This window comes from Schistocerca gregaria, chromosome 6 (assembly GCF_023897955.1).
Source record: "Schistocerca gregaria isolate iqSchGreg1 chromosome 6, iqSchGreg1.2, whole genome shotgun sequence".
Taxonomy (NCBI): domain Eukaryota; kingdom Metazoa; phylum Arthropoda; class Insecta; order Orthoptera; family Acrididae; genus Schistocerca; species Schistocerca gregaria.
The window spans coordinates 521,078,317-521,649,242 of NC_064925.1; the positions used below are offsets into that span (position 1 = coordinate 521,078,317).

Sequence of the window (570,926 nt, forward strand, 5' to 3'; positions counted from 1 at the left end):
CCATCACGAGGCAGAGAAAATCCCTGACCCCGCCGGGAATCGAACCCGGGAACCCGGGCGCGGGAAGCGAGAACGCTACCGCACGACCACGAGATGCGGGCTTTAGTAATGAGCTTAACAATGAGAGAAACATACGGGCATAAAAAAACGAAGCTACCGTAAAGAAGTAGAAGGTATTTTACAGGTGAATGTATTATCAACTAATGAAGAAAGTAGTACTCGATAAAACATTAACCGTGAAAACAAACACTGCTGTAAATGCGACAATGCGCGCCTACGCCGACAGCCAGAAATTTTGGAAACAGAAATAAACGACGTTAGGCAAAAGAATGCAGATTTACAGGATTGTCTCTCCCTCTCGATGTAGCGGTGAGTTACTACATGTTCAAAACGTGATTCAGGGCTCTTTTTGCGACTGTCAACAAGTGGTTATGAAAGGCCAGCGTACCAAGTAGTCACCTGAAGGTACTGCAAAGGCTGCGACTTTACGTTACCTACCTTATAAAGCGTTATCTTGTGTCGGAGACATATTGAAATATACTCTTCCTAGTGAAGTCACTATGAGAAAGAAGACTCACACAATAAAGCGTTTCGACCAGCTTTTTTAAATACTCGAACTTATTAACAAAATTTGAAAAATACGTAGTTCGGAAGCTTTACACTAGCGTTCTACCGATATAGAAAAAAATAGCGTGACTAATATAAACAGTAACAATAATAATTCTACAGTAAAACGGGGGCCGGCCGGTGTGGCCGTGCGGTTCTAGGCGTTTCAGTCTGGCACCGCGTACCGCTACGGTCGCAGGTTCGAATCCTGTCTCGGGCATGGATGTGTGTGATGTCCTTAGGTTAGTTAGGTCTAATTAGTTCTAAGTTCTAGGTGACTGATGACCTCTGAAGTTAAGTCGCGTAGTGCTCAGAGCCATTTGAACCATTTGAACTAAAACGGGGAAAATCTCAATTACATTCGTATCTGCGTATGAGTTACATACGAGTGTGTCGTGTGAGTACAGCGGTAGTGTATTCAAACTTACACACTGTTGTCTCGAAAAAGATGAAATGGTTCAAATGGCTCTGAGCACTATGGGACTTAACATCTGAGGTCATCAGTCCCCTAGAACTTAGAAGTACTACCGTAGTGGTCGCGCGCTTCCAGACTGACGCGCCTAGAACCGCTCGGCCACACTGGCCGGCACAAAAAGATGAAATTATTTAAACTGCATTACTAAGCAGTTCCGTTCCACCTTACAGAGAGAGTCATCATCACTTGTTCTTTGATGGTGTCCCCAATAATCTGATAGGTGCAGTCCGCCACGCAACTTCTTCGAAATCATTATCGGTTACGTGATTTGTTATGTTTAGGAGAAACATCATCGCGCACGCTGACCCTCAATGTTAAAAGCGCCTGATTTGACGCTGCAGACGTCGCCTGAAGTGGTACTTATGAACGGATTGGGCAGAATTTATCTGCCGTTTGTTATCTGCTGCCGGCTTCCCATCAGAACAACTTTCTTGCTAAGCGTGTCAGTGGTGGCTGAGCAGAATGCCTGTCGTTACGAAACGGAAGATTTACCACGCGCTCGCCGTGTGCTACAGGCAGTAAGTAACGGCTCGCTGTAGCTGATGCTTGTTGTCAAATGTTGCGAGCACTGTGCGGTCGCTGCTTGGTTTCAAACTTCGTAGAATAACACGAAATAACGTTCAAATCGTGAGAGCAGTAACGTTAGACTTCAGTTGCCTGTTCGAAACTGAGGAGCCTTATTGAACTGTGTATCGCAGTCGTTCAGTGGTACGTGTGTTTTGTGCTTCTATGACAAGCTTCAGCCTGTCAATATGGAAATGGCACAGAAAGAGAGCAGTTAGTGTTGTTTTTGACGTTTTGGCTCAGATTTTCAGTTGTCGGACAATTAATCCAAAAGTTTGCTTTCCGATTGTCTGATGCAGTTCTTATTGACACGTTACGTGACATAGGTGTGATGAAACGTCGTGCATGTGGCAACGTTCCGAGCGTGAGGATTGACAGTGTGTAGGATGAAAGCACTATCGGCTGAAACAAGTAGAGCTGATTAGAATATTACTTTCTGTGCGGCACAAACACGCCGCGGCAGGAGCCACCGTGTCAGGTTTACAGCAGTTTGGCGACTAGCCGTGGCAGACACGGGGAACATCAGCCTGATGGTGAAACATTCAGGAAATCTAGTTACCCTGTGAGTGACAAAGAGAGCAGAGTTACCGGGTCAAAATTATTAAAAGCAGGACAGTATTTCACAAAATCAAGACATAGTTTAAAAAGAGACACTTTATTTTAGAATCAATAAATTGTTTACCTTGTACGTAGTGGGATAATAAGCATGCTCTAATCTCAATGACAGCAGAAAATAATACATTGAAAATCTGATGCAGAATTATGCAATGGTTTTAATTGTTACAAATACAATTTGTATGAGACTTGCACTGCGATTTTCTGCTGTTACAACAGTTCACCTGAGAAGACGACTTACTTCTAGTTAGTAGGATGCAATCGTATATAGCAACAGTACTCAATGCAACACCTCGAAACACGATAACACCGAAAAGAGCAATTTCAAAAGATTGACTAACAAGCTACTGTTTCAGAAAGTGAAAATATCGAGACAAGCTACAATTTTAATTCGAGATATCATATACGTCGACTATGCGAGCATCGTTTCTCTAAACAATTACACTACTGGCAGCGAATCTCGTGAGAAATATATTCAAAAATGGTTCAAATGGCTCTGAGCACTATGAGACTTAACTTCTGAGGTCATCAGTCCCCTAGAACTTACAACTACTTAAACCTAACTAACCTAAGAACGTCACACACATCCATGCCCGAGGCAGGATTCGAACCTGCGATCGTAGCGGTCGCCCGGTTCCAGACTGTAGCTCCTAGAATCGCTCGTCCACCCCGGCCGGCAGAAATATATTGCTAAGTGTGTCCAATTTATAATTCGATCCAATGACGCTACACTGCAATTCATTAGATGATGAAATGCAGCTTCGTTACCAAAAATGCCGGACGATTTCTAAAATAACAAAAGTACCGGGTGGACAAAAATCAGCAAAACCGGACATGTCCGGAAAAAGCAGGACGGTGGTAACCCTAAACGAGAGTGACGCACGCGGTACATTTCTGATAATTTCACAGTCAGGCATAATCGCCCTTTAGACTTTGCTTCGGCTGTCAAACAACGTAACAAAGAATTGAACACTTGATATTTCTTTGTTATGCAACACCGGTTTCTCTGAAACCAGGTAAGCATTCCAGAATGCTGATTCTGCCGGCGCCAGCGCCACTGGCGTTCTGTTTACATTTATAAGCAGAATACCACTCTTCCGAAAATGATCGTATTGCGATATAGGTTTGAAAACTAGGCCGATCTCTTACTCAGCACATGAATAATAATCTGCAGCGGAGTGTGAGCCGATATGAAACTTCCTGGCAGATTAAAACTGTGTGCCCGACCGAGACTCGAACCCTTTGCCTTTCGCGAGCAAGTGCTCTACCATCTGAGCTACCGAAGCACGACTCACGCCCGGTACTCACAGCTTTACTTCTGCCAGTATCTCGTCTCCTACCTTCCAAACTTTACAGAAGCTCTTCTGCGGGCGTGAGTCGTGCTTCGGTAGCTCAGATGCTAGCCGACACGGTAGCTCAGCGTGTTCGGTTAGAGGGTTTAACTACCTTCTTTAATAAACAAAACTGAGTGAACGGATCAACGAACAACCAGAACAAGTGTCATCGGACGTCCGTAACGAACAAAGTCAAAGGACAATATAGAACAAAATGAGATTAAAAAAAAAATGGTAGAGCACTTGCCCGCGAAAGGCAAAGGTCCCGAGTTCGAGTCTCGGTCGGGCACACAGTTTTAATCTGCCAGGAAGTTTCATGAATAATAATATTTCTTCTACAATCATGTTGCAAAATGCCTGTTTGTTAAGCTTTAAATATCTGTTTTCGTGTCCATGACAATGTATACAGATTGTTTTTATAAAACCCTTTACACACCTGCAGCATATAGAAGTCACTGAGTACATGATTATATGTTTAGGAAGCTATGCACGGAGACGGGCCATCTGCTGCTTCAAAAAACGTATAAAACAATGTTTTCCACTCTGTCTGCTGTGGTAAAGAGTAAAGGTCATTCGCTGTGTCTTACTACATTTATAACAATTAGAAGTGCAATCCTTTTTTTTCATTTTTTGAATTATTCTTCTTTCATTCCTTGCCAAAAGGGAACTTCATCACTTACACTATTTTTTAAAGAACCAAATACATTTTCTGTTGTGCACCTGTTTAGTTTACATGACTCTTAAGCCTCTAGATAGTACCGAGTCAGAAAAATTTATCAGTATTACAGTATGGCTGAACGAGCGTTTATAGCATGGAGTTTACTGAAAAAATTCGTTATGATTCAGTACGAAAAAATAATTCTTCGCTTCACTGTACATAGCGTGACTCCATGACGATGTTACAAACTTTAACGAATGATGGAGAGAGGTAAATGTGTCAGTTTGAGATAAGGGATCCTGGTCCGGAAACGACAGAGTCAGATGTTATAAGCGCAAATAATGATTTAACACCTCTGACTGTGCAATACCTGTACTGGTACTATTGTTGCAAAGACTCGAGGGTGGGCAACTTTCTGAGGTGGTAGTATGAACCAAAGCAAAAAAAGAAGTCTAGTACACATGAGCACTTAAGTGTCTAACTTAAGGCTATGGGCACTTGTACAGCGCACGTGTTTCACAGTAGCGGAATCCGTCCCCGGTAGCTGGTTGGTCGGTCAGCGCGCCAGAATGTCAATCCTATGGGCACGGGTTCAATTCCCGACTGGGTCGGAGATTTTCTCCGCTCTGGAATTGGGTGTTGTGTTGTCCTAATCATCATCATTTCATCCCCATCGACGCGCAAGTCGTCAAAGTGGTGTCAAATCGGAAGACTTGCACCCGGCGAACGGTCTACCCGACGGGAGGCCCTCGTCACACGGCGATAGTAGCGAAGACGAACAAATGCTCACAGCTCTTAAGTTACGCATTTTAGGGCCCATGTTTTCTAGACTATTTTTTATTGTTTTGGTGCATATTGTTACCTATGAAAGTTGCCTACCCTAGAATATTACCAATAACTGTACCGATACATGTATTCCACTGTATTTTCGCTTATTAACTTTACGACTCGGTCTTTTCCGGACCAGGGTCCTTTATTTCAAATTGACACATTTACCATTCTCCATTATCCTTCGTAGTTTGTAACGCCATCACGGGATCACCCTGCATATTAAATAATTAAATCTGTCCTGTAACATTACGTGAGCTGTAAGAGCAGTGTAACAAAAATGGTGAAAGCAGTCTGATTTTTCAATCACTTGTATCATTTGATGAGAGTTTCTGTATTGTTTTTATAGCATGAGAAGTCAATAGGGTTTTCTTCTTCAAATTTGAGATTTTGTTCTGAAGGAAAAGTCGATTTATGGGTAGTACCATGTAAATACTGATTCCTGGAGGGAGGCACATTTGGAAGTAGCTACATCACTCCTTTCTATACGGAAAGATTCTTTCGTCAGCGCATTTAACTGAAATAATTACTAAGCGTATTTTCATTATTTCTGAGACACGGTTGCTCCAAGAGATGAATCTGAATGAATTTCTTTTAGCTGCCAGTAACCAACAAGCTGAATAATAGTCCATCTCCATTCAGTTATCTAACTTTGTCAGATTCAGTGCTTCAGAACTAATGTAAGAACTACTCAGGTTGTCCAGTTAACAGTGCTGCTGACGGTTTTCGTTGGTTAGAAATGCCTCAGTGGAGTATAGAACGGTGGCGAGCAATTTTATGGTTCGATTTTGTCGAAGGTTACAGTAGATTATTGCGTTAGAGTAAGATGCGCATCATGTTAATATCGATCTACCCTAGTCCAAATAGTCCAACACAAATATCACCACCTTCTCCGGTCACAGAAAATTTGGTCGATTTTTCAATAAAGAATGGCCCTGCGTGTGTAATTGATTAACAGAGGAATCATAATTTTTCCCACAATGCTGAAGAGAACTTGTTACTTGCATAGTCGGTAGCAGTAGACAGGGGAAAAATATTATGTACATATACGTGATGAAGAAGTTTATTCAATAAACTTATATATAAGACAAAACAGTCCGAAAGCTAATTTGAACAAAGGTGCACCCGTAGTTTTTGCAAAATTGCTTTCAGACCTGAAGAGAGACTTTTCCAATGCTGCGATCGTAGTTCCCGTTGGTAAGTAATTTGTTCTTACATATATTACAATTCTGACTGCTGCTCTATACAACGTAGCTTCGTGATCATCCACGAGTGTGTATACCGATTACTATCTGCAAATATCAACATTGGTGGCAGTGTGAATAACAGTGTAACACACGAATGAAAGAAAAAGCTTTAATGCGAAACTACTGGGTGCTTACAGGCCTTATGACTATTTTGTCTGGTGCTATGAAAGCTCCACTCCTATTACGATATCAAGTTAAGAATATAATGTACGTTGCTTTCGCTCAGTGGCCACGTGTATACATCAAATCAGAGACTAGTAGCTGATGTATCTCTGTGACAATACAAGCTTTCTCCAGAGAACTTCAGATAAATCTTTCTCGCAATAAATCCTGATATGGCCTATCTGTTGTCAGCGATAAAGCCGGCTCTGCTTTTTCAGCTGTAGCTGTGATTTCCGTTCAGCGTTGGAAGGCTCGCCAGCGTCAGAGAGAGATTGCTTTGAAACCGAGCAGCTGCCCACCGAGGCTGTTTGCACTGGTGGCGCCTAGTTCCGAATAGATTCAGGCGGATAAATCTTTTAGTTTGTGGACAGCACCTAAGAGCGCTTACGCACTAGAATTTGTCTCTGATTTGTAAGTTCTTTTTTTGTTAATTTGTCTTCCTGCGTTTTTTTTACGAAAAACACTATAAGGTCAAGGTGTAACTGGAATGTAACTTTCCGCTCTTTCTGGGCATCACTGATCACTGATTAGTAAGGAAGGTGTTTCGTAAATGAGCACTACATTACAAGAGCGTCACACTGTTTAACAGGAACAGAAAGAAAAGAAGGAAGAAGGGGCACGCCCTCAGATTACGGAAGGACAACAAGGGAAAGGAAGATCGACCGTGCCCCTATCAAAAGAACCGTACCGGTATTTGTGCCTTAAGCAATTGAAGGAAATCATAGAAAACTTAAACCAGGATGGCGAAATGGGGATTTCCACCGTGCCCTCCAGTCCAAGAGTCCAGGGTCTCACTGCTAAGCCATCTCTGTTGATTTGCTTCGATCACTTTAACTTATTTATTTAAACGAAACTCTTCGGAAAAACTAACATAGAAGGAATGGGGTGTTCGCAGAAAGAAATTGACAATAGTGAAAAATAGCACGTTGAAAGTTTTTTGTCGACTGTCAACTTTCAAAGTTACCCTTTCCAATGCGTATTATGAATCGCAAGCACATTGCAAAGATGTTCTGTACCAAATGATCGTTTACTGAAGATATCGCAATATTTATCTATTTGAGTGAACGCGTGTCAGTGGAGAGGTATGTACACGGTGACCCGGAAGTCCGTTAACATTTGAAAATGCGCAATTCACGGAATAATATAGGTTGTTGTTGTTGTGGTCTTCAGTCCTGAGACTGGTTTGATGCAGCTCTCCATGCTACTCTATCCTGTGCAAGCTTCTTCATCTCCCAATACCTACTGCAACCTACATCCTTCTGAATCTGTTTAGTGCATTCATCTCTTGGTCTCCCTCTACGATTTTTACCCTCCATGCTGCCCTCCAATACTAAATTGGTGATCCCTTGATGCTTCAGAACATGTCCTACCAACCGATCGCTTCTTCTTGTCAAGTTGTGCCACAAACTCCTCTTCTCCCCAATCCTATTCAATACTTCCTCATTAGTTACGTGATCTACCCATCTAATCTTCAGCATTCTTCTGTGGCACCACATTTCAAAAGCTTCTATTCTCTTCTTGACTAAACTATTTATTGTCCATGTTTCGCTTCCATACATGACTACACTCCATACACATACTTTCGGAAACGCCTTCCTGACACTTAAATCTATACTCGATGTTAACAAATTTCTCTTCTTCAGAAACACATTTCTTACCATTGCCAGTCTACATTTTATGTCCTCTCTACTTCGACCATCATCAGTTACTTTGCTACCCAAACAGCAAAACTCCTTTCCTAATCTAATTCCCTCAGCATCACCCGACTTAATTCAACTAAATTCCATTATCTTCGCTTTGCTTTTGTTGATATTCATCTTATATCCTTCCTTCAAGACACTGTCCATTCCGTTCAACTACTCTCCCAAGTCCTTTGCTGTCTCTGACAGAATTACAATGTCATCGGCGAACCTTAAAGTTTTTATTTCTTCTCCATGGATTTTAATACCTACTCCGAATTTAACTTTTGTTTCCTTTATTGCTTGCTCAATGTACAGATTGAATAACATTGGGGGTAGGCTACAACCCTGTCTCACTCCCTTCCCAACCACTGCTTCCCTTTGATGTCCCTCGACTCTTATACTGCCATCTGGTTTCTGTAAAAATTGTAAATAGCCTTTCGCTCCCTGGATTTTACCCTGCCACCTTCAGAATTTGAAAGAGAGTATTCCAGTCAACATTGTCAAAAGCTTTCTCTAAGTCTACAAATGCTAGAAACGTAGGTTTGCCTTTTCTTAATCTAGCTTCTAAGATAAGTCGTAGGGTCAGTATTGCCTCACGTGTTTCCATATTTTTACGGAATCCAAACTGATCTTCCCCAAGGTCGGCTTCTACTAGTTTTTCCATTCGTTTGTACAGAATTCGCGTTAGCATTTTGCAGCCGTGACTTATTAAACTGATAGTTCGGTAATTTTCACATCTGTCAACGCCTGCTTTCTTTGGGATTGGAATTATTGTTTTCTTCTTGAAGTCTGAGGGTATTTCGCCTGTCTCGTACATCTTGCTCACCAGATGGTGGAGTTCTGTCAGGACGGCTCTCCCAAGGCTGTCAGTAGTTCTAATGGAATGTTGTCTACTCGCGGGGCCTTGTATCGACTTAGGTCTTTCAGTGCTCTATCAAATTCTTCACGCAGTATCATATCTCCCATTTCATCTTCATCTCCATCCTCTTCCATTTCCATAATATTGTCCTCAAGAACATCGCCCTTGTATAGTCCCTCTATATACTCCTTCCACCTTTCTGCTTTCCCTTCTTTGCTTAGAACTGGGTTTCCATCTGAGCCCTTGATATTCATACAAGTGGTTCTCTTTTCTCCAAAGGTCTCTTTAATTTTCCTGTAGGCTGGATCTATCTTACCCCTAGTGAGATAAGCCTCTACATTTGTCCTCTAGCCACCCCTGCTTAGTCATTTTCCACTTCCTGTCGATCTCATTTTTGAGACGTTTGTATTCCTTTTTGCCTGCTTCATTTACTGCATTTTTATATTTTCTCCTTTCATTAATTAAATTCAAAAATTCTTTTGTTACCCAAGGATTTCTACTAGCCCTCGTCTTTTTACCTACTTGATCCTCTGCTGCCTTCACCACTTCATCCCTCAAAGCTAACCATTCTTCTTCTACTGTATTTCTTTCCCCATTCTTGTTAATTGTTCCTTTATGCTCTTCCTGAAACTCTCTACAACGTCTGGGTTAGTCAGTTTATCCAGGTCCCCTCTCCTCAAATTCCCACCTTTTTGCAGTTTCTTCAGTTTTAATCTACAGTTCATAACCAATAGATTGTGGTCAGAGTCCACATCTGCCCCTGGAAATGTCCTACAATTTAAAACCTGGTTCCTAAATCTCTGTCTTACGATTATATAATCTATCTGAAACCTGTCAGTATCTCCAGGCTTCTTCCATGTATACAGCCTCCTTTTATGGTTCTTGAACCAAGTGTTAGCTATGATTAAATTGTGCTCTGTGCAAAATTCTACCAGGCGGCTTCCTCTTTCATTTCTTACCCCCAATCCATATTAGCCCTACTATGTTTCTTCTCTTTCTTTTCCAACAACTGAATTCCAGTCACGCATGACTATGAAATTTTCGTCTCTCTTCACTACCTGAATAATTTCTTTTATCTCATCAAACATTTCTTCAATTTCTTCGTCATCTGCAGAGCTAGTTGGCATATAAACTTGTACTACTGTAGTAGGCATGGGCTTCGTGTCTATCTTGACCATAATAATGCGTTCACTATGCTGTTTGTAGTAGCTTACCCGCACTCCTATTTTTTTTTATTCGTTATTAAACCTACTCCTGCATTAACCCTATTTGATTTTGTATTTATAACCCTGTATTCACCCGACCAGAAGTCTTGTTCCTCCTGCCACCGAACTTCACTAATTCCCACCGACCTGCCCGATTAAGGGATCTCACATTCCACGCTCTGATCTGTAGAACGCCAGTTTTCTTTCTCCTGATAACGACGTCCTCCAGGGTAGTCCCCGCCCGGAGATCCGAACGGGGGACTATTTTACCTCCGGAATATTTTACCTAAGAGGACGGCATCATCATTTATCCATACAGCAAAGCTGCATGCCCTCGGGAAAAATTACGGCCGTAGTTTTCCCTTGGTTTCAGCCGTTCGCAGTACCAGCACAGTAAGGCCATTTTGGTTAGTGTTACAATACCAGATCAGTCAATCATCCAGACTGTTGCCCCTGCAACTACTGAACAGGCTGCTGCCTCTCTTCAGGAACCACACGTTTGTCTGGCCTCTCAACAGATACCCCTACGTTGTGGTTCCTCCTACGGTACGGCCATCTGTATCGCTGAGGCACGCGAAGCTCCCCACCAATCGCAAGGTCCATGGTTCATGTGTGTGGGGGGGGGGGGGGGGGGGAAGGGGATAATGTTGTGGCTGGCAGGAGAGCCAACCGTATGGTTAAAGGAGGCCGATATGCACGCGTTTTAGCTCACGCAGGCTGGCGTGAGGTCTGGAACATGCCAAGGGAATTAGAATTGAGAAAAACGGACGTAGCTGGTGGAATACTTAACTTTAATCCACTAATGGAGAACGTCGCTCTTTATGGTACATGGTTCACAATATCAATAGTACGGATACTGGCGCCTTGCTAGGTCGTAGCAAATAACGTAGCTGAAGGCTATGCTACCTATCGTCTCGGCAAATGAGAGCGTAGAAGTCAGTGAACAATCGCTAGCAAAGTCGGCTGTACAACTGGGGCGAGTGCTAGGAAGTCTCTCTAGACCTGCCGTGTGGCGGCGCTCGGTCCGCAATCACTGATAGTGGTGACACGCGGGTCCGACGTATACTAACGGACCGCGGCCGGTTTAAAGGCTACCACCTAGCAAGTGTGGTGTCTGGCGGTGACACCACATTGCTCCCCCGAAAAACGGCGTACGGTTGTGGCATAAGGCTTCCGCCCGCCATGGGGAGCACCGCATGTTGACGTATGCGACGAGGTGGGGAGCCTAACAACAGGCGAGGCTGTGCCACCCGCACCCTGCCATTCGTGCCGCGGGGAGCTAGGAATCGCTTGAAAACCTGCTCCAGGGTGCACACCAACATGCGGTGTATGCGCCCGTAGAGAGGCAGGAGGGGCCGAAGGGTCGATCTCCATCGGGCCGGAGTCCCCGACGGGCGAAGACGACATATGGTCCGGAGCGGGCAAAAGTTCCATGTCGTAGAACAACTGGTCCCGGGAAGCGATCGGCGGCGCGTGACCCAGGGAGGCGCGCGACGGATGCAGCGGTGCGTCTACTGCGGGCGTCGCCGGCGGGAGAACAGGCGGCGGCGGCGGCGGTGGTAGCGGCGCGTCGCCATGGGGCAAAATGGAAGGCAGCGTCGGTAACACCTGGGGTTGAGGCGAGCCAGTAGATGGGTCCCCGGGGCGCTGACCGGACGGCACCGTCGCTGAAAGCAGACGGCGAACGGCAGATCCCGTGCGACGACAGAGGCGCAGCTGATTGAGATGTCGACGCACCTCACCAGAGGCCCCCAAAACCGGAAACATAGCGCGTCCGAGGCAGCGAAGAATGCGCCCTTCGAGCCAACTCCGTGAACCTCGGTAGTGGCGATAGTAGACAACGTCCCCTGGAGCAAAAGCAGGTGTCTGCCGCTGCACAGGAACCTGATGCGGCGGATGTAGCAAAGACATCAAGGTTCGATGAGGGCGACCGTGGAGCAACTCAGCCGGCGAGCGACCATCGCGGGGCTGAGAGCGATACGAGGACAAAAAGAGCAATAACGCGTCCTCCCGAGAATGCGACTCTTTCAGCTTCAACATCTGTGACTTGAAAGTCCTGACCAATCGTTCAGCGACACCGTTGGACTGCGGCGAAAACGGCGCGGACGTCAGATGTTGAATACCTTTGGCCTTGCAGAATGATTGAAATTCTGCGGACATGAATTGTGGGCCATTGTCGGAAACAATAGTCTGTGGATAACGCTTGGATGGTGACAGATGACGTTGTGGAAGGCATCCGGACAACAAAAGGAAAATTACTGAATGAATCTACCACCACCCACCATCGAGCATTCCAGAATGGACCAGCAAAATCGATGTGTAAGCGTTGCCAAGGAGAAGTGTCTTTTGGCCATGCAAAGAATTTCCGCGGTGGTTCTGATTGTTGTTCGGCACACACCATGCAAGAAGAGCACATTTTCGTAATCGCGGCATCGATTCCGAACCATGTACAGTGCTGACGAGCAAGTTGTTTCGTTCTTACTATGCCCCAATGTCCTTGGTGGAGAAGCTGTAAGATAGAGGACTGTAACGAACGTGGGACCACGACCCTGGACCGATCATTATCAGAACGCAACAGCAAAACACCACGTCGAACAAAAAGTCTCTCCTTGTGAGCAAAACATCGGCGAACCAACGGGTCCCCGATCCGTGACTTTGACAAGGGCCATTGCGTAGCAACAAAACGCGGAACGGGAGCAAGGACAGGGTCGGCAGCTGTGGTTGTAGCTACACGACGAAAATCAATCGGAAACGATTCGACCACGTCATCGGTTTCCGCATCAATGAACATGCAAGCAAGTTCGGAGGAATCGAATGCCTTATCCTCAGCAACAGGCAAGCGGGACAACGCATCGGCGTTTCCGTGCTTAGCAGTGGACCGATACAAGATATCGTAGCGGTACTGCGAGAGGAAAATAGACCAGCGAATGAATTTCTGCGCTGTACGTGGAGGTACAGGCTTGGTCAGATGAAACAGCGATGTCAAAGGTTTGTGGTCTGTGATTATGGTAAAATGACGACCATACAAGAAATCATGAAACTTCGTAACACCAAATACGAGAGCCAATGCTTCTTTCTCGATCTGTGAATAATTTCTTTGCGCAGACGAGAGCAATTTGGACGCAAAGGCAATAGGGCAATCGTGCGATCCATCTTTGTGCGCAAGCACAGCTCCGATCCCGAAATCCGACGCATCCACCATCAACAAGAGGGGCTTCTGAGGATCGAATGGCGTAAGGCAAGTATTGGAAAGCAACGCCGATTTCAACTGGCGAAAGGCGCGTTCGCATTCCGTCGTCCAGACGAACGGAACACCTTTAAGGCGTAAGCGATGAAGCGGAGCTGAAATGGAAGAGGCGTGTTGTATATAACGGCTATAATAATTAATTTTTCCCAGCACACTCTGTAGCTGCTTCAAATGCTGCGGCGAAGGCAAGTCTTGTATGGCACGAAGGTGCGTGGGACTGGGATGTATGCCTTGGGCATTGATTACATGTACCAGGTAGGGCAAGTCCCGCTCAAAAAACGCACATTTGTCCTTCTGCAAGCGAAGACCATTTTGTCGCAAGAACTGAAATAATGTTCGGAGATTGGCCAAATGTTCTTCTTCCGTCTTTCCGAAGATCACAACATCGTCCAGATAATTTGCTGCAGTAGGGATTGACGCACAAACAGTTTGTAGATATTGCTGAAACAATGCAGGGGCGGATGCACACCCGATTGGCAGTCGTTTGAATCGATACAAACCAAGATGCGTGTTAACCACCAAAACGCGCTGGGATTCTTCGTCCACCGGTATTTGCAAGTACGCATCTGCGAGGTCCAACTTCGAAAAATATTTACACGGGCACAGTTTGTCAAAAAGATCTTCCGGGCGGGGTAATGGAAAAGTTGCAATCACTAGTTGTGGATTCACTGTTGCCTTGAAGTCCACACAAAGTCGCAACTTTCCGGCAGGTTTTGGCAAAATTACTAAGGGTGATGCCCAGAGAGAAGTCTGCACAAGTTCAATTACACCTTGTGATTCCAAATCGTGTAATGTTTTTGCGACCTCATCACGCAATGCGTGGGGAACATTGCGTGCTCTGAAAAATTTCGGTTGCGTGTTTACTTTCAGTTCCAAATGTGCTTTATAGTTCTTAGCGCAACCGAGGCCCGGTGAAAAAATGTCTGCAAGTTCTTCACAGAGACGAGAAACACTGTCTGAAGGCACAGTCTGGGACACTGATAGGACCTGATTTACTATAGACAAGTTAAACAACTGAAATAAATCGAAACGAAACAAGTTCACTGCAGAAGAAGAACGAAGGACGTAAAATGACACAAGTTTTGTCTGTACTTTGTAAGTTGCAAGAAGGCTGCACTGTCCTAACACAGGGATACGTTGCCCTGAATAGCTTGTTAACTGAACATTTGCGGCACGCAACGGAGGTGTGCCCAGCAGTTTGTAAGTGTCTTGATTGATCAGTGAAACTGCAGCTCCGGTATCGAGCTGGAATGGTATGACTTTGCTGTTAATGTCCAAGTCTCCAAAAGTTTATTGTCCTGCTGACGACAAGAGCGACTGTCTCGTGCAACGTGAACTGACACTGGTACAGAATCACTTGCGACATGACGGGAGTTCCGGCGATGTCGACGCACACTATTTTTGGGACGAACACAGTCACTGTTAGAGAGAGTGGCACTGGGCGGAGTGGAATAAACTACATGAATTTCCATGGGCGAAGTGTCGCGAGCCGGAGTATCCTTGTTTCGATTCCGATTTCGGCGCGAAGCAAAGGGCCTGGAACGGTTTTGAGCTTCCGATCTGAGTTTTTTCTGGCAAACACTCTGAACATGTCCTTTTTTATTACAATAAAAGCAAATAGCTTGGCGTGACGGGCAATTCTCACGCGAATGTTTAGTAGCACACCGCGGGCATGATTTGATCACTGCATTTGCGTGCCGGCGCGGTACACATGGCTGAGAGCCTGGCGGCAGCGGCGCGGCCGGGCGCGAGGGCTGTTTACTGCTCCGGTTAGCTCGCCCGGCGAGCCGGTTAACCTGACACACTGCTGGCGAAGTTTCAAATGATTCCTGAGCAAAGTCAAGTGTGTCCTGCCGATCCAATATGTCCATCACTTGTTGAAGGGAGGGATTTGCTAGTTTCAAAATCTGTTCCCTTATACGAACATCAGAAACGTTCTGTGCAATTGCATCACGTACCATAGTATCTGAATAAGGGAGTCCACATTGACACTCAAAAGCACAATCCCTAGTAAGGCCTTGCAAGGTTACAACCCACTCCGAATTAGTCTGACCTGCCGTACGTTTTGTACGAAAGAAGGTATACCGCTTGGCAACTACGTTGACTGATTCTTTGAGATATGCATCTAATGCAGACAAAATTTCTTCGTAGGACAGCTACGTCGCGTCGGGGAAATAATTTGACTATCACACGGTACGTGGTCACGCCGACAGAAGACAATAAATAAGGCTGCCGCTCGCTACCTTGAATTCTGTAGGCGGCGAGATGGAATACAAATTGGCGTGACCACTCCGTCCAGCTTTCCAGCGCAGCATCAAAAGGTCGAAAAGTGGGTGCAACAGCGTGTTGTGGCTGCGTTAGCCGTGAAGCGGGTGCTGCCGCATCGTTTTGCATCGCACGTTGACCCTGGACGAGCTGTCCAAGGGATCCAGTAAGGCCTGCGTCTGCTGATTCTGAAAGCGATAAAATTCGGACAGTACATCTGGAGATTGTGGCGAAGCCATTACACAAGTAAATCAGGGCAATTTAGATAAGAACACTTTTACTCTCGTCGCCAAATGTTGTGTTTGGCAGGAGAGCCAACCGTATGGTTAAAGGAGGCCGATATGCACGCGTTTTAGCTAACGCAGGCTGGCGTGAGGTCTGGAACATGTCAAGGGAATTAGAATTGAGAAAAACGGACGTAGCTGGTGGAATACTTAACTTTAATCCATTAATGGAGAACGTCGCTCTTTATGGTACATGATTCACAATATCAATAGTACGGATACTGGCGCCTTGCTACGTCGTAGCAAATAACGTAGCTGAAGGCTATGCTAACTATCGTCTCGGCAAATAAGAGCGTAGAAGTCAGTGAACCATCGCTAGCAAAGTCGGCTGTACAACTGGGGCGAGTGCTAGGAAGTCTCTCTAGACCTGCCGTGTGGCGGCGCTCGGTCTGCAATCATTGATAGTGGTGACACGCGGGTCCGACGTATACTAACGGACCGCGGCCGATTTAAAGGCTACCACCTAGCAAGTGTGGTGTCTGGCGGTGACACCACAGATAATATAGATAGAGAGACAAAATTGGCACACACACGTGAAATGATATGGAATTTTATCGAAATCAAAAAGTGCAAAACTGGTCAACAGATGGCGCTGGACAGCAACATGTCAGTGACACTGCATGAGAATTGTGTATAAAACGGACCACCGAAAATCCTAGAGCCCCATTCTTTACTGTGTGTGATCCAAGTTTGTTGTTTGGGAGTGTTTTTAATACTGTGGCCGACTTTTAACCTGTGTATCTGCCTTCAGTGTCTTCTTTGTGTTTTAAGAATTGCCAACTGTGTTTTTTAACTTGATGATGACTTTTTAATTGTCTCCCTATAAACGTCTCCATGCAGTGTATTTTTACCTCCATTGTCTCCCCTTACTCTGTTTTATGTTCCCCTTTTTTATCTCCTTGTGTATGTAACATTTTATTCTTGACTTAGTTGTCATGTCACTCGGCTGAAGAGCGGCGGATTGTGCCGCTGGTAGCCCTCCCCTGCCCATATGGGGCACGGGAATGAAATCACAATAAAGGAAAAAAATCCTAGAACTCTCGTGGAAACCCTGTTGCGATGAGGAAGTCACGGTGTGGTGTGGATTTACCTCATCAATCGCGGTCGGACCGTTTTTCTTCGAGAAAAGGTTTCCAAACTGTTAAAGTGACAGTTGCAATTTACGCCTGGTTGACAAACACCTGCTGGAAGTTATGACATTTATGCAGGATAGCGCTCCACCTCGTATTGCTACACGTGTGAAAGATCACTTGCGCACATCGTTCGGTGAGGACCGCGTGCTGAGCTGCTCTTCCGTCATGCTTGGCCTCCCAGATCACCAGATCTCAATCCGCGTGGTTATTGGTTGTGTGGTTACCTGCAGTCGCAAGTCTACCGTGATTGTCTGACCTCATTAGGGATGATAAAAGACAACATCCGACGGCAGTTTCTGACCATACCTATTGATACACTGTACAACATTGTTCACAACTTTGTCCCTCGACGACAGGTATTGTTAATGAATGATGGCCGAAATGTTGAGTATTTGTTATAAACAATGCAGCCTTTGCTAAAAATCAATTATGATGCTAATTGTTGCTGTTGTGTCTTACGAAGCGCCACTAGTTGGTCATTCTGTGCACATTGTTTGGTTTCAGTAAAATACCATTCATTTCAAGCATGTGTGTCACATTTTACCTCTCTGCAAACGTTATGCCGTGAGGCCTTTCCACCGACCTGAGTAAAGACCATAAGAGATTTTGGTCGTATGTAAAATCAGTAAGTGGGTCAAAATTATCTATCCATTCTGTCAGCGACCACACCGGCACCGAAACGGAAGATAACAGAGAAGGCCGAAATACTGAATTCGATCTTTCGAAGTTATTTCACCGCGGAAGATCGTAACACTGTCCTTCCTTTCAATCCTCGTACAAACAGCGAAATGGCAGATATTAAGATAAACATTCGCGGAATTGAAAAGCAGCTACAATCGCTTAGCAGTGGAAAGGCTTCAGGATCAGATGAGATACCTATAAGATTCTATAAAGACTATGCGAAAGCCTTTGCTCCTTTACTAGCAGTAATTTATCGTAGATCGCTTGAGCATCGAAAGGTATCTAACGACTGGAGAAAACCGCGGGTCATTTCCGTTTTTAAGAAAGGCCGTAAGACAGATCCACACAATTATAGACCTATACCGTTGACGTCAGTCTGTTGTAGAATTATTGAATATGTTTCATGCTCAAGAATTATGACGGGTTTGGAAAACGAACAACTCCTATATAAAAATCAGCATGGATTCATGGATTCCGCAAACAGAAATCCTGGGAAACTCAGCTCGCTATGTTCCTCCTTGAGATCCATAGCGCAGCGGACAACGGCGCTCAGATTGGTGCCGTGTTCCTTAATTTCAGTAAGGCATTTGACACGGTCCCGCATTGCCCTTTAATGAAAAAATATGAGCTTACGGAGTATCGGAGCAGACCTGCGATTGGATTCAAGACCTTCTTGCAGTTGTCTATACCGAAGTAGCCACACGCCAGCAGATACTAAGAATTTGCAGAACGACCTGCAGAGAATTGATGATTGGTGCAGACTTTGGCAGTTGATCCCGAACGTAAATAAATGTAACATATTGCGCATACAAAGGAAAAGGAACCCACTACTGTACAGCTACACTATTGATGACTAACAGCTGGAGACAGCGTGTGCCGTAAAATATCTAGGCGTAACGACCCAGAGCGACTTTAAGCGGCATGACCGAAGAAACAGATGGTAGAAAAAGCAGACACTAGACTCAGATTCATCGGAAGAATCTTAAGGAAATGTAGCTCATCCTTGAAAGAAGTGGTTTATAAGGCACCCGATTCTTGAGTATTCTTCGTCTATCTGCGATCCCTATCAGGTAGGACTCATAGAGGAGATAGAGAAGATCTAAAGAAGAGCGGCGCGTTTCGTCACGGGATCTTTTAGTTGGCAAGAGAGCGTTACGGAGATGCTAAACAAACTGCATTGGCAATTCGTTACAAGAGAGGCGTTGTGCATCGCGGAGAGATTTACTATTGAAATTTCTGGACAGCACTTTTCAGGAGGAGTCGGACAACATATTACTTCCCTCCCGCACACAACTCGCGTATTGACCACGAGGAGAAAATTCGAGCCGGCTGCGCTGGCCGAGCAGTTCTTGGCGCTTCAGTCCGGAACCTCGCGACTGCTACAGTCGCAGGTTCGAATCCTGCCTCGGGCATGGATGTGAGTGATGTCTTTAGGTTAGTTAGGTTTAAGTAGTTCTAAGTTCTAGGGGACTGGTGACCTCATATGTTAAGTCCCATAGTGCTCAGAGCCATTTGAACCATTTGAGAAAATTCGAGAAATTAGAGCCAATACAGAGGCTTACCGACAGTCGTTCTTCCCACGCACTATTCGCGAGTGGAATTGGGTTGGAGGGATCAGATAGTGGTGCCGAAAGTACCCTCCGCCACACACCATTAGGCAGCTTGCGGAATATGATGTAGATGTAGATGAAGTACTGACCTGTCAAATGCTAACAGACTTTTGGGCCACTGTGCTTTTGGGGGGTTGAGCTGAGAGCCAATTTTAAACAGCATAGCTGCGCGGACGCTTGAACGATACGAAGCAGATGATGATGTTCAGATGTGTGTTAAATCTTATGGGACTTAACTGCTAAGGTCATCAGTCTCTAAGCTTACACACTACTTAACCTAAATTATCCTAAGGACAAACACATACACCCATGCCCGAGGGAGGACTCGAGCCTCCGCTGGGACCAGCCGCACGTTCCATGACTGCAGCGCCTGAGACCGCTCATTTAATCCCGCACGGCAATACGAAGCATTCGAGTCTCTTTATGTCTGTGTTTCTGGATAGTCTTCGTGAGCAGCCCTAGCTGTTACTTCCACGTTTTTGCTGTGAGAACTGGTGTGGTAACTTCGTTTGAGGACGGTTTGTCCTCTGAGCACTATGGGACTTAACATCTATGGTCATCAGTCGCCTAGAACTTAGAACTACTTAAACCTAACTAACCTAAGGACAACACACAACACCCAGCCATCACGAGACAGAGAAAATCCCTGACTCCGCCGGGAATCGAACCCGGGATCCCGGGCGTGGGAAGCGAGAACGCTACCACACGATCACGAGCTGCGGACGACGGTTTGTCATGGGCATTCTCATGCAGTCAATTAGAAAAGTACGGTAACCAACTGTGACGGTACATTACATAAATGGAGATTTGGAGAGAGGGAAACGCAGTTTTTGTTATGAGACGTGTGAATTATAAATTATTACAAGACTGTGTACGTGTGCACGATGTATAACAAATAGTAAAGAACGTAAGTTATTATTATCAAAATACAAATATCGATGTAATTAACAAAAGACAGTTTTTTTGTATAATCTCTGTGTAACATAGGCAATGAAGATCAGAGAGAATGCTTTGATTGAACCAACTCTCCTGTTTTGTTTCGTCTAGCGGTAGGCCGCCATTGTAGTGCTGTCTGATAATTAACGTACGTTTTAACTGTATTTTTGAAAAATATAATAGAAATTGTCATTAGAAAGTGTGCATTATTGACTTAGTTTTCACCTCTCATGATTACAACCATTAATTATAATTAACAAAGTTTTTACGGGACTTCGCAGTACAGGCAGCTCATCTCCCCTAGCAGGACTTAGTCGGCCATTACGCTGACTGTATTATTTAATTAAAATATCATGTCATAGTATTAAATGTAAATGCGAGAGACTTTTCAATTTTGATCCTTCATTAATTTCAAAGTTAAAAAGAGTCAAAATAGATTTCTTTTATTAATATTTAGAATACTGAGTGGGTTCAGTATGTTTCATTTTGGCCGCCTAACGGCAGACGAGATTCTCTGCAGTTTTGCCTTGCAAATAATGAAAAAAAGATTAAAAAATCATTACATTACGCAATATCTCAGTTAGTCTTTGTGTAATTTGGTACATAAATAACCAGTAGCCCCTGAGACCCATATTAATAATTACAGTTTGCGTAAGAATACGCATATTTTCTTTTCTAAATAGCAGCGCTCACTCAAACTACGTATTTATTAGAAGGCGGTGGGTCGCGCTCTGTGCTTAAAAAATATTATACCGTACGTACTGCGGGGCAGCCCATGTCCGTACGAGTGTTATCGCGGTATAAGTTAATTAAAAGTCTCATGCTAGCCCATGATATTTAAAGCCACTCCAACCAAAATCATAAAATATATAAATATAAAAATATACACTTATAGCGTGATAAGTGGTAGGTGTTAAAATATGTTTCAATTTACAAGTGAGACTATCCGGACGCTTAGTTAGTGCAATATGGATAAACTGGGGTGTACTTAATGTGGTTTACTACTTTATGTAGACATCACAGATACGCGCGCCTGCTTCCGGGACGGGGAGGGCCGCTGGTCCCGGTTCCAATCCAGCTGCCGGATTAATGACGAGGGGCGGTGAGCTGGCCGGCCTGGACGTGGTTTTGAGGCGGATTTCCACATGCTGCCAGGGGTATACCGCGCTGGTACCCATGTCCCGCCTCAGTTACATGCTGCGTAAGCTCTTAGAAAACTTTTTCACACTTGCACACGCGATTTACTCTAAACGCAGGCAGGTGGAGTGCATTGATTGCTTCCTGGACGGAGAGGAGGGGGCTCAAGCACTGAGCACTATGGGACTTAACATCTGAGGTCATCACTCCCCTAGAACTTAGAACTACTTAAACCTAACTAACCTAAGGACATCACACACATCTATGCTCGAAACAGGATTTGAACCTGCGACCGTAGCAGTCGCGCAGTTCCGGACTGAAGCGCCTAGAACCGCTCGGCCACAACGGCCGGCGCGCAGGGGGGGGGGGGGGGCTGAATAGGAGAATGATGTCTTAGATGTTAAGTCTCCTTAAAACCGTAATCAGCCGCTGAAGCATAGTGAGACTGCGGCTGCAATTCGGCGTAATATTTGCCTGCTGCATTTTCATGTCTTCATTGTGCTTTTACCTGTGCTCAAACTTAACGTTAACGATGCTCAAGTTATGGAACTAGGTTTCCATTAATCCATCCGAGTAATAGGCGCGTGCCTTGTATGTCAGATGGAGCACGTATGGACACTGGTACTCGTTCCTTTAATAACTATACCGGGTGATCAAATAGTCAGTAGAAATTTGAAAACTGAATAAATCACGGAATAATGTAGATGGAGAGGTACAAATTGACACACATGCTTGGAATGACATGAGATTTTTATTAGAACCAAAGAAATACAAAAGTTCAAAAAATGTCCGACAGATAGCGCCTCATCTGATCAGTATAGCAATAATTAGCATAACAAAGTAAGACAAAGCAAAGATGATGTTCTTTATAGGAAATGCTCAATATGTCCACCATCATTCCTCAACAATAGCTATAGTCGAGGAATAATGTTGTGAACAGCACTGTAAAGCATGTCCGGAGTTATGGTGTGGCATTCACGTCAGATGTTGTCTTTCAGCATCCCTAGAGATGTCGGTCGATCACGCTACACTTGTGAGTTCAGGTAACCCCAAAGCCAATAATCACACGGACTAAGGTCTGGGGACCTGGGAGACCAAGCATGACGAAGGTGGCGGCTGAGCACACGATCATCACCAAACGACGCACACAAGAGATCTTTCACGCGTCTAGCAATGTGAGGTGTTTTTTTTTTTTTTTGTTCTAATAAAACCCCATGTCATTCCAAGCACGTGTGTCAATTTTTACCTCTCTATCTACATTATTCCGTGGTTTATTAAGTTTTCAAATTTATAGTGACTTTTTGATCACCCGATACATTGAAGTGAAGCTTCTGTGATGTGTTTACATCACTGCGTCACTCATGTATTCATGTTTAAAGAGACCACTATTTACGTGGCGTTGTATGCATTTTGCAGTATGTGTATGAAGTCTTATCTATCCTCTACCTTCAGCAGGCATGTTAATTAATGCAAGGCACAATTGCCATCAGTATTGCGGAACTTGTCAGCGGTAAAATTTGAGCATTCTTCGAATGCTTCTAAAGTCAGAAGTGACGACTTGGAGATCTTGAGATTGCTTGTTGCTGACCGTATTATGTTCGATGCGTCTGCCTTGGATCATAAGATTTCAAGCGTTGTACAGAAAGGTGTTATCAGACAGTACCATGCATGCTCACTGCACATGATTCACCAACAGATTGTGAACTGCTAGAGGTAAACTGTGATCATAAAATTAACCCAAATATTCATTTACGCTCGTAACTCTTTTCGTTGCACAAAGTACGCACTAACTACTCTTGAATATGCGTTTAAAACATGGTCAGATAGCGATATATATCACTCTTGAGTCCAAACGTCATGAAAAAAGGGATACTTACACAAACCATTTTTCTGAAGACGTACTTTCATATATTCAGAACACTAAACACAAGAATTTGGTTTACTACCTGAACCCTATAACAATGTGGTGTAGAAATAATAAACTTGCATGGCTTACTGGAAGAGGACCTTATACAATTGTTCAAACCACACTGCCATGGATGGAGTAGAAAGCGCTTGCTGAGGATGAAAACTCGTAACAGACTACTCCCGAAGGCACGATCCACACAGTTGACTCAGTTTCAAAAAGGTCATATTGTGGCTCTGCAAGAGGCTTGATGGTACTTTCAAAGCATACCCAAAAGTTTGAATTGAGGTATCAGATGGTACCTGTATTGGTGCCAGTGGTCCAGTGAAGGTGAAATGTATTTTGTCCTGGTTGAGGACGAAAATAGCGTACATAATCATGCCTATACCTCAGCATCAAACGAGCGGCCATTACCGACCATGCGGCGACTGTAGTACACATTAGGACCAATATCCCACCAAGAGTATCAGCTAGGGCCATTACAAACCATTTTCTAAATCTGGCCATGACATCTACTTCTTGCCACACTGCACCATGTAGTCCACTTTTGATAGTGTAAATGGTCCAAATCTATGTGAAGTGATGAGAAAACAAATTGCTTTTGCGTAGCTGTTGATGGTTTACAAAAATGGTTCAAATGGATCTAAGCACTATGGGACTTAACATCTAAGCTCATCAATCCCCTAGACTTAGAACTACTTAAACCTAACTAACCTAAGAAAATCACACACATCCATGACCGAGGCAGGATTCGAAATTGCGACCGTAGCAGAAGTGCGGTTCCAGTCTGAAGCGCCTAGAACCGCCCGGTCACAGACGCCGGCGATGGTTTACAAATGCTGCGTCCACTTGAAGAACGAAGTTCATTAGCCATCAAGATTGGTCTTTGGGGGGGGGGGGGGGAGGCCATGGTGAGGAGGTGGATCATAGGGAGTCATGATCAATATCGCACAAAAAATTTTATCCGAAAAATTTATACACCACTGGCCATTAAAATTGCTACACTAAGAAGAAAAGCAGATGATAAACGGGTATTCATTGGACAAATATATTATACTAGAACTGACATGTGATTATATTTTCACGCGATTTGGGTGCATAGATCCTGAGAAATCAGTAACCAGAACAACCACCTCTGGCCGTAATAACGGCCTTGATACGCCTGGGCATTGAGTCAAACAGAGCTTGGATGGTGTGTGCAAGTACAGCTGCCCATGCAGCTTCAACACGATACCACAGCTCATCAAGAGTAGTGGTTGGTGCATTGTGACGAGCCAGTTGCTCGGCCACCGTTGACCAGACGTTTTCAATTGGTGAGAGATCTGGAGAATGTGCTGGCCAGGGCAGCAGTCGAACATTTTCTGTATCCAGAAAGGCCCGCATAGGACCTGTAACATGCGGTCGTGCATTATCCTGCTGAAATGTAGGGTTTTGCAGAGATCGAATGAAGGGTAGAGCCACGGGTCGTAACACATCTGAAATGTAACGTCCACTGTTCAAAGTGAAACAAGAGGTGACCGAGACGTGTAACCAATGGCACCCCATACCATCACGCCGGGTGATACGCCAGTATGGCGGTGACGAATACACGCTTCAAATATGCGTTCACCGCGATGTCACCAAACAAGGATGCGACCATCATGATGCTGTAAACAGAACCTGGATTCATCCGAAGAAATGCCGTTTTGCCATTCGTGCACCCAGGTTACTCGTTGAGTACACCATCGGAGGCGCTCCTGTCTGTGATGCAGCGTCAAGGGTAACCGCAGCCATGGTCTCTGAGCTGATACTCCATGCTGCTGCAAACTGTTCGTGCAGATGGTTGTCGTCTTGCAAACGTCCCCATCTGTTGACTCAGGGATCGAGACGTGGCTGCACGATCCGTTACAGCCGTGCGGATAAGATGCCTGTCATCTCGACTGCTAGTGACACGAGGCCGTTGGGATCCAGCACGGCTTTCCGTATTACCCTTCTGAACCCACCGATTCCATATTCTGCTAACATTCATTGGATCTCGACCAATGCGAGCAGCAATGTCGCGATACCATGAACTGCAATCGCGATAGGCTACAATCCGAACTTTATCAAAGTCGGAAACGTGATGGTACGCATTTCTCCTCCTTACAGGAGGCATCACAACAACGTTTCACCAGGCAACGCCGGTCAACTGCTGTCTGTGTATGTGAAATCGGTTGGAAACTTTCCTCATGGCAGCACGTTGTAGGTGTCGCCACCGGTGCCAACCTTGTGCGAATGCTCTGAAAAGCTAAACATTTGCATATCACAACATCTTCTTCCTGTCGGTTAAATTTCGCGTCTGTAGCAATTCATCTTCGTGGTGTAGCAATTTTAATGGCCAGTAGTGTATGTTTACTTTTATGAATTTCCAAATGTGACAGCAAACTTTTGGAGTATAGAACCCCATGACGACTAAGAGTCTCGAAGATGGCAAGGGCTTCTAGAACGTCCAAGCTTCGCTTAAGAAAGGATACTTTCCAATTGCATGCGTGCCGGCGTGTCAACCTGGGTGTGTTTGCGACCTGACCACCGGGAGAGACCGCACCAGATAGTTGTAGACACCCTCTCTGAAGGCCTCCATCCGTAGGCTGTCCGCTCCGCTGACACGCTTGCGGAGTGGGACAGCCCCGACCCACTCACCTATGTGTTGGCGATGGGCTCGCGGTCGGTCCGTGGTTCGACTGCTTGCCCCGATCACTACCTGTCAGCCCATACACTGTCAGTACAGGCAGGCAGGGTTCGCTAAGCGGTCACTGGCATCCACACACAGTCAGATGGGAAATACCCTCCTCTAAGGACAAAACGAAAGGCTGACTCTCCGAACGATAGGCGGATAAACGTCTGACAGAAATAGAATCTCAATGTAGCGAAGTGTAATGTGATGCGAATACATAGAAAGATAGGTCCCTTATCATTTAGCTACAAAATAGCAGGTCAGCAACTGGAAGCAGTTAATTCCATAAATTATCTGGGAGTACGCATTAGGAGTGATTTAAAATGGAATGATCATATAAAGTTGATCGTCGGTAAAGCAGATGCCAGACTGAGATTCATTGGAAGAATCCTAAGGAAATGCAATCCGACAACAAAGGAAGTAGGTTACAGTACGCTTGTTCGCCCAATGCTTGAATACTGCTCAGCAGTGTGGGATCCGCACCAGGTAGGGTTGATAAAAGAGATAGAGAAGATCCAACGGAGAGCAGCGCGCTTCGTTACAGGATCATTTAGTAATTGCGAAAGCGTTACGGAGATGATAGATAAACTCCAGTGGAAGACTCTGCAGGAGAGACGCTCAGTAGCTCGGTACGGGCTTTTGTTAAAGTTTCGAGAACATACCTTCACCGAAGAGTCAAGCAGTATATTGCTCCATCCTACGTATATCTCGCGAAGAGACCATGAGGATAAAATCAGAGAGATTAGAGCCCACACAGAAGCATACCGACAATCCTTCTTTCCACGTACAATACGAGACTCGAATAGAAGGGAGAACCGATAGAGGTACTCAGGGTACCCTCCGCCACACACCGTCAGGTGGCTTGCGGAGTACGGATGTAGATGTAGATGTCGATGTAGAACTCGCCTCATTTACATGCTTGTATAGCCAGAGTTTGCAAACCAGTGTTCACAATTGTTGTACTTTGTAAAACACTAATAACTGAGAGAGCGCACTTTGATTTCATGTTGTGTAAATTTTGATGTAATGAAAGTTGTGAGAGATTGTTGCTACTATGAGCGGTGTGAAAACTTAAGGACGAAAGTAACTTCAGCACCAAAACGGATATGCTGGACAATGCTGGACGTACCCCCATATGGCTGGAGGTGGCAACATGTAATGCAGTCTGGTACATTGTCGAATATGGTAGTTTTGATAGTTGAGGTGTTATGCTGTGAAGAGGCATAATATTGCACGGGCATACTGATCTTCAGAATTTTGAAGATGGTATACTTACTGGTCTAAGCTATTTTGACCAACTGCAACATGGTCGCGTATACAAACAGTGATCCAAAACTGTCAAACGTTTTTTATTCCAGTCTTTGATCACAATATCAATTCTTTTGACGATGACCGATTTCAGTCCGTAATGACCATCCTCAGATCTACAATATACAAATATATACACCTAGTGCGCAGTGCGTCTTTCAACATAATACAGCAACACGTATCACAATATACTATCATACAACCAGGGAAATGTACAGATTAAATACCGTGAAACGTAGCTTTTTTACACCATGTCCTAAAGTGATAAGGCCATAATGGCATCGTCAAAACATATAAATATAATCAGCACAGCATCGTCACATAGATCCAAAATAAGGTGTAGAATAGGCCACATCGTCCACACAGCCATTATTGCAACTGGCTACTAAAGTACAGTAGCTGCCAGAAATCTGTTTGCCTACGTCTTCCCTAGATGTCGCTACATTGGGCTTAGATGTAGTCATCATTTGCGAAAAAAACATAATCTGATAAAAACACGTTAGTAAAGCACCTGTAGCAGACTTTTAAAATTGATAACTATCATAGAAACAAATTGTGATACATTAAAAGACGAATACAGTTCCCATATAAAATTATTATAAGGAAATATATGAAGAGAATAGGACCGATCCTTTTTATGGTGAATTTAGGTCAACAATTAATATAATAAATAAATTAATAATTTTATATGGGTAACTGTATTCGTCTCTTAATGTATCACAATTGGTTTCTATGATAGTTATCAATTTTAAAAGTCTGCTACAGGTACTTTACTAATGTGATTTTATCAGATTATGTTTTTTGCGTAAATGGTGACTACATCTAAGACCACAGTAGCGACACCTAGGGAAGACGTAGGCAAACAGATTTCTGGCAGCTATTGTACTTCAGTAGCCAGTTGCAATAATGGCTGTGTGGACGATGTGGCCTATTCTACACCTTATTTTGGATCTATGTGACGATGCTGTGCTGATTATATTTATATATTTTGAAGATGCCATTATGGCCTTATTACTTTAGGACATGGTGTAAAAAAGGTACATTTAACAGTATTTAATCTGTACATTTCCTTGGTTGTATGATAGTATATTGTGATACGTATTGCTGTATTATGTTGAAAGACACACTGCTCACTAGGTGTAAAATATATTTGTATATTGTAGATCTGAGGATGGTCATTACGGACTGAAACCGGTCATCATCTAAAGAATTGATATTGTGATCAAAGACTAGAATAAAAAAAAATTGGAAAGTTATTTTGACTCTGTACTCCTCCCTCGCGTGTGTCTTTTCAGGGATGCTTTCGGCCCTGACTTAATTTTTATGGATGACAGTGTGCGACCGCTCCAAACAATGCAGCGAAGCAGCTCTCGGAACAAAGGATCTATGGCGAATGGAGCAGCCTGCTCGTTCTCCAGACTTGAATGCCATCAAGCGCGTGTGGGATGCGTTTGACAGACGTATTGCAGCAGGTCCACATGTCCCAATGAGAATCCACTAGTTCTAAAAACTGCCGGTGTGAGAATGGATAGACCTACAAGAAGAACCTTGTGGCCAGCATGGGAGCCCGCTGGAGAGCATGCAAAGCCGTCCATGATGATCACACAGAAACTATTGAGAACCATGTACCGCCGTTTGCCGTGTACAGGGACCATCATAAATCGCTGTGACTTCAGTTTAAAAATGTCTTCGAACACAAGTGTCATTTCTGTTCATGTTGTTGTTGTTCTGGTCTTCAGTCCAGAGACTGGTTTGATGCAGCTCTCCATGCTACTCTATCCTGTGCAAGCTTCTTCATCTCCCAGTACCTGCTGCAACCTACATCCTTCTGAAGCTGTTTAGTGTATTCATCTCTTGCTCTCCCTCTACGATTTTTACCCTCCACGCTGCCCTCTAATATTAAATTGGTGATCCCTTGATGCCTCAGAATATGCCCTACCAACCGATCCCTTCTTCTATTCAAGTTGTGCCACAAATTTCTCTTCTCTCCAAATCTATTCAATACCTCTTCAATAGTTATGTGATCTACCCATCTAATCTTCAGCATTCTTCTGTAGCACCACATTTCGAAAGCTTCTATTCTCTTCTTGTCTAACCTATTTATCGCTCTCGTTTCACTTCCATACTTCCTGACACTTAAATCTATATTCGATGTTAACAAATTTCTCTTCTTCAGAAACGCTTTACTTGCCATTGCCAGCCTACATTTTATATCCTCTCTACTTCGACCATCATCAGTTATTTTGCTCCCCAAATAGAAAAACTCATTTACTACTTTAAGTCTCTCATTTCCTAATCTAATTCCCGCAGAATCACCCGATTTAATTCGACTACATTCCATTATTTTCGTTTTGCTTCTGTTGATGCTCATCTTATGTCCTCCTTTCAAGACACTGTCCATTCCGTTCAGCTGCTCTTACAGGTCCTTTGCTGTCTCTGACAGAATTACAATGTCATCGGCGAACCTTATAGTTTTTATTTCTTCTCCATGGATTTTAATTCATACTCCGAATTTTTCTTTTGTTTCCTTTATTGCTTGCTCAATATACAGATTGAATAACATCGGGGAGAGGCTACAACCCTGTCTCACTCCCTTACCAACTACCGTTTCCCTTTCATGCCCCTCGGCTCTTATAACTGTCTGTACAAGTTGTAAATAGCCTTTCGCTTCCTGTATTTTACCCCTGCTACCTTTAGAATTTGAAAGAGAGTATTCCAGTCAACATTGTCAAAAGCTTTCTCTAAGTCTACAAATGCTAGAAACGTAGGTTTGAATTTTCTTAATCTATCTTCTAAGATGAGTGGTAGGGTCAATATTGCCTCACGTGTTCCAATATTTCTACGGAATCCAAACTGATCTTCCCCGAGGTCGGCTTCTACCAGTTTTTCCTTTCGTCTGTAAAGAATTCGTGTTAGTATTTTGCAGCCGTGGCTTATTAAACTGATAGTTCGGTAGTTTTCACATCTGTCAACACCTGCTTTCTTTGGGATTAGAATTATTATATTCTTCTTGAAGTCTGAAGGTATTTCGCCTGTCTCATACATCTTTCTCACTAGATGGTAGAGTTTTGTTAGGCCTGGCTCTCCCAGGGCTGTCATTCGTTCTAATGGGATGTTGTCTACTCCCGGGGCCTTGTTTCGACTCAGGTCTTTCAGTGCTCTGTCAAACTCTTCGTGAAAGCGTTACGGAGATGACAGATAAACTCCAGTGGAACACTCTGCAGGAGAGACGCTCAGTAGCTCGGTACGGGCTTTTGTTGAAGTTTCGAGAACATACCTTCACCGAAGAGTCAACCAGTATATTGCTCCCTCCTACGTATACCTCGCGAAGAGACCGTGAGGATAAAATCAGAGAGATTGGAGCCCACACAGAAGCGTACCGACTATCTTTCTTTCCACGAACAATACGAGATTGGAATAGAAGGGAGAATCGATAGAGGTACTCGAGGTACTCTCCGCCACACACCGTCAGGTGGTTTGCGGAGTGTGGATGTAGATGTAGTTGTAGAAACGTGGAACTGTAACGAATGCCTTCCGTGAGTCAAGGAGCACGACATCCACTTGTGCGCCTGTACTACTGCTTGATGGGTGTCGTGGGCATGAACAGTGCAAGCTGCGTTTTTCGCGATCGTTGTTTTCGGAACCCATGTTGGTTCCTACAGAGGAGATTTTCGGTCTTAATATGCGAGCATAAACGTGCACCAAGAATCCACACGGTGCAGTCACATTAAAGTGACCATCGCATACGTTCGACGTCAGCGTGCAATAGCTCTCACAGACGGGAGCTGGCAGCACTCACGATAGAGGGCATATAAAGCGTGTCGTGAGGCGGGGGAAAGGGGGCCGGGGACGCCGAAGAGTTGCAGTCGTCGAAACTTCCTGACAGGTTAAAAGTGTAGGAAATGAGACACTTAAAGTAGTAAAGGAGTTTTGCTATTTAGGGAGTAAAATAACTAATGATGGTCGAAGTAGAGAGGATATAAAATGTAGACTGCCAATGGAAAGGAAACCGTTTCTGAAGAAGAGAAATTTTTTAACATCGAGTATAGATTTAATGGTCAGGAAGTCGTTTCTGAAAGTATTTGTATGGAGTGTAGCCATGTATGGAAGTGAAACATGGACAATAACTAGTTTGGACAAGAAGAGAATAGAAGCTTTCGAAATGTGGTGCTACAGAAGAATGCTGAAGATTAGATGGGTAGATCACATAACTAATGAGGAGGTATTGAACAGAATTCTGGAGAAGAGGAGTTTGTGGCAGAACTTGACAAAAAGAAGGGACCGGTTGTTAGGACATGTTTTGAGACATCAAGGGATCACAAATTTAGCATTGGAGGGCAGCGTGGAGGGTAAAAATTGTAGAGGGAGACCAAGAGATGAATACACTAAGCAGATTCAGAAGGATGTAGGTTGCAGCAAGTACTGGGAGATAAAGAAGCTTGCACAGGATAGAGTAGCATGGAGAGCTGCCTCAAACCAGTCTCAGGACTGAAGACCACAACAACAACAACCGAACTTGCTTTTCTCGGGAAAGTGCTCTACCGACTGAGCTACACAAACACGACTCACGCCCCGCCATCATTGTTATTGTTAAATTTTTGATTATTGCTGAAAATATTTGTCTTCAAAACTGGGTGTTTAGTATAACAAACTCCTTAAAAAATAAAAATTGAGTAAAAACTGAAAATGACAGGAAAAATTTAAAACTGATTGTATTGGTCTTTCAAGTGTACTACACTTGGGATTGCATTGAGTAGACATGTGTGAAAAATAAGAAAACACCAATTTCATACAAGGTATTATTTGTTTGAAAAAATAAATAAATACAATTACAACAGAGTACTACATCAGTATACAGTTGTTTTAATTTTCAGTTCATAATGAGATGTGTTCAACCTGACCTATGAGTCCATTATTTCTGAAATATTAGGTTCCAAACTTGAAACTTTCACTCTGAAACCCGACCGCGTTTCGAGACGATTCCTATATTCCTTCTTCATGAACGCTTTACAAGCACTACTGTTTTAATATAGAATATTGAATATGTAAACAACACGGTCTGTGAAAGCACTGGCAATAGGTTAACAATGTCCGCCCCCGGTAGCTGAGTGGTCAGCGTGACAGACAGTCAATCCTAAGGGCCGGGGTTCGATTCCCGGCTGGGTTGGAGATTTTCTCCTCTCAGGGACTGGGTGTTGTGTTGTCCTAATCATCATCATTTCATCCCCATCGACGCGCAGGTCGCCAATGTGGCGTCAAATCGAAAGACCTGCACCAGACGAACGGTCTAACCGACGGGAGGTCCTAGCCACACGACATTTCATTTCATTTCAGTTAACAATGGCCGATTGTCGTCTGAAATGTGAGTTTCTGTGTAACGTGACTGTCAGTTGTCAGCTGCAAAGAGGCAGCGCGCGCAGTCTAACAGCATACAGCAGAACTATTTGCCTCTATCTAATTCGCTAGAGTCTGCTAGTGTCAGCTGGCTCTAGGAAGACGCTAGAAGCAGAAGTCAGCGTTCGCTAAAGCTCTGCTCATACAGGAAGCGGCCAAAACAAAAAATCTGTTATCATACGAAATATATTTAATATATTTTTTATTCTAATAGCATCTTGCGGACCCCTCTGGCATAGCTCGCGGACCCCTGGGGGCCCGCAGACAACCTGTTGGGAACCAATGGTCTAAAGTATTCACGTGCCGCCAAGTTTAAAGTATACCGTTGATGGCAAAATGGCGCTATGCGAGTGTGGTGCATCACGGGGCATAGATGATAGGGGCGAACGACGGCTGCGGAGATGTGTGCGAGTGAATAGACGTGCAACTGTTGAGCAACTGACCGCCCAGACGAACCAATGGCCTGCCAACATTGTCTCCTGAACGACCTTTCAGCAAACGTCGCTGCATATGAGTCTCCACAGCAGTGTGTGATTCATGCACCCGTCCTGACTGCCGTTCAACGGCAGCGAGGACTGAAATTTGCACGCCAACACCACAACTGGATTTTCACTGAGTGGCGACAAATAGCCTTTTCAGATGAATCACAATAGACAGGTGGCTGCTGGATTGTAGGAAGGTTCCACGTCGCAGGCGAGAGCGTTATGGTCTGGGGAATGTTTTGGTGGCATTTCCTGAGTGATCTCGTCATTTGGAAGGTACAATGGATCAAGACAAGTATGCGTCTTGGCGACCATCTTCGCCCTTACGTGCTGTCTGTTTTTCTTCTGCACGATGACACCTACCAGAGAAGAACGCAACATGTCACACAGCTCGCAGTGTACATGCGTGGATCGAAGAGCATCAGTATGAATTTCCAGTACTCCCCAGGCCACCAAACTCCCCTGATTTAAACCCGATCAGGAACCTGTGGGACCACGTCGATCGAGTTTTTCGCGCCATGGATCCTCACCCGAGAAACCTAGCGTAGTTGCCCCACGGCACTGGATTCGGGATGGTCCCATATTCCTGTCAGTACGAGGGGCGTTTGAAAAGTCAGGTCATATGGGCACAAGTGATGCTCAACGTTCTGGACGCCCTGTGGAGGTTACAACTCCAGAAATCTTTGATCAAATTCATGATATGGTGATGGATGACAGAAGAGTTAAGGTGCGTGAGATTGCTAGTGCTGTGGACATCTCGAATGAACGGGTACATAATATTTTGCATAAACATTTGGACATGAGAAAGCTATGCGCAAGATGGGTTTCCGCGATTGCTCATGCTTGCCCAAAAATGGAATCGTGTGAAGTGTTGGAAGGATGGTTTGCAGCTGTTCAGGAATAATCCGCAGGACTTTAAGCATCTTTTCGTTACTGTGAATGAAACATGGATACATTCCTATACTCCTGAGACCAAACAACAATCGAAACAATGGGTTACCAAGGGAGAATCTACACCAAACAAGGAAAAGGCAAGTCCTTCGGCCGGAAAGGTTATAGCGACGGTCTTTTGGGCTTCGCAAGGGATACTGCTTATCGACTATCTGGAAAAGAGTAAAACTATTACAGGTACATATTATTCATCGTTATTGGACCGTTTGAGAACGGAGCTGCAAGAAAAACGCCGGCGATAGTACCGCAAAAAAAGTCCTTTTCCATCACGACAATGCACCAGCACACACCCCGCAAAATTAGTGGAAATAGGATTCCAACTCGTTTCACATACCCCCTATTCTGCAGACTTGGCTCCCTCGGTCTACTATTTGTTCCCCAATTTGAAGAAATGGCTGGCGGTAGAAAGATTTTTTTCAAATGAGGAGGTGTTTGCAGCAACTAATAGCTATTTTGCAGACTTGAACAATTCCTATTATTCGGAAGGGATCAACAAATTAGAACAGCGTTGGACAAAATGTATAGGTCTAAAAGGAGACTATGTCGAAAAATAAAGGTTTACCCCAAACACGTAAGTAGTTTTTATTTTTGCACGGACTTTTCAAACGCCCATCGTACCTTTAAGAACCACACTGACTCTCTACCCGCAAGTCTCGCAACGATCAGCGCTGCAAAAGGCGGTTAATCAGACTTCTGACAGGTGATACCATTAATGTTATTGTACAGTGTAGAACAGACCGATGTCAGAGTTATAAGCCCAAAATTTTGTGCGTCTCTTCGATTACCATACTTGGAAACGAGAATGACCGGTGGTTTTTTTTTAATAATTAGGAACGCTTCACTTCTCTAGGGACATACGGTACAATGCTGCTAGAGGAGGGGCAAGTGTTTCGCATGCAGTGTAGTATGGAACTGGTATCCCGTGAGGTCCAGTGGTGACTACGTAGAAAAATAAAATAATGTTCACATTTTTTATTTCCCGTAAAAGATATGTTTACAAATAAAATATATTTTTGTGCTATGACAAAACGGTTCTTACTTAAAAAACAATCCTCGATACTTCGTGACTGACAGACTGGAGCATTGCCGCTGTGCAGAAAGCCACGTTAGACAAGGCTCTGCATGCATGGGCGTACCCAGCTGCCCCCCCCCCCCCCTCCCCCCTCCTAGAAGATATTCGCAGTTTTTCACTAGTTTACTGTTTTATTTAATAAATAATGCTGCATGTTTTCTCGGATTGTACAAGTGCATTCTTGTATTTAAAATGTTTATTAAAAGCAGTTTTTCACTAGTTTACTGTTTTATTTAATAAGAAGTGCTGTACGTTGTCTCGAGACCTTGTTTCCTGAGAACAGAATGACCTACCTACCCCCCGTTCAGATCCTGGGTACGCCCTTGTCTGCATGTACTTACAAAACAAGAAATACAGCGAGCTGGTGGCGCTCGAGAAGCAACTACGGTTGGCGGAGGACTTGGTGCTACCACTCCGCCCGCTCAAACCCCAATCACAACGTTATTTTAATCGAAGCCGAAGTCTAGTTTGTCATGGAATTCTGGAAGCTTCCGTTAATAAATTATATCCCTTAACTTGCCTGAAATCTGAGTAGAAGCTAAGCTGTAAGTTGTCGTTGGGGACGTGTAACGAGTCAGTTAAAATATTACATCGCTACCAAACAGATTGGTACAGAAATCTGCTCCCCCTTAAAACCTTTCCTGGCACCTTTGCAGCGAACACATTTATAAATGTGTGACTGTTTTGTGTGTGGTGCATTGGCGCTAGTGGAAGAATAGGAAGATCGGTAGCGATGACGTTTCGTCCAAGTTTTAGCGCAGGTTGGGAGCCGAACGTCATTTATTTACGAAGGTCGTCCACAAAGTAAGTTCCGTTTCTACACTCCTGGAAATTGAAATAAGAACACCATGAATTCATTGTCCCAGGAAGGGGAAACTTTATTGACACATTCCTGGGGTCAGATACATCACATGATCACACTGACAGAACCACAGGCACATAGACACAGGCAACAGAGCATGCACAATGTCGGCACTAGTACAGTGTATATCCACCTTTCGCACCAATGCAGGCTGCTATTCTCCCATGGAGACGATCGTAGTTGACTTACACCTTCTAGAGCACGTTGGGTGGCACCGGATACATGCGGACGTGCATTATCCTGTTGGAACAGCAAGTTCCCTTGCCGGTCTAGGAATGGTAGAACGATGGGTTCGATGACGGTTTGGATGTACCGTGCACTATTCAGTGTCCCCTCGACGATCACCAGAGGTATACGGCCAGTGTAGGAGATCGCTCCGCACACCATGATGCCGGGTGTTGGCCCTGTGTGCCTCGGTCGTATGCAGTCCCGATTGTGGCGCTCACCGGCACGGCGCCAAACACGCATACGACCATCATTGGCACCAAGGCAGAAGCGACTCTCATCGCTGAAGACGACACGTCTCCATTCGTCCCTCCATTCACGCCTGTCGCGGCACCACTGGAGGCGGGCTGCACGATGCTGGGGCGTGAGCGGAAGACGGCCTAACGGTGTGCGGGACCGTAGCCCAGCTTCATGGAGACGGTTGCGAATGGTCCTCGCCGATACCCCAGGAGCAACAGTGTCTCTAATTTGCTGGGAAGTGGCGGTGCGGTCCCCTACGGCACTGCGTAGGATCCTACGGTCTTGGCGTGCATCCGTGCGTCACTGCGATCCGGTCCCAGGTCGACGGGCACGTGCACCTTCCGTCGACCACTGGCGACAACATCGATGTACTGTGGAGACCTGACGCCCCACGTGTTGAGCAATTCGGCGGTACGTCCACCCGGCCTCCCGCATGCCCACTATACGCCCTCGCTCAAAGTCCGTCAACTGCACATACGGTTCACGTCCACGCTGTCGCGGCATGCTACCAGTGTTAAAGACTGCGATGGAGCTCCGTATGCCACGGCAAACTGGCTGACACTGACGGCGGCGGTGCACAAATGCTGCGCAGCTAGCGCCATTCGACGGCCAACACCGCGGTTCCTGGTGTGTCCGCTGTGCCGTGCGTGTGATCATTGCTTGTACAGCCCTCTCGCAGTGTCCGGAGCAAGTATGGTGGGTCTGACACACCGGTGTCAATGTGTTCTTTTTTCCGTTTCCAGGAGTGTATTTCTATCCGTGGCAGCGCTACGATTGCAGTTCCGAGCATGCGCGGCAGTTAATCTGTATGAAGGACAAGACATGTACGCAAATTTCAGGTCGCTGCTGCCGACGTGTGCTTTGTAGTGCTTCTTTATAATGTCAGCCGTAATTGAAAATGCCGCCGCGTGTGAAATCAGATCTGTGATTCGTTTTCTAAATTCAAGGAAGGTTATACCAAAGGAAATTCATCGGCAAATCTGCGAGTTTTATGGACAAAATGCTATGAGTGATTCAATGGTTAGGAGATGGGTCAGACTGTTCAATGAAGAACGTGATGAAGTGCACGATGAAAAACGAAGTGGACGCCCGTCTGTGGTTCCTGATGAACTGGTTCACACAATTGAAGAGATCATCCTCCATACAGCCGGGACCTCGCTCCTGGCGACTTTCATCTCTTTTTACACCAAAAATCTGTCCTTCGTGGTCAACACTTCAATGATGATGACGAGCTAAAAGAACATGTTACCGCACGGTTGAATACACAGGCGGCAACCTTCTATGAATAAGGCTTACAAAAGCTTGTGTCACGCTATATAAGTGCCTACAAAATTTCGGAAGCTATGTGGAAAAGTAATTTAACAGTTGTAGATTTTTGTACAATAAATATTTTTTCTATATCTGTACACGTTTGTTTTGCACAACCTAACGGAACTTACTTTGTGGACATACCTCGTATTTAGCAATGGTGTTGACGGTAGGACAACTCCAGAATATAAATAGTACTATATGCTGTTCGGCCATGTACAGTACTGATACCTTTGTGGGATTGTGAATAAATTGCTAGTCACCCTGTTTGCAGTGGCGTAAGCAGGCTACCTGACGCCGGGGGCACAATTTGCTGACCTCTCCCAGTGTTTCATTAAATCCTCACCCCATCATTCCTCACATCCGCCAGTGTTAGTTTGCTGTATCTGAAAACTCCAGTTAAGCGAAAGAGTAGTTTAGCGTAGAGTAATTTTAAGTCTCGAGCTCTTTGGTTACCTGTTCCGACAAGAAATCACCAAATGTTATTACAGCCTCCAAACCAAGTGCGATACGATATTGCAGTGCGTGCGTTCTTCAGATTTACGACGCAATGTTTCTTCGGATATGCATGCATGTCCAAAGGAACAGGCGACTACAGGCGTTATGAAATACATGAAATGTATTCGCAGTTGCGAATATGGACAACCAACAGCTGTATAATGAAATAACTACAATGAAAATTTGTGCCAGGCCGGGACTCGAACCTTTCCCGATTATCACGATAATCGGGAAATTCGTATTCGAATCCCGGTCCAGTACAAATTATTATTGTTGTGATTCCGCTATACACCTGATGGTTATATGTATTCGCAACCGCGAACACATTTCACGTATCCCAAATCAAACACACTGTCTAAACCAGCAAGTTGTTCTAGAATACCAGTGAGCCATACCTTAAATAAGTATTAATTTTTAATTGTTGTTATGGCATGGTTGCTACATATCAGTAATATTAGTTATCTGTACACTGATAGGGTGGGACTTTCTGAATCATGGCACTAAGTGGATATAAGAAAGAAAATATTCTAGTGCTCAGCCAGTGTGCGCAGCTAGGACACTATTATGTTGCAGGACCATTGCTAGAAAAGTCGTGTACAAGCGGTAAGATGTTCTTTTCAAACATATTTAATCCAGGGTGAGACAGTTTGGCTTGTAACAATCACGTCGTGCAATATTAAATCTGTTTAAAACAGGGACTGTTGTTGCAATACGAGGAACTTTAATAGTGGCAACTACATTACTGGCCATTAAAATTGCTACACCACGAAGATGACGAGCTACAGACGCGAATTTTAACCGACAGGAAGAAGATATTGCGATATGCAAGTGATTAGCTTTTAAGAGCATTCACACAAGATTGGCGAGGGTGGCGACACCTACAACGTGCTGACATGAGGAAAGTTTCCAATCGATTTCTCATACACAAACAGCAGTTGACCGGCGTTGCCTGGTGAAACGTTGTTGTTATGCCTCGTGTGAGGAGGAGAAATGCGTACCATCACGTTTCCGACTTTGATAAAGGTCGGATTGTAGCCTGCATCACAGACAAGAGCACCTGCGATGGTGTACTCAACTACGAACCTGGGTGCACGAATGGCAAAACGTCATTTTTTCGGATGAATCCAGGTTCTGTTTACAGTATCATGATGGTCGCATCCGTGTTTGGCGACATCGCGGTGAACGCACTTTGGAAGCGTGTATTCGTCATCGCCATACTGGCGTATCACCCGGCGTGATGGTATGGGGTGTCATTGATTACACGCCTCGGTCACCTCTTGTTCTCATTAACGGCACTTTGAACAGTGGACGTTACATTTCATATGTGTTACGACCCGTGGCTCTACCCTTTATTCGATCCTTGCGAAACCCTAAATTTCAGCAAGATAATGCACGACCGCATGTTGCAGATCCTGTACGGGCCATTCTGGATACAGAAAATGTTCGACTGCTGCCCTGGCCAGCACATTCTCCAGATCTCTCACCAATTGTAAACGTCTGGTGAATGGTGGCCGAGCAACTGGCTCGTCACAATTCGGCTGTCACTACTCTTGATGAACTGTGGTATCGTGTTGAAGCTGCATGGGCCGCTGTACCTGTACACGCCATCCAAGCTCTATTTGACTCAATGCCCAGGCGTACCAAGGCCGTTATTACGGCCAGAGGTGGTTGCTCTGGGTACTGATTTCTCAGGATCTATGCACCCAAATTGCGTGAAATTGCAATCACATGTCAGATCCAGTGTAATATATTTGTCAAATGAATACCCGTTTATCATCTGAATTTCATCTTGGTATAGCAATTTTATTGGCCTGTAGTGTATTTATTTACAGCTCGTGCAAAGTACATACGTGTTTCAAAGTTTTACTGACCTTCAAAGTAGTTACTAGCATTGTGTATAACCCGTTGCCAGAGATGTGGAAGTCGTAGGATACTCTTAGCAGTGCCAGCTGTGTTGACAGTTCGAGTGGTGCGGTCTATTGCCCGGCGAATTTGTAGCAGTTCTGAAGCGAATGCCGTGAAGTGTTTCCTTCGGTTTAGAAATCGAGTTGAACTCACGAGGGCTTAAGTAAGGGAGTGCAGTAGATGGTATAGCAGTAAGCAGCCCCATCAGTCAAATTCAAATGGCTCTAAGTACAATGGGACTTAAAATCTGTGGTCATCAGTCCCCTAGACTTAGAACTACTTGAACCTAACTAACCTATGGACATCACACACATCCATGCCCAAGGCAGGATTCGAACCTGCGACCGTAGCAGCAGCGCGGTTCGAGACTGAAGCTCCTAGAGCCGCTCAGCCACAGCGGCCGGCTGCCCATCAGTCAAACAGATCAGTAACACCTTGCACTGTACATGCTTGAGCATTGTCCTGCAAAATGATGGTCAGATCCTGCAGAAAGTGTCATCACTTCTGTCTCTATGGTGTTCATGTTTGGAACACAACCTACGACCAGCTTAGAGACAGAAGTGATGTCACTTTCTGCAGGACCTGACCATCATTTGGTAGGACAATGCTCAAGCGCGTACAGTACAAGCTGTTACTGATGTGTTTGGCAGATGGAGCTACTAATTGTCGAATATGAGCTTTGATTGCTTTGTTGGTCCTAGCGTTGTCGAGTGGCGATGTATAATGTTGCATGGGCGAACTAACCTACAGATCGTTGAACACTGTCATGGCTGGGAGGAACCCTGACAGCAACGCCTCCATGTTGAATAATGCTTTTCGTGGAGCCACAGGACGTCGTGTTACGACTCAAACTGTGCGCAATAGGCTGCATGTTGCGCAACTTCACTCCCGACGTCCATGGCGAGGTCCATCTTTGCAACCACGACACCATGCAGCCCGGTACAGATGGGCCCAACAATATGCCGAATGGACCGCTCAGTATTGGCATCACGTTCTCTTCACCGATGAGTCTCGCATATGCCTTCTACCAGACAATCATCGGAGACGTGTTTGGATGCAACCCGGTCAGGCTGAACACGTTAGACACACTGTCCAGCGAGTGCAGCAAGCTGAAGGTTCCCTGATGTTTTGGAGTGGCATTATGTGAGGCCGACGTACGCAGCTGGTGGTCATGGAAGGCGCCGTAACGGCTGTACGATATGTGACTGCCATCCTCCGACCGATAGTGCAACCATATCGGCAACGTATTGGGGAGGCATTCGTCTTCATGGACGACAATTCGTGTGCCCATCGTGCTCATCTTGTGAATGACTTCCTTCAGGATAACGACATCGCTCGACTAGAGTGGCCAATATGTTCTCCAGACATGAAGCCTGTCGAATATGCCTGGGATAGATTTAAAAGGACTGTTTATGGACGACGTGACCCACCAACCACTCTGAGGAATTTACGCCGCATCGCCGTTGAGGAGTGGAACAATGTGACCAGCAGTGGCTTGATGAACTTGTGGACAGTACGCCACGACGAATGCAAGAGGACGTGCTACTGAGTATTAGAGGTACCGGTGTGTACAGCAATCTGGACCACCACCTCTGGAGGTCTCGCTGTATAGTGGTAGAACATGCAATGTGTGGCTTTCATGAGCAATAACAAGGGCGAAAATGATGTTGATGTTGATCTCTATTTCAATTTTCTGTACAGATTGCGGAACTCTCGGAACCGAGGTGATGTAAAACTTGCTTTCATGTGTGTATATGGTTTAAGTATGAAAATTAACCAAAGTCTGGCCACACTTTATACGGAATAGAACATTTCGTTTAACACGCGGAAGTTCCATAGAGGCAAGATGTATTGCACTCTTAATAAAAGTCTCATTGCTGTTCATCGCATGGCGTGCTTCTCTCCGTTTTCTTCTGTACTATAGTGTAGAATATCTTACTATGTTTAATCCAAGTTTCATCGAGCTGTGTTACTTGGCAGTGACACGTTATGCAAAAGTTAATTTTGGGACGCTGTGGCGAAACAAGTGCTGTGTCATTTGAAAGATACAGAGGCGAGCGAGTTCGCCGGGACTTACATCAGTTGATTGCTACTAGCGCCACGTGCTCATAACACGCTTGTGCGTGGCATACAAAGTTTTGTGGCATAATCTAATAATAAAATTCAGAATTGACGTCATTTTTCCAACCTTTGTCAATATATGCTTCAGTGTTTTAATTTGAAAACTGTTAAATCTCAGAATGATCAGATGAATATTTTTCGCTAAAGGCATTGTTTTAAGAAAAAAGAAATTGTAATTTGTGGTACGTTGTAAGGGACCAAACAGCTGAGGTTACCGGTCCATAGGCTTACACACTACTTAATTAACTTAAACCAACTTACGCTAAGGACAACACATACACCCATGCCCAAGGGACGACTCGAACCTCCGACAGGAGGCAAAATGCTTCAGACTGCACGGCTTAAAAAAATGTGGCCCTAAATGATGTATCTACACTCCTGGAAATGGAAAAAGAGCACATTGACACCGGTGTGTCAGACCCACCATACTTGCTCCGGACACTGCGAGAGGGCTGTACAAGCAGTGATCACACGCACAGCACAGCGGACACACCAGGAACCGCTGTGTTGGCCGTCGAATGGCGCTAGCTGCGCAGCATTTGTGCACCGCCGCCGTCAGTGTCAGCCAGTTTGCCGTGGCATACGGAGCTCCATCGCAGTCTTTAACACTGGTAGCATGCCGCGACAGCGTGCACGTGAACCGTATGTGCAGTTGACGGACTTCGAGCGAGGGCGTATAGTGGGCATGCGGGAGGCCGGGTGGACGTACCGCCGAATTGCTCAACACGTGGGGCGTCAGGTCTCCACAGTACATCGATGTTGTCGCCAGTGGTCGGCGGAAGGTGCACGTGCCCGTCGACCTGGGACCGGACCGCAGCGACGCACGGATGCACGCCAAGACCGTAGGATCCTACGCAGTGCCGTAGGGGACCACACCGCCACTTCCCAGCAAATTAGGGACACTGTTGCTCCTGGGGTATCGGCGAGGACCATTCGCAACCGTCTCCATGAAGCTGGACTACGGTCCCGCACACCGTTAGGCCGTCTTCCGCTCACGCCTCAACATCGTGCAGCCCGCCTCCAGTGGTGTCGTGACAGGCGTGAATGGAGGGACGAATGGAGACGTGCCGTCTTCAGCGATGAGAGTCGCTTCTGCCTTGGTGCCAATGATGGTCGTATGCGTGTTTGGCGCCGTGCAGGTGAGCGCCACAATCAGGACTGCATACGACCGAGACACACAGGGCCAACACCCGGCATCATGGTGTGGGGAGCGATCTCCTACACTGGCCGTACACCTCTGGTGATCGTCGAGGGGACACTGAATAGTGCACGGTACATCGAAACAGTCATCGAACCCATCGTTCTACCATTCCTAGACCGGCAAGGGAACTTGCTGTTCCAACAGGACAATGCACGTCCGCATGTATCCCGTGCCACCCAATGTGCTCTAGAAGGTGTAAGTCAACTACCCTGGGCAGCAAGATCTCCGGATCTGTCCCCCATTGAGCATGTTTGGGACTGGATGAAGCGTCGTCTCACGCGGATTGCAAATCCAGCACGAACGCTGGTCCAACTGAGAAGGCAGGTGGAAATGGCATGGCGAGCGCATCGTGCCCACCACCACAAGTCACCGATAGCCACTGGCAGTTATCACGTGAACTCTGTCCACAGCCTCGTATGAGGAACCAATCATCCTCTTCGTCATCCGACGATCCCCATTGCGTCTTGGTGATAGCCCTCTCTCCCAGCGTTGATACAACACACCGCCATAGACGTCCCGTAGGTGCTGTTTCGTCTACACCATCTCGTCCGCCATCGGGCATTCTGGGGACTCCGACCCTGTTGGTCTACCCCGTGGTCGAAAATCGAAACGCCCTTCCACTCGCGCCCATCCCAGCGGCCTTGAATCGGACTGAGATGGCTCCACACCTGGAGCAGCCGCACCTGTTGTTCCATGGACCAGGACATGGGTCCCACTTCTTAAAATCTTCTGCCGGAAGAGCCGATACTGACACCAGCCAACGGGCTAAGGAGCGAGCGCATCGTGCCCACCACCACAAGTCACCGATAGCTACTGGCAGTTATCACGTGAACTCTGTCCACAGCCTCGTGTGAGGAACCAATCATCCTCTTCGTCATCCGACGATCCCCATTGCGTCTTGGTGATAGCCCTCTCACCCAGCGTTGATACAACACACCGCCGTAGACGTCCCGTAGGTGCTGTTTCGTCTACACCATCTCGTCCGCCATCGGGCATTCTGGGGACTCCGACCCTGTTGGTCTACCCCGTGGTCGAAAATCGAAACGCCCTTCCACTCGCGCCCATCCCAGCGGCCTTGAATCGGACTGAGATGGCTCCACACCTGGAGCAGCCGCACCTGTTGTTCCATGGACCAGGACATGGGTCCCACTTCTTAAAATCTTCTGCCGGAAGAGCCGATACTGACACCAGCCAACGGGCTAAGGAGCGAGCGCATCATGCACACCACCACAAGTCACCGATAGCCACTGGCAGTTATCACGTGAACTCTGTCCACAGCCTCGTGTGAGGAACCAATCATCCTCTTCGTCATCCGACGATCCCCATTGCGTCTTGGTGATAGCCCTCTCACCCAGCGTTGATACAACACACCGCCGTAGACGTCCTGTAGGTGCTGTTTCGTCTACACCATCTCGTCCGCCATCGGGCATTCTGGGGACTCCGACCCTGTTGGTCTACCCCGTGGTCGAAAATCGAAACGCCCTTCCACTCGTGCCCATCCCAGCGGCCTTGAATCGGACTGAGATGGCTCAACACCTGGAGCAGCCGCACCTGTTGTTCCATGGACCAGGACATGGGTCCCACTTCTTAAACTCTTCTGCCGGAAGAGCCGATACTGACACCAGCCAACGGGCTAAGGAGCGAGCGCATCGTGCCCACCACCACAAGTCTCCGATAGCCACTGGCAGTTATCACGTGAACTCTGTCCACAGCCTCGTGTGAGGAACAAATCATCCTCTTCGTCATCCGACGATCCCCATTGCGTCTTGGTGATAGCCCTCTCACCCAGCGTTGATACAACACACCGCCGTAGACGTCCCGTAGGTGCTGTTTCGTCTACACCATCTCGTCCGCATCAGGCATTCTGGGGACTCCGACCCTGTTGGTCTACCCCGTGGTCGAAAATCGAAACGCCCTTCCACTCGCGCCCATCCCAGCGGCCTTGAATCGGACTGAGATGGCTCCACACCTGGAGCAGCCGCACCTGTTGTTCCATGGACCAGGACATGGGTCCCACTTCTTAAACTCTTCTGCCGGAAGAGCCGATACTAACACCAGCCAACGGGCTAAGCAGTGAGCGCATCGTGCCCACCACCACAAGTCACCGATAGCCACTGGCAGTTATCACGTGAACTCTGTCCACAGCCTCGTGTGAGGAACCAATCATCCTCTTCGTCATCCGACGATCCCCATTGCGTCTTGGTGATAGCCCTCTCACCCAGCGTTGATACAACACACCGCCGTAGACGTCCCGTAGGTGCTGTTTCGTCTACACCATCTCGTCCGCCATCGGGCATTCTGGGGACTCCGACCCTGTTGGTCTACCCCGTGGTCGAAAATCGAAACGCCCTTCCACTCGCGCCCATCCCAGCGGCCTTGAATCGGACTGAGATGGCTCCACACCTGGAGCAGCCGCACCTGTTGTTCCATGGACCAGGACATGGGTCCCACTTCTTAAAATCTTCTGCCGGAAGAGCCGATACTGACACCAGCCAACGGGCTAAGGAGCGAGCGCATCGTGCACACCACCACAAGTCACCGATAGCCACTGGCAGTTATCACGTGAACTCTGTCCACAGCCTCGTGTGAGGAACCAATCGTCCTCTTCGTCATCCGACGATCCCCATTGCGTCTTGGTGATAGCCCTCTCACCCAGCGTTGATACAACACACCGCCGTAGACGTCCCGTAGGTGCTGTTTCGTCTACACCATCTCGTCCGCCATCGGGCATTCTGGGGACTCCGACCCTGTTGGTCTACCCCGTGGTCGAAAATCGAAACGCCCTTCCACTCGCGCCCATCCCAGCGGCCTTGAATCGGACTGAGATGGCTCCACACCTGGAGCAGCCGCACCTGTTGTTCCATGGACCAGGACAGGGGTCCCACTTCTTAAAATCCGCCGCCACCACCATCAGAGAAGGAGAAGATCCCTCCGATCGTGGTTTACAATCCCACGAACTACATTAAACTGAACACTGAACTGCAACGCCTTATTGCAGGCCAATTGCAGGCAGTTTACCAGAAAGACCATGTCAAGTACCTGTTTGACACAAAGGATGTCAAGGGCTATAGACTATTACACTCATCAGGCTTCTGGCGACAGAAGAACGAAACTCGTCATCAAAGACCTTTCCTGCGAAATTACAGAAACAGATGTCCGGGATGAATTACTCTGTCTCAAATTTCTGGATCCTTTGGTCCACCAATACAACAAGAGGGATCCTTCGACCCTAGGCCCACCTGTGTTATCTCCCTTCTTAGGAGAGATGATGTTGAATCCATTAACCAAATCAACTATCTCCAGTGCATCAAGGTGCATATTGAATCATATGAAAGTCTCAGTGGCCCCTCCATCTGCCATAGGTGTCAATGTTTTCAACACATCGGCAACTACTGCTCACTGCCTTTTCGACGTGTCAAGTATGCCAGCGCATCCGTGTCAGAGGACTGCAAACTCCCAGCCTCAGAAAAACCCACATGTGCCCACTGTTTGGGCACCTGTCACAATCCCCACTACCTGGCTTCCTGAAAGGGTTGCCCTATATTGGCAATTACTGTTCACTGCCTTTTTGGTGAGTCAAGTGTGCTGGCCCATACATGTCCAGAGGACTGCAAACTCCTGGTCTAAGAAAAACCCACATTTGCCCACTGTTGGGCACCTCTCACAATACCCACCAGCTGGTTTCCTGGAAGGTTTGCCCTATACTGGCAATTGCTGCTTACTGCCTTTTTGGTGTGTCAATGGTGACAGCTCGTATGCTTCAGAAGACTGCAAACTTTCGGCCTAAGAAAAACCCACATGTGCCCACTGTTTGGGCACCTCTCACAATACCCACCATCTGGCTTCGTGGAAGGGTTGCCGTATTTACTAGAAGGCTATGAAGTCTTCCCACACTCCAAGAATGAAACCAAGGACGAATCAGCCAGCCCCACCATCCTGAGACCACACCCATTTCCCCATTGTAAGCGATAAATAGATGACCGTCCTACCACTGATTCTCAGGTGCCTGACGCATCTGTGATGCAGGAGCCCCTTCTGGATCCATCCCCTATGATCACATTCGCTGTTACAGCTCAGTCTCCTCCTGCTCATCTCTCATCTGTCTTCTGTGACAAGTACCAAGGCCCACCAAACTGAAAGACTGTCTGCAGCCTCCTCACGCCCACCTGTTGAAGTGCTACAGCCCTCCATTGTGTCTCCTTCTCCACCAGTAACCGTGCCCACCACTGTCCACTGCATGTCAAGCAGCCCACCCAGGATATTACCACAGTGATGAAGACAAGTGCTTCTTTCTGGGATGACATGAGAGAGATCCTCCAGGTCGTCTCTCTGTTCATACAGCCCCACATCAGGGCTGCCACTTGTGAAACAGCTCAAACGATCCATCGGTTGGAGAATGGCCTCAATGAGGTCACAACCCATATACCAGTCTGTTCCGACAGCCCGCTGGACATTCAGAATGTAGCCATTTTGAAGAACATTGCAGTGCAGTTCATTGGAAACAGTCCACGAACTTGCTTTTTGATTTCCATTCTACTGTGACCATCATGGATTGGGACATTCCTCTCCAGTCAGCTGGTAATCTTGACAAGGTAACAGGTATTATATGGCTTGCTCCTGGCTCATAAATTATCTCGAAGTCATAGTCCTGTAATGCCAGGGCCCATCGCGTTAGTCTGCTATGCCTCAATTTGCTTGTAGTCAGAAATGTAAGGGCCTTATGGTCAGTCACCACTTTCACATGCCTCCCCGCCAAATAATAACGGAATCGCTTAAACCCCCATACGATTGCCAATGCCTCCCTTTCAGTAATCGAATATTTCCTCTCGCAAGCATTTAAACTCCTGCTACTGAACGCTATTGTTCTTACTCTCACATCATTTCCGCTCCTCTCCATTTGGTACAAATGTATCCCCAGTCCATAGTCAGAGCTGTCCGATCCCAAATAAAAGTCCTTGGAAAAATCTGGGTGGTACAATATGTCTGCACTACATAGTGCTTCCTTGATATTCTCAAACTCGGTTTGGCACTCTGCACTCCAATGTCACGTCATTCTTGCCTTGGTCAATTCCCTCACACTCGGGGCATTAAGTACGGATCCCTTGACAAATTTTCTATAAAACTCACAAACCCCAAAGAACGCTCGCAACTGCTTCTTACTATGGGGGGTCGGAAAATTTCTAATAGCCTCCATTTTACTAGGATCAGGATAGATACCCTCCTCTGGTATTATATGGCCCATGAATTTTATATTTGATTTGCCAAATTCCGACTTGTCCAGGATTACATTTACCCCTGCAGTTTCAAAAGCTTCCAAGACTGCATCCAATCTATCCAAATGTTCTTCCCATGATTCACTTGCTATCTAGAGGTCATCCATATAAACGGTGACTTTCTTAAGTAACTTCTCGCCCAGTATCTTATCCATTGCTCTTATGAATTCAGACACTGACACATTAAGGCCAAACGGCAACACTATAAATTGATAGCACCTCCCTCCATAAGTAAATGCTGTATACTAGCGGGACTCTGTGGCCAATGGTATTTGCCAGTAACCGGCACTTAAGTCGATACTACTAAGTACCTTCTCTCCTCGGAATTTTTGAATCAGTTCTTCTATAGTCTCAGGCTTGTCCCGCTCCGGCTCGATGACCTTGTTCACCGTCCGTGCATCTAAAACTATCCTCACCTTTCCATCCTTCTTATCAACAACAAAAAGGGGGTTGTTATATTGACTGTTGGCTCTTTCTATAACACCAAGGTCCATCATCCTCTGTATCTCCTCATCTGCTGCTCTTCTTTTCGCCTGGGGAATGGAATACTTTTTTATATTGAACAGTTTATGGTTCTTTATCTTTAGCTTACACTCCACCCCTTTCATGATACCTAGCCGTTGAGAAAATACCTTACAACGCCTGTATAATACTGTGGCTAATTTGCTCTTAATCTCCTCATTTACTGATCATACCCTCTTCATGTCGATCCTCTTGTGCTAATCCCTCAAAGTACACCAACACTTCTTCTTCTAGTTCCTCTTCCCCGTATCCTACTGTGGGTTCCTCTTCATAACACAAACTTATCCTTTTAAATTCTTCCTCTTCTTTTATTGCACTACCCTCAGCAAACTTTAACCTCTTCTCTTCTCCCTTTCTTCCTTTGACCTTGATAGTACCTTCATCAAAACTCACTATCGCTTCTACTTCATTCAACCAATCTATTCCTAAAATAATTGATGTGTTCAGTCCAGACACCACCAAAAATGTTGCTTCGTATTCTTGTCCCTCTATCTCGAAGGTAATCAACACTTGTTCTTTAATAGGTTTACTCCTTGCACCCAACGCATTCACAATTCTCACTCCACTCACCAAAAACTAGGCAAGCTAATGCTTGCTTTCAGTACCTGTTCATATAACCGCTTGAATATTGCACATGCTTCACTTCCTGTGTCAACTAGTGCCACAATATTTAGTCCACATAGCTTAATCCGTATCATGGGTAGTATAGGTTCTTTGCGAACCCTACTTCTTTCGTTCAGTAGATCTCCTCTTAGATCTCCACCATTGTCATGTCTTAGTAGGTTTATTCTAGACCTTGTAGCTCTCACTCCTGACCAGACCTCATCTGGAGTGTCACTCAGTTTTCCGGTCTCTCCGCCTCTTCTATATGCACTGTGTCATTCATTCGCCTATCCCTTCCTCTCTCATGATCTCTTGGTTCTTCACTCCTTCTCCAATCATTCCTCCATTGCCGTTCACCACCATGGTTCCTATACCTATGGCCACCACCTCTTCCTCTATAATTAGACGAATTATTAAAATGATTCCTTTGGTCACTACTTTCCTCTCGGTTTTGATCTTTAGCTTGGTTGTGTTCCTGTGATCGAACAGATTCCAACTGTTCCAGTATCTCCATCAAGGCCTCCCTATCTTTAATCAGGCTCCCGGATACAGTTTCTTGCATTCTCCGGCTCAATCTTCTTTTTATCGCTGATATCATTATGTCATCAATCAGGGGTTGTTCCAAGGTCTCATTTAATTCCCACAAATGTTCGGCAAACTCTCTCGACGTTCCTCTCCATGTATTAAGTGACTTGCGGTGTAGTAGGTCCTCAAGTGCTGCACACTGATGACTTTTGGACCAGTATTTCTTCAAGAATTCCCCTTCAAACTGATCATAACTAGTATTCCCTTCCTTCTTCCTGACTCCCCAAGTGAAGGCCTCACCTTCCATCCCATCAATTGCAAATTGAATCTTGTCTGCGCCTTTGAAATGTGCTGGGAAAACTCCTTTTAACCATTTCATAAATATCATTGGGTGAAACTCTCCTTTTGGTTTATATTTCTGTCCTGTACTGTTTTGGACGTACTGACTATCACCGCTCATCAAGGTAACGACTCTACCTTCCCCAACGGTTAAAGTTGCATTGCTAATTCGTTTATCAATTTCGTCTGTCTTGCTCTCTAATTGTTGCACTCCATGTTGTGATTGCCTGACCTCCATTGCAACCATCTTGTTATCCTCCTCTCGTTGCACGGCTATAGCATTTTTCAGATTGACAGGCAGTTGCTTTTGCCTATCTCCTATCCCCTTAACCGCATAATTGCATTATTTCTGCACCTGCGTCACCTCGGCAATTCGATGATTGCAATTTGTTTCCACTTCGGTGATCCTTCCTTCCAATTCGTCTTTAGTTTCTTTAATACCGTCTTCTATCCTTTTTGTTAACCTTCCTTCCATCTTCTCCGTGTCTCCCTGGACTTGGTCTATGCTCTTCTACAGCTTAGTCTCTCTCTTATTGATGTCCATCTTCAGTCGTTCTTCTAACTCCTGCATTTCCTTCTTCAGATTATATTCTATCTTCCTTTCCGATGTTTTGATCTCTTGTGCCAGAGTTTCCTTAAATGATTTTTCTAAGCTTTCTTTGGTTTCTTGTAAATCTTCCTTTAATGATTTGAGGAACATTTCTCTCCTTTCTCTAGTTTCTTCTAATTTCTCTTTTGTTGCCTTGGTTTCCTTTAAACACTTCTTTAAAAGCTTCCGTGACGAATTCTTGGCTCGTTTTGTTGTGGTAATGTTCACACGTGTCTTTCTTTGGTGTTCACTTTTCACAATTTTTCGCGCGGATTTACGCGTTTGTACGTTATAACACTGTTTATCGACACTACTACTCTCATCTAATATGGCAAAAAAAAAAAACCAGTTTATTCACAATCGTAAGATGCTATTACTTCGTATTGTTCAAGATGCACTGTTTATTGTCGCGATTTTAAAGTTTATACTCTGTCTTCATCCGAAATTGAAAACCATTTTCACACGTTAATCAAGATAAAATTATTATTCGTCCGAGGATTGCACTTGTCCTTTCACTGCAAACCAAGGTGTAACACCTCCGATTTTATCCCGACCTGATCGGATCGAATAGCAGCCCAATATTTATTATTAACATGACCGTGAACCTGATGGGGCTGGTAATCGGAACTGACTGCTACGGAAGTTGTTACTTTCCAGTTCGTTCTGCTCAGTACTATAATACTGAATGTCTGGAATAAGGAGCACCAACACAGTTTTACTAATTACGAACTTATATTCTTCTCAAAACACAAAAAGGAGACAGCCACTGCCTTCGTCATATATATCTAATTACGGCTAATCTCAGCACAGGCTTTCTTCATTTTCCATTATCGTCACACGCTAATCCATAACTGCATCCAACACTGCAATCCAAGGTTAGGCCGGCGCGGTAGACGCGAGACCAAATATCGGCACCAGTAACGCCACTGATCACTTTCGTAATGACACTTCTTCACTTTCCCGCTATTAATCTATTACATAGGGGTCTAACCACGGCGATGGCGACACCCTTCTCCGTTAAAGCCCTGTATTTCAACAATGGCCTTCACACACATATACACGCCAACCACACTGGGGCATCTCAACACTCGCTCTCTCAACACGTCACAATCAGTGCTAGGATGGTGCAAATGTTTTGTAAGCCAGTCACAGTGTCGTGCAGGGCATCCACTTTGTCATAGAGATGCCTTGCCCTCTCTCGAATTGACGTCTTCACAGTTACCGTGTTTGTTTCCTCGTGGAGGCTAACTACCCTCGTGAGGAGAGAGACATGCAGGTTCCACTGAAGCGCCTTATTCGTGTTCGTCCTATCGACCTGTGCCAATTGCAAAGTTATAGTAAGGGCCTATGGACCTCTTACACATGGTCTCCTGACACTAAATATCTAGATGTCTGGACGGACAAAAAACTGCTCTTCCATCGACTTGGAGAATACGTCACCCAAAAAGGACAGAAGCTGATAAAAGTGTTGTACCCAATGTTCGACAGCAGGAAATTGAACCTAGAAACCAAGCTCCGACTATACCGGATGGTTGTCCACCCCTCCCTCACCTATTGCAGCACTGCGTGGCCACAGATGCAGACCCTCCAGCGCCTGCAGAATAAGGTGCTTCAGTGGAACCTGCTTGTCTCTCTCCTCACGAGGGTAGTTAGCCTCCACGAGGAAACAAACACGGTAACTGTGAAGACGTCAATTCGAGAGAGGGCAAGGCATCTCTGTGACAAAGTGGATGCCCTGCACGACACTGTGACTGGCTTACAAAACATTTGCACCATCCTAGCACTGACACCGCCACCCTATTCCTCTCATCATTGTTGAGGAATCATATTCAGAACATGGCTAACGGTAGCCCTATTACTGTCACTAATGAAGTGCCAGTCTTTATATGACAACTCAATATGTGTCGCACTTCAACGACTACTAATATTAGTACCTATGTAGTTGTGATACCTATTGATTGTTACCTTGAACTTCCACCGTTAGAGGGTGCTATGGGACTTCAAGTGACACCACCACACCTTCAACATGCACTCCAATGACATCATTGTAGGATAGAACATATTTATCTATACAGCAAGACAGAAAGACCGAGATCCATCGGCGACGCTGTAGCTCAACCTATCCCAAAAAAAGGACCCATGTGGCGGCAGACACTTCGCACCGAGATATTAATCTGTCCGCATCAGTCAAACGCCGGCTTACGCGCTCCGTCGGATGACGTCAGAGCTAGGCACCTGCCAAACGTGTTCGGTCAAAGTCGGAAGCGTACCCGCGTGGACTGCACACCGTCCCTGGATCGCTTAGATTTCACGGAAGTAACTGTGTGTGTAAACAGGAAAGTTGACAAAACCGCGTGGCCAGTAGTGATATTGCACTTTTGTGGCGGGCAGTTAACTTGGATGATTGTAAGCCAGGGCGAGAGACTATTTTACTTGGAATTACCGTAGAGTTCGTCTCTGAATTGCTGATAGTACTGTTCATGATAGGGACATTAATATTATAATCAGGAATACTATCATGTTTATGCATGCGAACTTTTTGAATATATTAATCAGTTAGAACTCAGAACCTTTATTTATAGAGATGGTTCCTGATCCTGTTGAATAAATACACTACTGGCCATTAAAATTGCTACACCACGAAGATGACGTGATACAGACGCGAAATTTAACCGACAGGAAGAAGATGCTGTGATATGCAAATGAGTAGCTTTTCAGAGCATTCACACAAAGTTGGCGCTGGTGGCGACACCTAAAACGTGCTGACGTGAGGAAAGTTTCCAACCGATTTTTCATACACAAACAGCAGTTGACCGGCATTGCCTGGTGAAACGCTGATGTGCTGCCTCGTGTAACGAGGAGAAATGCGTACCTTCACGTTTCCGATTGTTCCGGATTGTAGCCTATCATGATTACGGTTTATCGTATCGCGACATTGCTGCTCGCGTTGGACGAGACCCAATGACTGTTAGCAGAATATGGAATCGGTGGGTTCAGGAGGGTAATACGGAACGCCATGCTGGATCCACACGGCCTTGTATCACTAGCAGTCGAGATGATAGGCATCTTATCCGCACGGCTGTAACGGATCGTGCAGCCACGTCTCGATCCCTGAGTCAACAGATGGGGACGTTTGCAAGACGACAACCATCTGCACGAACAGTTCGACGGCGTTTGGAGCAGTATGGAGTATCAGCTCAGAGACCATGGCTGCGGTTACCCTTGAAGCTGCATCACAGACAGGAGCGCCTGCGATAGTGTACTGAACGACGAACCCGGGTGCACGAATGGCAAAACGTATTTTTTATCTGATGAATCCAGGTTCTGTTTACAGCATCATGATGGTCGCATCCTTGTTTGGTGACATCGCGGTGAACGCACATTGGAAGCGTGTATTCGTCATCGCCATACTGGCGTGTCACCCGGCGTGATAGTATGGGGTGCCATTGGTTACACGTCTCTGTCACCTCTTGTTCTCATTGACGGCACTTTGAACAGTGGACGTTACATTTCAGATATGTTACGACCCGTGTCTGTACCCTTCATTCGATCCCTGCGCACCCTACATTTCAGCAGGATAATGCACGACCGCATGTTGCAGGTCCTGTACGGGCCTTTCTGGATACAGAAAATGTTCGACTGCTGCCCTGGCCAGCACATTCTCCACATCTCTCACCAATTGAAAACGTCTGGTCAATGGTGGCCGAGCAACTGGCTCGTCACAATACGCCAGTCATTACACTTGATGAACTGTGGCATCGTGATGAAGCTGCATGAGCAGCTGTGCCTGTACACGCCATCCAAGCTCTGTTTGACTCAATGCCCAGGCGTATCACGGCCGTTATTACGGCCAGAGTTGGTCGTTCTGGGTACTGATTTCTCAGGATCTATGCACCTAAATTCCGTGAAAATGTAATCACATTGCAGTTCTAGTATAATACAGGGTGAAAAGTATTTAAACCGACAAACTCTGGTTGTAGGGGACATCAAAACAATATTTTTACCTAATGTAATTTTTTCCTATGATTAGTTTTTAAACAGGTAGAGGGTAGATTTCTCTGGCAGCAAAGTAATTAAACCAACAAATACTTTTCCATTTCTTTACGATCAAGATACAAAACACTAACACAACCCAATCTCAATTACATTAGATTTTTAAAAATGCCTCTATTGAGAGGTAAACAAAGGTTACATCATTGGATCATGTTCTGTCTGACACGGGCAAAAACCCCAGGAGTATCCTGAATTATTCGTGGTGCTGCTTCTATTCGGGCAATCAGATCCTCTTCTAATGCAACAGCAGTTGCGTAAACAAGGTAGCGCATCGCTCCCCAAACAAAAAAGTCCAGAGGGGCCATATGTGGGGATCGAGCAGGCGATGGTAAAGGACCACTTCTGCCAATCCACGATTCTGGGAACCGTAGGTCCAGGAATCGACGCACACGATGACTGAAATGTGCCGGCGCCCATCATGTTGGAACGACATGCGTTGTCTTGTAGGGAGCGGGACATCTTCCAGCAATTCTGGCAATGCTCTGGCGAGAAAATTCTATTAGTGCCTGCCATTTAGTGGCCTAAGTATAAGATACGGCCCAATCAAACAGTCCCCAACAACACCGATGCACACATTAACGAAGAACCGCACTTGATGAGCGCTAGTAACTGTGGCATATGGGTTATCCTCACTCCAAACATGCGAATTGTGCATGTTGAAGACTCCATCACCCCCGAATGTTGCTTCATCGGTAAACAACACAGAGGATGGAAATGTAGGATGTATTTCACACTGTTCCAGGTACCACTGCGAAAACTGTGCTCTGGGTGGATAATCGACTGGTTCCCGTTTGTGGACACGCTGCAAGTGAAATGGACCTAACAATTGCTCTCGAAGGAATGTTCCTACGTTCGTCTGAATCGTCCCCCTGTTACGTGCAACTGCACGAGTGCTGATTGAAGGATCCTGCTCCACATGCTGCTCGACAGCTTCCTCAAATTGCAGCGTTCTTATCGTGCGACAGCCTCGCTGTCCAAGTAATCTGCTAAATGACCCGGTCTCACGCAGACGTTGGTACACAGCAGCAAAGGTCGTATGATGCAGGATACGGCAATTACGATATTGTTGTTGATAAACCCGCTGTGCTGCTCGTCAATTGTGGTGCGCTACGTAGTACACACCAACCATATCTGTGTACTCATTCCAGGTGTATCGGTCCATTAGTAAACAGAGGCAATGCACTACTACACTAGTGGAGAGCAGTTGCCTACAACTGAAGAGCGTAATACGCCCTCTAACAACTGAAGATCGTAATACCGCCACTAACAACTGAAGAGCGTAATACGGCCTCGAGCGCTTTAAATAATCCTCGTAGGAAAAAATGGCATTAGGGAAAAATATTTGTTTTCGTGTCCCCTAGAAGGTACCAAAGTTTGTTGGTTTAAATACTGTTGTGTACATAGTTCCGCGTAGTCAGCGTGTACACAACTTTCCCACTAGAGCGCGCCCCGCTAAGCACAACAGTGCAAGTGCAGCGCTCGTCCGTCTCCGCACTACGAGATGGCGCTGCCTTAGAGACAGACCAAATTCTGCTTCCGCCGATCCGCATATTAATATGTAACGCAGCCAATGAGATTGCTGCTAAAATAGAACCTTTTCTCCTCGCAGATCACACTCACGCAGTGATACATGAACGCGCGAGGTATTATAACGAGTGTACAGACCTCCGATTACTCAGTCTGCATTTGTCTTCACCAGTGTGTACCAGTTTGCATTTGTCTGCACCAGTCTGCATTAGTCTGTACCAGTCTAAAGTCAAGTTTCAGTCTGCACCTAAGAAGATTACCATATTCCTGTACATAGCTATGAAGATAAATGTATAGACACTTTGTCAAATATCAGAGATATGTGACAATAAGATTAATGTACTAAGACCAAAGGAACTTCAGATTGTCAATTGTAAATAGCATCCAGAATCAAGTTATGTAATGTCTATGCTTTTTATTATTTAAATAAAGGTGTGCGAAATTTAATCAAGTACTGTTTAAAGTTGGTCACTGTCAATCTGCTACTCTAAGTCTGCAAGTGGCATTTCTATCGTCTGACCTAACGTCAGAAGATAGACACGCCACGATAAGACCACGATACATCTTGCTGACACTCGCCTACTTCGTTAGAGCGACAAGTCAAATAATCTGATGGTGTGTGTACCGAAGGTCTTACAGCACGCACACCACTAATACTTTTCACCCTGCATGTTTGTCGAATGAATACCTGTTTATCATCTGCATTTCTTCTTGGTGTAGCAATTTTAATGGCCAGTAGTGTAGTTAGTAGGAACATTTTCTTTCAGCTAGTACAAGAGGAATGTGGACTTGCATATTGAAAATTATGGTCAGTATCTTGCCGTCGCTTGCTAGCTGACCACAATAATAATTTTCAGACTCTTGTAACAAATGCGGTGAAGCATGAAATTATTATTTCAGCCGTCGCCTCACAATGCCTGTGTACTTTATTCTACTTAAACTGTTTATTATTATTATTATTATTATTATTATTTCTCTTTCCTGTCTCAGACATTATGTCTGGTTAAAAATGGAAAGTGATGCAGACCTTGATCAAGCGTGACTTCCTTTTAAGTGTATGGTATATGTTACATTGCATTTTGGAGCTTTCCGGTAATTGAACATGTATCAATAATTACAGATTTCTGTACTTGTACATATACTTTTGGATGTAGCTGTATTGCGTTGATGTACTGGTGGATATTGTCTGGTATGAATCCTGTAGTTGATAGTATAATTGGTATGATGTCAACTTTATCCTGATGCCACATGTCTTTGACTTCCTCGGCCAGTTGGGTGTATTTTTCAATGTTTCTCCTGTTTTCTTCTGTATATTTGTCGTATTGGGTATGGATATTTCGATTAGTTGTGTTAATTTCTTCTTTTTATTGGTGAGTATGCTGTCAGGTTTGTTATGTGGTGTTGTTTTATCTGTTATAATGGTTCTGTTCCAGTATTATTATTATTATTATCATAAAAATTGTTGTTAAAAGTGTATGCATGTGCGGTATGTTAAAAATGGCAGGCAGCTGGATGGAGGGGGGGAGGGAGTGGATGATGAGGGACAGTAAATAACATGTGAACCTTCTCTCCTTCAGAAACGAACCCTGGATCTGCACATCTTCACCTTTTTCGACTTCTATCCCCTGCTCTTTCACCGTCCCCCTACTCTTTTGCCCTTCCTTATTTCCTATAATCTCCATGACCCCTACTGAAACGGCGCCCGACTGCCGCAGCGTGGTTTCTCTACCGCCTGCACGGTGGAAGCTCAGACGGCGTTGCTGGTCTGCAGGTTGAGCGCGCCGCCGCCCAGCTATTGGCACCAGCCCAGCGCGGAGCCGCTCCTCGCGATCACCGTGGGCCAGCTGGTGGACAGCGCCGCCGACCGCTTCGGCCCCCGGGAGGCGCTCGTCTCCTGCCACCAGGGCGTGCGGCTCACCTTCAGCGAGGTCAAGCGCCGGGTGAGTTTCCTCCGTCCCCAGCACGACGTCGCTGCACTTGTTGGCCTGTCGCTATAAGACAAAAGGCAGCGCTGTCATCAAGCCGGAGGCTGGTCTGAGCCTTGCTTCGCATAGTGTCTTACATTCTGCGTGGTGTCTGTTTGTTCTAAGTCGTGTCTCCGTACCACTTTCGCGCAACGACTCTCTGAGCGTGTTTTTTAGGGAATTGACTAGTTTGAACTTGGGATCTGTTGCTGGCAAGGAGACGCCAGACCACACATGACATGTAGAGTTCAGTGAGACTAGCGATGATACAACCAAATACTTAATGATTTCAGCGTCAGCTCCACTGCACTCCCTGTAAAAGGATCTTAATACTAACTAAATTTAGTGGAAGGGGTTCAAGGCTTTCCTATTTTTAGTTAGCTGGTAAAATAACTTCGAAAAAGCAGTTAAGCTTACCACTGGAAATTTTATTCTACTCACAAAATATTGCTTATAAATTCCACTACTGATAAAAGGAAATGTTTTAATACAGGATGATAGAAACCAACTGCGTTGAACAAAAACGTAAACGAATATTCCCTGAATGGGTTTCAAGTTCTACAATGGATCGAAGGATGACCTATGCCGTATCACATCTATAATCTAGGTTTAAATTAAGTTTCACAAAAGAGAAAACTATCAACATGGTCTACAGTGAGCCTCAATTATCTTTAATTACTTATCTAACTTGTCGTAAATTACAGTGGCTGATGTGGCTTCTCAATAATTATATAACAGAAAAATCATCACGTTTCAGAATTTTAATTCAAATAGCAAATGCGAACACCATGAGATTTAATTGACGATCGATGCTAGTATTACGTAAAAACGGGGATGTAACAGATGAGACTTCCACAGTTCTGAGTGAACTGTGCGCTGTTATGCGGCATCGTGTGCGTTCATTACCTTGTCGTTGGTTAGGCAGCGTCAGGGGGCGGCGGGCGGCGCAGCTCCATACAGCTCGCCTTCTCGGAAGCAACTCCCTCCTAACTTCTCCTTCCTACAATTTACCGAAGTTGGTTTAAAAAAAAGCTATCTGGCTGTGTTTTCAACTGACCAATCAGGGTCTCAATGTTAACCTTAAGCTCCACCTACAAAATTCTGTCTATCCAATGAGAAACGTTATACTTTTCGTGGTGGGGCAATGTTTTTAACGTTTGCAACGTAACAGAGACGCGAAAAAGCCTCAGGCTAAAACTTGCATATCGTGTGACCCTCTTAGTGTTATCGTAAGATCTATACTGTTCTTCTGGACGGCTCTATCTTATAACATGGGCTGAGGGGTGGTCCTGGCGGTTGGCTGGCGACGTGGGTGTCCGTCCCTTATCGTAGGGCCTTCTAGCTTAACACGGTTCTGCTCTCGGCTTCTGTTCTCGTTTCTCCCCTCGGAACTGCTTCTGTTTCACGGTGGGAAGGTATGACATGCATTTAGGCATTCTTGTGTTAGTCTATGGTATTCCATTTGCTCACTCTTTAATCGTATTACTTTGGTTAATTTAATGTCACAATTTATTTGTAGCTATGTGACATACTGCTCGATTTGCTTATCATGTCAGGGTTTCCATGGAAGGTGTTGGATTTGCCTGACACCTTACAAGTGTAGTTGGAGGTGTTATACAGGGTGTTACAAAAAGGTACGGCCAAACTTTCAGGAAACATTCCTCACACACAAAGAAAGAAAATATGTTATGTGGACATGTGTCCGGAAACGCTTACTTTCCATGTTAGAGCTCATTTTATTACTTCTCTTCAAATCACATTAATCATGGAATGGAAACACACAGCAACAGAACGTACCACCGTGACTTCAAACACTTTGTTACAGGAAATGTTCAAAATGTCCTCCGTTAGCGAGGATACATGCATCCACCCTCCGTCGCATGGAATCCCTGATGTGCTGATGCAGCCCTGGAGAAAGGCGTATTGTGTCACAGACGTCCACAATACGAACACGAAGAGTCTCTACATTTGGTGCCGGGGTTGCGTAGACAAGAGCTTTCAAATGCCCCCATAAATGAAAGTCAAGAGGGTTGAGGTCAGGAGAGCGTGGAGGCCATGGAATTGGTCCGCCTCTACCAATCTATCGGTCACCGAATCTGTTGTTGAGAAGCGTACAAACACTTCGACTGAAATGTGTAGGAGCTCCATCGTGCATGAACCACATGTTGTGTCGTACATGTAAAGGCACATGTTCTAGCAGTACAGGTAGAATATCCCGTAGGAAATCATGATAACGTGTTCCACTGAGCGTAGGTGGAAGAACATGGGGCCCAATCAAGACATCACCGACAATGCCTGCCCAAACGTTCACAGAAAATCTGTGTTGATGACGTGATTGCACAATTGCGTGCGGATTCTCGTCAGCCCACACATGTTGATTGTGTAAATTTACGATTTGATCACGTTGAAATGAAGCCTCATCCGTAAAGAGAACATTTGCACTGAAATGAGGATTGACACATTGTTGGATGAACCATTCGCAGAAGTGTACCCGTGGAGGCCAATCAGCTGCTGATAGAACCTGCACACGCTGTACATGGTACGGAAACAACTGGTTCTCCCGTAGCACTCTCCATACAGTGACGTGGTTACGGTACCTTGTACAGCAGCAACTTCTCTGACGCTGACATTAGGGTTATAGTCAACTGCACGAAGAATTGCCTCGTCCATTGCAGGTGTCCTCTTCGTTCTAGGCCTTCCTCAGTCGCGAGTCATAGGCTGGAATGTTTCGTGCTCCCTAAGACGCCGATCAATTGCTTCGAACTTTTTTCTGTCGGGACACCTTCGTTCTGGAAATCTGTCTCGATACAAACGTCCTGCGCCACGGCTATTGCCTCGTGCTAATCCATACATCAAATGGGCATCTGCCAACTCCGCATTTGTAAACATCGCACTGACTGCAAAATCACGTTCGTGATGAACACTAACCTGTTGATGCTACGTACTAATTTGCTTGATGCTAGTACTGTAGAGTAATGTCGCATGTCAACACAAGCACCGAACTCAACATTACCTTCCTCCAATTGGGCCAACTGGCGGTGAATCGACGAAGTACAGTACATACTGACGAAACTGAAAGGAGCTCTAACATGGAAATTAAGCGTTTCCGGACACATGTCCACATAACATCTTTTCTTTATTAGTGTGTGAGGAATGTTTCCTAAAAGTTTGGCCGTACCTTTTTGTAACACCCTGTATTGTTGGCTCCCTCCGAACTTTGAGCTGACTTTTTTACCCAGACAATGGTTCGAAGTTTAAGGCACTGGGAGTAGAAAACATTCCGTTAGAACTACTGATTGTCTTCTTAGTGCCAGCCATGGCAAAACTCTTCCATCTGGTGAGCAAGAGGTATGAGACAGGCGAAATATCCTCAGACTTCAAGAAGAATATAATAATTCCAGTTCCGAAGAGTGCAGGTGCTGCATTTGTGAAAACTACCGAACTATCAGTTTGGAAAAACTGGTAGAACCCGACCTTGGAGAAGATAACTTTAGATCCTGGAGAAATGTAGACACACGCGAGGCGATACTGATCCTAAGATTTCTCATGGAAGATAGTTTAAGGACAGCCAAAACAATGTTTATAGCATTTGTAGACTTAGAAAAAGCTTTTGATAATGTTGACTGGAATACTCTACTTCAAATTCTAAGGATGGCAGGGAGCGAAAAGCTATTTATAATTTGTAAACTATAGATTTCAGCGATCAGTCGTTCTTTTTAAATTTTATTGGCAGATCTAGATTTCAGCTTTGATTTCAATGAACTGTGGATGAAGCCCAACCATCAGGCATTACATGCATTGGGCATAAATAATAGTGCATTGAGAATGGCTAGCTTCTAGCTGAAATCTAGATCTGCCAATTAAATTTAAAAAGGATGACTTATCGCTGAAATCTATAATTTACAAGTCAATATAACAGTCACTGAGTGCAACAGTTTTCCCAATGGAAGGTAACCTGATGAACATTTCTAAAAATGGTAAAAAATGGCTCTGAGCACTATGGGACTTAACATCTGAGGTCATCAGTCCTCTAGAACTTAGAACTACTTAAACCTAACTAACCTAAGGAAGTCACACACATCCATGCCCGTAGCAGTCGCGCGGCTGCATCATTCACGTCGGTTTGCAGTAGAGTTGTGGAGCGTATACTGTATTCAAACATTATGAATCACCCCGAAGGGAACGATCTATTGATACGTAATCAGCTTGGTTACAGAAAACATCGTTCTTGTGCAGCGCAGCTAGGTCTTTATTCGCACGAAGTAATGGCCGCTATCGACAGGGGATCTCAGGTTGATTCCGTATTTCTGGATTTCCGGGAAGCTTTTGACACCGTTCCTCACAAGCGACTTCTAATCAAGCTGCGAGCCTATGGGTTATCGTCTCAGTTGTGCGACTGGATTCGTGATTTCCTGTCAGGAAGGTCGCAGTTCGTAGTAATAGACGGCAAATCATCGAGTAAAACTGAAGTGATATCGGGAGTTCCCCAGGGAAGCGTCCTGGGACCTCTGCTGTTCCTGATCTATATAAATGACCCTTGTGACAATCTGAGCATTTCTTTTAGGATGTTCGCAGATGATGCTGTAATTTCCCGTCTAGTAAGGTCATCCGAAGACCAGTATCAGTTGCAAAGCGATTTACAAAAGATTGCTGTATGGTGTGGCACGTGGCAGTTGACGCTAAATAACGAAAAGTGTGAGGTGATTCACATGAGTTCCGAAAGAAATCCGTTGGATTTCGATTACTCGATAAATAGTACAATTCTCAAGGCTGTCAATTCAACTAAATACCTGGGTATTAAAATTTCCAACAACTTCAGTTGGAAGACCACATAGATAATATTGTGGGGAAGGGGAGCCAAATGTTGCGTTTCATTGGCAGGACACTTAGAAGATGCAACAAGTTCACTAAAGAGACAGCTTACACTACACTCGTTCGTCCTCTGTTAGAATATTGCTGCGCGGTGTGGGATCCTTACCAGGTGGGATTGACTGAGGACATCGAAATTGTGCAAAAAAGGCAGCTCGTTTTGTATTATCACGTAATATGGGAGAGAGTGTGGCAGATATGATACGCGAGTTGGGATGGAAGTCATTAAAGCAAAGACGTTTTTCGTCGCGGCGAGATCTATTTACGAAATTTCAGTCAACAACTTTCTCTTCCAAATGCGAAAATATTTTGTTGAACCCAACCTACATAGGTAGGAATGATCATCAAAATAAAATAAGAGAAATCAGAGCTCGAACAGAAAGGTTTAGGTGTTCGTTTTTCCCGCGTGCTGTTCGGGAGTGGAATCGTAGAGAGATAGTATGATTGTGGTTAGATAAACCCTCTTCCATGCACTTAAATGTGAATTGCAGAGTGGTCATGTAGATGTAGATGTAGATGTAGACTGAAGCGCCTATAACCGCTCGGCCACCGCGGCCGGTAAATATTTATGATTTGTACAGAAACCAGATGGCAGCTGTAAGAGGCGAGGGGCATGAAAGGGAAGCAGTAGTTGAGAAGGGAGCGAGACGGGGTTGTAGCGTATCCTCGATGTTATACAATCTGCCCATTGCGCAAGCAGTAAAGGAAACCAAAGAAAAATTTGAAGTAGGAATTAAAGTCCAAGGAGAATAAATAAAAAAATGTAAGGTTTGCTGATGACATTGTAATACTGTCAGTGATAGCAAAGGACTTCGAAGAACAGTTGAACGGAATGAATAGTGTTTTGAAAGGAGGATATAAGATGAATATCAACAAAAGCAAAACGAGGATAATGGAATGTAGTCGAATTAAATCCCGTGATGCTGCCGGAAACGAGACACCCAAAGTAGTATATGAGTTTTCTTTGAGGGGGGGGGGGGAGGGGGGGGGGCAGCAAAATAACTCATGATGGCCGAGTACAAAAAATGTAGACACGCAATGGCAAGAAACGCGTTTCTGAAGAAGAGAAGTTCGTTAATTCCGAGTATAATTTAAGTGTCAACAAGTCTTTTCTGAAAGTATTTGTATGGAGTGTAGTCATCTATGGAATCGAAACATGGCCGATAAACAGTTACAGACAAAAAGGGAATAGAAGCTTTCGAAATGTGGTGCTACAGAAGAAGGCTGAAGATTAGCTGGGTAGATCACACACCTAATGAGGTTGCTGAGCAGAACTAGGGATAAAAGAAATTTATGGCACAACCTGAGTAGAAGAAAGGATCGGTTGGTAGGACTTAGGACTTATTCTGAGACATCAAGGAATCACTACTTTAGTAATCGAGGGAATCGTAGGGGGTAAAAATCGTAGAGGAAGACCAACTGATGAATATATTTAGCAAGGTTCAGAAGGATGTGGGTTGCAGTAGTTACTCGGAGATGAAGAGACTTGCACAGTATAGAGTCTTCGGACTGAAGACCTCAACGACAACAACAACAACAACAGCATTGTGCTCTGTTACAGGTCGCACTTAAGTAACGAGGTGTGCTAGGATTCAGGATACTATATCGCTATAAACGCGCAAAAAGTGCACACTATTTACTACGGGATCTATTCTACTCTGATCTATTGTACGCTAATCTATTCTTTCTTCTTTGGAAGAGATCGTTTGGTGTTTTGTTTTGTATTTTCCCGGTCAATCAGAAGGTATCCAGCGGAGCATTTTTCCTATTCAAGTTCTATCGGATGTTTTTCCCAATACATTTGTGGACAGAAAAGGAAAATGACTATTGGTTTTTTAATCCGTTATGAAACATTCGTTAACTGCTATGCAATGTGGGCCCGTGATTTTTTTATAGTTCTATTTCATGTCAAACCAATATTAGAAAATATGCAAGTAGTTTTAGCTACGTGATTTTGAGTGTCCAGATAAGTAATTACATACGTACTCTAATCTATATTACTAAACGGCTATTTTCAGTGTTTCATATTCTTATTTACTGAATTTAAAAATTTGAAATACTGTCATAACACTCATTAAGAGGTATAGTATTAAGTGTAAGGTTTTACACAATACGACAAGTATTAAAGATAGAAACTTTCTATATGCCTTAAGCATCTGTCGCAAATTATGCAGACTGTATTGCTCTGGGTGTTGTAGATTATGTGATTCTGCATCAAATCCAGATAACAATAACTGTGGGAAACCCAGAAGCCTCAGTGTAAGATCCCAGAAAATGCTCCCGCACATAAGACTATCAAAATCCTAGTGGTTAACTGCCGAAACTTTCACAACAAAAGGCCAGAGTACGTAGTGTTTTTAAAAAGCACTGAAGCCCACATAAAAATAGACACAGAAAGCCGGTTAAAACCTGAGGTTCACAATAGTGAGATCTTTGTCAAAAATATAAGCATGTAACGAAATGATAGGGAAGCAGGAAATGAAGGTGGTGTGTTTGTCACAGTAGACAAGAAACTCGTATCCGCCGAGACAGAAATTGAAGTTGCATATAAGATTTTTTGGTCAAGACTCATTATCAGGAGTAAAAATTGTAACAGGGTCCTTCTATCGACCACCAGATCCTCGTCCCGATGCAAAGGAAAACTTCAGAGGAACCTCTGTTCTCTTGTACATAAGTTCCCTAACAGTACTGTAATCATTGGACGAGACTTCAATCATCCAACAATCAGCTGGGATACGCACAGTTTTATTAGTGATATGCTTGACAAGACATCCTATGAAACAAACTAGAACAGTTAGTTTGTAACTCCACTCATGATGGAAATATATTAGATCTAACGACAATGAATAGCCCTAACATCTCTGAGAACGTCCACATCGAAACTGGTATCAATGACCATGATGCAGTTATAGCAACAATGAATACCAAAACACAAATGGCAACTAAAACAAGCAGAAAATTTATGTGTACAGCAAACAAGACAGAGAAACGATGGTGTCATGCCTCAACAAAGAACTTAAAACTTTTAGCTCAGGACGGGAGCATTTAGGAGAAGTATGGCTCAAGTTTCAAAGAATAGTATGCTTGTAACCAGTAGGACAGTTAATAGTGGGAGTAATCCTCCAGGCTGTGCAGTCAAGGTAAAAAAAAACTTCTAAGAAAACAGCGACTACTGAAAAAGAAGCGTAAAACAAAGTGTAGGACTATAGATGGAGAGATGCTGAACGAAACACGTTTGGCAGTCAGGAGAACAATGTGTGAATCCTTCAGTGACCACAAAACTCAGAGATATCTTGTCATATGCAAAGGCTGTTAGTGGCACCAAATTAGTGCGCAATCACTCATAGACAAGACTGGAACTGAAATTGAGAGTAGGAAAGCAAAAACAGAAACGCTTAACTCTGTTTTCAAATGTTTCTTTACGATGGAAATCCCAGGAGTATTGCCCCAACTTAATTCTCGTACCACTGAAAAGATAAGTAAAGTAGATATTAACGTTGAGAAATCTCTGAAATTGTTAAAATCGAATGAAGTACCAGGGCTCAGTGGAATCCCTATCAGATTCTATACCCAATTCCCCGCCAAGTTAGCACCTCTGTTAACTATAATGTATCTTAGATCCCCCGAAGAAGAAACTGTGCCCAGTAGTTGCAACAAAACATAGGTCACTCGTGTCTACAAGAAGGATAGCTGACGTGATCCTCAAAACTAGAGTCCAATATCCTTGACATGGATGTGTTGTAGAATCTTAGAAGATATCCTGAAGTCAAACTTAATGAGGTGGCTCGAACGACCTCCTACATGCCAACCAGCTTAGATTTCGGAAAATAGATATTATGAAACCTAACTCACACTTTTCTCACACGACGCAATGGAAGCCATGGGTCGGGGTAATCAGGTGGACGCAGCATTCCTCGATTAACGAAAGGCATTTGACTCAGCACCACGCCTACGCTTATTATCTAAAGTGCCATAATGTGGGGTGTCAGACGAAATATGTGACTGTACTGAGGGTTTCTTGGTAGGAGAACGCAACACGTTATCTTGGATGGAGAGTCATCGAAAGATGTGGAAGTAACTTCGGGTGTATCCCAGAGAAGTGTGTTGGGTCCCTTGCTGTTTATATTGTATATTAATGATCTTGCGAACAATATTAATAGTAATCTCTGACTTTTCGCACATGATGCAATTACCTACAATGAAATACAGTCTAAACGAAGACATTGAAAGACATTCAAAGAGGTGCACTGACTGGTAGCTTGTTTTAAATGTTCAGAAATTTAAACCTGTGCACTTTAAAAAAACTGAAAAACATAGTATCCTATTAAAATAAGATTTAGTGAGTGACAGCGGGAATCGTTAAATTCATATAAATACTTCGGTGTAACACTTAGTAGGGACATGAAGTAGAACAGACACAAAGGAAAGAGCAGACTTCGGTTTATTGGTAGAATACTAGGGAAATGCAACCAGGCTGCAAAAGTAGATTGCTTTCAAACCACTCGTGTCAGCCATCCTGCAATATCACTCAAGTGTGTGGGACTCGTACTAAATATGACTAGCGGGGGATATTGAACGTATACATAGAAACTCAGCACGAATGGTCACATGTTTGTTTGACCTGAAGTTGTCACTGAGATCTTGAAAGGACTGAATTAGTAGACTCTTGAAGATAGATGGAAACTATCCTGAGAAAGTCTAACAAAGTCTCAAAAAATCGACATTAAATGATGACTACAGGAAATATACTGTAGCCCCCTACACATCGCTCCCACACGAATCGTGAAGATAAGACTATATTAATCACAGCACGCGCAGAGGCTTTTCAACAATAATTTTTCCCGCGCTCCATACACGAATGGAGCGGGAAAAACTCATAATAACCAGTACAGTGGGACGTACCCTCTGCCATGCACTTAACAGTGGTTCCCAGAGTATACAGGGTTGTCCATTGATAGTGACCGGGCCAAATATCTCACGAAATAAGCATCAAACGAAAAAACTACAAAGAACGAAACTTGTCTTCTAGCTGAGGGGGGAAACCAGATGGCGCTATGGTTGGCCCACTAGACAGCGCTGCCATAGGTCAAACGGATATCAACTACGTCTTTTTAAATAGGAATGCCCATTTTTTATTACATATTCGTGAAGGACGTAAAGAAATATGAATGTTTTAGTTGGACCACTTTTTTCGCTTTGTGATAATGGCGCTGTAATAGGCACAGACGTATTAGTACGTGGTATCACGTAACATTCCGCCAGTGCGGACGGTATTTGCTTCGTGATACTTTGTCCGTGTTAAAATGGACCGTTTACCAATTGCGGGAAAGATCGATATCGTGTTGATGTAAAGCTGTTGTGATCAAAATGCCCAACGGGCGTGTGCTATGTATGCTGATCGTTCGCCGGATAGTTACGTTATTTAAGTAATCAGAAGTGTTCAGCCACGTGTGAAACGTCAACCATGACCTGCAACAAATGATGATGCCCAAGTAGGAGTTTTAGCTGCTGTCGCGGCTAATCCACGTATCAGTAGCAGACAATTTGCGCGAGAATCGGGAATCTCAAAAATGTCGGTGTTGAGAATGCTACATCAGCATCGACTGCACCTGTACCATATTTCCTTGCACCAGGAATGCATGGCGTCGACTTTGAACGTCGTGTACAGTTCTGCCACTGAGCACAATAGAAATCACTGGACGATGACAGATCTTTTGCACGAGTTATATTTAGCGACGAAGCGTCATTCACCAACAGCGGTAACGTAAACCGGCATAATATGCACTATTGGGCAACGGAAAATGCACGATGGCTGCGACAAGTGGAACATCAGCGACCTTGGCGGGTTAATGTATGGTGCGGCATTATGGAGGAAGGATAATTGGCCCCCATTTTATCGATGGCAATCTAAATGCTGCAATGTATGCTGATTTCCTACGTAATGTTCTATCGATGTTACTACTAGATGTTTCACTGCATGACAGAATGGCGATGTTCTTCCAACATGATGGATGTCCGGCACTTAGCTCGCGTGAGGTTGGAGCGGTATTGAATAGCATATTTCATGACAGATGGATTGGTCGTCGAAGCACCATACGATGGCCCGCACGTTCACCGGATCTTACGACCCCGGGTTTCCTTCTGTGGGGAAAGTTGAAGGATATTTGCTATCGTGATCCACCGACGACGCCTGACAACATGCTTCAGCGCATTGTCAATGCATGTGCGAACATTACGGAAGGCGAACTACTCGCTGTTGAGAGGAATGTCGTTACACGTATTGCCAAATGCATTGAGGTTGACGGACATCATTTTGAGCATTTATTGCATTAATGTGGTATTTACATGTAATCACGCTGTAACTGCGTGCGTTCTCAGAAATGATAAGTTCACAAAGATACGTGTATCACATTTGAACACCCGAAAGAAAATGTTCAAACGTACCTACGTTCTGAAACTTCCTGGCAGATTAAAACTGTGTGCCCGACCGAGACTCGTACTCGGGACCTTTACTGGCAGAAGTAAAGCTGTTACCAACTGTTCGTCTAAAATTGTGAGCCATAGGTTTGTGACTATTACAGCGCCATCTCCACAAAGCGAAAAATTTGATTCAACTAAAACATTCATATTTGTTTAAGTACTACACGAATATGTAATAAAAAGATGGGGGTTACTATTTTTTAAAAAACGCAGTTGATATCCGTTTGACCTGTGACAGCGCCATCTAGCGGCCCAACCATAGCGCCATCTGGTTTCTCCCTTTAAGCTAGACAAGTTTTGTTCTTGGTAGTTTTTTCGTTTGACGCATATTTCGTGAGATATTGGGCCCAGTCACGATCAATGGGCCACCCTGTATATGTAGATATAGACATACATCAGACGTCACGTACAATATCTGACTAGTATCATCCTGAATCAAAGTCTTGATCCGGTTGGACACTTACAAGAATTTCTTCTAAGTATGACTGCAAAATCGATGAAGCACTAGACGAACTGGTGCTATCGAAGGCTGGTTGCCAGCTGTTATCTGCTGTCGCTCGTCGTAACCAGAAGGCAGGGGATCTGCTTGGGAAGTAGATCCACTGATTGACTCCTCAGTCGACTCTACTTGTCAGGCCATACTGCCCACATAAATGTCCGCCGGGGAGAATGATGCTGAGCAACGCTCTGTTTCTGCGCACGTGACAGGTGATGCGAAGCAGGTCGGCCAAGGTCTCGCACTCTACAGGCACGACCGCAACTAGGGCCTTAGGCTGATGTAGCCTCGCCGTGTAACGCCTGCACGGCAGGCAACCTAAGTGACAGTGCTGTACCGCGCAAAGCCTCTATCCACAGCGCAATGCTGCAGTGAATCAGGTTATCTTGTCAAAAGTTGACATGTGGAGAACTATTGGCTACCATACAATTATAAGGTTTATAATTCAAGCATCTGCCGGTCACAAGTAAGGTTTTAAAAAATTATTCAATTCAAAAAATTGCCGGTTTCGGATTTAATACAAATAAGTCTTCGAATGGTTCTGGCTGGGGATTCGTGTATTAGTTATTAGTTTGATACGGTGGTGTGCATTTCTGTGCGAAAAATTCGTCCTGTAGTCTGGCGCATTTTAAAGTTAACATATTTATTTACGTGCACTATGTGATGGCTGTTTAAGTCACTGGAAGCTGGTTTAGCACACACACACACACACACACACACACACACACACACACACACACACACACACAATATTTTTACAAAGTATGGCCTTGCTTCACGTAAGTAACAAAAACAGGAGTTCGTGAACACAAACAGGAATTTAGACATAAGTAACCTAAAAGTAATCCAGTTTTATCTGAGAGATTTGTTGACAGTGTTTTTGTACCGTATTAGCCATGGTTACAGTTGAACAGGCTGTTCGTGACATCGCTTTTTGTTGTCGGTCACTACGACCAAAAGGAACATCACCAGAAGGGCAATAACAGCTATCAACTAATGTAAACTACAAATGTAATCTAAACAGAGGCAGCCATGTGAAGATGAACCTGCTGGTTTGTAAAGGAGAACGCCGCTATTTGTACAAATGAACAGTGGCTGTATGTTGTTTTCTGGTTTGGGACAATCAGCTAGTATTTTGCAAACCGCCACGATCTCAAAATAGCAGTTTTCGACAACATATCATACACTCCTTTGGGATAACCTTCCTTGAATTTAGAAAACGAATCACAGATCTGATTTCACACGCGGCGGCATTTTCAATTACGGCTGACATTATAAAGAAGCACTACAAAGCACACGTCGGCAGCAGCGACCTGAAATTTGCGTACATGTCTTCTCCTTCATACAGAGTAACTGCCGCGCATGCTCGGAACTGCAATCGTAGCGCTGCCGCGGATAGAAATACACTCCTGGAAATGGAAAAAAGAACACATTGACACCGGTGTGTCAGACCCACCATACTTGCTCCGGACACTGCGAGAGGGCTGTACAAGCAATGATCACACGCACGGCACAGCGGACACACCAGGAACCGCGGTGTTGGCCGTCGAATGGTGCTAGCTGCGCAGCATTTGTGCACCGCCGCCGTCAGTGTCAGCCAGTTTGCCGTGGCATACGAAGCTCCATCGCAGTCTTTAACACTGGTAGCATGCCGCGACAGCGTGGACGTGATCCGTATGTGCAGTTGACGGACTTTGAGCGAGGGCGTATAGTGGGCATGCAGGAGGCCGGGTGGACGTACCGCCGAATTGCTCAACACGTGGGGCGTGAGGTCTCCACAGTACATCGATGTTGTCGCCAGTGGTCGGCGGAAGGTGCACGTGCCCGTCGACCTGGGACCGGACCGCAGCGACGCACGGATGCACGCCAAGACCGTAGGATCCTACACAGTGCCGTAGGGGACCGCACCGCCACTTCCCAGCAAATTAGGGACACTGTTGCTCCTGGGGTATCGGCGAGGACCATTCGCAACCGTCTCCATGAAGCTGGGCTACGGTCCCGCACACCGTTATGCCGTCTTCCGCTCACGCCCCAACACCGTGAAGCCCGCCTCCAGTGGTGTCGCGACAGGCGTGAATGGAGGGACGAATGGAGACGTGTCGTCTTCAGCGATGAGAGTCGCTTCTGCCTTGGTGCCAATGATGGTCGTATGCGTGTTTGGCGCCGTGCAGGTGCGCGCCACAATCAGGACTGCATACGACCGAGGCACACAGGGCCAACACCCGGCATCATGGTGTGGGGAGCGATCTCCTACACTGGCCGTACACCTCTGGTGATCGTCGAGGGGACAGTGAATAGTGCACGGTACATCCAAACCGTCATCGAACCCATCGTTCTACCATTCCTAGACCGGCAAGGGAACTTGCTGTTCCAACAGGAAAATGCACGTCCGCATGTATCCCGTGCCACCCAACGTGCTCTAGAAGGTGTAAGTCAATTACCCTGGCCAGCTAGATCTCCGGATCTGTCCCCCATTGAGCATGTTTGGGACTGGATGAAGCGTCGTCTCACGCGGTCTGCACGTCCAGCACGAACGCTGGTCCAATTGAGGCACCAGGTGGAAATGGCATGGCAAGCCGTTCCACAGGACTACATCCAGCATTTCTACGATCGTCTCCATGGGAGAATAGCAGCCTGCATTGGTGCGAAAGGAGGATATACACTGTACTAGTGCCGACATTGTGCATGCTCTGTTGCCTGAGTCTATGTGCCTGTGGTTCTGTCAGTGTGATCATGTGATGTATCTGACCCCAGGAATGTGTCAATAAAGTTTCCCCTTCCTGGGACAATGAATTCACGGTGTTCTTATTTCAATTTCCAGGAGTGTATAAGGTTAGTTGTAGATGCGGCGGATGGCTAACTGCAGTTTATTCAACAAATTCTGGAAAAGTGTATCAAAAGTTCAGGACTTGGGAGTGGCTCGAGTTTTTTGAGCTTCTACCGGGTCGCATTAAACGTAAGGTACCGAAGCAATTCACAGGCACGCTGCTAGAGTCTTTACCGGTAGGTTCGTTGAGTACGAGAGTGTTATGGAAATTTTCCCTGAAGTAGATGGGAACCTTTGAAAGAAAAAAGACCTTTACGCGAAACGCTATTCCGACAGTCCAGAAAATTACACTACTGGACATTAAAATACTACACCACGAAGATGACGTGCTACAGACGCGAAATTTAACCGACAGGAAGGAGATGCTGTGATATGCAAATGATTATCTTTTCAGAGCATTCACACAAGGTTGGCGCCGGTGGTGACACCTACAACGTGCTGACATGAGGAAAGTTTCCAACCGGAATCTCATACATAAACAGCAGTTGACGGACGTTGCCTGGCGAAACGTTGTTGTGATGCCTCGTGTAAGTAGGAGAAATGCGTACCATCACGTTTCCGGCTTTGATAAAGGTCGAATTGTAGCCTATCGCGATTGCGGTTTATCGAATCGCGATACTGCTGCTCTCTTTGGTCGAGATCCGATGACTGTTAGCAGAATATGGAATCGGTGGGTTCAGGAGAGTAGTACGTAACGCCGTGCTGGACCCCAACGGCCTTGTATCACTATCAGTCGACATGACAGGCATCTTATCCGCATGGCTGTAACGGATCGTGCAGCTACGTCTCGATCCCTGAGTCAACAGGTGGGGACGTTTGCAAGACAAAAATCATCACCACAGACAGTTCGATGACGTTTGCAGCAGCATGGACTATCAGCTCGGAGACCATGGCTGCGGTTACCCTTGACGCTGCCACACAGACAGGAGTGCCTGCGGTGGTGTACTCAACGACGAACCTGGGTGCACGAATGGCAAAACGTCATTTTTTCGGATGAATACAGGTTCTGTTTACAGCATCATGATGGTCGCATCCGTGTTTGGCGACGTCGCGTTGAACGCACATCGGGAGCGTGTATTCGTCATCGCTATACTGGCGTATCATCCGGCGTGATGGTATGGGGTGCCATTGGTTACACGTCTCGGTCACCTCTTGTTCGCATTGACGGCACTTTGAACAGTGGACGTTACATTTCGAATGTGTTACGTCCCGTGGCTCTACCCTTTATTCGATCCCTGCGAAACCCTACATTTCAGCAGGATAATGCACGACCGCATTTTCAGGTCCTGTATGGGCCTTTCTGGATACAGAAAATGTTCGCTTGCCGCCCTGGCCAGCACATTCTCCAGATCTCTCTCCAATTGAAAACGTCTGGACAATGGTGGCCGAGCAACTGCCTCGTCACGATACGCCAGTCACTACTCTTGATGAACTGTGGTATCGTGTTGAAGCTGCATGGGCCGCTGTACCTGTGCACCCCATCCAAGCTCTGTTTGACTCAATGCCCAGGCGTATCAAGGCCGTTATTACGGCCGGAGGTGGTTGCTCTGGGTACTGATTCCTCAGGATCTATTCACCTAAATTGCGTGAAAATGTAATCACATGTCAGTTCTAGTATAATATATTTGTCCAATGAATACCCGTTTATCATCTGCATTTCTTTTTGCTGTAGCAATTGTAATGGCCAGTAGTGTAGCATTTGCGACAGACTGCAGAACATTTCTACTAACTTCGAAGTTTATTTCACGTTAGGATCGTAAGGGTAAAATGAGGGGGATAAGATTCATAAAGAGAGACCCAGGTTGTGATTCTTCCCTTGCTCAATTTGCGAGAAGAGAGAACGACTGGACATGATAGTGTGTACCGCCATGCGAAGTGCAGCGGCATATGTTGTTGATCAAAAGTATCCGCACACCCCTATGTAATGCGGAATTGCCCATTACATGGCACGCGAGGCGAAGACTCCAGTATAGTAGAAGGCGGGGAGTAGACAAGCAGCAACAGCTGACTGGGTCGGCCAGAAGGGCTCACTGACTTCGAAGGTAGACTAATCGCTGGATGTCACCTGAGCATCAGTTCCATCAGGGATATTCCATCGGTTCCAAAGCTTTCCAAGTGGACTTCTGTTAATGTAACTGTCAAGTGGGAACACGAAGCAATAACTGTGCACGAAACCAGCGGAATGAATCACTTGTGACTGCCGAAGTGTTAGCAGCAGCCAGCTAGAACAATGACCGTTCGTAGGGAGGACAATGCCCTAGTAGCTCCTCAGAAGTAGTCAGTGCCTAGCAATGTTTGGGGTGGTGTAGAAATCGACGCCGCTGGACAGATTGTGGCATTTATGCCACATCGCGTCCCGCTTTAATTCCTACATTATATTAGAGGATGTCGTGTAAAGAGCGAAGCTGCATCAGTTGCCGATAGCCAGTAGTTGACTTCACACCACATGGCACCAGCTGCTCACGTAGTTTCGAAAACAGAACGTACGAGAGGCTTCCTACGTTGGAGCAGTGGGGAGTAAACGTTCGGACGGGGTACAATTTGCTGTCGCGGATTACTACTTAATTGTAACTTCCAATCGTACAGGTGGTCTTGCTTGTACTGGGAGCAATCATTTAATAATCTCAGCAACTTTAATAATGAGATTTTCACTCTGCAGCGGAGTGTGCGCTGATATGAATCTTCCTGACAGATTAAAACTGTGTGCCGGACCGAGACTCGAACTCGGGACCTTTGCCTTTCGCGGGCAAGTGCTCTTCCAACTGACATACGCAAGCACGACTCACGAACCGTCCTCATAGCTTCAATTCTGCCTGTACCTCGTCTCCTACCTTCCTGTGAGGACGGGTCGTGAGTCGTTTTTGGGTAGCTCAGTTGGTAAAGCACTTGCCCGCGAAAGGCAAAAGTCCCGAGTTCGAGTCTCGGTCAGGCACACAGTTTTAATCTGTCAGGAAGATTCATATCAGCGCACACTCCACTGCAGAGTGAAAATCTCATTCTGGAAACATTCCCTAGGCTGTGGCTAAGCCATGTCTCCGCAATATCCTTTCTTCCAGGAGTGCTAGTTCTGCAAGGATCGCGGAAGAGCTTCTGTGAAGTTTGGAAGGTAGGAGACGAGGTACTGGCAGAATTGAAGCTGTGAGGAGGGGTCGTGAGTCGTGCTTGGGTAGCTCAGTTGGTAGAGCACTTGCCCGCGAAAGGCTAAGGTCCCGAGTTCGAGTCTCGGTCCGGCACACAGTTTTAATCTGTCAGGAAGTTTCAACTTTAATAATTTTTATTAGAAAAGTTAGATGTTTCAAATAAGCTGAACTGCCATTAGGTGTTGAGATGGACCAATCAGAAGCGAGCAGGAGGAGACAGGTCCGAAAGGAGTCGCGATAGGGGCTGAAAGGTGTAAAGACGTGTTTTATAACTGGCAGGATACTGAATGAGTCTGAAGTGTCTCGTGTGATATTACCGAAAGATTTTTAAACTAAATGTTAAAGCATATTGCGTGCAATGGGACTGTTATTCACGGTGTTCAGAAAATACTTCAAGCCTGCGGGCTGTTCACGGTAAAATCTGAATAAATTTGGAGAGGCATTTATGGCATCCTAAGTCAGTGTCCGTTCCTTTACGTCGGCCGAGTCACAATTTGGAATTTTATTTTGCACCATTCTTCGTTCTTGCACCATTCAGTATAGGAGCAACGAACTCGCGAACTGCCGAGAAGGAAAATCCAATAGGGGTATCAGTATCTACAAAGGACATCTACGGCACATCTGTAGAAGACGGCAGGTAAGCTAAAACACCTCCAGATAACCGGTCAAGATACCGGGCGCAAGTGCAGAACAGTGTTAGGGCCATTAATTTCATAGCGTCTGTGTGCTCTTAGTATAACCAAAACGGTTAAATGCAGTGCCTGCTGGTATAATGTGTAGAAGCGGAAGTCTGCCTACTAATTTTCGGCAGTATCTCTTGGCACTGTGCATATGCCTTGAATACCGCGGTTAAGGTGATAAAAAGGCTTAATAATCTGCAGTGCACATCACTTTCCACTGCTTATTTTCGCTTGGCTATTTTTTCACCGTATTTGTATTATACGATGATGACTGGCAACGAGTAATTTGAAGTCACGAATCTCGCTAGACCCTGTGACAATCCGACTGAAGAATTTGGGTTTGCCAACGCTTGAAGAACGTTACGAGGCATAATGTGAAACTCTAACAGGTTTAGCACACCGGAGGTAGTTTTCCGATAGGGGGCTGTTTTTCATGGTTAGAGTTTGGTCTACCTATTGCGCTTAATAACACCCTAAATACGGAAGGATAATTTACAACAGTTCGGAGACGATTATTGTATCAGCATTACAGAGCACCCTGTCATAAAGCAGCATCTGTGAGGCATTTGTTTGTGGACAATAATATTTCTGAAATGGACTGTATTGCACTGTGTCCCTACCTGAACGCAGTGGAATACCTGTGGGATGAGAGAACGTCCCTCCAGAACCCAGCATCCAGCATCATCTGTGGAGGAGGAATGAGCCGCCATTCCTCCACAGACTTTAAGCCACCTACATCTACATCTACATGACTACTCTGCAATTCACATTTAAGTGCTTGGCAGAGGGTTCATCGAACCACAATCATACTATCTCTCTACTATTCCATTCCCGAACAGCAAGCGGGAAAAACGAACACCTAAACCTTTCTGTTCGAGCTCTGATTTCTCTTATTTTATTTTGATGATCATTCCTACCTATGTAGGTTGGGCTCAACAAAATATTTTCGCATTCGGAAGAGAAAGTTGGTGACTGAAATTTCGTAAAAAGCTCTCGCCGCGACGAAAAACGTCTATGCTGTAATGACTTCCATCCCAACTCGTGTATCATATCTGCCACACTCTCTCCCCTATAACGTGATAATACAAAACGAGCTGCCCTTCTTTGCACCCTTTCGATGTCCTCCGTCAATCCCACCTGGTAAGGATCCCACACCGCGCAGCAATATTCTAACAGAGGACGAACGAGTGTAGTGTAAGCTGTCTCTTTAGTGGACTTGTTGCATCTTCTAAGTGTCCTGCCAATGAAACGCAACCTTTGGCTCGCCTTCCCGACAACATTATCTATGTGGTCCTTCCAACTGAAGTTGTTCGTAATTTTAACACCCAGGTACTTAGTTGAATTGACAGCCTTGAGAATTGTACTATTTATCGAGTAATCGAATTCCAACGGATTTCTTCTGGAACTCATGTGGATCATCTCACACTTTTCGTTATTTAGCGTCAACTGCCACCTGACACACCATACAGCAATCTTTTCTAAATCGCTTTGCAGCTGATACTGGTCTTCGGATGACCTTACTAGACGGTAAATTACAGCATCATCTGCGAACAACCTAAGAGAACTGCTCAGATTGTCACCCAGGTCATTTATATAGATCAGGAACAGTATAGGTCCCAGGACGCTTCCCTGGGGAACACCTGATATCACTTCAGTTTTACTCGATGATTTGCCGTCTATTACTACGAACTGCGACCTTCCTGACAGGAAATCACGAATCCAGTCGCACAACTGAGACGATACCCCATAGCTCCGCAGCTTGATTAGAAGTCGCTTGTGAGGAACGGTGTCAAAAGCTTTCCGGAAATCCAGAAATACGGAATCAACTTGAGATCCCCTGTCGATAGCGGCCATTACTTCGTGCGAATAAAGAGCTAGCTGCGTTGCACAAGAGCGATGTTTTCTGAAGCCATGCTGATTACGTGTCAATAGATCGTTCCCTTCAAGGTGATTCATAATGTTTGAATACAGTATATGCTCCAAAACCCTACTGCAAACCGACGTCAATGATATAGGTCTGTAGTTAAATGGATTACTCCTACTACCCTTCTTGAACACTGGTGCGACCTGCGCAATTTTCCAATCTGTAGGTACAGATCTATCGGTGAGCGAGCGATTGTATATGAGTGCTAAGTAGGGAGCTATAGTATCAGCGTAATCTGAAAGGAACCTAATCGGTATACAATCTGGACCTGAAGACTTGCCCGTATCAAGCGATTTGAGTTGCTTCGCAACCCCTAAGGTATCTACTTCTAAGAAACTCATGCTAGCAGATGTTCGTGTTTCAAATTCTGGAATATTCCATTCGTCTTCCCTGGTGAAGGAATTTCGGAAAACTGCGTTCAATAACTCCGCTTTAGCGGCACAGTCGTCGATAACAGTACCATCGGCACTGCGCAGCGAAGGTATTGACTGCGTCTTGCCGCTTGTGTACTTTACATACGACCAGAATTTCTTCGGATTTTCTACCAAATTTCGAGACAATGTTTCGTTGTGGAACCTATTAAAGGCATCTCGCATCGAAGTACGTGCCAAATTTCGCGCGTCTGTAAATTTTAGCCCATCTTCAGGATTTCGCGTTCTTCTGAACTTCGCATGCTTTTTCCGTTGCCTCGCAGAAAGTGTCCCCCGTCATAAAAGCGAAAAGTGGAGACACCCGATATTAATGTCCAGTAATAGGTGACCGGATGCTTTTGTTCAGATATTGTATATAATATAGATATGTGTTATAAAACAGCTTCTTTTCTGATTCATTAAACATTAATAGTCCTATCCCACGTGATTCGCCGTGCGATGTGGAAAGAAGTCAAAGATGTATTTTATTCAAATACAATACAATAAAATGATTTAACATTACGAAAACTGCATGCCGTGCTCATGCTAATTATAACAGCAGCTGAAATTTTATTTTTTAGAGTTTGTGTAAACACACAGAAAGAGGAGTCCAAAAGAATTTTTCTTAAATTTAGTCTTAAGTTCCTCAAAATTGACTGCATGACATTTAATTTCCTGTAGCATATTGTTGAATACATATGTAGCCACGTGTGTGCCACCTTTCGGTACTAATGTTAATCTCCTGGAGCTTTTGGTAGAGATTAGTTCTTGCCCTAGTGTTATATTTATATTTTCGCTTTTTATTACGAAGATGGGAATATTGGTAATGACAAAGGACATCAGTGAATATATAAATTGTGCAGCAATTTTCTTAATATTTTTTTGAAGAGATACTTACAGGATGTTCTAGAACTAATAGCGGATATAATCCTACATCTACACCTACGTCTCTTCTCTGCAAAATACTGTGAGAGGGACGACAGGATACGTCTCACTGTATCAGTTATTAGAGCCTTTCCCCGTTTCACTTACATGTGGAGTGTGACAAGAACGACTGATTTAACACTTCTGTCCACGCTGTGATGTCTAATCTTGTCTTCGTTATCCCTGTGGGAGCGCTGATAGGGGGCTGTTGTATATTCCTAGATTCATCACTTAAATGCTTTTCTAGATACTCTGCAAGTAGGCTTTCTCGGGATAGTTTGCCCGTATCTTCAAGCACCTGCTAGTTTCGTTCTCTCAGCATCTTCATGACATTTTTCCAGTGGTCCAAACAAACCTGTGACCATTCATGTTGCCTTTCTCTGTATAAGTTTACTTCCCTCTTTTAGTCTTACTTGGTACGAGTCCCACTCACTTGAACAATATTCTATGATGGACCGCACGATTGTTTTGTATTCAATCTTCTTTATAGACTGCCTTTATTTGTCTTGTATTCTACAACGAACCCCAGTGTCTCACCTTCTTTACCTACAACTGAGCCTATGCTATCGTTCGTTTTCATGTCTGTATAAACTGATACACCCAGCTACTTGTATTAGTTGACCGACAATAAATGTGACTCATTGCTATTGTAGTCATAGGATAGTGCATTTTCCGCTTCGTGAAACGCATAATTTTAAATTTACAAGCACTTAACCGACGTTGTCAATTTTTTCACGGTTTTTAAATCGTATCAACATCTGACTGGATATTAGTGAAATTTTTTTGGGACAGTAGTTTTTAATGGATAACTGCATCACCTGCGAAGAGACTGAGGTTACTATTAATACTTTCAGTAAGGTCATTATTATGCACACAAGTGACAAAAGTCATGGGATATCCCATAATATCGTGTATAACTTGCTTTTTGTCCGGCACAGCGGCAATTCGACTTGGCATGGACTCAACAAATCACAGACATATTGATCCACGCTGCCTCTATAGCCGTCCATACTTGCGAAAGTGTTACCGATGGAGGAGTTTGTGCACGGACTGACCTCTCGATTATATTCCATAAGTGTTCGATGGGATTCACGTTGGGCAATCTGGGTGGCCAAATCATTCGCTCGAATTGTCCAAAATGTTCCTCAAACCACCTGCGAACAATTGTGGCCTGGTGGCGTGGGTGTTTGGGAACATGAAGTCCATGAATGGTTCAAATGGCTCCAAGCACTACGGGACTTAACATCTGAGGTAATCAGTCCCCTAGACTTAGAACTACTTAAACCTAACTACTTGAAAGGAGGATATAAGATGAACATCAACAGAAGCAAAACGAGGATAATGGAATGTAGTCGAATTAAGTCGGGCGATGCTGAGGGAATTAGATTAGAAAATGAGACACTTAAAGTAGTAAAGGAGTTTTGCTATTTGGGGAGCAAAATAACTGACGATGGTCGAAGTAGAGAGGATATAAAGCGTAGACTGGCAATGGCAAGGAAAGCATTTCTGAAGAAATTTGTTAACATCGAGTATAGATTTAGGTGTCAGGAAGTCATTTCTAAAAGTCTTTGTATGGAGTGTGGCCATGCATGGAAGTGAAACATGGACGATAAATAGTTTGGACGAGAAGAGAATAGAAGCTTTCGAAATGTGGTGCTACAGAAGAATGCTGAAGATTAGATGGGTAGATTACATAACTAACGAGGAGGTACTTCATAGAATTGCGGAGAAGATAAATGTATGGCGCAACTTGACTAGAAGAAGGGATCGGTTGGTAGGACATGTTCTGAGGCATCAAGGGATCACCAATTTAGTATTGGAGGGCAGCGTGGAGGGTAAATATCGTATAGGGAGACCAAGAGATGAATACACTAAGCAGATTCAGAAGGATGTAGGTTGCAGTAGGTACTGGGAGATGGATCAGCTTGCGCAGGATAGAGTAGCATGGAGAGCTGCATCAAACCAATTTCAAGACTGATGACCACAACAACAACAAACCTAACTAACCTAAGGACATCACGCACAGCAGCAGCGCGGCCACAGATGCCGGCTTCCATGAATGGCTGCAAATGGTCTACAAGCAGCTGAATACAACCATTTCGAGTGAATGATCGGTTCATTTGGATCAGAGGACCCAGTCCATTCCAAGTAAACACAACCCAAACTATTATGGAGCCTCCACCATCTTGCACGGTGCCTTGTTGGCAGCTTGCGTCCATAGCTACTCTCGAACTTTTCCATCAGTTCTCACCAACCGAAATCGAGACTCATCTGACCAGGCCATGGTTTTCCCAATCGTCTAGGGTCCAGCCGATACGGTCACGAGCCCATGAGAGGTGCTGCAGGCGATGTCGTGGTGTTAGCAAAGACACTCGCGTCGGTCGTCTGCTGGCACAGCCCATTAACGCCAAATTTCCCGTACTGTCCTAAAACATAAGTTCATCGTACGTCGCACATAGACTTATGCGGTTATTTCATGCAGTGTTGTTTGTCTGTTAGCACTGACAAATCTACGCAAACGCCGCTGCTCTCGGTCGTTAAGTGAAGACCGCGGCCTTTGCGTTGTCCGTCGTGAGAGGTAATGCCCAAAATGTGGTATTCTCGCCACATCCTGACCCTGTGAATCTCGGAATATTGAGTTCCCTAACGATTTCCAAAATGGAAAATCACATGCACCCACGCATCTAGCTCCAACCACCATTCCGCGTTCAAAGTCTGTTAATTCCCGTCGTGCGGCCATAATTACGTCGGAAACCTTTTAACATTGTGAGTGTGTGGGTTTTATTTTGTCAAGTTGCGCAATGGATTCGTCCAACAAGTACACTTTGGCTCCTGCAAGAAATAATTTCTACCTCACACTACTACAGAAGTCCGACAGACGCTCCTAATGTACCAACAAGAACTGCTTGAAAAACATTTCGCAACAAATATCTTCTGGAGTCGTCCGCTGTAAGTAAAAGGCACTAAAATATTCTATATTTTTACGTGACTAGTGGAATACTTGGGTACTGGAGTGTTGCTAGTAAGTGTAAGAAAAACATTAAACGAACGAAAATAATATTTATTGCAAAAAATTCTGAGAAATCAATTGATACTTTTTCTTATAAAATAATAAATTCCTGTGGCTGTCATGTTGTGTACGCCAGCCTCGACTTTTTCAACCTCGGTGCGCACTTGCGATTTGCTTATTAGATTTGCATATCGCTTACATGAATTCATACAAAATTGACTCTACCTTATCGAGTTTGGGTTCGAATGAAGCGTCTTGATGTGCAGAATACGATTATGCGGACGGAATATGTGAGAAATGAAGGTCAGGAGACCACGCCACCCTACAACATGAATCACCTGAGTACAAATGACTGCTCTGACAATGCACTGTCATTTTATACCTTCTGTACGCGACACTACCACCATTGTTTATGTCTATATCTCTGTTCCACGACTTGGAAATTGGAAATTTGTGGTAAGTTCCCATGGGTCCAAACTGCTGAGGTCATCGGTTCCTAGGCTTACGCACTACGTAATCTAAAATAACTGGCTACACACACCCATGCCCGAGGGAGGATTCTAACCTCCGACGGGGTGAGCCGCGCGAACCACGGCACGGCGCCCCAGACCAGGCGGCTACCCCGCGAGCTCAGTGACTTTATCTCAGTATACAAAACGATTAGCAAGAGTGACACACACTTCCCTGAGCGTGCATGAGGTTACTTTTACATCTGTCGATGACTCTCCATCCAAGATAACGCTCTGTGTCTTCCCCAACAAGTAATCTTGAATCCAATCACAAATATCGGTTGATACCTCATGTTATTGGACTTTCTACAATAAACGTATGTGTGATGCTGAGTGAGCAAACACTGCATTTACTTCAGTACCTTGATCCATAGCGTTCAGGATGTCATGTGAGAAAAGCACGAATTGTACAGTGTGGTTATAATGAAAATTTATCTACTTGAAAAACTAGTGATCATTGGACACTGAAGCTTTGTGGAAACCTTTAAGGACCTGCGGAAGAGAAATAACGAATAAAACATCGAAAGAAACACATTTTTACTTCCACAATAGAAAGTAACATTTCTTAATTGCATACCACGTTTACGTTCCTGGTTACAAACGTTGCTCAATGTGACGAGCCTCTGCATCCACAATAGTATTGAATCGCACTAGAAATTTCTGTTCCGCTGCCCGAAACATCTCAGATGGTATGTTGCCTACCTCTTTCGCTGTCCTCATCTTCAATCTTCAACTTGCTTTACTGTCTCGTTGATAAACTCTATCCTTAAAGTACCCTCACAGATAGAAATCACACAAGTTCAAATCTGGTGATCTTGGTTTTGGACGATTGGCCTACGAATCGGTTTTCTCCAAACGTCTTACGAAGTAAGCGAGTGTCCTTACGAGCAATGTGAGGCGGAGCTTCATCGTGCATCAAAACGGTTGAGTCCAAAGCACCTCTCTCTCCTAGCGAAGGGATCACATGCTGACGAAGCAGAATATAGGAAAGTGTGCCAATCACGCTGCATATATTTGGGGTCTGAGCTACTCAACCCTACGTCACCGTACCAGAAGCGACGCCAAATCGTAAGTCATGACACTAACACTATTGACAACGCAAATCCTGCAGCGCACTGTCAATACAATTGCTGTGAGGTGAATAGTTTTCTGTCTACACTGTCGCAAGTAGCGAAAGTTTGGTTATAACCACCCTGTATTTCACATCATCGATGTTTTCGGAATCCATGCCGGTTGGCATGGAGGAAGAAAGAAAGGAAGCTTAAGAGTCTAACACCCCGTCAACAAAGAGGTCATTAAAGACGCAGCACAATCTCATCTTAAGGAAGGATGGGGAGGGAAATCGGCTGTACCGTTCTCAAAGGAATCGTCCCGCCATTTGCCTTGCGCGATTTAGGGAATTCACGGAAATCCCAAACCAGGATGGTCGCAAGGGGATTTGAATCGTGTCCTCCCGAATGCAAGTTCAGTGACCTAACCAAATGTTCAAATGTGTGTGAAATCTTATGGGACTTAACTGCTAAGGTCATCCGTCCCTAAGCTTACACACTACTTAACCTAAATTATCCTAAGGACAAACACACACACCCATGCCCGAGGGAGGACTCGAACCTCCGCCGGGACCAGCCGCACGGTCCATGACTGCAGCGCCAGAGACCGCTCGGCTCAGTGTGCATGAAGGTTGTTATACTGTACCAGATACCTTGTTACATTTGAGCTCAGAATATTTCCTAAGATTCTACAACAATTCGATGTCAGATATATTCGACACAAACTTTGTAGATCACTTTTATTGTTGTATATGAGTGTGACTTGTTCTTTCTTATAATCATTAGGCACAGTTTTTTGTTCGAGAATTCTTCGATATACTATGGTTAAAAGAGGAATACATAATCTGACACGGTTCTATCAGGCCCTGGAGCTTTATTCACTGTTAACGATTTCAGCTGTTTCTCAACGCTACCGGCACTAACGACTAGTTCACACATACCTGGAGTGGTGCGAGAGTTAAATTGCGGCAGTAATTCTTGGTTTTCTGTTGTAAACGAACATTTGAAAACAGAATTAAGCATTTCGATTTTAGCTTTGCTACATTCAGTTTCAGTACCCGTTACATCCACAAGTGTCTGGTCACAAACTTTGGTGCCACCAACAGTCGTTAAATACAAACACAATTTCTTCGAGTACCGTGAGAGATCTTTCGATAATATTGTGCTACGGTAGTCACTGAAGGCTTCGCGCACTGCCATTTTGACAGTCAAACGTGTTTCATTCAGAATCTCTCTATCTACAGCCCTATGCTTTCCTTTACATCTATTGTTCAGTAGTTTCGGTTTCTTTAGAAATTTCCTTGCAGTGACAGTATCCCAATACGGGTGACTCCCATTACAAACTACTAGGTACGTATCTATCCTGTGCATGGTCAACTGTTCTTCCAAACTTGAACTATAGTTCCTCCAGTTTTTGTAAACTTGAGCCATAGTTCCTCCACATGTTCTTTTCCTGTGCTGAAAGATTCATTGAAATAAGATTCTACTGCTTTTTATCTACTTTACTGAACGTATATTATATCTTTCTACTTGTTTTAGTTGTCCTTTGCGCTTTGGTAATCATTGTTGCCACAACCAAGGCACGGTCACACACATTCACAAAGATATCTGGTCTATTCATTGTCATTAGATCTAATATATTTGCATCTTGAGAATGGTTCCGAACCATCTGTTGTAGGTAGTTTTCAGAGAAGGCATTTGGTAAAGTTTCGCAGGATGTTTTGCCAGACCCACCACTAACGAAACTGTCGTCATTCCAATTGATGTTTGGTTCATGAAATTTCCTGCGACGATTACAGTGTAATTGGGAATATTACGTACTAGCGAACTGAGATTCTGCAGTAATTTTTCAGTTACATGAGGGGGTGACTCCGGTGGTCGATAGAAGGTTCTAGTAATAAGTTTATGCCTGCCCCTGATAATTATTCTTGCACAAACAATCTCGCATGCAGGTTATGTTTCTTGAGTTTATTTCTATTGCGACAAATTTACCAACTCAATTTGTCATTAGCTTATCCTTCCGAAATAGGTTTAAATTTCCCCCAAAAATCTCAGTGCTGTCAGTTCCGTATTTCAACTTGCTTTCTGCATCCACTATTATGTGAGCTTCACTGCTTCTTAGAAGCTAATCAAACTCAGGTACTTTGTTGCCAATGTTTTGGTAGTTAACCACTAGAATTATATTACTCTTGGCCGTAGGGCCATTTCTTTGCATTTTGCACTAACGAGCCGATGCAATAATTATTCACAGTGCATAATTCATGATTAACTACAAGCACCGATTTTTCCGTCATTGTTGTTGTTGTTGGTGTTGTTGTGGTTTTCAGTCCTGAGACTGGTTTGATGCAGCTCTCCATGCTACCCTATCCTGTGCAAGTTTCTTCATCTCCCAGTACCTACTGCAACCTACATCCTTCTGAATCTGCTTAGTGTATTCATCTCTTGGTCTCCCTCTACGATTTTTACCCTCCACGCTGCCCTCAAATACTAAATTTGTGATCCCTTGATGCCTCATAACATGTCCAACCAACTAGTCCCTTCTTGTTGTCAAGTTGTGCCACAAACTCCTCTTCTCCCAAATTCTATTCAATACCACCTCATTAGTTACGTGATCTACCCATCTCATTTTCAGCATTCTTCTGTAGCACCACATTTCGAAAGCTTCTATTCCCTTCTTGTCCAAACTATTTATCGTCCATGTTCCACTTCCATACATGGCTACACTCCATACAAATACTTTCAGAAACGACTTCCTGACACTTAAATCTATACTCGATGTTAACAAATTTCTCTTCTTCAGAAACGCTTTCCTTGCCATTGCCAGTCTACATTTTATATCTTCTCTACATCGACCATCATCAGTTATTTTGCTCCCCAAATAGCAAAACTCCTTTACTACTTTAAGTGTCTCATTACCTAATCTAATTCCCTCAACATCACCCGACTTAATTCGACTACATTCCATTATCCTCGTTTTGCTTTTGTTGATGTTCATCTTATATCCTCCTTTCAAGACACTGTCCATTCCGTTCAACTGCTCTTCCAAGTCCTTTGCTGTCTCTGACAGAATTACAATGTCATCGGCGAACCTTAAAGTTTTTATTTCTTCTCCATGGATTTTAATACCTACTCCGAATTTTTCTTTTGTTTCCTTTACTGCTTGCACAATGTACAGATTGAATAACATCAGGGATAGGCTGCAATCCTGTCTCACTCCCTTCCCAACCACTGCTTCCCTTTCATGCCCCTCGACTCTTATAACTGCCACCTGGTTTCTGCCTTTCGCGCCCTGTATTTTACCCCTGCCACCTTTAGAATTTGGAAGAGAGTATTCCAGTCAACATTGTCAAAAGCTTTCTCTAAGTCTACAAATGCTAAGATAAGTCGTAAGGTCAGTATTGCCTCACGTGTTCCAAACTTTCTACGGAATCCAAACTGATCTTCCACGAGGTCGGCTTCTACCAGTTTTTCCATTCGTCTGTAAAGAATTCGTGTTAGTATTTTGCAGCTGTGACTTATTAAACTGGTAGTTCGGTAATTTTCACATCTGTCGACAGCTGCTTTCTTTGGGATTGGAATTATTATATTTTTCTTGAAGTCTGAGGGTACTTCGCCTGTCTCATACATCTTCCTCACCAGAATTTTGTCACGACTGGCTCTCCCAAGGCCGTCAGTAGTTCTAATGGAATGTTGTCTACTCCCGGGGCCTTGTTTCGACTCAGGTCTTTCAGTGCTCTGTCAAACTCTTCACGCTGTATCGTATCTCCCATTTCATCTTCATCTACAATTTAATCCATTTCTATAATATTGTCCTCAAGTACATCGCCCTTGTATAGACCCTCTATACAGGGTGTTACAAAAAGGCACGGCCAAACTTTCAGGAAACATTCCTCACACACAAATAAAGAAAAGATGTTATGTGGGAATGTGTCCGGAAACGCTTAATTTCCATGTTAGAGCTCATTTTAGTTTCGTCAGTATGTACTGTACTTCCTCGATTCACCGCCATGATTTCGTACGGGATACTCTACCTGTGCCGCTAGAACATATGCCTTTACAAGTACGACACAACATGTGGTTCGTGCACGATGGAGCTCCTGCACATTTCAGTTGAAGTGTTCGTACGCTTTACAACAACAGATTCGGTGACCGATGGATTTGTAGAGGCGGACCAATTCCATGGCCTCCACGTTCTGCTGACCTCAACCCTCTTGACTTTCGTTTATGGGGGCATTTGAAAGCTCTTGTCTACGCAACCTCGGTACCAAATGTAGAAATTCTTTGTGGTCGTATTTTGGACGGCTGTGATACAATACGCAATTCTCCAGGGCTGCATCAGCACTTCAGGGATTCCATCCGACGGAGGGTGGATGCATGTATCCTCGCTGACGGAGGACATTTTGAACATTTCCTGTAACAAAGTGTTTGAAGTCACGGTGGTACGTTCTGTTGCTGTGTGTTTCCATTCCATGATTAATGTGATTTGAAGAGAAGTAATAAAATGAGCTCCAACATGGAAAGTAAGCGTTTCCGGGCACATGTCCACATAACATATTTTCTTTCTTTGTGTGTGAGGAATGTTTCCTGAAAGTTTGGCCGTATCTTTTTGTAACACCCTGTATACTCCTTCCATCTTTCTGCTTTCCCTTCTTTGGTTAGAACTGTGTTTCCATCTGAGCTCTTGACATTCATACAAGTGGTTCTCTTTTCTCCAAAGGTCTCTTTAATTTTCCTGTTGGCAGTATCTATCTTACCCCTAGTGAGATAAGCCTCTACGTTCTCACATTTGTCCTCTAGCCGTCCCTGCTTAGCCATTTTGCACTTCCTGTCTATCTCATTTTTGAGACGTTTGTATTCCTTTTTACATGCTTCATTTACTGCAATTTTATATATTCTCCTTTCATTAATTAAATTCAAAAATTCTTTTGTTACCCAAGGATTTCTACTAGCCGTCGTCTTTTTACCTACTTGATCCTCTGCTGCCTTCACTACTTCATCCCTCAGAGCTACCCATTCTTCTTCTACTGTACTTCTTTCCCCCACTGCTGTCAATTGTTCCCTTATGCTCTCCCTGAAACTCTCTACAACCTCTGGTTTAGTCAGTTTATCAGGTCCCATCTCCTTAAATTCCCACCTTTTTGCAGTTTCTTCAATTTTAATCTGCAGTTCATAACCAATAGATTGTGGTCAGAGTCCACATCTGCCCCTGGAAATGTCTTACAATTTAAAACCTAGTTCCGAAATCTCTGTCTTACCATCATATAACCTATCTGATACCTTTTAGTATCTCCAGGATTCTTCCATGTATACAACCTTCTTTTATGATTCTTGAACCAAGTATTAGCTATGATTAAGTTATGCACTGTGCAAAATTCTACCAGACGGCTTCCTCTTTCATTTCTTAGCCCCAATCCATATTCACCTACTACGTTTCCTTCTCTCCCTTTTCCTAAACTCGAATTCCAGTCACCGATGACTATGAAATTTTCGTCTCTCTTCACTACCTGAATAATTTCTTTTATCTCATCAAACATTTCTTCAATTTCTTCATCATCTGCAGAGCTAGTTGGCATATAAACTTGTACTACTGTAGTAGGCGTGGACTTCGTGTCTACCTTGGCCACAATAAGGCGTTCACTATGCTGTTTGTAGTAGCTTACCCACGCTCCTATTTTTTTTATTCATTATTAAACCTACTCCTGCATTACCTCTATTTGATTTTGTATTTATAACCCTGTATTCACCTGACCAAAAGTCTTCTTCCTCCTGCCACTGAACTTCACTAATTCCCACTATATCTAACTTTAACCTATCCATTTCCTTTCTTAAATTTTCTAACCTACCTGATCGATTAAAGGATCTGACATTCCACGCTACGATCCGTAAAACGCCAGTTTTCTTCCTCCTGATAACGACGTCCGTCAATATATCAACATTAAAGCCCGAAAAATAAATATTTTAAAATATGAATCAAGTTTGTTTTTCTCCGAATGTGGGGGACTGATGACCCTGTGGTTTGGTCCCTTTATATCCCAACCAACCAACCAACCAACCTCCGAATGTTCGGAAGGAAAGAAGTAGTTGCGCGAAGATTGCATTCGTCAGATACTGTTGGTGCCGCAAGTGTGATTGCTTCGAATATTTATATGCCAAGTACCATCCATCTAGTTGTTCGAAGACATGTAAAAGAGAGAGTGGAAGAAGTATTGTAAAGCGACTAGTATTAAATTTTTAATTCTTTACTAAACCTAGTCATTTGAGAAGTTTATTTGCTTACCTCGTTTTTATTCCCTACTAGCTTAGTACCCGATTTCATAATGAGATACTGTATCATAAATTTTCATCAACTATTTGACTCCCATGCGGGCTGAATTTGCAAAACCATTGAAATACTTTTTTTTATTTACAACTGAGAAGTAAAGTACCTATTTTCATAGATGAGCCTTAAAACTACTTTAGTAGTGCTTAATAATGACAAGGGCCTTGCCGCAGTGGCAACACCGGTTGCCGTCAGATCACCGAAGTTATGCGCGTCGGGCTTGGCTACCACTTGGATGGGTGACCGTCCGGTCAGCCGAGCGCTGTTGGCAGGTGGAGTTCACTCAACCCTTGTGAGGCCAATTGAGGAGACACTTGACTGAGAAATAACGGCTCCGGTCACGAAAACTGAGAACGGCCGGGAGAGTGGTGTGCAGACCGCACTCCCCTCCATATCCTCATCCAGTGACCTCTAGTGGCTGAAAACGACACGGCGGTCGATCAGTGCCATTAGGATCTTCCAAGACCTTTTCTCAAGGAGTTAAGGTAAATGCTTTCATAATGGTTCACTTCCAAAAAAATTTTCACTCATTATTTTACCCGCTTAGTCGCTAGATTTCCAAAAATGCTGAAACAAGTTTTTCTTTATTTCTCACCGAGAAACCACATACCTATTTTCGTACTTCTAGCTTCAAACTTGCGTTAACAGTGAGGTTCTTCCAAAAAACCTTTTATCCCCTATTTCATCCCCTTAGGAGTGGAATTCCGAAAAATGCCTTCTTAAACGACGCCTACAGAATTGGTTCAACACACTCCCCAATTTCAGGTTTCTGTCCTTAGGGGTTTGGGCTGGGTGAGTTAGTCTGTCAGGACATTGTCTTTTATACAGGGTGTTCGGAAATTCCCATTACAAACTTCTGAGACTTGTAGAGGGGAGTGAGTACATAATATTTTGAATAGGAACCCATGTCGGGAAATGTACCATTTCCGTTTTATGACGGTTTCAATTCAGATATGTAATGCGTCCACTTCTGGTGAGGGAAAGAGAAAAGTCTCAGAGTCGCTTTCCCCTGGTATGCGATAACGTAGATAACATAACGTGTACCATATCATACGATCACCTGATGTCGCTTGATGTCTGCCTTGCTGCGAGACCTATTCAGCGCCCGTGCGTCTCTGATGCAGTAAATATGATTCGGTACACGTTTTCGGAATACACAGACATGCACCATGTGCATGGTGAAGCTCAAGGTAATGGAAGAGCTGCAATTCGGCTGTAATACAAACTTTTTCCGCACCTTAGCACGCCGTCGCTCAGACGTTTTGCCCAAGTTACTCAGCGGCTCCGAGAAACAGGTACCTTCACCGTGAGGAGGCAGGACTGTTGTGCTCCACAGCAACGCCGCATACCCGAATTTGATCCACTGCAACGCGTTGAAGAGCACCCGTCAACGTTCTCGAACAATTGCATGTGCGATGGGTATCGTCTGGGACGTTCTGCGTGAACAACAAATTACGTCTGTACCACTTACAAAGGGTACCCGCTATGGTTCCAACCGATTTTCCACAATGCGTTGCCTACAGCACGTGATTCCTGCACCGCTTCATCGACACCCCATTGTTTCCACGCCGAGTTCTGCTCACAGATGAATGTAAGTTCTCTAGGGACTGTGTTCTGAATTCGCGAAACAGCCATGTCGGGGCAGTCGGAAACCCTCGTGTCACCCATGTTCAGAGATTTCAGCACCGGTTTGGTACTGACGTGTGGACAGCTATTCTGGATGGTCATGTCATTAGGCCATACTCCCTTCCACTCAAACTACCTGGTCCTGCATGCTTGATCTACCTACAAAACGTATTGGATTCGTTCTTGGAAGCTGTGCCACTGAATGTCCATCAGAAAACGTGGTTTCAGCACGATTGGGCAACCAGATCACTTCTCACGTGCGGTTCGGAGTCATCTCAACAGACGGTATGGTGAAAGGTGGACAGACCGAGGTGGTCGAATCGCGAAGCCGCCACGATCGCCGGATTTAACTCCAATGGACTATTTCTTGTGGGATCCCATGCAACGTTTGATTAACGAAACTCCTGTAGAGTCAGAGGAAGATCTGCTGGCAGGAGTTCTGTCCGCTGCACCAGAAGCTGAAGAGGCGCCAGGTGGGATGGAGAGTGTGTACTGGAACACGGTTCGTGGACAGAATGTCTGTAGCAACGTTGCTGATCGCCACAGCGAGCCGCTATTGTAATGCATCAGTGCTGTTCCGCTCGTACAGTATGCTGGATTCTATTTTGTTTTGGAATAATGGGAATATGTACTGTTTAAGTGTTAATGCAAAAAAGTTCTTAAGTGATAAATGGATGTTTCTTTATGCTTCCTTTCTGACTGTTATCTAATAATTGTACTGCATCATACCTAATTTATTTCCTCAAGCATAAGTGGGCAAGCTAAACGTCCGAACTGAAACTGTCGTAGGACGGAAACGATATGTTTCCTATTCAAGTTAATATGTAATCATTCCCCTGTACAAGTGCTAAAAGTTGGTAACGGGTATTTCCGAATACCCTGTATATACAGGGTGGTCCACTGATCGTGACCGGGCCAAATATATCACTAGATAAGCATCAAACGAAAAAACTACAAAGAAAAAACTCGTCTAGCTTGAAGGGGGAAACCAGATGGCGCTATGGTTGGCCCGCTAGATGGCGCTGCCATAGGTCAAACGTATATCAGCTGCGTTATTTAAATAGGAACCCCCATTTTTATTACATATTCGTGAAGTACGTAAAGAAATAAGAATGTTTCAGTTGGACCAATTTTTTCGCTTTGTGATAAATGGCGCTGTAATAGTCACAAACGAATAAGTACGTGGTATCACGTAACATTCCGCCAGTGCGGATAGTATTTGCTTCGTGATACATTACCCGTGTTAAAATGGACCGTCTACCAATTGCGTAAAAGGTCGACATCGTGTTGATGTATGGCTATTGTGATGAAAATGCCAACAGGCGTGTTCTATGTATGCTGCTCGGTATCCTGGAGGACATCATCCTAGTGTCCGGACCGTTCGCCGGATAGTTACGTTATATAAGGAAACAGGAAGTGTTCAGCCACATGTGAAACGTCAACCACGACCTGCAACAAATGATGATGCCCAAGTAGGTGTTTTAGCTGCTGTCGCGGCTAATCCGCACATCAATAGCAGACAAATTGCGCGAGAATCGGGAATCTAAAAAATGTCGGTGTTGAGAATGCTACATCAACATCGATTGCACACGTACCATATTTCTATGTTCCAGGAATTGCATGGCGACGAATTTGAACGTCGTGTACAGTTCTGCCACTGGGCACAAGGGAAATTACTGGACGATGACAGATCTTTTACACGAGTTATATTTAGCGACGAAGCGTCATTCACCAACAGCGGTAACGTAAACCGGCATTATATGCACTATTGGGCAACGGAAAATCCACGATGGCTGTGACAAGTGGAACATCAGCAACCCTGGCGGGTTCATGCATGGTGCGGCATTATGCAGGAAGGATAACTGGCCCCCATTTTAGCGATGGCAATCTAAATGCTGCAATGTATGCTGATTTCCCATGTAATGTTCTATCGATGTTACTACAATATGTTTCACTGCATGACAGAATGGTGATGTTCTTCCAACATGATGCATGTCCGGCACATAGCTCGCGTGCGGTTGGAGCGGTATTGAATAGCATATTACGTGACAGATGGATTGGTCGTCAAAGCACCATACGATGGCCCGCACGATCACCGGATCTTACGACCCCGGATTTCCTTCTGTGGGGAAAGTTGAAGGACATTTGCTATCGTGATCCACCGAGAACGCCTGACAACATGCTTCAGCGCATTGTCAATGCATGTGCGAACATTACGGAAGGCGAACTACTCGCTGTTGAGAGGAATGTCGTTACACGTATTGCCAAATGCATTGAGGTTGACGGACATCATTTTGAGCATTTATTGCATTAATGTGGTATTTACAGGTAATCACGCTGTAACAGCATGCGTTATCAGAAATGATAAGTTCACGAAGGTACATATACAACATTGGAACAACCGAAATAAAATGTCCAAACGTACCTACATTCCGTACTTTAATTTAAAAAAACCTACCTGTTACCAACTGTTCGTCTAAGATTGTGAGCCATATTTTTGTGACTATTACAGCGCCATCTACCACAAAGCGAAAAATTTGGTCCAACTAAAACATTCATATTTGTTTAAGTACTACACGAATATGTAATAAAAAATGGGGGTTCCTATTTAAAAAAAAAACGCAGTTGATATCCGTTTGACCTATGGCAGCGCCATCTAGCGGGCCAACCATAGCGGTATCTGGTTTCCCCCTTTAAGCTAGATATGTTTTGTTCTTTGTAGTTTTTTCGTTTGACGCATATTTCGTGAGATATTTGGCCCGGTCACGATCAATGGACCACCCTGTATAAATTGCTTTATTCACCTTATTAACACTCCTGTGCCTACAAATTCTGAACGAAAAAACAAAAAACAAAAAAAACCACAAAAATAACCTGCAGAAAGAAAGCAACTGGGCATCGAAACAGCTCCTCCGCTCCGTTGCCAAATGCCTTCGTCGCTACACCAGCGGCGCTTTCAGCGTTATCACATCAGTCCGCTTTCCGCTAATGCGACGTAAAGATTGCCTCAGATTGCACCACAGAAGGAAAGCGTTTCGTACTCAGTTTTTTTTTTTGCGGTTTGAAAGTACACCAGGAGCGGCAATTTATATAGGACCTGCAGCACAATACGTGGCCTGAACAGTCCAAAAGTGGTCGAAGGAGTGTGAAGGATGATCGTGGGCCGGACAGTCCAGCTCCAGACACAGCTGATTCCAATATTGCGCAAGTCTGTGTCTTGGTGCTGAATACCGGAATGACTGTTGATGTGACAAACCATACGCAGATTAGCCATGGTTCTGCATATGCAATCACCCATAACAGTCTCGATTTCACGAAGTCTGTGCGAGATGGGTTCGAAAGCAAATCGATAAAGAACTATAAGGACGGGTAACCGTGTGAAGATCTGTCAACAACTACTGGACCTTCGTGGTAATGAAGGTAAACCGTTTCTGAAACAAATCATCACTGGAATTGCAACATGGATTTATCACTTCAGAAGAGAGAGCAGCTCCGATCAATAGGTGAAGGAAGCGCTGCTTACGGAGTTTGTTGCACAACCAAAAACCGTTTTTGCAGAGGGTATCGGAAAGCTTGTGCGACGGTGGCCCAAGGGCACTGAAAAACAGGAAGGCGATGGTGGGCCAAGTGCATTGAAAAACAGAGTGACTGACATTTTCGCTGTGCATGCAGTAAAGCTGCAGCAACACGCGTGACCATTAAATTTATTTCTCGTTTCTTAGTAACTCTATTTTGAACACATTTTGCAGAGACAGTTCATGTATATCACTGAATCTACATGCAAAAATATGTCATTGTACGACACGTATTTCTGAAGATATGAGGTAGTAAACATTGAGATGCGTGGAAAAATGCCGCATCGTGAATGAATTACTTCCTTACTACTAACTCTACTCGCAACACATTTTGCAGACAGTGTCCGCGTACACAACTGGTATAATATGTTGAATATACTCTACGACATAAAAAAAGACTCACAGCGAATGAATTATCCGAATGGGACGTACATGTACAGCAGACAACTGGTTACAATTTCAGAAAAATTGGATGATTTATTAAGGGGACCACACCCTGCCTATCTAACCCATGTTAATTTAGGCAAGTATTTGACCAATTTCTGAAACAACTACTTGATGCAGGACCTTAATATTTTACTGTATGCTGCATGATGCTAATATAGTCAAATGTACTAAAATCTACTTTATCCATTTTACAGTTTTTAAGAAATACTTTTTTAAATTAGTAACAAAAACTATTAAGTTTTTCCACAGAAAATATTTTTGTGAACTTCCTAATGAAGTAACATTAATGAATGTAGTACCAGAGGTGGCTTTTTATGTTATGCAAAATCTCTGAAAATTTCATTCATTTATCTATGATAGTTTCTGATATAATGGGACATTTGTACTGAATATTTTAGTTTGCGGGAAATTGACTTTAAAGGGAAAATCTTTTGAAATTTGTTACTTACAGTTAATTAAAACTGTCCTGCTGCATACGATGGCCTCTAGCAGATCTTCCAGCTTCTTTTTCACCTTTCTGGATGTTTGTGTTGGTTTCTTGACCATATTAGATGCAGACCTGTCTGCATCGACTATCCTCATTTTATAGCAATGTTGCAGCCCAGTGATAATCTTTTCACCAGGATTAATTCCCAGCTTTTTCAGTACACAACACTTTCCAATATTACCACAACTGAATGTAATAACAGCATCATGAACTCCTAGTTTCACTGTATGCATGCCTACAAATACAGTTTTAGGAATGCAGTTCCAAATTATGCTGTTAAAATATTCATTTGGGTTCTGTGTCTGCCCATGCAGAAATTAACTTAGAAGGTCAGGATGAGTCAAGCCTCTGAAAATAGGTTTAATTGCTGTAATAACAGCAGCAGGAAGAGAATGCTGGTGAGAATAAGATCCCCCAGTTGCCTGAGCCCTGTTGTGTTTGCACCACGAATTTTCTCCTGATGGACACAATCCATGACATGGCTTATCATCAGTAGAGGACTTATGGAAGAATATGGCCCAAACATCCCTCTTCATTGCCTCCAGAGTTTCTTTATTTCTTCTAATTGCCTGCCCATAGTATACCTGCAAATTTTCTATTTCGGTTTTAGTTAACCGACCCTGTCCGTCCAACAATTTTCCATCTTCCAATTTTTTGTCCTTTCATTTCAGCAGTTAGTTTTTTCAGCCATGTTCCCAAACGTTTTTGAAGAGGGCCTACACATTCTATTTAGTGATAATGGCATCTCCACGTGGCCTAGAGTTCACCACATTGTTGTAAGCCTTACTGCCAGCATCGCCCAAAATATTTGTGTACCGTACGCCTCTTGTTTCTACGGAGCGATGAAATATTTGTTGTACTCCATGAACTTCCATACCACCACTTGTTCCTCTAAAATTAGCCACACAGTTGTGTTCTTCATGTTCATTGGCTTTACAATATTTGCAACATTTAGACATTATCTTCACATCTAACACTTTACCGGTGTCTTCACTCGTGGCCGTCACAACTCCATTCAGAGAAGTATGTCCTCTTTTCTGCCAGCTTCCATCAAGTGCAACTGCAATATCCGAACATCCATCATTTTCTTCCACTGCTTCCCTAGCAGCCACTTTCATGCTTTCCTCACTGACCTCACATACAGCTTTCTCTAATATTGCAGTCAGTTTTTCAAATTTATTTGGTGGTTGATGTAAGTTCATCACTGAACAAAATGTTCTGCCTGCAGCCATGCCCTTGCCAATGGATCGTGAGGCACAAACTAATATAGTACTGATTTCATAATTGCCACTTGCATCTAGTTTTGAATAACTCATGAATGTAATCACAGCTGAGCATTTAATGCAAATTAAATCCAAAGCTATTGGTAGGCCTTTTCTCCTACTGGCACTTTCTCAAATTTACACACTCTGTGACTCACCACACTGTCTACATTGTATAAATTTAGAAATTACATCTGATAATATTCTAAAATTTATAATAATGTTACTGCATCCCTTACAGTATATTCTTTGTAGCTCTCTTGAAGTGGTCTTTGATGATGCACTTGTTAAAGAATTACAATTAGTAACATCGTTGTTAGGTGACATAATCTCTTGTACAGAAATATTTCTAAACTTGTTTCCTCTAAATTGTCGTTTCTTGAAAATGCCTTTACTTTTCGTCATCTTCAATAATCACAACAAAACACACGTAAACAAGCACTGCAAACGTAAGTATAACAACTACTCGCAATCACACTTGAACAAAACTAACCGCGTGTGTGAAATCGCCGGCCGTAGTGGTCGGGCGGTTCTAGGCGCTTCAGTCCGGAACCGCGAGACCGCTACGGTCGCAGGTTCGAATCCTGCTTCGGGCATGGATGTGTGTGATGTCCTTAGGTTAGTTAGGTTTAAGTAGTTCTAAGTTCTAGGGGACTGAAGACCTCAGATGTTAAGTCCCACACTGCTCAGAGCCATTTGAACCATTTGTTTGAAAGCGTGTTGTTTACAAACAGCAGAATCAAAAGAATACCGACCGTTGCATTCAAAGGATAGCCCACACAGTCGGGAGTAAAAAAAATCCCTAAAGTGCAATGTAGGGAATATAAAGATCTAAAATATATGCAGAAAAGTGGGTGACAGAAAAGTGAGCGTGGCACTTAAACACACGTGGTAGGAAAATGCTCTTTACATGCTCGAAAAAATTTTTTTTCAGCAGAATCCTTTTCAGAATACTTAAATAAAACCTTACTCTATCGAAATATAATGAATACCGAAAATCGATTTTTTTCGACCTGAACCACGGTGTGGTCCCCTTAAAGAGATAGAGCATAAGCAAAGTGAACAAGTTAGTCCACCTCTGGCACTTATGCAAGCAGTTATTCGGCTTGGCATTGCTTGACAGAGTTGTTTGATTTCCTCCTGAGGGATATCGTGCCAAATTCTGTCCAAGTGACGTGTTGTATCGTCAAAATACGGAGCTGATTGCAGGGCCTTGCCCTTAATGTTCCAAATGTTTTCAGTTGGGGAGAGATCTGGCGATTTTGCTAACAAAAATAACGTTTGGAAAGCACGAAGAGAAGCAGTAGAAACTCCCGCCGCTGAAACGTAAGCCCACGATTGCTTGCCATGAAGGGTAACGAAACGGGACATAGTTTGTCATCGACGTACCCGCTGTGCTGTAACGATGGGTGGATGACAACCAAAGGTGTCGTTCTATGAAAAGAAATGACACCCCAGACCAACACTTCTGCTTGTCGGCCGTGTGGCGCACGAAAGTCAGGTTGGTAGCCCACCACTGTGCATGGCGTCTCCAGACACGTCTTCGGTCCGGAATCTCATTGACTGGGGCGGCATTGTCTTCAGTGATGAGTTCCGCTTCTAACCGAGCTCCAATGACCAGCAGAGCCTCGTCTGGTGACGCCCCTGAAGCAGTGGAATACCAACCTGACTGTCGCTAGCCATCCGGCCCGAGTGACGGTCTGGTGTGCCATTTAAGTTCATAGCAGGACCCTTTGGTTGTCATCCGAGGCTTCCTTACAGCACGGCCGTACGTCGACGATATTCTACGCCACGTTTTCTTACCTTTCATGGCGAGCTATCCTGGCCTTACATTTCAGCAAGATAACACCGCCTGCACACGGCGAGAATTTCTACTGAGTGTCTTCGTGCTTGTGAAACCCTGCCTCGGCCAACAGGGTCACCGATCTCTCCACAACTGAGAACGTTTGGAGCGTTGTGGAAAGAGCCCTTCAACAAGCTCTGATATTTGACGATCTAACGGGTCCGTTGGACAGAGTTTGCTACGGTATCCCTCATGAGGACATCCAATGAATGCCAAACCGAACAACTTTTTTGCATTAGGGCCAGAGGTGGACCAATGCTTGCTCAATTTGTGAAGCTCTTTCTCTGGAATAAAGCATCCAGTTTACTGAAATCGTTATCATTTCTGCGTAAATCGGTAATTTTTACTTCGGGACTGTCTAATCACAACTAAATGGAACACAATTTTGGTGTCATACGCGTTTCGCCTTCATTTTTTTCAAGACGTCTGTAGTAGCCTGGAATATGTACATATTTTTGTCTATACTATTTAGTTTATATTTAGGACGACGTACATGTAGGTTATAAACAGTACTGCTCCTTTTTTTCTTTTCTGTGATGCAGTAATAATTTAATGTTCTGCTTACAGATTTCGTGTATGTAAATCTACATGTTGTGTTTTTGTTCCTTTGTTATCGCTACTCTGTTTCTTATAACTGCCATTTGAAATTTTGTTTTACAGCACTAGGAATTGAACACTCGTTTTGACGTTTTGTTCTGATTGGTATTGCCAGCTGTCGATATTATTGCCAACTATCGAATGTGATTGTGAGCTACTGAATGTGTTTTCGTGATATTTGTCATCTCTATGAGTGTGCATAAGTGTGTGTGTGTGTGTGTGTGTGTGTGTGTGTGTGTGTGTGTGTGTGTGTGTGAGTGTGTGTGTGTGTCTGTGTGTCTGTGTGTTTCTGTGCGTGCGTGTGTGTGCGTGCTGAATGGTATTTGTTTTTGTGTGATTAGGTGAAAAATTTTTTATGTACAGGTTGCTCTAAAAGCCCCGTTGTAAACTTCGAGGACTTGCAGAGGGGCCTGAGTACATAATATTTTGATTTGGAACCCGTTTCAGGGAACGTACCGTTTCTGTTCTACAGCCGTTTGAAAAAATGTTTGCTAGGAAGGTATGCAACAGGATAGACATGGTAGAGCGTACTTACGTCGGATCGGCTGATGTCATTTGACTTCTACACTACCTCTCTCACATGGTTCTAGCCTCAGCCAAATGGTTCAAATGGCTCTGAGCACTATGGGACTTAACATCTGAGGTCATCAGTCCCCTAGAACTTAAAACTACTTAAACCTAACTAACCTAAGGACATCACACACATCCACGCCCGAGGCAGGATTCGAACCTGCGAGCGCAACAGTCGCGCGGTTCCGGACTGAAGCGCCTAGAACCGCTCGACCACCGTGGCCGGCGAGCGTCACCCACGTCTCTGCGAGTATTAGAGCAACATAGTTGAGTATACGTTTCCAGAATACACCGATATGATACTTCTGTATAGCGAAGCTCGTGGTAGTGGAAGAGTTGCTGCTCGCCTTTAGCAAGGTCGTTATCCACAACCCACAAAGTCGACTCCATGGCATAGTCTTTCCACCTCAACTGCGCAACGGCTACGAGAAAAGGGTACCTTCGACTTTAGCAGGCGTGACTATGGAGCTCCAAGGAGACGTTGCACACCAGAACTGGAGAGGCCATCCATCAATGAGTACACGAAAAATTGCACGTGCGATTGATGTTGCTCCGAGCACCGCCTGGCACGTTCTGCATGACAAACAACTACATCCATACCATCTCCATAGGATCATGTCACTAACGAAAGTGAATTTTGTACCACACGTTGAGATCTGAAAGGAAGTTTCTGAGACTGTACATCAATGAGACCCTAGTATTTCCACGGCGCATTCTGTTCACAGATGAATGTAAATTTACTAGGGATTGTGTACTCAATTCTCGAAACAGCCATGTCTGTGTAGACGAAAATCCACAAGCCACGCATGTGCAGGAATTCCAAGACAGATTTGGTATCAACGTGTGGGCAGGTACTCTGGCTCGACATGTAACTGGATCGATCATACTTCCACCCAAGCTTACAGGTCCCATCTACTTCACTTTTCTACAACAAGTATTGGGGATGTTGTTGGACGAACGTCAATAGAGACACGTGGCTTCAGCATGACGGCACATCCGCTCACTCTTCACGTCATGTTTGGGAGCATCTGGACCAAAGATTGAGACACCTATGGAGAGGCCAGAGATGGTCCAATCGCATGGCCTCCACGATCACTGGATTTGACTATATTGGACTTTTTCCTCCCGGGTCAAATGAAGAGTTTGGTTTATGAGACTCCTGTAGAGAGAGAAAAAGATGTGGCACGAATTGTGGTGAGTGCAGGACAAATTGCAGGGACGTCACAAGGTGTGTGATACAGCGTGTGTACCACATCATCATTCACAGGTACAGTGAGTATGCAGAACTTGGTGGTCACCCTGCCGAGCCTTACTTGTAGTGGATCAGAATGCCAACCATCCTTTGAAAAGAACAAAAACGGTTTAACTATAAAGAACAGTGTTTGTGAAAACTGGTTAAAATTACTTTTTGTTTCTTTGGTTGTTAATGGGTGGAACTGTAAAACAAGTGATGTGTTATATTAGGTCTTCTGTGTTTATCACTGTTATGTTGTTTTCTATTTGATAATTTTCTGTGATTATCTTTTTGAGATTTTTGGCCATATGGTACTTTGGGGAGTTCCTGGGGCTTTCCTTCTTTGGTGTACCATGGTGGTGTACTTTTGATTGGCTGCGGAATGTTGATGATTGTGGGTTCTTCAGTGTAAGGTAATGTATCTGTGAGAGCATGTTGAATGTTCTTTAGTGTTCGTTTCATATTCGCCTGAAATCGTGTGCCTGTGTCCGATCTTATTCGTTATATAGTGATGGTGTTTAATTATTCCTTAGCGGTTGTGATGTATTGTCCCTGGTCCGCGAGTACTGTTACATTTCCGTTGTCCGCCCTTATTATTATGATGTTATTGGTTATTAACTTTTGTTTCAATATTTTCATCGTGGCTGCTTCTGTGTGTTTGATCTTATTATGTGTCTTCTGTGTTTGTTTTATTATACTCCTTACTCCATTTTTCACTAATTCTGTTGTTAGTTCTGCGTTTCTTTGACAAATAGTTTTTTCTTCTTCACATGTGAGGATGTGTTCAGTTTCTATTAAGAGACTCTGTCTGTGTAATGGTTGGTCAACATGCCACTGGTGCACTGTCACAACCCTTTCTCAATGAGCATTTTTTTCTCTTTCGCGTAGTTCTGTCTCTGTCAGGTTTACTAAACGTGAATGAAATATATGTTGATGTTCCTGCGGTTTCTCACGCCTAATGTAAACGAATGTTTGTGTCTTTTCTGTTTCCTCTGAGTCTTTCGCGACGGCATACATTAATAAAACGTTCTCGGTGTTCAAGCCGCGTCAATTCCAATAACATCCTCGAGCTTTCGATTACCATCCCCGCCAACGTCGTCAGGAATTCACTGATTGCAAAGGCCGTACGGGTTGTCACTTGCATAGGCATGACGATATCATCAGCAGCCAATCAGATAGACCCAATGTGGTGGACGCGCCTAAGTCGACCCGGGCAGCTCGTGGCAGCACCCGTGACGTCAGGTGGCGCCAGGGGCAGGCGCCACGTGTGAAACTGCCGCTCCCGCGTCGCGTGTCTGTCTTTGCTTTCTTTTGATGTCCAGCGCTCGCCCCGTGCCCTGCTGAGTGTGTACCCCTGGTCTCTGTCGAAATTGTTGTTGTTTAAGCGAATCTCGGTCGCTTCCTCTATAACGGAGTCCCAACAGAGAGATGTATGAGTCTGCAGCTCGTAGTCGTGGGGTAGCGTTCTCGCTTCCCGCGCACGGGTTCCCGGGTTCGATTCCCGGCCGGGTCAGGGATTTTCTCTGCCTTGTGATGACTGGGTGTTGTGTGATGTCATTAGGTTAGTTAGGTTTAAGTATTTCTAAGTTGACTGATGACCATAGATGTTAAGTCCCATAGTGCTCAGAGCCATTTTTTTGAACCTGCTTTTTCGAATAGAGCGTCTTCATTTCATTTAGTAACCAATAGCGTTCTGCGCGTGATTTAGACTTGTGTGCCACTGTAGAACTGTTTTCAAACTTTACATAAATGTAAATTGGGATCAAGTCATTCTTTTTGCAAGTTTTGTTTAATTTTATGTGCTGTATCGTCTTATGGGGCCTGAGATATATTCTTTTGAACTTGTTGTACATGTTGACGGAGGAAGTGTGACACAGCTGTAGTAACATTTGCAACATACCATAACATTATACAAAACTGATGATGAAAGGACTAAAAAAGTTACAAATTGCAATAATTAGTTTCTTTGTACCTATACATCACATCTACGGCTTTCCATCCCACTCGGAGAATTTCTTCGTGGTGAGGTTTCTTTTCCTTAGAGTATATATATTGAGCATATGAGACTTTTGCATATGCGGGCAAAGATGCAGGTAAAAAGGTCCTCGTGTACCCCTGAATCGCAGTGGCCGGGCGGTTCTAGGCGCTTCAGTCCGGAACCGCGCTGCTGCTATGGTCGTAGGTTCGAATCCAGACTCGGGAATGGATGTGTGTGATGTCCTTAGGTTAGTTAGGTTTAAGTAGTTCTACGTCCAGGGGATTGAAGACCTCAGATGTTAAGTCCCATGGTGCTTAGAGCCATTTGAACCATTTTGAAACCCCTGAATCGATTTCAAAGAAACTTGATACACATATTACTTAGCTTGCGGAAAGAAGTACCGTGGGGTTAAGAACCAGAAAAGTCGTATTGGGGTTTGGGTGATAGCGCAGAGAAGGGAGTTGGAAGAGATGGACAGAGAGAGGAAGGAGGAGATGACACAGACATGGAAGAGAAGGAGATGGATAGAGAGAGGAGGAGGGGGAAATAGAAAGGTAACTGGAAGAAAAGGAGATGAGCAGACACAGGGGGAGCTGGAGATGGATTGAGAGAGGGGGGCAGAAGGAGATGGGCAAGCGGGTGGGGAGGAGTAAGTGGGCAGAGAAAGGGAAGAGGAAAGACACAGAGAGAGAGGAAGGAGATGGGTAGGGACAAGGAAAGAGGAGAAGAGAGACAGAGAAGGAAGGAGGGGATGGACTAATATAATTGGAATAAATACACTACTGGCCATTAAAATTGCTACACCACGAAGATGACGTGCTACAGACGCGAAATTTAAGCGACAGGAAGAAGATGCTGTGATATGCAAATGATTAGCTTTTCAGAGCATTCAGGTTGGCGCCGGTGGTGACACCTACGACGTGCTGACATGAGGAAAGCATCCAACCGATTTCTCATACGCAAACAGCAGTTGCCGGCGTTGACTGGTGAAACGTTGGTCGAGATGGAATGACTGTTAGCAGAATATGGAATCGGTGGGTTCAGGAGGGTAATACGCCGTGCTGGCTCGCAATGGCCTCGTATCGCTAGCAGTCCAGATGACAGGCGTCTTATCCGCATGACTGTAGCGGATCGTGCAGCCACGTCTCGATCCCTGAGATGGGGACGTTTTGCAAGACAACAACCATCTGCACGAACAGTTCGACGACGTTTGCAGCAGCATGGATTATCAGCTCGGAGACCGTGGCTGCGGTTACCCTTCACGCTGCATCACAGACGGGAGCGTCTGCGATGGTGTACTCAACGACGAACCTGGGTGCACGAATGGCAAAACGTAATTTTCTCGGATGAATCCAGGTTCTGTTTACAGCATCATGATGGCCGCATCCGTGTTTGGCGACGTCGCGTTGAACGCACATCGGAAGCGTGTATTCGTCATGGCTATACTGGCGTATCATCCGGCGTGATGGTATGGGGTGCCATTGGTTACACGTCTCGGTCACCTCTTGTTCGCATTGACGGCACTTTGAACAGTGGACGTTACATTTCTGATGTGTTACGTCCCGTGGCTCTACCCTTTATTCGATCCCTGCGAAACCCTACATTTCAGCAGGATAATGCACGACCGCTTTTTCAGGTCCTGTACGGGCCTTTCTGGATACAGCAAATGTTCGACTGCTGCCCTGGCCAGCACATTCTCCAGATCTCTCACCAATTGAAAACGTCTGGACAATGGTGGCCGAGCAACTGGCTCGTCACGATACGCCAGTCACTACTCTTGATGAACTGTGGTATCGTGTTGAAGCTGCATGGGCAGCTGTACCTGTACACGCCATCCAAGCTCTGTTTGACTCAATGGCCAGGCGTATCAACGCCGTTATTACGGCCAGAGGTGGTTGTTCTGGGTACTGATTTCTCAGGATCCTGTGCACCAAAATTGCGTGAAAATGTAATCATTTGTCAGTTCTAGTATAATATATTTGTCAAATGAATACCCGTTTGTCATTTGCATTTCTTCTTGGTGTAGCAATTCTAATGGCCAGTAGTGTATGTACTGGGTAACAGGTACGTAAGCTTTCCTTTGAGCTTTATTTCCCAGCAGTTGACTGAAATTGCGGAGGACTCGCGTAGCATTCCTCCTGTGGCCCTCCCGTTGTTCCGCACGCTGCGCCCGCGTTGCAGGTGGACCGGCTGGCGGCTGGCCTGCTGGACGCTGGACTGCGTCGCGGGGACCGGCTGGCGCTGTGGGGCGGCAACTCTGCCGAGTGGTACCTGTCCGCGCTGGCTGCCGGCCGCGCCGGCATGGTGCTCGTGTGCGCCAACCCCGCCTACGAGGTCGCCGAGTTCCGCTACTGCCTCAACAAGGTGCGTGCCCTCGCCGCCCGCTCCCTGTCCACCGCTCACATTCACCCGACACGTACGTACAAACAACCACGCAACACAATAATTTGTTGGGGTGCAACATAGCCACTTGTCATTACATCTACATGTACAGTCGCGCCCAAAAGTATCCGAACGACCTGAATTACATTTCGCCTGATTCGCATGCAACCCACATAACGGAGCTGTCTAGCAGGTTGTCTAATCGCTCCTCGGTACACTCGTTTGACTATTGAAAATGGTTCCAACTAGTCACCACTAGAAAACACTACTCTGTATCGCAATAACTCTAGATGTAAAGTAATACTACGATACTACAAATATCAGGGAACACCTTATCACAGGTAAGACTGTCCTTAAGGCTTGTAAGCTCACATTTATTACAATAAATGACATACCTGAAATGTTATCACTCTCATTATTACGTCAGATAGGCAATGCAAGTAGTAAGTTCGTCGTATTCATGATTTCCTCTTCAAAGTAACATACAGTATTTATTACTTAACACAAAACGACATTAAAAATTTAAGTTATTCACGATCAGCTAGTTGAGAATATGTATGAACATCAAATGACACGACGAACCGTCTCGTTCTGCATTTGGATTCAAACCCAGGTCATGCAGACTAAGCAAAGATTTCGTGACTGACGGAAACTAACAGTCATTTCTGACTAGGCATAAAGAGAGCGATATACCTCGATTTTAGACAGTATCAGTTAGCAAATATCAACTTTAAATTACATAACGTAAACATTTTTAACGGACGCGAATTCCTACCCAGCGTCTATTGCCCCTGTTAATGAACTACGAGAGATGTTAAATATTGCTTCTTCACAAGTAACTTACTTGAAATTCCGTGAGGTAAACCTTTGTGTTACACAGGGATTCGAACCCAGAACCTAACCGGATTAACCGGATTCTTACCGAAGCACAATTAACTGTGACATATCGGATTTTCTCGGCAGTAGCTACATGTTTTAACTGAAATAACGAGACGTAACATTATTTTTTTTCCTTCCCAGGACTCCAACCTGGCACCTACCGCTGTTATATTCCACAGAAAACGAACGTTAACTTTGGGTTTGTTACACCAGCAGCGACACGTGAGCATGTTTGAACTAGAAACAAGATGACAAAGAGTTCAGTGCTGACTGGGAATCGAACCCCACACATATCGTTGTTGACTGCACACACAGAGACGTGAACTACTTAATTTTTCTCCACCAGCAGCTCGGAATAACATCCTTGATCTTACAGTGATCTCGCAAGTAGTTCTGTGCCTCACTGGGCGTCAAAAACGTCAAATATCGTTAGTGTTGACAACGAATGAAAATAGATTAAAAATCAAAATTATTATCCACCAGCAGATAGGTGTTTTCATGCTAAGCTTGATAATACATAATGAAAACCTTAAAGCCGGGCCAGAATTCGAACCCATTCACACGCAAAATGTGGAGATGTTGAGGAATCTACAGTTTTGAACACACATCAAATTTTAGTCGAGCTGTATTGTCACGAAGGAATCCAATTCCGTGTTATTTATTTATTTATTTTATTTATTTATGCATTTATTTTACCTGGCAAGATTAGGGCCTTCAGGCCCTCTCTTACACCTAACCAGGCATACTCGGATTGAACGAGTTACAGCTTCTACTTAACATTAAGGACATATAGCCTATTATGCAGTATTGATGTTAAAGAAAAAAATAGATATCATAACAGTAGTACAATGATAATTATAACAATAAAAATAATTATAACAATCAATAATAATAGTAATAATAATAATAATAATAGTAATAATAATAATAATAATAGTAATAGTAATAATAATAATAATAATAATGACTATGTATATGAAAGTAAACATACTTTTCTTTTCTGAATGTCAGTCACATTGTTAGTTGGGAATTTTCTCGTTATGTTCTTGCAGCTTGTGAGTTATTCTCATCGAGCAGAGACAAAAGGCGATAGAATGGGGTGAAAGAGATATATAAGAGGTAGATAGGTTAGAGCAAGAGAAATAGAACGGTAAAATTCGAAGCTGTGATGGAGAGGAGAAAGAAAGAGATGGGAGGGGCACAAGAATGGTGGCTATACCGTCCCTAATATGTATGTTTTGAGTTCTCTCTTGAATGTTGAGTAGTTCTGGATAAGACGCAGATCACAGGGGAGCGCGTTCCATAGTCGTATGGCTGAGATGGAGAATGACACGGAGAAAGATTTTGTATTATGTAAAGGTACAGCCAAGATGATAGACGTATCCGATCTGGTGTTGCGATTGTGGAATGATGATAGGTGTTTAATGTGAGAAGATAAGTATTGGGGGCACCAGTGGCTAAGAAATCGATGAAGTAAGCACATCGTGTGGAGATCGCGTGCCGTATGTGGGCGTATCCAACCTAGCTGGGAGTATGAAGGACTGATATGATCATACAACCGAATATTGCACACGTATCTAACGCAAGCATTCATCACTAGCTCGAGGCATCTAGAATTTTCACTTTTTGTGCCGTGTTGAACTACATCGCAGTAGTAAAGATTAGGCAAGACTAGTGTTTGGACTAATTTTTGTTTAACATGGGTTGGAAATATTTTTCTAAATTTTTGAATTGCATGTAGGGAGGAGAGCGATTTCCGGCAAGCTGTGACTGTTTGTTCTTCCCAGTTTAGGTGTTCATCCAAGATTATTCCAAGGTCTTTTACTGTTTTTTGGTATGGTAGTTGGGTACCATTGAGGAGTATTTTAGGGACTGTTTCGCGAAAGTACCGGCTGATTAACTTTGGATGAGATATAAGTATGACCTGGGATTTCTTGGGGTTTAGTTTCAGACCTAGGTTCTGTGCCCATTGAGAAACAGAGCAAAGATCTGCGTTCATACTCGCTACTGCGCCAGCAATGTTCTTGGGGCTTGCACTTATGTACAGTTGGATGTCGTCGGCATAAAGATGGTAGTTGCAGGAGTGAATCACTGAAGAAATATCATTAATGTACAGTGAGAAGAGTAGTGGACCAAGGACGGAGCCTTGGGGAACTCCAGAGCGCACGCTTTTCCATGATGACTTTTCCGACCCACAGATGACTTGTTGACTTCTGTTTTTGAGGTAGCTGTCGAACCATTGTATTGCGCTGTTTGAGAAATTCAGCTGTTTCATTTTAATTAGTAATATATCGAAGTCAACTGTGTCAAAAGCCTTGCTAAAGTCAAGCAGTGTTAGGATAGTAGCTTCACGTCTGTCCATAGCATGTTTAATGTCATCAGTTACTTTGATTAATGCGGTTGCTGTACTATGGTGCTTTCGAAAGCCTGACTGATATTCGTCATGGATGTTATGAGTTTTGAGGTAATCCGTCAGTTGTTCATGGACGATGTGCTCTAGGGCTTTAGAAATTGCAGGTAGTATGCTGATCGGCCTGTAGTCACCTGGCGACTTAGGGTTGTCAGTTTTGGGTATAGGCTTAATTAAACTTTGCTTCCACTCAGTAGGATATGTACTACTGACAAGAGACAGGTTGAAGATGTCTGTGATAACTGGAATAATAGTGTCTACGACGTTCTTAATCATGCCAATGCTCACTCCATCATTTCCTACTGCCTCGGAAGAGATTCTCATAATTGCCTTGTGTACTGTGCCGGTAGTGACATGTTTTAGGAAAAACTTGTCTCTCGAGAGATTGATATCTTGGGGCTGGTAATTTGTCGCTGCGTGGCAGTTTGCAGCTGTTGAGAAGAAATCGTTTAATTCTTCTGCAGACGCTTGATAAACAGCGTCAGATCTTCGCTTCCCTATACCGAAACTGCGCAGCTTTTTCCACAGTGCAGCAGGTTTTGATATGCCGCATACGACAGAGCGGGCATGTCTGATTTTGGCATTCCTCACGCTTTGCTTGGTTCTGTTTCGGAGTTTCCTATAAGCTTCGTACGCCTCGGGAGTTGGGTTACGCTTGAAGGCCCTATGTGCAGCATCACGTTTATTCATTAACTGACGTAATGCAGTGGTGAGCCACGGAGCGGGAGCTCTCTTTACCTTAACAGTGCGTCGAGGAGCATGTTTATCATACAGTGCAATAATTTTGCGACATAATTGCCGAATTTTTTCGTCTAAAGTCGGTTCATCGCTTATATCATGCCAAGGGATGTCTGAGAAATCCTTTTGAAGAGCGTCATGGTTAACATTTTTTAAGTTTCTGTAGGTTACCAGGTGAGATTTTTCTTTGGTAGTATGCATTGAGTAATTTAAAAATATCACGTCATGAGCAGAGAGTCCCGGAGCGGATGTCTGATTGGCGCGGATTATTTTATCTGGTCGCTTTGTTGCTATTATATCTATGATTGTGTGGCTGTGTGGCGTGTGATGAGTTGGGTCCAGCGGTGTTAAACTCATATCATTGGAGTGGAACAGTCGCCTTAGTTTTTCGGCAGAGGGAGATTTTAACTGTAAGTCGATGTTTGTGTCGCCCATAATGATTATGTGTTCATACTGTGTCACGAGTGAGGACAGGGCAGACTGAAAGGAGGACATGGCACCGACGTTTGGAGGTTTATAGATTACTCCAATTAGCAGTTTCTGATTTGATGTACACTCCTGGAAATGGAAAAAAGAACACATTGACACCGGTGTGTCAGACCCGCCATACTTGCTCCGGACACTGCGAGAGGGCTGTACAAGCAATGATCACACGCACGGCACAGTGGACACACCAGGAACTGCGGTGTTGGCCGTCGAATGGCGCTAGCTGCGCAGCATTTGTGCACCGCCACTGTCAGTGTCAGCCAGTTTGCTGTGGCATATGGAGCTCCATCGCAGTCTTTAACACTGGTAGCATGCCGCGACAGCGTGGACGTGAACCGTATGTGCAGTTGACGGACTTTGAGCGAGGGCGTATAGTGGGCATGCGAGAGGCCTGGTGGACGTACCGCCGAATTGCTCAACACGTGGGGCGTGAGGTCTCCACAGTACATCGATGTTGTCGCCAGTGGTCGGTGGAAGGTGCACGTGCCCGTCGACCTTGGACCGGACCGCAGCGACGCACGGATGCACGCCAAGACCGTAGGATCCTACGCAGTGCCGTAGGGGACCGCACCGCCACTTCTCAGCAAATTAGGGACACTGTTGCTCCTGGGATATCGGCGAGGACCATTCTCAACCGTCTCCATGAAGCTGTGCTACGGTCCCACACACCGTTAGGCTGTCTTCCGCTCACGCCCCAACATCGTGCAGCCCGCCTCCAGTGGTGTCGCGACAGGCGTGAATGGAGGGACGAATGGAGACGTGTCGTCTTCAGCGATGAGAGTCGCTTCTGCCTTGGTGCCAATAATGGTCGTATGCGTGTTTGGCGCCGTGCAGGGGAGCGCCACAATCAGGACTGCATACGACCGAGGCACACAGGGCCAACACCCGGCATCATGGTGTGGGGAGCGATCTCCTACACTGGCCGTACACCTCTGGTGATCGTCGAGGGGACACTGAATAGTGCACGGTACATCCAAACCGTCACCGAACCCATCGTTCTACCATTCCTAGACCGGCAAGGGAACTTGCTGTTCCAACAGGACAATGCACGTCCGCATGTATCCCGTGCCACCCAACGTGCTCTAGAAGGTGTAAGTCAACTACCCTGGCCAGCAAGATCTCCAGATCTGTCCCCCATTGAGTTTGTTTGGGACTGGATGAAGCGTCGTCTCACGCGGTCTGCACGTCCAGCACGAACGCTGGTCCAACTGAGGCGCCAGGTGGAAATGGCATGGCAAGCCGTTCCACAGGACTACATCCAGCATCTCTACGATCGTCTCCATGGGAGAATAGCAGCCTGCATTGCTGCGAAAAGTGGATATACACTGTACTAGTGCCGACATTGTGCATGCTCTGTTGCCAGTGTCTATGTGGCTGTGGTTCTGTCAGTGTGATCATGTGATGTATCTGACCCCAGGAATGTGTCAATAAAGTTTCCCCTTCCTGGGACAATGAATTCACGGTGTTCTTATTTCAATTTCCAGGAGTGTATTTATTTCGAAAAACAAGAACTCTGCTTCTCCTTCGCTCTTTGCATCCGATGTGCATAGCACAGTAGGTGTCAGATCAGAGCGAACATAGGCACCCACACCACCCCCGCGTCGTGTTTCACGATCTGCCCTTAGGAGAGAGTAACCAGCGATTCGGATAGCGTCGGAAGAGATGTTTGGTTTCAACCAAGTTTCAGAGACGAGGATAATGTGGAACAGCGATTGGCAGAACAGGTCACAGAACTCGTCGAAGTGAGCCGTTAGCGACTGCGCGTTCGCGTGGGCCACAAGGAGCCCGCCGCCGGAACCGGTCCGTCCCATTGTGGCCGCCTGTAGGACCGAACGCGCTCCGTTTACCTGCTGGCCGGAAGAGGGACAAAAGCTGGATTTCGCGGGGCAAGACATATTTACAGGTGTGTCCAAGGTCGTGACTGACTCAAGCGTCTGTGGACTAAAGGTGAAAAACACGCTGGAAGTATCGAAGAAGGGAGTGAAAAGAAAGATGGAAAGTGGCAGTAGTAGTTACGAAAAAGATAGTAGTAGTAGTGGTAGTGGCGAAGATGAAAATAACAGATATAGAAAGGCGGTTGTAAGGGGATTCCTGTTAATGGAGAATGTTAATTCCCATTTGACTGACAATATGAATATACATGAGCACTTATAATAGACAAATAAAGAAACAATATTTTTGTGAAACAAATGACTGATTTTAAATAGAGTACTTATGATACTTATAGAAATAACGGAGCAGTATTTAAGCCAAAAAAATGAAAAGAAAGAATAAAAAATTAACTTATATTAGACAGATTACAATATGAGACTTTGTGTCTCGCGAGATTTCGCTCAGTCTTTCAGTTCGAACATGTTTGTCACCGTTTTCCTCCCTCCTTCCGTCTTGATTACGATCCTGCCATCCTGGGTCCATACATTTTGAAGGCCAAACTGTGTGATCGCAGCGTTCAAAACTTTTAGTCTTTCGCGCGTCAGATCTTCCCTCAGGGTAACCCCACTCTTGGCGAGTTTTCATTTCTGAGCAAACACTTGAGCTCTTTTCCGGTAAGACACAAATTTAATTATTATGGGCCTGGGTTTCATGGCACCTGGTATCCTGCGCCCAACACGGTGGCTTCTGTCAATATCGCCCACGTCGATCTGCACGCCAAGTTTCCCACGCACGAGGCTAATGGCCAGGTCGTCGGTGTTTTCGCGATCGTTTTCAGCTACCCCGAACAAGCGCAGGCTGTTCCTTCGCTGATACTGCTCAATTTCATCGGTGGCAGCAGACAGTTTAGCCTCTAGGTCGGCGGCTTTTTTCTCTTGTGCGGCCAGGGACTTTCTAAGACACTGGATTTCGGTGCTGTTGCGCCCGACAGACTCTTGTAGTTTGTCCATGACCGCGGCCGTCACGGAGTCCGTGATGGATTGGACGATTACGTCTAGCGTGTCTTTGCTGCGCAGCGCCGCACTCACCTGGGACCGGACGAGCTCCCCGATGTCGGGAAGCGGGGCCTCACCTGCCGCCGGAGACCGGGCGCCCGCGCTGCCTGCGCCCCTGTAGCCTCGCCTGCTGCCGCTTACTCGTGCTCTTCCCATTTTTCACTCACTTATCACTTATCACTTGTGGTAATCAATGGAGAACAATACACCACGGCAAGTAACACTTGTTTAGTCAGATGCACACGTTGTGGACTGCCGCACTTCTCTGTAACACCTTCAATGAGCGGAAAAACTCGCGAGCCGAAGAAACGCGCGTCACTCAGTGGCCGCCATGTTAAAGCGCTACCTCAGACATTAATCGAGTCCATGCCATTCCATGTTGCGGCACTTCTAGGCCTATACCACTGACATCGATCTGTTGTAGAATTTTAGAACATGTTTTTTTCTCGCGTATCATATCACTTCTGGAAACCCGGAATCTGCTCTGTAGGAACAACATGGATTTCGGGAACAGCGATCGTGTGAGCCCAACTCGCTTTATTTGTTCATGAGACCCAGAAAATATTAGATACAGGCTCCCAGGTAGATGCCATTTTCCTTGACTTCCAGAAGGCGTTCGATACAGTTCTGCACTGTCGCCTGATAAACAGCCGGCCGCACTGGCCGAGCGGTTCTAGGCGCTACAGTCTGAAACCGCGCGACCGCTACGGTCGCAGGTTCGAACCTGCCTCGGGCATGGAAGTGTGAGATGTCCTTAGGTTAGTTAGTTATGTTTAAGTAGTTCTAAGTTCTAGGGGACTGATGACCTCAGATGTCAAGTCCCATAGTGCTCAAGCCATTTGAACCGGTTGAACCTGATGAACAAAATAAGAGCCTACGGAATATCAGACCAGCTGTGTGGCTGGATTGTAGAGTTTCTTAGCAAACAGGACACAGCATGTTGTTCTCAATGGAGAGACGTCTACAGACGTTAAAGTAACGTTAAATTGCCCAGGGGAGTGTTATGGGACCATTGCTTTTCACAATATATATAAATGACCTAATAGAAGTTCCATGCGGCGCCGGCCGGAGTGGTCGAGCGGTTCTAGGCGCTACAGTCTGGAATCGCGCAACCGCAGCGGTCGCAGGTTCGAATCCTGCCTCGGGAATGGTTGTGTGTGATGTCCTTAGGTTAGTTAGGTTTAAGTAGTTCTAAGTTCTAGGGGGCTGATGACCTAAGAATTTAAGTCCTATAGTGCTCAGAGCCATTTTTCCATGCGGCTTTTCGCGGATGATGCTGTAGCATACAGAGAAGTTGCAGCATTAGACAATTGCAGTGAAATGCAGAAAGATCTGTAGCGGATAGGCACTTGGTGCAGGGAGTGGCAACTGATCCTTAACATAGACAAATCTAATGTATTCCGAATACATAGAAACAAGGATCATTTATTGTATGGTTCAAATGGCTCTGAGCACTATGGGACTCAACTGCTGTGGTCATTAGTCCCCTAGAACTTAGAACTACTTAAACCTAACTAACCTAAGGACATCACACACATCCACGCCCGAGGCAGGATTCGAACCTGCGACCGTAGCAGTCGCACGGTTCCGTACTGCGCGCCTAGAACCGCGAGACCACCGCGGCCGGCATTTATTGTATGATTATATGATAGCGGAACAAACACTGGTAACAGTTACTTCTGTAAAATATCTGGGAGTATGCGTACGGAACGATTTGAAGTGGAATGATCATTTAAAATTAGTTGTTGGTAAGGCGGGTGCCAGTTTGAGATGCATTGGGAGAGTTCTTAGAAAATGTGGTCCATCTAGAAAGGAGGTGGCTTACAAAACACTCGTTCGACCTATACTTGAGTATTGGTTATCAGTGTGGGATCAGTACCAGATCGGGTTGACGGAGGGGATAGAGAAGAACCAAAGAAGAGCTGCGCATTGCGTCACTGGGCTATGTGGTAAGCGTGATAGAGTTACGGAGATGTTTAGCAAACTCAAGTGGCAGACTCTGAAAGAGAGGCGCTCTGCATTGTAGTGTAGCTTGCTGTCCAGGTTTCGAGAGGGTGCGTTTCTGGTTGAGGTATCGAATATATTGCTTCCCCCTACTTATACCTCAAGAGGAGACCACGAATGTAAAATTGGAGAGATGCGAGCGCGCACAGAACTTTCCGGCAGACGTTCTTCCCGCGAACCATAAACGGCTGTAACAGGAAAGGGGGGTAATGACAGTGGCATGTAAAATGCCCTCCGCCAAACACCGTTCGGTGGCTTGCGGAGTATAAATGTAGATGTAGATGTTCGGGGGGGGGGGGGGGGGGCTACACGGTATTAGGCATGTGTACCAGTTTCTTTGCCTCTTTAGCGTATAACAGTGAACTACAGAACGCCCCCCTCTTGCGTTATCTGCCACTGGAGATAGCCGAGCATTTCTGTGATGCTTTAGCGCTACCTAAATGGATCTGTAAAGAAATGCATTGCTCTTCTTTGAACCTCTAATCAAATGTGCCGCAGGGTCTTCTCTATTTCTTTTATCCTACCCGGTATGGACGGCAAATTGACGAGCGGTATTCAAGTTTCGGTCGAACGAGGGTTTTGTAACCTACCTTCTTCTTGGGTGCACTACATTTCTCCATAAATCTTCCAATGAATTTCAGTCTATCATATGTCTATTTTTCTATTAGTTTTAAGTGGTCACCCCTCTTCCAATCGCTCCATACATGTACTCCTAGATACTGGGTGCTTATAGTTAAACTTTCACTACTTGAGTCAGTGTAAACGGAAAACTACACTCATGCTCATAAAGTAAGGATAATTGCAGAATGTGGTGGCACATATCGTAGCACTACACAAAACTGTTTCTAATTGCATAGGCACACAGAGAACACACACAACACAGATCTGTAAGTCCACAGTATTGCTGATAAGTTGAGAAAAGCATACCGAAACACATGTGCTACAATACGTCACTGTTTCCTGCGCATGTACCCAGACATCAGTATGGGATATGATCACCCTGCACACGTAACAGGCCAGACAATGGGTTGGCATACACTGGATCGGTTGGTCCAGCAGCTCCTGGCGTATAGCCTCCCATTCTTGCACCAGCGCCTGTCGGAGCTCCTGAAGTGTCCTAGGGGTTTGAAGACCTGCAGCAATACGTCGACTGAGAGCATCCCAGACGTGCTCAATGCGGTTGAGGTCTGGAGAACACGCAGGCCACTCCATTCGCCTGATATCTTCTGTTTCAGGGTAACCCTTCACGATAGCAGCTCGGTGGGGCTGTGCGTTACCATCTTTCAGGAGAAAGGTGGGACCCACTGCACCCCTGAGAAAGCGGACATACTGGTGCAAACTGACGTCCCGATACACCTGGCCTGCTAGTTCTTCTGTCAAAGACATGCAGGGGTGTACGTGCACCAATCATAATCCCACCCCACACCATCAAACCACAACCTCCATACGTGCCCCTTTCAAGGATATTAAGGGATTGGTATCTGGTTTCTGGTTCACGCCAGATGAAAACCTGGTGAGAATCACTGTTCAGGCTATACCTGGACTCGTCTGTGGACATAAACTGGGACCACTGTTCCAATGACCATGAACTGTGTCCTTGACACCAGGCTTTACGGACTCTCCTGTGACCAGGGTTCAGTGGAACACACCTTGCGAGTCTCCAGGTGAATAACCCATGTCCATCCAGTCGTCTGTAGACTGTGTGTCTGGAGACAACTGTTCTAGTGACTGCAGTAAGGTCTCGAGCAAGGCTACCTGGAGTACTCCGTGGCCATCTGTGGGCACTGATAGTGAGATATCGGTCTTCTTTTGGTGTTGTACCCTGTGGACGTCTCGTACTGTAGCGCCTGGACACATTTTCTGTCTGATGGAATCGTTGCCATAATCTTGAGATCACACTTTGTGGCACACGGAGGGCCCGTGCAATAACCTGCTGTGTTTGACCAGCTTCCAGTCGCCCTAGTCTTCTACCCCTCATAACGTCATCAATATGCGTTCTTTGAGCCATTTTCAACAACAGTCACCATTAGCACGTCTGAAAACGTCTGCATACTTATTCGCTGCACCGTACTCTGACATGCAGCAACACATCTCTGCGTATGTGGACTGCTGTCAGCACCACCGTGTGACGGCCGCAGGTCAAATGCACTGGATGGTCATACCCTGATGTGATTTAAACATGCAAACCGCCCACCAAAGCGTTGTTTCACCATGTATCAGCATTATCCTTTATTTATGAGCATAAGCATATTTACCGGAAGGGTACCTAACCTTACAGGAATAACCTTCAGACTGTGTACTGCAGGCTTTGCGTTGTTAGCAGTGTTAGTGTCATGACTTGACGTTAAGTACCGGTAATGGTACGGCGATGTAGAGTTGAAACACAAGTATTAGTATGCATTACAGTTGCAAACAGTCAACGTGGGTCTGCACGAGTCGAGCAGAACTTTGCTCGTAAAGCTGCTTTATCAAAAGAACGATATTATTGCTGCTGCTCTTCGTGACTATCGTTGCACTGCTCATGAGGTAACTCAGTTACTCCGTAACACCTCTGGAGGAAACCGAATCATTGATGACATTGGTGGTTGAAGACGGGTATGGCGAGGGAAGTAGCCAACGTCCCACATAAGATGTTTCAAGCACCAATAGAGCAATCTATAGTGCAGTTCCAGGCTGTCGTGAGTGTAGACGTTCGTCACACTGAGCAAGCACGAAGGAATTATCCGAATGAGACGGAAATCGGTGGACGTAATGTACATGTAGAGACAAACATATGATTACAATTTAAAAAAAAACTGGACGATTTAGTCAAGAGAAAGATCTTCACACGTTTAACCAGTCTACAACTTGTTGGTACGAGGTGGAATCCAAAATTTTCGGGACTGGTGCTGTCATCTGGGAAGTAGGTGTAGTAGATCTTCGCACCGATAAGTGGCGACAGCTCATATCTTATGAGTCAGTGTGCGGAGTGGCATTCAGCTGGGAGAAGGTGTTGCGTGTCCACAGTGATTTCCGTAATACTCTATGTTTGGTGTGTGGCAATTTTACAATGGATCCGCGAACAGAACAGCGCTTGTGTATCAAATTCCGTGCGAATCTGGGGAAAAGTGCTACGGACACCCTTGCAACGATTCAACAAGTGTTTGGGGGACAGAGCATGAACTATACGTGTGTGTTTGAGTGGCACGCAAAGTTCACGGCCGGCTGTACAGGCTTCGAAGATGATGCTCACACTGGAAGGCCGGTTAGCCGTACAACGCCGGACATCGTTGCAAATTTCAGCAATTGGTTCGTGCGGATCGACGTCGACCCATTCAAGACCTTGCGGATGAAGTGGGTATTGGTTATGGGACATGTCAACGAATGGTGACTGATGAATTGGGCGTGCATCGTGTCGCCACAAGATTTGTGCCAAGGATCTTGACTGCCGATCAGAACGAACAGCATGTTGAAGTGTGCACAGACCTTTGTCAGACCGCATCTGATGAACCAACCTTCTTGTCACGTGTTACCACTGGCGACGAGAACTGGATTTACGGTTATGACCCAGAGACAAAGAAACTATAGTCCCAGTGGAAGAGCCCGGGCTCTCCAAGACCCAAAAAAGCCAGACAGGTGAAGAGCAAAGTGAAGAACATGACCATCGTTTTCTTTGATACCAAGGGAACTGTGCACGTAGAATTAGTCCCACCAAACCAAACAGTGAATTCCGCGTACTACTGTGACGTTTTGCGACGGCTCCGTGAAAACATATGGTGACGATGGCTCGAACTTTGGTGTAAAGGGCACCGGCTGCTGCATCACGACAACACGCCCTGTCACACTTTCTTGCTCACCAGGAACTTTTTGGCAAAAAACAACATGGTGGTTGTACCCCACCCGCTGTACTCGCCAGATTTGGCACCTTGCGACTTCGCGCTATGCCCAAAACTGAAACTCGAGTTGAAAGGGTGTAGGTTCGACAGTCTAGAGGGGATTCAAGAAGCATCGCTGGCGGTGATAAACACCCTCAAAGAACAGGACTTCTAGGTAATGTTTGACCAATGGCAGAAGCTCTGGGACTGGTCTGTACGTGCGGATGGAAACTATTTCGAGAGGGATGGTGACCATTAGTCCAAAGGTAAGGTTTTCAACAGATGGCAGCACCAGTCCCGAAAATTTTGGATAGCACCTTGTATACTTCCTTCCCTTATGCAAGCAGTTATTCGGCTTCGCATTGATTGATAGACTTGTTGGAACTCCTCCTTAGAGATATCATACCAAATTCTGTCTGAATGGCGCATTAGATCCTCAATATCCCGAGCTGGTTGGACGGCCCTGCTCATAATCCTCCAAACCTTCTCAATTGGCGAGAGATTCATCGACCTTGCTGGCCAAGGTAGGGTTTGGCAAGCATGACGGCAAGCAGTACAAACTCTCGCTGTGTGCAGGTGGACATTATCTTGCTGGAATGTAAGCCCAGGATGGCTTTCCATGAAGGGCAAGAGAATGGATTGTAGAATATCGTGCTGCTGTGATGTAAAGGTCCGGTGGATGAGCACCAAAGGGTGTTGCTCTGAAAAGAAATGACACCCCAGACTATCTCTCCTGTCTGTCAGGCAGTGCAGTGGGCGGCATCCAGGTTGGTGTCTCACTGCTGTCCGAGGCGTTAACAGATACGTCTTCCGCCTGGAATCTCATTGACTGGGGTAGAATTGTCTTCAGTGGTGAGTCCCGATGCCAAACGTGTTCCGATGATCAGCTGAGATGGGTCTGGAGATGCCCTGGACAGTGTTGGGAGTACCCACCATATGGCCCAACAACTGGGAGTGACGTTCTCGGTTGCCATTTCTATTCATTGCTGGATCTCTTGGAATGTTATTCATGTCACCCTTACAGCACAGCCGTACGTCGACGATATTCTACATCCCTTTTTGTTGCCCTCATTGGCAAGCCATTGTGGTCTTACATTTCAGCAAGATAATGCCCACTCGCACACAAGAAGAGTTTCTAGTGCTTCTCTTCCGCTTACCAAACTCTACCATCGCTAGCAAGCTCGTCGGATTTCTCCCCAGTTGAGAACGTTTGGAGTATTAAGAGCAGGACCCTCCAACCAGCTTTGGATTTTGGCGATCTAATGCGGCATTTGGACAGAGCTTGGCTCGATATCTTTCAGGGGGATATCCAACACGTCTATCAATCAATGCAAAGCAAAATCACTACTTGCATAAGTTCAAAGGCGAACCAATGCGTTATTAACCTGATCAGTTTGTGAAGCTCTTTTCCTTCAATAAATCATCCAATTTTTTATGAAATTGTAATCGTTTATTTGTCTGCATATGTACACAACGTCTACCAATTTCCATCCCAGTCAGATAATTCCTTCGTGGTACTCGCTTTTGCTTTTCTTTTTTCTTTTTTTTTTTGTCTTTGAAGTGTCCTGTTTTGTTCGGATTCGTTAGAACTGACATTAATCAGATTTGTTAGAACTGACATTGATACACAACTGTTAACGGTCTCACAAAACTTTCCTCACTCCACAGTGTGATCGCACGAAGTGCACAATACGGTGACCTACTGTTCAGGCTTGCTCAGACCAAACAGACTGTCATGCTCGCCAAAATCGGCATGTAATATGGGGCATTCCCGTGCCATGAGGTCTGCTCCAGTCATACTGAGATAAGTAAGGGCAGATTCGATACATTACACACAAAATCGATATCGGTACCCTCACAAGTATAATCGTTCCCTCACTCCAAGTTGTACATTGCCTTTCCAGTTTCCGCCTCTAACTGTAATGTAGTAACGCTCTTGTGGGAGTTTCACAATAGACTAACCGGTAGCTGTCAGTTGCACTATTTCTTTAACTTTTTGTGCTCTGTGATCTTCCTGTTCTTGTTAGCTTGCTAATATGTTCATATCATGATTTTTGTCCGTGTGTGATAAAAGTGAATATTATCACACCGGTAATTTGTGTATGTGTTCCTAAGTAATTCGTGACCCTGAAGACGAAATTATGTGTTCTAGATATAGGGTGTCAACAACAGATGGCGCTGCGGTCTGGGAAACTCTATAGTACGATATTTTCCACATATCCACCATGCGTAGCAATAATATGGCGTAGTCTCTGAATGAAATTACCCGAAACCTTTGACAACGTGTCTGGCGGAATGGCTTCACATGCAAATGAGATGTACTGCTTCAGCTGTTCAATTGTTTCTGGATTCTGGCGGTACACCTGGTCTTTCAAGTGTCCCCACAGAAAGAAGTCACAGGGGTTCATGTCTGGCGAATAGGGAGGCCAATCCACGCCGCCTCCTATATGTTTCGGATAGCCCAAAGCAATCACACGATCATCGAAATATTCATTCAGGAAATTAAAGACGTCGGCCGTGCGATGTGGCCGGGCACCATCTTGCATAAACCACGAGGTGTTCGCAGTGTCGTCTAAGGCAGTTTGTACCGCCACAAATTCACGAAGAATGTCCAGATAGCGTGATGCAGTAATCGTTTCGGATCTGAAAAATGGGCCAATGATTCCTTTGGAAGAAATGGCTGCCCAGACCAGTACTTTTTGAGGATGCAGGGACGATGGGACTGCAACATTGGGCTTTTCGGTTCCCCATATGCGCCAGTTCTGTTTATTGACGAAGCCGTCCAGGTAAAAATAAGCTTCGTCAGTAAACCAAATGCTGCCCACATGCATATCGCCGTCATCAATCCTGTGCAGTATATCGTTAGCGAATGTCTCTCTCAGCAATGGTAGCGGCGCTGAGGGGTTGCCGTGTTTGAATTTTGTATGGATAGAGGTGTAAACTCTGGTGCATGAGACGATACGTGGACGTTGGCGTCATTTGGATCGCAGCTGCAACACGGCGAACGGAAACCCGAGGCCACTGTTGGATCACCTGCTGCACTAGCTGCGCGTTGCCCTCTGTGGTTGCCGTACGTGGTCGCCCTACCTTTCCAGCACGTTCATCCGTCACGTTCCCAGTCCGTTGAAATTTTTCAAACAGATCCTTTATTGTATCGCTTTTCGATCCTTTGGTTACATTAAACCTCCGTTGAAAACTTCGTCTTGTTGCAACAACATTGTGTTCTAGGCGGTAGAATTCCAACAGCAGAAAAATCCTCTGTTCTAAGGAATAAACCATGTTGTCCACAGCACACTTGCACGTTGTGAACAGCAAACGCTTACAGCAGAAAGACGACGTACAGAATGGCGCGCCCACAGACTGCGTTGTCTTCTATATCTTTCACATCACTTGCAGCGTCATCTGTTGTTGAAAATTGTAACTACTGTAATTTCGAAAGTTTGTCCGCCTGAAAATGTACTGTTGTCCCAAGCATATTGCAACAAACGGTGTATTTCTATTGCTGTTCGTTTAGTTTTTATTGCCATTTCAAATATACCGGTCATTTTCGAAACACCCTGTAGCTACCCAATACCAAACAACTAGGATTTCACATGTGTTCTGGGGTGGGAGGTATCAATTTTTAATATGTTACATTGCTTAAAAGTTGTGAAATATAACCAATAACATGCCTAAAATTACAGTGATAATGCCTGTTTGAATTGTATAAGTTTTTGAGTATGCTTTTTGGGGTTTAAAACGCGCCCCAGATGTGGCAACATTTTTGGATGCCTTCCAAGTGGCCTTTCATTTTGCTTCACTTACCTTGATGGCATATTATTATCTTCTAACTGATAATGGAATTACACTCACTGAGGACAAGTACATCATCTGTAAACCTTGGTAACCTTCCTTAGCTATAAAGTATCAGCGCACATGATCACACCCTTACCTGGGAAGTTATATATTTTAGTGTCCTTCCTGCCCAGGAACCATTGCAACACAAATACCTCTCACAAACACAGTGGCAGGTCACAGCACAATAGACAAGCGCCCTCTCCTGTGGACACAATGACTGCTGTGTTGAAGGACTTGCAAGAAAACCTCACCATTGCTGTTATACTCAATCACCCCATTCCTGAGGTGCACTTAGTTTTGGTTGTTGACACCAACCAATACACTCCGCGCAGTAGTACACCAAAAAATTAACAGATATTGGCAACCTCTGAGTTTCTTTTCCCGATAGCTGGAACACGCACAGCATCCTGGAGCACTTACGACGGGGAGCTCTTAGTGACCTATGAGAGCATTCTACATTTCCATCCTCTTGTCGAGGCCTGGTCTGTTACAGTTACACTGACCACAAACCCATTGCTACACCGAGGAGAAATGCAAATAATAAACGGGTATTCATTGGACAAATATATTATACTAGAACTGACATGTGATTACATTTTCACGCAATTTGGGCGCATAGATACTGAGAAATCAGTACCCAGAACAACCACCCCTGGCCGTAATAACGACCTTGATACGCCTGGGCATTGACTCAAACAGAGCTTCGATGGCGTGTACAGGTACAGCTGCTCATGCAGCTTCAACACGATACCACAGTTCATCAACACTAGTGACTGGCGTATTGTGACGAGCCAGTTGCTCGGCCACCATTGACCAGACGTTTTCAATTGGTGAGAGATCTGGAGAATGTGCTGGCCAGGGCAGCAGTCGAACATTTTCTGTATCCAGAAAGACCCATACAGTACCTGCAACATGCGGTCGTGCATTATCTTGCTGAAATGTAGGGTTTCGCAGGGAACGAATGAAGGGTAGAGCCACGGGTCGTAAAACATCTGAAATGTAGCGTCCACTGTTCAAAGTGCCGTCATTGCGAACAAGAGGTGACCGAGACGTGTAACCAATGGCACCCCATACCATCACGCCGGGTGATACACCAGTATGGCGATGACGAATAGACGCTTCCAATGTGCGTTTCCCGTGATGTCGCCAAACACGGATGCGACCATCATGATGCTGTAAACAGAACCTGGATTCATCCAAAAAAATGACGTTTTGCCATTCGTGCACCCAGGTTCGTCGTTGAGTACACCATAGCAGGCACTACTGTCTGTGATGCAGAGCCAAGGGTAATCGCAGCCATGGTCTCTGAGCTGATAGTCGATGCTGCTGCAACCGTCATCGAACTGATCGTGCAGATGGTTGTTGTCTTGCAAACGTCCCCATCTCAGGGATCTAGACGTGGCTGCACGATCCGTTACAGCCAAGCGGATACGATGCCTGTCATCTGGACTGCTAGCGATACGAGGCCGTTGGGATCGAGCATGGCGTTCCGTATTACGCTCCTGAACCCACCGATTCCATATTCTGCTAACAGTCATTGGATCTCGACCAACGAGAGCAGCAATGACAAGATACGATAAAGCGCAATCACGATAGTCTACAATCCGACCTTTATCAAAGTCGGAAACGTGATGGTACACATTTCTCCTCCTTACACGAGTCATCACAACAACGTTTCACCAGGCAACGCCGGTCAACTGCTGTTTGTGTACGAGAAATCGGTTGGAAACTTTCCGCATGTCAGCACGTTGCAGATATTGCCACCGGCGTTAACCTTGTGCGAATGCTCTGTAAAGCTAATCACTTGCATATCACACCATCTTCTTCGTGTCGGTTAAATTTCGCATCTGTAGCACGTCACTTTCGTGGTGTAGCACTTTTAATGGCCAGTAGTGTACAATGGATGTCTGTCACATTCGTGGCGCCTACGGTATTGCAGCTACGTACTTTTGGCATAGCAACAGCCTAATGCCTGCTTTGAACTACAATGAACTTACCACTGCGCATTCTTCAGATCAAGAACTTCAACGATTACTGAATGACTCCCCCACCAGACTATGCCTGCAACTGTTGTTTGCACCTTGTCGTACGGCAGTTTTTTTGTGTGATGTATCTAGAAACAACCAGAGACCCTACATCATGGCCTCGCGGGGTAGCCGCGTGGTCTTGGGCACCTTGTCACGGTCCGCGCCGCTCCCTCGTCGGAGGTTCGAGTTCTCTCTCGGGCATGGGTGTGTGTGTCGTCCTTAGCGTAAGTTAGTGTGAGTTAGATTAAGTAGTGTGTAAGCTTAGGGACCGATGATCTCAGCAGTTTGGTCCCAACAAACCTTACCACAAATTTGCAGTTTCCTACATCATGCTTTAGTTTCGATAGAAAGCTTTTGACAGAATCCACAACATGGTGTATTCCGGGGTCAATGTCGCAGTCAAATGACTGATTGATTCGTGTGGCTTTCAGTGAGCACAGATGCATGTGCCTGGGCTAGTGCATGCTTACAGCGCCAATGCAGCGAGCTCAGACATCATGTGCACGCACATGTGGGACGTTTTCCAGCGTCAGTGATCAGGTTCTGGATTGTTCACATTGACCTAGTTGGCCCTCTTCCCCCATCTGAAAGTTACAGATCCACACTCACGGCTGTGACCAGATGCACACGGTGGGCAGAGGGTGCTCCCATCAAGGACATATCTGCTGAGATGACCACTAGGACGTTCATTGAGACCTGGTTGGCATCTTTCAGTTACCCTCTGCGCGTCACTACAGACCAAAGGCAGCAATTTGAGTGCAACCTTTTCAACGAACTATCAAAATTGTACAGTTTCCATCGCCATCATACCGCAAGCTACCGCCTGGCAAGCAGCAGCATTGTTCAGAGATGGCGCTGCGCTTTAAAAGCCACCATAATGAGCCAAAATGATGCTTAGACTCCAGTACTGCCCCTGGTTCTGCTAGAACTACGGAAGGCCTTCGAAACAGACCTGAGTTCCTCGTCAGCAGAGGTGCTCTACAGCAAAGCTCTGCACGTCCTAGCAGATTTCCTCATCCAATCACCACTGCTGGATTAGTCACAGCTTCTCCACCTGGTAACAAAATTGAGGGGCCACGTGGCATGGGTACGTCATCCTCCAGTGTTGCTCCATGGATCTAAGACGGTTTCCATGCACAAGGTGATAGCAGACTTCCCTCACCTCATGCTTCACACAGACATCGTCTGCCCAGCACTACAATGTCCATAATCCAGATCTTTCCTGGTTCTAGGGCAAGGGGAACTCACGAGGGCTATTGTCCAACATGGCAAGTGCACCAAAGTCTCCCCTGAATGCCCCCGCCAACTTGCGAAGGTGCCACTCTGACATAAGGGAACCAATTCCTCACACTCCTCTGCTTTCTCGTACGAATGCTGCAAATATGGCCTGCATTCCCAGAATCAGCTGTGTCACCTAGGAGTTATGTGTACATCACACCCAGCCAATGCATACACTAGCTGCACATACTATCAAGTTTGAATTCACCTGTATGCCCAATGCTCTGCTCTTTAGGTGGATGGGGCCTATTGGGAGTGACATAACCAACTAATTGATGCTTTTTCATTTACAAACATGGCACAGATGTGCCAACATTTTTTGGATGGGGTTGTAAGGGGACTTCATTTTCCTGACTTACTTTGATGACATACTTGTATTTTCTAAAAATGATGAGTTATATGAACATCACATATGGGCAGTGTAATAGAGGCTGACTGACTATGGAATTATGCTTAGTGAGGACAAGTGTGTTGTCAGTGAACCTGCGGTAACCTTCTTTGGCTGAAAGGTATTGGCCCATGGCACCACACCCTGGGTTGTGGACTGTTCCTTTCACTTTTAATAGCTTTTGCCCTTCCTTTTGTTGTTAGTTTTCTCATGTGTTAGCATCGTGATTTTTTTCTGTGTGTAATAAAAGTGAGTATTATCACACAGGCAATTCATGTATGTGTTTTATACACTCCTGGAAATTGAAATACGAACACTGTGAATTCATTGTCCCATGAAGGGGAAACTTTATTGACACATTCCTGGGGTCAGATACATCACATGATCACACTGACAGAACCACAGGCACATAGACACAGGCAACAGAGCATGCACAATGTCGGCACCAGTACAGTGTATATCCACCTTTCGCAGCATTGCAGGCTGCTTTTCTCCCATGGAGACGATCGTAGAGATGCTGGATTTAGTCCTGTGGAACGGCTTGCCATGCCATTTCCACCTGGCGCCTCAGTTGGACCAGCGTTCGTGCTGGACGTGCAGACCGCGTGAGACGACGCTTCATCCAGTCCCAAACATGCTCAATGGGGGACAGATGCGGAGATCTTGCTGGCCAGGGTAGTTGACTTACACCTTCTAGAGCACGTTGGGTGGCACGGGATACATGCGGACGTGCATTGTCCTGTTGGAACAGCAAGTTCCCTTGCCGGTCTAGGAATGGTAGAACGATGGGTTCGATGACGGTTTGGATGTACCGTGCACTATTCAGTGTCCCCTCGACGATCACCAGAGGTGTACGGCCAGTGTAGGAGATCGCTCCCCACACCATGATGCCGGGTGTTGGCCTTGTGTGCCTCGGTCGTATGCAGTACTGATTGTGGCGCTCCCCTGCACGGCGCCAAACACGCATACGACCATCATTGGCACCAAGGCAGAAGCGACCCTCATCGCTGAAGACGACACGTCTCCATTCGTCCCTCCATTCACGCCTGTCGCGACACCACTGGAGGCGGGCTGCACGATGTTGGGGCGTGAGCGGAAGACGGCCTAACGGTGTGTGGGACCGTAGCCCAGCTTCATGGAGACGGTTGCGAATGGTCCTCGCCGATACCCCAGGAGCAACAGTGTCCCTAATTTGCTGGGAAGTGGCGGTGCGGTCCCCTACGGCACTGCGTAGGATCCTACGGTCTTGGCGTGCATCCGTGCGTCGCTGCGGTCCGGTCCGAGGTCGACGGGCACGTGCATCTTCCGCCGACCACTGGCGACAACATCGATGTACTGTGGAGACCTCACGCCCCACGTGTTGAGCAATTCGGCGGTACGTCCACCCGGCCTCCCGCATGCCCACTATACGCCCTCGCTCCAAGTCCGTCAACTGCACATACGGTTCACGTCCACGCTGTCGCGGCATGCTACCAGTGTTAAAGACTGCGATGGAGCTCCGTATGCCACGGCAAACTGGCTGACAGTGACGGCGGCGGTGCACAAACGCTGCGCAGCTAGCGCCATTCGACGGCCAACACCGCGGTTCCTGGTGTGTCCGCTGTGCCGCGCGTGTGATCATTGCTTGTACAGCCCTCTCGCAGTGTCCGGAGCAAGTATTGTGGGTCTGACACACCGGTGTCAATGTGTTCTTTTTTCCATTTCCAGGAGTGTATGTAGACAATAGTGTTCCTACACTTTCCAACCCAATGTATCATGACGTTTTACTGTGTGCTATAGTTCTATGGAGCATATCAGGAGATTTTGTTCTATCCAAAAATCTGAACTTCGTAAGTTTATAATACAACACATTTTACTTTTCATCCTGAGCTGTAATACTCCCTAATAAATTTTGAGACTGTCAGCGCCTGCAAGGACAGCCAACTGTAAGATCTGCTTGCCAGTATTTCAGGCACTAGTAAAAACCTGGAAAAGTGGTTACCTTACTCTTCCGACTTAGTGATAACGAGAGTAAGATCACCCTGTTGGTCAGTTTCAGTTTATACACGACCGGAGTCGGTCACAGTCCAAAATTTTGTTTCTATTCTGTGATAGAGAGCCGCATTGTTTGTAAACAGCGGTGTATGCTTGCTTTGTGAAGTGGTCTAATAAGACTCAGCTGCGATGAAAATAATGTCCTGAGTAATGATGATTACTTAGCTAAGATAATGGTGTAAAAAGCTATGTAGGTAACGTCTGTTAGTGATTAAATTAATGACATACAATAATGTTAGACTTTTCCTTCATGTCATACAGTAAGTTACAAATGTCATCCAATAGTAAGCCTGTTTTGCCACAAGAGTGGTAGATTGTCAGAAGAGAGTATATGTTCTGAGTTCCATTTCGACACAATGCCACTGTGGTATAGTTAACAGGTTCATCACAGTGTGGGATTGAAATGGTGTGGTAACTGCAAACGTACTACAAAGCTGAAAGAGGAGAGAAGATTAGGGTTCAACGACCTGTCGACAACGACATTAGAGAGGAGCGCAAGCTGGGATTAAGGGAAGGTTGGACAACAACAACAACAAAAAAGAAACGGCAATGTGCCTTCAAAAGAACCGTTCTCGTATTCACCTAGACTGATTCAGGGAGATAATGGAAAAGATAATTTTGGATGGCCGGAAGCAGATATGAATCACTGTCCTTCTGAATGCGTGTCCAGTATGCTAACCACTGTGCCACCTCACTTGGTCTCAAAGTTGAAGTACGCACGGCAGTACGATTCTTCTCGGTGAAGCACTGAAATTGCACACGGATTCACCGTGAGATTCTGGCTGTGTATGGGGCAAATGAGCGTCACATTCAGCCATAGTGAAATGGTGCCTATAATTTGAACTAGGCCATACGGACGAGGGTGAATCTAATTCGGAGGAAAGGCCATCGACATCGACATCTCAGGCACGTAATAAGCCGCTCACGTTTAGTGTACACAGTAGAGATCAGAAAACCCTTACCTTCCAATTCAAGTCGCTCGAGAAACTCGCGGGCCCTGTTGCCCCAGTTTTTCTTGCGCTGCTTTGTCAGGTGTTTCGGGACTTATCTTGAACACAGTATCCTGTATCCCACAGTTTCTGCGAGTGTCTCGTGTAGGAGAGTTCTGGACATATTGCAGGTATTTTACCCATTGTCAATGAGTGGTCTTCAAGAACAGTTTTCTCGATTTTTTGCACCAACCCACCAATCGAAACTGAATTTCTTCCACTACTCTGGTAGTCATGTTATTTGCTCTACCTCCACTAAATTCCCTACACTACATAAACACTCGCCGGCCGGAGTGGCCGAGCGGTTCTAGGCGCTACAGTCTGGAACCACGCGACCGCTACGGTCGCAGGTTCGAATCCTGCCTCGGGCATGGATGACTGTGGTGTCCTTAGGTTAGTTAGCTTTAAGTAGTTCTAAGTTCTAGGGGACTGATGACCTCATAACTTAAGTCCCATAGCGCTCAGAGCCATTTGAACCAACTTAAACACTCGTTCTGTTGATAATATCATGGCCATAAACTGTTTTGATTCGCGAAAAAAATTAGGGAGGTGTTATTCCTTCCGAGAGTGGGAAGCGGATCACAGCACACTTGGAGGGATTTATTGCCGATACCTTGCACCCAACTGGACACTACAATGGGAGCTTACATCCTACTGTGTTCCTGCAATGCTCATTCTGGCCAGGGGATTTCTCCCTGCCATTCAGAGTTGCCAACACTCAGAAAACAAAAACAAAAACACACACATCCCGTGGTGTTCACAGTGCACTTGCTTACTGAACATGCCTCCTACATACTGCTGAACAGGTCCCCGGTATTCACCTGTAGACGCGCGGGTTGGCCGTGCGATCTGCGGCGTGTTGTCACGGTTCTCGCGGCTCCCCCGTCGGCGGTTCGAGTCCTCCCTCGGGCAGAGGTGTGTGTGTTGACCTTAGCATAAGTTTAAGTTGGATTCAGTAGTGCGTAAGCTTTATAAGGATCACGCAAGGGCTCGTGGGAGAACATACTTCGATTACAGTCAAACTGGCAGCAAGTGCTACGCCACCGTTAAACACCCAAACTGCTAATAGCATAGCTTAATGCTATGCGGAGTAAACTTATATATTCGGAGCTCCCACTGGTCCTACGTGAACTGAAAAGTGACATCTTGTGCATGCAGGAGTCCTACACCAGACAAGGGCATATCCCCAACTTTACTCAAAGTGAGGTGACAGTTGCGGGGGGGACAGGCTGTAAGACATTTGTCATAATCTTAAACAAAGAAATACATCCAGTCAAAATTACAGAACTCTGTTCCGAGCACCTAGTTACAGTTGAAGTCACACACAAGGGGGATACTTGGATCAATGCGTCGCTGTACGCCCAATTCTGTCATTGCATCAAACCATACGCAGACCTCATCAGAGATGTTGCGCAATACGCTGGCAACAAGAAACTTCTCGTCTGTGCAGGCATAAATGCCAGATCAACCTTGTGGCATTCAGACAGAACTGACGACAGAGGTAGAATAATAAATGACATTATCCAGGAAAACAGACTACATGTACTCAACAAGGAAGGACATCACCCGACTCACATCGGGCACAGCGGTCATTCATCAAACATAGACATCACCCTCGTTAATAATGCCGCCATCAACCACGTACGAGCCTGGACCGTACATGACTAGATCACTGCTAGCGGCCACAACATCATCACACTAACCTTAAGTGGTACACCAAACGTCAACACAGAAACACAACCAAAAAGACTATTATTTGACAAAACAGACTGGGGCAGGGTCAGACTAAAAATACATGAGCACACACCGCAAGACATCACCGGCGGTGTTGATTACAGAGCACACATGCTGACAGATATCATCAAACACACAGAACACCTGCATACCCACACAAAGACTGACAAAACACTAAAACATTTCCTGGACTACACAATTAACACGACTCAAACAAGACTCAAAACGTAAACTTAAACTTTACCAACGAGCAATTTCAGATAGAGAAAGAGAATTACGACCACACGACTACCGGCTTGCCAAGGACAAATACAAACGTGAGCTGAATAAGACCAGGAAAGACCATTGGAATAACCATGTAGCAGCACAAACACAACTAAACATTTTGGGGGGAACCATACAAAATCGTGACAGAGAAAATTAAAAGCCCACTGGTTCAGGGAACGCTGCGACAGGAGGATGGTGGGATGACTAAGGGCTGGAGGCGCACAGCGGAGTTCCTGCTGAGCAAACTCCTGCCTGACGACATCGCAAACACAGACACACCACAATATGGAGCACTGAGACGCGAAGTAGACGAAGTATACACCACACCAACCGTCACCTGTCCATTTGCGAAGGAAGAAGTGGCGACATCGATCTCAGAACTCAAAAACAAAAAGGCGCCTGGACCGGATGGTATCCACTCTGAGGTACTGAAACAAATTGCACCGCAGATCATCCCGTTTCTTACAACGTTGTTAAACGATGCATTAAGGCTGGGCCGTGTGCCTGCAGTGTGGAAGACCTCGAAGGCTGTTATCATCAAAAAGGCTCCAGACAAAGACCCATCAGACCCCAAGTCATACAGACCAATTTGCCTTATCAATACACTCGGTAAAGTACAAGAAAAACTACTCTGCAAAAGACTACAAGCACACCGAACACTACAGGGACTGACATCACACCAATACGGCTTCAGGGAAGGGAAATCTATAGACGACGCAATTAACAGAGCACTCCAAATAGTACACGACACACCCTCCAAATACACACATGCAATTATGATAGACATCTCAGGTGCCTTCGACAACTTCTGGTGGCCGGCCTTGTTCAAGAGGCTCAGACACCTGCAGGTACCAGAGTCTGTGTAACACGGGTTCACAGGTAGATGCCGTGTTTCTTGACTTCCGCAAGGCGTTTGACACAGTTCCCCATAGTCGTTTAATGAACAAAGTAAGAGCATACGGACTATCAGATCAATTGTGTGATTGGATTGAGGAGTTCCTAGATAACAGAACGCAGCACGTCATTCTCAATGGAGAGAAGTCTTCCGAAGTAAGAGTGATTTCAGGTGTGCCGCAGGGGAGTGTCATAGGACCGTTGCTATTCACAATATACATAAATGACCTGGTGGATGACATCGGAAGTTCACTGAGGCTTTTTGCAGATGATGCTGTGGTGTATCGAGAGGTTGCAACAATGGAAAATTGTACTGAAATGCAGGAGGATCTGCAGCGAATTGACGCATGGTGCACGGAATGGCAATTGAATCTCAATGTAGCGAAGTGTAATGTGATGCGAATACATAGAAAGATAGGTCCCTTATCATTTAGCTACAAAATAGCAGGTCAGCAACTGGAAGCAGTTAATTCCATAAATTATCTGGGAGTACGCATTAGGAGTGATTTAAAATGGAATGATCATATAAAGTTGATCGTCGGTAAAGCAGATGCCAAGACTGAGATTCATTGGAAGAATCCTAAGGAAATGCAATCCGACAACAAAGGAAGTAGGTTACAGTACGCTTGTTCGCCCAATGCTTGAATACTGCTCAGCAGTGTGGGATCCGCACCAGGTAGGGTTGATAGAAGAGATAGAGAAGATCCAACGGAGAGCAGCGCGCTTCGTTACAGGATCATTTAGTAATTGCGAAAGCGTTACAGAGATGATAGATAAACTCCAGTGGAAGACTCTGCAGGAGAGACGCTCAGTAGCTCGGTACGGGCTTTTGTTGAAGTTTCGAGAACATACCTTCACCGAAGAGTCAAGCAGTATATTGCTCCCTCCTACGTATATCTCGCGAAGAGACCATGAGGATAAAATCAGAGAGATTAGAGCCCACACAGAAGCATACCGACAATCCCTCTTTCCACGTACAATACGAGACTGGAATAGAAGGGAGAACCGATAGAGGTACTCAGGGTACCCTCCGCCACACACCGTCAGGTGGCTTGCGGAGTACGGATGTAGAGTAGATGTAGAATCGTTTCATGGACTATTGCAGAGACAGAACGGTCATTTGGCAAATGAACGACCAGAAAGTGATTAAACGAATTACAAAAGGCCATCCACAAGGGTCGATCTGCGACCCCATCTTCTGTGACATAGTTATAGAACCGCTCCTACAGTTACTAGAGGAGCACATCTTGACAGATGGAGTTGTCGCTTATGCTGATAATCTACTCGTCGTAGTTTCAGCAAACAACCGTGCCCAGCTAGAAGAAAGAGCCAATGGAACACTTCGGACAATAACCCAATGGTGCATAGATAATAAATTAAAGCTAGCAGGAAACAAAACAACTTCTACATTACTAAAGGGTATCCTGCGCAGGAAACCAATAGACAAAATCGGGGACACAAACATAAAAAGACTATCAGTCGCACGCTATCTAGGAGTACACATTGACGAACGATTGAACTTCCACGAACACATGCGAATATGCACACACAAAGCAGAAAAGATATTACACAAACTGGCTAGGCTAAATTAGGAACAATTTAGACTACCCCTGTCAGTCACACGAACATACCATTGCGCTCTCTTCGAGTCACCACTATGCTTTGCTGCCAATACGTGGGCCCAGAGATTAAATCTCTCTACCAACAGCACCATTGTACGTCGAGGGCAAAGAAGTGTTCTACTTCGACTAACAGGGGCATTCAACACAACATCAAATGACGCACTATGTGTCGTCATGGGAATCTTCCCCGTAGATATCACCATCAGGTACCGCGCAGCAACGTACTGGCTTAGGATGGGGAGAATAGACCAGGTTCGGCAGATCACTGATGCACCGATTGAGACAACATGCCAACTCAGAGCATGGCGAGTGGATACCTGGCAGAGCGAGTGGGCCAACAGCGATAAGGGCCGCCGTGTATACAACTTCTTCCCTGACATCCGGGAAAGACTAAAACTAAAACATATCGATCCCAGCCGCGGTATGGTACATTTCATCACAGGACACGACCCTTATCCCACGCACCTGTACCGCGTAAGTCTGCAGCAGACTAATAGATGCATATGCGGGGAAGAAGGTTCCCCTGAACATACTGTCTTCTTCTGCGGACAACGCACGAACACAAGACACACGGTACACATAAATCGCCTGAACACACAGAAGGTACTACATGCTGTAATACGCGACTCGGAGAGGTGTACTGAACTCAACAAACTAACTGACGAAATCTCGAAGATCCGACAAATAGAATACTTGCAAATAGAATACAAACAAACATCATGATGCCCAGGGGGACACAGCAAGTCGGTCCAGATATGATTAGCACCACGAGTGGTGAAGAAGAAACAGATACAGACCAGGACACCAACACAGATATTGAAGCGTCCAGCGCGGATGATCCATAGTGTCAACCGAGTCCACTTCAAAGAACAGTCAGGAACAACGGACAAGAGGTACACAAGTCACACACAATCCTAATAACAGATTGCACCTTATATGTAAATAGTTAACAGGACCTCCATGTCTAATAGAGCTTAAAGCTAGGTATCTCTTCGAGGGACCTACGCCTTCCGTTAAGAGGCAGCGCACGGCCTGGATGGAAGGATCTTAATTGTGGTTCCTCTCTTTTGAGCCCAACCCGACAGATACCTATGGTAGATCTGGGAAAACCACCGTTCAGGTCGTGTTGTCGGAGAGGCCGGGAGGTGCTTGCGCCAGATGTACTCTACTAGGAGCCTTGTAGGCTCAACACAAACCGTTAGCGTCATTACCTTTATTACTGTTACCACAAGAACCATTTCATTAGCAACTTTGAGCCAAGTGCAAAATCAGTTACCTCTCTATTGTATATCGTAAATAGTTTAGCAGGCTGGACATGGAGGTCTTATTCTTAGTTTCTAGCTTTAACGTACCCTAATCTCTTCTAGTTAAGTTAGTTTTTAGGATGGTAGATGTTAAAGGCAATATGAGTGATGGCCAGCGTCTTTAGGGTCACTCCAAGACCCGGGCCGCCGCCCACAACCAGCTGACGGGCAATATTATACCTGTCTCTTCTCTATTCAATTCTCTACCTTCCTTCTTTCTAAATATTTAATTCAGTTTTGTTTATTAATATCTCACTTGATTTTGTATTAGTTATAAGATTATCTAATGCAGCACAAAAAAAGATATCAAATGGCTGTAAACAAATAGAGCCCGCTTCCACGTGGCGAGACACGGGCAACGGTGTGAGTGGGGACGGGAGCCGGTGTGGTGTTACTTTCAGTCACACCGGACCCTGGACCCAGTCACAGCGGCTAAGTGGCAACATACGACTCACCGTAAGAAATTAGACGGTGGGTCGTAAAAAATAAGCAGCTAGAAAAAAAAGTGCGTAAGCCTAGGGATCGATGATCTCAGCAGTTTGGTCCCATAGTCCTTACCACAAATTTCCAAAAAAAAAATGTTCACCTGTGCTACAGACGCAGCGTGTCCTTAGACCGGCTGTGGTGGTAACGCTGCCGCGCCATTTGACAAATAACAAGTTGTGTTTGATCAGAGTATAATGTGAGAAACCAACCGATGGATGGTGCATCCTAAATGCGTATGTCCTGTTCGCGAACTGGATGTTGCGTCCCTAGCAAGAACGTGAGGTAGTGTTGGTGCTGGGTGGCAGCAGCGGCGGCCCACGTAACAGCGCCGTGGCCGGCTTGCCCGCAGGTGGGGGCGCGCGGGGTGGTGGCGGCGGAGGCGTGCTACCCCAAGGTGCTGAGGATGGCGCCCCAGCTGCCCCACAGCCCGCCGGGCGACCTGCAGTGCGCCGACGTGCCCGACCTCGCCACCGTCGTCTTCATGGAGGGCGACCGCAAACGGTCAGTCACCGCCACCTGCACGCTACAGCTCGCTCCGCCGAGATTCCACCCACTCCACACGACTGTACCTTCCACATTAACAACGGCCACACGAAACCAACTACAGGGTGGCGCACGAAATCTGTTACCGTTTTGTTTTTGAATATAATCTTTATTGTCAATACAATCTGAAAGGAACATATACTACAATGAAGAGCTGTTCGTGTAGATTTGTTCTAACTCAGCACATGCTCAATAAGTCCACCATCTCGTTCCCTAACTTCCTTTTTTTTATTGTTTATTTGGCCTTTGAGTGTGTACTCAATTTGGCCATCGACAACACATAGTGACAATGTACACATAATTGAATAAACAAATACAGAAATGCATATTTACCAGAATAAAAAGCTTTACTGTTACAGTTTTGTACATAATGTTTTAAAAATTGAATCGAATTGAATTGGAAAATACTTAAAAGTATCTTGGCTTACAATTCACACCAATTCTGAAATATCTTCATCAGCAAGACATATTTATAATTTAAGTACACCATTAAAACCTACAGATTGTCACCAGTACTCTTGATGAAGTTAACTATCACTTTATATAGACGAACGCCTTCAGTACACAAAAGAGAAGAAGCTGATTGAGGAAGATGGTAGCCCATACTCAGCAATGTCTTCAGAAAGACCAACCGTTCACGGTAAAATTTGGGGCACATAAATGAGATGTGGTTGACATCAGCTTCCGACTCAGGATCACACTCACATGCTGGTGAACTGTAAACGTTGCTCCGATGTAGATGTTGTGGGAAAGAGGCATGATTGAAGCGGAGTCTTATGACGGTAGAAATCGTGGATCGGTCCAGATGTGTCCTCATGAACCACGGCTGTGAAGGAATCCGAGGTTGTAGCACTGCGTAATAACCACCTTTTGTCTGTTGAGAAACGTTCCACGTTTCCTGCCATTGTTGTCTTGCGTGATCCTTGACTTCACGTAAGTAGTCTGTATAAGGAAGGTGCAGATCCAGGACGGTGCCTAAGGTTGCCGCTTGTGTGGCTAATGCATCAACTTCATCATTATAGAGGATACCAGAGCGGGAAGGTACCCACAGCAAATGGATCGTCCGGCCTGTGCGTGTGCTGCGAATATATTCAGATATCACATCCAAGATATAACTGTTGGTTGTTTTGTTCCATCGACTGTACTGAATGTTTTTAAGAACGCTTTGCGAGTCAGGTACTATCAATATCTTGGGGAAGGAAGTGCTAGAGACAAACTTAAGTGCTTCCAAAACTGCCGCTGTTTCCGCCGTAAAAATAGAAGTGTTCGTAGGTAGTTTGAAGGTTTTGCGGATCTGGATCTGAGGGCAGAAAAAAGCGCATCCTGTACACTCTTCTTGCGGAATTTTGGAGCCACCGATATATACACAGAGAAAACCCGGCCATTGTGCTTGAACGAGACGAGTGAAGCCAACATTGACATTAGTACTGTCCAGCCAGATCTTACTTAAATAATGGACTGGGATCTGGGAGGAGAGCGTTTGAAGATCATATTCAAAAACAGGTAGATGCGCTGAACGCCGTATAGAATGTATGACAGGTGACCAAGTGTCAAAGCTGGCACAAGCGGCTGGCACTTTATTCCTTCTGTGGGATACAATCCACAGTCGATAAATGCAGTCTCTACTTTGATAGACGTTAGTGATTACCCTACGGCACATGTCTTCCGTAATTTCACTGCAAGCTTGAAGAATAAGTCTTCGGAGCTCCATTAAATCCCGTGGAGGTTTCGGGAAATGTTTTCCCTTTAGGTACCCCCAAAGAAAAAAGTCACATGGATTGAGGTCTGGACTACTGTGGGGCCAATTTTGTCCGTCATTGAAGGGTCCTGGAAACCTGAGTGAAATGATCCGCATGTCGAAATGTTCGTGTAAAAACTCCAACACAGTGTTGGCAGTATGTGGCCTTGCTCCATCTTGCATGAACCACTGCGTGTTGAAGGGCAAGGCAGTAGCAAGAAGCTATGGAATGACGCTGTTGTGAAGCATGCTCAAATAACGCTCGCTGTTCACAGTTTCTTCAAAGAAAAAGGGTCCAGTAAGTCCGTGACTGGAAATTGCTGCCCACGCCGTAATCCTCGGAGCATAATGTTGTCGTTCATGAAGCACTTGTGGGTTTTCAGTGGCCCAAAAGCGTACATTTTGTTTGTTAACCACACCGTCTAAATGAAAATGCGCCTCGTCTGAAAACCAAACGTTGTTGAGAGTTTCTTCCCTATCCTCCGCCCACTGAGCAAACAGGAGTCTCTGCTGCTTGTGTTCTTCAGTGAGCTTCTGTGCACACGTCATCTTGTATAGGCACATATGGAGGTCACTTTTAAGAATGCGTTGAACGCAGAGTCTGGATATTCCCAGTTTCACTGCTGCCTTTCTACACGATTTCCCGGGACTTCTCTGCACAGCAAATCGTACCGCTTCAATACTCTCCGGCGAACAAACAGGCTTAGGCCGACGTCGTTTCGCTTCCAATACTGTTCCTTCCTGTACAAATTTATCGTACAACCTGTGGATGGTCTTCTTGCTAGGGACCCATCGTGTGTTAAACTGTTGTCGAAAACGCCTCTGAGTCACAACAAGGCTTTTCGTTTCCTGAAAAAGTAACACAATTGCTGATCGTTGCTGTGTCGTCAGTCTTCCATTGTCAGCCATTGCTGCTTACTAGTCTCCTAGCGGAAGTATCGTGAATTACACGTCATTTCGTAACTCATTTGTTTTTCCAAGCTCTGCTGGTAGTGCTGTAGAGATCCCAGCAGGATATCTAATGTGCGTCGTTAATTGTGAAAGAAACAATTGGTAACACATTTCGTGCGCCACCCTGTAAATGCAAATTCCGTGCAGTTTGTTCGTTTACCTGTATTACTATGCAAAGACAAAGCGTTGTTTAACGTTGTTTCCAAAAATGTCGAAAAGTTCTTGACCGATTTACTTTAATGTCCATTGATACATTGTGGGCTTATACTTGGGTGCCCCGTTGGTCTTTGCACCCTTATCTTACTTTTAACTTGTTCCATCCCCCAACCACTTATCGCGATACAGCTTGCTATGTCTCAGTTCCTTTTTGGAAGGGTTCGTCATTTTACAGATGGTCGATAGTGTGATACCTTATACTGCCAGGGAAACAGTATTACACCAGCTGACCCGGGGAACTCTGTTCCGCCTTAAAGCCAATAAATAATCAGATTTGGGATGTTAAGTTCAACTTTTATTAGGAAATACAAAAAATTAAGTATTTTTGGTGCATAGCTTCCATTCTTCAATTAAGTACCTTGTAATACACGACATTTTTTGTTTTATTATCAGGCGCAAGAAGAAACAACGCTGATGGTCTTCCGCCATGTTGAACTATGATATTGATATTCACCATTCAATGTATTTATCATTTTGATATTAAAATAATATCCACCTTCTCCTTGCCAAAACATCAGCGGGTATTGCAACGTGTCATATGAACGATGTGTTTCAGATATTCGTTGCACTTGCCCAGATTGGTGAGAGATCTGGACAATATGCTGGCCAGGGCAGCAGTCTAACATTTTCTGTATCCAGAAAGCCCGTACAGGACCTGCAACATGCAGTCGTGCATTATCCTGCTGAAATGTAGGGTTTCGCAGAGATCGAATGAAGGGTAGAGCCACGGGTCGTAACACATCTGAAATGTAGCGTCCACTGTTCCAAGTGCCGTCAATGCGAACAAGAAATGACCGAGACGTGGAACCAATGGCACCCCATACCATCACGCCGGGTGATATGCCAGTATGACCCGGGTGATACGCCAGTATGGCGATGACGAATACACGCTTCCAATGTGCGTTCACCGCGATGTCGCCAAACACGGATGCGATCACCATGATACTGTAAACAGAACCTGGATTCATCCGAAAAAATGACGTTTTGTCTTTCGTGCACCCAGGTTCGTCGTTGCGTACACCATCGCAGGCGCTCCTGTCTGTGATGCAGCGTCGAGGGTAACGGCAGCCATGGTGACCGAGCTGTTAGTCCATGCTGCTGCAAACGTCGTCGAACTGTTCGTGCAGGTGGTTGTTGTCTTGCAAGCGTCCCCATGTGTTGACCCAAGGATCGAGACGTGGCTGCATGATCCGTTACAGTCATGCGGATGTCGCGATACGATATACGACAATCGCGATAGGCTACAATCGGATCTTTATCAAAGTCGGATACGTGGTGGTAGGCATTTCTCCTCCTTACATAAGGCATCACAACAACGTTTCACCAGGCAACGCTGGTCAACTGCTGTTTGTGTATGAGAAATCGGTTGGAAAATTTCCTGATGTCAGCAGGTTGTAGGTGTTGCCACCGGCGCCAACCTTGTGCTCTGAAAAGCTAATCATTTGCATAGCACAGCATCTTCTACCCGTCGGTTAAATTTCGCGTCTGTAGCACGTCATCTCCGTGGTATAGCAATTTTAATGGCCTGCAGTGTATCTTAACGTGGGCGGTGAGTACTTTTGAATGGATCCATGCAATGGTCCTAAAGACGTTCGGTTTTCGTATGACTGTCCCATGTATTACAAGTCCTTAGCAAAATATATACAGGGATGAATGAATGTACGTGCCGGAATGCGACTCTATCGCAGATCGCTATTGCAGTCAGTACATTTGGGTACACGGTTTGTATAGTGCACTAGTTGCGAAGACAGTCCTAGGTTCGTCTTTTGCACCAGCGTGCATTTGAACTAGTCACAAATGTTCATATTGCTTATGCGACATAAACATATTCATGCGAACTTGTTCCTGTTAAACTATTCCAGAAAAATTACGTTTACAGATGAAAAGAAAAAGAACTAACTTATGACAAGTAGTAGGTTTTAGTACGATTGAGTTGAGCTATGGGTATGTGTCAATATCGTACTCAAAAAATTCTTCCGTTGTGTTTATAATGAGAAGATGAACAAATAAGGAAAAACGGCTGCAAAAATAAACGAAACTATGCTGTGATTATAGGTGAAAATTTTAAATAAAAACTTTTAATAGAACACTTTTTTAAAACTTGCTGAAAAGTATAAAATAATTCCCCTAGCCCTAAACACATTCCTAATTCCATACAGGTAGTTCTGAAAAATTTTGCTTATGAATTTTTTAATAGCTATGGCAATACTTGTAAAATCTGAAACGAAAAAATTGGCACGTTGCAAGAGTTAATAGCAAAGGAAGTGCAGAGCATCTGTCGTTGAGAAAAATCACGCTACAGTACCCATCATTTGCAGTCCAGTAAAACTGTTAGTGACTTAAGTGAATTATTCATGCATCAATATTGTGTTCATGCGGCTCACGTTTTTCGCTTTAAATTTTACAAGTGTAGTCATAGCTATTAAAAAATCCACGAGCACAAATTTCCAGGACTCTCTCTATGGGGATGGGAATCTACTGGGGCTAGAAAAATCTACTTTATACTTTTTAATTCGTTTTAAAAACGCGTTACATTAAAAAGTTTTTTATTCAAATGATTATTTTCTGTTATTTTAGTCTTCTGTGTTGAAATTTTTCTAAATCGATTTCATCCCTTTTCATGAGAATACAACAGAGATATATGGTAAATTTCAGGTATGTTTCAGTTTCTCTTCACTTGAATCAACGGATACATTGTTTCTTCTCGTGAAAAGACCGTGAAGGTAAAAATGAGATAGATTCGAGTTCACACTAAAGCTCACGAACAATCGTTCTTACAGCGGAACATTCATGACTGAAACAGGATGAGGGACAAATAGCAATGGCACACAAGGTACCCTCCGTCACACACTAGACAATAAAATGAGTTAATGTTGCATTGCCATTCAGTTCTGAGGTCTGCTGAAAGTTTCAAATCTCTACCTCATTAGGAAATTTGTTCCAAATTAATTGGAAAATTTGTACTGAACAGTAAAACAGGCATAAACACAAAGTACCCTCCACAACACACCAGGCCCGAAAGCCATTTAATATTGCATTGTCATCAATTTTCTGATTTCTGATGGAAGTTTCAAGTATCTAGCTCACCAAATCACAAAATTTGTACCGAACAGACAGGCAATAAAGCGAACGTGTTAAAAAAGGACGATTATAGTTTAATCGCACTTGATCGAAGAGAATTGGGTCGGAATTCTACCAAGTCCCTTCAAAAGAAGCATCCCGACATTTGCCTGTAGCGATTTAGGGAAAGACCGGAAAATCAAAATCCGCGTAGCAAGACGGGGAGCAGAGTCTTCTGTGATACCACTGTTCCATCTCACTCTGTTTAAAAGTGAAGTACATTTTTGGTAAAGGATTACCTTCTACTACACTCCTGGAAATTGAAATAAGAACACCGTGAATTCATTGTCCCAGGAAGGGGAAACTTTATTGACACATTCCTGGGGTCAGATACATCACATGATCACACTGACAGAACCACAGGCACATAGACACAGGCAACAGAGCATGCACAATGTCGGCACTAGGACAGTGTATATCCACCTTTCGCAGCAATGCAGGCTGCTATTATCCCATGGAGACGATCGTAGAGATGCTGGATGTAGTCCTGTGGAACGGCTTGCCATGCCATTTCCACCTGGCGCCTCAGTTGGACCAGCGTTCGTGCTGCACGTGCAGACCGCATGAGACCACGCTTCATCCAGTCCCAAACATGCTCAATGTGGGACAGATCCGGAGATCTTGCTGGCCAGGGTAGTTGACTTACACCTTCTAGAGCACGTTGGGTGGCACGGGATACATGCGGACGTGCATTGTCCTGTTGGAACAGCAAGTTCCCTTGCCGGTCTAGGAATGGTAGAACGATGGGTTCGATGACGGTTTGGAGGTACCGTGCACTATTCAGTGTCCCCTCGACGATCACCAGAGGTGTACGGCCAGTGTAGGAGATCGCTCCCCACACCATGATGCCGGGTGTTGGGCCCTGTGTGCCTCGGTCGTATGCAGTCCTGATTGTAGCGCTCACCTGCACGGCGCCAAACACGCATACGACCATCATTGGCACCAAGGCAGAAGCGACTCTCATGGCTGAAGACGACACGTCTCCTTTCGTCCCTCCATTCACGCCTGTCGCGACACCACTGGAGGCGGGCTGCACGATGTTGGGGCGTGAGCGGAAGACGCCCTAACGGTGTGCGGGACCGTAGCCCAGCTTCATGGAGACGGTTGCGAATGGTCCTCGCCGATACTCCAGGAGCAACAGCGTCCCTAATTTGCTGGGAAGTGGCGGTGCGGTCCCCTACGGCACTGCGTAGGATCCTACGGTCTTGGCGTGCATCCGTGCGTCGCTGCGGTCCGGTCCCAAGTCGACGGGCACGTGCACCTTCCGCCGACCACTGGCGACAACATCGATGTACTGTGGAGACCTCACGCCCCACGTGTTGAGCAATTCGGCGGTACGTCCACCCGGCCTCCCGCATGCCCACTATACGCCCTCGCTCAAAGTCCGTCAACTGCACATACGGTTCACGTCCACGCTGTCGCGGCATGCTACCAGTGTTAAAGACTGCGATGGAGCTCCGTATGCCACGGCAAACTGGCTGACACTGACGGCGGCGGTGCACAAATGCTGCGCAGCTAGCGCCATTCGACGGCCAACAGCGCGGTTCCTGGTGTGTCCGCTGTGCCGTGCGTGTGATCATTGCTTGTACAGCCCTCTCGCAGTGTCCGGAGCAAGTATGGTGGGTCTGACACACCGGTGTCAATGTGTTCTTTTTTCCATTTCCAGGAGTGTAATTGCAAGCATCTTATTGTGTAGTACTACTGTGGGCAGTAATCTTCCCAGAAATATTTAATTAAATAATAAATCCCGAGCGGTTGCCAGCTTGATTCGAGACTATGTATTTGACAACCCTTGACTTGTTGTCAGTTTTACTGTTTTTGCTCAGCACCAGATTCAAAGTTATTTTGGAGTTACATGATAATTGTACAAGATAATTGCAAGGTTTTACAGGATATTTAACAACGAAAAATAAGTAGATTTAAATGAGATGGCATAAATAAGTAGCTTGCTATTTACATTTACGAACTGTGCTACTCACAAAATGAGAAATCATTTTCAGTCTTCAACAGTTCTGCGTGGGAACAAATTTTACAAACTTCTTCGTTCCGGAAGCATTTTTACTGCCACCTGTAACTGGTGGCATTTCTATGTCTGCTTTTTCTTCTTCCACATACGGAATTTCCTTTTCGTGAGTATTCAGGCACAAAGTAACGATTCAGTGAAACCTTTTTCCGAACTGAGTATTGTCAATAGCAGATCGTGGCTACAAACAAACAAATTTCGGCAGATGCTATCAACTTCAGTCTTTTGACGGATTGTTTCCGCGAGAGAACGGCCAGGCGCGATCTCCAAAAGTTTCTCGGTAGCCATGTTGATCACTGGAGACAAATCCTTTTTTGATAGGCTCCATGTTTGCTGTTCAGCCACACTGAGATGTCACCATCCAGAAAGGATATTCAACTAGTCTGTTGCCTACTGCTACATTCTCAACTCGTTTTTCAAATGATGTTCCATAGTTCTGTAGATGTTTTCAGATTTGGCTTTTTCTCGCACTTTTTTATTTTCTTTCCAAGTCTCAAGGAATTTCTCTAGTTCAACATATTGTTTCATTGTCTCGACCATATACGCATTAATTGGCTCTGTCATAAGGGCCACTTTAAACTTCTTTTCAACAAACGAAGAGATTTTTTATATTTATTGATTGTTGGTAAGTTAGACACTACAGCCTTCCGTGAAACGACGGGTTCCTTTTCTCCTTATCTGGTCCCCATGGGATCGAGTGGACCCATTCCAGATCTTGCCACCAAGAAATATGTATGTTCGCCTCGGGGCTGGAATTCGAGAACTCGGCAGCTCCAGATAGCTCCACCAATTCCTAGATTTTTCCTCCCATCTCTTTCATGGCTTCTTTATTTAGGCATCAGTCTTCTGATTGGTCTGATGCGGCCCGCCAAGATTTCCTCTCCTGTGCCATCCTCTTCATCTCAGAGTAGCACTTGCAACCTACGTCAACAATTACTTGCAAGATGTGTTTCAATCTCTGTTTTCCTCTATAGTTCTTACCCCCTACAGCTCCCTCTAGTGCCGTGGAAGTTATTTCCTGACGTCCTAACAGATGTCTCACCATCCTGACCCTTCTTCTTGTCAGTGTTTACCATAGATTCCTTCTCTTTCCGGTTCTACGTAGACCCTCAACATTCCTTATCTTATCAGTCCACCTAATTCTCGACATTCGGCCACCATATCTCAAATACTTCGATTCTCTTCCAGTTTTCCCACAGTCCATGTTTCACTACCATACAATGCTTAGAAATTTCTCCCTAAAACTGAGGCCTATGTTTGATACTAGTAGATTTCCCTTGACCAGGAATGGCCTTTTTGCTAATGGTAGTCTGCTGTTGATGTCCTCTTTGCTCCGTCGTCATTGATTATTTTGCTGCCTAGGTAGTAGAATTCCTGAACTTCATCTGCTTCGTGATTCTCAATCCTGATGTCAAGTTTCTCGCTGTTCTCATTTCTGCTACTTTTCACTGCTTTCGTCTTTCTTCTGCTTACTCTCAGTCCATATTCTTATACTAATTAGACCGGACCTACGCTCGCCATAATAACTTCTTCTTCGGTCCAAGCCATCAGCATATTTATAAATTTTTTTCATAGCAATTTTTCATGTGCGTCGTCAGTGTGAAACGTCCCCTTAGAAAAATTTATACACGACTGTGCTTAAACTGACACACAATATTTTTAGCGCAACGCAGTCTGACTTTCAATAATCCCCACAAAAGAATGGCCCTGACTAACATTAACCTATACCTTTCACAAATCACTTACCTCACCAAAAATCTTCGTTACTCGAACTACTGCAATACAGCGAGAGCCAGTACTGCCAGCTAAATAAAAGATTCAAACTACAGAAGTCACTAACCGCTGATAGGCACAGTTAGTAAATGAAAGATTTTAATAGAGAACAAACAATGTATTTACCTTAATAGTCATAATATATATATCAGATCATGACATCAATTCCTACAAATTTCAAAACTCCTCCATCTCTCTCCCCACATCCACCAACTGCGCAACGCTACGCGCTGTTCACATCCAGCTATCGCTGCCCAACACTACAATGGCGAGTATTACAACAATGCCAACCAGCCACAGATTACACACAGCACAGCCAGTGATTTTCATACAGAGTGCTACGTGGCGTTACCAATATAAAAAACCTGAACAGCCTACTTACAAGCGTTACTGAAAATCAGGCGTCCGGAACTGAATGTCCTTCTTACGAGGAAGTGAATGTGTTTTTCACCAGCTGCGACATAGTCACGAATACAAACAGCGATCCAGGTACTGCCAATTGTTTTTTTTTTCCAGTCTTTGAGCAAAGTATAAAGTCCTACAAAGTCATTGGCATCGTTTTGACGAGGCCATTACGGCGTTATCACATTAGGACATGGTGTAGAACAGATCTGACTGAAACCAGTCATCGTCGAAGGATTTCTATTGTGATCAAAGACAGATATAAAAAAAAGGTTGGATGTGCTTTTGTAATAACTCCTTTGAAATGCGTAAAATTTTTCTTTCAGTCCTAAAATTAAATCGCCTTTAGTAAGAAAAGTTCTGTTCTAAGACTTGTTTCCTATTCAGAAGCCTAACACTCTTTTCATGAAGGGCTATGAGATAAAGAACAAAATCGGTTGTAGACTCAGTTAATTTAAAATTAATTATCAGTTTACCTATACATTCCGTTCAGTCTTTAGGGTGTATGGGTTACGAGATTGACGGAAAAAATCGTAACATCAAGAAGGAGTTGGGCAACAAAAACTGGACCGAGCGAGGTGGCGCAGTGGCTAGCACACTGGACTCGCATTCGGGAGGACGACGGTTCAATCCCGTGTCCGGCCATCCTGATTTAGGTTTTCCGTGATTTCCCTAAATCGCTCCAGGCAGATGCCGGGATGGTTCCTTCGAAAAGGGCACGGCCGACTTCCTTTCCCGTCCTTTCCTAATCCGATGAGACCGATGACTTCGCTGTCTGGTCTCCTCCCCCCAAAAACAACAACAACAACAACAACAACAACAAAAACTGAAGTCGGTAGGCGTGTTTCTACAACTGAAAAATGATGTCTTGTCCAATTTCGTATCAGTCAGGTAAGAGTGGCGCTCGTAGCGCCGCTATGAGAATGCAAATCGGGCTTGCTTTAAATGCTAGCTTAGCTGTCATGAGGGTTAATTACCTTTCAGATTGCACGTCGTGAGTTGATGTTGGTGTAGAACGCCATTAAGGCGACAAAGACACCATTTTCGGCACCGCACTGAGTTTGAATAAGGTCGTTAATAGGGATACGAGAAGCAGGATGTTTCTTGTGTGATAGTGCAGAAAGACTTGGCAGGAATTAAGCCACTGTACATGACTGCTGGCAGTAGTGGTCACGAGAGTGTACGGTTGCTAGAAGACCTGGCTTCGGACGGCCACGTGGTACTACCGAGAGGGAAGTCTTTTTAATTTTTTTATTTTTTTTTTATCTAGGGGACCAAACTGCTGAGATCATCGGTTCCTAGGCTTACACACTACTTAATCTAACTTAAACTACCTTACACTAAGGACAACACACACACCCATGCCCAAGGGAAGACTCGAACCTCCGACGGGGGCACCGCGCGATCCGTGGCAAGGCGCCTCAGACCGGACGGAGAGGAAAGACTATTGGCTTCGGTATACGGCTCTGGCACATCGTACTCAATCTGCAGCAGCAATTTGAGGAGCAGCTGGCACTGCAGTGACACAACTAACTGTTCCAAATCGGTTGCTTCAAGGACAGCTCCGTGCCAGATGCTCTCTGGCATGCATTCCATTGCCCCCAAACCACCCCTATTTGCGACTTCATTGGTGGCAAAAGAGAGCTCATTGTAGTGATCCGGTGCGAGTGATGGTCGTGTGCTGGTTACAAGGGCATCAGTTGAGGGCCAGCAATAGACCTGTCTATGTGCGAGACACACTGGACGCACACCTGGAGCTATGACCTGCGGTGTGATTTTGTATGATAGCAGGAGCACTCTTATGGTTATACCACGCACGCTTGAAACTTTCCCGTCTCCTCTATATCTCTTTTTTTTTACGCAACCGTACCTTCTACAATAACCTATGAAACCTTTCCTTAGGATTTCTAACTCTTGCTTAATAATAACGAATGAAATCTTCCCTTTGAAATTTATTCTCTTTCTCAATCTTCGCATACAAATTTAATTGCTGCTTATTAAAAGTCATTTTCTGATAATTTCGACGAAACATAGAATGTGTCGTTGTCGCGGACCTCAGTCGTTATCTGCAATAACCCAAAACTGTTCCTTACCTTGTTTACTGTTACTGGATCGCCATCTGACTGCTACATCGAACTGCGACATGAATACAGTTACTCTGGTTTACTATGCTCTATTAACTGCTTGTGGGGCTGTCATAATAAGTGGCTGTATTTATTACCAAAGCTGACGTTATTCTTTAATAGCAAAGCTGACGTTATTCTTTAATTAATTTGACTGAAGTTACGTAATTCATAGTTACACTTTTTCTTGACAACAATAAAATTTTTGCAAGGTTTTACGTTGATGGTTTTTGGGATGGATTATAATCAGTAATGGAACATTGGTGGCAAAAATTAATTATATTCTGCAAACGCTTCAGATCTTTACTGTTGGTAATGAAATGATTTTACAAACGTTCAAATGGGACTTACTTTTTACAATAATCTTACAACTAGCATTGCGCAAACATACCTTCAGTAGTCTTGAGTTTCACAAAGAAAATAATTCAATAATATTAGTTCCTCTTATAATAACAGTTAGTTGATGTCTCCGTACATCCGTTTATAATCTCTTGTAAATCATAGCTGGTGGCTGGCAGACACACCGCTCCTCTCAACCTCTCGCTTCAGACCTGCTACCGACTCGCTTCACATCTCGCTTACTACTGACTTCCTACGAACGCTAAAGTGCGGTCTCTCCTGCGAACAATGCTTTCTGGTGCAGACAATCCCTGCTACCATTACAAAATGTATCAATGCGCGGTCTTTCCCGCTCTTTTCTTAAAAAGTATCCATACGCCGTCTCTCCCACACTTTTTAAAGTTATATCAATGTGTTGTCTCTCTTGCCAACAATACTTTGGGACAGACATTCCCTGCCACCACAATTATTTCCAACATGACAAATATTAATTATTCCTACTTAATCCTATTAATAAAATATAAACATCTTTCATAAATTGTGGTTTGACAATAGGCAATAGAAATATACGAAATATACACGTCTTACACTCTGAATCCAAACTTGTACATGAGTCTGGTAATTCAACCTGCTTTGATGCCATCTATGAACAGCATTCCAGTGAGTATTTTCCAACGTTGCATGCCTGCATTCAACGCTCTGGTGGTTGCATCGGTTATTAATGTACCAGTATTTCACATTTGCAGTGGTTTAATTGGCTCTTACATCAAACTGTGATCTTGCAATGTTAATCGGCTAAATATGTTACCTAGACAAACGTATTCCCAAAATTTCATCACTCTACATTAATTTTTTTGTGTTGTTGTTTTTTGTCGTCAGTGCAGTTTTGCAACGTGGTGGGTGTAAAGAAGTATTCTGAATAAAATAAGGAAAGAATTATAACAATTAATTTAGTTACTTTCCTCCATATAGAGTTCTGTTTGGTTCAAAATGTGATTTTATGAAGTTGTCGGTAGGCACTTTAATACTGAAAAAGGTGCTACAAACCTGGTGATAGCATAAAACGAGGGTATTATTAGTGTCTGCTTCATTAGGTACGATTTTGTAACGTTGCAGAGGAGCCTTCCAACTGAGAGAGCTGATGGACTCCGCGACGAGGGGCTCCCTGGGCGTGATCACCAACCAGCAGCTCTCCATACAGCCAGACGACGGCTGCAACATCCTCTTCACCTCCGTAAGTAAACAGATATCACTCGGCACGTGGAACACGCACAGTGTGGCATAACACTGATTGCGGAAGCTGACGTCAGTAACGTTTCCCAGACGGCCATTTACTCTTAGCGCAGATAAGTTGTTATCTACACGTGGTTGACATACTCGTATCAAGCGATAGCTTTCGCAGTCATCTCATGAAAGGAAGTTTTGTAGATCTTCACGCTGAATTGCTAAATTTTACCATCGCGTCAAGAGCAAAATCGCAGGAGCTGGACGAAGACAAGGGATCACGGCGTGAAATGCATGCTTGTTCATAAATGCAGATGCTGCCCAAGTCTGCAGGTTGCGCTGTTGTGTTTCACCACAAACGGCACCTGCGGGATGTCCTCAGGATGTTTTGCCAGTCGTGCTCAAATCAGTGTGTTGTGTAGCTGTGACTGCATTGTGTCGGAGATAAATGACTTCGAACAAGGCCAAATTGTCGGTGCTCTTACGGTGGGAGCTACCGTATTACAAGGTTGTGTTTGATGTTTCGAGAGGCACCATGTCTAAGACTTATACCGCGTACAGGGAAAGCAGAAAAAGCGTCAGCCGCTAAATCACAGCGTGGACGAAAGTGTGTGTTGAGTGTTCGTGAAGGAATGTCATTGGAGAGGATTGTGGCCAAAAGTAAGAAGACGGCAGTTGCGAAAGTCACTCCAGAACTGATTGTTGCACTCGAGAACCCTGTCAGCACCAAAACGACACGAAGGGAGCTCCATAAGTAGAGAATGCAGGGCGAGCTGTTATTCCAAATACACCCATCACTGATGCAAATGTCTGTAACAGGAAAACATGGTGCAGAAGCCATAAAACCTAGACTCTGGAGCAGTGGAAAAAAGTAATTTGGTCAGATGAGTCTTGTCATATGCTGACATTGGTGGGAGAGGGAAAAAAATGGGTTACTGGTGAGTCTGCGCTCCCGAGCGGTACAGAGCAGAACGCAGAAGGACAATTCACAGTGAAGGCATTTGATTGTTTTCTTCTAGCTGAGCCAGCTCTGGTACAGGCATTTACTAGAAATGCAGGTGGTGAGACTCGGTAGGGAACTCGTTGTGGAGACTCTTGGACAAAAAGGGTTTGAAATAGTTGTTTATTCCAGACAGGACTAACTAATACACTGGAGGCTAGTTCTAGGGTTAGAAAAAGCATAATAACACTGTTATAACAGAAGCCTGTGCAAAAGTCCCAGGAGTAGACGCTAACCACAGTAGCAAACACTAGCAGCATCTCAAGGCAACGACTTGGTTGCAAAACAAAAGATACTGAATGTGACACTGTTCACTGAGGCACTCCAAGTGAGAGAGAGAGAGCAGACTTACGTGGAGCTGGACCGAGGCTGGAGTCGACGGACGCGGACTCGGCTCCCAGATCGTCTGATTGAGAACTCTGCCAAAACGCGGAATCTAGGGGTTTTAAAGAGTCGCGTGGGGGCACTGTTTTTCCCACTTAAAGCCACCCAACCAGTCCCGTAGGTCTGTTGCACGTGCCTGCCAATCACGGTTTAGTTAGGTCCCCTATACTGCTCCTAAGGCGGGGATGTTAATGCAGTTGCACTAAGTCCGTATTTGGTATCAACATTGTTCAGCTGAAAGCTAAACGTAACTTCTCTGCCAAATAAGGCTTGCAACTTATTATTGTACGTCATTTAACCCATCCGTTCAGGCTCCACGGAGTAGGGAGTGCCACGTCAACAGTTTTTGACGTTTTCGCTCTCTTTCTAACCCTTGTAAGGCTACTGATGCTGCTGTTCTCAGGGCTGGTATCTAGCTGGCTTTATACACTAGTACGTGCGTGTTGGTTACAAAGTTCTACGGTGACAACCTACTACAGCGTCTACACGACATATGAAGTTAAATGTTAATTCCTTGAAGAGTAACTAACCCCCTGGAACCGCATCTGGGGGCGTCTGCATTTTCGCAAGGCTCTCCCATTACAGTTTACTTCATGTAACGCTGTCTCTGCTAGTTTCGTCTGCCCTCAGCAGCGTCTCTGCTTCCGCGCCTTGAGCGCCTGTCCTCCTTTTCACAGCTTCAAGATGACACTACAGCAGCAAGGAATAATCAGTATATTACAATTCTTTTGGCAGCCATATCGTGAGATTTCATTGACCACATGTGTACTGCACAAGGTCTCATTACTACTAAGGATTATGTGACCATTTTGATCAGTGCTATCCTATGGTTCAATGTACCCCATTGGTGAGGCTGCGTTCCAAGACGACAGCGCCACTGTTCACATAGCTCGCATCGTCCAGGACTGGTTTCGTGTACACCAGGACGAGTTGTAGCATCTCCCTTGGTCACCGCAGTCACCAGATCTCAATATTATTGAGCTTTTGTGGTCTACTTTGTAGATGAGGATGCGTGACCGCTGTCCACCTCCATGATAGTTATCTGAACTTGCCACTGTTTTGCAGGAAGAATGGCACATACGAGACGACTGCAAACTGTTTTGAATGTCAACAGTTTTCTTAAAGTGTTGGATTCTTGGTGTTTCTATATTATACCTATCTCCTGTATTACAAATATTGCGCTTGGTTAGATGTGGCAGGTACCGGGAACTGGATTGGTTGAAGCCTTATTTGGGAGTCATGTGGTCTCGGAGTGCACATCATGTCTTACTAGTCAATCGAATAAGCTGCTCCAGAATTTTGGCGACCTGGTGTTGGGTGGTCTTGGAATGCACAAGTCTCACAAGCACCTTACATCTACATAAACGGGCTAGCGTAATATTAGTCTACTGTCAACTACCTACTTAAGGAAGCATGTCGCATGATAAAGGCAGCACGTGTTACAGTGCACAGACATTCACGTGCTGTGTAGAGGTGCTTCTTGCAGTGGAGTTCATTTTAGCATTGACTGAACAAAGTTTGAATTCCCATTATGCTCCAGCTAACTGTAATGTGAAATTTCCCAAGCTGTGAAGACCGAATGTCCACCACTCTGGAAATCTGTCGACTCCAGAAAGTAGGAGGCTCTCACTTGAGCGGCCTGAGTTCAGTACTCGATGTGCACCAAAAAACAAAAGTCTCCATTGTTTGCAATTACCGTGACAAAGGCAGCGGTGGTGAGATTTGTTGGTTTGGCGACACCACTGGCAATTCTGACGAACGACGTCACTGAAGCTGTTACTACCCTGTGGATATTTCTTTCACAGCCATGTCATTGGTGTTGCCTGTCTCTCCAGTTTCCTGTGGCCCATTTACCACTTCGACAAAGTGAACTACACCTTTACGCCGTTCAGGTCATATTAGATAGTACTGCAGCTCTTTACGGGATATAGCTTCCGCTATTTGATCAGTGACGGCTTATTTCACCTGGATGCTTACGTGCTACCCAAATATGGCAGCATATTTGACTTACTGGAATTGCACGTAGTTACAGCTCCTCTTCCGTCGTGGTCCTCTTGGGCGGAAAGAAAAAGAGCATGACAGGCCACTGCAGCCTGCTGTGTTGAATGTGTCGACACTCCCTGTATTCGAGCTTATGGAATGCCGAGCTGCAGTTAAGTTGGCGTTTAAGCTGATCCCTGACGGCAACAGCGGCCTGGGCGCGGCTACGTCAGACAATAATGAGCGATTTGGTAAACGTCTCTACGGCAATGTCATAACTTTATTATAACTCCGTAGACAGCTATTGTTTTCGCTTGCAGCCGTTAGTGCTGCGCTGTTGAAATCTGGCAACACTGCTGCAGGCTGCAGAGATCTTGTCATGCTGTCTCAACTAAAGAGCGGTGACTGGGTTCGGCTCCTCCTAGTAAACAGTACACGTAGTTCTGGGATAAAATAAACAGATGTAAAAGTGATTTTGGGAGTACCCATAGGGTGTGTCAGTGGGACGTTACATTTTATTGTGTACACCGTGATCAAAAACATTTGGACACTTATGGACATTAATATCGAGTGTGTCCATCTTCCACCATTATGACGACTTGAACTCTACTAGGTACGCTTTCAGTTAGGTGTCTGAATATTTGCAGAGGAATGGGAGTTCATTCTTTCTCAAGAGCCGAAACCACTGAAGATAGTGATGTTGGACACTGGGATCTGGAGCAAAGTCGACTTTCCAAGTCATGCCAGAGATGTTCACTTGTGTCCAGATCGGGTCTCTGGACAGGCCAGTCTATTTCAGGAACGTTATTGATCACAAATCATTGCCTCAGAAATACTGCTTTATAACAGGTTGCATTGTCTTGCTGACACCATCATCGTCTCTGAAGAGTTCCTCTGCTGGACAAAGAACACAGCGCTATATAATATGCTCACATCCTTCTGAATTTTGCAATTTTTTAAGCTCAAAAAAGAGACCAAACTCTAATCACAGAAAAATCACCCTCATACTGTAACACAACCTCCTGTTGGCACTACATCGGATCTCCACATGCTGTAGCGTGGTTCACCACTCCAAACCGCTGACTTCCAGTCATCCAGTGTCACGTGGCGCCGCTCTGTACGTCACCTCAAGCCTAGCTTAGCCTTGGCTACAGAAATGTCTGACTTATGAGTAGCTATTCGGATCACTGTACCCCAATGTTTTTAGCGCCCTACCTACAGTCATTGCGATAGCTGGGCAGTTGGCAGCACGCAGTTGGCAGCACTTTGGAACTCATGAGTGAGTTCTCCAGCTGATTTCATGCACGACGGACCCTGTCCGTCAGTAAACAGGGTTTGCCTGTTTTTGGTTTATTGAAACGTTACTTTATGTCCTTGAGGTGGTCTTTTTATAGTGATTTTATTTTGCAATGAGGCCTTCTGGAGATCCGCAGCGGTCGTAACGACGAAATGCTTAAAGGATGATAAACTTGGTTGTGCTACACCATTAAACTACACACATCAAAATAGTTTTGCGTCACATCGGTGCCGAGAGTTCCGGAACATGTACAGAAAATTGGAATAGAGATCGACATAAACATCATTTCCGCCCTTTTTATTGCTCATAGAAACCACACATTGCATGTTGTACCATCATGCAGCGATACTTTCAGAGGTGGTGGTCCAGATTGCTGTACACACCGGTACCTCTGATATCTAGTAGCGTGTCCTCTTGCATTGATGCATGCCTGTATTCGTCATGGCATACTGTCCACAAGTTCATCAAGGCCAGATTGTCCGACTCCTCAACGGCTATTGGGCGTAGGTCTCTCAGGGTGGGTGGTGGGTCACGTCGTCCATAAACAGCCCTTTTCAATCTATCACAGGCATGTTCGATAGGGTTTATGTCTGGAGCACATGCTGGCCACTCTATTCGATCGATTATGTTATCCTGAACGAAGTCATTCACAAGATGTGCACGATAGGGGTGCGAATTGTCGCCCACGAAGACAAATGCCTCGCCAATATGCTGCCGATACGGTTGCACTATCGGTCGGAGAATGGCGTTCACGTATCGTACAGCCGTTGCGGCGCCTTCGATGACCACCTCGACGGCCCCACTAATGCCACCCCAAAACAGCAAGAAATTTCCACTCGCTGGACAGTGTGTCTTAGGCGTTCAACCTGGCCGGGCTGCTTCCATACACGTCTCCGACGATTGTCTGGTTGAAGGGATATGCGACACTCATCGCCGAAGAGAACGTGATGCCAAACCTGAGTGGTCCATTCGGCATGTTGTTGGGCCCATCTGTACCGCGCTGCATGATGTCGTGGTTGCAAAAGTTGGACTTCGCCATGGACGTCGGGAGTGAAGTTGCGCATCATGCAGCCTGTTGCGCACGTTTTGAGTCGTAACACAACGCTCTGTGGCTGCACAAAAAGCATTATTCAACATGGTGGCGTTGCTGTCAGGGTTTCTCCGAGCCATAATCCGTAGGTAGCGGTCATCCACTGCAGTAGTAGCTCTTTCGCGGCCTGGGCGAGGCATGTCATCGATAGTTCCTGTCTCTCTGTATCTCCTCCAAAATGGTTCAAATGGCTCTGAGCACTAAGGGACTTAATTTCTGAGGTCATCAGTCCCCTAGAACTTAGAACTACTTAAACCTAACTAACTTAAGAACATCACACACATTCATGCCCGAGGCAGGATTCGAACCTGCGACCATAGCGGTCGCGCGGTTCCAGGGTGAAGGGCATAGAACCGCTCGGACACTCCGGCCGACCTATCTCCTCCATGTCTGAACAACATCGCTTTGGTTCACTCCGAGACGCCTTGACACCTTCCTTGTTGAGAGCCCTTCCTTGCACAATGTAACAATGGGGACGGGATCGAACAGCGGTATTGACCGTCTAGGCATGGTTGAACTACAGAGAAGACGAGCCGTGTACCTCCTTCCTCGTGGAATGGCTGGAACTGATCGGCTGTCGGACCCCCTCCGTCTAATGGGCGCTGCTCATGCATGGTTGTTTACATCTTTGGACGGGTTTAGTGATGCCTCTGAGACTGTGTCTGTGATACAATATCCACAGTCAACGTCTATCTTCAAGTTCTGGGAACTGGGGTGATGCAAAATTTGTTTTGAAGTGTGTAATTACAACAAAGACTCTTCACAGAGAAGTTCGATTTATCAAAGGTGACAATTGATCGCGATTATTTGAATAACAAACAAATTCTTGTAGATAATAGTCCAGTTATTTGTGAACATTTGAAACTAATAACAAGGAAGACTGCTAGTGGAACTGCAGTTGGTGTTCCAGCAGGTCTGAGCAGTTCACAAATGCATTGAAAGGAAACTGTTGAATACAGTACTAAATCCCACTCTAAATTAATACAAATGCAACACAAGGACAAGCAAGTTGCGGGTTAATCAGAGGTAAAAGGACTCAGCTGCTGCGACACCGTGACACTTACTCAAACAGCCGAACGGACCTCTCGGTCCCACGCGCCGCTCTCCGCCGTCGGTACTATGACACTGTCCACACTCTCGCCACGTCCTCGAGGGAAGAGAGTATCACAATTACCTGCCTGACAAACGGAGATTTTGTCTATCCAGTACAAATCACAGGGGAGAAACGGCTAAAATTCTCGAATGGCAACCACTGTGTTTTCAATAGTTGTCTGACGGTTGGCACACAGATTGTTATCGCTCATTGGATAAACCAAAAAAATAAGGGATGGGCGGCTGCTGCAGAATACGAAACGTTCTCCTGCCGAGGAAGCACGGAATAGCGGAGCCACATATGAGGGGCGTTTCAAAGTCCGAGAGATGGCACTACCGGCGCGTATCGACGTCATGTTTAGTTAGCAGCATCTTTGGAGAGAACGCACACCAAGTTTCAGCCGTATTGGTCTATTTCTTTGTGTTTGGTATTCGCGTGAATCAAGGAAGTCGAGGAATAGTCAAGAAATGGACAAAAAAGAATTTCGTATGGTGATTAAACATTACTTTATGAAAGGCAAAACGCCTCAGGAGACTAAAAAGAAGCTTGATAAACATTACAGTGACTCTACATCTTCGATTAGAACAGTTTATAAGTGGTCTCAAAATTTTCGGAGTGGCCATATGGGCACAAGTGATGCTGAACGTTCTGGACGCCCTGTGGAGGTTACGACTCCAGAAATCATTGATAAAATCCACAATATGGTGATGGATGACAGAAGAGTTTAGGTGCGTGAGATTGCTAGTGCTGTGGGCATCTCGAATTAACGGGTACCTAATATTTTGCATAAACATTTGGACATGAGAAAGCTATCCGCACGATGGGTTCCGCGATTGCTCACGATTTACTATAAGTGCAATCGTGTGAACTGTTGCAAGGCTGGTCTGCAGCTGTTCAGGAAGAAGGACTTTAAGCATCGTTTCATCGCTGTGGATGAAACATGGATACATTACTATACTCCTGAGACCAAACAACAATCTAAACAATGGGTTACCAAGGGAGAATCTGTACCGAAAAAGGTGAAGACCATTTCTTCAGCCAGAAAGGTTATGGCGACTGTTTTTTGGGATTCGCAAGGGATTGATTGATGTTATGTGACTAGGTCCTCCCGTCGGGTAGACCGTTCGCCAGGTGCAAGTCTTTCGATTTGACGCCACATCGGCGACTTGCGCGACGATATGGATGAAATGATGATGATTAGGACAACACAACACCTAATCCCTGAGCAGAGAATATCTCCGACCCAGCCGGGAATTGAACCCGGGCTCTTAGGATTGACATTCTATCGCACTGACACCTCAACTACCGGGGACGGACTTTCGCAAGGGCTAATCCTTATCGACTATCTGGAAAAGGGTAAAACTATTACAGGTGCATATTATTCATCGTTATTGGACCGTTTGAAAACCAAGCTGCAAGGAAAACGCCTGTGATTGGACAGCAAAAAAAGTCCCTTTCCATCACGGCAATGCACCAGCACACACCTCAGCAGTTGTGGCCGCAAAATTAATGGAAATAGGATTCCAACTCGTTTCACATCCCCACTGTTCTCCAGACTTTGCTCCCTAGGACTACTATTTGTTCCCCAATTTGAAGAAATGGTTGGTGGGACAAAGATTTTATTCAAACGAGGAGGTGACTGCAACAACTAATAGATATTTTGCAGACATGGACGATTCCTATTATTCCGAAGGGATCAACAAATTAGAACAGCGTTGGACGAAGTGTATAAGTCTAAAAGGAGACTATGTCGAAAAATAAAAACGGTTTACCCCAAACACGTAAGTAGTTTTTATTTTTGCACGGAGTTTCCAAACTCCCCTCGTACTTCAGTGCCCTGCAGATTCATCAGGCTTATGAACACATGCGGCTCTCAACGGAACTTCTTAATTTGCATGGGTGCGCTCTGTCTTGCCGACAAACGAGAGCGGTCACAGGCGTCCTGTTAGTTCTTATTGTTTCGTGGCTGTTGACAAGCGATAGGGAAAGAGCCCTTCTGATCAGATTGCGTATATGGAACGAGGCCAGTTCGTTGGTAATGTAGTCCTGATGTGGAAGGGCATGGTGCTGGTGGTAAGTGGAATATTTTGAACCTCCAGACTTTCTGAGGGAAGACACTCTAAGCACATGTGCATTGCTGCAGACGTTCTCTTCGTGGACGATAACGCCCGTAGCCATGGTAATGAATGTATTTATGACAAATAAAAACAGCCACCGTACTGGTTGGCTGTCCGGATATGCCCCCTATAGAGCACGTCTATGTTGGGCTGAGGAATGAAATGGGAAATTACACCCGACCAGCCACGTCTATCAATCTCCCGGACGTCCATTCATTTCTACTCGTAAATAGTGTAGACTGTAATTCTGTAATTAAAAGCCTGCACCCACTCCCTTCGGACGAAAAAAAAGGTTCAAATGGCACTGAGCACTATGGGACTTAACTGCTGAAGTCATCAGTCCCCTAGAACTCAGAAGTACTTAAACCTAACTAACCTAAGGACATTACAAACATCCATGCCCGAGGCAGGGTTCGAACCTGCGGCCGTAGCGGTCACGCGGTTCCAGACTGTAGCGCCTAGAACCGCTCGGCTACACCGGTCCGCCCCTTCGGATCATTCGACGTCTATGGCAAGCCTAACCATATCTCGTAAACTGTTGCATTAGTGCAAAAGGTGTTTTCTCTTTACTTTCAGCACTCTTTATAAATTTTAGTTTTATACTCTTGTATTCCTGGCGTCTGTGTCAAAGTTTCATCTGATTCTGTAAAAATTCCGACGTCCAGTTCAGGAAATGTACTCTCATGTCTTTGTTATGCTTAACTTCAGAACACTAGCATACTACATCACGCGTTCAAACGGTCGTAATTTGTACAAGGCCCAACTGTTGCAGCCCAGATCCTTTCGTATATGGAACCTGGTGGGTATTCTTGTTGTAGAACTCACCTCGCTAGGCTTTCTGATTCTGCTTCACTTTGCACTACCCGCATTTCAAACCGAATGGCACCACACGTTGGCATTGTCATCGAAACGCAGCGTAGTGCCTTGGACTTTGATCTGCTTTCTTTACGCGAGGATACCAATGCCTTTGTCCTCCGAAACTTCATGGCAGCGAGCGGACAACACCGTAATGAATCGCTGGTGTCATTCGATGTCTGCGGCACCAGAATTAATTACTCACAAATCAGTTTATTTACGAGAATCCAATGGGATTTCACTGACGATATTCCGTGTGCTACGACTAAAAAAGGTAAAACGTTTTGACCCATAGAAAATGTGTCGTGAGTGAGCACGCCTTGAATATCTTCCTCGGATTCAAGTTATCTCTCCGAGAGGTCACCACAAATCGTTCCATTGTTGAAGTTACGGTGACGTCTTCTGAAATAATGTCCGAGAGGCAGCAAAATTTACTACGATGGGAAAGCCATAGACTTCAACAGCATTTCAGAGATGTCGTTGCAAAGGGAAAACAATAGACGCAAGTGCATGACATATAACTAAAAAAGATCCAGAAATTGTGTTTTACATTTTCCCGATCCCTCTACTTGTGAACTATGGAAACGATATTACTGCGTCGCCCTTAGCACATCTTTCCAACACTGCAGGAAAGCGAAATAACGCAAGGGGAAGGGAAGATTGTGCTTGACAATAGGAGGAACACAACCATGTTATGCTTTCTAGGTAAAACCTGTAGCCCTGAGTATTCTCATTTATAGAGATAAAATACTAAAAAAAAAATGGGGAACAGAGCTGCACTTAGCGTAATGCGTCTCAGGCAGGAAAATCATTCGATGTTATCCTTGCACACACACTTCACTTGACCGAGGTGTAATAATATAATGTTTAGAAACACAAAAGCGTGTTCCATTATACGTAGGACATAGGGACGTTCTTAACTGTCGTTTTCCAACGATACTACTTGTACTTAAGCTATACTCTACCTAACTTTTTGCAAATGTTGACACTGGACAGTTTCCTAAGGCAAAGAGATCCTCATCTCCCCAGGTAAAATAGATTTAAAAATAATTATTTAAATAAAAATAAATTTTTTATCTACCAAATTTTTAATCAATGTTACATGAACCTAAAGATTTCGTAAGCAACATTTATTTCAGTTATTTCGAAGACCTATTCTAAAGTTATTCCCTGCGTATGTCAATTGTTTAAATATTATTTGTCTGGAACTACGAACAAATTCATCTTTGATCACACTGTGTTGAACAAAATCTGTGCAGTATTTACAAAAATGTGTTTTCAAATATGTCCCTCGAGTGAAGTGATATGCACGTACAGGATAGAGAAACCAATGTAAGATGGTGTTAGAAAGTTAAATATGCTTTTCTTCGATTGTGTCGTAAACTTACGCTGTTTATTTTTCCACTGTTTCACACATTTTTCCGCATTTGACTTACGAAATTCATAACCTAACAACAAACCTTTTCTTGACGCGAACATACATTTCATCACGAGCAAAAATAAATCATGTATTACGATGATTTACACCTGGTGATGGACGCATAGGGCCCGAAATGCAGCATGTGTTTAATAAAACACGAAAACTTGTGAGTGGGGGCATTTTTGAATTCATACTTCCAGTAAGATTTATGACGAAAAACACAGGGCGCATGCAATACATAATTGATACGTAAACAGTTCACCTGCTAACTATTATCTATTGCATGCTCCCCACATTTTTCGTTATTAATCTTACAAGTATTGTCATAGTTGTTAAAAATTCACAAGCACAGATATTTAGGACTATCTGTGTAGAGTTGAAATCTGTATGGGGAGTAGAGAAATTATTTTATACCTTTCAGCCTGATTGAAAAATGTGTTTAGTTAAAATTTATTTTTTCAGTAATTATTTTCTGTTTTCAAGTCTTGTATGTGTGAGGTTTCTCAATGGATTTTAAACAATTTGCTGAGATAATGTTTTTATTTAGAAATTATATATATATATATATATATATATATATATATATATATATATATATATATATATATATATATGGCGGTTAGTAGACCCGCAACCGAGCGCCTACCCAGGTGGCGGATAGGGGAATGCCTCCTAGATGCAGGTGGTACCGAGGAGATGAAATACTCGGGGCGGACCAAAACTACTAGTAGCGTCTGTTCCCACAGTGGGCGGCTACAAAGGGCGTCTACTTCACTTGTCAGTGGCGGCCTCAACCAACCTCCTGATCTGGAAAGTCAGGTTGTAGTCGCAGCATTCCATACATCCAACTAATAAACATCATAATAGTACAACGGGAAAAATCTCATTACCCCGGGCCCCAGTCAATAGACTGGGATCGTCGTGAGCATCGGATTCCGGGAGCTCACGGACATCATGAGAAGAATCGGAGCTTCTAAAACTCCCTCAAGACCAAACGCAAACACTACATCGGCACACTCAACGTGAACACACTGATGAAGACAGGAAAGATGAAACAACTGACAGACACTCTCGAAAAATTTCAAATCAAAATATGTGCACTGCAAGAAACACGATTCACAGTCGAAGACCATTTCAACACAGAGAATTTCAGAATATACAAAGGAAAAACATCGAGACAACTGAAAAACCTAAGGCTTTTTGGCACAGGATTTGCAGTACACAGGTCCATCACGGACAGCATAATCGACTTTTCGTCACCAAACGAAAGAATCAGCACCATCACAGTGAAATCAGCCAATAAATCCTACACAATAATCAACGCACATGCACCGCCTAATGACTACAACAGGAAAAACCCGGACGAAATTGATGGCTTCTGGACGACAATGGAAGAAACGATCAGAAAAATTCCTGCACATAGAGTCAAAATAATACTGGGAGACTTCAACGCTAAACTCGGAAAAGAAAAGATATACAGACATATCACAGGAAAACATACTCCACACAAGGACACCAACAAAAACGGAAAACATCTGATAGACTTTTGCAAAAGCCACGACCTCGCCATTATGTCAACAAAAATCAAGAAACCAACACGAAAACTTACCACATGGAAATTCCCCAGCGGAAAGCAAGAACTACAAATCGACCATGTAATAGTCCAGAAAGACTCACAAAAAGAAATTTTGAACATAGACACCCGTAAAGGCTACTTTGACACAGACCACCACCTACTACAGATCAGAATTCGTCTTTTGCCCAAGAAAAAGCTCCAGAAGAACAAAATTGTTAGACCAGATCCAGAATACGTTACTTTAAACCAGACACAAATATTACACAAAATTAAAATGGAGAAAACGACAGACTGGACGCAACTTTCACGTAGAATCCGAGAGGCCATGAAACTAGCACAAGCACCACGCACAAGGAAACACCGTTGGTGGAACCACACATGTGACCAAGCTATTGACCAACGAATCAGTGCAGGGAAAACATTTAGTAGCCATAAATCCCAAGAGAATTGGATGAACTTCTTGAAAACACAGAAGCAATGAAGCAAAATCATTCGCAGTGAAAAACGACAGTATGATAAACGGCGACTGACGGAGATCGAATCGAACTTCATGAAGAACAATACAAGAAACTTCTACAGAACGCTCAGAGAAAATATGACTGGATATCAACCACCAAACTTGTGCTTCAGTAGACCTGATGGAACCCTAGAAACCAATACCAAAAACAATTGTGACATTCTGGCAAAGTACTTTGAAAAACTGCTCGACACTGACCCCCCCCCCCCCCCCCCCTATGGAAGAAATGATGACAGAAACGAGCACGTACAATCCAGATAGTGAACCTCCAACTCTAGAAGAAATTAAAGAAATAATCAAGTCACTCAAGAATCGTAGAGCACCAGGAGAAGGCCGGCCGCGGTGGTCTAGCGGTTCAGGCGCTCAGTCCGGAACCGCGCGACCGCTGCGGTCGCATGTTCGAATCCTGCCTCGGGCATGGATGTGTGTAATGTCCTTAGGTTAGTTAGGTTTAAGTAGTTCTAAGTTCTAGGGGACTGATGACCACAGATGTTAAGTCCCATAGTGCTCAGAGCCATTTTTGAACCACCAGAAGATGGCATCATCGCGGAAATCTGGAAGTTACAAGACCCAGAACTCACCAAAGACACCCACAGGATCTTGGAAGACATCTGGAAGACAATGAAAATTCCTGACGACTGGAAAACTGCCCTGATACACCCACTACACAAAAAAGGTGACAAGACTGACCCGAACAACTACAGAGGAATATCCCTACTACCGGTCACATACAAGACCCTCTCTAAAGCTTTACTGAACAGACTACAATGCCAGACCGACCACTTGATTGGGGAATATCAAGCAGGCTTCCGTAAAGGGCGGACTTGTGCGGAAAAAATTTGGAACCTGAAAGTGATTCTACAACACAAACAGACCCTGATCATTACCTTTGTCGGCTTCAAAATTGTAGCAGAATACAAAGTAGACAACAAAACACGGGCTATCATAGAGCAAACTTTAACCAACACGACCTCCAAAGTAAAGTTCTGTGGGGAACTATCAGAGCCCTTTGAAATTCGCGCAGGTGTCCGACAAGGCGATGGCTTCTCACCTGTCCTTTTCAATCTGGTGTTGGATAAGGTCATAAAAGAATGGGAAACATCACAACGGGGGATAACCTTAGGAAACCTAAAGATTAATTGCCTGTCTGTTGCAGACGATTTGGCGATTGTCACGAAAGGTATAAATGAAACAAAAGACGCTGTTGAAAAACTGCACGAAATCGCTTCCAAAACTGGACTACAGATCTCTTAAGAAAAGACACAGTTTATGAGCACAAAGAAACTCTCATTTCTGAACACAAAGTATGGCACGATTTACAAAACGGCAAACTTCAAATACCTCGGTGAAACACTACAAATGAGTGGACATAACAGAGACTCAAACGAAGAAAGAATGAATAAACTGGACAAGGCATACAAAGTAGCGTGAAATCATTACAACCAGAAGACTATCTCACAAAAAGCCAAATTACGCCATTACGACACGGTGGTGCTCCCCGAGGCACTGTATGCAGCAGAGACCACACTAATCCTAGGGCATACACGTATCAGACAATTAGAAAAAGTAGAACGGAAAATACTTAGGAAAATATTTGGCGCAACTAACAACAATGGAATATGGATCAAGAAACCTACAGAGGACCTGTACAAACATACGGAGACAATCACAGAAAAGATTAGAAAACGCAGACTAAAATTCTATGGACACCTATACAGAATTCCATCATACAGGCTGGCCAAACAGATCTTTGACTGGGTAACCACTAGAAACAACAAATGGGTGGCAGAGGTAGAAAATGACCTGAACCAACTAAACATATCAGCAGACACAATAAATAACAGAATAAAATTCAGAAACATCATTAAGAAAAGTAAACTACATGAGATACAATGTGACAAACGAACAGGCATAAAATGGACCGAAGAACGCAAGCAAGATCACAGCCAGAAGATAAAAGAAATATGGACAACCAAAAAAGCAATCAAGATGAAGCCGAAGACACAAAGCCGACGAGAAGCATGGACAGAGGACCGGAAACAGAAACAGAGCGAGCGAATGAGGGAAGTTTGGGCAGAAAGGAAGGCAGCAAAAGGAACTGGCCATGAAGATTAGTCCAAATGCGTTCTTTAAGGCCCAAACACCCATTATATATATATATATATATATATATATATATATATATATATATATATATATATATATATATATATATATTCTTTTTACCCACTGCTTTGCCTATGTATACAGATGTCACCTGTATTGCACACATCTTCTTTTATTCCTCTGTGTCTCTCTGTTAATTTCATCTTTCCCATCTATCTGCTCAGCCATGCCCATACAATCACATAATACACTCCTGGAAATTGAAATAAGAACACCGTGAATTCATTGTCCCAGGAAGGGGAAACTTTATTGACACATTCCTGGGGTCAGATACATCACATGATCACACTGACAGAACCACAGGCACATAGACACAGGCAACAGAGCATGCACAATGTCGGCACTAGTACAGTGTATATCCACCTTTCGCAGCAATGCAGGCTGCTATTCTCCTATGGAGACGATCGTAGAGATGCTGGATGTAGTCCTGTGGAACGGCTTGCCATGCCATTTCCACCTGGCGCCTCAGTTGGACCAGCGTTCGTGCTGGATGTGCAGACCGCGTGAGACGACACTTCATCCAGTCCCAAACATGCTCAATGGGGGACAGATCCGGAGATCTTGCTGGCCAGGGTAGTTGACTTACACCTTCTAGAGCACGTTGGGTGGCACGGGATACATGCGGACGTGCATTGTCCTGTTGGAACAGCAAGTTCCCTTGCCGGTCTAGGAATGGTAGAACGATGGGTTCGATGACGGTTTGGATGTACCGTGCACTATTCAGTGTCCCCTCGACGATCACTAGAGGTGTACAGTCAGTGTAGGAGATCGCTCCAGACACCATGATGCCGGGTGTTGGCCCTGTGTGCCTCGGTCGTATGCAGTCCTGATTGTGGCGCTCACCTGCACGGCGCCAAACACGCATACGACCATCATTGGCACCAAGGCAGAAGCGACTCTCATCGCTGAAGACGACACATCTCCATTCGTCCCTCCATTCACGCCTGTCACGACACCACTGGAGGCGGGCTGCACGATGTTGGGGCGTGAGCGGAAGACGGCCTAACGGTGTGCGGGACCGTAGCCCAGCTTCATGGAGACGGTTGCGAATGGTCCTGGCCGATACCCCAGGAGCAACAGTGTCCCTATTTGCTGAGAAGTGGCGGTGCGGTCCCCTACGGCACTGCGTAGGATCCTACGGTCTTGGTGTGCATCCGTGTGTCTCTGCATCCGGTCCCAGGTCGACGGGCACGTGCACCTTCCGCCGACCACTGGCGACAACATCGATGTACTGTGGAGACCTCACGCCCCACATGTTGAGCAATTCGGCGGTACGTCCACCCGGCCTCCCGCATGCCCACTATACGCCCTCGCTCAAAGTCCGTCAACTGCACAAACGGTTCACGTCCACGCTGTCGCGGCATGCTACCAGTGTTAAAGACTGCGATGGAGCTCCGTATGCCACGGCAAACTGGCTGACACTGACGGCGGCGGTGCACAAATGCTGCGCAGCTAGCGCCATTCGACGGCCAACACCACGGTTCCTGGTGTGTCCGCTGTGCTGTGCGTGTGATCATTGCTTGTACAGCCCTCTCGCAGTGTCTGCAGCAAGTATGGTGGGTCTGACACACCGGAGTCAATGTGTTCTTTTTTCCATTTCCAGGAGTGTACCTGGAACACATTCAAACACTACCCACACAACATGCCAGTCCTGCAGGGCAGCCGAGATGTCAGGCATTACCTATCTTTTCTACCCTGACTCCAAGCCCTACCGAACAGACAGGCAACAAAGCGAGTTAATAACGTGAAGTTATCCATTCTGAGCTATATTTAAAGTTTCACGTCTCTTGCTCATCGGGAAGTAGTTTAAAATCAACTGCAAAATTTTTACTGGCCAGACAGACAGACAGAAAAGGAAGCAAGCTAATAAAAACGTATTAAAAAAGTAACTTAGGAAGCATTATAAAACAACTATTTCAGTTCCTGGAATTCGTTCTACTTTCTCTACTGTGCCACTTCTTTGAATAGTACAGAGCGAGATGTTGCAGTTATAACAGGTTCACTCGCTTTCGAAGAACGATAGTTCAAATCCCCGTCCATTCATATTGTTTCAGGTTTTCCTTAAATTTCTTAAATCGCCCAAGACAAACACTAGGACAGGGCCAAACTCCTTCAATTTTCCTCTCTGCTCCAAGATAGCTCTACATCTCTCCGTAATGACCTCATTGTCGGAAAGTTGAGCCGTAATCATGAGCCTCAAAAGAAGTATAACCTTAAATTTTAGTTGCTGGCTGCCTGGCAGAATGCTTTTAGTAAAATTGTATCCATACGGTTGTTAACGAACTCTCTACTTATTCACACTATGAGAACGACAGGGACAATCAGCAAAGGAGGAAATCTTACATTTTGAGTCCTTCTGAGGAGATGATTAGGGACGAAGTGCAAACCCGGAAAAGACATGGACAGAGAAGGAAATCTCGAAATTATTCCATTTGATACAAGAAAAACACGGAAAACCAAAATCTGGATGGCTGTAAGTGGATTTGAATCCCAGTTTCCCTGAATATGAGTCTAGTGCCTTCAGCACTCCACCACCCTGCTTGGGGAGGACTGCTGGAACAGGAACACATGTTTAGGCACTGGATGCATTTATTTATTGATCAATTTGACGGTCGTGTAAACGGTCAGCATGTTCCCAGATTTTCACCGAGGTAGAGCTGAGTCTTCCCAGACCATAGTGAGTGATCGCTATTATGATATAAGGAACATACTATACCAAACCTCGACACATTTATTTCATGCTTAATGATGGCTAGTTGATGCTGATTGCGGTGTTGTTACGTTTTGGTCGACGCCCCTTTGATGGCATTCACATAGTACCGTAACCCTTTCATTGTGTGACCCTCTGAGGTGAAAGAAACCCCCCTAAACCCTAACAGCAATGCAGAGGCTCTCCAGCTATATTGAGGGGGGAGTGAGGGGGGGATACCAAGTCGGTTGAGGCATGAATGAAAAGTTGGACTGAGGAGGAATGTATGCTAGCATAATCCGTGCAGTTGTGCAAAGCCACTGTGGCAGGGTGGCGTAGTGGTTAGCGCATTTGTGTAGTGAGCAGGAGAGTTTTCGGGCTGCGCAGGGTAGCCACGTAGTCTACGGCGCCTTGACACGGTTCACATGGCTCCTTTCCCCTTCACCCCTCGGAAGCTCGAGTCCTCCCCTCGGGTATGGGTGTGTGTCTTGTAAGTTAGTTTAAGTTAGATTAAGTAGTGAGTAAGCCTAGGGCTCGATGACCTTAGCAGTTTGTTCCCGTAGGAACTTCACAAATTTCCAAATTTCCAAGGAGGCCTTGGTTCGAAACCCGGAGTCGGAACAAATATCTATTCTTTGCTTCAGTCTGCACTTATACAAGTGTTTAAGACTTGAAAATGTCACTGGAATCTTACAGTTTAATTTTTTATTAAAACACCTATACCAGTGTTTCAGGCAGGATCCCTCATTTCATTCAGTGCAGAGGGGCCATTCCAATACGTTTGGATAGCCCCCTCAATGGTGTTCGAGTTTAAAGGGAATACAAGGTAGGCTGAGGCCTGGATAGGAATTTGGACTGATGCGGCAGGCATATTAGGAAAGTCCGTGCAGTTGTGCAAAGCCTCTGTCCCAGGATGCCGTAGTGGTTAGCACATCTCCCTAGCGAGCAGAAGGCCCAGATGTGTGGCTGCTGTGTACGGACGCAGGAGGAGCTGGCCACTCTTTGCGAACAGCAGAGCGTGTTGATGACCGCGGTCAGCCGTCTTCAGGCTGCTGCCTCGGAGTGTAGCGGCAGTGGGGAGTCTGGTGCGTCGCAAGGTACACCCCAGGTGTTACATGCTTCACCCACTGTCCCTGCTGTCGAGACATCTTCGCGGGTACCGGGCGCGGTTGGGCCACCCTCTCCCCAAGGGGAGTGGCGGGTTCAGCGGCGTTCGCGGCGCACGAGGCGGAGGGTCAATGTGGAGGCTGGCCGTGTGGCATCGCCCTTCTCTGCCTCTGAGTGGACATGTGGCTGCTCCTTCAGCAAGGTCCGAGCAGGCACATGGGGGGAGGGGTTTATTAGTTATTGGGAGCTCCAATGTTAGGCGGGTGATGGAGCCCCTTAGGGAAATAGCGGAAAGGTCGGGGAAGAAGGCCAGTGTTCACTCTGTCTGCTTGCCGGGGGGTCTCTTCCGAGATGTGGAGGAGGCCCTACCGGCGGCGATAGAGAGCACTGGGTGCACCCGACTGCAAATTGTTGCTCATGTCGGCACCAATGACTCCTGCCGTCTGGGTTCAGAGGTCATCCTCAGTTCGTACAGGCGGTTGGCGGAGTTGGTGAAGGCGGAAAGCCTCGCTCGCGGGGTGGAATCAGAGCTAACTATTTGTAGTATCGTTCCCAGAACCGATCGCGGTCCTCTGGTTTGGAGCCGAGTGGAAGGCTTAAACCAGAGGCTCAGACGATTCTGCGGAGAGCTGGGGTGCAAATTTCTCGACCTCCGCTATCGGTGGAGAAATGTAGGGGCCCCCTGAATAGGTCAGGCGTGCACTACAGCCGGAAGCGGCTACGAGGGTAGCGGAGTACGTGTGGAGTGCACATGGGTTTTTTTAGCTTAGAGAATTCCCTCCCTAGGCCCGACAAGACGCCTCCTGAGACGCGGCAAGGCAGGAGTAGGCAAAATGCAACAAGGAATAACAATATTAATGAGCTTATAGTAAACTGCAGGAGCGTCTATAGAAAGGTCCCAGAACTGCTCTCATTAATAAACGGTCACAACGCCCATATAGTACTAGGAACAGAAAGTTGGCTGAAACCAGACGTAAACAGTAATGAAATCCTAAACTCGGATTGGAATGTATACCGCAGAGATAGGCTGGACAGTGAAGGGGGAGGCGTGTTTATAGCGATAAGAAGTGCAATAGTATCGAAGGAAATTGACGGAGATTCGAATTGTGAAATGATTTGGGTGAAGGTCACGGTTAAAGAAGGCTCAGACATGGTAATTGGATGTCTCTATAGGCCCCCGGGCTCAGCAGCTGTTGTGGCTCAGCAGCTGAAGAATAATTTGGAAAATATTTCGAGTAGATTTCCCCACCATGTTATAGTTCTGGGTGGAGATTTTAATTTGCCGGATATAGACTGGGAGACTCAAACGTCCATAACGGGTGGCAGGGACAAAGAATCCAGTGAAATATTTTTAAGTGCTTTATCTGAAAACTACCTTGAGCAGTTAAACAGAAAACCGACTCGTGGCGATAACATATTAGACCTTCTGGTGACAGACAGACCCGAACTATTTGAATCAGTTAATGCAGAACAGGGAATCAGCGATCATAAAGCGGTTACTGCATCGATGATTTCAGCCGTAAATAGAAATATTAAAAAAGGTAGGAAGATTTTTCTGTTTAGCAAAAATGACAAAAAGCAGATTTCAGAGTACTTGGTGGCTCAACACAAAGTTTTGTCTCAAGTACAGACAGTGTTGACGATCAGTGGACCAAGTTCAAAACCATGGTACAATATGCGTTAGATGAGTATGTGCCAAGCAAGATCGTAAGAGATGGGAAAGAGCCACCGTGGTACAACAACCGAGTTATAAAACTGCTGCGGAAGCAAAGGGAACTTCACAGCAAACATAAACATAGCCAAAGCCTTGCAGACAAACAAAAACTACGCGAAGCGAAATGCAGTGTGAGGAGGGCTATGCGAGAGGCTTTCAATGAATTCGAAAGTAAAGTTCTATGTACTGACTTGTCAGAAAATCCTAAGAAATTTTGGTCCTATGTCAAAGCGGTAGGTGGATCAAAACAAAATGTCCAGACACTCTGTGACCAAAATGGTACTGAAACAGAGGATGACAGACTAAAGGCCGAATTACTAAATGTCTTCTTCCAAAGCTGTTTCACAGAGGAAGACTGCACTGTGCTTCCTTCTCTAGATTGTCGCACAGTTGACAAAATGGTAGATATCGAAGTAGACGACAGAGGGATAGAGAAACAATTAAAATCGCTCAAAAGAGAAAAAGGCCGCTGGTCCTGATGGAATACCAGTTCGATTTTACACAGAGTACGCGAAGGAACTTGCCCCCCTTCTTGCAGCGGTGTACCGTAGGTCTCTAGAAGAGCGAAGCGTTCCAAAGGATTGGAAAAGGGCACAGGTCATCCCCGTTTTCAAGAAGGGACGTCGAACAGATGTGCAGAACTATAGACCTATATCTCTAACGTCGATCAGTTGTAGAATTTTGGAACACGTATTATCTTCGAGTATAATGTCTTTTCTGGAGACTAGAAATCTACTCTGTAGGAATCAGCATGGGTTTCGAAAAAGACGGTCGTGTGAAACCCAGCTCGCGCTATTCGTCCACGAGACTCAGACTGCCTTAGACACGGGTTCACAGGTAGATGCCGTGTTTCTTGACTTCCGCAAGGCGTTTGACACAGTTCCCCACAGTCGTTTAATGAACAAAGTAAGAGCATACGGACTATCAGATCAATTGTGTGATTGGATTGAGGAGTTCCTAGATAACAGAACGCAGCATGTCATTCTCAATGGAGAGAAGTCTTCCGAAGTAAGAGTGATTTCAGGTGTGCCGCAGGGGAGTGTCATAGGACCGTTGCTATTCACAATATACATAAATGACCTGGTGGATGACATCGGAAGTTCACTGAGGCTTTTTGCAGATGATGCTGCGGTGTATCGAGAGGTTGCAACAATGGAAAATTGTACTGAAATGCAGGAGGATCTGCAGCGAATTGACGCATGGTGCACGGAATGGCAATTGAATCTCAATGTAGACAAGTGTAAAGTGATGCGAATACATAGAAAGATAGGTCCCTTATCATTTAGCTACAAAATAGCAGGTCAGCAACTGGAAGCAGTTAATTCCATAAATTATCTGGGAGTACTCATTAGGAGTGATTTAAAATGGAATGATCATATAAAGTTGATCGTCGGTAAAGCAGATGCCAGCCCGAGATTCATTGGAAGAATCCTAAGGAAATGCAATCCGACAACAAAGGAAGTAGGTTACAGCACTGCTTGAATACTGCTCAGCAGTGTGGGATCCGCACCAGGTAGGGTTGATAGAAGAGATAGAGAAGATCCAACGGAGAGCAGCGCGCTTCGTTACAGGATCATTTAGTAATTGCGAAAGCGTTACGGAGATGATAGATAAACTCCAGTGGAAGACTCTGCAGGAGAGACGCTCAGTAGCTCGGTACGGGCTTTTGTTAAAGTTTCGAGAACATACCTTCACCGAAGAGTCAAGCAATATATTGCTCCCTCCTACGTATATCTCGCGAAGAGACCATGAGGATAAAATCAGAGAGATTAGAGCCCACACAGAAGCATACCGACAATCCTTCTTTCCACGTACAATACGAGACTGGAATAGAAGGGAGAACCGATAGAGGTACTCAGGGTACCCTCCGCCACACACCGTCAGGTGGCCTGCGGAGTGTGGATGTAGATGTAGATGTAGATTTCAATCCCGGTTTCGGTACAAATTTTCATTCATTGCTTCAGTCTGCATATATGCATCGTAGATGTTTGAGTCTTGAAAAGGTCTCCGGAACCATATTGTTTCATTTATGATGAATAATAGTAATTCCAGATACACAGAGGAATCGAAACCTGTTAACAGATTTTGAGAGCAGTTGATAATTTAAAATACGTAACTAAAAATCCTGAGTGAATATCGCTTAAGTTCCTTTATTGATTTCTAATTTCAGCTCAAGTTTGACTAAGGAAGATTGTAAAAAAACTGTGCAAGTATCTGCGTGACAACAGGAGCTATTCAACTCAGCCTATTATGAAGACCCGTAATGACTGGTGGCTGATAAGCGCTGAATTAAGTAATAATTATTATTGATCTTAAGATGGATCGTCAGTGAGCTGAAACTACTAATCAATTTTCTAGGTGTTCAGATAGATAGTAAGCTGTCGTGGAAAGCCCACGTTCAGGATCTTGTTCAAAGACTTAATACTGCCATTTTTACTATTCGAACGGCATCAAAACTGAGTGATACTTCGACACGAAAATTAGTCTACTTTGCTTATTTTCATTCGCTCATGTCGTTTGGTATTACAATTTGGGGTAACTCTTCCCATTCTACAAGGATATTTATGGCTCAGAAACGGGCGGTTCGGGTAATAAGTGACGTAAGTTCACGAACCTCTTCCCGACCTCTGTTCACGAGTCTGCGTATTTTGACAGTGGCCTCTCAATATGTATATTCCTTATTGTCGTTTCTTGTTACCAATATTAATTTATTCACAAGAATAAGCAGCTTTCATTCTGTTAATACTCATCAGAAATCAAACCTGCATTTGGATCGGACTTCCTTCACTCTTGTGCAAAAAGGTGTGCAGTATACAGTTGCAGCCATTTTCAATAAGCTGCCACTCGAATTCAAAAATCTTACAGTAATCCACGCGCTTTCAAATCTAAACTGAAGAGTTTCCTCATGGGTGACTCGTTCTATTCTGTCGAGGAGTACCTTGAAAAATTAAGCTGATTCTTATTGTATTGCTGATAGCGTTTACTTAAACTTATGGCCTGACTTTTTTCAGGTTCATGAACATTTATTTTTATCTGTTATTACTTTTATGTTGTAATTTCATGTACTGACACGTTCCATGTCCTTGGAGATTTGCTCCTCAATTTGGTCCTACGAAACTTGACGTGTAAATAAAAATAATAATAAAGGAACTTCAGCGATCTTGGCCAAGGATTTTTATCGACGCATTTTAACATAACAGATCGCCCGTCTCCCGACTTGAAATGTCTAACAAAAAGTTGATAGTTCGTTCAAGATGGCGCTAACCCTTAAAAAGATTCAAGTTTGAACGGAGAATCTTCTTGATTTTGAGAAGCGCACAAATCCATAAGATCCTACATTTCCATCGACTGAGATTGCGCCAGACCAGGGTATGTCTGAGATAAAAAAGGAAGTGGTCAGTTTCTATGGCCCAGCAGTTCAGTTCTAGGCGTTCGGCTGCCCAGTAGGTTGTCACCGGCGTTGTTTCTTTGAGGCCTTAGGTACACTGGTATGTGGCTCCGGTCGGTCTCTACAAGGACCGCCTGCCCTCACTTCAGCCCCATTCTGTGCGAACTTTCTGGGGCTGCTGAGTCATAGACGTCCGCTACCGTGACTCCCTATAGGCGCTCACGGCCGCGCTGCAGTAGAGTTTAGCTGCTCGTCTGGGCAAGTTTAGTGATACGATGCATGCATGGAGGCATTCCCAAAGGAATATTGCATCGTACTTCAGAACAACAGGTACTGCAATATCGTGTCTATCTGCTGATGCCTGGCAAGCGACGTTCAATTAAAATTGTTGCCGTGTATAGAAAAACACAATGAATGTACAAGTGCAAGTTATAGACACCTGGGTAGGAGTTTGGGTTTGGCCTTGAATCGTGCTCGAATAGCCTAATGTTAAGACGACCGCTCGCGATACGTGGGAATTCCGTGTTCGAATCACAATCCGGCTCAAAATTGTCACTGTCGTCATTCCATTGCATAACTGTTGGTTTTCCATACTTGCAGCTGCATTTCATGAAGAGTTTAGTAATGTCGCTCCATTCCTATCGCCATTTCGGTCGCCTGTCGATCGTGAGTATTTCGCGAAACAACAGCAGAGCTGTAGCGCCAGCCATGGGTAATACTCTTCGAAATTTCGCGCCCGCTCCACCACTTAGTGGCGTTAATCCGATTCTCATAGTGCAGCACTCTCTCTCTCTGACGTGATCTCAGTTATGTGAGTGTATAACCTAATTCAGTACTCTTTCTGTACGACATTTTTGTGATTCCGAAAATGACAGCGAAAGCTGCTTTCAGTTCAACAGTGCTCTATTCAATTCTAATTTCAGAACACATTTTTGTATTTTATTTTCTATATATTTTCATCAATAACGTGGCAATCCCCACCGCCTTTCCCCAGTGTCCTAATAAATCGGATACCCCTGCAATTTGGGAGTTCACGGTCTGATACTGGAGCTGAAAATAGCCTTAATCCCGTCGAACAATTAATACAGAGGGGTCCAAAAAAATGTATCGACTGTTCAAAAGTCCATAACTTGCAACCTAATTGACGGAGTTGTCTCATTTTTGGTGAAAGTGTAGCTTAAAGTCCAACTTAAGGATATCACTGTAGGTGTTCCAAATGGTCACCATTAACATCCATACACAAATGATGCCGCAGAGCTGGAGCACGAACTATAGACTGCGACGTGTTCAGTAGGATATTTGCACATGAATGTACGATGGATTCCCGAAGGTCATCCAATGTTCGTGGCCTTTGTCGATAGCCCGCATCTCATGGTCGTGCGGTAGTGTTCTCGCTTCCCACGCCCGGGTTCCCGGGTTCGATTCCCGAAGGGGTCAGGGATTTTCTCTACCTCGTGATGGCTGGGTGTTGTGTGATGTCCTTAGGTTAGTTAGGTTTAAGTAGTTCTAAGTTCTAGGGGACTGATGACCATAGATGTTAAGTCCCATAGTGCTCAGAGCCATTTGAACCATTTGAACCTTTGTCTATAAACGACGTCCTTTAGTGTTCCCCACAGGTAAAAGTCCAGAGGAGTTAGGTCTGGGGAACGTGGTGGATACGCCACAGCACCTCTACGGCCTATCCATCTTCCTGGTAGATTTTCGTCGAGATACGCCCTTTTGTTAGTCGGCTGGGGCAACATCTTATTGAAAGTAAACTCTTAGGTGTCCATATAAATCTTGGATGGCAGGTAAAATGGATGTCTGAAGCTTCTGAAGGTACACCTCACCGATAACTGTGCCGTCAATGAAGAATGACACAATCAAGCCCCGGCAAGACAACCCACACCACACATTCACTCCTGGAAAATTCACGGCTTTTTCTACATGGGCGTTCGGATTTTCTGCGGCCCAGTAGATGCAATTGTGGTGATTTACAGTACCATTGAGTTTGAACTGTGCGTCATCAGACCATACAATCATCTCTGCAAACTCTTCATCGTTGCGCACCGAGTTAGTAAACCACTAGCAGTACTCCATTCTATGATCTGGGTCGTCCTCGTTCATTGCGTGTAACACTCGTGGGATGTAGCACTTCCACATTGCTGTCTTCAAAATTCGCCGAACACTTGACCGACTCACTTCATTTTCACGGGCACACTGTCCCCCAGACTTCTATGGTGAGCGAGTGAATTGTTATAACACACGACGGGAGTCAGCTGGACTTGTTACTGTTACAGGTCGTCCAGATCGTTGTTTGTGTACATCTTTAACACAGCCCTCGACTTCAAATTTGTCTTGAATGCAACGAATCGTTAAACGTTTCGGTGGCTCTGTTTGATACTAATTTCGCCATTGGCGTTGAACCTCGTTAATGTTTTCGTACTTAAAATACCACTTCAAAACTGACTTCCTTTCATCGAATGTAAGCCTTGTGCCAGCCATGTTTACTCGAGTAACTAGGTGCAACTAAGAACAAAACACTGACTATCTGGCGACTGTCATCTGGCGAAACAAAGCAGTGCAATAAAACGCTTGTGTGGCGATTGCCGGAACTACAAACTATTACACTAGCAAAGATGAGACAACTCCGTCAGTTAGTTTGCCAGTTATGGACTTTTAAACAGTGGATACATTTTTTTTTGTACCCCTCTGTATTTATCTCGTACTCGAACGGAGGTGGGTTGCCTTTCATTTAGGCCACCTGGGATTGCGAGAACTGTGCCAGACAGTTCAGTTGTGGTGACGCACAAAACATGCCTCATCTGACGAAAATGCAAAAACTGCCTGGATTTATAAATAGTAATAGTAGTAGTAGTTGTAGTAGTAGTAGTAGTTTCATTCATCGGAGAATCACTTTTACGGGGTATTGAATACGTCGCGATTTATAGCTTAGGAACAAAAAACGTAATTCATAACGGGCAGGCTTTACATGCTTAAAGGTCTAGTCTGACAAGGATCGGATAGGTATTCGGTCTTATAGTAGAAATAATCCCAGCAATTGCCTGTAGTTATTTAAGGAAACCAGACGAGACCTATATCATAATAGCCGGATGCAGGTAATGGCCTTCATCTTCCTGAATGCAAGGTCAATGTCGTTACAACATCACAATCTCATTCGGTGTATCCATGGTGTACAGTACTACAAAGTTCACACGTACTTCCAAAGAACGCCATACTGTTGAAAGCTAGTGCAGTAGTGTTCGTTCGTTTCTCAACACTGAACACGGCACACACTACACATTCAATTAGCTAACATCAAGACTATGACGATGATGTTTGGTTCCCATTTCACGTAATGCAACTTCCCATTTGCTTGCCTGAAAAACTGAGTCAGTTTTCCTCCATGATGAGTGAGACGTTGAGCTCAGAAACAGTATACTGTGTTAACATTATCCAATGCAGAGCTTTGGTGTAAAGTTTTCCAGAAAGAAATGGTGGATTTATTTCATTATTATTTTCTTGCATTATATTTTTTGCCAAACTCCTACTCGGTGTTATTCAAGTAATACGTCACAAAATGTGTTACTTAAGATGAACGTGTTAATTACCTTTGTAAACAAGGAAAGAGATTTTCAAATAGAAAAATCAAGTAAAGACAACAAAATGGTTCAAATGGCTCTGAGCACTATGGGACTTAACATCTTAGGTCATCAGTCCCCTAGAACTTAGAACTACTTAAACCTAACTAACCTAAGGACATCACACACATCCATGCCCCAGGCAGGATTCGAACCTGCGACCGTAGCAGTCCCGCGGTTCCGGACTGCAGCGAGTAAAGACAACAAATCATTTACGAAACGAAATGTACCACACCAACAAGATGATTATCGCTAATAAAGATAATTTTTGTCCCGTAAGTTGCAGCTTTACAGCGTTCAGAAGGTTCATGAAAACATTAGCATTATAACCTCTGCGCTGATTGCACTATGAAATACCGCTGATAAGTTAACTTTACAGTGTGTTTCTTCTGCACTTTGTGTTGACCTCTTGACTCTGTGAGTTACAACAAAGATTCTATGAATAAAATAGAAAATTGTGATTACAAGCCAGCATTTTTTCGACTTTTCAACGTAGACATGCTTTTTTTTCTCCGTAAGTATAAGCGACGATCAAAACGATTCCGTTAAACGGCTTTGCTATAGCATATATGCAATGTAGAGCGACACGGATGCGGGTATGTAAGCAACGACATGTGGACATGGGATTAGTGTGGCATTCATGTCTTTCCAACGTCCGTGATGTAAATGCGGAAACGTGAACTATGACGACGTCTTACAAAATGCCTCTAAACAGTACGAAACTACTCTTACTTCTTCTGTTAGCTGCCGAAGGACAAACACCTGTTGACATCTATCGGTGAAGAAGAACGTATATGCAATTAAGGCCAAATACAACCGACAGGAAGAAGATGCTGTGATATGTAAATGATTAGCTTTTCAGAGCATTCACACAAGTTTGGCGCCGGTGGCGACACCTACAACGTGCTGACATGAGGAAAGTTTCCACCCGATTTCTCATACATAAACAGCGGTTGACCGGCGTTGCCTGGTGAAACGTTGTTGTGATGCCTCGTGTAAGGAGGAGAAATGCGTACCGTCACGTTTCCGATATTGATAAAGGTCGGATTGTAGCCTATCGCGATTGCGGTTTATCGTATCGCGACATTGCTGCTCGCATTGGTCGAGATCCAATGACTGTAAGCAGAATATGGAATCGGTGGGTTCAGGAGGGTAATACGGAACGCCGTGCTGGATCCCAACGGCCTCGTATCACTAGCAGTCGAGATGACAGGCATTTTATCCGCATGGCTGTAACGGATCGTGCAGCCACGTCACGATCCCTGAGTCAACAGATTGGGGGGAGGGGGGGGGGGGGGGACGTATGCAAGATAACAACCATCTGCACGAACAGTTCGATGACGTTTGAAGCAGCATGGACTATCAGCTCGGAGACCACAGCTGTGGTTACCCTTGACGCTGCATCACAGACAGGAGCGCCTGCGATGGTGTACTGAACGATGAACCTGGGTGCACCAATGCCAAAACGTCATTTTTTTCGGATGAATCCAGGTTCTGTTTAGAGCATCATGATGGTGGCATCCGTGTTTGGCGACATCACGGTGAACGCACAATGGAAGCGTGTATTCGTCATGGCCATACTGGCGTATCACCTGGGGTGATGGTACGGGGTGCCATTGGTTACACGTGTCGGTTACCTCTTGTTCGCATTGACGGCACTTTGGACAGTGGACGTTACATTTCAGATGTGTTACGACCCGTGGCTCTACCCTTCATTCGATCCCTGCGAAACCCTACATTTCAGCAGGATAATGCACGACCGCATGTTTGCAGGTCCTGTATGGGCCTTTCTGGATGCAGAAAATGTTCGACTGCTGCCCTGGCCAGCACATTCTCCAGATCTCTCACCAACTGAAAACGTCTGGCCAATGGTGGCCGAGCATCTGGCTCATCACAATACGCCAGTCACTACTCTTGCTGAACTATGGTATCGTGTTGAATCTGCAGGGGCAGCTGTACCTGTACACTGCATCCAATCTCTGTTTGAACCAATGTTCAGGCGTATCAAGGCCGTTATTACGGCCAGACGTGGTTGTTCTGGGTACTGATTTCTCAGGATCTATGAGCCCAAATTGCGTGGAAATGCAATCACATGTCAGTTCTAGTATGATATATTTGTCCAATGAATACCTTTTTATCATCTGCATTTGTTCTTGGTGTAGCAATTTTAATGGTCAGTAGTGTATTTCTTATTTGTGAGATGCCCTTCAAATTCATTCAACAGGAAATTATATTTACAGGGAACGACGGCGAAACCAAAGGCAGCCATCTTGACTCACCACAATATAATCAACAATTCTTACTTCGTTGGAAAACGCATGCAGTTCGACGAAAAGGTATTTATTTACTCATCCGCCTTTGTTGAAACGTAATTAGATGGATGTAAGGTACTGAACGCGGAGGTAAGGCATCTAAGGAAACGGCTTTATCATGTTGCAGCACCACCGTATCTGCTTGCAAGTGCCACTGTTCCACTGCTACGGCTTCTGCAGTGGAGTGTTGGCAGCCCTGCACCATGGCGCCACTGTCGTCCTGCCATCGCTGTATTTCAACACTAAAGCTTCCCTAGACGCTATCGAGAAAGAAAAGTATGCCTCAACATGGAAATTATGCTGTTGTATTGTGTGTATTATCAATATATTCCAATTTTCTTGTTGAGCAAACTACATGACTTTAGAGGTTAGCTCTTTTTGCTGATGATACAAGTATAGTAATAACATCCAAAAACCAAAAACAAATTGGTGTAATTGTAAATGATGTTTTTCACAAAATTATTCAGTGGTTCTCAGCAAACGGACTCTCTTTAAATTTTGATAAACACAGTATATACAGTTCCGTACAGTAAATGGCACAACTCCAGTAATAAATATAGACTTTGAACAGAAGTCTGTAGCTATGGTAGAATTTTCAAAAATTTTAGGTGTGTTCATTGATGAGAGGTTAAACTGGAAGCAACACATTGATAGTCTGCTGGAACGTCTGAGTTCAGCTACGTATGCTATTAGGGTTACTGTAAATTTTGGTGATAAGAATCTCAGTAAATTCACTGCTTTCGTATGGCATCATATTCTGGGGTAATCCATCGTTGAGTAGAAAAGTATTCATTGCTCAAAAACGTGTTATCAGAATAATTTCTGGAGCCTACCCACGGTCATCCTGCAGACATCTATTAAAGGATCTAGGGATCCTCACAGTAACCTCACAGTATATATATATATATATTCACTTATGAAATTTCTTGTTAATAATCCAACCCAGTTCAAAAGTAATAGCAGTGTGCATAGCTATAACACCAGGAGAAAGGATGATCTTCACTATGCAGGGTTAAATCTGACTTTGGCACAGAAAGGGGTAAATTATGCTGCCACAAAAGTCTTTGGTCACCTACCAAACAGCATCAAAAGCCTGACAGATAGCCAACTAACATTTAAAAATAAATTAAAGAATTTCTAGATGACAACTCCTACTCATTGGCTGAATTATTAGATATAAATTAAGGGAAAAAAACTTAAACATTAGTGTCATGCAATATTTTGTGTAATGTAATATCTTGTACAGACATCTTTTATTAACCTCACACATTCCACATCGTTACGAAGTGTCGTATTCATGATCTATGGAACAAGTATTAATCTAATCTAATCTAATCTAGTCTCTACTGCACAGTGGGGACCGAAGTACGAATATTATCCTGTAACCATTAAGTATTGACTGATCCCTAACCGAGCTGAAACCGGTCAAAGGAAACAGATTTATTATTGAGAGCTACAGTACAATGCTTTGTAGACGCCTACCATTATATTAGATTAGATTACATTAGATTAGTACTTGTTCCATAGATCATGAATACGACACTTCTTAATGATGTGGAACGTGCAGGTTAGTAAAAGGTGTCTATACAAGATATTACATTACACAAAATATTGCATGTCACTTAATATTTTTAATATTTTTTGTGGGGGTCGGGGAAATTTCCCATTTACTATATCCAAAAATTCATCTGATGAGTAGAAGGAGTTACCATTAAGAAATTCTTTCAATTTCCTTTTAAATGCTATGTGGCTATCTGTCAGACTTTTGATGGTATTAGGTAAGTGTCCAAAGTCTTTTGTGGCAGCATAATTTACCCCCTTCTGAGCCGAAGTTAGATTTAACTTTGACTAGTTAAGATCATCCTTTCTCCTAGTGTTGTAATGTTGTAGTGTTGTACACTGCTATTACTTTTGAATTCGTTTGGGTTGTTAAAACCAAATTTCATAAGTGAATATATATATTGTGAGGCTATAGTGAAGATCTCCAGCTCTTTAAATATGTGTCTGCAGGATGATCTTGGATGAGCTCCAGCAGTTATTCTGATTACACGCTTTTGTGCAATGAACACTATTTTACTCAATGATGAGTTACCCCAGAATATGATGACGTGCGAAAGTAGAGAATGAAAATAGGCGTGGTAAGCTAATTTACTGAGATGTATATCGCCAACATTTGCACTGACCCTATTCGCATAAGTAGCTGAACTCAAACGTTTCAGCAGATCCTCAGTGTGTTTTTCCAGTTCAACACCTCATGAATGCATACACCTAGAAAATTTGAATATTCTACCTTAGCTACCGATTTCTGATCGAAGTCTATATTTATTAGTGGTATCATTCCATTTACTGTGTGGAACTGTATATTCTGTGTTTTGTCAAAGTTTAATGAGAAACCATTTGCAGAGAACCATTTAACGATTTTCTGAAAAACATCATATACAATTACATCAGTTAATTCTTGTCTGTTGGGTGTGATAGCTATACTTGTATCATCGGCAAAAAGTACCAGCTTTGCATCCTCGTGAATATAGAATGGTAAGTCATTAATATATATTAAGAACAGCAGAGGACCCAAGACCAAACCTTGTGGTACCCCATTCTTGATTGTTCCCCAGTTTGATAAATCACCAGTTTTTTGCATATTATGTGAACTGCTTATTTCAATTTTCTGCAATCTTCCAGTTAGGTATGATTTAAACCATTTGAGCACTGTCCCATTCATACCACAGTACTTGAGCTTATCTAGAAGTATTCCATGATTTACACAAGCTTTTGATAGATCACAAAAAATTCCATCGCTGACTTCCGGTTACTCAGAGCACTTAATATTTCATTAGTGAAAGTATATATAGCATTTTCCGTTGAAAAACCCTTCTGGAAACCAAACTGACATTTTGTCAAAACTTTATTTTTACAAACATTGTCTGATCGTTGAGTAAACTACACTGTCTGGCAAAAAAAGTGAAACACCTAGAAGTGGAGGAGGAAACGATAAGAAACTTCACGATTAGAGAGGATGTGTGATGTTATTTAAGTGATTACCAAATCGCATCAAGTTTACAAAGAACTTTGCGGCATGATAACTACGATGTTGCACCGTCTCTTGCCTGAATGCATAAACTGATTTGGGTGGGAAGGATATCACAAAAGCCGTTTGTAGCCTGTCCTGAGGGGAGCTGGTCCACAACTGGTTCTTGACATTGTGGATACAAGCACTGGGACTGAAGTGATGTCCGAGCTGGTTCCACATATTTTCTATAGGGGACATACCTAGGAGTACCTCAACTTCATGCAGTCAGTTCATAGAGACGTGTGTCATCCGTGGACGAGCACTGTCCTGTTCAGAAATGGCTCCATAGTACTATTGCATCAGAGATAACATGTGAGGACCCAGTATATGCGTGACGGACCGCTGTATCGCTGTGTATGGCTTACACACTGCCTGTGATGTTTGCGTTCACTGGGTCCAGTGGTCCAGTGGGCAGAACACCGCCAGACCTTGCTGGACAGACACCGAAGGCTGTCTGCACCATGGGTACACAATGTGCAGCCGAGCTCAGGTATCTACTGCCGTGACGTCAGAGAAGGTTGGGCCAAGTGCTTCCTCACGCTCCTCTAGCTTGCCGACGGAACCCCAGGCACCTCAGTGAACATATCTGGAACGCCCCACATTCCTCCACTGCTAATCCCGCATCACCCACATTTCCTGTATGAGTGATTGGGAAAACACAGCTTTATGCATTTCTCGCCAGCGACTGGACTCGCAGACAATACACAAATAATATGACATTCAAGTAAGAAAATACAAAATCCATTTTCCCTGAAAGTGCTTTACAGAGCGAAGGTTTTCATCCTAACTTAACATAGCGGTGGCGCGGTTCTTTCCTTCCCTTTACGACGAATCTGCACCTACCTCTGAACATTGTCTCAGCAGATCGTCAGTAGGAAAGCCGATTGAAATCTACTGTACTTCGACGTGAACCAGGCTCCAATTTAAGTCACTAATCTACGTTTAGGGAGAAAGTTTTGACACAAATGAAAGGTTGGAAATTTTGTCCTCAGTTAACATATTCCGAAACTTACGTGAACAAGTATCACTGCCAAGCCCGTGCTCGTCTTAACACAGTCACTCACAATCCCTTTCACTCACGTTAGCAAGTTTATGGTGTTACATTTCCCGAAAACGTAATAGCTACAAAAATATTGATTGTTTTTTGATTGATAATGCTCGCCAAATATTTAAACTGTCGGTACCAAATGCAGTCACAGTTTTTAACCATCGACCTGCTCAATACGCCACGCGGAATATATGTCTTTTCTCCTCACAAAATTCACTTAAAAATTCCGAAATTTCTACATACACATCGGAATAATTATGCCGTCACTTTCCAACACTTTTGATGTATGAAACACTGCTAGATCGGGCAACTTATCGTTTCCATCGGAACTACTACTACACACATACGAACTATTTCATGGCTACGCTCCCACTCTTGAATACTCTAAATCTTCTCTACCAGCAGAGAAAGACGCGCGAAGAATATTACTTTACCATTGGTCAGTTTACTCAACAGCCAATAGTAAAACAACTTTCTCCCTCGTCAGTCCGCGCTTTACATCAATAATCAATCGCAAAATAATAAACCTAACGACTGCACATTTTACCGACGTTACTATCTAATATGCTGAAGTTTTGCTTATGGAAAAAGTTATTTACTATTGTTATTTACACGAATTAACTTTCCCTTTACCATAAACTTACTTTACAAATCTATTCTACAAAAATCCCCTTTGTCCATATCCATAGTTTTTCGAAACGTCCCCGCACTAAATTGTACTACATAACTCGTTAAACAATTATCTTCATATTAACCTTAAACCACACTCACGCATCATTCATGCTGCTAAAACACAATTACAACATTTTACATACACAAAAAGACATAATAATACTTTATGAAAGTACTAGAACAGTTTATGGAAAACATTCTATTACTTTAGTGCACTCTAGTGGGCACAATCGAAACTAAAATCACAGTCCCCCTATCCAACAGTGTCCTCTATCGGCTGATACATAAACTATGTGCGCGTCCCGTTTCGCGTCACCATCTGTCACTATCCAGCTCTGAGACACATCTCCCACTTAACCGCCTCCAAGGCAGGATCGGTGGTATACGGCGCTACGCCTCAACATTAAGCCTATTATTGATTAGAGAAATGTGAAAATGACTTGCATCAAAAATTCAACTTTACAATATGGGCCGTGTAATATGTTTTAAAATTAATTATGTTTTGGATGTGGGGAAATTTCTGATGACAAGCATGAGGTCGCGCTGTTGCTAGGCTATGTTTCCACGGTATCGTTTCCTTCCACGAGTGCTAGATCGCTAAAAATAGCTGCTTCTCGTTGGAGTTTGAAGTAGATTACACTACTTTTACATAACAGTGGGAGCAAAACTTATTTTGCCTACCAGCACTATGAAACACCAGTTTCAATTTCTCCATAAGTACATCAGATGAGCATTGTACTCAAGTCACACTGCCTGTCAAAAATGTGAAGTACTCATAAGACATGGTCGAATGTCAATGTAACTTTGTACGCATAACACCATCGTCAAGTGCATATACATTTTTGTCTTAGTAATTTTTTGCTATAAAGAATGTTTCTTTTTCTGTAAAAGCTTTTGTTTCACAGTAATTAGGACAAGTGTGCTTAATTCTCAATAAACTTTTAATACTCCATAATTAGGGCAAGGATATGTAATACTCAATAACTTTTCATAAAGGTATCCTGTGGCAGCATCTCGATAAGGCAAGCTGTGGGCTAAACAAATCTGTTAATCTGACATGGGGGGCAGCGAAAAACTGATAATGAATTGTGTACGTACAGAGTGATCGTCGTGAAATGAACTAGTAAAGGATAACTGCGGACGGCAACACATAGAATTATGGAAGCTACTACCTCACACCTGCTGTGGAATGTGAAAGCAAATGTTTGATGTCTTGCAAGTGAAGTCGTTAGAGTGAAGATATTAAAGCTGTAAATCGATATGACTCTCTCTAACTCCCACACAGAAGCGGCTCAGTCTGACCATATTGCAGCTGTTGGTGGCAGAATTCTATGGTCTCAGTCTGCGGTAGCGCCGGCGACCTACATTCTAAATTGGCGTCATGAGTTGAAGAGCTGTGGAGCAGTGCTGCAAAACAATCAGGAGGCGAGGAATTTCGGAAGAAGACACTGACGATGTGTCTTACTGAACTCTCTGATGAAGTCTCTTACAGTGACATGGCATCCGTCGAGGAAACCTCGCTTTACTGTGTTTTTCGTTACAGGCTAGCCTTGGTTGTTTGGATTCTAGTTCTTGCAAGTTCCGACCACTGAAAATGCGTCCCTGAGAGGACAGGTCCAATGTTCTTGTGGACTATGTTGAGTTTGATTAATCAGTGAAATTTTTCCTAATGGCTTCCGCGGATAAAATCGTCCCTCACTCTGTCTCTTTCTTGAGCCAGTGAGGGAGGTTCATCTACATCTACATCTACATCCATACTCCGCAAGCCACCTCACGGTGTGTGGAGGAGGGTACCTTGAGTACCTCTATAGCTTCTCCCTTCTATTCCAGTCTCGTATTGTTCGTGGAAAGTAGGATTGTCGGTATGCTTCTGTGTGGGCTCTAATCTCTCTGATTTTATCCTCATGGCCTCTTCGCGAGATATATGTAGGAGGGAGTAATATTCTGCTTGACTCTTCGATGAAGGTATGTTCTCAAAACTTCAACAAAAGCCCGTACCGAGCTACTCAGCGTCTCTCCTGCAGAGTCTTACACTGGAGTTTATCTATCATCTACGTGACGCTTTCGCGATTACTAAATGAGCCTGTAACGAAGCGCGCTGCTCTCCATTGGATCTTTTCTATCTCTTCTATCAACCCTATCTGGTACGGATCCCACACTGCTGAGCAGTATTCAAGCAGTGGGCGAACAAGCGTACTGTAACCTACTTCCTTTGTTTTCGGAATGCATTTCCTTAGGATTCTGCCAATGAATCTCAGTCTGGCATCTGCTTTACCGACGATCAACTTTATATGATCATTCCATTTTAAATCACTCCTAATGCGTATTTCCAGCTAATTTGTGGAATTAACTGCTTCCAGTTTCTGCCCTGCTATTTTGTAGCTAAATGATAAGGGATCTGTCTTTCTATGGTACAAGTTGTTCCTTTCGACATTGCCGCCCTCGCAGCCACTCTACATGTTGACCAAAGTACGTTCTTATTACATTCTTAAAAACTTTTTTATGTAAGAGCTGCATATGCAGCGGCATCCCACGGATTCAGAGACTCGGGACTTCTTCTCATCTGCCTGGTAATATCCCAAAGGTCGTTTCTACATTCAGCAAGCAGTAGCGCCTCCCCCTAAGGTTCCTCACTGTATCTCATAAAGCGTTTTCGCAGGCAGTCGTCCAGGAAGTTCTTTCTGTTAAGGAATCCTTCCAGAAGCACCGCCGGGCGCCACAGATGGCTCTGTCAGCCCTTGACTTCGTGTGACCCTTCTCCGAAGAAGCACAACATAGCTTTTGGCCATCGCAGCATTCAGGTCACTGACCGGTCGACCAGTTTGCTTCCAAAGCACTTTCCTATTCTCCAGTAGCACGCAGACCCATTTTTATACTTTGTTTAACGCCATCAGACCTCTGACTGGTTTCATGCTGCCCGCCACTGAATCCTCTCCCATTCCATCTCAGAGTAGCACTTGCAATCTGTCCTCAACTATTTGCTGCATGCATTCCAATCTCTGTCTTCCGCTACAGTTTTTGCCCTCTACAGCTATTACCTGATGTCTTAACAGATGTCGCATCATATTGTCAGTGTTTTCCGTGTTTCCCATTGCTCCGTACTTCATTGGTTGTTTTGCTGCCTAGACAGTAGAATTCCTTAACTTCCTCTACTTCGTGACCATCAATCCTGATGTTAAGTTTCTCACTGTTCTCTTTTATGCTGCTTCTCATTGCCTTCTTCTTTCTTCGATTTATTCTCAGTCCATATTCTACACTCATTAGACTGTTCATTCCGTTCAGCAGATCATGTAATTCTTCTTCACTTTCACTCAGGATACCAGTGTCATCAGCGAATCGTATCATTGATATCCTTTCACCTTGAATTTGAATCTCACTCTTGAACCTTTCTTTTATTTCCATCATTGCTTCTTCGATGTATATATTGAACAGTAGGTGCAAAAGACTACATCCCTGTCTTACACCCTTTTTAATCCGAGCACTTCGTTCTTAATCGTCCATTCTTATTATTCCCTCGGTTCTTCTACGTATTGTGCATTACCCGTCTCTCCCCATAGTTTACCCCTATTTTCCCCAGGATTTCGGACAACTTGCACCACTTACCATTGTCGAGCTCTTTTTCCAGATCAACAAATCCTATAAACGTGTCTGATTTTCTTTAATCCTGCTTCCATTATCAATCGCAATGTCGGAATTGCCTCTCCGGTGTCTTTACCTTTTCTAAAGCCAGACTGATCGTCATTTTAAACATCATAGTTTTTTCCCCCTTCTTCTGTATATTATTCTTGTCGGGAACTTGGATGCATGAGCTGTTAAGGTGGTTGTGCGATAATTCTCGCACTTGTCAGCTCTTGCATTCTCCGGAATTGTGTGAATGATATTTTTCCTATAGTCAGATGGTATACCGCCAGACTCATGGATTCTACACACCAAGGTGAATAGTCATTTTATTGTCACTTCCCCCAATGATTTTAGAAGTTTTGATGGAACGTCATCTACCCCTTCTGTCTTATTTGATCTTACGTCTTCCAAAGCTCTTTTAAATTCTGATTGTAATACTGCATGTAACGATTACCCATACATTTAAGATCAATTAGTTATGCAGGTCGAGGATGGGTCTCTAATCTGAAAATGGTAATTTTTCATATGATGCAGGTCATGTCCAAAGAACGGTCCCTTAACACAGGCATTTAAAAGATTAGAGTTACAATACTCTGTGACAGGTGGAACGGTCACTAGAGAGCAATAATGCTGTTCGTGTTTACTGTTGTTACCAGGAACGGGAGGGTGTAGTCAAAGGGTGTGAACAGCGTCAGGCGTTGAGTATCACAGTTAAGGACATTGCTCATCAGTGTGGGATCTGTACCAGGTCGGGTTGACAGAGGAGATAGACAAGATCCAAAGAAGAGCGGCGCGTTTGGTCACGGGGTTATTTGGTAAGCGTGGTAGTGTTACGGAGATGTTTATGAAAAACTCAAGTGGCAGACTCTGCAAGAGAGGCGCTCTGCATCGCGGTGTAGCTTGCTGTCCAGGTTTCAAGAGGGTGCGTTTGTGGATGTAGTATCGAATATATTGGCTTCCCCCTACTTATACCTCCCGAGGAGATCACGAATGTAAAATCAGAGAGATTCGAGCGCGCACGGAGGCTTTCCGGCAGTCGTTCTTCCCGCGAACCACACGCGAGTGGAACAGGAAAAGGAGGTAATGACAGTGGCACGTAAGTGCCCTCCACCACACACCGTTGGGTGGCTTGCGGAGTATAAATGTAGATGTAGATGCAGACATGGAGACGTCGCATACCCATGTGAGACAGCTTTAACAGCACCTGACAGGGTGTGAAATGGGCCTCATTGTGAGGTTATGTCTGGATGATTGTACTAACCCAGCAATAATCAGATTTTTGGGGCAGCTGGATGTGACAGCGGCCCGATGTTGGACTGCATGGGAACATGAGGGCTGGCATAGTCGTCATCAAGGTTCGCGTCGACCAGGTCTGGCCCCTGGAATGAAGCAATGCTGTACTGTGCACCAAGCTCTTCATAGCACCATCACGTCTGTGCTGCCATCTGGGAACAACTATTGGTCTCCCTGTAACATCCCGTGTTATCCCACACTGTTGGTCAGAGACTACCAGCAACTAGTTTAGTCAATTTCCATTCCAGATGTAGGCTGCATTTCGAATGGCACCGTGACTGGGAAGTTTCGAGTGCTAACGATTGGGGTCTCATTATTTTCAGGTACCATGCGTGGTAGCGCAGTGGTTAGCACACTGGAGTCGCATTCGGGAGGTCTACGTTTGAAACCCACGTACAACCGTCCTGATTTAGGGTTTCCTGGTTCCCCTAAATTGCTTCAGACAAGTGCTCGGATGGTTCCTTCAAAAGGGCATGGCTCACTTTTTTCCCCATCCTTCCCATTCCGATGGGACCATTGATCTCGCTGTTTGGTCCCCTCCCCCAAATCAACCAACCAACCTACACTACTGGCCATTAAAATTGCTACACCAAGAAGAAATGCAGATTATAAACGGGTATTCATTGGACAAATATATTATACTGGAACTGACATGTGATTACAATTTGGGTCCATAGATCCTGAAAATCAGTACCCAGAACAACCACCTCTGGCCGTAATAACGACCTTGATACGCCTGGGCATTGAGTCAAACAGAGCTTGGATGGCGTGTATAGGTACAGCTGCCCATGCAGCTTCAACACAATACCACGGTTCATCAAGACTAGTGACTGGCGTATTGTGACGAGCTAGTTGCTCGGCCACCATTGACCAGACGTTTTCAGTTGGTGAGAGATCTGGAGAATGTGTTGGCCAGGGCAGCAGTCGAACATTTTCTGTATCCAGAAAGAGCCGTACAGGACCTGCAACATGCGGTCGTGCATTATCCTGCTGAAATGTAGGGTTTCGCAGGGATCGAATGAAGGGTAGAGCCACGGGTCGTAACACGTCTGATGTGTAACGTCCACTGTTCAAAGCTCCGTTAATGTGAGCAAGAGGTGACCAAGACGTGTAACCAATGGTACCCCATACCATCACGCCGGGTGATACGCCAGTATGGCGTTGACGAATACACGTTCCAATGTGCGTTCACCGCGATGTCGCCAAACACGGATGCGACCATCATGGTGCTGTAAACAGAGTCTGGATTCATCCCAAAAAATGACGTTTTGCTATTCGTGCACCCAGGTTCGCCGTTGAGTACACCATCGCAGGCGCTCCTGTCTGTGATGCACCGTCAATGGTAACTGCGGCCATGGTCTCCGAGCTGATTGTCCATGCTGCTTCAAACGTCTTCGAACTGTTCGTGCAGACGGTTGTTGTCTTGCTAACGTCCCCATCTATTGTCTCAGGGACCGAGACTTGGCTGCACGATCCATTACAGCCATGCGGGTAAGATGCCTGTCATCTCGACTGCTAGTGATACGAGGCCGTTGGGATCCAGCACGGCGTTCCGTATTACCCTCCTGAACCCACCGATTCCATATTCTGCTAGCAGTCATTGGATCTCTACCAACGCGAGCAGCAATGTCGCGATACGATAAACCGCAATCGCGATGGGCCACAATCCGACCTTTATCAAAGTCGGAAACGTGATGGTACGCATTTCTCCTCCTTACGCGAGGCATCACAACAACGTTTCACCAGGCAACGTCGGTCAACTGCTGTTTGTGTTTGAGAAGTCAGTTGGAAACTTTCCTCATGGCAGCACGTTGTAGGTGTCGCCACAGCCGCCAACCTTGTATGAATGCTCTGAAAAGCTAGTCATTTACACATAACAGCATCTTCTTCCTGTCGGTTAAATTTCGCGTCTGTACCACGTCATCTTCGTGGTGTAGCAATTTTAATGGCCAGTAGCGTATTTTCAGCGTTGAGTCGCTGTTCTTCACTATCCAAGATGGCTATAGTCAGCGATAATTCCAGCTAATGGGGAGAGGTACCATTCTTCCAATGTTTTGTATAGGCACAGCGATGTTACTCTTGGAATCATGGTGTGGAGAGACATTGGATATGCCTTCAGGTCATGCCTGGTATGTCACAGCCATCCTACTTGGCCCCGTGTTACATCTCATGCGACTGTATCGTGGTACAATTTTTCAAAGGTCAAAGCTTGTCCAGATTTGGCAAGTACCCCTATGATCTTTCTCCGTGAAACTGACGTAGTCCCACGACCAGCAGCCTCCCTAGATCTGTCCACGTGTGTGTGGACAATCCCAGACGACAACTACATCCCAGTGTCAGTATCTACGATACGAAGGACCAGTTACAACAGTTGAGGGCGAGTTTGCCTCGATAGAGGACGCACATTTGTCAGTCGTATCAGTGGACGCTTCCAGCCCACAGGTGGTGGTGGTGGTGGTGGTATGGGAAGGGTGAGGTACAACTTCATGCTGATAATTTATATTTAAAATGAAAGTGGAGTGGGAAAGAAAGGAAATGAAATGGATTGTTGCTGTCAGCATCACCGGCTTATTACGCGGAACCAGCGACGATTAGTGAAAATGTGTACAGGACCGGGATTCGAACCCAGGATCTCCTGCTTACCAGGCAGGTACGTTAACCCCTGCTCCATCTGGGACAAGCTACTGCACGGACTACCTCGGCACGCCTCACGGCTGCGGATTCTGCGTTGTCCTTTCGGACAGGTCCAATAGAACAGACGCCATGCCTTCATATAACTGATACACCTAGCTGGGCAATGGATCCACCTTCTTCAGTGAGGATGGACAAATACGTCCGATCTCCTGTGAGAATGTCAGATCAGCGAACTTTGAGGAAATGGACAGGGACTATGGATATGTGCCGCTCGATGGCAATATACACGCCTGGAAATGGAAAAAAGAACACATTGACACCGGTGTGTCAGACCCACCATACTTGCACCGGTCAGTGCGAGAGGGCTGTACAAGTAATGATCACACGCACGGCACAGCCGACACACCAGGAGCCGAGGTGTTGGCCGTCGAATGGCGCTAGCTGTGCAACATTTGTGCACCGCCGCCGTCAGTGTCAGCCAGTTTGCCGTGGCATACGGGGCTCCATCGCAGTCTTTAACACTGGTAGCATGCCGCGACAGCGTGGACGTGAACCGTATGTGCAGTTGACGGACTTTGAGCGAGGGCGTATAGTGGGCATGCGGGAGGCCGGGTGGACGTACCGCCGAATTGCTCAACACGTGGGGCGTGAGGTCTCCACAGTACATCGATGTTGTCGCCAGTGGTCGGCGGAAGGTGCACGTGCCCGTCGACCTGGGACCGGACCGCAGCGACGCACGGATGCACGCCAAGACCGTAGGATCCTACGCAGTGCCGTAGGAGACCGCACCGCCACTTCCCAGCAAATTAGGGACACACCATTCGTAACCGTCTCCATGAAGCTGGGCTACGGTCCCGCACACCGTTAGGCCGTCTTCCGCTCACGCCCAAATATCGTGCAGCCCACCTCCAGTGGTGTCGCGACAGGCGTGAATGGAGGGACGAATGGAGACGTGTCGTCTTCAGCGATGAGAGTCGCTTCTGCCTTGGTGCCAATGATGGTCGTATGCGTGTTTGGCGCCGTGCAGGTGAGCGCCACAATCAGGACTGCATACGACCGAGGCACACAGGGCCAACACCCGGCATCATGGTGTGGCGAGCGATCTCCTACACTGGCCGTACACCTCTGGTGATCGTCGAGGGGACACTGAATAGTGCATGGTACATCCAAACCGTCATCGAACCCATCGTTCTACCATTCCTAGACCGGCAAGGGAACTTGCTGTTCCAACAGGACAATGCACGTCCGCATGTATCCCGTGCCACCCAACGTACTCTAGAAGGTGTAAGTCAACTACCCTGGCCAGCAAGATCTACGGATCTGTCCCCCATTGAGCATGTTTGGGACTGGATGAAGCGTCGTCTCACGCGGTCTGCACGTCCAGCACGAACGCTGGTCCAACTGAGGCGCCAGGTGGAAATGGCATGGCAAGCCGTTCCACAGGACTACATCCAGCATCTCTACGATCGTCTCCATGGGAGAATAGCAGCCTGCATTGCTGCGAAAGGTGGATATACACTGTACTAGTGCCGACATTGTGCATGCTCTGTTGCCTGTGTCTATGTGCCTGTGGTTCTGTCAGTGTGATCATGTGATGTTTCTGACCCCGGGAATGTGTCAATAAAGTTTCCCCTTCCTGGGACAATGAATTCACGGTGTTCTTATTTCAATTTCCAGGAGTGTAGATCAGCCTTGAGGCGTGCCGAGACACACTGCGCAGTTGCGATAACGTTGTGTCCCGGCTGGCTCAAAAAAATGGCTCTGAGCACTATGGGACTTAACATCTGAGGTCATCATTCCCCTAGAACTTAGAACTACTTAAACCTAACTAACCTAAGGAGATCACACACATCCATACCCGAGGCAGGATTCGAACCTGCGACCGCAGCGGTCGCGCGGCCCCAGACTGTAGCGCCTAGAACATCTCGGCCACCCCGGCCGACTCCCGACTGGCGCAGTGATTAACGCAGTGATTAACCCGGTTTCGAACCCTGTTGCGGTATACATTTTCATTCGGCGCTGATGATTCCGCGTAATGTTCCGAGAGCTCTGATAGCAGTGATCGCATTTCTTTCCTCTCTTTCCCCCTCCACCTTCAATTTACATATAATGTGCCACAGCTGCGGATTATGCATGGCGTCTGTTCTTTCTGACATATCCCAAAGAACAGAAACCATGGATTCATATCATGCTGATAAGTTATCTGAACTGCCAAGTTCTTCATGTATGTGACTCGATTTTGTAATCGCTGAAGCAACATCTCATTCCTCTCAACGTGTTAAGTTTTAATTTTTAATTTTGCTTCTTCTCCCATCTGGATGCGTCTTTTTTTCAGGCAGTGTACTTCGCAAGAGGACAGCTATTGTGTGGTTTCGATGAGCGCTATTTTTTTCGTCAGGTGCACCGTGGTATATGGCACACCTACCATGTACGTTGACCTGGTCGCCGAGCGAGACTTCGAGGATCGCCGGTTCGAGACCCTGGAGACGGCGGTCAGCAGCGGCTCACCCATCTCCCATCCGCTGTTCCTCGAGCTGAAGCGCAAGTTCGGCGTCCGGAAAGTTGGCGTGAGTGAACCAAACACTTCGTCTCTTATTTTTGAAGTTACGTAGAAATTTTCTGAATGTAACTGAAACAGGAATCTATCACAACACGTCTTGGATAGTCACTTTGTGAGGAATTGTCTTTAGTATAGAAACTTACCTTCGAAGCGCGTACGGCTGGAAGTGCTCTAGATAGTTAGGTAAGTAGACAGATACTTGGACAGATAGACAAATAAGTGCACTTTTCGTTGAGCAAAGATAATGTTCTCAAAATGTTCAACATGTCACGCAAACAAAGTACAAAGTAAGTACCTAAAAAAGAAGAGATTACTTTCACACATCTTAAGCCAAATGATGCTCATGGAGGTACAGTAAGTGGAAAGTCTGAAACATATTTTCATTGCAGACTTGTCAATGCGTAGTACCAATATGTTCCAAAAAGCCGCACGCGAATATGCTATTTTTCAGGGGGGTCATCTCTCGGGTTCTGATGGACACAGAGCTAAGGGGTAAAGTGTTTTGCATAGCCCTTTGCCTAGCGACTGTTTGTATAATTATCGGAAGAACGGGAATACTGTAACTATCCTACAGTACAGGGACAAAATTTAAAAACTGCACAGTACTCCAGCCCAGGTAAATCGAGCAAATCGCTTAGTTGTTTTGCATTAGATGTGGTCAAGGACGGATCTTAGGCGGCTTATAAGAGCTTCCTTTGTTCATGGGCGGTTCCTGAGAAAACCCCGAATTTTTTTTTTTTTTTTTTGCTACAAAGAGTATCATTGAGTGGATGGTCACTTCCATAATTTCTATTCCTGACAGATCGTCAAAATTTTTACCATATGTTCTTAAGATGAATTTTCGGTGAACTTAAAAACTTTTTTCGACTTTATTATCCGCTACCGAGATCGAGGGGTTCAATGTTACCATACTTACGCAAAAAAAACGCAGAAAACAATTTTAGCCCTTTTTGCACCTTGGGCCGCAATTACCTAAGTAACTAAGCATAGCAAATGGCTCAAGGTACACAACAAAAGCACCAATTGTAGCGATGGTCTCTTGAGTAGTTTCTGCACGTGGCAAATCGTTGAAATTTTTACCATACGTTCTTAACAGGATGTTCTCAGGGAACCATGAAACTTTTCTCTATATGGTTAACCGTTATCGGGATCCAGAAGTTCAAAGTTACCTTATTTAGGCATGTAAAATACGCTCATACTATCTGATCTGAGGCATAAATGTAGCATTAACTGTCGCAGTGAACACATGTCAAGGGTTGGCAAGGATTCTAGAGTCATTTCGAGGGTTCTGAGGTCACCAAACTATGCTTTTAGTCTACATTTTTTTTCACCAATAAAACTTTATGACGCGGTGTCTCTGTGTAATGGGCACTTCACGTCTGCAGTGACAAAAAATGGTTTAAAAGGGTCTTAACATCGCTGAAAGTAACCAAAAAAGCTGCAAAAATTATGTGAAACTGGAAAGACTGGCAAATTCAGTAAAATATTTCTTATAACATTTTTACTTTTTGAAGATATAAATCATAAGCCGGGTGTTCTCGATGAACTGCGGTTGATGAAAAATGTACCCAAAAAAATATAAATCAAACAATTTTGAGTTAGATTTATATTTCTGCATACCACTACTTATTTGTTGATTGTGTGTATCAAAGTATATAAATGTGTCGAAGTATATAAATAAACTGTCAAGACTTAACTGACCTATGGAATTCGGTTTAAATAAGGAGCACTCCCTGCTGTTAACACGGAAAAGAAGGGAACCAGCTGCTAATGTTCCTGTTAGAGCACAAAAAAGACGAATATTTTCCTGTGTAAAAGTGTGGAACCGGCTACTCAGTCCTCATTCCGTCTTTTTTACCAAAAATTTTGGCATGCGAACAGATTCTCGTTTTTTGTGCTGAAAGAAAGTAGCAGAGAGACAGTGAATGTGGAAGAGAGAGAGCACAGCGCCAGTAGGAGAGAAAGAGAAAGGAAACAGTGATGGTAGGAGTGAGAAAGTGATAATGAAAGAGAAAGACGGATGGATGAAGACAGTAGCAGTAGGAGCCAAAGAGAGAGGAGATATTGATGTTCAGTGAGAGACAGTGGCAGTAAAAGAGAAAGAGAAATGGATGTAGACTGAATCAGTGGGAGAAGAAGACAGGGAGACTGTGGAAATGAAAGATAGAGATGGGTGGAGACCATACATAGGATTTGGGGTCTGAACCCTCGCAGACCGACGAACTTTCACTCTTAAGGAGGAGGTATAGAGGAGGGCGCATTTTGGACCTAATTTTTAAACACATGGATATAAAAGTAAATATAAGTTGAGTCCAAAAATGTTCAAATGTGTGTGAAATCTTATGGAACTTAACTGATAAGGTCATCAGTCCCTAAGCTTACACACTACTTAACCTAAATTATCCTAAGGACAAACACACACACCCATGCCAGAGGGAGGACTCAAACCTCCGCCGGGACCAGCCGCACAGTCCATGACTGCAGCACCTTAGACCTCTTGGCTAATCCCGTGCGGCAAGTTGAGTCCCTTCCCCTCCCAGAATTCATGGCATGCTGATGTATGGTGGAAATAGTTTCAATGGGAAAGAAAGACAAAAGCAGTGTCAGTGAAAGAGGAGGTGGTGGAATATACTGTGAGTCAATAGGAGATAAAGGAGCCAGTGAGGGAGATAGATATGTAGACAGTGGCAATGAGAAGGAGATGCTAAGTATGAAGACTTAGCTACAAAGAGAGACTGGGTACAACGATTTAGAATGCTCTGTGTTAAAAGAGTGAAAAGATATTTGCATGCCAAAACTTCTGGTGAGGAAGATGACATGTGGATTGAGCCAGCTGGTATCCCATGTTTCTGTCAGAGTCTTTTAGGGAGGAACATATTTGCCTTTTCTATTTTTTTCTATTTTTTGCTTCGACATGATCATTTTTCTGCAGGCAAATGTACATAAACTGAGATGTATAATATACACTCCTGGAAATTGAAATAAGAACACCGTTAATTCATTGTCCCAGGAAGGGGAAACTTTATTGACACATTCCTGGGGTCAGATACATCACATGATCACACTGACAGAACCACAGGCACATGGACACAGGCAACAGAGCATGCACAATGTCGGCACTAGTACAGTGTATATCCACCTTTCGCAGCAATGCCGGCTGCTATTCTCCCATGGAGACGATCGTAGAGATGCTGGATGTAGTCCTGTGGAACGGCTTGCCATGCCATTTCCACCTGGCGCCTCAGTTGGACCAGCGTTCGTGCTGGATGTGCAGACCGCGTGAGACGACGCTTCATCCAGTCCCAAACATGCTCAATGGGGGACAGATCCGGAGATCTTGCTGGCCAGCGTAGTTGACTTACACCTTCTAGAGCACGTTGGGTGGCACGGGATACATGCGGACGTGCATTGTCCTGTTGGAACAGCAAGTTCCCTTACCGGTCTAGGAATGGTAGAACGATGGGTTCGATGACGGTTTGGATGTACCGTGCACTATTCAGTGTCCCCTCGACGATCACCAGACGTGTACGGCCAGTGTAGGAGATCGCTCCCCACACCATGATGCCGGGTGTTGGCCCTGTGTGCCTCGGTCGTATGCAGTCCTGATTGTGGCGCTCAGCTGCACGGCGCAAAACACGCATACGACCATCATTGGCACCGAGGCAGAAGCGACTCTCATCGCTGAAGACGACACGTCTCCATTCGTCCCTCCATTCACGCCTGTCGCGACACCACTGGAGGCGGGCTGCACGATGTTGGGGCGTGAGCGGAACACGGCCTAACGGTGTGCGGGACCGTAGCCTAGCTTCATGGAGACGGTTGCGAATGGTCCTCGCCGATACCCCAGGAGCAACAGTGTCCCTAATTTGCAGGGAAGTGGCGGTGCGGTCCCCTACGGCACTGTGTAGGATCCTACGGTCTTGGCGTGCATCCGTGCGTCGCTGCGGTCCGGTCCCAGGTCGACAGGCACGTGCACCTTCCGCCGACCACTGGCGACAACATCGATGTACTGTGGAGACCTCACGCCCCACGTGTTGAGCAATTCGGCGGTACGTCCACCCGGCCTCCCGCATGCCCACTATACGCCCTCGCTCAAAGTCTGTCAACTGCACATACGGTTCACGTCCACGCTGTCGCGGCATGCTACCAGGGTTAAAGACTGCGATGGAGCTCCGTATGCCACGGCAAACTGGCTGACACTGACGGCGGCCGTGCACAAATGCTGCGCAGCTAGCGCCATTCGACGGCCAACACTGCGGTTCCTGGTGTGCCGTGCGTGTGATCATTGCTTGTACAGCCCTCTCGCAGTGTCCGGAGCAAGTATGGTGGGTCTGACACACCGGTGTCAATGTGTTCTTTTTTCCATTTCCAGGAGTGTAGTTCGAAGACTATTCTAGCCAATCATTACCACACAGAAAAAAATTACATTACTTGCATACACAGATTGCATTACTAGACTGAAGATCTGCAGAAGTCAGATTTCTTGTAACACTCAGTTTATTTGATGTTACACTGATGGCGGATCTGATGTTGGAAGGCACAGAAGTTGACTGTGTGCTAGAGAGTGTGGACCTGGATACCAACTAGGGGTCTCTGTGCTCCGGCTTGCGCCTGCGTTATGAGCGTCGCCGTGCGAGTGTGTCACTCTCTGTACCACGTGAAGTTCGCAGTGAATCACGTTTCCTGTGGTCATGTATTTAGGCGGCCGCGCGGCGCTACGCCGGCCACATCCTTTGTTATGCCAGCGTTGCTAGGATTTCCGCTCCTCCCAGGTTCTATAACGCCCTCCAAATCCTAGAACGCAATCCACCTCGCCTTCAATATCCGCCTTCCATTCCCCATGGGTATCCTCTATGTCCTCATCCCCTACCCCCACTTTCTCCTTTTCCTTGAACACATCCACACCCTGTATATTGTCTGCTAACTCGATTCCCCCACCCCCTGGTGTTCCCCTCTCCATTGCTGTGCCCTTACCGTTGTGTCCCGCCCTCTCTCCATCTCCACACCCTCCATTTCCTTTCCCAACACAACTTCCAGCACCTACCTCTCCCAGATGATGAACTTCACCCTGACGTCTGCCCCTCCTACCAACTCTAACCCCACCTTTCTCCTCCCTCCTCCTCAGGGCTCCCTCTCTTCCCCCCTCCCTTCTCCTAAGCAGGTTTCCCCCTCCTACAACCCCTATTGTGCTCCCAATCAGTGTCTCTGCGCTCCCTCCTGCCTTGTCTTCCCTCTTCATCTCCCACCCCACCGGTCTCCTGCCTCTTGATGCACCCCCTGCCCCCCCCCCTATTCTTTTCATCGCGCCTCCTCCCATGCTGCGCCTTGCTCTCCCCTCTTTTTCCATCTACTCAGGCCTCTCCCTCGGCAGGTCCCTCCTGGCAGTTTTTGTTCTTCATCATGTGCGCTTCATTTCTTAAAGTGGTTTTAAAGTGTCTTTGTTCTGCAGTGTTTTGATACTGTGGCCACCTTTTAACTTGCTCGTGTGACTTCAGTGTCTTTTTTGTGCTCTACATAACGCAAACTGTGTTTTTTAACTTTATGTAGACTTTTTTTAATTTTTCCCCCGTGAACGTCTCCGTGTCAGTGTATATTTTACCTCCATTGTCTCCCCTTAATCTGTTTTTATGTCCCCCTTTTTATCGCCTTTATATGTTTAATTTTCTCCTTTTATTAGCTGTCATGTCACTCAGCTGAAGAGCGACAGGGGAATGAAATCACAATAAAGAAAAAAAATCTACTCCGGCAGGCTAGTACTCGCCATAGTTCACTAGTGCATTTCGGCTGTACAGCTTTCCAGTTACGTGTATGTACTGTCGTTGTTTCGAGTGTTCCTAGGTTGTTATTGCCTGGCCGTGTTTATTCCCAGTTCCTGCTTGCCTCATGTTGTGTCCTGGTCGGTCGTAGTGTCTGCCGTCCGCTACTTGTTCGTCTGTCCTGTCCGTTGTTAGCGATACCTGCAGCGGTTCCCCACCTGGCGGCTTCGCGTCTCCATTCTCCGCCATGCACCGCTCGTCGGTCGCTCGCGTTTATAACAGGGGAGGAAATCAGTACAAAAAATAATTAATGTGGAGTGATGAAACCTCGTGAATACACTTGTCTAAGTAACATCTTTAAGAAATTAACATTGCAAGACCACACTTTAATGTAAGCCGAGGTAGGCCATCGTAAATGTCAAATGCTGGTACATGTCAGTTTGTGGGATGGAGTTCACACTTATTGCACTTGGTCGGTCAATACAGTGAGCTGGCCGGTGTGAGCAAGCAGCTCTAGGCGCTTCAGTCTGGAACTGTGCGACCGCTATGGTCGCAGGTTCGAATCCTGCCTCGGGCATGGATGTGTGTGATGTCCTTAGGTTAGTTACGTTTAAGTAGTTCTAAGTTCTAGGGGACTGATGACTTCCGGTGTTAAGTCCCATAGTGCTCAGAGCCATTTCAATACAGTTACGGTCAATGCTGCTGGTTGTAGATGACGATAGGGTTGTCATCTGAAGACGTCCTATGTGTGCTTGACTGGACATACATCTGGTGATCGAGTAGGCCAAGGCAATATCTCGATACACTCTCGACCACGTCAGGTTACAACAGCGGTATGTCAGCGGGCGTTATCCTGCTGGGGAAACACCCCCTGGAATGCTGTTCGTGAATGGCATCACGGCAGGTCGAAATACCACACTGACGTACAGATGCGCAGTCAGGGGGCGTAGGACATCCACGAGAGTGCTGCTTCTGTCATACGAAATCGCACCCCCGACCATAACTCGAGTTGTAGGTGTCTAGCATGTAAACCGGTTGGTTGCAGGCCCTAAACTGGTCTCCTTCTAACCAGCGCACGGTAGTCACTGTGACAGAACAAGGTTTCATCAGAAAAGACGACAGACATCCACCTTGTCCTCCAATGGGCTCTCGCTTGACACCGCTGAAGTAAGAAATGGCGGTGGTTTGCGGTCAGTGAAATGCATGCTACAGGGCGTCTGGTTCGGAGCTGTCATTTTAGTAACCGATTTGTAACAGTTCATTGTGTCACTGTGGTGCCAACTGCTGCTCATATTGCTGCTACAGATGCAGTACGATGCTCCAGAGCCACACGCCGAGCATGATGGGTTTTACCTCTCGGTAGTGCCACGTGGCTATCCTGAGTGTTGTGACCACCACAGCCAGCAATCCTGTACTGTGGCTCCATTCCTGTCAAGTCTTTCTGCAGAAGGAACGTACAGCTTTGCGTAGCCCTATTACACAACCCCCATTCAAACTCAGTCAGGTACTGATAATGGCATCAACTCACCAAGTCCAATCTCAAAGGTAACTAATGGACCTACTAGCGGCACTTTTATGCGACTGGCACGAAATTTCAACAGATTTCATCTTTCAGATATAGAAAGACGCCTACCAGCTTTCGTTTATGTCGCACAACTCCTTGTTGGGTTTGTGATTTTTTTTCTGTCAGTGTATTAATAGTCTATTGGGTGATCAAAAAGTCAGTATAAATCTGAAAACTTAATAAATCACGGAATAATGTAGATAGAGAGGTACAAATTGACACACATGCTTTGAATGACATGGGGTTTTATTAGAAACAAAAAAATGAAAACTTTAAAAAATGTCCGACACATGGTGCTTCATCTGATCAGAATAGCAATAATTAGCATAACAAAGCAAGACAAAGCAAAGATGATGTTCTTTACAGGAAATATTCAATATGTCCATCATTCTTCAACAATAGCTGTAGCCGAGGAATAATGTGAACAGCGCTGTAAAACATGTCCGGAGTTATGGTGAGACACTGGCGTCGGATGTTGTCTTTCAGCTTCCCTAGAGATGTCGGTCGATCACGATGCACTTGCGACTTCAGGTAACCCCAAAGACAATAATCGCACGGACTGAGGTCTGGGGACCTGGGAGGCCAAGCATGACGAAAGTGGCGACTGAGCACACGATCATCACCAAACGACGCGCGCGAGAGATCTTACACGCGTATAACAATATTGGGTGGGGCGCCATCCTGCATAAACATCGTACGTTCCAGCAGGTGTTTATCAGCCAGGTTGGGGATGATGCGATTCTGTAACATATCGGCGTACCTCTCACCCGTCACAGTAGCAGTTACAAAACCAGAATCACGCATTTCCTCGAAGAAAAACGGCCCGATAATGGTAGATTTGGTAAATCCAACCCATACCATGACTTTTTCGTTGTGCAATGGAGTTTCCACGACAGTTCTAGGATTTTCGGTACCCCAAATTCTGCAATTGTGGGCGTTGACAGACCCTCGGACCGTGAAATGATCTTCCTCGGTCCACAACACGTTACGCATCCAATCGTCATCTTCCCCCATCTTTTGAAACGCCCACACCGTAAATGCCCTCCATTTCAGTAAATCATCAGGTAACAGTTCATGATGCCGATGGATTTTGTACGGATAGCATCGGAGGGCACGCCTAAGTGCCAACCAAACAGTAGCGTATGGAATGCCGGTGCAACGTGCGACTGCACGAGCGCTGACTTCCCCGTGCATAGACGAGCCCGCTACAGTCTCCATTTCTTCCTGAACTGTCTCAGCAGCATTACGCCTTGTGCTCGGTCGGCCACTACGGGGTCTATCGTCTAAACAACCCGTGGCTTCAAACTACGAATTCATTCTCGCCACAGCTGCGTTTGTCAACGGACCTTTACCCGTTCGAATCCCCATCCTATGGCGATAGGATCGTAATGCTGAACCCGTACATTCCCCATTCTGATAATACAGCTACACTAAAAGCGCCTTTTCAGGCAAAGTCAACATGCTGCGACTGCTGGTGCATCTGATTCTCTCTCTCATTACAGCTCCTTTTATACACGATTGTCATTCGCAGTCACTGACGTTTTGCTGTTCAGCGCCATCCATCGGACATTGCGTGAACTTTTTTTTCGTTCTAATAAAACCCCATGTCATTCCAAGCATGTTTGTCAATTTTTACCTCTCTATCTACATTATTTTGTGGTTTATTAAGTTTTCAAATTTATACTGACTTTTTCATCGCCTGGTATATACCAACTGTTTCTACTAAGAAATTCCCCAGTGGAGTGGAAGGAACTGGCCACCAATAAGTCCTTTATCACTCTCTTAAATTGTACTTTTTAGTAGTAGCCAAACTTTTTTACTCTCATTCTTATGTCTGTGTTAGCTAGTACGTCTAAGTAAGGCACATTATGTTTACGTCTGACGTGGTTCATCTTGCATCTTGGAGTGTAGATATCGGTTGCCTTCATGTTATGATCAAGCTCTTTGTACAAGGGCTATTCAGAAAGTAAGGAACGTTACCACTTGACGCCGCTAGGCGCGCCGATCGCGTATATTTTGGTATGTGCGTGTTGCGCAGCTCAGTCGGCATCAGTCCCTAACAGCGGTAACGCCTCTGCGCGTCTGGTTTTTTCGATATTCGAATCTGAAATGTGCGCTGCAATCGAAAATGCCACCAATTGTGAGGTGCGGTGTGTGACACGGTTGATGTTGGCAAAAAACCTAAAACCTATAGAATTTAATCGTGAATTGTGCGAAGTGTTTGGGAACAACCTAATGAGTGAATGTTCCTTTTGGAAATGATGCATTCCGTTTAAAAATGGCCGACCCAACGTTCGTGATGAAGAGAAGAGTGGACACCCGAGCATTGTGACTGATGATCTTGTCGCTAAAGTTGATGAACTGATTCGTGAAAACCGTCGCTTCACAATAACGGAGGTTTCGCTTTTTTTCCACAAGTTTCACAGGCTTTGTTGTTTGAAATTGTCACTCAAAAGCTAGGCTTGGGTAACAGAAGAAATATTGAATTTACTTGATGAAAGGAGAAAATATAAAAATGCAGTAAATGAAGCAGGCAAAAAGGAATACAAACGTCTCAAAAATGATATCGACAGGAAGTGCCGAATGGCTAAGCAGGGATGGCTAGAGGACAAATGTAAGGATGCAGAGGCTTATCTCACTAGGGGTAAGACAGATACTGTATACAGGAAAATTAAAGAGACCTTTGGAGAAAGGAGAACCACTTGCATAAATATCAAGAGCTTTGATGCAAACCCAGTTCTAAGCAAAGAAGGGAAAGCAGAAACGTGGAACGAGTATATAAAGGGTCTATACAAGGGCGATGTACTTGAGGACAATATTATGGAAATGGAAGAGGATGTAGATGAAGATGAAATGGGAGATATGATATTGCGTGAAGAGTTTGACAGAGCACTGAAAGACCTTAGTCGAAACAAGGCCCCCGCAGTAGACAACATTCCATTAGAACTATTGATAGCCTTGGGACAACCAGTCCTGACAAAACTCTACCATCTGGTGAGCAAGATGTATGAGACAGGCGAAATACCCTCAGATTTCAAGAAGATTATGATAATCCCAATCCCAAAGAAAGCAGGTGTTGACAGATATGAAAATTACCGAACTATCAGTTTAATAAGTCACAGCTGCAAAATACTAACTCGAATTCTTTACAGACGAATGGAAAAACTAGTAGAAGCCGACCTCGGGGAAGATCAGTTTGGATTCCGTATAAATGTTGCAACACGTGAGGCAATACTGACCCTACGACTTATCTTAGAAGAAAGATTAAGGAAAGGCAAACCTACATTTCTAGCATTTGTAGACATAGAGAAAGCTTTTGACAATGTTGATTGGAATACTCTCTTTCAAAATCTGAAGGTGGCAGGGGTAAAATGCAGAGAGCGAAAGGCTATTTACAATTTGTACAGAAACCAGATGGCAGTTATAAGAGTCGAGGGACATGAAAGGGAAGCAGTGGTTGGGAAGGGAGTGAGACAGGGTTGTAGCCTCTGCCCGATGTTATTCAATCTGTATATTGAGCAAGCAGTAAAGGAAACAAAAGAAAAGTTCGGAATAGGTATTAAAATCCAAGGAGAAGAAATAAGAACTTTGAGGTTCACCGATGACATTGTAATTCTGTCAGAGACAGCAAAGGACTTGGAAGAGCAGTTGAACGGAATGGATAGTGCCTTGAAAGGAGGGTATAAGATGAACATCAACAAAAGCAAAACGAGGATAATGGAATGTAGTCGAATTAAGTCGTGTGCTACTGAGGGAATTAGATTAGGAAGGGAGACACTTAAAGCAGAAAAGGAGTTTTGCTATTTGGGGAGCAAAATAACTGATGATGGTCGAAGTAGAGAGGATATAAAATGCAGACTGGGAATGGCAAGAGAAGCGTTTCTGAAGAAGAAAGATTTGTTAACATCGAGTATACATTTAAGTGTCAGGAACTCGTTTCTGAAAGTATTTATATGGAGTGTAGCCATGTATGGAAGTGAAACGTGGACGATAAATAGCTTAGACGAGAATAGTAGCTTTCAAAATGTGGTGCTACAGAAGAATGCTGAAGATTAGATGGGTAGATCACATAACTAATGAGGAGGTATTGAACAGAATTGGGGAGAAGAGGAGCTTGTGGCACAGCCTGACTAGAAGAAGGGATCGGTTGGTAGGACATGTTCTGAGACATCGAGGGATCACCAATTTAGTATTGGAGGGCAGCGTGGAGGGTAAAAGTCTTAGAGGGAGACCAAGAGATGAATACACGAAGCAGATTCAGAAGGATGTAGGCTGCAGTAGGTACTGGGAAATGAAGAACCCTGCACAGGATAGAGTAGCATGGAGAGCTGCATCAAACCAGTCTCAGGACTGAAGACCACAACAACAACAACAACCAAAAAACCAAGAAAATGTTGCAAACTTTGTCAGCAGGTAAGTTGATGAGGACAGTGTTTTGGGATAGGCAAGGTGTGCTTCTTATTGATTTTCTCGAACGTGGAGCATAAGACTGTACCAGAAACTAAATATGTCGTTTTTCGACTACATGCATGCTGCGCGCTCACTAGAAAAGAAATCTGTGACCATTAGTTGTGTCATTATTAGTATATGTCGTTCAAAATCACATATAAGTTTGATCTGATATGGGTCCACACACTTGAGCAACGCCCTAAGTTGGGTCGCACAGACGTTTCGTACGCTGTCTCCTTTTTAGAGATGACAGTTTTCTTAGTATCCTACAAACGAAGCGAAATCTGCCACCGTTTCTACCTACGATTGAACTAGTGTTATCATTCTATTCGATATCCCTAGAAATTGGTGCAGTCAGGTATTAGTATAATTTGTAGCTCAAGTCATATAGTAATCGTAGCATGCTACGTTTTGGCGTTTTATGAAGTACGCGATTTTACATTTCTGGATATTTACAGCAAGTTGTCCCTTACAGGTAAAATGTACAAAATTGGGAATGTTGTATAATGTGTGTAATGTTGTGTAATGTACCACACTTTTGCGCTTTTCATTTACAATTATAAAGAATCAGTTAACATGTTATCAGTGTTTGAAAAGGTATCAAAATCTCAGTGGATATTTCTGCAGCTTTTTCAGGCAGTACGTCATTCTAAACACGTGCAAAAGTCTCAAGTTACTATCAATACTGTGTGCAATGTCGTTAATATTGTCCCGTCGTAACAACAGAGTAATCCAAATCCAAAGGCAAGATCTTCAGTGAAGTACAACGCCTAGCACTGAAAGCACGTTTGTTACTGACACCAAAGTACAGACAGAATGGAACTGCGTCCTGGACGAAGAGTGTAGCTATTATCATACAAACGTGAAATATTCCAACATTTCGACGTAAAGAGATTTCCAGATCCTTCTATAAATGATAAATACTAAATAACAAGTATATGCTGGCGGACGGTTTTCAGCTGGCTATTGGCAGCAACCCACCAAAGCATTGTAGCCGTTACCCCAAGACTGAACGCTGCACAACTCGCGTCACTACCACACGGTCCAGTCACATTAACGTGACCACCGCCTATGTTCGACGTCAACATGCAGCAACCACTCGCAGAAGGCAAGTGGCAGCAATAACAGTGGAATGTATATAAAGCGTGTTGTGGGGACGCGAAAAACAGTGCAGCTGCTGTCGTAGTGTGGAAACGGAGCGATGTATCTGACGTGAAAAGGGCATGATCATTGGCGTTGGGGTCTGGAAGCCCTTCAGAAACATTTAAGTTTGTAAATTGTTTGCGTGCCGCTGTGGCTAATGTATACCACGAATGGCAAAATGGCGCTATCCAAATCCAATGCCGAGGCAACTGTGATACACAACGGGCCATAAACGACAGGGGTGAATGATGGCTGAGGAGATGTGTACGGGCGAATAGACGTGCAACTATTGAACAACTGACTAACCAGATGAACCAAGCTCGTACCGACAGCATCTCCTCAACAACCTTTCAGCAAACGTAGCTGCGTATGAGTCTCTGTAACAGGCACCTGGTTCATGCACCAATCGTGACTGCTGTTCATTGGCGACGATGGCTGGAAATTGCACGCAAATACCACAATTGGGTGTCCATTGAGTGCTGACAGCTGGTCTTCTCTGGTTCAGAGAAAATTGCTGCGTTTGGGCCTCTACAGCTGGTGCCTACTTCATGTACCCATGCCACTGCTGTTCCTCCACGACGAAGGCTGGAACTTGCATACCATTTCTGCAACTGGATGTACTGTGACTGGTTACACGTGGTCTTTTCAGATGAACCACATTTTATGCTCCATCAGACAGATGACCACCGGCATGTACGGCGTGAAGCAACTGAAAGCAAACACACTGCAAAAATCGTCCGAAGATTCCAGGTTGGATGACGGAGTGTTATGTTTTGTGGAGAATGCTTTCGTGGCATTCCTTGGGTGATCTCGTTCTGAAAGGCACAATGGATCATGATTATTGGTAATATTACTAGTGATATGCGATCTGAAGTTTTCCCGTCGCATTTCCAATTTGAACAATTCTCGGGTATCCGACAGGGTAGCGTCGTAATTTCTCCACAATACTTCGACAGACGTACACGCTGCCATCTTCAGGTTGTTCCTGTCGTCTGCCGAAATATTGTGGAGTAATTACGATTCTACCCTGTCGGATACCCGAGAACTGTTCAAATTTCTAGTGATAACCCAACATGGTAAATCATCGGACTTCGTTTGGCGCGACTGCTCACGGGCGTGACAGATTGCACACAACGACCCATATCTTGGTGCCTGGAGTTTACAACCTTTACACTATGTTTATATTAGTAATTTTTTAAAAGTGGGGAATAACCTGCAACACTTCACATTGTAAACTATGGGGCTGACTCCATTTGCAGTACGCTACTTTAATTAATCTTTCCTTACCCAGCGGTCTAGTTCACAGACTCGAACTTTCTTCAGCAAGGGCCCTAGCTTCTCTTAATACGCCACATGTTATATTGGTTACATTTCACATACACTATTACAGTAAATAGTAGCTGAAAATTACACATACAAATCTACAGATATCTTTTCACTAATTACTGACACGTCTACTATCCTGTGGTGATCTTTCTTTTCTTTAATCAAAGCAGTTATCTTTAATACTACATTTTTAATCACTTTAAGGTCTCTAGTTGTTACACTTCTCGATAGTTTTGCACCCACAGCCTAGTATCTTGAAACTTGCAATTACAGTACCTTTTGTTGTCTTCTGCTCCAAACTGCTCGTTGAATTCCACAGTTATAACTTGGTGTAAATATTTAAACAGAAATTGTCAACCTCAATAACACTGACCATGCTTCCGTCGTAATTTTGTTGAAACCAAGACTCATACAAAAGCCATGTATCATGTGGCAGAGGAAACAGGTTAACTACCGATAAAATTCACTGGTAATGCACTTTGATGTTAACACTGATTTAATATAAACTTTTCATCATAGCACAATATTATTACTCTTCATTACACTTGAAAATGATTACTTTTGTTGGTCTTTGTTATAAGGCACTTCTTCAGACTTACGATCGCAACAAGTTGCTGGTAGCGTCTTATTTGATCGCACTTGGCCAAAATAGTGAACTTAGTAAATTTCCAATTATGTGGTCATACGCAGTTGCACAGTCATTGCATTATTGTGCAACAACATACTTTTCCTGTAAATACTCTTCTTCTTGTTCTGCAACTTTTTAATATATATGTACCACAAAAGAAACAAAAAATTCCAACAAAATTATTACCACTGCGTACTACAATGAATCTAGAATTCACGAATACAGTCTTTTCACAAACAAATGAGATGCCATAAAAATAACAGTGAAGACAGCTATGGAAAGAGTCCATATAACATACTGTTACTGAAATCATACGGGCAGGAGGGGCCTGGTAAGGTGCCAAGCCACTATACAAAAAATACCTTAAAAACAGATCTATTGTTAGTCTCTTCGTAACTTTAAACACTTGATCACAGATATTCGGTTCAGAAAACTTTAAAGAAACTCTGATAATCAGCATTAAAGAACATTATTAACTTTATAACTCTTATTCCTGACAGTAAAAGAATATTGACAATTAACGATATGTACAAAGAATTCCAAGAATCTTCAAGTATGCCTTTTCTCCATAAAACAAATAATTACAACTCATAAATTCATAATTGCTGACTCGAGAAATCACTCAAGACAATCCACTAAACAACAAATACAATCCAGAATGAAATTTTCACTCTGCAGCGGAGTGTGCGCTGATATGACACTTCCTGGCAGATTAAAACGGTGTGCTGGATCAAGACTCGAACTCGGGACGTTTGCCATTCGCGGGCAAGTGATATACCGTCTGAGCTACCCAAGCACGACTCACGCGCCGTCCTCACAGCTCTACTTCCGCCAGTACCTCGTCTCCTACCTTCCAAACGTCACAGAAGCTCTCCTGCGATGCTGCAGAACTGCGAAAGGCAAAGGTCCCGAATTCGAATCTCGGTCCAGCACACAGATTTAATTTGCCAGGGAGTTTCAACAAATACAATCCTTGCAAATCCATTGCCAACCAAGAGTCAAACAACAGTACTTAACTTGTGGGATGGAGGGGGGGGGGGGGGGGTGGTTAATGTGCCACAATATTGGTATTACTTTTACAAATATTATGTCCTTCAATACACTTGTGCCTTTCACTTAATAGTCCATGTCTTGATCCTTGTGGTTAGAATAACTTATGATACCAGTGACGTAAACCTGTTAACACCAGGTATAGACAAGAAGTCATAGCGCTCAATTAAGATGTTTAATAACGGCAACAAATAAACGTAACCCCACGCACATACACACAGAAAATTTGCAATCAAAAGCAGTTAAAAGTATTAGAATTATCCCTTGGCATTGAATGCCACAAATAAATTCAATTTTAACCTCCTAATTTAGCCAGCTGCAAATTAAGCCAATAGATGATTGCTCTTCTCTCGTACCATCTTAGCAGACCAACGATTTGAATTACTTGCTGACACTTCGAGTAAGAAGTAACTATTTGACAAAAGCAAACAAGAGCACCTGCTTTTATGAAACAACTCTGGATCAACAGCAGCCCATATAGGGTTAAGCCAATCACTCGCATTCCACACGCCCTTAGTAAGTCAGCAGCTAGTACAGAAACACCTCCTGAGTTATGAAAAGAAACAGGGTCAGCGCACTTAATCGTACTAGAATTATAAACAATTCAGTGATCACGCACCCAGATAATCTTTACTTATCATCATCATAAACTAAAGGCTATGCTTTGTCGATTTAGCGACGTCCTTCTCTCCATTGTCATCCTCTTCAATTCTTCATACGATTTTATCCCCATATCTTCATTGATGTTATTAAAATACATTGCTCTTGGCAACGTATTTTTTCCCTAAAATTTTTTCTTCAAATACATTCTTTAGGACCTGGTTGTGTCCCATTATGTGCCCTATCATTTTTGATTTTCTTCTTCCTATATAATTTAGCAGCGTTCTGTTCTCATTCACTTCTCTTAAAACCTGTTCATCACTTTTTCTATCTACACAGCTTGTTTTCGTCATTCTTCTCCATATCCACATTTCCACTGCTTCCAGTCTCTTTTTCTCTGCCTTTCTCATAGTCCACGTTTCACATCCGTGTGTTAAGACACTCCGGACAAAAGTTTTGGCAAACTTTTTCCTGCTTTCTAGGCTTATATGATTGTCTGTTAGTAAATTCTTTTTATTTTGGAAAACTTGCTTTACCAGGGCTATTCTTCTCTTTGTATCTGTGATACATTTATTGTCGTCAGTGATTGTGCTCCACAAATAACAGAAGTTCTCAACCTGCTCTAGAACATCATCTTCAAGTTTAATATTAACTTTACCGTTTTCTTATGTCTCCCTTACTAGCATAGCTTTTGTTTTCTTCTTATTTATTTTTAGATCAAATTCTCTTAGGATTTTGGCAAATCTTTACGTAATGTTTGAGTAAAAGGAACTTCCTTTAAAGCACAAAATATATAAAGTACAGTAGAACAACAACAGCATGTGATAGTTCTTTAAATGGCTCTGAGCACTATGGGACTTAACATCTATGGTCATCAGTCCCCAGTTCTTTAAATATGAACACTGTACTAAATTACAGCCAACTTAAGTTAAGACATTTCTTAAAGGGCGAAAGGAGCTTGTACAGTAAATTGTGGGAAAATTGCTGATAACAAATCGCTTAGACCAACCACATGTTTCATAGCCACCAAACCAACAAAGGGTCACCTCTGTGAACACCTGTACAAATTGGTCTTTCAGACTCGAGTACAGTATTCTCATCGGACTCGTACTCAGCGACCCTGTCGGCTCCGCACAATCATAGCGCCACTGTTCAAACAAACTCGAAGGACTCGAAGGCAACCGATACGCCACGCACTCTTAAATAGTCTTCCAGTCAAAGACCCTCATACCGACGTCCCTGATCGGAAGGCTATACCACGGACGAACATCGATAGCCAGAGAGGCACTGCTCTGGCCGCGAAGCCAGGGCGTACGGCTCAGTTACGCCAAAAGAGGAATTAACTGGCTCAAATGGCTCTAAACCTATGGGACTTAACATCTAAGGTCATCAATCCCCTAGACTTAGAACTATTTAAATCTAACGACATCAGACACATCCATGCCCAAGACAGGATTCGAACCTGCGACCGTGGCAGCAGCGCCGTTCCGGACTGAAGCGCCTAGAACCGCTCGTCCACAGCGGTCGGCTGAGGAATTAATTATAAACAAAGAAACATCACACTGTAATAGTTGTGTGCTAAACCAGAAATTCACAATTACACAGCAAATTAGGGCTCTGCATTAATAATTAATATTATTGTTCTTTATTTATGTATTACAAATTCTAGCACTGTTGTGTCATTTGCATAAAGCAGTAACGCAAGGCATGCAAATTAAATTGTGAACTTGACTGAGTCCCACCAGGTCCGATTCATAGTTTAAAATGCTTTTCCAAAAAACTTAATTTCAGCTGTATACGAACTTAATCTGTATGATATTGGAACGCATATGTAATCTAAAATTACGTCTTATTTGTTTTAGTGTGAAGTATATTCAAAAACTTGTAAATAATTTCGAATGGTGGTGTAGAAGTTAAGAGCTAACATGATTGGAGTGTACATGACCAAGCATAGGATGAAGAGAGCAGACCAGGGCTAATGGTCTCTAGTTGGTTTCCTTCGTTGCGGTAAGAACCGAGGGGCTAAGAGGAAGTTTGAACTTATTCATTTTCGACTATGACAGACTGCATTTGTGCAGACATTTTCTTCGCTGAAAGTCAGCAATAATTGTGTTGATCTTTGTATGAAATTCTGTTACCCAGTTGACTGTGTGACTTACTCAAATGTGGGAACTAAGCGACACTAGCGAGTTCAGAGTACGGGCCCATGCCACTAATCATGTAGAACATTACCTGTGCAGGAACTTACCGTCTGATTGCACTGCTGTGATAAAATAATGTTCAATTATTTGAATATTAGTTTCCGTTTCACAACCAATTGGGGAACGTGTTTTCCGATTGTAATAAAACTAAAGGTGAATGGAAACCTGTGTCAGGATACCTAATTGTCCACGCGGTCCATTCACAACATCCTACACTCCTGGAAATGGAAAAAAGAACACATTGACACCGATGTGTCAGACACACCATACTTGCTCCAGACACTGCGAGAGGGCTGTACAAGCAATGATCACACGCACGGCACAGCGGACACACCAGGAACCGAGGTGTTGGCCGTCGAATGGCGCTAGCTGCGCAGCATTTGTGCACCGCCGCCGTCAGTGTCAGCCAGTTTGCCGTGGCATACGGAGCTCCATCGCAGTCTTTAACACTGGTAGCATGCCGCGACAACGTGGACGTGAACCGTATGTGCAGTTGACGGACTTTGAGCGAGGGCGTATAGTGGGCATGCAGGAGGCCAGGTGGACGTACCGCCGAATTGCTCAACACGTGGGGCGTGAGGTCTCCACAGTACATCGATGTTGTCGCCAGTGGTCGGCGGAAGGTGCACGTGCCCGTCGACCTGGGACCGGACCGCACCGACGCACGGATGCACGCCAAGACCGTAGGATCCTACGCAGTGCCTGAGAGAACCACACCGCCACTTCCCAGCAAATTAGGCGCACTGTTACTCCTGGGGTATCGGCGAGGACCATTCGCAACCGTCTCCATGAAGCTGGGCTACGGTCCCGCACACCGTTAGGCCGTCTTCCGCTCACGCCCCAACATCGTGCAGCCCGCCTCCAGTGGTGTCGCGACAGGCGTGAATGGAGGGACGAATGGAGACGTGTCGTCTTCAGCGATGAGAGTGTCTTCTGCCTTGGTGCCAATGATGGTCGTATGCGTGTTTGGCGCCGTGCAGGTGAGCGACACAATCAGGACTTCATACGACCGAGGCACACAGGGCCAACACCCGGCGTCATGGTGTGGGGAGCGATCTCCTACACTGGCCGTACACCTGTGGTGATCGTCTAGGGGACACTGAATAGTGCACGGTACATCCAAACCGTCATCGAACCCATCGTTCTACCATTCCTAGACCGGCAAGGGAACTTGCTGTTCCAACAGGACAATGCACGTCCGCATGTATCCCGTGCCACCCAACGTGCTCTAGAAGGTGTAAGTCAACTAACCTGGCCAGCAAGATCTCCGGATCTGTCCCCCATTGAGCATGTTTGGGACTGGATGAAGCGTCGTCTCACGCGGTCAGCACGTCCTGCACGAACGCTGGTCCAACTGAGGCGCCAGGTGGAAATGGCATGGCAAGCCACGTCTCCATGGGAGAATAGCAGCCTGCATTGCTGCGAAAGGTGGTTATACACTGTACTAGTGCCGACATTGTGCATGATCTGTTGCCTGTGTCTATGTGCCTGTGGTTCTGTCAGTGTGATCATGTGATGTATCTGACCCCAGGAATGTGTCAATAAAGTTTCCCCTTCCTGGGACAATGAATTCACGGTGTTCTTATTTCAATTTCCAGGAGTGTATCTGATGTTCCATTTTTGTCTTTTAAAATTGTTCATCGGCTGTTCTGTAGGCTGGATTATTATTACTGAACTTTTATAGGACACAATGCAACAGCCCACAACCAGCTCCTATACCAACGGTCCAGCCACTAACTGTATTCAACGATAGCGAGCGTGCCCACAGGTAGTTATACCAGAGACATCGCTGTTGGTTGGTCTCATCAGGGAGTAATCAACAGTAGCGTGTAATGTTGCATTTTTCTATGGCTTCAATGTCGTCGGCATATCCCAGTAACTGCTACAAAATAAATATCATTTTTCACAATTTTCCGAAATCAAGAATAGGAAAGTTAAAGATTGAGACTGTGGGGACTCATGAGCTGAAGTGTTTTTGGCAAAGACGTTTATCTGTTCCTGACACAGAAACACTGCTTGCCCAAAGTCTTTTGACTTCTGTCTGGGGGGGGGGGGGGGGGGGGGAGGGAAGGGGGGAGAGGAGAGCGCGACATACGCATATGTGTGTTTAATAATTTGATTCCTTTCTGAGGCAAACGTTTCAGTGATTGCGCAATGGATTTTTGCCCGAATTTTTATAGCCAAACCAAGTGTGAGAAATGCTCAAATAGTTTATCAAAATTGCTAGCGTGAGTTCTAGTTTTGCAAAAGTAAGATTCAGTTGCTACTAAGTTAAGAGAAACTTCAAGAGTTCAATATTTCACGAACAGCTTCTGCTAGCTATGCAAATAAAGTACCAAAAAGTTCATCTCTGCAAGGCCTAGTTATTTTGCGCATAAAAAGTCACATAGGTGTGGCATTTCATGTTTTCTGAACAAAACTTGAAAATAAGACTCTGAAGTAAAAATGAGCAAATATTTTGTGAAAATGCCTAAAATTAATAAAATAGATTATTTTGTAAACCTGACACCGTCTGGTGACTGAGAAACAGCGATTTGTTCAATATTTTTTAATAGTTTTAAATAATGCATATTACCTTTGCCGTATTGAGTTTTACATATTTATCTGTGGAATTAATGTATAAAACTCAATACAGTAAAGTAGGCGTGCAGTTCTGAAAACAACTAATGCTTTAGCTTGTCACCTAAAAATATTTTTAGTAGTGTTGATTGCAATAAAACATAAAATTTAAATTTGTTGATAACCCATCTCGGTTGATTGACAATCATCTTTATGTCTATGAAAATAAAAAGAAAATTTCCCTTCAGTTGATGCGAAACTAAAATTCTTTAAAATACACATTACTTAGAAGTACTGAACCGTAAAATAGTGAAAAAACGTATGAAGCTTAACAAATACTTAGTTTCTAGTATCTACACTGTTGTCAACAACACATCACTAAGTGTATCTCAGATTATTCAAATAAATAAAAAATAATTTTCAGTTGATGTGAATAATTACTAATATTTAAAAGATACTTATTCAAAAGGTGGTAGTGCATAAAAACATACCATGCTTACTAAAGAACCAGTCCTTTAGAATACTGTTGACCTTGATGACAACGTTATGAAGTGCCATTCAGATTCTATAGAAATAAACGGAACAATGCGTTTCATTAATGTGAAAAATTTAACACGCCTTAACACATATATTGTTTTTGAGAGCAATAAAACAAATTCCAATTTTATGTTTTATTACTGAAATTACTGAAACACTTAAGGAATCAGGTTAGAGAAACATTTTCCACGCATTTGAATAATGCTCAAAAATCATGTACAGCAATATTATCTCGAGGCCGCACCACAGCAGGCAGCACTGTCTGCATAATCCACAAGATGGGTATCCTGCAGGACTCTTTAACGTTTTGGGAATATAAGTTAAACATTGAACTGTAACTCCTCAATCAGCACGTCCTTTGATGTACATGATTTCGATCATCATTCAAAGGCGGGTCAAATGTTTCTCAAATTCGTTTTATTTCTTCCTTTTAGACAAATCGTTTCACAAAACATTCGACTGTTTTTCTCAAATTTTCTTTATTAGGACAGGGTGTTGTGTCTTGGACTACTTTAAAGAATTTTACCTCTTGGCCAGCCATATAATAGAAGTTTGATGTGCTGGGCGATTATAATTAAAGCTCCAGTTTTAAAACGCTGTAAAAAAAGAACCGCTCCTAAGAACGTCAAGTTTGAACTGTATATTGTTGAAGAAAGGGGGAAAACATTACGGAAAACAAACAAAAAATTAACGGAAATTTTCTCATTGCGTAACGAAAGTGGTTTGGCTACAAATGACAGATGAATCCCAAACCGTTGGCTGTGGTGTGAGTTGCACATTAAACCAACCGTACTGTGCAATGTGCATGCCCGCGCAAGTCTGGCATTCAATAGTTACGGCCGGCCGTTGTGGCCGAGCGGTTCTAGGCGCTTCAGTCTGGGACCGCGCGACCGCTACAGTCACAGGTTCGAATCCTGCCTCGGGCATGAATGTGTGTGATGCCCTTAGGTTAGTTAGGTTTAAGTAGTTCCAATTCCAGGGGACTGATAACCTCAGATGTTAAGTCCCATAGTGCTCAGAACCATTTTAACGATTTGAACAATAGTTACAGCACGGCTAGTTAGGTAAACCCATTCACCACGACAATGTATATCTTACCACATCGGATGGGGAAAGTCGATTTCTAATTATCTTGACGCAAAAAACTGAATAAAAAGCAACAATGACATCAGTTTATAATTGTCCTGAGATCAAAAACTGCATAAAAAGCACTGGCTGTGCAATGCGTGAAGGAACGCCATCTTACATAAAAATAAACCTTCTTACACATTCAACTTGTTGAAAGATTAGAATGACGTTGGTCTTCAAAAGACTCTCATTGTGGTCACCACTGACGGTACAGGTAACAGGACCCGCAGCAACGATCTTTATGAAAAATATGGCCCTACAGTACACGATGCTGTCAGCCCGCATTACACAGTCATCTTTGCATAATGAAATGGTACCGGTTGATATGCGTGTAGATTTTCCGTTGCCCACATTCTGCTGCAATTTTGCGAATTGGCTTGTCCTTGGGAATGGAAATGGGCTTCATGTGTTCACATATGGCTTCACAGTAGCTCATTGTCCACTTCCAAGCGGGCAAGAAATTCTAGAGCAAATTTTTCTCCCATAGCCAGGTCAGCATGAAGCAACTCCTGAACGTGGGTAATTTTGTGTGGATGGCAATTAAGGATCATTCGTAGAATTTTATGCGCTGTGTTCACAGGCATTTTTGAAAACCACATTGCACTTCAAAAGAACCTGTCTTGCCGAATTTCGTAATCATTTTCTCCAGAGCCTTGGAAGACATCGGGCCAACGCCTTTTTTCATAGAGTTGATTAGCCGGAACTTCCACAGAGCTTCTGGCGCACAGTCACCGTTCTTGTAAAATACCTTTAACAGGAGCGCGTGATCCTGCATTGAGACAGTCATCCCGAGCATCTCAGACACAAATTCAGGAACAGCCATGTACCCCACGCCTTGTATTTTGCATATTCTGTCGCTTACAATGCCATCTAGTGGGAAAATTTTCGTTAAACTTTTTTTATTTCCACAACGTTTCGATAGTATTCTGTTCAAATTTGACATCATTTCTGAGCGTGGTTCATTTTTTTTAACGTTTTGAAACTGCAACTTTAATTTCAATCACCGTGTATTTCCTTACTCCACTCTGAAACGGTAGCATTCACTACAGGTCGGCTGCAGCCCATTTCTGAAATTACAAAAATACTTTAGTAAAGTAAGGTTGCTCCAGATGTGAAAAGCTGTTCCTACACTATCGCTCAAAAGTCATTTTGAGGAAAACTGCAAACTGGAACCAGAAATGTTAGAAATACTCATAAGTCATATGTGGATTAATCTTTTATTGAAACTAAATGGCGGCCGGAGTGGCCGAGCGGTTCTAGGCGCTACAGTCTGGAACCGCGCGCCTGCTAAGGTCGCAGGTTCGAATCCTGCCTCGGGCATGGATGTGTGTGATGTCCTTAGGTTAGTTAGGTTTAAGTAGTTCTAGGGGACTGATGACCTTAGAAGTTAAGTCCCATAGTGCTCAGAGCCATTTGAACCATTTTGATACTAAATACAAGCAGTCAAACTTTACTCTCCTCAAAGCAGTCTCATTTGCCTTCAATCACCATTTTGCATACACAGGACATTCTTGCTGTCAGCTTCATCAGGGTTTCCTCGGTGATACGCCGCCATTCCTCTTGTAGTCTGGTACAGACGTGATAAACGTTGGTAATAGGCCTTGATTTTACTGCTCCATCCAAGTGGTCCCAAAGCAGTTCAACAGAAATACAGTCAGGGGATTGGGACGGCCAGATCATATTTATATTTTTCAGTTCCTACTTTTTTCTACATTTGCCAAATACGCTTTACACAGTTTTGAAGGGTATTTAGGGTCGTTATCACGCTGTAGGACGAATCCCTTACGAATCAAACATCTTCCACATGGCTTTGCATGATACTGTAGTATGCAATGGTAATCTTCTTTCTTCATTGTTCTGTTTATTTGTACAAGATCACCAGTCATACCGCCTCCAAAAATCCCCAGGCCATGAGGGAACCCTTTCCATGCTTTGATGTTGGAGATACAAATTAGTGTAACATTCATTCACCTGGCAGCCGGCGAACAAACTTGCGTTGCTTTGTTCGAAAGACCTCAAATTTGGGGTCGTCCGTGAAAAGTACCTTTTTCCACTAATTTACTGCCCAACTTTCATGTTTTCTTCCCCAATGTAGCCTCTTCTGTCTACTAATATCTGTCAATAATGGTTTCTCAGCCGCCACTTGCCCGTTATAGTTCATTGCCTGTTGACGTCTGTTCACCGTCACTTACACTCAATGGCTTTTCCCCATTACGGTTTAGTTCTACTGCTAAAACTGGCGCTGTTTTGAATCTATCACGTTTACTTGTGACTACCATATATTTGTCATATCTTTTTGATGTGACTTTTGGCCTACCCCTAACAAAATGCCCCTTTCTTACCCGTAAACGTGTTTACTGATTTGTTTACGTCCTATGAAGGGTTCAAAACTGGTCCAAATGGCTCTGAACACTGTGGGAATTAACTTCTGAGGTCATCAGTCCCCTAGAACTTAGAACTACTTAAACCTAACTAACCTAAGGACATCACACACATCCATGCCCGAGGCAGGATTCGAACCTGCGACCGTAGCGCTCGCACGGTTCCAGACTGTAGCGCCTAGAATCGCTCGTCCACCCCGGACGGCCCTATGAAGGGGCATGCAATACTTGGAACCCAAGAAGCATATCAACGGAAAGTTGTATTGTGAACGATTTCATTTTTAAAAACATGGAACACTACTCTTAAACGTTGTAGTAAGCATATCGCTGGGAAAACAATATAGCTAATTCGTATTTGAATCTGACAACTAGCTACTTTTGTCTTACTTTCAGGGCGTTCGAAAACTTTTGAGCAATTTGGTCATTTACTTAGGAATAAATATTCTATTCACATTTAAAAATGTTGCACTAAAGAAAATTTTGTCAACACTGTATTTAATGGTCTGTGTGTTACATTACTTTCTACGTATGCAAAATCAGAAAGTTACATCAAATTGAGATGAAGTATTACGAAAACCAGTTAGAAGTTAAAGACAATTCGAAATGGAAGTGGCTAGCAACAACTCAGATTTCGAATTTCAAGGCAGGGAAAATTGTTAAGGCAATAAAGTAACTCAGATCGTTTGTAAATATCTCGTGTTCCATGGTAGGAGACGTTCTTCCATTTCGAGGTACAAGATGGTGCACCACCGATGTAGGGTGGCTTAACTGTCCACAATCTAAACAGCAAGTTTTTAAATATGTGCTGAATATTACTCACCTTAACGATATCTTCGAAATATCCTTAATTTACTATAGAGTAATTAAATATGTAGAACTTTTAATATTTACAAACGCTGCGCAAAACACAACCTGATGTCACACAGTAAAAACAGCAGAAAATGCTGGACATTGCTTATGATTGTTTCCAGTTCACATTCCTTCCTGTGATTTTAAAATCAGTTACTGGATTGAAACATGGAGCAGGAAACACGTTGCAACCTCCCCATCACATTTGCGTCTGTATGAAATTTAGCCCAACGTTACCTCCCACTCTATAAAAGTCTGCGTATTACGAAAACTATGTATCCACGAACTGTTATCTAGCTTAAACTCGCATGCTAACCTTTGATTAAACGGAACCTAATTTTAATTGAACTGTAATTGGCCTGAATACAACATGTCTTTATATTAAATGAGCAACTGAAGTACGACAATTATCTGGTCCTAATCAAAGTTTCCACTTGCCTCGCATCTTGACATCATTGTTGCAGATTTCTCGAAAGCACATCAGCAAACAGCAAGCAGGCAGCGACTAAGCTACATTTCTGTTTCTAAATAAAATTTACAACTATTGCATACCACATGAGGTAATGCGTAATGGTAAACAATGCGACGGGGAGAGTAATTATTCCTATGAAATGATAATCCAAGTCAACGATTTTAGAATGAAGTATGTATTCAAAAATACAGAGTAAAATTTCTCGTGATCTTCAAACATGACCTTGGACTGAACAGTACAAAGCTTAACACAGTGAACAATGATTTAAAAGCAAAAAATATTTAAAAAATTTATATAAAAACCAAACAGCTTAATCAGTTAATATATTAATGCATTAACGAGGAAAGTGGGAAGTGGGGTGGTCTTTCTCTCAGCTCTGAGCAAGTGAACGAATTTAGCTAGCTCCCAATAACCATTTCTACAAATTAGGCGTGCAGAGCTGCAATGTTACTTCAAAGTTCTTCTCTTAAAAAAAAAGTAGTATTATACAAAATTTATATTCTTTTCGCCTTCCACTATACAGGGTGTTACAAAAAGGTACGGCCAAACTTTCAGGAAACATTCCTCACACATTAATAAAGAAAAGATGTTATGTGGACATATGTCCGGAAACGCTTAATTTCCATGTTAGAGCTCATTTTAGTTTCGTCACTATGTACTGTACTTCCTCGATTCACCGCCAGTTGGCCCAATTGAAGGAAGGTGATGTTGACTTCGGTGCTTGTGTTGACATGCGACTCATTGCTCTACAGTACTAGCATCAACCACATCAGTACGTAGCAATAACAGGTTAGTGTTCATCACGAACGTGGTTTTGCAGTCAGTGCAATGTTTACACATGCGGAGTTGGCAGACGCCCATTTGATGTATGGATTAGCACGGGGCAATAGCCGTGGCGCGGTTCGTTTGTATCGAGACAGATTTCCAGAACGCAGGTGTCGCGACAGGAAGACGTTCGAAGCATTTGATCGGCGTCTTAGGGAGCACGTAACATTCCAGCCTATGACTCGCGACTGGGGAAGACCTAGAACGACGAGGACACCTGCAATGGACGAGGTAAGTCTTCGTGCAGTTGACGATACCCCTAATGTCAGCGTCAGAGAAGTTGCTGCTGTACAAGGTAACGTTGACTACATCACTGTATGGAGAGTGCTACGGGAGAACCAGTTGTTTCCGTATCATGTACAGCGTGTTCAGGCACTATCGGCAGCTGATTGGCCTCCACGGGTACAATTCTGTGAATGGTTCATCCAACAATGTGTCAATCCTCATTTCAGTGCAAATGTTCTCTTTGCGGATGAGGCTTCATTCCAACGTGATCAAATTGTAAATTTTCACAATCAAGATGTGTGGGCTGACGAGAATCCGCACGCAATTGTGCAATCACATCACCAACACAGATTTTCTGTGAACGTTTGTGTAGGCATTGTAGGTGATGTCTTGATTGGGCCCCACGTTCTTCCACCTACGCTCAGTGGAGCACGTTATCATGATTTCATACGGGATACTCTACCTGTGCTGCTAGAACATGTGCCTTTACAAGTACGACACAACATGTGGTTCATGCGCGATGAAGCTCGTGCACATATCAGTCGAAGTGTTCGTACGCTTCTCAACAACAGATTCGGTGATCGATGGATTGGTAGAGGCGGGCCAATTCCATGGCGTCCAAGCTCTCCTGACCTCAACCCTCTTGAATTTCATTTATGGGGGCATTTGAAAGCTCTTGTGTACGCAACCGCGGTACCAAATGTAGAGACTGTTCGTGCTCGTATTGTGAAGGCTGTGATACAATACGCCATTCTCCAGGGCTGCATCAGCGCATCAGGGATTCCATGCGACGGAGGGTGGATGCATGTGTCCTCGCTAAAGGAGGGCATTTTGAACATTTCCTGTGACAAAGTGTTTGAAGTCACGCTGGTACGTTCTGCTGCTGTGTGTTTCCATTCCATGATTAATGTGAGGTGAAGAGAAGTAATGAAATGAGCTATAACATGTAAAGTAAGCGTTTCTGGACACATGTCCACATAACATATTTTCTTTCTTTGTGTGTGAGGAATGTTTCCTGAAAGTTTGGCCGTACCTTTTTGTAACACCCTGTATACATCATACTCATCCTTGCTGTCCTTTACAATAAATCTTTCTTCACCTAACGGATACAATCACAAGTCAACACAGCACTACAGAAAACGTCCATCAGCTACCACACTTTAACTAAGAATACATCACACTTTACAGAGGCAGAGACTGTGCCACTACAAACCAAAGATTGTTTAACAGTAACGTAACTTGTTCTCTCTCTGACGTGCACAACGACAACATACAAAAATCCAAACGACATGACCACCTTACAACGTGTTCCTAGATGCACTATCCTCCAGGTACAACGCTCTCTCCTATTTCATAATTTTGTTTAATATTATCGAAATTCAATTTCCGAAGGTGCCTGGTATTCTCGTGTATCTTTTTCTGTGTGCATTCCAAAAGTCACCCATTAATACGGACCTGGCGTGTTGTCTTGTGCCTGCAGTCTCTGTACGGCCTGACGGAGACGAGCCCCGTGGTCTTCCAGTCTCAGCCAACCGACACGGAGGATCAGATGTTGAACACCGTGGGAGCCGTGTCGCAGCACGTCGAGGTGAGGTGAGCAACGCAGCGCCGCCTTCTTCTTTTGTGTCGGGAAGAGCGTCCAGCGAGTGGCGAACATAAAGACGGAAGTGGCGAGTGTGACACCCCGAACGCCTTAGGCGACCGCTACCGAACTGTTATCCGCCATCCTCTTGCCTGTGGAACGTGCTCGTCAAAATTTAATCCTTAAACAATCTTATTTCAGCATATTCAGTACAGCAAAACGCAGTTTCCGCACGTCAAGTATGGTGTGTTTACGTGTCGACGCACTACTACGAGTTCGCGCCCCCACCCGACTGCTCTAGCAGACAATCTCGGGCTGTAGCAGTGGATGCGTCGCCCAGTGCAAAGCCGCAACGCGAACTGTATGCGTCCGATACGACCCTACGGGTTGTGTGGTAGTCTGGATGTGCTGTGGATGACGAAATAAAATACAGTCTGTGAATCTTCAGGTTTTGGCGGCGCAAAGACTGCTCCATTAAGTTTCGGGTGTGCAGCCGCAAGAATTCTCCTTCTTCTTCTAATGAGAATGTGGCCTTTCTTACATTGTACAAACAACTCGTACTGTCCAAGAAAAATGTACAGAACACCGGAGGTATACACGACTTTTACAACCTAACAAGTCGCGAGTGGCAGTGCACTGTACTGACACTGGTCAAAGTACACTCCTGGAAATTGAAATAAGAACACCGTGAATTCATTGTCCCAGGTAGGGGAAACTTTATTGACACATTCCTGGGGTCAGATGCATCACATGATCACACTGACAGAACCACAGGCACATAGACACAGGCAACAGAGCATGCACAATGTCGGCACTAGTACAGTGTATATCCACCTTTCGCAGCAATGCAGGCTGCTGTTCTCCCATGGAGACGATCGTAGAGATGCTGGATGTAGTCTTGTGGAACGGCTTGCCATGCCATTTCCACCTGGCGCCTCAGTTGGACCAGCGTTCGTGCTGGACGTGCTGACCGCGTGAGACGACGCTTCATCCAGTCCCAAACATGCTCAATGGGGGACAGATCCGGAGATCTTGCAGGCCAGTGTAGTTGACTTACACCTTCTAGAGCACGTTGGGTGGCACGGGATACATGCGGACGTGCATTGTCCTGTTGGAACAGCAAGTTCCCTTGCCGGTCTAGGAATGGTAGAACGATGGGTTCGATGACGGTTGGGATGTACCGTGCACTATTCAGTGTCCCCTCGACGATCACCAGAGGTGTACGGCCGGTGTAGGAGATCGCTCCCCACACCATGATGCCGGGTGTTGGCCCTGTGTGCCTCGGTCGTATGCAGTCCTGATTGTGGCGCTCACCTGCACAGCGCCAAACACGCATACGACCATCATTGGCACCAAGGCAGAAGCGACTCTCATGGCTGAAGACGACACGTCTCCATTCGTCCCTCCATTCACGCCTGTCGCGACACCACTGGAGGCGGGCTGCACGATGTTGGGGCGTGAGTGGAAGACGGCCTAACGGTGTGCCGGACCGTAGCCCAGCTTCATGGAGACGGTTGCGAATGGTCTTCGCCGATACCCCAGGAGTAACAGTGTCCCTAATTTGCTGGGAAGTGGCGGTGCGGTCCCCTATGGCACTGCGTACGCTCCTACGGTCTTGGCGTGCATCCGTGCGTCGCTGCGGTCCGGTCCCAGGTCGACGGGCACGTGCACCTTCCGCCGACCACTGGCGACAACATCGATGTACTGTGGAGACCTCACGCCCCATGTGTTGAGCAATTCGGCGGTACGTCCACCCGGCCTCCAGCATGCCCACTATATGCCCTCGCTCAAAGTCCGTCAACTGCACATACGGTTCACGTCCACGTTGTCGCGGCATGCTACCAGTGTTAAAGACTGCGATGGAGCTCCGTATGCCACGGCAAACTGGCTGACACTGACGGCGGCGGTGCACAAATGCTGCGCAGCTAGCGCCATTCGACGGCCAACACCGCGGTTCCTGGTGTGTCCGCTGTGCCGTGCGTGTGATCATTGCTTGTACAGCCCTCTCGCAGTGTCCGGAGCAAGTATGGTGGGTCTGACACACCGGTGTCAATGTGTTCTTTTTTCCATTTCCAGGAGTGTATGTTGTATGACAACATCGAAATTCTGGCAACTACATCATCTTTTTGGGACTCGATAGTGAAGGAGGCAATTGAGATTATCTTGACGTCGAATTTCATAGAGATAGTGGTTTCAACCTTGATAAACCTTGGAATCCGGCATTTGGTGTAATAAACTCACAAAGACGTCGTCACAATGTAGCTCACAACGATATATCGACATGTCGACACAGATCGAAAGCGGAGCATAGATGTAACTCGCGCATTGTGCACGTCTCTGCCGCCGACCACTGCCTCTGGCGCATTTGCGTCTGTGGCTGCATGCGCAGTTGCGCGGTACACGAGTATAGAGCAGGGGTCTCCAAACTTTATAGTCGGCGGGACACATTGACTCCTCCACGAAGTCATAAGGGCCAAGATCTACCTAGTGGGATTAAAGCACTCTAGCACTCCATGATCACCGTAATGTAAGGCTACAGGAAAGATGAAATCGCAAAAATCGAAGGTTGTGGGAATAGCCAGCACTGAAATGAATTACGATTTTTATTTAATTACATAATTTTGATTGGTGGACGTACCTGACAGAAATTCAGGCTTATTTTATTCTGGCGAATTTCTCCGACAAAAAGTATGTCACTGCACATTCTTCACGAAAGCCCCTTGCAAAGTTAACGAAATCTCAAAATCATTGTTATCAACACTATTACTGCAAGACGTAACAGAGGTAATGTCAATGCATTGTTATTTCAAGCGGTGCAACAATAAGTTCGGTTATGCAGTCTTGTAGCGAGTAGCAGAGCCATTGTCGCGGTGTATTGGTCGCGATAGGCCTCGAGACTCAATTGTTGGCAATATAGGAACCACCTCAGATATTTGGCGGGCCGGATACCGGGGATGTCCGGCCAGCTAACGCGGGCCCGTTTGCCGGCTCTCGCGGGCCGGTTTCGGCCCGCGGGCCGTAGGTTGGAGACCCCTGGTATAGAGGGACGAAGCGAGCACTGGAGCGGCAGTCTTGCGGCTCACTCTGAAGATGGCTGAACGTAACACAGCCGAAACATTACAAGAAGGAGAATCCTTGCGGATGCACACCCGAAACGTAATGGAACAGAATACAGTCTCTCTCCATCAACTCGCTGAAAATCAAAGTTCTAAACTGTTCGAAAGTTCTATATCAGCTGGTAGCCCTCGCGTGCTACTGTACGAAAAGATTTTTCCGCACATACACAGCAAAAACACTTTAATGGGCCCACGTAAGTGTGGTTGGACTTACAAGTTTGGCTACGTTTCGTGTATGGGGCGCCAACTCACATTAGTAGGGTAATGTACCCAATGTTCCACAAAAATATTTAATATAAATGCAGGTAGGATCTGCTATGCAAAAACCCCGCACGCACTCATGCAGTTTTGGAAGTTTCACAAATCTGAGTTCTCTTCCAATAAGAACACAGAAAAAATCGAAATTTGCAGTTCACAATAAATTAATTTCAGACCCTCGCCGAGTTACTTAAGATCTTGGAGGCGGTTGAATAAGCCACGATTAATTGCGTGGGTTATCTTTAGAAAACCGTTGAAGTTCAACAGCATCTCAAACTATTAATTCCACAGTGGTTACACACTCAGAGCTTATAAGTGCGGCTTGTATCACACACAATCCGGGAAGTAAGAAGTTCATCAAATGGTTCAAATGGCTCTGAGCACTATGGGACTCAACTGCTGTGGTCATTAGTCCCCTAGAACTTAGAACTACTTAAACCTAACTAACCTAAGGACATCACGCACATCCATGCCCGAGGCAGGATTCGAACCTGCGACCGTAGCAGTCGCACGGTTCCGGACTGCGCGCCTAGAACCGCGAGATCACCGCGGCCGGCAAGAAGTTCATCAGATGCCCCAAAATATCTGTGTTCGAAAGTAGGAACTCTGAATAATTCACGCACGCGAACTAGTGACTATTTCACTGCTCCTCATATAAAACTTCCTGTTAACATAGTCTGACCGCCTCCAACGGCGTCCGTACGTAGACTCCTCTCCAAATTGCCGCTGTTCGCCCAGTAAACCTCGGTCAAGCACCACAGCAGTTAAACTACTAAACGTGAAAACTGCTGACATTCTTAATTTAGACCTTTTATACCATATCATACATCAAATTACAGGGAAACTTTTCCGAGAAATATATTGCTGTTATCAGTTTTCTTTTATCTACCGTAGTTCATTTATAAACAATAATTTCTATGATTTTCCTCTGTTTCCGGATGTACAAGTGTAGATATTAACAAACAGTTTAAAGCCGGCCTTGTGACAGAGCGGTTCTAGGCGCTTCATTCCGGAACCGCGCTGCTGCTATGGTCACCGGTTCCACTCCTGCCTCGGGCATGGATGTGTGTGATGTCCTTAGGTTAGGTAGGTTTAAGTAGTTCTAAGTCTAGGGGCCTGATGACCTCAGATGTTAAGTTCAAATGGTTCAAATGGCTCTGAGCACTATGGGACTTAACTTCTAAGGTCATCAGTCCCCTAGAACTTAGAACTACTTAAACCTAACTAACCTAAGCACATCACACACATCCATGCCCGAGGCAGCATTCGAACCTGCGACCGTAGCGGTCCCGCGGTTCCAGACTGTAGCACCTAGAACCGCTCGGCCACTTCGGCCGGCAGATGTTAAGTCCCATAGTGCTTAAAGCCATCTGAGCCGTTTGAAGCAATTTAAAATTACACGTTAAATAATTTCCTATATATCTAACGTTACGGTATTCCAGCTATTTTTAATGTTTCTCTATTTATTTAGTAGAAAAGTTGTCTTTAATTGTGCGAAATCCACTTTTCGCTATCTTATTTAAATATGCGAATAATTTCAGTAAATCTACTAACACTGTATGAATAAAGTTCTACGAGATGTACCTGTAGACACCTCGCTTGTTGCAATCGGATTATATGTTACCGAGATATTCACTTTTACAGTTCATGAATTATTTATGACATTAAACTTACAATGACTTATAAACTAATGCGAATGTCGAAGGCGCGTCTTAGCACGCCGAATCGTTCATCTTTTCCGCTTCAAGTGAGCCTACTGGCTCTTTAGTGACACATGTGATTCAGCATTTATTAATTTTGGTGTAAGCTCCAATATTGCGGCAACGGCTTTGCCGCAGTGGATACGCCGGTTCCCGTGAGATCACCGAAGTTAAGCGCTGTTGGGCGTGGCCGGCGCTTGGATGGGTGACCATCCGGCCGCCAAGCGCTGTTGGCATTTTTCGGAGTGCACTCAGCCTCGTGATGCCAATTGAGGAGCTACTCGACCGAATAGTAGCGGCTTCGGTCAAGAATACCATCTTACGACCGGGAGCGCGGTGTGCTGACTACACGCCCCTCCTATCCGCATCCTCCACTGAGGATGACACGGCGGTCGGATGGTCCCGGTAGGCCACTCGTGGCCTGAAGACGGAGTGCTTTTCTAATACTGCACTGGACGCGAAAAGCGACCACGAGAAACGAGCAGCCATTGTGCTGTCCAACGGACAGGTCTCCCTGGTCACGCAATCACCTTGACGGCCGGTGGAAGTCCAGAGAGAGCATCTGTGGAACCTAGCCACCGCCTGTGTGTCCGCGGTCGCCTGTTTGTGATTGAATAAACTGTGCAAGTTAGCTTGCGTCATGGTCACTATGTGTAAGTTGCGGAAAAAATTGGCGTTATGTGCAAGTTGCGTGAAGCTCACTTTCAATAAGAAAATGCTATCTGACATTGAAATCAACGTAAGAGATTGGGTCGCCACCAACTCCAGCCACACGAAAAATAAAGGGTTCGGCTGATCGGAAAATTAATTAATTTAATCATAAGATAAGAGATTCATAAGAGAACATTCATTGTACCATCACTCGTAAAGAATGGGATGTAATTACTAGTTTGGTCCAGGCACTTTTCACGTGAATCAAATATTAACATAAAGTAAATAATGAGTGAACACTGTGCGTAAGAGCAGTTTGCAGCAACACTTCTGAAAAAACATCTATTTTAAAGAATATTTTTTAAGTAAAAAGGGAACACTAATTATTGAACCTGTGCGCATGGAAACGCTATGGATGGGCTAACTAGGAAACTACAAGATAAATGGCATAGGTAATAGAGACGTAACATCGGTACACAGGATAAGATTGGTGGCAAAATTATTTATTCCTTAAAACACTGGTGTCATGCATCTACACAACTGCTGTTGTCTGGTAACTAAGTACAATTTCTTGTGAAACGGTACACGTTTTACAACACACTCGTATGCCCAAGTGGTTAATCACGTTAAACCACGCAGCCCCGAACAATTCACATTTTTCAGAAGGCACATTTGAATGGACAAAGGCTGATGGCAGTGGGCCAACAAACTCTAATATTGAACCACGTGGATGGCTTCCAGTGGACATAAGTAAATGAGACAAAGAAAATTCAGGAAGAGGCAAAATTATTAAGGTTCAGGAAAGATTAGAACGTATACAGACGCAGTTGCAGGAAGACAAACATTCACACTGAACCGAGGGCGCACTTCTTATATATGCAACACCTTTGTGTTACGTTCTTCTAATGGATCAAAGTCTGCATTAGGAATCAAACAAAGCCTGCGGAAGCCTTGCATTAAACAACCTTTATAAGACGAGATGCGAGACCAAAAACTAAAAGCTCCCCTCTCGCTACGAGACAACTCGCCACGCCGTTAACCCAACTCACCCTCCGAACAGAGCTCGGCTGCAGACCCTCGGCTCGCTGGAAGCAGACAGACCGTCTCACACACTCCAACGCCTCCCACGCGACCCCGTGGCCAGGAAAACCCAGAGATGAGGCTTCCGCCACCAACCTAACCTAACACCGGTAACTTTCACGCAAGGAGAGCAAACCTCTTTGCCCAAGGATTGGCCATTCTGTACGACTACCGCTGATTCTCTACAGCAGATTAAACCACCGTATAGCAACATGAAACACACCAAATTCATTCACTCACGCCTGCCAGAGAGTTTTGTATCACTGGAAAGTAAATAAAATGATAATGAAAGGGGACTACAGGACCCTTTCAACTGTCCTAAACAATAAATGTCGCGTTACACCGAGGACAAGAGTGTTCTCTGCCACGCGCCTATTTGCCGCAGTGCATTGAGTTTTTCCCTAAAGTACGCTACTGGAAGCGTCACCCATTTCCGGCGCCGATGCTGTCTTGCCCGCACGACGAGTGCATCGATTTACACTACTGGCCATTAAAATTGCTACACCAAGAAGAAATGTAGATGACAAACGGGTATTCATTGGACAAATATATTATACTAGAACTGACATGTGATTACAGTTTTACGCAGTTTGGGTGCAAAGATCATTCTAAATAAGTACCCAGAACAACCACCTCTGGCCATAATAACGGCCTTGATACGCCTGGGCATTGAGTCAAACAGTGCTTGGATGGCGTGAACAGGTACAGCTGCCCTTGCAGCTACAACACGATACTACAGTTCATCAAGAGTAGTGACTGACGTATTGTGACGAGCCAGTTTCTCGGTCATCATTGATCATACGTTTTCAATTGGTGAGAGATCTGGAGAATGTGCTGGCCAGGGCAGCAGTCGAACATTTTCTGTATCCAGAAAGGCCCGTACAGGACCTGCAACATGCGGTCGTGGATTTATCCTGCTGAAATGTAGGGTTTCGCAGGGATCGAATGAAGGGTAGAGCCACGAGTCGTAACACATCTGAAATGTAACGTCCACTGTTCAAAGAGCCGTTAATGCGAACAATAGGTGACTGAGACTTGTAACCAATGGCACCCCAACCATCACACCGGGTGATACGCCAGTATGGCGACGACGAATACACGCTACCAAGGTGCGTTCACCGCGATGTCGCCAAACACGGATGCGACCATCATGATGCTGTAAACAAAACCCTGGATTCATCCGAAAAAATGACGTTTTGTCATTCGTGCACCCAGGTTCGTCGTTGAGTACACCATCGCAGGCGCTTCTGTCTGTGATGCAGCGTCAAGGGTAACTGCAGCCATGGTCTACGAGCTGATAGTCCATTCTGCTATAAACGTCGTCGAACTGTTCGTGCAGATGGTTGTTGTCTTGCAAACGTCCCATTTGTTGACTCAGGTGCCGAGACGTGGCTGCACGATCCGTTACAGCCATGCGGATAAGATGCCTGTCATCTGGAGTGCTAGTTGTACGAGGCCGTTGGGATCCAGCACGGCATTCCCTATTACCCTCCTGAACCCACCGATTCCGTATTCTGCTAGCAGTCATTGGATCTCGACCAACGCGAGCAGCAATGTCGCGATACGATAAACCGCGATCGGGATGGGCCACAATCCGACCTTTATCAAAGTCGGAAACGTGACGGTAGGCATTTCTCCTCCTTACACGAGGCATCACAACAACGTTTCACCAGGCAACGTCGGAAAACTGCTGTTTGTGTATGAGAAATTGGTTCGAAACATTCCTCATGTCAGCACGCTGTAGGTGTCGCCACCGGCGCCAACCTTGTGTGAATGCTCTCAAAAGCTAATCGTTTGTACATCACAGCATCTTCTTCCTGTCGGTTAAATTTCGCGTCTGTAGCACGCCATGTTCGTGGTGTAGCAATTTTAATGGCCAGTAGTGTATGAAGTCTTGTCTCGTATATTATTGTCACAGCCAGACAGCTGGAAATAGGCCTACTGAATGGTAAACCTAGCAAGGAGTAAGTAGCATCGCCAATTCAAAAAGTGGTCCGTTAATCAGTGGTACGCATCTCTACAAGGCAAATCAACACTGAGAATTTCGCAACCATTAGACGACATCTAAAGTTCTTGTCAACAGAAATAAAGCCGGCTGTCTCAACAATTCGATCGCTGCGTAGGTAAACGAGCATTTGGGGAGTGAAGAACAACATGTCGGTATATTTCAAATGTGAACGTCTTAGGCAGGTCCTACGCTGCTGTAAGGAAAGAAGTAGAGTTTTCGATGACCATTACGCCGCTCGCCCGGCTACAGAAATCGGGATATGACAAGGTACTCATTTGTGAAGACAAGGCAGCCACAGATGACAAACCTCCAAGAGTAGTTTCGGAGATGTTGGGAAATTATACTGATGCCATTATCGAAGTTTGTTGGACACTAACATGTCAGTTCAGAAGTATGATTTTTTTGTGCAGTTGGATGCTTATCGTGGCCAAAAAATGCGAAATTCGATGGTCACTGTGCTGAATGCTGCACATGAAGAATACACCAGTCAATAGCAACTCTTTTGGAAGAATAATTAACAATAGGATTGGGGAGAAGAGAAGTTTGTGCCACAACTTGACCAGAAGAAGGGATCGGTTGGTAGGACATGTTCTGAGGCATCAAGGGATCACCAATTTAGTACTGGAGGGCAGCGTGGAGGGTAAAAATCGTAGAGGGAGACCAAGAGATGAATACACTAAGCAGATTCAGAAGGATGTAGGTTGCAGTAGGTACTGGGAGATGAAGAAGCTTGCACAGGATAGAGTAGCATGGAGAGCTGCATCAAACCAGTCTCAGGACTGAAGACCACAACAACAACAACAACAACAATGAACAATGTCTGCACACGACCATTCAGATTCGTTGTTATACTAGAATTGAGCTATAATATTATCCTTGGATGGCACTTCTTTTCAGGTGTCTCTAGTGGTCATAGACTTTGGGAGATGGAGCTCCACTGACGAAACTGCTCTAACAACTTAATGCAATAAAGATTATTCTGGGTAACTGCCTATCATTTGCGACACATTTATCCCACCATCATGAATGAGAGGAGCTCTAGTCAACAGTCAGGATGTTCAGTTAAACTGTGAAGCTCTAGTCGAGTGACAAAAAATGCTCAGCCTCACAAATGAAATCTATATGCCAGTGACGATCATAATCATCACAAATACACAAGTACAGCTCTTTGTCACCAACTACCATGAACAGTCGCACCCCTAAGGCTCTGAGGACTATGGGACTTAACATCGGAGGTCATCAGTCCCCTAGACTTAGAACTACTTAAACCTAACTAACCTAAAGACATCACACACATCAATGCCCGAAGCAGGATTCGAACCTGCGACCGTAGCAGCAGCGCGGTTCCGGACTTAAGCGCCTAGAACCGCTCGGCCACAACGGCCGGCTCGCACCCCTAAGAATGTGTGCATACGGGCAGCTGAAACAGTCCAGGGAGGTCGGCTCATTACCCTCAATTGCGATCCATACTGTACTACAATTGCCGATTACACACCAGAGATATCTACTTTCCGGCTAACGATATGTCCTGGCTTCACCGAGTACTGACATTGACGAATAGTTGCCATTGTTACCTGTCTTTGCTGTCTAGAGGACATTATTGTTTTTACAAAGTCATTTTAAGTGCTTGTAATCCGCACGACAACAGTTCTGAAGCGTGTCCAGGTCATAAAAATTCACCTAAATCCTCCTATTACAGACTTTCAGAAGAAATTTCAGTTGCAAGGCATGGATGCTGCAGGAACTGTTCCAAGGGGAGACATAAAATTTTTGCGGTGCGAGAAGCAGTAAAAACACACGTCCTCTCCATCCCTGGTGACTTTGGATGGGAATGCAGAGATGAACTCTTACACAGATGCTAGTGGTTATGAAATAGGTGCAGTACTCGTGCATCCCGTGCAAGGCGCTCAGAGGATGATTACTTACATCTCCAGAATACTCTCCGAGCCTGAAAAGACAGTATAAATGAGAAAGAATGCCTTACAGCTATTTGAGCAATCTGTAAGTGGTGACATATTTATATGGTATACCATTCACTGTTGTAGATGGCTACAATTTTACACTGGCTGATATGCCTAAAGGATCCATCAGGACGGTTGGTAAGATAGGCATTGACACTTCATGAATAAGACATGATAGTAGTACAGAAAAATGGACGCGTACACAAGGATGCCAAATGGCTGTCATGGAATCCCTTGAAAGAACATTACAGTACTGGTGATATCCCAGTTCATTGCTGTAAAACAAGGTTCTACAATCAAGTCACAGTCATGTAAACAGATCTCTTTATTTACAGATGTTAGTAACTATTTTATTTCAGAAATACCTGCCCAGTCAAATCGCTGTTAAGCTCATTGGCGTTGCTGTCGCCTTCAGTCTGAAGACTAGTTTGATGCAACTCTCCATGCTACTCTCACCTGTGCGAGCCTCTTGATCTCTGAATAACTTACATCCTTCTGCGTCTGCTTACTGTATTCATCCCTTTGTCTCCCTCTAAAATTTTTATCCCTCTCCCCCCTCCCCCCCCCCCCCCCCCCCCACACACACACACTTCTCTTCGACACTAAACTGGTGATCCCTTGACGTCTCAGAACCTGTCCTATCAATCGTTCCCTTCTTCTAGACAGGCTGTGCCACAAATTTCTTTTCTCCCCAGTTCTATTCAGTACCTCCTCATTAGTTGCGCGATCTACCAACCTAATCTTCTGTAGCACCACGTATCAAAAGCTTCTAGTCTCTTCTTGTTTCAACTTTTTATCGTTCATGTTTCACTTCCATCCATGGCTACATGCCAGACAAACACTTTCAGGAAAGACTTCCTAACACTTAAATCTATATTCGACGTTAACAAATTTCTCTTATTCGGAAACGCCTTTCTTGACAGTGACCTTTTAGATTCTTTCTACTTTGGACATCATCAGTTGTTTTACTTCCCAAACAGCAAAACTCATAATCTATTGTAAGTGCCACGTTTCCTAATCTAATTACCTCAGCATGACCTGATTTAATTCGACTACATTCCACTACCCTTGATTTGCTTTAGTTGATGTTCATCTTATATCCTTCTTCCAAGATGCTGTCCATTCCGTTCAACTGCACTTCAAGTCCTTTACTGTCTCCGATAGAATTAGCATGTCATCTCAAACCTCAAAGTTTTTATTTCCCCCCCCCCCCCCCTCCCGGACTTTAATTCCTACTCTAAATTTTTCTTTGGTTTACTTTACTGCTAGCTCAGTGTACAAATCGAATAACATCAGGGATAGACTATAACCCTGTCTCACTCCCTTCTCAATCACTGCTTCTCTTTCATGCCCCACGACTGTTGTGACTTTTATCTGGTGTCTTTTTACAAGCTGCAAATAGCATTTTGCTCCCTGTATTTTACCTGTGCTAGCTTCAGAATTTCGACATTTTCAAAAACTTTATGTAAGTCTACAAATGCTATAAATATAGGTTTGCCTTTCCTTAATCTATCTTGTAAGAAAACTCGCAGGATAAGTATTGATTCTCGTCTCTAGGAGATAAACAGCATTTATTTAGTTTAGTTGAGGAGGCAGGAGCATTTTTCAGAGTAGCAGCTTATCTTCTAGCTTACAATGTTAAATTCAGATGCCATAAGCTCAGTTAGCAATAATCCATCTAGTAATAGTAGTAGCAATAGTAGTAGTAGTAGTAGTAGTAGTAGTAGTAGTTCATTGTTTGTACACTGTACACATTAAGTTTTTATGAAATGCTTATCTTTCGTTAATGTGTACCTCGACTCCTTCCACATCCCTGCATGTTTTACTTCTTGATGGGATATATGGAATACGATGCATGAATGAATGAATGAATTCACACTTCCCCTGTGGGTGAATACAGTAGTGTGATTTGTTCTGTTATAAGCTACATTAGCCTTGATTAATTTTAGTCTCTCTGTACATCATTATAGTTTGCTTTATCCCCTACCTTCTAGTAAGGCACCAGAAATAATGACGGTGATAATAATTTGGGAATTTCATGCCTGTACCACCAGTGAAAGTGCCGTTGCCTTAACAGTCAACGACTTTGACGAACGCAAATCACAGCACGATAATTTATAATGAATACGTAATAATAATAATAGTAATACGAACTTGGAGCTTGCTGTAGATGAAAAATTGGTCCGTACTTCGTTTTATAACTAAAATAAATGGTTGTAGCACCGTTATAAGTTGCATTGAGAAGTATCTTTTTTTATTTCTTGACGGTGATTAATGTCGGATACCTGTGTCTATTTTCAAACCATCCATATCGTGTGACAATACAAGTGATAGCCTATGTACCAAAACTGCCCATGCAGTGATGCTCAAAGCGGCGCTGTGGCCGACTCAACAACAGTGGATAGACCTCAAAAGGCAACTCTAACGTCTATTCTATGTGGTCTATTTACTGTCGTTGAGTCGTCGACCACAGTGCTGCTTTGAGCATCACTGCAGGGGCAGTTTTGGTACATAGGCTATCTCTTGTTTTGTCACACGATATGGATGGTTTGAAAATACACACAGGTGTCCGACATTAATCACCATCAAGAAATAAAAAAAGATACTTCTCAGTGCAACTTATAACGGTGCTACAACCATTTATTTCAATAACAATAACTGTGGTTGTAGTAGTAGTAGTTGTTGTTGTTGTTTTTGTTTTGATCCACCGTAAACCATTTTTACAAGGATACAGGAAATGTCTTGATATAAGAGTGTACGAACAAGAAGAATTGTAATTAATGTAAATACTTGCAGGTTACTTACCTTGTAGTTTTACATGGCTGTCAGTAGCGCTGATGTGGAGGAGACAGTCGAAAACTCTGACCACCCCTCCCGCCCCCTTTTCCCAAACCGAACCCTGGATCCACGCCTCCGTGTATCATACGAAGGCTATTCGGAATGTCAAGTCCGATTGATCGCGAAATTTAAATCACTGTGAAAATCAAAAGTGTTTTACTTGCAGCAGTTAGCTACACCTTCCTGCTACTTCACTACACAGTCGTCGTGGCGCTGTACTAACCTCGTCATAGAAGGCAGCCGCCAGTACTTCCTGCTAGTTCTATACCCTGATCTGCAGGTTCTCTCCTGTGCTAAAATTCTGTCTTCATAGCCAGCGATTCGTGTGAGCTGAAATGAGAATCAGAGGGCGGCAAGTCCGGGCTGCCTGTTAGACGATCAAACACTTCCCACTGAAGGAGCATCGTCATTGCCACGTGCCCTTAGCGCTAGGATTTCACCCAGAACAAGTCCCGCCCATTCACACCCCTCCATGCCTATCCACAGTGTAAGGCCCTCCCCTAAACAGCTGCCAGCTCCCCAAACTGGAAGACGATAAGAAATTTAAGTTTTGCTGGATTGTAATATAATATGAACGTGCATTATTAAAGAAATGAAAATATTGACAGAGAATTGAAAGCATCGCCAGCAAGAGGAAACAAAAATAACGTGATGTTATTTAAGGGCAATAAGGACAAGTTTTCATTAACTAATTCACTTATTATAATACGTTTATTTGAGGAAAACAGCAGAGCAAACATACAATGCGAAAACAATGGTTTTGAATCTGTCATGTCGGGAGTAAATCCACGGATGCAGTCGAATAACTCCGTTGCCTAAAATCAACGTTATATAGAAATAAGTCAAAGACGTTTAGTTTATGTAGGTGCTCATAGTAGCTCACGAAAATTAAAGAATATAAGAATGCCGTAAAGTAGAAATGCCTAATGAAAGCAATAAGATGTTTGCTTATATGACTTATTTCGTTAGTATTTGCATGGGTAATGGGTGAATTTTTTAACTTGTAAACTCTTCCAATACCATACCTGCGTGTTATAAACGATGTTATAAAGAATTGTGACTGTTTCTGTGTGATTAGTGTCCTATATGCTGTTGCAAAAGTCTCAGGAAAATAATCTGTCGTTATTCTTTGTCCTGTCTGTTTTTAACCAAAAGATTTATTAATTTCTTAAATATAATTTCAACCATTTTTTAAAAATAATAATGATGATGTGTATGTTTGTCACAGAGCACGTATGGAGGGAATAAATGCTCCAGTGTTTCACGGATGTAAAACATTCTTCAAGCTGTGCTAGTTCTTCTTCCACCCCTAAAACTTGTCAGCAAAACTATTCACTGAATAACATGCTAAAACACCTTGGATCGATCTAGCATGAACAAAGTAATTTTGATGCCCTTTGGAAGTATAGTGAACACTAGTGCTTGTTTCACACATACTGTCTGAGTTCTCGCATTTAAAGAATTCAGTGCTAAATTGTTTTCTTTTATGTTTGCTGTCGAAGTACCTGGCACAGCTGACGCCAATTGTGCACGTTTTTGGTAACGTGTCTTTTAACTATCTGGTAACATTTAAGACCTAGCAAGACATTAATGTAACAACTCCAAGTGCATCCGAACACGGTAAACCACGTGGGTCAACTGAAACGATGCCCAGGCGCCGAACAAAGACCGGGAAAACCGGGGGTGAATGGGCGGGGCTTGTTCCGGAGGGATGAGCGGGCGGGACTTGTTCCGGGTGAAATTCTAGCGCTAACGATTCCTGTCATTGCCCCTGCAGTGTGAGTCCGAGAATTTTCATAAAGAAGAACATGCATTGACAGTTAAGTTGTGTGGGCTGCATGAAATCAGGCGAAATCTCTCATACTTGGCAGAAGACAATATTTTTTAGGCGTCTTTACGTGCTCAGAACTGAAGAGATCGACGTGAAGCGATGGACGGGCATACTATAAACACTGTCTAACACATTGGTGCAAAGTTTCATCGGATTTTTCCTGTGGTTTCCATTTCGCGATCAATCGGACCTCGTACATAAGATGAAGCAACACTCTTGGACTTGTAAAGACATTGCTTTCCCCAAAAGTCGATACTATTTTTCTCTTGTTCATTACCTTGTCATAGTACTTATGCATCATTTATTTCAACTGTTCTTTATTTGTTAATACGTCACATTGTTTCTTCATTCATTTTGCTACTGTTTTATATTGTACGAATATGAATGTTCTGGTTCTATGTTGTTGTTGTGGTCTTCAGTCCTGAGACTGGTTTGATGCAGCTCTCCATGCTACTCTATCCTGTGCAAGCTTCTTCATCTCCCAGTACTTACTGCAACCTACATTCTTCTGAATCTGCTCAGTGTACTCATCTCTTGGTCTCCCTCTACGATTTTTACCCTCCACACTGCCCTCCAATGCTAAATTTGTGATCACTTGATGCCTCAAAACCTGTCCTACCAACCGGTCCCTTCTTCTGGTCAAGTTGTGCCACAAACTCCTCTTCTCTCCAATCTTATTCAATACCTCCTCATTAGTTATGTGATCTACCCATCTAATCTTCAGCATTCTTCTGTAGCACCACATTTCGAAAGCTTCTATTCTCTTCTTGTCCAAACTAGTTATCGTCCATGTTTCACTTCCATACATGGCTACACTCCATACAAATACTTTCAGAAACGACTTCCTGACACTTAAATCTATACTCGATGTTAATAAATTTCTCTTCTTCAGAAACGATTTCCTTGCCATTGCCAGTCTACATTTTATATCCTCTCTACTTCGAGTATAATCAGTTATTTTACTCCCTAAATAGCAAAACTCCTTTACTACTTTGAGTGTCTCATTTCCTAATCTAATTCCCTCAGCATCACCCAATTTAATTTGACTGCATTCCATTATCCTCGTTTTGTTTTTGTTGATATTCATCTTATATCCTCCTTTCAAGACACTGTCCATTCCGTTCAACTGCTCTTCCAAGTCCTTTGCTGTCTCTGACAGAATTACAATGTCATCGGCGAACCTCAAAGTTTTTATTTCTTCTCCATGAATTTTAATACCTACACCGAATTTTTCTTTTGTTTCCTTTACTGCTTGTTCAATATACAGATTGAATAACATCGGGGAGAGGCTACAACCCTGTCTCACTCCCTTCCCAACCACTGCTTCCCTTTCATGCCCCTCGACTCTTATAACTGCCATCTGCTTTCTGTACAAATTGTAAATAGCCTTACCCTCCCTGTATTTTACCCCTGCCACCTTTAGAATTTGAAAGAGAGTATTCCAGTTAACATTGTCAAAAGCTTTCTCTAAGTCTACAAATGCTAGAAACGTAGGTTTGCCTTTTCTTAATCTTTCTTCTAAGATAAGTCGTAAGGTTAGTATTGCCTCACGTGTTCCAACATTTCTACGGAATCCAAACTGATCTTCCCCGAAGTCCGCTTCTACCAGTTTTTCCATTCGTCTGTAAAGAATTCGCGTTAGTATTTTGCAGCTGTGACTTATTAAACTGATAGTTCGGTAATTTTCACATCTGTCAACACCTGCTGTCTTTGGGATTGGAATTATTATATTCTTCCTGAAGTCTGAGGGTATTTCGCCAGTCTCATACATCTTACTCACCAGATGGTAGAGTTTTGTCAGGACTGGCTCTCCCACCCTCAGCATCACCCAATTTAATTTGACTGCATTCCATTATCCTCGTTTTGTTTTTGTTGATATTCATCTTATATCCTCCTTTCAAGACACTGTCCATTCCGTTCAACTGCTCTTCCAAGTCCTTTGCTGTCTCTGACAGAATTACAATGTCATCGGCGAACCTCAAAGTTTTTATTTCTTCTCCATGAATTTTAATACCTACACCGAATTTTTCTTTTGTTTCCTTTACTGCTTGTTCAATATACAGATTGAATAACATCGGGAAGAGGCTACAACCCTGTCTCACTCCCTTCCCAACCACTGCTTCCCTTTCATGCCCCTCGACTCTTATAACTGCCATCTGCTTTCTGTACAAATTGTAAATAGCCTTACCCTCCCTGTATTTTACCCCTGACACCTTTAGAATTTGAAAGAGAGTATTCCAGTTAACATTGTCAAAAGCTTTCTCTAAGTCTACAAATGCTAGAAACGTAGGTTTGCCTTTTCTTAATCTTTCTTCTAAGATAAGTCGTAAGGTTAGTATTGCCTCACGTGTTCCAACATTTCTACGGAATCCAAACTGATCTTCCCCGAAGTCCGCTTCTACCAGTTTTTCCATTCGTCTGTAAAGAATTCGCGTTAGTATTTTGCAGCTGTGACTTATTAAACTGATAGTTCGGTAATTTTCACATCTGTCAACACCTGCTGTCTTTGGGATTGGAATTATTATATTCTTCCTGAAGTCTGAGGGTATTTCGCCAGTCTCATACATCTTACTCACCAGATGGTAGAGTTTTGTCAGGACTGGCTCTCCCACCCTCAGCATCACCCAATTTAATTTGACTGCATTCCATTATCCTCGTTTTGTTTTTGTTGATATTCATCTTATATCCTCCTTTCAAGACACTGTCCATTCCGTTCAACTGCTCTTCCAAGTCCTTTGCTGTCTCTGACAGAATTACAATGTCATCGGCGAACCTCAAAGTTTTTATTTCTTCTCCATGAATTTTAATACCTACACCGAATTTTTCTTTTGTTTCCTTTACTGCTTGTTCAATATACAGATTGAATAACATCGGGAAGAGGCTACAACCCTGTCTCACTCCCTTCCCAACCACTGCTTCCCTTTCATGCCCCTCGACTCTTATAACTGCCATCTGCTTTCTGTACAAATTGTAAATAGCCTTACCCTCCCTGTATTTTACCCCTGACACCTTTAGAATTTGAAAGAGAGTATTCCAGTTAACATTGTCAAAAGCTTTCTCTAAGTCTACAAATGCTAGAAACGTAGGTTTGCCTTTTCTTAATCTTTCTTCTAAGATAAGTCGTAAGGTTAGTATTGCCTCACGTGTTCCAACATTTCTACGGAATCCAAACTGATCTTCCCCGAAGTCCGCTTCTACCAGTTTTTCCATTCGTCTGTAAAGAATTCGCGTTAGTATTTTGCAGCTGTGACTTATTAAACTGATAGTTCGGTAATTTTCACATCTGTCAACACCTGCTGTCTTTGGGATTGGAATTATTATATTCTTCCTGAAGTCTGAGGGTATTTCGCCAGTCTCATACATCTTACTCACCAGATGGTAGAGTTTTGTCAGGACTGGCTCTCCCAAGGCCGTCAGTAGTTCTAATGGAATGTTGTCTACTCCCTCACATTTGTCCTCTAGCCATTCCTGCTTAGCCATTTTGCACTTCCTGTCGATCTCATTTTTGAGACGTTTGTATTCCTTTTTGCCTGCTTCGTTACTGCGTTTTTATATTTTCTCCTTTTATCAATTAAATTCAATATTTCTTCTGTTACCCAAGGATTTCTATTAGCCCTCGTCTTTTTACCTACTTTGTCGTCTGCTGCCTTCACTACTTCATCCCTCAAAGCTACCCATTCATCTTCTACTGTATTTCTTTCCCCCATTCCTGTCAATTGTTCCCTTATGCTCTCCCTGAAACACTCTACAACCTCTGGTTCTTTCAGTCTATCCTGGTCCCATCTCCTTAATTTAGCACCTTTTTGTAGTTTCTTCAGTTTTAATCTACAGTTCATAAACAATAGATTGTGGTCAGAGTCCTCATCTGCCCCTGGAAATGTCTTACAATTTAAAACTTGATTCCTAAATCTCTGTCTTACCATTATGTAATCTATCTGATACCTTTTAGTATCTCCAGGATTCTTCCATGTATACGACCTTCTTTTATGATTCTTGAACCAAGTATTAGCTATGATTAAGTTATGCTCTGTGCAAAATTCTACCAGGCGGCTTCCTCTTTCATTTCTGCCCCCCCAATCCATATTCACCAATGCTTCCTTCTCTCCCTTTTCCTACTGACAAATTCAAGTCACCCATGACTATTAAATTTGCGTCTCCCTTCACTACCTGAATAATTTCTTTTATCTCATCATACATTTCATCAATTTCTTCATCATTTGCACAGCTAGTTGGCATATAAACTTGTACTACTGTAGTAGGTGTGGGCTTCGTATCTATCTTGGCCACAATAATGCGTTCACTATGCTGTTTGTAGTAGGTTACCCGCATTCCAATTTTCCTATTCATTATTAAACGTTTTCCTACATTACCCCTATTTGATTTTGTGTTTATAACGCTGTAGTCACCTGACCAGAAGTCTTGTTCCTCCTGTCACCGAACTTCACTAATTCCCACTATATCTAACTATAACCTATCCATTTCCCTTTTTAAATTTTCTAGCCTACCTGCTCGATTAAGGGATCTGACATTCCACGCTCCGATCCGTAGAACGCCAGTTTTCTTTTTCCTGATAACTACGTTCTCTTGAGTAGTCCCCGCCCGGAGATCCTAATGGGGGACTTTTTTACCTCCGGAATATTTTACCCTAGAGGACGCCATCATCATTTAATCATACAGTAAAGCTGCATGCCCTCGGGAAAAATTACGGCTGTAGTTTCCCCTTGCTTTCAGCCGTTCGCAGTACCAGCATAGCAAGGCCGTTTTGGTTAATGTTACAAGGCCAGATCAGTCAGTCATCCAGACTGTTGCCCCTGCAACTACTGAAAAGGCTGCGCTGCCCCTCTTCAGGAACCACACGTATGTCTGGCCTCTCAACAGATACCCCTCCGTTGTGGTTGCACCTACGGTACGGCTATCTGTATCGCTTAGGCACGCAAGCCTCCCCACCAACGGCAAGGTCCATGGTTCTTGGGGGGAAGTATGGTTCTATATGCTTTGTAAATCTTTGGTTAGGCTTGGAGAAGTACTGTTTCAGAGAGAGAGAGCGAACGACTATCGATAGAATGCGTGCGAATTGTTGTGACACGCGGCCGGTTCGCGGGTGGGAAAACGTAAGTAGTTCGGCGTGAAAGACGGTGATACGCGGAAGAACAATTAATTACAGTGCGTCCGCTGTGTTAACAGGAGATCGTGCATTATTAAGTGAACAGTAAAACCTGAAAAGTATATCTAGTGTTTGCGGTGACGATTTTACAAACTGTGTGAACTTGTGACAATTAGCCATGAACCAGACACCATTGTCGTGTGGAGACACTAACTGTTAGAATTGCGTGAAAGTGGACCAAACCAAAATGTTAAGTAAAAGAATAGTGCTGTGATTTGATCAAGAAACATTTATTATATCGTCCAAACTGTCTTAAAGACCAAAAACCAAAATGTTAAGTAAAAGAACAGTGCTGTGATTTGATCAAGAAACATTTATTATATCGTCCAAACTGTCTTAAAGACGACGACGTTATTGAACTGATGTTTAACGGACTGTTATAGCGAAAAACACATGTGACTGTTTTCCTGTGGCAACGCGGTGAAAGAACTGTACGAAGTATTGGCATTAACCGGGTAAATAATTAAATGCTAAAGACGTTGCATAACTCCGACCTACCCGCACCGCGTGATTAATAAAGTTTTAATAATAAAACGTCGCGCGCGTAACGACAACGCACACACTGGAACTATTATCATCCCGCCAGTGCTGCCAGCTGATTCGACAACAACGGAGACGTTGACCACCGCCGTAACTGGAATATTAATGAAACAGGAGGATCCATCATTATCTTCACGCCACGAACCAGGATTTACTTCACACATCGTCCGCGCGGACCACCGCTGACGTCATTGCACTGCCTACAGCAACAGTTAAGACATTAAAAGAAAATTATTACGCCCTCATTTCCAAATTAAAGACAATTGCAGTTAAATGAACTATTTTAAAAATACTGTCACAATATCTCAACTTTGTTTAGTCCCAATAAATATTCTATCCATTATTTCGTCTTGTTGACAGTGTTGAAAACCCGCCAAAATAAAGTTCAGTTAATATTTTTCTTTCAAAATTCTTCTCAGACATTTTGCTGCTCATTATAATTTTATTTTAATGATTGTTTGTAACTTCTTTTGGAGGGAGTACATATTTTATTTTTTGTGTAGTAAAATTAGCTACCATAAAATTACGTATATTACCAGCTGATGCTGTCCGCCATTACTGCTTGAAAACTGCACCTATTTTCCCATTGGCTGTCAGCTTCAAAACAAAATTACGTATTCCGTGGGCATCTAGCAGATGCGCGATGTCTATGTAGGCCCCTACAATAACTTGTTTTACTTTTGCAGGTTTACTGGAATTATATTGACTTTAATTGGTCATTTGGCCCACGTTAAAGTGATTTATCGTATCTATATAATAATTGTACTGAATTACCAATTTTTTCTCGTTCATGACTAACAGATTCCTTGTATCGGTTATGTTTTATTATTTAAAAAGGTTTTTTTTTAAGTAGAGAACGAGTTTCTTTACAGACTCTGCTGGGAGACAGTTTGTGTCTTTAGGCTGTCAGTTCCAGGTGAAGGTGGTGGACGAGCAGCGCAAAGTTGTTCCCATGGGGACGGTGGGCGAGCTGTGTGTGCGTGGCTACGTCACCGTAGCGCGATACTGGTCGGATGAGGAGAGCACGCGCAGACTCTACTACCGCGAGCGCTGGCTCCGCACAGGGTAAGCACCGCATCTCCACCATCGACAAGCACTTTGAAACGGCGGCATGTTACGTACTTGTGCTGCTGTGTTACCTGCAAGATGACTTTCTGCACTGAGACCACAGCTTGCGATGTACCGTGTCCTGGAGACGACTTATATGGGAAGAACACATCAAAAAGGTCACGAGTTTTGCTCATATTTCATTGTCATAACTTCACATTGGCACTAGTCAATGTGGTTACTGTGACTACTATACGTTGTCAACAGCGCATGAGACGCCGCTGATATGCCTGTCTGAACAGGCCCTAGCACCAACAAACAGTGTCCAGCTCCCAGACACAACAAGTACAGCTAAAGAAATAACAAAAAAATATCTGTGCCCCACTGATATATTCCATAACATAAATATTCCACTCTGCTGTGATCATTCTATAAACAGTCCCAGCCTTCAGCAGATCCATTTAGGGACTAAGCCCAAATCGGTGAACTCTATTGCTGAGTCAAAACGGACTTCACAATTTTGGAATGATATAGAAATTTATTGAGATAACTTTAAGAATAGGTAGATGTGGTGTAGCAAACAACGTCAAGTTTCCCAAAAAATTGTGGAGTGTCATTTTTGTCCCATGTGACTATCATCTGCGATGCAGTAAACATCCCATAGGTTATCAATTTCTTCCCACACTCGTTGCAGAAAATTCGACATTACTCGTGAAATTGCAGTTTAGGTTCGGTTTTTTTGGTTGTTTTTGTTTGGTAAGCGAGAAAATACACACGATCTTTAATTAAACCCCAGAGAAAAAAATTCCAAGTTGTCAAGTCCGGAGAGCGAGCACAATCCGCACCAATCCGTACCCACTTTAACTGTGCACTGCTCTGGAGCTCCTGGTGGCAGAATGGGATACTGATGCATTAGGCGAATAAAACTTAAGTTTGTTAGCTAAGAAATAACACATCTATTGATTCTGAAAGTTATCTCAATAAATTTCTATATATTTCCAAAATCTGTGAAATTCATTTTGACCCATCCTGTATTTTCTTCCCAGTGTAGGCACTGCTCTATGGTGATATCTTGCGTTATCAGTGGGCTGCTGATTCTGTGTTGAACTCATCGGGAGCGAGCGGCGGACTGGTCTGTGCTTCACAGCATGTGAGCTGTGGTGAACCAGAGCTTCAACGGCCCCATACGCCACAGAACCTGTTTTATATCCTGGTTAGTGCAGTGATATGAAACTGTTCGCTTTTTGTTCCACGTGCCTGCTGACATGCAACACAGTTCCCATTATGCTGGCGACCTTTGTACGACGCCATTCGAATTGCTAACTTACTCGCTCCACCTGGAAGTTAGGCTGACCTGTGCAATCGGCATGGCTAGAGGCCAGGCTAGCTTGCAGTGGAATCGCGACAACACGACTCACGGTCACAACATTCGCGTTCATATCTACATGTGTCCGTTATTTCTCGAATTCCAATCAGCAGATTCTCAAATCCACCATTCTAGTTACAACTCTGGACTCGAATTTTACCAAAACAAAGTATTTCGCAAATTTTCGATACATTTATATTGATGTCAGAATCATCAAGTATCATATTTTCGTTGAAAAAGTACTCTATCGTGGTGTATTGACGTCGTACATGGATTCTCGACTATCAGTTGCTTCAGAGCTCTTGTTTTATAGAAATTGTCGTAAAGTAAGTTGAGCAGTGCTCTCACATCGGGTCCTGTGTATTTAGATCTTGGAGCTACCCATCACAAAACGTGTTACATCACTGTGAATATGAGTGATTCTGATTTCCAGCGAATTTCGATAGCGCTGGGGATAATTTCTAAAAGGGAAACTACATGTGGAAACTTTAATCACACGAAGGAAGCTGATAAAGCAAACATTAGTAAAGAAATTAATATGAACAGAGAGAGATAATTTCAAGCAATTTATCTTGTAGCAGGTGGTGTATGTTATGTTACATGAGAATCAACTTCTATTGCCAAAAATTTGTGTTGTGTTGAACAAACAGCCGGAAAATAGCCTATAAACAATCGATTAGCTGTAAATATACTGTTTGCCATCGATAATTGATTGGCAGAAAGGGAGGAAAATAGTGCTCTGGTAAATTGTGCTTCTTAAGTGTTTTCGAGAAATCGGGATCAAACGTTTTATGAACCTGTTGAATACCACACGACAACGCCGGTCATCATAGCAGTAGTTTTATTCATCCAAGGACCATTTTTGCCAGAGTACTGGACATTTCGCGGTTTTGCAGTTTAGGGAAAAAAACGTAATTCAGATGTTTATACATTTAGGGATTGACGGGTCTAGTTTGACAAGGGTGGGGGCAAGAATATGCGTGGTCTTATTGTTCGTACCACCCGGCATTTGCGTGAAGTAATTTAGGGAAACTACTGAAAACGTAAATCGAAATGGCTGGATGTAGATTACACCCTCCAAACCCCCCTCCCCCCTCCCCACCAAATACGAAGTCAGTCTCTTTGAAACAGAGCAATCTCAATTGATTTCTCTCTAGTGTACAATACTCTTTTGTCGAAACCTCTTCCAAAGAATTTATTTCCTAATGTAGAAAACTAGAACCACACTATTCATTCATTTCACAAGATCAGTTGTCTCACACACACTACACGCAATATACACACAATATTTCATAGTGCAGTTAGCTAGCACTACGACGCTGCTCATTCGTTTCTCAACACTATTCTCTGCACACACTAAAAGTCGACATCAGTACCAGAACGATGACCTTCACCTTTCCGTTTGCTTACCCAAAAATTGAGTCAAGACCCTTATGTAATAGGTGAGAAGCTGAGCTCAGAAAGAAGAGCTTTGTTGGGAGGTTTCCAGTAGAAAGGAAATATTTTAGTGTGAAAGTTTTATAAAATGACCGATACTTCATTATTATTTACTTGTTTCAGAGTTGTTTTACAATATCCCCACTCTGTGTTATGCAAACATTGTTGCTGAGCGCAATGTCAATTATTTCATGGTGACGTAGTCGACGAGATGTAGGAAAAGATACTAATTCTTTAATTTTGTTAGGTGGTTCAACATTTTTCAATATAATAGTCGGAGATAGCATAGTAGATTCATTTGGTAGGAGTTAATTACATCCTGGAATGAGAGTATGTGTGAATCCCAATCAATATGTTTTTTACGGCAGTATATTCTACATAGTTTACCAAGGGTTCGCAGAAGCGTAATACTTGGATATATAGATCGGAGAAATGTTTGTAGCTCGTAACATACGGGTCCATATCGCAGACCAAAATTGTGGTCCATTGTCGTAAATTACTTTCAATACATGCCCTATATGAAATAAAAAATCTTTTACAAATGCATTCGAAATAGTTTTAGCAGTAGCTTTGCGTAACGGAGTGAAGGCAACAAATTTCGAAGTGAGTTCAACAGCGACAAAGATGTAACAACCTCTATTAGATCTGGGAATCGGACCAAAAATGATCTAAAGCGCCCATGTCTCAATTTAACGGGTACAATGGGATGTAGCGGAGGAATATCTGAAGTCGTGTCTGATTTAGCTTTCTGGCAGATTTTACATGACGCTAAAGCTCGTCGAATACGTTTCTCCATGTTCGCAAAATAACAGTTGTGTCTGAGTATAAGTAAACATTTTCTGGATCCATAATGTGCGTAACTTAAATGAGTATACCAAATTAATTTGTTAACCAGTTCGTCAGGAATGCATAGTAACCAATTGTTGCGGTCAGGGTGAGAGCAGCGAAACAGAATGTTATTGCGCACAGTGTAATGGTTTCTGATGGTAACATTATTCCTATCTTCCCAAAGGTGTTTAATTTCTTTCCACATGTTGTCTTTGCTCTGCTCTTGTGCTGTGTCTCGTAATGATGCCGAAATAAAATTTTCAAATGCAACTTGTTAAATATACATGACGCTAAAATTTGCTTGGCAGAAGTTGGTTGCGATGTCTTGCTGATTGTTGCTGAGAGAACGGCATAGTGCGTCTGCTACAATATTTTGTGTTCGGATATTCGGAATAGAATAATATTTGACTTTAAATGTGTCATGCTGTTTAACTTGAAATTCATATATAAAACCGGATATAGTACTAGGGATGTTGTTAAAAACTGGAGCTTGCTGTAAAAGAATTTTGCGTAGCTGTGTACGTTCGTCGTCTGTATTTGCACTGTTCTGTTTAACTTTATGTTAAATGTGTCATGCTGTTTAACTTTATCAGAAATCATTTGCATAACGTCATAGTTGGCTTCGTCTGGTGTATTGTAGTTGTGAACATACGTATGTGTGAACAGTGTGGAATGACAGTTTATGTTACGTGATGCAGAAATGACCTCTGTCCGATTAATTGTTTGTTCTTCTACAGATAAAGAGTGCTGAAATTGTAATGCCAGTTGTACATTTTGATCCTTTAACATTAAATAGGAATTTTGAAAGTCAATAATTGCATCGTGTTGTACCAAAAAATTCGTACCTAAAATAACGTGTTGTCAATAAGGGAACAATCCAAAAATTTGAGTGGAACGTATGACCTGCAATACAAAACGATAAGTGTGTCTGTGATGTTACATCTACTCCTTTACCAGTTACTTCACCTTCTACTTTAGTTTTGCCTAATGGTAACGTAGGATAAATATTCTCTTTGTTACATTCGTTAAACGTTTCTTCATTTATAACTGACATAGGTGATCCAGAATCGATTACTGCTGAAAATGTGGATGATCCAATCTTTACTTCAATGACAGGGTGGGAAATGGTTTTTTGAATAACTGGTTTCTCATGCAAAAGAGTGTCTCGGATGTCGTGAAAAGCTGGAAGATTCAATCTGTACTGTATCTAGTTAAATTCTTTCTGACGTGCTGTTATTTGCGGGAGGATGCTGTACTGTTATGTTATTTCTTCCTGACGTATTAGGTTCGGGATGATACCGACTGTCTGGTTCATTCATGATAATCTGTTATTGCGGATGATTCTGCTGCTGGTAAGAACGACTGTTACGCTGAAAATTGTGCTCATTACTTTTACGTCTATCATGATAGACATTGCTATACGGCGCGTTGCGATAGGAATTGAAATGATGTGTCTTCTGTACGTAGTGATTTCCTTGTTGCTGTGCATTACTATTTGGTGTGGCCGACGCTATACGTGTAGGCGGCGAAACATTAAAGCTTGGTTGACCTTGCAAACGACATTGTTGGTTAGGTATGCTAACAGGCTGGCTTTGATGCTGTTGCGGGGAAAATCCTCTATTGTTGCCAAATGTGTTTCCTGTTGCTGATAATTTTGACGATACTGTTGATTAAAATTTTGTCTGTTATTCAAATTATGCTCTCATTTCTGAAGCGTCTAATGAAAACTGTCACTTTTAGATAAACTTGTCGTATCAGGTTTTCTTTACTCATTCTTAATCCTAGATAGATCGAAAGTTGAAGAGTTGTTTTGATAGATATAAAGGATAGTAAAAGGGAAGGCAGTAGTGCAGAAAACTAAAGATGAAATAGCACTACTACGGCTCGGGGCCCTGTGCACGCTACGGCACATATTCATTGAAGTGTAATGAATCCCCTGAGGTCTCTCACGCGCTGCAAATAAATTTTAGTTTCTGCATTACAGGCAATGCCGGTGAAAATTCAAAAGCAAATTGTTGTATCCAGTCCAAAGGGTGAACCTGTATTCTGTCATTATTAAATAACTTTAATTTTCTCACGGATAAAAATTGCTTATAATCAAAATTATCGTCTCTGTATGTCTGAGCGGGTTCAGGATTGTATGATAATCTGTTTGTCTGTGACTGTTCGGAATCTAAGTCACGTACTCTCTGTAAATTACCTAAATTATACTGGCTGTGTGAGTGTGAGAAATGTTCGGAGTGGCATATGCTGTGTCGTGTTACAGGCTGAGACATTTTTTATCTCCGTCACTTCTTGCTGTAAAGACGACACTTTTCTACGCAATATATTATTGGACGAACTCATCTCACTGATTGTCTGCTGTAAATTTTGGAATTTGGGTGTTTGATTGAATGAAATTGGTGATGTATCGTCTGATTTAGTGTCATTGTTATTTTCGATAACGTCAATACGACTGGCCAATTCATCAAATTTTTCAGTCAGTGCTTTTACGTGATCGTCGTTTTTAGTGTCACAAGCATTAATTTGTTTTTGTTTTTGTATTTTACGTGTGGTTTTGTTCAATTTCTTAACGTCTGCTTTGATGGCATCGGGATCCTGTATTAGTTCCACTTTTCAAGTCTGTTGGTCATTGTCTGAAAGTCTAATGTGTGTGTGTGTGTGTGTGTGTGTGTGTGTGTGTGTTTTAAGATCGGAGATCATCATACAATTCAGTGTTCAACTGTTTAATAGTATTGATTTCGTCTGATACTGCAGCAATGTTGTTGTCTACATATGTTTTTGCTTTCGTAAACAATTTACGCTTATCTTCCTGTCTCTGTGCCGTAATTGTTTCCATGACTTGTTTCTTTACTTTATTCTGTTCCTGTATAAATTTACGGTAACGCGTGTCACTGTTTTGTAGATGGTGATTAAAACGTTCGTCAATTTGGCTGTTCTGTTGGTCAAATTTCGTGTCTACTTTCGCATACAATGAGCGTGAAGGTTCTAATGACATTAATTTAAACTCGTCGCGTAACTGTGTTGCGTTTTCAGAACATTGTTTAGCGACTGCACTAATTTCATCTCTAAGTAATTTAGTTGTGGCTGCATGTGTATTACTTAATTCTTGTACCACAGATCTAATTTCTTCACTACTGTTCCTAGCACAAGCCTTAATTTCCTCACGTAATTGTTCTTTAGTATCATGACATTGCACGTCAACGGCTGTAATCTGTTCACTAACTTGTTTGGAATTGTTGTCTAGTTTTTCATTAAGTTGTTTATAATTGTTGTCTTGTTTTTCATTCGACTCTTTGGAATTGTTGTCTAGTTTTTCATTAAGTTGTTTGTTCGATTCATTAATTTGTTGTTTGAGATTTTCATTAACTTGATCCATGCCAAAAGTAGCGACTCTATTTCCTATGATGTGTGATAGTGTAGCTGCATGTGACACGTTTTAAATAACCATTTGGTCATTGTCTGATTCACGAAAAGGTTCGCTAATCGGATGTGCACTGTTGGCCACTACAGCGGAATCAAATAAATCTGACGTGTTTTGTGTATATTGTTCACCTTCGTTAGAAACAATTATCTGTTCGCTACGTAAATTTTGCAAATCAGGCGTGTCAAACTGGACAGCGTTCATTGTAACGGAAAGTGCCGCGTCATCAATTGTCGTTAAATTTACAGTTGACACAATTGAATTTGTTTGCTCATCATTTAGATTAGAATCATTTCTGGTGGTTGGTACGCACTGATTGTCTGAAACTGGAGGATTATCATTAAGACACTGAGAGTCGCTAGTATTATCAGTCAAATTATACAACTCGGCTTTTTCACTCATTACGGATCGCGATGTACTGTTAACAGTTTTTCGCGGCATTTTCTCAACTTAAAGTTAAGCACAAAATGAAACAGACAGAGCAAAATGGAACCAATACAACAATAAAGAGCAATAAATTGCCGATGATCTGTGAAAGAAAGTGTGACAAGTTAGTACATGCGTTGCGCCAGATGTTAAGTACTTTTAATATTAGGTAGATAAGAGCAGATATATAACTGACTACTTCTCATACATTCACAAAAATATGATACTGACCGGTTGTCGAAAACTGTAACCTCCCCACAAAATAAATAATATGAATAATATTTACATTTACTGTAACCTCCTCACAAAATAAAATATTCCGTAACCTCCCAACAGTAAAAACAATATAATTATTTATTTCATTCACAGTCAGCGTAACCTTCCAACAGATACACTCCAAAATCTCCCAACAGTAAAATTTCGTAACCTACCAATAATACAATGTGACTAACCTCTCAATTAAATTGCGTAACCTATCAAAAATAAAATGTGACTAATCTCTCAAAAAAAATGTGGCTCACTTATAACCTTTCAGTAATTGACTGTGAATTTAAACTGGTAAATTTTGGACGTCAGCAGCGCTGCGCCACGGCCCTGAAAGATCATTCTGAATAAAGAAATGAAAATTCTTACCTCAATTAAGTCGCCGGATAACGCTTATATATCTGCTCCTATAAGAATTTTTTTTGCTGGCACAGCCCATTGCAATGCTGGCCGATAGATTTGTCATGTATAAAAAGAACAACTGATTTTCTTTGCAATAATCGGGATGACCATGGATTGGGGAAGTTAGTAAATTCTTTAAATTGAGATGAGTGATTGTCAAAAGTTACTTTTTATAAGAAAGATTATTATTAAGAGACTTTTTAGAAACATTTACATGGGACTTGATGTAGCAATACTACATATACGCGACGCTGCATTTACCTTATACTATAACGCTTAGGCTCCGCCATCGCTCCACCACGACCGGCCCAGCCAACACGATACACCAGACTGCTCCCTAGCAACAACTACTACAACTGCTCCTACTGCGTACAACACTGCTCTTTGGTCTGAGATTCTCTTATAGCTTACATATACATATCGCAGGCAGCGCGTGAGCAATCCATCGAAATTACATCTGCTCGAGTGCGCTAACAACAAATTCCTTAATCATGGACCTCTTACAACATTCCTTCACCGTTTAGAATGTACAGCTTCACAGGTACTTTTCAACTGACATTTAAAAAAAAGTTTGTTTTAGTAAGCTTTTTAAATTCCTTCTGCAGTTTATTGTACATTTTCTGTTCCTTAACATAAAATACTTCTATGAATTTTGTGTGTACAGTTACTTGCTAAATGTAAATGCTGCACAGGTCGTGTTCCATGGTCACAGACGGAGCTGTCTGTACAGTAGTTAAAAGTGTTATCTTTGATGTACGTTACTGACTTCTAAATGTACTCACATGGTTTAGCTAAAATTCCCAGTGTTTTGAACAGATCTTTACGATGACACCAATTCCCGTTTTTCGCAGTTAGTCTTATGGCCATTTTTTGTAGTTTGGAGATTACGTTCATATGTAATGCTTTTCATCCCCAGAAAATAATTGCATAGTAAGTTAAGAATGGTCAAAACTGTTCTCAAGGAGCAATTAAAACCATCATCTGATCGCTTAACAAACAAATGATCAGATAATCCTTCGCTCATTCTAGCTATTATGAAGAGAAAACCAAACATATAGGAAAGCACAAGTCTGGAAGAGACCCTTCCGAGTTCGCCTTTGCTGAATAAATATTTTATATACTTTAGCTTCATTACCTCAGAATAGCAAAATGGTCTTAGAGACAAATTAGTGAGAAATATTTGAAGTATGAAACATGATGTTCAAACAAGCTTCACGATTAGATGTCAATGTATTTGCCTCCATTTTAGATAGATGAAGAAGTACCAGAAAAAAAGAAAACAATGTGAAAGTCAGAGGAACTGAAATTGTTGCGTGATACCAGTTGATCAATACGAAATCAAAAGAATACATTGAAATTGTACCTCTTGGTCTAAGATTGACAGAGCTATCTCTCATCTAACACAAAGGTTGAAACTCAATATTACCATAAATTCAAAAGATAATTAAAAACATACCACAGCAGCCAACCCTTCTGCAAATTATCTGATAGTCTTGGTTTCTATTAGAAGAACGATAAGTAACAATATTCATTTTAAACAGAGCTTAATTTTTACTTCATACAGATAACTATTGTTAAACGATAAACATCTGTGTAAGGTACCAATAGGATAAACAGTAGTTGTTTGCCTTACTTGAAGATATGGTAGTGGACTGCATGGTAATTGAACTACGTGAAATTAAACTTTAATAGTAATTGTTTATAGTTTGATAATGCAGCTTCCAAAGTAGTTTCACTTTTTTGTGTGTACTTAGACTCTTTCCACACCCCTGAAGTTTCTTTTTTATGAAAGGATTTGTGCAGCACTCTGAAGAAATGGATTAATGAATGCATTCCATACTGTTTGCATACGAATAAAGAGATATTCTGTTTTACGCAGGGACCTGTTCATCATGAGGGAAGATGGCTACGGAAAACTCGTTGGACACCTAAGAGATCGCATTATCCGAGACGGCGAAAACATTTTCCCGAAAGAGATCCAGGAATTACTTGAGACACATCCGGACATACTGGAGACGCAGGTGACGTTTTTGTTTGTGTCTTTGTCTTTGTGGTCTGAATATAATAAATAAAGAACCTGAACAACAGGTATTCGTACTTTGCTTTACTTCAGCGTCTAAACTAAAGATTCACAGATATGCTAAATTGAATTCAAATAAATGGACAACAGTGCCATTCAAAATGGAAAACTATCCGTATTATATCAAATTACAGGCCTTCGACATCTCATTCAGTTATTATGGCATCCTTAGGTGCATCTGTGTGACTATTGTTATTGAATAACAATAATTAGCTATTACTTCCCTTTATGCCAACATAACATAATCAAACATTCTGTTGAATAAGAAATTTGTACCACTGAAAATCACAATTTCATTGTGCACGTGGAGATGAGAAAACGGCCTTTACAATTACGTGATTACAAATGGGTGTCTGCGCACAGAAGCGTATTTCACTGGGAAAAGGGGGGGGGGGGGGACCGGGATCACCTTCTACGGAGTTCGACCGCTTGATGCAAGTCTTTTTATTTTACGTCACTTCGGCAACGCGCGCTCGATGATGATGATGATAAAAGCACTCACAACCACTTCCAGGCGGGGAAAACAGGCGACCCGACCAGGATTCGAACATAGGGCCTCGTGATCCAGTCAGAAACACTAACTACAAGACATCGGATTTCTGACATGAGATTACAGGCGACCCGACCAGGATTCGAACATAGGGCCTCGTGATCCAGAGTCAGAAACGCTAACTACAAAACATCGGATTTCTGACATGAGATTACGTAGATTACCAGACAAAGCAAGAGAGGGTGGCAGCATTAAAGAATGAGGTAAAAAAAAAGATGCTATAAGCTGCCTTCTAAATATTGTTCGATATGCTTGTAGGTATATATATTCTCAAGCAAATAAATGACTATGTTTTAAAATGTTTGGCCGATACTATTCCTATTCTTTCAAGTCTCAGCAGTAAGGAGAATGTGTCACTCGACACTTGCCAACAACATCGGCTAGGAATTTGGCTTTTGGTCATTAATTAATTTTGGAAAATCGTGGTTTACACACTGCTGTATTGTCGCTTCGCTAAACAGTTTCGGTAAGAAACAGATGATCCTCATGTGTCTACATATCACTAAATAAAACAAAAAAAAAAATAGCCACAGTTTGTAATTATCAAAGCAGGCACACTGAAATACCCACAATTCTTGAGCTGTAGTATATTTATAATATGACGTCATTAATCAGCTGCATATCCAGTCAATAAGCATCCTGCCATAAACTACGCTGACGGAAAAAAAAAATTACAGCACCAAGACGGAGTTGTGCGATATAAACGAAAATTGGCAGACGTGTTTCTACATGTGAAAGATGATGTATATTCAAATTTCGGCCAGACGCATAAGAGCGACCCCAGCAATATCACTATGAGGATGCAGATCAGGTTTGCCGTGCAGGATTAGCCTAGCAGTCTAGGGTTTGCAGTCACCGACTGTGCGGTTGATCCCGCGGAGGTTCGAGACCTCCCTCGGGCATGGGTGTGTGTGTTTCTCCTTAGGATAAGTTAGGTTAAGTAGTGTGTAAGCTTGGGGACTGACGACCTTAGCAGTTAAGTCCCATAAGATTTCACACACATTTAAATAAAAAAAATTAAATAAATAGATCAGGTTTGTTTTAAATACGCGCTGTAACGGTCGTGAGCGTTAATTGCCTTAAGAGATTGGACGAGGTGAGTTGATGTTAGCCTTTACGGGGACAAAGCTGTCACAATCAACACCTCACCGAATTTGAACGAGGTCGTGTATTAGGACTACGAAAAGCTTTTGCGATACTACAGAATGACCAAGCAGGAATGTAGCCACTGTGCTTGATTGTTGGGAGCGGTGGTCGCCGGAATGTGCTGTCGCAAGAATACTGGGCTCCGAACGGCCAATTGGCTCAACGGAGAGGGAAGACCATCGTGTTCGGCCTATAGCTCTGGCGCATTGCGCTGCCTCTGTACCAGCCATCTGAGCAGCAGTTAGCACCACAGAGAACTGTTACAAATCGGTTACTTTAAGGACATCACCATTTGCGACTTCAGTTGTGTCAAGCGAGAGCTCATTGCAGGGCAGGGCAGGTTGGAGATGAGTTCTGTTTTCTGACGACAGCTGGTTCTGTCTCGGTGGCAGTGACGGCCATGTGTTGATTAGAAGGAGTCCAGTTGGGGGCCTGCAACCAACCTGTCTGCGTGATACACACTGGATCTACAGGATGGTCCATTGATCGTGACCGGACCAAATATCTCACGAAATAAGCGTCAAACGAAAAAACTACAAAGCACGAAACTCCTCTAGCTTGAAGGGGGAAAACAGATGGCGCTATGGTTGCCCCGCTACATGGCGCTGCCATAGGGCAAAAGGATATCAACTGCGGTTTTTTTTAATAGGAACCCTCATTTTTTATTACATATTCGTGTAGTACGTTAAGAAATATGAATGTTTTAGTTGGACCACTTTTTTCGTTTTGTGATGGATGGCGCTGTAATAGCCACAAACATATGGCTCACAATTTTAGACGAACAGTTGGGAACAGGTAGGTTTTTTAAATTAAAATACAGAACGTAGGTACGTTTGAACATTTTATTTCGGTTGTTCACATGTGATACATGAACCTTTGTGAACTTATTATTTCTGAGAAGACATGCTGTTACAGCGTTATTACCTGTAAATACCACATTAATGCAATAAATGCTCAAAATTATGTCCGTCAACCTCACTGCATCTGGCAATACGTGTAACGAAATTCCTCTCAAAAGCGAGTAGTTCGCCTTCCGTAATGTTCGCACGTGCATTGACAATGAGCTGACGCATGTTGTCAGGGGTAGTCGGTGGATTACGATAGCAAATATCCTTCAACTTTCCCCACAGAAAAAACTCAGGGGACGTCAGATCTGGTGAACGTGCGGGCCGTCGTATGATGCTTCGACGACCAATCCAACAGTAATGAAATATGCTTTTCAGTACCGCTTCAACTACACGCGAGCTATGTGCGGGACATCCATCATGTTGGAAGTACATCGCCATTCTGTCATGCAATGAAACATCTTGTAGTAACATCGGTAGAAAATTACGCAGGAAATCAGAATACATTGCACCATTTAGATTGCCATCGATAAAATTGGGGCCAATTATCCTTGCTCCCATAATGCCGCACCATGCATTAACCCGCCAATGTCGCTGATGCTCCACTTGTCGCAGCCATCGTGGATTTTCCGTTACCCAATAGTGCATATTATGCCGGTTTACGTTACAGCTGTTGGTAAATAACGCTTGTTCGCTAAATAGAACGCGTGCAAAAAATCTGTCATCGTCCCGTAATTTCTCTTGTGCCAAGTGGCAGAACTGTACACGACGTTCAAAGTCGTCACCATGCAATTCCTGGTGCATAGAAATTTGGTACGGGTGCAATCGATGTTGATATAGCATTCTCAAAACCGACGTTTTTGAGATTCCCGATTCTCGCACAGTTTGTCTGCTACTGATGTGCGGATTAGCCGCACTAAAACACCTACTTGGGCATCATCATTTGTTGCAGGTCGTGGTTGACGTTTCACATGTGGCTGAACTCTTCCTGTTTCCTTAAATAACGTAACTATCCGGCGAACGGTCCGAACACTTGGATAATGTCGTCCAGGATAACGAGCAGCATACATAGCACACGCCCGTTGGGCATTTTGATCACAATAGCCATACATCAACACGATATCGACCTTTTCTGCAATTGGTTAACGGTCCATTTTAACACGGGTACTGTATCACGAAGCAAATACCGTCCGCACTGGCGGAAAGTTACGTGATTCCACGTACTTATACGTTTGTGACTATTACAGCGCCATCTATCACAAAGCAAAAAAGTGGTCCAACTAAAAAAATCATATTTCTTCACGTACTACACGAATATGTAATAAAAATGGGGGTTCCTATTTTTAGAAAACGCAGTTGCTATCCGTTTGACTTAGGCAGCGCCATCTAGCGGGCCAACCATAGCGCCATCTGATTTCCCCCTTCAAGCTACACGAGTTTCGTTCTTTGTAGTTATTTCGTTTGATGCTTATTTCGTGAGATACTTGGCCTGGCCCCTATCAGTGGACCACCCTGTATATCTGCAGTTATGGTCTGGGGTGCGATTTTGTATGACAGCAAGAGCACTCTCGTGGCTATCCAGCGCACCCTGACTGCAAATTTGTATGCCAGCCTGGTCGTCCAACATGTGATGTCATTCGTGAACAGCAATCTAGACCATGTTTTCCAACAGTCTAAAGCTCGCCACATATCACTGTTGAAACCAACATGCTCTTCAGGCTGTCGCCGTGTTGTCTTGGCCTGTTGGATCACCAGATCTGTCTCCACTCGTACACACAGGAGACATTATCTCCCACAAACTGACATCCAGCACATGTACAACACAATGCATGCACATTTACATGTTTGAATTCAACAGTCTGGCTGGTACACCGGTTATTAATGTACCAGCATTTCACATTTGCAAAGGGTTACGTCGCGCTTACTTTAATCTGTGATCTTACAATGTTAATCACTTAAATATATTATCTAGACAAATGCACTCCCGAAATTTTATTACTCTACATAAATTATTATTTGGTGTTGCAGTTTTTTCCGTCAGTGTATAATACTGGAGTACACACACTCACTCCGTCTTCAGTCCACGAGTGGCCTACTGCGACCATCCGACCGCCGTGTCATCCTCAGTGGACGATGCGAATAGTAGTAGTGTGGGGTCAGCACACCGCTCTCCCGGTCGTTATGATTGTATTCTTGACCGAAGCGGCTACTGTTCGATCGAGTAGCTCCTCAATTGGCATCACGAGGCTAAGTGCAGCCCGAAAAATGGCAACAGCGCATGGCGGCCTGGATGGTCACCCATCCTGGTTCCGACAGCGCTTAACTTCGGTGATTGCAGGGGATCCACTGCGGCAAGGCCGTTGCCGGAGTACATACAGCCCACAGTAAATACTGTGCCGAAGCACAGGGCAAGACTAAAGTTACCTGTGATCTTCAGTCATAAAAAACAATGGCAAGGATGACAAGATCTTAACCAAAGACACTGCACAGGACAAATGTATACTGTATTCTATTTCATGTATCAACTTGACGTGTGGTAACCTTCCTACCATTGTCTCGATCACCCAATTAATAGGATTAACTAAAACAGTGAAGACATTATTATACGAACGTGAAGGACTAAGTAAAACAATGGACGCATTATTATATCAACAGGAAGGTATATCATTGAAACTTCCCAGCAGATTAAAACTGTGTGCCGGACCGAGACTCGAACTCGGGACCTTTGCCTTTCGCGGCCAAGTGCTCTACCATCTTTTTTTTTTTTAATCTCATTTTGTTCGCATGTGTTCGTGCATTTGCTCGGGACGGACGTCGTAAGACATCCATTTATGTTCGTTGTTGATCGATTGACTCAGTTTTTTTATTACAGAGGGCACGTAACCCTCTGACCGAACACGCTGAGCTACCGTGCCAGCTAAACCGTCTGAGCTACCCAAACATGACTCACGCCCCGTCCTCACAGCTTTATGTGAGAACTGAAGACAATGTTTATTCATGGGCGTCGTACTAGCGTAACATCATTGATAAATACCTTAATTGTCTGAAGATTAGGAACTGCAAACCAACTATTACAAAGTTTTAAACTTATAAAAATGTTAAAGAGTGTTTCTTCAATACCTCCGGTGCAAGCGTATAAATTCTAACAATCCTTTTCTTTTGTTCTAAAAATATTCATCATCTCCTATACACAAATGTACAAAACTAACAATATGGATTTGACTGTACCGTATTGAAGCTACATACTACCATCAGGAGTTTCATTATTACTGTAAAAGTTCACTTATCATAACTATCTGCAATAATATGTCAACGAAATGCAATATACACTACCGGAAAAAAATTAGTACAACTGGAAACAGGACGTCGATTTTGATCTGATATCCATACATACCGCCTGGAGGACAGTAGATATACCGATAGCGGTTTCAGTGTCGCCCGCCTACAGATAACGTAGTGGCACAGCTGCCGGAGCGCTATCTGTGTTTACCCTTTCATAGGGAATGCTCACAGCCAGAAGACTCCGTGTGGTGCAGACGTGTGAAGGAAGCAGGCAGCCACGCCACGGAGACACATTCGTGCTTCCTGCAGCCAACTGAGAGAGTCTGAAAGGGTCGAAGTGTGGCCTTCCGAGCAGCGGGATGGTCCTTTCGGAGAACTGCCATAGAAGCTGAAAATTCCTGACAGATTAAAACTGTCTGCCAGACCGAGTCTCGAACTCGGGACCTTTGCCTTTCGCGGGCAAGTGCTCTACCAACTGAGCTACCCAAGCACGACTCACGCGCCGTCCTCAAAGCTTCATTTCTGCCAGCACCTCGTCTCCTACCTTCCAAACTTTGCAGAAGCAGAGCACTTGCCCGCGAAAGGCAAAGGTCCCGAGTTCGAGTCTCGGTCTGGCACACAGTTTTAATCTTCCAGGAAGTTTCATATCAGCGCACACTCCGCTGCAGAGTGAAAATCTCATTCTGCCATAGAAGCTGGTCGTGCTGCGTCAGTTGTACAACGATGCTGGTATCAGTGGTCACGTGAACATTCTCACACCTGTAGACCAGATTCTGGACGTCCACGCAGCGCAGACACAGTCGTCTTATTGTAAGGGCAGCAGTGGCAGATCGTACAGATAACAGAGCTTATGAGCCCAGGCGTCTCAACACGAACTGTTGTGAATTAGTTGTTCGCAATGGGACTGCGGGTACGCCTACCTGTATTCCACATTCTTCTCTTACAACTACACCGATGTGCACGGCTCGGCCGGTGCCGTCAGAGGATCACTTGGAATCTGGACTGGCGGGCCGTGGTCTACAGCGATGAACATTGATTCTGCCTGCGGCAAGTGATCCTCGTTTGTACTTATGATGTAGACCTAGTGAGCGCTGTACCGTAGAGTGCATTCGTCCGAGACACACTGGCCCGGACCGAGGCCTTACGGTCTCAGGTGCGATAAGCTACAAGCCTCGTTCACCTTTGGTGTTTTTGAGGGGGCACTAACCAGCGCTCGGTATGTGAAGAATGTTGATGGATCCGTTCTTTTGCCGTTCTTGCGACATGAAGCTAGTGTGTTGTTCCAACGAGATACTGCTCGCCCATACACTGCCCGTGAAACTCAACGTGCTCTGCAACACCCTGACCAGCACGATCTCCGGACTCGTCACCAATCGAGCACATGTGGGATATGCTAGGATGAGAAGTGACTCTTGCGATTCGTCATCCAGCAAATCTTACAGAACTAAGTGAACAGGTCGAGCAGACGTCGCATAACGTATCCCACGACAGGATTCGCCATATGTACGACCAACTGGCTGCCAGAATCAGCACATGTATTGCCGCCTATGGAGGCTACATCACGTACCAATAACGGTGTTTCTGCATGGGTCGATATCTGGTACTTCAAAACCGCTTGTGCTATTTTCCTCTAAATGGCATAATTTCATGTACTCCATTATGCACTGGTGCAACTATAAATCTTGAGTAAATTGGAAACCTCTGAAAAGGTGTACTAAATTTTTTCCGATAATATACATCATAACAAAAATTACAACCTCTTTCATACCCGCTATGAATATATTGCATATTTATGTTATTTGAAAGTAAAGTAATTGTTGTCATAGAGAGAAAAATACTGCAGAACTGCCTGCTAGAGCTCCTTCTACATATCTACATCTACATATATACTCCACTAGCCACCAAGCGGTGTGTGGCGGAGGGCACAATTCGCGCCAAAATCATATTTCCCCCACCCCCTCTCTCCCTCTCTGTTTCACTCGCGGATCGCGCGAGAGAAAAACGACTGTTTGAACTCCTCAGTACGAGCACTTATTTCCCTTATCTTTGAATGATGATCATTACGCGATTTGAAACTTGATGGTAATAATATATGCTCTACATCCTCAGTGAAGATTAGATTTCGGATTTTAGAGAGCAGCCCCTTCTGTTTAGCGCGTCGTCTATCTGGAAGTGTGTCCCACTTTAAACTTTCTATGAGATTTGTAACGCACTTGCGATGGCTAAATGCACCAGTCTCGAATCTTGCCTCTCTTCTTTGGACCTTCTCAATCTCTTGAATCAGACCCAACAGACGAACAATACTCTAAGACTGGACGAACTAACGTATTGTAAGCTATTTCCTTTGTTGAAGGACTGCATCGCTTCAGGATTCCACGAATAAACCGCAATGTAGAGTTCGCCTTACCCGTTACTTGTCTAATCTGATCATATCATTTGAGATCATTTCGCACAGTCACACCCAGATGCTTGACTGATGTTACTGCTTCCAAAGACTGATCATTTATTTTGTACTCATACATTAATGGGGATTTTCGCTTTGTTATACGCAGTAGATTACACTTACTAATATTGAGAGATAACTGCCAGTCATTACACCACGCATTTATATTTTGCAAATCCTCATTGATTTGTTCAAAAATTTCGCGTGATACTATTTTCCTGTAGACTACAGCATAATCGGCAAACAGTCTAAGACCGTTGTCAATACCATCAACCAGATCGTTTATGTAAATAGTAAAAAGCAGAGGACCTATTACGCTGGCACACCTGAAATTACCCTTGTTTCTGTTGCAGTCACTCCGTTGAGGACGACATACTGTTCCCTGTCTGTTAGAAAACTTTCTATCCAACCGCGTATGTCATCGGACAGACCATAAGCGATCACCTTTTGTAGCAAGCGGCATTGCGGAACTGAATCTAACGCCTTTCGAAAGTCGAGAAATATGCCATCAACCTGGGAGCCGGTATCTAGAGCCTGTTGTATATCACGCACAAAGAGGGCCAGCTGTGTCTCGCCATGACCGCTGTTTCCTAAAACCATGCAGATGAGCTTCTCAGAGTGTAGAAAGGTCATTATGTCTGAACACAATATATGGTCCATGATTCTACAACAAATCGATGTCAGTGAAATTGGCCGGTAATTATGTGGCACCTCCAGACATCGAGCTACATATTACCCTGGTTGCAGGTTGACAAGTCCATTACAAAAACTACAACATCTGATCAAGAACATTTAATATACACTCCTGGAAATGGAAAAAAGAACACATTGACACCGGTGTGTCAGACCCACCATACTTGCTCCGGACACTGCGATAGGGCTGTACAAGCAATGATCACACGCACGGCACAGCGGACACGCCAGGAACCGCGGTGCTGGCCGTCGAATGGCGCTAGCTGCGCAGCATTTGTGCACCGCCGCCGTCAGTGTCAGCCAGTTTGCCGTGGCGTACGGAGCTCTATCGCAGTCTTTAACACTGGTAGCATGCCGCGACAGCGTGGACGTGAACCGTATGTGCAGCTGACGGACTTTGAGCGAGGGCGTATAGTGGGCATGCGGGAGGCCGGGTGGACGTACTGCCGAATTGCTCGACACGTGGGGCGTGAGGTCTCCACAGTACATCGATGTTGTCGCCAGTGGTCGGCGGAAGGTGCACGTGCCCGTCGACCTGGGACCGGACCGCAGCGACGCACGGATGCACGCCAAGACCGTAGGATCCTACGCAGTGCCATAGGGGACCGCACCGCCACTTCCCAGCAAATTAGGGACACTGTTGCTCCTGGGGTATCGGCGAGGACCATTCGCAACCGTCTCCATGAAGCTGGGCTACGGTCCCGCACACCGTTAGGCCGTCTTCCGCTCACGTCCCAACATCGTGCAGCCTGCCTCCAGTGGTGTCGCGACAGGCGTGAATGGAGGGACGAATGGAGACGTGTCGTCTTCAGCGATGAGAGTCGCTTCTGCCTTGGTTCCAATGATGGTCGAATGCGTGTTTGGCGCCGTGCAGGTGAGCGCCACAATCAGGAATGCATACGACCGAGGCACACAGGGCCAACACCCGGCATCATGGTGTGGGGAGCGATCTCTTACACTGGCCGTACACCTCTGCTGATCGTCTAGGGGACACTGAATAGTGCACGGTACATCCAAACCGTCATCGAACCCATCGTTCTACCATTCCTAGACCGGCAAGGGAACTTGCTGTTCCAACAGGACAATGCACGTCCGCATGTATCCCGTGCCACCCAACGAGCTCTAGAAGGTGTAAGTCAACTACCCTGGCCAGCAAGATCTCCGGATCTGTCCCCCATTGAGCATGTTTGGGACTGGATGAAGCGTCGTCTCACGCGGTCTGCACGTCCAGCACGAACGCTGGTCCAACTGAGGCGCCAGGTGGAAATGGCATGGCAAGCCGTTCCACAGGACTACATCCAGCATCTCTACGATCGTCTCCATGGGAGAATAGCAGCCTGCATTGCTGCGAAAGGTGGATATACACTGTACTAGTGCCGACATTGTGCATGCTCTGTTGCCTGTGTCTATGTGCCTGTGGTTCTGTCAGTGTGATCGTGTGATGTATCTGACCCCAGGAATGTGTCAATAAAGTTTCCCCTTCCTGGGACAATGAATTCACGGTGTTCTTATTTGAATTTCCAAGAGTGTACATCTATTCAAAAATTACGATCTCTTGTATACTCACTTACGAACATTCTGCATATCTCTTTTATTTAAATGTAAAGTAATTGTTGTAAGTAATGTAAAGCTATAAATCACCACCTCCTCAAAGTAATTTTATGAGTATAGCACTAGCGAGAATTAATCTGACTCAAGAAATAACAGTTTCATCTGCAGAGCAATGCATCGCGTAATATATGCCGGGTGGGAGGGGGGGGGGGGGGGTCGGCCTGACACCAGGGAAGCTCTGAGGACGAGAGTAAAGGAACGTTTCACGCTGAAACGATGAAAAACCGACAAATTCAGACGTTTTACCGGTATTCCTCTTTGTTAATTCCAAGTGACATGGGAGTTGCCAGTTGCAAGTCTAACGCAAACAGTAATGCGTCCCTTAACACTCATCGTCAGCAAATTTTCTGTCTTTTACATAACGGATTGTCATGGAGTAAACAGAAGTGTTATCCGATGCTCCCCAAGGACGTGTCTTGGGCTGTCTGCTGTTCCTAATGTATATAAACGATTTGCACTGAAGTAACGAAAGTCATGGAATACCTCCTAATATCGTGCCGGACATCCTTCCCCCGGCGTAGTGCAGTAACTCGACGTGACATGGTGACATGGAATCAACGAGTCGTTGGAAGTCCCCTTCACAAATAATGAGCCATGCTGCCTCTAAAACCTCCACAATTGCGAAAGCGTTTCCGAACCACTATCTTGCACGGAAATCGAACACTCTATTACATCCCATAAATGTCCGATGGGGCTCATGTCAGGCGACTTGGGTGGTGAAATCATTAGCTCGTGGTGTCCAGAATGTTATTCATACCAATCGCTAAAGATTTTGGCCCAGAGACATAGCGCATAGGCATCAGTGAAAAGTTCCATCGTTGTTTGGGAACATAAAATCAATGAATGACTGCAGATAGTCTCCAAGTAGCCGAACACAACCATTTACAGTCAATGATCGGTTCAGTTGGACCAGAGGACCCAGTCCATCCCATGTAAACACAGCCCAAACCATGAAGGACAACTTGGGTCTATGGTTTCGTCAGATCTGCGCCACACTCAAACACTACCACCAGCTCTTACCATGTGAAAGGGGGACCCATCACTAGGGCACGGATTTCCAGTAGTATAGGATGCAAGCGATACGGTCACGAGGGCAGGAGATGCGCTACATGCGATGTCGTGATGGTAGCCAAGGCACTCGCGTCTGCTTCTGCTGCCATATCCCATTAACGCTAGATTTCGCAGCACTGTTATAACGGATGCGTTCGTCGTACGTCCCACATTGATTTCCGTGGGTATGTCATGCACTGTTACTTGTCTCTCAGCAATGACAATTCTCCGCAAACATCGCTGCACTCCGTCGTTAAGTGAAGGCCGTCGGCCACTGCCTCTTCCGTGTTGAGAGGTGAGTGTCAAATGCGTGTAGCCCTAACTAGCAGTCCGCATTCGAAGTCTGTAAATTCCTTCGTGCGGCCATAACCACGTAGGAAACCTTTTCACGTGAATCGCATGAGTACAAATGACAGTTCCGCCAATGCACTGTCCTTCTATATCTTTTGTACGCAATACTACCGCCAGGTGTATATGTGCATGTCGCTGTCCCGTGAAGTGTGCCACCTCAGTAGGAGGCAGTCTTAGAAGTTTTCTTAGACTGTTTGGTGGGAGAATGAGTCGCGGATATGATACGCTAGTTGGAGTCCCAATCACTAAAACAAATCAGTTTTTCGTTGTGGCGGTATAATTTCACTATCACTAAATTTCAATTTCCAAAGTTGTCGCCGGCCTCGGTGGTCTCGCGGTTCTAGACGCGCAGTCCGGAATCGTGCGATTGCTACGGTCGCAGGTTCGAATCCTGCCTCGGGCATGGATGTGTGTGATGTCCTTAGGTTAGTTAGGTTTAAGTAGTTCTAAGTTCTAGGGGACTAATGGCCACAGCAGTTGAATCCCATAGTGCTCAGAGACATTTGAACCATTTTTGAACCAAAGTTGTCCTGCGAGTGAGATAACGTTATGTTGACTTCCACCTGCACGGGGAGAAATGACCAATGGAATGAAATTACATAAATCAGAGTTCGCACTGGAAGGTTTACGTATTTGTTTTCCAACGTATTGTTTTAGAGTGGAACTACACTACTGGCCATTAAAATTACTAAATGCAGATGATAAACGGGTATTCATTGGACAAATATATTATACTAGAACAGACGTGATTACATTTTAACGCAATTTGGGTGCATAGATCCTGAGAACTTAGTACCCAGAACAACCACCTCTGGCCGTAATAACGGACTTGATACGCCTGGGCATTGAATCAAACAGAGCTTGGATTATGTGTACAGGTACAGCTGCCCATGCAGCTTCAACACGATACCACAGTTCATCACGAGTAGTGACTGACGTATTGCGACGAGCCAGTTGCTCGGCCACCATTGACCGGACGTTTCCAATTGGTGAAAGATCTGGAGAATGTGCTGGCCAGGGCAGCAGTCGAACATTTTCTGTATCCAGAAAGGCTCGTACACGACCTGCAACATGCGGTCGTGCATTATCCTGTTGAAATGTAGGGTTTCTCAGGGATCGAATGGACGGTAGAGCCACGGGTCGTTACACATCTGAAATGTAACGTCCACTGTTCAAAGTGCCGTCAATGAGAACAAGAGGTGACCGAGACGTATAACAATGGCACCCCATACCATCACGCCGGGTGATACGTCAGTATGGCGATGACGAATACACGCTTCCAATGCGCGTTCAGCGCGATGTCGCCAAACACGGATGCGGCCATCGTGATGCTGTAAACAGAACCTGGATTTATCCGAAAAAATGACGTTTTGCCATTCGTGCACCCAGGTTCGCCGTTGAGTACACCATCGCAGACACCCCTGCCTGTGATGCAGCGTCAAGGGTAACCGTAGCCATGGTCTCCGAGCTGCTAGTCCATGCTGCTGCAAACGTCGTCGAACTTTTCGTGCAGATGGTTGTTGTGTTGCAAACGTCCCCATCTGTTGACTCAGTGATCGAGATGTGGCTGCACGATTCGTTACAGCCATACTGATAAGATGCCTCTCATCTCGACTGCTAGTGATACGAGGCGGTTGGGATACAGCACGGCGTTCCGTATAAGCCTCCTGAACCCACCGATTCCATATTTTGCTAACAGTCATTGGATCTCGACTAACGCGAGCAGCAGTGTCGCGATACGATAAACCGCAATTGCGATAAGCTACAATCCGACCTTTATCAAAGTCGAAAACGTGATGGTACGCATTTCTCCTCCTTACACAAGGCGTCACAACAACGTTTCACCAGGCAACGCCGGTCAACTGCTGTTTGTGTATGAGAAATCGATTTGAAACTTTGCTCGTGTCAGCACGTTGTAGCCCTGTATGAATGCTCTGAAAAGCTAATCATTTGCATATCACAGCATCTTCCTCCTGTCGGTTAAATTTCGCGTCTGCAGCACGTCATCTTGGTGGTGTAGCAATTTTAATGGCCAGTAGTGTATAATGAAATAGTTTGAATGTGTTTCTTTCGATGAATCCTCTGCCAAGTACTTAAATGTGAATTGCAGATTAGTCGTATTGATGTAGATGTAAATGTATATTAGCAAACAAGAAATTACTTTTAAACTAACCGAAAATTCGTGCACAGATACCCTCTTGCAAATCTCTGTTATTTCGAACATTGTTACGGACAGTTGCTGTAAACGGTTTGCAATATCTGCTCCTTTACAGGTCTTTGGAGTTCCACATGAGAGATGGGGACAACAGATATGCGCTTGCATCCGGCTGAAGAGGGGCTCCACTTTGACATCTGATGCAGTACGAGAGTTTGCGAGTGGTAAAGTAAGTAGTTGCTGATTTGAGATTCATCTCCAAGTAACAAGTGGATGTACCGGTAAATATCCATTCACATGCGCCTTGTAACTTTCAGATTTCAGACTTCAAGATACCATCCATAATAGAAATAGTGGATGAACTACCGAGAAATCCTTCAGGAAAAATCCAGACTCTGCAGCTGCGTGAAGCGGTGATGGAAAAACATGGAATAAAAGATGTAGCAATATATGGATGGTGAACGAGAATCATCACATTATTTGCTTGTGAAGTGTATGTTCTAATTTGTATAAACGGAACGTTAAAATGAGATTAATTGTTCCATGTGTTAAACAGTAAGACATCATATTTCATGATTATTGGCCTGTTGAAAATAAGTTCGCTTTATTAAATGTTATTTATGGAAGAGACATGGAGTCATTTAAAGATATTCATTTTAACAGATGCACCAAACCACTGGTAATTAGATATTTATATTGCTGAGTAAATACTTTTGTTATAAGTGTTGTCCAGAACATCTGCAATTTGTGACGAGAGGAAGCCCTCTTTGAATGCATGAAAAATAGGTGATTTTAGTGCTTTTTTTCAAGAATAATAAAAATTAATCCCAAATCTGATGTCACAGTTTCATTCCTTACACTTCTGCTTTTTAAAAATCATTTTCATGTCAACATCTGACTCTTCCTGTAGCCACTCCACCAGGTTAATTCATAGAAGCAGCAAGTTGCTTTTTTATAACTAGCGTCACCATTTAGATACTTAAGATTTGTAACTCTCTACATCTTGGCTGATCATCTAGGTTCAGCTGAAGAGTAAGCGTTTTTTTTAAAATACGGATGTAAACAGAAGAACCTTTGGGTACAGCGTACAAACTTCACATTTATTTGAACTAGACAATGTTCTTGTTGTAGTAGTGTTCTTCAAGCTAAAAGTTGGTTTGATACAACTCTCTTTTTACTGTACGAGCCTCTTCATGTCTGAATAACCACCCTGTAACCTATTTAGGTTTGAAACTCCTTACTGGTGATCAAGCCTTTCCCTCCGTCTACAATTTTTATCCCCCGCACTTCCTTCCTTTAGCAAATTGAGAATTCCTTGATGCCTCAGGATGTGTCCTATTAACTGATTGATACAATTGCACCATAAAGATCTCTTCTTCCTAAATCGATTCAGTACCCATTCATTAGTTAGCCGATCTATCCATGTAATGTTCATAATTCTTTTGTAGCATCACATTTCCAACTCTTGTATTTTCTTACTGTCTGAACTGTTTATATTCCACACTCCACACAAATACTTCCCTGATATTTAAATTTATATTTGATGTTAACAAATTTCTCTTTTCCAGAAATGCTTTTCTTCCTGTTGCAACTCTGTAATTTATTTTGTTTCTACACCAGCTATCATGTGTTATTTCGCTGCACAAAGCGGCGAATGTGGTCGACTCCTTTTGTTGTCTCTTCAGATTAATCAGACAAAACGGCAGGTCAATGTAAAATGCAGTAAAATATATGCTGAAACTTCTGGTAGTCAATGTTTACATACCATTACGTGATGACAATTATGTTGTTCTCAACCTTGGTAGTGTTGCCTGTTTCACTCTTAATACCATAACGTAACAAGCATGAAATAACATTTAGCTCACCTAAAGGACAAATTCTCGAACTACCACTACACAAACAATGTGGCGCCACGACTGTGAACCTACAAACAAAGAAACGAAATGAAGTGATCGTATAACACTGATTGTCGGCAGTCCCCACTTGGAGAAGCTCGGCCACCGAATTAAGTCTTATCAGTTCACGCCGCACGGTGTGACTGGCGTGTCGATGATGATGAAATGATAATAAGGACAACACAACACCCAGTCTCCGAGCGGAGAAATCTCCGGCTCGGCAGGGAATCGAACTCGTGAACACTACATTGCAGTTAGACGCGCTGATCGCCAGCTAAAGGGGGTGGAATCCTACGAACAAATTACTTTCGATAACGAATTGCGCACACTTAACCGATAGAGCTGCTCTTTCCGTGGATGTCTTGCGAAGGGTGAGGGATAATTAACAGAAGGTTGAAGTGAATTCGTAATTATTGTTTGTTCTGTTGAGAGACGTGCTGAAATGTGTGACGTTACATCTCTGACATTACTCTTCCTATATATATATATATATATATATATATATATATATATATATATATATATATATATATATATATAAAAGAAATCAAATCAATTCTCAAGTATCCGACTCAGAGTTTTAAAATAATCTTTGACAACTCCTAACAATTGTTCTACAATGCTCCTGTACCCAACGGACAACTTATCTCGTCTTACTACTGCAACTGCGTGATCTGCAAAATGCTACAAATATTTCAAAAGCAATACTGCGATCCATGTAGGGTGCAATGCGTAGCCATAATAATTGCAACGACTACTGCTATTAATTTTTTAGTGAAATTGAATGATCAGGAGGGGGGTTTGATCAACTAACCTAAACAATGTAAAAAATGAAGGAAATCAATAAAAACTTTAATTTACTATATTCGAGAAATAGATTACTTAAAGGCTGACAGACTTCACACAGACCTTAATAATTCCACAATGTCTATACTCAATAAACACGTCTTTGGCCACAACAAAGATACAAATATTACTCTCAATGTATCTATACACAAATCTGACAAAATCCCTCCAGTGCGCCAGCAAGCAATAAAAAAGTGCATCAACAAGACAAATTATCAAAAATCCTCAATTAATACCAAAGTCTCCTCGGGCGTTACTAGCACGATCACGGCAGGGTACGGCCTCTAATGCAGCGCGGCTTCTCTCCACCACATTTTACATCTGATCACTTCCGACTCGTTCGGAGCTGTTCGCTCACTACTACTCGCGATGATAATGCCTCAGAGTTTGTGTATGCACACCACAATCGAATTATTGGTCAGCTTTGCAATAAAGTTCAAAAGGGTTCAAATGGCTATAAGCACTATGGGACTTAAGAAATGAGGTCATCAGTCCCCTAGACTTAGAATTACTTAAACCTAACTAATCTAAGGGCATCACACACATCCATCCCCGAGGTAGGATTCGAACCTGCGACCGTAGCAGCGGCACGGTTCCGGACTGAAGCGCCTAGAACCGCTCTGCCACATGCAAAGAAATATTAATGTCCAAATTTCAATGTCTCCTCAACAGAATACGTGAACTACACTATCACCATCAACCAGGGAAAACCACAGATATTGGAATAACAGGGGCAAAACGTTAAGCATGTAGTGGTATTTTTGTTAGCCTCACGTTGGGAGACAAATTTTGTGGCTCTGCTTTCATTAAGCACGCTTTGGAAAGCTATGTAAGGGATAACACCACTGTAGACATGCATTTTTGTTTTTACTGGCTTAAAAGGGGCTTTGAACCTTCTAATTTATGAAGCAAAAAGTCTAATCCCTTTAAAAAAATTTGTTTCCTTACCATCTTTAAAATATACACCTAGCATTCCTAACGGATAAAGCACTTCATTTTTCTTGCTCTTTATTTCTGCATTATTAAGCATATGTCCTTCCATACCTATTTTATCAGCAAGAGATGAAGTCAAATCCATATTAAAACTGATGATAAAATATTATTTCCTTTCCTTATGGTTAGAAAATCAAATAGTTTACTACTTTAAGAGTCTCATTTCCTAATCTAATTCCCTTAGCATCATCCGACTTAATTCGACTACATTCCATTATTCTTGTTTTGCTTTTGTTGATGTTCATCTTATATCCTCCTTTCAAGACACTATCCATTCCGTTCAACTGCTCTTCCAAGTCCTTTGCTGTCTCTGACAGAATTACAATGTCATCGGCGAACCTCAAGGTTTTTATTTCTTCTCCATGGATTTTAATACCTACTCCGAATTTTTCTTATGTTTTCTTTACTGCTTGCTCAATATACAGATTTAATAACATCGGGGTTAGGCTACAATCCTGTCTCACTCCCTTCCCAACCACTGCTTCCCTTTCGTGCCCCTCGACTCTTATAACTGCCATCTGGTTTCTGAACAAATTGTAAATAGCCTTACCCTCCCGGTATTTTACCCCTGCCACCGTCAGAATTTGAAAGAGAGTATTCTAGTCAACATTGTCAAAAGCTTTCTCTAAGTCAACAAATGCTGGAAACACAGGTTTGCTTTTCCTTAATCTTTCTTCTAAGATAAGTCGTAAGGTCAGTATTGCCTCACATGTTCCAGTATTTCTACGGAATCCAAACTGATCTTCCCGAGGTCGGCTTCCACTAGTTTTTCCATTCGTCTGTAAAGAAATCGAGTTAGTATTTTGCAGCTGTGGCTTATTAAACTGATTGTTCGGTAATTTTCACATCTGTCAACACCTGCTTTCTTCAGGATTGGAATTATTATATCCTTCTTTAGGTCTGAGGGTATTTTGCCTGTTTCATACATCTTGCTCACCAGATGGTACAGTTTTGTCAGGACTGGCTCTCCGATGGCCGTCAGTAGTTCCAATGGAATGTTGTCTACTCCGGGGGCCTTGTTTGACTCAGGTCTTTCAGTGCTCTCTCAAACTCTTCACGCAGTATCGTATCTCCCACTTCACCTTCATCTACATCCTCTTCTATTTCCATAATATTGTCCAGAAGTACATCGCCCTTATATAGACCCTCTATATACTCCTCCCACCTTTCTGCTTTCCCTTCTTTGCTTAGAACTGGGTTTACATCAGAGCTCTTGATGTTCATACAAGTGGTTCTCTAATCTCCAAAGGTCTCTTTAATTTTCCTGTAGGCAGTATCTATCTTACCCCTAGTGAGATAAGCCTCTACATCCTTACATTTGTCCTCTAGCCATCCCTGCTTAGCCATTTTGCACTTCCTGTCGATCTCATTTTTGAGACGTCTGTATTCCTTTTTGCCTGCTTCATTTACTGCATTTTTATATTTTCTCCTTTCATCAATTAAATTCAATATTTCTTCTGTTACCCAAGGATTTCTACTAGCCCTCGTCTTTTTACCTACTTTATCCTCTGCTGCCTTCACTACTTCATCCCTCAAAGCTACCCATTCTTCTTCTACTGTATTTCTTTCCCCCATTCCTGTCAATTGTTCCCTTATGCTCTCCCTGAAACTCTGTACAACCGCTGGTTCTTTTAGTTCATCCAAGTCCCATCTCCTTAAATTCCCACCTTTTTGCAGTTTCTTCAGTTTTAATCTACGGGTCATAACCAATAGATTGTGGTCAGAGTCCACATCTGCCTCTGGAAATGACTTACAATTTAAAACCTGGTTCCTAAATCTCTGTCTTACCATTATATAATCTATCTGAAACCTGTTAGTATCTCCAGGCTTCTTCCATGTATACAGCCTTCTTTTATGATTCTTGAACCAAGTGTTAGCTATGATTCAGTTGTGCTCTGTGGAAAATTCTACCAGGCGGCTTCCTCTTCCATTTCTTTGCCCCAGTCCATATTCACCTACTACGTTTCCTTCTCTCCCTTTTCCTACTACCGAATTCCAGTCACCCATGACTATTAAATTTTCGTCGCCCTTCACTGTCTGAATAATTTCTTTTATTTCATCATACATTTCTTCAATTTCTTCGTCATCTGCAGAGCTAGTTGGCACATAACCCTTTACTACTGTAGTAGGTGTGGGCTTTGTATCTATCTTGGCCACAATAATGCGTACACTATGCTGTTTGTAGTAGGTTACCCGCATTCCTATTTTCCTATTCATTATTAAACCTACTCCTGCATTACCCCTATTTGATTTTGTGTTTATAATCCTGTAGTCACCTGACCAGAAGTCTTGTTCCTCCTGCCACCGAACTTCACTAATTCCCACTATATCTGAGTTTAACCTATCCATTTCCCTTTTTAAATTTTCTAACCTACCTGCCCGATTAATGGATCTGACATTCCACACTCCTATCCATAGAATGCCAGCTTTCTTTCTCCTGATAATGGCATCCTCTTGAGTAGTCCCCTCCTGGAGATCCGAATGGGGGACTATTTTACCTCTGGAATATTTTACCCAAGAGGACGCCATCATCATTTAATCATATAGTAAAGCTGCATGCTCCCAGGAAAAATTACAGCTGTAGTTTCCCCTTGCTTTCAGCTGTTCGCAGTACCAGCACAGCAAGGCCGTTTTGGTTATTGTTACAAGGCCAGATCAGTCAATCATCCAGACTGTTGCCCTTGCAACTACTGAAAAGGCTGCTGCCCCTCTTCAGGAACCACACGTTTGTCTGGCCTCTCAACAGATACCTCTCCGTTGTGGTTGCACCTACGGTACGGCTATCTGTATCACTGAGGCACGCAAGCCTCCCCACCAACGACATGGTCCATGGTTCATGGGGGGGGGGGGGATGAAACCATCCATCATCAATATTTATTTAATTTCTTGGGTACATTTAAATTATTTTTACTTTTATCATTCACAGGGAATGATAACTCTCGATTTTATTCACGATTTATTAAGCAAAGTATTTTACTAAGACATTTCTAAAACAACTGTTACATAAGCACCATTGAAGTCAATCAAATTGTCATTTTCATCAGTTCTACATCTACATGTGCATGGATACTTTGCAATTCACATTTTAGTGCCTGGCAGAGGATTCATTGAACCACCTTCACAATTATCTATTATTCCAATCCCGTGTAGCACGCAGAAGGAACGAACACCTATATCTTTTTGTATAAGCTCTGATTTCTGTTATTTTATCATGGTGATCGTTTCTCCCTATGTAAGTCGGTGTCAACAAAATATTTTTGCATTTGGAGTAGAAGATTGGTGGCTGGAATTTAGTGAGAAGATTCTGTTGCAACGAAAGATGCCTTTCTTTTAATGATGTCCAGCCCAATTACTGTATTATTTCAGTGACTCTCTCTCCCACATTTTGTGATAATACAAAACGTACTGCCCTTCTTTGAACTTTTTCGATGTACTCTATCAGTCATATCTGCTAAGGATCCCACACCATGCAGCACTATTCCAAACTAGGACAGACAAGCTCAATGTAGGCAGCCTCCCTAGTAGATCTGTTACATTTTCTAAGCGTCATGCCAATAAAACGCAGTCTTTATTTAGCCTTCCCCACAACCTTTTCTATGTCTTCCTTCCAATTTAAATTGTTTGTAATTGTAATTCCTTGGTATGTAGTTGAATTTAGAGCCTTTATGTTAGACCGATTTATCGTGTAACCGAAGTTTAACGAATTCCTTTTAGCACTCATGTGAATGACCTCACACTTTTCGTTTTAATCTTCTGATGACTTTATTAGTCAATAAACAACGGCATCACCTGCAAATAACCTAAGACAATGTTCAGATTGCCTCCTAAATCGTTTATGCAGATAAGGAACAGCAAAAGACCTATAACACTACCTTGAGGTTGTTTCTAAATTTTGAACTGAATCAAAAACAGGAATATTTACAGGATAATATGCTTCATGAATTTTTGGTCCACCAAATTCTGCATAGAGGCAATAATATTAGTTTCTCGATCAATATGATCAGTATGCTTTACAAATATCCCATCAGCAAAATTAAAATATATATTTATTGATTCAAATGGAATAATTTTAGGACCATTGTTAACAACAGTACTTTCATTAACTTCACCAATTTGGTTATTAAATCCAAGCACACTTCCAATACTATATTTTTTATCTGTATCTAATTTTACATCACTCTCAATAATAACTTGTTTAAAATTTCATCTGCTTTAATGTGAATATCAGACTTTTCCAAATGAATAAATTTTGCCAAGTTTTTCAAACTATATTGATGAGTTGTAATTTCTATTGTTTCTCCATCACCATATAGTTTATTATTTCTTGAGTTAATATTTGGAGTTAAGAAAGTGGAATAAAAACCAACAAGGGAAACAAAAGTATACCTGTCTCTTAAGGGAACAGTTAATCTTTTTTTCAGGACAGACAAACTACCACTACATTGAAATAGACGAGTCATTTATATTAATAAAAATTTATTTAAATAAATGACAGATTTGGTACCAAAAATAAGAATTCCAGAAAAAAAACAAGAAATAAACAGGGCAAACTTTTACCAAATACTATTCGATGTGCAATCATAGGATCAAGTGGTTGTGAAAAACCACAGTAATAATTGGTGTTTGTATTCTAGTGCCAGGATGGTTGAATTGGAACAAAATTAATCATTTGTATGTCTATTCTGCAAGCTTAGATCAACCAAAATATCAAGAATTTATAGAGAGGTGTGAAAAAACTGATGATAAACATAAGGACCAAATTGCTACTTTTATTGAAAATAATGATGAAATTATTCCATTAGATGAAAGCAAAAAAAATTCTTTAGTGGTGTTTGATGACTTCATTCTCGAAAATCAGGATATAGTCAGAGAATATTTTACTAGAGGAAGACATAAAGGAACAGACTGTTTTTATTTAGCTCAAACTTACTCAAAACACTGAAACAATTAGTCAGATATAATGCCAGTTTTTAAAATATTTTTCGACTAGATGATACAAATTTAAATCATATTTTTCATGAATTTGGTGAAGGCGATTTAAAGTTTGAGGATCTTTGATAAATGCGTAGTAAATGTTGGAATAAAGGGTTTGGATTTTTTTACAGTGGTGAGTGTGAATATGATTACTACATTTCAGAATGGAAAGAAGAAATTTACAAAGACTGTTGTATGGAATTACCGACAGACATCTAAATTGTGAAGAAATGTTCAGACTTGAATACGATGACGAGAAAACCAAATGAAAGTAAGGTCAGAAATAAAATACAACATTTAATAAAAACACAAACATTAAACATAAATGTAAACATTAAACATAAATGTAAATATCAAACATAAATGTAAACATTAAGCATAAACATTCAACATAAACATAAAATGTTCAACAAAAATGCTAAATGTTCAATTAATGTTTTTTCTTCCTTAATAAACGTTTGTGAAATACAATCTGGAGGTTGTCAAAAAAGCTAAGCGAAATAGAAAAAAAGCTGAAGAACTGGAAACAATTCAAGCTTTGGGAAAAACAACCAACAACAGAGTATGAAAAATATAAAAAAGAAATAATGAATGATTGTATGACATTTACTGGCTAGGATATCCCCTTCAAGGTTCAGCCACCATATTGAAAGTCTTTTTAGTTGACACCAGTTCAGTGACTTGCCTGTCAATGATCATAAAAATTATGATGAAAGGCACACAACACCCAGTCCCCTGTTGTAAATAAAACCCAGGGCCCCTTGTGTGGCATGAGGAAACGATACCACTGCACTACAGAGGTGTGCAAAAACGTTAAGCCAGTTATTGATGCTACTGAACAGTAAAACAAGGACTTGAAGGTTTAGGTGATAATGTTTTGAAATCTATTGAATAAAATGGAAAAGTTGAAAAAAGATGATTCCATATCATAATCATATAGAAGATTTAGGAAATTTATCACCAATTAAACCATAACATGATTTGTCGGATGTCATTCCTGGTAAATATGACTACACATTAAGTGAATCAAAATTGAAAACGTTTTGAGGAATAATGATGAAGATAGACAATCTCAAGCTGCTGGTAAAAAAAGATGATGCTGTCCAGCAGTCATCAGGATGAAGCTAAAAAGGTAAATGTTAGTGAAAGAATCTTAAAGTATATTAATCATAGTCAACATACTGATTTTGGATTAAGGACTGTTGGTATATTTAAACATACTGGTAAATTACCAGTTGAACTGAATAGAGATAAGTTAAAAATCGTCCCCCCATGAACAATGGACCTTGCCTTTGGTGAGGAGGCTTGCGTGCCTAAGCGATACAGATAGCCATACCGTAGGTGCAACCACAATGGACAGGTATCTGTTGAGAGGCCAGACAAACTTGTGGTTCCTGAAGAGGGGCAGCAGCCTTTTCAGTAGTTGCAGGGGCAACAATCTGGATGATTGACTGATCTGGCCTTGTAACAATAACCAAAACGGCCTTGCTGTGCTGGTACTGCGAACGGCTGAAACCAAGGGGAAACTACAGCTGTAATTTTTCCCGAGAGCATGCAGCTTTACTATATGATTAAATGATGATGGCGTCCTCTTGGGTAAAATATTCCAGAGGTAAAATAGTCCCCCATTCGGATCTCCGGGAGGGGACTACTCAAGAGGATGCCGTTATCAGGAGAAAGAAAGCGTTCTACAGATAGGAGCGTGGAATGTCAGATCCCTTAATCGGGCAGGTAGGTTAGAAAATTTAAAAAGGGAAATGGATAGGTTAAACTCAGATATAGTGGGAATTAGTGAAGTTCGGTGGCAGGAGGAACAAGACTTCTGGTCAGGTGACTACAGGATTATAAACACAAAATCAAATAGGGGTAATGCAGGAGTAGGTTTAATAATGAATAGGAAAATAGGAATGCGGGTAACCTACTACAAACAGCATAGTGTACGCATTATTGTGGCCAAGATAGATACAAAGCCCACACCTACTACAGTAGTAAAGGGTTATGTGCCAACTAGCTCTGCAGATGACGAAGAAATTGAAGAAATGTATGATGAAATAAAAGAAATTATTCAGACAGTGAAGGGCGACGAAAATTTAATAGTCATGGGTGACTGGAATTCGGTAGTAGGAAAAGGGAGAGAAGGAAACGTAGTAGGTGAATATGGACTGGGGCAAAGAAATGGAAGAGGAAGCCGCCTGGTAGAATTTTCCACAGAGCACAACTGAATCATAGCTAACACTTGGTTCAAGAATCATAAAAGAAGGCTGTATACATGGAAGAAGCCTGGAGATACTAACAGGTTTCAGATAGATTATATAATGGTAAGACAGAGATTTAGGAACCAGGTTTTAAATTGTAAGTCATTTCCAGAGGCAGATGTGGACTCTGACCACAATCTATTGGTTATGACCCGTAGATTAAAACTGAAGAAACTGCAAAAAGGTGGGAATTTAAGGAGATGGGACTTGGATGAACTAAAAGAACCAGCGGTTGTACAGAGTTTCAGGGAGAGCATAAGGGAACAATTGACAGGAATGGGGGAAAGAAATACAGTAGAAGAAGAATGGGTAGCTTTGAGGGATGAAGTAGTGAAGGCAGCAGAGGATAAAGTAGGTAAAAAGACGAGGGCTAGTAGAAATCCTTGGGTAACAGAAGAAATATTGAATTTAATTGATGAAAGGAGAAAATATAAAAATGCAGTAAATGAAGCAGGCAAAAAGGAATACAGACGTCTCAAAAATGAGATCGACAGGAAGTGCAAAATGGCTAAGCAGGGATGGCTAGAGGACAAATGTAAGGATGTAGAGGCTTATCTCACTAGGGGTAAGATAGATACTGCCTACAGGAAAATTAAAGAGACCTTTGGAGATAAGAGAACCACTTGTATGGAAGAGGATGTAGATGAAGATGAAGTGGGAGATACGATACTGCGTGAAGAGTTTGACAGAGCACTGAAAGACTTGAGTCAAACAAGGCCCCCAGGGTTGACAACATTCCATTGGAACTACTGACAGCCATCGGAGAGCCAGTCCTGACAAAACTCTACCATGTGGTGAGCAAGATGTATGAGACAGGCGAAATACCCTCAGACTTCAAGAAGAATATAATTTTTCCAATCCCAAAGAATGCAGGTGTTGACAGATGTGAAAATTACCGAACTATCAGTTTAATAAGTTACAGCTGCAAAATACTAACTCGATTTCTTTACAAACGAATGGAAAAACTAGTAGAAGCTGACCTCGGGGAAGATCAGTTTGGATACTGTAGAAAGGTTGGAACACGTGAGGCAGTACTGACCCTACGACTTACCTTAGAAGCTAGATTAAGGAAGGGCAAACCTACGTTTCTAGCATTTGTAGACTTAGAGAAGCTTTTGACAATGTTGACTGGAATACTCTCTTTCAAATTCTGACGGTGGCAGGGGTAAAATACAGGTAGTGAAAGGCTATTTACAATTTGTACAGAAACCAAATGGCAGTTTTTCTATTTGGGGAGCAAAGTAACTGATGATGGCTGAAGTAGAGAGGATATAAAATGTAGACTGGCAATGGCAAGGTAAGCGTTTGTGAAGAAGAGAAATTTGTTAACATCGAGTATAGATTTAAGTGTCAGGGAGTCATTTGTGAAAGTATTTGTATGGAGTGTAGCCATGTATGGAAGTGAAACATGGACGATAAATAGTTTGGACAAGAAGAGAATAGAAGCTTTCGAAATATGGTGCTACAGAGGAATGCTGAAGATTAGTTGGGTAGATCATATAACTGATGAGGAAGTGTTGAATAGGATTGGGGAGCAGAGAAGTTTGTGGCACAACCTCACCAGAAGAAGGGATCGGTTGGCAGGACATGTTCTGAGGCATCAAGGGATCACCAATTTAGTATAGGAGGGCAGCGTGGAGGGTAAAAATCGTAGATGGAGACCAAGAGATGCATACACTAAGCAGATTCAGAAGGATGTAGGTTGCAGTAGGTACTGGGAGATGAAGAAGCTTGCACAGGATAGAGTAGCATGGAGATCTGCATCAAACCAGTCTCAGGACTGAAGACCACAACAACGACAACAAGTTAAAAATTGGTGAAAAGACATATGAAGGAACAGATGGATTAATGAGTCTTTTAACTGATAAACAGATTAATATCCAAGACATGGGTGAAAAGTTTGATGTTGTAGATCTATCAAATTATGCCAATACTATTCAATTCAGCAGCACTGTATTCTGAAAGCAACTCAAGTAAAATAAAATCAAATAAATGTAATAAATATTACTATCTGATAAAAAAAATTGTTGATGAGTATTTCCCAAACTTAAGAAGATCAACTATAGATTCTTCAAATTATTCAGAAATAAGTTCACCCCAGATAAAATGTAAAGGGCTAGTAAAGAAACATACAGAAAAATCATTTGAATATGTTTGGATGAAAGATGTTAGAGATTAAGTTGGCATATTAACGATAATTAGCTGGAAATAAAATTTACCATTATTCAAATAACACAGATGTTAGCGAAGAAATTTGGATATTTTTAATCAACAATCCAAAATGAATTCCATATTTAGCTAAATTTTTGAATAATCTTCTTCATATGTTTTGGAAAAGTGTAAAACATGGAAAAAGATTAGTAAATAATTAATTAAGAAATTACCTTTCGAAATTCATTTTCCAGACTATAAATGTTTTGGTCCAGGGACGAAATTAGAAGAAATATTACGTAGAGGAGATCAAGGAATTAATACATTAGATGAAGTTTTGCAAACAACATGACATTGCCTATCGTTATAATAAATATTTAGAAAAAACCATTAAGGTGATACAGAACTTCAATTAGTTGCTGCAAAAAATGCATGCAAGTGATGCTCCTTTAGGTGAAAAATTAGCTGCAAAGGCAGATAGAAGTATAATTTATGGAAAACGAAAATTAGAAATAGGACTTGATGTTGCACCAGGTGAAACAAGCTTAAGTCTGCAGCTTGACGAAAATGGTTGGGAATTACGAAAAATATTAATAATTTTTTTTAATCTATATAAATGAATAACATTTCAATCGATTATACTTTGCTACATAGTGGCAAAACTGAACCAAAAAAAATTAAATTTAAGCTGAATAATGATAAATAAAATAGTATTAAATCATTTTTTATCTGATGCACAAACGAGAAAGAAAGAGAAGAAACTGGTGGTAATTTACTCATTACACTAGGTATTCCTGTTGTGAAAAATGTTATTGAATATCTAACAAAGACGAAAGAAGGAGGTGGATTAACAAAACATGAAGGTGGATTTTTGTCATTACTTTTGGCTGCATTACCATATCTAGCAATTATTGGTTCACTCGTTGGTGGATATGCAACAATTGTAAATGCAGTAATAAACAAGAAAGAAGCTGATGCAGAATTACAAGAACAAAAAATGCACAATGAAGCAATGGAAAAGAAAGGAAAACGAGTAAAAAAATTGCAAAGAAATGATTAATAAATATAATAATCAATTATCAAATTTCGATATAAAAAATTAGTTAGACAATTAAAGATCAAACACTTTTGTGCCTTTTTACAACTGATGAATTGCTTAATGAACCAAACAATAATGAATATGGAATAATAAATTTAAATACATCTGATCATTCTGGTACTCATTGGATATGTTATTCTAAAAATAATTGGACTGTGTCCACGAAAAAAAATCGTTTTTGATTCATTTGGTGGTAATGTAGCAAAACATCTAGTTAAATATTTTGGAAAAAATGATCTGTACTACAATACTGAGAGAATACAAAATCCTGTTAAACTGATGTGTGGTCAATTATGTTTGTTGCTTTAAAAGTATTCTGTGAAAACTTTGAATTTAATGATTTTTGAGTTATAAAAGGACATTTATGGAAATAAGACTAAAAAAGACAGTAATAGTAATATGAATAACGAAAATCATAAAGAAATCAAAAGAGAAATTGATCAAAAAATAGAAAGTTTAATCAAACAGTTTCATAAAGAACTTCGCACCATTTTTAAAGTAGCTACGGGATACATTACTGTCAAAGGTAGAAGAATCATAGACATAAAAGATCCAGTAAATGGTTATGATATTAGTAAACAATACTTAGCAAAAGAATATATTACAAAACTTGAATAGATATTTATTTTAACACAGTTCAATAATTATGCCATTGCTGCACAACTTAATGAAAAAGTTAATCAGATTCAACAGGATAGCTATAACACTATATCATCCCATGTAGGCTTTCACAGCTGGCGTCTTCATCAATAAACACTTCCGGGCTAAATTGCCGTGGTCGATCTGTCGAACGTCTTCCCCCTGACGTTACGTTCCGAACTACGGAGAACATCTTCCGAGGTGAGTCGTCAGCTCACCTCAGAAGACGTCTCCATAGTTGAGAAGGAAACGTCGGGGAGAAGAAGGTCTACAGATCGACCACGGCGATTTAATCCAAAAGTGTTTATTGATATAAGACTATAAAAATTTCTTTACAAAAATGGAAGTAGAAAAAGCTTTTACACACTATTTTCGAAGGCAGATTTAACACTATCTAAGTCAAATAAGTGATCTTCAGAAAAGAATGTGTAACAGACGAACTGAAATTTAATTTTAATACTAGTACAGAAATATGGAAATAAGCATTTGGGTACGATGTAAAAATCAAGAGAATTACTTTATTTGGAGCCAATGTAAATCATGACCTGTCATCTACTGATTTAAAAATAGAGATAAAAAGATTCAGTGCTGATAAACTGCATATTTTATATCCAGCACAATTCAATAATCCATAACTTGAAATGAGAATTAAACATAAAATATTTATAGCTCTAAATGAATCTGTTAAAACTGTACTTGTTTCAGGTGAAGCAATCATGTTTGGTGAATTACTTTTAGAATATAATGATGAAGACAGAATGGAAGCATAATAAATTATATTATTAAATTTTTAATCTGTATAAATGGATAATCACAATCACATACATTGTTAGAAGTGTAAAATATTTACTGAGACTCATAATCCTAACAGACCCACCACTAAAAATGAATGACAGAGGATCGAACTCTGACCACAGTATGTAAAACTAAAAGGGTAAGTTTTTTAAAAATATTTTTGTAGTAAAAATTGTTCTAAGACTGCTTTAACAGCCGTTTATGATGTAAATATAAGCGAGGAAATTATTAATGAATTACATAAAGCAATGAGGAAAAATTTTAAAATAAGAAATGTTGTTTAATTCAGTATTGATGATTCATGGCCAGCTGATCCAGCTGAAATGGACTCAGGTAAATGTGAAAGGAATATCTGAAATTAATAAATGGTATAGATATTTATTACATGTTGTTGATTTCTTTTGCAAAATGTACTTGGGCTATTCCAGTTAAAGATGAAACACGTAAGAATGTAACTGAGGCTTTTGAAAAAATATTCAATGTAAGAACTACAAGAAATTTACAGACAGATAATGGTAAAGAATTCTACAATAAACAGTTTCATGGGGAACTAAATTAATACAACATCAATCATTATTCAACTTTTACAGAATTAAAAGTATCTGTTTTTGAAAAATTCAATACAACACTTAAAGATAATATGATGAAAAATTTTTCTCTTCAAGGAAATTAGAAATGGACTGATCTAGTCTCAAAACTAGTTGGTGAATACAAGAACACCAAATATTCAGCAATGAAAGTGTTCCAGTAGAAGTTAAAGAAAAGACTTATAATAATTGCACCATTTAAACTAATCACAAGACGAAATTTAAGAAAGGAGATAAAGTTAGAACCAGCTGATTAAAAGGATTATTCAAGACAGGATATACAGCTCATTGGTTAACAGAAATTTTTGAAATTCTAGATGTTATTCATTCCAAACCAACAACATATAAATTAAATGATATTCATGGAAATCGTTATGAAAAAGAACTCCAAAAAACAAAATATCCTTATGTTTATGTAGTTGAAAAAATTTTGAGAAAGAAAGGAGATAAAGTATATGTTAAATGGCTAGGATTTGATAATTCACTTAACAGTTGGGTAAATAAAGAGAATATAATTTTGTAAGTTTGACATAGGTCGATATTAATTCAGTCTGATGAATAATAATTATATAATTAATCAGTATTAAAATAGTTCAGATGACAGACAATTCTCAAAGTTTCTTTCATTCTTTGGTATAAATTGGTTAGGATCATATTCAAGTCTCAACAGTTCTTCACAATTTGGATGTCAGTTGATAATTCCAGACAACAGTCTTTCTAAATTTCTTCTTTACTTTCTAAAACATAGTAATCATATTCACACTCATCATCAAACAACTTTAAAAAACAAACATACGCCTCAAATTAATATATGCTGCTAGGAGGACTGCATATATTTGTATTCCTGTAATTGTTGTTTTAAGTTTTAAATGTTTTCTCTTTTTTTCCTCAGAAAACACGTAGGCATTTGTTTATCAATTTGTGAATCTTCAATTTGCTCTGGTAAATGTTCAACAATTGATTGTAGTTTGTACTCACCATATTTTCTGACTAAAGGAAGAACTTCATCACAAATCCAATTTTGAATTTTTTCAGCTTCTTTCATTTTTGATTTTATAATCAGAGAATATAAATCTCTTAAATTTTCTAAAGTTTTACAACATTTTTCTCTAATGGGTTAGTCTCTTTATGAATTATCACATTGGAAAATATTCGACATACATGATCTTCAACTAACAACAGCTAAAGTAGATGGCTCCATTTATTAACGAATAATTTTTATAAGATTTTTATTTTTTTTTCAAAAAAAATTATGGTTTTCCAATGATTCGATCTTGACTTCTTTGCATTATGAACCGTCAGTGACAGACCAACGCTTTATTCCGTCTATATTTTTGTATCTTTTTTGTCTAGATTTCATAGTTAGAGAATACAGGCCAGTCACAGTCAAAGACTGCTTTAGCTATCACTGATTTGTTGATTAATATTGTTGCCAGCAAATCACTCTGTCTAAAAATTTCTTCAAATTTTAATTTAATGTCCAATTCTACATTTACTCTGATGATTTGGTCAGTGTTTTCATGTAATTTGTATTCACCATACTTGGTACTCAATCGTAAAACTTCATAAGCACCCTGTCTTTTAAATTGTTTAGCTTATTTTTTTATTTTAAAATCAAAGAATATAATCCAGATTCGTTAGTAAATATTGAAATTCTTCATTACCCTTTAACCATATCTGGGAGACATGGTTGAAATATTCAGATAATTTACAACTGTCGTGAACTAAATTTTTTCCAATTTTTAGGTTTTTTATTTTATATGCTAATATTTCAGCAAAATCTTCAGCTTTAAATCATGATGCAGTCTAAGACTACTTTAGCTGGTGCTTGAGTTATTCTCTTTATCAATGATCAAAAAACGTATTAATTGTTATATGTAACCTTGTCGATGATGAGGTCTACAATTGAATTTAAATTTTTTTTACAGATCTATTAAAAATTATTTCTAATAAATGCCGAGCCTAAATCACCTTTAAGCCAATGACAAAAATAATAATGAAAATATGATCAATAATAATAACAATGAAGTGAATGAATTAAAAGAGAAACAACAACAACTTTGCCAAATGATAAATCTTATTTGTAAAAAAATAAGTTTTCAACAATTATATGAACTATATGTGACAAATTAAACATACAGAGAATTAGTGGTTGATTATTTTAAAAAAGAAAATCTATTTTGTGAACTGATATATATTGAGGTTTACTAACTTATCTGAAAATTGATAAGAGAATTTCGAGATAATTTTGTCAGGACATATATTTTGAGCAAATAAAAATTATTATAAGATTTTGTAACTGAATTTCAATATCAAGTAGACTGGAGTTATATATCAAGTTGTCAGAAAAACAATAGAACTTAAACATAAAATTTATTGGAATGCTGTAGCATGTAAACAAGTATTATCTCAATATTTTATTAGAGAATTGTACTGAACTCATATATCAGGTAAACAAATATTACAAAAAGATTTTATTAGAGAATTTCGAGATAAATTATCTTGGGATGGTATATCAAATTAACAAGAATTATCAGAAGATTTTATGAGAGAATTTGAATTTTAAGATAAATTAATTTGGCATGCTATATCAGCTGAAAAAACATTGTCTGAAGATTTTCTAATAGAATTTAAAGATAGAGTTGATCGAGGAATAATTTTAAAACATCAAAAAATATTTGAATCGTTATTAAAAATGTTTAGAACTTATGAAATACTGACTGAACAATCTGAAAATTCAGTATGCGCTACGTGCTTAAGTAATGAAAATCATCAATTTGTAAAAACTAGTCTTAATCATTTTCTTCGTAAAGAATACAGTGATGAATGTATAAAAGAAAATAGTAAGTGTCTAATGTGCAGAAGTACTATTAAAATAAATATTGAACAGATGCTTACAACTTAAACTGACTGATTTAGTATTTGTTGATGATACTTACGGTGATGATGTTGTATTTTAAGCGTATATAAATGAAGATATTTCTATTACTGTTGTCTATAATATCATCATCATCTGAAAATAATGTAGCTCTAAAATTTTTGTATGATTTTGATTACTTAAATATTCATAATGTTACAAATCTTACTCAATTGAGTGATGTATTCACAGAAGCTTCAATGTTATTTCAATACCCATTCAATCTTGAAACTGTCGAATGAAGTGAAGAAATCTTAAAATTTATGACTAAGCCAAAGTATGGTGTAAGAGATTCATTTGGTAGTTATAGAGTTAGTATGTATCAATGGAATAAAGAAAATACAAAAGTGTCTATAAAGGAGCTAATAAGACATGATTTGAGATAACAGAAAAAGCATTTCATTTAAGGCAAAATCATGCAGATATTTGATTTCATCTTAATAACATTAACCCCAATATTTTAATTTCAAATAAAAGATGATTACATAACAATGAAGCATGTGGTCACAATTGCATGCATTTTTTCCAAATAAGAATAATCATCCAATAGGAACACTTATTGATGATGATGAGTTACAGTACTTAGAATCTGATAAAAATACACCAAAACATCTGACAAATTTATTTGTAGTTTTAGTTCATGACATTAGTCACTCATTAGTTTTATATCATTCAGATGTTAATGAATCAACAATGTGTCCATACTAGGGTGGTTCACATTTACAATTATTTCAAGGTGCAATTGATGCTATTCAAAGTTTAAATGGTAAAAAATAATAACGCGAACAACTGTAGCAGTTAAGCCACCATCAACAAAAAACTTATATGCCAAATGAACGAATTGGGGCATTATGTCAAATGAAAAAGTTCGATCACTTAGTTTTGAAAATTGAGTTTTATATATTTTTCATAAGAATTTGGTTTCGCTAGGTGATAATAAGCCACTATTGATAACCAGTTGGTTAATATTATTATCTCAAAATTTCCAAAAAATAAATGGAATATATCAAAGACCTAGTGGAAAAGTTGAGTTATTTATTGACAATACGATATATATATATAGAGAGAGAGAATTGACACACATTACAATTAATTCTGGGGTAGCCAAAATCAATATCTAGTACAGGTCTACTTAAAATCTTTCTATTAAATGGTGTAGTTAACATTTAGTTAGGTAGAACTTTTTTATTCTTTAATGAACTTTTCTATGAGGAATTAGTTTAATGTAATTTTACACACATATTACGAGGAGTTATAAAAGAGCATTTCTGCATTTTGTTACATTGATGGATTGTTATATTTTTCATTAATTATACTTTCTAAGAACATAAAAAATTCACAAAAAAGTTGTTAGAGCTGGCGCAAGTGATTTGTCTTTATTTGGTACTGATTGTAGAGAATTAGTTCCTCAGGTAATAAGTGTATTGAAAGTCACATTAGAGAAATTAGAAAATTTTATTTTTCATAAAATTAATACATTTTTTCTATATAAATGGAGTAGGTTCGAAAAGAAAATGTTCATCAACAACTAGAGCAGTCATCTGTGAAATCCAAACTTTGCAAATATTTTAATATTGAGAAGTCAATTGATAGTTTACAGAAATACACAAAATATGGTCACAGAACGATGTGTAGACCATGTGTAATTAAATATCATGTAAAAAATTACGATAAAAATCTAATTCCTTGTGTTTGTGGAAAAAGTCCTACTAAATATTATTTCAAAGAACATTTATGGCGAATTCCAAGTGAAGAACATTCGAAAATATTATTATCGACGAATAATAATGAAGAAGCAATTCATTCATCAAAAATGTATGCAAGAGAATAAACATTTAAGTTGTCTTTACATAAATCTTTGACATAAAAATAAACATAATAATAAATGTAAGAAGTGTTCTTATTAATACATGAAGAACAAAAAATTAAAAGCATCCTATACTAATTTATTAAATATCTATTAAATAAGGAATCTCTCACTGATCAGATTTGAAAAAATAATGCATTTTATTTCTTTAAATAGAGAGACTAAATGGAGAGATTCACAGTTGCTCAACTTCATGATTATTGCGGCAGAAATAACTTGAGGGGATATAGTAAATCAAATAAAGCTCATCCAATTAGATTTTTTAGAAGACATGGTTCTGTCCTTAGGGACAATCTTTGGCAACAGTTACCCTATCATAAAACTGAAAGTGATGATGACGATGTTTTCCAAAAAACAAAGAAAGAACTATTGAATGAAATATTTCCATTTTGTACCAATGTGTTTGCAAAAGAAAAAATTAAGGAGGAATAACCATTGAAAGAAATATTTCCATTTTATACCGACCGACAGAAATACAGTTACAGATTATGTAGTTGATACTGTATTTAATAACAGATTACAAACTATTAATTTTGAAAATAATATAAACTCAATATAATCTAACCATTTTTTGAATGCAGTAAAACCAAAAATTATGAAAATTGTAAAAAACAATCTAAAAATACATCATAGATTGAAAATGAGTTTAAAGCTTGTTGTGAGTACCAAATTCAGACTGACAGAAAGATTGCAGAATTACAATTCCAGGCAGAGACCTATAGGATCACAAATGAAAGAGAGATAATTAAAAAATTTAAAATTGGTAGACAAAATATTTGATCAAGAATGGGTGATTTTCAAGCTCATGGATCAGGATGCACATTAAATGGCATTATTATTTTGCAATTAGGAATGAACAGTTATTTTCCATTGAGAGGATCAACTTACACTGAATAATAGATGAAATGAAAAATAAAAGCATCTATTAATGTGAAAAATAATGATCAAAAATGTACGTATGAGTTATAAAATCTGCATTGAATCCTGTAGATAAAAATTTAGACAGAGTAATAAAATATAAAAATGTTTGTCTTGATCCTGATCATAACTAGATAATTTTGAAGTCCTGTAGTGGTTAATCATATTCCAAAAATTGAGAGTAGAATTAGTGTATCTATTAATTTTTATTCATTTGATGAAAAATATTAAGCGTATCCATTAAAAATTCTGAAAAGTAAGAGAGAGAACCATGTAAATCTTCTTTATTTTAAAGATGACTATTGTTACCTAAAACATTGATCTCAGATTGTTTCCAGTCAAATTACTAAAGAAAAAGAAGCAAAATTTATTTGTGATTTCAGTTTACTTCATTTCGATAGTAAAGTAAATTAGATAATCACACATTAAGCTGTTTAATTAACAAACCATTAAAAGTAGAAATTTAAGAGAATGGTTCATATGTTAAATTAAAAAAATAATCAACTTACAAAAAAATTTACATTAGTTATATATGCTGATTTTGAAAGTTTACTGTTGAAGATTGAAAAGTGTCAACAGAATCCAGATAATTCATATACAATGAAATATAAAAAAACCTGAACTAGATGGGTTATTATATCGAGTATGTAAATGGCCATTAGAAACAACCTGTTGTTTATAGAGGTCCAAATTGCCATAAGTAAGTTATTGAATGTATAAAAAAAGACGGTGAAGAAATTGGAAACATTTATTCTGAAATTGAAGAAATGAGTCCATTAACAACTGGATAACAATCAAGACATCACAAATCTAAAGTTTTTACATTGTGTGGATGTCATCATACAAGAAATAATAAAAAAGGTCGACATTATGATCATCTGACTGGAAAATACAAAAATCCATTATGTAATAAATGTAGTTTTCAGGTCAAACATCCAAATTTTGTACAGATTTATTTACATAATTCATCTGAATATGATTCTCATGTGTTTGTGAAAGAACATGGGTATGATAAGAACGAGATTGATTTAATACACTACAATGAAGATAGATATATTAGTTTTTGTAAAAAGACAGAAAGTTTGAAAATGAGATTTATTGTTACATTTAAATTTATGGTTTCTTCACTTGACAAACTTTCATCAAATCTGAAGAGAGATCAAATGAAAAATGTTTATGAAGTTCAAAGCAGAATTTTTCTATTTAGTGGTCAGAAAAGGTGTATATCCATATGATTACATGAATTTATGGAAGAAATTTGAATGGACACAATTACCAGCAAAAGTAGAATTTTACAATAAATTGAATGACTGTGAAATAAGTGATGAAGACTATAAACATGCAAAACTGGTTTGGAAATAATTTAATATTTAAAGTCTTGGTGAATATCATGATCTGTACCTTATAACTGAGTCAGCTGATGTTACTGAATATTTTTTAAAAACTTGTATTAAAGCATAAGATTTAGATACATTGTGGTATTTTGCTGCACCCAGCTTATCTTGGGTTGCAATGTTGAATATCACTGGACAACCACTAGAATTATTACATGATTACAATGTGATTCTCATTGTTGAAAAAGGAATACGAAATGGTAAATCTCAATGTTGTAAAACATAAATATAAAAAAACTATTAGGCAAAAAATATTTCGAATTATTTTGCATATTTAGACTGGAACTGAGTGGGATGAACCAAATAAATTTGACTGGTCTGAAGACCTGAGGATGAACTGCAATTGTACAAAAATAAGTGAAACATCAGATTGTATGATACATTTTCGAAGTAGATCTTGAATATCCAAAAGAACTGCATGATTTACATAAGGATTTACAATTCGATGCTGCAAATAAAGTTGTACCAGGTACTACTGTGCAAAAGAATAAAAATTATGTAGTTCACTACAGAAATCTTAAACAATACCTGTCTCCAGGAATGAAGATAACAAAAATTCACAGAGTTTTAAAATTTAAATAATCTGATTGGTTGTAGAAATATATAGACTTGAATACACAAATGAGGATGCAAATGAAGAAGGATTTTGAAAAGGATTTCTAGAAATTGATGAATAATTTTGTCTGGTAATGGAAATTATAAGAAATCAAGTGGATATAAAATAAGTATCAGATGGAGAAAAGCCAAACTTTGAAGGAAGAATTATATTTAATGAAAATCTTGTTGCCATTCATATTAATAAGACAAAAATCACCTTTCATAAAATAGAGAAAAAGTCTAAATGAGTAAAGAGATATGCTGTTGATTGTTTGATTAAAGAAAGAGAACATTACAGAAATATAAAAACGATTCAATGAGAAAGACATGAAATGTACACAGTTGAAAAAAACGAGAAAGCATTGAGCCCACATTATGATAAAAGATATATTATGGAAAATAACATAGATACACTACTACATGACCATTACAAATTATAATATCTAAATGAAATTTTTTCTATATAAATGGATACTCTAATCCAGAAGCCCAACAATGTAAGTGCCTCAAAAGAGAGCTAGAGGTAAACATTTTCTATATTGTTACCGGGTGTGAATATTTAAATACTAGATATGGGGAAAAACTTAGATGTAACTTAATAAAGAGTTCAAAATTATTTTATCGAAATTCAGATGTAAAGGAATGAAGAAAATTAAAAAAAAATAAATTTCATGATCTGGAATTCACTCTGAAATTTTTTTCTATTATATATCACATTCTTTAAACGCACAAAACCAAACAGCTAAATCAATGTAGTGAGTGTCCATAGAAAAAGAGTATTAATGAACTTTATAAAAACAACTACAGTAAAATTGGATACTGTAGAATGCGTAAAGGAAGTTGCACAGAATATCAGTTAGACGAAGTTACTTGTGAATGCAGTAGATCTGTAAATAAATCTTATCTCAAAAAACATTTACAAACTGCTATTCATAAAAATCTTATGGTTTTTAAAACAGAAAGTCAATAATTTTCCAATATCTTATTTGTTTTCTCAAATTCACCTTTTATAAAAAATGATATTAAATTTTTTATGTTCACCTTTTATAAAAAATATATTAAATTTGTTTATTACATTCACCTTTTGTATGAAATAATTATTTTAGAGTGAGTTAAACCTGAAAATGTGGGTGACTAGAAAAGGCGGGGTTTGGATAACTGGCTCACTTTTTGGCTAAACCCAGAGGACGAGCCAGAAAATGAACTAGTGAGTCAGAACTCGCCTTTTGTACCTACTCCCAGGTAAATACTAACTATTGTGTGGACACTGTATCACGATGTACACGTTACTATGAGTGCTGGGTGGTGCCCTCTCAGTCATGTGCACATCGTAACAAGAGAATATGGGATAGGCAATAGGAATAAGAGAGGATAAAGATTCCCAGCTTGTAGTAGCTGCAGAGAAACAGTGGTGCCACGGCCACTAGGGAGGGGTGGAAGACCCATTCTCCTAGTCGAGATGGTGGTGGCTCTCCCAGCTGGACATCCTGGCTTCGATGGGTTTGTCCAGGCCTACAGGAGCCCGTGGCCACAGCAAGGCAGATGGCGTGAATCTAAATTCGTCATTATTCCAGCAAGCTGCAGCAGTCACTGGTACACATTCTCACCCGTTGGCGAGGTACAGCGTCAACCCACGGCATCCATGTACCATGGGTGTGGTCAGAGCGATTTCGCAACCCATGGTGGTGAGAATTAGTGTCAAGTAGACTGTGATAGCTATGATCCCATGAGAAAGAGGCCTTGCACATACATCACAGCACATGACATTACAGGTCTTACAAATGCCAACAGCCATCTCCGGCAGGGAGTGAGTAACTATTTTAGATGACTTTAATAATTTTTAAGTGCATGTTTAAATGCAAGTTGTCGATAGCACAGGAAAAAGTTGAGACCTTTAGGCAAAATTTAGATATTGATTTGAGGTGGGCCCTACATGGGGCCAAGCGCTTGAGAAGTATTGTGGACAAGGCGACACTAGTGTGATGTCACAACTTCGTTTCAGGGGCCCCTATTTTTCGTGGATCCCGGATAGCTACTACCGAAGTAGTGCCAGGGCTTGTATGGTCAGCATACCTCGACAGTGTTGTGTCAGATTCGATAATCTTATGTAGATGTTATGCTGCGTTACTGTCCCCGCCCCCCCATTCACGCAGCTGAGGTGACTTTAGGGCGCCGGCAGGGGCCCTGCGGGTCAGTCACTAGCAGGGCATCGGCTCGACGCTCGCCTCACCCAGAGGCGGCAGCCGGCACCGAGGCAGGAGACAGAAGCTAACACAGCGAATGCTGATTCGAAACCCAGCTTTGTTGATCCCAGCCTGGCCAGACGGAAACGTACTTACGTTCTGTACTTTGATTTAAAAAACCTACCTGTTACCAAATGTTCGTCTAAAATTGTGAGCCATATGTTTGTGGCTATTACAGCACCATCTATTACAAAGCAAAAAAAGTGGTTCAACTAAAACATTCATATTTCTTTACGTGCTACACGAATATGTTATAAAAATGGGTGTTCCTATTTAAAAAATGCAGTTGATATCTGTTTCACCTAGGGCAGCACCATCTAGCGGGCCAACCATAGCGCCATCTGGTTCCCCCTTCAAGCTAGACGAGTTTCGTTCTTTGTCGATTTTTCGTTTGACGCTTATTTCGTGAGACATTTGGCCCGGTCACGATCAATGGACCATCCTGTATACTGTGTATACTGTGGGATTCGATTGTTCACTGCTTTATGGTCAATGTCAATACCATCGGTGCTGCTGCTGTTGTTTTTGTTTTCACCGCCAAGTATTGGTTTGTAATGGTTTTATATTGCTTGTTGCTCAGGCATTTTGCGATCTTTTGTACATTAGTCAAATGCAGTATTTCATGGTACGTTTCCTTATCATTAATTGAACAATTTATAGGTTTTTTGATAAGTCTTAGGAAAATAAGATTCATAAACCCAGGTGTTCTCTCAAATCGCTTATCACCAGTCTGTATTGTGTCATGCCCATCATGTACGGTCTTCCCCTGCTGATGCTGAATGTCCTATCTGGCCAGGGATATGACGGATAATGAATTTTTTAATGGCAACACCATCGTTATCTTGCGGTTTTGTTTTTGCTGAGAGCTGCCTGAGAGATTCAGTAACCAGCTTAATGGTCTCTCTTAGTGTTTGCTGTCGATCCATGTGGCCTAACCTTAGCAACTGTAATTTCTCTCGCATGGCTTTCTGGGCTTGAATGACTTTCTGCTTCCTTGACATCTCGTTGGACTCTAATCAGACGTCTCTGCAACGCGAGGTTTTATATATCCGCTCTTCTTCCTCTTATTATGTGCCAGCTCCTCCTTCTCAACAACAAGGACCGCACCATCTATTCTCCACTCAATAGCCTCGATCTTTTCAGTTATTTCGGTTCCTTTCTTACCAACTCCATTAACTAACACATTTAATGCATTGATCTTCTCAGAAGAGTCCGGTAATACGTCTCTAGTTCCCTGTGCATACCTCCATCTTTATGCACAATAGCCTGAATTTTCGCATCCATGTGAAAGGGAGTAACTATTTTAGATGACTTTAATAATTTTTAAGTGCATGTTTAAATGCAAGTTGTCGATAGCACAGGATAAAGTTGAGACCTTTAGGCAAAATTTAGATATTGATTTGAGGTGGGCCCTGCATGGGGCCAAGCGTGTACACATTCTTTCGGATTGAGAGCTAGACATGCACGCGAATTTGTGCATGGTGCAGCATATGCTGATGTACACAACTGGCTTACCGGGCTGAATGCACAGAAACTCTTGAAAGTTTCGCCTGTACCTATCATCATTCACTGCTCTTGTTTTATCAATAACGAGAAACCCGTACTGCGAATGATTCCAGCAATCAGCAAATATCTTTACAAAATCATTGAACGACATATCAGTTCCTACATGTGCACGGTAAATGTGTTTTAAATTCAGATTGTCTAATTTGAAAGCTTTAATGAGGTTTGCATTATCCCTAACCAACTGTTTTGGGATGCTGGAATATGTTTGGCTTACATGAAATTCATCAGCATCCATGTGACGAGCGAAACAGAAATATTTTCTAATTTGGTCTTGGTTTTTCACAGCAACATCATCAAATGTGAAGACAGTTTTTGGTTTTGTTTTTTCACGTGGGGAGGGGGGGATATCACTGCTTTCACTTAATGTCGTGTATGTAACACCTTTTACAACACACAATATCTCCTGTAATAGCTGAAACTTGGTCTGAAACAGTGTTTTTGAGAATACAGAAACATGTTCAAACCGGACTCCATGTCATGAGGACAATGATCTTACCACTATTGGACTGACCTACAATAATTGCTCGTATATTATCAGGAGGGAATATTCCATTCTTCTTCTTCTTCAGCTCTTCTTTTGCATCTTCACAGAACCAGTCACCGACAGCAAAGTCCTTGTGATGAGGATGTTTCACCATGATACCGACTACATCAGGTACTGCGAAGTAGTTGGCATATATAGAAAGAGACACTTGTAAGGACGTTAATAATATGTGTAGCCACTAAAGCCCCATCACTTAACTAACTGAACTGTAACAGCTACACATAGAAATCAGCTATACATTTTATCCATAAAGAGTAACTTCATCATTCATTTTGTCGATGACTGGTGAGGAGATGTTTGGCGCAGTTGTCTGTTGCTGCATCATTATAGGTGCAGCATTGAAAATAATGATATTAGTAAGTGTAATACTCGAACTATAATGAGAGAGGTGTGAAATAAAACACAAACACTGTTTGAAATTATACATCCATACATTATTTATTTAAATATTGTACATCAGATGCAGCATTTAAAAAATCATCAGACTCTTTCGTTATCTTCTTCTTCACACCGGTACAGTATATCCCAAACAAAGCTTTTTGATATGCACTAAATTCCGTGTGTATCTCCTTCAAGCTAATGTGTGCCTCACAATACTCTGGTTTTTCACATGCACAGTTAACCTGTTTCTCTTTTCGTTTTGCGTTCATGTGCAAACAGAGGAAATCCTCCAGATGATCAACATGTACACTATGCAAACTTAGAAAGTTTACATCATCACTCTATGCGGAATCTATGCTTGGCAACCAACGACCAAGTCTCTCCAATGCAAGGCATAGCGCAGTATCCAGATCATATAAGTTCATAACTTAGGTGTGCCATACATTAACACACTTGTGACCTGATTTCACACATAGTGGAGAGTCATCATACACTGTTGTAATAGATAGGCTAATGTCTGGGGAGGGGGTGTTGGTATATGAGTTGGATAATACTCTGTAGACGTCTGCTGATTGATGTAGTATTCTGCATGACATATTTCGTCCCAGTCTAACACAGAAATAGACACTAAAAACACCCTCCTATGCACTTTCAATTTCCATTCTCATTTGCAAGCCCCAGTCATCATGTGCTTCTATACCCACAATTACATGTTTCTTTCCATTGGGAGTTAAACTGTAATTAGAACTGAAAAGGATGGTTACACTTGATACAGTCTTATCCACAGCATCTACACTCTGTGCGTGCACTAGCACGGGGATATTCTGCTGGGATGCATCGTATGTTGATGTCCAGTAGTGTCCTCCATTTTGCTGTTGTTTAGGACCACCGGCAGCATTCAATGTGTTGGGAGCAGACCACGTGTCCTCATCACACAAATCGATGAGTGGGACAGACAATAACAGCTTTGTATCCTGCTCCAGGAAGTGGGCTATGTGCACTACAGGATCCCATGAGGTCGCTACAATTCGGACATGCTGGAGGTTGTTGCTGCTGCTTGTCTCAACAAGGTGACAGCTGAGGTTGATGCAGGACTGGATGTGGCAGAGGTCGACATCTTTGGCACTCGCCCCTGCAGGCTTGGACTGTCGAGGGCTACCGCTGAACAAGGAGGAGGAAGCATTACACATAGACCAAGATACCAAAACAGTCAATAATAAAAAAAAATACTAACTACAGACGAAGATGTGATATGGGATACTTACTTTTCCATTTTTACCTGTTCTTCAGGGCTGTGCTGGATTGCAACTGCTGTTGAAGCTTCATGGTTCTTCTTCTTCTTCTTCTTCTTCTTTTCCTGCTGCTGCTGGCTGACTGAGTGAGACTGTGGTCACAGAGCTACCGAACCTGCCCTAAACCCCTTCTAATGACATCACCAGATACTCACCATCCTACTGGCTGAACATGTGACCGGATTAAAGGTTCCTGTTGGTTCCCCCCTTTTTTCTGGACCACCATCTTGGACTATGTTTTGGGAGGGGGTTGGTGGGGGGCTACAGCACACTCTGGTGGCGGTGTTGTGAACTAGGCCAGTCTATCTCCATTCCCAAAATTGAACACCTCATGTGGAACAGGGCGAAGTTGATGTGGGGAGTTAGGCAGTTTGAAAAAAAGGTAGGCAGTTCCAGCACAAGCATCTGTCTGCATGAGTACTGAAATGCATGTCCATGCCATCCCACTGCATTGCCATTGTATGAGTTGCGAAGCGTAACTTAGCCCATAATCATCTTCACCAAATATCAATGCTACCAACACAGTCCTCAGATGCTAATATACTCCTTCTTCTCCAGCACAGACATGCTACACTATTAAGTCCATCCTCCCAGTCCAGCAGTTAGACACAAACTGAGTCCTTTTCCCGCCATTTTTCCATAGACCGCCATCTTCGGTTATGTCATGGGGGAGAGGGGCGACAGTGCCCTCTGGTGGTCTCACTGTGAAATAGGTGACTTGAACTCCAGACGTCATGGTGAACATGCTGGATAGAGCTACAGCCATTTAAATATGCAATGCATACAAAATAAAGACTTACGCCTGTCCCATACAGCAGCCCAGTACAGACTGAGTCCTTTTCCTGCCAAGTTCCAGATGGGGGAGGGGGCAATGCACACGAAATAGAGACTTTCGTCTGTCTTATTTGATAGCTCAGCATAGAATGATCCCTTTTCCTACCAATTTCCAGATGGGGAGGGGAGAGGTGGTAGGAGGGGAGGAGAGGGGGGAGCTGAGGGGGTTATGTTAGTGAAGGTAGTGCAACTGACCTATTTTTGAACCAAAATTTGAACTTCCCTCCATTACGTCATTGGGACGTTGTCACATCTTTGGCCACAATGCAGGATCCGCCTTCGTGAATAAATTTGGCAACAATGCAATGTGGGGTGGCATCCCCCTTTTCCCACTACGATCCTATCACATGATAGACCTTTCCTCCTTCTTCTTCGTCCTGTTGTAACTGAGAGAACCAACTTAGGGAATACATAGTGCTTTAAAAGCCCACTCGCTACATTAAATTCCTGATTGATCAAATTATTGTTTCTGACAGTAGTATTGCGAGAAAACACATCAGTCCAACCCCTCTGCAGATTTTCTAAAGGTACAGCATGCAACTGAGCTGAAATTTTAAATTTTTAGCTATCTCCAACGTAATGAACTTCCTATCAGATGACCTAACTGTGTCAGTATTCACCAATAAGAGACAAGGAAAAAAAAGTCTGGAAGGGTTTGGAAATTGGCCAGTTGTGGGAGTGAATCCCGCCACATATTCCAGTCCTAGTATATACCAAGACGATGCAAGGAAACACTGACCACACACAAAGAATATCTATTTAATCTATTAATTAGTCAATAAATCTGATAGATGGAGGAATATTTCCAAGACATCCACAGCTGGGGATTTACCAGATATCCACTACTTTGTTCAGGACAAAGGAGTGGTTAGTTGGCACATGACAGAGACTTATTGGATAGGAAGTAGCCACCTGATAGAGAGAGAGAGAGAGAGAGAGAGAGAGAGAGAGAGAGAGAGAGAGAGAGAGAGAGAGAGAGAGAGCAAGAGAGAGAGCATGTGTTTTGAGATGAATTTCTCAGGTATCAATATCAAGGAGTTTGCTGCGACCTGATGTTTTGTTCAGGGATTAGAGAAACTTCTGGTCAGCATGCTGTGTGAGCCAGATGGCGGTGTGGCAGCCAACAGGGGTCGTGGGGCACAAATGGGCATGGTGCAGCCTGGCAAAGTGGTTGATGTGAATGTGCGCAATGTCCCAGCTGACACGACTGTCCATGCAGTTGGTGCAAAAGATTTTTAACTGTGCAACTGTGTGCAGTGAATTATGTTGATATCGATTGCATGATAAAAAACGCGATGGATTTAATTACTTCTTTTCGAAATATTTTACAAGACCTGCATCTTCCAAAAAAAGAAGAAAAAACAGAGAATGATGAGCAAGAGAGATCCAACCCCTGCAAATTGAATTTTATAAATAAACAGTATATCCTTTGCTATGTACATGAATTTCCTGTCATGAGCTCCTTCCTCTCCAGCATAGACTGAGTACTTTTACCGCCAGTTTCCAGACTGGGTAGGGAAGGGAGAGTGCTGGCGGTTTTCCCAGAAAGGAAGATGTAATTAATTGATCGATTTAAATAATTAGTCAATTAATTTGGTATGAGAGGTGTGCTTCTATTGGTGAGAGGTTTTCCCAGAGAGGTGGGGGAAATGGAGTGTGGGGGTTTCTCAGAAGGACAAATTATCCCCAGCAGGGTCATAAATCAACCTCCAGGAGGTCACAAATCAATTAACAGAACAATAGGTTAGGGGAGTGGGGTGTAAATCAGTAAAGTTTGCCCCTAATTGTATGCTTGCCCATGAGTTAGGCAAACTGCATTAACAAAATGAGCTGAAATGGGATTTATACCACTACTTATTGGCATTTCGCTGTCCCATGAGTTGTCACCTCGGTGTTTGTTACAAGTGTGCCTGAATGAATTTAACAAAATCTGAGATTCATATTAGAGAAAATGTTCCATTTATCCAAGAAGCTTGCATAGCAGTAAAAGGAGACAGTTTACTATAGCTAAATTAAGTGATTATATGGTACATTAAACGAACTCCTGGGTATGATGTCCCATTATGTAAAATGTGTACTGCTGTAATACATGTACTTAGCACATTTAATTTCGTCTGGTAGAGACACCTTGATGATATGTATTGCAATGATCATTTTTCGCGGTTTTATAACCAGGATAAAGAAGATAAGTGATACATTTTAAGGTTAGGTACAAAAGCACATAAGAAAGAGTGTACATAGTTTTGTAGTGTTGTAGAGGGCCTGTCAGATCGCTGCACACCTATTCTTATGAGAGTAGTTAACACTGCTGCTGAATGGACAAATAAGTGTCATGCTATGATTTATGAACTATCTTTATCTGGATACTCAGCAGGACTGCATAGAAAATGTTGCATGAAGCGGTCAGTGGATTATGAAGAGTAAACCTAAGCCTTGAGTGGTAATGGCGGGAGTAACGAGTGAAGTGAAGAGTAGTAACATTTATCACATACACTAATGTCCATGGCAACAGCCTTGTCGCACTGGCTACACCGGTTCCCATGAGATCACCGAAGTTAAGCGCTGTCGAGCGTGGCCGGCACTTGGATGGGTGACCATCCAGCCTCCATGCGCTGTTGCCATTTTTGTGGGTGCACTCAGTCTCGTGATGCCAATTGAGGAGCTACTCGACCGAATAGTAGCGGCTCCAGTCAAAGAAAACCATCATAACGACCACGAGAGCCATGTGCTGACCACACGCCCCTCCTATCGGCATCCTCAACTGAGGATGACACGGCGGTCGGATGGTCCCGATGGGCCACTTGTGGCCTGATGACGGAGAGTGCTAATGTCCATACCACAAAACTTGTCCATAGTTTATATTAGAGGCATTCAATAAGTAACACATTTGTTTCCTTGCCCAATTTCGGCCGAAAAAATGTTGAATTTTCTGTGGGCCGTCGTGGGATATTCTCGCTTCAGCCCCTATAGTTTCCCGAAGTTCCAATAGATGGTGGAGCCATTGTAGCCTTCAAACGGGCGTCTGTAGTGGAGGTGGGTTCCAAGAAAAAACTGCCATTGAGTTTTTTTTAGGCCAAAAACCAATGCAACGTAGATATTCATAGGCGCTTGTAGAATACCTACGGAGACCTAACGGTAAACAAAAGCATGGCGAGTCGTTGGACAAGGTGTCTGTCATCATTTGCAAAAAGATCACGCAGACCTGTCTGACCTTCTGTGTGCCGGCTGGCTGCACACAGCTGTGACTGCTGCAGTTGTGGAACGTCCAGACACTCTCAATCGAGATGATCAACCAATAACAAACAGACATCTAGCTGCTTAACTGTATGTCTTTGTTGGTAGTGCTGACACACTCGTTCACCAGTTGGGGTACTCAAAGGTGTGTGCCCACTGGGGCGCTCATCGTCTGACAGAAGATCATGGAGAGCAAGGAAGGACTATCTGTGCGGAATTATTTGCGCATTACGGCGCTAATCGACACAATTTTTTGTTGAATATCATCACAGGCGATCCATGGGCAATCCATGGGCTTCGTGCCACACCACCTTTCCTCTGAAGAAATAATTCAAGACCGCACCTCAGCCGGAAAAGTCATGACGACAGTCTTCTGATGCTCTGAAGGGGCGATTCTGTTTGATGTCCTCTCTCATCATGCAATGATCAACTCGGAAGCGTACTTTGTTATATAACACTAACCTGCCATGACACAAACTAATGTTGCCCTCTGAGAGGATTTATCATTTTGACCCTGTGTATATGTCTAATGGATAAAGGTATTGGACAGCAATTTTGAATATGGTGAATTTAACAGAAAAACTAAATAGGAATTTAACTTTGGGATTTAATGAAAGTAGTAAATTTCATATATGAATAAAAATATGAATAGTCGCCCGCCCAATTAGGCAACATGAATTTGGAAATATGTGTCTAAGAAAATTAAATATTAGTTATTGAAGTTACTTTAATTAATATTTCCCTTTGAATAATACACAGGATACAAATGGACACAGGGCAGTCTGAGCTGTGTGTAGCAACAGACACCAGCACTGCATGTAGTAGTAATCATAAAAAGCAAAATTTATGCAAAACTCACGCAAATAAGAGCTACACCCAAGATTGTTACTTGGATCTGTACCGAAATGATACTGTAAGAAGTGTAGAACTAAAATTGTCCAGGAGGGTTTTTTGACTTAACTGATATATAAATACCACAAATAAAAATAAATAATACCACAATTACACTGTTTATACTGCTGTTTATAGAAATGTGTCAGATTTCCTTAGTAGCAATAACATTCCAATTATCTTTCTAATATGAGAAGAATATGGTGGGGACCCATAAACTGATATTGTATCACTAGTCAAACTCTATGATTATTTCAGTAACAAAATTCAATTCAACTAAATTTAATTCATAGCTTCACTTGGAATAGTTTATGTTTTTACTCTTTTCAAGGCAAATTATTCAACACTGATCTCAATTAACTTAAAAAATTCGTTCATGATAGTAATCAAAGCTAAATTAAGTTTCAAATGAGTATAACTTACTTGCCTTTTTCATTACCTGTGAAGCAGGTATTTTAGACAATAACATTCACAAAGTCTGGCTCTGAATTTTTGCAAAACTATACTTTGCAATAAGTCCAGGGTATTTTAGTAAAATTCTAACTAGCTTCACTTTTAATAATCCTTGCACATCTGACAAACATAAATAAACAATAATAGTGCATTTGAAACAGGATACTCGGTTTTATAAGAACTTAGGAGGGGATCTTGCATAGGTTCATGATCAGGATAAAAGTTATGTTTCTAAACACAGGTTTATAGCACTTGGATTATTATTAAATTCACTCACACAAATTAACTGGTCCCTGCTCTGATACATATCTGTATGCATGAAGTTGGTGGAGCAGTGGCGAAGTAGTGGTGGCAAGTGACTTGGCGGCTAAGCTGTACTCACGGCTCTTGATGTTTGAATGCTCTACACAATATCTTCCTGGCGATGGATTTTTAATGTCTTAGAGGCATTCCTTATCGCTGAGAGTACCATTCAATAGCCAAATCGACATCTAAGGCAAAATTCCTTGTGAAGCGGCTTTCAATTACTTCCCTTGGTCGATGTGTACTGTGCAACAGCTGGCCACTGACTGTGTATCGTTCACACTCAGTAGCCGCCCAGTTCGACTGCCAAAACCACCTTTTACATCGCGCCAAGTCACTTCCGTTGCTGAGGGACTTCCCTACATATTTTACATTTTACCATAAAAGTGCCCTAAGCACGAACCAGCTTCCAATGCACAATGTTTTTCTTCTAAATATACACATATTATAAATGTCATTATTTTAAGCACCATTTATCTTTTTCTATTTATGCATTACAATACTTCAAATTTCCTGTCACAAATCAATGACCTTAATCAACAAAGAATACACACTTTGTAATTACATACACACAGTTACATAATATAAACCTACTTCTAATCAATGGCCGTGGTGGTCGAGTGGTTCTAGGCGCTTCAGTCTGGAACCACCTGATTGCTACAGTCACAGGTTCGAATCCTGCCTTGGCTGTGGATGTGTGATGTCCTTAGTTTAGTTAGGTTTAAGTAGTTCTAAGTTCTAGGGTACTTATGACTCTGATGCTAAGGCCCATAGTGCTCAGAGCCAATTGGACTACTTCTAATCGATGTGTGTTACAGCTACCTTCAGGAAATTGAAGGAACGATTTCAGCGTGTTCGTCGCCACAAAAATGCAAATGAACTTCTATTTCTCCATGACAACGCAAAGCCTCACACCAACCTGCACACCCAAGAGGAGTTCACAAAACTTAGCTTAAATGTTCTTCCTCATCCACCCTACAGCCCAAAGAAGAAAGAAACAAGAAAAACAGGCGATAAAACGGTGACTTAAAGTGTAAAATGGAGGAAAAATGCGGAAAGTTAAAATAGAAAGAAAAAGGGCTGGCAATGTTGATAACATACACAGGAATCAGACAAGTAACATAGTAGACACACAATTTAAAAAAAAAAAAAAAACATGGCGACAGTCTGGTTTCTGTTCGCAAGACATAAAAAAATCACACCCAGCGACAGTATGATGGCTGTTCGCTGCACTTCCCAAAAGACACAACACGGAACACTCACTGGAAAAACACTCACTGTAAAACACTGCTTGGAAATGGCGGCACAAATATGACACTCCTGAGCCAAAGGCAGATGGTGGGGGGGGGGGGCACTTGGAGGAGGGGGAAATACAAGGAGGGAGGAGAGGAAAAAACGAGAAGGGAGGGAGCCAAGGAGGGAGAGGACTCATAAAGGGGGGAGGGGCAGGGCAGACACGATAGGGAATGAGAAGAGGCAGAGGAGGGAAATGCAAAAGGACTCGGGGGGAGAAGGGGGTAGAGAGAGGGAGGTGGGGGAAAAGGATAATGGAAGGGGGGAGAGGGAGCCTGGGAAAAGGACAGAGGAAAGGAGGGGGGAGTGAGGATCAGAGTTGATAGGAGGGATAAATGGAGGGAGAGAGGTCATCACCCGGGAGGGGGAGTTGATGGAAGCCACCTTGGGAAAGGAGATGAAGGGTGTAGAGATGGAGAGTAGGGGGACACAACAGTGAAGATGTGGCAGGGGGCGGGGATGGGAGAGGAGAGGAGCAACCAGGGGGTGAGGGGGATCAAGGCTGCGGGAGGTGTAGAGGATGTGGATATGTTCGACGAATAGGAGCAGATGGAGGAAAGGAATGCGGTCATAGAGGGTCAGCGTGGGGGATGGGAGGCGTATATGGAAGGCGAGGCGGAGTGCATGACCCTCAAGGATCTGGAGGGACTTATAGAATTTGGGAGGGGCGCTGGCTGAGCGAGAGGCAGGCGCTTAAGTACTCCATCGGGGGCACCGCTATTGGCTGCTGGAACCACGTCTTCCACTGTGGCGTCCTCACACTAAAACCGGGCCAGGAGGCGCGCGCCGCTACAGCATATGGCGCGATGGTGCAGAGACCTCTAGGGGTCTTCGACGTCCATGACATTTGGTGCAAATCAAATTCCGCTTTGAGGCTCTGAGCGCTGTGGGACTTACATCTATGATCATCAGTCCCCTAGAACCTAGAACTACTTAGACCTAACTAACCTAAGGACATCACACAACACCCACTCATCACGAGGCAGAGAAAATCCCTGACCCTCAAATTCCGGGCCGCGCAGTACCAGAGATTGTGCCGTTCAGTCAGGTTTTCCAGTAGCTCTCCCACCCAACCCATCCTCCCTGGAAAAGGCAAGACGGCGCTCCCTCACAGTTTCCTCTGCAGCAGCCGCCATCTCATGTACCCACTCTGATATTTCGCCCTCGCCTTGGGGGTAATTATCATGCTCACTGACGCTGCCTTCAACAATGAGATACTGAAGGTAATTATTTCGTGTTTGTACTGAAAATCGTTTTCGTTAACTAACCAAAATATAAATCGGCCTCAACACATACCCCTATATCTCCCTCCTCATCCATAGAAAGATCTATGTCTCAGACAACTGAATGCATCATGTTACGAAAAATAAATGTGAATACATTCCGCAGCCCCCATCATTAGAACGACAATACATTACGTGAACAAACAGAATAATGTTAAAAGTAAAAATAAATGCACTTTATCTTGAAAGACGGATATATGATGAACATCAACAAATGCAAAATAAGGGTAATCGAACATAGTCGAATTAAGGCGGGTGATGCTGAAGGAATTAGATTAGAAACTGAGACACTTAAAATAGTACAGAAGTTTTGCTATTTGGGGATCAAAATAACTGTCAATGGTCGAAGTAGAGAGGATATAAAATGTAGACTAGCAATGGCAAAATGGTTCAAATGGCTCTGAGCACTATGGGGCTTAACAACTTAGGTCATCAGTCCCCTAGAACTTAGAACTACTTAAACCTAACTACCCTTAAGACATCACACACATCCATGCTCTAGGCAGGATTCGAACCTGCGACCGTAGCAGTGCCGCGGTTCCAGACTGCAGCACCTAGAAACGCACTTCCACCACGGCCGGCTGGCAATGGCAAGGAAAGCGTTTCTGAAGAAGAGAAATTTGTTAACGTCGAGTATAGATTTCAGCGTCTTGAAGTCGTTTCTGGAAGAATTTGTGTGGAGTGTAGCCATGCATGGAAGTGAAATATAGACAATAATTAGTTTGGACAAGAAGAGAATAGAAGCTTTCGAAATGTGGTGTTGCAGAAGAATGCTGAAGGTTAGATGGGTAAATCATATAACTAATGAGGAGGTATTGAATAGAATTGGGGAGAAGAGGAGTTTGTGGCACAACGTGACTACAAGGGATTGGTTGGTAGGACATGTTCTGAGGCATCAAGGGGTCACCAGTTTAGTATTGGAGGGTGGTGTGGAGGGTAAAAATCGTAGAGGGAGACCAAGAGATGAATGCACTATGCAGATTCAGAAGGATGTAGGTTGCAATAGGTACTGGGATATGAAGAAGCTTGCACAGGATAGAGTAGCATGGAGAGCAGCATCAAACCAGTCTCAGGACTGAAGACCACAACAACAACAAATGCACTTAGCGTTCTTGCTGCGCCGACTCTGTTAACATTGCTGTAGGCTGTTGCTGCAATATCCTCTCAGCCTCCAGCTGCCAACATCTCAGGGATGAACGCTATAAGACAAGAAAAAGAAAGAAGAGCTGCAATACCAGCTACAAAATAACAATTCGTCACACATTAAAATTACAATGAGTCTTTCAAAAGCTCAGTCGTATGGAGGTTTGATTCTACTGACTACGAATGAAACACGTGCTGTGATAGATACTAAAATTACACTGCATGCATAGGTACATTGAATGATTAGAACAGTTAACTCACATGGTCGACTGTCCTAGCGAAGGCGTTTGCTCCTACAGCTGCCGATGCTGTCACTGGCTGAACGTTTCATCTCGTAATGCAAATAAATGCCCTACAAGTGAACAAAGTAAGACTGGGAATGCTGATAACCGCACAATCAAGCACGTTGGTAACTTGATGAAGGCAGTATTACAGCGAGTGCACCATGATGAGGGTTTATACGTGGGCTGGAACTACATGTATAATAGTGGCAACTATTTATTTACAGCTCATGCAAAATAGATACGTGTTTCAAAGTTTTACTGACCTTCAAAGGAGTCATCGTCATTGTATATAAACTGTTGCCAGCGATGTGGAAGTTTTAGGATACTCTTAGCTGTGCCAGTTTTGTTGACAGTTCGAGCGATGCGGTCTATTGTCTGACGAATTTGTAGAGGTTCTGAAGCGAATGCCATAAAGTGTTTCCTGCAGTTTAGAAATCGAGTTGAGCTTATGAGTGTAGTACGTGGTACAGCACTTAACACTCCCATCAGTCAAACAAATCAGTAACAGCTTGCACTGTACATGCTTGCGCATTGTCCTGCAAAATGATGGTCAGGTCCTGCAGATAGTGTCATACTTCTGTCTGTATGCTGTTCAGTTGTGGAACACAACCTACAACCATCTTAGAGACAGAAATGGTGACACTTTGCACCACATTGAAAAATAAACATGCTTCCTGACAACAGCTTGCAGAATTAGTGATAATTAAATTCAAAGAATGTGCTGCACAAGGCACATAATGCGCTTTCGGATTTCATTCTGTAATGTGTGCCTGCAAACCAGTGTAGGTTCCTGACATAATGCTTGCATTGTCACATGACTGGCCTCTACAGTCAGTAATATCAATAGAATTTGTTAGTAGAGTGGCTACACAGGTGCAGCCACATATTCCATTGTTGCCAAATTTATTCAAGATGGAGGTGATGACATCATCCAAGATGGAGGCATGTAGACTTGGCAACAGCGCATGACGTCATCCAGAATGGCGGATTTTGGCGGGAAGTTTGAATTTCGGCTGGAAGATAGGGCAACTGAGTTGACTCCACTATACTGACCCTCCAGAGAAAAATTAACAGGAAATTCAAATTCCAGCAAGATAATGCGTCACACCACGAAAATGATGGGAAACTAGACCAATTTGGCTACACCCACTAACCTAACCCCAACCCCCTAGAAAATGGAGGCAAATTCAAATTCCAGCACGATAATGGCGGGAAAACCGGACTTGTGTTTATTATTATTTAAACAATATCATGCAAATGTGTTCGCCACTGAGTATTGACTCCAACTGGCTTAGTTCATATTCTCGTCAGCAGAGGCTGCCACCCTTATGTCAGATCATCATGCAACTACCATTATTCAAGTTGATTGCGCCCAGTCTGTGTTCTCCACTCGGTCTGGACTTCTACTGACTTCTACTGCCACCAGAGAGCGCCACCACGATGTCAGATCATGACGCAAGTACAGTTATTCGAGATGGCTGCACCCAATGTATCCACCACAAGCTCCAGAGCTCAAGTAGCTTAGTTCATATCTTGACCACCAGAGGGCGCTACCGTGACGTCGCGTGATGACACAAGATCGTCTGTTCTCTCTCTCGCACATGCGTGCTATACCCGGATACATCCTTTAATGCAGATGGAAGTAAGTTTAGGAATGAATATTTCTCTGTCATTCGAAAAAGCATCAAATACAGTAGTCAACTCACGTGTATCACTGGTACCTCAATAGACATACAGTATAATACTGCCTCAAAAGGAAAAAATTGACTTCCTCCCTTATTTCCTTCGTTTTGATATCTACGTTCTCCTGAATTCCTCCTGTTGCCGCTTACTTTGTCCCATATACAGATTGTTCGGCGGGAACCAGAAGATAGCAAAGTACTTTCTCAATTTTACCGCATTTGGGTCTATATTTGGACAATTTGTACCTATTCCCTCATCATTTTTCGCAAATTCTTTCCCCTTTAGGTCAGCTCTATCAATGCGATCATGACATAAAATCTCGTTCTATGTTCTAAAATTGATTGTAAATCTAGCACAGCTGCCAACACCTATCCCAAATGTACTGATTGGGATGTGTAATATAGCACTGCACTCGACTGTATCCAGCCACCTCCACATTCGGAGAGCATTTGCTCTGTTTCCTATGAGAGTTCGTGGCTCAGAGCGTCTTAATGTCAGTTTAGAATGTCACACTGATCTCGAAGTTTTGATGAACAACGAAATCTTTGGCAGTATACGAAAGTGTGTTAGGAAACAGTTTGAATCAGGAGCAGAGGGAGCGTCTCATACGAGAATTCGCTTAGAGTATGGGTGATGAAACTTTAAATTGGTCTGTGTGGCGTCTGTATATTTAATAGAATCGTGGCATAGACACAGCAGAAGTAGTAGTAGCAGTTTAAAGTGAGAGCTGGAGAAGAAGGGGCAATACCACTAGGAATGCTGCGATGGCAGCATGCTACACTATTCTGAGGACGTATTGTGAAATCTCTTTCTTCACGCTGGAGGCCGACCGCAGCTATGTGTCATTGTGAACGCATTGACGTCTACATGACTTCTAATTCGTATGAGTTTTTATAGTTCGTAATTTTTCTATTTTGGGGTGGGTACAGAATAATGAAGATAGCATGTTGGGGATCTGTAGTACTTGTATCTAGTTTGGATACGCATCAATTTGGCGCATTTCCACCAAATGCTTAAAACACGGTCCTGTTGCAGTAACTCAGCTCGATCTCTTTGTACACGGGTTGCCGAAGGTGTTGGATACGTCTTTCTCTGACTTAAATTGGAACTAGCACTTGAGGAAAGCTGAAGAAATGGGTGGGACTGGAGGATGTGATTAAAAGGAGATTGTAATTTTACTGTAGCATACAGATTCGAGCAAAGGGACTCATTTAGAGATATGAGAATGAGTGAAATATAATTGACTTGTGGGTGTGAGACTATGCAAGTATGTGTTTCAATGGACGTAATTTCTAAATATATAGCGTAAGGCTAGAGATCTGAGAAGTTGGCGTATATTTTTCTTCTTAGGACCTCAATCAGCACATCATCTACTACTACTGTCTCTCATCACCTATAACTCAGCGGATATATAGCAGAACGTCTGATATGGTCTCAAGACAGAATGTGTTGCAGAAACTGATGGATTATGTAGTTGAGTGCGGTGTGATGGAGTCGTAAATAGCACTTGCATACTACGTTCAAAGTTCATTGAGTTTATCGCGAGGTTGCATCATTGGCTCTTAATACACACATCACCTCATTTAGACGTAATGTCGTACCTCGATTCGTAAAGCGGTTATAGGTTTTAACATGAATACTTGGGTACATCTGTAGAACGAAGAGCGCTTATGAGAGTAACATGCAACAGTTGTTGGGATCGGGATTTTTTCTTTAACATGTGCTCGTTTACCTCTATGACACGGTGGTATGACTGGTAGGAAGAATGTAAGAGACATGCACATGCATCGTTGATTTCGGTCAGTATTATTTGGTATCGTTTGCATCCAGATATTGAGCAGGTAATATTATACTTAGTATTAGTGCTGGGTGTGTGATATGTTCGCATTTGAGCATCAGGTTTATTAAGCATATCTTTTTGTGTACAGAAAATGTCTCTGTGCTGTTGTAGGGAGGTTATGGATTTGACTTGGGGTACTGTGATAGCGAAGGAAGGAGTATGTCTAGTGGTGAGGAAGGTACAGGTATTTCCAGAGCCACTGCTGACAGCAGGGTGTATTTCGAATACTTTGCTCATTGCCGAATATGGTTCAGTTGAGACCTCGATTGTAAGATTTAATTTTAAGTATAATGATAGAAGATATATGTGAGGTGATTTCTAGAATGTGTTTGTGTATGGAAAGTCTGTGATGGTATTGATTCGCGTTCACCTGTTAATGGTAGCAATCTTCCAAATACAGAGGCCTGTTGGAGTGTAGGAATGTATCATAGTTAAGTTTATCATCTTCTAGACGACCGATTAGCGAACTAAGTATGTTCTGGGCAGCTTTCGTGATGAAGTGTAACTTTGAGAAGATGGTGTGTTTGTGGTGGAGCATTATTCCCTCCCGTGTAAATTGTTCAGTCAACTGCTTGTGCACATTTGGTGCCTTTATTTAGTCTAGGGAATATCGATCGTGGTGTGTTGGACACATGTTTGCCTGTTCTCTAGACGTGGGAAAGACCCTAGTTGGTTTGTAAACAATATTGATCATCTCGAATCTGTTAGATGACCGACTTCGGTATTCGAGAGTGCGAATATCAGTTTACTCTACTTGTTTCTAGTTAGTCAATGGTTTACAGCACGCCGTACCTCGCTAAAGTTTGGTGTTTGTGGAGAAATAATTTACAGTGTTTATGTAGTGCATTATGTTGCGTAAGCAATCGGGAGGCTAGTGCGGTGTTCCTGATATCGAGAATTACGGCGAAAATTCACGGTACTTGGTGATATATTCCCTGGTTGGAGATCGGTTTGAGGCTTCAATATTCATGCGAGTATGGTCTGTGTTTGATGACCTGTACACAACTTTGCAATGTTTAGTTTTCTGTGCAAAATGGTGTCCAGTATAAAATCGTTTCTTACCACTGAGTGTAGCCTCTGTAGAAAGAAAGAACAGGTTGGGGGTGTATAGATTGAGGGAACTGTCAGTGCAGTTTAGCAATATTTGCAAAATAACGACAGAAAGCCCAAGAAAATAATGCTCGATTGATTGTGGTGGGATATAGGAGCGTTGAGAACATTTGCGTATGTTGAGAGCAGAAAGGCTATCATGTTATGTCTGGGAGGAAGACGTTCGGCTGCAGCTAGCTGTTGCACTCCCGCCTGATTACGTCTGCACATGTGTGTAGGTGAACACGTATTTAGATAGGAAATTCTCAGGTGTTACATATGAATGGGAGTGCCTCCACCTCCTGCTTATGGAAGCCGAGCAGGGGCTGTGCCCGGTTTGACATCTGAGGAATGCGTCACTTATTGCTACCTCCTGTGTATTATAATAGACAGGGGGCGGTGGACTGTGCCTGCACACGTTGATTGCATTATTTCGGGAGCGGGTCTGTAGGCAGTGATATGCGCTCTGCAGGCCGTGATATGCGCTATTTGGACAGCTTACGAGTACTTAGCGTGTCCACACATCAATGTACTGTATTATTTAGGAACAGTTTGCAAGCCTGTACTGAAATTATTTCGGAAAATTAGGAGTTGTTAGCGTGTCTGCAGACTGTGTATTGTGACCCCAAGCATAACATGGCGAGTGCTTTACGTCAGTGTGATAAATATATTCGATCCCTAAATAAAATGTTTCAAACTAAATAGAGTGCACTCCTTCTTTACTGCCCCCAGCAGCCCACAGCAGGCTCAGTCGTTTTCTCTCACCATCTTGGCTTACGTCACGAAACGGACGACAGTGTCATAGACCTCGTAGAGAACACACGGTTTGCTGTCATCATGGATAACTGTACTTCCATCATCAGGTGGTGTCACGGTGGCGTCCTCTGGCAGTGACGAAATTTGCTACAGACATCTGGGGTCTGGAGCTCGTGGTGAACACACTAGGTGACACGATCTTAGATTACAGTACTTGCGTCATCACCTAACGTGACTACATCGGCTTGTAGTGGCATCGATATGAACTATTTCAGTTGGGCTATGGACTAAGTGGCGAATACAATTGGTGGTGGTGCTGGCTCTAATTGTTTAAATAAAGGCTGGTGTATAATTTGGAAAGTTGACTGTTAGTGAGCAGAGTATTTTAGATGGATTATTATTTTGACAATTTAGGAGTTGTTTGGCTATCTGGACGTAGATACTCTGCATTGTTTATGAGTGGCTCGCATATCTGTAGGTTGTGCAGTGTGTTATTTTCGACAGTTTACAATTAGCAAGAGTTTGTGTAAAGTTTTATACATGAGTTATGTAGGAGTAGTTTGCAGGTCTGTATGCTGTGGGGCATGTCAGAGCGTGTGGTCTGTGATACATGTACTCCATCCCTAAATAAATTGCTCCCGAATAAATAAAGTACACTCCTTCCTCTCTCCATCAGCCTAATGCGGGCTGAGTCCTCTTACCACCCGACCCTAGGAAAAGGTGGCGGTCTGGCGACTTAGGTTAGTGATGATGGTGAGCTGAGTTTGCAGGAATTTTCTTACGTTGGTAGCGAAAACGCAAGTAAGCTTGTTTACTGGCAGAATTCACATTTGATGCCGGATCCTAGGAAGAAGTGGTGGTTAGATGGATGAGGTTAGTTCATGTGTCCTTTCTTTCCCCCCAATTTTCTTAGGTTGCTAGCGAAAGCGCAAGTGACCTTTCTTTGCTGCCAGAATTCAAACTCGGCGACGGTTCCTAGGAAGAGGTGGCGGTTTTGTCCGTGAAAAGTAGTTGAAACTAGGTAGTTGAAAGTATAGTGAACACCTTTTTATACCTATATGAAATTGTAAATTGAATTATTTAATATGATTAAAATTGAAATGCAATTAAGTACTTAGGTAATTGATAGGTTAGATGCACAATGTGGGTATTAGCATATTTACAGAAGACTATGTCCAGCATGTGTATGGAGATGGAGGCCGAGGGTGTGTGATGTAAGCGGTCGGACGCCCATGGGCCAGTGGCACGGCATGTGTCTGGTTATAAGGCGCGAGCGTGAGAGAGAGCAGACGATCTTCTATCATCACGCAACGTCACAGTAGCATAGTCTGGTGGTCACGATATGCACTAAGCCACTTGAGCTCTGGAGCGTGTGGCGGATACATTGGGTGCAGCCATCTTGAATAACGGTATTTGCATCATGATCTGGCGTCAGAAGAGTGCCCTCTGGTGGCAGCAATATGAACTAAGCCAGTTGGAGTCCAGACCCAGTGGAGTACACATCTGCTTGAAATTAGTTAAATAATATAGACAAGTCCGTTTTTCCCACCATTATCGTAGGAGTGCCGCATTATCATGTTGGAATTTGAAGTTCGCGCGATTTTTATTGGGGAGAGGGTTAGGTTAATGGAGGTAGGCTAAGTGTACAATCTTACACAATGTGGTGGATACACTAGGTGCAGCTACCTTGCATAGCGGTACATGTGTCATGTTCTGATGTGAATGTGGCACTCTATAGTGTCAGCAGTATGAACTAGACTCTGGATCTCATAGTGGTGGACACAGTGGGTACAGCCATCTTGAATAACTATGCATCAGGATCTGACATCGCAGTGGGGCTCTCTGGTGGCAGTGATATGAACTAAGTCAGTTGGAGTCCAGACCAAGTGGAGAAAACAGACTGGGCGCAGTCATCTTGAATAATGGTAGTTGCATGATGATCTGACATAAGAGTGGCACCCTCTGCTGACGAGAGTATGAACTAAGTCAGTTGGAGTCCAGACTCAGTGCCGAACACATCTGCATGGTATTGTTTAAATAATAATAAATACAAGTCTGGTTTTCCCGCCATTATCGTGCTGGAATTTGAATTTGCCGCCATTTTCTAGGAGGTTAGGTTATTTACCCGCCATTTTCGTAGTGTGACGCATTATCCTGCTGGAATTTGAATTTCCCGCCAATTTTTCTCTGGAGGGTTAGTTTAGTGGAGATAACTCAATTGCCCTATCTTCCCCCCAAAATTCAAACTTACCGGCAAAATCCGCCATATTGGATGACACCATCTACATCTACATCTACATCTACATCCACACTCCGCAAGCCACCTGACGGTGTGTGGCGGAGGGTACCCTGAGTACCTCTATCGGTTCTCCCTTCTATTCCAGTCTCGTATTGTACGTGGAAAGAAGGATTGTCGGTATGCTTCTGTGTGGGCTCTAATCTCTCTGATTTTATCCTCATGGTCTCTTCGCGAGATATACGTAGGAGGGAGCAATATACTGCTTGACTCTTCGGTGAAGGTATGTTCTCGAAACTTTAACAAAAGCCCGTACCGAGCTATTGAGCGTCTCTCCTGCAGAGTCTTCCACTGGAGTTTATCTATTATCTCCGTAACGCTTTAGCGATTACTAAATGATCCCGTAACGAAGCGCGCTGCTCTCCGTTGGATCTTCTCTATCTCTTCTATCAACCCTATCTGGTGCGGATCCCACACTGCTGAGCAGTATTCAAGCAGTGGGCGAGCAAGAGTACTGTAACCTACTTCCTTTGTTGTCGGATTGCATTTCCTTAGGATTCTTCCAATGAATCTCAGTCTGGTATCTGCTTTACCGACGATCAACTTCATATGATCATTCCATTTTAAATCACTCCTAATGCGTACTCCCAGATAATTTATGGAATTAACTGCTTCCAGTTGCTGTCCTGTTATTTTGTAGATAAATGATAAGGGACCTATCTTTCTATGTATTCGCATCACATTACACTTGTCTACATTAAGATTCAATTGCCATTCCGTGCACCATGCGTCAATTCGCTGCAGATCCTCCTGCATTTCAGTACAATTTTCCATTGTTGCAACCTCTCGGTACACCACAGTATCATCTGCAAAAAGCCTCAGTGAACTTCCGATGTCATCCACCAGGTCATTTATGTATATTGTGAATAGCAACGGTCCTATGACACTCCCCTGCGGCACACCTGAAATCACTCTTACTTCGGAAGACTTCTCTCCATTGAGAATGACATGCTGCGTTCTGTTATCTAGGAACTCCTCAATCCAATCACACAATTGATCTGATAGTCCGTATGCTCTTACTTTGTTCATTAAACGACTATGGGGAACTGTGTCAAACGCCTTGCGGAAGTCAAGAAACACGGCATCTACCTGGGAACCCGTGTCTAAGGCACTTTGAGTCTCGTGGACGAATAGCGCGAGCTGGGTTTCACACGACCGTCTTTTTCGAAACCCATGCTGATTCCTACAGAGTAGATTTCTAGTCTCCAGAAAAGACATTATACTCGAACATAATACGTGTTCCAAAATTCTACAACTGATCGACGTTAGAGATATAGGTCTATAGTTCTGCACATCTGTTCGATGTCCCTTCTTGAAAATGGGGATGACCTGTGCCCTTTTCCAATCCTTTGGAACGCTTCGCTCTTCTAGAGACCTACGGTACACCGCCATCTTGAATAAATTTGGCAACGATGGCATATGGACCCGCACCAGTGTAGCCCCCCTACTTTTGTAGACAGGACTTTTAACACGGCCTCAGCTAAATTTTCAGACTCGTGTCCTGGGTTTGGGAAAATCCGAAGGAAACTTTCAACAGGTTCACAATTCTCGTTCACATATCTTAATATGAAAGATAACTGATCAGTATGTGAAATGTCCGCCGGCCAGAGTTGCCGAGCATTTGTAGGCACTTCAGTCTGGAACCGCAAGGCCGCTACGGTCGCAGGTTCGAATCCTGCATCAGGCATGGATGTGTGTGATGTCCTTAGGTTAGTTTGGTTTAAGTAGTTCTAAGATCTAGGGGACTGATGACATGAGAAGTTAAGTCCCATAGTGCTCAGAGCCATCTGAACCATTTTTTGTGAAACGTCCACAGCAGTATCTACTATTATAGAGAAATATTTGGCCTGTTTTATTTCACTTATGATAAATCTTTTTATTCGTACAGAAAGGAGCTCTATTATTTCTTCACAGATTGTTGAAAAAAGATGTCTTGTATGTCCGTGGCATGGATTCCCATATAGTTCAATGTGTTCTGCGAGAAAAGGATCAAACTCGGCCATAAGTTCAAGAGACATCATAAATTGACCATTATGTAATGAATGGAATCTTTTCAATGTGTCCATGTTGGGGAAGTCCACTACTTGTTAGTTTCTTCACAACTGCAAACACCCTTTTCAACTCACTGCGCCAGTACGTTTTTTCTGTCTCAACATATGACTCAAAATGGTTATCTATTGTTGCAATTGACTTTTTTCTTGTTAAGAGTGGTAAATCAGAATTTTTGTGTTCAAGTGAATTCTCATGATGAGATAAAGTATTAGAAACGTTTTATCCAATCATCAATAACATTAGTAGCAATGGCGGCCTTACCTTTGAACAATTTACATGGTTCACAAAAAATAGCACAAATGCTACAGGAGTATACTAGAAAATCATGCAGAATTGATTCACCATTTAAAAGTTCACTGCATAATAATTTTTTGTTAAAATATCTGGTTTTATCGCCTATTGATCTTCTTTAACTATAAAAATTACTGTTACAATTTGGATTAATGTCATGTTGGAAGAGAATGACGATTTTTCATTTATTAACTCACCATTCTGCAGGATCCTCACTAACGAGGTTATTTCTTTTTGTAATGTCTTTAGTGAAACTCGAAATCAGGAACAATTTGCTTTTCTCCATTTTTAACTTTTGTTTCGTCTGTATTTACTTCTTTTACAACAGCTGCAGTACCATAAATATCATTCATACTACTAGAACACGAAGTCGAACCAGCAACATATTTTGCGAAAAATTGAACTATTCTGTCAAGCGTTTTTAAAACATTGACTTTTCGTTTTCGCCCTTCTTTCGATAATTTCCGAAATGCCACCTCACTTAATTTTGCACGTTTGTTTTGTTCACTGTTATTCATGTTAAGGCACTTAGAAACACTGTATCCAGTTCCAATCGTACTACACTGCACGTGAGCACAAAGCTTTTGTACTTTAAACATGGCACACGAGCACAAAGATTTTTCCTTTAAACATGGAGCGATGAACTGACTAAATCGGATTATTCGACATAATGAAGAATAATTTAATTTCGTTGTCGCATGTTTCTCTATTGTCAATGAACAGAGTAGAAGCACACCTGCTGGCTGAAATTCGTCTCGTTTGTTTCCCGCGTCGCCGGAATTTTAGCTGGAACACAAATGTGTTCTGAATATTCTTGACACTGTCTTTCTAATTTAAAAAGCAAATAATTTTTGCAATTTCTTGCAGTGAGGTATGCTCGATCGAATCTTATCCCATTCATTCTTATAATATTTTAGCGGTTCCTGTGGGTGGAGAAGACAAACTACAAAGTTTAAGTAGTCTTGTTGGCAGTTGATGTGGTGTGTTGTCATTTGTGTGAACACTGCTGTTATGTCTACACGCAAATGCACTTTTTGTTCCAATATAAAATTAAAATAACCTTTCCCCGAAGAAAAAAAGCTTAGTATAAAATTTGCAATGCTATTCAATTGTATGGAGTGGGAACTTTGATGTAGTGCAGGCTGCAGCACAATAAATGAGACAAACGAAAGTAACTAAGTAAACAAACAAATAAAATTTTTAAACTGTTGCGAACTGTATTTCACACATTATTGGATATTCTGCTTATGTTCTTTTTGTATAAACATATGTTTAAAAATGTAAAGCATTCCCACTATCAACATTTTTTGTTAAATGGGTATCATTAAATCAAAACTCAGACATTGAAGGCCACACAGCTTTCACATTAATTACAGTAATGGAGGGCTGACTTGTTATTTCACTGTAATTTCTACAAGAAATTTAAGTAGAATTGGGTTTTACATAATGAGGCCCACATATGTTACAGTATTCAAGAAACTGCTGATTAGTTTATCACAGCTTTACACGGGTCTCAGTATTTTCATGGGGAAAATATGGTAGGGTTAAATAGAAGCCGACTACATTCTCGGAATAATAAAGTTTGAAACATTGTACTGTACATTGCCGTCCTGACAGCTTACTTCAAAATATTTTGAACAATCTTGGAGATGATATGAGACAGAAACCCAATGTTAAATTTCCATTAACTCAACCATGTAAACTATATATATTTCCAAGCTTATATTGTCGAATTTCGTTCTTAAGGCTTATTTAAACTAGCAAGTTATTTAACAATATTAAAAAATTTTATCGTTTGTAAGCGCAGTTATTTTAAAAGTAAAGGGATAAAATGAGTACAGAGCAAAAAATGCGGCTCCCCCCCCCCCCCCCTTAAGGTGTCATACCTAAGCCCATGGCTAGTGAGCCTATATGTAAATCCGCCAATGGCCAGTGTTAAGAATCTCCACGTAGTTTACAGGTAGACAGTTAAAACTGTGTGCAGACAACGCGTAACTTATAAGCTATACTCGGTCTCGAGACTATGGCAGACTCACTTGCACCTCAGTCAGTTTTTGTGTATTCTTATTACCCTAGTATACAAACTGCAGAACGTTGTTAAACACCACGCAGCAGCTGTTCTGTAAGTTATTAGTCAAGTGACATCACATGGATGTGGTTCGCACAAAGTACAGTGGAGCTCATTATAAATATTGTTTGTTAGAGCTTAAAACACCTAAACAGTCTTGCACAGGGCCAAACACGAGATCCATTCTGTAGTTGTATATTGTAGCCTCCAGTCTGTTAATACCAAGTTGTTCGTAGTCTCATGTCTGGACACTTTATAAAATCTGTAAGGTGGTTACGATGACTTTGCTGACACCTAGATTTGTGATCTGACATATAAGCTTGTTACATATATTTACTCTACAGCTGGAGCCCATACAATTATACAGTCTATACCAGCGGTCTTACCGTTGTCCACAATCACATTGCTGCTTCCCTGGGGGTCTCCTTCCATGCAGAAGTTGTGGTTTGACACACTGAGGCGCGAAAGAAACTGGTATAGGCATGTGTATTCAAATACAGAGATGTGTAAACAGGCAGAATGCGGCGCTGCGGTCGGCAACGCTTATATAGGACAACAAGTGTGTGACGCAATTTGTTAGGTCGGTTACTCCTGCAACAATAGCAGGTTATGAAGATTTAAGTGAGTTTGAACGTATGTTACAGTCGGCGCAGGAGCGACGGGACACAGCATCTCCGAGGTAGCGATAGAGTGGGGTTTTTCCGTACGACCATTTCGAGCGTACCGTGAATATCAGGAAGCCGGTAAAACATTAAATCTGAGAGAGAATCGTTAAATCTGAAGAGAATCGTTCAACGCGACAGAAGTGCAACGCTTCCGTAAATTGCTTCTTATTTCAATCCTGGGCCATCAACAACTGTCAGCGTGGGAATCATTCAACGAAACATCATAGATATCGGCTTTCAGAGCCGAAGATCCACTCGTGTGCTCTTCATGACTGCACGATTCAAAGCTTTACGCCTCTCCTGGCCCCGTCAACACTGACATTGGGCTGGTGATGACTGGAAACATGTTGCCTGGTCGGACGAGTCTCGTTTCAGATTGTATCATACGGGCATGGAGACTACCTCTTGAATCCGTGGACCCTATATGTTCAAGCTGTTGGAGACTCTGTAATCGTGTGGGGCATGTGCAGTTGGAGTGACTGGGACTCCTGATATGCCGAGATTCTACTCTGACAGGTGACATGTTCATAAGCATCCTGTTTGATCACCTGCTTTCATTCATGTCCATTGTGCTTTCCGACGGACTTGAGCAATTCCAGCAGCCGGCCGGTGTGGCCGAGGGGTTCTAGGCGCTTCAGTCTGGAACCGTGCGACCTCTACGGTCGCAGGTTCGAATCCTGCCTCGGGCATGGATGTGTGTGATGTCCTTAGGTTAGTCAGGTTTCAGTAGTTCTAAGTTCTAGGGACTGATGACCTCAGACGTTAAGTCCCATAGTGCTCAGAGCCATTTTGAGCAATTCCAGAAGGACAATGCGACACCCCACACGTCCAAAATTGCTACAGAGTGGCTCCAGAAACACTCTTCTCAGCTTAAACACATACACTGGGCACCAAAAGACCCAGACATGAATATTATTCAGCATGTCTGGGATGCCTTGTTGCAACGTGCTGTTCAGAAGAGATGTCCACCTCTCGGACTCTTACGGATTTATGGACAGCCCTGCAGGATTCATGGTGTCAGTTCCCTCCAGCACTACTTCAGACATTAGTCGAGCCCATGCCATATTTTGTTGTGGCACTTCTGTGTGCTCAACGGGGCTCTATACCATATAGGCAAGTGTATAATTTTCTTTGACTCTTTTTTGTATTAAGTAGTCGTACATCTCGATATTATTCCCAATACCGACGAAATCTTGTGTTATGTCCAAATCCAAAGGGTAATAGTCGTCTTCACTTAGCTGTTGCAATATTCCAGACAGCTCTTCCATTAGAACATCCATTTTTGCGTTAGCCAGTTCCACTTTATGTGGTACAGCCACAGGATTTTTGTATTTCTTCAAAATGATTTCTAGTGCTTCCTTGCCGATTTTATTCAATATTCCCCTTGCTGTCACACTGTCGCTCCCGTGTAGCACAAATAGTTTCGTCGCCTTGACACCATATCTTGTAGTAACGAATTTGGAGAATTTACTATGTAGACAATAGTTAAATGAGCAACACATCTCCTTCTTTAACATTACAGATCGTCCCTTCTCTACCTGATTCTGACATCCATCTGACCACAGGTTTTAACTACTATAATGTTATCGCAATACAGGATTTACCAAAGGGGGAGGGGTTAATTAATTTATCTGTTTAATTAATTAATCAAGTAATTTGATATCAAAAGTGTGCTTGTATTGGCGAAGGGGAGGGAAAAGTGCTTGGGGATTTCCCACAGTTGTGGCGCAGCAGGAAGTGGAGGGGAAAGCGTTCTCAGAAGAGGGTCACAAATCAACGCCCAGGTGGTCATAAATCAACTAGTATATTAATTGGTTAAGGGCATAAATCAACACAGTTTGCCCATGAATACATGCTTGCACCTCAACATGCGCAACCAGTAATAACAAACTGTCCTGACACTGCCATTGCCTAACTACTCACACATACAGATGGTCGCAGTATTGGGTGTAGAAGGTATAAAGGGCAGTTTATCGGCAGAGCTGTCATTTGTACTCAGGTGATTCATGTGAAAAGGTTTCCAACATGATCGTGGCCACACGATGAGAATTATCAGACTTTGAATGCAGAATGATAGTTGGAGGTAGATGTGTGGTACATTTCATTTCAGAGATCGCTAGGGAATTCAATACTCAGAGATCCACAGTCAAGAGTGTGCTGAGAATAACAAATTTCAGGCATTTCCTGTCTCCATGCTCAACGCAGTGGCCGACGGCCTTCACTTTATGACCGAGAGCAGCATCGTTTTCTCGTAGAGTTGTCAGTGCTAACAAACAGGCAACGCTGCTTGTATAACACTGTGTGAATAAGCAACACAGCAGAAGTCACTGTGGGACGTACAATGAACGTTTCTGTTAGAACAGTATGGCGAAATTTTGTGTTAATGGGCTATGGCAGCAGACGAACGACGTGAGTGCCTATGCTACCAGCACGACATCACCTGTACCACCTCTCGTGCACTCATGACCATACCGCTTCGACTCTAGATGACTGTAAAACCGTGGCCTTGTTGGATGTGTCCCGATTTCAGTTGTGAAAAGCTGAACAGAAAAACGTTCTGAAAGAGAGCTTAACCTAAACCATTCACAAAAGGAAGTAATTTGCGGTAGAGTCATTACAGCTGTTTTGTAGAGCCCATATAACCGGGGAACTATCACTTAAACCTTAGCCCATATCTCTAACCCCGAGAGACCCATCTAGTGTATTGGGCTGCTTGAGTTCCTCAATAACACTGACTTATTTAACCACAGGCACTTCTCCATCTACAACTTGCGTCCCTTAATACCCCTCAACAATATCCCATATTCCTTCTTTGTCATAACTTCCTAATACATCATCTTCACTATAAATCCTCAATACTTCATGAAGAACAATAGTGTCTCAACTCTTAATTGCCTGAGAGACTAGTCCGGTGTATCATGTTCAATGAGCTCCTCGATATCATTTACTTACTTAATCGTAGGCACTTTCCCAACCTTTGTCTCTTAGTACTCCTATGATACTCCATAAAACTTCCTAGTACCTGACACGTTCGCCCTCTCTCCAACACTTATCCTAGAAGGATTTCCTGCTTCCGTGTGCACTGTATTCCAGCAGACCTGAAGTTGTGTAACTGATGAAGTCAGGGCCAATGACTTGCCTTGCATCCAAGTGGTGCCTTCAGCGTACTTCTGCATTGAGTCTGTGCGTCATTGATCTATGTTTTATTTTGTCAGCGATATCTCGCGGTTTACAACTACCTTACTAGAAAATAAAATAAGCACAACGAGTGCGGAGCAGAATATCGTGTCCTAACACAGTACAGAGGGAAGACAGGGGATTACAGGTCAGTCTGCAATTATCGAGTGGTTAGGAGCAATTGCAGAAAGACAAACTTCCAATAAAGACAGACTGATTGTTTGCAGTTTCGCCAAGCATTGTCACAATGCTCCTGCGAGATTTAAAGACTCGATAGGATGCTTGCAGCAAGAGACTCAAGTATTCTCGGGGGTCTGATTAACACTGCCCATTTGCAGTCAAACTAACTGCTACACTGAAGAGTAATCCTAAATATCAGAAAATGCAAAGGTTGCCACTGGTTGCACAACAAAAGTTAGTGTCTGAGCCCATGGAGTGAGTGTTAACAGAAGCAGTGACTCTAACAGCATTTTAAGTACAAACTTTGAGGTCAGCACTCCAAATGAGAGAAAGACTTGTTGGAACTTACTGAGGCTGGCAACAACCGACATGGAGTTGGCGTTCAATTGATATGACTGAGAACTCCATCTGAATACAAAAACATGAGTTTTTAAAGGATTGTGGCAGCGCACTATTTCTCCCTGCCCATAGCTCGCCCACCAATCCACTGGCACTTTACAGGCTTCAGCCAATCTGACGAGTGGCTGTGCACCTCTGGGGCGCGTCTGACCAACAACATTCAGATTCCTCCCCTCCTTCCTTCTTCCTATTCGGTAGGTAGGGACGTATCTGGACTCTACAATAGCAGACTCCAAGTTTGGTACCAACAGCGTTCGTCCGAAAGCTAAACGTTACTGCTCTTCCTCTTATGATAAGTAACAACAGTGTTTTATGGTGTTGTAGCACTCTAACTAATGTAAACCCACTGGTGTTGCAGTTCTCAGAGGCAAGCATAAAGATTTCTGCCTCTGCTAAGATGTGCCTTTTTGTGAGCATTGTCTGCTTTGACGCTTTACAACGGCATCTAGGCGTTGGATGGAGTTACCAGTTAATTCTCTGAAGTGAAACTTCTTTTCTGGTACAGTTGTCCAGTGTGTCTGCAATTCACAATGCTCTAGCGTTACTGATGATCTCTGAAAACCTAAACACAACCACTTTCGCCTGCTCTCTGCAGTGTGTCTCTGATTCCCTATCTTGGAGTGCTCTTGCTGACTTCCCACAGCCTTAACAGTCTACAAGTCATTACATCGTCAATATGACAAGAAAAGTAAACGAGAAAAGAAACTCAGCACACGCCTCAGGAACTCTCTGTTCGTCAAGCCACATATCTACTAGCTTAAACTCTTGGAGAACTCTTAATCTTATAACCTATATGAGAACGATTAACAGGTTCTACAGTGACTTACTATTTACACAATAGTCTTCTAATTACACTTGTCTGTACCTCACCAACATACACTTGCCTTGCCGGCTGGTGTGGTCAAGTGGTTAAAGGCGCTACAGCCTGGAACCGCGCGGCCGCTACGGTCGCAGGTTCGAATCCTGCCTCGGGCATGGATGTGTGTGATATCCTTAGGTTAGTTAGGTTTAAGTAGTTCTAAGTTCTAGGGGACTGATGACCTTAGAAGTTAAGTCCCATAGTTCTCAGAGCCATTATTACACTTGCCTTAATTCCTGACGTATCATACACAGAAAGGAAAAAAAAAGTGGATGGACACAAAACCAGAAAAAATGGAAACCAGGATCACACGAAAGGTTACAATAAACACATGCTGCTACTTGTTTGAGTTGTTGATGACTGTAGCATCTTCGTCAACCCCACTGCCGTCACTGAACTGTAGCGCTGCCGCAAGATGGATGGTCGCATATCGCTGGGTGTAGCATGACCCACGATGGGCGCCAAAATGTAGATCTACATCTACATCTACATGACTACTCTGCAATTCACATTTAAGTGCTTGGCAGAGGGTTCATCGAACCACAATCATACTATCTCTCTACTATTCCACTCCCGAACAGCGAGCGGGAAAAACGAACACCTAAACCTTTCTGTTCGAGCTCTGATTTCTCTTATTTTATTTTGATGATCATTCCTACCTATGTAGGTTGGGCTCAACAAAATATTTTCGCATTCGGAAGAGAAAGTTGGTGACTGAAATTTCGTAAAAAGGTCTCGCCGCGACGAAAAACGTCTATGCTGTAATGACTTCCATCCCAACTCGTGTATCATATCTGCCACACTCTCTCCCCTATAACGCGATAATACAAAACGAGCTGCCCTTTCTTGCACCCTTTCGATGTCCTCCGTCAATCCCACCTGGTAAGGATCCCACACCGCGCAGCAATATTCTAACAGGGGACGAACGAGTGTAGTGTAAGCTGTCTCTTTAGTGGACTTGTTGCATCTTCTAAGTGTCCTGCCAATGAAACGCAACCTTTGGCTCGCCTTCCCAACAATATTATCTATGTGGTCCTTCCAACTGAAGTTGTTCGTAATTTTAACACCCAGGTACTTAGTTGAATTGACAGCCTTGAGAATTGTACTATTTATCGAGTAATCGAATTCCAACGGATTTCTTTTGGAACTCATGTGGATCATCTCACACTTTTCGTTATTTAGCGTCAACTGCCACCTGACACACCATACAGCAATCTTTTCTAAATCGCTTTGCAGCTGATACTGGTCTTCGGATGACCTTACTAGACGGTAAGTTACAGCATCATCTGCGAACAGTCTAAGAGAACTGCTCAGATTGTCACCCAGGTCATTTATATAGATCAGGAACAGTAGAGGTCCCAGGACGCTTCCCTGGGGAACACCTGATATCACTTCAGTTTTACTCGATGATTTGCCGTCTATTACTACGAACTGCGACCTTCCTGACAGGAAATCACGAATCCAGTCGCACAACTGAGACGATACCCCATAGCTCCGCAGCTTGATTAGAAGTCGCTTATGAGGAACGGTGTCAAAAGCTTTCCGGAAATATAGAAATACGGAATCAACTTGAGATCTCCTGTCGATAGCGGCCATTACTTCGTGCGAATAAAGAGCTAGCTGCATTGCACAAGAGCGATGTTTTCTGAAGATCGTCAGGGTTGCAATGCCCGCTGCAGAGGGGTAAAAAAACTATTCTTCTCCTGGTCGGGACAGTGACTGGTATTGAGTATTGTGAGTTTGATGGGTTTGGAAGGAGTCCATCGAAGATGAAATTGGCTGCAGCAAGACATACAGTGTTCATGGAAACGCTTTACTTCTCCAACAGCTGCACAGGGTAGCCGCGTGGTCTGGGGTGGCTTGCCACGGTTCGCACGCTTCCCCCAGTCGGAGGTTCGAGTCCTCTCTTGGGTATGTGTGTGTGTGTGCGTTTTCCTTAGTTTAAGTTAGATTAAGTAGTATGCAAGCCTAGGAACCGATGACCTCAGCAGTTTGGCCCCACAGGAACTTACCACCACCATTTCTCCAACAAGATTAATTAAATACAGGTGCTCCCTTCTCCAATGGCGTGACATGGCGTAGATTCATTGCGTCCATATTCCACGGGCGGGGCCAGGCGTCGATATTGCAGCCCATAGTGACTCGAATCAGCGTCAGGAGGATGGCAGTAGCTGCTGCCCCAGTATTGGCAAGGCCAGCAACGAAGACCAAAAAATGCCGACTGGGGGAAAAATACGTGTAATGGCAAACTTTTTACAGTGCTAAGAGGGCGTGTCATGAGGAACATACTAAAAATCCTGACCAACAGGTTTGCGAGGGTTGAGGTAGAGGCACTTAGAAGACACTTTTTACGTTTTCCTCGAATAACTCGAAAACCGCGGCTTTTAACAAAAATGTTTCCCACTAAAAAATTGAACTACATTAAATTTGCTATGATAAGGTTCTATTCATTATTCTGTGAACTAATAGTTTGCAAGTTGCAGGCGATGGAAAAAATATTATTCTAACGGTATAAAATTAATTTTATCTTTAAATGGACTACATTAAAATCAAATATTAAAATGTGTACTATATCTAAGTACATTAGAGCCATGTTAAGAGATAAACTGTGTTTTAGGGGCTGTAAAAGTGTGGAGGAGTGGCGGCTGATAAGGGGGTACAGTCCCAAGGGAAAATAAGTTGCCGCAATGTGTTCATGAAATTCCCTCCTTCACCGACCTGCAAACTGAAGATCGAGCAGGTCATTTCCCTTTCTGTCTACCCCCTGCATCACAAGAAGCAACTACAGGGCGTTTCAAAAGGTCCTGCCTACCTTCCACAGCATACAGCATATCTTATGAACCATTGACGTCTTAGTGTATAGACATGCTCGGGGTGGAGGGGAGAGCGGGGGGGCTGTATTTTCTACAAAATGCGTTAGCACTACATAGAATGCAGATATGAGTTACAAACTACATTAGTGCAAGGAATTCATATGGACAGAATCTGCGTAAATCTCTACACACTGTTCTGCACTGCTTGAGGGGAAATTGATTTGTAGTTATGGTGGCAGCGATTCAATAAACAGGGACCAGTTGATTTGTGTCTGGAATGAAATGGACTACAATTTCGATTTTTCTTGAGCAACAAATAGCGTTCTTGTTGAGTACAAGGTATAGTGTCTGTGCGAACATAAAACATTCAGTGATGTGTGCAATGTGCGTCTATCTTTTACAGTTTGTCTGTAATAAACAACTCCCAATTCTGAAACTGACCATTTGCATGATATTCCTTGCCTTAATCTTTGCTATTTATAATTTTTTATGCACAGTGATTTATGCTTAACTACATTTAATCAAACTCACACACATGCATTACAAAATTAGATTTTTTTTTAAATCTGCAGAGTAGCAGGAGTTGTTGAGTAAATACAAATGGTTTCTGTTTAAATTGAAATTAATTTTATTATATACTAGATTATTCACTTCAGTGGATAATTGTCAAAGATTTTTTTTTGCCTGAATACCTCATTCATTTCTGTGCCATGTTATGGATGATAGATTAGTATAAGGAATTTCTCTTTCATTTTTTTAATGATGTATATTACTGTCCTTTTCGAATTTTAGTTGACCATTGGCAACAAACTTCTTGTAGCAGCAAATGTGCTATAAGGCTGTGGTCAGAATATCTAACAATTTAATAACTTGTCTTCAAGAGGTTCTAGGTCTAGGACATCACATATTATTCTTATTACATGCTTCTTTGTGACAAACACTTTCTTCGTGTGAGAAGAGTATGAAAGAATATCATGTCATTACAAATTAGTAAATGATTGTATCCAAAGTCTGCTAATATCTGTTGCAGTAAAATCGCCGAGAATCTGTACCAGGTGAATTCCAATTCCGCTTCTTACCAATAGACGATTGTGTATTACATTATATTTTATATTACTTTATATTTTTGCCTAAAATGCATGTTCAGTGATGGCCTGGATATTTTTTCCACATGATGTTCTTCTGTAAGTAAGGTCTGGTAACTCCCAAGAAAAATGGTATAGGTTTCACAATAACAGAACAGACCTAATTCCTACCCTTTGCATAAATAAGAACCTAAGTTGATCAAGCAGTTTTCATTAAATAACATCTAATGAAAGAGAAACCATTGTTTATGAATATTATTAGCTATGTAAGAAAAAAACAGGTGAGGTTCCACAATATGTTTCATATGCTGGCAGTCATACAGCCCGCCAATGGACCATCACATCATGTCACGTAAAGTTTTGTTGGGAAAAAGGTATTGACGGTCATGTTGTCGGGTAAAATCGTAGTGTCACTGCATTCCTTCATATTATACCAGTAAATTTTATGCTTTTGTTCCTTCTTATTCTTTATTCTATTACTTTGTTTTTTTTGTGGCAAACTGCAAATTTTCCATGACGGCCTGGATATTTTTTCCATTGAGAGTTCTTCCACAAGCTCATTCAGATATCTGAAAGCAAAAAATTATGTTGGTTTTACAGTAACAGAACAGAGCTGAGTCTGGCACTGTATATAAATAAGAACATACGTTAATGAATAAATTTTCAGTAAATAACATGTTAAAAGGACAATTCACACTGGCCATCATGATACATCCCTTCAACACATTCCACAATGCATTTCAAATGTCAGCTTCCACACTAGCTGTCACATCATGCCACAGCATGGCACCATCAAAGTATCCCAAGAAGAAAGTTGTGACAGTGGACATCATCATCTATTGTTGATCACATGATCGAGAAGCTTATATTCATCTGATACACAGCCTTGCACTCATTTTTTTTCTCCATTCCATCATGGTTATTCGACAGTTTTGTTATTTGTTATTAATTTTGTAGTTTTGTTGTTTCTTTCGTTAAAATTTATGATACTATAATGAATGACGAAAGATTAATTGAAGCAATAAAGCAGCAGTCTGAACAGTATATCATGAGGATACTAAATTACTTGCTCTCTACTACAGTGATATGGTGGATATTTCTATGGTATTGTATTTAAAATTTTACAATGAAACGATCTGCAGTATGGCTACAACTTGAAGCGAAAAAAGTCTGTGGGTATAATCAGATAAATTATTAAGTGGTATTTATTTTTTGGTTGTCAGACATTTATAATGTTTGATAAAGAAGTGGGCCAAAACCTTCAGACACTGCAACAGGGAGAAGATAGCTTTTTGTGAAGTACACATCAAGCAATGTACTAGTGTTATTTGTTTAAATAAGTGTTTGTGGGAGGCTTATTTATTGTAAGTAGCTCTCTGGATTGTAGGTGAAACAGTTTTGCAAGCATTAGTGATCAATATTTACTTGGTTTCACTAGCAAACCCCTATAAAGAAAGGCATGTGGACTATTAAAAGCCAAATACAAGATGTAAAGAAAACCTATAAATCTTGATGGGGAAAGTGTTAAGAGAGATATGACTATTGCACAAAAATTTTCCCTGGACTGGCAGCTAAACATGACCTTAAGCAGCTCATAACGTTGTATCTCTTTTAGCGATTATGGGTGTAATTCGACACAAGAAATGAAAAAACTAGAGCCTCTGTACAACAGATTGACATTTTTTGGACCCAAACTATATTTTTGCGTTGTTTCGCACTTTTGTTTTCCTTCTTTAACATACAAGCTATCACTGCAAGCTGCAAACCATTTAAGTCCAATGGCTGTCATTCTCGTTCAAATGTGGACTCCAGCAGCCATGTGTATATACTACCATAATGTGCATGTGTACTTTGCATGTAGAAACAGTTGAGAATCATCTTGCGAAGAAAGCAATTCCTGTGGGAAAAAAAGTGAAGGCTGCCATATGAGCTAAGATCATGTAACCTCAATTGACTTGATGTGACAGACAGCGCTGTGATGGCCGATCTGAACAGTCCTATGTGAAAAACCCAGGTTTGATGAAGGAGAAAAATACAGTTGTTTACATTGTTATTAGTTAAGTAAGGGAAAAAGCATGATGAATAAGGTAAACAGGCTCCATTTATTCCCTTATAAATATCTTTGTTGTGTTTTCATTTATATATTTTTATTTTCGGGCATGTCATTAAATCGTCCAGAAACATGTGTGTCCTGGCAGAATTCAGTAAGGGAGATTATAAGATTAAAACTATACAGGACATTATCAATTCAGAGACCCGACAGACAGTCAGTGTACAAGATTCCATAACAATTAAACTAAAATGACAGTGTTTTGCTTGACAATTCACAAGTTGCAAGTACTTCTAACAAACAGTTATGTTGCAGCAAATACAGGGTTAAATGGCTCAGCTGAAGAAGTGAGAGAATATATTAACAATGCTATTACACAAAACTTTCAACAACCAGAAGTAGTACCAACATTCTTCACTGAAATTAAAATATTGTTAAAAATTCTGATAAAAACAAAAGCTCTTGTAAGTTGATGGAATTTCAAACAGAATTCTGAAAGGTTGTTCCAAGTTAATAGCTAATGTCCTTAGTGGATGTATATGCAGTGCATCAGTGGCACAGGGAATTTTTTCCAGACTGGTTAAAATATACAATTGTGAAACCACCTCATAAGAAAGGTGACATGACATACTTAAAAAATTATCATCCAATTTCCTTACTGACATTTTTCTCTGTAGTATTCGAAACATTAATGTGCTTAAGAGTAGTCACAAACTTAAGTGGAAACAGTTTACTTAGCATATCACAGTTCGGTACTCCAAAAAGGTTGCTTGACTGAGAACGCTATTTATAGTTCACTCACTGAATAGTGCAAGCCTTAAATAATAACATATCGTCAGTTAACAATTTTTGTGATCTCTCCAAGATGTTTGATTGTGTAGATCATAATACTTTCTTAGAAAAACTCAAGTTTTATGTAAATAATGACGTTTCTCACAGCTGATTTTAATCATACTTCACAAATAGAATGCATATGATTGGTTCACTTTGATGGGCAATGAATCCACAACCTTTAGTGTGGATGCACCATCACGTTCGACCTCCTGAAGGAAACTCAAAGTAGCAAGCATGGAAGACATGGAACAGACTGAGGATAGGTGGGAGTATGGGTCAGCTGAGAGGCTTGTCAAGATAGTTCATTCAGTTCTGATAAACTCTGTGTCCAGATGGCACAGTGGTTAATGCAACTGCCGAGTAAGCCAGAGATCTCGGGTTCAAATCCTGATCTGGAACACATTTTGACTCATCACCTCTGATTCCACATAAAGTACCGATACAGCTGACATCAATAGCTCCTTCACTTTCCTTTCTCCTACCTCCACCTTCAATTTACATAGTGTGTATCACAGCTGCAGATTCCTTGTCCAAAAGAACAGACACTACATGTTAACAGAATGTGCTGAATAATTATTATGAGGATAGAAAGGTAGAAAATTTTAGTGACTGAGATAAAAAAAATCACTAAGGAAGTCCCACAGGGTTCAATTTCGGGTCCACTCCTATACCTCAATACGTGAATGATGTTCCACTGAACATTTAACAAGCAAGCAAAACTGATACTTTTTGCAGATGATACTAACGTTATAATAAATCCCATTACAGACATAGCAACAGAAGAGTTAGTAAATGATAATTTCCAAATAATTATTAAGTGGTTCCCCCGAAAATGGACTCTACCTAAATTTTGAAACACTTTATCCAGTACTGTACAACAAATAGAGTCCTACCAGCAATTGATGTAGCACATGAATAGGAGTCAGAAAGAAGAGTAGAATGTTCCATACTCTTGCGTTACATATTGATGGGAACTTGAACTGGATGAAGTGTATTGCTGACATTCTCAAACTGTTGAATTTAACTACTTTTCCTCTTTGCATAATTGTTAATCTTACAAGCAAATATATCATCGTCCTGACATATTTTGGGGAATTTCCACTCAATAGTGTCCTACAGAGCAATTTTATAGGATAACTCATCCCTTAGAAAGAAAGTATTGATTGTGCAAAAGTGAAGAGTAAGAATAATATGCTGTGTTCACCCACAGATGTCATGTAAGTACCTCTTCAAGGGGCTAGGCATTTTAACTGCACCATCACAATAAATACATTCACTAACATTATTTGTCATAAATAAATCATTACAATTTGAGAAGAACATTGATGTTCATATCAACAACAATAGTGGGAAAAATGGCTTTTATTATCCATTGTTATAGCTGTCAGTGGGTCAGAGAGGAGTTCAACATAAAAATGTTTGATCATTTGGCCAATAACATAAGACATCTGATAGGTAAGGAGGCAAGTTTTAAATCTAATTTAAAATCGTTTCTCCTGGATAACTCATATTTTTCTCTTGACAAATTTCTACTTAGTTGCATGAGGAAGAATAAAATGATAATGTGTTCATCACTGTTTTACTCTATCATGTATATGTATCCTGCAAACTGACTCACTCCACATAATTTCGATAAAAGAATAATTCAGAATGACCTATGGAACCTGTAACTACTTTATTTTCACTGGCAAATACATGTCATTGTTGTGAAACATTTTTTCACTTGTCAACACTGAGCCTCACCAAGTTGATCAACAATATACATTCTATTTTGGCCAGTAATAGACTCTATCGTTGCTAGTTTCTCAATTCAGATACTTCCTGCTGTCAGTAAGAGATAAAAACATCAGACCTTAGCTTAAGTAGTTTCTGAAATAATAGCAAGTATTTGAAAAAAAAAAAAGAAAATTAGTGTATCAAAAGTAGCACTTGAAAGTTGAAGTAAGGGAAAGCTCACTATTAAAGGAAGAGACAGCTTAAAACTATACAGCTTTGTAATATTTACCTTCTTGAGGATCAACTAGATGTATTCTTGTTCTATACCTGAAGGAGTTGCTGCTTCTGCTGTATTTTTACCACAATTTCTGCCTTGGAGACTTGCTGTCCATCCAGTTCTTCTGTGTTATGGCCAGACATAATTTCAACTTGCTTCAGAACTCTTATTCTGCCTGTATTTCCATCGCTGAATGTGACTACAGCATCATTGACCCCAGTCTTTTCAAGTCCACAAATAAGTTTTTTTGCACCCTGGACCATACAACATTGTTGAAAGACTGATTCACATTTTGAGTTGTTCCTGTGAGGCATTTCTTCAGAATATTTTTAGTGCATTAGTGTTCACTAGTTTCTTCTTGGAAGCACTTCGTACCAAAGAAATTTGTTCAGGGTTGGTTGCCCTGCCTTTTAATTTCCAACAGTGCATGTTCTGAGAACTTGTTTCCCTTATTTCTTCTCTTCATAAATATTCACCTTGGTGGAGTCAAAATCCTCACACTCTTTAAATATTACTCAATTGAAGAATATCTTGGAAGTAATTTGGAAGTAATGTATAAACGATGAAATAATGTAAGTATCGTTAACTTCAATTGTAAAACTGTGGGATTAATTCTTGGATGTAAACTATATAATGATTATTTCTGAAATCTTCTGACTGGTAGAAAGTTTATATATCTATGTCTATATGTAAAATAATGATGTATTTAATATGTTAAAATTATTAGTGTATATTGCATAATGTACTGGTATAATGTAAAAATTAGTAACAACTATACTTTTATGAATATGTAAAACGTATTTTGGTAAACATGCTGAAAAGCTAATAAATAAACTTATAAACATATTAAATAGAAAAATATAACTCAATCACCAGCAAGTCCAAATATATAAAATGAGAGGTATGACGGTATAACACGCCTTACAAAAAGTGGACGATACCATGCGTTATAGCACATACAGGAAATGATATCACAGCAACTGAAGTAGGATCTTTACTATAAGCTAACATAAACCAGCTCCTTCAAGAACAAACAATTCTCGTAATGTTTTGTTGCAACTGAGTACGTTTTCATGGAACCCGTAGAGAATTCTTGGACAATAAATTATTTCAACATAAATTACAGATACATAAAGTCATCCAAAATAAACGAAACATCCATCAAGTTCAAGAGAAAACTCCAAACAACAATTTTCGATAAAACATAAAAATTAACATTTTATACCTACACCACCATTTATGCTCCCCTTAAGAGGACTGACTTGTATACACTTAGTGTTTATACACATCGAAGTGACTTGACGTTACACGACGTGACGGTTCGTTGATGCTCCCATGGTCGCAACCTCTAGATTTTGTTTTTGTAATAGTTCATCTCTGGCTTATGTTACATCTTTGATGTAGCTGTGTACGCGATAGTTTTGTGTGTGTGATGTTTATTGAGACAGTATTGGACAACTAAGTTATTAGATAGATGAAATTAGTTGTTCAGGAGTGCTTGGCACCGGAAATATTAGACTTAGAATGATAATGCAGCCGCCGAAGAAGGTATTGCGAGCAATTACGTTTCTCGAAGTGCCTGTATCTATTAATAAAATATTGGTCCCTTCAAACTACTGTTATTGTTATGTATTATAACTCCTTTAGTTTACTGATGGACATGTGGATACAGCAATTAAAATATTTTACGTACGTCAGATGACTAACAATACTCATTTGCGGTAGGATAAAAAAAGTTTACTTACATTATGTTTATTGTAAACCAAATATGTCATATCTGCATTTGGGTGTTTCGCTGTGCACTGTAAGCATTGCTTCAGCTATAGTAGAGTTTGCTCCCTGCCTTTTCCTCATTCTCATCACGCTAAATGCATGTTTACACTCGATGTTGACCGTTAGTTAAGTTTCTTGGAATTCAGTACCAATTAATCGCCATTGGTGAAGTGAAATTGAGTACTGCAGCTTTAAGGTTGTTCACGAGACATAGTTTAAAATATATAGTCCTGTAGCATTCAGTTGTTGATAAACTGTTATCTGTAGTACGATTACAAATTTGATTCCCTATTTTATGAGTATATTTTTGTGTCTACAGAAAAGAAGGAGCTCCAATGTTGTCACACCTTGTTGGTATTATGACAAAAAGGAGTTGCATAATACCCCATCAATACAAGATGGTATTGACTATGATACAGAATGTCGCTACAGAAAGGAAGGTGCCCGTTTCATCATTGACACTGGAACAAAGATGGACCTTGGATATAATACAATGGCAACTGGAGTTGTTTACTTCCATCGATTCTATATGTTTCATTCCTTCCGGAATTTCCCACGATATGTGAGTGTATCTTGAAATTGCCCATTCTTTTGTATTATTTTAGTGTACAGGCTACTATGATTATGCAATAATATTTAACAATAGTGTAATAAATGCAATCCACAGAATACTAACATTTTAGATCATATATATATTTGCTGTTGATAAATTCTTCTCAGGTTATCAACCGAATGGTGGCGTTGTCTTGTCACAGCGTTTCAGTGAGTTTCGCACTCATCATCTTCTGGCGAAGTCAGAAGATGATGGGTACGAAACTCATTGAAACGTTGCGACAAGACGACGCTACCACTCGGCTGATAACCCTAGAAGAATTCATCAGTGGAATACGCTGAGAGTGAAATGTCATATATTTTTTTCCGTGTTTTTTAGTAAAAGTGTTTGCCTTTGTAACTAACAGACTAATAGGTGGTAGGAAAATTTATTGCTGTAGGTCAACAGAAAGTGTTACTTTCTGCGGAGCTGCCAAAATAGCTTCTTGTGTTATTTTCCAAAGACTTATAATTTTTAAATGGAACAATAGTTGTTTCTAATGTGCACTTGAATCCTTTAAACCAGCTGTGTACCTATCAATTTAAATCACATGCCTATAGTGTTTATTTTGGGAGCTACAACCCTCCAAAGTTTCAGGAGCAGATATCATACTCTGTTTAATGCAATGTGCCTTCTGAAGGTTGCGGACAAGATGTAATGTGATGGTGTCATGGAGTGACAAACTTCCTCAATGCGCTGTTAGCCTGCTGCCTGTCGCCATGTACGGCTGTATACGCATTAGGTCGAACCACACAAACAAATTGGGGTGAGTGTACCACAGTTACTGCCTTCGAATGAAGATGGCATGCACATACTGTGAGTATGTTGATATGTTGCTGATACTCGGCGAATGCCGACAGTCACTGAAGCAGCCAAGGCATATGCTGTGAGAAATCTCAGGAGAAGAACTGTGGCTGCCGTTAAATTCTTATATGCTGAACAACTGCTTCAGGAAACAGACAGCTTAGGAAGGTGCAGCAGTAACAGATGAAGACCTACAAGAACTGAGGAGACAGAGGTGTTTGTTTTAGCTGCAATACACCTTGATTTCCATGTCAGTTTACGAGGCATTGCTGCATTTGCTGGTTTTAGCCTTACATCTGGTGGTGTATAGAACATGGTCACAGGTACCGCCTGTCACTGTCCCAGGTAACAATTTCAGTTGGAGAGCTACTTTCTGTGAATGTGCCATGTGTAATTTCACTCTGGGTGCTTACAAGATGTTATGTTCTTTGATGAGCGCATGTTCACAAATTATGGAGCAGTGAATTGTCTTAGTAAGCACTACCAGGTCACAGATACTCCTTGGTGGGCACGACCTGTTGAACATCAGTGATCACCGTTCAGAGATATGGGAACTTACAGTTCGCACTGAGGCATTCAGTCGTTTTTCCCTTGAACGATCTGCAAGTGGAGCAGAGAGGGGGGAAATACCGGGTGATCAAAAAGTCAGTATACATTTGAAAACTTAATAAAACACAGAATAATGTAGACAGAGGGGTAAAAATTGACACACATGCTTGGAATGACATGGGGTTTTTTTAGAGGGGAAAAAAAAAGTATTGCTAGACACGTGAAAGATCTCCTGCGCATGTCGTTTGGTGGTGATCGTGTGCTGAGCCATCACTTTCGTCATGCTTGGCCTCCCAGGTCTCCAGACCTCAGTCGTGCAATTATTGGCTTTGGTGTTACCTGAAGTCGCAAGTGTATCGTGATCTACAGACATCTCTAGGGATGCTGAAAGACAACGTCGAACGCCAATGTCTCACCGTAACTCCGGACATGCTTTACAGTACTGTTCACAACATTGTTCCTTGACTACAGCTATAGTTGAGGAATGATGGTGGACATATTGAGTATTTCCTGTAAAGAACGTCATCTTTGCTTTGTGTGTCTTTGTTATGCTAATTATTGCTATTCTGATCAGATGAAACGTCATCTGTTGGACATTTTTTGAATGTCTGTATTTTTTTGGTTCTAATAAAACCCCGTGTCATTCCAAGCATGTGTGTCAATTTGTACCTCTCTATCTACGTTATTCCGTGATTTATTCAGTTTTCAAATTTATACTGATTTTTGATCACCTGGTATGACTGGCATGTATAGTGCCGTCCGCCACACAACTCTTGGTGACTTGCGTAGTGTATATGTATTATGTTGGTGGTCTATTAATGTATGGTGTGGAATCCTTGGGGATGAAATCATCGGTCCACACTACTTCACAGGCACGTTGTCAGGTGAGATGTACTAGACTTCTATAGTAGACAGTTTAGGTGCTCCCTGTGAACATGTGTGCCTAGACATGAAAATCTGAATGTGGATACAGTACAATGGCCGCACAGTCCATTCTGTGCGTGTTTTGGAAGAAATGAACAACAGATTCCCTGGAATATGGTTGGTGTTCGGTGGTCCTCATGAATGGCATGCACTGTCATCCGATTTAACACCAGTAGATTTATTTTTGTGAGGATATCTAATGAATTGTTTGTCACTGAGCCCACAGCCCCAGATGATCTAAAACGGCGTGTCATGACACCAGCAGTGTTACATCTTGTCCACAGATCCTTTAGAAGGCGCATTGTGTTTTGCATTCAGGAACATTGATACATATTTGGACAACTGATTTTAATCAACATTCCACTGAAAATGAAATGTTGTGTGGCTAGGGCTTCCTGTCAGGTAGGCCGGTCACCTGGTGCAAGTCTTTTGAGTTTACACCACGTGTGCCGATGGTGATGATGTGGTGGTGGTGGTGATGATGAGGCAGACAACATTCTACTGCCAGAACATCAATCACCAAACAGTCATGTATTAGGTACAGTGTTTGGTATCTGCCCCTGTAAAATTGAAGGGTTGTAGCTCCCAAACTAAATGTTATAGGAATGTGGTTTAAATTGATTTATGTGCAACTGGTTTAAATGATTCCAGTACACAATAGAAACAACTATTGTTCCATTTAAAAATTGCATCTCTGCTGTAACTCTCCAGAAAATAAAACAATGAATTATGTTCATAGCTCTTCAGAAAATGTTTCTTATGTTGATCTGCTCATATAAATTTTCCATCACCTATTAGTTTGTAAGTTACAGAGGCAGACACTTTTACTGAAACACTGTGTGACAAGCAACTAGCTGTGTTGTTACTCTCTCTTGATTTCGATAGTATCGTTGTAAGTCTCACTGATAAGTTGTCAGCATTCCATGATAAGACAAGCAACTAGCACAGGAGTGTCTCCACAACATTAAAGATATGTAATTGTATGGTTAAATTTGTAAACTATGTAGTATATTTTAGATTTTAAATGAGAAGTCACACAGTGGTAGCAAAACTGTCAAAGGAATAAGAAGTAACGGAAAAATTTGACACAATTTCAAATTCATTTTGAAAACATGTGAAGAAATAATTTGTAAAACGGAGATTCTTTGAGGAAGCTGGTGCAGTTTAAGAAAGAATTATTCTCGAGTCTTGGAAGCTAAAGACTGCAAAGTTGTGTGTTGCATGTGTAGGCACACATAGCATGTTTGGTGAAAATAGGTACAATATATATGACACATATGAATGTATGCATTTCAGTCAGAAACAACCATCACCAAATATGTCTAAAATCATGAAGAATCTGTGGAAAGTACTCTTCAGTATTAACTCTCAGTAGCAAAAAGGCATGTTTGAAACACACCTTTTCACCACTGTTCACTACTAAGAGTTCATTGAATGTTGAAGATGAGTTAAATACACTTGTGTCCAAAATTAAAGCAACAAACTGCTATTTTCCTGTCCTGTGTCTAATTCACGATATAATCACACAAACCGTTGACAGATGTCTGTAAGATCTTGTTCTGCACAGAAGATAGCATTCAAGTCAACAGACAACCATGCCAATTACAACATTAGGGCACCTATCAAACAGGGTAGTGTTTGCCAAGTAGTCCCACATACACAATCGCTGTGTGTGCAGTAAGAGGTGGGTCAGTATGGCACAGAGAAGACGCATACCAGACTATCTGTATTGGAGAGCCATAAGAAGAGTCTAAGCATGATGTTTGCAAACCAATGTTGTTTCTTAGATGTGGCAAAGTGCACAGAAGGCTTCGGCAGAGTGACCTTTATTATTGGAGACCTGCTGTATATGAACCTATGACACTTCTTCACATAAGAGAACGTCTAGAGTGGAGTTGCTAACGTACCACCTGGGTGACCAAACAGTGGGCCAGTGTTCTTTTCACAGATGAGTCCCGATTTTGTCTGGAGAGTGCTTCTTGACAACTTGCCTCTGGAGGGTATGTGGAACATGATTTCGGAACCCAAACATTGTGGAAATTAGACCGATATTGAGGAAGATCCCTGATGGTGTGGGAAGGGACCACTTGAACATGTCTTCATGAAATTGTGTGGGTGAATTGGCAAGGTGTAACCGATGCCATGTATTGTGATGAGATCTTTGACCACGTGTATGGTTGTTGGGAGGTGCTGTGGGCCCAGACTTCGTATTGATGGACGATACTGCTCGACCTCGTAGAGCACAGGTGGTTGACATCTTTCTTGGGAAAGGAAGATATTGCATGCATGGCGTGACCTGCGTGCTCTCCAGATTTGAATCCTGTAGAGCATGTCTGGAATGCACTAGGGAGACAGGTTGCATCACATCAAGATTCACCAACCACTCTCAAAGACTTGTGAGCAGCTCTGCAGGAAGAATGGTCATTATTGCCTCAACACAAGATTGTTGACATCATTCACAGCATGCCCTGTTGTCATTAGGCTCGTATTGCTGCCAGAGGTGGTCACACCCCACACTGGGCACATTAAACAGTTGTCAGAATGTGAGCGCAGATATGTGTTGAAAAAACAAAAAATGTTTTTATCTATCGTTATGCGGTTGGTTGTTTACGTTCTGTATTCTTTACATTGTTTCTACTTTCCCTTTGCCTGTTTATACTGTTTTGTGGCAAATTAAAACACAACCTTGGAAAATTTCTGTTTATTGCTTTAATTTTGGACACCATTTTATGACTGAAATATGAAACACACATTTGTGCTCAGTGACAGTAGGCCAAGAAAATAATTCAGATTACATAAAGGGATCTATAGTTTTTCTTAGGGACAAATAAGATTCCAACTGTGGATTTGCATGAATTTAGCTCTGACTCACTTTTATCAGTCTCATCAGATGCTGCAGTAGTTTGTGTAAACAAGTACAGCAGGTAACACAAAAATATTAATAAATAAAATAAACTCATTAAGTTACTATATTATTGGACATTTAGGGAAGGGAAGTAGCAAATAGTGAACTGTGATTTCAATGTAATAGGTATCACAAAGTCCAGTGCCCCTCTCAAGTAAGTGCTGAAAGGCAGTGAGAAGACGAATAGTTTATTAAATGGAATTTTTACAGTACGGAAAATTACTGTTCAAATCTTATCACGTAGCTGTAAAAGAGCTCACTGCATGCAACTATTTGAAGTTACCCTATGCATAAATAAATGTGTGTTGACGATGAACTGAAATTGGGTATCTGCAAATGAGTAGTGATAACCTTAGTTAAAACACAACTGTGTGTACCTCATTATATGAGTAGAAAAAGGGAGAACAATTAATACTTGGGCTTGTGAGCCACTTTGATGTCATTCTTTACATTTATAATTTTTCCGTGAATAGAACATTTCGCAATGATGTGGAATGTCAGTTCAACACAAGTTTCGTTGCGCAATATATGTTACTACTTCATATCCAAAAATTCATCTGTTGATTAGAAGGAGTTGTCATTCAGAAATTTTTTAATTTGTTTTGGAAATGTTGGTTAGTATCTGCCAGACTTTTAATACTACTTGGGAAATGAGCAAAGATTTGTGTGGCAGTGTAATCACCCCTTTCTGTGCCAAAGTCAGATTTAACTCAAAATAGTGAAGGGCATCCTCTCTTTTAGTAGTGTAGCTATGCACTTCGCTATTATTTTTGAATTGTAATGGGTTATTAATAACGAATTTCATAAGTGAATATATGTATTGTGAAGGTCCTGTGAATATCCAGAGTTCCTTAAATAAACGTCTGCAGGGCGATCTTGGGTGGGCTCCAGATATTGTTCTGATTACATGCTTCGCGGAATGAATACTTTTTGTCTTGATGATGAATTATCCCAAACTGTGTCATATGAAAGAAGTGATTGAAAATGGGCACAGTAGACTAATTTACTGATATTTTTGCCACCAACATTTGCAATAACCCTAATAGCATAAGTAGTTGAACTAGTTTCATCAGATCATCAATGTGTTTGTTCCAATTCAATTTCTCATCAATGTGCATGTGCGCGCACCCACCTACACCTAGAAATTTTGAATATTTTGCCTTGACAACAGAATTCTGTTCAAAGTCTCTATTTATCAATGATGTTATGCCATTGACTATACAGAATTGTACGTACTGTGTTTTCTCAAAATTTAGTGGGAGTCCATTTGCAAAGAACCACTTAATAATTATCTGAAAGACATTCCTTACAATTTTCTCAGCTGATTCTTGTATGTTGGGTGTAATTACAATGCTTGTATCAACAGAAAAAACTAGCTTAGCATCCTCTTGAATATGGAGTGGCAAGTTGTGAATGTATATTAAGAACAATATGGGACCCAAGAGTTAACCCCATGGACACAATTCTTGATATGTACCCAGTTAGAGGACTCTGCTGATTTATGCAGACTATTTTTACTGTTAATTTCAACCTTCTGCATTCTTCCAGTTTAGTATGAATTAAAACATCTGTGCACTGTCCCACTCATAGCCCAATACTTTAGCTTATCTAGAAGAATTTCATAATTCACAGTCAAGTCTTTGAGAGATCACAAAATATCCCAATGGGTGATGTTCAGTTATTCAGAGCATTTAATATTTGATCAGTGAAAGCAGATATAGCATATTCTGTTGAAATGCATTTCTGAAGATCAAATTTAAATTTTGTTATTACTTCATATTTACAAAAATGTCATCTACATCATACTCCGTAAGCCACTTAATGGTGTGTGGCCGAGAGTACTTTCAGTACCACTATCTGATGCCTCCAACCCCATTCCAGTTGCAAATAGTGCGTGGGAAGAATGATTGTTGGTAAGCCTCTGTATTGGCTCTAATTTCTCGAATTTTCTCCTTGTGATCAGTACACGTGATGTATGTGGAGGGAAGTAATATGTTGTCTGACTCCTGAAGAGTGCTGTCCCAAAATCTCAATAGTAAATCTCTCCGTGATGCAAGTCGTCTCTCTTGTGACGTCTGCCAGTGGAGTTTGTTTAGTATCTCCATAACACATTTTTGCCAGCTAAACGATCCCGTGACAAAATGTGCTGCTCTTGTTGTGTCTTCTCTATCTCCTGTATCAGTCCTACCTGATAGGGATTCCAGATAGATGAACAATACTCGAGAATCGGGCGAACAAGTGCCGTATAAGTCACTTCTTTTGTGGATGAGCTACATTTCCTTAAGACTCTTCCGATGAATCTGAGTCTTGTGTCTGCCTTTCTCACTATCTGTTTTATATACAACTTTTGAATACAGCACTCTTTCAAAAATTTAGGAAAAAGCTGTCGCATATTTCAGTCTGTCTCGAAAAATGCCCTGTTTCAGTGAACTACTACATATATTGCTGAGAATCCTACTTACCTGTTGGGAACAAGTTTTTAGCACTCTGTGGGACATGCCGTCAATTCCATGTATGCATTAACTTTTGAGTGAATTTATTATTTTCCTAATTTCAGTAGGAGAAGTTGGTTGAATTTGTTTTAGTAAATTACATAGGTATTGCCTCTTCCATATACTGCCTTGAGTTTTATAATGAATAGCTGGATCCTATTTTCTCTACAACACTTAAAAATGATTATTAAAAAGTATCTACTTCTCACTTTTTGTTAACAAGCTTTTCATTGAGTATATCTAAATCCAAAGATGATGTGACTTACCAAACAAGTCACGTTTGTGTGTGTGTGTGTGTGTGTGTGTGTGTGTGTGTGTGTGTGTGTGTGTGTGTGTGTCGACCTGCCAGCGCTTTTGTTTGGTAAGTCACGTCATCTTTGTTTTTAGATATATTTTTCCCACGTGGAATGTTTCCGTCTATTATATTATTTTCATTGAGTATGGTAGAAATAGTCTTCCTGTACTCTTGGTTGCCCTGTTTCCCTTTTAACAATATTCCACATCGTTTTAATTTTACTATCTAAGTTGCTAATTTCAGGCATAACGCACATACTTCTGGATTTTTAATATCTTTTCTTAATACAATGCAGTAGTTTGTATAATGTTCCACTGTTTCTAGATCATTGCTCCTCCTAGCTGTAAGATACATTTCCCTTTGCTGTTTACATTTATCCCTTAGTAAGTCATGGCTTTTCAGGTGGTTTCTTACAATTATATTGCATTGTTTTCATAGGGAAACTGTTTTCAACTATACTCACAAAGCTATCATGAAATAGGTTAAATTTTAAATTAGCATCAAGTTTCCAGTCTAACTGTTGCAGGCTTTTCTTAAAATTTGCAGTTTTTAAATTGTTAATTTAACGTACTATTTAGGAGGACTGTTTTGGATTAAAGTATGGAGCTATGTCATATACTATAAATAGCTGTGCATCATGATTAGATCAGACCATTATTAACAGGAAAAGTTTTTCTTTGATTAAATTGTATCATGGTGTATCAATGCATTATCTATCAGTGTGCTGCTTTCCTGTACCTCCCAAGTAGGAAAATCAATAACTGACATCAAACTGGAAGAACCAAATAATACTTAAAGGTCAAGCTTTCTATCAAACTCTACCAGAAAATCGACATTGAAATCCCCACAAACAGTAATTTGCTTCCCTCTGTGTGACAGATAGCACAACAAAACTCCAAGTTTATCAAAAACAGCTAAAAATTTCTCAGTGGGGCCTATACGTAGCCACAATCATTAAAAAAACATTATTTTAAGCTCACATGCACATGCTTATATATGTTGCTCTAAACATAAAAAATTTAGTGTCTAAATATTTCACACTATGATAAATTTTAACATTATGGCAATCCTCGTCTTTCCATAGTGTGTCTACTTACATATGCTGAAAGCTTACATCCATCTACATTATCGTTTCCATATCTGTGACTACATTATGATCAGACAGCATAGTATATATGTTCCACCCTCAGTTTCTAAATCTGCTACACAAACAAGAAGCTCATCTACTATGTTTTTTAATCTCTTGATATTCTGATGCAATATATTAACATTATTTTTCTCGGTGTTTTTATGAGAATCTTGTGACATACTAATATTATTTTTCGCTGTAATTTTATGAGAATCTCGTAACATACTAATATTATTTTTCGCTGTAATTTTATGAGAATCTCGTGATATTTTAATGTTTCTAGTACTTGCCAGAGTGAGCATATCATTAAGCTTCATTTCATTCAGTTTTGATTATTGGACACTGAACTTAGCCTAAAAAAGTACTCCCATGAGTGCACTGCACTGCCTAGATATATAAAGAGGTTGGAGAGGGTAACAACTGTTAGATTTAAAAACATTTCTTGTTGAGAAGTGTTTCTACAGTGTAACTGAGTATGTTAGCTTGCACAGATACTAGGCCCCTGCTTACCATTAAGTACTTGGTAATCTGTTATGAGGTGCACCATTTATGCTGTGTCAGCAATGGCAGACCACCTCTGCTGGGATCTTGCCCAGTATGGCAGTGCAGGTCTCCATCATCCCCTACGCTCCTCAGAGCATGTGACCTCATAATCATCTGTCTTTACACAAAAATGATGTATTTCACTACACCTGGAACAGAGAAAAGAGGAAACCAACAGCAGAAACAGTCTCATTGATGGATGTAGTGTTAACAGGTGTTCATATGTTTGAATTTCTCTATGAAATTTTCACTCTGCAGTGGAGTGTGCACTGCAGCTTTCTTATTGATTAAAAGTGTGTGCTCGACAGACTCTTGAACTCGGAACCTTTGCCCTTCGTGGACAAGCACTCTACCAACTGAACTACTCAAGCATAACTCATTACCCATAGGAAGATGGGAAACAAAGTATTGCTGGAAGTAAAGCTGTGAGGACAGGTCATAAGCCCTGCTTGGGTAGCTCAGTCAATAGGGCATCTGTGTGCAAAAGGCAAAGGTCTCGAGTTACAAGTCTTGGTTTGACACACAGTTTTAATCTGCCAGGAAGTTTCATATCAGCACACACTCTGCTGCAGGATGAAAATTACATCCTGGAAACCTCCTCCAGGCTGGTACTATGCCATGTCTCTGCAATCTCCTTTCTTCTTGGAGTGCTAGTCTTGCAAGTTTCATAGGAGAGCTTCTGTGAAGTTTGGAAGGTAGGAAATGTACTGGCAGAAATAAAGCCGTGAGGACGTGTCGTGAGTCGTGCTTCCTGCCTGTTGTTTCCCAATCCTACATTTCTTTGTACATGTTCGTATACAGGGTGTTTAACAATTCATGTTCCACACCTCTAGAGGTTGTAGAGAGGACTTAGTAGACCAAGTTTTACGTGAGAACCCATTTTCAGAAATGACTTCCAATAATGTTACAGAATGTCAGAGTTATAGGTGCTGGTGTCTGTAAATGTACATATATACAGGGTGATTCCATGATGATACAAATTTTCTAGGATGATGGAGAAGGATAAATGTAAGGGTTGTTTCACTGGAAATGAGTGAATCAAAAGTTAAAAGCAAAAACCGTTCTAATACCAATACATGTATTGGTACTGTTGTTGCTAAGTTTGTAGGATGCACAACTTTCAGAAGTGGTGGTATGGACCAAAACAAAGAAAAATGTCCAGTAAACATGACTCTAAAATGCATACCTGAGGAGCTATGAGCACTTGTTCACCTTCGCTACTGTTTGAAACACATCTCTGTTGAACAAGTGCTTGTAGCTCTTAAGATATGCGTTTTAGAGCCCATGTGTATTAGACATTTCTTCTTGATTTGTCCATACTACCACCTCTGAAAGTCACCTACTCTACAATGTTAGCAACAACACTACCAGTACATGTGTTCCACTATCAGAGGTATCGGAATGGTTTTCACTTGTAACTTTAGACTCATTTGTTTCTGGTACAAGGACCCTTACTTCAAATTGATACATTTATCCATCTCCATCATCCTAGAAAGTTGTAACATCATTATGGAATCCTGTTGTATATATGTAAATTTTAAATTGCCACTGCCTATAACTTTGATGCTCTGCAATGTCATTGGATGATGTTTTGGGACATAGCTTCCTGCATAAAACTTGATCTATGAAGTCCCCTCTACAACCTGTAGTAGTCTGTAACATGAATTGTGAAACACACTTTATATCACCCCCAGTCTCCTAGAATTAGGCCTTTCACCTGTTCCACCTCAGAATTGCTATCATCAACTCTCTAAAGGATGTCGAACATTTCTCTTTCCTGTTGGGTTGAATAATGTTGCAGCTTTAGTTATCCTTTATCAGACATATGCTAGACATGGCCTTTCCAGTTCAGTATTCATCTTTCAATTATATTTGGGATAGGTTCTACATTTAGTTCATGACCAATACCAATGTTTCTTTTGTAATCCAATATCCTGCTACAAAGCAAAGGAACTTTATCTTTAATGATACATTTGGTTGTAATTAATCTATAATTAGAGTCCAACATTTGCTACCATACAGCATCTTTGTAAATGTTAGTTACTTTTTCTTTCTGTACATTACATATTAATGTACATTCTATGATTCCACAGAAGTTCTGAATATGACCAATTTTAGCTCTATGACGTATGACTTAGAAAATTTAAAATTGCACCCTAGTTGTTTAAACAGACTTAATAATTAAATTATTTTTCCACCTATCTTGGCTCTTATGGTTTCAAATACTTGAAATGCTAGTACTTCTGCTTTATCTGTCTGTATTCTCATTCCTTTATTTAGCTGCAATTGACTCAACTTGTGTTGTGAAATTTGAACCTTTTCTTCAGTCTTTCCTATTATAGGCTGATCATCAGCAAATAGCAGCACAATAAAATTAAAATTATCAATTCTTAATGTGTCTTTTAATGTAATCAACCATTTATGAATGATGTCATCAATATAAACAGTGAACGACAGTGGTCAACCAAGTCTGACTCCTTGATTAACGTCAGTCTTTACAGTACAGGTCCTTTTTTTATAATTAACGTATAATGTCTGAATTGTAGTGGTGAGATGTGCTATAACTTCCATTTGCTTTTGCGATCTCGGTGTTTATGTTTATATATGAATCCAATAGTTCTCTATGTATCAGACTTATTATATACTGTTATGCCAAATGCTCAAAAGAGAAATATTTACTTACTAATTTAAGTTTATGCTTTGAATGGTATATTTAACCATAGCTTCATCAATTTATTTGTTTTCAGTTTTTTTTTTCATTGGCTAATTTCAGTTTTTGTCCTTGTCCAAAAACCCTAAATTTCTACAGATGTCCCATTAGTGATGTATTGTTTTTAATTATTTCAAAGAGCTTTGTTGTTGGAAGTTCTGTTGTTGTTGTCATTTTATTTATGGTTGAGTAGAATTCGGACACTATATTGTTTCAGTCGGGCATGAGCATAAGAAAACGAAACCTTAAACCATCGGAGAGGAGTGGAGTGAAGTGGGAACAAACGTAGTCTCCCTCTCTTGGTGTCAGCCTGCGTCAGTGTTCTGTGCTCATACGAAAGCAGAACAGACATGCAGTGGTCATAGGGATTGCCAATCCCTGGTGGTGTTGTGAGGGTCCTACTTGAAACCCTTCATGGACGAGGGTTAGACTCTTCATTCATTTAAAAATAATTAAATGAGCAATGAACAACACAAAGAAAACCAGAGTACACGAAGTATTCAGTTGTGCTACAGTGCAATTGACATAAACATGGTATCTTAAACAACTGTAGTTCAAAACTCTCCACCTAAAGCTGATATGTTAAATGTCTGCACAATATGTGGTATGTCATAGCATCATTTTCAAATTAGATTAATTACTCTTAGATTATAGATACATATACTCCTATTTCTGCCACTCTCTGCTTTGAGACCATCTGAGTCGCATAAAAGGCGGCCACTGTCTTTAAGTTCTATGTGAAGTGGAACAGACAGTCACCATTTTTCTAATTTATTGCTGAAATTTCTGTGTGTTAATGGAATAGTTATTGTTTTACCAGTCTTCCTAGTAAAAGTGTTGTAAAATGGTTTGTTACATTGTAATGTCAGAATTACATTGTCTTCTGGGATTTCCCTTGCTGTGCTACAGAGTGTGTAAACTGTTTCACTTTTCATGCAAGACTAGGAGACACCTAATCAGTGTGGTACGAAGTGATTTGTCAGATAATTCCTCAAAATGCAATTGAAATGTTTTTTATGCTGTTATCAGAACTTACATAGATTTTCATTTATCAAGTCCTGTTTATACACAAAATAATGTTTGTCTTTTGGCTGTTACTAAATCCAGTACAGATAATGAAATAGTATTGATATGCATTGCGGAATATATTGAAAAATATTTATTATTAATCAAATTGTTGTAGTGAGTCCAGTACTTTAACATTTTGTTGCCTCATAATCTTCGTAATTCATATACTTTTGGATCCAAAGCTCAGCATAAATTTAAGCTTCCTGCAACGAACCTCAATACAATGTAACGAAATTTTATAACTAACATCTGCAAGAATATAACTTGAGTAGCATAATAGAGTTATCCTCTGTTCCCTTATTTTCCTTGCTCTGATAATTAGTAACAGCTCTTATTTAGCTACATTAATAGTTTTCTTTAAGATCATATCAATATAAGCACATGTGAAATGCATCTTGCATTTCATTGCCTGATTTAGATAACATGCCTTGCAGTTTCTCTGAAATGTGGCTTTGTTTTTCACTTTGGTGCCAGTGCTGAAGAAAATAAATCGTCTTGCTTTTGTTTCCTTCTAACACAAAGATCCTTCTCAGAATATTTAGGCAAAAGAGTTTATTGTATAACTTGCTATAGTGCTTGCCTTAAAAGTGAGTCCTGTCCTAGGCAACGGTCAAAACTTCCCTCATACCTCAAAACTGTTCACAATATTGGTGTCTGTATAAGAAGAAATTACTAAATTTATATCTTGAATAAAAATAAGACAGTGTAATTAATATCTATAAATTCTTGCATATATTATCATGAGTCTACCATATTATAACTTTATCAATAAGTCAAAATATTTATACACAAATACGTGTTTTAAACGGAAGTCATATCCATCTGTTCACAAATGATACCATCCCTTAGCTTCGGCTAAGAATTTAGAGACCATGGTTGTGGCTTGGCTGTCATATGACATATATATATATATATGTATTTGACTAGGTGAAAATCGTTGCGTAGCAAAAATTGACTTATAATGGTTTAAATAAGTACAAATTACATTCTCTGTGGAAATAACGTCATGTTTCTGTAGTTTGTCTTGATCTCCATAACGTACTAGCAACAATTTGCTATATTAAAAAAAAAAAAATTACCTGGGTAACCAATGCCGAACAACTTCATCGCTGTAGTAAAAAAAAAAGATATTGGGTGAAGATACTAAAATAATGGAACATTTATGTTGGCTCCGTTAGCTGCCAGTAACTGGTATCCACACATCAACTGACTGAGGTGTTGGTTTCAATATAACACTGGTATGTGCTGTTGTCTATAGCCTGAGAAGTCAATTTTGTCTGCTGTTTTGATGACACCATGCGTCAAAGCTGACACCTGATGCTACAAGGTTCAGCATTTCCAAGATATTCAGTGGAATAGATGGAACTCTACAGTTAACTCCATTCTCATTATTGGGTTTACAGTTTTCTGGGGAAGTTTCTTTAAACCTTTTGTTGGATAAAAATTGGAATGGGTAGTTCATGTTTGCAAGACACAAGGAAGATATCACGTGAACACTGTGAAGCAGTAACCAAACATGATGCCAATGGCTCAGACTGCTGCATTTCAAGAGCTCAGACTTGACTATTCGGAATTCGCGTGTGCCAGAAATAAAGATATAATAGTAATCCCTTGAGTTGGTTGAGTAAAATTAAACATTGATACCAAACAGGATGAATTCAGAATGAATGCTCAATTACCAGCAGTTTATGGACTGATTTGAAACTTCTGTAACAGATTAAAACTGTTTGCCAGATGGGCAGAGGTTCTGGGTTTGTGTCCCGGTCTGGGGCACATTTTGAACCTGCTAGGAAGTTTAGGTAGGTAATTTTCACAAAAAAAAATGTATTTGACATGTTGGTCTTAAGAAAGATAAACTGTTTTCTTGCTTACATGATGCAGATTATCTTTTGTTCTTGTCATCCTCTTAATTTCTATTATTTGTATGCTTTGGCAGTGTCAGATCTTAAGGTTTTCCCACATTTGCTTATATTTCAGTCATATGTTGTACTTCTTCTGGTGACCTGTAATAAGATTTTATGTTGGGTGTTGTATTACTATTAAAAAAAAAATTAAAAAATGCAAAATCCAGGATGTGTATTAAAAAATTGATTATACATTGAAGTATAATGTATTTTTGATCTGTGTGAGATTTTCCAAAATGTGTATTTTTTGTTTCATTCATTGTGCTACTGGTCATCAATTAGTACATATTATCACAGCTAATTATTGCTCTTGCTTTAGGTCACTGCATGTTGTTGCCTATTCCTTGCTGGTAAAGTTGAAGAAACACCAAAAAAATGTAAGGATATAATAAAAACAGCAAGAACTCTTCTGACTGACCAGAAATTTTTGACATTTGGGGATGATCCAAAGGTAAGAATGTTAGCTTCATGGCATTATTACTGGTAGTTATTGTTATACTCTAGTGGTTAACAGCACACAATGTCCAGTTAATGAAGAACTTTTTATTCATTATTGGCATTTGGAGCATTTCAGTGTTATCTTTCACTCAGACTAAAAACTAGAATAACTTTTATATTCCAAAATTTTAAACCTGGCATTTTTTTTAAAGTGTTGAATATAAACTGGAATTCATTGTAGGAAATAATGAAGACTATAGGTTATATGGTTGTCATCTTTACTACATGTTGTGTATTTGCCTTTTATGCCATTTGCAACTGCAATTACATATTTTGTAATGGAATGTTCAGTGTATAAGGATATAAATAATTTGGGACTTTTCCCTTGATATTTACAGGTCTCCATTAATATAATTTTTCTATCATTTTACCATAACCATATTAATAAGGAGCATGAAACTTCCTGGTAGATTAAAGCTGTGTGCCAGACGAGACTCAGGCACACAGTTTTAATCTGCCAGGAAGTTTCATATGAGCGCACACTCTGCTGCAGAGTGAAAATCTCATTCTGAATAAGGAACATAATGAAAAAACAGTAATTTTATCATTATTTTATCAGATTATTTCTTAAAAGGGTAACAATGGTATCTTCTTCTGTAACACTCGTACCTACCCTGTTAGAAAGCAAATGTTACTCCACTGGCAAAACTGTAAGAGGACTGGATGCTCTATTCGTATTTAAAGGGTCTATTAAAAGTTTCTCCTGGTACCAGGTTTAACTGGCCATTAAAAGAGGGAGACTTCGAACAAGATTTTTCAATGTACTGGTACTTCTTTGTTAAATGCTAACCACCGATTCCGTACTAGTCTGAAGTTACATTTTCAAAATTCACATGCAATCCACTCTGTGGTCAGCTTATGGTATCCACCGTAAGTTGTTACCAAAAAATTTAAAAACAGATTGTCTGTGAAACAAAGTGCTTGTTCTGTATTGCACAAATTGTTGATCATTCTAAATATACAGTTCTCAGTTACAATTCTTATAACACACCATGCAGATGTTAGTTATTCAAAAAGCTAAACCACACAAAACATCCAGAATTTGCACAACCGGTTCTATCATTCACCAATTAAAACTTTATGGTACTCCATTGTCTTTGTAAAGCCGTAGTACTGCAGAATTCTTTTCAGAGCTTACGTAAATGTCAGATTGTGATGGTACCCAAGTCCCGAATGTATTCAACTCCACAAATCAGTCTCTAGCCCCAAAATTACGCGCGAATCTTCCCTCTTGTGATTCACAGAGAAACATCATAACCAACCACCTTGCCATTCTAAACCACATTATCCTGCATCTTTTACTTTTGCTGAAACAATTTATTAAATGAAGGTTTCAGAAAATGCACACACAGCAAAATAATCCTCTCTTTAAAGGACTGAATTATCTATATTTCTTGTTTTTGCAGTATCATAAACTGGCAAATTACACAACAAATTTTCCTTGAGCATGTGACAACTCTTTGAAATTCTGAAGGCATCAGGGGTAAAAAACAAGGAGCAAAAGGCTATTTACAACTTTTACAGAAACCAGGTGGCAGTTATAATAGTAAAGGGACATGAAAGGGAAGCAGTGGTTGAGACAGGATTGTTACCTGTCCCTGATGTTCTTCAATCTGTACATTGCACAAGCAGGAAAGGAAACCAAAGAAGAATTAATAGTAGTTCAGGAAGAAGAAATAAAAACTTTGAGATGAAATGTGCCGATGACATTGTAATTTCATCAGACAGCAAAGGACTTGGAAAAGCAGTTGAACAGTACAGACAGCATCTTGAAAGCAGAATACAAGATGAATGTCGACAAAAGCTAAATGAGACTAATGGAATATAGTCGAATTAAATAAGGTGAAACTGAGTCAGTTAGATTAGGAAACTAGACACTTAAAGTAGTAGATGAGTTTTACTATTTGGGCTGCAAAATAACTGATGATGGCCGAAGTAGAGGGAATATAAAATGTAGACTGCCAATGGCAAGAAAAGGATTTCTGAAGAAGAGGCATTGGTTTACATCAAGTATAGATTTAAGTGCTAGAAAGTCGTCTTTGAAGATATGTGTAGCCACATATGAAAGTGAAACATGGAAGATAAACAGGTTAGACAAAAAGAGAAAAGCTTTTGAAATATGGTGCTACAGAAGAATGTCAAAGATTAGATAGGTCAGTCATGTAACTAATGAGGAAGTATTGAGTAGAATTGGAGAGACAATAAATTAGTGACCCACTAAAGGCTCGGTTGATAGGACACATTCTGAGACCTCAAGGGATCGCCAATTGAATTGGTGATCATTTATCATCATTGATAACATTGGCAAACATTTGTTATGGATTTGTAATAGAGTGCAGGCTTTCACAACAAGTGTTTTCTCAAGCTGTAAATTGTGGCCTTAGAGGCTGTGGTCAAGATCAAAACTATTCACTGATGTTCCGTCATTGTCTGGGGAAATATCTTCAGAGATCAGCCAGCAACTGCCAGTCGACTTCAGAAGATATCTCTCGCAGATGTGCATTGCAGAATTTGTCCTTCTGGAAACAAACCCATAGATAGTGGCTAAGCCATTACCCCAGTGGATAGTTCAGTTGGTAAAAGCTCTACCAATGATTGCAGAGTGATATTCATCTGGAGTTCCATCAACAGTTTGACCTTACAAGGAACTCTGAGAATGTACATGCAAAGATGAAAATGTGTGTTAGTAATATATTCTAATGGGAAAATGTGTAGAACAGCCTTGTTCACTGTAAAATTTGTAGTCATTGTTTTGGTTCATGCTGTTATGGAGTTACCTTTTGAGCAAAAAGAAAAAGTAAAAATAATGTTTGTGGTTGCTGAATAAACTGTTTCATTGTGTGTAACAAATGTGTTCAGAAGGGACATTTCATTTTAGTTTTAGATACTTTGGTTTGCATCTTCAGGTTTTATTGATATGCTAATGGGCATCAGTCATATGCAAAATGAGAATAGAGGACCACTCACTTGCAGGTGAATAATAGGTGATGCATAGTCACACTTAAAGATCAGATTGTTTTCAAAAATTTGCTCTTCTGCTACTGTTGTTAGTAAAACTGCACAAACCTTCATAGTCACAAGGAGTTCCACCACTGTCAAAAACTAACGTGAATTTGTGATTCTAAAGGCAGAAGGTATCATGAAAATAATTTTTTTTGATTGGTGGCTATGATGATCTGAAGCATACGCCGTGCGAACATAAAAATATTTTAGACCAAATACAGGTCCTATCTGTCATTTTAAATGGCAGCTTGAGGAATGGGACATGCCCGATTGTTGCTCTGGCTTCATTTCTGTGGATTCATGAAACTAGTGACATTTTTTCTGTCGCTTTGAGCTTTTGTGGAGGACTTGGAAGAGAGAAAGTATTGTATATAACAAAAACACTGTTAGGTTTGTTGCTGTGTCTTAACTTGTAGTGCCTCGAGAATGTCGGTGTATGTTCTCGAGACACTTGGCTTTCCACCATCTCGAACATCCGATATTTTAAGTACGAGGGTGAGAGAGTGAAGATGTGTGTGTCTCGCAGCCAGTTTCTGTGTGTGCAGGATGGATGTGAATAGGGAGAATACTGCAAAAGTGACGGCACGGACAAGTGTTTGCCACCTGCGCCATAGAAGTTGCTTGTCCAGTACAAGGAGCAAGCATGCTTTATTCTTTGATGGTGTAACAACTGTATTTGTGGTGTACAAATGAACTATGAATTGAACTAAAGACACTTACATTTGATTGTGAAACTTGTGAAGTTGTTTTATTGTGGAGACGAAAATATAAGAGTTGAACAAAAAGTATCGTGAGAGTATAGAATCATTTCAAGTGTAGAAAGAAGTCTATTTTGAAATTCCTTTAACTAGCTGTAGTCTTTAGGGAATAAGAGTGTGAAGATCAGATGCAGCCGTCTGACCTGAGTAGAAGATCGTCTGCAGACAATACGTAAGTCAACTGTGAGAGACATGAGTCTTGCACCCCAGTACCACACTGTCTCGTGTCATCAGAAACCGTGAGAATGTGGCGACCTAAGTGATAGGACCCAAAGAAAATGGGAATTTCAAGACAGAAACAGGAAGAAGATATGATTTGCCATAGCAACTAGGCCTTACAAGATGTGAGAACTGTTTCCAGTAATTGATTTGAGTCCAATAAACCAATGGAAGAAAGAGAAGAGTGCAACATAGTAAAAGACGGGAGAAAGTAGCAGTTGTTTACGGTGTTTCTTCTGTACTAGTTTTCCTGCACCAAATTCCCTTGAAATCTTAAACTATTCTGTAATCTATTCTTGAATTCTTAAACTATCCAATATTGTTAGTAATTAGGAAATCGGATATGACTACAACATTGAGACCAGTTTAAGCTAATCACGGATAAACAGTGATCTCTAGACATGAAATGAATCGAATAAAAATGGTGTGAGTGAAAGGTACAATATGATGGTACTATTTAAACCAAGTGATGTTGAGACGACATAAAATGAATAGAGGATTTTATGTGTATGTAAAAGTATAGTATAAACTGAATGACTAAACAACTATGTTATCGTAGTGTATAATTTTCTATTTTTTTATACAACATTTTATAAGATGTGATGTATAGGGGAGGGTTTATATTAGTTTGGGAAGGGGTGGGTAGTTTAAGTACAAGCATGACTAACACTAAACACACATCACACCTTTCAGACAACCCTCGCAGACAAGTGTGACTGATTGTTCACCATTTGCCATTCCATAGGGCTTGCTAATAATTTTCTTTAGGGACTTCAAAGGTGAATGTGAGAATGTCCATTCTGTAGGAGATGTTAAACATCATACCTCCTCAGGCTTCTTACTCAAGTACCGGCGAAGTAGGGATCCTGGGTAAGGGGGGTGGGAAGGGTTTCCTGTCTTTGGGGCTATCTGCTTTCTCTTCTTTGATCTTAGCAACCATTTCTACTGTTCGGTTTTTTAATTCTCATCTGAGTACCTACCTATCTTTCCCTCTTTCCAAATTCATATACTTCTATCGCAGAAGTCCTTCTCTTTTTCCGTAGTTACAAAGAACCTACAACTGAACTTCACATAAGTAGGCTGAAGAATCAGGCTACACACACACACACACACACACACACACACACACACACACACACACACGAAAATTACAGATTAGAAAACTGAAGCAATGTCCGAATCCCCAAGGGATGTAAGGGAATAGACATCTGTAAATCTGAGTAGATGCACATATTACTTTGTTGATATGTGACAGTTCTGCATAAGAAAATAACAATCAATGCATTTGCCTAGAGAAGCAGGAGAACTGGGGCAATAAGTATAAAACAGGGATAAGTTAATTGGAGTCATTTGTGCTAGTCTCCTGAGAACAGGCATAGTATCTACTGTGAGTTGGTAAATACAGGTAGACATAGCATTTACTATGTGTAGGCATGATATCTGTTTATGTAGTAGGAGTGAGGAGTGAAAGAGGACTCTAGGGTATTAAGATGGAGTATTGGAAAGTGAAGTTGATGTGTAAAGTAATTTGTAATTTTACCTGAGAATATTTAAGAATAGTATACATTAAGATGTATGCTAGGGCAATGAACCAGGAGGCCTACTCAAGAAGGATACAGAGAGTGCACTCGGCATTTATTGTATGAAAAAAGGGCGGATAGGCAGACGTATGAAAGGCTGACCTATACTGCACTGACAGGGGCATCAAGAAGGGGATTGACCTGTACCATAGAAGGATAGGAATAAGAAAGGGGTGTACCTACCAAAACAGAAGGAGAAATGCTACTCCTGGGATCAACCCATGTAAGATATAGGCACTGTTCCTAAAGGGAAAAGGGCAGTATCGTGGCAGAAGTCACACGTTTAAAGGGATGAGTCTGGTAGGTTTCAATTCTATACTTCACTAGCATTATTATGTTCTATGAGTGCCAATAGGAACATTTTTATTTTGCCCAGAGTTCCTCCAGACTACAAAAAGTGTATAAATAATAAGACAACTGTGTAATAAAGAAGCAGTGCAAAGAATTAGAATAAAGAATAAAGTGTCGGGAACACCTGGAGTTTGTGATTGGAAATTGAGACAGAGTCCTAACAAATCCTAAATAATAGAATAACATACCAGATCACGATGGAATATTTGGGGCCAGTGCCAAAATAGAGTGAGAGAAGAAAATATGAAAGATTAGCTAGAGTTTATTCTAAATGAGTACAAAGATCTATGTTGGAGTGTATATTGCTAGAATTGTGTGTGATATAAATTTACATAATGATTGTATAAAATATCTCGTGTTCGATTTAAGGGGGGGTGTATGTAGTGTTTCTAGAATTTCAGAGTAAATTCTAGAACCACTTGGCATTCCACTGTTTCGAACACCCGATATTTTAAAGGTGAGTGGGAGAAACGAATACGTCCTCCTGCGCATCGCCTATTTGTATGTAACAGGTCGGGAGGGGAGGGGGCGGGGGGAGTTACAAGAAAAATATGGACGCGTTGGCTAAACGGTGGCAGACAAATACCTGACCTGCTGCACTGTCCAGTCTCCATGTATGGGTTGAGAAGAACAAGGAAACTCCATGTAGTATTTTGTGCTTTTTAGTGTCTCTGTTGATTGTAAAAAGACTAATGAAAAACTGAATAGAGATTTCTATGTTCATTCATGTGTTGGACTTGTTTAAGACTAGAGACTTTTGAATTACTTCAAGTCTTGGCTGTGAAAGAAGCAAGACACATGTATATTATTTGAATATGTGTAAATGAGTCTAATGTTTAAGGAATAAGTTAGCTTGCAGAAGTTGTTGTCTGTGAAAGTTGAAAATATATAGTGATTGAACTGAAAAGTATTTTATGAGTACCAAAATTATTTCAATGATATAGAAGTATTTTAATAAATTCCTTTAACCAGCTATAGCCTTCAGAGAAGAAGCTTTTTGGAGATCGACGTAGCTATTACCCAGAGAAGATTGCCTACACACAACATGCAAGTTAACTGAATTGAGACAAGTGTGTGCCTTGCAACCCAATAACACTGTCTCTTGTCATCCAAAAACGTTAGAAATTGAGGATAGAGGGGATACAGATTGATCTGCAAATCTGAGCAGTTTGGAGCAAATGCAGAAAGACAAATTTCCAGTGATGGCAGGTGATTGCTTAGATCAGCACCAAACATTGTCGCTGGGCACCTGCGAGAGGTGTGGACTTTGGAACTCGATAAGGATACTTGTAAAAAGAGATTCAAGGAACACAAGGGTCTGAATAACACATTCATTGTATTCAGACTAAACTACTCCCCTGAAGGCTAATTCTAAACCTTATAAAAAGCAAAGGATTCAACTGTTGACACAACAGAAGTCAGTGTCTGAGGTCATAGGTCAAGAACTAACAGAAATAGCAATCACTATCAGCAATGTAAAGTACAAAGATTGAGAGCAGCACTCCAAGTGAGAAAATACTTAGTTTGAATCTTCTTCAAGGCTCACATCCCAAAGATCTGATCGAGAACACTTTGAATACGAAAAGCTGGAGTTTTTAAAGGATTGGGTATGGCAGGTATGGCACACTGCTTTCTCCCTATCTGCCATGAGCCTGCCAATCCACCGGCACCTTACAGGCATCTTACAATCTGATGTGCAACTCTGCAACCACAGGGTGCCTCTTGGCCAACCACATTCAGCTCTTCCCCCTCCTCTTCCTTACCTATAGGTAGGGATTTCTTGTAATAAAATCCCATTTGGGGTAGCAACAGTGGTCAACTTAAAGCTAAAAATCATAGCCCTGCCAATTGTGGCTAGCAGCAACAGAGTTTTACATCATTTTCCTGTTTCCTGGGGATTCTCGTGAGTAGGGATCACTATTCCAGCAGTTTTACTCATTTCCCGTGTCACTCTAACCTGTGTGAACAAGCTGATATTACTGTTCTCAGGAGCTAGTGTTAGGCTTGTTACACATTCTAAGACATGCCTGTTTGCAACCACCATCTACAATGACACCTTACAAAACTGTGCAGAATTTGGATGGTGTTATCAATTAATTCTCTGAACTGAAACTTGTACCCTGGGGCGACTGTCCTGGCCACCTGCAATTTGCAGACTGCTGCCATTACCTCGTGTAACCTAAACACTACCAATTGTTTGCTCTCTACGTAGTGTGTCTGCTTTCCTATCTTGGAGTGTTCTCTCTGGATTCAAACATCTCAAGCTTAACAATACACAAGTTAGTAAGTCATCAATACAGCACAGTATGTATGGCATGAGTACTATTGGAAAAGGGTTAATAGCAGTGCTATTATTAATTTACGAAGCCATCCTATAAAACTATAGAACTAGTTTAATGCATGCTGCTTGCAAATCAGTGGCAGAGGAATCTGACACATGTAGTGAAAGAAACTGTGAACTTAAGTGATGAGTGCAGAGCAGAAAGGTACTAAAGACACTGTAAGTGGACCATTATTCAAACATTTTTCAAAATTACAATTTTAATATACAAAGGCTATTCAAAAGATATTAGACTTTTATTTATAAAATCAATCTCTCATATGCAATTATTTGATACTACTCACCTTCAAAATAGTCCCCTTCAGCTATTACACAGCTCCCCCAATGTTGCTGCCACTGCTGGAAGCATCGCAGGAAAGCTTATTTTGATATGGTTTGCAGTTGCTCAAATTGCACATAATGTCTTCCTGTTCTGAAATCTGGCTCCTTTGCGATTATCTTTCAATTTAGCAAAAGCCAGAAGTCACTCAGTACTAAGCCAGGAGAATAGGGAGGCTGCCAAACCACAGCCATGTTGTATTTGCACAAAAAACCCTGAATTAATTGAGAACAATGAGTGGGTGCATTACCATGGTAAGGTGTCCACTGCTCACAGGTATGTACATTTGAATCTCACTGCTTTACTAATGCTATGCGGAACCTCTCGGTAGTAGTTCTTACCTTGTGGGGCATACTTGTAATAGACTAAGACACTGGAGTAAAAAAAGACGGTCAGCATGACTTTTACATCGTTGTGGAACTACCTCGCTTTTTTGGGTCTTAGGGGATGATGGCTCTTCCATTACGATGACTGGAACTTTGTTTCTAGGTCATACCCAAAACCCAGGATTGATCATCAGTGATCACTGTGTTAAGAAAGCTGGGCTTACTGTTCACAGTATCCAGCATGTCCTGTGCGATCTCTGAACTTCAGCACAAATTTTTCTGAGCTCTGCCTGAGGTCCAAATGGTCTGTTAAAATGGAATGAATGGATCCAATACTAATCCACAAGTCATGTGATCATTATGCTTCAATTCTGCATCACTAGAGTCCATACATGATCAGCAACATAATTTGCACATGTTAGGACCTACCTTAAAGTGGTTGTACCACTCTTTTATCTCTGTGGCACCCATTGCTTCTCCACAAAAACTTGTCAAATCTTGCAGATTGTTTGAACTTGAGAATTGTCAAGCTTAAAACAAAATTTGATGCAGTAATAGTGTTCCACTTTTTGTCTTCTTGCCCTCAACGCAAAAATCAGACTTCTGCCACTTACATGTGTTTACTTGTCAATGACAAACCAGCAACTTTTTGAAAAAAATCGGGCTTGTGCACTATGCATGCCTACGGACATAGTGGGTACATGTCCCAGTACCATTGTTGGTTTCAACAATAAAAAATGTCAGATGCTTTTTGAATAGCCCTTGTATTTAGAAAAGTATCAGCTTTTTAGCAAATAATGTAAATGTATGTAAGAAAAATTTCATTGTTATGTTGTTAATACTTCTGAGAAAAGGTACACTGGAAATCACATGACAGAGTTAGAAGGTACCTTCTCCCCTTTAAGTGTGCCTGTGCAGCACTAATATATGTACAAACTCTGGGGATTGATCAATGAGGATGCGGAACAAAAAAGTCTAATGAACTTGTCTGGAAATGCTTGGTTTCCATGCTAGAGACCACTTATTCAACCATACATTGTTACAGAGACTACAGTCTAATACACAATGTATCGTACAGCCACAGTTACAGTATGTGTTGAAAATGGTTTCCATGGGTTTCAGCTCATGCCATGTTCCATCTCACATGTTCACATTGGCCAAGCTGCTTGTGAACATTGTCAAAGATAGCATGAATACATTGTTCCAGTGTCTCCACATCTGGAATGGGATCTGCGTACAAGATACTTTTGAGATGGCCTCATAACCAGAAATTGCACAGGTTGAGATCTGGCGAACGAGCGGGCCATGCAACTGGACCCCCTTGTCAAATTCATCGACCAAGGAAGACACACGATTGAGATATGTTCATACATTAATGGCAAAGTGGGGTGGAACACCATTGTGTAGCATCCATATAACCCTTTGAAACATAAGTGGCATTTCTTCCAGCAGGGCAGGAAAAGTCACCCACAAGAAACGCCAGTAGTTCTGGCCTGTTAGGTGATGTGGAAGGAAGACTGGTCCCAAAATATGGTCACGAGTTATCCCAGCCCATACATTACAGCTGCACTGATGCTGATGATTTGCTGCCACCATATCATGGGGGTTCTGCATACTTCTCATAGATGACCGTTATGGAATTTGTTGAAAATACCACTCCATGTAAAGGTGGCCTTATCTGTGAATAGGATGGATGACATGAATCCTGTGAAGAAGCCAGTGACAAAATTCCTCCCAATGTGGAAAGTTTGTTACTAGTATTCCCTGCGCCCGCGCGCACACACACACACACACACACACACACACACACACACACACACACACACACACACACACACACACACACACACACTCACTGTAAGTGTTAAGGGTAGTAACAATTGTCAGAATGTTCCATACAGTTGTCTGGCTTACCTTGTACTGGTGGTCCAACTGCCTGGTACTGACACGGTGGTTGCTTCCCACTGAGTTAATCACATTTTCCTCCAAGTCTGATGTCCAAACATTTCGGGTAGGTCCTTTGTGATTTCCTGATTCCTGAGTTACCCTGTTTTCAGAAAATGGCAAAACATTGTTGCTGTCTGTGGTTGTTATTGGCAAGGATAGGTCTCCTGATACAACCTTACTGCCCACTGGCCATTGTCATTTACCTTTCCGTAAGTAAACACCATGTTGGCAAGCTCTCAGTTCGAATAGAGACCCATTGTGTACAATGCTGTACCGCATCCACTACAAAGTAAGTCAGCAAGAGAAGTGAGTCGAACAAAGTATTACCAGTTACTATGGCAGGAAAGGGAGCTAGGGCATGATGCATGAGGAACAGTACCAATCTCCAGGAGGAAACCATGCATACTGTAACTGTGTGTGCAAGGTACACTCGATATTAGACTGCAGTCTCTGTTACAAAGTATGATTGAATAAATGGTCTCTAGCATGGGAACTATGCATTTTTGGACTAAGTTCATTAGACCTTTTTTTATTCTATATCCTCTCATCAATCAATCCCTAGAGGTTGGACATGGTAGAAAAAAATCACCATGAGAGAGAGAGAGAGAGAGAGAGAGAGAGAGAGAGAGAGAGAGAGAGAGAGAGAGAGAGAGAGAGAGAGTCCTTTTTTTAACTATTAAAGTTTAAAAGTGTGTTAATCTCCTTACTTTACAGGAAGAAGTCATGACGCTTGAGAGAATATTGCTCCAGACAATCAAATTTGATTTGCAAGTTGAACATCCTTATAGCTACCTGCTGAAGTATGCTAAATGTCTTAAAGGTGAGGTAAATCATTGTTTTGAACATCCTTTATAAATTAAAAGTTCAGTATTCTGTTGCAACATTTTCGTGAATTTACTGTGAGATGTTTCTTTTGCAGGAGACAAAAGCAAATTGCAGAAGATGGTCCAGATGGCATGGACTTTTGTGAACGATAGGTAAACTGATTTCTGTGGTATTCAATAATTACATAAATTTAAGGTTTTAATTATTACCCATTTTCTCTGTTGTGCAGAAACTATGTAATATAGGAATTGTCAGATTGTAATGGACTTAGAACTAATCATGACATTATTGACCGGGGAGGTAGCTTTGGAGATGTTAAACATCTGGTTCCAATCTATTTGATAGAACTGTGGCAATTGTTGCATCTTTGTGATTGAGAGGTGAAATGGTGTGTAAAACAAACACAGTCTCTGAGAAAGAAAATCTAAAACTTGGCCTGGAATTGTACTCGGAACCCTATGATCTAAAGGCAGCAATGCTAACTGCTAGACCGCTAGCTGCAGACTGACAGATTCTAATATACACAATTTTGATAATGTTTGGTAACTTTCATTCCAGACCAAATTTATGCCTCACTAAGACTCCAAGAAATGTAGTAGGAAGAATACAGTATATGTATTACAACAGTATTGTGAAAAGGGTAGATTACTACACACTATATAGAGGAGATGTTAGTCTCAGACACAATGACAACACTGCTATCTTAAATGTATAGCAGTTTTTTCATTCTGCATTGAGTGGAAGCTGTCTCAGACACTGAAAAACTGCCAAAGGAATTAAGCCACTTGCAGAAAGTATTGAAGGGAAAACAGCTAAAACAGCTGTCAGATTTTGCAAGCTGTATTTCCAAAAACATGTAAATTGGAGGATGCAGAGGAGTACCCAGAGAAGCTTGTATCCCAATCGCAATGCCAGCTCTCTAGTTAAAATATTCTCTATCATACACCAAATATATCAGTGTGTGCTTAAATAAATCCCCAAAAGTGTCATCAAATAAACGGGAGAGCAGAGGTATATAATCTTTGATGGGAATGTGCGCGAATAATGATGTCACATCAAAGCTGGCCATAATATCTCCTCTTCCAAGATGCATTCATTCAGTTAGATTCATGAAGTCAGCTGTATTCTTGATGTGGTGCACAGTGACCAGTTGGTGGAGTAAGGAGGCTGGCCAGATGTTTTACATGTCTGTACGTTAGCAATCCAGTATTGCTCACGATGGGACATACAGGTGTGCTGTTCTTGTAAAACTGGAAGGCCGTGCAATGTAGATGTTAGAGGAGCCCGTGGGAGAAGACTTTTAATAACATTCTCTTCCTGTGAAGACCTCTTGAAAATCTGACATCATCCTCATTATTCTGTGTGCGGGGTTCCTTTGTAACTTTTGATGTGTCGCTGCCTGCAGCTTAAACTGAAACTTTGTGTCATAGTTGGCTCATTCTATAATTAGGGCCACAGTGCCCTTGTTAGCTGAGAGGACTACAAGGAGAGGAAACTCGAGAATTATTTCCGCACATATCACTGCAAAAGCTCGCATTCGTATGTCATTCAAATTTGCCTTCTGAATGAGAAACTTACTGCATAATTTTTCCTTATACACAAAATGCAGATGGTGTTACTCCTACTTGTGGTATTCAGTAGGTTTTTTTCCCCACCCTGTTGTTCACAATGTTAATGGCCAATAGCTTACCTCTAATGTTAACTGTGGTGTAAGGAAAGAATCATTCAATGCATTAAAGGGATTTACAGCGATGGCCTGTACAAAAATAGTCATGATTACTGTAATTCAGCTAACAAGCTAACGTTCTACTTAGAAGGTTAGTCAAGTTGTGAATCAATTTCTGTCCATGGTGAGTAGCATTGTATCCTTCACATAACATTGTTGTTATTCCTACCTGAATTTTCTGTATATTACAGTGTGTACATGCCCCGGGAAATCCAGGAAAAATTCGGGAATTTTTTCAGCTGAGAGAAAACCAATAACACCCCGTGACTCTTTTGGGATCCCGAGAATTTTTCATTGTTACATTTTTGTAATTTTGACTGGTAATAACCGATTTCCTAAAAAAAATATTGCTGCATCCCACTACTGCAGAATACTACTGAAGCAATGAAACATAAACAAGAAAAAATAACAAATGTTAATTGCAAAGGAAATGCGCCTTTTAAAACAACAAAATACCATGTACACAAAGGCGTCTGCCAACAGCAAAATGTGTCAAATGCAATAGCACGGAGACTATGCAATACTTAGTAACAACGAACTGCTTTCGATGAGCGTGACATCACAACTGTTTACATTAGATTAGTTTGAACAGTTACCAGAGGGCTCAGGCACACATGTGCAGTCAAGTCACATATGAGCAGTACCTTCTCCCGATTCTGGCTACATGAAACCAGATGCTAAATGGAAAAATTTTTATGGGACACCCAGGCAGCCAGATTCACGCATGCACAGAGCATCTGAGTTGTTGTGGGGAGGGGGTCCCCTGTTTACGTTCAATGATTTTGCTGTTTCCTGTTCATTTACAGCTCCATCAGATAAAAACAAAACCAATTTCTGTGGCCGGGAGTTATCAAGTGAATTAAAATACATTCACATAATTACGGAAGGCTGAAATATATAATTCATTTCAGTTTTTCTGATTTTATTTTATTTCCAAGTTTTTGGTAGACAAGCATTAATCACCTTACAGAACACTGAAGTTATTTTTGTCAGTTTGTTAAAGAAATTTGGCTTTAATTAATCTTTTCCACTGAGGTAGTTAATTTATTTGAAACGAAGTGTTTCATTCCACAATATAGGCTAGTTCCAACTGTTCAGTGAATTTTAAGTGCACGTTCTCATCTTCTGGCATGCATAACATTATGCCATAATAAAGAACAAAACATAAGATAAGAGTACTGGTACGCCAAGGAAATTTACGCCCCGAAAATCTACATCTACACCTACATCCATACTCTGCAACCCACTTGGCGGTGTGTGGCGGAGGGTACCTTGAGTACCTCTGAATGTTCCCCTTCTATTCCAGTCTCGTATTGTTTGTGGAAAGAAATATTGTTGGTATGGTTCTGTGTGGGCTCTAATCTCTCTGATATTATCCTCATGGTCTCTTCGCGAGATACGTGTAGGAGGGAACATATACTGCTTGACTCCTCGGTGAAGGTATGGTCTCGAAACTTCAACAAAAGCCTGTACCAAGCTACTGAGCATCTCTCCTGCAAAGTCTTCCAGTGGAGTTTATCTATCATCTCCGTAATACTTTCGCAATTACCAAATGATCCTGTAATGAAGCGCGCTGCTCTCCATTGGATCCTCTCTATCTCCCCCCCCCCCTCAACCCTATCTGTTACGGATCCCACACTGGTGAGCAATATTCAAGCAGTGGGTGAACAAGTATACTGTAACCTGCTTCCTTTGTTTTTGGATTGCATTTCCTAAGGACTCTTTCAATGAATCTGTCTGGCATCTGCTTTACCGATGATCAACTTTATATGATCATTCCATTTTAAACACTCGTAATGCCTGCTCCCAGATAATTTATGGAATTAAAGCTTAATATCATGTTGGTGCCTCCTGCATTGTGAATCTGGACATATGAATGTGCATGTCAAGCCAAATTATGCATTTTAGTATGGTTTATGAAATTCTGATGCTCTTATGAGTATCCTCTGATGTTTCTTTTATCAGCTAATGTAAGATCTTTTAATGCTTTACACGTGTGAACATACAGGCTTCCTATGCTATCATAACTGCACATGCGCATTAATGCCTGTTTCCTGGTGCTTTCTGGCAACTGCTGAAATGAACCTATATCTAACAGGTCTCGAAAAAATATTATGAATGATGGTTTGAAAAGTGGTATTTTCGAAGTAAATTTCCTTTTATACAAGATGAATTATGTTACCTATGAGAGTGTGTGATTTTTCTTAAATCACTAAGCATTTGACTTTTGTTTAAAATTTAACACTTTGAGAACCAGCCACTTAGATTAATTTCAAGCCCAGAAGGCCAGAAATTTGCCATTATTTCAAATTTTACTGCCATATTTGTAAAATGTATCTTACAGTGTAACACACGCAAAAAAGACCAATATTACATGTGAAAGCTTAGCTTCTCTAGTAGCTTATTAATCTTGGAGATCAATATTATATGTGAAAGCTTAGCTTTTCTTATAGCTGCAGTATATATATTAATTTAAAGCATTAACTTTTCCTATTTGTGATAGTGCTATTGGCTGGCTACATCACATGTTCTATGCTTTGTGAACATCTGCTGTCAATGGCTGGTGAGATCATGCGAGATGTGCTATGATTGGCTTACAAAAGCAATCTGACTTTCAATGCTTTGGAAACTAACGTGTAGTTTTTGGTGGAATTCAAATTTATAATTTCCTAATACGAAGGTATGCAGCTTATATGTTGCTGCACATCAAAGATCTTTCCAAAAGTTTTTTTTTTTTTTTTTTTTTTTTTTTTTTTTTTTTTTTTTTTTTTTTTTCCCCCTTCTTTCTGGGTTTCATATTCTATGCCAAAGTGCTGGGAAGGTCTATGCCTGTGTGTAAAATTTCAATTGGCATAAAGTGCTCTACAGGCTTGGATATGCAAGAGACTAGCATGCCATAGCTGTGCAACTGAATACTGCTAGGAGTAACACCATCTACATTTTGTGTATAGGGAAAAATTATGCAGTAAGTTTCCCATTCAGAAGGCAAATTTGAATGACATACGGATGCATGGTTTCCCAGTGAAATGTACCAAAAACAATTCTCTCAAGCTTCCTCGCCTTGTAGCCCTGACTGCTGACAAGGGCCATGCAGCCATAATTATGGAACAAGTCAACTAGGACACAAAGCTTCGGTTGATACTGGAAGAGGTGACACATAAAAAATTATCAAGGGACACAACATACAAAATAATGTGAAAGAGATTGGAGATTCCCAAGAGTCTGTCACTATAAAAATGTCATTAAGTCTTCTCCCTCAGGATCGTTGACCACATACACTGTATGACTGTCTAAAAGTTTGCAAGAACACCACACTTCCACTTTCCAGTGTGTGCACCACTGGATCACCAACTTAGACTTCCAATACACCTGGCCAGTCTCCTTACTCTGCAGGTTGGTCACTGTGTGTACCACATCAAGAATACAACTGACTTAATCAGTTGCATTATTTTGCTTGCATCTTGGAAAAGGAGATGATATGGTCAGCTTTGATGTGCTGTCACTGTTCACATGCATTCCCATCAAAGATTGTGTAGATCTGCTCTTCCAGTTATTTGACGACACTGATAGGGATATATTTAATAACAATGAGATTCTCGTGTTTTTTTGTGGTGGTGGTGGTGGTGGTGGTGGTGGTGGTGGTGGTGGTGGTGGCCTTCAGTTCTGAGACTGGTTTGATGCAGCTCTCCGTGCTACTCTATTCTGTGCAAGCTTCTTCATCTCCCAGTACCTAATGCAACCTACATCCTTCTGAATCTGTTTAGAGTATTCATCTCCTAGTCTCCCTCTACCATTATTACCCTCCATGCAGCCCTCCAATACTAAATTGGTGATCCCTTGACGCCTCAGAACATGTCCTACCAACCGATCCCTTCTTCTGGTCAAGTTGTGCCACAAACTCCTCTTCTCTCCAATCTTATTCAATACCTCCTCATTAGTTATGTGATCTACCCATCTAATCTTCAGCATTCTTCTGTAGCACCACATTTCGAAAGCTTCTATTCTCTTCTTGTGCAAACTATTTATCGTCCATGTTTCACTTCCATACATGGCTACACTCCATACAAATACTTGACTTCCTGACACATGTATACTCGATATTAACAAATTTCTCTTCTTCAGAAACGCTTTCCTTGCCATTGCCAGTCTACATTTTATATCCTCTCTATGTCGACCATTATCAGTTATTATGCTCCCCAAATAGCAAAACTCCTTTACTAGTTCAAGTGTTTCATTTCCTAATCTAATTCCCTCGGCATCACCTGATTTAATTTGACTACATTCCATTATTCTCGTTTTGCTTTTGTTGATGTTCATCTTATACCCTCCTTTCAAGACACTGTCCATTCCGTTCAACTGCTCTTCCAAGTCCTTTGCTGTCTCTGACAGAATTACAATGTCATCGGCGAACCTCAAAGTTTTTATTTCTTCTCCATGGATTTTAATACCTACTCTGAATTTTTCTTTTGTTTCCTTTACTGCTTGCTCAATATACAGATTGAATAACATCGGGGATAGGCTACAACCCTGTCTCACTCCCTTCCCAACCATTGCTTCCCTTTCATGTCTCTCGACTCTTATAACTGCCATCTGGTTTCTGTACAAATTGTAAATAGCCTTTCGCTCCCTGTATTTTACCCCCGCCACCTTTAGAGTTTGAAAGAGAGTATTCCAGTCAACATTGTCAAAAGCTTTTTCTAAGTCTACAAATGCTAGAAACGTAGGTTTGCCTTTCCTTAATCTTTCTTCTAAGATAAGTCGTAAGGTCAGTATTGCCTCACGTGTTCCAACATTTCTACGGAATCCAAACTGATCTTCCCAAAGGTCGGCTTCTACCAATTTTTCCATTCATCTGTAAATAATTCCCGTTAGTATTTTGCAGCTGTGGCTTATTAAACTGATAGTTCGGTAATTTTCACATCTGTCAACACCTGCTTTCTTTGGGATTGGAATTATTATATTCTTCTTGAAGTCTGAGGGTATTTCGCCAGTCTCATACATCTTACTCACCAGATGGTAGAGTTTTGTCAGGACTGGCTCTCCCAAGGCCGTCAGTAGTTCTAATGTAATGTTGTCTACTCCCGGGACCTTGTTTCGGCCCAGGTCTTCCAGTGATCTGTCAAACTCTTCACGCAGTATCGTATCTCCCATTTCATCTTCATCTACATTCTCTTCCATTTCCATAATATTGTCCTCAAGTACATTGCCCTTGTATAGACCCTCTATGTACTCCTTCCACCTTTCTGCTTTCCCCTCTTTGCTTAGAACTGGGTTTCCATCTGAGCTCTTGATATTCATACAAGTGGCTCTGTTTTCTCCAAAGGTCTCTTTAATTTTCCTGTAGGCAGTATCTATCTTACCCCTAGTGAGATAAGCTTCTACATCCTTACATTTGTCCTCTAGCCATGCCTGCTTAGCCATTTTGCACTTCCTGTCGATCTCATTTTTGACACATTTATATTCCTTTTTGCCTGCTTCATTTACTGCATTTGTATATTTTCTCCTTTCATCAATTAAATTCAATATTTCTTCTGTTACCCAAGGATTTCTACTAGCCCTTGTCTTTTTACCTACTTTATCCTCTGCTACCTTCACTACTTCATCCCTCAAAGCTACCCATTCATTTCCTACTGTATTTCTTTCCCCCATTCCTGTCATTTGTTCCCTTATGCTGCCCCTGAAACTCTGTACAACCTCTGGTTTAGTCAGTTTATCCAGGTCCCATCTCCTTAAATTCCCACCTTTTTGCAATTTCTTCAGTTTTAACCTACAGCTCATAACCAATAGATTGTGGTCCGAGTCCACATCTGCCCCTGGAAATGTCCTACAATTTAAAACCTGATTCCTAAATATCTGTCTTACCATTATATAATCTATCTGATACCTTTTAGTATCTCCAGTTTTCTTCCATGTATACAGCCTTCTTTTATGATTCTTGAACCAAGTGTTAGCTATAATTAAGTTGTGCTCTGTGCAAAATTCCACCAGGCGGCTGCCTCTTTCATTTCTTAGCCCCAATCCATATTCACCTACTATGTTTCCTTCTCTCCCTTTTCCTACTGTCAAATTCCAGTCACCCATGACTATTAAATTTTCGTCTCTCTTGAGTACCTGAATAATTTCTTTAACTCATCATACATTTCTTCAATTTCTTCGTCATCTGCATAGCTAGTTGGCATATAAACTTGTACTACTGTAGCATGCGTGGGCTTCATGTCTATCTTGGCCACAATAATGTGTTCACTGTGCTGTTTGCAGCAGCTTACCCGCATTCCTATTTTTTTATTCATTATTAAACCAACTCCTGCATTACCCCTATTTGATTTTGTGTTTATAACCCTGTAGTCACCTGACCAAAAGTCTTGTTCTTCCTGCCAGTGAATTTCACTAATTTCCACTATATCTAATTTTAACCTATCCATTTCCCTTTTTAAATTTTCTAACCTACCTGCCCGATTAAGGGCTCTGACATTCCACACTCCGATCCGTAGAACGCCCCACCGGGGGGCTCATGTTCCTTTCGTGAGTCTGTGCATGGTGAACATGGGACCCCAAGCTTTTGCAGTGTTCCTTCTTTCCTGGGCTGCATTTCTTTTCCTTTCCTGTCCTTGCTCCTTCCCCTTTGCCCTCTCCTCTTCCTCTATTGGTGTCCTTGTTTATATGTTTATGTTGGCTGGTTTTGTTGCGTAATTACCTCATCCTTTTGGCGTTCTCTGGTCTCCCTCTGGGGTTTGACATCCATTACTAAATTTCTATTCCCTAGTGTGAGCCATTTGGGGAAGAGCACCTTACCTAGTGTCTCCGACGTGTGTCGTCCTAGTTCCCTCCATCTTTTCCTTCACATCGTTGTCTGATGCTAGGGTACATAGCCAGCATGGTAGCCAACCCATGCGGTGGGGTTGCTATGTACATTTTTGGTTGAACCCTCTGATAATACTGGGATCACACTTCTGATACCTGAGCTGTGACCACCTCATGTAAGCCTAGGAGTGCTTGCGTGTCGTCCCGGAGCATTGGAACTCCCAGCAATGGCCGCCGTGCCAGATGGCCCTTGCTGTGGCTGGGTGGCACCTATGGGGAGAGTTTGATGAAGTGGACTCCCAGAGCAAGGTGCCGTCGGGTTAGTTGATCAAAACTGCTTCAGTCGCCCAGTCGCCCCTTCTGCCTTCCCTACTAGCCCTGTTGATAGTCTTCTGATTGAAGCTCTGATACCCCCCCCCCCCCCCAACCTTTCTGTTCGGCGGTCCCAGCTTTTGGTTTCTTCTGCAATTCCTGTCTGTTCTTCTCCCACTCATCCTTCCTATTCTATCCTGTTCCCAGACCGAGGACATTGCCCACCTGTTTCCCACCCTAGGGCGGATTTACCAGTTGCGCTCCGCCTTGCATCTTTTTGCTTCCTTCTTTCTCCTGTCTCCCCCATCCCTCATTGGCTACCATTGTTTGTTTTGCGGAATTGTATAGGACTTTCAGGATGCTGTTGTTTTTTACACCAATGGATCTAAATTTGCCTGATTGTGAGAGATATGCCTTAAAGTCCTCTGTTGGCACAGAAATCATCTCCTGCCAACTATATGTGAGGTGTTTACTGCAGAATAGATGGAGATTTCCCAAGCTCTTACATTTATTACATGGTCCCAACTCAACCGCATTTTGTTATGTACCGACTCAATGATCGGCCTTCAGGCTATTGACCGGTATTTTAACTGCCATCCCTTGGTATCTGCCACCCATGACAATCTTGCTGATCTTCAGAATGCTACTTGTTTTGTTGACTTCCTTTGGGTCCCTGGCCGTGTGGGTATCCCAGGTAAGGAGCTTGCTGATCATTTGGCTGGGGGAGCAGTCACTTGCTCCCTTTCTCTGTAACCCCTCCTGCGGCAGATTTACAGTTTCACATCAAATCCCACTTCGCACAATCGTGGGCCAACTCTTGGGAGGCTACCTCCCTGTCTAATAAACGTTGTGCAATTAAGGTGACACCTGTCCCATGCCGTTCTTCCTTGCACCTCTCCCGAAAGGACTCGACCACCCTGTCGTCGTCTCCGCATCGGCCTTACCAGGCTGACCTGTGGTTTTCTTTTGCATAATGAGCCATCCCCAATTTGTGGTTGTGGAGCCTTCCAGTCAGTAGCCCACATTTTGGTGGAATGCTCCCTTCTTTTGGTTCTGCGTAATAAGTACAGACTTCCCCACTCTTTACCTTTAATATTGTCAGACGATTCCCGGATGGGTGAACTGGTTCTCAGTTTCCTCTGTGAAAGTGGTTTTTAGTCTCAGTTTTAAGGTTTTTAATCTCTCTGGAGTAGGGGCAGGGCGGTGAGGGTTGGGGTGTCTCCCACTGTAAGCTGTGTTAGGAGATTCGTGACTCCCCTCCCTGGCAGGCAGAGATCCTCCTTTCTTTCCCTTTCACTCTGTTTTTATCACTTTTAGATTTGGTTAGTCTATTTTTACAAAACAAACTTCAGCACTTTTGAAAAGCAGGTGGTCTTGCCTGTACTGCGTCAGAGGTGGGATATTTCCTGCCACTAGCATAACCTTGGTGTTGCTCACTTGCTGACTTCCCTCATTCCGCTTTCCCCATTGACAACACAGCTACACTTTTACATTTTTTTAGCCTTTTAGCTTTTATCATTTTGACTTTTCTGGGATTCGATCTGTCTGAGTGGACCACATTTGAAACAAGGGACTGATGACCTTGCTGTTTGGTCCCTTCAGCCCAACCAACCAACCAGATTTCGTAAGCCGTCTCTCCAAAAACATGTAAGCAGTAGGACCTTGAGGAGGACTCAATGAAGCTTGCATTTTTGTTTTGTGACTCAGCAACAGGAAAAATTAGCCTACTCATAAAGAGGTATAAAATAGTTTCAGTGTTCAGGATTCCAGCAAAAGTTTGGCATCTCATGAGGCCTGTGAAAGACCTCAGAACACCATGAGTATATAAAGGTCTGTGTAGGTGTGCACAGTTTTATGTTTGACAGACTATGCTTACTTTTGAACAGTGCTGTGTAGAGCCCAAGAGATGCTTTTGCTTCTGGTGCCCTGAGAAATCAGCACTAGCAGCGCATGCTCTAGAAAATGGACAGTCTTGTATGCAATGAAAAATCTGTTATTACATGGTCTAATAGTCTCTGGGATAGCATAATAAAAGAAGCGATTGAGATAAAAATTTGTGGCATGTGGCGGCTCCCTCAATAAAGGCCTGCAGCCTAGCACAGCTTGGGACATGGCCAATGGAAGTTTGAAGCAGGCACGGCAGGTTTGCAAGGAAAACATTACCTTATATGGTGCTGGGGAGAGCACCAGTGATGTTACAGTAGACAGCATAGTTGTGGGACAGAACTAGTAGCTAAAAGACAGCCAGCACTTGACAATGGCTGAGGAGCACTTGAGTGAAAACTCATGGTTTCATAGCCACATGATGCAGCAGGAAGCCTGAATTTTATCAAATTTCAGTGATGCTTGTTTGTGAGAAGACTGTTGTTTAAGCGTGGAAAACTTCTACTAGAATGTAAAAGTCTTACGAAAGTATAGTTGCTACTCACCGTATAGTGGAGATGCTGAGTCACAGATAGGCACAACAAAAAGACTGTCAGAAAGTGAGCTTCCTTAGTTTATCATTCCATGATAATGCTGCTTGCATTGATTGGGATTCCATGTCATTCATCCAAATATGAGTCTCAAGGATTCAGGATGACCATATTCCCTGTCGTGCAGAACCTTAGGGGCTCAGGTGATTGGTGACAGGGCATGCAGACATTATTCACTCAGCCATGCAAGGTTGTTCAGCCACATCACATGCTTGGAGTCAGGAAACAGGCTTGTTTACAACAAAACTAGTATACACATGGACAGTGCAATGTCAGTGGAGCACCTTGGACTGTCATCAGTCACCACTGTTGCTGCTTCCATTGATATGGCAGAAGACTGGTGCATGCAACGACAAAGCCAGACACAGGAGTGCCACCTTGTCATCTTTTCAGATGAGTCTCGATTCTGCGTACACCATCACAAAGGACATAACTGTGGCATTAGGCTTCAAGAATGAATGTTGTGCGATTGCACTTGTCGTCGTCATAAGGTGTTTTGACTCCCTATAGCTTCTCTCTACGGGTGTGCATAACAATGCGAGGTCTCTGCTAGCACGCTTTTCCCACTAAATTTTATTTCATGATCACAATAATTTTAATAGAAAAGAGGAACGCTTAAAGTAGATAAAGATAAGCTGTGGCGGTCGACTTTGCACCAACGATGTGACAATCAATTACCTTCAATCGAGAATAATGATGTTAGGCAGAGACAGACTTAGTCAGACCCACATGACATATGGTGGCGTCCTCTATATAAACAGGACCTCCACAGCCTGGGAGCCAGTCATTTGCTCACCTCTGAAGATGTTGCCTGCAGTTGGCAATGAAATGTCAGGAAGTAGTAATTTTACGGATCAACCATGGCCTCTCAGCCCAGAAGTTTTAACTGATGAAGATGCCAGCCATGAAAGCCTACACATTATGAATAAGTAAAATTTTATTACTGTGTTCCTGATTGGTCTTGCAATTTTAATGGCCAGTATGTGTGCTTACGTACACTGTTCCTGCACTTATGATATGGAGGAAGACAAATTGTAGAAAATAGTCATTGTTTTGTTGTGCATAGAGAATATGAAAGTATCTTTTTATAAGACAAATTAAATCACAAAGGCAGATCTGCAGTAGATGAATTCCTGTTCTCTACCTAGTACAACTCTTTTCGTTATTGACACTATTTTGTTGGCTTACATGTCGTGTGTGTTGAAGTATAATTGTCTTGTGCAGGTGGCTAATGAGTATGTGTATAGTATAGTATAGTATAGTATAGTATAGTATAATGTCTGTGTAGTTGATGTGAATGAAATTGATGGTTCTCAGTAAGTATTGTTGTTTTGTTAAATACAGAGTTCACTATAATTGATAATCTTAATTATTATGTATTACCTTGGTGATATCTATGCTGACTCTTTATACATCCAAGCAGCAAACCGTATATCTGTGGGATTTATGTAAATAAAATTTTAAAATAAAACATGAAAACCCTCCGTTATCACTCTGTAGTAGTGCTAACTATAATTAGCAGTTTCTTCTACCACCTTGTCAGAATGTGTCCTCTTTAGTCCATAGACTTGAATGATATCTGTGGAAAATTTTTTTAAAGTGTATGTTGCCAGAGATACATTCAACATTGTTTATAATTTTATTTATATATTTATTTATTCAAATAGTCCATTTACAGAGCAGACAAAATCAATATTTGATTTCTTGCTGTACTTGTTCTTTCGTCCTCACCCACATTCCCTTCATATGTTATGATCTCTGCTTCCAGAGCTGTTCAAAGTTATGAGGATCTTTTTATTTTTTCCCTTGTTCATCCCTGAAGACCACATTCTGAATTTTGTTCCTAGGGAAATTCCTGTTAAGTGTGTCCTTTATGTTAATATCCGCTTCTATGAGAGTCTTTGTAAACCACACTAGTTGTTTTTCAGCTTCATAATTATTTCTAGGTTTGCTTTGTCAGTCTGTCAGCATCTATTCTAGCCAGATGTCAAAATGACATCCCTCTTTTGCGCACTGTACATTCTGTACATGTTCATAGATTTCTCTGTTAGGTTGTGACCTTCTGTATTCTGTTTCTGTTGTCCTTGGGCCAAGTGTGTTTCTAACTAGGCTTCTTTCTATGTTCGTAAGTCTTATCACAATTTTGTTTATGCTACATTTCCACAGTAGTTTGTGTTTTGGCACCATAAAGAGCCTCACATATCACTCCTATATTATAATATTCGGTTTAATCGTCCCATGATAGAGCCATCTTCTTGTACATTAATTTTTACTATTTACCTAAGCAAATATTAACTAATACATGTGAATGTTGAAGCTGACCTCGTTTCTTTTAGTCTTTGCACTACCCTGTGTCTTCAGTGGGAGCCTGAGATAATTGCTGTTGCCCTGATGTACCTTGCTGGAAAGCTTAGCAAGTTTGAGGTTGTCGATTGGGCTGGTCGAACTGCTAAACATACGCGATGGTGGGACATGTTCATAGAAGATGTTACAATGGAACTTCTTGAAGGTGAGACACATCTGTGGTGTTTCTGCTGTATTGTGTGTGATATCATATTCAAGTAGGGAATTATATGTATTTACATCTTACAATGATTGATACTGTGCAAGTCTGGCAGTAGTGTCCTACATAATCAAATTGTTCTGATATATATTTCTGCTTTTTTTATTCGTATGGTGCATTGTCATCCCTCCTCCATTTGTCATCATCTGCCCAATATAAATTTCTGCCTTTTTTCTTTATATAGTACATTGTCATCCCTCCTCCGCTTCTGTCAGCATGTGCCCAAAGTGTGTGTTTCATTATGAAAATTCTGGATGAATATAAGGATGAAACAACTGATAAAAGGCAACTTCTTGTCTCCAGATGAATGAATGCGACATAGGCACACTTGAAAGATCAGACACACACTAGCTTTTCACTCCCTGGTCTGACTCAATTTTTTTTTTATTTTTTTTATTTTTTATTTTATTTTTTTTTTTTTTTTTTGGGTGGGGGGAGATACGTGTTACCCAATTATTTATAATAATTCAGTATGTATTGTTTCTAAAAGATTCTGGGACCTGCTTTTCGTTTAAAATTGTATTTTGCTAGATGTTATATGTGTGTATAAATATGAGTACTTCATGCTGAAGCAGATAGTTCAGTGCCATGTTTACTTTCCAAACATGTTTTCAGTGTGAAGTATTAGTTCCCGTTGATGACCCTGATGCTCTATTCCAGATTCAATGTCACACACACACACACACACACACACACACACACACACACACACACACACCTGTCACTACATTCTGTTGGCTGCACCCACAATGACTGCAGTTCGGCAGGTAATCTAGGGTGAGGGGTTGTGCCAGGTGGAATGGGTAAAGCAAAAAAAAAAGAGGCAGATGGAAGAGTTGGGGAAGATGCACTGCGTGGTGCACAATGATGGTGACATGGCAGAGTGGATTGAGTCCGGGTGCAGGACAGAGGAAGGGGAATGTTGGGTATAGGGTGTTGGCGCAGTGGGTTAGCTGAGATTGAGGCCAGGATGATTGCGGGAGTGAAGGATGTGCTGCGAGTATAACTTCAAAGTGAGTCAGTCAGAAAAGGTGGTACATCCTCAGTCTCCACTAACCCACTGTACTCACACTCTCTACCCAACAATCTTCTCTTCCTTGCCCTGCACCCCCTCCCAGTCCATTCTTCTCCAACTTGCACTGCACAAGCTCATCAGCTCAGATTCCTTTGTGTTGTCCTTCCCTTCCACATTCCTATTCCACACACCAGCTCCCTCCTACTGAGCCATCATTCACCTCTCATCTTCCACCTTTTTTCTCCTACCTCTATTCTCCTTCTAGCCACTCCACCCAATACAACTCCTCACCACAGACCATCTGCCGAACTGCTGCCATTGTCCATGTGGCTGGTAGAATGTAGGAAGATTGTGTGCGTGCGTGCGCTCTTTCTGTAGTTCATTAAATGGTTCACCTGAAAGCTAGCAAGGTTTTCATTATTTTTTTGTGTACCAGTCAATGACAATGTTTCTATTACTTGGTGAGTTGTTACTCCAAAGTTATTTACTTACAGTGTGTCTACCTGGACGTGGTCGGTACGACCCAGCAGTGGTTTGAGAAAATTGAGGAAAAGCTACAAAGTGGGGAGAAGTTTTAGGAGGAAATAAAGCAGCATGTGATGGCAGCCAGCAAGTCACTCCATTGTATAGCTGAGTAACAGAATCCAGTGCCAGGAGGATACACTGTCTTAAACAGGGTGAATCGCTTAAAACTTGCACCACAGATATAGCAAATATTGCAGAAATGGAAAGTGCTACTGATCTATGGTTTTCACAGAATGAATTGGTAGTTAGGGCTTCCTTTGTATTGTTAGCCAATAAGCAGATTGTTGTAATATTTAGAAAGTGTATTTGTTTGTGCAAAGATGCACTTTACTGAAATGGAATGATGCCTATTGATGTTAACAAACTAAATTAGAATGTCGGTGGCATTTGTTGCAAGATTCTAGTACCAGTCATTTACAAGATATCATATTTTGAAAAGTTCCCACATGGACACTTGTAAAATACCTGTGCTACCACACACTAAAGAACAACACAAGTGCATACACTAGTTACATGAATTCTGATCAGTTACAAGACAATTGACCTCCACAGATTGTGTTCAAAATGACCACCGGCAGTGGCAATACGCACTTTCTCTGGTATGGAACAACTGTTGCACATACGCTAGCATTTCAGGGGAAATGTCAGAGTAGGCTGCAGTAATAAGTCATTCCGTATAGTTGGGTGTAGTTGGTACATCCTTGTAGACAGCGTCTTTCAGCTTTCTCCACAGAAAAAAGTCTACAGGTGTCAAATCTGGGGAACAGGTCGGCCAAAGTACAGTTCCTCTGCATCCAATCCGATGTTTTGGAAAAAATTCGTGAAGACAAGCGGTAGGAATTTGTGCACTAGGGGCTGGACAGCATTGTGTTGATACCACAGGTTCCTCCTAGTCTGCAGAGGAACGTCTTCTAGTGTCCATGGATGGTTATCTGTTAGGAGACTGCACTGCTTGTGCGTGTTCAGTGTCCCATCTGTGAGAAACAGGCATTTGAGCTCATGGTTCACTATCCTATTTCACACATTTCCACTCCATGGGCACTGAAGTTCCAGGTGATGAAGCCAATAGGTATTGTAAACAGACCAACAATGCACGGTTTGGTGGTTTATCTAGCCATGATTCGTAAATGTAGCTTCATCACTAAACAAAATACGCAATTCATCTGATATATCCTGTCTTAATGCCCACGTACAGAAGTTAACACAGTTCTCATAGTTTCCGTGGAGCTCTTGATGGAGATAGATGCGATAGGTATGGAACCTCAGTTAATGGGGAGTGCTTAGGACACGTGCCCGATTCATGCCACTTCCTCATGCGATTGTTTTGGAGCTAACTGTGGATTAACTAAAACAGCAACAAGAACATTAATTTCCCTCTCTTATGTCATCATGTTTACTCCTGTTACACTGTCTACATGTTACACTTCCACTTTCATGTAACTGGTTGAAATAGTTGATAAGTAATTGCCAAGATGGTTGACATCTATTGGGATATGTTGCCCCCATATACCGTGTAAGAAAGAACTGCATTCTTCCTACTCTCTCCATACACCATGAGCATTGCAGCTTTTTCTGCACTGGTAAATCCCATCATCCACTCACAAACTACTGCTTGGACTGTCCCACACTGACTAGCAAGTGACAGTGCACTTGAGGAACACACAAGCACACTGTAAACAAACATAGCAACATCATATCTAGCAAGTGTGCAGGTTGAATAACAGAAATAAGTGTCCCTGTGGCAACTTTTGAAAATACTATATCTTGTAAATGACTTGCACTAGAATCGTGCAACAAACCCCACTGACATTTAATTTAACCTACATTTATCGTATTAATGTCAATAGCATTGTTTCATTTAAGAGTGTGTATGTTCACACAAAAAATACACTTTCTAAGTATTAATACAACCTGTTATTGGCTAACAATGTGAGCACCTGACTACCAATTCATTCTGTGAACACTGCACATCAATAGCACTTTCCATTTCTGCACTATTTCCAGTGCAAATTTTAGATGATACACCCTATATACAGAGTGGTTAGGCACTTGGTCACACAGTTAACATGAATATGATGGAAGGTGACAGTCACATCTAGTGAAGACAGTCATGGAGAATGAGTATCAAGCATTTCTTTAGTGGAATGCCGCCACAATGGAGGAGTTACACCAGCATATTGAGGCACTGCAGCAGAAAAAGAGCAATTTCAGATATGTTGTAGAAGTCCGGGAACACAGTGCATAAAATCAAAGCAGCCTGCATTGCTATCCATTCAAAATCACCCATGCTCAGGAGTTGCTTCTTGTAGACCTGTTCAAAGGACTACATTTTCAGTGGGATTTCTCACTTGCATGGAAGTAGACTGTGAATGAATGGCCATGGAATATTCAGTGGAAACACAAAGCCTATCTCTATCTCCAAGGACATGTCAATGTGCAGAATATGGACAATAGAAAATGTGAATGCTTATCAATCAGTACCACTTCATCCTGCAAAGGTCTGTGTGTTTGGTGGGTGGGGGGGGGGGGGGAGGAGAAGTGTTCTGGTTGACAGATTTGTTTATCATAGCACCATATTTTCCCTTCAAAATCATGTGTAAGCTGGATCATTTTTAAACAGAACAACGCTCCTCTGACATTGAATAGCCAGTGTAGTGGCTGCTGCAAAGACATTTCGGAAATTCTAAAATAATCAGCTGTCATTTCAGCCTGACCATCCAGATCACATGATCTTAATCCATGTGACTTCTGGCTGCGGGGTTATCTGAGAGGTGATGCGTTCAGTGCTTCAATTATGAATGTAGCTTAATTGAAGATATGCGTTGTACAACAGATTCTCAATGTGACCCCCAAGAAACTTAGTATGTTGTTTAACATGCTGTTTCTTGATTTCGACTTGTGGCTGCAAACGGCGGGCAGTGTATTAAACATATCTTGTGCCCATCTCATGATAATTCAAAATAGGTGTCATTTTGAGTTTTGTGTGGTTTTTGACCCCAGAACAATTAAAAACTGATATTTTGGTTTTCATGCTGTTCTTGGCCTCTGGACAATTAAAAATCAGATTTTTTCCATCTGATGTTGGCAGACTTGCCTGACAAAGAATGGCACAACTGTTGATTGCCCAAGTTGTGCAGTCATGCACATGCAACAGTACTGATGGTGTAATGTGCAACTCAAGCTGTAGTCATATTGCAGTTCATCTGTCCTCTTAATAATATGCTGTTTAAATTTAACGTCATTCTCAGCAGTGCTTCTCTTTCTGCAGTGTTTCAAAACTGGAACGTTAATCATGGGTATCATGTATTTCTATTGATGATATCCAGAACAGTTGTGTGCTACGGTAATGAAAGAACAGTGTTTGATAAGTTGCAATATGAAAAATTATTAAAGCACTTCTTTGGCTCACCCGTATCCTACATTACTAGTCAGACATCATGTATGAAATTGAAGAGATGATTGTACATCAGAGCTGAAACCACAAATTGATGATACCTGTCTCCTGCATGTAGCCCTATCACAGTTGTGACATGCAGGTCGACTACGGTGACCTCTCCTACAGAGAGAGGAAGATCCAACAAAGACTGGCACATTTTTTCATGGAATCATTTGGTTGAAGTGTGAAGGTTACAGAGATACTTGATAAACTCCAGTAGTAGACTTTACGAAAGAGGTGTTGTGCATCACCAAGAGCTTTATTGTTTAAATTTGAAGAGAGTAGATTGTGGGAAGAATCGGACAACATATTACTTCCTTCCACATGCATCTCATGAAATGACCATGAGAAGAAAATTTGAGAAACTAAAGCTAATACAGAGGTTACCGACACTCATTCTTCCCATGTGCTACTCGCGATTGGAACAGGGAAGCGAGAGTCAGTGGTAGCAGAAATACCCTCGGCACACACCATAAGGTGGTGTACGGATTATGATGTAGAAAGGATGTAAAAAACTAGACATTTATCACTGTGCTTCAGTGGGAATAACCCTGAATGGCACCATAACAGTGAGGATCTGACAAAGAACCAGAATATGAGGATTCTCAAGCTACACCATATAAAAGACTGTCTTGTATGGAGAGGGAGTAATCTTGTATTCTGGGTGTTGTCTGCTATAGTGTAGTGGTTAGTCACTGGCTGGCAATGTATAGGTCATTGGTTTAACTGCCGCCTCCTCAAATTGTATATTATTCTGTATTTCTGAAAGTTTATGGGACTTGGAGTGTTGTAATTTGCTACAATATTCTATGTATGTTTATACTGGAGCACTTTGCACTGAGGCAGGCAGTTCAGATCCACATATAATTTTCATGTGTGCTCAATAAGCACGACGAGCATGTCGTCTGATCAATAAATTGTTGCTGTAACTCTTCCACCGGATGACCCTGCAGTGGCTCGACAAGTTAATGATAGTCAGTGGCTTCAGAAAATCAAAAAATGCGACTGGCTGCATGCTTACACCCATATAAATCACCAATTTAAATCAATTGCTTACCCACTATGCCACCAAGCAGCAGTGACATAACTGATTGGCAAGTGTGTGTGTGTGTGTGTGTGTGTGTGTGTGTGTGTGTGTGTGTGTGTGTGTGTTTGTTTTCATATGTGCTGGTACTAGTAAAGGGAAAACATAGTCACACATTAGTGTAATTTTGCAATCTTTCAAAAATACATAAGCACCACACATAATTTCTCTTTGGATGAGTAGTTGCTTTCCCTTTTTTCCCTGTATTTTTAATTATGTGGCGCCACAGCTACAGAAGACTGCTGAAGATTAGATGTGGAGACCATAATAGCTGATGAAGTACTGAATTGAGTGAGGGAGAAAATAAATTAATGGCACGTTTTGACTAAAATGTGGGATAGATTGTTGAACACTTCTTGAGGCACTGAGGAATTATTGATTTGGTAGTGGAGAAAAGTGTCAGGAGGTAAAAATGGAAGGACAGAAAAACCTGAATACAGGAAGCAGGTGATTCATATGAATGCAGGTTGCCCCCCTCTTCCGCCCCTCTTCCGCCCCTCTTCCGCCCCTCTTCCGCCCCTCTTCCGCCCCTCTTCCGCCCCTCTTCCGCCCCTCTTCCACCCCTCTTCCGCCCCTCTTCCGCCCCTCTTCCGCCCCTCTTCCGCCCCTCTTCCGCCCCGTGCACATGTAGCTAGTAAATAAGACTACAGACTTTGTTGCTTTCTATGTTGCGCTCAACGAAGCAATAGATCTTACAGATACAGCCTGGGTTGTGATATAATGGTTCAAATTGCTCTGAACACTATGGGACTTAAGTTCTGAGATCATCAGTTCCCTAGAACTACTTAAACATAACTAACCTAAGGACGTCATTCACATCCATGCCCGAGGCAGGATTCGAACCTGCGACTGTAGCGGTCGCGCAGTTCCAGACTGTAGCGCCTAGAACAGCTTCGCCACTCCGGCGAGCCGTCGTCAGTTGAAGATGCTCCAAATGACCTAAAGATGGAACTGATCGACCTGCAATGCAATAAAAGACTGAAGGACAAGTTATTGGCAATGCAAAGTACACAACAAGAATTTCCACACCTGCACCGAGAAGCCACGAGAGTTATGTCCATGTCGACATATGTTTGTGAAAATGAATAAATCAAGGTTTCGATCAAGCATAAGTGATGAAAATCTTCGCAACTGCTTGCTTTTTGTCAATGAACCGCGCTTTTGTGCCCGGTATTAACTATACCATTTCTCATGACCAGTGATAAACATGTTTGGATTTATTCCTTTCATAATTAAAAATTATTGTTTACTAACTGTGCGTTATTGCGTCATTCTGCTCCATGTTACATTATTATCAGGAAAATTGGTCATTAAACCGATTGTTCCAATGTATACTTACATTTAGGGGTTTCTTTTTTAATGTGTGAAGGTCTATGCTCAGCTGAAGTTGATAAAACATAACCTTCATCTAATTGTCGGCTATTATGCAGATTTCAGAGGGAACTGATGAAAGATATAGCAATAATGGTATTGAAATAACAGGTGATCATAGAGAGGTCTGCGGTTATCATTCTGTTCAGAGGTCAGTGAGACAGAAATTATGTGGATGCAACTGAAGGCACCGAGAATTAGTTATAGGAAACCTTACATTAGTTTAATGTTGTTCGAAATCTTGAATAAGGTTCGTTGGAAGTTGCTGAGCACTCTCTTTCTTAAATACTATATCAAAAACATTACGCGTATTTATGTGCCATCAGTCAAGCTGTCTTAATAAAAACCCACGGATGTTAACTGTATTACTTGTCTTACTGGGTTAAACTGTTAACATAAAAGTAGACGTCTCAATGAGTAGACTGTGACAGTATTTTAAATGTTTAATACATGAAATACCTTCCCATGGTTGGCTTGCAAGCTGTGAAAAGAGTACAAGAAAGCACCAGTACAGAGAATCCCAGCAAGTGGATAAAGCGACATCTATACGTAGAAATGTGCACTACGTGAACGCTGATGGCAGCGGCACGCATGCTGTGACCCAGAAGTTGCACATGTGTAGGAGCACCGCACGCTTGCAGAATTTCTGGCCGGCTCTGGATTAGAGAAAAGAAAATAATGATCCATGAATTGACTTCTTAAATATCCACTAGCTTTGGTGCAAACTTTTTATTTCCCTCTGAGGTCATAAGGTATCTACAGACGAGACAAACAAGTGATGGTGGAGAACTTGTTCTGGCCTCGTGTTGTGTGTTTATTCTACCCCTCTTTCAGAAGCTGCTTTTTAAGCTGGCAGTACTTAGTGGTTCAGATAAACAGTGATGAGCATTGTTTTACACTTTGAAAAATCACAATATTTTGCTGTTTATGCTGTTAAATATGAGGGTCATTCAGTAAGTTGTGGCAGCTATGGTACATCATGCGAACTTGTGGCGTCACTGTAATTGCACTAAATACATTTGAAAGCCTGCGGCAAACATTAGCAAAATCAATTCAGAGATTGCGCCCGCGTGCGAGGATAGTTTGGCACCAGTTCTTGTGAGATTGGCTGTGCTACAAGAGGGATCCATCCCTGCCCACCCTACTCGCCAGACATCAGTGCATGCAACTTCAACCTCATTCTATAGCTGACAAAACTATTGTGTGAGAGGCACTTTGCAAACAGGGCGATTGTCTTCATGGCATTTCAGTGACAGGTGGCACACATTGATGGCAATGCCTTTCCTATCATTGGCAGTGCTGTGTGTATGTGCTGGGGTATTATTTGGAAGGATAGTAGTTGATTTTGATTCATTTTTGTTGCACAATAAATTTACACAGAGTTCTATTGCTTGCGTTTCATTTCAACCTTTATTGTGATCTCCTGTACCGGAACCTTATTTGTGTAGGAATTCAGATACACACTGCCATACTAATTCAAGGCACATCGTGGAATTCTCATGATGTCACATTATCTTAAGATATACCATAGTTGCCATGACTTATGGAATGAATCTCATATATTACTAATCATAAAAATACAAATCACTGCCTCCATGTCCTCCTTGTTGTTTGTAGCTGTTATGCTTTGTTGAAGTGGAGAAAATTGATTTCCTCAGTGGTTGGGCTTATGTTGGTAGCTTCAGTGTACTTTCAGTTTAGGTGTCTCCCTGTTCTGTATTATAAAAGTAAATGACTAGCTGGTAACTATTTATATTAAATGCAGCCACAAATTCAAGCTTGTTTCAAAGCACAAGGGCAGGGACAGCTTAGGGGGAGGAACGGAATGAGATTTGCTGAAAAATAAGCAAGTTGGGAGTGTAAGAGGAAGTGCTTCTGGGAATCGCCATATCTTAAACGTCTCACTTAGTTTCATGTGTACTAATTTCACAATCTTTGAGAAAACCTTTTCCATTATTACATTTTTTTCTGTTTTTATAGACATTTGCCACCAGGTGCTTGACCTATATTCAGCTCAGCCTCAAATGACAGCAGGTGACTCCCCTCCTCAGCAGCCACCACCACATCAACCATCTACCATTGCTGCTGTGCCTACAACACTGCCAGTTGTTGCACAGTTACCAGTTGCTGCTCAGTTGGCAGTAGCTGCACAGTTATCAGCGAACGCTTCTATACCAGGAGCTCAGCAGCCACCAGCAGCCCCACATGAGTTGGCAGCTGTTTTATCACCACACGTTATGACTGGTGGCAGGCATCGTACTGGAGCAAGTGGGCTTACTCTTGACCGGCGAGTTCTCTCGCCTACATCACCTGTGGGACCGCCTGTATCAGGTATGTAACAATCATTTTGTCACATTATAATGTGCTTGCTAACATTTAAATCGTAAAACAGGCGTGTTCATGCTAGCATTCTATTGAGCTGCACGATTTGCTTTTGCTGTGTGGAGCAGGCAATGGGAGTGGAAGTACTCTCTGGTAGAAGGAACATCGTGAATTAATAGGTGTCTCATCAAATTTGATGCATTGTGATCTGAAGTTCATGCTATTCACAGTGGTGGTGTTGTAAATTAAAGACAGTTGCTGCAATGTTTCCATCTCGGTTTATTTTCTTTGGCCGGCCAGTGTGGCCGTGCGGTTGTAGGCGCTTCAGTCTGGAACCACGTGACCGCTACGGTCGCAGGTTCGAATCCTGCCTCTGGCATGGATATGTGTGGTGTCCTTAGGTTAGTTAGGTTTAAGTACTTCTAAGGTCTAGGTGACTGCTAACCATAGATGTTAAGTCTAATAGTGCTCAGAGCCATTGGAACCATATTTTCTTTGCCTTGAGTGAGTAGGTCCATCGGTTTTGGAAATGATTGAGTCATTCCCAAAACAAATTTCAGATGATGATATGCTATGGAACACTCCAGCTTACTGTCCTGTGTTTCCACAAGGGAAAAGTGTATGCTGATCTGAATAATTTAAGTATTCATGTTGCATGTCCATGAAGTGGAGATATATTTCTGTGATAAATGTTTGTAGAAACCACTTAGTCTTTCTGGTCTTATATTTATCTTTCAATTCCCTATCACTCTATAGTTCGATGAGTTTCATTTGTAATATTTACAGAATAGATTTCTGCTGTGTATGGCATAATGAAACTTGCTAACTCAGTTTCCAAAGATGGTTTTGTTTACCTTATTTCTAATTTGGTATTGAACATACACAGATCCTCCTGTGTAGCACTAAAAATAGGTGGCATTGAAGGTCTGCCATAAAGCAACTTGCTTAGTTTGTCTTCTCATGTGACACTGATGACTTGGACCTGTTGCTCCATTTACCTTGGCTGGCTCTGTACTCCCAGTCAGTCTCACTAAACGGGGTTATCCTTAAAAGCACACCAACTTGGTACTTTTCTCTCCATAATCTACATGTGTAGGCTAAGAGGTGCTAAATGGTAGTGACATGTGTGTTGAGTGGTGGTGAGACCAGGTTGCTGAATTACTGTTTCGTCAGTGTGATCAGTCTGCTACTGGAAGCTGTGTCCAATTTCCACATTTGGAAGCAATGATGGAATGAACTGTTGCAGATAATTACTCAGATGGTAGAAACCACCCTAACAGTAAGTGCAGGGTACACCTACACACTGAGGCAATCAAATGCTGATGAGGTAAAGTGCTCAGTACTGGCTAACACAATGCTGTATTTGGCTCACCTAGAGAGTTCGGTACTCTGTTCTACTTGAGGGCTCCCATATCTCCCTAACAGCTCATCAGCTGCTTCAGTTGACAGGAGAACTCTGTATCGAGGATACCAAAATGCCTTTTTGAACGCAAAAGTGAATGCTGAAACAAAAACTGGTATTCTTTCTTAGTCGTCTTTCTTGGTTCAGAATACATTACTTCCTTAATGACTTTTATTTTCTGGATTTGTTTCTGTCTCTAAATGCTGAATATTTTGTGCTTCAATCACTGATTGTTTACTGGCATGTATCAGAAGATATCATTTTGTAATTCTAATAATTTCCGGTTATGCAGCTGGATCCCGTCGACATTCTTCCACGATATTTCGGCCCAGAGACGTCAGTCACATCATTTTATAAATTTTAAGCTCAGTTATGATATTTGATTTGTTTCTTACAGGTAAAACATCAGTGAAGTTCTTATATATACTGTGTTAAAATTGACCACACAGTATCTCAATATAGTGGAACCTTAATGGAGGAGGAATTTATCATTGTCATTGCAGTTTTCAGTCCCCAAAAACAAGTACCCTTTCAAACCCTTGAGTCTTCCAACATTTATTGTAACTGTATGTCACATAAAAATGAATACTACATATATTTTTGATAGTCTTTTCTGCATGTATGAAGAAGTTAAAACTGGAGCAATACTTTCCAGCATCGTATACTCCCCGTCAACGCAATATAATCACTTGTTACAGTGCTCTGGTTTGCCACTAGTGCTTTCTGCATCTGCTTAATATGACCTTCCTTTTTTAGTAATTTCATTGGAACCTTGAATAACTGATACCCCAATAGCAATTTTTGTGTATGGTTTGTTGCAGATTCTGGTTCTGTGTTGTCTCACTTAGATATTAGTATAGGAATCAACAAATGCTCAATGTTTCCTATTAGGACAGCAAAAATAGTTAGTATCGTGTATAAAATAGTCGTATACATACATGTAATGTAGGGTTAGTAATGTGCATTCTTGCCTATTACATATTATACCTACTTGAGGTTGTGAATATGAATAATTATTCTGTAATGGTATCATTGTGTGGCATATCTTTCTGAAGTGGGACTGTCTTTACATAATGCTTTGAAACTTAAAAAGAACTAACATATTTCGTGTATGGGAAGTATTCTATATAAACATGGAGTCCATATAATTGTGTCCTCCCTTCATGACTTTGTTCAATCCCAAGCCTTAGCATTAAAGAGCTTCCTGCTGTGGATAATGGCCTGTGTGTGAATGTGTAGCTCAGCAAGAGAACTGTTAGCCCACTGGAATTTACTGTGCTGGGACTGAGGCTCTGCATCTCAGTGTCTCAAACAGGTTACACCTGTTTGTGGGTTCACTACTGTTATATAATACATCAAGGCACCTACAATGAAGATCTTTTCAATCCTAAAGAATTGAGCTGTCCATTTTCAGACATAATCCAATACTGTAACAAATTCTGATGAGGAAATGTTTTTATCTTTAGTGTTTCTAGAAATATTTACTACATTTAAAATCAGTTCTGCACAAGAAGATTAAAAACAACTTTAGGATTGATATTCCAAAATCCTTTTAAATTGTAGTTCCACAGGCTACTTTTAACTGAATGCTGTTTCTTGGCAGTGCCATTGTGTGTACGCTAGTGCCAGGAAGTGTGTTTCCTGAGGAGAAAGTCATGTTTCGCACCTGTGGTTTAGGTGTAGAGTCTTTGATTAGTAATCAAAAGTTCCTGGACCCTGCTTAAATATTGAATAAAAATCATCAGAAATGGTGCCCGAAAACTTCTAGCATAAGAAGTCATTCTCATTCTGCAAGTGCCCTTGTCATAGAGGGTGGAGGAATGGAGAGGTTCAGGGCACTCTCTTGCACTTAGTGGGGCACTGCCCCTAACAGTGGAACAATCAGTAATGATCAGTGGCAAGAGGATGCCGAAGGCATTGGAGACCACTGCATTAAAGACACACAATGCACATCCACAGGAAATAGCCTGTAATTGAAAAAGTGTCTTGATGATCTCTCAACTGGCAAAAGATTCCAGATTAGTCGTCCATTCGGATCTCCATAAGGCGACTGCCAACGGGGAGATGACCATGAGAAAAAGATTGAATAACCAATGAAAGGGTAACATTCTATGATTTGGAGTAAAGGATGTCAGAAGTTTGAACATGGTTGGGAAGTTAACAACCTGAAAAGGAAAATGCTAAGGCTCAATAGTGGGTGTCAGTAAAATGAAATTCAAAGAAGACAAAGCTTTCTGGTCAGACAAGTATAGGGTAATATCAACAGCAGCAGAAAATGGTTTAATGGGAGAAGGATTGTCGTGAGTAGGAAGGTAGGGAAAAGAGTGAATTACTGTTTACAGTTCAGCTATAGGATTGTTCTCATCAGAATCAACATATACAATAAGTACAAGAATCGAGAGGGAACAATAAGACTGGAAGGCCAAGAATGAATTGCTTGGATTAGAGGTAAGACAGGGAGGTAGTCTATCGCCCTACTGTTCAATCTGTACATTGAAGAAGCAATGATGGAAATAAAAGAAAGGTTCAAGAATGGGGTTAAAATTCAGTGTGAAAGTATAGCAATGATAAGACCCTCTGATCACATTGCTGTCCTCAGTAAAAGTGAAAAAGAATTATAGGATCTTAACAGTCAGAGTACAACATATGAATTGAAAGGCAAAAGTATGAGAAGTAGTGTAAATGAGAACAGTGAGAAATTGAACATCAGATTTGTTTATCACAAAATAGATGCAGTTAAGGAATTCTGCTACATAGGCAGCAGTATAACCCATGACGGATGGAGCAAGGGGGACAAAATAGCAGACTAGAACTGGCAGAAAGGGCTCTTCTGGCTAAGAGAAGACTACTAGTATGAAACATAGGTCTAACTGTGAGGAAGACATTTCGAAGAATGTACTTCTGGAGCAGTGTTGTATGGTAGCTGAAACATGTATTGTGGGAAAACCTGAACAGAAGAGAATCAAAGCATTTGAGATATGGTGCAACAGAAGTATGTTGAAAATTATGTGGACCAATAAGATAAGGAATGAGGAAGTTAACTGCAGAATTGGTAAGGAAAGGAATATATCCAAAACACTGAAAAGAGGAAGGGACAGGATGATAGCACATCTGTTAAGACATCAGGGAATAACTTCCATGCTACCAGAGGGATGTGTAGAGGGTAATAACTGTAGAGGAAAACATCCAGCAAATAATTGAGGATGCAGGTTGCCTGCTCTGAGATGAAATGTTGGTACAGGAGAGAGGTTCATGGCAGGATGCAGCAAACCATTCAGAAGACTGAGGACTCAGGTATGTCAGTAACCAAATTTGAATTAAATTCATCTTCAGGCTTACTGTCACATCCTCTAGAAACATTCTTTTTGAAACAGCATTTCTAATTTCAGTATATTTGAAGCATCTAACCACTATGATAATGAGAAACTTTCCTAATTATTTTTCAGGTATTCCACCAAAAGTCCTGAACAGCATTGCAGAGACAAGGGTAACTCCTAATGGCAATAATGAGACCATTATCCCAGGCCTTGGAGGGCCATTGCAACCAGACGAGTCATCTGTTCAGTCATACCCACAGTATCCGCCACCTGCAACTGCAGTGTTGCCACCTCAGTACACTGCGACTACAATTGCTCCACCTGCTGCAGCTGCCTTCCCACCTACTTACACTACTCCAGCACCACCACCATCTGCTGCTGCTGCCTATACTAATGCAAGCAACAGTGGGCAGCCATTGTCTTCTTCAAACATTTATCATTCAACTAACTCAGCTGCTGCACCTAGCTACCCACCGTCTGCACCAGACTGGAGACCAACTAGTGGATATGTATGATCGAGGAGCAGGCGCCGTGATGGTCGGCGCCACAAGAAGTCTCAACGTTCTACTGAAGTCCCAGTAGTACCTGTCACACTATAGAACTCTCTGTTCACTGTAATAGGTGGTCATATTATTATTGGTTTTTTCCATCTACATTTCTAATTTTTTATTCATTTCTTCATATATTGCACATTATTTTGACACTAAGTACAAAGTACAGGAAGTTCTTTGTATGACTTTTTGGCACCTTGCCATTGATTTTGTATTTAAGTCTATGTTTCAACTTTAGCATATTTAATTTCGGTAAGAAGTATACATTTAGTATTGCTGTCTGGGTGATTTTCATAAATTAAACCTTGCAATCATTGTACTGACTTATAAAGACTGTCGATTTCAGCACCACAATGATCAAAACTCTGCTGTCTGTGACGTGTGATAAGCAAATTTCTTAGTTGCAAGGAAAAGCAGTATTTTAGGTTCAGAATTGTCAGAGAGAGAGAGAGAGAGAGAGAGAGAGAGAATTGTATACAAAATCATCTCCTCAAGAGTTGTATTCTCTTAATTACAGTGTTCTTAGATGGAATGAGTTCTTATGTACTGCCTAAAGTGCGTGGATTATGGCATACATATAATCAGTCTTCTTAAGTTTTCATTAACTGTTTGCTTTGCTTCACTATTAACAATTCCCTTAAACTATTAACTGTTGATTAGTTCTTTGAGCATCAAGCACAGAGTATTTAATACATTTATTTTGAAGTTATGAAATTATGTTTTTAAACATCAAGCTGGATCCTTTGCTGTAACCTGAATTGTTTCATTTAATTTCTGAGGTGTATACTTCAAACTTTATTCTGATTTTCCTTTGGGGACCTGCATGTAGTAAAAATGTTGTATAGTTGGTTTTATTGTTGTCAAGAACTTCATTGATACTCAAGCAGTCAATTTAGTTTTTGTTAATTTGATATAGTGTACCCTGTTGGTATTGACCATTAAATGAATTGTGTGTTTGAAGTGTGTAGTGTATTTTCAATGACATTTATATTTATGACATATCAGAAGCTGTTCAGTAATCTCATATTGAGATTCTGGCACTGATAAATAGTAAATTCTTTTAGAAGCTGTATCAGCAAGGCACCAGTAGCATCTTTTTGTACATTACCTGTAAAGCAAAGATATAGCAAGATCAGCAGTAAATGGTAGACTGGCTACATGATCCATGTTGCTTTATTTTCATCAGCAGTGTGAAACAATTGGCTTTCTGTTAAAGCAGTCCACTAAGCTGTGTGTGGCCTGGTTTCAATAAATTTTCTCTCCAGTCGGCAGTTTCTATATTGGAAACAATGTAAGACAAGTTGTTGTATGCTGCACTTGTCAAAGATTGTATATAATACTTCATCTAATTATAAGACTGAAGACTGATTTGTTTTTCAGATGTTCCAAAATAAATGTGCCATTTTCTGAAGTATGTTTTTTGTGTCCATTTAAACCCTTAAATTCACGTGTAGTTGAAGTTATCGATTATATGATGGAATTTTATGAAGACATATGTGAGACACTTGCCACATCTTTTTTTCCAATAGCAGTAAAAATAATATATTCTTAGACTCTTCATCTTGACAGCTGATGACAAAAACTTCGACAAGATTGAGAGTAATAACTTACAAAATCATATTACGCATTGGCTTAAAGGTTTGTATTTGTTTTTTGTAGTTATGCTGGTAGTAGCTTAATTATGTGGATGTACGGGGTGTGTTGAAAATTAATGCCTCTGAATTTTTTGTGTGTAAATTGTTAAAGCTTTTTAAATAAAACAAATGTGTTAACATTTTATGTGTATTCTTCTTACCTGCTTATCTATTTCTCAACGTAGTCATCCTGGCAATGAACACATTTCTCCCAAAAAGAAACCAGTTTGTTGATACCACCACTGTGTAATGTCTGATTTTGTTGATGGAGCCACAACCTTACCTCTTTTCCATGATTTTCCTAAATCCCTCCAGGCAGATGCCAGGAAGGTTCCTGTGAAAGGACATGGTCGATTTCCTTCGCCATCCATGAAAGTCTGAGCTTGTGCTCCATATGTAATAATATTGATGTAGATGATAAGCTCCTTCAGGCATACCGGCAGTAATAAAAAAATAGTATTACAGCAAGATGATTAATAAAACGTGTTGCGACAGTTCATATGTGGACTGATTCGCATAATCACATACACTATTTGATGCTTACAGTACACTACATTAACACAGATTGGTCTCGTGAACAATGTTTCATTCAAAACAAAATTCCCGGATGTTAAGAAGATGGGAGTAGATATTATGAAAGAAACTGAAGAGAGGATGGCTCATTGGCACATTTTGATGGACATGTTGCACAGGTTTTTTTTGTCTCTGACCAGGGTGCCAGTGTAATAAAGGCTTTGGAAAATCACTAAAGGATTCCTTGTGCTGCTCATTCTATAAACACAGCACTTAGCCATACTTTTGATGAAGATAATTTCTTGTTAAATCATGCACTGAACATCGCATCAACAATAAATACTGCAAAATGCATTGTGAGGTACATTAAGGAAAGTGGTCTTTGCTCGTCTTTGAAATCGCCGTTGAAACAAGAGGTCTGCACATGATGGAACAGCTTGTACACTATGCTGGGATCCTTACACACACGTAATGAAGTTGCTTCTTTGCTGACAGAAAAGGACTCCACTTACAGATTGCAAGAATATGATAATGAGCTTGCAGGAAAAATTCTGCATTTTCTGAGACCACTTAAAAGGGGCAACAGATGAATTAGAAGGCGAAAAAGAACTGACAAACCAGTTAGTTCTTTGGTTTCACAAACTGCAACAAGTTTCCAGTGTCAATGACACTAACTCTCAGGTGAGTAATTACTGCAGTTAAAAGCATTGTTTCATTATGATACGTGATAGATTTATAATTAACTAGCGCCATTGATGTGTGCTAATATACATATTTTTTAACAGAAGATGCAAAGGATTAAAAATCGAGCCTTGACCTTCGTTTGTGAGAAGATTGTGATCACTTCCAGACATAAAATTGCTACATTTCTTTGGCTGTCTTTCTGTGATCTTAATATGCTTGAAGTACATGAAAAGCAGGAAATTCTTAGCAGTGTGCGACAAATGTGTGCTCCTTACTCAGGTACAACATGCAATCATTAACATAATCATTTTTGTGTAGCTAGTGGATAGCATATTACAGAGAAACAGGAATGTTATAATTCTTATAATACTTCGTTAACATAAAACACCTCGTTTTTACCGGAATGTTTTGATTATTTCCACATCAGTTCTGTATTACTTGTCATAGATCCTTCAAGTACTCTCTCATCACCACCCAGAAAGAGAGATTATTTCAAGGAATGGAGGAACAACAGATCATCCACGGCAGATTAAGTAGATATCTACATTTTAATGCACCCTGGAAATGATGATATCTTAAAGTGGTGGAGCAGACATGAAACAGATCTGTCAGGCCTGGCTGCAGTTGCAAGACGTATTTTATGTATCCCAGCAACAGGCGCACCCAGTGAAAGATGCTGTAGTAAAGCCGGCTTGTTACTAACAAATCGCCGCAGCCAATTAAATCTGGAATGCGTTAGTGATTTACTGCTGATCAACAATAACTATAATTTTGTTTCTGTTGCAAACAAGTGAAAAGTATAACAAGTTATGTCTGTAAATATTTAATGTTCCTTGTATGCTTTCTTTATGAAGATGGTTCATGGAAGACTAAATTTTCTTGATGTGCTAGTTTTCAAGAAAGAAGATGGTAGTTTAGGTTTACCAAAAACTCATGCACACAGACCATTACCTACAGTAGGGTTTGAACCACCACCCACAACAAAAGCGAGGCTTCATAAAAATGTTGGCAGACACAGCAAGGAAAATCTACGAACAAAGAGCTGCTTGATGCAGAATTAAAGCATCTCACTAATGAATTGCTCAGGAATGGTTATTCGTTCACTGAGGAGAAAAGAGCATTAAGACCACCATGTAGAAAATGTAGCAATGCTCAGGCGCCAGTGAAATCGGAAGTTTTCCTGCCATTCATTAAGGCCACGACTGACCGCATAGGAAAAACTTTGAAAAGCCGGAACATCACAGTAATTTACACACCCATACAGAAAATACAAGGTCACCTAAAATTGGCCAAGAATACTTGCCAACTGCTGGAAAAAGTTGGAATTTATAGGAGTCTGTGTATTTATGGAGAGGTATATGTGGATACTGCAAAAATAACTGTCTAACACTGACTAGAAGAGCACAAGGGCAATAGCATAAGAGGGGAGATTAACAGATCAGCTGTTGAGAAACATGGTTTGCAGACAAAAGATCACCACACACATTTTCATAGGACTCGGGTACTGGCAACCACAAGTGGATACCATGAAAGTCTATACAGAGGCCATAGAAATTGTAAAATACCACAGGAATTTCAGTAGGAAGGAGGAGGGCATGAATTTGAGTGACATTTGGATTCCAGTACTGAAGATGATGTACTAGTCTTCCACAGCAGGATGATAGCAACAAGAGGACAATGGCAGTTGACAACAGCCAATTGTGCTCACCTATTCAAAATACGTGACGTCACGCCGCTGTGCGGAAGTGAAATTTTGGCGCAGGGAATAGCGAGGCAGGGTGTGTTATCAGACATTCAAAAAAGCTACGATTCCCCTTGAAAATGTCCTCTGCAGGTGGGGAAAAAAGGCCGGGTTTTAAGATTAAATCCATTCGACCACAGCATAATAGCCTGGAACATTTTATTAATTGTGACATTTCTGGTCATGAAAGTTTACAATTATCTCTTGATAACTTATTTTCGTATGTTATTTTATTGCTCATATGACTCTCCTTCAGTGAAACAGTCATGGAATAAGGAATTAAATATTTTGGCCTTTACTTCAGTAAAATGGTCATTCTTAGTGGGACAATAGTGTAGACGTTTCAGTGACAAGTTTTCAATATGTTTTTTAAGGTGCTGAATCTGAATTTTCGGAGTCCCACCAAAATTTTGGCCCACAAATGGGTCAAAAATGTAACGCAAAAAAAGCACAAAAAGTGTGACTATTTTTGGTTTTTTGCTTATAACTCGGAAACAATGCTATTTTCGACAAAGCTGACTATACATGAAAATGAAGAGGATAAAATTTCCCAGAATTAAGTTTCAATGACTCATTTCATCAGACCAACCATGTGGCATGTAGTGCATGTTGAAAGAGTGAATGTTCAGGCTCCGCCATCAAAACCCAACCTTCGTTCTGCAGTATTCTATGATGTTCATTCAAACCAAAATGAAATCCTTCACCACTCCTACAGTTAAAAAATGTTCAAATAACTTATGTAAATGACTATGATGCTCTAAATGGTAATTATGCTCTATTTGTCATTTGGTAATAATTGTTGATGTTGTTGTTCTCATAATTTTAAAGAAATTTCAAAGAAGTTTTATCGTTTTTGGGCTTCATGCTCTACTGTCATCCTCACTCAGTTTGTTCGCACAATGAGAATATATATAGGTAGGTCATACACTACTGGCCATTAAAATTGCTACACCAAGAAGAAATGCAAATGATAAACGGGTATTCATTGGACAAATATATTATACTAGAACTGACATGATTAAATTTTCACGCAATTTTGGTTCATAGATCCTGAGAAATCAGTACCCAGAACAACCACCTCTGGCCGTAATAACGGCCTTGATACGCCTGGGCATTGAGTCAAACAGAGCTTGGATGGCGTGTACAGGTACAGCTGCCCACACAGCTTCAAAACGATACCACAGTTCATCAAGAGTAGTGACTGGAGTATTGTGATGAGCCAGTTGCTCGGCCACCATTGGTCAGATGCTTTCAATTAGTGCGAGATCTGGAGAATGTGCTGGCCAGGGCAGCAGTCGAACGTTTTCCATATCCAGAAAGGCCCGTACAGGACCTGCAACACGCGGTCGCGCATTACCCTGCTGAAATGTAGGGTTTCGCAGGGATCGAATGAAGGGTAGAGCCACAGGTCATAACACATCTGAAATGTAACATGCACTGTTTAATGTGCCGTCAATGCGAACAAGAGGTGACCGAGATGTGTAACCAATGGCACCCCATACCATCACGCTGGGTGATATGCCAGTATGGCGATAAATATGCGTTCACCGCTATGTCGCCAAACACGGACTTGACCATCATGATGCTGTAAACAGAACCTGGATTCATCCAAAAAAATGACGTTTTGCCATTCATGAGGTTCGTCACTGAGTACACCATCGCAGGGAATCCTGTCTGTGATGCAGCATCAAGGGTAACCACAGCTACGGTCTCCGAGCCGATAGTCCATGCTGCTGCGAACGTCGTCAAACTGTTCGTGCAGATGGTTGTTGTCTTGCAAACGTCTCCAGCTGTTGACTCAGGGATCGAGACGTGGGTGCATGATCCGTTACAGCCAAGTGGATAAGATGCCTGTCATCTCGACTGCTAGTGATATGAGGCTGTTGGGATCCAGCACAGCATTCCGTATTACCCTCCTGAACCCACCGATTCCATCTACATCTACATTCATACTCCGCAAGCGGAGGGCATATTCCGCAAGGTGGAGGGCACTTTACATGCCACTGTCATTATCTCCCTTTTCTGTTCCAGTCACGTATGGTTCGCGGGAAGAACGACTGTCTAAAAGGCTCCATGCGCGCTCGAATGTCTCAAATTTTACATTCGTGATCTCCACGGGAGGTATAAGTAGGGGGAAGCAGTATATTCAATACCTCATCCAGAAACGCACCCTCTCGAAACCTGGCGAGCAAGCTACACCGTGATGCAGAGCGCCTCTCTTGCAGAGTCTGCAACTTGAGTTTGCTAAACATCTCCGTAACGCTATCATGGTTACCAAATAAACCTGTGACGAAACGCGCCACTGCTAACAGTCATTGGATCTCAACCAACGCGAAGAGCAATGTCATGATACGCTAAACTGCAATCGCGATAGGCTACAATCCGACCTTTATCAAAGTCGGAAATGTGATGGTACGCATTTCTCCTCCTTACACGAGGCATCAGGACGACGTTTCACCAGGCGACCCCGGTCAACTGCTGTATGTGTATGAGAAATCGGTTGGAAACTTTCCTCATGTCAGCACGTTGTAGGTGTCGCCACCGGCACCAACCTTGTGTGAATGCTCTGAAAAGCTAATCATTTGCATATCACAGCATCTTCTTCCTATCAGCTAAATTTCGCTTCTGTAGCACGTCATCTTCGTGGTGTAGCAATTTGAATGGCCAGTAGTGCAAATACGGCCACGCAAACCTGAATGGGGACAAGAAAGAGTAAAGTCGGACAGCTGCCACCATTCTGTGTAGTATGACTTACTTTTGGTTCCATTCTTCATTGTTACAAGTCAGTTAACTAAATTTTGCACAGTATCAGGGATGAGGACCTCCATAAGCAATAGTTTTGGAGACCTGCAATCATATATTTTCAACAAGTATGTCTGATGCTATTTCTCTGGAGAGGTGACTTTTTTGACTGATACCAAGTATGTGTAAGAATTTTGTAACCAGCGTTTTTAAACAAGCAACAGTTGGTTTCTTCACAGATGGAGCAATTACTATATCACTTCCATACTTCAACAATTGAGCTTTCACAGTCTTGATATCAGAATTGTAGTCACTGTGGATCTGGCATATTAACAGCTGAAAAAGAAATTGATGCTCCTTACCATTTTCACTGAGTTAGTTGAAAATTTGCTTCATAGCACCATCAGTTTCAGTGGCATATGGAATGTGTGTGTTTGTGTGTGTGTGTGTGTGTGTGTGTGTGTGTGTGTGTGTGTGTGTTTTAGGTGCTTTTTCATTGTTGTGCAGAACCTTCATGCAGCTGATGTGGTACTGGGCCTCAAGTCAGGAACTTTTCCAGTACAACGTATTATTGACCATACTGATTTATTGTTTTGTCTTTCAACCAGGATCAGAACAGTCTCTGACAGCCTCAGACTATGCACACAATACACTAGCTTCTGTTGATTGGCTGGGAGCTTCATTTGTTGATCCAGAAATTATGGCATAATAGCCGATTCACATAAAAAGTTGGTTTTGAAATCAAAATCCATTTGAGCAGATAGTGTTTCTTTCTGACTGCAACTTTCTTGGCCCAAAGGGCAGTTCCCATCCTTTCTTTTTCTAACTTGCTTCAAGAACATTCTTAAAGCCAACTTCAAGCCTAAGTGATTGTCTCACAAACATGTTACCCTTTCACCACAGCAAGTACCAACCACTCCAATACATTGTGACACTACTGGAGACTGGAATTTGGCAATGGGTGTGCAACAAAGTATGGTAAGGGCAAGGAATTGTAGATCCTGAGATGACCCATTTCGTCAGCTTTGAAATAGTGCTAACTTCAACGTGCGCTAAATGCCATAAACTTGGTCTGACAAAAAAAGTCACTCAGGCCTATTATGTGGGAAATCTTATCTGCTGTATTTTCATACTAGTTAACTATGCTGAAAAGTGTGTCATTCCCAAGTTATGAGGGAAAAAACAAAAAGGCAAATTATTTCATCAGTTTTTCCATTTTCGACCCATTTCTGGGCTGAAATTTTGGTGGGACTCTGAAAATTTGGATTGAGCACCCTTTAAAGTGTACAGGAAGCTTGTCAAAAAATCTCCACTATTTGTTCTCTCTGGGCACAATTTGACTGGACTACTTCTGTTGTTCTCTGTTTTGATGCCACTATGATCACTGGATGGCTGGCTTTGATTCATTTACTGCTTTGACATAAGACTAATATGTCTTTGGATTCTCTGCTAGATTTGTAGTTACAATGTTAGTTTTGAATTCACTGAACACTTCACATAAGGCTCTCAAGCTGCTCATGGCTTCATCCAGTATTTGTTTGTCTGAGGTTCATGTTACATTTGGATCTATAGTGAATCTTTCTCTGCTTTCAGTGCAGGTTTTGAATACGGCTGTGAAACCTCAGTTTGTCTTTTCCATCCTTCATAGTTTTGCTCAGAATATAAGTGTCTAAGGAGTGCTGTACAATAATCTAGAACTTATCCATTTATGCTCAACATTTTTGCTCCGAGATGGATATTTGACACTGACTGCTCAGGTGCCCTGAAATCTGTTTCTTTTCTCATTTCTTAAGCGAAACTATGTTTGTACCTCTCTTAAGATTTCTGTTGACACTTGTAGTCAGTGACACTACATGATCACTGATTCTGTGCTCTTTGTCAACTGAGTTGAAATGTCCACAATTTCTTGTAACCAGGAGATCTAAGGTGTTATCCTCACGATTTGGTTATCTGATCAACTGTTCAAGGCAAGTGGACCAAGCCATTTTGTGGATGAGGATGAGGATGAGATGAGGTTCTTCTGAGCCCTTGAAAGCACGTGCTTCGATAGTTCAGATGGTAGAGCACTTGCCTGTGAAAGGCAAAGGTGCCGAGTTCGAGTCTCGGTCGGGCACACAGTTTTAATCTGCCAGGAAGTTTCATATCAGCGCACACTCCGCTGCAGAGTGAAAATCTCATTCTGGAAACATCCCCCAGGCTGTGGCTAAGCCATGTCTCCGCTATATCCTTTCTTCCAGGAGTGCTAGTTCTGCAAGGTTAGCAGGAGAGCTTCTGTAAAGTTTGGAAGGTAGGAGACGAGATACTGGCAGAAGTAAAGCTGTGAGTACCGGGCGTGAGTCGGGCTTCGGTAGCTCAGATGGTAGAGCACTTGCCCGCGAAAGACAAAGATCCCGAGTTCGAGTCTCGGTCGGGCACACAGTTTTAATCTGCCAGGAAGTTCACATTATCGTTATTTTGTCAAGTGTTCCGATAAATTTAATTATTTTTGTGATATGATTCATAGGCTTCAGAAGTTTTTTGGTGTCAAATCAGGCAGCTTTTTCTTCATTTATTGGTTACATGCATAAGTTCATAGCATTTTTCCATAAGTTTAATAAACATAACAGAAGCTTTAGCCGCCAATAACAGGTTCTCCTTAACTATTTCCAACAGCCTGCCAACATGTGACAAAGCAAGCTGGGATATTTTTACTTCTCCTCTTGTTTTGCGATCTGCCTCCTTAAAATTCATTTTATTCATGTCTGACTAATCACCATTAACATATGTGAGTATAATCTGCATTTTCATAAAAGAAAAAGGTTGGCCTTCAGTTTTAAAGAAAATAACACCAGATCCAATTTTGTGCTTCGCTTTATGTATGTAATTGATTTTCTAATTTATTTCGACTATTCCGAGTTAGTATCTTTTGTGAAATGGTGAAATCAGTAATTTTTTCGTAACTTAAAAATTCTATTGTTGGCTTATAAACAAATATAAATTCTGTAGTAAGTATAAACATTTGGATGACGAAACACTGCCATCCTTTTAGTATTTATTTTGTTCTATTCAAAAACATATTAGCAAAGCCAGCCATTAATTAATTCCAAAGTAATTAACAGTTTTGTCAAAAGTATTGATTGCGTAACAATATCTGTTAATTTCATCATTTAAACAAATAATTTGGCCGAACTCTTGTAGTAGAAGAAACTGTTAAAATGGTGGAATATTTCGATGTATTCAGTTAATTTAATGAGTTAAGTTTTAATTTATTGTGAGGACTTATAAGGGCCCGATTTTGGTCCCGAGACAGTCATTCCACAGCCAAGTTTCAGACGAGGAACCCGTATTGCTTAGATCAACAACAATGCATCCACTTACAGTTCCGTACAGTAAATGGCACAACTCCAGTAATAAATATAGAATTTGAACAGAAGTCTGTAGCTAAGGTAGAATTTTCAAAATTTTTAGGTGTGTCCATTGATGAGAGGTTAAACTGGAAGCAACACATTGATGGTCTGCTGAAACGTCCGAGTTCAGCTACGTATGCTATTAGGGTAATTGCAAATTTTGGTGATAAGAATCTCAGTAAATTAGCTTACTATGCCTACTTTCATTCACTGCTTTCGTATGGCATCATATTCTGGGATAATTCATCGTTGAGTAGAAAAGTATTCATTGCACAAAAACGTGTAATCAGAATAATTGCTGGAGCCCACCCACGGTCATCCTGCAGACATCTATTTAAGGATCTAGGGATCCTCACAGTAACCTCACAGTATATATATTCCCTTATGAAATTTGTTGATAATAATCCAACCCAATTCAAAAGTAATAGCAGTGTGCATACCTATAACACCAGGAGAAAGGATGATCTTCACTATGCAGGGTTAAATCTGACTTTGGCACAGAAAGGGGTAAATTATGCTGCCACAAAAGTCTTTGGGCACCTACCAAACAGCATCAAAAGCCTGACAGATAGCCAACTAACATTTAAAAATAAATTAAAAGAATTTCTAGATGACAACTCCTTCTACTCATTGGCTGAATTTTTAGATATAAACTAAGTAAAAAAAAAAAAAAAAAACTTAATCATTAGTGTCATGCAATATTTTGTGTAATGTAATTTCTTGTACAGACATCTTTTATTAACCTGACACGTTCCACATCATTACGAAGTGTCGTATTCATGATCTATGGAACAAGTATTCATCTAATCTAATCCGGTGAAATAAGTATAACAGGCCATGTGCTAAAACAATGACAGTGTCTGTTCAATACGTACCGTATTATGCGACAAGAACTGTGTGGTTAGGTTTTTACTGCTCATAGATGTTCAACAGTAAATTATTGCAGCAGTATGTTGATGTTTACTTGCAACCTATTAATGAGACTTATCGAAAGTTAAACAGTAGTGCACTGGCCATATTACTGTGTATATTGGGGAGTTGTGAACAGTGAAAGTAAAGAACTATGAAACATAACTGTGCACCTGTCGGCTACATTATTTGCAATAGTCAGTGTTGAAATTCCAGCCCCATATTTCAGTCAGTATCACAACGCAATGAGTCGACACAGAGGACAATCAACGAAGAAATAAAGCAGGCGAACGTCACATATGGTGCTCTGGGTGTGGAACATTGCATGTGGGCACAATAAACTAGGACTTGTGAACTTTGAACAGTGAGCTCAAAAGCGGTTTACGGTACAGTGATGCAACAGGCAATCAGTGCTTGGGTTTCCTGGTCACAGTAGGACAGCAGCCAATCAGCGAGTGTGTTCTATGGAAGCAGTCACTGGGTACAGGAGCAGCTAATCAAATCAACACGCAGGTGGACACAGCTGGCTAGGATAAACTAGACGCCTCGCCGAGAGAATTACAGCCTTCCATATCCGCCTTCCTTCCCCCACATGACTCCTGTATGACCTCATCTGCTTCCCCCACCTCCTCCTTTTCCTCCAACATCTCCGCATCCTTTACACTGTCCACAGGCTTGATCTCCCCCCCCCCCCCCCCCCCCCCATTGCCACGCCGCTATCTCTATATCCCTCCCTCTCTCCACCTCCTCATCCTCCATCTCCTTCTTCAGGGCAATTTCCAGCACCGCCCCTTCCCGGATGTTCAACTTCATCATGACCCTTCCTTCCAACTGTAACCTGGCCTTGTCTCCCCCATCCCTCCCTAGGGTCCCCTTTTCCCTCTCCCCTCCTTCTCCCAAAGCGAATTTGTCTCCTTCCCTCCCTGAGTCCCTGCACCCCCTCCTTGACTGCTTCCCTCCTACGTCCTTCCCTCCATGGCCCTCTTCTGTGTGCCCCTTCCCCCACCCACCTCTCCCCCATTTCCTCCCCTCCCTCCCTTCTACCCCCCCTCCCCCCCCACGCCTCCGTTCTTCCTTCCTCCCTTGTCTGTAAGCCCCTGGCGGATCCTCTCTGATTGCCCATCGTCATCAGTGTACTACGTCAGTGTTGTTTGGTGCAGTTCTCCTGTGTGTCAAGAGCTGTGATTTTAATTATGTGCTGGACTTGTACATAGTGTTATTGTTGTTGATTGTTATGAGCTACACTGTCAGTAGATACTTTTATGATCCAGTGTGTGGTTTTGTTTTGTGTGCGCTCATTTTTTACGATTTTTATCTCCTTTATACAATCGCCCCTTATTTTGTCTGTTCTCTTCCATGATGTTCCCCCTCTTTTGTATCTGTTCTCTCCTCTATGTTATTTTAAATGTCCTGTATTGTATTATTGATGTCTTTTGGCTGAAGAGCAGCGCATATGCTGCTTCCAGCCCACCCCAGATGGGGCATTGAAATAAAATAAAGGGAAGAGAGAGAGAGAGAGAGAGAGAGAGAGAGAGAGAGAGAGAGAGAGAGAGAGAGAGAGAGCGGAACTTGCAGCAGCCGTGCAGATGACAAAATGAGGTGACAACCGCCGCAGGAGCAGCAAGAGACAAGTGAATAAGAATAAGATAATTTCATACCATAAGCCATTTTATATTAAGTGATACATAATGAGTGGCATGGAGGTTTTCCGGCAGTCGTTCCTCCCGCGAACCATATGCGAGTGGAACAGGAAAGGGAGGTAATGACACTGGCATGTAAAGTACCCTCCGCCACACACCGTTTGGTGGCTTGCGGAGTATAAATGTAGATGTAGATAAACGAACAAGACAGTGTGATTGAAAACAAAGCTGTAGAGGTTAAGTTTTTAAATAAACAGAAAGATTTAATGGGGACTGATTTGCAGGGTAATAGTGGTTACAGAAAATTTGAAGTGATGTTAAGGCAAATTATGAGTAGTATGTGTTGAAAGAAGACATTAGCAGGTTGGGAATTGGTATAAAGTAAGTAGTACATAATACTAATGAGAAATTATCATTGTTGTTGTGGTCTTCAGTCCTGAGACTGGTGTGATGCAGCTCTCCATGCTAATCTATCCTGTGCGAGCTCCTTCATCTCCCAGTACCTACTGCAACCTACATCCTTCTGAATCTGCTTAGTGTATTCATCTCTTGGTCTCCCTCTACGATTTTCTGCAAGGGCAGAAGCACAAGTTGATGGAAATCTGCCCTGTGTTTTAGCTAAAGATGAGACGTGTGTGTCTAGGGTTTTAAAGTTTTGTGATGTGTCTGGACTCTGGCCTAAACTTTCAGGCTGGAGGTTTTAGTGTATTGCAAAGTGACTGGCTCCTCCCTTTTTCCTTGCGGTCAGCCAGCTTCGTCCCACACTTCGGTGTGGGTAGGCACATATTTTTCCAAGCTAGTTTCCTGTGTCTTACGTTCTCTTTTCTTGACACCCATCTCAATCTGCCGTCATGCACCCTTAAAACCCTCTTCATCCATCACATCCTATTATACATTACGACCCCCTTCAGCTGTTGGCGGTCTCCGTCAGTCAACAGACAATTATGGCCAGTACGTTTTTGAGCTGTATGTCCCCCTTCACATTTCCACTTCACTATCACATCGGAATAGTGGACCTAGGGATGTTTAGGAGTGTGGAAATCCCATCTACAGACGTATGACACAAGTGACACCCAATCACCTGACCATGTTTGAAGACCATGAGTTCCGCAGAGCACCCTGTACTGCTCTCTCATGATGTCTAATGATTACTGAGGTCGCTGATATGAAGAATCTGGCAGTAGGTAGCAGCAAAAATGCACTTAATATGAAAAACTTGTTTTTGGCGGTGTATAGATACTTTTGATGACATAGTGCAGATGCCCCACCCTCTCTCTACCTCGTTGCTGCACACTCCCCAGCAGCACTTCACTGTCCACTATCCCTACCCTGCTATCGTTCCCCCTCCCAGCCCCAGCCCCAGCCTCCGCCTTACCCTCACCCAGTTGCCTCTCCTATCACACACTGCTGCTGCTCGCAGTGTGGCTTCAGCTGCCACAGAGACTGCTGTCGTGTGTGTGTTTTCTGACAAAGGCATTTTCGGCTGAAAGCTTGTTTTGTGACAATCTTTTTTTTGTTCCCATCTGCAACTCAGCAATCTCCACTATATGGTGAGTAGCAACTAGCCTTCTCATAATATTGGAACATAGAAAATAGTATTATAAAAATTAAAAAAACAAAACAAGAATCTTGTCGTTCAGTTCTCACGAGCACCCAAATCATAAAACCTGTACAGTTGTCAATGTAAAAATACGTGTAATGAGATTATTTTAGATTTAATTTTAGAAAAATTTGGGGAAAATTTTCTAAAGGAGATAGAGGTGTTGCACAGCAGAAAAATATCCTGGGCAAATGTAAAATTTTTGAAGTCTCCCCTGGCCACCTCTGAGCCAAACCAAGACAATGTCTTCATTGGAATGCCAACCAGGCAGGAGATCTTACATTGCAAATAGCCTAACATGCAACCAAGGCAACTGCTACACACAGCTGAATCACCAATGCAGCAGTTATGACCTCACTGTGAAGGAAGCATAGCACCCTGTCAACAATGCACAGTGGAGTAATAACACACAAATCGTAGGCAAGTTCGGTTTCAAACCCACTATCACTGCAGCAAGTAACAAGTTGAAAGCCTGAAACAAAAGGTCAGATTACTGCAGTGCGCTGAAGTATACTGATGAACCCAAAAAACCAAGTCACATTTGGTCATCCTTGCCAAGAGACACCGTCTTCGCCTCTGACAGACAGCTACAAACATTTGGGCTTCTGAGCCCTGCAGGTACTCAGTTCCAATAAGCCAGTTCCATAGTAGGACCTATGATGTGCTGACTACCATTCGCCAGATGACTACTACTATTGAGACAGCAAGCAGCTCACTGACCTGCTGGACTTATCCATTGTGAGCTGGCACTGTCTCCTCTGCTGACATGAAAACTCTGAGCCTTCTACTACTGGCTCACTGGGGGCAAACTGATAGTGTTCAGCACACTGTCATACAGTCACTGTTTCAGCGAGGCATGCTAGCTGCTGCCCAGACCTCCACACCACTTCCCTCCCCGACTTGTATCTGTGAGTGGACATCAGCATCCATGAACTTCCTCTAATGGAGAGGCTATGGACTAACTCTGCATGACCATCATGTCCCATGTCATGCTGCTGAAGTACTATCTCAGATGTCCACGAATGTGCCCTAGTACACAGTGTCGTTGAGCTGTTGGGTGTCATTGCCAAACAAGTAGCACTTGCCACCAGCTGGGCTGGCCGCCTTGCACATCACTGCTTCTGTTGTGCTGGTGCCCTCAACTGTACAGACATGTATGCATCAGCATGTTCCAAGCTCTCATGTTGGTACCACTGCCATCACCAATGCTGTGGAGATGACGATTCAATTGTAAAACCAAACCCAATAAGTGTGTAAACTGCAAAGCTGTCTTGTCAGTATCCCTGGGCTACTGACAGACCCCCACCACCGTAATCCACACTTCATCATTCTTCTAGTATAAGAGTCACATGCTACTGATCCTACAGTATTTCAAATATAGAAATCATCAATATGTAAGAGCACAGTTACTGTTCAATAGCATCAAGTACTTACATAATAAACCAGCTGGCAACTACTGATGAAAGTTCACATCATTAGTTTCCAAAACTTTGAAGTTCATGCTTAAAAGACTTAGAATATGGATAACCATACAACATTTTGATTTGTAACATACACTGATTAGTCAGAACATTATGACCACCAACCTACTATTGGGTTTACACCAATAGTAGGACAGTGGTCATATAAACCCATCCAGGCAATAGCAGCATTATCTGGCAAGGAATGACTGCTAGCTGGACACATGCACAGTGCACCGAGTATCTGTGAGCGTACTGTCTGTGCGTAGAATGGGGAAGGTGCGCAATCTATCTGAATTTGACCAAAGGCACATTCTAATGGTCCAGAGGCCTAGCACAAACATTTCCGAAACTGCACGACTTGTCAAGTGTTCAAGGAGTGCTGTGGTGAGTATCTTCAACCAAGGTGAAACCATCCAGACATTGTGGGGTCAGACGTCATAGATGGACAGACTAGTAAAACAGGACAGGCAGTGAACTGTGGCAGAGCTAACTTCAGACTTTAATGCTGGGACAAGTACAAGTGGATCTGAACGCACAGTGCACCAAACTCTCTTAACAGTGGGTGCTGGCAATTGACAAGACGTGCATGTGCCAATGTTAACACCAAGACATCAGCAACTGTGACAAATGAGCACGTGACAATTGCACAGTGTGATGAATCCCGACACCTCCTTCATGCCATAGGAGGAAGCAAATCTGTCGTCTTACAAAGCGAACAACTCCCGAACACCTGTATGGAGGGACGGAGACAAGCTGGTGGCAGCTCCATTATGCTGTGGGGGAACATTTACAGGTGCATCCGTGAGTCCAGTGGAGCTCATCCAAGGCACCAGGACGACAAAGGAGTATTGTACAATGGTTGCATACCACACACACTCCTTCATGATCATCATGTTTCCCAGCAACAGTAGCATTTTTCAATAAGATAATGCATCATGTCACAAAGCCAGGAGTGTGATGGAATGGTTGGAGGAACACAGTAGGGGGTTCCAGTTGATGTGCTGGCCCCCCAACTTGCCAGTTCTAAACCCAGTCAAACACATCTGAGATGTGATTGAATGAGGTGTCAGAGCTCAATGGCCCCCTCCCAAGAATTTACGGGAATTATGTGCAGATGTGGTGCCAACTCCCTCCAGCAACTTACCAAGGCCTCATTGCTTCCATGCCGTGACACGTTGCTGTTACCTGCACCAAAGGTGGACATACCAGCTGTTAGCTAGTGATCATAATATTCTGGTTGATCGGTGTATGTACTTATAAATTCCTTGATAATTATGTTGAAGTGTGGCAATGTAAGCATTACGTAAGATCAACTTATACATATAATACTCAGATATATTTGGAAATATCTAATCGCCTGCATATTGTGGAACACAGCTACTTCCATAAGCTGCAAATCTCTATAAGGTGCATGGAAGAGGGTTCCCAATATAGCAGTTATTAGTGCTTCATCATTTTTCATTCCCATATGGATCACTGGAAGAATGATTGCTAAATGCCTGTGTGTGTGTGTGTGTGTGTTGCAATCAGTCTAATCTTGTTTTCATGCTCTCTTTGGGAGTTACACACAGTAGGATGGAGTATATTCCTAGCTTCCTCACCTAAACTGGTTCTTGAAACTTTGTAAGTAGACTCTCATGGAAAAGATTGTGTGTCTGTCTTAAGGTGAGTGCCAGGGAAGGTTCCCAACCATAGCATCATGACACACTCCCAACTTGTGACTCGTGCTGCTCTTCTTTGTATCTGTTATCCCTTATTAGACTTATTTGGTATGCATGACACACTCTTCAGCAGTATTAAAGGAGAGCTCCACAAGTGTTTTGTGAGCAATCTCCTTCATAGCATATTGTATTTTTCTAGTATCCTTTCAATGAACCAAAGTCTGTAATCTATTAAAAACAAAGATTCCAAGACTTACCAAGCGGGAAAGCGCCTATAGACAGGCACAATAAAATAACACACAAACACACACACAAAATTTCTAGCTTTCGCAACCAACAGTTGCTTCTTCAGGAAAGAGGGAAGGAGAGGGAAAGACGAAAGGATGTGGGTTTTAAGTGAGAGGGTAAGAAGTCATTCCAATCCCGGGAGCGGAAAGACTTACCGTAGGTTTTACCTATTTTACATACCTACAAATCGTTACAGTGAAATATTTGTGTAAACTGTCTGATTCTAATCTTGATTCATTAATATTGTAGTCACAGGGAATTACATTTTTGCATTTCCTATATCCCATTTCATTACGTACTCAATCTCCACTCCCCCTCCACCTCTCAATGATATAATTCTTTACACTTTTCATTTCTCTTTTCTTTTAATTCATCTCCACTTCTCAGGCTGCCCTATCATCGCTGAACTAAGTCTGACATAGCACTTCTACTACTACTACTACTAAAAGTTAGCACTGCTCGGCCATTCTGTATCCTTGTAACACACCCATATTTTCTAATTGCTCTGTTCACACGACTGTAATAACAATTGACCAACATACAGCGAAACTATATTTCTCTCTTAACTCCAGTGTCTTTTTGAATTGCCTTCTAGGTTTCAAAGCATTCAATAGTGATTGACAGATGGAAAATACATGCATTTTCTATTAACTTTTTCACTCTACTAACCTACTGGTATGCAAGATTCACAACAGGTCCCTTTCTCCTGTACAAATGATTTGGTCCCTTGCCATTCAGTAAGTTGTTATCTAGAAAATGTGGCTTTAGAATGTGTGTTAGACTTGAAATATAAGCTACAAAATTTTCCAGTAAATGATGTATACAGCCAACTGGTTACATAAAGTTCATTGTAAAAAGCCCTGACCAGGTTTCAATACCACTAAGGGAATAGTCACATTAATTAAGTTACATTCAAATTGTAAGTACATACGAGGGCTATTCAGAAAGTAAGGAATGTTTTGGCATAAAAAAAAAGAGAACTAAGTACAAGAAATACATTTTATTATATACATCCGAAAAATCAAATGACATACTACTATTCCACAAAGTCGACAAACACACAGAGGCACTTATCACAGCCGTGGACAAGCTTCGAAAGACCGTCGTAAAATTCTGTCGCCTGAGACTTCAGCCAGTGAGTCACGCCCGCCTGGAGTTCCACATCGTCATCAAAGTGCTGCGTTGCAAGCCAGTTCATTATCTTGGGAAACAAGTGGAAGTTGCTTGGTGCAAGACCAGAGCTGTAGGGCAGATGAGGGAAAATTTCCAATTTGAATTAAGGAGGTTTTTTTTATTGTGGTTTGCCATGTGAGGTCGGGCATTGCCTTGCAAAAACAAAATTTGTGGTAGCCTAGCTTTTGAGTGACAATTTCAAACAACATAGTTTGTGAAACTTGTGGAAAAGAAAGCAAAACCTTCATTATTGTGAAACAGCAGTTTTCACAGATTGTTTCAACAACTTTAGCAACAAGATCATCAGTCACAATGTGCTTGGACGTCCACTCTTCTCTTCATCATGAATGGTGGTGTGGCCATTTTTAAACTGAATGCACCATTTCTGGACGGAACATTCACTCATTACGTTGTTTCCGTCCACTTCGCACAGTTCATGATAAATTTCTGTAGGTTTTAGGCTTTTTTTCTTTTTTCAACAAAACCGTACCACAGACTACACCTCACAACTGGTGGGATTTTCGATTGCAGAGCAAATTTCAAAATATTGAAAAAATACCAGATGTGCAGATATGTTCCCACTGTCATGGATGGATGCCGACAGCTGCCGAGCATGCACATACCAAAATATACGCGATCAGTGCATGCCTAGCGGCATTGGACGGAAACGTTCTGAATAGCCCTCGTATTATGAGCTAACATGCTATATATAAAATCCATAATTTCTACTGTCTAACTTGAGTATCTTAGCTCATAATGTATGCTTACAGTTCTAACACAATGTAATTCATGTGACTTTATTCCTTCTGAAGAAGATAGTCCTTAATGGTACTGAAACCTGATCAAGACCTTATATAAAAAATTTTAAGCAAGCACTTAGCTATATAAATTAATTATTGAATGTTTATTTGTTTTTGCTGCTGTTAGCCATCCTTAAAATTGTGAGCTATAGAAAATTCATAACACTTGGATCAGCAGTCATGTGGTATTTAAGTCTTATAAGTAAGGGTTTAGAGGTTAACTTACTTTATTGTCAAGATGAAACAACTGTCACTGAAATTGATCATGTTATGTTTAAGGGTTTATTTTATTTATGTTTTATTATATTTTCTGCCACATGGTGGTGAACTCTGCCCTTGGCCACAGTTTGCTACTGACCATTCATTCTGATGGATAGCTGATTGTTGGCCTTCCCCAGATAAAATGCTTTTTGGAGGTTTCACAACCCATGTCGTCTGGACTATTTCCTCCAACATCAGCACCTCTGAATTACATACATGGTGGTTGGCCTTGCAATTGTCCTTCGATATCTTAATTCTCCTAGACCCTGTCCCATGACCCTAACTTAACTCGTACCTCCTCTCCACAGTCTAACTCCTCTTCTGTTTTATCTACCCAGCCAATCCAACCGTCCCCCTGCGCCACTGCGTGTCTGCATACAACTGTTAGTACCACATTCCTACCCTGTGCAAATGTTACCTCTCCCTCCCAGCCATCAGCCACCTTTTCCCAACCATCCCCCTTTCTCTCCTTGTCCACTCCACCTGACAAACTCTTTACACCTTTTACTTATATTCTACCAACAACTTTCCATTAGCACCGTAGCCACCCAGAAACCCAAACAGCTACCCTGGTTCAGATAGATTCATTGTTCGTTGATGATGACATCATTATGACCAAGAATGAGAATGCCCTATCCACAATACCTCCTCCCCCCCCCCAATTCATTGCTTCCCCTGGTCTTTCTCAGACCATCAAGCCACTTTCCTTGATGTTGACCACCTCATAGATGGCTATCAGTACCTCCGTCCACATCAAACTTACAACCACAATACCTCCATTTTGATAGCTGTCACCAATTCCCCACCACAAAGTCTCTTCCACACATCCATGGTCGTTGCATCTGCAGTGATGAGCAGCCCCTCTTCAAATATATAGTCTCCCACAGAGGCTTTCAGATAAAGGACCCTCCACACCTAGTCCAGAAGCAGACCTCCATGCCTTGTCTCCTCAGTCACTTACCGTTCTTTACCTACCCACTGTCCAGCCACAAAGGCTGGAACTCAGCACCTCCCAGCACTGGAGCAACTGAATTATGTTCTGTGTCAGGGTTTCAACCATCTCTTGTGCCTTGAAATAGAAAATATTATCTCTACCCCTCCCACTACAAATATTTTCATCAGTCCCTATTCCATGCCTGCTCACAACACTTTGTCCTACAGATCATATCCTCTTAAAGAGATGAGATGCAAGATCTGTCCCACACACCTCCCCATTACCACCCACTTCAGTCCTGTCACAAGCATTTCAAACTCCATCAAAATCAGGTCTACCAGTGAAACAGGTAGTGTGTTCTCCCAACCTCTATGCCCATATCTGCTGCTGCTGCTCCAGCTCGAGCCTCACACAAGTGTTCCAGTACCCTCCCCCAAGCACAGCCTCCGGATGTTGCACCTAACAGCCTACCATTCACACTAGCAGACACAGCACTGCATCATCATCTCCCATTCCTATCCTGCTATGCCACTTCTGTACACCTAGTAACACCACTACTCACTTCAGTTGGGGTTCAGTCCATACACAGTAAGTGCAGGTTTGAATGTGTGTGTGTGTGTGTGTGTGTGTGTGTGTGTGTGTGTGTGTGTTTTCTGAATCTGCAAGAGAACTTTGCCCAAAAGCTTAGTCTATTTTCAAATGTGCCTGTTCACTGCTTCTTGTGTACTCTACGTGGTATGACTTAGCTAACAATTCCCTGACCAGTAGACCCCTATGCAATATCTCTGGGTGAAAAATAATGTTCATGGTGGACTATTTCAAACAAGCCTGGTGGCGTGGCATGTCATAGGGCTATTTTTGATTTTAAAGGGCTTGTCAGAACCAGTTCTTTGTACAGTGACTATTGTCTTAAACAGTAACAAAGTAATTAATGTTTATTAGTAGATCAAAAATAGCCACTGTGGTAAACCACAATCACATCCATCTAATACCACAGCAGTTGTCATCTGAAGAAATATAAGAATGACTACGTACATCCCTTCCTAGCAAATACAGATGTATTATTGTAGGTGACAAATAATACAAAAGGAAACTGCTCTTTAACTCCAAAGCAACCCATCCCTGAGTACTGTTCATGTGGTTTATATCACTAATAAGTGAGAATTGTTGAAATGCTTCAACCAAGTCACTTACTTCAGTTAACAGACACAAACCTCAAGCACCGTCACAACTACTTACTATCGAAAATTATTTTCAGAAGAAGTCTGAAAAGTTATTAATATCCTTACATATGTAGCATACTACAATCATAATAATCAAGGGAGTAAGGCAATCTTTCACTTCTGTACACTCTCTGAGTGGATAGTAAAGGCATGAATAAACCCTTATGTTACGCTTTTTTTTATACTCACGTGGCATCAATATGACCAAACTGAGGAACATATAATGTATTGTAAAAGGAACCATTAAAGTGAATTACACATTTCTACAGTTATTAAGCTGATCTAGAGGCACTTAGCAACTTGCATTTGTTGGATTCAGGGAAACAGTGTTGTCTTAAGGTAAAATCTGCTGGTGAAACACACAAAGATTTATTAAAAACAACAAAGTACCACATAAAATTCTATTAATCAAAATTTTAAGTGTTTGGACAGGTATGACAGCAAATAACTCTATGTATCCACAACAACAGACAATCAATCTGGAATTTCTAAAAACTGTTCACAACTAAACAAATACAACAATAAGCAACATGTATAGTGCTGCAGAAATGAAAATATGAAGCTGCTACTGAATAAATTCACCATGTTGAGAGAGTAATAACTGGTTCAAAACAATGGTAGTGTCAGGAAAGCAAATTTTAGTTCTGATGCTAAAATCTGTGCGCCTGGCAGAGAAACAAAATAGATTTGAAACTAGAAAGTAATGCTACAGTTTCATTAATATGACCAGCAACATAAGACATGTATTTGAATTGCTGTAAACTGACACAGCTACAGATAAATCATTTCAGTAACACATACTATATCTCAATTAGATTTTTTTGCCACGAGATAGGTGAATTTTCTACTGTTGACTGCCCTACTGAGGCTTGACTGAATCACCGTGATATCTTTCTGCATTTTATCATTAGATACTGCTTTACTAAAATAGGATCAGGAAACACTTCTACAGAGTTATTAAAAAGCCTTTACTTTACAAAAATTTAACTTCTGATTTTTTTTAGAGCAGATTTGCTGGCCTGACAACTTCCCAACATGTTAATGATAAAGATTATTTTTCTCTCAAACTACAGAGCAGTTTCCTTCTCCCTTTCACTTTTGTGATGAAACACATAATAGACAGAGTTCTCAGAAAATGTAACAAAATATCGTCCATTCAGTTATTTACAATATCTATTAATTTAGTCATACTCCAAGTCTAAAGTTACAATATTTAACAATTGCAATATTTGACACTACAAAGAGGAAATATTTGCTTCAAAAATAATTTTATTCAATGCCTGAAAGACTCAGGGTATCAAATAATTAATATTCTAGATATTTATATTACGTAGAAAAGCGAAAGCTGCAGTGAAGGCTCGACCCAAGTGGTCCCATATTGGCGGTGAGTGCACTTCCCTGCCTCAGAGCCAAATTCCAGTGCTTGAGGCTGCACACTGTAGGTGATCACATTCAGAAAATGCTGAAGGACACAAAGCAGTTAAATATTTACTAAATGTCATTCCTACAGTTATAAGGCAGTAAACTTTCTCAAGAAGCATGTAAAAGTTTGAATAAACATAACATTCTAATGAGAAACTACAAAGATTGAAATACTGACTCGCATAAAATGAATGAAGAAATGTTAACAACATTAGCACAGAAATTCTAATAGTAGTGTTTAGAAAAATGTAGACGACAATATGTAATGTCTTTATATAACGAAATAAGTGATAGGTGAATTGCACATCATGGAATAAATGATACATATGTACAATTACTCTGTACTGCTATGGAAAGGAACAGTTCTGCACAAGACTTGAGACAGACAGAATAAAACAATAAGTATTTCTAGATGCCAGACTCTACAAAGTTGCACTGTGTATAAGTGAGAGAACAGTGATTTAGGTCTTACAACATAAGCTAATGTGTTCACAGGTTCTGTGGACAAACATAAAGCTACACTTATTTTCTAACAGTGTTTAAACATTGTTAAAGATTGTTAACGTCAAGTATTTTGCTACTGCCTAATGTTGACATACAAATAGAAGCAAATTTACCACACATTGCAAAATAAGTTCAATTACAACTCATTCTCAAAACTGTATATTTCATTTTCTAGTTTTATAGTTGCTACTTAGATAGGTAAAATTGACAGTACATTTCTAATAACGAAATAGGCTAATGAAATTATCAAAATAAGGGGTGATTTTTAACAATGGTGCTAAACTACTGGAGGCTCTCTCTGAGTGGGTAAGAAACAGTAACGTCTAATGAAAAGGGTGTTTCTGGTGATGTATGGTTTATATGCTGATGGGCAATATCAACCCTTTCACAAATTATCTAGGATTGAAAATTCCTGTTAGCTGCATGACAATAGCAATACACTTTGCAAACTGACTTCTGTTTTGCGAAACAAAGGTAACTACTTGTGATAAATGTAATTGTCACCATGCAGATATTAAACTGGCAATTGGAGACAACCTGCAGGTATCAAAGTAATTGCTTTCTTGTTGTTTCACTATGCTCAGTATAGCTCGTAGCAGTTAACTGACAGCTGTTAAAGCTGTTTTCAACAACTGTTTCACTTTGTTAATGTAAATTCCCACATCCCAGAAGGTATTCTTCGAAGAAGCGATCCAAAGAATGCAAGGAATGACTAACTCTGTACAGTACAGACCAAATGAGGCATAGCTGGACTTGAAGACAGGAAGACAATGTGTCCCATGGAAAGAACTTCCTGCTGTACACTAGTGCTCCAGCCCACATCCTACTCCAACAGAGCAGCACAACCACCGTGCTACCCACTAGAATAAACTCCACTCCAAGTCACGTGGGATGACTAACAGGTGTCTAGCATGGAAATCTTGCCTTCACACACGCGTGTGTTACACCTCCTATTGGCTGTTGCTTCTACTGTTGTTTGCTGTTTGCTTCTACTGTTCAAAACCAACTTACACGTGTTGCACAGAGGCAGCTGAGATAAAAATGTCACGTTTTTAAGCAAGTAGTAATGCTGAAATAATGTAAAAACTATACAATTGACACTTTAACATTAATGGCGCTTCATTTAAACAAGATTCCTCTGTCTAATAGTAGGTAGCAGTGAGGGTTACCTCAGAAGATGAACTACTGGCACAAAATTAAATATTTATATCAATGACATAAGAGAGGAAATCCTACTTACCACTTAACAACCTGAAGCAGGAGAATCAGAGCAGAACAGAACATAAAACAGACATTGAATCTTAAGCTTTCACTGAACATTTTCCACAGTCATCCTTACTCTGAAACAACATTTTATTTTCATAAATATATTATTACTTTACTTTTCCCTCGCAGTATAGGAGACGACCCTATACTCCTGTTGTTTCGGCAGTGGATTAGAAAATATTTTTCTTTAGGGTCTGGAACCAGACAAAAGATACCATGAAATGAAAATTCGATGCATAAGACAGTCAAGAAGTGGACTAACACTTCACTGCATCTCATGTGAGAAGCAACTATACAGATGACCACTTTTAATTAATGATTTATGTAAAATCTCACCACTGTAATTAAAAAATGGAATATTTCACATGGAAGCAAATCAGTTAAATTTTCAACAAAGAAGACAAGATGAGAGTGTAGTCCAGTCACACCTGATCATGCCAAAATTTGGGCACACAATCCTTGCTTTTCTATCATTATATACAAGTCACCAAATAGATCAAAATGATGCTTATTCAACTATAGTGCCTTTCTATCTCTGGCAGTATTGGTGCTCATATGCCCTTCCCTTCCTCTAATCTACTAATCATCATATCCCTCCAAATGTTGAAGGAAGGTGGGGGGAGGGGGGAGAGACCTGAGACGGAGTGCAATTTTTAACATGTAACTACTTAATGTGCAAACACAAGTGTCTTGCATATATCAAATCTGTGTTACCAGTCATAACAGAAAACAACTTAATAATCTTTGAATACCAGCAGGTAATCGGATGAATTAAGAATATAAATTATATGCTTTCTTTATTGTAACATGCAAGCCCACATTTAGGAGGACTGTTGAAGCAAAGCAGCTATGTGGTGCTGTCACCTCCCAGTCACTTGCAACAGAAACTGGGAACTCTAATATACAATGTAGCATATCCTGACACAAAATGAAACCAAGACAACAAAGCAAAGCTGAAGTTATGAGTACCAACAACGGGGGGTGGGGGGGGTGGGGGACTAATGTCCACAGGTAACTAAGGGCCTTGATCGCATACATACTAATGTCAATGTAGACTTGTTTCATCCTGTCTTGTTCTCTTGTCTGGTCATATAAAACCATATTTTTTAAATTATGATTAATTCAAATGCATATGGTATGTGTCCAACAATCATCAGGCACATCGATACATGAAAGATGATATAATTTTTGAAGGACACTTCTGATAAATGGCAATAGCCTAAATGAACAATGTATTATTCGCTAGCAGTACCCTCAAAAAGATACGACTTCAACTAACGAAGTCAATAGTTCTGTATAATAATATACACAATAGTTTTACTCTCCATTATGGAATTGCTACTTTAAGGAAGAAAATACACTGGTTCTGTTAGACAAATCAGCTTCACATAAAGTCTATTATGTAACAGTATGATTCACTCAGCATCCATATTTTCTCTAGAGAAAACACTGAGGAACCACTAACATTAGGAACTTGAAACATAATTATTTTCATTTAAAAATGTGTGCACATATACAACATATAATTACAAATCACGAGTAATAGTTCACACTTGCTGCAGAACAGCTTGGCAATGTGCATTAATTATCAAAAATGCATGCATAATCTTCAGCAATAATATCACAACAGTAATAAACTCAGTAATAACCTCAGGATTCTAATTTTCCAACATAAAACTCTTAAAATCTCTGATAATGAATGATAACTGACAGCAGTGCGGAAAAACTAAAATTAATTTCACATTGGCAGTGTTTCTACCGTGCACAATGAGCATACTGCTTATAAGTGTGAGAAACGTAAACACACTGGATAATAATTATAACAACCAAAAACTTCAAGTAAACCATGTTTCACTAATAACACACATGAAAGCAACATCTATGTTATCAGACCAACCTGAGACAGCATCATAATGATCATTAATTTACAGAAAAAACACACATGTAATTGATGAACAGTAAGATATTAGCCCTGAAGTTATGGAAATGCAGCATCTAAGATTTTATTCAATTATTTCATATTTTACTCTAGTATACATTCTGTGTGCAAAATTGTGCAGGATTTGAGAATAATGTAAATCAATATGGTTTTTATAACATTTTACATTAGTTTTACATTACCATTTACTTCTGTGACAAGCAAATATAGGTGCAATCCAACGGCACTGATGCAGAACGCTTTGCCGGTGGATCACAAAATATGAACTTTCGCCATCACAATCAAACAAATAATGGATAATAAAATTCTTAAAGCAAATTAGACTTTGAGCTTTACTGTTATGAATTTTTTAGTAAAATATTACTAAGTATTTCAGCAGTTGTGAAAATGAAAACAAATAATAACTCAAGCAGTCAACCGGTTAATGTATTAGATCAGTCTGTTTACATTTCACATGCCCATAATGTCTTACACAAGTTTATCTTATCTTACAATAGAAATTACAGTTCAAACTTTGGAAAATTTCATGTCTCAAACTCAGTCTCTGTTGCCACAACTTACTCTAGAGTGAAATGAAACTTCTATGTCTGGAAGCACCAAAAGATACTGACAGAACTTATACACAATACATGACACACAATTAACGGTTTCCATAGAAACTATCACAAAAAACCTCACACATTTGTGCAGTCTGTGGTAGCTGATATGTGAACCAAAAATGTATTCTAATGAAAGTATAAACCTGTATTTTGCACAATACATTTAACAAGTAACAGGATATGAAGTTCACTGAAGAGAGAGAATGATTAACATTTTCTCAGAGTATGCACCTGCTATTACAATGAAAGAAATAACAAGAAGGAAGACACATTATGGTGCCTGGCATATTGCTGCAAAAAACTAAATGGACTGCATAGACCAGAGTGCACCAGCAGACATAAAAAATATAACTGATATGCACTAGATGTTGCCAGAGATATTGCCATGTAACACACGTGAAAGTGCTACATAGCTGGTGCGTGCTGCAATGTCGTACCAACCAATAGGGCCCACTTCGCAGTCAGCACACGCCAAGTACTTGACGCCAGACACTGTATTTGAGAATCCCACATTTTCAAATGAATACATATCTTCAACAACCCAGTAGTCCTTTATCACTTCTTCTTCAGGGTTACTCGGCACTTCCGATTTCTGCTTCATGTGGGGCAACGGGAACTGTGGACAAGTGTTCAAATGAAAACAGCAACTGAGCACAATTAGGTATTTTTCTACGACTGTCATATTTTACAATGAATTCAAATAATCTCTCTCACTAAATTCTGTGTGTGTGTGTGTGGGGGGGGGGGGGGGGGGGGGCGCACTACTGCATAAATTTTTTTGAGTGTGATCATGCACTCTAATATTGTGTCATGTTGAGACTGCTCTATCATGCGACAACACAAAGGAAAACAAGAATAATTACTGCTGTACACATGGAAACAAATATGGGCGAAACAGTGTGGTGCACATCTCTATGAACATTGTGCAGCAGGACAAAATTATGCAAGCTTAGTAATTTATTATGCCTCCTGAAACAGAGAAATATTTCTTCCGCCAGTAATGTAATGTTTAATAAGTTTTCCTATTTTTTACTTTCTAAAACAACTGCTCTAAAAGCTTTGAAATCTACTGTTACTCGATGGCTTTAATTTTCAAATTTATCTGCCATACTCCACCATTCTCAGTTTTGGCGTTTGATACACAGATGATGACGATGATGATGATTTGTTTCATACAGAATTAACCAAGTAAAGGTGATTTAATTCAGACAGACAATTACAAACCAGATGAAATCTGACCAGATGAACAAATTATCCTCTCAATCTGAACAAACTGCTCAACTACTTCTAGGTTCAAAATTTTGAATCAGAAGCTAATCCTTAAGGCTGCAAGTAAATAGATATGCTATGTGTTAAGGAAAGTCAGGATAGCATTGATAGGTACTAGCATACCCTTGTTACAAAATTTTTCAATTAATTTCCCACCTATGGTAGCTGAAAGTGAACAACCGAAATGGAAGAATTTTGCAATGACATGAAAACGGAAGGGATTTGATGATAGCTTTATTGGCTACATAGGAAGCATTCAGCTTTAAATATAGTGATGAAACCTGGGAAACTGTGGCAGCAAAAGGAGTAAGGAAGTAACTGGCCAAGTAAACCAACTATGATAGGCAACAAGAGGCATGTCAATGAGCAGTGCATTTCGAAAGAGGTCCATCAGACTTTTGTACTGATCACCAATAGCCAGAAAGCTAAGATAAATCAGTCTGGTTCTAACTTGTATGCAGACACGTTGTCACTGGTCTTATCAATTATTGAACCAGTTTCATTTGAAAGACAGTATAACATCTTCACCACAGTATAGAATACTACTTGTTCCAGGCTATCGTGGCATCCAAATAAACTATTATCCTAATAACTTTTAAGATTCTGGAACAAGAAATTACACTGTGGATAACATTTCAAGATTTACATTACTGTTTTCCGTTCTCAAATCTTCCTTTGCTCAACAATTATTGTGTTCTTCATCAAGTTATAAGGATGCTTGAACAGTCACTTAGGCCCACAATGAGCAAGACCAGATTTCTTAGTCATAGTTCTAGCAGGCCAAGGCAGTACAGTCGAAATTGGTGCATGGAAACAGAATGACAGGTTAGATATCCGAGCAGGAGACATAAGGCAGATGCCTCTGTACTCTTATACAATCAGTACGTATTAATTACATTGGAAGCTATGTTAACTTTCTTTTTTATAGGTCTGCATTACCACCCCTTTATTAGAACTGACATTCGTGTATGTCTGCACAGGTGAGATGTACCTCCATCTACCTGCCTTCATAGGAATACTTTACTCATTTTTAGTGGACAAACCAGTCTCTCTACATATTGCTTTCTTCCCCTTCACTTCGCTGTGCACGCACACACTGGATATCATCAGATATTCTGTTAATAATCATGTGCCTAACTCATACCAGGCCTCTTCCCTGATATAACTCTTGGGATGGTTACTGAACATAGAGTCTAGTACAATGAGCAGGAATGAACTATATTATGATCCACACAAATCCAAGATCTATTTTCTGTGACACTGAGCATGATCTATGTTCTGTGACACTGAGCATGAATGTAGCAGATTAACTGAACCTACCAACATTAGGTCCCATCCTGTACCTAAATTATGTGAAATGTGATTTCACATGTGTACAAACAGTAAGCGAAAAGAACACTGACAATATTTCTTGTGTGTCTATATTAGTTTCTAGAATGTAGACTGTGTGGTAACACACTGAGGTGTAATGTTACCCAGGTCTAGGTGAGGCAGGAAGGTGACAGTCTCGTGGCAAGTTGGCGAAGCCAACAAATATGGATACGAGATCTTAGGTGCGGTGACATACTGACCTGTAGCGAAGCCTAAGATCTACATTAGGTTGGAAGGTGACATTTTTGTTGAGTGTTGGCAAAGTTAATCCAGCAGAGCTTACAATAATATATAACAAATCGTACTGATCTCTTGCCACTCCTTTTTCACTTGTCCCATTAAGAATTCTCAGTTTACCAAAGTCACAGTAAGACAAAAAAAGTAAGGAATAAAGATTAGGATTTAATGTCCCATTAACAATAAAGACCTTACTTACAGACAAGAGCACCATCTCATACTAGTGTCGGTGTATGCAGCACATGTTGGGTATGACACTGTTTTATGTTTTTTGTAGAGTGAAGTTTGAAACTTAGCAGATTTTGCTGTGACATTTTCCTTTTTCTTATTTAGTCTCAAGATGACAGCCATACGGTAGGAACAAGTTATGTTGTGGAATGTTTATGATGTAACAGAATAAGTTCTCCTGGTTTCTGCAGAAGGAATTTTTTTTTTTTTTTTACTTTTTTCCTTTCAAACTGGCATCACTGTCATGATCTGGATAAGCATTAACAAAGCTTCAGGTTACTTCTGGTAGTAATTTGGGACATAATCTCATAGCAATTCAACAAGGGAATTCGAATGCCTTGTTTTTTTCCCCTCATGAGAAAACATTCTAGTAACGTCTTTCAAAAGCCAAATCCTCTCCAACTTGCATATATGGACTGTTTGCACCTTATTGCCACACATTCAGGTCTAGTTTAGTCTCCTGACAAAGAGTATAAGTGTGATCAGTTCAGACTTTAACTCAATATGATTTTATGAGCAGATGTAGGTGGAGGAAAGCTTAACATGGAAGACACTGCAATGGTTAGATGATGTCTTCCAGAAAAACAATGTGTAAGTGTGTAAAGTTAGTAAATATGTCAAAGTCACTATACAGTCAGTCAGTGATCACCCTGTTACTGAAACAGGAGAACATGAGGAAAGTCAAAATACTAAATTAAGTCTTCTGAAATTAGATGTATTGTATTATGGTTTGTCTTTGCAATAACATCATAAATATCAAAATGTCATAATAACAAGGGGTTACAGAACAAAAAATCAACTAAAATTGCTCAATGGAGAAAAGACAATGGGAGTTCATGGGACACCTGTAAGTTTCATATAAATTATGCAAAACAACTTCCTCACCTAACAGCAGTTTACTGTAGGTCACTCAAGAAGTGAAACACTTGAAACAACTGAATAAAGGCATCTGTCAGTTTAGTTTCCAGGATGATTATCTGACAAGAGCATAACTAAAGGCCAATATTACTGTTTCGGAACTATATAACATGTTTAAATCTCCTCTGTAGGACTCAATAATGGCTTCACAAATACTAATCTTGCGAAACACTCATTTGTTTTCTTTTATGAGACTTTATGCCAATGGTAAATCGTGATCATAGAAGAATTTATTGCACTGCAATAGTTAGTCTTGATCTCAAAATAATTTTTATTGAGTACTAGTCTTTACTTCAAGAAATGAAACTCACAAGCAACAAAATTGTTTAGAAATCACAGCAGATTATTATTCTGTAATAAATGTCAGTTTGCTACTTTCACCCATGAGGTCCACAAGCTATCCAGGCTGATTCTGTGTTCCTTGACTCCAGAAGGTCGAGTGAACAAAACAGAGCTTGCAGAATATCAGACTAACTTCAGGAACTCAGCAAGTAATTCTTAATGAGGAGAACTCTTTGGCTGTGAGAGTAATTTTGGGCAAGCCCCAACAGAGTTATACAGTCATTGCCATCCATGATTTACATATATGATCTGTTGGATAACACTGGAAGTTCAAGAACATTGTTTGCTGATTGCTCTTGTACGTAGAGACACCAACTCCACAAAATTTTAGCAAAATGCAAGAAAACTTGCTCCGGGTTGACATTTAGTGAAGGAACTGTCATTTGACCAACCTAAATTTAACAAACTACATATATAGGCAGAAAGGGCCCCTATTGACTGATTTCAGAAACACCACAATAATTACAGAAAAGGCAGGTTGATTTAATGAAGGAATAGTGTGTGTGTGTGTGTGTGTGTGTGTGTGTGTGTGTGTGTGTGTGTGTTTGAGGTTTACGGGCGCTAAACAGCGTGGTCATCAGCGCCCAAACGCATAGAAACAGGAACACAAGCGGTGAAGGGACGAAGACGGACGCCGAACAAGGAGAACGGCTAAAAGACACAGTCCTGACGCAGTTCCAAATGCGCACATACAGAGGCAAAACAAGAGGAGAAGAAACACACTAAAAAAAGGAAAGGAAACACAAGGAAAAGAGAACAGATACCGAAGGGAAACAAGGAGGTAATCGTGACTGGCGGACCTCTTACCTAAAACCTGGGTGAGCCAGTCACCCAGCAGCACATTAAAACCTTCTCTCTAAAATCCGAGGCAACAGATTGGACAGGACACAAAACCGTAAGACCTTAACCACAGTCGCTGCGTCGTCTTGCAAAATAGAGGGCAAATCCGGTGGCAAGGAAACCACCGCCCTCTGGTCAGAGAATAAAAGACAGTCAAGTAAAATGTGGCGGACAGTAATCTGGACGCCACAAGCACTGCAGATTGGGGGGTCCTCCCGCCGGAGTAAAAAACCATGCGTGAAGGGACTGTGTCCAATGCAGAGGCGAGTGAGGAGAACCTCATCCCGCCTGTATGACTGGTAGGATGTACGCCATGGTCGCGTAGTGGCCTTTACCAGACGCAGCTTATTGTCAGAAACTGCCAACCACTCCTCTTCCCATTGATGCATAACACGAAAACGCAAAAGGGAGGTTACAGCATGGAGGGGGACGGCACATTCAACAACGTGAGGGAGGGAACATGCATCTTTGGCAGCCACATCCGCCAGTTCGTTTCCCCTAATACCCACGTGCCCCGGCACCCAGCAGAAAGAAACCTCCTTCCCCTGCCGTTGCAGGTGGAGTAGGGCATCATGGATGTTCTGGACGAGCGAGTGTCAAGAAGATGCTCATCCAACTTCATGTAGATGCTGCAAGGGAGGCATGGCACATCATCACAAAGGTTTACTCTTAATATTCCAAGAACCTATGTTCCAAAGAGAGTTACAAAACATATTATCCTCTTCCCTTTTGCAAAATGGCTATCATGCTAGTATACAAGGAATCTGTCCTCATATGGAGGCTTACCAACAGTTCTTCCCTATCACCATTCACAAATGCAACAGGAAAGTGTGGAGGTATCATGATCACACTAAAGCGTGAACTGCACTTATGGTGTTGGCAGCTCTTGTGTTGTGTACTGATGTTTACAATTCGTTGATGTTGGTCACAGTCAGTCAAACGATAGTGTATGGTAGCCAATGAGAATCACTGAATATAAAGGTTTCTTTCAGCAGAAGATATAAATTGATTACATTTGTTTTCAATATGGAGAGCAACAGAATAACTTTCATTTTTCTGGTTATAATGAATTTTACAGTTGGTTACTGATTTTCATATTTTATTCGTGTCTGAAAATAACTACACGTGATGACAGATTAATCTGTTGCAAAACCTGCAGCCTTGGTAATCCTGTGGCCTTGGTTAGGTTGAAATGTGACAGCGTGGTTGACAATTGGCATAGCCAATAAATCTCCACACGAAAATATAACTGCCATAATAGACTGATGTGTAGCACAGCCCAAGATATATATTCACGGCCACACTTACCTACTTTTACGTCTTCTTTTCGATTTTGCCAAAAATTGTGACAATGTAGTTAAAATTTAGCCCAGTAAAACAACATACCAGCTAACTTTATTTGTGAACCATAGGAAATTGCGAACAAGCTCTCCCATTGCCTCTCGACACGAGACTGACAACTTGTCATATTCAGTTCCTATTGTTCAACATGCAAGTCATTACCAACATCGGCATGCGATACAAGAGCTGTTGACACTGTAAGAGCACTGTTACCGATGATGGTGCCCACTTTGCATCGTAATATGGCTTGCAGAGTGTAAATGTAAAGATAAGTCTGAATTATTCATTTGCTAAGAAGTTGGCAAATGAAGCCTGGCAGCACTCTTGAAAAATAACTTCTCATAATTTAGCTTTTTGATTTTCTGCCTGATGAGCTTGTCTATCTTGTGAATTGTTCTTCTTTGATAACTTGAAATTCTGAAGTGAGCCATCACATTTTTCACAACTGTTTTTGTGTAAACAAACAGGCCATTCCATTTTCAGTTGCATTTGATCCTTGCATAGTCCATTTTTTAATTGTTTACCTTTGAAAGAATTGATACAGATTAACATGTTTTGCCCTTTGAAAAGTCTAGTAAATATGACCTATCACATATGAAGTTTCTCACTGAAGAATCCTCGATTTTGTGCTGATTTTGCCCTGAAACTCCTCATGCACATGCGGGACTTGCTTTCATTTATCAATTTCTGAAACTCTTCATAGAGGTCTTCTACTTTCTCATCAGAATCTGAGGATGCTAATGGCACTAGCCTGACGGTATCAAACAAGTTCTTTTATTATAACAAAATGCTATGAAGTATCAATTCTGGTATACCACTGTCAATCTAAATAGGTCCACAATACAAGCAGCCAAAAGTGTGACAGTTTTAGGTAATGTAATTTATTCCTATATTGTGTTCCATAGTGCCCATCAAGGAGGAAAAACTTTACAGATGTGGAACAACTGAAGGTATACATTAAAATAAGACAACAGACATAACAAAAACTTAATTTGTACATAGCATTAACAATGGACTATAAATATACTGCTTAATGCTATTCACATTTACACCATCTTAATTTAATCACGTAAATGAGTAAGAATCCTGTTACTTAAAAAAAAAAAAAATTGCTTCTTCCCCAGTTTCATAACACAAGGTGATCCAGCACAGCAGTTACAAGCTTTCAAGGGGGAGTACTCCTATAGGATGCAAAATCAAATGCAATGCGTGGTTGGAAATGCTTTCCTGGCACAGTAGGGACTACACAATACCCAAGAAAGGAAGGACACAAACAGGTTGATAAAACATGTTTATTATTCATCATACAGCAGAAATCAAGATATAAGAACAAAAATAGACAACAATCATCATCAAAGAAGGTTTTTGAAATTATGACCTCCTACCATGATGCAGGCCTCACATCTCTGGCGCATGGAAGATGTGATGTCCTGGAAAATACAGGGCATGTCTCCGACTTCCCCAGCGGCTGCCACAATGTGCGCAAGGTCCTCAGCACTGTTGACGGGGCTTTTGAACCCAAGTGTCTTGACGTATCCCCCAGAGGAAGCAGTCAAGGAAAGTGAGGTCTGGCAATCTCATTGCCCAATGCCCAATGCGGACCATCCCAGCCGATCCAATGTTGACAATACACCGTATTCAGGTGGCGATGCGCATTAAGACTGCAATGTGAGGGGGCCCCATCATGCTGAAACTATATGGCAGAACCCATCACAGTGTGTAAGTGTGCCCCCTCGAATCGCTGGGGCAATAGTTGCTGAAGAAAGATGAGATAGGTTGCACCTGACAAAGGTTGGAGCAACAAGTACAACCCGACAAGGTGTTTCCTGACAGTGCCGATCCATGCATTAACTGAAAACTGTCTCTGGGCTGCACGGGCTCTTGTTGCATGTGGGTTCTCCTCCAACCACACAGGGGTGTTATGTGGATTGAACTTTCCCTTCCACATGGAGGTCACCTCATTGGTGAACAAAATCAGGGTTGGGAAGTGGAAGTCTGTTGTGCACATCTGTATATACCACTGCACAGAGGACACTCGTGGAGCTAAATCGTCTTTGTCCAGTAACTGCACAGCAGGTGCAAGGGGTTGTTCATGACTGATTGCTTGATTAATTGAGAGGCTTTATGGGACCAAACAGCGAGGCCATCAGTCCCATGATTCCGAAGTTAGTCGCAGAAGAAAGGGGGTCCGCTGAAAGGGGGTCCGCTAAAAGTGGATGGATCCAGTCAGGGGTGTCAAATTATAAAATAATGAAATTAAAACACATACAGAATAAAGCATAAAAAGTGAGACCAAATCTAAAAGCTGGAAAAAAAATAGGCAGTCGTTCATGGGGTCCCAGACCAAGAAAACACGAAGAGAGGTCCCAAGTACAACCACCCTGCCCCTACCCCAAGAGTAAAGTAAAACCTTATATCCGGAAATGAAAACCACTCTCACGGAGGAAACTCAGGACCAGTTCAACCATCCGTGAGTCACCTGCTAATATTAAATTTAAGGAATCAAGAAAACTATACTTAGCACGAAGGGCCAAAAGAAGGGGACAATATGTGGGACACTTTTTTGTTATGGTTTTAGGGCGTAAAACTGCTACAGTCATTAGTGCCTGTGAAAGAGCTTCAAATGACTGACATCATCTTACTTGCACTAATAAACTCGAGAACGCGATCAGCTGAGTGTGTGTCATCTGCTAAAACGGAAGATATATCAGGCGACAACTGTAGACGGGCGCGTAACAGAATAAAATAGGGGCACTCAAGTAAAACATTTCTTATCATCCACAGCTGAGAGCAGTGGGGACAGAGTGGGGGAGGATCACCACTTAAAAGATGCCGATGGCTAAAAAGACAGTGCCCTATCCGGAGTCTAGTTAAAATTACCTCCTCCCGACAACGTGTTCGGGAAGAAGAGGTCCAAGCACAGGGAAGAGCTTTCACGTCCTGCAATTTATTATTGGGAAGTGTTGACCAATGTGTGTGCCATAAAAGAACAACACGACGACATAAAACACTCCGTAGATCGGAGAAGGGAATCGTGAGAATAGCTGGCCGAAGAAGAGAGACCGCAGCCTTGGCCGCTATATCGGTCGCCTCGTTTCCACAGATACCAACGTGTCCTGGGATCCAGAGGAACGCCACAGAGACACCCCCCAAGTGGAGCAAGTGTAGGCAGTCCTGAATCCGGTGGACCAGAGGGTGGACAGGGTAGAGAGCTTGGAGACTGAGGAGAGAGCTGAGAGAATCTGAACAGATAACATACTGTATCCGCTGATGGCGATGGATGTATTGGACAGCCTGGACAACAGCGTAAGCTCCGCAGTATAAACCGAACACTGGTCGGGAAGCCGAAATCGAGTTGGGGTGTCGTCAACAATATAGGCACTCCCTACACCAAACGATGTTTTTGAACCAGCAGTGTAAATAAATGTGCTTCCTTCATTTGTGTACATAGCGCAGCAAATGCCCGACGATAAACAAGTGAAGGGGTGACATCGCTGGGAAACTGACAAAGGTCACGGAGCAGGCAGGTCCGGGGCCGGAGCCAAGGCAGTGCTGTACCCCAAGTTGTCAAGAAAGTTTTAGGAAAGCAGAAGGAAAGAGAATGGAGCAGTTGACGGAAGCGTACTCCCGGTGGTAGTAGGGAGGAAGGGCTGACTGCCTACCCTAAATCCAAGGAGGTGTCAAAAAAAAAAAGAGGTCACGGGCCGGATTAGCAGGCATGGAAGACAGGTGGCTAGCATAACAACTCAGAAGGACAGCTCATCGATTGGATAGAGGAGGTTCAGCAGTCTCAGCATAAAGGCTTTCCACAGGGCTGGTGTAAAAAGCTCCAGACACTAAACGTAATCCACGGTGGTGGATATAGCCGAGACACCGAAGAATAGACGGCCGAACTGAGGAGTAAACTATGCTTCCATAGTCCAATTTCGAGCGCACTAAGGCGCGATAGAGGTGGAGAAGGACCACTCAGTCCGCTCCCCAGTAGGTACCATTCAGGACACGGAAGGTGTTGACGGATCGCAGACAGCGAGCCGAAAGATAGGAAACATGGGAGGACCAGCACAGTTTTCTGTCAAACATAAGACCCAAGAATTCAGCGATGTCCGAAAACGGAAGGTTGACAGGTCCTAGATGTAAGGAAGGCGGAAGAAACTCCGTACGACGCCAAAAATTAACACAAACGGTCTTACTGGGAGTAAAGCGGAAGCCTCTTTCGATGCTCCCAGAGTGGTGATCGAGACATCCTTGAAGATGTCGTTCAAGAAGGATGGTCCATTGAGAGATGAAGTAGATCACAAAATTGTCCACAAAGAGGGAGCCCGAGACATTAGGAAGGAGACAATCCATAAATGGATTTATGGCAATGGCAAACAGTACAACACTTAGCATGGAGCCCTGGGGTACCCCATTTTCTTGGGAGAAAGTATGGGAGAGAGTAGAGTTCACCCGCATTCTAAATGTGCGCTCCGCCATAAATTCGCAAATAAAAAGGGGCAGCTGACCTCAAAAGTCCCAAGAGAACAGTGTGTGGAGGATGCCTGTCCTCCAACAGGTATCGTATGCTCTCTCCAGATCAAAAAATATTGCTACTGTTTGGCGTTTCCGGAGAAAATTGTTCATGATGTAGGTGGAGAGCAACAAGATGGTCAACTGCAGAACGATGCTTTCGGAAACCACATTGGGCAGGCGTTAAAAGACTGCAGAACTCCAGCCACCAGGCTAAACGGCAATTCACCTTACGCTCCAAAACCTTACATACGCTACTCGTGAGAGAAATGGGGCAATAGCTAGAGGGGAGATGTTTGTCCTTTCCAGGTTTCGGAACAGGAACGACAATAGCTTACCGCCATCGTCTGGGAAAAGTACTGTCAGTCCAAATTCGATTATAAAGGCGAAGGAGGTAACACAGACTATGGTATGATAAATGCAGCAACATTTGGATGTGGATACCATTCGGTCCTGGGGCGGAAGAGCGAGAAGAAGAGAGTGCATGTTGGAGTTCCCGCATGGAGAAAATACTATTATAGATTTCGCGATTTTGAGAGGAGAAAGCAAGAGGTTGCACTTCCACTGCACGTTTCTTCGGGAGAAACGCTGGCAGGTAATTTGAAGAGCTCAAAATCTCAGCAAAGTGTTGACCCAATGAGTTAGAAATTGTGACTGGGTCCACTAATGTATCATGCGCGACAGTGAGCCCAGATAAATGTCGAATCCGACTCCAAACTACCGAGGAGGGAGTGAAGGTATTAAATGAGCTAGTAAAGAAGTCCCAGCTTGCCTTCTTGCTATCGCGGATGACGCAACAGTATCACGCACGGAACTGCTTATAGCGGATACAGTTGGCCAAAGTAGGATGGTGTCTGAAAATGCGAAGAGCACATCGCTGCTCACATATTGCGTCACGGCATGCCTCGTTCCACCAAGGAACTGGGGGGCACCAGGGCAGTTCGGAGGTGCGAGGTATTGAACGTATGGCAGCTGTAAGAATAACGTCTGTAATATGAGTGACCTTATCGTCGATGCTAGGAAAGTGACGGTCATTGAATGTCACTAGAGATGAAAAAAGTGCCCAATCGGCTTGGGCAAACTTCCAGCGTCTTGGGCGCATATATGGCAGTTGTGGCTGCAATTGAAGGACACACGGAAAGTGGCCACTCGAGTGTGTATCAGCAAGGGCGAAACATTTGAAGCGCCGAGCTAGCGGAACAGTACCGACCGAAAGGTCCAAATGAGAGAAATTTGTGGTGGAGGGAGACAAAAATGTAGGGTCCCCAGTGTTGAGGCAAACAAGATCCGCTTTGTGGAAGACGTCTATCAATAGTGAGCCACGCGGACATGGATGTGGAGATCCCCAAAGCGGATCGTGGGCATTTAAGTCCCCAACCAGCAAATAGGGGGGGGGGGGGGGGGGGGGGAGCGGAAGCTGACCAAGAAGATGAAGGAGATCAGCTCGTGCCATTGGTGTGGACGATGGAATGTATACAGTACAAAGAGAGAAGGTGTATCCAGAAAGGGAAAGACGGACAGCAGCAGCTTGGAAGGAGCTGTTTAAGGGGATTGGGTGATAATGGAGAGTATCATGAAGAAGAATCATGAGTCCTCCATGTGCTGGAGTGCCTTCACCAGAGGCGAGATCAAATTGGACTGACTGAAAATGGGGGAAAACAAAGTGATCGTGGGGATGCAGGTTTGTTTCCTGAAGACAGAAGATGACCGGCAAGTAGGATCATAAGAGGATCAACAATTCATCCCGATTGGCTCGAATGCTGCGGATATTCCAATGGATAGGGACATAGGGTGGACAGAAAATGGAAGAATGTGACCAAGGTTGGCCTCAACTCAACAACTGCTCAGCGCTTGCGACCGACAGCGTGGAACGGCATTCAGCCGAAGGTAGAAGATCCTGATCCATAGGTTGTGCAGGAGCAGCTCCTGCCACCAGCGATCGGCCGGTTGATCGGCTGCCAGCAGTGTGCCTCGGCGACACAGAAGACAGCCGAGGGTAGCTACGCCAGGTGGTGCTGTAGATGAAACATGCCGTGGTGGAGAAGGAGAGGAACTGGGTTTCTTATTAGCCTTCTTGGAAACAAGATGTTTAGATGGAGGAACCGATGGTTGTGAAGTTGGGGTACATAAAAAATCTTCACGAGTAGGCTCTTTTTTGGAAGTCTGAGTGTCTGACTTTTGGGCTCGATTTTTAGCAGAGCCCGATGAATGGTGAGCCATAGAGTGAGCAGGTGAGAGTGCGGAGGTTGAACGGGCAATCTTTGCGCTGGCCGATCTGACGACCGTGGCACTAAAGGTGAGATCACAAGTCTGCGTGGCTGCCTCCTTTGTTGGCCGAGAAGAGGCAATGACAGCGCTGTATTTATCTGTCTGAGGCACAGTAGGCTTTCGACTGGTGAACAACTTTTGAGCAGCAAAGGTCAACACCTTTTCCTTGACTCTGGTTTCCTTAATGAGCTTTTTGTCTTAAAAAATGGGGCAATCTCTAGAGGAAGCAGAATGGTCTCCCATACAGTTGATGCAACGAGGGGATGGAGGTGGACAAGCACTCTCATGGGCATCCTTGGGCACACGTAACACATTTGGCGGGATTGGAACAGGACTGGCTGGTATGATTGAACCGCTGACACCGATAGCAACGCGTAAGGTTTGGGATGTAAGAGCGAACGGAAATTATCTCACAGCCCGCTTTTATGTTCGATGGGAGTTGAACTATGTCAAATGTCAAGAAGACAGTACAGGTTGGAACGATGTTCGTGTCAACCCTCTTCATGACTCTATGAACAGCCATTACGCCCTGGTCAGACAGGTACTGTTGAATTTCTTCGTCAGACAATCCGTCGAGGGAGCGTGTGTAAACGACCCCATGTGAGGAATTTAAAGTGTGGTGCGCTTCCACTCAGGTAGGGAAGGTGTGTAGCAGTGAAGTACGCAGCAATTTTTGTGCCTGGAGGGCACTGACTGATTCTAACAACAAGGTGCCATTTCGTAATGGGGAACAAGACTTTACAGGACCTGCAATTGTGTCGACACCCTTCTGAATAATGAAAGTGTTGACTGTGGAGAAGTCTTGACCTTCGTCAGACCGAGAAACAACAAGGAACTGTGGCAATGATGGAAGAACTGTCTGTGGCCGAGACTCATTGAACTTACACTTGTGAGCAGACATACTAGAGGATGAGGAAACCATTGTGGAAGTATCCCCCACAATTACTGGCGTCTCCGATGGCACACTCCTTCCTTGTGGGGGCCCTCTCAGAGGGCACTCCTGCCTTAGGTGATTGTTCACACCTCAGGTCACACCCCCCAAGAAACGGACGGAGGGACCATTCGGCACTTTCGGAAGGTATCAGCTTGGGTAATCTGGCGGTTACCAGGGGGTACATACGTGTCCTACCTGTCTTCCCGGGTCGGGGAATTACGCGTTATCCTGTCACTGGCTATGCATGAAAATGCGTGGGTCGGCCTTCAGACACACACAGGGAGGAAAAAAGAGAAAGGGAAAAACAAAGAAAGGGAAAGGAAAGAAGAGAGGTCTCAAACTCCGTAGCGGAGAAAAGGGGTAAGGGAAGAGGTAAGGAAAAGAGAAGGACAACGGAAGGACAAAGACTTGCAAGCAGAGAAAGCGAAGAATGTTTTACATTTTCGAGTGTCCGTCTCTGGACGTAGGCACAAAACATACTCCCAGAGGGGGAAAAAGGAAAGGAAAGAGACGGAGAGAAAAGGGTGGGGGCGAAGATGGGGGATGGGGAAGGATGCGGAAAAGGAAGGTATGCAGCCCAGAAAGGAAGGAGGGCCACATTAGCTCGGGGTCCAGTACTCGCTATGCACATATCCACAAAAGAGTTGTGGACCCTCTGGGGGGATGTGGGATACTGTCAGTCTGGCTCCACAACCACACTGTGGGGGTGATTTGTTACATAGGAGGAAATGATGAGTGAGCCTGGTATGACCAATGCATGGACAGCATAAAACAGTGGACTACTACTGAGTGGAGCAGAAGGAAGAGCACCAAATTGCAGTAGACTCCTTGATTGTGCTGAGTTCATTACTATGAACAGTAGCACACTAGATGTCATTCCATTTCTGGGCAAAGAGAGATTTGACGTAGATCCACTTATCCTCAGTTGGAATCGTGAAAGGAAATGGGGGGTAGGTACCTGCTTCTCTAGCCAAACAGTCAGCCAGTTCATTCCCCGGGATGCCCACATGACTTGGGACCCAGAGAAAGACAACTGAGCAAGCAGCATGGCCAAGGGCAGACATGAGGTCATGGATAGCAGAGATCAAGGAGTGACGAGAGTAGAATCGGTCGATAGCCTGCAGGCTGCTCATTGAACCTGAACAAATTAAAACACTGTGGAGGGAGGCCTGAGAAACAAAATGGAGGCATCTGAATGGGTAGAAGTTCTGCTGTGAACACATCACATGATCCTGGCAATAAATGGTCTTCTAAGCCAGCACGAGAAGTGAAAGTGTATCCCACCTTATCAATGGTATTAAAACCATCAGTGTAGAAGATGGTGCACTGTGGAACTCTGCAACAATGGCACGTAAAAGACACCAGAAAACCATAGGGGTGACAGATCTTAGGACTCTATAATAGATCAGTCCTAATGTGTGGTTTAGGCACCAGCCAAGGGGGTGTATGGGAGGAAAGACACAGGGTGCATTACAGTGAGTGGAGACCATTACGGGGGGGGGGGGGGGGGGGGGGAAGTGAGATGCATGCCAACTGGCAATCCCACATGTGGGCTGGTGTCTGGAGGAAGAAATCCATCATTTGCAAAGAGGACAAGGTACACAGGATGGTCAAGGAATTGGCAAATAGCGATTGCATAAGAAACATATTTGTAGAGAGGGTATCCCTGCTTCTGTGAGGAGACTGTCAACGGGATTAGTGCAAAAGGCACTAATAGCCAGACACACCCACAATGGTGAACAGGGTCATGCAGCTTCAAAGTGGAAGGAGTTGCTGAGCCATAAACCTGACCACCATAATCTAGTCTGGGCAAAACTAGAGCACCGTAAAGATGGACAAGAGTGGCACGGTCTGCATCCCAAGACTGTGGGCCAGGAGGCGGAGAGCATTAAGCTTCCGCATGCACAGTCTTTAGGTTGCGAATATGGAGAAGCTGTGTCAGCTTTTTTATCAAAAATACACCCCAAGAAACGGGACTGTGCTACAACATCAAGGAGCTGGTCACCTAAATAAAGTTCTCGATCTGGGTGTACTGTGGGTCAATGACAAAAATGCATAACCTCCATTTTGGAGGGAGAAAAGTGGAAGCCACGGGAGGTGGCCCACGCAAAAGGCCCATTAGATGGCGCAGGTGCTACCAAGTGAGAGCTGCACCAGATGTAAAAATCGTTGACTTACAACACCGGGGTAACCAGATGCCCAACATAGGTTAAAAGCCCTTTGATGGCTATGAGGAAGTGGGTGACACTTAGCACACAACACTGTGTGATACCGTTTTCCTGAATCCGAGCGACACTGAGTGAATTGCTACCTTGAACCTAGAATAGCTGGCGAGATAAAAACTCGTGTATAAAAATCAGAAGGGGACCACGGAAGCCCCAGTCATGGAGGGTAACTAAAATTTCATGGCGCCGAGCCATGTCGTATGCCTTATGTAGGTCAAAGAAGACTGCAGCAAGGTGCAGGCGGTTAGTAAAAGCATGTTGAGTGGCTGTTTTCAATCTGAGTAGATGATCAGTTGGAGATCGTCCTGCACAGAAGCCACACTGATATGGGGACAAAAGGCCTTGATATTCGAGTACCCAACATAACCTGAAGCTAATCACTCTCTCGAGCAATTTACAAAGTACATTCATCAGGGTAATTGGGTGGTAACTGTCTAGAGATGCAGGGTTCTTCTCGGGCTTAAGGACGGGGATAACTATACTGACTAACCATTGTGATGGAAAAGCACCTGTGAGCCAAATGCGGTTGAAGACCCAGAGGAGGTGTTAGCTTTTGGGGAACGTCCAAGTGTTGGATCATCTGGTTGCGGTTGGAATCCGGGCCTCAAGAGGTAAGAGCCTGCAAGAGTTCCCGTTCAGTGAACGCTTCATTATAGGGCTCAGCGTGGTGCGGGGTGAAACAGAGGTGGTCTGTACTACTGGTTTCTGCCAGAGAAAGGTCACAGGATAGGAAGATGACATCGATGCTGTTGCAAAGTGTGTCATGAGGTGTTCTGCAAGGACCAATGGATCAGAGCACAGAGCACCTTGGCGGTTAAGACCCTGTACAGTTGACTGTCACTGGTGACCCAGAAGGCTATGGAGCTTGGGCCAAACCTGTGATGAAGACGCATACGTCCACAGGGAGGAATCATAGTGCTCCCAGCATTCCTTTTTATTCTGCTTAATAAGGTAACGAGCCTTAGCACAGAGACACTTAAAAGCGAGGTGACTGGTTTGTGAAGGGTGTTGTTCAAATCACTGCAGTGCCTGTTGGCGGTCCTGGACAATGACTGCAACATCCTTGGTCCACTACAGTACCAGTTGACGATGAGGGGACCTGTGGATAGGGAACAGCAGTGCCAGCAGTATGAAGAATAGTGGCAGAGACGCCTTGCATGACTGCACCAATGGAATTCAAGAGGGAGGTGTCAAAGGGCACAGCAGATGTATATAAAGGCCAATTGGTGCTGCAGAATGCCCAGCGTGAGGGCCTGCTGCCAGCCTGGTGGCAGCAGGGGAATAATAGAATCATCAGAAAGTGGTCACTGTCACAAATGTCATCAACGGATGACCAATGTAGGGTTGCCAAGAGAGCAGAGGAGGAGATCGTGAGATCAATAGCAGTAAAGGTGCCATGAACGGCACTGAAGTGGGTAGAGGAACCATCATTGAAGAGAGAGAAATCTACACCCATAATAAGTTGGTAAATTAGGAGACCCCCTACCTGTTGAGGTGGCACTCCCCCACAGTGGGTGGTGTGCACTGAAGTCCCTGAGGAGGAGAAATGAGGGCCAGAGTAGCTGGATTAAAACAGACAGTTCAACATAAGAAAGTGACCTACCTGGAGGGAAGTGGACATTGCAAATGGTGATTGCCGGAGTCATTTGCACTCTTAGCCACTATTGCTTCCAGATTGGTATGCTGGGAGATCCAGTCACTAATGACATCAGAGCAAACCAAAGTGCAGACCTTGCCAGTTGCTACCCCAGGGCCGGCAAGGTTCCCACAGAACGCCCGAAAACCACGAAATGTTGGAGAGTGGTCATAACGGAAATGCATTTCTTGAAGAACAAGACAGCCTCCAGAATAGGAGACAAAACTTCATATATCCAGTAGGTGACAACAGTATGCATTGCAGTTCCACTGGATGATTGTGCGGCAAGAGTCAAGGTTAGACATAAAGAAACCATGTCACACAGTCAGTGGTCATCACCGACAAGGATGGGGAGAAATCCATAAATAAGATGTCAGACTCAGATTGGGAGGGGGTAGATGGCACCTCCACGGGAACCAGGTGGGCCTTGTCTTGGCATTACTTCTTCTTCTCCTTCTCCTCTTTCAGTGGAGGAGAGGAGCAGGGCACAGAGGGAGTACAGGCATCTGCAAGATCTGGAACCGAAAGAGAGCAGGTGATCTTGAGGTGCACAGATGGTGTGTTTCGTGGCCAAGTTATGGTAGAAGTCTTCCAACCTTAGAGATACTGGGGAGAGGGGTCCCAGATGGGAGGTCGTGGGAACTGCATGGGAGGCGGAGAAGAGAGGGGCATGGGGCTGAGGTAATGAAGAGGTAGGAGGGGGAAAGGATGTAACAGAGGCAAGAGTGGAAAATAGTGACACTAGATGGAGTGTCTCATACTTTTGGCGAGCCTCAGTATAAGACAGGCAATCAAGGTAGTTTTACTCTCGTATATCCTTTTCTCTCATGTAAGCTGGGCCAACCAGCCAGTGAGAGGGGTGGCAGTCATGACAACTGCCACACACAGGTGGTGAAACACAGGGGCTTTCCTCATGGAGTGGGTGACCATAGTCAGCACACAGAGGGTCCGCCGTACATTGGGAAGACGTATGCCCAAAATGCAGGCACTGAAAGCACCTCATGGGTGGTGAGACTTACAGCTTCACGTCACATCTGTAGCACACAACTTCGACCTTCTCTGGGAGGGTATCCCTCTCGAAAGCCAGAATGAATGTGTCGGTATTGGTGCAGTTGTCTCTGTGACCCTTCTGCATACCTCTAACAAAATGAACGTTTGTCACTCCGGTTTAGCCCAGAGTTCCCCATCAGTTTGCTGGACGAGGTCGCTATGAAAAATCACTCCCTGGACCGTATTCAGAGGTTGGTGAGGAGTAATAGGCACTGGAATATTGCTAAGACAATCACAAGCACAAAGAGCTGCAGATTGGACAACAGAAGAGGCTTTGATGAACAGAGAGACCAACCGCATCTCACTAAGAGACTCCACTACACCGAACTCGTCCTTGATATTCTCCACAAAAAAATGGCTTTTTGGTGATGAATGTGTCCCCATACACACTAGTACAGATGAGGTAGCGCAGAAAGTGTTTCATCCCAAGACTGTGAGCCTGGCCCTCCTCCCATGGTGCAGCACGGAAGGGACGGCTGCCAGGTCATGGGAAGCAGCATTCAATGATCCTTACTATTTGAAGAGACAGACACATTTTTGCAGCTTGATATGCTTCATGCGCCAAGCATCTGCCCTGATACCATCCATGATCAGGGGCTCTCCCCATGGACGCCACCCAGCCGCAGCAAAGCCCACCTGGCATGGCGGCCGTTTGTTTTGTTTTGCTTTAGGGCACAAAAACAACTGCGGTCATATGCACCCAAGTCAAAACTACAGAACACAACATAGAGGAGTTAAACAACTATACATCAGTTCCTGTGGACGGAATAGGAGACAACTAAAAACAGGCTCGCGGAAAACAGTCTAAAAAAACACCATAGAGAACTAGAGGTCCAAAACTGAAAATTAAATGGCCTTCGACATATTGCTTCAGTGGATAAAAAGTAAAACGCACTCGACAGCCTGCGCGTCATTCGCTAAAACAGCTGATAAATCAGACAGCAAACCCAAACTGGAACATAAATTGTTAGAAAAAGGGCATTCCAGCAGGAAGTGGTGGACAGTTAAAATTTGGGCACAGTGTGTACAAAGTGGTGGTGTAGCGCCATTTAGCAAATGACGATGGCTAAAAAGGCAGTGCCCAATACGTAGCCGAGTTAAAATAATCTCCTCCTGGTGGGAGGACCACAAGGAGGTCGTACAAGGCACTGGGAGACGCTTAATATGCTGAAGCTTATTCCCGTAAAGGGAGGACCATTGGCGATGCCAAAGGGACAACACTTCCTGACAGACGGCAACACAGAGATCATCCGAGGGAATATTGGTACTCATGGGCTGAGGTACAAGGACTGCAGTCTCGTCAGCAACCTCATTTCCTGGCAGGCCGACATGACCAGGGACCCTCAGAAACATGACACTGGCTCCACGAAGAGTGAGCGAGTGACAGTTTTCCTGAACCCGCTGCACTAAGGGATGAACACACAGACTTTGGAGAGGACTGACTGAATGAATCTGAGCATCAGACACAATTGTAAAGGCTGTGTCACCAGATGTACTCCGTGGCCTGATACAAGGCGAAGAGCTCGGCTGTAAATACTGAGGAGTGTGCCGGAAGCCAATATCAAAAGTCATGGGTGCCAATGATGAAGGCACACCCAACCCCATGATCAGTCTGAGAGCCATCAGTGTAGACAACTGTACTATTGTCAAATTCCATATGAAGGATGGGAAACTGGAGGCAACAGACCGAGGCTAGAGTAGCATCCTTAGGAAGTGAATGAAAGCCAGGGTTAACATGGGCTGCTTCCCAAAGCCAAAGTGGTAAAGGGTTCACACCCACTGGGAAAGTTGCAGGTAGTGTGAAATTAAGCCGTCATAGCAAGTGGCGAAAGGAGACTCTAGGAGGTAACAGAGAAGAGGGATGAGCCTCATACTGAGGGTCGAAGGAGTCATCAAAGGAGGAGGCAAAGGAGAGGTGGCCATGCATGGCAGACAAAAGGCATGCATAACTGCTGCGAAGGAAGGCAATGCTCCAGGAGTAAAGACTATCAAGCCAGCACTGAAGACGCTGCTCAGTGAGACAGGTCCATGAAGGGCTGCAATAGGTGGCAAAATCGCCAACAAAAAGGGAGGTGTAGATGCCTGATGGGAGACAAGCTGTGATAGGGGTAATGGTGATAGCAAAGAGGAAGACACTCACGACAGAACCTTGAGGCACACTGTTTTCCTGGGTAAAGCTGTCTGACAAGGCTGAACCCACATGCACCTTGGAAACTTGATCTTGTAAAAACGCCTGAAGGAAGCAGGGCAGGTGGCCACGGAAGCCCCATGTATGAAGAGTATGGAGGATACCAGCTCTTCAGCAGGTGTCATTGGCCTTCTCGAAATCGAAAAACACAGCCACAGTCTGGGATTTCTGCAGAAAGCCATTCATCACATTGGTAGACAAAGTAACAAGATGGTCAGCTGCAAACACTGTGTTGAAATCCACATTGTGCATTCATCAGTAAATTGCGAGACTCGAGCCACAATACCAGCCGGGCATGAATCTTACATTCCACCACCTTGCAAACGCAACTGGTAAGAGTGGCTAGAAAGAAGATTTTTGTCCTTGCTGGGCTTAGGTATAGGTATGACAGTGGTGTCACGCCAGCAGCCGGGAAATGTGCCCTCTGCTCAGATGCGGTTGCACGTGTTAAGCAGAAAGTGCTTGCTCGCAAGAGAAAGGTGCTGCAACATCTGAATGTGGATGGTGTCCGGCCCTTGGGCGGATGATTGGGATGAACTGAGAGCACGACCGAGCTCCCTCATAGTGAAGGCGGCGTTGTAGCACTCACGATTTGGAGAAGATAAGGGTATCACCCAAGCCTCCTCCACTCGTTTCCAATGGAGGAAGGCAGGGTGATAGTGCAAAGAGCTCCAAACTTCCGCAAAATGGTGGCCCAAGGTGTTTGAGATATCAATAGGGTCTATGATATCATCGTCTGCTACTGTCAGGCCAGAAATTGAGGAATGGATCTTGGTTCCAGAGAGCGATTGGAGGCTGGCCCACATGACAAAGGGAGGGGTGGAACTGTTAAAAGAACCAGGGAATGAAAGCCAGCTACCTTGTTTGCTATGCCGAAGGACTTTTCATTCATCTGTTTATAAGGAATGCAGTTTGCCATCATAGGATGACAGTTAAAAACACGGAGTGCACATCTCCATGCATGAATTGCATCCAATACTGTGGGTGCCAAGTGAGGCATTTGGAAGCTGATTTACGTTTAAATTGCCTTGGATGTGGTTTTAACTGTAATATGCTGCTCTTGCCTAAACTTGCAAAAGACTGAGTATCCTGTTTCTGAATGACCATTGAATTGTTTCTGATCTAAATGTGCCAAAGTTTCAGTGTTTAAGTGTATAAATGTTGCTAGTTAAACCACCTGCTTCAAGGTAATGAAAAAGGCACATACACTCCTGGAAATGGAAAAAAGAACACATTGACACCGGTGTGTCACACCCACCATACTTGCTCCGGACACTGCGAGAGGGCTGTACAAGCAATGATCACACGCACGGCACAGCGGACACACCAGGAACCGCGGCATTGGCCGTCAAATGGCGCTAGCTGCGCAGCATTTGTGCACCACCGCCGTCAGTGTCAGGCAGTTTGCCGTGGCATACGGAGCTCCATCGCAGTCTTTAACACTGGTAGCATGCCGCGACAGCATGGCCGTGAACTGCATGTGCAGTTGACGGACTTTGAGCGAGGGCGTATAGGGGGCATGCGGGAGGCCGGGTGGACGTACCGCCGAATTGCTCAACACTTGGGGTGTGAGGTCTCCACAGTAAATCGATGTTGTCGCCAGTGGTCGGCGGAAGGTGCATGTGCCCGTCGACCTGGGACCGGACCGCAGCGACGCACGGATGCACGCCAAGACCATAGGATCCTACGCAGTGCCATAGGGGACCACACCGCCACTTCCCAGCAAATTAGGGACACTGTTGCTCCTGGGGTATCGGCGAGGACCATTCGCAACCGTCCCCAGGAAGCTGGGCTACGGTCCCGCACACCGTTAGGCCGTCTTCCGCTCACGCCCCAACATCGTGCAGCCCGCCTCCAGTGGTGTCGCGACAGGCGTGAATGGAGGGACGAATGGAGACGTGTCGTCTTCAGCGATTAGAGTCGCTTCTGCCTTGGTGCCAATGATGGTCGTATGCGTGTTTGGCGCCGTGCAGGTGAGTGCCACAATCAGGACTGCATACGACCGAGGCACACAGGGCCAACACCCAGCATCATGGTGTGGTGAGCGATCTCCTACACTGGCCGTACATCTCTGGTGATCGTCGAAGGGACACTGAATAGTGCACGGTACATCCAAACCGTCATCGAACCCATCGTTCTACCATTCCTAGACCGGCAAGGGAACTTGCTGTTCCAACAGGAAAATGCACGTGCGCATGTATCCCGTGCCACCCAACGTGCTCCAGAAGGTGTAAGTCAACTACCCTGGCCAGCAAGATCTCCGGATCTGTCCCCCATTGAGCGTGTTTGGGACTGGATGAAGCGTCGTCTCACGCGGTCTGCACGTCCAGCACGAACGCTGGTCCAACTGAGGCGCCAGGTGGAAATGGCATGGCAAGCCGTTCCACAGGACTACATCCAGCATCTCTACGATTGCCTCCATGGGAGAATAGCAGCCTGCATTGCTGCGAAAGGTGGATATACACTGTACTAGTGCCGACATTGTGCATGCTCTGTTGCCTGTGTCTATGTGCCTGTGGTTCTGTCAGTGTGATCATGTAATGTATCTGACCCCAGGAATGTGTCAATAAAGTTTCCCCTTCCTGGGACAATGAATTCACGGTGTTCTTATTTCAATTTCCAGGAGTGTAATTTGACTTACAGGAAATTTGATTTTTGCCTTGACTATTACCATAAACTAATTTCTGAAGTTTTATTTGAGAATAACATTTGAGCAAATTGCTATATAGTGTTGAAATACAAACAAATTCAAGTGGGGTTAGAAATCCACATTAGTGTAATGCAATTTGTCTCTGAAATAGTTACAGAATTTGCCTGCAGAGTACATAATAGTTTATGGGCCCCACTATATTCTTTTCTATTATGAATAAAATAGAGGGAAACATTCCACGTGGGAAAAATATATCTAAAAACAAAGATGATTTAACTTACCAAACGAAAGCGTTGGTATGTTGATACAAACACACACACACACACACACACACACACACACACACACACACACAAATTCAAGCTTTCACAACCCACGGTTGCTTCATCAGGAAATAGGGAAGGAGAGGGAAAGATGAAAGGATGTGAGTTTTAAGGGAGAGGGTAAGGAGTTATTCCAATCCTGGAAGTGGAAAGACTTACCTTGGAGGGGGGGGGGGGGGGGGGGGGGGGAGAACAGGTATACACACACATACATATCCATCTGCACATATACAAACACAAGCAGACATATGTAAAGGCCTCTATTATAAGGAAGTTAAATTGAATATTGCTTTGGCAAAAGGAAGCTGAAGTAGTCCCATAAAGGAGAGTATGAAAACGTGTTTGTACTGCGTTAATTTATTGCATTTGTGATGTTTGTGTGTTAGTTAAACCAGAACTCTTGTCATGCTCACTTAATCTAATGATGTCTTTGATAACATTCTGGTGCTGAATTAATTAATTATTGAGATAGTGATTATTATCAATAGGAGTAAAGTGAAATTTATCTTTCCGTGATAGCCAATTTATGCAAATGATAATTACTGCTATACACTGTTTAGTTCGTTTGGTAGTCGTGTGTGCTCATTGCACTTTACGAAGAGAAAAAGAATGAAGCCCTTTTTGCAAAATTATATATAAATTCTTTGAACTTAATGTCCCATATTATTATGCCTAATTAGACTGGTGACTGACTATTATTTCATTCATGAAAACTTTCACTACTTATATTATTTCATAAATTAATGTCTTTCAGTTATCTATTAATTGCCATAGTAATGAAACTTATGTTCGATACCCTCTGTCCATTAGGTTAACGCACGGTCAAACAATTCAAAATTCCTCCCAGAGGGTAATGCTTATTGTATGTTAAAGTCATATTTGGCACAATGCATGTATAGGTGTTGTAAGCTGCCATATGGAGTCAGCAAACGAAGAGCACATGGGAAATGGTCGCTCAAGTATGTGTCAGAAAGAACAGACCGCTCAAGACAATGGGCAAGCTGGGCAGTGCAAAAGGATAGGTCCAAATGGGAGAAGGTGTGTGAGGAGTCGGAAAGGAAAGTGGGTGCTCCAGTGTTAAGGCAGAAGAGGTTAAGTTAGTTAAGGTCAGCCAAAGCCATGTGAGCACCTCTCTGACCGGTACTGGGAGAACCCCGAGGAGGGAGGGGTTGGTTCGTTGGTTTGGAAGAGGGTGGGGGTGGGAGACCAAATTGAGGTCATCGGTCCCTTGTTCCCAGTAAAATAATTACACAACGGAAAAAAGAAAAGAAAGAAGACATACAGCACAATAACAAAAGAAAGGAAGACCCAGGAAAATGACAGAAGGACGACCAACACCAGAAAAAAAGAGGAAAAAAAGCCATAGAGAGAAGCAAGAAACAGGTAGAACGGGGGGGGGGGGGGGGGGGGGAGCAGATGACAGTGGCTGGACAACTATGAGAATAAAAGGGAAAAGCCATCCACTCTGCGACACATTAAAACATCCGCCTTAAAAGCATTAGAGTGGAGAACACAAACGGACAAAGAACATGCACTAAAAATTATATAGAATGATAAAACCCACCGTCGCATATAAAACGTAACACTAAATCAGCCGATGAGGCGTTGTAAGTTAAAATTAATGGGAATGAGTCCAGTAACTGAAGAGCCCGTCGCAGGGCAGCCAAAGGAGGACAGCTCACCAAGGTATGGACCACTGCCGGCAAGGCGCCGCACCGACACTGAGGTGGGTCATCACGGCGCAGGAGGTAGCCGTGTGTCACCCACGCATGGCCAATGTGGAGCCGTCAGAGAGCCACAGAGACCCTATGAGAGGCCCACATAGAGGACTGCCACACATTCATAGCCTCCTTAATGGCACCCAGTTTGTGGTGCGTGCTGAGGTTATGCCATTTCGTCTCCCAAAGCCGCAAAACCTTTGAGTGTAGTACTGAACGCAGGTCCTCTGCAGAGAAGCCAATCTCCATAAGCAGTTTCCGCATAGCCTGTTTGGCCAGTCTGTCGGCAAGTTCATTGTCTGGGATCCAATATGACCTGGGGTCCAGACAAACACCACTGAATGATCGGACCATTCCAGGGCATAGATGGACTCTTGGATGGTCGCTATCAAAGGATGGTGAGGGTAGCACTGGTTGACAGCTTGTAGGCTCCTCCAGGAGTCAGTACACAGAGGAAACACTTCCCCAGGACATGAATGGATGTGCTCAAGAGCACGAGATATAGCCACCAGTTCGGCAGTGAAAACACTGCACCCATCAGGCAAGTAATGCTATTCAATATGTCTTCCATGGACGTACGCGAAGCCAACGTGAGCATCAGCCATCGGTGTAAACCACTTCATGGCCTCAGTACTTGTCAAGAATTGAGGGGAAATGGAAGTGGAGAGCAGCAGGGTTAACTGAGTCCTTAGGACCATGTGAAAGGTCCAGGCAAAGCTGCGGCCTAGGTGTACACCACAGAGGTGTAAGTGAATGTACCTTAAGTATAGGTGGTAAAGGCAAGGACTGCAGTTCAGACTGAAGGGATCGGACACGAACTGCAATTGGAAGCCCTGAACTGAGCCATCAATGTGAGAGATGAACCACCGTGGATGGGAAAAAGAGACGGTAATTCGGATGCTCAAGAGAACTATGAATATGAGCAACATAACTGGCCAGCAATTGTACACGTCTAATCTGGAATGGAGGCACTCTGGTTTCCACAAGGACGCTGGTCACCGGACTCGTCCTAAAAGCTCCTGTCACCAGGCGAACGCCACACTGGTGCAATGCTGAGTGTGCCGCCGAACCATAAACCAGACTCCCATAGTCAAGGCAGGATTGAACAAGGGTTCTGTAGCGCTGCGGTAGTGTAGAGCGATTTGCACCTCAGTTTGTGTTGCTCAGGCAGCGGAGGGTATTGAGGTGCTGCCAGCACTTCCTTAAACGGACGAAGGTGAGGAAGCAAAGTCAATCGGACATTGAAAACCAGTCCTAAGAATTGATGTGTCTCCACTACAGTGAGTGGATCATCATTAAGGTAAAGTTATGGTTCTGGATGAATGGTACGACGGCAACAGAAGTACGTAACACACGACTTTGTGGCCGAAAACTGGAAACCGTGGGCTAGAGCCCATGACTGCGCCTTGTGGATGGCTCCCTGTAGGCGCCCTCAGCAGCACCAGTACTGGTGGAGCAGTATGAAATGCGGAAGACGTCTGCATAGAGAAAAGGTGAGACGAACGGCCCTACAGCTGCTGATAGACCGTTAATGGACACTAAAAATAGAGACACACTCAATACAGAGCCCTGCGGGACCCCATTCTCCTGGATATGGGGGAATTATGGGAGGCACCAACATGGACACGGAAAGAACGAAGAGACAGGAAATACTGGATAAAAATCGGGAGTGGGTCTTTGAGACCCCACTCATGTAATGTGGCAAGGATATGATGTCACCAGGTCATATCGTACACTTTTCGAAAAACGAAAAAGACGGCAACCAGGTGTTGGCATCTGGAGAAGGCTGTTCGGATGGCAGACTCTAGGGACACAAGATTATCAGTGGTAAAGCGACCCTGGCGGAAGCCGCCCTGACATGGAGCTAGTAGGCCACGTGACTCCAGGACCCAACCCAACCGCTGACACACCACACGTTCCAGCAGCTTACAAAAGACATTGGTGAGGCTGATGGGCTGATAGATATCCACATCAAGTGGGTTTTTACCGGGTTTGAGCACCGGAATGATGGTGCTCTCCTGCCATTGCGATGGAAAGACACCATCGCACCAGATCCAGTTGAAAATGACGAGGAGATGTCACTTGTAGTCAGACGAGAGATGTTTACTCATCTGACTGTAGATCAAATCCGGCCCAGGAGCTGTGTCAGGGCGATGTGCAAGGGCACTGAGGAGCTCCCACTCTGTAAAGGGGGCATTATAGGATTCACTGAGGCATGTAGTAAAGGAGAGGAATTTCCCTTACAGCCGCGGTTTGAGAATGCGAAAGGCTGGGGGGTAATTCTCCAATGCAGAGGCTCGAGCACAGTGCTCAGCAAAGTGCTCGGCAATGATATTTGCGTCGGCAGATAACACACCATTTATGTTAACACCAGGAGCAGCTGTGGGGTCTGGTACCCGAAAACACCTTTGATCTTTGCGCAGACTTGTGCAGGCGATGGACATATGGTACTCAATGGTCGAGACATCTCTCTCCCAACACTCCTGCTTCCATTGTTTGATAAGTTGGCGGACATGAGCACGGAGCCGTTTAAAGGCTTCAGGGAAGGGTGCCACTTATGCCACTGTAGAGCTCGCCGACGCTCCTTAATTGCTTCAGCAACTTCCAACAGCCACCAAGGGACTGTCTTTCACCGGGGGCACCCTAAAGAGTGAGGGATCGTGTTTTCTGCCACATAAACGATTGTTGTGTTCACCTGCTCAACCATCACATCGATGTTCCCATGTGGGGAAGATTCAATGGTGACCGCAGAGGTGCCTTTTTTTAAAGCCCATCTGGGCAGGCGTCTGTAGGCTTGACACCAGGGCAGTGACAGGAAGATGGGAAAGTGGTCACTACCACACAGATCATCAAGTGCTCTCGAGTGGATAGATGGGAGAAGTCCTGCGCTGCAAATTGATAAATCAATGGCCGAGTAACTACCATGAGCCACACTTAAATGAGTGGTGACCCCAGTATTTAAGAGGCAGAGGTCGAGTTGGGACAGTAAATTTTTGATGTCTCTGCCAGAGCCAGTGAGCAAGGTGCTACCCCACAAGGGGGTTATGGGCATTACAATCTCCCAAAAGTAGGCAAGGTTTAGAGTGTTGATCAATCAGTGCAGCTAATACATTCAGGGATACTGCACCATCTGGAGGAAGATATACATTGCAGACAGTTATTTCCTGTGTCATCCTATTCTGACAGCCACAGCTTCAAGAGGGATTTGAAGGGGCACAGGTTCACTACAGATTGAGTTTAGGACATAAACACAAACTTCATCTGACACTCGATTACAGTCGCTACGGTTCCTGTAGTACCCCTTATAGCCGCGGAGGGCAGGGGTCTGAATTGCCGGGAACCAGGTTTCCTGGAGAGCAATGCTGATAGCAGGTGTGAAGCTTAACAGTTGCCATAGCTCAGCCAGGCAGTGGAAAAAAAACGCCGCAATTCCACAGGAGGATGACAATCGTGAGACTGGGAAGGCATGGAACATTCAATGAGTCAGTTTTTGCCTCAGGGTCACCTGCTGCCACCGACTTTTTGCCTGAGCAGTCTATATCCATTTTGTCTGAGTGTCCGCTGAGATCTAGGTCCTCAGTGGATGCCAGTATCTCCACTTCATCTGCAGATGCAGAGCTTGGAGGTAGCAGTGGTGTGGGTGCCACCGCAATTCCCTTGGTCTTGGGGACCTTTTTCGATTTCTTTCGCTGTTCCTTGGGTTTCCCTGGTTAGGAGGACTACACCGATTCACTCTACAAGACTGAGGATGAGTGTGATACCCTGTGACCCGCTGATTTTTGGCTTTTCAGCCACTGGCGGGTGTCATCTTTCTCACCAGCAGAAACCTGTGAAGGGGTGACCCAAGGGACCCCTTCCTAGCAAAGCAGCCGAAGGAGTTGCACGCTTCTCTGACTTAGAAGTGGGGATGGACGTCACCAATGGCTAGGAGGGGAGGGGAGGGGGGTGTTGCACCTGAAGTAGGTGGTGCAGGAGCAACAGGGAGCAAGTGTCCCCCAGGGGGGCAGGTGCAGTCTTCTGGCTCAGAGGTGACTGGGGTTGGCAGAGCTGAGGGGGCTAGAAGTGTTGTAGAAGCAGCGAAAGACGACGTCATGTGTACAGGATGTAGGCGTTCAAATTTCCTCTTAGCCTCATAGTACGAGGTGCATTCAAGTTCTAAGGCCTCCGATTTTTTTTTCTAATTAACTACTCACCCAAAATCGATGAAACTGGCATTACTTCTCGACGTAATCGCCCTGCAGACACACACATTTTTCACAATGCTGACGCCATGATTCCATGGCATCTGCAAAGGCTTCTTTAGGAGTCTGTTTTGACCACTGGAAAATTGCTGAGACAATAGTAGCACGGCTGGTGAATGTGCGGCCACAGCTAGTGTCTTTCATTGTTGGAAAAAGCCAAAAGTCACTAGGAGCCAGGTCAGGTGAGTAGGGAGCACGAGGAATCACAAAGAAACTGTTGCGTAACATTAGCTCGATGTGCGGGTGCGTTGTCTTGGTGAAACAGCACACATGCAGCCCTTCCTGGACGTTTTTGTTGCAGTGCAGGAAGGAATTTGTTCTTCAAAACATTTTCGTAGGATGCACCTGTTACCGTAGTGCCCTTTGGAACGCAATGGGTAAGGATTACGCCCTCGCTGTCCCAGAACATGGACACCATTTTTTCAGCACTGGCGGTTACCCGAAATTTTTTTGGTGGCGGTGAATCTGTGTGCTTCCACTGAGCTGACTGGCGCTTTGTTTCTGGATTGAAAAATGGCATCCACGTCTCATCCATTGTCACAACCGACCAAAAGAAAGTCCAATTCATACTGTCGTTGCGCGTCAACATTGCTTTGCAACATGCCACACGGGCAGCCATGTGGTCATCCGACAGCATTCATGGCACCCACCTGGATGACACTTTTCGCATTTTCAGGTCATCATGCAAGATTGTGTGCACAGAACCCACAGAAATGCCAACTCTGGAGGCGATCTGTTCAACAGTCATTCGGTGATCTCCCAAAACAATTCTCTCCACTTTCTCGATCATGTCGTCAGACTGGCTTGGCGAGCCCGAGGTTGTTTCGGTTTGTTGTCACACGATGTTCTGCCTTCATTAAACTGTCGCATCCACGAACGCAGTTTCGACACATCCATAACTCCATCACCACATGTCTCCTTCAACTGTCGATGAATTTCAATTGGTTTCACACCACGCAAATTCAGAAAACGAATGATTGCACGCTGTTCAAGTAAGGAAAATGTCGCCATTTTAAGTATTTAAAACAGTTCTCATTCTCGCCGCTGGCGGTAAAATTCCATCTGCTGTACGGTGCTGCCATCTCTGGGACCTATTGACAATCAATGCGGCCTCATTTTAAAACAATGCGCATGTTTCTATCCCTTTCCAGCCCGGAGAAAAAAAAATCGGAGGCCTTAGAACTTGAATGTACCACGTAGGTCAATGCTCCAGGGTCTTGTACTCCGCAATCTTCCTTTCTCTCTGGAGAATCCTGCAGACTGGCGAGCAAGGCGAATGGTGCTTTCCACAGTTGACACAGATGGGAAGCGGGACACGTGGAATATTGGGATGTGATGGGTGTCTGCAATCTCGACATGTGACACTGGAAATAGAGCAGGAAGACATATGGCGAAACTTACAGCACTTAAAGCACCACATTGGGGGAGGGATATAGGGTTTCACATCACAGTGGTAGACCAATCACCTTGACCTTCTTTGGTAATGTATCACCCTTGAGGGCCAAGACGAAGGCACCGGTGGGAACCTGATTATCCCTCGGAACCCGGTGGACACGCCGAATGAAATGTACACATCACCATTCTAAATTGGTGTGCAACTCATTGTCAGACTGCAAAAGAAGGTCCCTCTGAAATATGATACCCTGGACCATATTTAACCTCTTATGGGGCGTAATGGTTACAGAAACATTCTCCAGCTTGTCACAAGTGAATAACACCCACGACTGGGCAGAGGTAGCTGTTTTGATCAAGACTGACCCAGATATAATTTTGGACAAGCCCTCCACCTCGCCAAACTTGTCATCTAAATGCTCAACAAAAAACTAAGGCTTCACCATCATGAAAGACTCCTCATCAGTTCTCGAACATACATGGTACCAGAGCGAATAAGCCGCTGCCATCCTTAGCCCAACGTTCCTCCCATGGTGTAACCAGGGAGGGGAACAATTTGGGGTTGTACTTCTGTACATTGTATTGAGCCTGTAAACGCTTAGAGACTGTTGGTGTTTGACCACTGGCAGCAAGAGATGACGTACTACACTTCATCACGTGTCATCCTCTCTGATACCACCCACTCCGACCAGGGCCCTCCTCACGGGCGCCACCCACCCACAGCAAAGGCCACCTGGCAGGATGGCCATTGCTGGAGGTCCCTATGCCCCAGGGGGATGGGCATCTACTCCTTGGCATATTTGGGGAGCTAACAGCGCACGCATCAGCAGGCATCCATGTGTGGTCAGGAGGCTACAACCAACAGCAACAGGGTACATGGCGGCACCACCACAATGGAATGGCTACCGTGCCAGATATCGGATGCAACCAAGCAAACAAGTCCATTATCATCATTGGCATAGAAAATGATACTGCACAGTTGATAGAAAAATACGCATCCAGGAGGGTGACCTCACTCAACAGTTGGAGAATGAGCAGAAGTGCAGATCCACGTCAACGAAGGATGCGATAGGTCTCGGCGCATGATGGACACAATGCACCATGTAAGGCACCCTTCCCCAATTGGCTCTCTTCAGGAAAATTTTGAAAAATTGAGGTCAGCCCTACAGGGGACCATCAAAAAAGGATGAAACGTGAGAGACTCCTTTTAGTCGCCTCTTACGACAGGCAGGAATACCTCAGGCCTATTTTAACCCAGACCCGCAGGGGGCCGGAAGGGATGATGTGCATTAAAGTCACCGAGTAGCAAAAACGGGGGAGGTAGCTGCACAATAAGCTGATGGAAGTTTGCCCTCGTGACATAGAAGGACAGGGGTACATAAATGGTACAGAGGGAGAAAATCAGGCGGGGAAGGAAAAGGCGAACTGCAACAGCTTGAAGACGGGTACTCAGGGAGATGGGTTGACTATGAAGGTCATCCCGTATGAGCAGGATGATGCCCACATTAGACGGAATGCTGACCTCACGGGGAGAGGTCAAGACGAATTGGTAGGTAATGTGAAAGCTCAAAGCGGTCTTAAGAGCGCAATTGCATTTCCTGAAGGCAGAGTACAAGGGGATGCTGCGAAGCTAAAAGTGCCGAAAATCCTCTTTGTGGGACCGAAGGCCACGAACGTTCCACTGGAGGACAGTCATGAGGAGGAAGATATGGAGGAGTGTCAACTTGGCAGCTGCCAAGTGACAGCTGTTGTAGAGCCACTACTACAGGCCACAGGAGGATCCTGCTCCATGGGGTCCACAGTAGCATCGGCTTGCTTGTGCGGTCAGTCTGTGGAGTCCAATGCTGAAAAATGTTTGGTGGTGCACACCAGTGAGATAGAGGCTGGTCGGGCTAAGGCACCACATGGCAACACTGTCGAACAGGATCTTTGAGTTGGCAAAGGAGAAGACAGTTTGCCTTTAGCAGACTTCTTTGAGTCTTGCTAGTTAGAGGAAGACTCCGGTGTTGTTTGGCTGGAGGGATAAAGGAAGTCTTCACAGGAGTACTCCTTCTGTCCTTTCATGCCTACTGGTTGTGTAATCTGTGGCTTTGCCCCTTAATGTGAGAGTTGACTGTTTGTTGCACAGCATGGAACGGAGGGATGGCGTTGCTACCTTGACACTGGGCGATTTCACAACCTCCGAGCCAAATTTGAGGTCGCATGTAAGTGTGGCCATGTCCTTCATGGAGTGAGGGGTAACAAGAACAGAACTGTAAATGCCAGATGGGAGAATACAGGGTTTGCAATTAGCCAGTAACTTGAGAGCTACTGGGTAAGGCACTTTCTCCTTTATCCGAGTCCCTTGGACAGCCTGCTCATCTAGATTCATGGGACAAGTCCTCATTGGTATCCCTGCCACAGGTTACACATTTGGCTGGGTGTCAACAAGATGTTCTAGTGTGGTTAAAGCAATGACACTGGTAGCAGTGGACTGGGTTCAGAATGTACGGCTGGACTGTGATAATTTCATACCCTGCTTTGAGCTTGGACAGCAGCACCACCCTATCATGTTGACAAGCAGGACCTGCAAGACACTGCTGTGGGCCTGCATACTGGAACTAGGACTGTTCTGCACTTGTCCCAGCAATCTTCTTGTTAGCTACTGTTGTTAATGTTTGCTGGTGGTGTTGCGTCTCCTCGGCTGAAGGTTCCCCTTTTGGACAGTCTCCTGTGCAATTGTGGAAAGATGTGGCAGGTAGTTTGCCTTGTGGGGTAACATTGAGTGTATAACCACTGTGTGCCTCACCCACTGCAATCAGTGGCCCCATATGCCAGTTGCATATCAGCAAGCTCTGTGTACATGTAGCGTGCCATCCTACTTCCACTCTGTCGGCAGGTGACATGGATCTTCACTGTGATTGCGGCCGCAATGATCGCACAGATGCTGCATCATCTGACACTGTGGAGTACATATCGCCATCTACCGCATACACCAGCCAAAGCAGTCCTACAGTCCTAGCTTTTTAGCTGTACTAACACAATGAACACATTTTCTTCCCCTGTTCGTGTCCTTCCTTCCTTGTTTTTGTGTTGTCACTAAAGTGCCAGGAAAGCATTTCTGATCATGCATTGCTGTGCGATTTTTCATTGTCTAGATGTTCTCTCTCTCTCTCTCTCTCTCTCTCTCTCTCTCTCTCTCTCTCTCTCTCTCTCTCTCCCCCCCCCCCTCTCCTCTTTCTCTTTCCTGAAAGTTTGCGACTACTGTGCCAAAACACCCGGCATACCTCTGTGTACCTGCTATTATACAGGGCGAGTCAAAAGTCCTTGGACACCTTCATAAGTTGGAAGATTAAAGGGAAAATTGAAATGTGATGATGGGAACATAGGCTTGACGTGGGGCCACAACTTTTAGAGTGAATGTCATTCATGGCCGCCATTTTGAAATCCGCCATTTTTGATTCAAGTCTTTTTTTTTCATTTTTTGGTAATGGGAAGGGAGGTGTATGACACATCAAATAACACTCGCTTGAGCTCTGGAACTGAGTGGTGTAAATTGTGTAATGTTATGTAACATGTGCATGTGTTTTCTCTTTCTCAGTAGCATAGAGGTTTTATTTCAGTAATTTCACATTCCCATTATATCACTGGTTTATGTCTTGTGCATGTTGTAATCACAATTTGGTCTATATATTTGTGATTTGGCTATGCCAGTCTTCATGCACTGGACTCCCATTTGGGAAGACCGTGGTTTGTTACCCATCTGTCCATCCCGACTTGGGTTTCATACTTTTCCCAAAGTTGCTAAGGTAAATCCTGGGATGGTTCATGACTGACTTCCTTCCCAACCCAATACTACTTTGTTAATCTTTCATATAGGCATACACTATTTGTGTGTCCTCTGAGTCCTTTTATGGTGGCATGTGTGTATAAAATCATCTCAGTTTTCAAGCCGCGTGAACTGAAATAAAATTCTGGCGCTTTTGATGGCTATCCCCGCCATTGTCGTCTGGAGTAGAACTACTGCCTGTCGGGGCTGGCACAATTTGCTGCTTATATACACACTATTACGGCAGCTGGCACCAGTCAGAGAAGGCCAAAATGATGTGTGTGGAAGGTGAGTTGGGCAGCTCCGGCCCCACTGCGGGACTGAATGATGGCACGGGGGGCTGGCACCACATTTGAAACTCCTGCTCCCACCACCCTACAAGCTTTTTTGGACATCCAAAGCCTGCTCCCATGTCGCACTCACTCAGTATATATCCCACCCTTGGTCTCTGTTAAAACTGTTGCTGTTCACTCTAATCCCAGCCACCTCTTTTATAATGGAACCCCAGTACTTTGACACATGGCCCAAGACTCTCATGTTCTCGAACTGTACTTTGTGTACATTTTCCTGGCAATGCTCAGCTATGGCTGACTTGTTGAGCTCCCTTTGTTTAATATGTCTCTTGTGCTCAGTACAATGTTGGGATTCCATTATAAAAGAGGCTGCTGAGATTAAAATGAACAGCAACAATTTTAACAGAGACCAGGGGTATACACTGGGTAGAGTGTGGGGGTGGGCTTTGGATGTTGAAAGAAAGCTACAATGGATGCTTAACGCTTGTCAGGGGACGGGAGTGGCAGTTTCAAAAGTGGCGCTGGACCATTGCTCCACCTGACTTCACAAAGTGCCGCAGTGGTCCAGAGCTCCTATGAGCCACCCAATTCAACTTTTGCGCTTGCATAGTTTCGCCCCTCCCTGTTTGGTGTCAGCGGCTGTAATTGTGGGTATATAAGGAGTAATTCATGCCAGCCCTGGCAGTCAGTATGTAGTTTTACTCCTAATGACGATGGTGGAGATAGCCATCAAAAGCTTAAGAATTTTATTTGAATTGATGTGGCTTGACAACAGAGAAGATTTTATCATATATTATTTCTGCAATGTACCTGACATGACCAATACTACATTCACATCTATACTCTGCAAACCATTGTGAAAGTTGGTTGGTTTAAAAGGGGGAAAGGGACCAAAGCGTTGGGTCATTGGTCCCTTGTTCCCAGTAAAACAATTACCCAAGGGAAAGAAGAAAACAGAAGATATATGGCACAATAACAGGAGAAAGGAAGGACAACAAACACTACAATGGACAAAACAGGACAAGAAAATCACAGACAGACACAAGAAACAGGGAGAAGAGATTAAAAAACAAGAAAGTTCCATAATCAATGCGGGATTGAACAAGGGCTCTCTAGAGCTGCGGTAGTGCAGAGCGATCTGCACCCCGGTTGGTGTTGCTCAGGCAGCAGAGGGCATTGAGGTGCTGCCAGCACTTCTGATAAGGCTGATGAAGGTGAGGTAGCCAAGTCAATCTGGTTTCAAAAACAAGTCCAAAGAATCGATATGTCTCCACTACAGTGAGTGAATCTTCAATAAGATGAAGCTCTGGTTTCAGATGAATTGTACGACGCTGACCGAAGTGTGTGAAATACAACTTCGTGGCTGAAAACTGGAAGCCGTGGGATAGATCTCATGACTGTGCCTTGTGAATGGTTCCCTGTAGGTGCCACTCAGCAACACCAGTACTGGACGAGCAATATGAAATGTAGAAGTCATCCGTATACAGAGAAGGGGAGACCAACGGCCCTACAGCTGTTGTTAGGCCATTAATGGCCACTAAAAATAGAGATACACTCAATACGGAGCCCTGAGGAACGCCATTCTCCCAAATACAGGGAGAAGTTTGGGAGGCATCAACTTGGACATGGAAAGTACAGAAGAACAAGAAGTTATTGATAAAAATCGGGGGGGGAGGGGGGGGGGGAGCCTCGGAGACCCCACTCACAATGTGGAAAGGACATGATGTCGCCAGGTCGTGTCATATGCTTTACGTAAGTCAAAAAAGATGGCAACCAGGTGTTGGCGTCTGGAAAGGGCCATTCGGACGGCAGACTTGAGGGACACAAGATTATCAGTGGTAGAGTGACCCTGGCAGAAGCCCTCCTGACGGAGTCAGTAGGCCACATGACTCCAGGACCCAACCCAACTGCCAACACACTATACATTCCAGCAGCTTACAGAGAACATTGGTGAGACTGATGGGCCGATAGCTATACACATCAAGTGGATTTTTATTGGGTCTTACTATCAGAATGATGGTGCTCTCCCACCATTGCGATGGAAAGACGCCATCGCACCAGATTCAGTTGAAGATGACTAGGAGATGTCACTTGTAGTAAGTCGAGAGATGTTTACTCATCTGACTGTGGATCCAATCTGGCCCAGGAGCCGTGTCAGAGCGATGTGCAAGAGTGCTGAGGAGCTCCCACTCTGTAAAGGGGGCGTTATAGGGTTCACTGTGGCATGTAGTGAACATGAGGACTTTCCTTTCCATCCACCATTTGAGGATGCGAAAGGCTGGGAAGTAGTTCTCCAATGCAGAGGCTCGAGCATAGTGCTCAGCAAAGTGCTCGGCAATCATGTCTGCGTCGGTAGAGAGCATGCCATTGATGTTAATGCCAGTGGCACCTGTTAGGGTCTGATCTTCATGCATACTTGGGAAGGTGATGTATGGCACCCAATGGTCAACAAGTACCTCTCCGAACACTCCCATTTCAGTCATTTTATAAGCAGGCAAACGCAGGCATGGAGCTGCTTAAAGGTTATTAGGTGCTCCATCGCTGTAGAGCTTGCCGATGCCATTTAATTGCCTCAGCAGCTTCCGATGACTACCAAGGGACTGTCTTTCACCGGGGGCACCCTAAAGAGCGAGGGCTCGTATTTTCCACTGCAGAAGTGATCATTGTAGTGACCTGCTCAATCACAACATTGATGGTACCATGTGGGGGAGATTCAACAGTGCCAGCAGAGGTGAAGGCTACCCAGACTGCCTTTTTTAAAGCCCATCTGGGTAGGCATCCATGGGCATGACACTGCGGGAGTGACAGGAAGATGGGAAAGTGGTCACTACTACACAGGTTGTCATGTGCTCTCCAGTGGATGGATGGGAGAAGTCCTGCGCTGCAAATTGATAAATCAATGGCCAAGTAACTACCATGAGCCACATTGAAGTGTTTGGCAGCCCCAGTATTTAACAGACAGAGATCAAGTTGGGACAGTAAATTTTCAACATCTCTGCCACAGCCAGTAAGCATGGTGCTACCCCACAAGGGATTATGAGTGTACAATCTCCCAAAAGTAGGAAAGGTTTAGGGAGTTTATCAATCAGTGCAGTCAATATATCCAGGGGTACCACATCTTCAAGAGGAGTTTGAAGGGGCACAGGGTCACTACATACCGAGTTCAGGACATAAATGCAAACTCCATCTGATACACTTATATTCACTATGGTTCCTGTAATATCTCCTATAGCCATGAAGGTTGAGAGTCTGCATTGCCGGGTACCAGGTTTCCTGGATGACAATGTAGGAAGCAGGTGTAAAGCTTAACAGCTGCTGTAGCTCAGCCAGATGGTGGAAAAAACTGCCGCAATTCCACTGGAGGATGACATGATCATTAGACTGGGAAGGCATTGAACACTCAATGAGACAGTCCAAACCTCAGGGCCACCTGCAGCCGCTGGCTTATTTCCTGAACAAGCTATATCCATTGTGTCTGAGGGTCTGGTGAAAAGTAGGTCCTCAGAGGACGCCAGAATTTTCACCTCATCATCAGACGCAGAGCTTTTAGGTAGCGGTGGTGTGGGTGCCACTGCTATCCCCTTGGTTTTGGGGGTCTTCTATCTGGATTTCTCTCACTGATCCTAGGGTTTCTCTGGCTGGGCTTCAGTCACTGATTCCATCTACGGGACGGAGGATGATCATGAAGCCCTACAACCAGTTGCTTTTGGGCAACTCATCCAATGGTGGGTGTCATCTTTCCCACTAGCAGAAATCTGAGGAGGGAGTGACTCCAGGAACCCCAATGGTTGGGGGGTAATGCTCCTGAGGTAGGTGGTGCGGGAGCAACAGGCAGGGAATTTCTCCCCCCCCCCCCACCACCCCCCCCCACACACACACCATCATGTGGGTAGGTGTAGTCTTGTGGTTCTGAGAGCATACTGGAACTCCCGGAAATTTTCTCATACTAGCAGCATAAGAGAAGGTCATAGCCACAGGATGTAGATACTCAAATTTCCTCTCAGCCTCAGTGTAGATAAGTCTGTCCAGGGTCTTGTAATCCACGATTTTCCTTTCTCGCTGTAAAATGCTGCAGTCTGGTGAACAAGGGGAATGATGCTCTCTGCAGTTGACACAGATGGGAGGTGGGGCACAGGGAGCTACCGTGCTAGATGTGAGGTGTATAGAATTCCATGGTTATCGTTGGCGCAGAAAATGACACTGCATAGTGAGTGGAGGAAAATGCAACCAGGAAGGTGTCCTCGCCTAAGATATGGAGGATGAGCAGGACTGCAATTGCTGGACTATAAAGTGGGCTAAAGTTCTCAATACACAATGGACATTTTGCACCATGTAAGGAGCCCTTCCCCAATTGGCTCAGTCTTCGGGAAAATTTTGAAAAATAGGTCAAACCCTACAGGGGACCATCACATAAAGGCAGAAAGGTGTGATTCCTTTTACTCGCCTCTTACAACAGGCAGGAATACCTTGGGCCAATTGTAACCCCCGTGCCCGCAGGGGGGGGGAGTGGGGAGACCATTGTGAAGTACATGCCAGAGGGTACATCCCATTGTAAGAGTTAATAGGATTCCCCCCCCCCCCCCCCCCCTTATTCCATTCATGTATGGAGCACAGGAAGAATGATTGAATGCCTCTGTGCATTCTGTAATTATTCTAATCCCTCACAATCCTATGCGAGTGATATGTAGGGGATTGTAGTATATTCCTAGAGGCATGGTTTACAGCCAGTTCTTGAAACTTTATTAGCAGGCTTTCTCGGGATAGTTTACATCTATCTTCAAGAGTCTGCCACTGCAGTTTCTTCAGTATCTACATGACACTTTCCGAGGGATCAAACAAACCTGTGATCACTTGTGCTGGTCCTTTTCTTATATTTTTTTTTAATTAAAAATGAAACTCCTCCAGATGCACTTATTATTTTATATATACTTAGTTACTAGTTTTGACACTGCAACACCACCATCTTCAGGCCTGTACACTTTGATGAAATTAGTTGTGTGTGGCTCAGTCTAGAAGTCTGCGGAGAGACCAACACGTGCTCCACATGGATGGTGGGCAGTAACTTCTCTTATATATCCTATATCCCCTGTTAGTCATTTGATATGGATCCCACACACTTAAACAATATTCTGGAAACAATATTCTGGAACTGATCACATGAGTGATTTGTAAGCAATCTCCTTTGTAGACTTCCCCAGTATTCTAACAATACACCGAAGTCTAAAAAACCTGCTTTACCCATGACTGAACCTATGTGATCATTCAATTTCATATCCCTATGAAGTGTTGCACCCAGATATTTCTATGAGTTGGCTAATTCAAACAGTGACTCACTGACATAGTCACAGGATAATATGTTTTCTCCCTTTGTGATCACTGCGCCACTTTGAAATATCAAAACCTTACTGAATATTTATACAGCTTCTTTCAGATAGTACTTCATTATATGAGGGTGAGTCAAATGAAAACCTTAAATATTTTTTTAAAAATACTATTTAATGCCCAGAAGTGGTACAAAGTTGTATCACTTCTCAACATAATCTCCCCCAAGCTCAATGTAAGTCTTCCAGCACTTACAAAACACATAAATTCCTTTAGAATAAAATTCTTTTGCTAGTCTGTGCAATCACTCATGCACCGCATGGCATACCTCTTCATCAGAAAGGAATTTCTTTCCTCCCATTGTGTCTTTGAGTGTTCCAAACATATGGAAATCACTTGGGGGTAAGGTCCAGTGAGTATGGTGGATGAGTTAGACACTCTTCATTCCATGTCAATTCAACCAATTCAAGAAAATGTTCCAGCTGATAGTCCCAGATTTGGCTGAAACTTAGCACACCAATGCTACACCAAGTGTGGAACACTCATGTACAAGAGTACCAATTAGTTCCAGAATTGTGGCTTGTGAAAGAAAGTGGTGTGACACCGCATCTGGCAATCTATCTTCAGACCCAACTTTAGGTCTTAGTAACTTTGGAACTATTCCGCACAGTCCAGTGAAAATTTTACAACCCAGTAACATCCACTTAGAGAACACACTATATGAATAAAAACACCAGCAACATATTTCTGAGGGAAAATAAAAAATTCCAAAATGTGATTAAAAAAATATAATAAGTTAAAAGGTACATATTGTAGGTGCCCTCTATGCCAAATATAATTCACTCAAAAAGGGTATACATTTTTTTCTGTGGTAAGCTTAATGTGGCCTAAACACACACAGAACTCATCTTGCCCATATCAGTAACACAGAGTTACACACACACGAAAATACAAAAATTTGAAAAATTACCTGAAAAACATGGATTTTCGAAGTGTGGTAGCACAAAAGGAACAAGTGGTATCCAACAGAAATTTCAAACACTGCATAAGTAGACCATAATATTATTTGTGGCAAAATTTCAACTTGTTATTGCAAGGGATTTGTGTACAATAAAAGTTGACAGAGATTATATGGCTACGTTTCTTTTAACATGATTTAGCAAGTAATAGTGATGATGTAGACAGCTTGTTTCAGATAAAGCTGCAGCAATGGTTGGGAACCAATAGGCAACAGAAATTTAAACTATGGTAGTGTTTAGGGACAGAATGAGTCATTGTTAGGCAGGAACAACAAAGGAAACAAGCAACAATTACAGGTTACTCATGTTTTTAAAATTCCAGTTCAGACCGGTCAGTACTGTTGTGGAAGGTCAGGATGGAGGCAGAAGAGTGTATTAGTGGTGCTTTTGTTCAAACAAGTTGCAGTATTGGTTCAAATGGCTCTGAGCACTATGGGACTTAACATCTGAGGTCATCAGTCCCCTAGAACTTAGAACTACTTAAACCTAAGGACATCACACACATCCATGCCCGAGGCAGGATTCGAACCTGCGACCGTAGCAGTAGCGCGGCTTGAGACTGCAACGACTAGAACCGCACGGCCATCGCGGCCGGCAAGTTGTAGTATTGGTAGAGCACAAGCATATGAATGTCATAAAACAACATATGGAACAAAATGTGACATTCGCTTTGTACTGTATGATCTGGATGAATCGGACCAAGATTTGTTGCTATGGAGATCTGGGATACACCCTGTGGGCACAAGAAGTACAGTTCCAGGAAACTTTAGTGTTTGTTATCATCATATGAAAGTGTTTCTGGATAAGTATTCTTTCCTACAAAAAAGTTGTTTTGATCCATTTCGGTTTCATAAGAAGACAGTGAAATGTGGCCTCAGAGAAATTGATATAAAAACAGTATTGAAAGTGAATCAGTGCATGGGACTTAACATGAAACCAGGACAAAAGTTATGTTTCAGGTGTGTTACACTGCTAAAAAAATGAAGAATATTCTAATTTACATGTCAGTGACAAATAGTATCAGCCACCTACAATCACAGCGGGTGAGCAATTAAATATTTCAGTGACTGCTCTTGGTTTATCTCCCATGAAGACACACACAGTTGGGAAGAGAGACAGGCACAGCTATAGTAGAAGAAAACTACACGAAGCTCAAATGGAATTAAAACACAGAATAGCTGACACACTAATGGTGGAAGAGGAAGAACTATCTGCTCCAAAGGAACAGAAATCATGCCAGAAATGCTCTGATTTGAACAAAATTGTGCATGATTTGAAAGAAAAATGTGCCATATCCACACGCCAGAAAAAAGTAGCTATTCTTAACCTTGCACCTTCGAGCTGCTCTATTCACTGCACTACAAAGGAATTCAATGTTTATACATATGTGGTAAAGCAAGTTAGGAAAATAAAAGCAACCCAAGGAGTGCTTCCACAACTTCAGCAGGCTCAGGGTAAACAATTGAGTTCAGAAATAAAGGTGCTGGAGTTTTATGAAAATAATGACTACAGCTGAATGCCTGGAAAAAAAGACTATGTAATGGTGAAAATGGGAAATGTACATTTACAGATGCAAAAAAGACTGTTGCTATGCAACATAGTAGGTTTATCATCTTTTTTCAATCTTCGGCCAAAATGGGTTGTGCCTGTAAGTGCAAGGGGCACACACAATGTTTGTGTATGTGAGACCCATCAAAATGCTAAGCTAATGTTTGCTGCTATAAAGGATTCTGATCTGGATTACAAAGGTGCAATGAAGCTGCTAGTGTGTTCCTACCAGTGCATGATACACAGGTGTGAAAAGTGTCCTGGTAAGGCAACTCTTGCAGAACACATGAATAACAAACTGTATGGTGAACTCCTTATGGATGACGAACTTGTTTCTTATAAACACATGGATCGCACAAGTCTTGAAACCAAGCAAATTACAGTGGAAGATTCTGTTGAAATGTGTTGTCAAAAAATGGACAAATTGACCACACACAAGATGAAATTATAGTAATACTAGACTTTTCTGAAAATTATGCATTTATAGTTCAAGATGCCATCCAAGGATATCATTGGGACAACAGTCAAGCAACTCTCCAGCCATTTGTGATTTACTATAGAGGTGAATCAGGTGATGTGTCTGTCATGAACTTGTGTGTTTTTAGTGACTGGTTTAATTCATGATGCCGTTGCAGTTCATGTCCACATTCGCACTGTCATGGCATATGTGAAAAACAAGCTGCCTCACATACATTTTGCGAAATACTTCAGCGATGGGCAGCTAATCAGTACAAAAACTGTAAAAATCTCAAAAATTTATGCATGCATCACCATGATTTTCAGATTCACGCCGAACGGAAGATTTTCAGATTCATGCTGAACAGAATTTTTTCACAACAAGTCATTGGTAAAAATGCATGTGATGGTATTGGTGCTACCATTAAGTGCGTGGCATCACGAGCTAGCCTGCAGCACCCTACAGAAGGTCACATTCTAACACATCTTCAGTTATTTACCTGGGTACAGAAAAATATCTCTGGCATACAATCATTCTATGTTTCGAAAGATGAGGTGAAATCAGTTGAAGAGTTGCTAAAAAGCAGACTAGAACAGGTTAAAACTGTTGCAGGCACAAGGAGCCATCATCACTCCTCTCCAGCGGACTCTGACAATGTGCAGATGAGCAGACTGTCTAGTTATAGCTATAGATTCATGCACAACATGTGTCTTCACAGTGTGTTTGACTCAGGATTTATAAGCAAAAGCAGCAACATACAGCCAGGTTGCTATGTTATTGCTGTTTATGATGAATAATAGTACTTAGGATGTGTTGCAGGGTGCTGTGAAGCAGAAGGTGACGTATTTGTGAACTTCATAGGACCAGCAAGATCATTTCATTGGCTGCGTTTGGCAGACAGGTGTTGGATTCCTTTTGAACATATTCTTATGACAGTTCCAGTTCCTATCACTGTGTCAGGAAGACAGTACAATTTGCCACTCAATGTACAGAGTACAGTAGATAAAGTGTGGGAGAACTTCTGTTCAAAGCACAATTGACTAGTTTTTAGCAGTTAAGGTGCAGTAAACATTAATGATAGGTTGTGTTAATCTGTCTATATGTTGTGGCTTAGTGATTAAACAGTTGTGGGAGAGGATAAGAAGAGGCACAACAGTTTACGATATGTTTTTACAAAATTGTGTTTTGAAACATTGGCCACATCACCAAATACATCTGTCAACTTCCATTGTACACAAATGTCTTGCAATAACACACTGAAATTGAGATATATATCATTATGGTCTACTTATGCAGTGTGTGAAATTTGGGTTGGATACCACTTGTCCCTTTTGTGCTACCACACTTTGAAAATCCATGTTTTTCAGGTAATTTTTCAAATTTTTGTATTTTTATGTGCATGTCGCTCAGTTTTTGTGACTGATATGGGCATGATGAGTTCTCTGTATGTTTAGGCCACATTAAGCTTACAACAAAAAAATGTACACCCTTTTTGAGTGAATTATATTTGGCATAGAGGGCACCTCCAATATGTACCTTTCAACGTATTACACTTTTTAAATCACATTTTGGAATTTTTTATTTTCCCTCAGAAATATGTTATGGTGTTTTTACTCATGGAGTGTGCTCTCCATATGGATATTACTCATCATCATCATTTAAGACTGATTATGCCTTTCAGCATTCAGTCTGGAGCATAGCCCACTTATAAAATTCCTCCATGGTCCCCTATTCAGTGCTAACATTGGTGCCTCTTCTGATGTTAAACCTATTACTTCAAAGTCATTCATAACCAAATCCAGGTACCTTCTCCTTGGTCTGCCCCGACTACTCCTACCCTCTACTACTGAACCCATAAGTCTCTTAGGTAACCTTGCTTCTCCCATGCGTGTAACATGACCCATTTCCATCATCATTCCTATCCCATTCTACCTCAAAATCTGAAACATTGCTGATCGTATTTTCACCTACATTGAGCAACTCTTCAAAATATTCCTTCCATCTGCTCAAGGCATCCACAGGACTCACCAGCAGTTTTCCTGACCTGTCCAAAATACTTGTCGTTTCCTTCTTACCTCCCTTTCGAAGACAGCTAATTACACTCCAGAATGGTTTTCCAGCAGCTTGACCCCTAGTCTCCAACCTGTTTCCAAAGCCTTCCCAAGATTTCTTCTTGGATGCTGCAATTATCTGTTTGGCTTTGTTTCTTTCTTCAACATAACTTTCTCTGTCTACCTGAGTTCTAGTATGTAGCCATTTTTGATACGCCTTCTTTTTCCTTTTACAGGGTGCCTTGACTGTGTTATTCCACCAAGCTGTTTGCTTCATCCTACTTTTACAATCTACTCTTCCAAGACATTCTTTAGCCACTTCTAGTACTGTGTCCCTGTACCTTATCTATTCCTTTTCCAATGACTGTAATTGACTACATTCAACTGGTACCTTTCCGAGATCGCTGTTATGTACTTGTGCCTGATTTCCTTATCCTGAAGTTTCTCCACTCTTATCCTCCTACATATGGACCTCACCTCCTCCACTTTCGGCCTCACAATCCCAATTTCACTGCAGATTAAATAATGATCAGTGTCATCAAAGAATCCCCTGAATACAGGTGTGTCCCTCACAGCCTTCCTGAATTCCTGATCTGTTATTATATAGTCAATGACAGATCTGGTTCCCCTGCCTTCCCAAGTATACTGGTGAATGTTCTTATGTTTAAAAAAAAGGAGTTTGTGATTACTAAGCCCATACTGGCACAGAAATCCAAGAGTTGTTTCCCGTTCCTGTTGGACTCCATATCCTCTCCAAATTTACCCATAACCTTTTCATACCCTTCTGTTCGATTTACAATCCTGGCGTTAAAATCACCCATGAGCAGAGCACTGTCCTTGACCTTTACTGTAACAACTACATCACTGAGTGCCTCATAAAAAACTATCCATCTTATCTTGATCTGTCCCTCCACAATGCAAATATACTGACACAATCCTAATTTTCTTGCTAGACACTGTCAAATCTATCCACATCAGTCGTTCGTTTACATACCTTACTGCAACTACGCTGGGTTCCATTTCTTTCCTGATGTAAAGCCCTACACTCGATTGTGCTATTTCTGCTTTGACTCCCGTCAGGTAGACCTTGTATTCTCCCACTTCCTCTTCTTTCTCACCCCTTACCCGAATCTCACTAACAGCTAAATCGACCAGCCCCATCTTACTTGCAGCCTCTGCCAGCTCTACCTTCTTCCCAGAGAAGCCCCCATTAATATTAATAGCTCCCCATCTCATTACCATTTGTTTGCCAAGTCTTATCGTAGGAGTCCCTGGTTTTGTCAGTTAGAGGTGGGACTCCGTCACCTACAAAGGTCCGAGGCATTTTGCTCTGATGCCAGCATCATGTTTAAAGTACCAGGGAAGCAGGTTTCTAGCCTTACTTGCCCCGAGTCCCATTGAGTTTTACCCCTAATGGTTGAGGGACTAACCGGTGGATTTGGTAGTCTTTGCCGTATGAGCACAAAGGTGACTACGACTCAGAATATGTCCGAGATGCCCAGCCTTATTCCAAAGTAACTGGTATCCCGACTCTCGGGACCACTTACTTGGCCACTCATATGTTACCCGTAGTTCATGAACTAGTACATGAGTACAGGAACCCACACCATGAACCATGGATGTTACTGGGTTGTAAAACTTTCACTGGACTGTGTGGAATAGTTCCAAAGTTATTAAGACCTGAAGTTGGGTCTGAAGATAGATTGCCAGATGCGGGTTGCAATTTCTGGGTCACACCACCTTGTTTCACAAGTCATAATTCTGGAACTAATTGGCAGGGGAAACTAATACTTTGTACACGAGTGTTACACACATGGTAGAATTAGTGTACTGAATTTCAGTCAAATCTGAGACTATGAGCTGGAGCCATTGGTTAACCTGACATGGAATGATCCAACTGTTGTGTGTGGGGCCCTACATTGTCATGTTGAAAAAGAACACGTGCTGACAGCAATCCACGTTGCTTGATTTGATTGCAGGCTGCAGATGATTTTTTTTAGGAGATCTGTGTGTGATGCACCGCTGATGGTGGTCACTCTAAGCACGTAATGCTCCAAAATGATGCCTTTCTCGTCCCAAAAGAGAGTCAGCATAACCTTCCCTGCTGATGATTCTGTTTGAATCTTCTTTGGTTTTGGTGATGAGGATTGGCGCCATTCCTTGCTTGCTCTCTTCGTTTCCGGTTGGTGGAAGGTTTCGATCCCAGTAATGATTCTTGCAAGGAAGCCATCACCTTCTTGTTCAAAGTGCCGAAGAAGTTCTTCACAAGCCATGGCACCCATCTTGCAGACACTTTGTGAAAGTGGAGCACATCATGCACAATGTGGTGTGCTGACCCATGACTAATCTGTAAACACGCAGCAATGTCATTCAGTGTCACTTGGCAGTTTTCCTTCACTATGGCTACAACTGCTGCAATTTTCTGTGGAGTCAACTCGTTATGCCTGACCTGGACAAGGAGCATCTTCCACTGAAGTCACACCATTTGCGAACTTCCTACTCCATTCGTAGACTTGCTGCTGTGACAAACATGCATCACCGTACTGAACCTTCATTTGTCGATGAATTTCAATAGGTTTCACACCTTCACTACGCAAAAACCGAATAACAGAACGCTGTTGTTCCCTGGTGCAAGTCTCAAGTGGGGCGGCCATTTTTATACTGATACTGTGATGGTATGTGTGCATCTGTACTATGCTGTCACCTACAGGCCATTCTGCGCACTGTAGCACGCTTACCAAATTACAGGATAATGGTGCGAAATTTCGATTTTTTATTACAAATTTAAGGTTTTCATTTGACTCACCCTCATAGGCAACTACAAAAAATGGATTTTAGTATTAATATTGTTTGCAAGGTCATTAATATACAATATGAACAGCAATGGTCCCAACACACTTCCCTGGGGCACAACCAAAGTTACTCGTAAATCTGCCAATGCCTCTGCATGCAGGATAACATGCTGCATTCTCCCTATCAAATAGTCCTCAATCCAGTAACAAATTTCAGTTGATATCGTATCTGATCGTACTTTTGACAATACATGTTTCTCCGGTTCTGAGTTAAATGCTTTTCAGAAATCAAGAAATACTGCATCTACCTGCCTGCTTTGATCCAAAGCTTTCAATATGTCATGCGAGAAAAGTGCAAGCTGGGTTTCGCATGATTGACGCTTTCAGAATAAATATCAGTTGGCACGGAGGGAGGTCATTCCGTTCGAGATACCTCATTATGTTTGTACTTTTAAACTTCATGATCTATGGATGAATAAATCAGGTCTACAAGAAAATTATTTTTATGTCTTCTATTGTGACAGTGTATGTCCCATTTCAGCTTATCAGCAACAAAAATCCTTATCCTTAATCAGTAAACATACTTGTGTGAGTGTGGGAATTAAAAGATCCTTAAATTGTTTCTGCATGATAGATGATTATCTACTTTACACACTATTCTTATTGCTTGATTCTGCAAAATTTATATACAGCTGCTGCAGGAAGAGCCTGCACAAGAAACTTGTTAAGTACATGTTTAGTGGAAGCACCACAATTTTCCAGAAATATTTCTTGTTGTCTGTACAACCTTTGTCTTTTTTAACCAATGTGTCATAAACATCAAAGTCATTAGAAAGATCAACGGTATTAGTGATGAATGGCATAATATGCAGCTGTAACATGTTTGTAGAGTTAGTTTAGCATTTAACTGAGTCTATTTGAGAAGATACTGACCAATGGAAGATCCATGATGGAATAATGACAATATTATGAAAACAACAGATTGGTACTTACCGTACAGTGGAGATACTGGATCACAGACTGGCACAACAAAAAGAACGCTAAGCAAGTAAGCTTCAGTCTGGTTTCAGAAGCCAGAGACAGGGGTCATGTGCGCAAGTTGCATTTGCATGACTGTGTGTGTGTGTGTTTTTCTAATTTGGAAGCAAGCTTACTTGTTTAGCAGCCTTTTCATTGTGCCTATCTGTGACTCAGCATCTCCACTATACGGTGACTAGCAATGTAACCTTTTCATAAGATTATAAAAAAAAATTTAGGCTTCCCCCCATTTCCGCATGCGGTTTGAATCTTTCCGAATAGGAGCCCTGCGTTGTAACTGGTACATCACATCATTCTGTGTATCAAAGTGATCTAAAATTAAACAGGTAATATATGAATACAATACTGTTAGAATGCAGAATATGGTTTAATTTTTGCTAAATAGCCTACAATGTGCTGAATTTGTTGTGGTGTCAAGCAGGAAATAACTATTACAGCGTAACTTCTTGTAATGACACTCCAACAAGAAAAGAATTTAATGCAATATGGTGAATTTATCTTCTGAAGCAGGGTAACAATTAATATAGGCCTACCAATGCTCTTTAAGAAAAGTACTTGTGATTGAACAAAGAAGGGGTGAAGATGACATTATAGTAAACATTATGCTTTCTATATTAGTGACAGAACATCTGTGAAGTTTCATTCATGTACCTCAACCTGCTTGTAGACGCCCATTCCTGGATTCAGAATCTTCGACGGGCATCGTTGGCACCTGACAACGTGTCTGTTCCTTCCGTTCTCAATTTCCTCTTGCAAAGGAAACGTTGTGGCAATTTTTGGATGAGTCGTTATATTTCCTGAAGCCATGCTTCCAGAGAGAAAGGAAAATTACGACCAGGAAAAATTGTTAACTGTACATGCACATTTATGCTATTATATGACGTTTTATGATGGAGAGTTGTGGCGTTCCCCTTTCGTAGGTCTATATTGATTTCATTATGTTCAAAAATCAATCAAGTCATATTTTTTGTACAATTTGTATATTTTGAAATCTAAAGCCCGTTTCTTCTTTGGTGCATACCTGCAACAGAAACTACTACCTCATTCTTTGCTTCTTAATAGTTATAATAAAGTCATCAACAGTACAACGTTACTGATTTCAGCGTCTCATGCCATTTCACACTTTTCAAATACCTCCCAACACCTACTGCGGTACTGACGGCTGTCTAGGGTACCGGTGTTCGTACAGAATGCATGCTTGTATGATCTTAGGTTTCGGAAGTATCGAAATGCAACAGATTATTTTCTGATAATAACGCATAATTTGTAAAAAAAAATCTCAGATGTTCAATGTGGTAATTCCATAAACTTATAAAAAGCGTTAGCCTGTGAATTTATTCTTTAACGTATTAATTAGGCAGATGTCGCTCCATGCTCTGAGTTATCTTTCGTTCAGAGAGTTTGAAAAGTTGTGGGGAGAAGGATTGGAATGTAGTGAGTTTTGAGAAAGGGTAATTTTATTTACAGCAAAAACGGCTAGACATTTTTAATAAGATTTGTAGGAAGGAAAAAAATAAGACTGAATAACACTACTGCGCTTGAGAATTCTGAAACGGTTTAGCTATTTCCAGCTGTTCCGACAAAACAAGCTTTTTAATAAAGCAAACATACTGTGTATAATTTAGTGCCAAGTTTAAGTGTGTAAATAGAAGCACTGGGTCCTAATTTCCCCTGCCCCTACCCCCATAACTATTGTTTTTACTAGAATGTTGAAGTAAACCGTGCACAAACGAGTTCTTCGACAAAGTTATGAGTGTTTCTGAAACTGACCCTGTTTTAAAAATTTTAAAATAACTGACGTAACACCATTGTATAAAATGCATACAAGCCGGAATTTTCACTTTGCAGCATAAGGAAGAAACATCAAATCGGAATGAGTTCAGGCTTTATCTCAGAAGCAGAACTCGCGGAGCGACGAAGGATTCGACAAGAACAGTGGGATAAAGTTCGGAAGCCTGGACAACCAGAAGGTAAGTATTGTTGGGCACAGATGGGGAGATACATAGCAATGACTGCGTTATGTGTAGTAGAAGCTTGTCGGGAAAGAAACATGTTTTAAATTACATGGATTTTAAAAGTTTTCAGATAGTGATGATGATACACATAGCCTACTTGTTTTGAATGTAATGTGTCTTCATTAACATCAATATGAGCCAGCACAGCTTATTCATGTAAAGTTCAATAAAATTTTGGAAATGTCTTTAATTAAGCTCGAAATTTTCTCCTAGAAGCCGATGATGCCTTACAGAGCATGGTCTCAGCACAATCAGCAACAATGGTGTTCATTACTGCCATATGCAGTAAACACGAATTTATATTGGATGATTTTTATCTTATCCATTACATAACAATAGCGTATGTGACAATGTTTTGAAACAAGCCATAGAGCCTCACATAATTTTCTTCTTTTTCTTAACGGTGACCACTGCTGTTTTCGGCAGTTGTAACCACTGGAAAATGACCAGAAGGTCGGTTGCGGTAGTGGATATTGTAGTAAGTTCCTGAAGCTGCTTCTCTTTTCACGAAAAGATTTCTTTAACTTTTCTGTGTGTGGATGGAATGTCATACAGTACCCTAGGGACCCCATCCCTTTGGCCCATATTACACTGTTCGTTTGTCAAATATATTTTGTAACATCTTTGATGGTGTGTTGGAGTACTTTTATCATACATTTTATGAAAGTCAGTGTGTGGTTGTAGCATTTATAAAAGATTAATGAAGCTGGCAGTGCTTTGCAGCTGCTAAATGTGAGTGGGAATTGGCAGTACGTCCAAATCATCTTCTCCATACTCTCTCTGTCCCCCTCATCATCTCACTCATTCTGTCCATCACTTCCTTCCCCCTTCTCTACCTCCACCTCCTCTCCCCTTTCACCATGCCCTCCCCCCCTCTTACCTCTTTGCACCTCCTCCTCCCTCATACGTCTGTCCATCTCTCTCCATCTCCCCCCCCCCCCCCTTCCCCCCATCTGTCCTGGAGCCTTGTTTATCGTTGTTGCCAACGAAACCTTGATTGGAAATTGAAGTCACTTCAAATGAATGGGAAGTCAGTTTGGATCATTGGCATATGGGCTATGAGAAACCTCGCCTGCTGTTAGATCTGTGAGGATAGTAGTTTCAGCAACACTATTTAGCAAAGTTTAATCTATATATTAATAGAATTATGAAGTCTTGGGCTATTCAAATTATGTAGTAGAATTCTAATCATAAACCATAAATACAACTTTCCTGCTTTCTGTTAAAATCAATTGCAAGTAAGAAAACAAAACAGCATGTAATTGTATGTGCAATTTTATATAAGATGAAGGAATGTGCATGGGAAAATGTTTGTCTGATGGTTTAAATGTCATGCTATCATACTTAAAATTGAGTGTGCGAAAGAAAATGAAATCACACATTTTCGTAGCACAGTAGAGTATAGTGTTATCCTATTCACAGTTAGTTTTTAACAGAAAACCTATACATTATTGTTTCAAAAATGTATGTTGCCTGTGTCCTTCTGAATCTTTATTAGAGTAATTTGTAATAATTAAAAATTAAATTGGTCAAGAACTATTTGAGATTTTTGCTAACAGTGTTTTCTCTTTATATAGTAATAGTGAATGTGGCAATGCTTTGCAGTTTCTCAATATGTACACGAATTGGATACGCATCCTAAACTATTTCCCTCCCGCCCACTGCCCATCTCCTTTCCCCCCTCTCTTGTCCACTCTCTCCTCCCTCACCTCCCCCTCTCTGTACATCATCTCCCCCCCCTCCTCCCCCCAAATCAGTCTCCTTCTGCCCCACTCTGTGTCCTCTGGTTGTTAAACTTACTTATATTCTTTTTTTAAAATTTATCTTTCTCTGATTTATTCAGTTTCAGCCTACTTTTCATAACTTGTAAATTATTGTAGGATTCTATACCTGCTTCTGGAAATCTTTGCAGTTATTTTAAGTCTCTCTGTTACCATCAAAGCTTTTAATCAGTCTTAAACTTTTCAGTGCCTTCATGTCTCTTCCTTATACCACTGTGTTATTTTATGATTCTTGGACAAAATATTGGCAATGGATTAGCTTATGAACTGTGCCCACATCCACTTACTGATATTCCTTTTTTCCCCTTTCTGCTTTTAAGTTAATGTCTTCCTTCACTAATTGAATAATTACTTAATGCATCTGCCTCAGTTAGAATAATACAGCCACTATGCTGTTCATTTCAGTTTGGATTCTTATTTTCTTGTTCATTGTTAGACCTACTCCTGCATTGCCCCTATTTGATTTTGTGTAGATAACATCGTACTCACATAACTGGAAATCCTGTTCTTCATGCCATTTCAGTTCTTTAATTCCCACTATATCTAACTTCAACTCAGCCATTTCTCTTTTTAAATTCTCAAGCTTCAGTGTGCTCTGATCTGTAGACTGCCAGATTTGTTCTTTTCTAATGACAACATGTCCCTGAATAGACTACTCGGAATTACAGACAAGGGACTATTTTATCTCTAAAATACTTTATCCAGGTGGATGTCATCATCATTAAACTATAAAATGGAGCTACAAGTCCTCAGAAAGTAGAACAACTGTAGTACCCCCTTCCCGTCTTTAACCTGTTCGCAGTGCCATATAACAAGAAAATACCGGTTGAAGTTACAAGACCAGATCAGGTATTGAAAGGGCAGCTGCCCCTCTTCAGAAACCAAATGTTTGTCTAGCCTTTTCACAGATACTCCTCTGATGTGGTTGCACTTCTGTATGGCTGGCTGCATTGTTAAGGCATACAAGACTCTTCACCATAACAAGGTTCATAATTGCTGGGAAGGGGGCCAGAGGCTGTACTAACTGCTAAATATAAATTAAATTGAAGTTAGACGTCATTTAATGAGGATTTTCTGACATTTTATCTGAGTGAAAACATAATTACAATAACTTAAACGGTTCTAGGAACATCTGATGTGAACAGCTTGGCCGAATTTCCATGTGTAATCTATTTGAAATTAATGGCATCCACATCCATGGAGGCCCCAGGGGTTGGAGGAGTGAACAGCCCCCATATATGCAGGAGACCTGAGGATAAGGGCAAAAGTGGATGTGCAAGAATCACAATGCCCTTCCGTTGGAGCGTAAGATGATGGAAGCAGTGACGGGCAGTCAAGTTGGGATCCATGGCGATGTCTGGTGCTGGTGTGGACGGTGGAGGCGACACTGCTGCAGGCGGAAGCTGCTCATGTTGTGTCGAACCGGCAAGGGGTGGTATGCACTCCAGCTGAAGTGCCACTGGAGCTGCTGCCAGAGGCTGCAAAGGCATAGGCTCTTTGGGCGGAGCGGTTGCTGCAGTGGAAGAGGAGGTTGGAACCCTTGCTGGTAGGCAGTAACTGGCAAAGGTGGTGTTAAATCTCTGATGAGGTGGGTGCTCACCCAGGTGCGGAGCACATTTTAATGCCACTGGACTTCCTGGCTGCCTGTCCATGGGATGTAGATGCGGCAGTTCTTCTGATGGTTGATGACTGCTGGTATCCAGTGGGGGTGCTGACCAAAACCACATGCCCAGACTGTTGTTTCCTGTGTAAAACCTGGTGAACCAGAATGTGATAGAGAGTGAGGTCCAGGACAGAGGATACGGAGCTGTGTACTTGGCTGGTGCCCGTGGAGAAGATCGCTGAGCTATGACAACCAATAGGATGTGCAGTAGGTCGTCAGGAAAAAAAAAAATACATCTCTGTTGCGGGGAAGTCTTGCAGGTATACTCTTTCATCATGCAGTTGGCCTCCATGCTAGATTGTGGGTGACAGGGAGCAGAGTGAACATGGAGAATGCCTGACCACACACACTGAAATCATGAAATACCTGAGACAGGAACTGGCATCCATTATCAGAAACGAAGGTCACTATAAAACCTCTCACAGGGGGAGGGGGATTGGGGAGAGCTTGAGTAGTGACCTCGGTAGTGGCCAAGGGGCACCATTGACAGTGTACGTATAATGTGAAAACACGTCGTTGACAGTCAGCTTGAACACTTTCGGAAACAAACCTGCAGTTCCAGGGCTGGGTTCCTAGAGGCCATGGAAAGAATGATGACCTGAGAGTTGCCTGTTGACTAGCACACTGGGGTCACACGGCAACCAAGTGTACTAGCTCATGGTCAGTGCTAGGCCATAAATGTGTCTGTGAACCAAGACTTCTGTGTGGGGAACATGCCAGTTCCCCTCACATAACAACTATAAAATGTCCTGCTGCAAACGCCTGGGAATGACCACCACGAGAAGCTTCGTCATCATGCACAGAAGAGGAAGACTGCATCTAAGACCAAAAACTGCCCCCCCCCCCCCCCCAGCATCAACTGTTGGTATTGATAAAGGATAAATGGTGGGTTAATGACACACTTTGACTCATCATCCAACATGTGATATGCTTCTGAATGATCAAGTTTGTAGAAGAACTGACCCCTGCTGAGTGCACGAAAAATTTGTCAGTATGCGGCAGTGAGTATATGTCAGCCAAAGACTGTGAATTCACTGTTACCTGAAAATCAACGCAAAGGTGGAGTTTACCAGAGGGTTTCTTAACAATGAGAAGGGGTGTGGCACATTCACCTGAGGAAATGGGAACCACAACCCTGAAAGAGGCCAACCAGTCCAGTTCTGCCTTGACTTTGGGGTGGAAGGCCTGGGGAATCTGTGTAGCACACAAAAATTTAGGACACGCCAAGTGCTTCAAGGCTATGTGGTCTGAAAAATCTGTGACACATCCTAGGCTTTTCACAAAGATATTCTAAAATTCTGAGCACAGAGATTAAAAAGACTGATAGGGGACCTCGGCACATACCAATTGTATGGAATCTGTGACCAAAAAGCCAAAGGACTGAAAGACATCAAACCCCAAAAGATTTGCTGAACTAGTGTTGTAGATGACACTAAAGGTAACAATTTGGGTCACTGATTTGTGGGTGACTTTCGCCATGAATTGGCCAAGCATGTGGATTCAGTGTTTACCGTATCCTTGAGGTGCCTATTTACTGGCTACAACTGTGGAAAACTGAAATCTGAATAGGCTTTGAGCAATAAGCAGGGAAGCTGCCATGCCAAGGACTGCCTGCAGGTGCAGCTGTAGCGGGAGAACCAAAACCTCGAAAAAAAGCTTGCAGGAATCACGATAGGGAACTGGCTCTTACAGTGACACTTCCTGAATATTCATTTCCACAGTCTCTGATGTTGCCTTCTGTGCAGTTGAGTAGCAGACTACCACAGTATGGCCTTTTTTCCAACACTTAGTCAGATGGCCCAATGTTCGGGACACTCTTATCTGTCGTGTTTGAAGGCAACAGGGAGCGGCAGCTGGAACACTGTAGACAGGCTGTGCAGGTATCACCAAATTGGCTGGCTTGCACCACCATGATGTCGTCATCTCCAGTTGCAGTGGGTGAGGCTGGGCCATCCTGTACTGCTGCACTAAGCTTCCAGTTCCTGACCAGTGGCTTGTTAGACCTCATACTACTGAGCAGTTGACAAAACCTCTTTGAAGGAGGGGTTCTCTTAACTGGAAGGCCTGTTACTGGACTTCCTTATCCAGGGCAGACCGGATGATAACATTGCAAACCACGATGCCTGCAGATGACTGTTTTGACTTGTTGGTGACAACCTTGCGACGAAGGCCATGGAGGCTCGCAGACGAGGTACAATAATACTGAGGGGGTCTGCTTCTTGTACTGGTTAAATTCAACCCTAGTGGCCACGATATGTGTGTGCAGCTGCTGTAATAGGGAGATGGTTACAAACATAAGTTGTCAGATGACAATGAGGAAGGTTCCGTAATGGGGCCATCTGCCCCACCTGGTACAAGGTGGGAGAAATCCATGACAGAAACAGTGTACAACATAGCTCTGCATCTGTAGCCTGGAAGAAATGGAAATGCTGCCGCAGGAGGTGTTCGTATACCTCTCCTTCTTTCGCTGCCACATGGAGTGGCAGGTACTGAAGAAGAAACTGAGACAGAGATGAATTTTTGGAGAGCAACACATGCAAAACCAAACAAGATGATGGTACAACAAACTTTATTAAGTTTAGAAAGTAACTTATTACAGTGGTTATGCTAGCCACAGAGTGACTCACAATAGCAGTCCGATAGCACACGTGTAACTGAGTTGTAGCTGAGTGGGCCTGTCTCTAAAAGCTGTCAGCCAGGCCGCTAGAGTGTGCGGACGAGAGGCAGTGCATGCATCCCTGAGTGGCAGCCTCTTATGGTTGTCCAACTACTGGCTGTGTCTGCCGACTTCTGTGCTGCACCTTCTGACTGTTGCCCACATCTCAGGTGTGGATCTATGCGGGTCACTACATATGTTCTTTGTACCTGCTAGACCGTATTTGTGGATTCTATTCAGTGTCTTCCAAATTCGAGAAGGGTATTTCGTGCATGAAAAGATATTTAATGGAGGCTTTTAATGGAAACGTGTATTTCCATTTGAATACCTCATACATGTTTGAAAAAATTGCATATGCACTGTGCTGTACTTCTTGTGTGCCAGTAATATTGGCATTCTGAAACATTAAGATCTTTTTTTAGTCCATTGAAATTATCTACTGCTTCAGTGTTATGTCTTCACAACTAACAAGGAAATCTTTCGTAACTAACTTACTCCCAAGACGACCACGGAGAAAGGAATGAAGATTTGAGTTTAAACATGCCATTAATGATGAGGTTGTCAGAAATTGGACACAAGCTCAAACTGGGGAAGGAAATTCTCCGTGTCCTTTCAAAGGAACTATCCTGGCATTCAACTTAATTATTTCAGTGAAATTATGGAAAATATAACTCTCAGTAGGCAGTCAGGTGTTCAAACTACTGTTCTCCTGATTATTAGTCCAGTGTCTTTACCACTACACTTCCTTGCATGGTCCCAAGAGCACCAATTGTCCTTCTAATGTTCAAGACACCAAAGGCTGAAGAATAAATAACACATGTAACATATGTGAGAAACTCTTCTTTTCATCAAGGAAGACATCTGGATACCAGCTGCTTCAGACTTGGCATATTGTTGCACTATCCATCTTCAGAAAAGGATTTCTTGAGGATGTGTTTCTTGAACTTTTTCCACCATATCAAATATTCCGTCATATTCTCTGCATGCATCTAGGATATTATGAATTCTTATTCTTCTAGGCCTATTTCAGTTGATAGCTTTTCAGCCATTTTCAAGGCAATCATGATTACTCCATAGTGTTGTATAAAGTTATTTAAAAATCTTGCAAGTGACACACCTTGAAAATGGGTGAAAGATTGTCAGCCAAAGTATGAGACAACGAATTAACAATATCCTAGTTGCACACCCAAAATCTGATGGAATGTCTCTTGAGGAGGGTATAAGTTATTTTCCAGAATGAAATTTTCACTCTGCAGCCAAGTGTGCACTGATATGAAACTTCCTGGTAGATTAAAACTGTGTGCCGGACTGAGAATCAACCTTGGGATCTTTGCTCTCTCAGCTGAGCTACCCAAGCCAAACTCACTACCTGTCCTCACAGCTTACTACTTTCCTAACTATGCAGTAGTTCTCCTTCAAAACTCACATGTTTGGCAGTCTAGGAAGAAAGGAAATTGCAGAGGTGTCACTTAGCCACAGCCTGAGGGTGTTTTCTGAATGAAATTTTCACTCTGCAGACAATTGCGCACTGACTGATATGACTGATGCTCGAACTCGGGACCTATGACTTTCACGGGCAAGTGCTGTACAATTTGAGCCACCCAAACACTTCATATGACCTGTCCTCACAGCTATACTACTAGCATGCAAAAGGAAAACGGTCTCAGGTTTGAGTCTGTGTCTGGCACACAGCTTTAATCTTCCAGGAAGATTCATATCTGTGCACAATCTGCTGTGATGAAAATTTCAGTTTGGAAACATCCTCCAGGCTGTGGCTAAGCAGTGTCTTTGGACTAGCCTTTCTCCCAGGAGCTAGTCCTGCAAGTTTCGCAGGAAAACAGGAAGACGACACTTCAAGGTAATGCCTAGAAAATACATTCTTAAAATTTGAGCAATTTGTTGCTATTAGTAATGTAGATAATCAATGCCGACGGTGAAAAAACGATGTAAAACACTTTTTTCAGATTTTCTCAGGAACCGCGTAGGATCCGATCGCGTCTTGACTATGGTTGCACCGTGTATGGGTCAGCGAGGCCTTTGTATCTGAAGATTCTTGATGCAGTAGGCCATGAGGGTATCAGGCAGGCAACTGTTGCCTTCCATATCAGTCCCATCCCCAGCCTGTGTGCTGAGGCAAGGGAACCGCCACTCGCCATCCGGCGGAAACTCCTCATGGTGCGATGGGTGTGTCAATTCCTTGTGTGTCATACCTCCCCTGCGTACCCTACCATTGCCTGACCGCCTATGGAGCGTCTCTTTTCCAGTCGTCCCAGGGCAATGAGACCATTTTGGATTCGTGCCAAGCATTTGCTTGAGTCCCTTGGTGTGGAGCGTGTGGCCCCCCAATGACAAGTTTTTACTCGCCTGCCTCCCTGGTTGTTCCAGAGGCCCAGTGTCCTTTTAGACTTGTCGGAGTACCGGAGGAGCTGCACACCTGCATTTGTTTTTATCTCCTTATTTTCTGATATTTTACACCAGCATCCCGACCATGTACCAGTATTTACGGATGGCTCTAAACAGGGGGACTCTGTTGCTTGTGCTGTTGTTTTCCTTGATCGAGTCGTCAAGTTACGGCTTCCTGCGGCGTTTACCATCTTTGATGCTGAATTGTTTGCAATCTTGCGAGCATTGGAGGAGATGAGATGTGTTCCTAGTCTTAAGTTTCTCATCTGTTCTGACTCCCTGAGTGCCCTTCAGACCATGCAACACTTGTACCCAGCGGATACGGTCGTCCAGAACATCCATGATGCCCTACTCCACCTGCAACAGCAGGAGAAGTAGGTTTCTTTCTGCTGGGTGCCGGGGCACGGGGGTAGTAGGGGAAATAAACTGGCGGATGTAGCTGCCAAAGATGCTTGTTCCCTCCCTCACATTGTTGAATGTGCCGATCCCCTGCATGCTGTTAACTCCCTCCTGCGTTTTCGTGTTATGCGTCAGTGGGAAGAGGAGTGGCTGGCAGTCGGTGAAAATAAGCTGTGTCTGGTCAAGGCCACCACGCGGCCATGGCGTACGTCCTACCAGTCATGCAGGCGGGATGAGGTTCTCCTGACTCGCCTCCGCATCGGGCGCAGTCCCTTAACGCTTGGTTTTTTACTCCGGCGGGAGGACCCTCCAATCTGCAGTGCTTGTGGAGTCCCGATTACTGTTCGCCACATTTTACTTGACTGTCTTTTATTCTCTGACCAGAGGGTGGTGGTTTCTTTGCCACCAGATTTGCCCTCTATTTTGCAAGATGACGCAACAACTGTGGTTAAGGTCTTACGGTTTTGTGTCCTGTCCAATTTGTTGTTTCGGATTTTAGGGAGGGGGTTTTAATGTGCTGCTGGGTGACTGGCTCACCCACGTTTTAGGTATGAGGTCCGTCAGTCACGATTACATCCTTGTTTCCCTTCGATTTCTGTTCTCCTTTTCTTGTGTTTCCTTTCCTTTTTTAGTGTGTTCCCTTCTCCTCTTGTTTTGCCTTTGTATGTTAGGATTTGGAACTGCGTCAGGTCTGTGTCTTTTAGCTGTTCTCCTTGTTCGCTGTTCGTCTTTGTCCCTTCACTGCATGTGTTCCTGTTTTTATGTGTTTGGGAGCTGATGACCACGCTGTTTAGTGCCTGTAAACCTCAAACACACACACACACACACACACACACACACACACACACACACACACACACACACACACACAGAGGAACTAAATGTCTCCATGAGCCCCTTAAGGCACACCATAGACTACATCTAATTCAAACTTTGACACTACTGTGTGATAGTTACAGTAAATTGATCTTTCTGTTGGGTATATAAATGGTCCCTAGCCTTAGGGCTATCGACAACACTTGACCCTACCGTTCTATCACCAATGCAACCTGAGGTTTGAGACCCAGTAAAGTCTTGTTTTTATGCATGGAGGTTTGGAACATATCAATAGCGCATGCAATCTCATGTGTACCAATAAAAATCCAGTTAAATTTCATGCAGTTTCTATTCCAGAAGTACATGGTATCAATATTTCATTCATCATGGGCATTCATCTGTGCCCACCCCAATCCCCAGGTGCAGGGTTCAGTAACATGTGTTGGTTGGCACGGCTCACTGTTCGACTCTTGCTGCATCCAGTTTTCCCCAGACTCGCTGAGTGTCAACTGCTGGGGTGTCTTCTTGCTTTATGGCTACAAGTACAGAGTTCTGTGCCGAGCTTAGCTGATGGCCCTCATCCCTGTGAACAGGATTGTCACACTGCCTTATCTCCACTGATACTTTGATGATGCTCTTCCAAAATTCATTAGCTCAGCACAACGTTTTTGTTTCCTCATATACAAACATAAGTCCTTCATAGAGGCTATCTTGCGCCCTGCCAATTTATCTTTATGGCCCAGGTGTACGCATCGAATGCGTTCCGTGGAGTATTATGAGATGCAGCACTGTGTTTGCCTGATGTACTGATGGCCAGACTCATAAATGATGCAATATATAACAGTTACTTGCAGTTGTTGTTTGTGCTTCACTGAGACACACACATTTTTTGTTTCCTGTGGTGCTCAAAAATTGGCTTGATGTAGATTTTTCAGAGGATTCTTGTAAATAGTGAAGCCATTTCTACATGTACTCACCACAACATACTTCAAATGTGGTGAGTAGTTCTGTGAGTAAGTTGATGTGTTCACCGCTTTCCCCTGGGATTGCCAATCTCCGTATGGAGCTCTTTGAGGAGATTGCACTAAAAACTGTATGGCTCAAACCAAACACTTCTTCTGTTATGTGGATGACACCTTCGTTGTGTGGGAACACGGCAGTGTGTCCATGATAGAGTACCTGGACCACATGAACAACATCCATCAAAACATACGAGTTCACAGTGGAGCTAGAACAGAATGGATGTCTTCTACTTTTGGACATTCTAAAAAGAATAAAAACAGACGGTACCTTGGGACATACAGTCCACAGAAAGAAGACATACACAGATCTGTACCTTCATGCTATGAGCTGTCATCTTTCAACACTGTGGTGCACTCTGCTGATGGCTGTAGTTCACAGGGTATGTGCCATTTGTGACGAAAACGATCTTCCAGCTGAGCTGCAACAGCTTAGGAATGTTTTGTCAAACGGGTACAGCAAAGTGTAAATTAGACATTAATTGAAGAAAGCATATGATTCAGTCATCTGCAAAGAAGACATAGATGAAGAGGAAGTGAAGTTCACCTTTACCCCCTGTATTGGGCCTCTGAGCCAGAATTGCTGGAATCCTTAGAAAAAATGAAAAAACCCAACTTTTGATAACCACAAAAAAGAAAATACATGTTGTTAAAAAAAAAAGTGTCGAATACTTTGAAGGGTGGTAGTACTCACCAAAACAAGAAAAATAAGTCCAATAAAAGGGGGTCTTGAAATGCATTCTTTCTGAGGTAAGTCCAATAAACATGGGTCCAGAAGTGTGTGCTTACTGCCATAAACATTTATTTACAGGTGGTGTTCAACATGGCATCCATTCAAGAAATGCACCCCTCTGCCCTCCATTGTAAGGAATGACACACACTTTGAAATATACCTAGTGGTTGTTGTACGTGCTGACATGCATTGAAGACGCGACCCTGGAGTGCAGCATAGCATTGATTGGCGTGGCATAGACCATTTTCTTCAAGTTTCCATGTAACCAAAAGTCTAGGCGATTGAGGTCTGGGGAACGAGCAGACAAACAAGGTGCCTCCCCTGACTAATCCAGCGGTCCTGAAATTTCTATGTCAGATGTTCACGCACATTGTGATGAAAGTGTGTTGGGGTGCCATCATGCTTGCACCACATTTGTATATGTCGATGCAGTGGCACAGCCTCCAGCAGGGTAAGGCAATACATCAATGAGAAATTCCAGATAATGTTCCCCAGTTAACCTTTGTGGTAGCATGTGTGGTCCTATTAATCTGTTGCCAATTATGCCTGCCCAAACCTTGATTGAGAATCAGTGTTGATGCCCTGTTTTCTGAATTGCTTGGGGATTTACATCTGCCCATATGTGCTGGTTATATGGAAATTCACACCTCCATCTCTTGAACCCTGCCTCATCTGTAAATAAAATCTTAGATGTGCGCAATGGATCTGTGGCACACTTCTGCAACAGCCATTGACAGAACCGCTGTCTGCCGTGATGATCCTGTGGTCTTAGGGCCTGAACACACTGTAGATGATAATGGGTACAGCAATTGTTTACAAAGTACCCTGCAGATAAGAGAGTGAGACACACCTTCTGCTGCTGCTTATCACCAAACACTGGTCTCAGGGGTTTCTTCCATCGAATGTAGCACACGCTTCTCCACGACAGGCATGTGGACTGTGCGGGGCAGTCCCCTGCCAGTCTTCTGTTGTGTAAGGGTACCTGTATCCCTCAGATGCTGGGAAGTATGCCAAACAGCTTATCAGAGGGCTCTCTGTGATGTGGATATTTTTGTGCGTAAAGGGTGCGGGCTCACATGCTACATCCGCAGCAGAATATTGTGTCCACCATTTCACTTGATGGGAGTAGGCTTCCATTGCTAACAAGTGGTAGAAGAGAGAAAATGTAAATGTACTACACCATTTGTATGTACAAACAGCACAATAATAGTAAACACGTATGTGAATCCGGTTTGGAAGAAAGTAAAACACCATGTTACATATCCAGGGGTGACAGTACTGTACAATAAGGCACACAAACATGATGAAAACTAACGTAGCTTACAACACAACTTGAACCATATAACTTTCTGCAGACCACCTAATGGCAGGTGGATTACTGTAAGACATTGTAATATCCTACCGACACATTTGATGGACCAGTTGTGCAACAACTATGCTAATATCCGCAACCAAGCATCACGCAGCCTTTCCTATAAACGTGGGTCCATCCCAAAAAGTATGTGTTCCTGGATCCATTGTTGTTGGACTTATTTTTCATGTTTCTATGAGTACTACCACCTCTCAAAGTATTAGACACCTGTTTTTGAACACCCTGTGTGTGCATGGCTCAGTAAAGGACAAACTACAACTCCAAATACCTAGTATAAATAGCATCCCTTGCAAGTGTGGCTGACAGTACATTGGACAAATACAGTGCTGCATCTTACATCACTGCATGGAACACATTAGATATGTACACCTTGGGCATAAAGATAAATTAGCAGTGGCAGAACACAGCCTCAATGAGGGTAATTTGTTCTGATTTGAGAACACAAAAATGTTGTGCCGATTGGTAATGGCTTTTGGGAGTGCATCACCAAAGCATCAGCACCATGACAATCTTGTCAACAGGGATGAGCTCTTTGCTGATAATGCACCCAGCAGTTGACGCTCTGCGAGCGTAGGCAAGACTGAATGCACTCCAAGTCAAACTGTTGTCCACAACACCACCCCCCCCCCTCCCCCCGTCTCCTCCTCCCCGCCACCCCTGTCTCTTCGTCCACCCCACCCCACACCTCCTCTTCGCCTCCCACCACAAGCTGCCAAATCCCGTGCCTTGTAGAATGGTAGGAGGGATGGGAAGAAATGGCCACCACAGGTACATATGAGGATTGGGAACCGAAGACTGTGACTTATTGGCAGAACATTTATAAAGTGCAAAGGACTGCTAAAGAGACCGCCTAACATTGGAGCTCCCAATAACTAATAAACCCCTTCCCCCATGTGCCTGCTCGGACCTTGCTGAAGAAGCAGCCACATGTCCACTCACAGGCAGAGCGGGCGATGCCACATGGCCAGCCTCCAAATTGACCCTCCGCCTTGTGCACCGCGAATGCCGCTGTATCCATGGCAAACTCTCCATTATTTCGCCATTACACAGAATGACCTGCCCTTCTTTGAACATTTGTTATGTCTTCCATCAGTCCTATCTGAAGTGGATTCCACACAGTGCAACAAGTTGGCGGTTGCAGAGCACTGCTTCTCCAAAAATCACGAAATGGACTACCAACATACCAATGTCTTAGGGAAATAGCGGAAAGGTCGGGGAAGAAGGCCAGTGTTCACTCTGTCTGCTTGCCGGGGGGTCTCATCCGAGATGTGGAGGAGGCCCTGCCGGCGGTGATAGAGAACACTGGGTGCACCCGACTGCAAATTTTTGCTCATGTCAGCACCAATGACTCCTGCTGTCTGGGTTCAGAGGTCATCCTCAGTTCGTACATGCGGTTGGCAGAGTTGATGAAATTTCGTTAGAAAATCCTGCCTCTACGAAAGAGCTTTGTTTTATTGATTACCATTAAGGCCTATACTATGTTTGTCCGTCCTCTTCTGGAGTATTGTTGCCTCACTTGTGGGGTCTTATTTCCCTAAGGGGCTCCATCACCTCGTGGGGTGGAATCTGAGGTAACTATTTGTAGTATCGTTCCCAGAACAGATTGCGGTCCTCTGGTTTGGAGGTGAGTAGAAGGCTTAAACCAGAGGCTCAGACGATTCTGCGGAGATCTGGGGTACAAATTTCTCGACCTCCCTTATCAGGTGGAGAAATGTAGGGTCCCCCTGAATAGGTCAGCCATGCACTACACGCAGGAAGCAGCTACAAGGGTAGCGGAGTATGTGTGGAGTGCACATGTGGGTTTTTTTAGGTTACAGGATTCCCTCCCTAGGCCTGACAAGACACCCCCTGAGATGCGGCAAGGTAGGAGTAGGCAAAATGCAACAGGGAATAACAGTATTAATGTGCTAATAGTAAACTGCAGGAGCATCTATAGAAAGGTCCCAGAACTGCTCTCATTAATAAACGATCGTAATGCCCACATAGTACTAGGGACATAAAGTTGGCTGAAACCAGACGTAAACAGTAATGAAATTGTATACTCAGATTGGAATGTATACCGCAGAGACAGGCTGGACAGTGAAGGGGGAGGCGTGTTTATAGCGATAAGAAGTGCAATAGTATTGGAGGAAATTGACAGAGATCCGAAATGTGAAATAATTTGGGTGAAGGTCACGGTTAAAGCAGGCTCAGACATTGTAATTGGATGTCTCTATAGGCCCCCTGGCTCAGCAGCTGTTGTGGCTGAGCACCTGAAGGATAATTTGGAAAATATTTCGAGTAGATTTCCCCCCATATTATAGTTCTGGGTGGAGATTTTAATTTGCTGGATACAGACTGGGAGACTCAAACGTCCATAACGGGTGGCAGGGACAAAGAATCCAGTGAATTTTTTTAAAGTGCTTTATCTGAAAACTACCTTGAGCAGTTATACAGAGAACCTTTTGGTGACAAACAGACCTGAACTATTTGAAACAGTTAACGCAGAGCAGGGAATCAGTGATCATAAAGCGGATCGTTGATCGATGATTTCAGCCGTAAATAGAAATATTAAAAAAGGTAGGAAGATTTTTCTGTTTAGCAAAAGTGACAAAAAACAGATTTCAGCGTACCTGACGGCTAAACATAAAAGTTGTGTCTCAAGTACAGATAGTGTTGAGGATCACTGGACAAAGTTCAAAACCATCGTACAATATGCGTTAGATGAGTATGTGCCAAGCAAGATCATAAGAGATGGAAAAGAGCCACCGTGGTACAACAACCAAGTTAGAAAACTGCTGCGGAAGCGAAGGGAACTTCACAGCAAACATAAACATAGCCAAAGCCTTGCAGACAAACAAAAATTAAGCGAAGAGAAATGTAGTCTGAGAAGGGCTATGCGAGTGGCGTTCAATGAATTCGAAAGTAAAGTTCTATGTACTGACTTGGCAGAAATTCCTAAGAAATTTTGGTCTTATGTCAAAGCGGTAGGTGGATCAAAACAAAATGTCCAGACACTCTGTGACCAAAATGGTACTGAAACAGAGGATGATAGGCTAAAGGCTGAAATACTGAATGTCTTTTTCCAAAGCTGTTTCAAAAATGAAGACTGATCTGTAGTTGCTTCTCTAGATTGTCGCACAGGTGACAAAATGGTAGATATCGAAATAGACAACAGAGGGATAGAAAAACAATTAAAATTGCTCAAAACAGGAAAGGCCACTGGACCTGATGGGATACCAGTTCGATTTTACAGAGAGTACGCGAAGGAACTTGCCCCCCTTCTTGCAGCGGTGTACCGTAGGTCTCTAGAAGAGCGTAGCGTTACAAAAAGGACACAGGTCATCTCCATTTTCAAGAAGGGATGTCGAACAGATGTGCAGAACTATAGACCTATATCTCTATCGTCGATCAGTTGTAGAATTTTGGAACACGTATTATGTTCGAGTATAATGACTTTTATGGAGACTAGAAATCCACTCTGTAGGATCAGCATGGGTTTCGAAAAATAAGGTCATTGAAACCCAGCTCGTGCTATTCGTCCACGAGACTCAGAGGGCCATAGACACGGGTTCACAGATAGATGCCGTGTTTCTTGATTTCCGCAAGGCGTTCGATACAGTTCCCCACAGTTGTTTAATGAACAGAGTAAGAGCATATGGACTATCAGACGAATTGTGTGATTGGATTGAAGAGTTCCTAGATAACAGAACGCAGCATATCATTCTCAAAGGAGAGAAGTCTTCCGAAGTAAGAATGATTTCAGGTGTGCCGCAGGGGAGTGTCTTAGGACTGTTGCTATCCACAGTATACATAAATGACCTTGTGGATGACATCGGAAGTTCACTGAGGCTTTTTGCGGATGATGCTGTGGTATATCGAGAGGTTGTAACAATGGAAAATTGTACTGAAATGCAGGAGGATCTGCAGCAAATTGACGTGTGGTGCAGGGAATGGCAATTGAATCTTAATGTAGACAAGTGTAATGTGCTGTGAATACATATAAAGAAAGATTCCTTATCATTTAGCTACAGTATAGCAGGTCAGCAACTGGAAGCAGTTAATGCCATAAATTATCTGGGAGTACGCATTAGGAGTGATTTAAAATGGAATGATCATATAAAGTTGATCGTCGGTAAAGCAGATGTCAGACTGAGATTCATTGGAAGAACCCTAAGGAAATGCAATCCGAAAACAAAGGAAGTAGGTTACAGTACGCTTGTTCGCCCACTGCTTGAATACCGCTCAGGAGTGTGGGATCCGTATCAGGTAGGGTTGATAGAAGAGAGAGAGAAGATCCAACGGAGAGCAGCGCGCTTCGTTACAGGATCATTTAGTAATCGCAAAAGTGTTACGGAGATGATAGATAAACTCCAGTGGAAGACTCTGTAGGAGAGACGCTCAGTAGCTCGGTACGGGCTTTTGTTGAAGTTTCGAGAACGTACCTTCATCGAAGAGTCAAGCAGTATATTGCTCCCTCCTACGTATATCTCGCGAAGAGACCATGAGGATAAAATCAGAGACATTAGAGCCCACACAGACGCATACCGACAATCCTTCTTTCCACGAACAATATGAGACTGGAATAGAAGGGAGAACCGATAGAGGTACTCAAGGTACCCTCCGCCACACACCGTCAGGTGGCTTGCGGAGTATGGATGTAGATGTAGATGTAGATGTAGAAACTTGGACTGAGAATCTGGAAGGGATGAACACACCAGAGTACGCAAGTGGAAAAGCAGTGTTGGTAGATCGCTCGCAGCATTGTCTGTCTCATTACTTTTCTCAAACAACTCATATATTTGACTTCTGATTAGGAAGTATATTGAGTTTTCTTTGAGATTTTGATACTTTCTTTTGTTTTATGTATCATAAAAATGCATCAAAAACTGGGGAGTCTTTCTCAATACACTGGAACCGTTAAAAGGCAGAGAACTATGCAGATCTTAAGAATCTAGTTAAGATAGTGAGATGAAACTTGCTGCAACTCGAGAACATCAGGCTTTAACGCACTCTTTGGAAACTCCTTCTGCAAGTAAGGCACGACATAACTCAGAGAGAGAATGTCACACATTATCTCACTGCTTACAAACCCTTACTCGAAGAGAGAGCTGCCGAAGCTCTTACCGTGTCCACACTAATCTTTCTCAATCTTTTGAAAGCAAAACAAAATGAGAAGTGTAACTAAGCACTGTTCCTCACTGACACACATTGTCTCGTGTCTCAGACACTTTTACTGAAAGAGAATCCTGACAGAGCGCTGACCATGAGTACCATCCAGTGTCTCGTACTTCAGAAAGTTTCACCAAAAGAGAATCCTTTTTAAGTTCTCAGCATTGTGGCATAGCTGCTTCATGGTCCCTTGAAAGCAGTGACGAACGGATAGTGTAACTGAGACAGGTTGTGAGCACCATTCATTATCTTATGTCTCAGAAATGTTTATGCAGCACGAGAGCACTTAAGTAATCATTAAGATCACCACAATATTGCTGGACTTTTACAGGTCAATGACGAGCACCAACGTTGTTTAGAATTAGCTATGGAGAATTTTGAATGCACGCATTAAGATCATGAGAATTTTACAGTAAGAGGGAGAGACCAACTTAATATATCAGACACAAATAACAACTCATAAAGACTCTTGGCTTTGTGAAAAGGCCTATATTGACACCCCGAAATGATCAAGCTGCAAGAATTAACTCGGACATACTTATTAATGTGGAAGGAGAAAATGTAGAGTGTATCTCTATTAACAGAGTTACCAAGCAAGACCACATATCAATTATCCAGCCAAATTTTTAAATTCTTTTACTGCACATGGCATTCCATTACACATAATTAATTTGAAAAATGGCATCCTGATTATTCTGTTGTGAAGTTTAAGCCCACTGAAACTGCGTAATGGCATGAGGCTGATAGTTACTTCTCTCAAGTGTAACATTGTAGAACCAGAAATTTTGATGGGAAGCAGTACAAGTGAGCAAGTTTTTGCACCCCAAATCCTGATTATTTCTAACAGTTTCCCCATTTCACTTTGATTATGTAAAACTCCTGGAAAGTTTGTTATGATAAACAAAGCAGAAGGCCAGACATTGCATGTTGCAGGCATGGAGCTTAGTGTCAGTTGCTTTTCACATGGCTGGCTATATGTGGCTCTTTCCAATGTTAGTAAAGCAAATAAGCCTAATCATACTATTTCAAATTTTGTCTCCAAAGAAGCATTATCAGTCAAAAATAAAATTCCAGGCTTACAAAGTCTCGGGCATAGCTATGAATAAATATCCGGGTAATGCCAGGTTTTTCACCTAGTATTTTTATTGAATTAAATAGCAAACTGTTTGTGTACAAGAGAAACTTTTCACAATATAATAGCATACTTAATGAGTCTACGTGCCAAAATTTTTAGAATGTATTCGTGAGATTGTATTACTTTCCCAAACTTCCAAATTAATATGGAGTTATATGACAAAGTTTAATTCTTGCTTTGCTGCACAAAACTTTTGCTAATATAACTCAGTAATGCAAAGCATGTGACTGGAATGACAACAGAGGATTGGGGTGGTGCGTAGTGTGTTTGTGTTATTTTATTCCTTTGTAACTGATATTAGGAAGAAGAGAATATATACAGTAAGTAATTAAATTTATTGCTCGAACAGTTCACGAGTGTACTTCCAGACCATTGTGTCCAACGAGCACAATATTTCCACAATCAGACATGTCGCCATCGTCAGGTGTACTGATGAACTGACCTCTTGAGGGCGGGCGGCTGTCTTAAATCCTCTTCCCCCTGTGAGGCGTTCTCTCTGCGGTCCGTGCCCGTGACCGCGCATCGACAGTCGCTGAGCCTCTTGCGTCGGCATCTGTGGTGGCATCGGTGTATTTGCCTTGTCCGCCCTGGTCTCCCGTTCGTTTTCTGTGCTGAGTGTCTTTTTAATTAGACTCAGTGCTGGTTCCCATGTCTTGCTGAGGTTATAGCTGCAGTCTTGGTTGATGAGTCCGTCCCTGATACGATTTTGATAGCCTCTCCAACAATGCTGTCCCAGTATTTAGATGTCTGTGCCAAGACCCTGGTATGTTGGTAGTCCATTTTGTGATTTTTGGAGAAGCAGTGCTCTGCGACTGCCATCTTGGTGGGGTACCTAAGTCGAGTGTGCCTCTGATGTTCTCGGCAATGATCTTCGATGGTGCGCACTGTCTGTCCATTATAAGTCTTCCGACACTGGCATGGAATCTGGTATTGCTGGCCTTCTGCAAACCGATATCGTCTTTGACACTTCTGAATAATGCTCTTGTTTTATTGGGTGGTCAAAAGACAGTTCCTACTCAGTGTTTCCTCAATATTCATCCTATTGCTCTCAATAGTTCGCCAGTATACTGTATATAGGCAGTGCCTATCTCTTCCACCGTGACTTCTTCCGTCTCCACGTGCTGTACTGTAGAGGTGGGGTGGAGAGCGCGTCTGAGCTGCCATTCCGAGTACCCGTTTTTCCGGAATACAGTTTTGAGGTGTTCCAGCTCATGGGGCAGACATCTCAACAACTTCAAGCTGAAAGACTCGGATATCCTGATCTCAGAACCGCTGACACACGGCTGTGGGCGCAGATCGTGGAGAGAATGCTTCACAGGGAGAGGGAATTTAAGATGGCCGCCCGCCCTCAGGAGCTCAGTTCGTCAGCGCACCTGACGATGGCGACATGTCTGATTGCCAAAATATTGTGCCCATTGGACACTTTGGAGCAGCAGTACACCCATGGACTCTTCGAGCAAGAAATATACCGGGTGAATCTGAAGAATCAAATTTAATTTTTTTTATTCGTAACTTGTTCAAGAGTTAGAACTAGTTGGGGAGAATTACATATGTAAGTGTCAAAATCTTGAGAATTTTACTTTGAGTACAACCATCTGTTTCACTCTTAACACATGGTACTGTCCCCATCACTAGGCATGTGTGATGTGATACATCATTAATAAATACTCATATCTTTTTGCTTATTGGTGTTTACAGAGTGTCCTGAGGAGGAATATGATCCTCGATCACTGTTTGAACGTCTTCAGGAACAGAAGCAGAAACGAGAACTGGAATATGAGGAAGCACATAGATTGAGTGAGTAAAACTTGTTGTATTTATATAATTTTGATTGTAATTTTTGTTAACTGTTTATAAAATTATCAGGCCTCCTCTGGTGTAATTTCTACACATTTACTAGATATCATAAACTGAAGCACTCTAAAATCATGTTAGTAAACAAACCCAGTACAGTCCCATTTTTATGCCATATTTTAACTATCGTGTCTCACAGATAGCATTATGTGCCAACAATTAGATGTTTAGTTATTGTATTTACAGTGACTGGGGTAGTTTACATGCTGTTAACTGTGATACAAAACAAGGGCTTCCTTATTCATTAGTAAAATTTTGTTTCTGTGTAGGTCCACAGATACTAAATACTGTGTAAAAGAAGACATGGTCCATTGTAGGTTGTAATTTGAACATTCTTTAATTAAATAAAGAATGTTTACATTTACCAACAAACCGTGTTTTCTTTACGCAGTTGTTAATAATTGAGAAGTACTTGCAGTGCGGTGAAGTGAGTTATGTATTTGATATAGCAGTTGCTATTTGTTGTTATACTGTTCTTGGCCAAGGTAATAAATAATGGAACTCAGGTGCAGTAAGATTCAAACTTTAGTCAAGATTAAATTTGACACATTTGTCTTTATTTACAAATGTCATAATAATCCATCAAAAGAGCTGTTGTATAAGGCAACAACTTTACTTATTGTTTAATATGTACCATATGCTACAACAAATAATGTGACCAATATATAATTAGTTTATTGCTCAACATTGGTGTCTTTATCTACAAAATGTAATAATCCATCAAAAAAGTTGTTGTATGAGGCAGCAGCTTGTATCATCTTGCTCAATACATGCCATGTTCTAAAACAAATAATGTGATCAATATATAACTAGTATATTGCAGAAGTAAATGCAGGAATAAATCCCTTCAGTAACTTGGTAAGACCTTACTTCTCAGAAAAATAAAGTACTTGCCCTCTTCAAATTATGGTATAGAATAGCTTGAATGCAGCATGGTTACTTGCTGAGCAGTTGATCTGGTTTCGATTCCTGGTCACCACAGGAAAGTTGTCTCTTTTACCTAGGAGTTCGTGTTCAACACCATGCTATTCACGAAATTCCAATCTGTCTTGGCATGAGTAATTTTCTTTGCCTCTCACATCACTCCAAATAAGTAATGTAAAATTGCTACACCACGAAGATGACGTGCTACCGAGGCGAAATTTAACGACAGGAAGAAGATGCTGTGATATGCAAATGACTAGCTTTTCAGAGCATTCACACTAGGTTGGCACTGGTGGCGACACCTACAACGTGCTGACATGAGGAAAGTTTCCAACCGATTTCTCATACACAAACAGCAGTTGACCGGGGTCACCTGGTGAAACGTTGTTGTGATGCCTCATGTAAGGAGGAGAAATGCGTACCATCACGTTTCCGACTTTGATAAAGGTTGGATTGTAGCCTATCGCGATTGCGGTTTATCGTATCGCGACATTGCTGCTCGCATTGGTCGAGGTCCAATGACTGTTAGCAGAATATGAAATTGGTGGGTTCAGGAGGGTAATACGGAATGCCGAGCTGGATGGCAATGGTCTCATATCACTAGCAGTCGAGATGACAGGCATATTATCCACATGGCTGTAACGGATCGTGCAGCCACATCTCAATCCCTGGGTCAATAGGTCGGGACGTTTGCAAGACAACAACCATCTGGACGAACAGTTCGATGACGTTTGCAGCAGTATGGGCTATCAGCTCGGAGACCATGCCTGCGGTTACCCTTGACACTGCATCACAGACAGGAGCGCGTGCGATGTTGTACTCAATGACGAACCTGGGTGCACAAATATCAAAACGTCGTCTTCTTCTTATTCTTATTCTTCTTCTTCTTCTTCTTCTTCTTTTTCTTCTTTTTTTTGATGAATCCAGGTTCTGTTAACAGCATCATGATGGTCGCATCTGTGTTTGGCGACATCACGGTGAAAGCACATTGGAAGCGTGTATTTGTCGTGTCCGTACAGGCGTATCACCTGGTGTGATGGTATGGGGTGCCATTGGTTACACGTCTCGGTCACCTCTTGTTCGCATTGATTGCACTTTGAACAGTGGATGTTATATTTCAGATGTGTTATGACATGTGGCTCTACCCTTCATTCGATCCCTGCGAAACCCTACATTTCAGAAGGATAATGCACGACCGCATGTTGTAGGTCCTGTACGGGCCTTTCTGCATACAGAAAATGTTCGACTGCTGCCCTGGCCAGCACATTCTCCAGATCTCTCACCAATTGAAAACGTCTGGTAAATGGTTGCCGAGCAATTGGCTCATCACAATACTCCAGTCACTACTCTTGATGAACTGTGGTATCGTTTTGAAGCTGTGTGGGCAGCTGTACCTGTACATGCCATCCAAGCTCTGTTTGACTCAATGCCCAGGCGTATCAAGGCCATTATTATGGCCAGAGGTGGTTGTTCTGGGTACTGATTTCTTAGGATGTATGCCTCCAAATTGCGTGAAAATGTAATCACATGTCAGTTTTAGTATAATATATTTGTCCAATGAATACCTGTTTATCATCTGCATTTCTTCTTAGTGTAGCAATTTTAATGGCCAGTAGTGTATAATTAGTACATTGCAGGTGGAAGTATGGGAATTCCTTCAGTAACTTGGTAAGGCCTTACTTCTCAGAAAAACAAAATACTTGCCCACTCAAATCATGATAGAGAATAGCTTGTTATGTTCCTGTTCTCATAGTTCACTACTCAGACTGGACATAGATTAACTGTAATAGCAATTTACTCCACTGCATTTCTAGTTATTCAAGAGCAGGAACTGAGAGAAATATTGTACTCAACTTTTTGGTTTGATTATAGTCATTCCATTGGCTGCCTGAATTCTTTCAATTTAGTATACAACTTGTGGAACTGATTTTTTATTAAAAAAAAATTAACATGTAATTTTGGATAATACTTCAATTTATCTTTGACTTTTTGGTTAAATAAAATCAAAAATAGTATAACTGCAATATAGCACACAATTGCACTCTGTTTGCTAAGCCACAGCTTTCCACACTGTTTGCCACAATCCAACTGTGTTACAACCACTCCTACATTGAAACTCGGAATACAAAGCAAGTCAAAGATCTAATTTACTTTCAATGATAGTGGAACATAATTTTTGTTAGTTGGTTAACAATAATATTTTCATTATTAGTTTTTGTACAGTTGTTACAATAATTGGGTCTTATAGAAATTAATTTGGTAAAGTGCAAGAAATTAATTTGTTAAAGTGCAATAACGATTTTGAAACATTTTAATTTTAAATTTTAATTAGAAGAATTAAATAAAATAATGTTTCTAATAACTGATTTTGGATGTGACAGGATCACATGAATAAATGCTGTCTACACAAACTTTACTTAAAAACTTCGATATAAGGAAAAGATAGATTGTTACTTACTGTAAAGATGAGATGTTAAATTGCAGACAGGTACAATGAAAAGACACTAACACATTAGCTTTTGGCCATAGCCTTCGTCAGAAAATGAAAGACGTGTGTCTCGGGGGGGGGATCCTGATGAAGGCTGTGTTAGGAAACAATGGCTTCTGCATTTCTGTGGTTTCACTAAATTGCTGCAGGTAGTTCCTTCTATAAAGCCACTGCCAGCTATATCTCCCACTCTTATCATGTCATACTTATTTGAATCCAGTAAGATTTGGAATATACATTTATTTAACTCACATAATGGGTGGCACTGAGCACACTAGTTAAATGTGTTGCTCATGCAAAATAAAGGGAGTGAAATTCCTGTCAATACTTATTATAGGTCAGAGCAAATGAAAATTAATATTGTTTTCACAATGTGGTGTATTTAAACCAGTAATGTTACTGTGACACAATTAACTGGATCAGAAGTAGCAGGAGTGTTGCTAACATGAATGAGAATTGCCTGCCTATGGCTGGGAGTCTGATCGGGTAAAAGACTTAGATATTAAATAACTAGGCTGATAACCCCCATGGGGATGAGATGCCAAGTTGTGAGGTCTGTGGGTTATCATTTTGGAATTCGGGACAAATGGTCCTTCATGATTAACAAGGTAATTTTTCCAGTACAGAAAGCCTACAAAGCATACAAAAGTGCATCTGCGTGTGTGAGCGTAGAAATCTGCTTAGATGCTTTTTTGTTATTCTTGGTGTCTTCAGTGGTTAGGGAGTGTGGACTGTTTGTTTGGAAGAGCCCTCACAAGTAGAACATGGAGTCATTAGTTAGCTGGAGGGGGTGTTCACTGAAAGAAACAGATTTGGCAGAGTTTAGTTGAAGCAAGTAAATTGGAAATTTACATGTTGTGTTTATTTGTGTCTTTTGACTATTAATGTTGAACAGGATTCCTGTTTTGTTGTGTGGAGATTCACCAGATATCGTTAGGGGCCACTTTAGAGGTGTTGTATGAACTGTTAGTGCTGTACGTATTCTTGTCCTTTGGTTTGACATTGGAACCTTTCTGGAAAGTAGATGGATTACTACAGGGCATTAATTATTGATTTTGGAGTAATGAGAGGTTTAAACCCACGTCATGGGTGAAAGTGTGCCAGGCTGGACTGGGATGCTGTGGAAGTACAGAGGATTAATCTGGGTCAGCCAATAAATGTTCCTGATTGACCCTAGATTACTAAATCCTTGTAAAATTTTTGCTTGGGTAGGATATAAAACAAGACTTTTAGATTTAATTTGGTATGTAATATATCATAGGAGATCTAATAACTGTAATTAACTAGTGCGTAATTTATAACTTATGACTTCCTTTGAATAAAATTCTGAATAGTAAACTATGATTGTTTAGTAGCAATGTAAAAACCCTCCCCCATAGTGTTCTAGGTTTAAATGTTGAGAGCAATATGGTATTTTTCCACAGTTGTCCATTTTTGTATTTTTACTGTATTTTCCATATTTTTTTTCATTTTTACTATATTTTCCACAACATTATGAAAAGGGTGGTTGCTATTCACCATATAACATAGTTGCTGTGTCGCAGATAGGCACAATAAAAAGACTCTGTGCGTGTGTGCGTGCGTGTGTGTTCGTGCGTGCGTGTGCGCGTGTGTGTATTTGCTGCTTATTTACGACAAAGGGCTTGTTGGTTGAAAGCTCATGTTCCAGGAGTCTCTTTGGAGTGTCTGTCTGTGACTCACCAGTTTTTTTTGCTTTGACTGTGATTGGGACTTTACACAACAGCTCTATAACTTTTAGGAGAGATTAAAGTAATATATCAGTGGTTGATAGAACCTAAATTTGTGCACTGTAGTAATAAGAAACTATTTAAGCAAGCAAATTTAATACACTAAGATTTGCAGAAAAGCATCCAATTACAAAACCCCTCATGGTCCTTCAGTATTATTTAATAGCTAATTTCATCAACTACTGTGAGCTTAACATTTACTATATGACATTGATAAATATCTACACAAGAGATACTTGTTGTTGTTGTTCTTGCACTGTAGCGACCCGGCGTCTGCGGCGGCGGCGTCCTGGCGGGGCAGTTGTTGTTGTTGTTGTTGTTGTTGTTGTTGTTTTTGTTGTGGTCTTCAGTCCTGAGACTGGTTTGATGCAGCTCTCCATGCTACTGTATCCTGTGCAAGCTTCTTCATCCTACATTCCATTATCCTCGTTTTGCATTTGTTGATGTGTTCATCTTATATCTTCCTCTTAAGATACTGTCTATTCCGTTCAACTGCTCTTCCATGTCCTTTGCTGTCTCTGACAGAATTACAATGTCATCAGTGAACCTCAAAAGTTTTTATTTCGTCTCCATGGATTTTAATTCCTCCTCCAAATTTTTCTTTTGTTTCCTTTACTCAATATACAGATTGAACACCATCGGGGAGAGGCTACAACCCTGTCTCACTCCCTTCCCAACCACTGCTTCCCTTTCATGCCCCTCGACTCTTATAACTGCCATCTGGTTTCTGTAAAAATTGTAAATAGCTTTTCGCTTTCTGTATTTTACCCCTGCCACCTTCAGAAGTTTAAAGAGAGTATTCCAGTCAACATTGTCAAAAGCTTTCTCTAAGTCTACAAATGCTAGGAACGTAGGTTTGCCTTTCCTTAATCTAGCTTCTAAGATAAGTCGTAGGGTCAGTATTGCCTCACGTGTTCCAATATTTCTACGGAATCCAAACTGATCCTCCCCAAGGTCGGCTTCTACCAGTTTTTCTATTTGTCTGTAAAGAATTCGTGTTAGTATTTTGCAGCTGTGACTTATTAAACTGATAGTTCGGTAATTTTCACATCTGACAACACCTGCCTACTTTGGGATTGGAATTATATTCTTTTTGAAGTCTGTGGGTATTTCACCTGTCTCATACATCTTGCTCACCAGATGGTAGAGTTTTGTCAAGACTGGCTCTCCCAAGGCTGTCAGTAGTTCCAATGGAATGTTGTCTACTCCGGGGGCCTTATTTCGACTCAGGTCTTTCAGTGTTCTGTCAAACTCTTCACGCAGTATCGTATCTCCCATTTCGTCTTCATCTACATCCTCTTCCATTTCCATAATATTGTCCTCAAGAACATCGCCCTTGTATAGATCCTCTATATACTCCTTCCACTTTTCTGCTTTCCCTTCTTTGCTTAGAACTGGGTTTACATCAGAGCTCTTGATATTCATACAAGTGGCTCTGTTTTCTCCAAAGGTCTCTTTAATTTTCCTGTAGGCAGTATCTATCTTAGCCCTAGTGAGATAAGCCTCTACATCCTTAGATTTGTCCTCTAGCCGTCCCTGCTTAGCCATTTTGCACTTCCTTTCAATCTCATTTTTGGGACGTTTGTATTCCTTTTTGCCTGCTTCATTTACTGCATTTTTATATTTTCTCCTTTCATCAATTAAATTCAATATTTCTTCTGTTACCCAAGGATTTCTACTAGCCCTAGTCTTTTTACCTACTTGATCCTCTGCTGCCTTCACCACTTCATCCCTCAAAGCTACCCATTCTTCTTCTACTGTATTTCTTTCCCCCATTCTTGTCATTTGTTCCCTTATGCTCTCCCTGAAATTCGAGAGGATGTCGTTATCATGAGAAAGAAAACTGTCGTTCTACGGATCGGAGCGTGGAATGTCAGATCCCTTAATCGGGCAGGTAGGTTAGAAAATTTAAAAAGGGAAATGGATAGATTAAATTTAGATACAGTGAGAATTAGTGAAGTTCCATGGCAGGAGGAACAAGACTTCTGGTCAGGTGACTACAGGGTTATAAACACAAAATCAAATAGGGGTAATGCAGGAGTAGGTTTAATAATGAATAGGAAAATAGGAATGTTGGTAAGCTGCTACAAACAGCATAGTGAACGCTTTATTGTGGCCAAGATAGATACGAAGCCCACGCCTACCACAGTAGTACAAGTTTATATGCTAACTAGCTCTGCAGATGATGAAGAAATTGAAGAAATGTATGATGAAATAAAAGAAATTATTCAGATAGTGAAGGGAGATGAAAATTTTATAGTCATGGGTGACTGGAATTCGTCAGTAGGAAAAGGGAGAGAAGGAAACGTAGTAAGTGAATATGGTTTGGGGGTAAGAAACGAAACGGGGAGCCTGGTAGAATTTTGCACAGAGCACAACCTAATCATAGCTAACACTTGGTTCAAGACTCATAAAAGAAGATTGTATACATGGAAGAAGCCTGGAGATACTGACAGCTTTCAGATAGATTATATAATGGTAAGACAGAGATTTAGGAACCAGGTTTTAAATTGTAAGACATTTCCAGGGGCAGATGTGGACTCTGACCACAATCTGTTGGTTATGAACTGTAGATTAAAACTGAAGAAACTGCAAAAAGGTGTGAATTTAAGGAGATGGGACCTGGATGAACTGAAAGAACCAGAGGTTGTACAAAGTTTCAGGGAGAGCATAAGGGAACAATTGACAAGAAGAGTTACTTATTAATATAAAACATGCAGAATGGAGCTCCTGGATTTGTTTGTCTATGTATTATTTCTCGTCAGTTTGCAAGTCAATGCCAAGGGCTTTTACACAAAGTCTTTCATTTTGTGTATATTTTATCTTTATTCATTTTCAATACCTTCTTGCTCTTTTGATCTTCAGTCCGAAAACTGGTATGATGCAGTTCTCCACATTAGTGTCTCCTGGCCAAGCATCTTCATCTCTGAATAACAACATGCAACATACATCCAGTTGAACCTATTTACTGTATTCATGCTTTGGTCTCTGTGTACGATTTTTACCCAACACAGTTTCCTTCAGTACCATATTGACAATTCCTTGGTGCCTCAGAATGTGTTCTAACAGCTGATTCCATTTACAGTGTGGAAAGAAATACATTGCTACTTACCATCAAAATGACTTGTTAAGTTGCAGACAGGCGTAATTAAAAGACACTTACTCACAAGATTTTGGCTGCAGCCTTCATCAAAAAAAGAGAGAGAAACACATACCATTCATTCACTCAAGCAACCATCCTAGACGCACCATTACCGTCAACTCCGGCAGCTCAGGCCACATTCTGGTCTGAGCTGCTGGTGTTGGCGGTTGTGTGTACGTAAGGGGTGCTTGCTTGTGTGAATGAATGGTCTGCGTTTCAATATTATGAAACGGATAGCTTGCTACTCACCATATGGTGGAGATGCTAAGATGTAGATAGGCACAACAAAAAAAGACTGCCAGAAAGTGAGGTTTTGGCCAACAAGGCTTTTGTTGAAAATAGACAGCATACAGACAGACACTCACGCAAACACAACTCACACACATATGACCACAGCCTCAGAGTGTGTGTTTGCATGTGTGTGTGTTGTCTGAAAGCTCACTTTCTGACTGTCTATTTGTTGTGCCTGTCTGTGATTCAGCATCTGCACTATCTGCTGTGTAGCAGTTATCCTTTTCATAATATTATTACTCCCCCTGAGGGTCTGGGGTAAGAATAGGCCTGAGTTATTCCTGCCAGTCACAAGAGGTGGCTAAAACAAGTCCCTCCCCCTCAAGGGGTTAGTTTGTGCCTGCGTCTGGACACGGATGGTTCACTGACTTACATTTGTGGTTATTTTGGTTTTTCGCTTATTCTGGTTTCTTCCTTTCTTTGTCCTTCTCCCTCTCTCACTGTATTCCTTACTTTTTACCTTGCCTTCTTCTCCTTGCCTTCTTGTCCACCCTATGGTCTCCGCCTCGGTGTTTGAGACAGTCTGTCCTTCCTCTCCCTCTCTCCCTTTTTTTCCTTATTATTCTTTCCTCCCTGTGCATGCCTGAAGGCCGACCCACGCTTTCGCACACGTAGCCAGTGACGGGGTAAAGCGTAATTCTCCGCCCTGGGTAGACAAGTAGGGCCCTTGGGTACCCATCTGGTAAAGGCCAGGCCCGGGGAGGGGTGATTGCCCGAGTTGACACTTTCCGACCATGCCGATTGGTCCCTTCGTCCGTTTTTCGGGAGGTGTGACCTGAGGTGTAAACTTTCACCTAAGGCAGGAGCGCCCTCTGAGAGGGTCCCCACAAGGAAGGAGTGCGCCATCGGATACGCTGGTAATCTTGGGGGATTCATGCGCAGTGGATTTCTCTTCTTCTTCTTCTCTCTCGACTTCTGCCCAAAAACAGAAACTTGACCAGCCACCAGTGACAAAAGTACTACCGCCTGCCCCAAAGTTCCTCGTAGTTTCTAGAACTGAGTACAGAAAGGATTTTTCATCTGTCAACCCTTTCGTTATTCAGAAGGGCGTAGATGCCATAGCCGGACCTGTCAAGTCTTGTACCAGGACGCGTAATGGTACCTTGTTGTTGGAAACTGAGAGTGCCTTTCAGGCACAAAAGCTCCTTTGGGCCACACTCCTGTACACATTTCCTGTCCGGGTGAAGGCTCATCGCACTTTGAATTCGTTGCATGGTGTGGTATCTACTAGATCACTCGATGGATTGACTGACGAGGAGATTCAGTCTTTCCTCACTGAGCAGGGCGTGACGGCTGTCCATAGGGTCATGAAAAAGGTCGACAATGACCTTGTACCGACCCGGACACTTTTCTTGACCTTTGATAGTGTTCAGCTGCCGTCGAGGCTATGAGGTTATTTCTGTTCGCCCCTATGTCCTGACACCTATGCGCTGCTACCAGTGTCAGCGTTTTAACCACACCTTCCAGTCTTGTTCTAATGCGGCTAAATGCGTCACTTGTGGCAGGGATGCCCATGATAGTGACTGTCCAGCTCCGTCTCCTCGTTGCGTGAACTGTCAGGGTGACCATGCAGCATCCTTTTGCAACTGTCCCATCAACAAGGATGAATGCTGTATACAGGAAATTTGGGTCAAAGAGAAAGTGTCCACCTAGGCTCCTCGCAAGCTTTTTGCTAGTAGAAAGCCCACACTGCTCCCAGCGGGGAAATACAGTACTGTCCTCGCCTCTCCTCGGCCTACCAGGGAGGTATCAATGCAGACATGCGATCCGGCCTTTAGCGCTACGGTCATCCGTTTGGCCAGTGCTAAAATCGCCCGGTCAATGTGTCCTCTTCCTCGTGTCACCCCTCATAGACACAAGCACCTTCATCAGCTTCTGCCAAGACTAAGACCCAGAAGTCAGATGCACGGGCCTTCAAGAAGAAACCGTCCCGTGAAGACTTCTTACATATCTCGAACTCCCGGCCATCGGCCAGTTCTTTGACTAAACGACCTTCCATGAAGGCTCATAGGAAGAAAAGTTCTCCTTCTCCGCTACGGCGTGTTTCTTCTCCTGCGCCACCCAGCAGTTGCCGCCCCAGGCCGTCATCCGTTTTGCCTGGCCGCACCACTGGTAGCCGAACATCTGGCCGTCCGCTGGTGGAGGAAGCTCCCCCTCCCAACGACCTTAACATGGTGGCTGACGAACCTATTGAAAAAATGGACGATAACTCCGCCTATTGGTAGCGGCAGCAGTGCTCGCTCAAAGCCAGGCCCTCAGCGGCCTTCGAGGTGACCCCTTCTTGCTTCTCCTTTTTCTTTTTCTTCTCACAATAAGGAAACGAAGCTACACCCATGTGATCGTATTGACTTGGCACACTATACCTCTGTGTGTTTTGACCAACCCTTGTGGCAGGTATTCCGGCTCATGGCGGGGTTATGTTGCTGGTCCAGGATGATATCTACTATGATTCCATCACATTGCACACTGATCTGCAGGCAGTTGCCATCCGAATTACTCCCCCCACTTTCACATTTTCCATTTGTACTGTTAACACTGCATCATCGTCTGCCGTTACTAGGGCAAACATGATGCAAATTATTGCTCAGCTACCTGCACCATTTTTGTTGACTGGATACTTCAATGCCCACCATCTTCTTTGGGGCTCTCCAGCATCCTGCCCGAGAGGCTCCCTTTAGCAGACCTTTTAAACCACCTCTATTTTGTCTGCCTCAATACTGGCACCCCTACTTTTCTTTTGGATGCAACTCACACCTATTCCCATTTAGACCTCTCTATATGTACTACCCAACTTGCATATCGGTTTGAGTGGTACGCTCTTTCTGATACGTATTCGAGCGACCACTTCCTTTGTGTTATCCATCTCCTGCATCATACACCCTCTCCATGCTCAACTAGTTGGAACATCTCCAAAGCAGACTGGGGGCTCTTCTCTTCCAGGGCGACATTTCAGGATCAAAACTTCCCAAGCGGTGATAGTCAGGTCGCACACCTCACGGAAGTCATTCTCACTGCTGCTGAATATTCCATCCCTCATACTACTACTTCTCCACGTTACATACCGGTCCCCTGGTGGACTGCAGCATGTAGAGACGCTATACGTGCTCGTCGACGTGCTTTACGCACCTGTAAACGCCACCCTACGATGGCAAATTGTTTTAATTATAAACGATTATGTGCGTAGTGTTGTCGCGTTATTAAAGAAAGCAAGAAAGCCAGCTGGGCTACTTTCAGAAGCTCCTTCAACAGTTTTGCACCTTCTGTTGTCTGGGGTAGCCTGCGCCGGCTATCTGGCACTAAGTTCCACTCACCAGTTTCTGGCTTGACGGTTACGAATGACGTCCTTGTGGCCCCTGAGGATGTCTCCAATGCCTTCGGCCGCTTTTTCGCAGAGGTTTTTTTTTTCGCGAATCTATTGTTGTCCCAATTCTTAAGCCGGAGAAGGACAAGCACTTGCCTTCCAGTTATCGACCCATTTCCCTTACCAGCTGTGTCTGTAAGGTGATGGAACGATTGGTTAACTCTCGTTTGGTTTGGCTGCTCGAATCTCGATGCCTACTTGCCAATGTACAATGTGAATTTCGTAGGCGCCGCTCTGCTGTTGACCATCTTGTTACCTTGTTGACCTTCATTATGAATAACTTCTTGTGGAAGTGCCAGACAGTGGCTGTGTTCTTTGATTTGGAGAAGGCTTACGACACCTGTTGGAGGGGGCACTCTCCGAACCATGCATACATGGGGCCTTCGTGGTTGCCTCCCTCTTTTTATTCGTGCATTTTTAATGGATCGAAAGTTCAGGGTATGTGTGGGTTTTGTCCTGTCTGATGCCTTTCGCCAGGAGAATGGGGTGCCACAGGGCTCAGTTTTGAGCATCGCTCTCTTCGCCATAGCGATCAACCCAATAATGGATTGCCTCCCAGCTGATGTATTAGGCTCCCTTTTCTTGGACGATTTTACCATCTAGCGCAGTGTGCAGCGTACATGTTTCCTGGAGTGCTGTCTTCAGCATTGTCTTGACCGTCTTTACTCATGGAGTGTCGCCAATGGCTTCTGTTTTTCTGCCAAGAAGACGGTCTGTATTAACTTCTGGTGCTACAAAGAGTTTCTCCCACCGTCCTTACATCTCGGTCCCGTTGCTCTCCCATTCGTGGAGACAACAAAATTTTTAGGTCTTACATTTGACAGGAAACTTAGCTGGTCTCCACATGTGTCATATTTGGCTGCCCATTGTACCTGTTGTTCCCTAAATGTCCTTCGTGTTCTCAGCGGTACGTCGTGGGGAGCTTTTCGCCTAATTTGCCTTTATTGATCGATCGTCCACTCAAAGCTGGATTATGGGAGCTTTGTATACTCCTCTGCACGGCTGTCCATCTTACGCCGCCTCAACTCTATACAACATCGGGGGTTACGTCTTGTGATCGGAGCATTCTATACTAGTCCCATCGAGAGTCTTCATGCTGAAGCCTGTGAATTGCCACTAACCTACCGGCGCAATATACTGCTTTGTTGGTATGCCTGTTGGCTATTATCAATGCCCGACCACCCGTCACATCGTTACTTTTTTGACGACTCTCTTGACCATCAATACGGGTTGTATCTGCCCTGCTACCCCCTGGAGTTCGCTTTTGTCGCCTCCTTCAGCAACTTGATTTATACCAATGGCTCTAAGATCAATGACGGCGTGAGGTGTTCTTTTATTGTTGGGGCACAAAGTTTCAAATACCGGCTCCATGGCCATTGTTCGGTCTTCACAGCTGAGCTATTTGCCCTCTCTCAGGCTGTTCTTTACATCCGCCGCCACCGACATTCTACCTATGTCATCTGCTCTGATTCCCTGAGCGCCATCCAGAGCCTCAGTGAACTGTATATGGTTAACACACTCGTGCACCGTATCTTTTTGTGTGCCTTCATCTGATTTTAGCTGGGTCATTTGTCAGCGTATTTTATCGCTGTGGCATGCCGATTGGTCTGCACTTACTGAAAACAAGCTTCAGGCTTTGAAACCTCTCCCCACGGCTTGGGCGACCTCTTCACGCCCTTCTCGGTGGGAGGAGGTCGTTTTGGCCCAGTTACGGATTGGACACTGCTGGTTCAGCCACCGCCGTTTGCTGACGGCTGCGCTGGCGCCGTTCTGCCCATGTGTGCAATTGCTGTCGATACACCACATTTTAACATCCTGTCCGAAATTTAATACTCTGTGCATTGATCTTGGCCTGCCATGTACTTTGGATGAAATTTTAGCAGATGACCTAGGAGCAGCTGCTCGCGTTCTTCGTTTTATCCACCTGACAAACCTGTCTAAGGACATTTGATTATGCTGTTATCTTTTAATCCCTTGCCTGTTAATGTGCCTTTTATAGTGTTGTCCTTTTTAGTTGCTGTTTTAACATTGTGCCTTTCAGTGGATTCATAATTTAGTCTGGGTGCTAATGACCACTGTAGTTGTGCGCCCTAAAACCACACAAAAAAAAAAAGAAAAAAAAATTAATACCTACCATCCTGCATTTTCTGTTGTTTGGTTTTATCTTTTAATTGTGCCTGTCTGTAACATAACATGTCATCTTTACAGTAAGTAACAACATATCTTTTCCTGTATTGTTGAAATTCCAACCTGGAGCTTCTGTTGTTTGATTTAACTGATCCCTTCTTTTAGAGAAGTTATGCCATACATCTTTTTACTCCCAAATTCGATTCAGCCCTCCTAATCAGTAAATTCCGTTCAGCATGTTTTGTATTAATAAGTATCCCTTGTTGTTGTTTATCAATGTCATCTAATAAATATTAAGCTAGTAGTAGTAGATAAACATACGCTATTAAATTTACTGAAGAAACATAAGGGTTTTCCTCATTGATGGGCTTTCTGCAGATTTTGCTTTATTAAGGTAGCCTGTTTAAATAATAAATCATAGTGTGGTGATATTGTATGATTAATTACATGACCTACCCACCTAATCTGCAGCATTTTTCTGTAGCAGCACATTTAAAAAACCTCTACTCACCTCATATTTAAACCGTTTGTTGGCCACATTTCACTTGTGTACAAGGCTACATCCCAGGTAAATACCTTCAGAAGAGATTTTCCAAAGGCATCGTCATGTCTATATTGCTTTGGTTTGCCAAGGACTTGTGAGTTTGTCTTCTGTAACTTCAGCGTCAAAAACTCGGTGAAATTCTCAGGAGTTGGTGTGTTGGCATACTCCTGTAATCCAGACAACTGGGAAGCTGTTGCATGGGAGAGATCCATAGACCAACTGCAGATTCGGTTGTTTTGTGAGAAGGATTTGTAGTGCCTTCGTTGAGCTGTGGACTAAACTACTGTGGCAGTGCAATGCAGAGAATTTCTGTGAGTTGTTGTTACTGAAGTTATCGATGATGATCTCACAGATTCTTAGGAAGCTTCAGAAGTGGATTTCTAACACTTAAATTTATGTTGGATGTCAATAAATTCCTCTTTTTCAGATGCTGTACATGCTATAGCCAGTCTGCATTTATATCCTCTCTTCTGTGGCCATCATCAGTTATTTTACTGCCCAAATAGCAAAACTCTTCTACAAATTTTACTTATAACCTGTCTTCTTTACACTATCTGTTCTGTTCAATTGCTCTTCCGAGTCCTTTGCTGTCTCTGACAGAATTATGACTTCATTGGCAAACCACAGAGTTTTTATTTCTTCTCCCTGAACTTTAATTAGTTCTCTGTATTTTTTTGGTTTCCTCATCTGCTTTCTCAGTGTAGAGATTGAGTAGTGTCAGGTACTGCTTTCCTTTCATGTCCTTAAAATCTTTACAACTGCATCCTGTTTTCTGTACAAGCTGTATACAGGCTGCTTAAATAGAAAGTGTGACATATCCCCACAGAATGTGTTGTTGGCCAAAAGTAGAAGAAAAGTGCCCAAGACGTAATTCCTGTTGATGTGACCAGTTTTACTAGTGACGAGTAATGTGTAGTAGTCAGTAGTGTAGACAGTCTTACTGTTGAAGTTCATTGCGAATCAGTGAGTGGTGGTAATTTGCAGTACAGTGATGGCAGAAAGATGACTGATTTATGCACAACAGGACACCATCCCATTCTCTAATGAACATGTGACTGCACCTTGTCCAATTGTTTCCTGGGCGATGGGTTGGTCAAGCAGTTCTGATACAATGGCCTCACAGTTCACAGGAATTGAATCCATTGGGTTTTTGTGCATGGAAACATTTAAAGGCATTGGTGTATGCCCAACCCATCAGTGATGTGCAGGTGTTACAGGTGCCTCCGGCCAGTGCATGTGACTCAAACCGAATGGATCCACGTGTATTTGAAAACGAACTGAGGAGTGTGTCAGGTTGTGTGGTAACCACAGGCAGCACTCTGTATGGTGTCTTCTACTACATAACAGGCAGATGGGAATCGGAGGACAGATTTGCCCATGTCTCTACAGATACTGGTTTCTGGACATATTGTTATAGGAACTTTTCTTCTAACTTTGACTATTATTAATCTCTTGTAGGAATATGTGACACTTCTTGTAAGCACCCTGTATGCCCTTTGCTCTTGGTATTTTACCTGTGGTGCCTTCAGAATTTCAAATAGTGTAGTCCAGTGAGCATTTTTAAATGTTTTCTCTAAGTCTACAAATGCTATAAACCTAGGTTTGCCTTTCTTAATCAAACTTATTAAGATGAGTTATATAGTCAGTATTGTCCCGCATGTTCTTGCATTTCTCCAGAACCCAAAATGCTCTTCCCCAAGGTCAGCTTATACCAGTTTTTCCATCCTTCTGTAAATAATTCATGTTAGTATTTTGCAACCATGACTTATGAACTGGTAGTTTGGTAATATTCTGACCTGTTAGCTACTGCTTCATTTGGAATTGAATTTATTACAGTCTTCGTGAAGTTTAGCGATATTTCACCTGTCTTCTATATCTTGCACACAGAGTAAGATGGCTGGCTCTCACAGGGCTGTCAAAAATTGTGAAGAAATGCCATCTACTGTGGGGGCATTTTTTCGACTTTGACTTGTTAAGTGCTCTGTAACATTCTACTAGCAGTATTGTAACTACCCTCTCATCTTTAGCTACTTGTGCTTCCATTTTTGTAAAATTGACTTCAAATTCATTTCCCTTTATAGAGCCTCTCACTTCCAGCTTTTCCTTCTTTGCTTAGTACTGGCTTGCCATCTGAGCTCTTGTGAGACTCATGCAGTTGCTTCCCTTTTCTTTAAAGGTCTATTTAGTCTTCCTATAGGCGGTGTTATTTTCTCCGTTTGCCAATTAATTTCTCTGTAATATGTCAAGCAAGGATTTTGCTAGGCCCCTTCTCTTTTTACATTTTTTACCCTCTACTGCCTGCACTATTTCATCTCTCAAGCTACCCATTCCTCTTCTACTGACTTCCTTTCTCCTGGTTCGATCAAACCTTGACTAATGCTTCCTCTGAAACTTTCAGTAATCATCTAGTTCTTCCATCTCCTTAATTTCTACCTTCCTGCAATTTCCTCAACTTTAATCAGCAGTTCATAACCAATAAATTATGGTAATATGAGTTAAAACTTGGTTTCGAAATCTCTGCCTACCATTATATAATTAGTCTGCACCTTTGTGTGTCTAGGTCTGTTCCACATGTACAGCCTTATCACGTTGTTCTAAAACCAAGCCTGAACAATAATTAAATTATGCTCTGTGCAAAATTCTACTAGATGAGTTTCTCTTTTATTCCTTTCCCCCCATTGCATATTCACCTACCATTCTCATCCGTTTCCTTTGATTTATTTCTAGCCCCCCTTCCACAATTAAATTTCCCTTCTGCACAGCTATTTGGCATATAAACTTGTACTATTGTTTTCGGTGTCGGGTTCATGTCTATCTTAGCTGTGACGATGCATTCATCATGCTGTTCATAGTATCTTACCCACATTCCCTTTTTCTTATTCATTAGTAATCCTACTCATATGTTACGTTGCAGAGCATGCTGTACAACATGGCATTCGTGACTTTGGTGCCTGTTTCACCACACTTGCCTTCTGGATTCTTCCCCCAGACACCAGTTTCTCAGAGCTCTGGAGGTGGCAACTAGCACTACAACACGTCCCCTGTTCTTGTGACCCACCTGGCCTTAATTTACATTAATTTCTTCCAACTCAGCTTTTCTTCATTGTAACTACTCTTTGCTTCACTCTGTTTTAGTTTTCTACATCTTTCATTGTCTTTACCGTCTATTTTTCACCACCCCCTCCCACCTATATTATGTACAAAGCACTTAGCTTTCCACTCTTATTAATTTGTGCCCAATGTTTTAGTAGTAATCTCTGTATTGCTTATTACATTGTCTTCCACCTATAAGCTCTCAGGTTTTCGAATCTTGTCTGATGGAGTCCCCATCAGTCTTTCCTTCTCATCCTGTATGTTAAGTCTCCCCTGACCTGTGGTTCTGGGTGGCTTTCCTGAAATCTACCCCTTTTCCTAGATCTCTCCAGTCCTTTTCCTTCACCTTTCTTCTTTCCCTTTCAACCCTTCTGCCTGAAGAAGGAGCCACTGGCTCTGAAAGCTCGCCAATCACAACAGTCTTTTGTGTGTGTGTTCTGCCATCGCTTTGTGAGTAGATTTTTTATCTATCCAATTAAATAATTTTATCAATAATTGATTGTTTTTGTTGTTACATTAACCCTATTTGATTCTATATTGATAACTCCATATGAATCTGGCCAGAAGCCCTGTTCTTCCTGTGACTCCCTTCACTAATTTCCATTATATCTAAGTTCAACCTGTCCATTTCCCCTTTCAAATTCTCTCCCATGCTCTGACCCATAGAATGGTAAAGTTAACAGTAAAGATTCACATTCTATCCCTAGGCAATTCTATCAAACCCAATCGACCACTCTCATCCTCTTGTCAGTGGTGTAATTGGAAGTGGTATGGAGGGGCATATGGTCTCTACATTGATCTTTCATTCTTTGTCTGGTTTCTTGACATTCAAACCATTGCACATCAGTCAAGAAGCTCCCCAGCTAGTCCCATGAGGCTGACTGCACCCTGTACCATTTCTTCCACAAAGGAAAAATCTCTAGAAATACTGGGAATTGAACCAGGGTCCCCCATGGGGCAGTCAGCTACCCTAACTACTCTGTTACATAGGCAGACTGACCATTAGAATGTAGATCAATAGAAGCTATTTTGCCACCAGAATATTTTACCCCAGATGATGCCATCATCTTCTTCCTATACAGCAGAACTTCATGCCCTGGGGAAAAATACTGGCAAATACTTGCTTTTAGCCATTCACAGTACCTGCACAGAAGACCAAGTTTGCTAATACTACAAAGCCAGATCTGTCACTCATCCAGAATGTTGCCCAAGCAACTATTGTAAAGGCTGCTGCCCTTCTTCAGGGAGCACGTTTGCCTTGCCTCTCCATAGGCACCTCTCAATTGAGGCTGCAACTACGGTACAGCTATATGTGTTGTTGAGCCACACCACCTATTTTTGTTGTTGTTTAAAAGTATGTAATAATGTTAACCTTTGTGTTGTAAAGAATTAAACTTTCGTAATGAACGAGTTGTAGGTGTTTTTAGCCATCACCTGGTTGGTGTGTGGTGTGTTTGGGGTTATGGGATTCTGGATATGGATCGTAATTCCCAAGTTTCCTATATACACATATATTTTACCATAAAGACTGATACACATGAACACTGCATGAAGTACAAAGGCAAACTGACTTAAACATGGCAGTTCGTCAGAGCAGTTAATGTTCCAAAGATTGTAATTTGTGTGATCGATGTGACCTATCGACGCCATACAAAGTGGTCCAGCACTGGTTGCTTGACCATCTCAGAGAAATTTTATATTTGCCAGGTGAATTCCCCAATGTTTAGCACCCACAAAAATATTTAAAAAAAATTGTTTATTGTTTTGAAATGGCAGCCATATTTGTTCCAGGCTGTATGTGTTTTTTCGTATTTGCAAGCATCTGCATTTTTTACAATTATTTAGAAGTGGATTGTCCTCTGCCTTTGAGATAAAATGCATTTAGTTCCAACACACTCTGGGCTACAAATTAACATCATCACTTAGCTGAATGTATTCTTTAATATTTTTTAATAATTCAAAGTTATCAGACACAAATGAAAAAAAACTATTTTTGAACAGTAGTTTTCCAAAGAAAGATTAATTTCTCAGCTTTAATATTTTTTCTGCTATTACACTGTATAGTATAGTTACTTTTTTAAGAGTATCAATGGTGAGCAGCTTACAGTAAAAAAAATACACTATTTTTAAAAATGGTTTTTTTTTAATTTTACATTTTCTTGCCTGCAATATCTTTGTTGGGGGACCAGATAAAAATCTGAAAATTTCTCAGTTAATAGACCTTTATGATATCAAACTTCAGTATAAATTTCAACTTTGAGATTCAATTGGAAGTTATGGAAAAAAGATTAAAAACAGGAGTAAAAAATACATTTTTGTAACATCTGTGATATCTGGTTGGCTAATCAAATAAAGTATACCATTTGCATAATGTAACACACCACAATACACTAGCTCCTGATTATTTGTCAAATCAATGCTGTGGTAATTGTTTCAGCAGGCTAACAACTGTATCTGCAAGCCTATACAAGTCTGATTGTTGTCTTCCCCCTTACACCAAAAATTGTCTGCTCACACTTATTTAGCTAGAAGTTCTTGAAGTGTGCTGTTGAAAAATGGTGTCTCAGTGTTCTTTTGGTGTTATTGTTAATGAAGCATGTCATAAGTGTGTATGGAGTGTATCCTAAAGACATTGCTTTAATCAAAGATTACAGTGAAGAAGAAAAAGTGTTGTTTTACTTACAAGTCAGCCCAGAGGTCAAATCAACATGCAAGTACCATGAAACGAAATACTTAAAGAAATTTCACCACGTGTTTGGTCATTCTTCGATGGACACTTTTGAGAAACATAAGAAACCTATAACAAAAGGTCAGCGAGAAATAACATTTGATCATTATTCTAAAGATAGAAGCCATTTTGTCAATCTTATAGCAGGAAAATCATTGTGTCCAACATGTTATTCTAAGATATTTGTAATTCATAAGAGAAAAAATAGTGAAACCTCAGATACATAATTTTGTGCCTTACCAGCAACCAATAAAAAAGTAGATACAGCTTGTGTAATCCTGGGTATATCGCCTGCTAGTAAGATTAGAAAACGAAGTCAATGTAAAAGACTAAGTGCCTTGAATCCAAAAATTGAGAAAATGGCAGCTACAATCAAAAATAATTTGGAAGTTTCATTCTAATATACAGTTTGTACTAAAGCAGATGGAATTTTTAAAATTTCACCAATCAAATATGATGATTTGATCTGAAAACTAAATGCAGTACTTGAACCAAAGAGGATAAAATTAAGATTATCAGTTTACTGCCGATTTCTTGGAGTCGAGCAAAAGTTAGTGATAAATTTAATGTGTCAGAACGTCTTGTTAACAAAGCAATTAGTAAAAGAACAGGGAATTTTACCAGCATTACAAAATAAAAGTGCATATAATTTTGTAGATGAAAACACAATCAATAAAGTTATTAAGTATTATGGCAATGACAATAACAGCTGTTTGATGTCTGGCAAAAAAGACTGTGTTTCTGTGAAAGAAAATGGTTCTAAGATTCAATTTAAAAAAGAAGATCCTGACATTAAAATTGGAAGATCAAAGTTTTGCGAGTTGAGACCAAGATGGTGTGTTGTTGCAGGGGCATCTGGCACCCATAATGTTTGTGTTTGTTTGTATCGTCAGAACGTAAAGTTGATGATAGATGGGGCCAATCTTTGAGTTAACTATAAAGACATTTTGGAAGTTATGGTATGCAATATTGACAGTTACAATTCTATGATCAAGGGAAAATGTGAAGATTATCCAGGCAAACAAGCCTTACTTGAATGTTTGAAGAATCTGAAGAAGACGATTTGATGCCTGACAATATAAAATACAAACAATGGGTGACACAAGACAGAACTGAAATGGTGACTGTCATAAAATCACGAAGAGTTTTTTGAAGTGTTGGTGGCTAACCTTGAAAACCTTAAAATGCATCATTTTATTGCAAAAGCTCAAAGTAAATTTTCGAAAGACAAAAAGCAAACCTTTGCAACTGATGAACACTTCGTTCTTGCTGACTTTTCGGAAAATTATTCCTTTGTTGTTCAAGAAGAAGTACAAGGGCACCACTGGGTAAACAAACAAGCCACAGTTCATCCATTTGTATTCTATTATAAAGATGAAAATAAACTAATGAACCACAGCTTCTGTGTCATAAGTGACTACTTTGAACACAACACTACAGCAGTGCACATTTTTCAACTAAAATAAACAAACTACATTAAACAGCACCACCCTTCCATAAAAAAAATAATAAATAAATAAAAATAAAAAAAAAACTTACTTACTTTTCGGATGGGGCAGCAAGTCAATATAAAAACAAAACAAAAATTATTATATAATGTTGTTGTTGTTGTTGTTGTCTTCAGTGCTGAGACTGGTTTGATGCAGCTCTCCATGCCACTCTAACCTGTGCAAGCTTCTTCATCTCCCAGTACTTACTGTTACCTACATCCTTCTGAATCTGCTTAGTGTATTCGTCTCTTGGGCTCCCTCTACGATTTTTAACCTCCACGCTGCCTTCCAATGCTAAATTTGTGATCCCTTGATGCCTCAGAACATGTCCTACCAACTGGTCCCTTCTTCTTGTCAAGTTGTGCCACAAACTCGTCTTCTCCCCAATTCTATACAATACTTCCTCATTAGTTATGTGATCCACCCATCTAATCTTCATCATTCTTCTGTAGCACCACATTTCAAAAGCTTCTATTCTCTTTTTGTCCAAACTATTTATCATCCATGTTTCACTTCCATACATGGCTACACTCCAAACAAATACTTTCAGAAATGACTTCCTGACACTTAAATCTATACTCGATGTTAACAAATTTCTCTTCTTCAGAAACGCTTTCTTTGCCATTGCCAGTCTACATTTTATATCCTCTCTACTTTGACCATCATCAGTTATTTTGCTCCCCAAATAGCAAAACTCCTTTACTACCTTAAGTGCCTCATTTCCTAATCTAATTCCCCCAGCATCACCCGACTTAATTCGACTACATTCCATTATCTTCGTTTTGTAATTAGTAGGCTTATTTTCAATAAAAAGTAGGTAATCATAGATATGATTAAATTATATACTGTAACTGAGATATTCTATTCCATTAGCCTAGATATCGCAGATGTTTGACTTGTGTTTGTAATTTTTTTTCCATAACTTCCAATTGAATCTCAAAGTTGAAATTTATACTGAAGTTTGATATCATAAAGGTCTATTAACGGCAAAATTTTCAGATTTTATCTGGTCCCCCAACAAAGATATTGCAGGCCACAAAATGGAAAAATTAAAAAAAAACCTTTTTTTTAAGGGTAAGCTGATCACCATTGATACTCTTAAAAAAGTAACTATACTATACAGTGTAATAGCAGAAAAGAATATTAAAGCTGAGAAATTAATCTTTCTTTGGAAAACTACTGTTCAAAAATAGTTTTTTTTTCATTTGTGTCTGATAACTTTGAATTATTAAAAAATATTAATGAATACATTCAGCAAGTGATATTGATGTTAATTTGTAGCCCAGAGTGTGTTGAACTAAATGCATTTTATCTGAAAGGCTTAGGACAATCCACTACTGAATAATTGTAAAAAATGTAGATGCTTGCAAATACGAAGAAAAGCATGTGGCTGAGAACAAATATGGCCGCCATTTCAAAATAATAAACAATATTTTTTTTTTAAAAATATATTTTTGTGTGTGCTAAACATTGGGGAATTCACCCAGCAAATATAAAATTTTTCTGAGATGGTCAACCAAACAATTATTTTTTTCTTGGGCCACTTAGTATGGAGTGACCCTTTGAGTTTGGTTGGGCTCTGGATAAGTTTGCAAAGAATCATTAGAAGACGTTACAGTTTTTTTACAGTTATTTAACATCTTTGGAAGCTCATGTATTTAGAGAGAGAGAGAGAGAGAGAGAGAGAGAGAGAGAGAGAGAGAGAGAGAGAGAGAGAGAGAAATGTGGAATGAGCATCAGACATAATGGGACTATATTTTATCCAGAACTATATATTTTATGTTCATATGTTTTATCAGTGTTGCCCTCTCTTTTATGTTAGGAAAGTAAAGCTCCAGTCTAGCAAGAAAGATGTCATTAATGACACTACATTGTAGTGTATCAATTGTCATTTTATGGTGCATACAATACAGACAGTGGCAAAGTCACGATAAAGTTGCTTTTAGTTAGCCATTTTGTCATTATCAACCCTTTCGCAACTTTTCCTCTTTTCCTGTCCTACATCATACTTTCAGCTGTGTGGTGTCCTGATCAGCAGTCCCATATTTATACAACAAGAAACTTCTGTTGTTGTGATTCCCTTTTAAGTAATCCTTAACCTTGTATAAAAAGTTATGAAAGTGGTCTCTGAAAAATGATTTTATTTCAGCACACACAACAACTCAGAAGCAAGGGATAGCCCCCAAACAACGTGAAGTGTATCACCCAAACACCCAGGTATTGTCATACATTTGTTGTCAGCAAAAGTGATTCCTCACCCACAATCCCTTTTGGATGTACACATTGAGTTGCAAGCCACACTGAATTATAATTGAATAATATTTACTACTCCTCCTCCTCCTCCGCCTCCTCCTCCTCCTCCCCCTCCCCCTCCCCCTCCCCCTCCCCCTCCCCCTCCCCCCTCCCCCTTCCCTAGTCCACACACACACACACACACACACACACACACACACACACACACACACACACACACACACACTCACTCCTGCCTTTTTATCTTCACGCTAGCCTCTTCTTCGTATGCCTTTAACCTACTCTAGAGCCTCCACAGTCCCCTGGGCTCTCCTTTCTTCTCTGTGTTCATTCTAACAGTCCACTAACATGCTTGTGCCCTAAGTGTCTCCCATCTCTCTCTCTCTCTCTCTCTCTATCTCCACACACACACACACACACACACACACACTAAGCACTTACTGTTACACCACCATCCACTCTGGCCATGAATGCTAATCTACTCAGTAAGGTGGCTGCTTGGGGTGACTTGTCACTGTACTACTGTCCGCTGCTCTGCAAGCACTCAGTTAGGTGAGAAACAAACACCTGTTTCCGTGGTGTGTTTCTTAGGCAGAGATGGGGAGCCAGCACTGGATTTGTGTAGACAAGTGTGGAATATCATCTGAAAATCACACACAGGCAGCCGGAGTACTAAACCTGTGGTTGCTTATCAGCTACATAAATTTTATCTACATCTGTCTTACCTCCACACTTCACAATCCATTGCATTGTACATTAAACTGCACGAGCAGGCCAATTGTGCCAATGCTGATAAGTGCCACTATGTTCTTTTCAGTTGCACCAACTGATGTTGCACTTTTTCTCTCTGTTTTTTCACTTTTTCTCTCTGTTTTCATTCAGACTGAATTTCCTATCCTTCCTAGAATTTCTCTTGGCTCAAGCAAGACTTTCATCTTTGACAGTGTTTTGTGTATGTAACGCCATGTTTTGGGTTCCAGATCAAATAAGTACCTTTGCAACTGGTGGGACGAGTTGTCACTTCACAGGTTGAAGGAAAGGAACAAGCGGAATTTCGCACAGACAGGTGCTGTGGTATTTGGAGTAATGTATGGGTTTATGACTGCTGTTGAGTGAACTACAGAAAGATTAACTTCAAAAAATACAGCAAAGTGCTATACTAAATTCGATAAAAAAGAGCCATGAAACAGAATAGATGTGTTTCTCTGTAGGAAGCAGAATCATAATTCGGTGTGTTGAAATGGAGGTGAGCCTTTTAGGGAAGGGTATGGGTAGAAAACTTGAGAGCTAAAGATACTAATTCAATTCTTTATGGAATAATAAATGAAACTGTACGAACTTAAGAAAAGAGCCACTTGGAAACATTTTATTTGTCATTATACTGAACACTATTAAAATGATTGAGATGGGGAGTAGAGTATACATTACGCCTTATGGGAAAAAAAGTGTACAAATTATCATATTTTCAGCACTTCCTTTGGATCTGTGTTAAAAGGATAATTCTTTGCAATTCAATGTTCCATAACAACAATATGCCATATGCATCCATAGTCTTTTTTTTCCACAAATGTTTCTTGCTACAGATATTTTTTTATGAAATTTGTTGTAAGTAACCTAGCATTGATGACAAGGAACAACACAGAAAGCAATAATAATTATAGTGCAATAATCAATGCACAAAAGATGAGAAAATAACAGCTTACATTTGACAAAGCATAACTGCTAGTTCTTGCTTTCATATTTCAGCATATTTGAGCTTGAAGGAGTTCATGAGAGCTGTGTAACTAATTTTTTACATAAAAAAAACTTGGAATTGTTCTCACAATTGACTGAAAGTCATGTAGAACTTCTTTTCTCTGCAGAGAACATGATAAAAGGCCTAGACGATGATGAAATAGAATTCTTGGACCTTGTCGATCGAACAAAGCTTGAGGCAGAAAGACTGAAGTCACAGGAGGAAGCAAGAGAGATACGTGACTTCCGTGATGCAGTTGCTCGTCAGCAGGAACGCAGCATTGAGGACAGAATCAACTCCGAGATCCGTTCACGACCACCTTCCACTGCATCTAGTCAGAGTTCTGCCAGGTGAAACACAATATATTGGTCATCTTTTTACGGTGTTATAAAATATTTGGTTGTAAATATTAGATTTAATGAAGCTATAATTCTTTTCTAAACTATGTAAATCAAGCCATAGTGAGTTTATTGTTGTGCTGTAGACAACCACTCACTGTGTCTTGTATAAGAAATTGCATGTGTGTGTGTGTGTGTGTGTGTGTGTGTGTGTGAGAGAGAGAGAGAGAGAGAGAGAGAGAGAGAGAGTTGTGCTTATGCGTGCGTGTGTGTCTTGTCTATTTTTGACGAAGGCCATACTGGCTGAAAGCTTGTTTGTGACAGTCTTTTTGTTGTGTCTACGACTCAGCATCTCTGCTATATGGTGAGTGGCAACTTCCCTTTTTGTCATATTGTTACATTACATCATGCATTTTCCATTGTTTGATCCTACAATTTGGAATTGAGGTAATGATGGTTACATCAAGAAATTTGAAAATGTAGTTCTTTGGAGACCTATGTAAAAATAACACCTCATCAAAAACCAACACTGACATTCCAAAATAGTTACCAAATTCTGTTGAGTTTTCCTTTAATTTTTTATAAATTCTAAAAAAAGAGTATGTATTTTTCTTGAGTTTCATTGGATGAATCCAATACTTCCACTGACTTTTTTTGCATCTCTTTTCTTTTCAGTGACACAGCAATAAGGAGTCGTTCCTCGTCAGAATCCATCTCACAGCTATCTAGGGCATATATATAGATATTGCCACAGAGATTCTTGTGCACATTTCAAACGTCCCCCAGTGGGTCAACCACAGTGTGTAAAATGCCAGTGTGGAAGTAACCTTATTGTTCAGTGATAACATGCTAGCATCTGGAATATGGGAGGCTGTGTAGTTTCACTAAAACAAGTATCAAACTTTCCATCAGTTACATCCATGAGTAGGAGGAAGTGGAGAGTAGTTCAGGCAACTGCTTTAGAGATTTCAAATGGGAATACACAGAAGATTGTTCTGGAAATCTTAAGTAGCAGCAGAAGGGAAACTAGATATTGTAACAGTGGTTTTATTAAGTCTGGTGCACAAGCTCTGACCTCAGGTAGCAGCGTACACTCACTTGTCTAGGGAATATATAATTGTGTTGTATCTTCAAATCTACAAGTATACTTGTTTAATTTATCATCAGTGTGTTAGTGTCTCCCCTTTTGAGTTCCGTTTCTGTTTGGTAAGATACTTTAATATCTATCTCACAGGTTGTCTTAGCACAGTCAAACAGAAAAAAATCTGTTATTTCTGTATCCCTACTTTAGTGGGTGTACACAACAAAAATCATGCATAAACATAAGCACATTCACAATTTTTTCATACTCCATAACATAGCTAGTAAGGTGTGTATGTTGTGAATGATGGGAACACAGTGATGTTTGGAGATTGGGGAAGATGAAAATGAGGGTAATGTGAACCATTCCAGAATATTATTTGTGGTAACAGCCGCTGGAAATTATAATGCATTGCAACTGTATTTGAGAAGCTTTTGTGATACCTATTCTTCAGCAGTCTCTCTGTGCTATACTCCAATAATTTAGTGCACTACGAACTATCCTTCAGCAGTCTCTCTGTGCTATACTCCAACAATTTAGTGCGCCATGAAAGATACCTAGATTGTTCAAGCTCTCTCCAGAGCACAGCAAATATTATTACTTTCTTGGTTGGTAGGTTCAAAAGATTTGTTGCAATAGAACAAGAAAAGGATGTCCTCATTCTACATTTGATCCTCAAATATCTTTAGGCAATTAATAACATCAGTGAACTGCTAACTTTAATCTTAGTTTCACATTCTTTTGCTGCTGCCACCATTATTTTCAAAGTATGTTTTTCTCTCCTACAGTTTCATATGGTCATTGCTGATATCTGTCCTTTTAGTGACTTAGAAATGTAATCTAGTCAGGAAACAGGTTTATTCATTTTCTGCACCTACTTGTAGGTGGGAGGCATGGTTAGATCTGCCATAGTTTCCACATTTTTGAAGCTTTCACTTCCTGTCCTCAGCAGTCTTGTTCAAATATTATGCAGCACCAAAGAAACTGGTATAGGCCTTCATATTCAAATGTAGAGATATGTAAACTGACAGAATACGCCTGTATAAGACAACAAGTTTCTGGCGCAGTTGGAGTTTGAACATGGTGTTGTAGTCGGTGCATGCGCGATAGGACACAGCATCTCTGAGGTAACGATAAAGTGGGGGTTTTCCCATATGACCATTTCACGAGTGTATCGTGAATATCAACAATCCAGTAAAGCATCAAATCTCCAACATCGCTGTGGCCAGATAAAGATCCTACAAGAACAGGACCAAAGATGACTGAAGAGAATCGTTCAGTGTGGCAGAAGTGCAACCCTTCTGCAAATTGCTGTAGATTTCAATGCTGGGCCATCAACAAGTGTCAGTGTGTGAACTATTCAATGAAACATCATCGATACGGGCTTTTGAGGCCAAAGGTCCATTCATATATCCTTGAAGACTGTATGACACAAAGCTTTACGCCTCATCTGAGGCCATCAGCACCAAGATTGGACTGTTGATGACTGGAACATGTTGCCTGTTTGAATGAGTCTTGTTTCAAATTGTATCGAGCGGGTGAACAGGTATGGGTATGGAGACAACCTCTTGAATCTGTGGACCCTGCTGGTCAGCAGGAGACTGTTCAAGCTCTGCAGTGGTGTGGGGCATGTGTGGTTGGAGTGATGTGGGACCCGTAATAGTCTAGATATGACTCTGACAGGTGACATGTATGTAAGTATCCTGTCTGATCACCTGCATCCATTCATGTTGATTGTGCATTCCAGTGGGCAGGAACAATTCCAGCAGAACAATGTGACACCCCATATGTGCAGAATTGCTACAGAGTGGCTCCAGGAACACTCTTCTGAGTATCCCCTGCGGGTTTGGGGGTAAGAATAGGCCCCGCGGTATTCCTGCCTGTCGTAAGAGGTGACTAAAAGGAGTCTCCAACATTCTGGCCCTTATGTGATGGTCCCCTCTCGGGTTTGACCTCCATATTTACAAATTATTCCGAAGAGCGAGCCGATTGGGAAAGGACGCCTTACTTGGTGCATTGGGTCCATCATGCATTGAGACCTTTTGACAGCTTACTCGTTGTTGCATTGCAGTCCCGCCTGCTCTCCATCCCTTGGGCACGGATACGTTCCTGGGTGCACTGTCTGCCATGCAAAGTGCAGTGCCGCTTTCTGCACTGACGACGACCATGGACTACTTGTCACCTAATATCCAGCACGGTAGCCAGTCCGTTGTGGTGGGGCTGCCATGTACCCTGTTGGTTGTAGCCCCCTGACAACAAAGGGATGACTCTACTGATGCCTGCGTCGTTAACCCCCCAGGTATGCCAAGGAGTAGATGTCCATCTCCCTGAGGCATTGGGGCTCCTGGCAATGGCCATCCTGCCAGGTGGCCCTTGCTGTGGTTGGGTGGCACCCGTGGGGAGGGCCCTTGGTCGGAGTAGGTGGCATCAGGGTGGATGCTTTTCACAGATGATGCTGTAGTATACAGAGAAGTTGCAGCGTTAGAAAATTGCAGCAAAATGCAGGAAGATCTGCAGCAGATAGGCACTTGGGGCAGGGAGTGGCAACCAACCCTTAACATAGACAAATGTAATGTATTGCGAATACATAGAAAGAAGGATCCTTTATTGTATGATTATATGATAGCAGAACAAACACTGGTAGCAGTTACTTCTGTAAAATATCTGGGAGTATGCGTACGGAACGATTTGAAGTGGAATGATCATATAAAATTAATCGTTGCTAAGGCGGGTGCCAGGTTGAGATTCATTCGGAGAGGCCTTAGAAAATGTAGTCCATCAACAAAGGAGGTGGCTTACAAAACACTCGTTCAACCTATACTTGAGTATTGCTCATCAGTGGGAACCGTACTAGGTCGGGTTGACAGAGGAGATAGAAGAGCGGCGCGTTTCGTCACAGGGTTATTTGGTAAGCGTGATAGCGTTACGGAGGTGTTTAGCAAACTCTAGTGGCAGACTCTGCAAGAGAGGCGGTCTGCATCGCGGTGTAGCTTGCTGTCCAGGTTTCGAGAGGATGCGTTTCTGGATGAGGTATTGAATATATTGCTTCCCCCTACTTATACCTCCCGAGGAGATCACAACTGTAAAATTAGAGAGATTCGAGTACGCATGGCGGCTTTCCGGTAGTCGTTCTTTCCGCAAACCATACGCGACTGGAACAGGAAAGGGAGGTAATGACAGTGGCACGTAAAGTGCCCTCCGCCACACACCGTTGCGTTGCTTGAGGAGTATAAATTCAGATGTCGATGTAGACACACAGTGAAGCGTGGCACATCTTCTCTTGCTGGTGGCCAACCACCAGCAGTCTCTAAGCGTTCTAGGGCTCACTTTAATGCTAACATGTATTACCCCAAATCGTTCCCCTCCCTGGCCACACCATGGGAGGAACGAAAGGCTATGAATGACAGCGAAATGTATTCGCTCCTGTATTTAGTCTGTACAAGAGCTGGTGGGGAATCCTTTGTGTACATGAAGCATCAGTTCTTTGTAGAGCATTTAGAGGACAAGTTCAGGGAGGTGGGGAGGGCTTGTCAAAAATGCGGTCTGGGTCAGTCATGATAAAAACAGCATCCTCTGCCCAGTCACAGGCCTTAATCGCTTGTAAGAAGCTGGGGGATGTTTCTGTTATCATCACGCCCCATAAAAGCTTAAATATAGTCCAGGGCATTGTCTTCCACAGGGATCTTCTTATACAGTCCGATGACGAGCTGCACGCCAACTTAGAGCGACGAGGTGTCCATTTTGTCCGGCACATCCACTGGGGTCCGAGGGATAATTAGGTTGCCACCGGTGCCTTCATCTTAGCCTTAGAGGGTGACACATTACCTGAGGAGGTCAAGATGATGGTCTACCCCTGTGATGTCAAGCCATATATGCCTCCCCCGATGTGATGCTTCAAGTGTTGGAAGTTTGGCCATATGTCTTCCCGCTGTGCTTCCAGCCTCATATGTCGTGATTGTGGTCGTCCATCCCATCTCGATACTCCATGTTCCCCGCCTCCCATCGGTGTCAACTGCGGAGAGCACCATCCCTCTTGCTCGCTGGACTGTAAGATTCTACAGAAGGAAAGGAAAATAATGGAATACAAGAACCTGGACCGACTGACCTACACTGAGGCTACACGGAAATTTGAACGTCTTCATCCCGTGCCCATGACATCATGTTATACCACCACTGTCACTCCTGTTACGGCTTCATCAGCTGGATCACATACAGTTAGCTCCCAGAGCCGAAGGACCGCACCTGCCCCTTTGATGGTGGGGGGCACTTTCCTCCTTGTTGCTCCCACACCACCTACCTCGGGAGCAGCACACCGCTCCCCCCCCCCCCCCCCCCACCACCACCACCACCACCACCACCACCACATTTGGCGATGACAGCTAGAATCCAAGGCGATGTCGGAAACCGAGCACACATTTCGACAGAGGATGCTCCTGTGATGGTCGCCAATGCGCACGCGTTTCCATGCCAGTATTTTGCTGTAAAGCCGACGCCGGAACTTGCAGTCTCTAGTGATGGACACTCACCGGAAGATGGCTGGACAATTGCTAGCTGAAATTTCGTAGCAAGAAGTCAGCATGATCGGGCTACAAACCCGAAACCTCATCAAACTGGTGTTTTATGAACCTCTTACTGTAGCTTTTACTAGCTTAATAGAATAGTGGCTTTATGGATGTGTGAATGAAGTTAAGAAAAATGCAACTTGAGTATATGTTGTGTAGGTATATTTCAAAAGTTCAACTCTTAGTAGCAGGTGCACATATCGTGTTATACTAAATGACATCTCTCAGAAGTTTCCTGCAACAACAGTGGTGGAAATGTAGTGTTGCAAAAAAATTCTTCCCAGCACAATGAATTCACCCTCTTTCAGACTTCTCTATTAAATAAGGAAATAGTAATTTAATTTTATGCAAATCAGTTCTGTTAAAAAATTAACAAAACTCATTCAAATAGATTCACAACAGGCTTGGCGAACAAGACTGGTTATATGAATCCAATTGACGTGCTTAAAGAAACAAAAATGAAACACTTCACATACAGAACCAATATAAATATGAGGGTGTAACACTTTGTTGGGATATGAAATGTAATGATCACTTAGCCTCAGTTGTGGGTAAAGCAGGTGGTAGATCTAAGTTTATTGGTAGACTACTGGGTAAGTGCAGTCAGTCTGTAAAAGAGACTGCTTGCAAATCACTCATGTGACCTGTTCTAGAATGTTGCTCAAGTGTGTACCAAATAGGGGATATTGAACATATACAGAAAAGGGCAGAACGAATGGTCACAGGTTTGTTTGATCCATGGGAGAGTGTCACAAAAATACTGTAGGAACTGAACTGGAAGACTCTTGAAGGTAGACCTGAACCTTACCTAGAAAGAGACAGCTTTAAATGCTGATTCTAGGAATATACTACAATCCCCTATGTATTGCTCACATAGGAATTGTGAGGATAAGATTAGAATAATTATTGCTTGCACAGAGACATTCAATCAATCATTCTTCCAATTCTCCATACATGAATGGAAGGGGAAGGAACCCAAATAGCTGGTACAATGGGGCGCACCCTTTGCCGAGCACCTGGTTTGCAGAGTATGCATGTATATATAGCACTTATACATGTGAAAAATCATTCTATCAAAATATTCAGCTTACTCAGTTCAGTATTGTGTCCCAAAAATTTTACTGCATTACTTGCAAATAAAGTGACTGGGTTAGTGTGTCATTGCTTGCAGTTTGCTGTATGTGTGTGTTGTTTTGAGCTTAATAATTCGTTATCCTTGCTGTTAACTTATTATTTTGCACAGCAAAATTCAAATATATGTAACTAGGTCATCACCACTGTATTATACTCAATTGTTTTACAATCACAAAAAATTATTGGTTTCTGTTAATAAACTTGATGCTTCCATTTGCAGGTTGTGCTTTACTGCTTGTGAAGTTTTACCATGGTGAATATCAGCCATTTTCATAAATCAGTCAAACACAGCTATTATTCTGTTTCATATTAGGCCTATTTTTCATGTTGCAGCAGTCGCAGTTCTCAGGCACGTTTGCTAACTGGAGCAGTCAGGAAGCGCCGAGCACCATCCCCTTCATCATCCACCACTACAGCTGTTGTGGATGGAGGCAACTCTCAGCCAAAAAAGAGACCTTTAGGTGAGCACTGCTTTCTGATGTAAGCCAGAAACTTTTTGAGATTACTTAGCCGTTTTTGTGGCTTAGGATATTGTAATTATAATGTTGTATCAGGATTAGTTTGAGTGTGTGGTTTATGTGTAAATTCCTAAGTGGAAATATTGCTTGCTGTCATTGGATTCCTAGGAACTCCTTGTGCAGGCAGTTCTATTATTGGCTAAGCTATCCCGGCACAACTTAATACTGGCCCTCATAGCTTTATTTTTGCCAATATTTCTCTCCTACTTTCCTAATGTCACAGGAGCTAATCCGTGAAATTTGGAAAGTAGGAGAAAGGTACTGGCAAAATTACAGCTGTGAGTGGCCGACAGTAAGTCATGTGGATAGCTCAGTTGATAATAGAATTGCTCGTGGAAGGTGAGACCTCAAGTGTGAGCCTTGGTTCAAAGCAGTTTTAATTTTCCATGAATTTTCGCAATAGCACACGCTCTGCTGTAGAATTAAAGATCCTGATTGTAAGAGTTCTGTTCAAAAAACCCCGGAACTCTGTCCACACCATTTTTCTACACTAATCTTTTACTCATTGTGCATGGTCTCCTTCAACAATCTGTCCTCCATAACTGAAACACTGCTCCCAATGCCATGTCTACGTACAGAAGCAATCTTGATACATCTCTTGCTGGATCGCGTGAAGCACTGTCTGCAAATTTTGTTTTATCTGTATATTGTTGCAAATCTTCATCCTTTCAATGGGATTTTCAACTTTCAACCTAATAAAAAATAGTCCACGGGGGCCAGGTCTGGAGAGCAAGGAGGATGAGGCAGCGGAGTGATTTGGTTTTTTGTGCAATAGTCAAACATCAACAGGGATGAATGTGCAGGTGGGTTGTCATGATGCAAGAGCCATGAATTGGCTTGCCACATTTCAGACCGTATCCCTCTCACATTTTCTCAAAGGCGTTACAGCACGTCCCAATAGTTCCATCGATTAACAGTTTCTCCTTGTGGCATGAATTTATGATAAACCAATCCTTCAGAGTCAAAGAAAACTATCAGCATGGCTTTGACAATTGACCTGACTTGACAAGCTTAATTTGATATTGGAGAGCCTTTCCTGACCCATTGTGAAGATGGAACCTTGGTCTCAACATCATAACTGTAGACTCACCAGTTATGATTCTCATAAGCAACATCTCGTTCTCATTTGCGTGATCAAAAGTCTCTTCACAGATTGCGAGGTGAAGATCTTTCTGGTCTTGACTTATGACCCGTGAGATGAACTTGGCGGCGACATGATGCATTCCAAGATGCTGTGTCAGGTTTTCATGACATGATCCATCTGAAATGTTATATTTGTCTGCAGGCTCTCAGACAGTCATTCTTTGATTGGAAAGCACAATTTTGTTGACATTCCTGAATGAGCATCATCAGTAGATGTCAAAGCGTGTCCTGAACGAGGTTCTTCGTTAACTTCTGTCTGGCCATTTTTAAACCATGTGAACTGTTTCGTAACACCAAGTACAGCTTAAGCACTCATCACCATGCTTCCTGCATCACTTGGTGTGTGTCTGTAATGGTTTCTTCAGTTAATGCAAAATTTATTTATTTAGTTTACTTTATTCAAAAAGTATTGTTACTGGTTTCAAATTGATACAATTAAAAAAAGAAGGCTCTTGTGCAACCAATGTAACTTTACAAAAGCATGAACCAGTAATATGGTATTTTTTTAATAAAGTAACTTAAAAGCAATTTGTGGCTAGTTGTTACTGCACACCATCAACAATTTGTTTCACATAATAGCCACAGTCTCCATCACATCTTGATTTCACAAAATTGTATCAAAGTCATTTAACATGAAAGAATGTTAAGTTTCATGATTCCTATTTTACTCTTAAGAAGTGCTTTCCTCCTCGACTTCTATGCATCTCTTCCATTAATTGTAGAGTTCTCTTCACTTTAATACTGTCATATTACCTGTGAAGCTGCCACCACTGCTAGCGAAATTTATTGTCATTACTTAGCCAATATCATTTATATACTCCCTTGAGCTCCTCTTCATGTTCCAATGAGATTTTGTGATTAATTGTTTACTAGACCATTAGTTACTATTGTTTATTATAAGGTGTACAACTTTGCTTCCGCCTTTTTTCCCCAACATTTGAGGCTTTAGTGAAACAAATTGGTTACACATGTATCATTCAAAGTATTTTCCATTGCTGGCCACTACTTTCTCCCATTTTTCAGGCAGTGAATGAATCTCGCATCGAAAAAATTGTTCATCTTTTGAAGCAATCCACGAATTGATCCAATTTTTGACTTCTTCATGAGATCAGAAGTGTTGGTGAGCCAGGCCATGCACCATTGATCTAAACAGGTGATACTCAGAGGGAGCAATGTGTGGAGAATACGGCAGGTGGGGTAGGACTTCCCATTTTAATGGTTCCAAGTTCATTTTGACCCTTTTTGCAATGTGGAGTCAAGCGTTGTCATGCTGCTGCAAAATCACTTTATTGTGCTTCTCGCTGTATTGTGGTCATTTGTCTTTTAATGCTCTGCTCAAACACATTAATTGCATTCGATAGTGAGCACCTGTGATTGTTTCGCTTGCTTTTAACAACTTGTAGTACATGACACCGAGCTGGTCCCACCAAATGCAGAGCATGATCTTGGAGCCGTGAATATTTGATTTGGCCGTTGACGTGGAAGCATGACGAGGATATCCCCATGATTTTTTGCTTTTAGTGTTATCGTGATGAACCCGTTTTTCGTCCCCAATCACAATGCGCTGCAGAAATCCCTTCCGTTTTTGCCTCTGAAGCAGCTGTTCACAAAGACACGAACACCATTCAATGTCTCTTGGTTTCAGCTCAAACGGGACGCAAGTTCCTTTTTTCTGAATCATGCCCACAGCTTTAAAATGTTTTGAAATGGCTTGCTGTGTCACTCCCACTAATCATACCAATTCTTCTTGAGTTTGGCGCAAGTCTTCACTCAGCAATGTCTCCAATTCTGCATCTTCAAAAACATTCTCTCTTCCACCACTATGCTGGTCTATGACGTTAAAAATCACCATTCGTGAAGCATTGAAACCACACACGACACTTTCTTTCACTAATAGCGCCCTCGCCATTCGTACTTGAGAGCATTCGATGAGACTCAGCTGCTGTTTTCTTCATATTGAAACAAAACAGTAACACCTCCTGCAAATGATGAGAATAAGGCTCATAAACTGACATTTTCAATCAAGAACGACACAAATTAACTAATGTTTGAATGAGTTTCTGTTGACCAGAGGTCCAAGCTAACTGCCTGATGTCTGCGGTCTGTTTCTTTCGACCACTACTTACCATTGTCGCTACCTATCGGCAAACAGCGGAAGCAGAGTTGGACCCCTTGTAATGTTAGGTTCTTGGGAAGATTTTGAACATGTTTGTTGGGTGAAATAAAAGTGCACTGGCTGTATATGCAGGTGATACAACAGGTCTCCATTTTCATCTGTGGGTCACCTGGAACCAGTTAGTTGCTTACTGTCATCACTGATACCATTCATGGGTAATTTATTCATTTTCATTCCATTTCATCAAAAGCATCATGTCCAAACTACTTCGGGTACCATTTTCGGAGCAGGATATTTTAGCAGTTTTACAATATTTTCAGATCTAGATCTTTATAGCTCCTTGTCTGTGTTCTGTATTGTAAGTCTATCAGAAGTTCAATATCTTTGCAGAATGGAACAGTGCTTGCAGCTCAAAAGCTACTCCGCAAGTAGAAGAGCATGTATCTATCTCCTCCCACCTTCACAATAGGTGTGCCCCTCCGGAATCTTGGTGATCTACACTTCCCCTTCTTCTTCTTCTTCTTCTTCTTCTTCTCCTCTCTGTTTTTTTGACTTTCTCCAACCTATCCTCCCTTCATTTCCAAGGAAGGACATAGCAGCTCCCAAAGCTGGGCTAGTTTCTTTTACTTTTATATGTGTATATTGGCAGTACCAAGAATTTTTTCTTCTGAAGTTAAGTGCTGAACAACAATTCTATGTCATACTTTTTTATGCTATATCACTCCCTGGTGCTGTTGTACCACAGGACTTGCTTTTTTAGCTTAATTCACAATATTCGGCTTCTGAGACTGAAACAATTGTTAGATTGTGCTGAATGAAATATAAGAACTTGTTTAGCAACCATTAATCTGATACACAGTCTACCTGACTTCAGGTTGTAGATGGTTTTCCACACTTGTTTAACCAAAGTAAGATTGGTTCCTGGTTTCCTTCTCAGAAATGTGACAAATAGAAGTTCAAATACAAATTCACAGAATCAAAATTTATATGAATCACAATACCATATTTATTCGAATCTAAGGCGCACCTGAAAAATGAGACTGGAAATAAAGGAGGAAAAAAATATATATAAATAAAATAGAAAGAAACTTCCACTTGGAAAAAATATATTAAAAACAAAGATTCCAAGACTTAAAAATATATTAAAAACAAAGATTCCAAGACTTACCAAGCGGGAAAGTGCCGGCAGACAGACACAATGAACAAAACACACAAACACACGCACAGAATTACTAGCTTTCGCAACCGATGGTTGCTTCTTCAGGAAGGAGAGGGAAAGACGAAAGGATGTGGGTTTTAAGGGAGAGGGTAAGGAGTCATTCCAATCCCGGGAGCGGAAAGACTTCCCTTAGGGGGAAAAAGCACAGATGTACACTCGCGCACACACACACACATATCCATCCGCACATACACAGACACAAGCAGAAATATTTAAAGGCAAAGAGTAAGGCCAGAGATGTCAGTCAAGGCGGAAGTACAGAGGCAAAGAAGTTGTTGAAAGACAGGTGAGGTATGAGCGGCGGCAACTTGAAATTAGCGGAGGTTGAGGCCTGGCGGATATCGAGAAGAGAGGATATACTGAAGGGCGAGTTCCCATCATATCCGGAGTTCGGATAGGTTGGTGTTGGTGGGAAGTATCCAGATAACTCGGACGGTGTAACACTGTACCAAGATGTGCTGGCCGTGCACCAAGGCATGTTTAGCCACAGGGTGATCCTCATTACCAACAAACACTGTCTGCCTGTGTCCATTCATGCGAATGGATGGAGTGTGTGTGTGTGTGTGTGTGTGTGTGTGTGTGTGAGGGTAGCAAGGATGGAGGCATGGTTTTCAGAGGGAAGCCAAAGATATTCTACTGTAGGTGCTGTGCCAGCTTCAAACCAAAGAGGATGCATGCAGAAGTAAAGAGGTATATAGTATAAAGATATAGGATGAAAAGATGCATGAATGGCTAAAGAGGAAAGGGAAAGAGGAGAAGACTGAACAGTAAATGGAAGTGAGATTGTTTAACGTAGGTTCAGTCCAGGGGGATGGCGGGATGAAAGGATGTGTTGGAGTGCAAGTTCCCATCTCCGCAGTTCAAAGGGACTGGTGTTGGGTGGGAGAAGCCAAATGGCACATACAGTGTAGCAGGTTCCTAGGTCCCTATAATTATGCTGGAGGGCATGCCCTTGGTAAAGGGGACCAGGGTCATGTGGTAGTCTTCTCTTTGTGCTTCTCACAGGGAATCTACTTTCCTCTGTCAGCTTCATATTTGCCACATGTATCTGACCCATGGCTTATCCTAATGATGGTGGCCCACATCCTACTACACTGCCCCAATTTGGCTTTCTTACAGTGACAGGTTGCCTCTAGTGCTGGCAGACAATACCAGAGTGGCTGATCTGGTTTTATGTTTTCCCCACAAAGATGATTTCTCCTCCTTTCTGGAAGATAGGGTATGTTGACCTTGTTGGCCGCTTGGGGGATTGGAGGTGTACCTCATCACCTGCTCTGAAACAGAGGAGCCATGGCTGCCGTTGCTTAGTGTTCCGACCTAGCTCCTGTGCTCCCACCTTTTTGATTCTTCTTACTCTTTTACATCTGTTGTTGGTTCTCATCATCATCATTATCATCGTCATTTTCTTTCCTGAGATTTTATCAATTTGTCCACATCACTTTTTTCTTTGTGGTAATGGAGCGTGAGGAATCCGTTGCATCTCGCATCGCTGTAACGTGTCATAAGGGCCTCCAACTGCTTTGTGTGTGGAGTGACTCACCCACCTTCGCCCTCTTAACCCTCTCACTTTTAGTTTCTTCTGTCTCTTGGTTTTATTGATTCTCAGTCACAATTGGGTCCATCAGGATTTGTCTTCTGTGTCCTTCCTCTCAGAGGACTCTTCCTGACTTGATACATAAAGGATGGAGGCGCTGAATATGTCATAGTGTGTGATCTTTTTAACCCCATCAGTCCAATCGTTCTTGACACTCCTCCATTGTCTGTGATCTTACAATAAGAAATTTTTGAATTCTTTCATAAGACAACCACTTAAGATTCTGCACCAGAAAATAAGGATCCACTAGTCCAATGTGGATATAGTTTATTTAACTATTTAACCTCCCCCCTAGAGTGAGGCTTTGATCTCCTTGTATAGCTATTCATTGTAAATTTGTCACCATTGAGCCTTAAAAGGTCTATTCACAACAAATTACAAAAAATCATGTTGCCAGGAATTATCTGATTTGTGTTGTCCTGTACTATTAGATTCTTAACTTTATGGTTGAGGTGTCCCCTGAAAAAATCCGACATCAACATTTTCCCCCTGTTAAGCAAAGAGCCTGGCATTCTGTTCCAAACAACTTTCAACAGATCTAACATCATATCATTTGTCATCCATCCTGTTTCTTGACAGCTAAAGACATGTCATGCAGGCAGTTTTTCTTTCAGTATCATTTTCATATGAAGGCTACACAGCCCCACTGTATTTGTGGCCTTCTCATTGCCAGAATTTCTTGTAGGCCAATTTTAATGCCCTTCACATCAACAGTAATATTTGACGGCATATCAAAATAAACAGGCACATTATTTGTTGTTATTCATATGGTGTAGCAAATAGTCAGTCTGTTTCATGAGATTGATTATATGATGCTGGTAAGGAAGTAGTTTTTCATCAAATGCTGCGAGATGTGGAGCCAATTTTGTTCTATATCATAATGTAAGCGTCTCCCCCTTTGTCACACACACACACACACACACACACACGCTAATACTTACTTCTATTTGAATTATATGACACATGGAATTTGAAAATTTCTGTTTACCTCTAGCACCCTCATTTGGGTAATTTTTAAGTAACCAAGAAGTCTTCATTGTATTTCTCTTGCACATACTGAACAAGCTGCTGCTCCAGTTCATCAAACCGTTTCTGCTTTGGTCCCTGGAAAGTTTGGCTTGTAAAAATGACTTTCTTTACTTTCTAACAATACTATGGAAAGGATAGAATGCTACGCTCCATATAGAGGAGACACTGATTCATGGACAGGCACAACATGAAAACTGCTATACATTTAGGCTTTCTGCCAAAAGGCCTTCTTCTGAAACTGAAAACACACATACATTCACATAAGCTCAACTCAGACACACAGGACCACTGTTTCTAGCCGCTGTCTGTGGACTGCAACTGCACCTGACAGGAGCAAAAATCTAATATGGAGGTGTAGGCATGGAGCATGGAGGAGGACAGATAGCAGGGTTGGGATGGGGATAGGCATAGCGCTGCTTGTGGGGAGCATGTAGAAATGTGATGTGGACAGTGTAGGGCTGCTAGGTGCAGTCGTGAGGTTGGGAAATGAGGTGTTAAAGGAGAAAAGTATAGGAGAAGAAGACTAGTGAATGTGTTGGAAAAATAGAAGCAACTGGGTGGTCCAGCTGTCTCTTGGCCACTGTTTGGTGATGACCATTCATGCGAACAGCTTATTCTTTGTCATAGAAAGCAGTATATTGGTTGCAGCTTAATTTGTAGATCACATGGCTGCTTTCAAGGGCAGCCCAGCCTTTCAATAGGATGGGAGATATCTGTGACCAGAATAGAATAGGTGGTAGTGGGAGGATGCATGGGACAGCTCTTGCATCCAGTACTAATGCAGGGATATTAGCCATGAGGTAAGGTGTTAGGTGCAGGGATGAACAAGGGATGAGCAAGGATATTGCATAGGTTGTGTGGGCAACAGAATACCTCTGTGGGAGTGTTGGGAAGGATACGGGGTACGGTATTCCTCATTTCAGGGCACAATGAGACATAGACGAAACACTGGCAGAGAATGTGATTCAGTTGCTCCGGTTCTGGGTGGTACTGAATCATGGGAGAAGTGCTCCTTTGTGGTCGGATCGTGGATATGTGGGAGGTGGTTGGTGACTGGAGAGGCAGGACATGGGAGATCTGTTTCTGTGTGAGGTTGAGAGAGTAATTTTGGTCTGTGAAGGCCTAAGTGAGACCTTTGGTATATTTGGAGAGAGACTGCTCGTCACTACAAATGTAACAGTCAGAGACAGTGGTTTTTGTGTGTGTGTGTGTGTGTGTGTGTGTGTGTGTGTGTGTGTGTGTGTGTGTGTGTGTGTGTGTGTGTGTCCGTCCGTCCAATTTTAAAACGATTTCAATTCCGTCTGCAGATATATCCAGGCAGACTGCAGTTTAAACATAGTAGATGTTGATAAAAGCCAAGGTTGGCCCTCACATTTGCCCTAATGCTCAGCCAGGCTGTCACTGTTCCCCCTCCAACCCTTCCAAGTTCTTCAAATCAAATCTGCACATGCACTCAGTTGAAAAGCATCATCTGTAAGTGTAAGGGCAACCCCTATACTTATCTGCACATTATATAAAAACATTGATCTCAGCAGATATAGTTTAATCTTAAAATGAAAGACCAACCTGTGTTTTTTAAATTATGATACTGGGCAAAATGTTCGTCTTCTACTCAGGTAAATATATAATGCAGGAAGTTTAGATGGGAAAAAAAGTTTTTAATTTTGGTGAAAAAATGGGTAAGGGAAGGACAGATAGAAGCAAACTGCACAACTGTCATTTAGTCATATGATACTGTGCTTATGATTCTTCTAATTCTTATTGATCAAGTAAAAGAAAGGATCAGTACACTTTTCATTGTTATAGAGAAACAAAACTTGTGTTTCATAACAGGTTTGTATTGACTCCTCACTGCCTTTCAATCCTCATCTGTTCCGTTACTGTGTTCATAGTTAGAATGCCCCCTTGCGGGTCTGGGGGCAAGAATAGGCCCACGGTATTCCTGCCTGTCGTAAGAGGTGACTAAAAGGAGTCTCCAAAGTTTCAGCCTTATGTGATGGTCCCCTCTAGGGTTTGACCTCCATCTTCCTAAATTCTTCTGAAGAGCGAGCCAATTAGGGAAGGGCGCCTTCATGGTGCACTGTATCTGTCGTGCATTGAGATCTTTAGCCGGCTTTCTCGTTGTTGCAATGCTGTCCCACTCGTTTTCCATCTCTTGGGCGAGGATACGTTCCTGGGTGTGATTACCGCACTGCACTGTGCAGTGTTGCTTTTTGCTGCGACAACGACTTTGGAAATTTTTGCACCTAAGATCCAGCACGGTAGCCAGTCCGTTGTGTGGGGTCGCCATGTACCCTGTTGGTTGTAGCCCCCTGACAACACAGGCATCGCTCTATTGATGCCTGTGCCGTTAACTCCCCACGTATGCCAAGGAGTAGATGCCCATCTCAATGGGGCATCAAGACTCCAGGCAATGGCCATCCTGCCAGGTGGCCTTTGCTGTGGCTGGGTGGCACCCATGGCGAGGGCCGTTGGGGTCGGTGGCATCAGTGTGGATGACAAGCAATGAAGTGTGGCACATCTTCTCTTGCTGGTGGCCAGCCACCAGCAGTCTCTAAGCATTCAAAAGCTCACTTTAAGGCTAATGTGTATGACCCAAATCGTTCCCCTCCCTGGCCACACCATGGGAGAAACGAAAGGCTATGAATGACAGCGAAAGGTATTCACCTCAGTATCCCGTCTGTACCAGAGCTGACGGGGAATCCTTTGTGTCCGTGAAGCCTCAGTTCTTTGTAGAACATTTAGAGGACAAGTTCGGGGAGGTGGAGGGCTTGTCCAAAATGCAGTCAGGGTCAGTCTTAAAAAAAAAAGCATCCTCTGCCCAGTCACGAGCCTTGCTCGCTTGTACGAAGCTGGGGGATGTTTCTGTTACTATCACCCCGCATAAAAGCTTAAATATGGTCCAGGGCATTATTTTCCACAGAGATCTTCTTTTACAGTCTGATGACAAGCTGCGCGCCAACTTAGAGCGACGAGGTGTCCATTTCGTCCTGCGCATCCGCCAGGGTCTGAGGGATCGCCAAGTTGCCACCAGTGCCTTCAACTTGGCCTTCGAGGGTGACACATTACCTGAGAACGTCAAGGTGATGGTGTACCGTTGTGATGTCAAGCCATATATCCCTCCCGCGATGTAGTGCTTCAAGTGTTGGAAGTTCGGCCATATGTCTTCCCGCTGTGCTTCCAGCCTTATATGTTGTGATTATGGTCGACCATCCCATCCTGATACTCCACGTACCCCGCCTCCCATCTTTGTCAACTGCGGAGAGCACCATCCACCTTGCTCGCCGGACTGTAAGATTCTACAAAAAGAACGGAAAATAATGGAATACAAGACCTTGGATCGACTGACCTACATTGAGGATAAGGGGAAATTTGAACAACTTCATCCAGTATGCATGACGTCCTCTTATGCCGCCACTGTCACTCCTGCTACGGTTTCCATCGCTGCACCACACACTGTCAGCTCTCAGAGCCAGATGACCACACCTGCCCCCTTGATGGTGGTGTGTGTGTGTGTGGGGGGGGGGGGGCACTTCACTCCCTGTTGTTCCTGCTCCCTCTACTTCAGGAACAACACCCCTCCCCATCGGGGACATCAGTTCCCCCTTCCCAGCTGGAGAAATGTAAGACTTCTTCGGCTCCTCTCGCCAGGAAGGGGTCCCTTGGGGACCTCCCTTCGCAATTTCAGACCAGTGGAAACGCGGATACCCGCAAGTGGCTGAAACAACCACTGGTCGCTGGTCGTAGGGCCTCACGGTTGTCATTTGTCCCTGAGACTGACCCAGGGATGCCCTTCCAGCCTGAACCACCAAAGGCACAGCAAGAGATGCAGAAAAAGAAAAAAGGTTCCCAAGAATCCCGACATTGCGGTGGCACCCGTCCCACCACTTCCTACAAGCTCAGTGTCTGATGACGAGGTCGAGATTCTGGCGTCTGCTGAACACCTGGATCTTGCCGGTCCCTCAGACGCCATGGATGTCACTCTCGCAGGTACTGAATCTGTGGCAGCGAGTGAACAAGCGGCGTAAACTGCCTTCACAGTTCCTTCATGCCTTTCTCAGCCATGGACAATGTCATCCTCGAGTGGAACTGCAGCAGTTTCTTCCACCATCTAGCTGAGCTCCGACATCTTATCAGCCTTCACCCTTTTTTGTGCATTGCTCTTCAGGAAACTTGGGTTTCCAGCAATGCGAACCCCCACCCTCCGTGGCTATCTGGGTTATTATAAGAACCAGGCAGCTTATGAAAGGGGTCTGGTGGCGTCTGCATCTATGTCCTTCACTCTCTTCACAGCGAGTCTGTCCCTCTACAAACACCTTTAGAGGCTGTTGCTGTTCGGGTGAAAATCCTAAGAAATTTTGGTCCTATGTCAAAGCGGTAGGTGGATCAAAACAAAATGTCCAGACACTCTGTGACCAAAATGGTACTGAAACAGAGGATGACAGACTAAAGGCCGAAATACTAAATGTCTTCTTCCAAAGCTGTTTCACAGAGGAAGACTGCACTGTGCTTCCTTCTCTAGATTGTCGCACAGTTGACAAAATGGTAGATATCGAAATAGACGACAGAGGGATAGAGAAACAATTAAAATCGCTCAAAAGAGGAAAGGCCGCTGGTCCTGATGGGATACCAGTTCGATTTTACACAGAGTACACGATTTAATAGAACGCAGCATGTCATTCTCAATGGAGAGAAGTCTTCCGAAGTAAGAGTGATTTTAGGTGTGCCGCAGGGGAGTGTCATAGGACCGTTGCTATTCACAATATACATAAATGACCTGGTCGATGACATCGTAAGTTCACTGAGGCTTTTTGCAGATGATGCTGTGGTGTATCGAGAGGTTGCAACAATGGAAAATTGTACTGAAATGCAGGAGGATCTGCAGCGAATTGACGCATGGTGCACGGAATGGCAATTGAATCTCAATGTAGACAAATGTAATGTGATGTGAATACATAGAAATATAGGTCCCTTATCATTTAGCTACAAAATAGCAGGTCAGCAACTGGAAGCAGTTAATTCCATAAATTATCTGGGAGTACGCATTAGGAGTGATTTAAAATGGAATGATCATATAAAGTTGATCGTCGGTAAAGCAGATGCCAGACTGAGATTCATTGGAAGAATCCTAAGGAAATGCAATCCGACAACAAAGGAAGTAGGTTACAGTACGCTTGTTCGCCCACTGCTTGAATACTGCTCAGCAGTGTGGGATCCGCACCAGATAGGGTTGATAGAAGAGATAGAGAAGATCCAACGGAGAGCAGCGCGCTTCGTTACAGGATCATTTAGTAATCGCGAAAGCGTTACGGAGATGATAGATAAACTCCAGTGGAAGACTCTGCAGGAGAGATGCTCAGTAGCTCGGTACGGGCTTTTGTTAAAGTTTCGAGAACATACCTTCATCGAAGAGTCAAGCAGTATATTGCTCCCTCCTACGTATATCTCACGAAGAGACCATGAGGATAAAATCAGAGAGATTAGAGCCCACACAGAAGCATACCGACAATCCTTCTTTCCACGTACAATACGAGACTGGAATAGAAGGGAGAACCGATAGAGGTACTCAGGGTACCCTCCGCCACACACCGTCAGGTGGCTTGCGGAGTATGGATGTAGATGCAGATGTGGACGCCGCAGGCTGTTACTGTCTGCAATTTGTATCTTCCACTGGATGGTGATGTCCCACAGCATGTTCTCACTGCGCTGATAGCCCAGTTGCCGCCACCTTTCTTGTTACTGGGCGACTTCAACGCCCATAACCCTCTGTGGGGTGGGTCAGTGGCAACAGGTTGAGGCGCTACTGTTGAGCATGTATTGACACAGCTCGACCTTTCCATTTTAAATGATGGTGCATTCACACATTTCAGTGTGACGCATGGCACGTACTCCACCATCGACCTTTCGATCTGCAGCCCTAGCATCATACTGTCTGTCCAATGGAGTGTGCATGACGACCTGTGTGGTAGTGACCACTTTCCAATCGTTCTGTCACTGCCACAGTGTCACTCTTCTGAGAGCACCTGCAGATGGGCTATGAATAAGGGTGACTGGGACATGTTCTTATCCATGGCCGCTGTTGCGTCTCTTTCTAATGAAGCCATTGATGCAGTGGTTCACTCGGTCGCCACCGGCATCGTTACTGCCGCAGAATTTGCCATTCCCCGTTCATCTGGGTCCCCTCGGCAGAGGACTGTGCCTTGGTGGTTGCCTGAGATCGCTGAGATGATTAAAGATCGCCGGCAGGTGCTCCAGCGTCACAAGCAGCATCCATCTTTAGTAAACCTCGTCGCCTTTAAACGGCTCGGTGCGCGGGCCCGCCGCATCATTAGGCAACACAAGCAGGAGTGCTGGGAACGGTATGTCTCCACCATTGGCCTCCATGTCTCTCTCTCTCTCTCACAGGTCTGGGCCAAGATTAGACACCTCTATGGCTATCGGACCCCTGTCAGCGTCCCTGCACTGTCACTGAATGGGGCAATTTGTACTGACTACGACATAATTGGCAACCGCTTAGCAGACCATTTTGCACTCAGTTCCGCATTTGTGAATTTCCCACTGACTTTCTGCTCCATTAAAGAGTGGTTGGAACATCGGAGCCTTTCATTTCACACATGCCATCCTGAATCCTACAATGTCCCATTCACTGAGTGGGAATTCCACAGTGCCCTAGCCGCATGCCCTGATGCAGCTCCCGGGCCAGATTGCATCCACTGTCAGATGCTGAAACACCTTTCCGTGGACTGCCAGCGACGCCTCCTCGACTTTTACAGCCGTATTTGGGTCAAGGGTAAGTTTCTGTCGCAATGGCGGGAAAGCATTATTATCCCCGTTTTGAAACCAGGCAAGAGCCCATTGGAGGTGGACAGCTACTGCCCCATTAGCCTCACCAACATTCTTTGCAAGTTGCTCGAACGCATGGTGAGCCGGCAGTTGAATTGGGTACTTGAGTCTGTGGGCCTACTGGCTCCGTCTCAGGGTGGCTTCCGTAAAGGCCGTTCTGCCGCCGACAATCTGCTGAGCCTGGAGTCAGCCATCCGTACGGCCTTTGCCCGCCATCAGCACCTCATCGCTGTCTTTTTCGACATGCAGAAAGCGTACGATACGACATGGCACCACCACATCCTCTCTACGATTCATGGTTGGGGTGTTAGGGGTCCACTGCAGATTTTCCTACGAAATTTTCTGTCGCATCGTACCTTCCATGTGCAAGTCGCGGCGCCCCATAGTTCCCCCCCGAGTTCAGGAGAACAGGATACCACAGGGATCTGTCCTAAATGTCTGCCTGTTTTTATTTGCAATTAACAGGCTCGCTGCGGCAGTGTGAACGTCTGTCTCAGCTTCTCTGTATGCTGACGACTTCTGCCTCTACTATAGTTCCATTGGCATTGCAGCTGCTGAATGTCAGCTGCAGGGAGGTATCCGCAAGGTGCAGTCTTTGGCTGTAACACATGGCTTCCAGTTCTTGGTTGCTAAGATGTGCGTTATGCATTTCTGCCAGTGACGAACAGTTCACCGTGAGTCGCGGCTTTATCTTGCCGGCGAACTTCTTGCTGTGGTGGAGACACATCGTTTTTTGGGTGTGGTTTTTGATGCCCGGTTGACTTGGCTCCCACATTCGGCAGTTTAAACAGTTGGTGGCATTTTAATGCTCTGCGGTGCTTGAGCCACACCTGCTGGGGTGCCGACTGGACTACCCTCTTACGGCTCTACCGGCCTTAATCCAGTCCCATCTGGATTATGGGAGCCTGGCTTATGGTTCAGCATCCCCATCTGCTTTGCGAATGCTGGACCCAATCCTTCACAGCGGTATCCGACTTACCACTGGTGCTTTCCGGACCAGCCCTGTGGACAGCATACTTGTGGAGGCAGTTGTCCCTCCACTGCGGTTACGACGCCAACATTTACTGGCCACTTATGCTACGCATGTTTGTAGATTGCCCGGGCATCCTAATTATCGTCTTCTGCTCCCACAGTCGGTCGTCCATCTCCCAGAATGTCGGCCCTGGTCGGGTTGTACGATCGCGGTCTGCGTCAGAGAGCTTCTCTCCGGGCTTGGGGTTTTCCCTCTTCCACCTCCTTTCCGGGCCCCTCTGCTTACACCCCCGTAGTGTGTGCTCCGCCCTTTCCTTCGGCTCGAATTGGCAGCAGGCCCGAAGGACTCAGTCCCTCCGGAGGCCTTCTGCTGCCGCATTTATTCCATCCTTGGCACATATCAGGGCTCTGGCATTGTTTACACTGACAGTTTGATGGCTGCTGGTAGTGTCGGTTATGCTCTGCCTCTAGGGGACCATTATGAACAACGTTCATTGCCGTCTGGCTGCAGTGTTTTCACTGCTGAGCTGGTCGCCATCTTTCGTGCCCTAGAGTATATCCGCTCCTGCTCAGGTGAGTCCTCGTTGTCTGTAGCAACTCCCTGAGCAGTTTACAAGCTATCGATCAGTGTTTCCCTCGCTCTTGTCTGGTGATGGCTGTCCAGGAGTCCCTCCATGCTCTTGCCCGATGTGGCCACTCTGTGGTCTTTGTGTGGACCCCAGGCCATGTTGGGATACCCGGCAATAAACATGTAGACTGCCTGGCCAAACAGGCCACCAGTGAATCAACTCTGGAGCTAGGCCTTCCAGAGACTCATTTGCGGGCAGTCTTACGCCGCACAGTTCTCTCGGTTTGGGACACTGAATGGCGCGATCTGACCACACCTAATAAACTCCGTGCTGTCAAGGAGACAATGGCTGTGTGGCGGTCATCCATGCGAGCCATTCGCAGGGACTCAGTCGTCCTTTGTCGGCTCCTTATTGGCCACACCCGACTGACGCACAGTTATTTACTGTGTCGTGAGGTCCCACCTCTTTGTCGTTGTGGGGTGGCCTTGACGGTGATCCACATTTTGTTGTCCTGTCCACTTTTAACTGTGCTCAGGCAGACGGTTTCGCTGCCTGATATGTTCCCTGCCCTTTTGACTGATGACTCTGCTATGTCAGGCTTAGTTTTGCTTTTTATTTGGGCAGGGGGCTTTTATCATTTGCTCTATGTGTTTATTTTGTGTTGAGTCTGGCTTTTGGCCTATGGTTTTAGACTGAGTTTTTAATATGTTTCTCGGTGGTTGGCTTTTCCTTTTTTTCTCTATGGTCGACCAACCACTGTCACACTGTGTGTGATTTTAATTCGTTTTGTCTGGTCTTTGTCTAAGTTTTTCTTGCCCTGTGTCGCCAGTCTTCTTTTCCTTGTTCACTTTTATTCTGTGTAGTTGTTTTTAAGTTTTGGAAAAAGGGACCGATGACCGTAGCAGTCTGGTCCCTTTAATCCCACAAACCAACCAATAGCTAGAATGTATCTCTTAACTCTTTCACTGCTACTGATGTGCTATTTGCATTCCATGCTGAGGCAGCTTATGTTATGGTTGTACGGCTCGCCGAATGCTGGTGCCTGTGGTGAGAGACAGTATTCCAGCTGAAATGAAATACTTATCACCCAATTCTTCAAAAACTGTTAGGTGAAAAAAATTGGTTTTTGCATATCTTACAAAATAATATCTTCACTCAATAAAGAACTGAATTTCTTTTCTTTATCTGTCATACTCTGCTTCAGCAAATTAAGTAAAACATTGTGTGAACTTTGCATACAGTTCATTTTAGCTCATACATTGCAGTGGATGGAATGCCGGTAATGTATCGTGATTTTATTTAAAATTGATAGCAGAATGATTCTTCATTTTGTTCTTGAGTTAATGGGTTTTATATCTGCTGGACAGTTGGGTGCAAAGCACCCTGTTCCATCCATGTGAACATGCCGGCTTGTGTGAAATACATATCTTACAGTATGATATCTTTGCTTGATAAAGGACTGAATTCCTTTTCAGTATGTGCCATAATTACTGTGGTTCATCAAATTAAGTAAAACATTGCACAAAATTTGAACAATTTTGCAGAGGTGTGGTTGAATTTGGCTTGTGCATTGCAGTGAATGAAATACAGATAAGATATTTAAATGTTATTTAAAACTGAAAGAAGAAGGATATCTCAATATCTGAAGGACGGTCACGTGTGGTGTGTCCATTCATATCCTTGCCATTGTGAATCATGTCATCATAGCAAACGTTTATGTTTCATAAAAGAATCAAGATACCAAAACAAGGTGTTTTTGCAAATAATGGGGCAGATGTGTTGTATATTAAATACTCGAAACTTTTTTATTCACTGAGATATGGGAGTAGCTCATCTGCAGCAGTGAGAGATCAGCAGCCCATGACACATTCAGGTGGACATAGCACTGTAGGAAAACCTAAGCGGTACACATATACCAACCCATAATACATGGGGAATGGCGTAGCAGTACGTGTATACATTCCTACAGCAGCGAAAGATAAGTCATGCGTTTTGAATTCCTTTTTCCTCTCTTACATTACATCTCTCTCTGTTGTTTTGATTTTACTGTTGCTATGAGTTGTTCTTGCTGTATTGAACATTTACAAACTACCAATGAAATGTCAGAGATTATTAAATTAATGTTCTTACCTTCAAGCTTCATTGTAAATATCATACCTTTGGGAGGGCAGCATAGAGACATCTACTGTAGGGTTATTTAAAAATGTATGTGGTGTCCTGTTGAAATAATAATCACCCTTAACATGTCTTTATCTCTTTTTTTTTTTTTTACAGAAAACAGCAATGAAGAGAGTAAAACAGAAGATGACAGTGGCAGCTCTTCAGATCATGCTGAACTCAACAGCCGTGAGACTGAACAAAATACCTCTCCTGCTTCACAGAATTCTGTCAAGAACATCAGTAGTCTCCACTGTATTGGTATCTTACCAGGTTTAGGTGTTTACCCTGACTCAAGTGACAGCGAGCAGAGTTCAGACACAGATGCGGAGCTGACTCTATCATCAGGCTATGACCTACTAGGTCGGAAGCTGGCTACAGGTGCTGGAGGTGCAGCTGCACGCAAGGCTGCACAGCAACAGGCCAAAGCTGCTGATGCATCGGGAAGGTGAGCGCTCAGCGCTCGTCATCACAACATTCTGCGAAAGGATTGCCTACACATTCCACCTATGCGTTTCTGCTATGTTAGAGTTGTTGGCTGGTGCATTTGGGAACTGACCTTTTATATGGAATTCTGTGTGAAGCTTGTTTTCCAGCCACTCTTTCATAGTCACAGGAGACATTTCTTAATTGAATGACATATCTTGCAATAGTGCAAAAAAGAGTTTTAGTAAAAATATCCATAACTGTGCTTTCAGGTCGTTCAACTGTGATTTTTAAAGGGACAGATATTTCCCCCCCTTGAAATTTCACATATGTTGAACAATGTGTAATTTGTTGAAGTATTCTAGATGTGGGGGCTTTAGGAATTTATATCCACATATTTTTAGAATTTGCATTGAAAATTCATTTTGGCTGTAGAACAGGTGGGTGGAATGCCACAAAGTTCTGATTTTGGCAGTTGCTTACATCTCATTCTCCTGCCCTTCTTCACATTATCTTACTTTTTACCCATATGTTTTGCATATCTAATCATTGCAAGAAAAAATAAAGTGCTGTATTCTTTCAATTGCTGGACAGAACTTTCAACTTGTGGGAAGGTGCTGAAAGTTGATGGTTGTTCTGATTGCAGTGAGGATGTCGATCCAGGTAGCTATGGCAGCTGCATTGAAGATGATGAATATTTCAGTGAATGAAGACATCATGATCCAATCTGGAGCATTCCACAGCTTCTATCAACAGTAGTAACGGAACATATGAAAGTCAGTTGTTTAATAATGGGTGTATTTTGTTTTATGTGCTTTCAGTATGAGTAGAAATAAAAACTGAGATGCTAATATGTGTGATACGTCTTAGGCAATTGATTCCAACCACTCATTGTTACTGAAATACTAAAAACAAATGCATAAAATGTAAAACTGTCATGTTTTAAAATATTGCAATGCTCATTTAATTGCTTTGTTATGGCTCCAAGCCACGTGTGAACATTAATGTCCAGTGATTGGTTAACACATCCTTGCCCAGGCATATTTGGCTTATGTTGATTTTGTTACAACCAAGGATTAATGTTAAAGTTGTTTCTTTGTGTTTGTCTTTATTTCCTATGTTTTGTAACTGTAACCTGAGTGTTTGTCTTAACAGTATGAAAATGAAATAACTGCATCCAAAAATGCATGTTTGAGGTTGAGTTCAGTTTGTAGGTAGATTTGTTTTGCCTAAGTCATCTGTTGTATGTGTATAGAAGATACTGTGTAATGCATAATCCTTATGACAGGAAACAGCACTTGTACATTCATACACCAGAAAGAGTTGAATAAAAATATAAACGTACAATAAGTTTATTTTTGTTTATATACACTAAATTTGTCACACATTCATGTCAATTAAATGTAAAGTAAAAAACAACTTGTTTTAAATAAGTTAGTTGGATGCTATATTTCTGTCAAATTTTTATGCTAAAATGGAGCATTACATCTACGTCTACATCTACATCTACATTTATACTCCGCAAGCCACCCAACGGTGTGTGGCGGAGGGCACTTTACATGCCACTGTCATTACCTCCCTTTCCTGTTCCAGTCGCGTATGGTTCGCGGGAAGAACGACTGTCTGAAAGCCTCCATGCGCGCAAGAATCTCTCTAATTTTACATTCGTATAAGTAGGGGGAAGCAACATATTCGATACCTCATCCAGAAACTCTCCCTCTCGAAACCTGGCGAGCAAGCTACACCGCGATGTAGAGCGCCTCTCTTGCAGAGTCTGCCACTTGAGTTTGTTAAACATCTCCGTAACGCTATCACGGTTTCCAAATAACCCTGTGACAAAACGCGGCGCTCTTCTTTGGATCTTTTCTATCTTCTCCGTCAACCCGATCTGGTACGGATCCCACACTGATGAGCAATACTCAAGTATAGGTCGAACGAGTGTTTTATAAGCCACCTCCTTTGTTGATGGACTACATTTTCTAAGGACTCTCCCAATGAATCTCAACCTGGTACCCGCCTTACCAACAATTAATTTTATCAGATCATTCCACTTCAAATCGTTCCGCATGCATACTCCCAGATATTTTACAGAAGTAACTGCTACCAGTGTTTGTTCCGCTATCATATAATCATACAATAAAGAATGCTTCTTTCTATGTATTCGCAATACATTACATTTGTCTGTGTTAAGGGTCAGTTGCCACTCCCTGCACCAAGTGCCTATCTGCTGCAGATCTTCCTGCATTTCGCTACAATTTTCTAATGCTGCAACTTCTCTGTATACTACAGCATCATCCGCGAAAAGCCGCATGGAACTTCCGACACTATCTACTAGGTCATTTATATATGTTGTGAAAAGCAATGGTCCAATAACACTCCCCTGTGGCACGCCAGAGGTTACTTTAACGTCTGTAGACATCTCTCCATTGATAACAATATGCTGCGTTCTGTTTGCTAAAAACTCTTCAATCCAGCCGCACAGCTGGTCTGATATTCCGTAGGCTCTTACTTTGTTTATCAGGCGACAGTGCAGAACTGTATTGAGCGCCTTCCGGAAGTCAAGAAAAATAACGTCTACCTGGGATCCTGTATCTAATATTTTCTGGGTCTCATGAACAAATAAAGCAAGTTGGGTCTCACACGATCGCTGTTTCCGGAATCCATGTTGATTCCTACAGAGTAGATTCTCGACATGATACTCGAGCAAAAAACATGTTCTAAAATTCTACAACAGATCAACGTCAGAGATATAGGTCTATAGTTTTGCGCATCTGCTCGACGACCCTTCTTGAAGACTGGGACTACCTGTGCTCTTTTCCAATCATTTGGAACCTTCCGTTCCTCTAGAGACTTGCGGTACACGGCTGTTAGAAGGGGGGCAAGTTCTTTCGCGTACTCTGTGTAGATTCGAATTGGTATCCCATCAGATCCAGTGGACTTTCCTCTGTTGAGTGATTCCAGTTGCTTTTCTATTCCTCGGACACTTATTTTGATGTCAGCCATTTTTTCGTTTGTGCGAGGATTTAGAGAAGGAACTGCAGTGCGGTCTTCCTCTGTGAAACAACTTTGGAAAAAAGGTGTTTAGTATTTCAGCTTTATGCATGTCATCCTCTGTTTCAATGCCATCATCACCCCGGAGTGTCTGGATATGCTGTTTCTAACCACTTACTGATTTAACGTAAGACCAGAACTTCCTAGGATTTTCTGTCAAGTCGGTACGTAGAATTTTACTTTCTAACTCACTGAACGCTTCACGCATAGCCCTCCTTACGCTAACTTTGACATCGTTTAGCTTCTGTTTGTATGAGAGGTTTTGGCTGCGTTTAAACTTGGAGTGAAGCTCTCTTTGCTTCCGCAGTAGTTTCCTAACTTTGTTGTTGTACCACGGTGGGTTTTTCCCGTCCCTCACAGTTTTACTCGGCACGTACCTGTCTAAAACGCATTTTACGATTGCCTTGAACTTTTTCCATAAACACTCAACATTGTCAGCGTCGGAACAGAAATTTTCGTTTTGATCTGTTAGGTAGTCTGAAATCCGCCTTCTATTACTCTTGCTAAACAGATAAACCTTCCTCCCTTTTTTTATATTCCTATTAACTTCCTTATTCAGGGATGCTGCAAAGGCCTTATGATCACTGATTCCTTGTTCTGCACATACAGAGTCGAAAAGTTCGGGTCTGTTTGTTATCAGTAGGTCCAAGATGGTATCTCCACGAGTCGGTTCTCTGTTTAATTGCTCGAGGTAATTTTCAGATAGTGCACTCATTATAATGTCACTCGATGCTCTGTCCCTGCCACCCGTCCTAAACATCTGAGTGTCCCAGTCTATATCTGGTAAATTGAAATCTCCACCTAACACTATAACATGCTGAGAAAATTTATGTGAAATGTATTCGAAATTTTCTCTCAGTTGTTCTGCCACTAATGCTGCTGAGTCGGTAAAAGGAGCCAATTATTAACCTAGCTTGGTTGTTGAGTGTAACCTCCACCCATAATAATTCACAGGAACTATCCACTTCTACTTCACTACAGGATAAACTACTACTAACAGCGACAAACACTCCACCACCGGTTGCATGCAATCTATCCTTTCTAAACACCGTCTGTACCTTTGTAAAAATTTCGGCAGAATTTATCTCTGGCTTCAGCCAGCTTTCTGTACCTATAACGATTTCAGCTTTGGTGCTTTCTATCAGCGCTTGAAGTTCCGGTACTTTACCAACGCAGCTTCGACAGTTTACAATTACAATACCGATTGCTGCTTGGTCCCCGCATGTCCTGAGTTCGTACCCGTTAAGGCTGTAGCCCTTTCTGGACTTGCCCGAGGTCATCTAACCTAAAAAACCGCCCAGCCCACACCACACAACCCCTGCTACCCGTGTAGCTGCTTGTTGCGTGATGTGGACTCCTGACCTATCCAGCGGAACCCGAAACCCCACCACCCTATGGCGCAAGTCGAGGAATGTGCAGCCCACACGGTCGCAGAACCGTCTCAGTCTCTGATTCAGACCCTACACTCGGCTCTGTACCAAAGGTCCGCAGTCAGTCCTGTCGGCAATGCTGCAGATGGTAAGCTCTGCTTTCATCCCGCTAGTGAGACTGGCAGTCTTCACCAAATCAGATAGCCGCCGGAAGCCGGAGAGGATTTCCTCCGATCCATAGCGACACACATCATTGGTGCCGACATGAGCGACCACCTGCAGATGGGTGCACCCTGTACCCTTCATGGCATCCGGAAGGACCCTTTCCACATCTGGAATGACTCCCCCCCGGTATGCACACGGAGTGCACGTTGGTTTTCTTCCCCTCTCTTGCTGCCGTATTCCTAAGGGGCCCCATTACGCGCCAATGTTGAGTCCTATCATATCCTAAATAAAATCCCATGAAACGAAAAGAGGGAGTTAGGAGGAGTGGCAAGATAGAAACTGGAATCCAGAATGTTCTGTAGTGTACAGGCTATGTAAGTTTGTAGAGGCAGATGATGTCTGTATTAACAAAGGAAAATGTGAAGTTGGATTGGGGCATACATTTAGGAAAATCCAAATAGTTAATAATGGAGACATCAGTTATTTTTTCAGATCAGTGACAAGGGAAAATTGTCCAATCTGACATGTCAAAACTCGTCATGAAATTTTTTCCACAGGAAGAATGCAACCAAATAAACAGTGTCAGAATTTCAGCTGCTAAGACACTGTGCATATATATTTTTTTTCAAACTGTGGAAAATTGCCAACACCAGAGCTGGAGCAGACTGCTCATCCAAAACACATCTGGCACATGGCTTTGCATGATGATGCAGCAGTCAACAGATAACAGAACACAGTTTGATTGTAATCTGTAAAGTGTACTTCAGTTTCCATTTGTCTTTTCTCTGCTGCAATTGACAATTATTTTTCTCTTGAATTTGCAACTCGTTCAGTATCTGTCTCAGAAACTGTGAAGACAAGATTAGACTATTACAGCACATACTGAGGCAGTCAAGAATAAAAGTAAATCCTTCCTGCAGTCATTATGTTAATGGAACAAGAAGAAACAATATTTATATGTGGCACAGTGGAAGTATCCTCTGCAATGCAATTCACAATGGTTTTCAGACTATGGATGTTTAAGTAGGTGTAAACAATAATAGTTAGCAGTTCTTTTTACATTACTGGTACATTTTAATGGTGGAGATAGAATTGACTTAATATTCATTGTTTTCTTGATTTATGCCCCCTAGTAGAATCTGTAATCTTACAAAGGTGAAGTATGAATAATGTTCTACGCAGTAAACATAATGTACTTCTTCAGAAGGCCAACATATGCACAATTTGTTGGGTAATTTCATGAAAATTCAATCAAATGATGTTGGCATTTTGATATTAATTGTGAAAACATCAGAAAAATGGGAAATAACACTGTTGATTCTGGAAATTGTGATTTGTGTGATTATAGTAGTGCCAATATGAATTCAAAGCAAGAAACCATCATAGCCCAAGGAAACCATGCACTGCAATAGCTTTGAGTGACAAGGAAAAACTTGTGAATTCTTGGTTAAACAAAGAGGAGGAAAATGCTTAAGTAGTGTGCAAAGCTGGTTCTGTTTTGTAAAATTTGAACATAAATTGTACAAATGGAAGATAGAATTACTAGAAGATAGAATGACATGAAGAAAGAAATATGTGCTGAAATGAAATCGTGATGAATGACAGAAAAAAATGCTGAAGATTTAGAACTGCACATGAGAGACAATGTACTGTTTCTGACGGTGATCGATGAGACTGGGCCTACTGAGTGGTGAATAACATGTGAAATGGACACTGGTGATTGCCAGGCTTCTTTGAGCTGGTCAGGCTAGTTTGCTATATTATACAAACAGGAAGTTGTAAAATTACAAAGTTTATTATAAGTAAATGTGCAGAAGAGATGCCATTTCAATAGGCAATACTGTAGAGAAAGCTGATGTGAAGACAAAGCTTGCTGTAACCCTTACAATCAATCAGTCAGGTTTTGTGGGGGAAAAGTGCATTTTCTTTTCTTTTTTACTCATTATCTTTATTGTATACAACTGATAAATGTTATGACACATTCATACTCAATAATGCCAATGATAGTTATGAGTGGATTACAATTTCCACTTTTTTATGTCTATCTTCAGGAACTTCATAGCAAATCATGACCAAAAGTTAAGAAAAGGACTTAATTTCCAAATATCTTTTAATGGCTGTATCAGAATCTGGAAAATGGAAAAGAATAATTTTCAACGTTTCGTTTAATACTTGTGTGTGGAAAATGATTCACTGCTTTGACAGACAGAAATTTTTTCAGGAATATGACAAAAAGACTGTTGATGTATGGATTCACACCAAAACAATTGTGTGACTAGGAAATTATCAGGCAATGCAATTTCCAGTAGGTCAGGGTCATTTCAGGTTTATCGGTGGAACAATATTCATAAACTTCAGTCATTTACACATTATCAACTGGAATACTGCATTATCAAATGTTTCCTGGTACACAGCATAACAAGCATGATGACAGACCATTTCTTACACCACCCTAATTTTGGCTAAGTAAAACTAATAATGACTGAAGTGTCTAAATGTATTAACTTTGCTTTTGTTATGTGTGCCTAGTGTAGGGAAAATGTTGGGTTTCCATCACTCAGTAGCACACTGGTTTCAACTATAGAGAATAAATTTAAGAGATTAGATTAGATTAGATTAATACTTGTTCCATAGATCATGAATACGACACTTTGTAATGATGTGGAACGTGTCAGGTTAATAAAAGATGTCTGTACAAGAAATTACATTACACAAAATATTGCATGACACTAATGATTAAGTTTTTTTTTTTTTTACTTAGTTTATATCTAAAAATTCAGCCAATGAGTAGAAGGAGTTGTCATCTAGAAATTCTTTTAATTTATTTTTAAATGATAGTTGGCTATCTGTCAGGCTTTTGATGCTGTTTGGTAGGTGCCCAAAGACTTTTGTGGCAGCATAATTTACCCCTTTCTGTGCCAAAGTCAGATTTAACCCCGCATAGTGAAGATCATCCTTTCTCCTGGTGTTATAGGTATGCACACTGCTATTACTTTTGAATTGGGTTGGATTATTATCAACAAATTTCATAAGGGAATATATATACTGTGAGGTTACTGTGAGGATCCCTAGATCCTTAAATAGATGTCTGCAGGATGACCGTGGGTGGGCTCCAGCAATTATTCTGATTACACGTTTTTGTGCAATGAATACTTTTCTACTCAACGATGAATTACCCCAGAATATGATGCCAATCCATTCCATTGCAAGTAATATGTACAAAATCCGAAAATTGTCATAATAACTTTGCTACATAACTTATTAAATCACCACCACCTTAGTACAACAGCTAGGTAACTTGATTTTTGCCGTTCTGAGTTATGTAAATTACTCTTGCCTTCTTGATGCTCTCTAACCAATGCTACAACTGGATATCTCTTAGGTTTTACGGTTGGGACACAATACACATTTCAACAAATAGGTAAGTATCAAACCAGGAAGTATTTATGTGCCACAAATAGAACCTTGAATATCCAGTTGTGCTGTAATACGAACTGCCAGTGAGGACATAACTATAATGCAAGCAGTAGATATCTGAAGTTACCTAGTTATAATATGTAATCAGCATTCAATGTTAAGATGTTTATGCAGCATGTGCATCTGTAATATGGTCTAAATTGCCAGTAATGTTTGTTGAGCATTGTTTTTCATCTTCTTTGTGTGGCATTCCAGTTTATGCTGTACAAAGTGATGTTTGTTCTTTAACAATTGCTGAATGCATTGAATCACATTCCATTTCACCATGACCAACACTGAATTTTAAACCAATAACCTTCTATGTTAGTCATTTCCTGAATAGTGATCAAGTACGTTGCAACAACATGTTTGGTTAGAGTGTGTCCTCCACAGTAATTGCTGAAACAGGAAATGTGGTTTACCATTACAAGGAGAGATTGATACACTCATACATACGGTTTTTGCTATCTCAAAGTTTTCTCATTTTTCCTCTACTTCTGACCAGATGAAACAATCTCCTTGTTTTGATTATATGTTATGCACTGTAAAATTGAAAGGTTTCATCCTTTGAAGTAGTTAGTGCCAACAAATTTTGCTAGAGACTTACAAAAGTCCCATCTGAATTTGGTGCTTGTTCCTTCCTTTGTTTTTTTTATTTTTGTTTCTTTTCATCTTGAGCCCTGTCTTTAGCGAAAAGGTGAGCATTATAATTACGTGTAAGATCGTCTTCATAGGCCCTAGCAATACTGTACGCCATGCATTGGCAACACTTTTAGCAAGCCGTTTGTACGAATATTTCAAATTTCTCCCTGCGGTGGTATACCACGTTTCCTGTGTGGAGAAAACTAAACAATTTTGTTGCTGCCATATGTGAGATTGCTGTTCAGGAAATAACTAACCCTATAAACCATTAATTTAAAATTCAATGTGGAATGGGACTCAATGCCTTTGGCAATCACTACAGGACAAAACAGAGTCAGAAAAGTGAAATGGCCTGCTGTCTAAAAGACTATTGCCAGAAGCGCATGAAGTAACATCTGTATTGCCACAGGGCTTTTAGGAAAGAGGATGTGCTGGCTAAACTTTTTTTGTTGTTGCAATATAAAGAAGACTATGATGAAGAGTTTAGAGCTCTTCACTATAACAAGAAAAATCGACAAGATCTCCTTGTCAGACACCAGATTTTTGTACATGTCCATCCTCTTTATAGCACAGGAAAAGAACGAGGGTCACTCCAAAAGAAATGCACACTATTCTTGTAAAAATAGTTTTCATTCTGCATGTGTGAAAGTTTTACAGTGTGTAGATACATCCTTCCCACTTGTTTTCAAACTTAGTTCAACCTGTTCCCGTAAGTGGCAGCGTCACAGCATGTCTTCAAGATGGCTGCTACACTTGACGTTCGTCAGAAGCAACGTGCTGTCATAGAATTCCTGCTGTGAAAACGAGACTATGGGAAACATCCACAAGAGGTTGAAAAAGGTGTATGGAGATGCTGCTGTCAATCACAGTACAGTAAGTCGGTGGGCAAGCAGGTTATGTGACGAAAGCGAGCACGGCAATATTGAGGATTGTCCTTGCAGCGGCAGACCTACACACTCCAGACAATGCGCAGAGTGTTAACGAATTGGTGACTGCTGACAGACACTTCACAGTGAAAGAATTGTCGTGCTACATTGGAATAGAGGAAGGAAGTGCTTGCAGAATACTGAAAGTGTTGGCGTTAAAAAAGGTTTGTGCCAGGTCAGTTCCCAGGATGTTGACAGGAGCTCACAAAGAAACAAGAAAAAGGTATGCAGTGAACTTTTGGAACAGTACAAGAATGGTAGAGATGAATTTCGTGGAAGAATTGTGAAAGGTGATGAAACATGGTGACCTCATTTTTCACCAGAGACGAAGAGGCAATCGGTGGAGTGGCATCATGCAAATTCATCCAAGAAAAGAAAAGAAAATTCAAAACCACACCTTCTGCTGGAAGAGTTATGGCTACAATGTTTTTCGATTCCAAAGGACTCTTGATTGTGAGCATCTTGCCGAGTGGAACCACCATAAATTCTGATGCTTATGTGACGACACTGAAGAAACTTCAAGCTCGACTGAGTCGTGTTCGACCACATCGGCAAAAGCAGGATGTTTTCCTGTTACACGACAATGCACACCTACACGTTAGTCAAAAAACCTTGGAAGCAATCACAAAACTCGGATGGACAATACTGAAAGACCCACCTTACAGTCCTGACCTGGCTCCATGTGAGTATCATCTCTTTGGGAAACTGAAAGACTCTCTTCATGGAACAAGGTTACCGTGCAGGTATACAGGCGCTGGTTCCAAGATAGTGCAAGGCAGTTGAGAGGGATGGAAATTATGTGGAGAAATGAAAATATTGTTCCTAAAAGATGTATCTACACACTGTAAAACTTTCAAACATGTAGAATAAAAGATGGATTAAAAAAAAAATACTGTGAATTTCTTTTGGAGTGACCCTCATATGATTTGATGGCCTTGTTCATGCGAGTGCTTTCCGATAATTGTTTTGTAATTTTGTGGTACGTTTGACAGTGAAAAAGTGAATGAATAACTATTTATTTAATAAGATTTGACATTTTTGTGTATGATTAAAACAATTCTGCCATATTTCAACATTACTCTGTATTTCTTTGTGAATAAGTATGTTGATGATAGATAGCAGTTGGTTTATTTTGGAAATCTAAGTGGTTATCTCGAAAAGTACTGACTGTTTCAAACTTGTAAGCACATAAGATCAGAATTATTTCAAACAGTTTGTGTTCAGTGAAGCTTTAAAATTATGAGAAATTATCAAATTTGTTTCTTTAAATAACAGCTATTTTGAGTTATCTAGTTGTACTAAGACAAAGATATGATGTATGTATATGTACAACCGTATTTCAACAATTTTAATTTCCAGCTGAAGTGATGGAAGACATTTTTAATGGGATATAAAAGCACAACATGATTTTTATTCATTATTTTTTATAAAAATTACATCTACAATACTAAGATGTTGATAAGGACCACATGTATTTAAAAAAAAAATTAATGGTATATTTTTGGTACAATTTAAGTACTTGAAAATTCATATAGCTCCTGAACAATGCAACACTACACTCTCATAGTGCACTTCTTCTCAGTTTGTGATTTGTGTGCTAGGCAAGAAAAAGCTGTACAAATGGCTATCAAAAGCAATTATGCTTGTGGTGCAGATAAATAACTTACCAATTTTTTAAACACTTTCAGTGTGTCAGCTAAGCGTAACTCTTAACTTTCATGTAACGCTGCCTCCACTGTCTTCAAAAGGCAATGATTGCTCCCTCTGCACTGCTTCTTCTAGCAGTCAGTGTGGGCATCACTTCTGTCAGTTTTCATCAAACAAATAATAAGCCTTATGATGACCTCCACTCCTCACCAATTAGAAACGCAATGATAGGCCATTTTGATTTTCTTTACAAAAAAAATGATTTAGTCACTCTAAATAGTTGCAGTACAGCTTACAGAGCAAACTATTTGCCAAATGTAAGTCTTCAAATGTGAAAACACATTTATACCGATACTGTAACTTCATGTAACACTTTTATTTTCTATTTGCCAATTTCATCTTTATGGTCATTATAAAGCATTTACATGGTTGCAAAATACCTCGGCATTCTTTCCAATGTACAAGCAGTAGCTGTATGACAAATTACTAGTAAATACTTGGTATTGACCGTAATGTTGAAATTGCAGGGTGTCTATGACCCGGGAGATCCGGGAATTTATTCATCCGGGAGAAAACCGGGAATTTTTTTGAATCCCGGGAATTTTTCATTGTTTTTGTTCTCAGTTAAATTTTTGTAATTTTGGCTGGTAAGAACCAATACTCTAGCAAAGGATATTACTGTATCCCGCTACTGAAGAATAATACTTCAGCAATAAAACATGAATGAGAGAAAAAACTAAAATAAAACTTAAATTGCAAAGGAATGCGCCATATACAGCAACAAAACACAGTGCTCATAGAAGTGTCTGCCAACAGAAAATGTTTCAAAGGCTTTAGGAAGACTATGCAATGTTTCATAACAACAAATTGCCTCCGATGAGCATGTTGTCATAACTGTTAATGTTAGATTTGTTTTAGCAGTTAAGAGTGGGATCATGTGCTTGCACAGATGAGTTATATCTTCTTCCACTTCTGGCTAGAGAAACATGGCTGTTTGCTGCGTCACAGGGGGAGGGGGGGGGCAGCTACCGGGAAAAATTTAATGGCCCGCCCAAGCTGCCAGATTGCGCAGCAGCCCTGGACTGGGTCTAGGAGTGTGTGTGTGTGTGTGTGTGTGTGTGTGTGTGTGTGTGTGTGTGTGTGTGTGTGGGGGGGGGGGGGGGGGGGGGGGGGGGCAAAATTCATATTCTTGAGGAAAAAAACCTTGTTTCACAAAGCACCTAGCATCCAGCGCACTTTAGTCTATCGATTATTCGTATGACTTTGAAACGTGTCCCTGGCAGTGTTTGAACATTTTTGAACACATTCTAAGTTGATTTCTGAATGAATCATAAGTTGATTTGTGAATGCGTGCATAGTGTGCATGATGTCTCTGTCAGTAGAATCCTCGTCATATGTAGAAATATACTTTCCTGCAGGCAAAAGGGGCTATACGAGCTGAGCAGAGTATAGCCGAATGAAAGAAAGCCAACCACTATCTGATTATGTGGTTGATTGGGTTTGTGAATGATGAGCGTTGTTATGATTACCAGCAAAATCCATAGAATCAGACTACCAGAGTGTGAATAAACGACTAACAGGAATAACAGGTAAGAAAAAGTACGTATTATCTTCTCGGTGTATCCAAGAAAATGAAATTTTGACAGAAAATTTTTGGCCAGATCGCTATACTAGCAAGGGCCAGTTGTACAGTCTCTGGCTAGCAGCCTATTCTGGAAGTAGCGTGGAAAACGCGTCAAACGAACAAGTAACAATACCTAACCGGAGAATAATCGCAAGATAACTAAACTGGTGATTCTGGCAGAATTAGTGAAGTTAACCGGCGAATAAGCTTTGACATTGGCAGGAATCAATACAGAATTAGTGATGACAACATTGTTTGTTAAAACGAGGAGGGAGAAGAAACAGTGACATCATTTAAATTATGGAAGAATATGACAATTCTAAATGTAGTGCGAAATTTTTATATAATACTTTTCGATCGCGTGCTTGAGAAATTGGAACGTATGAATGAAGTGTGAAACTATTTCCTAATGTAAAGCTTTTTGCTTGTAGTAGGCCTAATAGGCATTTGATAATGTTACTTTGTGAATTATATTCTGCCGCGTTATAAAAATGACCATTTCTGTCAAAACAGTCTGGTTTATTCAGGTTGAGAAACCACACCAGTCTTGGGCCTATTTGTAATTACAGCTTTTTCAGTATTAGGCAACAGCATTTCGATTTTTCATGTAGCAAAACGTTTGACAAACTTTGATGAGGTAACAGATCCTTTCACAGAAAAGAAAGCAGCCATGTAAAGCTGTAGCAAGATTAGAGAGAAAAAAAAAATTCTAGGAGCTAAGGATGGAAGAAATGTGTACTATCTTGCCTGTCTCTTCTCTTTACTGGTTTTATGTCACACAAAGCAGCAAGTTGTTAGCTAACCAGATGACTGGAAGCAGGAGAGGCACCATAGGACATATTAATTTCCACTGTCCAGAATATAGTCTGATGGCATCCAGTACAAAATAGACACGTTTCAATTCCACAGACCGATAGACAGGGACGTGCGATAGAAGAATGCTGCGTGAAGAGCTGTGGCGCTGCACTTTGGCACACTTAAAATCAAGTAACATGTCTTACAATGTTACAATTCCTCGGACAAGTAGGTTTTATGTATCAGACTCTTCAGAAAGATGTGTGCTACAAAATGAACATATTTTTGAAAATGTTACTGCACATCAAACACCTTTCCAAAAGGTGTTTTTTCCCCTGAGTTCTGTTTTCTGAAGCGCCGTGAAATTCTACGCTCATGTATAAAACCATAACCATTCAAAGGACTGGTAAGTTATACAGTTCCGAGAGAAAATATGCTGTCAATTAGGAGGCTAGAACTATCTTTCGACCTGGGAAAAAGTGTATTTTTAACTGGGAATTTTTCTTCCTTGTCTGCGTATACACCCTGAATTGGGTAACAACAAATAAAAGTATTACATAATATTACAACTTTAGAGAAAACGTGTTAGTTTGCACTAAATTTAATGGTTGTGGCCTGAGCTATGAAGAAAACAATTGAAACAGAACACTGTCAGTGTCAGTGACAGAACACACAATATTAAAAGGACATAAGAGTGGAAACTCCAGCAGCTAAGAATGTGTGCTCTGACAGATCTACATTTGGAAGTGATGGGTCTGGCAAGCCAGCTTCTGAACGAATGAAATTGCTTTCAAACAGAATGCAAACAATGCAGTGATAAAATAACTATATTTCTCCCTCTAGCAATATTGTTAAAACACTGTACAATATCCAGTGCTACATCACAACTAATGAGGAAAACACACACAACCCATCATTAATCCTGCCAGAATTGTCAGCCTTAATATTCCAATACAAAGAGGCAAAATAGAAGAATGCATGGACATGATGAAAATCAACATACTTGAACTCAGTGAGACCAAATGGAAGGGACAAAGATCAAACAAACTGAGTGGGATATCATCTATCCTGATCAGGAGAATCCAAGCAAAAAAAACTGTGGTACTATTATGGGACATCAAATGAAAGATTGTATGGTCGATGTAAAATCTGTTTCTGATCAGATTCTTCACATTGAACTAAAATTAAATTCTTCCAAGAATATCAGTTTCACATGGTGATAGCACCACAGGCTGGTTGTGAAGATGACCTTAAGGGAAGACTAATAGAGGAAAGAACAGTCATCACAAGTGATATGAAGGCCGAATGGGGACTGCAAGAGATGGGTACGAGAGAATTCTGCGGTCACATGGGCAGCTCCACAAAAAACACAAGGTAATAGACTCCTTGACTACAGTATGAGGAACTAACTTGTAGGGGTGAACTCTTGGTATGACAAACAAAAAAGGTATAAGATCGAAAGATATGGATGGGAATCTCTTATATATTATATTTTGACTGACAAACAACAGCAAAATAGATTGCTAGATGTTAAAGTGATCACAGGTTTCTCATTGGCTGATACAGATTCAAAATGTTAAAACTGAGAAGGGCACAGGGAGAGAAACTCGGGACATGGAAACTGAAGGCCAGTGATAGAGAAGCCGAGTTGGAAGACAACATCAGGACTGTGCTTCTAAGGACAGACATAGAAACCGCTGAGAAGTGGAAAGATCTGAAAGAAAATCTTGTTACGATACTGAGAAGTTCTGTGGGGGAATCAGTGGCACAAAAAAAAATGGAAGGAAATGCCATTGTGTAATGACAGAATAAGAACTGCTGTTCTGAACAAGATCATGTTTACAAAATACTTCACTGCCCATAATAAGGAACTATGCAGTCATTAAGAAATATGGAGGATGTTAATGGCAATATGAAAATGATGTATGAGATGTTGAAGAGAGATAAGTAACATTCCAAGCACCTAAAAAATATGTGGAAAGAAGAGACGGTACCTGCTGACTGGAAAATGGGCATCATAATCTCAATTTTCAAGAAAAGTGATAGAAAAGGGAAACTTTATGAAATAATTGTGCAGAGTAAGTGGGAAACACTCTATGAAGAAAATCCTTGGAAGAACAGTAGGGATTCAGGAAGGGAAAATAGACAACTGCTTTAATTTTCTGTCTCCACCAATTAATGGAAAAATACTTCTTGTTAGCCTTTCTGGATGCAAAGAATATGTTCAATACAGTGAACAGTAAAAAGGCATCGAAACACTGAAGAAAAATAGAATACAAGATGACATGGTACACATGATCAAAAATTTGTATGAAGTTACCAACTGTAAACTTAAAACACCCATAGGAATGACACCCACACTTGGCACGAAATCTGGGTTAAGACAAGGTGAAATTCTGTCTTCTCTTCATTTCATTGCTGTAATGCACAAGATCCACAGAAAAGTACATCAAATCCTTAAAGCTGATAAAATGAAAACTGTGTACCATGTTGTTGCTTATACCTACATCTGTGGAAAAACACTAAAGAACATCTTCAAGATTAAATAAAAACCTGGGCAATCTTAAGCAGGAGAATAGTTTGGTGATGGTCAAGAACAGCAATGGGCAATCAATGGGACATTTTGAAATGGATAGGAAACGGCTACAGATGACCCATCATTTCAAATATTGTGGCAGTGTTGTCTCTGATACTGGTTCCATAAACGAAGTTGTCACTCAGAGAATTCACACAAGTAGAAGTTTCTATCAAATAAAGACATAATATGGAACAAGAAAGAGCACTAAAATGTATCATCTGTGAATACCAGTACAAGGTTTGTTCATAGTGAGGTCAGAAATATACAAAGCAATAGCAATAGCAATCTTACATTAGGAAATCTGAAAACAGGTCCAAGTTGTAAGACAAAATAACCTCGCAGCAGCTGAAATGGTATGATGTGTGCCACATGGACAATAACAAGCTACCAAGACTACTGTGTGATTTGAAACAGAGACATAAGACCAACTCTCTGGTAAAAGCATATGGTAAAATCTGACTTCGACCAAAGGGGGCATACCTGGGGCTCCTTATATGACTCATGGTGTGGACGATAAGAGAGAGACAATAGTAATAAACTAATGCAGAACCAAGACCTGTTTGGTGGTAAGAGATGTGTAGGCACAGCCTTCACAGAAGTGATTTTCAACCCAGAGCAATATTTTCAGTGGAGAGAAGTCATGTCACTATGGAAGGAATAGCTAATTGTAACAAATCTTGCAGCATGCCTGTGAATTGCTTTAATGTCTCCCTTAATTCCAACCTTGTGGGAAGACACTCAAGAAAGGGTTGCACAAGTACTCTGTAAACAGTCTCCTTTATATATGAGCTCTCTTTTTTAGAATTCTCCCAATAAACCAAACTCAACTATTCGCCTTCTGTACAACCAACCTTATATGAATATTCCATTTTGTCACTTTTCAACATTACTCCTAGATATTTAATTAGCTTTACCGTCTTGAGCAGCACACTAGTAATACTGTATTTGAACATTACATGTTTGCTTTTCCTACTTATCGGCATTAACTTTCAACATTTCGAGCAAGTTGCCATTCATTGCACCAAATAGAAATTCTGTCCAATTCGTCCTGTATCTTCCTTCAGTCAGTCAACAATGACACTTCCTGTAAACAGCAGAATCATTAGCAAACAGTCGCAAACTGCTGCTCACCCTATCTGTCAAATCATTCATATGTATAGAGAACAAGAGTAGCTATCACACTTCCCTAGGGCAATCCTCATAAAACCCACGTGTTAATCCTTTTCAGGTCAGAACACTTGTTTTGCCAAAGCAGTACCTGAAAATAATGCCAGCTTGTAACTCTTGTACAAGAGTGCATTACTCCTTCAGCAACTGTTTTGAAGGCATTAAGATTCAATTGTACTTTAAAAAAATTATTGTTTCTATACAGTCTCGTTAATTTTTAAACAGACTGTGAATGTTAGGAACTTAATTCACTCATCTACCAAAGCATGCTTGTCTCTATGTCTGAATGTACACTATAAAGCAGTCAGATTGGGGGAAAAAAAAAAAAAAAAAATTACATAAACATCTTTTACTAACTGTCAAGTAAGACTGTGCTGAGGTGCCACAGCCCATCATTCTTGCAAGTCTACAGGGTATTACAAAAAGGTACGGCCAAACTTTCACGAAACATTCCTCACACACAAATAGAGAAAAGATGTTATGTGGAAATGTGTCCGGAAATGCTTAATTTCCATGTTAGAGCTCATTTTAGTTTCGTCAGTATGTACTGTACTTCCTCGATTCACCGCTAGTTGGCCCAATTGAAGGAAGGTAATGTTGACTTCGGTGCTTGTGTTGACATGCGACTCATTGCTCTACAGCACTAGCATCAAGCACATCAGTACGTATCATCAACAGGTTAGTGTTCATCACGAATGTGGTTTTGCAGTCAGTGCAATGTTTACAAATGCGGAGTTGGCAGATGCCCATTTGATGTATGTATTAGCACGGGGCAATAGCCGTGGTGCAGTACGTTTGTATCGAGACAGATTTCCAGAAGATGTTCGAAGCAATTGATCGGTGTCTTAGGGAGCACGGAACATTCCAGCCTATGACTCGCGACTGGGGAAGACCTAGAACGAAGAGGACACCTGCAATGGATGAGGCAATTCTTCGTGAAGTTGACGATAACCCTAATGTCAACGTCAGAGAAGTTTCTGCTGTACAAGGTAACATTGACCACGTCACTGTATGGAGAGTGCTTTGAGAACCAATTGTTTCCATACCATCGTGTGCAGGCACTATCAGCGGCTGATTGGCCTCCACGGGTACACTTCTGTGAATGGTTCATCCAACAATGTGTCAATCCTCATTTCAGTGCAAATGTTCTCTTTACAGATGAGGCTTCATTCCAACGTGATCAAACTGTACATTTTCACAATCAATACGTGTGGGCTGACGAGAATCCACACACAATTGTGCAATCACGTCATCAGCACAGATTTTCTGTGAACATTTGGGCAGGCATTGTTGGTGATGTTCTGACTGGGCCCCATGTTCTTCCACCTACGCTCAATGGAGCACGTTATCATGATTTCATACGGGATACTCTACCTGTGCTGCTAGAACATGTGCCTTTACAAGTACGACACAACATGAGGTTCATGCACGATGGAGCTCTTGCACATTTCAGTCGAAGTGTTCCTAATCTTCTCAACAACAGATTCGGTGACCGATGGATTGGTAGAGGCGGACCAATTCCATCGCCTCCAAGCTCTCCTGACCTCAACCCTCTTGATTTTCATTTATGGGGGCATTTGAAAGCTCTTGTCTACGCAACCACGGTACCAAATGTAGAGACTCTTTGTGCTCGTATTGTGGACGGCTGTGATACAATATGCCATTCTCCAGGGCTGCATCAGGGATTCCATGCGACGGAGGTGGATGCATGTATCCTCGCTAACGGAGGACATTTTGAACATTTCCTGTAACAAAGTGTTTGAAGTCACGCTGGTACGTTCTGTTGCTGTGTGTTTCCATTCCGTGATTAATGTGATTTGAAGAGAAGTAATAAAATGAGGTCTAACATGGAATGTAAGCGTTTCCGGACACATGTCCACATAACATATTTTCTTTCTTTGTGTGTAAGGAATGTTTCCTGAAAGTTTGGCCGTACCTTTTTGTAACAAACTGTATATGACATAAATGATGAATCACAGTGTAGGGTCAAGCTCTCCTCCTGTATCTGCTTCAACTCCGCTATATCCACATCCCAACCATATACTTCCATGTATTTTGTCTTCTCAGGCATTTTAGTTTCACTTGTCACAATGTCTAATGAGAATTCAGGGGAAAAATAATTCCTGTTAATTCCTACACATAAGTAGATTTTACGAAATTCATTTCCACTGCCAGTCTTGAAATACGAATGAAGGGAAAAAAATGGGTGTCTGTGGCATAATATGTGACAATAGACATACTGATGAGACGAAACATTATGACAACCTGCTTACTATTCCAACTGTGGACTGCAATACAACAGCGATTCTGCATGGCATGAGTTCAACGTGTACGGAGCTGCATGGCACAAAATTTCTAAGGACACGTCATGCAATTACCGCAGTTATAGGCCCACAGTTTATGGTGCGGAGCTGGTGTCCGATACTGACCAAGATATGTTTCATCAGGTAAGGTGAATTTGATGGCCAAGATCAAGGTCCTCAAACTACTGTAGCATGGTTATAGCCTCATGACATGGACAATTATCCTGCTGAAAGATACAACTGCCATCAGGGAAGAA

General features: G+C 42.6%; 4 protein-coding genes and 1 long non-coding RNA gene across 9 annotated transcripts; 3 read left to right on the forward strand and 2 right to left on the reverse strand.

Moving 5' to 3' along the window:
- The first annotated feature begins 1,499 nt into the window (after positions 1–1,499).
- On the forward strand, positions 1,500–274,218 carry LOC126278002 (medium-chain acyl-CoA ligase ACSF2, mitochondrial-like). The gene is made up of 13 exons (XM_049977692.1): positions 1,500–1,599; positions 58,896–59,064; positions 107,526–107,708; positions 138,234–138,385; positions 152,229–152,346; positions 182,590–182,685; positions 182,789–182,937; positions 197,398–197,566; positions 226,733–226,840; positions 248,898–249,046; positions 259,055–259,196; positions 273,500–273,610; positions 273,699–274,218. The coding sequence occupies exons 1-13, from the start codon at positions 1,544–1,546 to the stop codon at positions 273,840–273,842; spliced, it is 1,746 nt and encodes a 581-aa protein (XP_049833649.1). The 5' UTR covers positions 1,500–1,543; the 3' UTR covers positions 273,843–274,218.
- Positions 274,219–334,545: 60,327 nt separating this feature from the next.
- On the reverse strand, positions 334,546–340,476 carry LOC126278003 (uncharacterized). Its single transcript, XR_007550632.1, has 2 exons — positions 340,412–340,476; positions 334,546–334,874 (listed from the first exon to the last, which is right to left on the reverse strand). It is a non-coding gene; the product is annotated as an uncharacterized LOC126278003 (long non-coding RNA).
- A 69-nt stretch (positions 340,477–340,545) lies between these two features.
- On the forward strand, positions 340,546–399,710 carry LOC126278004 (cyclin-K). The gene is made up of 8 exons (XM_049977693.1): positions 340,546–340,730; positions 341,275–341,517; positions 357,190–357,321; positions 368,927–369,032; positions 369,132–369,189; positions 382,687–382,859; positions 392,325–392,675; positions 397,515–399,710. The coding sequence occupies exons 1-8, from the start codon at positions 340,707–340,709 to the stop codon at positions 397,898–397,900; spliced, it is 1,473 nt and encodes a 490-aa protein (XP_049833650.1). The 5' UTR covers positions 340,546–340,706; the 3' UTR covers positions 397,901–399,710.
- A 21,231-nt stretch (positions 399,711–420,941) lies between these two features.
- Positions 420,942–477,451, reverse strand: LOC126278008 (guanine nucleotide exchange factor MSS4). Its single transcript, XM_049977710.1, has 2 exons — positions 476,975–477,451; positions 420,942–426,934 (listed from the first exon to the last, which is right to left on the reverse strand). Exons 1-2 carry the CDS (start codon positions 477,128–477,130, stop codon positions 426,680–426,682), a joined length of 411 nt encoding a protein of 136 aa, XP_049833667.1. The 5' UTR covers positions 477,131–477,451; the 3' UTR covers positions 420,942–426,679.
- Positions 477,452–477,666: 215 nt separating this feature from the next.
- Positions 477,667–552,364, forward strand: LOC126278007 (PSME3-interacting protein). 5 transcript variants are annotated; one of them, XM_049977707.1, is made up of 7 exons: positions 477,667–477,774; positions 478,172–478,293; positions 499,165–499,263; positions 525,372–525,594; positions 532,696–532,820; positions 550,637–550,967; positions 551,592–552,364. In XM_049977707.1, the coding sequence occupies exons 2-7, from the start codon at positions 478,197–478,199 to the stop codon at positions 551,653–551,655; spliced, it is 939 nt and encodes a 312-aa protein (XP_049833664.1). In that variant the 5' UTR covers positions 477,667–477,774; positions 478,172–478,196; the 3' UTR covers positions 551,656–552,364. The 5 variants fall into 5 exon arrangements, with proteins under 5 accessions (XP_049833664.1, XP_049833663.1, XP_049833666.1 ...); XM_049977706.1 differs by having other exon boundaries at positions 477,668–477,774; positions 532,693–532,820; XM_049977705.1 differs by having other exon boundaries at positions 477,681–477,757.
- Positions 552,365–570,926: the final 18,562 nt, after the last annotated feature.

Bases quoted from the DNA above. Each gene is read 5' to 3' on its own strand.
- LOC126278007 (XM_049977704.1), top strand. The intron at 525,595-532,692 runs GTGAAACACAAT...TTCATGTTGCAG, and splicing joins TCTAGTCAGAGTTCTGCCAG to CAGTCGCAGTTCTCAGGCAC. The intron at 532,821-550,636 runs GTGAGCACTGCT...TTTTTTTTACAG, and splicing joins GCCAAAAAAGAGACCTTTAG to AAAACAGCAATGAAGAGAGT.
- LOC126278004 (XM_049977693.1), top strand. From the start codon at position 340,707: ATGATAATGCAGCCGCCGAAGAAG. The intron at 340,731-341,274 runs GTATTGCGAGCA...TTGTGTCTACAG, and splicing joins TAATGCAGCCGCCGAAGAAG to AAAAGAAGGAGCTCCAATGT. The intron at 382,860-392,324 runs GTGAGACACATC...CTGTTTTTATAG, and splicing joins TACAATGGAACTTCTTGAAG to ACATTTGCCACCAGGTGCTT.
- LOC126278002 (XM_049977692.1), top strand. From the start codon at position 1,544: ATGCCTGTCGTTACGAAACGGAAGATTTACCACGCGCTCGCCGTGTGC. The intron at 152,347-182,589 runs GTAAGTAAACAG...TTATATTTACAG, and splicing joins GCAACATCCTCTTCACCTCC to GGAACGACGGCGAAACCAAA. The intron at 259,197-273,499 runs GTGACGTTTTTG...GCTCCTTTACAG, and splicing joins CGGACATACTGGAGACGCAG to GTCTTTGGAGTTCCACATGA.
- LOC126278008 (XM_049977710.1), bottom strand. From the start codon at position 477,130: ATGGCTTCAGGAAATATAACGACTCATCCAAAAATTGCCACAACGTTT. The intron at 426,935-476,974 runs GTACATGAATGA...ACTTGTCCACAG, and splicing joins GCGTCTACAAGCAGGTTGAG to TTCCCGTTGCCCCACATGAA.